The sequence below is a fragment of the Sinohyriopsis cumingii genome, chromosome 3 (genome assembly GCF_028554795.1).
Source record: "Sinohyriopsis cumingii isolate HCF-2022 chromosome 3, ASM2855479v2, whole genome shotgun sequence".
In the NCBI taxonomy this organism is placed as follows: Eukaryota; Metazoa; Mollusca; class Bivalvia; order Unionida; family Unionidae; genus Sinohyriopsis; species Sinohyriopsis cumingii.
Window position 1 is genome coordinate 94,732,649 of NC_142963.1, and position 576,716 is coordinate 95,309,364.

Sequence of the window (576,716 nt, forward strand, 5' to 3'; positions counted from 1 at the left end):
CTAGTATTGAATGTATATATTTAGTAAATTTTCACAGTGATTGTTTATGGAAATTACCAGCGGGATATTTTACACATTACTACATTGCGAATGAATTGCCATAAGTAAAAATAGAAAAAGAAAAAAAATTCAGTTTTGTATTTCGCGGCACATACCGTGTTAGCCTGTCGCTATAGCAATGGTTCGGAAACCGTGTTATGCACTCTTACAATATTACCGAGGTAGACCGCATGAAAGGGTAGTCAACAGTTATATGTACCAAAGAAACAAAGAAGAGGAAAAACAAACTTAAATGCGATGACGTATGCAAATGAAACCCCAGGGACTATAAACACATTGAGTATGTAGTGTACAGTCTTAAGCTGTTAACTAGAAATAGCCATTAATCGAATTATCAAGGATGCCAGCCGCCGGCATGATACTCCCTATTTTCGCTATCACAAAAACACGTAGACTATACCAGCTAACTATTAATCGACAAGTAAACAAAACACAGGATCCTAGAAAATAGTAATGTCAACTCATTTGAGCAATTCACTGCTAATGCACAGATTTATAATTTTAAAAAAAAATCTATACCGAATTGGACGGCTTGTATGAATAGTGTTTACCGTATATATGCATGCATACCTCACTCCCTAAATGCAAGTTATTACAGTACACTATACATAGCAGCTATTAAAATAGGGAAAATGAATTTTGCCAGACTAGACAATACCAGCTTCTGAAAGTGCAATGAATGAATTACCAAATATATAAAATATAAAAAAAGTCATTGGCTCTTTTTTATACAATTTACCTCTGAAGTTCAGGAAGTGAAAATGACCAAGTAGAGCTAGCACTTTTTTGAAAGGTGCACATCTGAAGTAAGGCCAAGCTGTATACTCTATAACCCATATTACACCTATCAATCATACACCAAAATAAAGGGAATTAAAGGTTCTTTGCATTATACAAGGTCTTTTTTAGATAGCCAGTATAACCAGTGAGGAAAGCCGGGGAAATTCTTTTTCTTTAAAATCCTAACCCTTATGCAAAATGCGAAACTGTATAGCGCCACCTTAACAGTAACACATTTTTGGCTACAAGGCCTGATTGTGTCAAGAGGACCACCGAACCATCCGATCTGAACTGAAGATAGTTCGGTCGACGAAAAGGGCATGCAGCTCGCTCACCCTGTATGCTGAAGCATAAACTATCAGGAAACATGTTTTGTATGATAGTAACTTGAGCAAAGTGTGGGCTAATGGCTCCAATTTATTTGAATGAGCCATGTTAAGACCAAGGACAGACTCCATTCTGGAGTCAGTGTTTTATCCTTGTTAATGTTCTTCCTTCATAATAGCAGGAGGGGAAAAAAGAATGAGATTTATCTGAAAGACAGTTAAAATATTTATTGTTTCAAGTTTCCGCATAATGTAATTACTTATATGCGTTGGCAATGTCATATTTTTTATATACAGAATTAACAATTATTCAGCATCAAAGTATAATTTATACTTGCTATACATTTTTTTCAAGGTACATCATTTTGGGAAAATAAATATGAAACACTGAAATGTGTTACCATGGGAATGTTAAATAAACTGCACAACTGATTATCTTGACCTACAAATTAATATTCATCATTCAAGAGCAGATAGCCACACTGTGAACATGTTGTAAGTTTATGGAATTCTACAACGTATAACCAGTGAACAAAATTTGCTTTGATATCTTTCATTTGTAATGCATTTAATGAACATGAAGACAAACAATGACTTTGTCCTCAGATTCAAACATGGAGACAAACAGTGACTTTGTCCTCAGATTCAAACATGGAGACAAACAGTGACTTTATCCTCTGATTCAAACATGAAGACAAACAGTGACTTTGTCCTCAGATTCACATATCCAAAAGACATAACATGATTAATTCATATCCAATTTCATTTTCAAAGTTTCAGTATGACTGGATGCATCAAACAGATTTAGATGCAAAATTATAGCTTGCATATTATAAAAGTGAAAAACGTTATCCAGAACATACTGTTTCTAATGACAACTCTTGTAAAATGAAATGCAACACTTTATCTGATAGGTTAAAAAAAATAAGTGGACTGGGAATTCTGTTGCAAATTCATACAAATCTTGAAATTGTGAAAATTTGGAAAACTAGTCAGCAGTGTGTCAAACTCCTAATGCATTCATCTGTGGAAAAAGTATACAGACCCTGCCTTAAAGATGTGGCCCTGCAAACAGAGAATGATTACATCCTAGACACAGTGGCCCTGCAAACAGAGAATGATTACATCCTAGACACAGTGGCCCTGCAAACAGGGAATGATTACATCCCAGACACAGTGGCCTTGCAAACAGAGAATGATTACATCCTAGAAACAGTAGCTCTGCAAACAGAGAATGATTACATCCTAGAAACAGTAGCTCTGCAAACAGAGAATGATTAAATCCATGACACAGTGGCCCTGCAAAGAGAGAATGACTACATCCTAGATACAGTGGCCTTGCACCTTGCAAAGAGAGAATGATTACATCCTAGACACAGTAGCTCTGCAAAGAGAGAATGATTACATCCTAGACACAGTGGCCCTGCAAACAGAGAATGATTACATCCTAGACACAGTGGCCTTGCAAAGAGAGAATGATTACATCCTAGACACAGTGGCCTTGCAAAGAGAGAATGATTACATCCTAGACACAGTGGCCTTGCAAACAGAGAATGATTACATCCTAGACACAGTGGCCCTGCAAACAGGGAATGATTACATCCTAGACACAGTGGCCTTGCAAACAGAGAATGATTACATCCTAGACACAGTGGTTCTGCAAACACACAATGACTATATCATAGACACAATAGCTGTGGTGGTTAAAAGGAAGAACAATGACAAGATGTTTACATGTAATTAACTGAAATTCAAATTGTTTGTTTTACATTCATAAAATTTAAATAAGAACTAAAAACTTAAAATCTGAAACTTGTTAATATTTTTGTATTCATTAAAATCCAGTTAAATACTATATTTAACAAAACTGCCTGATATTAGCAAAATAACTCAACATGCTGACATAAACATTATTTATTATGTACATGTACTTAAATGTGAAATACAAAAAATTATTGGCAAAATAATGTTTCATATTTGATTCATTCCTACATTTTACATATGAAAATACAAGATTAAACATCAAACAATGTAATGCCATATTGTGCAGGCCTACAAAAGATGCACCTTGGTCAAGAAAAATGAGCATCTGCGAGCTACAACAAATACATGGAAAGTACCCCTTTCTGGCATGTAAATTATATTTGCCAAAGAAACATGACTCGATGCCATTTACCTTTCTACTGAGTTATTTCCCTATTACATGTACCACCTTGATAACAATGTTAAAAGCCTGGTGGGCAGTATTGATGAATCAGATTTTCTTTGTTGTCAAATAGCGTAAAATAGTTTACAAAACGTCAAAAATATAATTGATTGAAACAGACTCAAGTTATCTCAATCTTACCACTATCTGATAATATATGTATGATCAGATTATAAATAAGACTGAATGTGAGGTGAACTTACAAAAAGGGAGGTGGTGTGTGTGTGATGAATGGTGAATTTAGTTCAGGTGCAAGTTTGGGAAACAATACTATGACAATGTTTTATTCCTGTGCAAATACTTTATACATTTTATCTTATGGTATATAAAACAAAATCTTAACTAAAATATTAACTTCTTCTACCTATGATATTTGGCATTTACACAGTTAAAGAAAATATTCTCTATATACATTGTACACTCAAAATATTACAGTAACAGTGAAACTTGCCTCACTAGATACCTCTTTATATAAGACAGATGCTCAATAAAGATATTTGGTCAGACATTTTCTCACTAAGTTTACCTCTATATAAAAAACACCTGCTCATATAGGACATTTTCATTGATCCATGAGTGTCCCTTAAAAACATGCTTCACTATATTATATATATATATATAAACAAGGAAACCCTGGCAGACCTATGATCTCCAGTAACGGGCATCCCACAGAAAGGATATCAGAATATTTGGATCATTTAATGAGACCACATGTCCACAAATTATCTTCAGTATACGACATATTACCTCATAAAAAGCAAAGCAAGCAAACCATTACTACCAGAGACATTGCATGTTTCCTTAGACGTTACATCTTTGTATACTAATATGCCACACAACGAAGGGATACAGGCATGTAGAGAAGCATGGGAAACTAAAACTGTAGGCAAGCCACCCACCCACTTCCTAGTCCAACTCCTGGAGCTTATCCTAAACCTCAATAACCTTGAATTTCACGAAGAACATTACCTCCAAATTGATGGAACCACAATGGGTACAAAAATGGACCCTTCGTTTGCTAATATTTTTATGGGAAAACTGGAGGGTTAACTTTTAGCATCAGTTGAGCTTACACTATACCAGTGTGTACGCTTTATCGGTGATATAGAAATGAAGTGGCAACATGGAAGAGAAAGTCTGGATTATTTCATATCAAAGGCAAACAACTTCCATCCCTCAATAAAATTCACTGCAGAAGTCTCCAACTCAAACGATGTCTTTCTGGACACAGCAATCATACTGGTAGAAAACAAACTCCATACAGACATCTACTCGAAACCAACCGACAAAAACCAGTATCTCCTGCCAAGTAGCTGTCATTCAAAACACTGCATTAGGAACATCCCATATAGCCAGGCACTGAGGATAAGTAGAACTTACTCCGACGGTGAAACATTCCTAAAAAGGTCTGAAGAGCTATCTAAACATTTAATTTACCGAGGCTACGACAAAGACCTGATTACGGAGGCAAACCAAAAGGCTAAACAAACAAACCACGATGACCTACTAAAATATGGAAAGAAGGAACAGGCTGATAGGATACCATTTATCCTGACCTACCATCCAGATAACCCCAAAGTAGGTAAAATCATCAGGAAACACTAGCCCATCGTGGAATCGTCAGATGCACTAAAGGTTATCCTCCCTAACAAACCTGTAGTAACCTACCGGAGACCAAAAAACCTCAAGGACATCCTAGTCAGGACAAAGCTAACGCCAATCACTAATCAACACATCCCTAGTCAATCTGGCCCATGTGACGATAAAAGGTGCAAAACCTGTCAACATATGATAGAGACCAGGACATTTTCTAGCAGTGACTAGAGAAAAACTAAACATACATGGTCCAAACAAAACGTGCAAAACAGAGAATGTCATTTATCTAATCACTGGTAAAATCTGTAGCCTTCAGTATGCTGGAGAAACTGAAAAGCTACAGAAAAGGATCAACCTTCATAGATCTGACTGGATGACAAAGAAGATGTACAGAAACCTGGTTGCAGAACACTTCTCCTCCCCTGGCCATACTTTCAGTGATATAACATTTATTGCAATTGCTCACAACCCCAACTGGAGTACCCAAACCAGGAAAGAAAAGGAATCTTACTGGATACGCCACCTTAGAACATTGAAACCATGTGGTTTAAACCAAGAAGACTAGAAAAAGACAACCATGCACAAATAAAATTATCTTTTCCAGCCGACACATTTTCTTTTAAATAATTCTCTAAATTTGCTTAATAGCCTATGACTACTATAACAATGAAATATCTGGTATATAATTTGTGCTTACATAAAATAACAGATGTCATTATGGCTCATCAATTTCTAGGTCTATACAAATATTTTCCAGTATCAGCAACAAGCTGAAATAAACTAGTTGAAACATAATAAAGTTAAAAGGTTTAATTCCTGTAGAAACAGCCATGTAAAGTTTCGTAAAAGACAACCATGCACAAATAAAATTATCTTTTCCAGCCGACACATTTTCTTTTAAATAATTCTCTAAATTTGCTTAATAGCCTATGACTACTATAACAATGAAATATCTGGTATATAATTTGTGCTTACATAAAATAACAGATGTCATTATGGCTCATCAATTTCTAGGTCTATACAAATATTTTCCAGTATCAGCAACAAGCTGAAATAAACTAGTTGAAACATAATAAAGTTAAAAGGTTTAATTCCTGTAGAAACAGCCATGTAAAGTTTCGTAAACATAACCATATTTCTGTTTTATTTGTTTGTCTTGTCTATGTTTTGTATTTGCCTTTGAAAAAGACTTGTTAAAGAGTTGAAAGCACTCAGGCTAGTTAGATACTAGTTTTGCACTGCTGAGTTATATATATATATATATATATATATATATATATATATATATATATATATATATATATATATATATATATATATACTCATAACATAATGTACTTAATTTTTCAAAATTATCGGTAATTACCTATGACAATGTTATTCTGAATACAAATAAAAAACATCTAATCAAAGCAGAATTCATTACTTCGCATCATACACCTCAATATGTAATATATTACTATAAACAGTGTGCATAACTTGTGCAATAAAACAATTAAAACACATAACCCTAAAGATATAAAAGCTAAATGCATTTTATTTGTTATCACAATTACAATGTGGAGGTGTAAATATATGTACTTACAGGCAGCTTTCTAAAGGTTTTGTATGAAAATATACATACACATAAAGGTAACCTAATATGGGTTTTGGATTACTAAATACATGTCAATACATGTACATACTGGCAGGTTAATATGTGTTTTTCTATAATATATACACCAGGTTTAAACTTTAAAAGATTCCCTGTAAACAAGCCAAAAGGAGTTGGAATACCAGAATGATATTTTTTAAATTAATTAATCTAAAACAGGGGTGCACAACCTTTTCCGGCCATGGGCCAGATTACATTTTCTAAGACCACTCGAGGGCCGCATGTGTATATGTGCCAATGCGTTGTTCTCTGAATAAAGTAAAATACTGCAAAAACCCACATTAACGCGACCCCAATATTAATGCGATCAAGTTTTTGGGACAAATTGCATTATAGCGGGGGTTCCACTGTACTAGCAAATACTTTTTAGGGTAATATTTAAGATGTTACTTATAACACATAAAATATAGTGAAAAAATTCAGTAGACAAAACAGAATATATTTGTACATGTGTAAATAGAATACATATTTAATAATTTTACAGATATAAAAGTACAAAAAAAAAAAACAAGTCAAATTAGTCACTCATGATACACTATGGAGTCTTTTTTGACGAACACTAGTTGCACTTGATGTACAACAGTCTATTTTGTATAATATTAGTCACACCTGATGTACAACAGAGTCTATTTTGTAGCCTGATTTTCCTTGAAGAAAAAATGCAAGATTTTTAAGTCTTTCCAGGCCTGAAAATTCTGTTTCTTTTCTTGTAAAATACTGGGTCTGTCCACGACTCGCTAAATAAAGCTGTAATCTACAAAGATTAACACTCCATATGATACAAACCATGTTCATTATCAGCATGCTTAAAACCCAGGCATCATTATTAAACATCTGACCCACAATACCCCAGAACGACATGTTCTCATAATAACTATGGCAATAGTAGAACACTTGCAATACGAAAAGAATCATGTTCACAGTTACAGCAAAGATGAACCAGACAAAAACAGCATGGTTCTTGTGTGCCACACATTTGAGAAGATAGAGGCAATGATGATCCATCCTGTAGAAACACTGATCACACAACTTGCAGTGTTTTGTGTCTTTTGTTGTTATGATCTGAAAAATGAAATATTTACATGCATTTAATATTTTATTGTCATGATACAGAAACAATAACAACAACAAAATGGGTTTATGGGTTGGCAAAAATAACACCTAACACCCCTCCATCCCCATTTCAAGGTCTCATCTCTGGTAAGAATCAAACCTTGGGCTAGCAGACTAGCAACAATAATACCACTCCACCCCCATTTTAAAGTCTGAGCTGGGCTTATGGGGTGGCAATAATTATATTCCTCCAGACCCATTTCAAAGTCTGATCTCTGGTAACAATTTTTGTTTAAAAAGCACACAAATTGTATGGGCATTTAGAGAAAAGAGAGTGTGTGTGTGATTTGGATTTTTACCTTAGCTTTAAAAAAAATCAGTCATATCACACAATGTCTGCAGTTTGGCAGTTTATACTGATGTCTAGCACTGGGACATCATGCAGCTGACATGTAGCAAGATGTGCCACCCAGTCACATTATCCTGACACAAGGCCGACCAGTCCTAACACTAACCTCTTAATGCTAAGCACCTAGCAAGGCAGCTGTTAGTACCAATTTTATAAGTCTTTGGTATAACTCGGCTGGGGTTTAAACAAGCAACCTCCCACATCTGAGGAGGATGCTCTAACCACTAGGCAATCGGAGCGGTCTAGAGAAAAGGAAGCTAGATTTTTTCCGAGTAGCCAAAAGATGGACAATGTAACTCTGTTTATACACTTCTTTACTTTAAATAATAGTCATTTGAGAGTCAAAAATTGTGGCAATATTTTAATATCAAAATTAAACCATAGGAAATGAATTTGGTGAAGAGATAATTATTAGTATCAGAATTTAAGTGGTCTAAAATGCTTACCATTATGGATCACTGCCATCTCACCTCTGTCTGCATGGGTTCAAGTCTCGGGCTCGGCCAATGTGGGTATGTGAGAAAGTTTGCCAGTAGCTTCTCGTGGGTCGGTGGTTCTTTCTGGGGTTTTCCCAGGTTCTTCCTCCACCATTTATACTGGCCGCCATGAACAGCCTATCTTGTGTTGAAAAATGGCATTAAGCCTTACAACAACAACAACAACAACAATCTTAACTGCCATTTTAATATCGGGTATACAATCTTAATGGTAAACAGAAAGACATGGTTATGCAAAAAAGTAAATACTTACATTTTGTTACTTCACTTTTACACCCGAACCCAATCTTTTCCTTAACACTATTAAAGTGATCCAGTCAATTGCCAATAGGTATCCCTATGTATGGAACAACTTCAACCACTAGACTTTACTTAAAACTTCTTCAATCAAGTCAATTCATGCTGAATAAATAAATATTTGCGACTCACATGAAGTGTGTAAAGGATCAGACCTAATTATCTGTGACTGTGAGAATTCTGGACTTGTTTAATTCAACAAATTCAGAATGTACAAAGAATTTTACCCCATGAAGATCTGTGATACTGTACTACATTACCATGTCTACCCACCGTTCAGTTGCTATACTGAGTGATGGTGGAAATGTCCACTGTGCAGACACATAATGATGTCATCATATAATTGGTCAGAGTTAATGAATTCATGCCGAGACTTGAACCCACAATGTTTGTAAAAAGGGTCATTTGTATTTTCTTTTAAAACATAAATTATTATAAACAGACTTAAAGTTCATAACTTTTTATTAGTAACATCATTACAATTGAAAATCTCCATTTGGTAATACCAGAATTTGCAACTAATATCTCTTTAAGTACAAATAAAAATGTCAGGTTTTGAAGAACATCAAAATTACTGCAACTCAGGACTTTAAATTACATACCTCACACTCTGTACAAAACAGTTTCATGTTCTCTTGTCTGGGACATATGTCAATCAGAGTTGTTGGCTGTCTGGTTTCATCATTGAATACAGAACTCTGTACAACACCTAAAACATTGAAATCAACCTAATTAATGGACTGCCTGACAAATATTAAATAGCAGCAAGCTAAACAAGAATCAAACATGTTAGGATACATTAGAGTAAGCAGCTAAGTGAGAATAAAGACATCTGATACTGTATAATTTTATTTAATTTGATGTTTTGGAAATTGTATGCTTGATGTAATGTTTTGCTTTGGTATTGGTAATTTGTTTAATTCCATGTTTTGGTCTCTGATCTGACTTGCTTAAACACATTATGTAAAAGCACATACAGGTGACACTTGCTATATGCCAATTTGATTTAAGCACTTTAATTTGAATGCCATTTACAGTGTGACCCTGCTATAAATTGGTGGTTGGGGTCCACAGAACCCAACCATGTTATAGACTGAGCCATGTTAGAGCCAACCAAGTTAGTTAGCTGAAGAAAATTATGCATGTACCAAAATAATGGCGAGGAAAAAGTGTGTGTGTGTAATAAAAGCAGGTGCAAAAATGCATGCTTTTCATTAAATAAAGAAAAACTAGTCTGAAATACACCTGTATACTGACAACTTACATTTGTGTAGTTCAATCCATAATCCTTTAAGTACTGTACATACTTACATATGAAAAGTCCATTTATTTATACAGAACAGTCAGACCTTCAAAAGTAATTAATCAGTTTTCTTTGAAGTTTCAGCAAAACAATTTTATCTGGGTACATGAAAAAAATGGAATTAGCACTCGTTTTGTTAACCATAGCAATTACTCTTCCTGAGGTTAGTTGATTGTAACTAGTCTCATTAGCATGACTATTAGAGTGTATCACAGGATACGGTAATCGGGACAGATGTCAGCATAAGTGGATTATGTTATAACAATGCACTGTTCAGATAGTTTGTCAGTATGAACAAAGACATTGTTTTTGCAACAATAGATAAATACATGTTCATTTTATATCAAGGTTGTGGCTTCCTTTCATGGTGCCTCTGAATTTCTCCACTCCAAATCCAAGATAAAAGTTAAAACAGCCAACAATGTTGCACACAATTTTTTTTGGTCACCAATGAGAAAAAAGTGCAACTTGCAACATTGGCAAAGACCAGCACGATCACTGAATAAACATTTTAGATGTTATTTTTCATACTTTTAAGAAAACATTTTTTGTATAAAAGAAAATATATGTGTACGAAATTCCAGGAGCCACACCACGATGTGCTATATATTAATTCATGGTATAAGAGAGCGTGCTATAGTGGGATCACACTGTATAGTGAAGAAATAAGATTCATTTTGCACCACTTTGCTCATCTTTATGCCATCACTGGCACCATCTGCTAAGAATTATGTCTACCTATCTCATCGCTCATTGAGAGAGCATCATTACTTTCAATTTATGACAATTCTGTGTAGGCCATAACCCCAGGAACATCTCTATGGCATATATCAAGCATCAGCATTAGAATAAATATATGCACTAACAGATTAATTTTTGTGCATGTTTTCAATATTTACATTGAAAACTGCCTTAGTTAGCAAATTGTCATACAATTTTGTTTTGAACACATTTGGATTTGTTTCTGCTCTGATGTTTTAGGGGAGTTTATTCTAAAAAAACAGCATTAGAGTAAGCAAATTATTATTTTGTGAGCAAAGTAAATACTTTACTTCAAACACTGATACAGACCTGTGGTAACCTGCATTTAAATTTGAGCCATTGAAATTCAGAGAACTGAATTACTGATGGAGTATTAAAGTGGTAAATTTAAGACATCCTTAAGTTTGTAGATTTTTTATATTACCACCAAATATACTGGCTTTAATATCAAGTCCAAGTGCAAACAGTACAGACCCAGATCTACAATGATGGCATAATGCACTGGCAGTTCAGGGTTTATATTGTTTGTTCAATTCAATAACATTAACAAACTGCATAGGCCCAGAACAGCAAATCTGGGTATATGCAGTTTGCTGATGGACACGACTTGTAAGTAATTACACATGGCATCAGTTGTATTTCCCCAAACTGATCAGTGTAGTCCAAAGAATGACTGCATTATAAAATAATTTCTGACAATTTAGTGTGAGGTAACTTTTTATCCTCTGTAGAAGATTAATTCTTGATCTTCCTGCAGAACAAACCAGGTTTACTTGCTTACACTCGTACAGATTCCCATCAAGATGAGCTCCAAATCTGGATTTCCGTTCACTGGTAATCTTTACCAAGTTCCTAGAAACACTTCTTTGTTTTGTATTGATTTTTGTGTATTGATAAACATATTACAGGTTGAATGCCAATATTTAACTTAACTCTACCTGTTTTTGCTTGTTCAAAATACTTTAAATAAGAAAAGTAGTATAATCTATATATAGATCCTTTTTCAATGCTGTAAGGGACATGAGGAATAATGTCCGCAATAATAACTAGGTCAGGTATGGGAGTAAAACAGACAATACTCATCACCTCATAGGAACTGAAATAGTTTTATATTTGCGAAAAGTTTTGTAAGGTTTGAAAATGACCAATTTAAGAATAAAAACAAAAATCAGTTTTAATCCATTTTAATTAATTTTAGACAATTGTTACTGAAAGTGAAGCTATGAAGGAAACTTAATAATAATAATAATAAAAATATTTAAATACATTGGGGGAAAAAAGTGTTTTCAGCAAAGTGATGATAAATTTTAAACTTCATTAGAGTATATACAGCTTGTTTAGTAAACCCTGAATAATCCAATACATGTGAAAACATTTTTGACTATTGAACCTACAGGGTCTGATATGATAAACAGGATATAACAGTACACATATCAGGCTCCATATTTGTAATACATGTAATACATGGTAAAAACAATTCTTCATACCTGCCATAATCCCAGATAGTGTGTGGGCGGTTGGGTGTTGTTGTTGTTGTTGTTGTTGTTGTAGGGTTTAACGCCATTTTTCAGCACACGACAGGCTATACATGGCGGCCAGTATCAATGGTGGAGGAAGAACTTGGGGAACAACCCCGGGAAGAACCACCGACCCACGAGAAGCTATGGGGGGTGGTGTGAGGGCTGAAGACTTCAAAGTATGTTTTATGGTACAAAGTTGGGTGAATGCCATGACATAAGAATCTGATGTTGTTCAATTCAGAATAAGCTATCTTTGCATACAAATTTATATAAAATTACTAGAGATTCACATTTGATAAAAAAGAAAATAACACATTTTCTTGGACACATTAAATACACTTGCGAATAAAAGATACTTGGTACATTTAGCAGTGACCAATACCATCACCATAGACATATGCACACATGTGCCAACACTCACATAATCACAACCAGACAGACAATAAATAAATAAAATATATACCAAGTTGATATCTTTTCAATCCACTGGGCAATGGAATATTTTCTTAGATGCCATCTTTGCTGCTCTCAATACTCTAGTGGGGATGGGGGAGCTGAAGGTAATGCAGGAGTCATTTGTATTTATTTTTGCACTCATTAAAGACTTGATGTTGCTGTTGTTTAAACTTCCTCAAAGATATTGTTGAATTTTCTCAATAAAAAATAGAAAATAACTTTCTGCATATTATGCATTGCTGAGAGGGAGTGTCAAATATGCTGATGAAAGTCGTATAATCCAGAGTTATGTTGATATGTAGTTATTTGAAGGGTAAAACTAATTTTAATTATGTAACACTTACCTGCCACTATTGCGTAGCTCACCTATTTTCAAGCTGAAAACTCACTGTCCGTTTGATGTGATTACATCCTCCCACAGAGTGGAGAAAAAGTAAGAATGACCTTTTGCACTCCACTCTCTTATTTTGCACACCACTCTATGTCACATGGTTATATGCAGAAGGTAGATATTACTTGTCATCTTTTCCAGATGATAAGGTGGAGAATGTGTGGGCTGTTGTAGCGGATGGATCCCCAGTGTAGCGACAGAAATCCATCCTAAGAGGTAGAGACCTGGATCGTTCGATCAACAGGTCAAGGAGATCGATGGACCATGATTACTGAGGCCACAATGGGGCAATGAAAATGATCCAAGCAGCAAAGTTTGGACTTCATACAGAACTTGTGGTAGCAGTAGGAAGTGTAGAAAGGCATATACGAATAGGCGAACCAACTGTAAGATGAATATATCGATTGCCCATGCTCTCTGATCTGGGACAGACATGTAAAATGCAAGTTTGTTGTTAAGCTAGAAGACAAACAGGTCCATTAGAGGTCTTCCCAAGAGGGAAAATAGGGACTCTGTTACTGAGTGGTGAAGAGACCATTCTATGAGGAAGGCTCAATCTGTTCTGGATAGACTATTCGCTAATACATTTATCTTGCCCAGATTGTGACATTCTCTGAGGCTGCCCAGATGATGAGGTTCCAGACCTCCATGCAAAAAGAAGGGGTATGTGTGCCTCCTTGACATTGTAGATACACTAAGACAGACTTCTTGTCTGAGAAGAACATGACACATTGGTCTCTTATTATGTTGATGCACCCGTGCAGTGCTAGAAATACTGCTTTCATTTCTAGGTTGTTGATGTGGGGGTAAAATTCTGCCTGAGGCCATCAACTGTGGAAAATTATGCCCTGAAGCTCTAAATGAGCCACCCAACCGTAATCTGATGAATCGGCAAACAGATTGGAGTGGGGATCTGTTTCAATTCATCCAACAAGCATATGATGGTGAAAAACTGGTCCTAGGTGAAATGAGTTTGATAGAAAATCTCTGCGAGAAGGAGGATAATTGTAGATGACAATGTGGCATTCAAGGAGGGTCTGAGAACTTCCTCACGGATCTGCAGTGACCTGGGCACCATGGACCTGATGAGAAGAGGTCTGTCAGGAGTTGGGAATTGGACTGAACTTGCACTTGTTTGAAAAATTTGCAGATGGCACTGAGGGTGATTTGCCTGATCTGATTTCCTGGTTGATTGTGATGGACCGGGAGTGGAGAGAAAGATCAATTTCGGTCATCTAGCAAGGCTGGAGAAGACAGGACAGGAATGAAGCCCCTAACAAAGTCTCGGCTTCTAGAGAAGAAGCCCTTAAAAGGTCATTACTGTGTTTAAGCAAAACCTTCAAGGAGTCCAATGCAGCATCATGTACAGAAAGTCTGCAAATAATGCCATGGCAACAGAGCGTATGCCAAGTTGTCTGGCTACAACATCCTGCAAACATAGTAATACAGATTAATTTAAAGAGGCTCTTTCAGCATACTAAAGGAAGTAGCTGAGAACAGGTCGGAATGCAAAGCTATGGTTACATGGAACCAGTTTCCTGCTCCATAGCATCAATTGTTGATGGGAAGGCATGCCCAGGCTCCCATCAAAATACCCAGATCGGCCGCATTGTATTCAAAGGAGGAGGTTTGATAGGCCATTTCGTGGAATGTACCTGGTAGCTTGAAGTAGAAAATGGGGGTTTCAACTTTGCGGAAGAAACAGACCATCCTCCACGTTGTTGACCTATATTGGCCTTGTGAATACCTCCATGATATTTCCTCAATCTTCTATGAATGTGGGAGAAGTAAGAGGTCTGGTTGAGCTGGTACCCTGGAGATCTTTCCCAAAATGGAAAGGGTCCTTATGGACTGTGTGCCCAATGGTTGGGGGCACAAGTAAGAGGCTAACAGACAGTAAACCTCATTTACCACATTATAAAAGGACCAGACCTCCTCTTCATCTTCCATCAGAAATGAAGTGATAGGCCTCAGAGGTGTCATAGCCACAGCTTTTGTCTAGAACTTACTGGAGGTAATGAGGAGAGAGAGCACATGTCATCATCATAGTCAAGGATGCTCCGAGTTGGAGAGTGGCTGGGAATCACTATGTCCCTTATTGGAAGGGGTTTGGAACAGTCTGTGCTACGGTTCCTGGTTCATCATGAGTTACAGAGGGAGGACAAGAACGTCTGTCTACCCTAGATGATGTATCACCTTAAGCCTTTCAAAACGAAGCCACCTGGTGATGAGGTGATGGTGGGACATGAGCAGCAGCATCACTTCAACTGTGAGGGCAAAGTCCACTAGTCCATGGGTGCATAATGGACCAAGGGCCCTGATGTGGAAGGTACCACATCTCATAAGGGTTCATAGGTATAAATGGCAAGAGGAGAACACCGATGCGGTCCCCATCCCTAGCCTCAGAGTCTTGTGTATAGACTGTGAACCCTGTTCCTGTACCAAGAGGCTGATAAGTGATAGATGGGGAAGAACTTCTCTTCAACCGATTTATCACTGTATGCATCATATGTGCGGTGTTTTGCCTCCTGAACAGAAGGGGGGGGGGGGCAACATGCTACCAGAAGCATGATATGTACTGCAGTGCTCTATCTCCTTAATGGGAAGGAACAATCACTGATGGGGTACTCAACCTCCCTAAAGGGAGGGTGCAACCATATGGTTGTGATGCACAACCTCCTTCAAGGGAGGGTGCAACCCACTATTGTGGTGATCTACCTCCCTAAAGGGAGGGTGCAACCTGCTATTGTGATGCTCAACCTCCAGAAGAGGAGGGTGCAACCTGTTATTGCAGTGCTCTACCTCCCTAAAGGGAGGATACAACCCACTATAGCAGTGCTCTACCTCCCTAATGAAAGGGTGCAACATGCTATCATGGTGCTCTACTTCCTTAAAGGGAGGCTGCAACCTGCAGCATGCATGCTGTTAGAGACATGAGAATATTTCGTCATCTCCCAACATGGGGAAGTCAATCAACTTCTCAAACGTCTAGACCTTCATGCAGGAGAAACTTCACTAGCCAACAAAGATGTTTGTCCCAATATGTGAGACCTGGAGAAGAAAAAAAACTTTTTCAGAAAATTCTGAACAAAATAGGGAGAGATTGTTTGAGCACTTATGTAATCTGTGAGTATCTCAAGGGCCCTTATGATGGCTACACTGCCTCACAGACTGTTCTGACATTATTCTGTAATAAAGAAATAATGAAATCACTTGTTGTGTCCACCTTACCTTTTAACTGCCTCTATAATAATCTTTTGTACAACTACCCCAAGGATTGTTTTACATGGGCTCTAAGCAGGACTGCTTACTGGGTATAACGACTACATGTTAGGGACATGTATAGTGATGTCAAAACCTGAAAATCATGTTTTTTGCAGGACACATTATGTTCTGGCAGGTATGCTTTCAACTAATGAACCCCCAGGGTCAGATATAATAAACAGGATATATTGGTGTACATACCGGGCTACATTCTTGTATTATATGGTAAAAACTCTTCCAATATTGAACCAACAGGGTCAAATATAACAAACAGAATACAGAATAGTCTACATACCTGGCTCCATTCGTAGAACCTTCCAGTATAGGTACAGTTGTATGGCATTCAGAAATACTGAAATCAGCACTACAAGAGGATTGTTATCTGGATCAGGTATAGGAACAATCATACATCATTTGCATACTTACAGGAACTGAAATATATTTAGTTTTTTTGGAAGTGGTTTGATACTTTAAGTGATGATGACAAGTGTCTATATTAATACATTTTATATAAATGACATGAAACTTGATACCCAACTCCTGAAATTAAATCAATTCACTGCAAGATAAAGATCAAATCAGATTGTTTTTTATTTAGTTAGGTACTGTGTATAATTAATAACACATCAACATAAGAAAGGTTATGTTATATCAAAGAAAATTTGCATAAAGTGCCTCTCTAAGAGACAACACCCCCAAGAGCACTCCAGTAGCCTAGTGGTTAGAGCGTCTGCCTCGAATGGGGGATGTCGTGGGTTCAATCCCTGACTGAGTCATACCAAAAACTTACAAAAATGGTACTAACAGCTGCCTCGCTTGGTGCTCAGCATTAAGAGGTTAGTGGTTAGGACTGGTCGGCCTGGTGTCAGGATGTGACTGGGTGGGACATCATGCTACATGTCTGTGGCACATCACTGTAAACTGTCACACTACAGACATTGTAGCGATATGACTGAAAAATTGTTAATGCTACACTAAAAATCCAAATCACACACACACACACCTAAAAAAAACTACTGATCACTTAGGACTCTTACAAACAATATTACATAATGAGGGATTACTGGCTCTTTGATGCTCAACATCTGCCATCTTCTGAACACATGGGACAGTAAGCCTGTCATGAGAGGATGGGGTAGTAACATTTTTCTTCCGTTTCCAACTTTTCATAGAAAGTTGAAATTTTAGAGATGTTGGTATAATTTACATACTGATACAGCATATGAACTTCTGGTAAATACCTGGAAGATTAAAAGTATAAGTTTGGTTAGTTTTACCTGCCAAGAAACAACAGTGTTACCCATAGTTATTGTTTGGCTGAATTTGTCAGTAAGTGCTCTATTAAACTGCTTTAAAAAATCAACAGGAAATAGAATGTACCCACCACTGAAGGAGAGATCCATGTTATGGAAAGTTGGTGTTTCTCCAAACCACATGTTGAGCTGCAATGATGGGACCCTGAGAAAAAACATGCCTATGCGTTACTGTGTTAATGAGAGGTAAAAGGTAAAGAAGTAGTATGGGAACGCCAAAATGCTGCCTTCATGATGTCCTCCAAGGAGTGATTAAGATAGGCCCAGGATGCAGCAATGGCTTGAACCCGACATGGACTTTTAGTTTCAAAGAAAGGTCTCAATCAGTAAGAGATTGGTACACGATTTTGATTGTGGTCATAGTCCATCATGAGATAGTGGCAGTTCTAATGTCTATAAAGCCCTTGTGAGAGAGGAAAAGATGCGTCTAAACCTTTCTTTTTCCTTTTGGATGCCTTAAAATAGAAACAGAGTGCCCTCACAGGGCTTTAAAGTCTATCTGCATCATCCACAGCATAAATTTGATGGAGAAGATTTCTATTAGTAGTGGACCTATGAAAGGTAATTTAGTTTTCGCTAAAAATCCCAGTTGAGAAAGGAGGGAAAATGACTATTAGTTCCTATTAGACCAGAGACAGGTAGTGTTGACAGATAAGGCATGAATCTCACTTTGTCTTCATGTGGAAGCAAGGATGAGTAGAAACAAGTCTTGAGAGTGAGGTCCTGAAAAGGATGCCTCAGTTGATTGCTCTTAGGGGGTTTGGTTGACAGCCATAAAACACAAGAAAGATTCCATCTAGGCATAAGAGAGCATGAGACAGATCTCTGCAGCTCAAAATAATTAATAAGATTAGCAAGGTGCAAATCCTAACCATCTGCTGTACATCGTGAGAATTTAAGTGTTTGAAATAGCAGTTCTAAAGTCCTTGATAGTCGATACTGATCATCTTTTGTTCTCAAAGAAGAAACAAAAGGGAACTAGCAATAGAAGTTAGAGACGAGCAGCTACTGCACTAATCACAGAAGATTCTCCATCTGGCATCATATACCTTGGATGTCAAAGCCATCCTGGCCTGATCAATGCAAGTGGCAACTTGGTGTGAAACTTGTTCTGGTGGTGAGACTGCTTGAGAAGTCAGAAGTGGGAAGTCATATGAGAACAGCTGATCCCACTGGGAAACAGTCAAACCCACTAAAGATTGAAGGCATCCACCACTCATGCTCTTTAATCAAAGACAGGAGAAATGCAAAAGGGAAGTCTGTTAATGAGCTTGGTTGCAAACAGATCCATGATGGGTATTCCCATAGACTGACAAGGGACTTTGTAACAGAGTGGTGAAGAGTCCATTCTGTGGGGATGGCTCTGCCAGTTCTGGACAGATTGCCCACCAAAATGTTCTTCTTGCTGGAAATGTGGCAAACTCCAAGTGTTAATGTTCTTTGAGGTGGTCTAGATGACGAGGTTCCAGTCTTCCACACAAAGAGAAGGAGCATGTATACCTCCTGGACATTGGAGTTAACCTACGACAGATATGTTATTGGAGGATTCCATAATACATGAACCCCATACTATGTTGATGCACCCTTGCAGTACTAGATATGCTTTCATTTATAGGTTCCAAAGACCCTGTAAAATTATACCCTCTAGCTCTAAATGAGCACCACAACCAGAATCTAACACACTGGTAAACAGATAGGAGTGGAGGCTGGGTGCACGCATGGGAACTCCAATCATAAATCTGTCCAAATTCACCCATCATTGCAAATGATGATGAAATGCTAGTGCTGGAAGGAACTGGGCTGATCATGAATCTCTGAGATTTTCAGCATGCAAGATGGAGGAACTGTAGAGGTTGTATATGAAGATGTCTTAATAGAACCAAGTCAGGGGCGGTGTTCAAGGTTCCCAAGAAAGAGGTATTCTGAGTGCAAAAGAAATTCCGAGTGGTAGGACCCAGAATTAAAAATCTACCTGGTCCAAGCAAAATCGGAGATATCTTCAGTGAGGAGGAAATATAGGGAAGATAGGCATCCTGAGGGTTGATGGAGACTGCCCCATTTGATGTACAAAGTGCATTCTGGATTGAGGAGGTGTTGAAAAGTTTGTCAAGCAAAAAAAAAAACAGTTTAAAGGGGTGAGGTTGATTATAATGTGAAACTTTCCACTTTCATTGGTAACCAGGAAGATGATGGAATAGAAGTTGGGTGACTAATTGTTTAAAACCCTCTCAACTACCCCTTTCTGTAAAAGGTTGTGCACTTCTTCCCTCAGTTTTACCAGATTGGATTAGTGACTAAAGATGGGGGTCATGTATAGAAGAAGTAGTTCCCAAAACTAAGTCCATAGGGCTGCTCCCCTCCCCATTTTAAAAAACAAGGGGTGTATGATGTTGTTGTTGTTTTGGGGTGTTGTTGTGGGGTTTAACGCCATTTTTCAGCACACGATAGGCTAGACATGGCGGCCAGTATTAATGGTGGAGGAAGAACCCGGTAAAACCCCGGAAAGAACCACCAACCCACAAGAAGCTACTGGCAAGCTTTCTCACATACACACATTGGCCAAATCCGAGACTTGAACCCACACAGACAGAGGTGAGATGGCAGTGATCCGTAATAGAGAGCACTTTAGACCACTCTGCCACTCGGGGCCCCAGGGGTGTATGAAAACTGCTTCCTTCCTTTCCAGGTACACTAAGAACCTCTCTTTTTCTGTTTCTGGGAGACTGATGGATGAGGAGGTCTAATTTGAGATTGTGGATTGGACTGGGGCTGTGTTTGCTTGAAGAACTTGGCAGACGTTTCTGGCAAATTGTGATGGGCCAGGAGTAGATGTAATGGCTCTATGTTGATGATCCAGCGAGTCTTGAGAAGCCACAGTAGGAATAAGGTCTCCAAAGAAAGCCAAAGCTTCCACTGGAGCAGCCCTAAGGTATATACTGGTCTAGTAAAACCTTTGAGGAGTCCAAAGCAGCATCATGGTGAATGTGTACAAGTTCTGCCAACAAATTCATAGTGACAGAAAGTTCATGCCAAGACATCTTTGCCACAGCTTCCAACATATGTTGAAGGGTGGCTGGGATCAATGAGGTCTCTCTCAGTATGCTAAAAGAAGCAGCTAAGAAAAGGGCAACATGTGAAGCTATGGTGACAAGCAGTTGGACTTTCTGGTCCTAGGCTTCAATGTCTTTTACGGAAAGTCGTGCCAGGCCCCACTTTAAATACCCACCTTGGCTGCATAAAGCTAGGTAGGTTTCAAAGGTCACTTTGGGAATTGTCCCGGGTAGTTGTCACAACAGACCAAAGGTCCCTTTGTTGAGGAGAGGATGATGTTTTAGGCTGTCAAAAACTTCTGAGCAACTTCCTCAACAGTACAAGACTGAGGAAGGAGGAGAAGGTATGGTTGTGGTTGAGCCCCTGAGACCTTTCCCAAATTGGAAAGAATCTTTTGGACCATATGCCAGGTGGTTTGGGCAACAAGTCAGTGGGTAAGAGACATTAGATTTTCTTTATCCCCTTATCAAAAAGACCATACCTCCTTTTCCACATCTAACAGAGAAGAAGGAGCAGCTGTAAAATAAAAGGCACCAGTAGTGCTTCCTCCGCAATAAATTCATAGTCTACAAGAATGGAGATAGCATCATCAAAGAAACTTCAAGCTGGAGAGTGTAAGTCCCTAAGTTGTGATGCAGGGCTTCCACTAGGCCTCGCATTTGTTGCCAAATGTGAAAAAATTGGAAAGTGGCGCTATTTTACTGACTGGCTAAAGTTGCTGGCGACAAATTTTTACGAAGTAAATTTTTCATTTTTCACTGATATAAGTGGCTTGGGCCACTTAATATATGTTTTCATTATCTGTGACAATCAGTGGCTCATGTCGGTAGATGATGAACAAGACGTTATTTGAGTGTGTGTGTGATTTGGATTTTTAATGTAGCTTTAACAATTTTTCAGTCATATCGCTACGATGTCTGCAGTGTGGCAGTTTATAGTATCTCTAGCACTGGGGCATCATGCCGCAGACATGTGGCATGATGTCCCACCCAGTCATATTATCCTGACACCAGGCTGACCAGTCCTAATACTAACCTCTTAATGCTAAGCGCCAAGCAAGGCAGCTGTTAGTACCATTATTGTAAGTCTTTGGTACGACTCAGCTGGAGATTGAACTCACATAACTCCCGCATCCGAGGTGGATGCTCTAACCACTAGGCCACCGGACTGTTTACATTATTTGAAGATGATTGCAGCTAACTGCAAGCTGTCAGTCAGTTTTGAGAAGCAATTAAATGTGATTAGTATGAAATATTGAATGACCGGGGGATATACTCTATTGCTAAACAGGTAGGCAAACAGATTTGGTGTCATTTGCACGTGCTGTTAATTTATATTTATTGCAAACTGTGAGTGAGATGCACTTGGACTGCTTAGTTTTTTATGGAATATTTACTTAGATAACATTTTTGTTGTCTGAATTTTACTGAATAACACAGATGCTGATACAAGGCTGCCAAATCATTGACTGTAAAGGGGCCGAGTCACTTAAAAATTAAAAATTTACTTTATAAAACAAGTTGGTATCAAGCACAAAGAATATGGCTAATCTAGCTCTTAAAAACAAAGATTTATATCTAGCTGCATCTAAGGCAATTACCAGGTTACTTGTTGCCCCTATTTCTACTGTAGAGTGTGAGAGGGGTTCAATCACCAGAATCTTAAAAAATTCTTTCGGTGTATCTACCCTGAAAAATTTAATGAGCATTTTTATTGATGGGTCTAGTGTTGATAATTTTAATTTCAGGAAGGCATTTAAGAAAAAGTCTGGGAAAAAAATGAGGTGGATATTGATGAAGTGTCAGAGACATTGTTCATAAAGACTAAGCAGTATTTTGTATTATCAGTTATAAAGAAATACTTATTCATTCTTGCTTTCATATACCGTACATTGAACTTCACATGTATATCATGGTATTGTTATATTTATTAATAATTATTATTGTGCTTTGAAATATAATAAAAACATGTAAAAGCTGTTTTATTGTCATGTTTATATAGATTACAAATAGGGCCAATATAATGATATGCATATATTTAAGTCCCTGCATCATGGCATAAAATGGCTCTTATGGCTGAAAAGTGGCTCTAAATGTTTTAATTTGGTGAATTTTATGGCGCAAAAAAATATTTCCAAGGGAGGCCCTATGTGAAGAGAGTATACGATCATTCTGTACTAAGCCCTGTACTTCAACACATTGAATTGGGGGCTGAAAGAATAGTATATGTAGGGGAGAGATGAGAATGTCTGTCTGTCCTGGATGAAGTGATGCCTCAAGCCTTCTGAATTTTTTCCACCCAGTTATGAGGTGATGGTAGGACTCAAGTCACAAGACCAAGGACCCTGAGATGGAAGACCCCAATGCTATACTGATTCAATGAGATAATAAGAAAGGTGGGGATACTGATCCTTGCCTGAACCAGCTGATTATACTCCCAAAGTTTCTCATAATGAGGTGGTAGAGGGGGAATCCTGTCCAAATCATATCCCCACAGAGTAAATCCATTGTGTGATAATCAGATGATACAGGATCAACAGATGCATCACTCAAAAAGGTGTGCTGATCCCTCCCATGAGGAGGGTGTGACTCACTAACTCTTAAGAGGTGGGAGTGATGCAGCTCTTTCTCAGTGGGAGGCAGAGATACACTATAAGTGGTGCATCTCATCAACATACTATAGTATAAGCAGTACATCTCCTCCTCAATGGGCAGCATGCTACGAGATGAGTAGTGAATCTTCTCCATCATGGGAAGCAGTGACATGCTATGGGATGAGTGGTGAAATCTCCTCCATCATGGGAAGCAGTGACATGCTAATGGGATGAGTGGTGCATCTCCTCCATCATGGGAAGCAGTGACATGCTACGAGATGAGTGGTGAATCTCCTCCATCATGGGAAGCAGTGACATGCTAATGGGATGAGTGGTGCATCTCCTCCATCATGGGAAGCAGTGACATGCTACGAGATGAGTAGTGAATCTTCTCCATCATGGGAAGCAGTGACATGCTAATGGGATGAGTGGTGCATCTCCTCCATCATGGGAAGCAGTGACTTGCTACGCGATGAGTGGTGAATCTCCTCCATCATGGAAAGCAGTGACATGCTAATGGGATGAGTGGTGCATCTTGTCCATCATGGGAAGCAGTGACACGCTACGAGATGAGTGGTGCATCTCCTCCATCATGGGAAGCAGTGACATGCTACAAGATGAGTAGTGAATCTTCTCCATCATGGGAAGCAGTGACATGCTATGGGATGAGTGGTGAAATCTCCTCCATCATGGGAAGCAGTGACATGCTACGAGATGAATGGTGAATCTTCTCCATCGTGGAAAGCAGTGACATGCTATGAGATGAGTAGTGAATTTTCTCCATCATGGGAAGCAGTGACATGCTATGGGATGAGTGGTGCATCTCCTCCATCATGGGAAGCAGTGACATGCTAATGAGATGAGTGGTGAATCTCCTCCATCATGGGAAGCAGTGACATGCTATGGGATGAGTGGTGCATCTCCTCCATCATGGGAAGCAGTGACATGCTAATGGGATGACTGGTGAATCTCCTCCATCATGGGAAGCAGTGACATGCTAATGGGATGAGTGGTGCATCTCCTCCATCATGGAAAGCAGTGACATGCTAATGAGATGAGTAGTGAATCTTCTCCATCATGGGAAGCAGTGACATGCTAATGAGATGAGTAGTGAATCTTCTCCATCATGGGAAGCAGTGACATGCTAAGGGATGAGTGGTGAATCTCCTCCATCATGGAAAGCAGTGACATGCTAATGGGATGAGTGGTGCATCTCCTCCATCATGGGAAGCAGTGACATGCTATGAGATGAGTGGTGAATCTCCTCCATCATGGGAAGCAGTGACATGCTACGAGATGAGTAGTGAATCTTCTCCATCATGGGAAGCAGTGACATGCTAATGGGATGAGTGGTGCATCTCCTCCATCATGGGAAGCAGTGACTTGCTACGAGATGAGTGGTGAATCTCCTCCATCATGGAAAGCAGTGACATGCTAATGGGATGAGTGGTGCATCTCCTCCATCATGGGAAGCAGTGACACGCTACGAGATGAGTGGTGCATCTCCTCCATCATGGGAAGCAGTGACATGCTACGAGATGAGTAGTGAATCTTCTCCATTATGGGAAGCAGTGACATGCTATGGGATGAGTGGTGAAATCTCCTCCATCATGGGAAGCAGTGACATGCTACGAGATGAGTGGTGAATCTCCTCCATCGTGGAAAGCAGTGACATGCTACGAGATGAGTAGTGAATCTTCTCCATCATGGGAAGCAGTGACATGCTATGGGATGAGTGGTGCATCTCCTCCATCATGGGAAGCAGTGACATGCTACGAGATGAGTGGTGAATCTCCTCCATCATGAGAAGCAGTGACATGCTATGGGATGAGTGGTGCATCTCCTCCATCATGGGAAGCAGTGACATGCTAATGGGATGACTGGTGAATCTCCTCCATCATGGGAAGCAGTGACATGCTAATGGGATGAGTGGTGCATCTCCTCCATCATGGAAAGCAGTGACATGCTAATGAGATGAGTAGTGAATCTTCTCCATCATGGGAAGAAGTGACATGCTAAGAGATGAGTGGTGAATCTCCTCCATCATGGGAAGCAGTGACATGCTATGGGATGAGTGGTGCATCTCCTCCATCATGGGAAGCAGTGACATGCTATGAGATAAGTGGTGAATATCCTCCATCATGGAAAGCAGTGACATGCTAATGGGATGAGTGGTGCATCTCCTCCATCATGGGAAGCAGTGACATGCTATGAGATGAGTGGTGAATCTCCTCCATCATGGGAAGCAGTGACATGCTACAAGATGAGTAGTGAATCTTCTCCATCATGGGAAGCAGTGACATGCTAATGGGATGAGTGGTGCATCTCCTCCATCATGGGAAGCACTGACATGTTAATGGGATGAGTGGTGCATCTCCTCCATCATGGGAGGCAGCAACATGCAACTAGATGGACAGTGTATCTCTGTCACAACAGGAGGTAGTGACACAATGGAGGTGTGTCTTCCAGTCAGAAGAGAAAAGGTTCTTGCAGAGCTCTGAGTATTCAGTAAGAGAGAAGCCAGAAAAGTCAGATGAAGAAGGAGAATGAAGTTTTTCTTTCATTGATATTTGTCACCAAGGTAACTCACCTTGTTTATATGCAGTGCAATACACAGTACACCCCTGTGTTCTCTATGCATGTAGTAAACAGCAGTAAAGTTTACCAGTCTTTTTTCTATGTAAGAAAGTGATTTCTCAGTGAATAGTTGCTGCAAAACAAAAGCAGAACTTGATGATAAAGGTGAATGTATTCAAACAATATCTCCATAAGTGAGATATGGGTAAGAACTGCTGGTAATTTGTGCAACCTTTCCTAAATTAAGTTTTACAAGTTGTGTGACTCTAATCATTTGTGCAAGAAACTCGTGATCCCATGGCAGCATCACTGCATATCCCTGTTAGAAGTCTGGCAGTGCTATATGAAGAGGATTTAAAGTAAAGGACCACTTCACCCAAAGTTAAAAGTGGGACAATGGTATATTAAGCAACTTAAAAGTGAGGGGCACGCTGTATAGAATACTCATTTTATAACTGAACAGTAGTATATTAGGTACATTTAAAGTTAAAGGCACAGTGTTTACAATAACCATGTTATAAGTGGGACAAATGTATATTAAAGTAACTTAAAAGTGAAGGGCATGCTGTATAAAATACCCATGTAATATGTGGGACAGTGGTATATTAAGTACCTTAAAAGTGAAGGGCACACTGTTTACAATAACCATGTTATAGTGGGATAGTGGTATATTAAGTACCTTAAAAGTGAGGGGCACACTGTCTACAATATTCATGTAATAGTGGGACTGGTATATTAGGTAATTTAAAAGTGAGAGGCATACTGTTTATAATAACCATGTCATAAGTTTATGAGTGGCACAGTGGTATATTAAAGTAACTTAAAAATAAGGGGCATGCTGTATTGAATAAACATGTTATAAGTGGGACAGTGGTATATTAAGTAACTTAAAAGTGAGGGGCATGCTGTATTGAATAAACATGTTATAAGTGGGACAGTGGTATATTAAGTAACTTAAAAGTGAGGGGCATGCTGTATTGAATAAACATGTTATAAGTGGGACAGTGGTATATTAAGTAACTTAAAAGTGAGGGGCATGCTGTATTGAATAAACATGTTATAAGTGGGACAGTGGTATATTAAGTAACTTAAAAGTGAGGGGCATGCTGTATTGAATAAACATGTTATAAGTGGGACAGTGGTATATTAAGTAACTTAAAAGTGAGGGGCATGCTGTATTGAATAAACATGTTATAAGTGGGACAGTGGTATATTAAGTAACTTAAAAGTGAGGGGCATGCTGTATTGAATAAACATGTTATAAGTGGGACAGTGGTATATTAAGTAACTTAAAAGTGAGGGGCATGCTGTATTGAATAAACATGTTATAAGTGGGATAGTGGTATATTAAGTAACTTAAAAGTGAGGGGCATGCTAAAGGGCTTTATATTAAGGGATCAATTCAATAATTGTTTCATTTAAATAGGAAGACAGACTATAATGTTGTGTTTATCAAAGGATACGTGGAGCTACAGCTACATAATAGACCAACATTGTGTGAAATGTTCCAGCAGCAAACATTCCAGCATAGAAAGGAGATGGCCATCTGGAAAATAAAATGTGTACTATGCATAAATATCTGGAATATATTATTTGCACATAATTTCAACTTATGTGCTACAAGTATGTCAGTATTGTCCTATAGTTCTTGTGACATCTTAGTGTAATGATGAATAGATAAGTTTATTTCTGCCCTTGTTTCCCATTTTATTATCAAGTTTTATGAAAATATTCACTTCAAACTGTTTCAGATACCTAATTACTTCTCATGTGGGTTGATTTCTTCGCCCATTTCAACATGATGACTATTTACTCTAGTTCATACAATTTGGCTAATGATGATGATGATGACGATGATGATGACTTAATAGAGTGCTTAATCTTTTGGAAAAGTTCTATGCACTTTACAACATCATGTTAACTCATTATGGGATAAGAACAGTTTGCATAGACACAACACACAACACATGAAAATGTCTCAAAAAACACTGGGAATCAGTTCAAGAATCATCAGGTTTTAGTCTTTCTGAACTTGTTTTTGGACATACTGTCTGTGGATCACTTAAGTTTCTAAAAAGGAAACTTTTTATATCTATGACTTCAAATATTACTCTTCTTAATTTATGTCTTTAATTTTGAAAATAAGTTGTCAAAGGCATGTTCGGTAGGAAGAAATAATCCTCACTATACCCAACCCAAAATGAAATTAAGGTATGACAAAACTGCAAAAGAAAGAACTTTTGAGCATGGTGATAAAGTTTTGGCTTTCTTGCCATAACTCAAAATCCTCTTCATCTTAAGTATTATGGTCCGAATTAAGTTAAAAAGAAAATGACACAAAGTATATCATCAACACTCTTGGGTGGCAGAAACAGAAACAACTCGCCATATAAATATCTTAATGGAGTATGTTGATAAAGATAGCCCTATTAATTAGTCAATCAATTTTGTTTTACCTGTCCTAAATCTAAGGGTTTAAACAATGGTATGCAACCAGACTAGTGATTTTGGTGTAACCAAATCTTCAGAATTCAGACATAATGAACAATTTGGACCAGAATCTTTCGCATCAACAGCCACAAGAAAAGAATGATTTAAAGCAGATGTTGCATGAGTATCAGCACTTGTTTCCAAATGTTCCACCCTGAATAAATAAAACCTACCATGAAGTTAAAATTGTAGATTCATCCTTACATCCTCTCAAGCTGGAATTTTTAAGAAAGGAAATGCAAAAAATGCTGGTGAATGATTGTATTGCACCAAGTAAAAGTAACTAGAGTTTGCCATTTATTCTTCTGCCGAAACCTGAAAATAATTTCTGTACATGTACTGATTATAGGAAAGTGAACAGTGTAGCCCAAACAGATTCATTTCCAATACCAAGAATCGATGACTGTATCAACAAAATTGGAAATGCATAATATGCCACCAAGTTTGACCTGTTGAAAGGATTTTGGCAAATCCATTTACTGATAGAGCAATAGAAATTGTGTCCGTTTCAACTCCACATGGACTCGACCAATATTTGGCATGCAAAATTCTCCCTCAACATTCCAGCATTTAATGAATATGGTAACACCTGGTATAGATGGCTGTGATGCATACATCAATGATGTCATTATAGTGACATCTGGAAAGATTACCTGGAAATTCTTTGCTCAAGTGAGGCAAATTTTACAATTTAAGTAAAAGTGAGTTTTGCCAAGAGTGTGTTACATTTTTAGGACATACTGTGGGACACAAGGAAGCTAAACCCTTAAGAGTCAAGGTTAAAGCCATTTCTTTTGGTTTGGGTAAATATTATTGGAAAGTTTACTTCAATTTTTCCATAATTGTTGAAGCCCCGACAAATTTGTTGAGTAAAAAGCCCTATGTTGTATTAGCCTGACAAAAGTCAGTAGGCTTTCAATAAATGAAAGGCCATACTTAGGAGTGTACCAGTTCTTTCAGCTTCAGATTTCAACCAACCATTTAAAATGTATGTTGATACAAGTGATGTAGGGGCTGGTGAAGTGCTAATTCAAGAATACCAAAATGGTGTTGATCATCCAGTGTGCAACTTCTCAAAAAAATGAAAAATACATCAGAGAAATTATTCCACAATTGAAAGTAGTGTTTGGCTTTAATTTTAGCTTTGCTGCATTTTGAAGTGTATATCAATTCAGCTCCTCCATATTATTGTATTCAGTGATCAAAACTCCCTAACTTTCATCAACAAAATGAAAAACAAATATCAGACATCATTGAGTTGGAGTCTGATGTTGCAAGAATGCAACATCAACATTAGACATATAAAAAAGACCACTTGATCACAGATGAACTTACACGTGTAAGTTCTTTACTGCTTTAACTTGTGTACATTTCTGTGTTTTTCACAGAACATCTTCGTAGGAAACTTTTATTATTCTGATCAAATCTATGTTTGACTAATATGTAAAAACTTTATTGGATAAATCTTTCTTTTTGTTCATGATGGGAGTTGTTATGTATATCTTTATTTTTTAAAACATTTTGTTCATGACTGTATCTATATTAAGTGCAGTTTCAGTACACGACTAAATTGCAATGATCATCTAATATATTCCAGACATTAGACAGATATAAATTCCATTTTAAGATATTAACAGTGCCTGTACTATCTATAGAATTAACAATAAACTGGTTTATTAGTTTGGGGTTGTTTCCCATTGCATAGATAAATCAGGTGGGTTCTAAGAAGAATAAAGTTATTCCCATTGGATGGGCAGTAAGGTGGGTTCTAAGAAGAATTAAATTATTCCCATTGGATGGGCAGTAAGGTGGGTTCTAAGAAGAATTAAATTATTTCCATTGGATGGGCAGTAAGGTGGGTTCTAAGAAGAATTAAATTATTCCCACTGGATGGGCAGTAAGGTGGGTTCTTTTATGATGAGGAATATTGAAATATGTCGTGTAGAAGTAGGAGAAAATTGCATTTTAGAACTGTATTCATGTATATAAGGAGAGAAATGAGCAATTATTCCATTCCTTATTTGTATTCCTATTTCATATGTTCTTTTTAAACATCAGTCTCCAGATGTGTTTAATGTTGTGTTTAGATATAATTTGAGAGGACACATTCAGATTATTAATTGGAATAATAAAATGCTCAATGACTAAAATATTATTCTGGGGCTATTGTGAAATTATTCAAAGGAGTTCTGGACAGTGCCATTCTGATATATCAAGAATGTTGCCAGATCACTACATTCAAGAAACTGGAATTCATTCAGAATATTTGTCTTTAAGAATTGAGATAGATCTTGGATATCATTGATAAGACTGTAAATTCCTCTTAAACTATCTCTTTATAACTTTCATAATTAAATTATTTGTTTTTAAAAACTTTGTTTTGCTTCTTTTTTATATTTTGTTTATGACCATAGATTTGTAACAAGCAATGCTGTCTGATGGAAGCATACTCAAAATGTCATAAGAAATAAATACGCTGAATCTTTCATGACAAGTGACATAAATTATTTTAAATTCTTTGACCTATTGGTAAGAAGCAAATTTATTTTTCAGAGAAAATTGGGTACCTATGCACAACTGGTTTTGAAGTGAAATTCACCTGTATAATTCCTGGCCATTGGAGCTCACATTATTGCTTAAAATTACCTACAATTAATACATTCTATTTCATTACATGTGTATCTGTAAGTAAATATGCAATGATAAACCAATCAAGAAAATCAAATACTAAAACACTGTTCAAACATTAAAAGGCATTACACTATTATTTTGGAGAATAACATATGGGGTCTGGAAACAAGCTGGGTTAAAAAAACACACAGAAAATACAGTACACAAAACGTATCATAAACAATTAACTTGTGAAAATTTTTTGATGATGCCTTTACTAAACTGAAGAGAAAAACATGGCAGGTCACCCTCAACTGATTTATAATTTATTGGATGGTCAGTGTACATGCAGGTGTCATGCTTGGATGGAGGAAAGCATACTTTTTAGGTGTTGCTTCTGTGTCTGACTGACTGAGGTAACTGCTAGTGAATGGAAAACAGCTGCATGGGGATGTAATTATATAGCATCCCAGAAAATATGCTCCTGTCAGATGCTACTTTTGAAACCTACAGTATATGACATACAGATGGGGGGTCATAAGCAGGATGGATTTATGAGATAGCAGATCTAAAGTTGTGTTCCTAATGTTATTATAAATGGATAATGTATTTGTCTGAGAAACAGAATGCTCCTCATAAAAACAGTGTGATGGCCATTACCACAATGATAGTCAAGGAATATTATTCCATTAGGTCAATATAGCTTACAAGAACAAAAAATGTAATGAAATGATATATGATGCTCTGAAAATGTTGGGAAAATACTCATATTTTTATCAATATTTTATAGTGCTTCCACTTTAAATTTTATCATTGTTTTATGACTTGAATGCCCTGGAATGGCAATCATTCCAATTTACCTGAGTAAAATTAATATATAGTGTGGTTCATTGATTAGTGATATACAGCAATGGAATTGCTCATGTTGGGGATACCTATTTTACAATAATAGCAAAACAAATGGTAAAAATATTTCTGAAATTTCTGGAACATTTCTATCTTTGCTGAAACACCAAAATTCTGACAGCAATTTCTGAATAGTTCTGGTGAAATTGTAACAGTAGGCAGCCCTCTGTGTGTGTGTGTGTGATTTGGATTTTTAATGTAGCTTGAACAATTTTTCAGTCATATCGCTATGATGTTTGCAGTGTGGCAGTTTATAGTGATATCTAGCACTTGGGTATCATGCCACAGACATGTAACATGATGTCCCACCCAGTCACATTATCCTGACAGCAGGCCGACCAGTCCTAACACTAACCTCTTAATTCTGAGATGAAGTGATGGTTCATGTGCTTCCACATATTTTCTGCAGACTGTTATAAATACTGTCAAAGTCAAATTCGCTGACTGTGTATCAGATTAAGCATTTGAAGGTGTGATTTGCAAGCTGATCCATACAATACAGAGCCAGTCAAATTTGGATAAGACCTCTATACGCAAAGCAGGACCTCCCCAACCTGTGGTATTGATAGTTTGTAAACAACAACCAGTGAACAATTACTCAGTCTTACTTAATGAATCTAATTCAGAATTAAACCTGGATTTAAATTTTTCAAAATCCGTTTTTTCTGGGTAACTGTCATAGCAACATCCTTATACAGAAATACTTTTAAGCTTTCAACATCATTAAAGCACATTCCCAGTAAACATGCCCATAATTTTTACTAAATCTGTACAAAGGCACAACATGCATAAAATTAAGCATTGTTATTTTCATTAAGGAATGAGTTAATTGCCTGAACATAGTTCACATATCATGAATTTACATGTGTATATTAAAAAACAAATAAAACAGTCCCAAGTTAAGTTGTAAATACTAAAACATTCACACTTGCAAACAAAAAATGGACTCTTTCTTCAATGAAAAACACATGCCTTCCTTGCTTGTATGGACTGTACCTGCAGACATGATTCAGCCTGTGACTACTTGTGATGATCTGTTTCAGGAGGTAGCCCAATCCCACAAGGAACACAAAACCCTGGTAGCCATGCCCAACAAAGAGTGCAATAATGATGCACAGCATGTACACAACCCCACACACAAGAAGCCACCAGTACCACAGATACATTGGCCCAGATAGGCTCTCCTTACCAAGCAATAGCCGCTCAAACAATTCAACCACCTGTCGTGTCCTGTAAGACAGTAAACATGTGACTTAGAAAGACAAAAATTACATAGCAAAAGGTTTTGTGTTGATTAGTTTTCATGAATCATGCCACCTAATCATAAATTGCCAAAGGATGGTTCACTGCAAAGTCAGGTCAAGTGTGTGATTACTATTTTTATAGATATTTTAATGAAATAAGTAAACTAATGAGTAATAAAGCTAATGAAACCCTGTCGTTTTCTTGTCTAGGTAAAAGTGTATAGTACTGGTATGACCTGTTGTTGTCTCTGTCTAGGTAAAAGTGTATAGTACTGGTATGACCTGTTGTTGTCTCTGTTTAGGTAAAAGTGTATAGTACTGGTATGACCTGTTGTTGTCTCTGTCTAGGTAAAAGTGTATAGTACTGGTATGACCTGTTGTTGTCTCTAAGTAATAGTGTATAGTACTGGTATGACTTGTTGTTGTCTCTGTCTAGGTAAAAGTGTATAGTACTGGTATGACCTGTTGTTGTCTCTGTTTAGGTAAAAGTGTATAGTACTGGTATGACCTGTTTGTTGTCTCTGTCTAGGTAAAAGTGTATAGTACTGGTATGACCTGTTGTTGTCTCTGTTTAGGTAAAAGTGTATAGTACTGGTATGACCTGTTGTTGTCTCTAAGTAATAGTATATAGTACTGGTATGACCTGTTGTTGTCTCTGTCTAGGTAAAAGTGTATAGTACTGGTATGACCTGTTGTTGTCTCTGTTTAGGTAAAAGTGTATAGTACTGGTATGACCTGTTTGTTGTCTCTGTCTAGGTAAAAGTGTATAGTACTGGTATGACCTGTTGTTGTCTCTGTTTAGGTAAAAGTGTACAGTACTGGTATGACCTGTTGTTGTCTCTAAGTAATAGTATATAGTACTGGTATGACCTGTTGTTGTCTCTGTCTAGGTAAAAGTGTATAGTACTGGTATGACCTGTTGTTGTCTCTGTCTAGGTAAAAGTGTATAGTACTGGTATGACCTGTTGTTGTCTCTGTCTAGGTAAAAGTGTATAGTACTGGTATGACCTGTTGTTGTCTCTGTCTAGGTAAAAGTGTATAGTACTGGTATGACCTGTTGTTGTCTCTAAGTAATAGTGTATAGTACTGGTATGACCTGTTGTTGTCTCTGTCTAGGTAAAAGTGTATAGTACTGGTATGACCTGTTGTTGTCTCTGTCTAGGTAAAAGTGTATAGTACTGGTATAACCTGCTGTTTTCTTTGTCTAGGTAAAAAATATACAGTATTGGTACAATTTGATCTTTTCTTTGTCCATAAAAAAAATATGTAGTACTGGTATGACCTGTTGCTTTGTTTGTTGAGGTAAAAAAATATACTGTCAATGATCCAAGCCTCTGGATGTTAAATATAATAATTTTCCATCTGTCTGGATAATCCATGTACTACTTAAAATTATACATTTTTCAGAATACTCATGGAAAATTATTATCTAAATTATCATGACTGTGTATCACTGAACCCAGCAAGTATAACGACTAGGTAGGAAAACCAGGCTGCATTATATCCTTGGTTGCTAATAAAGAGCACCTGCATTATAATGTTTCAATGTTCCTTTTGAAATAAAGAATGGTCATTATTTGTAAGGCTATGACACACTGTTCATCATGTATACGTACTACTTTTGGTGACAAGTCTGGAGGAAAACAATTTTTTTTAGCAAATTATGTTTGTCCTATAATACTTTATTATATTACATTAGGATTACTTTCTTTGCTACTTCTGAATACAGCACTTCCAGAAAGATGGCGAAAAAATAGGTCTTTCTGTGTTTGTGTGTGTATATATAGTAACTCTCATAGGTTAACTCCCCTTTCTACCTGTTCGGTGGCTGCTGATATATCCAGTTTAAACCAGTCTTTTACTTAAGCATGACTTTAAAGGATGCTTGCATTGTGGGGAAGTGTGGGAGGGATTATTTGCAATGTGCTAAGGTAAATATTATAGGAGAAATATAATTTCCTAAAAAATTTGTTTTCTTCAGCAAATCCATTACCTGATCATATCACATTAGCAGAAAAGGTAAGAGGAAGAGGAAAGGTTGAGCATCCTTCTTCTACCTGTGTCATCCAGAAGCTTGTATGCTCTACTAATGGATAGAATTTTCCTAATGCTAGACCTTAGTTATACAAATGAGGAGCTCATTATGGGATTTTTCACATAATTGGTCTCACCTTTAAAGAGTTACCCAGGCAAATCCAGTTAAAGTGGCCAATACCACCTGGTTACAAGGTTGTGCTGTCATACAGGGAGTGGTTACTGTCTGTGTGAATACAATTGGCCTGATGAGGTTCAGTACTTTTATGGGCAAGTCCATGTCCAACAGATTAAAGCTGGAGAAAGTGGTCTGGGCATGCTATCCAACTGACTGTACTATGTCTCGAATGGAGACGTTACAGTTGAATGGCAGGCTCATGGAAATTGCACATATTTCCTGACCCAAGATTTTCATTTTATTTCACCTGTTCCTGATTTTACAACTCCATCTGACCATGCAGATAGCACTTTTGGTGTTATGTTTTGGCAGAAAAACATAGCTCAGCCATTGCGGGTTTTCTCTAAACACTGCAGATAATATCAGAACACCTGTAGGATCTTGGAGCTTCACGTCTCTAGACATATCAGTGGAAGTGAGGGGACAAATAGTTATTTGTTTGTTGCCTATTGATACCAACCTGTTTTTGGCAATGAAACCAGGTTGTGTCATTAGGACAACTGTTGAGATGGAACTGCATGCATGGAAGTGGTTGACAGGGGTTCAAACTTGGATGAATTAAGCCATGTCAACACTAAGGAGAAATTCAATTTTCGGAAAAAAGTGAGTGAGCATGGTGTGGATATATCCAGGATTTGTCCCATTTTATTGAGATGATCAGAACTCTCTGGCAGTTCATGTCCCTTACTCATAGGCTACTTTTGGTATCAGAACTGATGGAGAGAAGGTGTAGGCCCACATTCTCTCTCAGTGGACTGATAGAGCAGGTCCATAAAAGGGGAGATGAGGGTTGGCAATTTATTGTTTCACCTTGTCATGAAAAGATCTTTTGTAGGGTGGCCCCATAGGGTGAAATTTTTTTACTGAATGTGGAAGAAAAGAGAAAACACTCTGAGTGCAGAAGTTGTCCTCTCCTTAAAAATGAATCAGCTAAAATGTTGGACCATCCTGGTATGTGGCAGGCCTGAATATTTATCTGGTATGGGGCAAAACACTGAAGGTAATCCCATAGCATGACACAAAAGTCTGGTGATTCTGTCCCTCCATGTTTTAGAAGGTACATGACCACTACTGAAGTGTTTGACAGTATCAGGACTGTATGTCCATGCAAACGATCTACCCAGTTGTTTAATGCATTGAAGATGGCTATCATTTCCAGGAGGTTGATGTGAAGAGCCTTCTCTGGCCATGTCCACTTGCCACTGACCATCTTAAAGTCCAGTAGCAAGTGTGCTCACCAACCAGGCAGTCTGACGTGTACAAATTGTGATTACCAGTTGTGGATTTTTGAGGTGTATTCATGCTGTGAGTCACATCCTGTCTTGCTACTGGAGAAGGAAAAATTTTATGTGGGTCGATATCATAGTATTGTGATCTAGAGAATGGCCTGTGAAAGGTGACCATTGGGGTAGAAGAGCCATTTGTAATGGTGTAGTATAAAAGTGGCCATGGTGTAACAAATCTTCCACTCCACTGAACAGGCCAAGGAGGTGAGGAAACTCTATCCACAATGCAAATGTTTTGTCTGAAATCCTCTTGGATGCAAGAACCATGTTTTCAATGTATTTGGGAGGGAGACATGCGAGACTGACGTGTGAAATGAATTCCACATCGAGATGGACAAAATGATAATAATAAGGAATAAGATCAGACTTCTCCATGTTTATTATCCAACCAAGGTTGTGCATAAGGGTAAAAACGTTATTCATATCTAGGAGCAAATTTTAACTTACCCATTGTTTTTGAAGAATGTTGTCCAAGTATGCTGCCGCACTGTAGAGGTCATACTGAACCTTGAGATTACAGTCTAACATTCTTGTGAAAGCCCAAGTTTAGGCCAAAAGAAAGAACACAGAACTGATATACTGTGCCAGAATAGGTGAAACAAAGATATCTGCATGATTTCATATGGACTGGAATGTGAAAATATGCACTGGGCAGCTATAAACTGATTATGTAGTCATCAAGCCACAGTGAAAGGCAGAGAGACTCCTCCATCTCCATCCTGAATTTCGGGGCCAAAATGAATCGGTAAGGCCTGCTGAGTTTCATCACATGTCTCAATTTGCCACATGACTTTATTACCAGAAGCAATTTGGATTAAAAGATTTATCTCCTTCTGTAGTATATCCACCTTCATGGGATCACTTTCGGTTTACATCATGGAGGGGGGCATCAAAAGCGGGAGGCCAGATAAATGATATTCTTAGGCCCTCTGACAAGACATGGATCAACAAATCATTTTGCAGAAAGAGACTGATCTAAGGCTAATGAAAATGGACGAGTCTGGTGCCTACAGGTGGGTCGCTAGCAGGTAGGGTAAAATATAAGACACTGATGCATGGCGAGTGGCTTGGAGGAGGAAAACTTTTCTATCTCCACTCCAGGCCTGGCAGTAAGAAGTAGGGGTGTATAACTCTTCTAATTTACCTGGCCATGGCTATTCAGTGAGGAAGCTGATATAATGTTCCTCACTAGCTTGGAGGTAGAATTGAAGACTTGCCAATCCACTTTATAACAAAGTGGTAAAGTCATGCCAAAAGCAGAAACATCCTTGTCAACATTACATATTTCCAAACAATATGCATCAGAGTGCAACTTGCATCAGCAAGACAAGAAGCTAGCTGGCAAATGACTCATGGAAAATAGGCTTTTGCATTACCAGAGTCACAAATTTTTTCTGTTAGATGTCTGGTCAATTCTGCAACTTTTGCTATCTGAGGCAATATCCTAATTGGTGGCCTATGGTCTTCGTTGTCTACATCAACAGATACTTTGACCTTGTAGATATATATAATGGTAAGTGGAGGCAGCCATTCATCAGATGTCTTCTGAATCATCATGTGGGGGTGGAGGGCCAATAGATATTGCTCTTATTTAGTGGCCCTTGGTCTATTTTTCCATTAGACTATGCATTCTGTCCACTTAGCACACACTTTACTAGTGTAAAAGTATTAACCATAAAAAATCATATATACTTACTTTACTACTGAATAGAAAAGTGGATGATTAAATTTAACTTATAAAATTTAAAGAACTAGCACATGGAGTGGGAAGTGAAAAACTGATTTAAACTGGTAGACTCCTAATGGGTAGAAAGGGGAGTTAACCTGTAAGTGTTGCTTCCCTTTGTCATATATATATATATATATATATATATATATATATATATATATATATATATATATATATATATATATATATATATATATATATATATATGTGTGTGTGTGTGTGTGTGTGTGTGTGTGTGTGTGAAAGATATCCTAATGTAATGTGATCATCAGGTAGTGTATTTGCAGGAGAAACTTTGTTAAGCAATGTAACCAGTTTGAGCATCAATGTTGTTTCATAACACAAAGATTATCCTTCACAACCAAATGTCAGCAAAATAATGTGTCTATTCATCTCAGCTTAAGTCCAGTATACGTGTCCTAAATGCACGAGTCTGGTATACGTATCCTCTATGCATGAGTCCAGTATAAGTGTCCTATATGCAATCAGCATAATACCACCTCATCTGTGATTTGTTGTATATGACAGATGGCACTCTTCAATGATAGGTTGGTTCTTGAGGTGTAAAATTGGTTTGTGTGGTATAAGTGATTCACAAGATACCTGGGCAGGTTATGGCATTTTATCATGAGAAATAACATATGTGAACTTGTGGTAGTGTCTGGCAAGATCTATAGAGGTGTGTAGCCCTATGTCTGGGGAGGATCTATGGGTGTGTAACCGTGTTGCATGGAAAGGTAATGGAACACTATGCCAAAAGAAACTTACTGGTATTTGTCATGTTGTCTTGCCAGATCTAGGGGTGTGTAACCACTGTGGTTTTTTGTCTGTAATGCTGACATTCCCAGGCGTCTCAAGAGGATCCAGCTGCCATGCTGGTAACCTTCCCTAGCACAGATGTGGAGTGGCGTGTTTCCTTCCCCATCAGGCAAGGAGGGGTCACATCTCTATCAAAATATAATTTAACACAAGTGCATATCATTAAATAAAATAATAGTAATTATCTTAGTAAGTTGCTTTTATATTTATTGGTCACATCACAGAATTTCTTTATGTCAAATGACAGAAAACTATATATCTATTTCTTACATCATTGACTTTCTTGATGTTAAATCATAGAAATCTATAAATCTATTTGCTACATCACTGACTTTCTTGAAATCATTCCTCATCTAGAGTGATATGTGGCAAAACTAGAAAATTTTTATACTAGACAAATGAATAGTTAGAACAATTGAATGATGGAGGAAAGCAGAGAAATATATAAGGATTATATAAATTTCATGTGAGATGAAGAAAAAATGTTTGTTAAAGTAACAAATGATTTAGCTTTGAAGTTAAATGGCAAATTAATGAACTTTAAACCTTGAAGAAAATAACTTTTCAAATATTTTTTGTTCTACAACTGTCATAATGGAAGTTGCAAATCTTTTCAGACTAAATCCTCCCCATCATGAAGATAAAAGTACTTGGAAAAAATGCAAGGGCTTTTGTAAAACAACAATAAAAAAGTCAAAGTTAAGTAAGCGTCATGAAATGTTGGTCATTTTTGCAATTTGCAGAGGCCTTGAGACGAGAATGAAAAATTACTGTATAAGGAGTTCTGAACCTGTGGGATTTGCTATGTGGAATTATGTTTATGTCTAACAAATGTGTTCTTATTTACCTCGCAATAATTAGTATGAAGTTTCTCCTTTGCTTATGTTGTTAACCTGGTTCCTAATCTTCAGTTTATTTTTTGTCTGGGTTGTTAACTTTCACCATTTAGTTTTCAATAAAATTTATCTTATGAAATGAACAATGTCTCAAAGTAGAACTGCCTGCCTGATATATTTTGAGGGGATTTGTTTTTCTAGGCAGCAAATCAGTCATCTTAGGAGGTACTCATGGTGGAATGATGGATTACACACAAAATCATCTGTATCTCGCTCAAATGTTAGAGCGTCATTATTCATCAAACTTTTCTAAGCTATAACTGCATGACCTCGATATACCATTGCCTGAAAGATGCAGTAACATTTCTTTTAAACATGTGAAGATTTCTCCTCTAAATTTCACAATTATTTTTACATCTGACAGTGTTTTTCAAGTGCTTTGCAACTTAGATACTAATAAAATTCAGCGCACTGAGAAGAAAAAGTACTCCCTCATTATAATGCTGTTGGAAGAGTTTATCACATAATATGTGACTGCTTTACAATAAAGTACATTATAAGTACCCATTCATAATGCTGCCCAGATTATACCACTTAATAATGTGACTGCCTTATAATGAAGTACATTATACAGCACTCTCTCATAATACTGTCCAGATTATACCACATAAGAATGTGACTATGGTGTAATAGACCTAGGGGCTCTAAAGCTATAATATGATGGATGGGAAGGGTGGTTTTTCTATGTCATAAATTTAACATGTTGTTCATGTCAATGAATATATAAACTGCTAAAAGAATGAATTTAAACACTGTAATGTATCAGAAATGTATAGATCGCGACTTACCTTGATATTTGTATTAAACCGTTCATGTTTATGTCAAGTGTGATTGCCGGTCATGTGGTAACATGCGTCATCAAATTCAACCTCGCACATCGTTAAATACTCACAAAATCTTCTGGAATCTTATTTCATATGAATTTGTCACACCAAGAAACATGTTTATCACCCTTAAATTCCCATGTCAACTCATCATTCGAATAGCACTAAGCTCAATGACTCCAACAGCTGACATCACGAAAATATGCCTGCAGGCAAGATGGCTGACACTAGATCACATGACCGGTTCCACACAGTAAATTTGTCAAGTTCACATTTTTTTAATTAAATTTCACTTGTTGATTGTAAATGCTGGCCTTCTTTTAAACTAGAATAAGTATGTTTTGAATATTTAATGGTGTATTCTTCATTTTTATGCTGGTCAATATATTTTCAATGTTATCAGCATTCATCGGTAGTTGTGTACTCTTCTCCCAAGCTTAACTGTCTTGGTTACGATTTCAAGTATGTTGACGTTTGACAGACACGACAAAATACGCAATGTTTATATATTTGCTAATGACAGAGTGTGAACGGACAAGTGATGATAGTTAAATTGTATATTAACCCTCAGTTTGTGTTGCTGGTTGTAGAGTATCTGTTCGGCACCATCAGACCTGTTCGGCGTCCCGGACAAGCAATGAATGGTTAAATTTACATCACATGACTACTTTCCGAAGAGTATAAATAGGAGTGAAATTTGAAATTCGGCAGATAGCTGTCAACATTAGCGCTTCTATCAACATCTCTCCACATATAAAAGAGCACTGCATTGAGGTAGTTATAATTACAACTTTATTGGATGGCATTAAAAAGCTCATAGATACTTATAAAAATAAGACAAGTCTACAAATTTTAATTTCTTTTTTCTCAAAAATAGACTGGAATTATATATTGTACAACAATAGGAATCAATTCAATTCAAACAAAGTCAATTCACTGCTATTGATTCAAGCTTAATATAAAAGTAATATTGTGTCATATAAATAAGCAGCTATCTCCGCCACACTAAGAATTTAGGGTTAACTTTCAAAATACTTACTCTGTGTGTCGTCCATTTCTCGCTGAATGATTACGTTAAGGTTATGAAGGCCAGCATATTATAGCATTTGTGTATTGCATATGTTACACATAATCAAACACATACATTCATGTTTTAGTCACATTTCTTGTATTAAGCATCTTATCACAATTTCATAGTCAAAATAAATAGGTCCTGACACTGAGCATTCTTGAAATTTATTATTACGTTTACACAAGTTAGCCCATACCCCCCCACAATCTGTTACAATATTATAATGAAGCACATTACATGTACTCCCTTGTTATAATGCTGTCTATAGAGTATACCACTTAATAATGTGACTGACTTATAATGAAGTACATTATAAGTACACCCTCATTATAATGCTATCCATAGTGTTTACCACATAGTAATGTAACTGCCTTATAATGAAGAACATTATACAGTACTCTCTCATAATACTGTCCATAGAGCATACCACTCATTAATGTGACTATTATAATGAAGCAAATTACAACTACTCCCTTGTTATAATGCTGTCCATAGAGTACATTTGTCCAATAAATCAACCCCACCCCCAAGATCTGTGTTGATACTGATGGATGATATGTGCATCTCATGTCACCTGTTCATTAAAATGAAAAATTTTGCTTCAAGCAAATCTTCTGGAACAAACCTGCATATGCTTAAGACACATACAGGTAATTGGTAACAACCATATCCAGCATGAAATTCAAAATGGCCACAGGGCAGATGGTTGTGCTATTCCATGTATATTTACAAGTCACCAAACAGGATTTGCTCCAGAAATATAATGCACATGTCACCAAAAGAACCCTTCAGCCAACAGTAGTTCCACAGCCACAAGATATAATGGAGTGTGTATAAAATGTACACTGATGTGTGCAGCCAAACTTTTCTGCAAATAATAGCAGCTTTTAATGAATAAATGATATCAGCCCCTAAACCAAAAATCAATATCATCACGGGGGAGGGGCTGATTTATCTGCCTAACAGTATATCACCTAATAATATGACTGCCTTATACTGACATACATTATACAGTAATCCCTCTTTATAATGCTGTTGAAACATTATACATATGAACAGTGTGATAATGAAGTACATTATATAATACTTTCATTATTATGCTGTCCACAGAGTATACCAATTACCAGTGTGATAATGAAGTACATTCTATAGTATTCCTTCATTATAATAATGTGCATAGAGTATACAACTTAGTAGTGTGATAATGAAGTATATTATACAGTACTCCATGATAATGTTGTCCATAGAGTATACAACAGTGTGATAATGAAGTACATTCTATAGAACTCCTTCATTATAATACTGTGCATAGAGTATACAAATTAGTAGTGTGATAATGAAGTATATTATACAGTACTCCATGATAATGCTGTCCATAGAGTATACAACAGTGTGATAATGAAGTACATGCTACAGTACTCCTTCATTATAATGCTGTCCATAGAGTATACAACTAACAGTGTGATAATGAAGTACATGCTACAGTACTCCTTCATTATAATGCTGTCCAGAGAGTATACAAATTAGTAGTGTGATAATGAAGTATACCATACAGTACTCCATGATAATGCTGTCCATAGAGTATACAAATTAATGGTGTGATAATGAAGTACATTCTACAGCACTCCTTTATTATAATTCTGTCCATAGAGTATACAAATTAGTAGTGTGATAATGTAGTATATCATACAGTACTCCATGATCAGAGATCTCGGAAATGTTTAATTACGCGTATTTGGATGCCAAGTTTTGATCTGGGACACAGAAAATCACTGAGATGGGAGTCTTCCGTACACATGTAATAGGTGTGTGGCAAAATTCAAAAACTTACCAGTCCTGCTTCAGCCACCTGCTTTTGGGAAAATGTGTTGAACAGTTAGCTGTGCTGATATTTACAATGACAGCATTCAGTGACTGAAAGACCCCGTGATGTACATACATGTTGCCATTATAAGAGTACATCAAAAAGAACATGATGCAATAGCTGGGTGGCAAGTTCAAAGGATCTGACTGGTGGCTGGGTGGGTAAATGTACTTATATTTACAGTGATTGAATTCAGAGTAAAAAAGACCCAGAGATGCAAAAACAACTTTAGCTTTTGTTATTGTGTTCATTTCCAAATGTATTGGAATAAGTAGTGCATGTGACCTCAGATTCAAGACATGATGAGACTTAGACAAAATGTCATTCGTAAATTTGGATAAGTATTTTTGGGTTAAATGGCAAACTGACGAAGATTGTAACGAGATTCAGAAGAGTGCTAAAACTGCTAGAATTGATAGTTCGGATAGGACAGTAGCTAAGTGTAACTGTAAGAAAGTGTGTGATGCCTAGCTTAGTGTCTGGAATAAGTCCTTACTTGGATTGGCAAAATTCAGTATCACTCTGATGGACGAACAAGAGCTATTTAAGAGGTACATTGACTGACCATACTTTTTTTAAAATTCCCCTTGCCATAGCCTGGTTAGTTCTAGTGTTGTAGCGAAATGTATTCATCAAGTCATCAGTAGCTAGGCCTAGTTCTGATATCAATTACATTGACAAACAAACTCTTGCCCATTCACAAGCATGTTTTGATAGCTGACTGACCATTAACCTTTTTCCGAGTAAGGTAGCAACTATCAATTTCCTGCATGATATCCTTTGATGATAAAACATATAAACATGTGTTTTAAGATTAGAATCAGTGATCTGGATATATATTAACTGCCTCTGATACACTATTTCATCATAAAATTAGTTTGAAACGGTAAGTGAACCAGTAGGCCTAACGGGAAATAATGGTGGACTTTGCTAAGTCTGGGATGTACCAGTTTATTAGTCTGTTTTCGTAAATCATTGGACAAATATTTTCAGAAAAATATACAAATCATTGAAAGCAAAGCCAAGGTATTATTTTATTAAAGATTTAACTTAAAAATACAAATTATGTAGGTCAGAAACATATGGGACAATGCTATGTTGTGGAACTTGACACGTATTTGCAACAATACAGGAAAAAACAGCAAATCAGATACTATTTAACCATTGCCTAAAATTACTACAAGGACGTAGACAAATAAACCATAAATTTGTAATCCTGTCAATGGACTGTTGTAATGAAGCTATATTAAAGTGAGTGATTACATTACGAAAACATCTCCATCTAAAACTAGATTCACTCACGTCTGTGTTGATTCTGTAGGAAAGAAGGGACTGCAACTTTTGATGGTGGGACTCCTAATTTTACCAAAATGGGAGTCCTGGACTCCTAGTTTTAAAATCCTAGTGAGACCTCTGATGATAATGCTGTCCATAGAGTATACAAATTAACAGTGTGATAATGAAATACATTCTACAGTACTCCTTCATTATAAGGCTGTCCATTCAGTATACAAATTAGCAGTGTGATAATTAAGTACATCATACAGTACTCCATGATAAAGCTGTCCATAGAGTATACAAATTAACAGTGTGATAATGAAATACATTCTACAGTACTCTTTCATTATAATGCTGTCCATAGAATATACAAAGTAGTAGTGTGATAATGAAGTATATTATTATACAGTACTCCATGATAATGTTGTCCATAGAGTATTCAAATTAACAGTGTGATAATGAAGTACATTCTACAGTACTCCTTCATTATATTGCTGTCCATCGAGTATACCAATTAACAGTGGGATAATGAAATTCAGTACTCCTTCATTATAATGCTCTCCATCAAGTATACCAATTAACATTGGGATAATAAAGTACATTAAAGGGGCCCAGAGTGGTTGAGTGGTCTAAAGCACTCACCATTACGGATCACTGCCATTTCACCTCTGTCTGCGTCTGTTGTTTGAGTCCCAGGCTCGCCTAATGGGGGTATATGAGAAAGCTTGCCAGTAGCTTATTGTGGGTTGGTGGTTCTTGCTGGGATTTTCCAGGGTTCTTTCTCCACCAGTTATACTGGCCACCATGTATAGTCTATCTTGTGCTGAAAAATGGTGTTAAACCCTACAACAACAGCAAGTACATAATACAGCACTCCTTCATTATAATGCTGTCCAGAGTATACCAATTAATAGTGTGATAATGAAGTACACTATAGAGTATTCCATTATAATGATGTCCATAAACTATACTAACAACGTGACTGTCTTATACTGATGAACATTATACAGTACACCCTCATTATAATGATGTTCATTGAGTATATCACTTATTAATGTGACTACCTTATCATGAAGTACATTACACAGTACTCCCTTGTTAAAAGGAAGTCCTTAAAGTATACTACCTAATGTTGTGATTGCCTTCTAATGAAGTACATTATACAGTACTCCCTTGTTATAATAATGTCCTTAAAGTATACTACCTAATGCATAATGATAAACAACGCCCATGTTATAATGATGGGCTTTGTAATAAGTGAGTGCTGTACAACCAAACAATCTTACTCCTTTCCTCATCAGATATTTGAATGCATCAAGATGACCAAATCCACAAACAATGTGAAGTGCATTCTGTTTGTTTACATCTTCATCTGTGAAGCTTAAGTTCTGCATGGCTAGATAGTGTAACATGGACCTGAAAAAAAGAAGTTATGCTTGTTAAAATCTCTACATACATGTATATAATTACAAAGGAAATGTATTTCGCTTACTATTATACATGTATGTGCATCCAAATGACAGGTAAACTCTATAAGATAATAAATTCTTGATGACTAGTCATTGTTCGGTAAATTCAACCGTTAACAAATATATGATAACATTGATAGCACCAGACTGAAATTTTACAAAATTTTCTGCAAGACTTTTTTTGTTGTTGTTTTCTTTATATGCCATACATTTGTACTGATGCAATATCTGAACAAATTGTCCTTTTGGGTTCACTTTTAATAACTTGCTGATTGTGTGATGAACAAAATCCTCAATGAATTAATCTGCATCATACTCCATTCTCCTGTATACTCAAACATGCATCTCAATATGAACCACTTGCAAGATATAGACATCTATAACGGTCCAAAATCTTTTGAGATTTTTCTTCATGTACTAAATATCACAGTAATACTATACTTTTTGATATATAGTCACTTGCCAAGTGCTATGCTGTGAGAGATTACAGCCATGTGGCATGTCTTATACTGAGATATCATAATCATATGCCTTGTGTTATGCTGTAAGAGATTATAGTCATGTGCCATGTCTTATACTGAGATATCAGTCATATGCCTTGTGCTATGCTGTAAGAGATTTGTCATGTGCCATGTCTTATACTGAGATATCATAGTCATATGCCTTGTGCTATGCTGTAAGAGATTTGTCATGTGCCATGTCTTATACTGAGATATCATAGTCATATGCCTTGTGCTATGCTGTAAGAGATTTGTCATGTGCCATGTCTTATACCGAGATATCAGTCATATGCCTTGTGCTATGCTGTAAGAGATTAGTCATGTGCCATGTCTTATACTGAGATATCAGTCATATGCCTTGTGCTATGCTGTAAGAGATTTGTCATGTGCCATGTCTTATACTGAGATATGTCATATGCCTTGTGCTATGCTGTAAGAGATTAGTCATGTGCCATGTCTTATACTGAGATATCATAATCATATGCCTTGTGCTATGCTGTAAGAGATTTGTCATGTGCCATGTCTTATACTGAGATATCATAATCATATGCCTTGTGCTATGCTGTAAGAGATTTGTCATGTGCCATGTCTTATACTGAGATATCATAGTCATATGCCTTGTGCTATGCTGTAAGAGATTAGTCATGTGCCATGTCTTATACTGAGATATCATAATCATATGCCTTGTGCTATGCTGTAAGAGATTTGTCATGTGCCATGTCTTATACTGAGATATCAGTCATATGCCTTGTGCTATGCTGTAAGAGATTAGTCATGTGCCATGTCTTATACTGAGATATCATAATCATATGCCTTGTGCTATGCTGTAAGAGATTAGTCATGTGCCATGTCTTATACTGAGATATCATAATCATATGCATTGTGCTATGATGCAAGAGATTATAGTCATGTGCCATGTCTTATACTGAGATATCAGTCATATGCCTTGTGCTATGCTGTAAGAGATTTGTCATGTGCCATGTCTTATACTGAGATATCAGTCATATGCCTTGTGCTATGCTGTAAGAGATTAGTCATGTGCCATGTCTTATACTGAGATATCATAATCATATGCCTTGTGCTATGCTGTAAGAGATTTGTCATGTGCCATGTCTTATACTGAGATATCATAATCATATGCCTTGTGCTATGCTGTAAGAGATTTGTCATGTGCCATGTCTTATACTGAGATATCATAGTCATATGCCTTGTGCTATACTGTAAGAGATTTGTCATGTGCCATGTCTTATACTGAGATATCATAATCATATGCCTTGTGCTATGCTGTAAGAGATTTGTCATGTGCCATGTCTTATACTGAGATATCATAGTCATATGCCTTGTGCTATGCTGTAAAAGATTAGTCATGTGCATTGTCTTATACTGAAATATCATAGTCATATGCCTTGTGCTATGCTGTAAGAGAGTACAGTCATGTGCCATGTCTTATACTGAGATATCATAGTCATACGCCTTGTGCTATTCTGTGAGATATCAGTCATGTACCATGTGCTGTGGGTTCAAGTTATGTTATTTGCCCAAGAAAATACTCAACCGTGGGTCGAAGCAGATTACTCAAATATGTTGAATTTACTCCTCAAGAGCAGACACAGATTAATGTCTACATTTGGAAATCTTAAGAATATGTCTTGATTTTTAAATTCAACACACTGACACTTTGTTAGATTACAAGATGTACATGAAAGGGTACCATATAAAAATCTGTCAATCATGTGAGAAGTTTACTTCCTATTTGAATACCAAGGATTTTGCTTAATTGCCTAAGCAGACACTGGAATTTACCATAGAAGCATTGATTTTATTTGAAAATGGTATGGTTGCCAATGAAGTAATAGGTTGTTGCAAAAAGTGCAAAATGTCATCAGATATTTTCAGTTTAATATATGGAACAGCTAAAACAAAGAGACTAAACAAAAATGAGATCTATACCAAGAAATCTGACATCAGAGAAACTAAAATAAACATTGTCAATATATATTTTGCTGCAGTATAAAAATGGAATGGATGGAGGTAGCTATGATACCATAACCTTACCTGGATCAGATGGTTGAGATCTGATTTTATTGACATGGTTATTAAATGGTTTTGCTTCATGATTTGTAGGTAATTCACAAATTATTTGAAAAAACTTTTACATAAGTTTTATAATATTGATTCTGTGACATTCATGTGATTTTGAAATGAAAATATTTAATATTTTACTATCTGTTTGTGTGTATGTGTGTGATTTGGATTTTTATGCAGCTTTAACTATTCTTCACTCATATTGCTACAATGTCTTCAGTGTGGCAGTTTATAGTGATGTCTAGCACTAGGGCATCATGCCGCAGACACGTAACATGATGTCCCACCCAGTCACATTATCCTGACACCAGGCCGACCAGTCCTATCACTAACCTCTTAATGCTGAATGCCTAGAGAGGCAGCTGTTAGAACCATTTTATAAGTCTTTGTTATGACTCGACTGGGGTTCAAACCCGCAACCTCTCACATCCATGGCGGATGCTCTAATCACTAGGCCACTGGTGCAGTCTTTACCATTTGTTAAGCCTTTGTTATTATTATAATACTCATATATGTGAGATCTCCCTCTTGGAAGGAATCCACTTCTATAAGGCACTTTTCTGCAGCAGAAGGGGTGGTCTTGTAAAAATGGGAACAATCTATCAAAGTCTTATTGTAATTACAAAACCATGAATCGTATACTTATTTTACCCTGACAGAAATGCCTCTCTTTCAAATGAACACAGAAATGGTAGTATCTAAAACATTTCTTCACAAGATACCTACACACTTCCAGTCTGTGCTGCATGGTGGACAGGACCTCTGTCATTTCTGTCTTTGAGATTTAAATCCCCTCCATAATTCATCAGAACCTGGACAATGCTAGGCACTCCACGTTTACAAGCATAGTGGAGTGGTGTTTCATCAAAATCATTTTTAGCATTGGGATCAGCTCCAGCCTTCAGAAGGATTTCCACTACTGCTGTATCTCCTCCCAGGCATGCCTTGTGGAGAGCTGTCAATCCATGCCAACCTGTGCCATAAGAAAAGATACTGAATAATTTATGTATTTTATAAAGCAGAATGACTGTTTCTATTCTGAACTTATTGTTAGAATATTTAATTGCAAGACTTTGACACCTAATATTTAATATGTTAATTACCCTCAATGTAATGCCTGAGCAGTACTTACCGTATTCAGTGTAATACCTACACTGTAAACTGTGCTTTCTGTGTGGAGTGTAATATCTATACCATGTTTACTGCATTCAAGGGGCCCCGAGTGGCCGAGTGGTCTAAAGCGCTCTCCATTACGGATCACTGCCATCTCACCTCTGTCTGCGTGGGTTCGAGTCCAGGATTCGGCTAACATGGGTATGTGAGAAAGCTTGCCAGTAGCTTCTCGTGGGTCGGTGGTTCTTCCCGGGGTTTTCCAGGGTTCTTCCACCACCATTAATACTGGCCGTCATGCATAGCCTATCGTGTGCTGAAAAATGGCATTAAACCCCACAACAACAACAACTGCATTCAATGGAATACCAACACTGTACACCATACTTTATGGAATTTAATACCTACTTTGTGTTTATTGCATTCAGTATAATAGCTAAGCTGTAATTTAAAACATGCATCATTTGAGTAAATTTCATGAGGTTAAAGTTCAAATGTCATAAATAGTGTACCCAGCACTTCCATGCACATATTAGAAGAGTATGCTCCCTTTATTTGTGCTGAGAAGTCTTTTCTATAATGGTTCATTTTCTCTAAATGTGTGTTGGTTTCAGTGTCACTTTAGTACATTATTGTCTAAACCAGGTATAGGAAATGGGGTTTAAGTGCCTTTCTAAAGGACATACCAAGCCAGATGACCCAGGCTAGTATGGGTAGGTATCAAACCAGAAACCCTTGGATTACAGAGCTGACACTCTACCAATTAAGCTACTGTGGCTTATGTTTAGACTGATTTAACCAACAAAATTAAATGGTAATAACGCACTGGGCATGTTTTGTGGTAGGTTCTGAGAAAATTATAATGTTCTAGTCAACTGTTAACAGCTGCCTTCAAATATGTATGATAGGATCAAGAAACTTGTGCTGAGATGCAACTATTTTTATACAAATTTTGACCAAAAAGAGGGTAGTGGGATTATTAAGGTAAATGTATGTGTATTACATCAAATGTACGTGTATTACATCAAAGGCATTATATTATGCAGAACAGTGGTTCCCAAACCCCAGGTCATGGTTGCAAGGGTTTTCTGGAGGATAGCCAGGATTTTTTTTCTGCAGGGTGGCAAAACTTATCACAATGTGGAAATTGGGTTTTGAGGCTTAGAAAACCTATTTTTTAAGGTAGCGGACACAAATGGTTGGGAATAACAGATGTAAGGATTACTAAAAACTACATGCAATCCTAATGTCAATGATAATTGCAGTTACTAACTGTTCTCTATAGCTCCTTCCTACCTAACATTTTAAATCATATGTCAGCAAAATCCACTGTTCAATTAAGTTGTTGGTGGAAATCACACTTGCTGGCTCATTGATATGTTAACCTCTTGAGCAGTTTAAATTATGAACAGTTTATCCATGATGTTCTCTTACAATCTTTAATTGTGCAGCAAGCTTTAACCCAGAATATGCAGTACCTACTTAAATTTTTAGGCAAAGGATGATTGTTAAACTTTCTCCATGCTTCTCGTTGTTGTCTAACATTGGCTTTGTTACAATCTTCATTGAACCATGTATTTTTGGGTTCTTTAATATTTAGATAAGGATGTAGGAATATTTCTTCCCCAGTCTAAAGTATAATAGATGTAAAACATTGAACAGGATAATTCATGTTTATCAAGGTATCTCTGTTAAATCTAGTTTTGCAAAGTGTTTTAAGGTTGACCCAGTTGGCCTTATTAAATTTCATCTTCCATTGTGAAATTGGCTCATCGATGGCAGAGTTAATGTTCTGTTGGGATATCAGGAAATGATTTCTGGTGTGAAGGTCATCAGTGACCTTCTAATGGTAATCCAAAAGCAGAGAAGAAAAACAAATAAGCATATTATGTACCCATTCCAGGATATGTTGGCAACTTGTTGTTCAATAGTCACAAATCATGACAAGAAATGAATCTTCTACCTTTTGCATGTCATTTAAGTATTTTGATCCCCATATTAAAATGTTTTGGGCATTTAAATCCCACAAGTAAAAGAAATAGGGTAGGCAGCTGTTGAACAAGGCTGTCTAATTAATTGTTTAAGCTATGTTAACAATCCAAAACACACACACACACAAATGCAGATTAATATTACTGCAGTTGGTTTTACATCCTCAACAATTCCACTGTATGATGCTGTTCTTTATTATGAATTTAAATTACAGCTAGTACAGTAGCAATTAGGTTAGACCTTTCACAAGAAAAAACTTCTATATGCTTATTTATCAGAAATATGGGGATTAAATGTTTTGTTCGTAGGCCTGGTTGGTTGATTGGTCGGTTAAAAATCATAGGTTTAATGCCATTTTTCAGTATATGATGCATAGCGGCCAGTGTATTTGGTGGAAGAAGAACAAGGGGAAAACCACCCTGAGGACATTGAGTAGTGTCTTCAGCATCCATGTCCTCAAAGTTACCAAACCTATTATGCAGCATTACTGGGTCATCAGACCCCTTGTGCTGCCTACCAAGGTTCAGTTTGTTTTTGGTTTTTGGTAATTATGGTATTGGGGCATTACTGAATTTTATCTATTGTGGTTTTGAATGGTTTATAATGAGGTTTATTTGTAAGTATTGCTGCATCAGGTATACTTGTTTGAGTTTGTGCATCCTTTGTTATCTTTGGACTAGTAATTACTATAGTTGAGATGGCTGGGCTATGTATATTTGAGGTATACTTCAGTCTTTGAATTTACTTCTCCTGTTTCCAAGGTTTGCAGTTCTCTGAGTTAGCGTGATGCTCTTTTCCACAGTTTACAGAGTGGTGGGAGGCTCTGAAGGCCAGTTGTCGATATGAAGAGTTACCACATCTGCCACATACAGGACTTTTGGAGCATGTCTTTGTCTTGGTGACCATACTTCTGCTGTTAAAAGAACCAAACTTTTACTACCTTGGGTAGTATTGGTGTGTTGAAAGTTAGTATGCTGGTGTTCTGCAAATTTCTGCCATATCTGATACAGGTTCCAACAATGGAAGTCACACCTTAGTTCCTCATGCCTTTGGTGATTTCAGTATCAATGACTCCCACCCAGATGTGACAGTGAATCACACATTTAGATAAATTCAGTGACAAGCGAATAAATGAGGTTACTGGTATATCATGGAAAGTCTGGTTTCTGTTGAAAATTCAGTCTGTCCTCTTCACTTAGACTTCAAAGGCAAGGCACTTGACTTTAATTTTTTTCATGTGCCAACTAGCCCAAGTATAGTTTTTTCAACTAGAAATGGAGACAGGGTAGCAGGCTTTGTTGATGCATTTTCTGGCTAGATGACCATGAAGAATGGAAATGAATCCATGCCACATGGTTCATTATCTGAATCTAACAAGAGCTTTGTCATTTTCAGCTGCTTTTTGATTCTTTTCAACAATAATTTTGTGGTACATGTATATACTTCACCTATACTCTGTTAAAATTCTATGGTCTTAAACCAAGTAACACAAAAGAGCAAAGACCAACAAGTTCTGTACAATTCTACAAATAATGTATTGCCTTAGAATACAAAGTGAAAATTTAAAAGACTCACAGTATTGTGAATTAAATCCCAAATAACCATAAACATTCTATCACAAGTTCAAATGTATGAAGTTCCAAATGAATTCCAATGGTATTCTAATCAATTCCAGTACTGAATGTTTTTAAGTCTCACATGTACTAATGTGCCAGTGGCCTCAATTGTGATGGTGTGCTATAAGTCATTTCAGATATCACAATAATATAATCCAAAAATATTCTTGTACGAATTCACTAAAATTCCAAATTAATGTTGCAGTCCAAGAATATTACTGACGAGCACTTTGTATTCAAGTGAATAATATTTTTGAATAAATAAATTCACCCAAATGAAAAACTGAACACAGCAATAAGACTGATTCGGCTTCAAGATATTAGGGCAAAAACAAGTAATTTTTTAATAAATAATATTATATAAAAAACTAAGACAAAATAACAGAACCAGGATCAGGGTCCAAAGTTCATTTAAAGAACATTCAAAGTTGCCAAGATAAGTTCTATTACTAAAACTTAACAAAGAACACAGCAAACACCAGGTGCACCAGATTTTTCCATGAAGGAATACCAATGTCCAAGCCTCAGCTTCAGATAATCATGTTTACCTCCACTGATAATCATCCTAATATTTAATCAATACTCACAGCGAAATATTAGCTATGTATTATGTTGTTTACAAAATCAATGTCCTGAGTCAGGTACACCATTTAACATGACTTTGGACTACTAGGACAATTATAAAATAGAATTAAACAGGGTTACTCAGCAGATAAAGATACCTCCCAGTTGACCCATTAATCCACTGATGCCATGGAAGTTCTCTGAGAAAAAGGGATTTTAAAAAAATAGGAAACTTCATGGACACAATGGAATCAAGAGATGTACAAGAAAAAAAAGTTGTTGTACTTGTTGTTGTTGTTGTAGGGTTTACACCATTTTTTCTGCACAAGATAGGCTATACATGGAGGCCAGTATAAATGGTAGAGGAAACAATTAAGAAAACCCTGAGAAAAAACATCAATCCATGAGAAATTACTGGCAAGCCTTCTCACGTACCCACATTGACAGAGCCCAAGACTCGAACCCACGCAGACAGAGGTGGGATGGCAGTGATCCATAATGGTGAGCGCTTTAGACCACTCGAGGCCCCAGAAAAAAAGGTGAATAGAAAGTTAGGAAAGCATGTTATGAAGACTTCTCTGGGCTCAGCATGACAAGCAGATTTGTCAGGACTGGACCCATTCTAATCACCCATCTAGTTGGAAGCAGAGGCCAAAATAGAGTGTTGCATCAGGGAGCCACTTGTTGGTCTCTCCTTCACTCAACCATCAGGATCCTTTCTTCCCTTGACATGGGTAACAACCCATGGCCAACAGGTTGCCTCTACTCAGCTGCTTCCTACAACATGCAGTGAGAATGCAACATGCCTTCTCTACAACTCTGACCATGTGCGGGGGAAGGGGACGGATTAAAAATAATTGCAGACATAATCATTCAACCAACACAGATGCTGATCAAAATGCACGTAATACTATGCTTAAACTGTTTTACATTGCTCACTGAAAACAAAACTGACATGAGAGTTGAAATTGAAAAATGAATACAAAACCATTCACAGGCTTGAAAAAGAGGGAGATGTAAACTTGAACTTGAAAAATGGTAAAATCAACTTCTCTTTCTTTGCATATCTGGGCACGCAATGGGGCAAATATTTAACCTGACTTTTCATTCAACTTTTCACCATTCAGCCCAAGCTTTATAAGGTAATGAGCCATCCGGAAAAATTCATCTTAGTCACTGTTATGTTTTGGCTCTTACATAACAAGAAAAGAGTGAAGACAACAAGCTTTGAAAAATTTAACAAATAATTTATTTCCCTTGAAAAAGAAGGTAAAAATAAGAAAAGTACTTATGGTTGTTGAATCACAAAAAATAATATTCCAGTGTTTGAATTCTGTAAATTTTGATAACTGTCCTTCTCCAAGAATTAAATACACAAATATTTCCTGGAAAAAATATACTTTTGGAATCCAAATAATCTGAAGAAAATTAAAAAATTCAACTCAAACTGGTCACAACAAAACACCTTTAAGTGTCAATGGTTTAAAGCCTGACTGCCCAAATTTTCATAGGAAACAGTTATACACTAATTTAAGACGCAAAACAGATCCCCGTATGAAGGTCACATGATCATGTTTCTAGAACAAGATAGAAACTTTTTGCATGCCTAACATCACGTAGTCCCAATCACTAAAATCAATGATTTTAACTCTGGGGAAAGAATATAAAAAATTTTTGTTAAAAGTTGTTTACTTCTACTCTTACTGATTCTGAATCAAGGTCAGGAACTAGGTCAGCATTAGATACAAAGTTTTTATTATTAGGTGTTTTTGAAAAACAGGCAACTTAATTTCTGGAAAATGTCAAATCCAGTAAATAAAATTACATCAAAATAGCATGTAATGGAATAAATAAAATAAAAACTAACAAACAAAAAATTAAATTAAATCAAATATACATAACAGTCAAGCATAATGGTTTCAATGAGTACAACCAACAGATTACATGGAGATACCCTATCCTCCAGCCAATTATTATTGTTATGATGTAACTGTCAAACGATATTGCGTAAACTAGTACTGTATGCTTCCATTGGTTTTAAACAAAAAAGCTATGGCTGGTTTCAATCCTAATCGATAAATTTCAGCATACATTATGTAAACATACAAAACACCCATCAGGTACTCACTGGTAAGAATGAATGGCACTTGTGAAAAAATCGCTAAGACAAAACTGGAACTTTCAAGTTGCAGGCCACAATTTACTTGTCTACAGAGAAGTAACCATCCAAAAAGTTGCTGAATCAGATAATACAGGCAATGGTATGCTCTTGCTGAGTTCTGCCCATGTTCTTAAAAAATGCAAGACAAGACAAAAATACAAAACAAGTTAGTTTGGCGAGCAGCTTTAAGATCGATATCAATTTTTTTTACCTTCAAGACAAAAAAATCTGAATTTTTAACAGTATATTTGGAATGCGGAATTACAGTTCCAAAAATGGAATGATTCTGGTGAAACTGGAATATATTGCAGGTATGCATTAAACAAGTAATTAGAAGTGTCCCATCATATACTTCTACACCATTTGTCTCATTACGCAAGAACTTAAGGGTATCCCATTATACAATTCTGTCCCATTTTTTGTCCCATTACACAAGTAATTATGGATGTTATCTTACACAAGTACTTGGTGGTGTCCCATTATACACCTTTGCCCCATTAGATAAGTACTTAGGGATACAACTTTTGTAAAAGAGATAGTAGAGCAAATCAATCACCTTTTATATGAAGAAGTTTTGGATCCAAAGTGACAAGCTTTTCCACTGCTGGACCAGCACAAGAGCTGATACTGTGAAGCAGAACTTGAAATTCAGCTGGTAGGTCAAGTGCACCAGTTTGCTGAGGAATCATCTTCATGGTTGTTTGTTATTTCACTGAATTAAAATATAGTACAATAACACAAATATCTTTTGGTGTGTTACTGGAGGCAGTATGTAACATTGGGATTGGAAAATCCACAAAACTGCCAGATATCATTCGTTCCTTTCTGATACATAAAATGAGGTTCTCAAGGGTTGAGTAAAATCCTAGATAATACATCAACTCGGTTAGAAACTTAACTATGCTTAACCAGATGACATGTTAAAGCTAACATTAAATTATTGTAATGGTGTTCTGTTCAAATGAAATCTATATATTCTACCTTTCCTATTTTTAAGTAAGACTGAATATTGCAAACATCAGTACCAAAAAAATCTATTCCACTCCAACTTATTTATTAAAATATGACCGAGACAGTGACATATAAATATTAGTAAAAAGATCGTCTGTTAATCTTCATTTTCAATTTTTAAATAACAAAATGGAAAAAATGAAATTTTAGTTTAGATTAGTAACAAAGCATTTTTCACCAGCCCGAAACGATATAAATGTACGTTTTATTCATTTATCTCACATCAAAATGTTGTAATGTGTTTTCAGAAAACAATGGCACACTTTTTCCAAGCAAAGTGAAAATATATATTTTACATCAGTTTCCACTATTTTGTTGAAATTTCCAAATAAATCACAGAAAGGCACTCTTACATCTGTTGCAAATACAACGATACCTTTATATCTGATGTTTTTGGTGACCAGGATGGTATAACAGATGCGTACCATATATTAACTTCTTTAACTATAAACAATTCCACCGTCTTGCACTTAGTTGCAGTGCTCTCAAATCGTTATTTGCATACTAGGGAACGGATTATATATGGTGGAGAAGTAGGACGTTTCCAATACCCATGAGTGTTAGTCTCGTGTTTGTATTGTATTTCAAGTGGGATTTAATTTTATAAAATAGCTTATGATCAATTTGTGTTTTTATTAGGGGTTGTGCTAACAATAGTCGTCTCCATGTTCGATGAAATACCTGACTTCTCTTGTATCCTAAAATTTGATTAGATGACAAAAGAAAATGTTAGACTTGATTAACGAATCAACATAGCCCATGCTCAAGGCTGGTTCCCTGCTTTCGTATGCTCCATGCGTTGCACTCCGTTATAGCTGCGCTATACAGTTTCGTATTTTGTATCGGTTAGAATTTTAAAGAAAAAGAATTTCCCCGAGATTCCTCACTGGTTATACTGGCTATTTAAAATAGACCTTTTATATATTAGGTATTGTTCAAAGAAGTTTTAATTCCCTTTATTTTGGTGTATGATTGATGGGTGTAATATGGGTCATAGACTATACATTTTAGCCTTACTTCAGATGTGCATTATTCAAAAACTGCTAACTCCGCTGGGTCATTTTCACTTCCTGGACTTCAGAGATAAATTGTATTTTAAATAAAGAGCCGATAAGTTTTTTATTATACATTTTATATATGTAGTAATTCATCCATTGCACTTTTAGAAGCTGGTATTTTCTAGTTGGGCAAAATTCATTTTCCCTATTTTAATGGTGCTAATAGTGTACTTTAGACTAATTCAGGCTGGGTATTTATTTATTTTTTAGCATAAGGGAGCAGTCATTTTTAGTTAACAGTGTTCTTAGATCGTGTACAATTTCAGTAAGTACAATATCCAAAGACATATCAGCCACATTACATCAAAGTAGCATAGAGGTATGCCAACATATATTCTCTCCACTGTGCATGTTTCAAATGCAAACAACTTCACATTACATATATCACTCTCTCCGGTTAAGTAGAAATGTAGTCCCGTCTATTTTTAGGGTCTTTTTTTTCTTCCTGTCTCCTTTTAGTGGTGATACAAGAAAATAAAGATTAACATACGATTTGTATTGATTGTCACACAGTGGAAAGTTCAGTACTGAGAAACAAATGTAGAGAATATATTGTACAATTATTTGTGTTCTAGATCCGCATAACGGAGAGCAACGTGGTGAGCATTAAGCAGGGAACCAGACTACCTCTATTCTTGCTTTCTTTCTTTTTTATTCGGAAAGTTCTTGAGTTTTCCGTTAAGAGATGTGCCTGTGAACGCGGTCGACAGTTGACTTGATCTGCAGTTTAATAACTGGTCTCTGACTTAGTACAACTCTAAGGGTAAAATCAAGTTTTACTAACGCATGATTTAGTGAATGCAAATTAGAAAGAGAAGGATTTGGGTTTCGTAAGAGGAGAAATGTGACAGCGAGTTCTATCCACAAGAGAGCCTGCACCAATTGCCGGTCCGATGCATGTACAAGTAGCTAATGTACAAGCAGAATATATACTTTTCCGTTTTTTCAATGAGCATGCTAACCCAACTTTTTTTTTTTTTAACTCTCATCAATAAACTCTCAGATAAAACGTTTTGATTGTTTTGGACTTTTAAAATCGTATCCAGGTACTGCATTTGGTTGAAGAAAAGAACGGTTGGGTCCAGTCATTACAATATAGGGTAGCACGAATCTAATCGTTTGACATCAGAGCGCATGCCATTCAATCCAGTTTGTACTTTATCACACCCTAAGGATGACCATGTCCAAAATATCCAAGTACTTTAATATTTAGTTTTGCCATATGTGTTTGTCGAGGCGTGTAAATAACCAACTTCCAAAGGAATATGGATGCTTGAAGATCCAGATAAAATAAATAATCACTATATTATGGTGTTTGTAATTCAAAAAAGTGACATCCATTATTGAAATACTCAGTACTGAATGCATACATGACCTATGAGACTTTTACTAAAGTCGTATGTCGAGAGGCATCTGTTGTGTCTCTCAGTACTTTTACCGTAAGTAAAGACTTGATCTCCACTCCAGTTCTGCTGAGATTTCTTTTTCACTCTGACTACAAGTTCGACATGATGTGATACAATCAGTTTGGGAGGAAAGTGAGCTAAAGCTAGAATGATTGTATTAAATGAATCTGAGGGAATATCTACCGTGATGTTAAAGGTACAAGTTAAAAAGTTTAAACTTAATGAAGTTCTTTGCTTTAAGGTAAATTAAAAATGCCACATCGAAGAACAAATTTTAATTGAAAATCAAAATAGCAATGAACATGAACTAAAATTGTAGTCTTGAAAGACTGATCTTCTGAATATGTAGGCTGTTGATTTATTTGCAGCAAATCAGTTCAATATGGAAACAATGGACTTGAGCATCTAATGAGTCCTGCTTGAAGACAAATGCCTAGATTGCAGAAGTCAGATTCAGCAAATCTGGCAACATTTTCTTATCAGGTGGAGAAAGTAGCAGCTCTAGTGGAGATCATGGACCAGCTGAGCCATAGGCAGTGACCCTGCAAGCAGAAACCCATCATGAACAAATTTCCATGTCAGAAACTTTATGTACCATGAAAGTAGCTGCTTCTCAAAAAAAAAATTCAGTCATATCACTAATACATTTATGTTACAAGTCACTCTATGTTCATAAAATAAGAAACAAAAATAGACTGAAAAGAACAAACATAAAATTCAACAAATTATTTTCCTAGAATACAAAGTGAAATTTAAAAAGCAGAACTGTATTGTGAATTAAATCCCAGAATAATCCTAGAATTACAGACACGAGTTCTAATAATTCAAGTTCTGAATAAAGTTGACTGGAAATCCAGATTAAATTCAATACTGAAAATGTTGATATGTCTGTGGTGACAGGTTTGAATTCACTGTAATTCTCAGTGAATGTCTGTGTCCATGAACCTTATTTTGTTGTTGATGTTGTAGGGTTTAACGCCATTTTTTTCAGTACAAGAAAAGGTTATACATGGCAACCAGTATAAATGGTGGAGGAAGAACCCAAGAAAACCCAGAAAGAACCACCGACCCACGAGAAACTACTGGCAAGCTTTCTCGCTTGCCCACATTGGCTGAACCTGAGACTCGAACCCATCTTTTTTTTGTAATGAGCACACTCTATTTCAAAAGAAAAATCACTTGAATAATTTGAACAAATAAATTCCAGCCCAAATGAAGTACTGGACACAACAATAATGCTATTGTTTCTGCTAGATCTTAAAGCACAAATTAATAATGTTTCTAGTAACATTATTATATAGTACTCTACTTGACCTTGGGTCACATTTAGCATTTTCTAATAAAAACTATTATCTAATGAAAAATTTAAATCTGTAAGGTTCTAAATGTTTACAAGATAAAAATGTCAGTTATAATTACAAAGTCTGTTGGTAAAATTGTAATATATGACCTGGACTTTGTCGGGTACACCAGGGGAATCCTAGTAACCTAGACCTAAATAAACATGTTTAGTTCTATTAATACTAACCCTAATATCAAACCCATACAGATGGAGAATATTTTAGCAATGTATTAGTTGTTTACCAGATTTAAAAAAATAATTTGGGTCAAGTAAAAATTAAATTTGATTTTGGAAAAGGTTAAGTCCAACATACAATATTACATTACAATAGCATATAATGACAAAATTAAAAAACTAACTAACAAACAATGCCAATTAAATACATATAACAATGTTTCAGTTTGGCAAACAGTGAATCCTCTGAGAAAAAAGTAGTGTGATGTTCTGATTTGATTGTAGTCCATGAAGTTGATAAGTTGTGACAATTTGTTTCAAGCTGAAGCTGTTTTGTTTGGTCATACAGATTTAAATGATGAAGAACATGCACTGGTTTACATGTTGACAGGGTAGTTTGGTCATGCAAATTGAAATGATGAAGGACAGGCACTGGTTGACATGTTGACAGGGGAGTTTGGTCATGTAAATGGAAGTAATGTAGGGCAGGTATTGGTTGACATACTAACAGGAGTTTTGTCATTCAAATTAAAGTGATAAAGGACATGCACTGGTTGACATGCTGATAGAAGAGAGGGATCAATTGCTTACATTTCATTTTATTTTATTAGGAAGTGATAGTCCTAATGTTAATAAGACAATGTGGTCCTTTGTTAATATTCAGTTATTTTCACCTGTGCAAGAGACAGCATCACATCCGGCACCCCAATCTCTGAAAAATAGCATGGATTTTGCATTGCACATGCCATTGACAACATTTTTCCAAATTATGAAAGTTTTAATCAGACGTTGCAAGGTTTGAAATTTGTCAAGTGCAAAGGGATTAAAATTCTCAGCTAGATTGTAATTGTACCAGGTAAATACAATTCAAGATTGAAGGTGATTCAAAATGAAGCAGAAGATGACTTTAGTCATTGCCATAGATGTTATTTACAATTGGGTTGTATTTTACATGACAAGAAACATTAGCTCTTTGCAATTTTGGTTTAGTAATAATAAATAAATGCCAAAGTGTGGTGGCTATTTATGTAAGTTGTCATATTCTCTATACATAGTGGCAGTATGTTGTTGCCATAGATCTTGCAAGCCCTGTTTAGTTGTTGTTGTAGGGTTTAATGCCATTTTTCAACACACGATAGGCTATACATGGCGGCCAGTATTAATGGTGGAGGAAGAACCTGGGAAAACCCCGGAAAGAACCACCGACCCACGAGAAGCTACTGGCAAGCTTTCTCACATACCCACATAGGCTGAATCTGAGACTTGAACCCACGCAGACAGAGGTGAGATGGCAGTGATCCATAACGGAGAGCGCTTTAGACCACTCAGCCATTCCTGTTTAGTAAATAACCACAATTTTTCTTTTTACCTGGTAGGAACCATTGGGCACCACTTTTTCTGTTTCTGGAATGAACACTGATTTTCCAAAAAGCTCAGATCTTGGTCATAAACTAATGCTCATATTTTATTATGAATAAGAGCAACAAGTGAATTGATTGTCAAGTGAGAGTTGTTGTTTTTGAGTTTAATGCCATTTTCAACACATGTTGTCAGTATATTCGGTGGAGGAAGAACCCAGAAAATTCCCGGAAGAACCACTGACCCATAGGAAGCTACTGGCAAGCTTTCTCACATACCTATGTTGGCTGAGCCAGAGACTCGAACCCATGAGAGACTGAAATGTCTCTGATTTGTAAAAGCAATGTTTTAGACTGCTCTGCCTCAAACTAGAGAGGGAATTTATCATACTGAGTTTGTGAAAGATCTGATATTATCTCTTACAGGACCTTTAGATTATACGGACCAACAATATCTGCCCGAAATATGATGTTTTATTCTGTATAAATTGATCAGATAGACTTTAAGAATAACAAGGACATTGTTTAGAGTAATTTAGTATTTTTGTATCTATTTGAAAATACTAGATGGAGACAGACAAGATGGAGAAGCCTGTATTGTCGCAGAAGCCTGTCAGAAAACGAATGAAAGCCATCTACAAGAAAATACGAGAACAGGTTGGTAATAAGAGTTATGACAACAGGTTGGTAATAAGAATTATGACAACAGGTAGGTAATAAGAGTTATGACAACAGGTTGGTAATAAGAGTTACGACAGGTTGGTAATAAGAGTTATGACAACAGATTGGTAATAAGAGTTATGATAACAGGTTGGTAATAAGAGTTATGACAACAGGTTGGTGGTGAGGAACTGTTCAGATTTTTAACTCTGTGGTTTGTTACTGTTATTCCTGCTAAAAATCAGTTTCTACTTTCACTAGCCATTAGATGATATGCTTGATACAAGCTATATTGTAAGGCAGAGTGACAAAAGGGAGATAAACCAAGTATGATTGTTCTTCTTTCCCAGTACCCTTTGAACTTGCCTCATAACTGGTATCACATGAAAGAATATTTTCTAATTGATTTCTTGTACAGGTGCAGCTTCATTACAAGTTTTGTTTGTCTTTTTTCACCAGGGTCAAATAAGTTTGTCTTTTGTGCCCAGTTTCCTTATTTTTAAAATATAATTTTGCATTGTGCATAAAGATAAATATGACCAATCAGTTTAGACTTTATAAGTGATTATACTCGTGTTCTGTTCCAAATAAAACAGTTGTGTGTTGGACAGTGCTTCTCATGTTATTTGATTGAGACTATTCAGCATTGTTCTACACTTTTATGGATGATTTTGAAGACAGGGCAGGAATTAAAGACATCATCTATGGAAATGTGTCTTAAATTAAAATTCATTTAGCTGAGAAAGATTTGAATGTTTGATATGTACTGCTTCATCGCTTTATGATAACTTTACTATACTTTAAGAACACCACATTATTTCATGTTTTAAAGGAAATTTGTTTTGAAATTACAAAACATTCTTACATTCCAACCTAAATTTACCTTGAAATATTACATTTCTTTGTGTCTTCTTGCCATTTTCTTTCTTTCCTTCATTGTTCAGTTACTTGCACAATAAATACAATGAATTTTTAGTGTTTATCATTTGTTGAATCAATTTTAGAAACCTGTTCTCTCTCTCTCTCTGTGAATGTAATCTAGATTTTTGTACCATTGATTCATTTGTCTTTTTGCAATTCATGGTTTCTTTCATTGTAGAGCACTGGAAAGAAATCAGACCAAAATAAACTGCCATTATACAATAAGCATATGAATGTGTGCATAATTTTTTATTATTTCAGATTTAATTAAAATATTCTGTCAATTCACAAACCTGCAGTGAAATATACATCCAGAAATGTCAAAACAAAAACTATACCATATTTGAATCCTCTGAAGACAAATATTATTTTAGGTTCCTAAATTTTTACTTCTTTAAGAATTTTTTTTCTCCAATGAACTCAAACCTTGTGACTCAGAATGCCATAACAAATTTTGATCCCAAATTTCGATTTTACTCTTACGAGAACCCATGAAAATAAAATTCACTTAAAACTTTGAAATGTAATTTAGCCGCTAAATTCCTGGCACGTGTGGAAGAGGTTATTCTTGGTTAGCAAGTACTGTAGTAGGTTTATCTGTGAGACAAAATTCTTAAGAAGGTCTCAAGGGCATGTGAGGTTAAAACAATGCTTGACATACACACCAACACAGATTTAGGCTGACAGTAGGTTAACATGAAGTCTTTGCAATAGAAAAATTATAGCCAGATTTTGAAGACATATTATTCATAATGATGTTTGTAAATGAGCAATTTAAGAAAGATTAGGTTTATCTGCTTATGATCTAATTGTGATTGGTGCTATTCATTTATATCTTCAACAGAATATTTATGGGTTTTTTAAAATTAAATATAAGGATTTTATTAAACAGGCATGTGGCATTGTTTTAGTAGATTTGTTGACAGAGACCAGAAAAATAGTATTCTAAAAGCCAGATTCACTTAATTGATTTTAAATGGAGAAACATCTTTGCATACATGTCATTGGTCTTCAAATGCATGTCAGGATGTAAGAACAGCCAGTTCGAATCGTAGGATTGAATTATCCTTACAAGATAAAAATCTGACCAATAAGTATGATTCTATGCCAAAACCTACATTGATCAAACTAGGGGGAAAATTCAGCATAGTTACTCAGATACTCTTAAGAAAATGGAATTGTACAAGACTGAGTTTGAAAACAACAGAGATGCAAACAAGCATTATTTCAACAATGCCTGCAAATTTGACAAACTGAATGATCCTGTGTGTCAATGGTTTAGCTAAGCTAGGACCAAAATCATTACAATTTCAGACCCTATATTATATAATCTCTCTCGCATCACATAAGTATTTAGAAAAGGAGATAGAGATAACTTTTTCACTATCTGCCAAAAACTCAGCTGAAAACCTCACAAAACTAAAAACTTTTGGGGTCTCAAAGGTTTTCAGTTTTATGGCATTTTGCTCTGTGTGTGTGTGTGTGTGTGTGTATGTATGGAGTTAGAGAGGGAAATTAGAAAAGTCAGTCAAAATGTTGTCCTTACATATCCAACCTTCGAAAATCCCACTGGCAAGCTCGCAATTAGCTAGTGGAAAAATGTTATTTGTGAGCTCCAGAAATAACAAGTAGACTATCATACAGTGATATTTTTCACGCAAAATTGTGATTTTTTTATTTACTTTTTAAAAAATAATTTATTTACTGGCAATCAATTTGACTAGCGTTTTCAGTTTAAACATGAGTCGCAATTGCTGAGAACATAGAATTAGAATAACAATAATAATGTACTTATACATCTTCCATGCATGCCATGCGCAGGCAAGAGGCGTATTTGGCACATACATACCCACCCCTTTCAGCATATTGTCTGCACATTTGTACCAAAGTAACTTGGCAATGTTTGGATTCAGAAGAGTTGATTGCTTCAGCAGCAAGTGCCCTGTCCTACTGAGACATCACGTAGGTCCCATGCTGTGTGTTACTTTCTGTTTGCTTTGTTTTATATTCGTTCTTTTTTATTTTGTGTTCATAGTGTGTTTAATTTGTTCTCCACTTCGCTGGGTATCCAGTGTTTGGATTAATAATGATTATTTACAGTGACATTTAATATAGCTATTTAAAAAAATTGTAAATAGTTAAATCCTTTAACATAATAAGTGAAGTATTTATTATTATTAAAACAAAGACAAATAATGTTATTTTTGTTTTTGTTTACCTGAACCTATTATATATTCGATGTTGACAGTTGTTGTCATCCTTCCCCACCCATGTTGGCATGCTTTGGCTAGCGAGTTGTCATAACAAATTGCGAGTTGCTCGTGGCAACAATTTTCAAGGGTTGCATATCTCCTTAATTCATGTAAAGGATATTATACCCTCACCTTTTGTCAATTGCATTCAAATGAAACTACTGGTAAGTCTTTGAAAGTTGTTACTTGTACTCAAAAGAACAGGATAGCCCTAACTCCAGCCTGTATAAATTTTTGCACTGGCCTTCTTGACTGCTATCATGGCCTAGTGGTTAGAGCATCTGCCTTGGATGTGGGAGATCATGGGTTAGAACGCCATCTGCCGAGTCATACCAAAGACTTTTAAAAGTGGCATTAACAGCTGCCTCACTAGATGCTCAGCATTAAGAGGTTAGCGTTAGGACTGGTCAGCCTGGTGTCAGGATAATGTGACTGGGTGGGACATTTTGCTACATGTCTGTAGCATGATGTCTCAGTGCTAGACATCACTATCACCTGCGACACTGCAGACATGATAGCGATATATCTAAAATTTGTTACATCCAAATCACACACATGTACACCTTCTTTCCGTCAACTAGGTCTTTATATTTTTTAAATAAAGCCTTTCCAGAGCTGATAGATGGAAACAAGTCATACTGTTAAAGCCACTTGCTCTAGGCCTGCATTTATAAAATTATTTATATACATGTAACTGTATTAACTAGTCATGACTTGATTCTGTATACCTTTAGGGGGTTTCTCTTGAAGCAGTATACCATGTCCTTTACTTCAGTTTCTGGTGCACCTATTAAAATATCTGGTAAGACCCAAGGACTCAACTTTGAAGAATACTTGACAGTACAGTGTTTTTTTTGCAAAGGAACCTAGTTGTCACCATTGTACCAGAACTCTCATTTAGAATGCTGATTAGTCCAGAAGAGACCTTAATTTTTTAATCTAAGGAAAGCCTGTGTCTTGTTTTCATATGGAGCATTGTGTGCCAGAATGAAATGACTTGAGGAGCTTGGCAAAGAAACATAAGCTAGCTTCTATGCTACACAGCATGTTGTTGTTGAGTATGTGACCTCATTGATTGATTTATTTTCCTTTTTTATTTATACCGGTAAAGCAATTTTGTTTCATGTTGCAGATGGAATTTTACTTCAGCGATGCCAATCTTCACAAAGACAGGTTCTTGAAAAAGAAAATGGAGGAATCTGCAGATGGCTGTAAGATTTGTTTAAAAAATTAGTGTTAGAATTTTTAACACATTTTGTTTTAAAAATGTTAATGTATTGATGCTTATATGTAATAGACAAATATTGCACTTTGAGTACAATATTTTTGACATGCCAACAGCATTATCACTTTAAGTGAGAGCTTAACTGTGTAGTAATATTATTCATATTTGACAATGTTTTTAAATTTTCAACCAACATAAACAAACATAGAGAAAGCTAACCTGAAGCTTTCATTCTTACACAGGCCTGCCAACCCTCATGATTTTGGCCTGAGTTTCACTACTCGATAGCGATTCACAGATTTATGCTGCATACAGAAAATTATGATTTCACAAATTCTCAATCTGTTTAAGTCACGAGAAAAATTAATTTTATCCCGTTAAGTGCAAGTCAAAATTGCAGCAGTGGTCACTCATACACAAAATGATCCTTATTGCTAGTTGTGATGCCGGTAGAATGAGGGTTCAAAACTTTTTATTCACTAGTCTAGCGGACTAATAGGACAAAATACACATTAGTCCACAGCAAAATCCAATAGTGAATAAAATGCATGTACGTAACACAGCAATAGAGATTTATACACATTATAAATTATATTGATTTGCCATCAGTTTGTTCCAAATCATAATCTCCATCCGATTCAGAATAGTCCTCCATATACAGCAGGGCTGAGCAAATTTTTTTTGACCACTAGTCCAGGACAAGTGGTTTCAGAAAATTCACTAGTCCCACCTTTCTCTTCACTAGTCCCACGTTACTCTTCACTAGTCCCACCTTACTTTTCACTGGTCCCAAAATGGTAATCACTTGCCGAGATTTGATGAGATGTATGTACTTAATCCATAGAAAGAAAGAAAAACGAAATAATATACCAAATTATTTCTTAAAAGAATTTAATTTTTCAAAAACATTGGTTATACATTTGGCTTCTTCAGGTTCATGTATATATATATATATGTTTTAGCTGATGGATTTGAAAATATGTCCATGTCTGCCACCTGCACCAGCACTAAGCCAGCAGTTGATAGCTGTGTCAGGGTTAAAGTCCTCAAGCTCTGGTCCATTTGCAGAAATGTTCATTAGCATTTGTAAACTCTTTTGGTTTAAGGAATTCCTTAAAGAAGTCTTCTCCAAATTGCTGTTATTACCTTCTTTTGGGGTGGGGGGGCACCAGACAGTTGTCCCCCCCCCCACTTCCCCCGCCCACAAAGGTGCTTTATATCTGTGTGTACACCGTCAGATATGCTGTTTGTTGTTGTTTAGTTACAGAATTTAATATCAAAAATTTATTTTGAAATTTTTGATGGGGTATTTTATTTCCCTTCCTTGCGAAAATAATTTAGCAAACTCATTTTATCCACAGCTTGCTTGATAACTACTTCTAAAGTGATCATGACATCAATTTTCTCTTTTAAATACGAACTGAAACAACTCATTAATTAGCGTAATTGTTTCACTTCAAACACAATATCATGCATGGAAGTTAATCATCTGTGTAATCAATTATAAATTAAAGAATCATTACAGTCATTTAATCAGTTAATAAAGGAAACCAACATTGATGTCGGTAAAGTAGCTTTCATTAATTTAATTACACTGACTCACTAGATTAAAATCATAGTGAGCCGCTCATTATGATCTAGATTCAGTAAACTCATTGCAACAAAACCGCTTACAAAACACTACTAATTGATCACACTGGCTTTCTTTTGTTTGAAGTGTTTTGATTTGCCGATAATTTGGTCGCTTAGCTCAATATGCAGTCAAGCGGTAACAGGATGTAAATGTATACACAAAGAGGGATAGAATCAAGTATTCAGTACGTCCGGAGGACATGATTGGCCAAATAAAGGTAGATATAGTGATTAAAGCAAGAAAATAAGGACTAGCCAGACTTTTTTTAAAAAGCACTTGTCCCGGACTAGCGACTTGGAAAATTTTACTTGCCCGACTTCAAAAATGACTAGTCTGGGACGTCGGGCTGTGGGATTTGCTCAGCCCTGTACAGTGGTCTTCTTTGTCTTGGTCCACAAGAGTTCCATAAATATATAGCTGGCACTGGATCATAATCAGCAATGTCTTCACATCAAAAGTGAATCGTTAACAAGTCATTTAATACACTGCTGTGCAGTCCGCATCTCCAATCAGATTTCGTCATTTTCAATTCACTTAATCCCTGCCCTTCATCTGCAGGTGAGGTTGGAAGGGTAAACACAATATCCACCAGTGCAAGAATGTTAGTGAGACGTTCTTGAAATCTCTTGTTTATATCACACAATTGTAAGTTCTCTACCTGACAGCCACAAGCATAAATTAAACTTTTCAAGAGATGCCACTCCTCTTCACGTTATCTCGATCGAAGCCCGCCATTGTCATTACTGGGGAAAAATGTTCCAGCAGAGTAGTAACATCCTGTTAACCAAATCTAATATGATTTTAGTCTACTGGCCATAAATGAAAATCTGTGAAATGTGTGGCTTTCAATACATCATATTGCTGTTTGTCAAATCGGGCAAATTCTGCTAAACTGTTGATTGTGTCCTCTCTAGCATGAAGTGATAACTGCACTTATGTTGGGAAACTTTGTTTTTTTTAGTACAAAACCATGAAATTCTTTTATAGGTCCATTACCAATATCCTGCTGAAACTTTTTTAACCTAGGTCTGTCTCTTTTTCTCTGTTTCAAGACACCAATAGTTGTAAGAACTCTAAGGTACACTTCAGACACCAAACAAGACTCATTTTGAAGAATTATTGACAACTTGGACAGTACATTTATGACATCTGTCAAGAAGTGGGCATAATTAACAAGATGCAAATCTAGCAACATTTTCAGATAGCCAACTGCTTTCCCAGTAGCTTCAGGTCTTCTAGGTGAAGGCTGATCAGTTTTAGTCAACATCTGGAGGTGGCTGACTATTGCTGGATTTCATTTCCACAAATTGTCCAAAGCCCTCTGCCAATGTGCCAACCATCTAGTTCCACCAACATGAGTAGGAACTATATTGGTGATTCCCAGCACCTCACGTGCACCTAACAAATCATTTCTATTTAAAGGGCTATTCCAATAACAATAGTAAAGGTCTTTTTAACAGCTGCTTAACTTTTGCATGGATAGTTTTTTTTTCTTCAACGGCAGCTTTGTAAGCCAATTCCAAATGATGAGCATGGCAATGTATTCCTACAAGACATTTCTGCGATTCTCTAAATCTATCAATAACACCATTGTTTTTTCCAGTATTGACAGCAGCTCCTACAAGACCAAATCCAACAAGTTTACTTTTGCAATCAGGCATCGCAATTATTGTAAATGCATCATCAATAGCTCCTAAAATCCCATCAGTATTAGCTCATGAAACTTCTGTCATACCCAGAAATGAAGTGCATATTTGCCCACCCATGGCAGTTCTCACGTAAACAAGTTCTTGTTCACAGAACCCTATATCAGTGGAACCATCAGTGATAATACTAATAAATAGTACTGATTTAATCTTTTGTGTAAGTTTATTTCTTGTACACTGTGCAATAAATTCTTCCAAACACTTTGTCATTGACATGTTTGACCAACATCAATTCCCTTTTTGGCATCCAGTTGGATCATCCACATATCATCACTAAATGGCCTTCTCGTTTTTACTACAGCATGAACATTCCTAAACAAAACTGACATTCTTCTTTTTGTTTTGCGTCATGATGATTATATTTGCAGATGACTGTTCTTTGGGTTTCAATAATTCTCGACTCGTGATCATGTATTTCTGATGGATTTGTGATTTGGTTTCATGGTGTACTATTGTTTCCAGCCGTAAATTGGAACATCCAACTACAAATGAGCTTTTTTTTATTTTATCATCCATTTTTTGAATGATCTGTGCAGACACTGCAAAACATTTCATTTACTTTGGTGTTAAAGTTAAGCCACAGCAAACCGCATTCTCACTCCTCTAGAAAAGTTTGGTTTCTACTTTCTTTATCATACTGTTTGTCGTATTCCCTTTTGTCCTCATTATTGTCAGTCTTCAGCCTTTTGGCTGGATTTTCCACACCTTGTACAAATCGCCAGTATTGTTCTCTTCACTTTCTTTGTTTAACTGTGATCCTGGTCAGTGCAACAATAACGCTTTGCACACCATTTGTAATACTTAATATAAAGCATCTAGTTGATCTGGATTTACATAAGAGAGTTACAACAAGTTCAGTAAAACAAATAGCAAGTTATTTGTCCTCATTTCTGTTATGTAATTCATAAAAAATATGAGAAAAGCAAACTTTAAAATAATTACATGCATGCATTTTTTATTAATCAAGAGCACTTGTATTTATTAGTCCATGAGGAAAACTATAGTTGCTGATTAACGTCCGTGCATGTTTGTTTCAAACCTTATAGAACTGAATTCAGTTGTTACAGTTTACTCTGTAGCAAGTATTGTAATGTATATAATCAATATTTAGAAAAGAAGTTTTGCAAATAATCATGAAGAAAACCGGGGCCCAACTGTTATTTTTTTTGTTTTTTAAATAACACACATACATAATCGTAGGAACTTAATTTTTTTTAAACAAACACCAAATGAAGACAGCTTTTTTGAGTGTAGCAATTTTTTAGATTTTGAAAGATTAGCATGTATCATAATTTGCTTGAGTTCATATTTCTCAGCTCATGCGCCGATACCACTAATTGTTAATTGTTTGACGTTTCATCTTATGGATTAATACCATTTCATAATTAAGCTACACATCAGTTAAAATGTTTTCACCTCAACCAAAAAAGAAATGTATTCCACAAAAAGTGAAATATAGATTGGAGCACACCAAAAATTGGCCTTGCATTCAGCCATCAAACATCAATGTACATTATATGCTTTCCGTACAGTGTTATGTCGCAAATTTTAGAATTGGTAATGTGCACAAAGACTCATATCATTGCTTACAATTTACCTGTCATACATGTACTATATAATAATATTATTATATAGTAGATGTATGACATAAATTGTAAGCAACAATATGAGTCCCTGTGGGCAAGTGACAGAACGATATGAAAAAGCACACAGCTTGCAAAAAGCACATAGATACTGGAAAAATGAAGAGCACCCAGTAGGTTTCTGCTCTGGAGTACTTTAAGCGACCTACTCAGGTCCTGCAAACTTCCAATGCTGAAGCATTATTTGTGAGTTTTCTTGTTGAATATAACCTGCCTTTCTCAGTTGGAGATCAACAACAGTGACAGTAAAAGAGTATTTCCTATTGTAAGGAAAAATAAGACAAACTTTAGTGCCTCCTTTGGTGCTGAAAATTTGCAACAAGTTTACTCATCAAGAGTAGCCAGCAGGCAAGAAGCCTGAACTGTTCTGAAAACAAATTTACCATAGCCCAATTGAGGATTTTCATGTCTGCCACAGCATCATGACAAACAGTGTGAAGTTGTTTTATATCAGTAAATTGGCTGCAAATAAATTTGTACATGTAATCAGTGTAAATAATATGTTTTAGTTTTATTTCAGGATTTTCATATAATGCAGTACTGACCATCAAATTAGATGGAGCTAGTGTCATGGTATAATTTTTCACTAAATTGTGCTCAAAATTCACTAATTTTGTCCCTCTTTTAACTAATTGCTAGTCTGGAGGGTTGGCAGCACTGCTTACAGATTGTCCCAGATGTGCAGCAGGTTGTAACTTGGAACTCAGTAAAAATCCTAGATGGAGAAGAAGCCTGGTTTGAGTGGGGGGGTTAAGGAATCAATCTACATTTGTGCACACAAATCGACGCAGAACAGGGACAGGGGTCATTACAACCTCCTGCATATCTGGGACAATCTGTTAACATTGCTTACCATTTGAGTGATGTTATCAGTCAGTGGAGATTAAATCAGTCTGCTGATAACATTCACAGTGCAATCAAATGATTTCCACTGGGGGAAAAAAAATTAGTGCTGTCTTCACATGCTAAGGTCAGATTTTAAAATCTTATTAAGTTACATTTATATGATAACCCCCTAATCTGTATGAATCAAATTTCTAATAAAAAGCATTGACTTATGAGTGAGCATGTACAATATAAACCAAGTAATTTCTCTGTTGAACTGCATTGTTCAGTTGAACACATTACAGCTATTAGTTTATTTCTTACTGGATGTTAAAACAGAATTTGTGTGTGCATATTTTGTGAATATATAGTCTGGTTGCCAAAGGGCAAGTAAATTTCATATTTTACTTGCCTTTTTAAATTTTCACTTCCCCAACCTACACATTTTACAGGTAGCATATGATTTCTTTCCTGCCAGGTTTTCTATATCTGCATAGTTGCTTGCTTTTGTCAAATGAGCATGTCTTTAAGAAACATGTTATGTGAATTTTGAAGACAAGGACAGATTTGGGTCTTTTCTCTTTATATTTGGACATGCTTTATTTCTGAATGGATGTGGTATGTACATTTTATCAAAGATCAAAATCTTAAGGGCAAATTGTTTTTGAAACTGCCTACATCTTTAATTTTCATTCTCTTTGGGGTCATATGGAAGATCTGAAATGGTGGCAGTATGTTGACTTAACACCATTTTTCAGTGCATGATAGGCTTTACATGGTGGCCAGTATATTTCATGGAGGAAGAACCTGTCCATGAGAAGTAACTGGCAAACTTTCTCTCATACCCACATCGGCTGAGCCAGAGACTTGAATTCACACAGACAAATCTGATGGCAGTGGCTGGTAAAGGTCAGCACCTTAGACCATTCTGCCACCTGGGCCCAGAACTGAAATAGTATAAAGAGAAAATAGTTAAAAGTCAAGCCATTTCATCACAATTGAAGCCATAATATACAGTAATTGTTATGGAGCATTTTTTCTCTTTTAGATGTTGATTTATCATTGTTCCTGACCTTCAACCGAATCCAAGCCCTTGCTTTAGATGTCAGTGTATTGGCCAAAGCTGTATCCCACTCAGAGTTCCTCCAGGTATGTGCATACAGTTTCATAAGGTAAAATCTATTCAGTCAGGATTTTAGAATGGATAATTTAAAAAATGCTTTTTTTGTGACATTTTATAGTTGTGTCTGGTGACAGATTTTCATCTATCTTTCATGTGTACAAAAACATTAGGACAGTTAAAAATTAGAAAAGGGAAATAGAATGAGAACATAGCAAGAACATGTATAAATGACTTACATTTTGAATACTTTTCCTTGATCTAGAACTTGAAATTGATAAAGAAATACCAGCACAGAAAATTCCAGAGGTTTCAGAAATGAATAAAAGTATTGAATTTTTAAAAAGCAAAAAACAAAGAATATGATTGGATTCAGCATCAGTGTTGAAAATTGAAATTTTGATTTGAAATACTTATGGCTATCAAATATGAACAACTCTGACCCTTGACCCTTTTTTTCTTCTCAGTTAAGTGAGGACCGTTCATCCGTCAAGAGAAGTTCACCTCTTTCAGACCCAGGCAATGTAGATGCTAGGACAGTCTATGTGGTAAGAGCTCTGTTAAGAAAGAAAGGAAGATTCGTTTAATATTTTAAAGTTAAACTTGTTAAATAACAGATTTTTAGATAAAAATATCTGATTTATGAGAAGTAACTGTTATGCTTACTGTACACATTGATTGCTTGATAAATTGTAATCACCTTAAACTTATCTCTATGAATGCCTTGTCATCAGTGGATCACTAACATAACTTGTCTCAGTGGATACCTTGTCATCAGTAGATCACTAATATAACTTGTCTCTATGGATAAGTTGTCATCAGTAGATCACTAATATAACTTGTCTCTATGGATGCCTTGTCATCAGTAGATCACTAATATAACTTGTCTCTATGGATACCTTGTCATCAGTAGATCACTAATATAACTTGTCTCTATGGATACCTTATTATCAGTGTTCTCTGTGTACCCCTATTATAGCTTATCCTTACTCTGAATTTATTGCCTTGTTATCATTGTTTGGAAATCAAAATAAATATGCTCTTTCATGATTTGGTAAGTAATATAGTCATTGTTGCTTGTACTCAACATCAGTCACTAATCCAATCAAAGTTATGTGCATTATTTCTGTAATTTGATCTCCAGGAATGCCTGCCTAGTAGTGTGGACCAGGATTGGATAAGAAAGGTTTTCTCAGACTGTGGTAAAATTGCTTATATCAGCATCCCTAGGTACAGGAGCACAAAGGATCCTAAAGGATTTGCATTTATTGAATTTCAAACGGAGGAGGCAGCGCTGAAAGCTTGTGAGGTTAGACTTCTACAAATGCTCTAAACAGAGATGAGCTTGCACACTGAGACATATTCCTCTCTCTCTCTCATTCACTATTAACAACAAAAATCTTTGAGTACTTTTATTTTTATTGTAATTAGATTCTTGAGTTGAGAGGAGAATGAAACAGAAAATATGTTTACTTTGTACGTTTGTACCGTTAGGTTGTCAAGTAGTGCATGCTCTGTAGAACTTGTTCAGGTACAATCCCATTATTTTTCATACGCAGTCAGTACCACCAAATTATAATTATTTATTTTACATATAATTTTTCATACACTGAAATTAATAATCATTTTTTCATGTACAAAAAATAACATGAAATACGGTACCTTTACACAACTTAATATTTTTAAAAGTATCCTGTACACAGATCATATCAGTGTGCCACTGTACTAGCTAGAAATGCTTGAGGTTGGATTAATGTTTTGACATGGCAGCACAGGGGCATCTTTTATGATGATAGCTTCTATCCAATAGCAGGATATTCCATTATACAGTATGGTCAGTGTATAAATTTGATGGGACACAGTACTCCATTTATTGAGGATCTTGGAGGAAAAACGAACCTCTTGAAAATCCCTATGTTTAAATTTCGAACACCAGGTCTAATGAAGAAAGAATTAAGTTTTAAAATCCTTATTATGGGTAAGAAACTACATTGTCAGCACAGTGTTTTGGAGGAGGTCATGTATTAACAGTGTTTTGGACGAGGTCATGTATTAACAGTGACTTTTGGAGATGGTTAGTTCAGCTTGATGTGAACAGTATCATTTTATCACTACATTTTACCGTATATACTCGTGTATAAGCCAAATAATTTAGGAAAAAGTCAAGGCCTGGAAGAAGGGGGTAGGCTTATCCATGAGCCATTGTCTAAACTTGACAGTTTTTAGGTCTTTTTATTGACTATTGTTGGCTGTAAATCCTGGGACATGAAACAATAATTTTTTCTGTGTCCTAAGACATAGGCATGTAAGAAAAAGTTACTTTCGATGACCCGACAATTAGTAAACTGTTATGTAGTACTATGATTGATTTTGTTATTATTTTATATGTGCACATTTTCAGATTTCTCCAACATGAAGTTAAATAAAGGTAAATACAGACTTCATAATTTGCGGACCTGTTGAGCTTACCAGGGAAATCATGCTGAACTATTATGTACAGTACTTACACAGTGCAAAGCATCACTTAAATCCTTGCTTATTCCCAAACATATTAGATGCAGATTTTGCTTTATTCATTGTTTTGATCAAATTGCATTCTTCCAGATAACATTTCAGCTAGTCCTTAATAGCTGTTTCATTTACATTGAATTACGTGCTCACGAGTTACTCTTTTTTAATGGTATCTGCAATCCTACAAATTGAGGTAATATTTTTTAAAAGGTACGTATGTTTAATTGTACAAGGCACATGACAATCATAATTTACATGTTCACGAAGAGTGGTAATAATAAAGGCTAAAATTCTTATATAGATCAACTAAAATCAACATCAGTCAATTTTAATTTTGTATTTTAGCTGAACAAACATCATGACTTTCAACACAATGGAAAGCTTGATGTTTCGGCATCTCCTGTGTTGATAGTCAGTGAATTTGTTTTTCATTTTGCGACAGCAGTACAGGTCAGTTAATCATTAAAACTCTGAAACTGGCTTGTGATAAGAGGGAATTTTGACCAGTACATTGATGTGTAATTGCCTTTTATTCCAGAATATTAGCACGATTACCTAGTTTTGTAAAACGGGGTGTAATTCATACCTATGAACTTTTCAGAAGCCAAGTAGGGAAACCGAATGGGGAAAAAAGAGATTGGGACCTAAAATCCAGAGGTTTTTCGTGGCATTTTTAAAGCCTTGTTTTCACTAAATATTGATAGATCGTCCTGGTCTAAAATGCATGAAATTCACAAAAAGATTTGCTGTTTCTCCCTGTGACGTGCCTTATTTTCCCCCAGGATGTGCCCTATTTTCATATTTTGGTCAGCTGTGATCAAACTGCACAATAGATAAAGATTAGCCTTAAATAAACAAGCAAGAAAGTCAGCGTGACTAATTAAAAGTTAATCATTATCCATGCATCTATTTTGTAAAAACGATTGGCCCCTCCATCATAATTCAAAGAAACCACGTTCTACACTAATGTGTGTTATGCAAGCACCAGCAATTGATTGGCAAAAAAGGATTCCCAGTTTTGTTGAACTAAAGGTACAAAAATAACCAGCCTCATGGTACCATACATGTGGCGAACCACTCCGGTGGCCTAGTGGTTAGAGCGTCGTCCTCGGATGCGAGAGGTCATGGGTTCAATCTCTGGCCGAGTCATACCAAAAGACTTACAAAAATGGTACTAACAGCTGCCTCGCTTGACGCTCAGCATTACGAGGTTAGTGTTAGGACTGATTGGCCTAGTGTTGGGATGTGACTGGGTGGGACATCGTGCTACATGTCTGCGGCATGATGCCCCAGTGCTAGACATCACTATAAACTGCCAAACTGCAGACATCGTAGCGATATGACTGAAAAATTGTTAAAGCTATGTTAAAAAGTCCAAATCATACACAAACACACACCGTGCATATGGCAACTATTTTCCCCTCTTTGTATATCCAACCTTGTTTCCTTATTGGCAAGTCATAAAGCATTTAGTATTGTTAATTATAAAACATGTATTCTGAATCAGTTTTTTGAGGACTCTTGCTGCATGGTATGTATTTTCATTCCTTCTATTAATTTAATGATGGTAATTAACATTGGCATAGCTGCCAACCCTCGGCGATTCACATATTCATGCCACAAGCAAAAAATTCACGAAAATTCACCAATTCTCAATTATTTTAAATCTTTCATAAAATAACCCATTTCCCGTTAAGCACTAGTCATGATATTGGCAGTTGCTGAAACGGTCCGGTACTGCTGGTTGCGATATTAGTAGAACTACAGCCAATTGGTACAGTTGGCCTGATAGCAAGCATTTTAGCCTATTTTAATCTATATGTGTAATAGTAGTTTTACAAATGCTTTTGAGAGAAACTGGGACCTAACCAGAATTTTGCTCTGAGCATGCGTCACCAACACTGATTTGAATTACCATTCGGTATCACATGTAAGATCTTGAAAATGGCTTCACCACCAAGGAAAAAGAAATGTATTGCTCAAAAAGTGAAGTTTATTTTGAAATATACCAAAAATTGACCGTGCATTCTGCCATTAAACATTGATATACATCATGCTTTTTGCACACAGTGTGTCACAAATTTTAGCATTGGGTATGGTGGCAGAGACAGTGTGAGGAAGAACATCGGTTGCAAAAACACGTAGAAGTTGGGAAAATTAAGAATTCGCAGATTTCAGCTCTGGAATATTTTAAGCAATTGACAGAAGACCTGCAAGCTACCAATGCCGAAGCATTATTTTTTACTTTTCTTGTTGCTTTATCAGCTGTAGACCATGCTAAACATTTGTTCCAACAAATGTTCCCGGACTCGTAGATTGCTTCCAAATTTTCCTGTGGAAGAACCAAAAAGGGCTGCAGCTCCTGTGCATTCCTCACAGCAACAGAGACAGTGAAAGAGTATTTTCTCTTGTGAGGAGAAATAAGACAGACTTTAGGGCCTCCTTAGGTGCAGAAAATTTGTTAGCAATTTTAGTCACCATGATCAACCAGCAGGCAAGAAGTCTGAACTGTTCTGAAAACAAATTTACGATCAAGCAGTTGAGGAAGTTCAAGTCTGCCACAGTGTCATGTCTTGATAAATAACCACACAAACAAGTGAAGTTTATGAATACCATAATAAATAGAAAATGTAGATATATTTCTGCATATATATAGTGTTTTAGTTTTATATTGCGATCTTGATATAGTGTAGTATTGACGGTCAGAGTGGATGGAGTTATTGTCATGGTATTTTTCATTAATTCATGTCCAGATTCACTAATTTTTATCCCTATTTTCACTATTTGTGAGCCTGGAAGGTTGGCAGCTATGCATTGGTATATACAGTATAAGAATGCCAGGTGTTCACTCGTGTAAGTTTCATTCTTGGGAATGGCGCTACAGCATATGGAGTTACAGCTATCATAGCAATCTTTCTTGGGATTGAAATTAATTGTGGACCTTTTTATTATTTTTTTTTAATGTTCTGTTTTTTATTTTTTATTTTTTATTTTTGTATTGTTGAGGTAAAAAAAAAATCATTAATTTACGTGAATAATGTTTAAACTTTAAATTTTATTTTGTGAAGTGAATTCATTATAAAAAAGTAATTATTTTGTCACAACAATAATTCACAGGTGATGCAACAGAATATGTAGGACTTTTCTTGTTTAGAAGAAATGAAAATCGAAGACATAATGTAATAATTGGAAGGTCTCTGCAAAAATTGGAAGATATGAAATCCAGAGGTGGAGGTTGGCGTGGCGTAATCCCAAAAATGAGGGTTTTTTTTCCCTCCCAACGTGAAAGTTAACGGGCATGGTGTAAAGTCGCTTACATCAAGGCAAACTACAACTCAGCTTTTACGGTATTAGCATAATTTTCGAAGCATTATTTCTAAAACTTTATTATTGTATTTTGGAGATGTCATTAAAGTTTAGCACAATGATGCCCATGATTCAACTCTGAGGAATGTACTTAATTCAACGCATAATCAAACCTACGTGTATCATGTAGATACATTCAATAGCTTAGCTTAATTGCGAGCGTTGAATCAAACTGTATTGTTTGTTCGTTGTGTTGTCATACTGGAATTACACTTTAATGAGTTAGGTATTTACAATTTCAAAGCAAAGTAAAAACGTAATTACGGGTGTACTGATATAAAATGTCCAATACTATAATGCATAAACAAACAATAATCGAGTCAGAAGGGAGAGGTAGTGTTACAGCAACTCATGACTGCTAAATTCTTGTCATCATTCGATCAAACTATTCACAAATCTAAATTAGGCAGAAACAACAAGAAAACATAATTAAATAAATTACTTTTCAAATTTATACCATTTCTTTTTAATAATCATGCACGCCAACCTCGAGATAAGTATACATGTAATGTTTTTATGTTATAAGTTTGCCTAAATAAATGCATTTAGAACTTACCTAGTGCATCTTGAGATGTCTCGGAGTTGAAGGTTGTCTTATATGTGGGTCATGCACTTTCTAATATTTATACCTGTTCAGTTTGGGGTTCGGCTTATATGCGAATGGGCTTATACGCAAGTATATACAGTATGTTCATTTAACAAGAAAATGATGTCCATATAATAACAATATTAATTCCATTTATTAATCTGTAATCAGTGTTATAAAAGGAGATTATCCAACAAAATAGATTTGTTCTTCAAATACATTAGGAGGATGTCACTGCCTTGCAAATCCAGTCATTGCAAGGAGATAAAGCTGTATAAGTTTGCTCTCACAATGTTTGTTGGAGTTATTGCTATGTTTGTCTTGTAGGTTAATACAAAGTTTGGCCTAATATTAATAGCATAATTAGTCCAGCAGGTTTTGATGGATTGCCATGAAACTTGGTAAATATTATAGCCGTTGCCTTAAGGATATGTATATCGATAAATTAGTTTGCTCTTGCAATTTTTCCGGGGGGGGGGGGGTAATTTCTAAATTTGTATGTTTTGTAACATGTCGGTTTTCTACCAGATCCCATCATGGAAATACTCTGATAAAGTGTTACAGCATAAAATGAGGGAAATCTCTTCCAGAGAACAAACTAGCATACATTATGCAAAATTGAACCATGTCAAAGCGTTATGTTACCTCATTGAATTATTTTCACAAGTTCTTTAAAAGAAATTTCTTTTGTGAGTTCATGCTAGAAAAAGAAACTTATGTTCTGGCCAAGAAGAAGTCATCTCAGTTGAATCTCTACAATGAGTAATATTATATTTAGAAACTGAAAGCCTTTTTATAAATTATTCAAATGTAGAAATTTTAAATACTCATCTTGTGCGATATTATTGTTTTTCTAACAGGAGCTGAACAATCCCCCTGTAGAAGCAGAGGACAGAATTGGCAAGTTTCCACACAGCAATAAACAGTTAGAGTTCCTCAAGAAGAAAGGTCTTCCGCTTGAATCTAAAGGTATGTTCTGTGTGCCAGTAAAGGTTAGAAATCTGAAATATAAAAACTGCAGACTTGACAGTGTTTCATAGATGTCACATTTTAATGGCAGTAATGCAGTACCTGACATTATTGCCTTGCTTACCTTCCAGAACACTAAGTCCCCCCATTTGAGCTCATAATTTCAACCTCTCATAATGAAATGTACTCAAAATCTAGAATGGAGAGATCCCAGAAAAGTATGATAACAACATAACCAGCTTATGCGGGATACTTTTCCTCAGATTTTTATGATTCAGCTCAATTCACTCATGGAAAATTTACCTTCATTTTCATGTTTGAAGATGTTTTAGCAGATTATTCTAAATTTAGTTTAATTGAATGATTATCCCTTCATATTTTGTTCATGATTTGATCCAAGTTGTTAGTTATGGGGACTTTATTGCGCTGAGTTAAATTAGTGGTGTTCATATCTTTTCTTCCCCTTTTCCAAACCCAGTGTTAAAGTAAGTACTTCTGTGTTTTTATTCAGTACTTTGGCAGTACCATAGTATTTTTGCCTTGGGTAGGTATCACTACCCAATTATAGTTCCAGAATCTTACCTTTTTTCATCAGATGTGGAATTTAATAAGTTCTTGTTTAGTCAGTACCCTTAATCACTGCATTATAATAATTTTACTGCACTGCTTCAGGTAAGTATACGCTTAGGCAGTACTAGTTTAATTTTTACTTTATTGTCCTGATATTTGCAGTATATTTTGAAATAAAATATCTGCATAATAATTTCTTTTTCAGAGATTACTAGCTTTGGTAGTACATACTTTTCTTTTCAGGGCTGTTACAAACTGGGGGGAAATCAGAGATTCCATTACACTGGAATATGCCAGATTTTACCGGTACAATTTTTCCTTGTTCTGAAAGAAAATGAGACTGTTGGCATCAATTCAGGCCTTCTCTCACCTGTCTTTTTCTAGATGAGGCATTTATTAAGGTCTGGGAATAATGCCTGTGGACTCCTGCCATTGATTGCTTTTCTTGAAATCTTGATGGTCACTTAGCTAGTGAACTTTTTAGAGGTTTGATAGCCCCTCTGTGAGCCCATCAGTCATAGTTAAATGATCTTCTCAACCAAGACATTACCTCAGAGGAGGGACCTGCTGTCACAGCACAGGGAAGCTCTTCTCCACAGAAACCTTCATCTTTCCAATCTGCTCAAGTATTTTGAGCTGCAGAGACCAGTATCTCATTTATTAATACCAAGATGGAATCTCTCATGCATGTTATGGACCTGTCATAACCCCCTAATATACCTTCTGGGTGAAGCATCTTTCGAGAAACTTACCCTTAAAACTGTTTTCCTGCTTTCCATAGCATCTGAAGGAAGGAGCGAGTTTCATATCTTGTCTATAGAAAAAGGCTTTTTACTGTCCTATGGCAATTCTGAATCAGTTTCTTTCCATCATCTGCCAGATTTTCTGGCTAAAAACCAGATCCCTTTGTTAGTACTACTTCCTATAGACATCCCCAGTCCCCATCATATCAGTGCTGGGGATAATAAAAATAGACTTTTTTTGCCCAACTACGGTATTTACTGTTCTATTTGGCTGTGTTATAAAGGGGTAATCAAGATAGACCTCTCTGCCCAGCTGTGGCATTAATGGTTCTATTTTCTGCATCAGAAGGGAGAAGAAAGGGTAGGATGCTGATATCTTGGCATCTACCATTTCCACTTTTATTGTCCTCACTATCAAGAGAGCTTATCAGTCCATTGCTGAGAGGTATGTTTTCCAGGTTGAATGTCCTCAGTGCCATGAGAGCTTAGTCCATTGCTGAGAGGTATGTTTTCCAAGTTGAATGTCCTCAGTGCCATGAGAGCTTAGTCCATTGCTGAGAGGTATGTTTTCCAGGTTGAATGTCCTCAATGCCATGAGAGCTTAGTCCATTGCTGAGAGGTATGTTTTCCAGGTTGAATGTCCTCAGTGCCATGAGAGCTTAGTCCATTGCTGAGAGGTATGTTTTCCAGGTTGAATTTCCTCAGTGCCATGAGAGCTTAGTCCATTGCTGAGAGGTATGTTTTCCAGGTTGAATGTCCTCAGTGCCATGAGAGCTTAGTCCATTGCTGAGAGGTATGTTTTCCAGGTTGAATGTCCTCAGTGCCATGAGAGCTTAGTCCATTGCTGAGAGGTATGTTTTCCAGGTTGAATGTCCTCAATGCCAAGAGAGCTTAGTCCATTGCTGAGAGGTATGTTTTCCAGGTTGAATGTCCACAATGCCAAGAGAGCTTATCAATTCCTCACTGAGTGGTATGTTTTATTACTGAGAATTAAAGCCCATGAAATTAAAACTATTGTTACATCTTGGGCCTACTTTAATAATTCATCACAAGTTGTTGTTATGAGTGCCACATTTTGGAGGTGACATACTACAACTAGAGTGAATATATTTGTTCCTTTGGCCTAATAATTATGGCATAAAAGTGGCTGAGTCTTCTGCCAACTTAAAGTAGTGGTCATCAATTCCATAAGGGCAAGTATATTATCTTTTATGTACAAGTCAGCCTCCCTCTGAACCAACATTCATCAAGACAATAGTGACAGGTACTGCTATTAAAATATATAGTTGGGGGAGGGTAAACTAATTTAATAATGTTATATTTTCCTGTTACTGTTGGAAGATTCCTTCTTCCACCCCTGCAATGATATCTTAAGCGTAATCTGGGTCCAAGTCAGAGAGGAAGAATGTCCTGCAAGAGCTGATTATGTGGTGGTCAGACTTTTCTGGGTTCTCTCTGTTCTAGATTTCTAGAATGTTCTGTACAATTGTAGGTTGGAATTATGTGCTCAGACAAGGTCACTGAGTTTCCTTGAAGGTAAGCAAGGCAGTCATGGCAGGTAAGTATGACATCATTAAACTTAGTTTTACCCCCCCCCCATGAATTTTATACTCATTTACTTTAACAATGAAGAGTTTGTAAACATTACAGCATTCAGAATATCCAGGTGTGTACATGCGTAACTGTTATGAGTCTAGGCTCTTACAAAATGTAAAAAATTAGAGTGAAGACAACAAGCTTTGTAAAATTTAACATAATTTATTTCCCTAGACTATCAAGTGAAAAATGAGAAAAAATAACTAATGGTTTTACAAATCAAATTCAAAACTAATCCAAGAATTAAAAAAATAGAAGTCCTAGTAATAAAAAGTCCTGAATGAACTGAGTGCGAATCCTGATGAAATCCAAAATGGAAGACGATGACATCTGTTACCTGCAGAGTGCTGTTATGTCAACAGATTCTTGTTGAATCACAGAAAATATTATTCTAGTTTTGAATTCCATATAAATTTCAGTGAATGTCTTTGTCCAAGAATTTTGTAGGAGCACTTATGTATTTCCAGGGAAAAGAATCACTTGAAATTCAATAAAATAAAATTTCAACTCAAACTGGTCACAACATAACTTAACGTCTCAATTGTTTGGAGCCCAACTGAATGAATTCTTATCATGACATCAGTTGTAAGACTAACTAAAATGCAAAACAGATTCCCAGATGTGGGTCAAGAGTTCATCCTTCCAGAAGGAATAGAAATTTGTTACATGATAATTATCATGTCATCCAGGTATGGCCTTGACTTAACTTAATAATTCTTACTCTGAGAAAGAATAAAAAAGAAAATTTTAAAAAAGTTGTTTACCAAAAGTGTCACTGGTTCAGATTCAAGGTCAGAAACTAGATACAGTGTTTCTGTTATTAGTTGTTTATCAAAAGAAAATGTAACAGTCTGGTCAAAAAGAACTGAATTGAATTTCTGGACAATGTCAAATCCAAATAAATAAATTTAAATTTGAAAAAAATTAAAACTAACAAACAAACAATTAAATTAGATCAAATATACATAACATAATATACATGCATTATGCATCCAGCACTGATCGGGTATGCCCAAATTCAAGTTTATGTGCATGTAGAAAAAATGGCAGATTTGGAACAAAATTGAAATTTGACAGTTTGGACAATTAAATGAAGTAATAAGAGTATTTGTATCCCCATATTTCTGCAAAGAGCAGGAATATTGTCATTGCCTCATTGTGTCACTCTATCTGTTCATGTCAGTCTGTCCATGACAAGAGCTTGTCCTTACAGGTTCTCCTTCCACACATCTTAGAAAATGTTAAAGAAACTGTAGGCTATTTATGTAATTGATGCCTATGGTATATTTTTGCATAAATTTCTTGAACAATAGTCCAAAAAGGTTTCTTTTGAGAATTCAGCTTTGTGGTGGTGTAGTTTAGGGTTTTTTCTTTATTCATTTGGCTTGTTTTCGAAGACATTTCTTGAAAAATATGTGGAAAAGGGGAATATTTGAGAATTCATGAAATATGATATTTCAATGCTAAAGTTGTTTTGTGAGATAAAAAATGTTGTTTGCCAGATGAGACAAGGCTTGCCTGAAGTATGAGGATATACATGTCTGTGACTGCAGGTACTGAACTGTGGGGATATGCGTGTCTGTTACAGAAGGTACTGAAGTATGGGGATACACATGTCTATCACTGCAGGTACTGAAGTATGGGGATGTACATATCTGTGGCTGTAGGTACTGAAGTATGGGGATGTACATGTCTGTGACTGCAGGTACTGACGTATGGGGATATACATGTCTGTGACTGCAGGTACTGAAGTGTAGGGATATGCATGTCTGACTAGGTACTAAAGTATAGGGATGTACATGTCTGTGACTGCAGGTACTGAAGTGTAGGGATATGCATGTCTGTGACTGTAGGTACTGAAGTGTAGGGATGTACATGTCTGTGACTGCAGGTACTGAAGTATGGGGATGTACATATCTATGATTGTAGGTACTGAAGTATGGGGATGTACATCTCTGACTGCAGGTACTGAAGTATAGGGATGTACATGTCTGTGACTGCAGGTACTGAAGTGTAAGGATATGCATGTCTGTGACTGCAGGTACGTTTAGTTATATATGTTTGAATTGCAGATAGTTGATTTATATATATATATATATATATATATATATATATATATATATATATATATATATATATATATATATATATATATATATACTCAGATCAATAAGTACTTTATTTAATAACAGTCTTTTGACTGGTTATCAAATTATGTTCCTGACTGGCACCATAAAGATGTTGGCCAACAGAAGCTCTGCATTACCGCTGAAGATTAGTAATTAGTAAGCAGTCACATAAGAGAGTCTCTCTTTCACGTCTGGAATGTGGACAGTACTAAGAAGCTGTTCATTTCTTATTGAAGAGAAACAGACATAGGCCCCATGTCACCACAAAAACAAATGTGCTCGTGGAAATTAGACTACATTTCAACATTTTACACTTTGTTAATGAATGTGACCAAGAAGATAGAATAGAAAACAGCTTCTTCACAAGGCAGAATAAGTACCTTTCTCTAATTCAAAGTGAAATGAGCAAAATGAAAATTTTCATTATTACTTTTTATAAACTGGCAAGAGTACAAAGTGCATGTTAAATCTATGTTGTCAGTGCAGTGTATTGTTATTTTGAACACTGCTTGTGTAAAGCAAATGATCGGTCTCACAGTTATTTGTGGATGATTGGTAACTTTGCGAGTTTTTGAAGAAAAATAGTTTCTATTTTTTATTTTAAAATCTTGTATGAATATTTATATCTGTGACGAAAATGATGAATAATGTAAGTGTTTAGTCATCAGTTTTACAACATTTGATAATGATCAGATTCATGGTATTTAATATGAGTTACTTAAATTTCCTATTATTTGGCTTCTAGGCCAGTATATGTCAGATTAGTAATCTCAGATCATTTTGTTTTTATCCCAGTGGTTTTCAGAGAAAAGGTGTGTGGAGTCAGTAATCCTGCAGCATTCACACCTCTGTGTGCATTTGTATGTAATGTCTTGCAACTTCCCAAGCATGTTAAAGTAAGAAATTTAGGATTTTGGAATGTGATTCAAGGTGGGCTTTTGATTTGCAAAACATTTTAATGGTGAGTGAATATTTGCAGTAGCAAGTGTGTCTTTCAATAACTTGCCCAAATGGGCAGTTGCTGATTCTGGGCTGACCAGTGTTTCTCTTTACTGTAAAGATGTTCTGTCACAAATATTGAAAGCTTTGTCCATTGGAAGGCCATTCTTTCTGCCTGATGTTTGTTTTCCATTTGTTTTGATCAAATTCATAGAGGTGCTTTACTCTCATTCTTCCATACTAATGAATGCTTAACAGAGAGAGAACAGACTGATTTCAGTTTTTATTTACATGTATTTATAATTGATCTTAGAAGGGTCAGAGAACAAGTTCCAGACTGTGATGTGATACAATTTAGGTTGCTAACATTGTTAACTTTTATTTTGTTATATAACAGCTGGTTCAGTAAGAGCTTTTTTCTGGGCAAGTAAAATATTTTAGTTCTTGCTCAAATGGGCAAATGGATTTAAGTTTTTTTAAAACCTATAATTGGGGATACTTTCTCCAGATATGTAAAATGGGAACAATTAGGGATACATGTAGCTGAGAAATCATAAGAACAATATTGCTTTGCTACAGGCTTGTAATTGAATTGTAGTGAAACTCTTATGGTCTGATTTGCTTTCCAGAAGAAACTAAAACCAACCCAGAAAAAGAACAAGTGATAAAGGACAGTGAGATGCAACAGGTTGGTGAAAATATGGAAGCCGTAGGTACTTTAGGTGGGAAAGGAAGTAAAAGGAACAAGAGAAGGAGAAGAACTAGTGAAGGAAAGGACATGAAGAAAGTTGATGGACAAGAGAAAGCATCTGATCCCAAAGATGATAGTAGTACTTATCAACAAGACCAGACTGATAAAGACAGATCAAACAAGGAGTATGACCCATTAGAGTCAGTGGGTAATTTTGGCATGAGTGAAGGCTGTTCTGTTACAGGCAAGAAGAGAAAACGAGATTCAGAATCCAAAGAGGTGGAAAGTGAAGATTCAAAAGAAATGACTTACAAGCAAACTCTGTCAGAACAACCATCACAAAAAAGGATAAGGTCTGAGTCTGAAGGAAGTACAGCAGCATCTGTTAAGCCAAAATCTGATGAGTCACAGGAAGGTAATATGACCTCAGGTAGTATTATTAAATCTAAATCTGAAACCAGTAACACATCACATTTATCTCCGAGAAAGAGGAAATCAATTGAACAGAAGGAAAAGAACTTTTTAAGTACAGAAGATGCTGACAGTGTTAAGGTTGGAGATGCTGGTAAATCCGGTAAGAAGCGGTCCAGAAAAAGAAGGAGTCGGACTAGAACAGACTCTGGGACAGAAACTGGGAAAGACTCATTGGAGAAGAAATGTGATTCTGTTGGTTCCAGGGAGAGCATTGAACAGCTAGATCCTCCAACAAAGATGCAAAGAAAGGAAGAGATGAAGGAAGATAAAGGCTCTTCCTTAAAGGAGAGAAGGAAGAAAAGGAGGAAAAGGAAAAAGAGAAATAAGGATAAATACACACCAGAAATAAGGGTCATCCCCAAGTAAGTGCTAGACATGTAAGACTCAACCGCTGAGATCTACAGTATCATAAAAAGCTTTTCTTTGCTTTAATAGAAGTATAATTTTTGCCAGATAATTAGATACTCAGGTAAGAGAATGATGCTGTAATGACCTTAATTGGCTACATATACAGTATTTAACATCATATGCACACCATACACTTAAAAAAATTTAATTTGGGTTACTTCGTCATGTTAAAGTTTATAATAATAAGTGCACAGTGAAAATGTCATGCAAGGTTCCCATCACATGTAATGTAATCTTCATGCAAGACCTGGGAACCATTTTGGTTTTGTTGTAAGTCTTACAGAAATGACCCTTAAAATATGGACTTCTGACATAAAAGGAAAAACTTTGGAAATATATTTGTTGTGATAAAGTCTATATAATTGGCTCATCTATGTTTGATTTGGATCCAGGTTTCATATTAGTGTAAGTGGAATTAGTGAACCAGATTAACTTTACAATAGTACTTCAGATGCTTTAAACTTCACATTTTTTCATGATAAGCATCTGCATGATCAAACTGTTTATTATAGAAATTTTTTTAAATGGCATCTAGCTACTGATATATGTTCAAGGTGAAAGAAAAAGTTTTATTAATCACTACAGAAGAATAAAAAGGAAAATTCAGATTGTTCTGAATGAAAGTAGGAAGGGACACAATTACATTTATTGGACATCACATGTCAATTTTAATATTTACATGGTGTGAGATATGATTGCTGTCATGTGAAATGAAGGAAAAAAACTCCAAGCATTACATTAAGTTGAGTGATATCAACAAGCCTCTGAGTTGCGTAGGGTTTGTAACTGAGGTTTGTGCAACTGTACTATAGGTAAATAAGGTCTGTGTGTACTTTGCAAACTATGCAGATGAACATAATGTTTACCATCGATGCATAAGTTGGAATACCGAACTTATAAATACATGTTTTCCAACTTGACAGTAGCAGTACGTATTTTGTTACACCTTACTAAAATCTGGTCAGACTTATGGAAGAAAATCAACTGTCTTACCGACACAGTCTTGTTAGGGACAGTAGAACTGTCTTGCCATTAGAATGTTGGTTTGGTGCACAAGCCATCATAAAAATAGCAGATCCAATAGCGTTAGCAGCACATTTAACTGAACAATATTCTCAACAATATTTATGAAACTTTCTTACCTGATTTCTAGATTCTTTTAGATTGCATGTTAAGGAAAGGCTTGAATTACTACACAATTCATGAAATTAGGATTTTCAATGGCAAAGATCTGGTCAAAGTTGCAGCACATAGCTGGCAGTCTATGAGAAAGAACAGAGATACCGACAAACTTCTTGAAGACATTTTGCAAGAAGAGGACAAATAACAAAATACTTGTGTTCTTGAAAAGTTAGACTTACTTATTAGTTATCAGATTTTCTAGTATGGTCTCAGTATTTTTAAATTTTTAAAATAAAGCTTTTGTTATGTATATGCACCATTTAAATGTATATCACACATTTATAATTGTTGCATATGAATAAAACAAGTATTTCTTAACTACAGTTAGTAATTTAATTATATTTAGGAAAACAAATATTAAACTTGCAATAAATAAATAAACTGTATATACAAATTTATCTGAGTGATTGAAAGGAATGCCATGCATTCTTTACACTGCTTTAACATGTATCCTGAGTGGGACATATAAAATATTTCATAAGGGTATCATTGATAAACCAGTAAATTTAAATTATATCCGATTCATGCAAAATGCTCATTCATCACAATTTCTTAAACAAAAGGAAATAACAATGACACATTGAAATAAGTCACTACATCAAATACAGTATTTGGCTAAGTGGGTGTTCATTAAGGCAAGTGTTGGTATTACATCTAATGCAGTATTTGGCTGAATCTGCTGAATGTACTTGACATTAAAGTACATGGATGTAGCACATGAATACAGTATAGAATATTAAAACATATTTCTCATTCATGTTTTGTTTTGTTTGATGGCTGTCCTGATAAGAAGGCATTTTATATCTATTGCATTCTGTGCAGCCATTGTTTTGACCATATCTTTGCTTGTAGACATTTCCTGTCCACTCATTAGGTTCTGTAAAGAACAAGATATATCAATGAAACTGTAACCATCCTAATGTTACTAACAGTGATTGTAACATAACACATTCAAGTGCATGACTTGAAGGTTAGAATCTATTTTTCCCACCAATTTTGTGAAATCTGTTTATCACTTAAAATGTGCCTAAATAGTGAACATAAACAGTCTGGATAAGCACTTTCTAGTTTGCTTGCATATCTGAGTTTTTGATGGACAGACCTACGCAGAGTCACAAGTACCATATTGATGTGAAACCCATGCTGCTGAATGAATATTTATTAGGAATAGTAGCAGATATGGATGAAATTGTCAAGGTACCTAGCCATGATCAAAGTTTCTTTAATTCATATTCAAGTAAAATTTATTAAAGTGTTTACAAGCAGTGAAAATTGTAGATTTTTAATCCGAGATAATTTTTCAGCATGTTGATTTTCATGTAATATAAGATTTATTATATGTCCGTCTTCATTTGTAGAGTGAAATGGTTGGAGCTTCGAAAGGAATACCTTGAGCTTCAGAAAAAAAGTATGAGGGAATTGAAAAGGGCATTAGTGGAACTTAAACAAAATGTGAAAGAAGATGAAAAGACACAAAAAACAAACAAGGGGGGTAAGGCATGCTGTTACATAATCAGTTTTGCTTTTACCATTTACTCCACTGATATATAATGCTGCACATTTTTTGGTACGTTTTCATGTCAGTCTCTTTAATAACACATACCATACACAGTTTTTTGATGGTTTAACTTCATAAAATAAACAGATGGAAATTATAGTCAACCATTTTTTGCTTAAATTTATTTGCCAGTGTAAAAAGTAGACATTTGTCTTGAACAATTTGAAACAATGACTTTCAGTTTAGACTTCCTTGACCAAATAAACTGCTGTGACATACAATTTGACTTAATTGAATGGTGCCTTTTTTAAGTGGAGGTTTTCATATAAAATTATGTAGGACTTAATGTACATGCCCAGGTATTATCTTATCCTGATTTTTAACTTATATCTCTACATTGCACATCCTAACAAGTAATTTCATCATTCTTATCCTCTAATTTCTTAATTATTCTGTCAGTTTTTCCCCATTTATTTTTTTGGAGGAGCATATAAGTGTTACCATGTTAATTTGTCCTGTCCATCTGTCTGACTTTTGCATCTGTCTCTGTTCTGTTCACCTGTTAGTCCCATAAATTAGTCTCATGGTCCTGTCCATTGCTTTCTACCATCCATCAGTCTATCTGTCCTGTCCATCTTTCTGTTTGACCTGCCCATCAGTCTTTCTGTCCTGTTCATCTTTCTGTTTGACCTATCTATCAATCTCTCTGTCCTGTTTGACCCATCCATCAGTCTATCTGTCCTGTTCATCTTTCTGTTTGACCTATCCATCAGTCTCTCTGTCCTGTCCATCTTTCTGCTTGACCTATCCATCAGTCTCTCTGTCCTGTTTGACCCATCCATCAGTCTGTCTGTCCTGTCCATTGGTCTTGCCCATTCATCTTGTTAGTCTGTCCAATAATTTTATTTCCATTCCGTAGCTTTGGAAATTGAATCAAATTTTGTTTGATCCCTTATACAAATATAACCTAAGCTAAGTTGGATTGAATTTTGTCCATGCATCATGAATTTTGTTTGTATAAAATAATTTTTAAAGAGCTGCCTGGAATTAAACTTTATCAGGGTGATTTGTTTATATATAATAACTTTTGAAGAATTGAATGGAATGGGAACATAACAAGGTTTGAATTAAACTACTGCAGAAATGGAATTAAACCATAGCAAGATGGAAATTAAACCATAGCAGGGTGGAAATTAAACCATAGCAAGATGGAAATTAAACCATAGGGTGGAAATTAAACCATAGGGTGGAAATTAAAACATAGCAGGGTGGTGAGTGCTTAATAATAAGAAGAACTAAGTGAGATTTAATTTTTACCTTTTTTCTGCATCCACTCTGGTGGCCTAAGTGGCTAGCCTGTCTGCCTCAGATGTGAGAGGTCATGGGTTTGAACCCTGGATGAATCATACTAAAGTTTTATAAGAACGGTACTGGCAGATGCCTCACTTGGCATTCAGTATTTTAATTTAAGACTTTATTGTTAGGACTGGTTGACCTAGTGTCAGGATCATGTGGCTGGGTGGAACATGATACACGTCTGTGGCATGATACCCCAGTGCTAGACATAACTATAAGCTACCATGCTGCAGATATCATAGTGATATAACTCAGCTTGTTAAATATATGTTAAAATTACAAATCACACACATGTGCACCTTTTTCTGCAAAAATTGAAAATTTCAATGTATATGGACTTATTAGAAGTTGAAGATCACCCTGGTATCTTGAATCAAAGCTACATCATCATATGATATGGCAGGGGCATTCATGTTGTTGATATACAGATTTAGTTTACTTTGCTATAAGTCCCACCAACATCATTCAGATCTCATGAACATTGAACATTATTTAGTCCCTTGCTTCAGCTGGTACAGATATTTGCAGCATTAAGTTTTTAGTGTATTCAGGAAATCACTTTAATTTTACATTCCTCAAGCTGCTATATTTTTTTTGCATAGGAACCCAGGAAGCAAGGGCAGAAAGAAAGACGAAACCTTTGGAGTTTGTTCCTAATGTCATTGTGAAAATTACATCCACAGATCCAATGTTTCGCCAGCAGATCAAGGTAAGCTACAGACCCTGAAATAGACCAGTGAAACAAAAATAGAATACAGAATGAATGCAAATTAAATGCAGATGAAGCTTAGTGGGAATTAGCCATAAATAAAAATATAACCACAAACTGCAATAAATATAACAGGAATTCCATAAACAGCATTTTAAATGCTTATCTCATGTTTAGTTCTACATCACATACGAGGACCAAATGAAATGCAGATGAAATGATTTATTAAGAAAATGGTGACCGCAAATGCAAACTGCAAAATGCAGAATGATGAATGATAAATGAATACTAAATGAAATTTGAATACATCTGCTCTTAAATACATTACCTGATCATAATACCTTAGGAGAACTAATACTGCCATGCAAATCCAGCCTCTCACATTTAAAACATTTTAGCTAAAAAGCTAAAAGTTATCTGCCCACCATTGTGGCAGTTAGGGCAATCTCTCCTTGATTAGGGATTGCCTGTGAATACTTTTATTTGCTACTTCTGCTCATGCATAGTAGCATGCCTTCTACAGACAAACAAGCCTCGCAATCCGCATGCAAGTATTGTAGAACTTGGCAGAGTGTTGTCTTTGAAGGTGAGTATACTCAATCATTAAATTCCAACTTTTCTTTCTTTCTTTGACAACAAAGTTTCTGGCTTTTCAGTATCATCACTTTGCCATCCTCACACACTTAGGCACCTTTGGTACGTATCTGTACAGGTCACTAGTGCATCCCCTTAACATTGCTGTCTTTAAATGTGTGCAGGTCTGGTGTGTGATATAAAAAGCTAATGTAATATTCCTGTATAATTTCTGCTATGGTTGGATACATACAGGTAACTTTTTTGTATTAATCCAGCCTTAGTATCCATTCCATACTTATATAAGTGATGCCTTACTGATTTTACCTGTATAGGCTGTCATTTGACCTTTCCTACAGGTAAACTTGTCTTATAATTGATGCAGTTTTGTCCACCTCGTAAGTATCAATAATATAATGCTTCTGTGCATTTTTATTTGTTTGAATTGTATGTACTTTGAAAAACTAATTTATATTGCTGTATAGTTTCCACCATGGTCAGATACGTACAAATGAGTTTACTATGCCTCGGATGCGGGAGGTCGTGGGTTTGAACCCTGGTCAAGTCATGCCAGAGACTTATAAAAATGGTACTGACAGCTGCCTAGCTTGGCACTCAGCATTAGTGTTGGGACTGGTCGGCCTGGTGTCAGGATAATAAGAGTGCATGAGACATCATGCTGTGTGTCCGAGGAATGATGCCCCAGTGCTAGACATCACTATAATCTGCCACACTGCAGACATCATAGAAGATATGACTGAAAAATTGTTAAGTCTACATTAAAAATCCAAATCACACACACTCTATACATAGTTTAATCATAGTGTCCACATCATAGTTACTATTAGTGAAGCTTTGGTGATTTTACTTGTATACACAATCAATTGGCCTTTCCTTCAGGTAACTTTTATTCAGATTGATATTTTAGCATCCACTTTGTCAGTATTTATCGCACCATTCCAGTACTGTATGCCCCTTTGTACAAGTAATTGTCATAGTATGGAGTTGTGCACATACACTCTGAGTTCATGCAGCAGGACTCGTGCCAAGCTACACCTGTATATATTGTCTGCTCTATTTTGTCTTAAGATTTGTACCAAGTCTGAGCTTTGTAAACATTGGAAACATAGGAGTGACAACCACTCTATATGTGTAGCTTGCTCCAGTTCCCAATCTTTGAATACATGTCAGACTTGCACATTATGGTCAGAAAGCCATTGGGCTGTAGTACTTGGTGTACTAAAGGAGAAGGTACAGAAGTGAACTGTGAGGGTGCAAGACACCATCAATTTGCACAATGATGTCACAGCAGTGAATTGCTGGCTTCTTTATGAGTATCGCATTATGATGAACCTTTCTTGGCAGAACCATTAGGCCATTTATGGCATGGGCTCGACACCAAATCACCTTTATCATCTGCCATTGAGCAAGATCAAGATCGAAACAAACTACCACAGTTACTGTCTTGCACTTCAGATGTATAGACCAGTTACATGGATCAGATGTCCAGTAGCCCATCCCAGCTTAATGAATTGGACAATAGTATACCACTTAATGATGTATAGACCAGTTACATGGATCAGATGTCCAGTAGCCCATCCCAGCTTAATGAATTAGTATACCACTTATGATGTATAGACCAGTTACATGGATCAGATGTCCAGTAGCCCATCCCAGCTTAATGAATTGGACAATAGTATACCACTTATGATGTATAGACCAGTTACATGGATCAGATGTCCAGTAGCCCATCCCAGCTTAATGAATTGGACAATAGTATACCACTTATGATGTATAGACCAGTTACATGGATTAGATGTCCAGTAGCCCATCCCAGCTTAATGAATTGGACAATAGTATGCCAACTATGATGTATAGACCAGTTACATGGATTATATGTCCAGTAGCCCATCCCAGCTTAATGAATGGGACAATAGTATGCCAACTATGATGTATAGACCAGTTACATGGATCAAATATCCAGTAGTCCATCCCAACTTAATGAATTTGACAATAGTATGCCACCTATGATGGCCCTATTCTGCTAAGACCAGACTCTGCCATATGGCTTTGATTGAAACATGTCAGTACCACCACAGAAACCAGACAAATGATCTTTATTCAGTTTTCTGAACCCAAGTCATATCAGGTAATCTCATGGATCAGCCTAACACACATAGTGCCACAAGGAATTCACTGCAAATGATGCCCTTCTCCTTTTCCAAAGAGCTTAGTCCCAAGTTCCACCTGTTGGGTAGATTGGCTTACTTGGAGAGCATTACAGACTATAGCAGTCATGGGAATGGCAAAGACCTCATCTGTAAGTACCTCAGATGCCTTCATTTTTTGGTTTTGTAGAGTAAATATCCAATAACCCGCTACCAAGATAAGGAATTGACAAATTTATGGAGGATACAATGGCCCAATCCATCAGCATTAGATATTGCCATCTGAATTGGACCACATGTGGTCAGTAACAAAGCCAGTCCTGTCCATTACCATGAATTATGGGTCAGCTGGTCTGTCCTGAAGTCATTACGCTGTTAATCTTAAGGCTAAGTGCCACAATGCACCCAGCTCACTCCATGGTCATTTGTGCTGTAATATCTACTTAATATGGGCGCTTCTCATAGGAAGTAGCCCTGAAGATCCATTGCAAGTTGAAAGCCAGGGTTATCAAGAATCCATTTGGATAAAAGCACAGAGGAAGGGATTGTTTAGCCACAATCTTTGTTCTTGCTGTCAGATATAGATTGCTCACAGTCTGTTAATTCAGTGACCTCATCAATATAGTGACTGAAGTCCACAGGAATAGAGATATTTCCTCATCCACTTAAGCAACCACAGTGGCAGACATTCCATCCCAATCCAGAGTTTTTGAACCTGAATGTCTGGATCATCTTTAACAAGCCCTCATAAAAAAGCCATCATGGAAGATAGGGTATATCAAACAAAATCTATCTGATCTGCTGTTGATTTTGAGTTCACACATCCACATGCATTGGCTTTACATCCAAAGTGGATCTCATGGGTGCTAACTTGATTAAAAGACATTGTTTGAACCACCCTCAAGTGCTTTATTGGTTCACCTCTCATATTACATCTGCTTCTTACTTGTACTAGCGCCAGCAGGCAGAATTAATGAGACCCAATCCCTGTCTACTTGATATGACCCAGTGCTAGCTTTGAAGTGGTACTTAAAAAGTTCCAAGCTGTTACATTGATGGAGATCACACCTTTTTACCTCTCAAAGTGGGAAAGGATGACATATCGGCACACACACATTCAATCCTGGGTAAAATTAGTTATTTTTTCTGCATATCTGAAAATAATCTTAAATCAAATGAATTTGCTATGCAGTTCATCTCATGAAGCTAGGAAGCCATGGCTCAACAGGTTTTCTTCCTTGGTCATACGACAGCTTCATAAGGATGGGGCTTTTTAACTTAAGCTGGATTTGTGCGAGGGAAAAATTTGATCTTTCAGTGCTGCTCCACAACAGATTGAGTCTCTTCAGCTGGATTCTCTAGAAGCTGACTCACATACCTTAGGGGACTGGAGATTACATCTCCAGGGTAAGGGGATGTAACGCCCTCCACCTCTTACCAATCCTTGTTAGGTATTATGATCAGGTAACATAAAATTTCAATAATACTTAACTGATAATAATACAAGCCTCCCCCCAGCTATGGTTAGTGTGCTTCCACTCCAGCAGTAACTGAAGTATTCATGGGATTTGGCACTAATCCCTGTATCAAGGGGAGATCACTCTGTGACTTAGGTGAGCAGATAACTTTTAGCTTTTAGCTCAAACATTGTAGCCAGGGAGGACTGGATTTGCAAAGTAGTACTAGTTCTTCTAAGGTATTATGGTCAGGTAAGTATTATTGAAGAAACATATTTTCCTAGAATAAATTGGTTTCATGTATAGATTTGTAATTTTATTATTTTCAAACTGCTGCTAAATGTTCATGGTTGAATATCTTTTTGCATGATAATCTGCTATCAGATTCTTTGCAATTTACTCTCTGCATGTCTTTGTTCTTGTTCAGGCAGACATAGCATCAGCCATTGATGTGATGACATTATCACCAGAGGTTGTATCCATATCATTTTAATTTGAATATAATAAAATAAGAAATTTTACTGTAAGATACTCCACAACTGTATTAATATATGCCCATCATAAGGCTGAGTGAATTATTCTATGATGCAGTCCATCGATCCAATGTTGTTTTTCCACATTACCTTGTGTTTTCCAACATCCATAGTTACCAGACTGTGTTGGTTTCTTGCACTTGAGGTAAGGATGAGCCTTGTTCAATCGGGAGTCAAAAGATCAAATATCAGTATCACTTTGAATGAAAGAAGAAAAATTGTTTCTGCAGAATAAGTTCTACACCGTCTACAGTTACAGAATTTTTCTGATGGCTTGCAATTTGGTGTGAGATAGAAGCCTGTTGATTTTGGGGTCGGTGTTCAGGGTCACTGTTATCGAAAGAATAAAAATGGGGTTTCCACACATTAACATTAGTTCCACATCACATACCTGGACAAAACTTTACGGATAGCTAGTAAGAAGCATATTGATTTTGACATCAGAGGTAAAGACTTTCAAAAGATTTAAGTTTTTTTTAGAAGTTGTTTGAAAGTCATAACAATATAAAGCATACATCATAGTGCCATTACCTGGTAAGACATTGTGATCAACATAACCATTATGCCCTTTACTGAAGTCAGTTAAAATTTCAGTCTTTTGTTTCATAGTCACTTATGCGAAATGATGAATAAACAGCTGTTGCTTCAGTCAATCAGTTTTGGCAGCTGCCTAATTTTGACTAGCTTTGGCAGCTGACATTGTCGTTTTCACCTGAAAATCGAGTAGGAAAAACATTTTGAAAAAGCTATTTTTTAATAGATCTGAAAACACCAGATCCCTGGTGATCTTTCAATAACATACTGGCTAGTTTTGTTAGAATCATTGTTTTTCATTGGCTATTTGACTCGCGCATAAGCAGACAGGTAAAAGTTGAATTTTTGTAGTAAAAAAATTTTGGTAAACAGAGCCATTATTTTTTTATCGAGAGCACTCTTTATTCCAAATGCCCATCATATCCTACTTTTTGCAACGGTTCATCTGTCTGTTTGCAGTTCATACTGGTTTGCCTTAGATCTGAGATCAAAAAGTCTAAAATCGGGACACGAAATCAGATTCCGACCACGGGCCAATTTTGGGTAGAAAAAAGTTCAGTCCAAAAAATGAGTTTTTTAAATCTGTATTTTGTAGTGCAACTAGATATGTACAGATTATTTGGTATCATTGTAGAACTACATCTGTCTACCTTTCTATAATACCACCAAATTTAGTGTATCATGCATGACCATGACGCTACACAGCTTGGCAATAGACTACTACCTCCTGCCCTGTTAAGTCGTCGCTAGGGGTTAATATGTTAATGGAACCCTTCTTGAATATGTTTGACCTAAGATTGGGTAAGAAACCTTGCTAGCATGTAGACTTTTTAAAAAAAATTAATTTCACACGCTATTTGTTTTGTTGTTCTCAGACTAAAGCTGTACCGATTAATTGGCCATAAACATAATTGGGCCAATTATTAGAATAATCGGTATCGGCAGAAATAATTAGTGCCGATGTAAACAAATTTCCAAAATATAAATTCAATCATAACATTCATCTTGACATGGCTTGAACTTTAAATCAGAATTAAATAGTGGAAATTAAGGAATAAACATTTGTTTTGGGGGTAAATTGAAAGACAGTCTATTCTTAAAAGTAAATACTTTTTAACACACTTGCTGTAAACTGCCGCTTTTTGTCTGCACACAACTAATTATTAATACCATTCATGCACTCATCCCAATCACAGCAGCCAACCAATAAGGCCTCATGTGGCTGCTGAACTTCCAGCATACACATTAGCAGATAGCTAGGCAGATTACATAGCTAGCAAAATTTCCAATTACTGCAAAACTATGACTCACCATAGTTAATGTATTTTTTAACTAGTACTGCAATGCTGCTAATCAACAAATAGCGGTTGGATGTGGAAGCAGCTGAACGCTGACATACAAATATTATGCAGCATTGATATTGTCATGCCAGCGACATTACCCCTGGATACCGCAGCTGCTTCAGCACGACTTGCAGCATGGTGCTTGCATCCATACAGCCATGTGGACAACTTAGTAGTATCTTACTTGATCTAAAGCATTGTTTCAAGAGAGCAAATCAATTGGATTATTAATATTGACTAGCGACTGTACACTATTTAATATACTACCAAGATTATGCATAATTTTAAACTTGAAACACTCAAGTTTAGTCTGGAATTACTTCAAATTAAAATGCAGTTAACGAGTCCAAAGCAAATCGTACACTTTGCAAAGCATGCATTTCCAGAGGTGGAAATGATTCAAAAAATTATACGATATTAAATCTTGTCCAGCACTTGCGCTGCATGCACATCGTCGAACATGGACTGTTTCTGGCAGATAAAAAAGAAAGGATGCTGCCCAGTTAACCTCAGCAGCTGCAGCAACTCCTCATACTCTGACTATTGACACCATACTGAATCGGAAGCAGCTATTTGCATTTGACGACCCAAGAGCTATTAATTGACACAAAGCTATTGCAGAGCTATAAAATTCTCAGATGGAAATACTTTTCCACATCTTTGATACCTGACATGCATAAAGCGATACAAAGCAAGGTGCTTGATTTAGTTTCTGCCCAATCTGACTTTAGTTTGACCTCTGATGCATGGTCAGGCCCATCCATCAGCGTAGCCTTGTTGACTCTTACGGCACACTGGCTGATGAAAGACATTCAGCAGATACAGGCAATTTTAGCAGCAACGCCTCTTGATGAATCACACACGGGAGAATATTTGGTGAGCAGACTGGACAAATTATGCAAGGAATACAGCATTCCCAAAACTCATATCCATGTTCTTCTGCATGACAGAGGTGCAGACATGGTTAAAGCAATGCGTGAGACTGAAATTGACGGCATCAGCTGTTTTGCACACATGCTGCAGCTCACTGTTAGTGATGGCATTCTGTCGCAGTGAGCTGTCAAAGATGTTTTGGCAATTTTGCAATCCATCAGCAAGTTCTGACACTCCATCCTGGCACAAACAGCAGCTCAAAGACCAGCAGGAAAATTTGGCGTTGCCCATAAGAAACTTGTCCAGGATGTTCAAGTACACTGAAATTCTACATGCAATACACTGGTTTCATTATATGAACAAAAACAAGTCTTGGGGGCTTACAATACTCTCTGTGACCTGCCCACTCTTTCAGCTCAACAGTTGGTCTTGATTAACAATATTGTGGACACGTTAGATCCATTCTCAGACATTACCAAGGAAGTAAGTGATAGCTAAACATCAGTATCCATCATTCTTCCTATGCTGAAAATGCTCCGAATGTTGCTGGCTCGAGAGCATGAAGCAAGTCAAGGTATTCAGACAATTCGCCATGATATGTTGACGTCACTAAACACACGCTTTGCATCCTTGTTGCGTGAGCTGACATGCAGGAGGAACCCCCGACCAAAAAAAGAAAAAACTGAAACTGAAATAAATGCCACTGGACCATCAACATTGTGTCGCCAGGATTTGTTTTCTGTGGCCTGTGACAAACCTCTCCATACCGTCAACGAAACAGCCCACTTGGATGACGCCATTGACCTGATGCTTGAATTGTATCTGGCCAGCCCTCTCTTAAGACACATACAGCTGGTGGAGTGCTCACAGGTTTCAGTTCCCCAGCTTGGCCAAATTAGCTAGACAGTATTTGTCTGCACCAGCTTCAAGCATTCCACGCAAGCAGCTGTTTAGTGGTTCAGGTCGGATTTTTTCGGATTGTTACTTGGTGAGAAGGGAGAAATGTTACTGTTGCTTAAATACAACCTACCTCAACTATTCTTTCAGTATTAGCTGCAGCTAGCATACAGTGACATCTAACTTTAGTCTTAAAGCATGTGTATTATTAATTTTAATTATTATTGGGCTATCGTTATTTACATTATTTAGTTATTTATTGAAATCTAGTAATGACGATCTGCATCACTGAACGTAAGTTAAAAGACTAGCTTAATACATTTTCATTCATTTATATCTTGAAATGGCAAACCATAAGTTTTATCAGTGTTAATTTTAAAGTTTTGTGATTGTGTGATCATTGTTTTCTATAAAGTGCAGTGTACTTCTTATCCAGTTTCTGTTTGTTTTTGTACAAAAGTTCAAATTCACTTGCCGCATAAACAACCTTGTTATAACTCACACAACAAAATACCTCTATACTAATAGTTTTATGTTTCTGAACTAGTCATTGTTATAAAACAAATAATAATGAAATAATTGGTCTCATAATTGGTCTTGGCAATTTTAATAATCGGCTATACGTGGTATCGGCATAATCGGCAAAAAGTGACATCAGCACAGCTTTATCTCAGACTTGCTATAATTGTCACATAAAGAAATTATAATTTTTCAAAAAAGCCATAGCCTGCATCTAAAAACTATTGCAGTTCTTTTTTCATTGGCAAATTTGGGGGCTAAATACAGGCACTATTCCTAGGTTGTTTTGTATTATTTGTCCCCAGTCTTGATTTGAACATTTCCAGTTTGAGCCAAGCAATGGGAAACTTAACACTGATTTTAAAATCTTTGTGAACTTATTTAAAATTGAAAACAGATGAAAAAGATGGGCTTTGTAATCTTTTTTTGAGAAACATACAACTTTTATTTAGCCAGATTCTGTGCAGTTTTTCAAGTTTCATGAGTCTAGAGACCCAGCTTCAGAGGGCCTAGAAACATCATTGTTGTTTTGCATATCTGTTTATTAAATCTTAAAAGGAAAACTTAATTGATATTATGTTTTAAAGAAAAAGGATAAATTATTTTGTGGGCAGGAAACTGAAAATTCTTTTTGTATTGAACAGATTGATGAAAAGAACAATTATACTTGTTGTACATGTGTACCAATAAGATACATTCAGTATGTTCTGGTCTCACCTGCTTGGCATATAATGTATGTTAAATATATTCTGGTGTCACCTGCATTCCAGGTAACATACATAAATATATTTTAGTCCCACCTGCATGGTGGGAGTTACAGTAGTTCATTTGGTAGAGTGTCCTACTTTAAGTGTCAAGGAATCAAAACCTACCCAGGTCAGCATCAGTCAGCTGCCTTGGCATATGGTGATTAATTCCAATTTCCTTGCAGTGATACAGTCAAACCTGCCAATAGTGGCCACCGATGGGAAAAGACAAAACTGGTATTTGTACACAGGTGACAACTGTACATCTTTCAGAATTGGTTTTTGAAAAAATAATATGGACCAGATATCATTATTATTAGTAGTAGTAGTACCATTACATTATTTATCAAGTTTTTTATGTATACTGTTTGCCAAAGTAAAAAAAGATGTATATTATGTTGCAGTCTCCCTAACTTGTGTTCCACACAAGATTCCTGTATCCTGCTGACTTTAATCCCTCCTATACATAACCACTGTCTTAAAATAATCGGTAATCTTTGTTTTGTGTATTTTCACAAAACACTAACTTTACTTCTAATTGACAGGTTAGTTCAAAACATAGAACTGACTCTTTGGTCAGCCAGCTTGTATACATTCAGATTGGAAATGGCTGTTCACACTTCAAAGCAGTATTTGGATTAGCCAGTTGCTCAACTCGTTAAGATCAAAAACAGCCAATAACTCAACTTGTCAAGATAAAAAACAGCCAGTTGCTCAACTTGTCAAGATCAAAAACAGCCAGTTGCTCAACTTCTCAAGATCAAAAACAGTCAGTTGCTCAACTCATCAAGATCAAAAACAGCCAATTGCTCAACTTGTCAAGATCAAAAACAGCCAGTTGCTCAACTCATCAAGATCAAAAACAGCCAGCTTATGTAAGAGGCCTGTGATGAATAAGGAATGTTTAAAAAATGTGACCCATGAACCGAAAATTTGCCCACCTTTGCAGAAAAGTTTTGAGTATTTAATGACCACTGACCCTAATCAAAAGGGATGTAATACATATCTCCCAGCAGAGATGACTTTTCATCCAAGATAGCTTTAACTCACAGGCAAACAGATGAAGATATTGAACTATAGCAGTCACACTGGCACAAAAAGTGACTTTCATTTCTGCTACAATAAGACGACTACTTTGCCAATCCATCCAACAGATGAATTGCTACAACCCTTTGTTGTAAAGATAAAAACAATTTCCCTTTTGAACTTGACATACTGACACCTTTGAGTCAGATTGACAGCCTAACAAGATAGTGAGCACATAAATTCACACAATATGACTTTGCTTTGAAGAGTCACTGTTGATATGTGCTAGTGACCACTTAAGGCAGGAAGAAACCACTGTTGGTTAGAAAACACATGGCCATTGACCACAGAAGGCAGGTGATTGTTACACACAAGATATTTATTGGACATTGGGGGGTAGGGGTTGGAATCAGAATGACCATTGTGACCACTATGTACACATGACAGTTAGGACAGGTTTGATAGTATAGCCAGTAATGTGTCAAAATGCCATTAAAAAAAGCAACAAAACGAAAATAAAACTCCCCTCCATGGCAGATAAATTGCATTAAATATGTTCTAGTCTTGCCTGCATGGTAGATAATATTAAATATACTCTGGTCTCGCCTGCATAGCAGATAATATATATTGAATATGAACTGGTCTCATCTGCTTAGCAGATAATATATATTGAATATAAACTGGTCTCATCTGCGTAGCAGATGATGAGACATTGGTATTAATTTCAGGCTCAGGTGGAAGCATTGTCAACAATACTATGATTCTTGGATGAGACATTAACATGGTTCTTGGATGATACATTAGCATGACTCTTGGATGACATTAGCATGATTCTTGGATGACAAATTATCATGAGTCATAATTATGATTCTTGGCTGATACATAAGCTTGATTCTTGGATGACACATCATGATTCTTGGATGATACATTATTATGATTCTTGGCTGATACATTAGGCTGATTCTTGGATGAGACATTAACCCTTATTCATGGATGATATATATTTTATGATTCTTGGATGACAGTAGCATGATTCTTGGATGACAAATTAGCATGATTCTTGGATGAAACATTAGCATGGTTCTTGGATGAGACATTATCATGGTTCTTGGATGATACATTAGCATCATTCTTGGATGATACATTAGCATCATTCTTGGAAGACACATTAGCATCATTCTTGGACGATACATAGTGTTTTGAGGAACCTTAGTTGTTGTACAGGAGTTATTAAGTAGTATCTGTGTCGTTTGTTGATGTAAAGTAATCAGTTAGTAGTATCTTCTTGGTATGTTGAAGTACAGCAGTCAGTAGTATCCCTGGTACATTGATGTACAGGAATTATTAAATAGTATTTGTGTGATATGTTGACAAAGAGGAATCATTAAGTAGTACATATATCTATGAGGCATGTTGACAAAGAGGAATCATTAAGTAGTACATATATCTATGAGGCATGTTGACAAAGAGGAGTCATTAAGTAGTACATATATCTATGAGGCATGTTGACAAAGAGGAATCATTAAGTAGTACATATATCTATGGCAAGTTGACAAAGAGGAATCATTAAGTAGTACATATATCTATGAGGCATGTTGACAAAGAGGAATCATTAAGTAGTACATATATCTATGGCAAGTTGACAAAGAGGAATCATTAAGTAGTACATATATCTATGAGGCATGTTGACAAAGAGGAATCATTAATTAGTACATATATCTATGTCAAGTTGACAAAGAGGAAGTGTTAATTAGTATATATATTTGTGTGGTATGTTGAGGAAATCTAGTTCATGTTCAGAAGTCATTAAGTAGTATCTGTGGTATTTTGATGTACAAAAATATGAAGTAGTGTCAATGTGGTATTTTGATATACAAGAATATTAATTAGTGTCTGTGTGGTATTTTGATGTACATAGTGTCTGTGTGGTAATTGGATGTACAAGAATATTAAGTAGTGTCAGTGTGGTAATTTGATGTACCAGCATATTAAGTAGTGACAGTTTGGTATTTGATGTACAGGAATATGAAGTAGTATCTGTGTGTTAGTTTGATTTACAAGAATATTAAGTAGTGATAGTTTGGTATTTGATGTACAAGAATATTAAGTAGTGATAGTTTGGTATTTGATGTACAAGAATATTAAGTAGTGACAGTTTGGTATTTGATGTACAAGAATATTAAGTAGTGACAGTTTGGTATTTGATGTACAAGAATATGAAGTAGTGACAGTTTGGTATTTGATGTACAAGAATATTAAGTAGTGTATGTCTGGTAGTTTGATTTACAAGAATATTAAGTAGTGACAGTTTGGTATTTGATGTACAAGAATATTAAGTAGTGACAGTTTGGTATTTGATGTACAAGAATATTAAGTAGTGTATGTCTGGTAGTTTGATTTACAAGAATATTAAGTAGTGACAGTTTGGTATTTGACGTACAAGAATATGAAGTAGTGTATGTGTGGTATTTTTGATGTACAAGAATATTAAGTAGTGTCTGGTATTTTGATTTACAAGAATATTAAGTAGTGACAGTTTGGTATTTGCTGTACAAGAATATTAAGCAGTGTCAGAGTTGCACATTGATATATAATATTTGTGGTATATCGAGGAGCCTAGCTGATGGGAAGGAAATTGGGAGTAAATTGTGTGCTGCATGTTGATTTACATGAGTATTTAAATAGTGTCTGCTTGGTGTGCTGATGTATGCAAATATTTAAGTAGCATCTTTATGGTAAATTGATATGTAGGAATAATTGTTTTATCTGGCATGTTGAGAGAATAAAGTTCTCATTTCAGACAGACATGGCAGGCCTGGGGGAGGACGTGCATGTGGCATACATTGATGTGAAGGATGAGACCAATGAAGGGCTTATCAGGTGCAAAGATTCCCAGAGTGCCCAGAAAATCATGTCTGCTCATTTGGATAAATACACACTTGTATTATTATCAGGTTAGCTTACAAAATCATTACATTATCTGGAATGAAATTAAAGTCTTTGTCACTATTATTCTTAATAGATTAGTCAGTACATTTTCATGTACTATGAGTAGAAGCATCTTTAAACCTAATTTTGGCAAGGATGGTATATAGCATCTAGACTTGTGCAATATTTTTTGACACTGGAAATAAATAAAATTAGAATAAATGGCAGCATTTTTTATATGCCTGCTGTAAGGCAGAGCTTATTATATTATGATGTTGTCCATCTGTTACCAGGTTGGTTTCCACACATTGATTTTTTTTATAGCTGTCTACCATGTACAGTTACCAAACTTAATGAATGTACTGCACTTTAAGAAATGCTGTTTATTTCAGGCACAAAGGTCAGAGGTCAAGATGATGGTTACTGTGACTAACAAAGAAAATAGTTTCTGCTCATTAGTCAGGGTCATTGTGGCTGTAACAAAGAAAATAGTTTCTGCACATTAGTCAGGGTCACTGTGGCTGTAACAAAGAAAATAGTTTCTGCACATTATTCAGGGTCATTGTGGCTGTAACAAAGAAAATAGTTTCTGCACATTAGTCAGGGTCATTGTGGCTGTAACAAAGAAAATAGTTTCTGCACATTAGTCAGGGTCATTGTGTCTGTAACAAAGAAAATAGTTTCTGCACATTAGTCAGGGTCATTGTGTCTGTAACAAAGAAAATAGTTTCTGCACATTAGTTAGGGTCAATGTGACTGTAACAAAGAACATAGTTTCTGCACATTAGTCAGGGTCACTGTGGCTGTAACAAAGAAAATAGATTCTGCACATTAGTCAGTGTCATTGTGACTGTAACAAAGAAAATAGTTTCTGCACATTAGTCAGGGTCATTGTGACTGTGACAAAGAAAATAGATTCTGCACATTAGTCAGAGTCAATGTGACTGTGACAAAGAACATAGTTTCTGCACATTAGTCAGGGTCACTGTGGCTGTAACAAAGAAAATAGATTCTGCACATTAGTCAGTGTCATTTTGACTGTAACAAAGAAAATAGTTTCTGAACATTAGTCAGGGTCACTGTGGCTGTAACAAAGAACATAGTTTCTGCACATTAGTCAGGGTCACTGTGGCTGTAACAAAGAAAATAGATTCTGCACATTAGTCAGTGTCATTTTGACTGTAACAACGAAAATAGTTTCTGAACATTAGTCAGGGTCACTGTGGCTGTAACAAAGAAAATAGTTTCTGCACATTAGTCAGGGTCATTGTGGCTGTAACAAAGAAAATAGTTTCTGCACAACAACTTGAGTTCTCCACCATCTACAGTTACCATATTTTGTGGATAGCTTGCACTTGGAGTAAGAACCCAGTTTATTTCAGGGACAAAATATCAAAGATCAAGATGAAGGTCACTGTGAAATAAGGTTTCTGTACAAAAACTTGATTTCTCCAACATCTTTTACCAATCTTTGTGGATGACTATCATTTCGGGTAAGGAAGAACCGTGTAAATTTTGGGTTTAAAAGGTCAGCAGTCAGGGTCACTAACTGAAAGAAAAATGATTTCTGCACAATGATTGGAGTTCTTCATCATGAGCAGTTACCAGAATTAATGGATATCTTGCACTTGATGCGAGGAAGAAACCTAGTGATTTTGGAGTCAAAAGGTCAAAAGTCAGGGTCACAGTGACTGAAAGAATGAACATAATGGTTTCTGTACAATAACATTAGTTCTGCCGGACAGACCACAACCAGACTTTGTACATGACTTACACTTGGGATAAGGATGAAATCAATTTGAGGGTCAAAAAAGTCAAAGGTCAGGGTCACTGACTAAAATGGAGACAATGGTTTTAACATTAGTTCAGCATCATAGACTTGAACCCACTGTTGTGGATGGTTTGTACATAGAGTAAGGAGAAAGCCTATCAATTTCATTGGTCAAAAGGGAAAAGATCAGTGTCAATGACTGACATAAGAAAAAAGGATTTTGCACCTAAATTTCAGTTATTTAGATATAGGAATATTGAACATAGTACTCCTCTTGCATTTTGTCAGGTTATTTGTTGAAAAAAATTAGCATCCCTTATGTAACGAAGAACTGGTTTGCAATTACCAGACATTGTTTTTTTGGCAAAATTTTATGAAGTTATGACCACTGATTCATTTGTACTGTTGCCTTTTAATTACATCATACTGGCTGAGGCATCAGTGTCACATGGGCACACCTCTGGTTTGAATAAGCAAAGGTTATATTCATTTATTTTGTTTGTATGCACTTATTGATATTGAAGCATATTATGATACAGTTACTTGCAAAGTTCAGATGTTTATGCATGTCATTGAAATTCAAGGGCACATTTCACAAAGATGGTTGATTTAAGTCAGGAAAAATAGCAAAAAAAGACAGAATTAGTATGAAGTAAATATGTTAGTTGTAAGGTAATCACATGATCCATGTCATAGCATTTGCCAGATGAACAACTTGTCGTTTACATATAATTTGCATGCAAGTATGTGCTAATTTATTATAAATAACCACCCACATTTCTTTCTGAGTGTTATGCCTGCCAAGCAAGAGGTTGTTAGTCCAAAACTCGCAGAGGCATCCCACTTTTTGAAAATTACATTTTTTGTATTATTATGTTGAAACTTTCTTTTTAACTCATACCAATTTTGTTTATTTTTTTTTCTTCAATTATTTTAATTTTAATTCCTGTCCTATGATCAGCAATTAACTGAGCTGAACAGGACATTGCTAACAGATGGCAGAAAATGGATACGAAACACAAGATGCCAGTCCATCTCACAAGCCTGTCCTGGTCTTAGTAGATTAAAAAAAAACATTGACCCTTTGCAAACTGGAGATAATCACTTCCTGATAGATACATGTGACTTAAATAGCATCCATTCAGACACTGCATTGACTTATAGGGAATTGTGTGCCTTTGTGCTATACTTTCATGATTTTGTGCTTTACCAATCAGTACAAGGCATACCTTTATGCTAATACTTTAATATTTGCATAGGAAAAGCTATCTTTTGGTGACAATATAATTTTTAATTAAAAGTGACCTCACAAATACCTTCCATTTTTCAGTATCTAGACTATGATAGAATTGAAATATGCTTGTTGTTGTTGTGGGGTTTAATGCCATTTTTCAGCACATGATAGGCTATACATGGTGGCCAGTATTAATGGTGGAGGAAGAACCTGGGAAAACCCCGGAAAGAACCACCGACCCACGAGAAGCTACTGGCAAGTTTTCTCACATACCCACATTAGCCGAATCCGAGACTCGAACCCACACAGAAAATGTGCTTGTAAAGGAGGGCATTTATTTTCTTACCCTCACTTTCATATAAAACTTCAACATGCTGGACACTTATCCATGAAGAACAAACTTTAGTGTCTTTTTAACACAGGTTTACTTGAATGCTCTTTTGAGTGTCATTTATACACTGGTTTACCTGCATGCTCTGTCATTTATACACTGGTTTACCTGGATGCTCTGTCATTTATACACTGGTTTACCTGCATGCTCTGTCATTTATACACTGGTTTACCTGGATGCTCTGTCATTTATACACTGGTTTACCTGCATGCTCTGTCATTTATACACTGGTTTACCTGCATACTCTGTCATTTATACACTGATTTACCTGCATGCTTTTTTGTGTATCATTTATATACTAGTTTACCTGCATGGTTTTTAGTGTTGTTTATACACTGCTTGCATGTTCTTTTGAGTGCCATTTATACACTGGTTTACCTGCATGCTGTTTGAGTGCCATTTATGTGATGGTTCACTAGCATGCTACTTTTTTAGTGTCATTTATCTGCGTGCTCTTTTGAGTATTGTTTATACACTGCTTTACTTGCATGTTCTTTTGAGTGTCATGTATACACTGGTTTACCTGCATGCTCAGTGTCATTTATACACTGGTTTACCTGCATGCTCTTTTGAGTATTGTTTATACACTGATTTACCTGCATGTTCTTTTGAGTGTCATTTATACACTGGTTTACCTGCATGCTCTTTGAGAGCCATTTATATGCTGGTTCACTAGCATGCTATTTTTTTAGTGTTGTTTACCTGCATGCTCTTTTGAGTGTTGTTTATACACTGCTTTTCTTGCATGTTCTTTTGAGTGTCATTTATACACTGGCTTACCTGCATGTTCTTTGATTGTCATTTATTCACTGGTTTACCTGTATGTTCTTTTGAGTATCATTTATACACTGGTTTTCATTTATACACTGGTTTACCTGCATGTTCTTTTTTAGTATCATTTATACACTGGCTTACCTGCATGCTCGTTTGAACGTCATTTATACACTGCTTTACTTGCATGTTCTTTTGAGTGTCATTTATACACTGGTTTACCTGCATGCTCTTTATCATTTATACACTGGTTTACCTGCATGCTCTTTATCATTTATACACTGATTTACCTGCATGCTTTTTGAGTATTATTTATACACTGATTTACTTGCCTGCTCCCTGTGTGTATTTTTTATGGCCTGGTTTACTTGCCTGATTATGATTTAAATAGGTTTAATGCATACTTATTTTATACTTTTGCAGGTGATGAAGAGAGAGCTTATTGGGACAAATTGGCTGCTGACAGAGAAACTAAACTGAATGCAAACAGGCCAAAGAAGAGGGGACATCAGAGGGTACAGTAATCTTGAATCATTATATAGTACTCCTGTAAAGTGTAAAATTAAGAGGGAAAAAGTAGAATTTTTAACTGTTTTACAACTTATCTTGCACTCAAGACTTAACTGTCTACTCAAATACAGATTTATATTAAATTTCATCTGAAATGTTGGTTAATTTTATATACACAAGGTTTTGAATTACACAAGCATACCTTTCATAAAACCAATCAATTATTATCTGTACATGAATGATATAATGTATTTAAGTTAATTTAAGCATTCAGTTTTTAAAAAATACTATCTGAATAAAAATTCATGAAATTTTATGGCTGCCTATCCCAAAATATAAATGTCTATTACATGAATTTATTAACAATTTCATCATGAGACTTAGAAAACTCCATGTAATTCCTGTCCCAAGATATGGCATTTGCAGGAGGATGGTCATACATGGGTTGCAAGAGGATGACCATGGCATGGGAAGTCTCATAGGAGACTCATGACATAACTCTATTGTAATTTACAATTGTATTGATGAATTTATATTGCAAAACTCAAATTGAATCATTATTTTATGCTTGAATAGTCAGATATGTAGACCAGTGACCATGAACTGGATTTGGTAACACTAATTTTGTTGATAACGTTTACAGTTGCTGGATAGAGCCCAGAAAGTCAGGAGTATGAACATGGAGAAAAAACACATCATATTTGGAGATGAGATTTGACTTGAGCTGGAATGAACTAGGATGAGTCATGACAAAGTGCATGCCCACATTGTATGTTTTGTATTACCAGTACAAACCTAAAAGAACTTTGTTGCCTTTGAATTTTGTTTTTATATTCAAATAAAGGTGGGAGTACAAGCTCTTTTTTGCCTCATCATTGAAAGAAAACAACACACAGAGATCATTTTTTGGTATTATTAGGTACATGTCAGCTTGACTTTGGGGTACCTTATATATCAGTGTATAATGAGTAATCAAGATCAGATGTTGCAAAATGGTTTTGCTTGAGATGATATATTAAGTTCTGAGGAATATTTATTATGAAGTTCTAGTATTCATTTTATTTATTCACATAAAACACTTACACATAAATTTACTTTCCCAATGCTTTTTCCTGAACTTTATTTTCTCACCTACACCACTTTCTTGATAACTCGCGCCCTGTTAACTTGCAAACCCGCTTATAACATGGTGTCAGGCATGGATCCCATTTTTTAAACCCGAAAATACCCCAAAAATTTATCCCTATTTGTTGAACTTGAAGAAAATAGCGATCAAAATTGGTAACGGAAACTTGATGTATTGCTCGTTTTATCATTGAAAATGGTAGATAGGTCCTGGAAATTTTAGTCAACACTATGAAATATCAAATTTAAATATAGCTCATACAATGTTTTACATTTTCTTTCCAAATGACATTCTTTGTACACCACAATTAACGATATATAAGGAAATTTCGATCAATGAATATGTCACTTAAGCCGAGTGGAGGCAGAACTTTAATAAATAAATACAAATTAAATAATTGTTTTAACAATTGAAATTTGTGTTCTGGTTCCATCTTTTAGTTCCTTTTAAGTGTAATCGTCATAAATGCAATGTGTCCTCTTGTAATTAAACGTAAAATGCGTCAGTCTACCATAACAGCTATGTCAGCGAGCATTTCTCTGAGAACCTAATTAAGTGTCGACCGTGTTTTGATAACTGAATTGCAGAAGTATTTGTTGTATTGTTGCACTGAATTAAAAGCTGGCCTTCTTTGTATTATCACATTAACTATGTCTTTTGAATAAAAAAGGAGGTGAAATAAAAGAAAAGTTAAAAGGCACAAAAATTAGACTAACTTAAAATCTAGCGGCCTTGGTTGTATGTCGGGTGAATTCACTTCATTTGATCAATTGAACACTGTAATAAACGTTATTGTGTATGTAACAGAAACTGCCTTAAATTAACCAACTCTTTCATAAATGTGATCAAAGATAACAAGGCAACCAAGCAAAATGAATACTTCGTAAAATATTGAGCTTGATTTCACAGATACAGACCATTGTGGGCAAGCGAGGTTCAGAGAATTCTTGAACTGGCATTTAGATATGTCCTCAGGGATGATAAGAAATTTCATTATTACTTCCACTGAAATCACGACATTAACACTGTACTAATTGGACAATAAAAAATTGAGTTTCGACATAGACGTGTCACAAAATAAATGTTGCATGTTTTTGAAAAAAAGGAATCTTGTTTGGTGGTGTATCAACAGTTAGACTGTCTAGTTCCCAAATTATGGACTACCAATTTGGCAAGATACTATTAAACACCACTACGGGAACCAGACTCATCAAGAAAACAAAAACCAGTGACATAATAAACAGATTTTTGGGTACACGTGATGGTTGTTCAAACCAGCTGGAACGATCTTTCATATGTTGAATATTTTGAAGAAAAAAAGTTATTTAAACTGAATAATGAACAACTTCATTAGAAAAAGCGCATTATTAAAAATTATTATTAACGTGATTGTAAAATGAGGATTCAGTCATTAAACATAGTTCCCTAACACCGGTCCCCCCCCCACCTTACAGGTTTCTTGATGTCAAAGCAATTGTTTTCTTCAATTTTTGGAGGTCTCTCTGTAACTCGCGCCTCGCTTATAGTGCAGTCTATGTTTGTGGACCCCATTATGCGCGAGTTATCGAGGGAGAGGTGTATGTTGTTGTGGTGACACATAGGTATCACTTTTCTACTGGTATCTTCTCTGCTGGCAACAAGGTAAACTTTTTTGTATTTGTTTTTTGTTTTAGTTTATGCATGTCAAATGAAGAGATAATACATCAACAATGGATACTGTGAGACACTAGGTTCATGTATTGCAACAATAATGTCATAAAGTTTGCTTTTGTTACACTCATGGCATGAAAAACACAAGGTTAGTAATAACTATGTTTGCCAAAAGTTACGCTTTTCAGCTGTAAATATGGTGTCTCTGATTCTTTTCACAGCAGAATATGCTGTTTTGTATTGAAGACCTATGGAAAGGCTTCAGAATTAAAATTTCTTCATGAGGTATTTCTATATAACCACAGTTGCCATGATGTATTTCTATATAACCACAGTTGCCATGAGGTATTTCTAGTTAACCACAGTTGCCAAGGTGATGTAAAGAAAACCCAATAGAATGGCCATTTGAAGCAACTCTTATTGGATTTGCAATTCACTTGGAACAGTTACAGCAATATGACAGGTTTACTTGTAAAATCACGATTTCTGGAAAACACGTACATTTGTGTTACTATAGAATAAGATTGGGATCTAAAGACAAACACCTTGGTATCTTCACATTACCAACAATTCTATTAACTATGACTATATAAATAAGGCATCATTGAATCAATAATGGAAAACACGTAGAAATTATCACCGCAATAGGTTCATAAGGATAAAACTATATAAATAGATGTAACTATTCACTTTATTATGCAAGGTAAACAAGTGCATTGGTGCCCTCAGATATGTACAGAAGTCACTTTCGTGATGACACATGCAACTTGTGAATTACTTGTTGTTCTGTATCTGTTTGCAAATATCATTTTATCCTTGTAGACCTATAAGAATAGATGAACAGTGTATATATATATATATAATTTCAAAGACTATTAAATTTGAAAGGTTATTGAATATTTTTATTTTGTATCAGAGTAAATGGATAAAATCTCATTGAATATAAATGAAAAGAGCACAACAATTATTACAATATCACAACTGTAGGTGAATAATGACAATAATGGTATTTACAAACATGCTGTCACAAAAGAGTACAATTATTCCAAGAAATATATACTTTGGAAGTGTAAATGTATCGGGCACAGTTTATCTGGACTTTCCAACATGGTAATCATGGTTTTCCCGTATTTATTTCTTGTCAGTTGGTCTAGTTTATAGGTGATTTTAAAAATAACAAAACAGCTTTATTAGAAGCAATACATGTGGGACCTTTTCCAGTCTCCCATGGTTAAAAATACTGGTTCTTGTTGAAAAATATATGCAGTTTATAATAGCTTAATCCATAGAATGGGGTCATTCAAAAAGAATCATCTATACAAAGAAAAACTGAAATTCTACCAAATGTTCATTCCCACATTTCCATGCACAGCAGTGAATGAAGACTGTACTGATATATTAGTTTTGAAATAACTCGGAATCTCCAGGTACTATGTGTATAGGTCAGTATCAGTTGATTGTAGGCTACATTCTTTTTTTAAATATTTTTTAAGTGTTACTGACAAGATAAATTGGGTGACTTTATTGCTTTTGTCCCTTTCACATTTCTGTGTCTTGGGGAAAAAACTTGGAAAATTCACAGAAACATTTCAATACTGTACATACTGCTATTTTGAGTTCAGCTGCAAACAGCATAGACCCTGATTGTGCATATTGTATTGGCACTACAAGGTATATGTTTGTTCTACTGATGTGTCCAAACATATTAAATGGACCCAGATCTTCTGGTACATTATAAGAAAGAAAAACTGAGTCTGGTCAGTTTGCAGTTGGACTCTACTTTTACAGTACCTATACAGTGTAACAACATATAATATCAACAATAAAAGGAGGTAGTGAGTGAAAAGCAACAAAGCAATGATTGCCATGAAAATTGATCCACTTTTTAAATGTGGAACAGGCAGAGGAGGTAGTACTGTTTTGGTTCCAATCCTTTGCATATAATTGAACTGATAGCATGCGAAATATCATGTATACTCGCTTACAGTCTAACTGCAAACAGCACAGACCCAGATCTGCCATCACAGAATGTGGTGTCAGATCATGGTCTATTTTTTTGGGCAGTTGGACTCAGCTTTTAAATGATTATATATGGTACACAAGATACCTTTTTTCTTGTCATAGTGATACAATCTTTTCTCTGCAGGACGTATGGAAAATAAATTTTCTGTTTTAGGTTTAAAGTATTTTTAAGTTTTCCCTTAATCACTTGTGTCAAGATTATTTCCATTAAATTAAGCAGATTCTGCACAAATTTGATACATGTCCTTTCTGTGTACACACACACAGAGTTTGTTTATTCAAGTACATGCTTATAATTGTTTTCTTTGTTCCAAAAACCCTATGAAATAGGCATGCTGGTAAAACCAATAAGTCTACATGGTTGAGTTCAAGTTTCAATATATGTACCTCATTATAATAAAGTTGTAATCTCATATGGTACCTTTCATTAAACAAAAATATTCACATGTAACCAAAAATGGTACATCCATCAAAATAAAAAATATTTTAGTAAATGATTTACAGTATACATTGAGTTTCACAAACTTAGATTCCAAAGTGACACAACATGCATTGTTTCAGACTACATAAATAGCTATATAGCATTACATTAGGCACAAATCATATGAATATAATAGTCATCATGTGGGACTTTTTAGTATCCTGAGAGTTTTATGACCATGAGGTATTAACAGTCTTGGCTACTCATTTATACCTAGCAACCAACTGCATATTGGTTACAACCAGATATATGCTTGATATTAAATCATTGCATGCAACCAGATATATGCTTGATATTAAATCATTGCATACAACCAGATATATGCTTGATATTAAATCATTGCATGCAACCAGATATATGCTTGATATTAAATCATTGCATACAACCAGATATATGCTTGATATTAAATCATTGCATACAACCAGATATATGCTTGATATTAAATCATTGCATGCAACCAGATATATGCTTGATATTAAATCATTGCATACAACCAGATATATGCTTGATATTAAATCATTGCATGCAACCAGATATATGCTTGATATTAAATCATTGCATACAACCAGATATATGCTTGATATTAAATCATTGCATACAACCAGATATATGCTTGATATTAAGTCATTGCATACAACCAGATATATGCTTGATATTAAATTGCTGCATACAACCAGATATATGCTTGATATTAAATCACCGCATACAACCAGATATATGCTTGACCTTAAATCATAAGATAAATCAGTGTTGTCCCCAGACCTCTAGTCAGGGCAGGGTGGTGGTTACCTGTTGGGGGCATTTTCAGTGTTGTAAGCAATTCAGAAGGTGCGCTCTCAATTACAGATGGCATTTTTATGCATTATACTGGAGCATTGAAGATATTTTTGTAATGATACAAATAAAAGTTAAATCATGCCCAGAATTCACATTTTAAATCTCACCACATGTTATATATTTAATCTCTGGAGATGGAAGAAAGCAGCCCACAAGGAGAGCAGGGTACAACCTGTGGAGGGTAGGGTGTTGACCCTAATCTACTAGTGCATTATGGGAAGGCAGATCTCATGACTATGCTGTTTACAGTTGGAGTGTTATAAACCCATAGATAAGTCAGAACAAGGTCAGTGACTCAGAACATTGTCAAAAAAAACATTAGGCCAGTGAATGCCAATATCATTATAGATAATGTGGATTAATGAGTAATTAAATTACAACCAATTTTTATGGGGTGCAAGATTGGAAATATAAAATCAATTGGTGTTATCTTGCTTTTTTCCAGATTTCATCATTTGATTTAGATATGTGTGCAGAGGACACCGAACAGACCGAACCCTCCCATCGTTATGGTATAAATAAACCCACATTCTCAAGCATGGGAGCATAACCTTACAAAAAAAGAAACTTTTTTTTTCAGTATAGAAAGAATACATTTTTAAAGAAAACTGACTGATCAAGTTTTCATCTTTGATCATATTTATTCATAAATGATATATTGAGGTTCACTGAATCACATTAATAGTGTGTGTGTGTGTGTGTGTATCTATGTATGTGTGTGTATCTGTGTATGTGTGTGTGTGTATCTATGTATGTGCTTTGCTTGTGAAGCCCATGTATACCATCATGCTTTTGAAAGCAGGAACTTTGCTTTTCATGTTTGTTAAAACTCTTGCAACCAACAAACAAGAATTCCAAATGAGTTAAAGTAACACATTGGTTATATGGAAGCCATTTCTCTGAAATATTCTGACTGTATGGACGAATAAAGTGTCCTCTGAATACCACATGTACTCCCTTTTAAGTCCAATACAACTGCAAACTTAACAAACCTAGATCTGCTGGTATATGTGTTGGCATATCTGGGTCTATGCAGATTGTTGGGAGTAATCAGTAGAACAAACAACATAGACCCTAATATACTGGCAGATTATGTAATGGCAGGTCAGGGTCTATGTTGATGGCAGCCTAACTCGACTTGCACACCAGTATATAAGGTACATGTCTTTTTTAATCGGTGTTCTACTGTAATGTGTCTCACCTGCCTAATATAACTGTTTTCATCCTTAAATGACTTGAACTGTTCTGATAAGGTAGATATGTTAGCCTATGCAAGGGCAGTGCTTAATGATTCCACAAGCCATATATTAATAACTATTACTCCCAGGATTGGAACATAGTATCATATAGAACCAAAACCTTAACAAAGACTTTCAAAGAACCTTGACCTTGTCTAAGGGTCAGAGGAATGTTAGGGGTGGGTTTATGGATATGAAAGGGCAGAGTCCAGTCCAAGATTAACATTATCCTTATGATGGTTTTGGATTTATTACCATACTGAAAAACATTAACACAACATTGCCACCAGTGATGGAGTTTATGCTAAAGCAGGTAAGACAACAACTGCCTGAAAATGTAATGAAATTTAGTTTGGTCATCTTTTTTTTCCCATAAAAAAGTACACGAGATCAGAAAATCCTGGAAAGACGGCAATAGAAGGTACAAAACAAGGTGAATCCTTTTTAAGATAAAACATAATTCCAGTTCGTAAAAATGGTGATATTTTATGCTTTTGCTATCTTTGTTTTCATAGTGTAAAAGAAAAGATATTTATGGGTTGCCTTTTCAGAAGGTAACTAGATATGAAATGTATTGATGAACAAACTTAAAATTTTTACACAAAAACATGTTTCACAACATCATGTGGTTTGTAAATGTTGCAATCCACGATTATGTAAGTGCAAATGAAAACGACATGGCTTACACATGTATATCTCATTAAACTTGCATGCAATCAAGGGTACATCAATGAAAGACATAGAATATCATAATTAACTTGGTCATTGCTTACCCATTTGTGGTTAGGAGAACAGATATGAACCTGAACTTGATTAGAAGGTTAAAGTATTTTTTATAGCTACAAAGTATGTAACAAATACAATGCAGCAAGTCAATAATAGAACGTCTTAGATTAATTCACTTCAAGGGTAGAGGCATAAGTTAGATTAATGGAATATTAAATAATCTCATGTAAAAAATTTGTGCTTATTCCAGTTAAATTGACCCTGCTAAATTTAAACAGCTTGATGTGAGGTTGATTTACAATGGAAGAAAAACAAAACTAAATTCTGGCACAATTTAGGACCTGTTTAATCTATCAACTCTTGCAACAATGTCATGGTTTGGAGTTCCATTATGTACACTGGTTCTCTGCATTTATGGAGAACAGAGCTGAAGTGGCTTAGTGGATAGCATGCAAGACTCCTGACCAGAAGGGCATGGGTTTGAATCTTGCCCAAACCAGCCATTATGGTGTGTTGCTGGCCAATAACCTTATCGTGCAAGATATGTGTGTGTGTTTTGGATTTTTAAAGTAGCTTTAAAAAAAATTCAGTCATACTGCTATGATGTCTGCATTGTGGCAGTTTATAGTGATATCTAGCACTGGGGCATCAGTTACATTATCCTGACATCAGACCAACCAGTCCTAACACTAACCCCTTAATGCTGAGTGCCTATCGAGGCAGCTGTTGGTACCATTTTTATAAGTCTTTGGTATGACTTGGCCTGGGTTCAAACCTGTGACCTCCCACATCAAAGGTGGATGCTCTAACCACTAGGCCACTGGAGCAGTCTTGTCATGATATATAACCTTTCATCTGTTGATATTCCATTTAACACCAAGTAATCATTTAGTCACTTAAGCAAGGCACTTAACCAGCACCAAAACTGATCTTGCTGCAAATAGTTGTTAATTTAAGGTTGGTTTAACCTGCGATGGACTAGCATTCCATCAGGAGGGGAAATGGTGTATTCTTACATGATCTGGGCAAGTATTCTATTTACTATGTACATGGGTTCAAAGGGATATAACTCTGAAAGTTATGAACATGTCCACAAGCATTCAGAGCTTACTGAAGACAGTAAGCTATGTTCACTCCTGTTGTTTGAAAAAATAGACTGGCCCATATAAATATCGACATATTCGTAAAGAAACTCCCATTTGGTTTGGAATGCAAACAAGAGTGTTAGGGATCCCCAGATGACTCGAGTTAGAAATGATCAATTAATGACTGAAATGACTCAAGTTTATGCATTTTTATACAAATAAAGGCTTTTCATTTTTAGAATTGGTTGGAGGATTCAGACTGCCTAACTTAATACTTTAGTATCAAAAATTGACTTATTTCAAGTTCTGTTCTTTCAGTCATTCCTCAAATTGTCCTGTCTCAGCAAGAGTTATACCAGTTTTATGAATGCGATTGACAAATTAAACATGACCTTGACTTGGGCCCTGGTCTCACTACAAACCTCAAATTTTCTTTATAAAATTTAAATTTGTCAATATCCTCCCATCTGGTCTTTTTGTGATGATATTTCAAAAGAAGAAAAAATAATAAAGATCAGGCAAGATTTTTCTGAGATTTAATTCCTCTGGTGAAATGCTTACTCTCATCTTCATAAGCATGGCGATACACAAGTATCCATTATCTGATGACAACAGCAGTGATGACCGACAGTATCAACAGCATTATAGCTTTGTGCAAAACGTTTGCAGGCTAGTTTGAGTTGGGTGTACAAGGACATGGAGGTAGATCAGACATCAGGATCAGCGAAACACTTGTTTATTAAGTTCCTTGAAATTAAAAAGCTTCTACTTTTTTCAAGATTTAAAAGATTTGTTCTTGTATTCTGACAGAAGTTTTGTCCTGTGTATAAAACTATTACTATCCCTGCCACTGAAAAAATCACAATAATGAATAGAATATCATTGGTATGTAACTCAGAGTCACAGAATGCACAGTAAAACTGAGGCCTAATGTTGAGGTCTTGGTGGACTAACTAATAATTTCCATCACATTTAGACCCTGATGTACTGGTATTGGTGCAGTGGTACTCAGGGTCTTTGCTGTCAGTATATCCTTTAATAGCTTTTGCAGTGTCTAGCATCATGGTCATGAAACTTCTTGAGAACAAAATATGACCTTGGGTACAAAAACATTAGAGAATTTGAAATATCATTGCTATCTTTAAGAATTTATGCACAAAATGATTGGTGCAATATCACAACTTATTTCTGTGTAGGAACAAAACTGCATTCATTCTGAGAAACTTACAATTATGGATTGGTGGTTGTGATGCATTGGACTAACCATAAAATTCAACAAGGCAGAAAGTGTTCTATAAAAATGTCTACCAAACAAGTTATAAACTAGTTAAATATAACAGTATTTCTCAACTTATTTCTGTCTAGGAACAAAATTGTGTTCATTTTAATAAACTTCAAACTTCAATATACAATTATGGATTGATAGTCATGATGCACTGGACTAACCATAAAATTCAACAAGGCAGAAAGTTTTCCAAAAATATACCTAACCATTTATAAACAAGTTAAATTTAACAGTAATAAGTGATTTATTCTCACAATTACTGTTTAAGTCACATGGAATTGCACAGAGATAATGCTGGCATTGAAGAAAATATCCTTCTTGCTATCACCTATACCTCTGTCCCTTTTTCTTTCTTCTTTTTATTGGAATTCAAATTTGTATCCTTTACCCGTACAGAAGGTTTTCTATTTTTCTCAGTCTGTACTACAGTTGAGTTTTTCAATTCTATACTGTTTCTCAATTTTCCTTTATATATAACAGAATTCTGTTGTGCTATTTCTAGATTGCTCCTCTTCTTTGGGTTTGAATTTTTATGCTTTTGTCTCTTTTTCCGAAGAATTAAAAATATCACAATAGCAATTATAATTAATACCACTGCTATAATTGGTATCAGTATTACCTCCACAGCTATTTCATGTTTTGTATGCGAGGTAGACGTGCTTAAAAAATTAGTCTGATTTAGATGCAGCACTTTTATATTCGTTCCATTTCTTGTCTGCCTTTCCAAAATATCATCCAATGAATCAGAGTTGTCCTGTTTTCCAAGGGAGATAAATGCTGAGCGACGATTTCTGTAGTTTTTCTGGGCAGGATCAGATGAGCCAATGAGGAAGAGGATTTGAAGGTACCACTGATGACCTGCTGTTACCTGAACAAAAATTAAAAGAATTATAGTTCCTGTAATTTAAATACAAGAAATATGATAAAGAACAGCAGAAGCCAAGTGCACAATGAATGGGATCTGTGTCACGCATTCACATCAGGGAAGTAAAAAAATGTGATCTCTAAGGTGGCTGCTTAATACAAGTTCATTTCTTCGGTACATAGTTCTAAGGACCTTGAAAATGTGGCTAGGCAGGTGGTCTTTTTAGGGAGGTATGACGAGCTGATGTACATTACCCATTTCCAAATACAAATATCATGTTCATTGATGGAAGAGGGCCTGGAGTTTTCTTTTCAAGCAGAATATTTTTTCTTTGATCTCAAAACAATAATAAAAAATTCAAATAATGAATATATTTCTTGTTCTACAAATAAGAGGAAATTAATTTTTTTCAATGTATTTGTGTCTACAATTGTTTTTACGAAATTTCTCAAACTCTACCCAACATCTCAGAACATTAAATGACCAGTTCCTAACCCTGACCTTGATGAGACGGTATTTTAACTACCTTATAAAGTGGGTCAACACTCATTATAAATCCATCTACTCCATCCATGTTTTCCATAGCAATGTAATCTGGATTTTCATCAGCAAACTGGGACTCAAAAGGAACCTTGTTGAATTCCCTGTCCACCACATCTGGATTTCCACGATCCTAGAAAATGAAACGTGGCAAAAAAAGACCAAATCATAACTGCATTAACAGCTTTGACTGCTGGATAAATTCTTATCATTATCATCTTGGAATCTTCATCAACATTAAATATATATATTGAACATGTAAGACCGATTATTAATTATTATATTAATTTTTATTCTCATTTTCTCATTTACAACAGTTCTCAGTCTGAGACTGAAGTGAAATTTATCCAGTGCTTATTCCTGAAATGAAAACAATGGGGGGGGGGGGCAATGGCCTCTATCTGATCAAAATGAAAGGTCTTTTAGAAGGGTATTTTAATTTGAAATGGAAATTGTATCAAACTAGGCTGCAATTGGACTCTACAGTAACAATTCAAAATATATAATGTCGGAAAAAATACTGAATAGGTGGATAACTTTTTACAGAAATTAAGAAATTAATGACACAAACACCTATGATAATTATAAGTCTCTCCTGTCACATGCCTTCCATACTGGGATTTTAAAATTCCTCGTGCTAAAGTAACCTTCAGAATTTATTTTGGACATCTGAGTCTACATGTATTCTTCTAAGTACACTACTTTGGAAATAAATACTGTAGTGTTTCACTTAAGATTTCATATTTTCCTAAAATCTTGTATCAGTGATCTTGGTGCATGTGTTCTTAATCAAAATCAGCAAGATGTTTATCTTTGCCAATGATGTAGTTTGTTGGTTTAACCGATTTGGCAGACAGATATAGCTCCAAAATGATACCAAGTAATCTGGAAATTATAGTTGCACTACAAAATACAGAGGGAAAAACCTCATTTTTGGACCCATTTTTTTTGTCACCCAACATTTGTTCATGGTCGGAATGTGAATATTTCGTCCGGATTTTAGACCTTGTGGCCTCAGATGTATGGCAGACTGGTCTGAACTGCACACAGACAGGTGATCCTTTGCGAAAACTAGGATAAGGTGGGCATTTAGAATAAAGAGCGGACTCCATAGGAAAATGATGGGTCCATTAAGCAACAAAAAAAACAAACTAAAAAGAACTCCAACTTTTACCCTTCTGCTCATGCGCAAGCAAAATAACCAATGGAAAATGATGTTTCTAATACAATTAGGCATTAGTCTCATGGAAAATCTGTTGCAAGCCGATATATTACAATGTACTCAGAAACGGCCCCCCAAATGTCTTTCCTACGCACATTTCAGGCGAAAACGACAAAAACCTCTGGGGCCAAATGAGTTAATGTCATTTTCAGCACCTGATAAACTATACATGGCAGCCAGTATATCTTGTACAGGAAGATTTTTTTTAAAAAAACCGGGAAAGAACTATTGACCTAATTTTGGGAATTAGACTACAAGCAAGTTTTTTCACATACCCACAATGGCCAAACACAAGGCTTGAACCCAAGCCAGAGATGAGATGGTTATGATTGGTAAATGTGAGCACCTTAGACCACATGACCCGCAGGGCTCCCTAGCTAACAAAATTGTCTGCCTTATGCTTCTTAGGCAATGAGTGCTATCTATTCAGTAAATTTGGGATATGCTCAATTCAGTCTAAAATTAACTGTAACAATCTGTCATCTTTTAATTTTTCTTTGGTCTTTTTATGCACCTGTTGAGTGCCATGAGGGTATTTTTTGTGGCAAAAATGAAAATTAAGGGTAATCAGTGCAAGGACACAGCTGAGATTTAACCCTGTTCATCTAAGCAAAAGATTTCATTTTGTCATGATTACTTCTTCAGGTAGTTTTGTAATAACTGTAACAGTCAACAGTTGTTTCATTCCTTACTGCACATGATCAGATGTTTAAATTTGTATTTCTAAATGACCTACTTTTTAAAAGGCAAAATTGTTTTGTAAGAATATCTCATTTGGAAAGTAAGCTGACCTTATCCACACATGAAAATAAAAAGCAACTCTGTTCAAACCATGCTTTTCTAGTACAGCATGATTAATGTCAAGCATTCTGTAACATTAGACTTGATATTAATGTCAAATATTCTGTAACATCAGACTTGATATTAATGTCAAATATTCTGTAACATTAGACTTGACATGACTAATGTCAAGCATTCTGTAACATTAGACTTTACATTAATGTCAAGTATTCTGTAACATCAGACTTGATATTAATGTCAAGCATTCGGTAACATTAGACTTGACATGATTTATGTCAGGCATTCTGTAACATTAGACTTTACATTAATGTCAAGTATTCTGTAACATCAGTCTTGATATTACTGTCAAGTATTCTATAACATTAGACTTGACATTACTGTCAAGTATTCAGTAACATCAGACTTGACATCAATGTCCAGCATTCTGTAACATTAGACTTGACATAATTCTTGTCAAGCATTCTGTAACATTAGACATTACATTAATGTCAAGTATTCTGTAACACCAGACTTGATATTAATGTCAAATATTCTGTAACATTAGACTTGACATGATTAATGTCAAAGCATTCTGTAACATTAGACTTGCTATTAATGTCAGGCATTCTGTAACATTAGACTTGACATAAATGTCAAGTATTCAGTAACATTAGACTTGACATCAATGTCCAGCATTCTGTAACATTAGACTTGACATGATTCATGTTAAGCATTTGATAACAATACACTTGACATTTTCTGAGTTTAGGCAGGCCTATTTCATTTAGTGATTTAATATGTAAAGCCAATAAATGCCATGCAAATCCTTACAAGTATGAGGAATCTGTATTGCAGGTTAGGCCCTGGCTGTATACAACCAAATTGAGGCCCCTGTCCATAGGTTTTCCCCGTGGGATCATAAGTGGGAATATAGCCATCTCGACCTGAAATTAAAAGTACGCAGAATGAGATTAGAGATTTAGAACATGGATAAGTGAACAGGATTGTCAAGCAAGAAAAAATATGACAACAAGAGAAGCAAAGCGAAGGGTGGACCCAGTGAATTCAAAGTTTTTTCTCATGTATATGGTACATTATGGAGAAGTAAGTTCCAAAGTTAAACTTAAAATTCTTGAACTTGCATAGATTTGCTTAACGATGAGCATACATATCACTATAGCTTGCAATTAAATAGCATCATTAGTATTTCAGTAACAGAAAACATGTATAAAAACTTGAGTTTCAATGCTGATGGCTGATGTTTCTTGAATTAAATGTCCATAGTTTTTTAAACAGGAAATCTCGTTTTGTTGTGAAACGACACTCGAATAGTCCACATTCACAAAAAACAATGACATCATAAACAATGTTTCCAGAGGTACATATGAAGTGTCTAGAAACCTCTTGGAGTAATGTTTGTAACCCTCTTTCAGAGGTTAGTCATCTCAATGAAAATAAAGGCATTTTATACAGAAAAGTGGACAAGTTTATTATAAAATGCATTTTATTGAGATTTATTCCAAATGTGAATTTAAATTAAGCATGAAACCATTTAACAGCTCCCATTGTCTTCTCATTGTTGATGTCCAGCCAGGACAGCATCTTATTTTTAAATTTTAAAAGGTCCCATTGATACCTTCACCCTTGCTTAAACTGTGGTGTTTCTGAACACAAGTTGTCGGGAGAGGTGTACTGGGTTATACAGCATGTCAGAACAACCCTGGTTTTATAGTGCCAAATAAATGTATAGTTCTGAAAACATTAAGGGAAAAATTGTGAAAAACTCCACATCTCAAAATATAAATCCTCAGCCTCCATTCCATGAGTGAATTTTATATTTTTCATGTTCCCTGCTGTTGACATTGGTGTTTGATGAGAGAAATACTACAAGATAATTATTCCGTTCTGTCAATTATGTACTTTTAGATATATTAACCATGCCAATTATGTACTTTTAGATATATTAACCATGTAAATTATGTACTTGTAGATATATTAACCTTGTCAATTATGTACTTTTAAAACTATTAACTTTGTCAATTATGTAGACTTAAATATATGAACCATGTCAATAATGTACTCGTCAAAAACTGTAATCTAATATCAGATATGGGGAACAAGTGCAAAATTCTTATAACATTAAAAGAGAATGTAAAGTTGCTGTTTTTGCAGTGATCACAAATGGTCAGACAAAAGAGTGGGTTATTTTTAACACATACCTACAGTTTGACAAGTAAGTCTTTTCAAAACACACATCTCCATGCTCCCCTACTATGTCCCATCAACCACCCCAAAATTGTGTCCCGGATTCATGTTCCTGGGGGTAAGTACAGACCCAGAAGCCAATCTTGCTGCATATCTAAATCTGTCTTTATGTTCAGTAAGTGTATATACATATGGTTATAGGGTGGAGATCTCTAGTTCTACCATTGTAATCATGGGGCAAATTCCATGGAGAATTTGAATAAACCATGGGTAAATGACAGTTGCATGTATAAATTTGTAAGTTCATGCCCAAGTTGTGGGTATCTGGTTACAGGGTGGGAATTTCAATTATTTTTAAAGTTGTAACAATGAACTCGTGACTGTATCATCCTGGGGATTACCCAGAAGTCCTATTCAAACCTCCATCTGATATCTGTTGACACCTAGGTCATCATGCATACATGTCAGTTCTCAGACATGTTAGCCTCATAATTTGAGAATCACTGCATATTGATGTAAATCGATCTCTAGCCCCAGCCACCAGGTTTGCATCACAATTTTCAAACTATTGTGTACATCAAGAAGACCACTGTGACCCAATTAAGTCCTAAAGTGTGAAGTCTCTATCTTAAACAGTGTAGAATAAGTTGTACAAGATTAAGCACATATGCAAGGATCCCATAATCCTTTTGTTTTCTTTAAAAAGTGCAGAAGAAATGAATTATAACATACCTGTGCATAAGAAAACCTTTTCAATAGTGAGCTTATAAGCTCCTTTCAAGTCCTGTTTTGGATTCCACAGCACACGTCCAAAAATCTTCTGTCCCTCGGAGAAGGCTCCATTAAAATCCATGTCATCTAGGTCAGTGTTTGAGACCATAGGGTTAAGGAGAAACACATCACGATTGTTGGTGAGCTGAAAGTGTGTATTGAGGGTGTACTCTAGAGGGACTGGACGATTGGTTTGCTGGAATGCAATGGGGATCTCAAATTGGACAGGCTTGTGGGCTGTGCATGGGATAGGAATTTCTGTAGTATATCGCTGAGTTGAATGTACAGAGCAAGGAATTAGCTCAGCTGTGTATTCCCCGGTATAATCCTGAAAGATTAATAATAATAATAATAATAATAATAATAATAATATCGCTGAGCTGGATGTATAGAACAAGGAATTAGCTCAGCTGTGTATTCCCCAGTATAATCCTGAAAGATTAATAATAATGAGAATAATAATGTTAATTTTTGTCCCCTGCCTAGCATACTATGGTCATCATCCTTTAATCTCAAAGTTGAAGGGAAAGTATGATGGAGTACTTAAAATATTGAACCATTACCTTAATTTTGAAAATGGGATCCACAATGTGTTACAGAACACCCCTTTTAGTGATAATGTACAAGTATACCAAGTTTCAACCCTAAACCTCAAATGGCTTTAACATTTTAGAACAGAGGAAAAGTGTGAATGAAAACATAAAATACTGAGCCATGACCTTGACATTAAATGTAGTGCCCCCTAACAGAAGGGAAAGCGTAATGAAAATGTCAAATATTGAGCTGTGATTGTATGTGACCTTGACAATAGGATTCCCAATGAGGTAAACGACATGCATTACTTTGATATACAAACATACCAAGTTTCATCCCGCAATTACAAAGATAAAGGAAAATGTGATGGAATATGTAAATTATTAAACTCTGACCTTGACGATAGCACTCCAAATGTGGTAACACACAACACATCTAGTGATGATGTATAAGTTTTCATTCCTTACTCTCAAATAAAATTACAGTTTACAGTTATGGTGCAGAAGGGAAAGTAATGAAAACGTAAAATAGACTCATGACCATGACCTTGAAGACAGCACACTAGTGGTGTATTTCTACAGCAAGTTCCAGCCCTCAATCTTTAAAGTTATAGAGTGGAAGGGAAAAGGCAATATGCTGTGACCTTAACTTGAAGATAGGAAACCCAATGACAAATGTGACACACCTAATGAATGTACAAGTACGTTAAGTTTCATTCAGTAGTCTCAAACAGCTTTAAGTTATAGCACAAAAATGAGAGTAGGACAGATGGACAGAAGCATAGATACCATGTTCCCTGTTTTTCTTTTGAAAGGTGGAAGACAATAATAGCAATGGCAGTGATGATGATGATTTATGATGATGATTTATCATAGATAATGCTAAACAAACAATATATGGACAGAATAAATTATTATGTGTTTTTGTGATTTGCACATTGCTGCAAGCTGAAAGATTCTACATCAATAACAACATCAATGTCAAAATGACAAATTTAAAAAAAAATCCGTAACCTTTTCTTTAGCCGCACCTCTTTAAATAACCTTTCATATTTACATTAGCTATTCATTCATAATTTCATTTATTTATCCATTTATTCACCGAATGATTCCTTAATCGACTCGACATTCTCTCATTCATTTGGTCAATTAGTTAGTTACTGAGCTGACAGCTAGCAAATCAATCACTTAAGCTATTTATGCAAGGTAGTCAGTTGTCTTGACTAACCCTGACCCTGTAGTCCCTGACGGCTCTCCAATTTTACAGACTGTCAAATCTGGCATGGTGCATGAAAAGACTAACAGTCAGTCAGTCAGTTACACACTCAGTCATGCTTTAACTGGACACTTTAATTGTTGACTGCTCTCCACAGCTATTCTTGACTGTAAAATGTATTCTGGCTTGGTCGGTCTTACCTTTCCTTGATACTGTTGTCATGGATAGCTCTGAGTCAGTAGCTGCTGCACATTGTCAAATGCATAAGGACTCAGAATTTGAGAATCAATAAGTCAGTCAATTAGTCAGACATGCAGGTTTTACTGGTACTTTGAGGCCACAATTGCTAACACTAATACTCTGGTGGACTGCCAAATGTTCTAGAGGTAACAGAGTGTGGCAATCGATCAATATGTCAGTCAGTTTTGCATTACCTTGAGACTGTAATCACTGATAGCTCTCCACAACTGTTGCGGACTGTCAAATGTGTTCTGGCTCCAAAGAAGACTCAGCTTGAAGATGGAGGATTTGTCTTCTGACACAAATCTACTTTTGTAACCAGGTAAGGTTTGATGTTCCAGGATATACACACCTAGAATATATACACAGAAAACGTCTCATGAAACAATCAGAAATAAAGCATTTTGAGGACAATAAGAATTTACTATGATAATTTTGGAATTGATTTAAGTTGCCTACTGAATGGCATCCAATTATTTGCAAGGGTTGCAGAACTCTGCTGGTTACAAGAAGCTTGAGTGGACAAACAGACAGACAGATGGAAAAGGCATTACTATGGGTCTCTTCAACCACAATATCCAGGGACTGTAATCAATAATTGGGTTTGTTTTTATTCATGTTTTGTTTTAAAGCAAAATTAGAACATTCTGAGTTATAATAACTTTGAAGATACCAGAATGAACTGAAAATTTGAGAACACTGATCGAGAGCCCTCAGGCGACACTGACATAAATAACTTAGTGAATGCAAATGATGTAACTAGCATCATAGGGTGGCATGATAAAAATAATCAATTTGGAATATATTGTTTCAGAATGTGAAAGCTACACCACAGATTTCATCTTCTAATGAATCTATTGCAGACAGGCCTTAATTTTCTGTTCTCTGCACAGGACAAAATTGACAATGACAAAGTTCTTACCCCTAAATTTGGCCTGTGTTTTGAAGTCGATGACAAGTTTCCCATCATCTCCAATGACAATTCTCATGACCTGTAACCTTCCACCAAGATCACCATCTGTCTCTAACCCTGATTGCCACAGGATTGTGTCATAGTAAAATGAGAATTCCATCTCTGTTCTGTGCTCAAGGGATCCCCATCCAACTGGAGCTGTGGCATAGAGGTATGACACATAAAGCGGCACACGAACTGTTAGGTACGTCTGACCTGCATCACTAACTTGGAAATCGGATACAGCTCGACCTCCACACATTTCAACCAGGTCAGACATATGATACCATGCTTCAAATGTCCACAGACAACTCTTCAGATTCAAATGCTTATATAACATCAAAGTTGCATTTGTTCGTAATTTGTTATCAAACTGGAATGGGAATTCATACCCTGGCCCATGGGCTTCCGGGAAGGTTGATCCAGAGTCAAGGAAGCCAGAGTTCAAGAGAGAATCTCTCTCCTCTGGAGTGATTATGTTAGAACAAACATGTTGTTGTCTGTAGATTGGCTCAGCCAGCAGGAAACGAAGATTGTGGAGTGGATAAGTGGAGATCAGTGGCAACATTCCATCCTGATGAGGCACCTGGATTGACAAATGTATTGTGTTTGGGTTCTTAATATCATCAGGACCTACATAATCCAATTTAGCAAGAAATGACTGGGCTTGGTAACTAAACAGTCGACCAGAAAATACAGGGGCATTGCAAATCCCATTATCACGTCCAATAGTGACACTTTTACTCTTTAACGGTATTCCTGGGTTACCACTTTCATCAAATGGTTGAGCTACACAGCGTACTTTAAAGCTAGGCCTGAAATATACGCTGTCCAAAACCATTTTGTTTATGCTGGTGAAGAGAGTTTTGTCAGATACCTCCACAAATGGAGGTCGTGTCCCAAAGTTGTCTGATGGCACGGCAACTTCCCATCGATAGTAAATGTTAGACTGGTTAATATTAGACGCATGGCACAAGGTGTGGGTCACAGTGAATGTTGGATAATGAGTATCACATGGCTGAAAAAAGAAAAGAAACATTTTGAAGGTATAATCAATATACTCTTATTTTGTGTACTGAAAATGTTTTTAGATAAATTTACATCATTTACATGCCATGTTTTAAATATGACCAATCTCTCAATTCTGAGATATCTTGCTGTACATATACAGTCTTATCTTAAGATCAAACCTTCATAATTTAGCCTACCTATGAATTATTTAGTATCATGTGATACCTTTTTTTATGCAGACACTAAATTTATGAAATTGTATAATTCTAACTTGTTAACATCAAGATGTTACTAAACAGAAAAAGTCTACATCATACTCACAGTGACACAAACTATTGGGTACCCAGGAGACGGATTCACTTTTATGCCTTCCTCGGTCTTGTCATAGTGTAACAGAGATACCACCTAATAAGACAGAAATGTAAATGCTACATTCCACTCCTAAACTTTCTAAATCTAAGTACACAATCTGAACATCATATGTTCCTGCCTAATCAACAAATATAAACTCTGAAGAAGCATGCCTAATTAACAAACATATGCTTTGAAGATCATATGTCCCTACCTAATTAACAAATATAAACTCTGAAGAAGCATGCCTAATTAACATATGCTTTGAAGATCATATGTCCCTACCTAATCAACAAATATAAACTATGAAGAAGCATGCCTAATTAACATATGCTTTGAAGATCATATGTCCCTACCTAATTAAAAAATATATACTCTGAAGAAGCATGCCTAATTAACATATGCTTTGAAGATCATATGTCCCTACCTAATTAACAAATACAAACTCTGAAGAAGCATGCCTAATTACCAAACATATGCTTTGAAGATCATATGTCCCTACCTAATCAACAAATATAAACTCTGAAGAAGCATGCCTAATTAACAAACATATGCTTTGAAGATCATATGTCCCTACCTAATTAACAAATATAAACTCTGAAGAAGCATGCCTAATTAACAAACATATGCTTTGAAGATCATATGTCCCTACCTAATTAACAAATATAAATTCTGAAGAAGCATGTCTAATTAACAAACATATGCTTTGAAGATCATATGTCCCTACCTAATTAACAAATATAAACTCTGAAGAAGCATGCCTAATTAACATATGCTTTGAAGATCATATGTCCCTACCTAATCAACAAATATAAACTCCGAAATTGAACATCACCTTATCTTAATATGCTGCAAAAGAAAAGAATGGCATATACAGAACTTATCAAATGATTGTATCGCAGTCCCAAATTTCTAAACTGGCAGTTTCTTTAAGATTAACCACATGAAAAAACTATTGAAAGCTTTTTGTTTATAGATGTCCATTTGAAATTGACAAATGCAGTGTAAACTGCTCTTTGGAAAGTGACTACAATTCTAATCAATAAAGAATTGATGATGATCACTCTTCCTTCTTTTTGCTTCCTTTCTTTAACATGAAGACTCAACAAAAATCTGAGAAAAGGTGGTCAATTTATTCACATAAATATATCCACCCCACCTCCCATCCTTTCCTGCATCCCACATGATGGGCTTGAGTCTTTAGTAAACAAATGACCTTAATATATAACAAATTTCATAGCAATCAGTTGAATACTGCATGAGTAATTGCATTCACACAAAAAACTGTCATATCAATAGTCCCCCTCTTGAACAGCCCCCCCTGACCAGCAGCCACCCGCTCCTTACGGCCAGAATCCGTTGGCACCGACGTGTTTGTGTTCAAAAGTACCCCTCGTGAAAGACCACCCAGCTAACGCAACCAGCAGCCACCATATTAGTGCAATAATATAAAATGTACCCCTCACAAGCGGCCGCATTTTATTTTAATATGTATCCAGAACCAGTATTTTATTCATCATGTGTGTTAAGTAATCCGATTTCTGTTTCCCGATGTCAGGTTTTCGTTACTGAAAGAAGTGTTGACTAAAGTACATGTACCAATAAGGTTAATATTATATCATTTATGCCTCACAAGAAGCCATATTTATTCCATAAAGCCGAGAAAGACTCAAATTTTAATCCATACAAAAGGGTAAGTACCTGTAATCCAATTAGCCTTACTGCTGTGTTATCATAAGATGTCCAGTTTAGTCACTCTGATAATTGTTAAGATTACAATTATTGAACAGTAGTAACAGCTGAGAAGTGGCAGTATCGATGTACAATACACGAGTCAGCAGGAAAATGGTTTGATAGCCTTTATGTCTTCCCTTAGTAAGATATTGAGCTTGTTCACTTTGATAATTAGTGGCTATTACTACTGACAATAATTGTCAAAATTACAAATCCTAATGGCTGCGAGGTCAAATATGCATGATGTTAATGGTACATATCGAAGCCGTTTTGGCTTCTCTCACTTAGTGTAAAGAAATGTATAAAAACAATAGAGTACCAGACTGCGACTAATGAATCATGTGACAAGATCACTTCCTTTAAAAACACATGGCAATTTGTTTAGATGCATAAAAAATTGTTTTATCAGTATTGTAGTTGTAGTTGGCAACATGAATAACTTACTGCAAAAAGATCAACATGTCATCGAGGAAAAGAAAAATTCTCAGTTTAAAAGAGAAAGTGAAAGTAATTTAATTGACCGATAGGTGTTGGAGGGTCGATGATCATTGCAGAAAACTAATGTTGGAAAGACTCAGATAAACAATATCATGAAAGATAAGGAAACAATTCTGCAGAAGTGGGAAGGTGAAATGGATGGAGAAAGGAAGATTGTTTGATCCAGGAGATGTTTGTATCCTGATTTGAAGGACAAGAAAAAGCAACAATTTTGTCAGTTAAATTGGGATATGACGACTTTACCGCAAGTAACGGATGGTTGCACAGATTTCAAGTGCGACACAATATTAAGTGTTCTGTCCTTAGTGGAGAATCAGCTGATGTTAATAATGAAGTTGTTGAAGATTGGAACAAAAGACTAAATGATATATGCAGGGGATATGACAGCAATGATATTTTTAATTGTGACTGGTTTGTTTTTTAGACTGTTACCAACAAAGTGACAGATGATGTGATCTCTAACATAATTATAACAAAAGTTTTAAAACTGTATCAATGGTTATTCATAACATTCTTTTGAAAATGATGAAACAGTTTGTTTTACATTTATTTCACAACATGCATGTGATTTTTTAATGAAAATATTAAATGTTTTAGAATTAAATGTACTTGTGACTTTTTTATGTATTTACTATTCGCATATGTCACCCCCCTCTAGAAAGGCCACCCTCATTATAAGGCCACTTCCATGCTGCAATAGGGGTGGCCTTATAAGAGAGGGACTACTGTAATGAATCTGTAACTCCAAGAGGATAATAATTCTTATAAAAATCATGGCAGTGAGAAGACTTTGCATTCTTTGATAATGACCACGTGTGTGTGATGTTGGATTTTTAACGTAGCTTTAATAATTTTCCAGTCATATCGCATCAATTTCTGCAGTGTGGCAGCTTATAGTGATGTCTAGCACTGGGTCATCATGCCGCTGACATGTAGCATAATGTCCTGCCCAGTCACATTATCCTGACACCAAGCCGACCAGTCCTAACACTAACCTCTTAATGCTGAGCACCAAGTGAGGCAGCTGTTAATATAATTTTTATAAGTCTTTGGTATGACTCGGTCGGGGATCGAACCCACAACCTCCCGCATCAAGGCAGATGCTCTAACTACTAGGCCATCAGAGTGGTGATAATGACCATAAAATGTACCAAGTTTCACAGCAATTCATAAAAACTGAAAATCTTTTGACAGTTTTCAGGTGATGATCTTAAACATGTACAAACTTTCATAGTGTTCCAATGAAGACTGAGACAAGTTGCCTTTACAGTATTCCATCATACACTTCATCCAACTCCAAAACAGCAATATCTCTAACTAATATCGCATGAGCAAAGTGATTTGTCAACATGTGCATCTTCAGCTGATGACCACCATATCATCTGCCAAGTTTCATGGTGATCCATTGAAAACTAGGAGACTAGTTGCATTGACAACCTTCTGTCATACACTGCATTTAGTTCCAAGTCAGAAAGGACAATAACTCAACAAAAATTGCAGGAACACAGTGATTTGTTAATATGCACATCTTAAGAGGAAGTCCACAAAATGAATGAGTGTCATAGCGACCCATCCAAACAGTGGGACTAGCTGCATTCACAAGATTCACTTGCAAAACAGAAAGGGCAATAACTCCAACAAAAATTGCAGATGATAGTAATTTGTCAATATGCACATCTTTAAATGAAGACCATAATATGCACAAAATTTAATGACAATCCACAGAAAACTGAGACTTATTCCATTTAAAACATCATGTCATACACAACAACAGGTTTCAAGTCAAAAGGGGCAATAACTCTAACCAAAACTGTACAAAAGCAAGGGGATTCATTTATACACCTAGATAATTAGCATGGCATTTTCCAAGTGTCATGGCATTTCATTGAAATCTGCTAGACTAGCTGCATTCATAAAATTCCGTCATCTGCAAGAAACTGGGCAATTAACTCCAATAATAATTACACGAGTAAAGTTACTTATTTCTGGTACAGTCATTCAGGTTACTATACAATCTCACCTATGTAGAGGCAGGCATTTAAGATTGTACACTAGGTCTCACCTGTGATTAACACTATAATGCAAAAAAGTTTGTAAAAAACAAAATCTGGACATTTTTGAGTACATCTTTGCTGCAGACACTGTGGCCACTAAACTGGTCAAGAAATATATCGTACCAGTGGTGCTGCAGGTAAGATGAGGCTTCCAGACACTTCATTATCAAGAATTGTGATGGTAGTGGAGCTGACTGGACCCAGTTCTGCACCCTCTGGATTCCCAGGTCCAAGAACAACAGTAAATGTTTCATGCCACTCAATGTCTGCATTGTACAGGATGTCAACTGAAAATTCTAACTCGTTAACACCTAAAAGCAGAAAATATTTTCATAAATTTTCAGGTGTTTACTATGTATTCAATGGATAAGGAAAATTGTAAAACCATGTATTTTGCTATAAAATTCAAATTTCTACAAAAAATTGCATTCTCACATAATTAAAATGTTATTTTTATTTTCTCCACATCAATGTGGCAATCTGACTCATAAGTATATATCTTTATCAGCAAAACTCTAATTATAATACAATCATTGTAGCAGATCCTAATATTTTCTGTGCATTTTGGGAATTGACTTTTTAAACAAAGTTGATACTGGTTTTGCTGTTCCAGGTTTTTGCATTACACTTTGTTTTTATTTTCAATTAATTACTCCTCAATATTAATCAGTCTAGGATGATTGTAATAGTTTTATCAGCATTCTCAAGAAAAAAGGTTCATTTTCTCATCTTGACAGACATGAAATTGTTCCATAAAATGTATAAATAGGTCTCAAAATATCCTGTTTTCCCTTCTTTATGAAGCATTTTAAAGGTTAGGTTTGTTTCTTTACCAGTTTAAAAATGTCTCGGCCTTTGCAAACTGTTTTGTTCATGGGGAATAATTTTCTCCCAAAAACTTAAATAACGTCATCAGATAATTCATATTTTGCAGAATAGCCTACCAGGTTCAAACTTTAGCATCAGGCTCTTTGGATTGTAGTCAACACCAGACATGGCAGATCCATCCCTGGTGCTTACTCTGACAATGGAAGTTTCTGACAAATCCCCCATTCGAATAACCTTGATCTTCATAGTAATGATTTGATTGGTCAGACTAGGTTCATTCAAACTGTAAGCTGCTTTCTCAAACTGAATGGTAGGCACTGAAAGATGAAAATAAGGTCCACATTTTGCACCATATAGTTTTAATTTATTTTATTTTATACTCCTGAGAAAAAGATTGTTATTTTCAGGTAGAATGTTACTTCAAGTCATAGTGAATAGCTGCAAAAAATGTTTATAGCAAATATGCATTCAATTACAAGGATGCTTAAAATATACAAATGATACATTGACGTGATTCAACAGAATCTGTAAGAAAAACATCTTATATCTGAGTTCTCAAACAAATAATGGCATTTATCAATCTTCGGATGAAGTGACAAGTTAAAAAACAACTGATCTCAACTATGATGAAATAAACAGCAATTTTATTGTACTTCAACCATGTAAACTAAAACAAACACAAAATCTATTATAAAATTATAAACATCTACTAAAATTTGCCATTAGAATGAGGTTCAGCAATTAACTATCCCTAGTGACTGATTGGTGATTAATGGCACATCAGCACAAGTGTAGAGGCAATAGGAATGCTCTGCTAAAAGACAACCATGACAACTGAATCAGCTTTGTCTATAAGTGTCAATCAAAGTAGTGTATAATGTACAAAGGTTATATCTGAAGAAATCTTTAAGTAGTAAATTTTTATTTCTTTTTGAAAATAATAGTATTAAAATTACAAATCCACTCCTGTGTTCCCACAAAATCCCAAATTAAAGTTCCAATATTTGTGTAGAGATAGGCTATTCAAAATAGCTAACTGCATGGTCTTCCTTGACTCAAGATGATTTAGCGCTGTGTATGTTAGGATGAGACAAACATCTACTACTGTTGAAGTGTACAGATGAAATGGTCATTTGAAGTGTACTAATTGAACAGTCATTTGAAATGTATTGATGGAATGCTCATTTGAAGTGTATTAATGGAATAGTCATTTAAAGTTTCTTATGGAATGGTCATTTAGTGATTGATGGAATGGTCATTGGAAGTGTATTGATGGAATGGTCCTTGGAAGTGTATTGATGGAATGGTCATTGGAAGTGTATTGATGGAATGATCATTAGAAGTAGATTGATGGAATGGTTATTGGAAGTGTAATGATGGAATGGTCATTGGAAGTGTATTGATGGAATGGTCATTGGAAGTGTAATGATGGAATGGTCACTGGAAGTGTATTGATGAAATGGTCACTGGAAGATTATTAATGGAATGGACATTTGAAATGTATTGATGGAATGGTCATTTGAAATGTATTGATGGAATGGTCATTTGAAGTTGAATGATGGAATGGTCATTGGAAGTGTATTGATGAAATGGTCTTTGGAAATGTATTGAAGAAATTGTCATTTGAAGTGTACTGATGGACTGGTCATTAGAAATGTATTGAAGGAATTGTTATTTTGAAGTGTACTGATGGAATGGTCATTGCAAATGTATTGATGGAATTGCCATTTGAAGTGTACTGATGGAATGGTAATTTGAAGTGATTGATGCAATGATCATTTGAAATTTATTGATGGAATGGTCATTGGAAATGTATTGATGGAATTGCCATTTGAAGTGTGCTGATGGACTGGTCATTGGAAGTGTATTGATGGAATTGCCATTTGAAATGTATTGATGGAATTGCCATTTGAAGTGTACTGATAGAATAATAATAATAATAATAATGAGGACTTTGTATAGCGCCTGATCTTTAGAAGCTCTAAGTGCTTTACAACATTCGACAACACCTATAAAATAAAAAACATATAATGATATGATTACAAAAACAAACACCATGAAATTAGAAAACATTAAAAAACATGTTGAGAATATTTAAGGTAGGAAACATTATTTGGTCTTTAAGTTTGTTCTTGCAGTCGAAATAAGTGAGTTTTGAGAGCCCTCTTGAACGTGATCACTGTGTCTTTGTGTCTAAGTTCAGTGGGCAATTCATTCCACATTGCTGGGCTCTGGTATGCAAAAGAACGCTGTCCAGAACACTTTGTTTTCATAGTGGGAATAATGAGTATACGATTGTCGGAAAAGGATTGTAAGTATCTTGCTGGTGTGTACACATGACTGAGGTCGGATAGATATGTTGGACTAGAGTCCGACAGTGAAACGTAGCACAGAGAACATATTTTGTGTTTGATTCTGGATCAAATGGATAGCCAGTGTAGGGTACAGAGCAGTGGGGAGATGTGCTCTGATTGTGGTACTCTAAGTATGATCCGAGCAGCTGTGTTTTGAACTTTTTGAAGTTTCTGGAGTAGATATTGAGATGAACCAGACAGAAGTGAGTTACAATAGTCCAGTCTTGAAAGTACTAATGAACACACAAGTGTTTTAGTGGCATCAACTGAAAGATATTTGCGAATTGAGCTGATGCGTCTCAGCTCAAGATATGCAGCCTTGCATATGTTCATGACATGTTGGTGCAATGTGAGAGTACTGGTAGTACTATAGAATGGTCATTGGTGTATTGCCATTTGAAGTGTACTGATGGAATGGTCATTTGAAATGCATTGATGGAATGGTCATTTCAAATGTATTGATGGAATGGTCATTTCAAATGTGTTGATGGAATGGTCATTGGAAATGTATTGATGGGATTGCCATTTGAAGTGTACTGATGGAATGGTCATTTTAAATGTATTGATGGAATTGCCATTTGGAGTGTACTGATGGAATTGTCATTTGTGTATTGCCATTTGAAGTGTACTGATGGAATGGTAATTTGAAGTGTCTTGATGCAATGGTCATTTGAAATGTACTGATGGAATGGTCATTAGTGTATTGCCTTTTTGAAGTGTCTTGATGCAATGGTCATTTGAAATGTATTGATGCAATGGTCATTTTAAATGTATTGATGGGGAATTGTCATTTGTAGTGTACTGATGGAATGGTAATTTGTGTATTGCCATTTGAAGTGTACTGATGGAATGGTAATTGAAATGTATTGATGGAATGGTCATCGGTGTATTGCCATTTGAAGTGTACTGATGGAATGGTAATTGAAATGTATTGATGGAATGGTCATTGGTGTATTGCCATTTGAAGTGTACTGATGGAATGGTAATTGAAATGTATTGATGGAATGGTCATCGGTGTATTGCCATTTGAAGTGTACTGATGGAATGGTAATTGAAATGTATTGATGGAATGGTCATTGGTGTATTGCCATTTGAAGTGTACTGATGGAATGGTAATTGAAATGTATTGATGGAATGGTCATCGGTGTATTGCCATTTGAAGTGTACTGATGGAATGGTAATTGAAATGTATTGATGGAATGGTCATTGGTGTATTGCCATTTGAAGTGTACTGATGGAATGGTAATTGAAATGTATTGATGGAATGGTCATCGGTGTATTGCCATTTGAAGTGTACTAATAGCAATAGAATTATTGTGTGACTTTGTTACTTTATTATATAAAAAATGTTTGTACAAATTATTTTTCTAGCTAAATTCACATACTGATGGAAATTTACATATTTATACAATAATGAATTTAAATATTGTGTCTAAATCAACTTACCGTCATCCTTGTTGGTGATGATGATGGTGGTTTTATTGATGGCCCCAAGCCGAGCCTCACATTTGGCTGTACCCTGGGGTTGGGCAAGCTCCAATCGAAACTTTTCTTCTGGCTCATAGATATCATCATTCACTATGGTAACTGTGCAATTCTCAATCTGTGAAAGAAAATTGAAAAAATGCAAAACTATCCCTTGGAATATGGCATAATAATAAAATGAGGTGACCAAAAGAATCTTTTAATGAAATGGAAAAACAGATTTACTCTTTACATGCTGAAAACAAAATTAATGCTTTTACTACTAGAATGGTTTCATTTTGTTGGTTTTAGTGGCACTTTTAAGACATTATTGGCTATATCATGATAAGGAAATGGGAGCTAACTACCATTCCCAAGGACAAAACAAGGCATCGGACCTGGCATGGCCTGGGTAGGTATCAAACCCATGACCCTTGGATTATAAGTCCAAATCTCTACCAAATGAGCTATTATGGTTCACACTAAAATAAGGATATGGAGTATACAATATGATGATAAAACGTTTCTAAAACTCCACTCATTGTATTGTCCTGACCTTGACCCCTGGCTTGAAAAAAATCCTTGATGCCTCAGACAGAAATCGTTCATCATAGTCCATCATAACCTGGGCTGTCTCTTGTCGTGTGTAACATATAACAGATGACTCAAAGCTCAAATCCCCCATCCTCATCACTGGCACACTGATAGACTGGTTCCTCTCATCTACCGTGTATGATTCTTTCACAAACTGCATCTGAGGAACTAAAGTAAAACATTTAACCAGTCAGAAACTACAGCAAACAAGTCATTCAATGTCAGTCACCACATTATAGGACAAAAAATGTGTCAAATTGGCATTCATATCTTTTCAGTTTCTTTAATTTTAATGAGTTTTTGAATAAATAAACTTTAAGGTATAACCGCCAATTGTTTTACTTCAATAAGAACTTTGTATAGCCAACAAACCGAGTTAACAGTGTATAGAAACAGTGCACATAAAAAACTGTTGCAGAAAAAGTATTTCAATATATATATAAAGAAACTGAATTGAGAGTCACCTACCATCAAGATGTGAATCCTGTACGTAGACGGTAGCAATATAGGGCTGTATTATGTTACTACTCATAGCAGAACTAAGGAATACGATAAAGGTCTCATTTCCCTCAACTCGAGGATCCACATCATCATCAAGAATTGTTATCTGGCATTTCTATGGGCAAAATAAAAAATATATTAATTTTCTTTTCAAAAATGTGTTTTATCATATCTTCAATAATACACATAACTATACTGTAGCAGCAAGCTACAGACACTTATAGGCTTGTACAGAAAAACTCTAATTTGTTCCCTAATGAAATCCGTATAAAGAAACTGTTCATACAAATCCATATTTAATGAATAGCAATATGCAAATTTCACTCTAGAAGACAAACTCATGAAATGTACTGAAAATGAATCAATTAGTTAGTACTGCAGCTAATATATTAACACAGTTAATAAATATTCAACTTTGTACATGAGACATTAACACAGTCTATAAACTTTTAACATAGTACAAGAGACAATAATGTAGTCAATAAACTTTTAACATAGTAAAATCCTACCCACTTATATCAACATCACTTATGTCAACAAGCTGCCTATTTCGACAAAAAAGCAAAGTCCCAGTCCCTTGGTCTACTATTACTACCAAAATTGTCATGCTTATGTCAACGTCAAGATAATAAATAAACATACATGTCGACAGAACCCCTTGGTCCCAACTTAAACAAATCCTTTGTTTTCTAATCATTTATGTCAACAAGCTGCCAGTTCCAACCCATACTTTGTTCAACAGTTAGTCAATCTTGCCAATAGGCTTTAATTTTCCCACCTAATCATTTATGTCAGCAAGTGGCCAGTTCCGACATGTACTTTATTCAACAATTAGTTGATCTTGCCACCAGGCTTTAATGTCGTGGTCAGATAAAAAATCAAGTTTTGTTTGGTCCTATAAAGTTGCCCTCTAATGGCGACTTAAATAACAACAATGAAATCTGATTGATTCTTGTATGATCCAAAGTGATCGGTGATTAAAACAAGTTTATTGTGCTGTGACAGTTTCCTTTTTAACTTTATTTAGTATGTGTCAGTGTATACAATATTATGCCTTCATTAATCATATCAGCCGCATATCTCTTTTTCACTTTTATGTACTTTTCATGATGACTTCTGTAACTAAATACATGTACTGTTTAAACCAACTTATTAACATGTTTTCATTTCCCTGTGAATAGCCCAATCCCCTTGGTAGCCTCAATAAGATAGGAACATACTGACCAAAATCTAGGCCAATTTAAGTACATGTACTTGAAGCATGTAAATAACAACTATGGAAACATGTGCTAATGCCGCATTGAATATCGTATATATCAATATACAAGTGTATTTCACACTGGTTTTGTCTTCATGTACTCAAAATTTCCATTGTTTGTTTTCTCAAAGTGTAAACACTACTCTCTGATGACAGGTCACCCCTTACTGACGAATTTAACTTGTATCTTTTTTCAGATACCCCGCCAACACTTATCTTGACATCTGCCTATGTCGACAATATTTCCTCGGGCCCGAGGATGTCGACATAAATGGGTAGGACTGTACAAGAGACATTAACACAGTCAATAAACGTTTAACTTAGTAGAATAGACATTAACACAGCCAATAAACTTTTAATATACTGTAACAGATACATATTTCTGCTACTAACAAAAATGTTTTGTGGACTAGTGACTTAATGTAAGTCTGCAAGAATTTTCTAGATCTTGGTTTGATGCTCAGTAAGACTCACATGAAGAAATATTAGGTAGAAAATTGTAAGACACTTGTTTCAGTGAAATAGTCTTAAGGTTGGATCTGTATTTACATTATGTTTCATTCTGAATGCATACTCCAGGATTGCATCAATTTTTATTAAATTTTTACAGAATACCATTCCCATTCTTTAGCTACATTCATTGCTTCTTTCCAATCTTCCATTTAGAAGTCAATCTGTTCATTATGGGGTATCAAAAATAATATATACAAAATAATATATATTCTATTGTAGACCTAATGGAATGTAAATAATAAATAAATTATACCTGATGTGCTTGTCCCGGTCCAAATGTGATCTGGCTTGAGCTGGGTATATAATCCTGACCTGGAGTAGCAGAGGGTGGGTCTGAAAGCCGTGTGGCACACCACACCATGGAACTGTGGGATAGATCAGTACCATCACGTAGCACCTCCACCTCCACTGTACCAGCATTTTCATCAAAGTGGTAGGTTGGCAGTGAGAAGTAAATTAAAGACTCTGAAAGATAATTTTTCTTTGTTGAAGGAATATTTGGAAAATGCATGATCACTACCATATAAGTTACATCAGCAGTAATATGTACCTATAAATATATATATTCTGTACATTACTGGCATAAACCCTTCATCATTAAACATCTAATGGAATACAAGTCAGCAACAGTGGTGTGTGTTTGTGTGAAATTTGGATTTTTAACTTAGCTTTTAAAAAAATTCCGTCATATAATTGCTACGATGTCTGCACTGTGTCAGTTTGTAGTGATGTCTAGCATTAGGGCATCATGCCGCAGACATGTAGCATGATGTCCCACCCAGTCACATTATCCTGACACCAGGCTGACCAGTCCTAACACTAACCTCTTAATGCTGAGCACCTTAGGGAAGGCAGCTGTTAGTACCATTTTTGTAAGTCTTTGGTATGACTCAGCCGGGGTTCAAACTTGTGACCTCCCACATCTAAGGCAGATGCTCTAACCACTAGTCCACCAGAGCGGTCAGCAATAGTGGTATGAAAATATGATATAAAAATGAGATAAATAATCTACGGATTATTTTCACATTTTCAGGGGCTTTTATAATATACTTCTGAAGTTTTGTTTCCAATATGCTACAGGCAACAAGATATTTTGTTGCATTAATATTTCTACATTCTGCATATTTACAGATTTAAACAAATTCATGTCCACAGTGAGGTTCCACTTATTTCTCATATGACATTTTTCTCTATTTTTGGACTGGCACTTACCATCATTTGGTCCCTGAATTACCACAGTGGCCATGGATACAGGCCCTAACTTGGCCCCAAGGGAGGGAGAGGACAGTTCCAGCATGAACTGCTCTGAGAGCTCCTGGTCACTGTCATCCACTATCTGCAATGAGTCAGTATTGATAGAAGTTTTTTTCAGAACTATTAAAGTGTAGATGACACTCCAATACTCTCAGTCACAGAGGAATAGGACTGGATGCCAATCTTTGTCATGACAAGACTCTCAGTCACAGAGGAATAGGACTGGAGGCCAATCTTTGTCACGACAATACTCTCAGTCACAGAGGAACAGGACTGGAGGCCAATCTTTGTCATAACAACACTCTCAGTCACAGAGGAATAGGACTGGAGGCCAATCTTTGTCACAACAATACTCTCAGTCACAGAGGAACAGGACTGGAGGCCAATCTTTGTCACGACAATACTCTCAGTCACAGAGGAATAGGACTGGAGGACAATCTTTGTCATGACAACACTCTCAGTCACAGAGGAATAGGACTGGAGGACAATCTTTGTCACGACAATACTCTCAGTCACAGAGGAATAGGACTGGAGGCCAATCTTTGTCATGACAACACTCTCAGTCACAGAGGAATAGGACTGGAGGCCAATCTTTGTCACGACAATACTCTCAGTCACAGAGGAATAGGACTGGAGGCCAATCTTTGTCACGACAATACTCTCAGTCAAAGAGGAATAGGACTGGAGGCCAATCTTTGTCAGGACAATACTCTCAGTCACAGAGGGACAGGACTGGAGGCCAATCTTTGTCACGACAATACTCTCAGTCACAGAGGAATAGGACTGGAGGCCAATCTTTGTCATGAAAATACTCTCAGTCACAGAGGAATAGGACTGGAGGCCAATCTTTGTCACGACAATACTCTCACAGAGGAATAGGACTAGAGGCCAATCTTTGTCACGACAATACTCTCAGTCACAGAGGAATAGGACTGGAGGCCAATCTTTGTCACGACAATACTCTCAGTCACAGAGGGACAGGACTGGAGGCCAATCTTTGTCACGACAATACTCTCAGTCACAGAGGGACAGGACTGGAGGCCAATCTTTGTCATGACAACACTCTCAGTCACAGAGTAATAGGACTGGAGGCCAATCTTTGTCACGACAATACTCTCAGTCACAGAGGAATAGGACTGGAGGCCAATCTTTGTCATGACAATACTCTCAGTCACAGAGGAATAGGACTGGAGGCCAATCTTTGTCACGACAATACTCTCAGTCACAGAGGAACAGGACTGGAGGCCAATCTTTGTCATGACAATACTCTCAGTCACAGAGGAACAGGACTGGAGGCCAATCTTTGTCACAACAATACTCTCAGTCACAGAGGAATAGGACTGGAGGCCAATCTTTGTCACGACAATACTCTCAGTCACAGAGGAACAGGACTGGAGGCCAGTCTTTGTCACAACAATACTCTCAGTCACAGAGGAATAGGACTGGAGGCCAATCTTTGTCACAACAATACTCTCAGTCACAGAGGAATAGGACTGGAGGACAATCTTTGTCATGAAAATAACTGGTAATCTGTTCATGGTATATGGATGCCCCAACACAGTGACAAACAACTGACCAAAACACAGAACCTAACCTGTGTATAATGGATAGACAGATGGGAAGATGAATAGACAAGAGTATCATTATATGCCTCAACCATTGCCAGGATAGTAGGCAGAAGAATTAATTAAAAAATTTCATGTCATTCTTAAAGTACAATAAAATACCCAGAAGTATTTTCCATGGGCTAATCTGTGCTATATTTATTTCTAAAAGATGTACTCAGGAAACGTTCTGAGTTGGCTGAATAGATAAGTTATGGGACTTTCACATTAATATATAAAATTACATTTTAATTATTGTCAGACCAAAACAAAATATTACATTTTTTGGTTTTATATAACCCCATTCAATCATATGAGGAAACTGACAACAATTAATAGCAAAATGTGCATGTCTCCCATTAAGTTGACTGGATTTGATCTTGTGAAGATAATATTTTTTAAAGTCATGAAAAGTCTGTGAAAATACTTCAGTAATCATATTAAAACATCAACACATTTATGTAATTATATTAAAAACATCACCACATTTATGTAATCATATTAAAAACATCACAACATTTATGTAATTATATTAAAAACATCACAACATTTATGTAATTATATTAAAAATTCATATTTCATTATGTAATCATATTATTAAATCTTCAACATATTTTATGTAATCATACTAAAAAGTTCACCATATTTAATTATGTAATATTAAAAACTTCACTATATTTAGCTATTTAATACTAAATTCTTCCATCACATTTTGTGATGTGACCATCGTAAAAACTTCACTAAATAATGTTTTCAACACCTAAAATTTATTATGATTCTCTTTTAGGACACTGTTTAAGAAAATAAATTTGACCTTGACATCACATGTTGCCATGGTGACACCAGGTGGGAAGACAACACGGTATGAATTAGCATTCCCCCTGGAGATGTAGTCAGAGCCAGACTCCAACGATGTGAGTGAACTTCCCCTTGCTGTTAAAGCTGAGGTGAAACAGATCACAGATACTGTGCTACTCAAATCACCTGCAAAATAAGTCATGACATGTGGATGAAATCTTATAATGGCATTATTGGTTAGCTATCTTCCTGAGTACCTTTAGATAAACTGAGCACACACTAGAATGTATCTTGCACATTTGTAAGGACTGTTTTGTGCTTTTCATTAAACGTGATTTGGTATACATGAATGTTTTTAAATGCACCCTATCCCTTGATGTACAGTTTACATTTCTGCAGCTTTCTTCAATTACATAAGTATGTGCTGATACAACTAAGTTTAATGAAGCATGGCATAGGTACATTTTAAATAGCAATATCAACAAATTAGTACACTTAACTTGATTTGCTACAAAAAGTTTTTGTTACACACCCACCCACCTCACCCCTCACCTCAACACCCCCCACCCCCCACACTTTCCATACCTGTGCGTACAATAGTAGCCATGACATAAGCATCACTCTCATTCACATGAAAAACTGAGTCTTTGAACTGAAGGATGGGCTCTGAAGGTAGAAAAAATGACAAAGTTAGCTAATTTGATATAATAGAAAATCATGGACATCTTTATTTTCATTATAAAAAGCTTCTGTCTCTATGTCAATAAGTATATACTAATGCCTATCACTATTTCTTGGTAACCTTAGTGAGAACTTCATGTATTGCGGCAAGACATTACGATTCAAATTTGTTGTAATGCTAATGACTACTGTAATAATGCAGTTAACAAATATGTGTGTATATTCATCAGACCTAAGTCATAATGGCAATATCAAATTGCTGCTACACTAGATACTCACTTTAAATGTATATTTCAATTATCATTTGTAACTAGAAGTCATAAATATTTCAATTATCATTTGTAACTAGAAGCCATAAATATATATTTCAATTATCATTTGTAACTAGGAGCTAACATTGACCAATGGAAGAATGCCAAATTTTTATGATCTGAATCTGACAATTGTTTTTTAACAAGGATGTTTTAATTTTTTTAGAAATTGTCAAGGAATGGCTAAATTTGTCATTTATATGCATTGTCGATGCACAAGTGATTGAATACGCAAGGAATATTAAAATTTGGTGACGCCATCAAAATGCACCCATTAACACATTTACCCCTGGAGGTTTTTGTCATTTTCGTATGAAATTGGAGTAGGAAACACATTTTGAAAGCTATTTCTGAATAGATCTGAAAACACCAAATCCCAGGTGATCTTTCAATAACATACTGCCTTGTTGTGTTAGAAACATCATTTTTCATTAGCTATTTGCCTCGCGCATGAGCAAAATGGTAAAAGTTGGAGTTCTTTTTTTTTATTTTGCTAAACGAACCCATTATTTTGTATTGAGACCACCTTTATTCCAAATGCCCATCTTATCCTATTTTTTGCAAAGGTTCATCTGTCTGTTTGCAGTTCATACTGGTTTGTCTTAGATCTGAGATCCAAAAGCCTAAAACCTAAACACAAAATTGGATCCTGACCACGAGCCAATTTTGGATAGAAAAAAATGATTTAAAAAATTGATGTTTTTCCCTCTGTGTTTTGTAGTGCAACTAGAAATTCCAGATTATTTGGCATCATTGTAGAGCTACATCTGTCTACCTTTTTATAATACCACCCACTTTAGTGTATCATGCATGACCATGACGCTACAGAGCTCGGTAGTAGGCTACTACCTCCTGCCACTTAAACTTGTCACTAGGGGTTCATATGTTAAAATGTAAAGAAATATTAACTTCTGACATCATTTTCTGGAAGTAATATCTAAGTCACTATATAAAGGTCAGTACTATATGCAAGAAGTAATTTCATTAATGTCATAGTTCAAACACAATATAAAATTACCATCTTCAATATCATATATAGCAACTGTTGTCTTGGAGTGCGGTCCTAGCAGGGCAAAAGATGGCCCAGACAGCTGTACATAAAACTCTTCTGGTCCCTCAAACAGGGAATCATCATTGATAATGATGGTACACACCTTTGTGTCCTGCCACTCATCAAACTGAACCTAGAATATCATGGAACATATGTTACTTACATGAAATAATTATTTGGACTTATAATTATGCATTTTGTTATATATAAAACTTCAAATGCTGTTACAACCCTTCAATCCAAATTATACTTCATAAAATAGCACTGTAAAAACAATGTCAACTTCCACTAAATTCAAGTACACCTTTATGATATGAAGATGTCAAATAGTGAAAACTATATACAAAAAGAATACTGTATATACTCATTTATCAGTCAAATCCAACTGTGAACAATATAGAACTGATCTGCAGTCACATAATGCTCCAACAGATCAGGGTCTATGTTGTTTTGTTCTACTGATTACTCTTAATAACTGTATTGAGCAAGATCTGCTATCACATTAATTAAATGCAGATGCCTATCAGGTTCTATGTAGCTTGTAGTTGGACCTAACTTATAAGTGAATGTCATGACTGTCAGAGAAAGTAATCTGACAACTGTATTACTGAGGACTCTTATTACAAATATTCTGATAACTGTATTGCTCAGACATCTCTTATATAATAAAAATGTAATCTGAAAATTGAATTACTGAAGCATCTCTTATATAACAAACAGTACTCTGACAACTGTATAACTTACTGTGACAACTGTATTACTGAAGCATCTCTTATATAACAAACAGTACTCTGACAACTGTATAACTTACTGTGACAACTGTAGTACTGAAGCATCTCATACCACAAAATGTACTCTGACAAATGTATTACTGAGGCATCTCTTATATAATAAACAGTACTCCGACAACTGTATTACTGAGGCATCTCATATAACAAACAGTACTCTGAGAATTGTATTACATAGGCATCTCATATAACAGAAGTACTCTGACAACTGTATTACTGAGGCATCTCTTATATAAGAAACTGTACTCTGACAACTGTATTACTGAGACATCTCTTATATAACAAACAGTACTCTGATAATTGTATTACTGAGGCATCTCTTATATAACAAATAGTACACTGACAACCATGTTACTGAAGCATCTCTTATGTAACAAGAAGTATTCTGAGAATTGTATTACTAAAGCATCTCTTATATAACAAACAGTACTCTGACAATTGTATTACTGAGGCATCTCTTATATAACAAAATGTACTCTGAGAATTGTATTACTGAGGCATCTCTTATATCACAAAATGTACTCTGACAATTGTATTACTGAGGCATCTCTTATATCACAAAATGTACACTGAGAATTGTATTACTGAGGCATCTCTTATATCACAAAATGTACACTGATAAATGTATTACTGAGGCATTTCTTATATCACAAAATGTACACTGATAAATGTATTACTGAGGCATTTCTTATATCACAAAATGTACACTGATAAATGTATTACTGAGGCATTTCTTATTTAACAAACAATACTCTGATAAATGTAGTACTGAGGCATCTCTCATGTAAGGTAAGTACACATTGTCATTGATAAACCATGCACAACAGTGTCCAAAAAACAGACCATGGCATAAGCAACTATGTGAGTTACCAAGGCACCTCTGAATTATCAACAAAGGGGGGGGGGAGTACTCTGAATTATCAACAAAGGGGGGGGGGAGTACTCTGAATTATCAACAAAGGGGGGGGAGTACTCTGAATTATCAACAAAGGGGGGGGGAGTACTCTGAATTATCAACAAAGGGGGGGGGGAGTTAGTGGCTGAATACTTGTTTCATTGTTGTGCTGGAATAATTGGTCAAACATTTTTCTACTTAAGTTTTTCACTTTTCTGTATAAATTACCTTTATTTTCAATATCCAATCTCTGAATGATAGACTGACATCAAGCAATTGAGAACAGACCATCCCATAACCTCATCTGGTCTATGAAACCAAACAAAGAGACCAAGTAGAAAAGGATCTGGATAAAATATGCTTCAACTATGTCACAGCCATTTTATCAGCCATTTTGGGTGAATCTGTTTGCAATCTTCGGAATGACTTGTCTGCTATGTAAGGTTTAGACCTTTTACAACTTTTAGTGATGCTAAACTTTAAAAAGAGGCATTCTGGGACAGCATAGTGTAGAATGCTGTGTAGTGCATAAGCACTCAAAATAAAACTTGTCCACAAAAGCCTGTCTCTCACAAATTTTAACTGATATGTGGAACCAGACTGCAATTATTAAAGGTGAGGACAGAAAAAGTAGTTTTTCTACCTCCCCAAAGTGGTAAAAAACTACTGCATATTTCCACATATCCCACTGGGTACATCTATACAGACAAAACTGGACCACTGACAGAGGTTAACTTTGTTTTCTTGCATCTAATTTGGTAAGTACTTTATGAATTTTTTCTTCTGATTTTTCAAAGGAAAATAAATTTCTTGATATCTTCAAAATGGTAACTGCAGACAATTATACTTTTGCAGGAGGTTTGAAGAAAATAAGGTTGACTGTGATTAATCATCACTGAAGTAAAACTTGAATTTAGGTCACAGGCATCTAATTATTCAGTCAATTATGGAACCAGCAAATATGTCGTGATACATTAAATTCTGAATGCATACAAATTAAGATCACTGATTGACTGAAAATAAATACCAGAAAATATTTACATCATTTTTTTTCACATGGGTAAATTGTATGCAATAAAATGCTTTATCCTAAATCCATTATTGCTGTTGCTGCACAGGTACTAGTGGATATAAATGAGGAGACCTCTCTGGGCAAGACTGTTATAGTGAACATCTATGTGGGCATTTTCTCAAAAATGAGCCATGTTTCACATGATATCATTTCCAGCATTTTACAAGTTTCATCTTAGATTGATTGTACATAAGGACTGATTGTGTTTAGCTGGTCTTATTACAAAGGTATCACAATCTTGGCCAACATTTAATTGGTTGTCTGTGTCCATTTGGCTCAGTTCTTCTGAAAATGTTGTATCAGCATGGGCAGAAGGAGGTTACAGTGACATACTTTATGAACTCCAGTGATTAATTTGGATTCTTTCATCTACCTGTTTTTCTGACACCACTGTAAGTAGTCATGAAACTTGATAAGAGTACTCATCTTGGAGGGTACTACTTGCCACTGACAAACTGTGACCTAACAAGATTCCTAAAACTTATATTCTTATATGAAGAATGTCATAGAAAATTATGTATTTTATACATAAGACCAGAGGGGATCATGCTTATTTTAGTTTTTAGCACAAGTTCATTATTTGTTATTTACTTCTACTGTACAAATGCTTCTTGGTTTGACTATATCAACTATTATTTTAAAATATACATACATGGAGGTCAAATACTGGTATACACAGATGTCTAATAATGCTATACACAGATGCCTAAAAATGGTTTAACACAGAGGCCTTAGAATGGTATACACAGAGGCCTAATAATGATATGCACAGAGGCCTAATAATGGTATACACAGAACCCTAATAATGGTATAACACAGAGGCCTTTTAATGGTATACACAGAGGCCTAATAATGGTATACACAGAACCCTAATAATGGTTTAACACAGAGGCCTAATAATGATATGCACAGAGGCCTAATAATGGTATACACAGAACCCTAATAATGGTATACACAGAACCCTAATAATGGTATAACACAGAGGCCTTTTAATGGTATACACAGAGGCCTAATAATGGTATACACAGAGCCCTAATAATGGTATACACAAAGGTCTAATAATGGTATACACATAGGTCTATTTATGTCAATTTTTTTTATATAGAACAGTTAAAATGATAAACTGACCTGTCCTGAGTGTTCCATATAGTCCTGCATCCCTGGCTGTGAGCCCTGCGTACTGGAAGTGGCTGTACCAGGAATGGTACTGCATGTTACTATGGAGTACTGAAATGAATGGTGACTGGTGACTAACTTTATTATATGGATCTTACAGGAATAATATCAGCAACATAGCCTAATTATTTAGTCTATCCAATAATATCTTCTAAATGAATTTATTTTATAATATAATGAATTCAAATCATTGGTAATGTTTGAAAAGCAATCAAGGTGCCTCAAAATTGCAAACACAAAAGTGTTCATGCATGAGTCTGGTAAAATGTTTTTCTATATTTGAGTTGAAAGATACTCTCTGTGTACAGTAAGAAATAAAGGAGAGAGAGAGAGAGCAGGTACCTGTTTTAGATTCCCTTTTCTGATGACAGGGACATTAATCACTCCTGCCATCTCTGTGATGTTCAAATGCGCTGCCTCAAATCCAATAACTGACCACATAATGTGGAAAAGATTGTCACGCACACGGTTAGGCTTGGTGTCCAAAAGGTCAAAGGTAAAACTATCCTGTACACTTTCTCCAGCATTAGTCAGGATGTATCTGATTCTACCTTTGTCAATGTCATCTGTGAATTGATGAGAAAATATATTTAGTACTAAATATGTTTCTCTGAGAATACTAACCCAACCACATTAACGTTAGGAAATAAACCCATAAACAGCAATCCTGGAAAGATGTAAATTCTGTCTTTTCTGTCTATTGTTTGCAAGTTGGATCCTCTGCTTCCCCAGCCTCAGGCAGAGCCTTGGCTGAGTTAAACTGATGGGGAGTGTGACATGAATGCAGATCCAAGGTTCAGTGAGGTGGATAATAGCTTTGATACCTATTTAGATAATGTGGATTTTTACTGTTATTCAGATTCATATAATTCAAGTGATACTGACGCAAACAATTAGCCAGTAGATGTAGAGGCTGGGGGTGGGGGGGGGGGCATGGTTGGTCATACAGTTTCAACGATGTGATGCTATATGAATTCATGCATGCATCAGGGCCAAAACTGCCACAGGCATTTGATGTTAATACAGCTTCAGCTTTTGATTATTTCAGCGTATTGTTCACACCTGAAATGTTAGCAGATATTTCAAATCACACTAATAATTATGCCTGTTGGAAAATGGGGCAACGGGGGCTGATGCCTCAAGGTGGGTGGAAACCATTCCTGGGGAAATTAGAGCCTATTTTGGTATCAGTGTCTTAATGGGAATCAATTATTTGCCTGATACATAACAGCTATATATTGGTCCTCTGACAATTTAGTTGGCAATTTAGGAATTCAAACTATACTAACATGCAACAGCCTTCAAATGTTAAACCAGTATTTTCATGTGTCTGCTGGACAGAATAAGCCGTCATGAGATGATGGAAACTTTGACAGGTTATACAAAGTACAGCCAATCACTGAACAAGTTAGAAAAACATTCCTTTAGTATTACAATCTGTCCAGAGAGGTTTTTGTTGATAAAGTTATGGTAATATTTTCTGGATGTCTCTCCTTTTGACAATACATGCCTGAAAAGCCAGTAAAGAGGGGAATCAAAATTTGGATTCTCTGTGATGCTCAGACTGCCTATCTGTCATGCTTTGATGTTTACCTTGGTAAGCAAGGTAACAACAACTCTGAACATGACCTTGCTTGCAGTGTAGTAACTAAGCTGACAGATAACATGATGGCTGCAACCATCACATATATTTTGATATTTTTTTAATACTAGGATCAATTTACCCTTCTGTACATGCACAAGTGAACTAACCAATGAAAAATTATGTTTTTAACACAACTAGGCATCAGGATAAACAGAAATGTCTTTCACACAGTTTATTTGGATGTATTCAGGAGCAGCCCCCCCCCCCCCCAAATGTGTCTCCTACTCACATTTCAGGGGAAAAAGACAAAATTTTCCAGGGATTAATGCGTTAAGACCAACTAGACCTAGGGGATGATCATGTATAAAGTTTTATTGCAATTCTTCAAGCAGTTTAGAAGATGCAATAACAAACGTGTGAATGGATGGGAGTATGTTGGATAATAGATGATGGAAAACATATAAGCTCTTGTAATAAATTTGAAAATTATGTAAAGTCATACTTGTCATCAAGTTCATAACTCTAGACTATTGCTCACATAGAAAAAGAGTCATCAATGCAATAAATATGGGAGTGACACGTTAAATACTGTAGGGTTTGTAATTAAAGTATGACAAATAAAATATCTGGCATCATACTACTTTTGGACATGTACAAGTGAATATGAATTCAGCAGTATGAAATAAGGCAAACTAATATCATGTACACAGTCTTATGATTTTTTAGTCTTTCCATGTTATGAATAAGTCTCACATTTTAAATTCAGAAACATAATTATGGTTTCGACTGATGCATACTTCTGAAGAAAAATAAATAATGGAAAAAAAAGAGAAATCAATCTAATTAACCCTTTACCTCAAGCAAGCGGCTTTGGATGCCTCTATCCCATTTGCATGGAAGCACCTTTAGACGCATCCACTCCATTCACATCAAAGCACCTTTTGATGCCTCTACTCCATTTGCATGGAAGTGCCTTTTGACACCTGTTTTAAACATCTGCCATTTTTAGTGGGTTTTCATAGCGCCACCTTCGGGGAAAACCCGTTAGATACCTCATTCATTGCTGTGAATGACCATTACGTCAGATCACATGGTTTCTATTTATACTCTGGTCAAAATCTGCTATTTTAAAGTAACTGGGTTGTATTCTCCACACTCCAAAATGGAGGTCACAGATTTCATTCAGTACTTTTCATGATTATAATCACAACTATGAAAGATTCAATAACTTAGGTAAAAGGCTCTGATACTGATTTAGGTAGCAATTAGTTTTTATATTAATTATCAAATTCAGATGACTTAGTGATGTAGACGCAGAAATTTCGAGTACGAGAAATGGCAGCTACGGTTGGTCACGCGGCTTCACTGACATGATGGTGAACAAGTTCTCTCAAGATTTTAAAGCACGTAAAAAATTCTTACATAAAAATAATTACACAGCTGTAACGATCGGACTTTACTCTTAAATTTTTTCATACATAATAGATGTGTACCAAAAATGTAAAATGGGTAACATTGCTACATGTGTATCGGAGGGCTAAAAAAGCCATACACTCTATGAGGTACAGGGTTAATAGAATTACGTTGAAAATTCACGAGCTTTAAATAAACCTGGGTACCAATATTACAAGATTTGTTAAACAGTTTAATACACCCAAATCTGTTCTTGTACAGAGAGATATACCTTGTGTGAATGACTGCAGCAGCACTCCTGGGTTTCCTAATTTTTCCAATCGTCCATGTTGTGGACCCTTGGTGATGACATACAGGATTTTGACTGTAGGTGTGTCCGAGTCAGACGCTTTGAGCTCCTGAGATGTGATCAGATTGAATACCATTGCACCACTAGTTTCCAAAAACTGCAGACCAAGGTTGGCCTCTAGGACTGGGCTGCCATGATCCACTGGAAGGATGGTGATTTCAAAGTCCTGAACAATTTATGCAGAATGATAAGAATTATCATAAAAATATCCAGAAATGCATTAAGGATATGGAATTAATTCCTCAGTTAACCTGGTATACCCATATGAAGACAGGAAGTTAATTTTTCATTTATATTGGTATACCATATAAGGGCATCAGGTTAATTCCTCAGTTACAAGGAGATTACATAGAAAGAAAATGAGGTTATGCCTCAGTAAATACTGGTACACCTGTATAAAGACATGAGGTAAATTCCTCAGTTACACTGATATATCCATTCAAGGACATTACATAGAAGGAAATGAGGTTATTTCCTCAGTAAATACTGGTATACCTGTATAAGGACTTGAGGTAAATTCCTCAGTTATACTTTATACCCATTCAATGACATCAAGTTAGTTCTTTAGTAATACTGGAATACCCCATACAAGGACATAAGTAGTGAAGTCCTCAGTTATACATGTATAAGGACATGGAGTTAATTCTTCAATTATACTGGTATACTCATATAAAATCACCTTAGTTTTGTAAGTCTTGCAGATGTTACTGAATGTTTGCTAAGTATTGCCATGCACAAGGGTTCATTTTCATCTGTTGATGTCAAAACACTTAACTAGAGCTAATTTTTAAATAAATAACTGAAAAATGTACAAATAATATCAGAATTATTTCATATTGGTCTGATAAGCTTTTCATGTACAATTTACAAGAGTTTTCACAACTGTAAGATGACTTTGCATTTGAAACCGCTCCAGTGGCCTGGTGGTTAGAGCATCCACATCGGATGCTGGAGGTTGTGGGTTCGAACCCTGGCCGAGTCATACCAAAGACTTATAAAATAAAGATGGTACAAACAGCTGCCTCACTAGGTGCTCAGCATTAAGGTTTTAGTGTTAGGTCTGGTTGGTATAGTGTCAGGATAATATAACTGGGTGGGACATGATGCTACATATCTACAGCATGATGCCCTAGTGCTAGACATCACTATAAACTGCCACACTGCAGACATAATAGCAATATGACCCCAAAAAATTAAAGCTACATTAAAAATCCAAAACACACTCACACACACTTTGCATTTGAAATGGCTTCAATTTTAATTGTAATTTTATGCCTAAGATTATTTAATATATATCCTTTTATTTTCCAAACAGCTTAAGAACACAGATTTTTATATATTCAGATTTAGACTTCTTCAATGCAGATTCACGGATTTGTTTGGGATGGGGGTTGTTGATCTTACCTGTGGACTGGTTTGTGGTGGAGCCATGCCCCCTTGTCCATCTCTCTGCATGGCAAACATATCATTTGTCCCATCTGAGACAATGAAAGAAAAATTGTCTTCCCTTGTTTCACTGCCATCATGACTGTAACTGACATGGTTTTCAAAGATATCTTTCATGGTGAAAGTTGTAATAGATGACCACTTGCTGTCATGGTAAAGTTCAATGTCACCATAGACTGGAGACTGAATGATGGTAAAAACCAGTAAATCCTCCTGAAAAGATGAGAATAATATTTATGTTTTAAATAACAAAAACTAAAACAAATTCAATATAGACTTCATGGAATACCATCATGTTTCATCTGTGATCATGTTTACATCAATCTTCTTTCACTTTTACTGCTCTGGTGGCATAGTGGTTAGAGCATCTGCCTTGGATGTGGGAGGTTGTGGGTTCGATCCCTGGCTGAGTCATACCAAAGACTTACAAAAATGGTACTAACAGCTTGCTCGCTTAGCGCTGAGCATTAAGAGGTTAGTGTTAGGACTGGTCGGCCTGGTGTCAGGATAATGTGACTGGGTGGGACATCATGCTACATGTCTGCGACATGATGCCCCAGTGCTATACATCACTATAAACTGCCACACTGCAGACATCATAGCGATATGACTGAATTTTTTTTAAAGCTACGTTAAAAATCCAAATCACACACACACTCTTTCACCTTTGGGCTTTTATTGTTCAGGATATGTGTTGTATCCTAACAGCAAAAGATTTGCATCAACTAATGTCCAATTAGATAAAAAAAATATCACAAAGTTAAATTCACCATATACAGCATTTTAAGATGGTTTCAATGTCTGAACGTACTGTTTAATTGATCCTCAGATATCCAACTTCTTGGAAATCATTTTTTCACTGTATTAAAAGCATTCAAATTTGCATATTCACTATTTTCTCTTGACATTTTTCTGCAAATGTCCTGTTTCATGAATGCTTTTAAATGTCCAGAACACATACCCACATGGGTTTTGCCTGGAGAATAGGTAGAAGTTGACCAGGTTTCCAAATTTTTCATATATGCCAGACATGTTCATTGATTGCTTAGATATTCTGACAAAATTCACTCACCATCTTAGAATGTGGTGTGCAGTTGTCAATTCAGTGATAACTATCAGCAAAACATCAAAAGAAATATTCAATGTGTGATACTTATGCAAGTTTGAAAAATTTGCATACATAACTATGAAACAATTTTTGGAACTCATGATGACATTTCTGCAGCAGGGAAAATACACTCATATTTTATTGTCTGCTAAAGCTAACAAGGCAAAAAGTACAAATATTTACAGGTTACTGCATTTGTATGGGAAAATATAAACCCTTTTTTTCTGAGTAATATTGCACAACCTTGGAAGTGAAGTATTATTCTGAAAAAATGAGTTCATATTTTCCCATACAAATACAGTAACCTTTTGATTAAATACTCATTTCATTTTCCTACTTAAGGCTTAATAATAAATGAATACACTACTTTCAAAATAAATACATAACCATAGATTCATCAATAAACAGTAACAATATAAATGTGCACATAGCACTGCCAAGCTACATTTGAACTTTGTTACATGTTTGACATTTGTTTTAAAAAATTCTCAATTTGTTCTACTTAAAATTGAAACTTAGAGTCATATTTCAAGATGTATGCACATTGAAAAACTATTCAAGTTGATCTGGAACGGATGGAATTTGTTGTTCTACTGATCCAAACCAATTCTGCTCTTCTGCTTATGTTGGATTGGATTTACTGGGTCAGTTTAGTGATGTAATGTGAATGTGATCTCAGTTGGAAATGTAGTCTAAATTATACTACAATTTGTGTATAAGGTTTTCCATGGCATGGATCATGTCATTCACATTTGCAGAACTAACAAAGAAAGGAGATTTTGAGGAAATTTAAGATGCATAAATGAAAAAGTATATTTATTATATTGTCATTCTTATCACCAGCTAAATAAGATATTTATGTTTATGCCTTGTCACTTGCATGCTCAGTGTTGGAGGTACCCTAGCTGTGACCAGTATCATACAGTGTATATCTACTATCACTAGCCTAACAATGTATCAAAATAGTTAAAAAGGGAAACTTGCAATGCATATGTTGTGTGACAGTCCATTTAGCCAGCAGATATAAAACTTTTTTGTCATCTTGGCTTATTGGCTCTGAGGCTTATAGTTTCCTACCAAAACCTTCATTTGCACTTTTTCCCCCTAAAATTTAGTGTTCTGACTGATTTGTAAAATGGTATGTCTCTGATAGATATGCAAGAGCCCTTGGCCTTAGTATGCTTTTCTAGACCCTAGAGAGCACTATTCATAGTCTGAACATTCTAATTGTAAAAAGTTATGAACATTTCTCCTAATAACTCTTTAGTGATCAGAATGGTATTTTCAATTACTGAGTCTCTCATGTTTTGTTGTTGAGATTGTGAATATCGTGTTCATTCCTTTGCTTGTTTGATAGTTTTATTTGTGAACTCACCCACATTGTTAACTTTATCATCTCTACTTTCAAATGGATGAAACAACTTGTTTAGTTTGTCCACGAACAAATCTAATAAATCACAAGCTAAAGCATGTACAAAATGAGAATAATTTATTTGTTTACAAAGTAGTTTCTAATACACTATACTATTTTTAGACACATGTGTCACACAGTATAAAAAAATATGGAAAATTACTGCATGATTATGACAATGTAAAATTAATCGAGAAAAAAAAGAGCAAATAATAAACCCTGATATAACATATCAACATTAGCTTACTGAAGGACAAAATGTTCAATTTTGAAAGATAAGCACACCTGATTAGCATATAGCACACAAAATAAAATCAACTGATTATTTTAAAAACATACCCAACCCATCCACCAATAACAATTAATTATGAGTATAAACTAAAAATTTCATGAAAAATCTTGAAGTTGTGACCATTTTAATTTGTATATGATGCATAGTGACAGTAAGCCTGGTGATTAACCTGAGTGTCCAAAATGCTATCAGTGTGATTACATAACCTATAACCTTTATTAGTGACAGTACTGGTTGATTATCAATAGGAATTAGCAAAGTTAGTGTTTAATTAGTATATGTGGACATGTTCATTTTATGCACATGTAAATATTAACAGACTATTTTTCACTTTGCTACCTTAACATATCATCACATATCTCATTTCAATTAAAAAACACATTATGCAATTACAATATTTTTTCCACTGTATTAATACTGATTGCAATAACTCCTGTCTCCCTTATTGCTATCATCACCCTTGTCTGAATGTCGTTAACCTTGAGGCCTTGAGGTCATTAGTAGTCATAGTAATAACCAATTTCACCTATATTACCATCATTATCCCTACATCAATATCAAAGGCCTAAAGTCATTAATAATCACAGCAGCTAATGTCACCTATATTACAATCAATGCCCTACCTGAGTGTCACTATCCACAGTTTTGTTAATAATTAATGTCACACACACTCACACACATATAAATGTATATATGACCATCACCACTCCTACCACCTGAGTGTCATTATTCAAGGCCTCTGGGCCATTAATAATCATGGTAATAACTGTCACTTATATTACCACCACCATTCCTATGTGTCATTATCCAAGGCCTTGAAGTCATTAACAATCCAGGTTTGGCCAACATGGGTATGTGAGAAAACTTGCAAGAACTTCCTAAGGGTTGGTGGTTCTTCCCAGAGTTTTACATGGTTCTTCTTCCACCAGTTTTACTGGTTGCCACACATAGCCTGTCATGTGCTGAAAATGGAGTTATACCACAAAAACCAAAACCAAATCTGTAATAATCAAAAAGTAACTAATGCTGCCTACCATCACCATTCCTACCTGAGTGTCATTATTCAAGGCCTGTAGGTCATTAATAATCACAAAACAAATGTCACCATTATTACCATCACCATTCCTACCTGTCCTTATTCAAGGCCTGTAGGTCATTAATAATCACATAAATAACAAATGTCACCATTATTACCATCACCATTTCTACCTGAGTGTCATTATTCAAGGCCTATAGGTCATTAATAATTAAATAAATAACAAATGTCACCATTATTACCATCACCATTCCTACCTGTCCTTATTCAAGGCCTGTAGGTCATTAATAATCACATAAATAACAAATGTCACCATTATTACCATCACCATTCCTACCTGAGTGTCATTATCTAAGGCCTTGAAGTCATAAATAATCACATAAATAACAAATGTCATCATTATTACCATCACCATTCCTACCTGAGTGTCATTATTCAAGGCCTGTAGGTCATTAATAATCACATAAATAACAAATTTCATCATTATTACCATCATCAGCCCTACCTGAGTGTCATTATCCAAGGCCTTGAGGTCAAACTCAGTGATGATCTTGCGTACTCCCTCCTGTACAGTCAATCCTCTGTTGATAACAAGGGGGATGGAGTCATCAATAGGGCTGATGTTGATGAAAAATGTCCGTGTCACCTGCATTAAACCATACAAAATGTATACAACATGTAGTTTCTTTCTGAGCCATGACATTGTAAAATAAAAGACTGGCATTAAATGAATTTAATAAATTTCATTAAATGTTACCACAGATGACAAAAATAAGAATATATGAATTATCTACATTTCTATACAAAAAAATTGAAGTTAATGTAAAGGAAAGGAGAAAAGAAATATGCAAATATACATACATACTGCACAGAAGAAATTCAATTAGGTTTAAGACAAAATTAGATAAAAAAAATGTATTCACTGGCTATGATCTGTAAATCTGACTTGACGATAAACTCACATCATTAGTTCCATCTGTTACGGTGAAAGTAAACCTGTCCATGTAAAATTCCATCTTGCTTGTGTGGACATACTGCACATTATTAGCAGCAAGATCCAACTGGGTAAACTCACTTATAGGAACACCTAAAACAACACAATACCATAAAATAAAATTATTTAAAGCCTAATTTATCAACATTACTGATCTAATTTTGCTGTCATTTTGTACTACTACTACTAATAATAATGATGATTTTATTTAAAGAAGAAGCCCATTTGTAACATTACTGTAGCTGGTACCACATATCAGGCATTCAAGACTGCAATGTTACTGTAGCCGGTATGATATATCAGGCATCCAAGACTGCAATGTTACTGTAGCCAATAGCCAATACGATATATCAGACATCCAAGACTGCAATGTTACTGTAGCCGGTATGATATATCAGGCATTCAAGACTGCAATGTTACTGTAGCCGGTATGATATATCAGGCATCCAAGACTGCAATGTTACTGTAGCCGGTATGATATATCAGGCATTCAAGACAGCAATGTTACTGTAGCCGGTATGATATATCAGGCATTCAAGACTGCAATGTTACTGTAGCCGGTATGATATATCAGGCATCCAAGACTGCAATGTTACTGTAGCCGGTATGATATATCAGGCATCCAAGACTGCAATGTTACTGTAGCCAATACGATATATCAGACATCCAAGACTGCAATGTTACTGTAGCCGGTATGATATATCAGGCATTCAAGACTGCAATGTTACTGTAGCCGGTATGATATATCAGGCATCCAAGACTGCAATGTTACTGTAGCCGGTATGATATATCAGGCATCCAAGACTGCAATGTTACTGTAGCCGGTATGATATATCAGGCATCCAAGACTGCAATGTTACTGTAGCCGATATGATATATCAGGCATTCAAGACTGCAATGTTACTGTAGCCAGTATGATATATCAGGCATCCAAGACTGCAATGTTACTGTAGCCGGTATGATATATCAGGCATTCAAGACTGCAATGTTACTGTAGCCGGTATGATATATCAGGCATCCAAGACTGCAATGTTACTGTAGCCGGTATGATATATCAGGCATCCAAGACTGCAATGTTACTGTAGCCGGTATGATATATCAGGCATCCAAGACTGCAATGTTACTGTAGCCGATACGATATATCAGGCATCCAAGACTGCAATGTTACTGAGCAAAGCACCATACTAGCTTGACTTGGTATTATTTCCCCAGAGTATAACACACAATCAACTTCTATATAAATGCCCAACCCAAATCTGCTGTCAAATGTGCTATCAGATTTAGTCTTTGCCTTTCACTGATACATATTATACAAAAATATATACAGCAAATAACAAACTTGCAACAGAACCATACAAATAATGATCATAATTAGTCTTCTGTCTACAGGTCAAGACAAGGCTGTATTTCTAACAGCACACATTTAAGTTGTCTGTCATTCTGACATCATTATGCTGAGGAGTGATGCCTACTGCCATCAGGTGCCTAGTGAAAAGTTAAAATTTACCTGCTCCCAGCACAGGGAGTCATTTGCTGGCCTATATTTCATACGTAAGAGTCTAAAATGTCTTAACGTCAACTCATTTGAATAACCTAATTCATTTTGGTCTCTGTTCATCAATATTTTCCCCATACTACTGTTATCTCCAATTTAATAACAGTTATGATGGGTCGGCAACCTATAGCACATGTGCCACAAGGTGGTACATTGAGAGGTTTTGTGTTGCATATGAAGCGCAGTCAAAAATCTCGATTTTAACAGTGTTACTTGCTTACTGGTGGCATGCACTCACTCATTTTGTAATTAATCCAGAAAAAAAAGTGGCACGCCATGTAAAATAGGTTGTAGACACCCGAGTTATGACATTAGAGATAACAGTGGGTATGGACAAAAATTGTCAAAGACTACCATCTATACTCACTTATAAGCCGAGTCCAACTGCAAACTACACAGACCCAGATCTGCACTTGCATAATGTGCCAGCAGATCTATGTCAATGCAGTTTGTTGGGAGTAATCAGTAGAACAAACAACACAGACTATGATCAGCTACCATATGATGTAATGGAAGATCAAGTCTATGTTGTTTGTAATTGGCCTTAGAAGTGAGTTAAAAGGTATCTGAATGAGGTGACATGTAATAACTACCTCGTATAAAGATTAATAATTATGCTAAGAACTTATTAAAGTTTCCATGGATACTTAATCATGAAATATAGGTCAACACTACCCCAAGTTTGAAGCAAAACAATTTATACTTTAGACAATTGATTCTGATGCAACCTGTCAGCAGGTAAAGTCAGAGACCTGGACTATTAGCTGTGTATGCAGGCAGTTGGATTAATTTCACTGAAAGATACAAAATGTAACAAAATAAGTCAAAATGATCACACATTTGGATAGCACTGCAACATAATCACATACAACATGAAACAATCAAAGAATGAAAGATACAAAAACCTGGAGCTAAAATCTTTTGTTCATTTTAGGCATGGTATAAAAATTAGAAGAGAAGGCAAAAATCAGAAACATAAGACCACAAACACCAAAATGTAAAACACAAAAAACATATTAAAAAAGTGAAACAGATTCATTTCAATATTAATGGCTATACCAGGCTGATTTGCAAACTCTAACTGTCCCAACTTTGGAGTGTAGATCACCAGGTATTTAAGGGATGCAGGTTCTGAATCATCATCAGTAAAGGAGAGATAATCTGTTGTAATCTTGGTTTTCCCACCTTCTGCTACCACAAGCTCCTTGTTGGATATTACCCTGGGCAGAAATCGGTCCTCTGTAAGATACAAAATAGGAATATATAAGTGTAACAGCAAGAAAAAAGTGTTTTTGATGCTGCTCCTAATAGGTATATAAATACCTTTTCATTTGGATGTAAAAATAGTAATCAATAGTATCTAGTCTGTACTGTAAAGCCATTTATTGCCCCACATAACATAATCTTTAAATATGAGCATAGTACTCACCCATAATAGTTATGTAGAAATCCTGGTCAATTAGGTCATTATCCTCTGGATCTGACACCTTGAACTTGAAGCGGAAATTTCCTGTTGATTCACCTGGACTATGTTTATACTTCAAATTACCTAAAAGAAATGAGAAATAAAATATATTTGGAAATAATATGTGTGACACATTTATTGCATTGTCATGTGGAAAGACAGATGTGACCCTAATGATCTTCTCCATTACATATCTATGTAATGTTTTTCCAAGTTATTGTAACTGACTTCCCTCCCCTGGTCCATTCATACAGATTACTCCATTGTAAACCAAGACTAAAAACAATTTCTGAATGTAAAAATCTTAAGTTATGACTCCTTAAGTACAGGAAGCACACTATAATCTATAAGATAACAAAGTGTGTCAGATTTTATGGCAGCCTTTGGACATACATGCCATTTGCAACTTGGTTATGATGCTGGATGTCATCTAGGGGAGATAATTATGTAACAATATTGTAATGGTGCAAAATTTTGAAGAATAGTTCTGTAGATAATTTCACAGTACATTCTTTCATGGTCAGCATGACATGTACCTATTTAGACTGATGTATTAGCTAGTCTAACAATGAACTGTTGACTACCATGGATAGAATCTGCTATGCTTGAACTAAATTATTTAAGGATCCCCTTATTTAACAGTTTAAGAACAGACAGGGGTGCAATGTTAATGTAAGGTCTTATCAGTAAAGTGTCTAGGGTTGATATGTACCATGGGAATATTTGAGGAAATTGTAGTGCATTTGAAACAAGTGCCATAAAGTGATGTTTTCCAAAACAGATTTTAAAAAATCAGACTGGGGAGAATTTTCTGACTTCCATGGGAGTGATAGAGACTTTGGTTGGTAAAGTAGTAATCCTGAATGGCTAAACTAAATGTGGGGGGTGTTCTCAGATGGAATTCAGGGTTGTAGAATAGTTCCCCTCATAGAATTAATCAGTCCAAATTTTTCTGCCAAAGCGGATAATCTTGACTCAGGGAAATAGAAAATATTTCTCTTTAACTAATCTTAAGGATGAGTGTCAGAAAGTTGAGGACATAGAAAGAGAGAGATTCAGCTACATAGAGAGGTGCAAATCTCAAATGAAGCAAAAGGTTAGTCTTAATTACATACAATGTGTTCATTGATACAAGTTTGTAATTATTGTTGAATTTATTTATTTTAAATTCATAGTTCAATTGTTCCTTGAGTTCAGAAATAACCGTGCTGTTATGATTTATGTGACACAAGAATCTCTTACAATATTTTGTTGTACGAATGAGTTCAGATTCACTTGTTTGTACATAAAAGAACTGATGTAGTAGAAGATCTCATGTATTTCTTATGATGCAAATTGTGTGAATATGTAAATTATTGGTCAATGATTTGTATCATATATGTTGAATATTGATTTTCCTATCTCTGGAAATCTATGACAATGAATCACTAATAAGCATAGTAACATAGTTAAGACAAGGAATGAAGTCGATTGAATCATGTGTAATTAAGTGTGAATTCTACTCAACTGAAAATCAAGTAACGTGTGTCAACTGATAGGTCAGTTGGTAAATTTATGGCAACAGCAGGCCACAAAAGTATCAGTGAGGGCTAATTATGCCACACTTCTCAGCTAAGAACACAGTAGTCACTAACAAGACACCAATTTATGATAACAGGATGCTTGTTTATTAGTGTGAATGTCCATAGCTAGTTCTGTTGATTTCGATAGACAATATCTGATTAAAAGAGTGTGAATATTCATTGAACACAGGAAAAGAAAACAAATTTGACTATTTAAGTTTTAAAAAAACAAGATAGTTCCATACACACTGCACAGAGAAAAGATAATGCAGACTGCATCCAGGAGGTTGATGACCCAAAGAGGCTAAAAAGGGAGAGAGAGAGAGAGAGAAGAAAAGATTTGGAAACACTGACTGATCACCAGCAGTGATTTCGCTGGAAGCACCAGGTGATGCTGTCATGCCAATCAATCAGAGTTCAATCCATCAATCAATCATACAATAAAATTTGTTCTATAAGTAATAGAATGGCTAATTGCAATTTGCATAATTTTGTAACTATACTGCTGAGAGAAAATGAATCATTCACAAGTCATGTTTGATTTCATTTGTTGATGTAGTTGACTAAATTGTTCTATTTTAAATATGGGGGCTCATGTTTTTCTTTTCTATATCTCTGCTCAGTTCTCTGTTATTCCATCCCTTAATTTCATATTTTATGTTATTAATTACTCAATCTGGGAAAAATATAACACCATTGCTGATCATCTCCTAGATAACAATAACCAAAAACCCTAAGAAGTGGAGATCTCTCACATCATCCACCACCATAAGTCACTTCCTCAGAAATGACTGCTTTAAATGACACAATGAATAATCTGAACTAAAATTAACATAAAGATGTGAATCTGTCACCACCATCAGCATCTTTCTAAGGAATGCTGAAAATTATCTGTTTATATTATTTCCAATCCCTCTAAATAGCTTTGAAGTTACTGAGCTAAAATTCAGAAAAACACTTTTTATTTTAGTACAAACATACAAGTTAAACAAGAGAAACAACTCTTTTTAAAATTCACAACAGCAACAAGAAAGGCAATCATATTCCCTTTGATAAAGAATATCAAATTTAGCTTAAATCACACCATTTCTTCTTGAAACTTAAACAGTGCTCAAAGAATTTTTTTTTAGACACAGGCCAAGGGCTGGTGACTTAAAAAAATATCACAAGCCCTGATTGAGACTCAACAAGCCTGGACTTTAATTTCCATACGCACAAAATTTCCAGTTTTTTTAATATTATTTGCCACACAACAATGCAAATGCTACAATTCAAATGTAAAATTAATGGGGAGGGGGCTGATGGTAATGCAAGTGTCAGACCAGAAGCTGGTCAGAATCAAGTTAACATGTGTCACTATGTTCTTTGCAGTATGTGCAAAAAATGAATTGCCTCTCCCCATCTAATCGTGTTTGTTGTTGCTGGCATGATTCACAAAGTAAAACTCCATTCTGAAATTTCACTGTTCACTTTTGTTGGGCTTTGCTGATACTATCAATAGCTAATTGCTCCCTAAATTGGCTTAAAAAATGAACTGCACTTTAACATGATTCTGACAAATGAAATGATCATGCTTTTATAAAATCCAACTTCAAAGAAACGTTGCCCCTTTTCAAAAACTTGTCAAAAACCTGTCAGCCTATAAAATATATATGCTCAAACATTTTCATTCAAAGCAATGATATGCAATAAATTTTGTTCTCCTACAACATGCATCAAGCACCTCTTTGATTTACTTACATTGGGTTGTTCCATGTCCTGATTGTACTTATGTAAATTAGCACAATGGACTCACCCATTACAGTCTTCAAATATTTCTCACTAGCTATTGTCAGCCAATTAACATGTAAAATGGTGGACTATACCTGACCTCTTTGCCTTTTAATTACCACTATTTAAACTGCCCAAAGGATAGTATCATTCTGATATGCCATCTTGAGAAGTAAAGTCTTACTTTTTTATTGGCAATGACGCATACAAAGCAAACCGTGAGAAAGTCAACCAGACCCAAGAAGTGAAGATGAAACATGAAACTAGAATGACGTTTTGAAAGAGACAAAAGAAAAACTTTACAAATATACAGGATACAAATTTACAATCTAACAAGAGGAAAAATATTCTGGAACAATTGGAAATAACTCAGCATGAGTGGCACACACTGCATGAGCAAGATGGCATCAAATAAGGAACTTCCCAAACTAGCAAAATATTTTGATACCAATAGAGTTGAGACAGAAAATGGAGACTTTATTGAATGCAAGTATAAAGAAGGCACACAAGAGATAAATGTTTCCATGATACCTTTAGAAAATAGCCCCAGCTGTTCGAGGATATTAGTAGCACTACAGATATACAATATGGACTTCAGTAACTTAGCAGACTCCTTAAATAGGAAAAGTTTTAAAGGATGGATCTTAAGACTGAAGGGGAACAAGCCCATACTACCTTATGGAGAAATGGAGATCACTGGGGAAAAGCTACTAATAAAATAACCAGAACCCAAACGAAGAAATATCAAAAAGAAAACAATGGAATTACATCTATTCAAAATACCCATGGAGATTCCCCTTAAGGCAACAGTTAAACAATCTGAGGAAAAACTGAAAATTAAAGTAAAAAAGGCAAGTATGTATTTTATCCCTATGATTTCCATCAAGAACGGAACAAGGCTTTTAGAAATAGAAAAGAAAGATGTATCGAAGATTAAACCAGCATTCTTCCTCCATGGTTTCTTAATAAAATCATGGTACAAGGGCTGTATATATCATTGGAAATGTAATAGATGTGGAACCACTGGACACACACCACACAATTGTCTGACTAACAAAGAAGGAATACAGCAAGAAGCCTCTGGAAAGATAAGACAGCCAAATCAATGACAAAGGGATCAAAACAAACAACAGCACCACCAAACACAACCAAAAAACCAGATAGAACTTCAGAATATCCAGCCTCAGAAGGAAACAAGGACAAAAACTAATTGTAAAGAAGTAATAAATGCAAAAACAAAACAGACACAAATACAAGAAGAAGGAAGAATACTAATGGTACAAGAAGTAATAAAAGAGGTTTCAATAGCAACAAAAGTACAGGGAAGGTGAAGTAGAACACCATCACCAACAATAGCAGCACCAATGACAACACCAAAAACAAGAATAGAAAAACCATAGAGGCAATGGAGTAGGAATTAAATAATACACCATTACCAACAACATCAACAAAAACAACAACACCACAAATAAGAAGAGAATACTATACAAGAACAGTATTACAGATGATCGAGAAACCCTAAGCCAATGTCAAGAACAAACAAGAACAATGAACCGAAACAACTACACAAAAACACTCAAACGACAAGAATACCACAAATAAACAGAAAAGAAACAGAGAACATAACACCTAAGGGAAGAAAAGAAGAGAGGAGAAAAGAAAAACAGAGGAAAAGGGAGAAAAGATGATGTAGAAGACTAGAAGATGAGGAGGCGATGGAGAAATACTTTCTTGAAATGGATGAATATCTAGAATATATAATAAAAAAAAATATACTATATAAAAATAAAATCTATAAATATTCTATATCAAATTATTTTAAAATTAGAATTAACAAAAAATACAAGTATAGCAATGCATATAATAACTGTACACCAAATGATACAATTAAGCTTTGGCAACATCACAGTTAGGGCAGGGGGGACTCCTGTACTGTCTGAAAAGATCAAATAAGGGAGACCACACAACCCCCCCCACCCAAGAGGATAGTTTTACATCAGCTCCAATCATGTCTGTTTACTATTTATATATGCTACATGTAATAGGCATATACAGAAAGTGGTGGGGTTTTTTTCTTTCTATTTTTGATGATTACTGAAAATTGTGTTTTCTTGAAACATGACCATGTCAAGGGGTTTGGGAGAACAAAATCATGTTTTAGCAAGAAATGCAATGTTACAATTTGATTAAAATCAGATCACCACTTCATGTCAGACAATGGCAATCTGATTTTAATCAAATTGCACCATGTTATGTCAGGTATGTCAACATCTTATAAATACACTTCCGCATTTAATTGTGCCATCAAAGTTTCATGGACAAATTTGATATTTTTACCTCTTTTAGAATACAGGATGGGCCTGACCTGAAATTAAAAGGGGCTCCGGGAATTGGGCTATCAGAAGTTTTGAGCACTGTTTAACTAAAGACAAGATTATCTACATAAAAATGTTGGTGGACCAAATGATTGAGTGCATGTCTGAGCAAGGGTAACACATCATCTGCCATACAATATGAAGGATGTTACTATAACAATAAATGACTTTAATCAAAAGTTGAAAGGTTCTATCCACACCTCAAATTTTTTGTCACTCTTCATTGCTGATCTCTGTCTGTTTTAAGGTTTTATGAGGGCAAGTTATAGACAGTGTCAACCAGAGACCCATTCTTGAATAACTTACCATTGTTGATATCTGTTTGTGTGAAGGTTTTATATCGGCCAGTTCTAGACAGCTTAACCAGTGACCCATTCCTGTGTAACTCCAAAATCCCGACTGGGGGATCCTGGGTAATAGTATAGAGAAGTTTGGCATCATCTGAATCCAGATCAGTAGACTTCAAATCCTGGGACTTTATAGCTGTCACAGAGCCTGTAAGTTCATATGAATGTTTAAATTACCAAGGTATACATAAAAAGGAATTTGTTGTCTATATCTTGATATATGTCATTTTCATTTTTATGGACATACAGGTAAAACCCATTATAACATGATTCGTTATAACATGATTCCACTTATAATGCAATGGCAAATGGCAGCATGGATCCCATTTTTTAATTTAAGGTGACCTTACTTTTCAACATCCTAAATACATGCTCTCGGAAAAGCCAATTATTCATATCCCTAGCAGATTTTAATCCCAGCACTGCGTTGGATGTTGCCTTAACTTCTAAGATTTCTAAAACATATTGTGATATATGATCAAGAGGTTAGTTAAAAATGATGACATTGAAGATATGAGATATGCACATGGTAGCATTCATATAACAAATAACATGTACAAGCCATACCAATATATATATGAATAAATATAGATAATAATGCTTGTATGTATGTGCAAACACACACACACACACACACACTATATCAGACACTAGTCAAATAATACTTTTTGTCAGTCCAGATAAATTGTGAGCTATTCAAATTTGTACAATTTTCCTGAATATTGTCTGGAAATTATTATCTTATTTTTTATTGTCATTATTGTGTATTGATGAGACCAGCAAGAACAATACCTAAGTAGGTAATCCAGGTTTCACTTCATCCTTGCTTGCCAAACATACACATGATAATGATTCAATGTTCTTTTACAAATAAAGAATTCTTGTTATCTTTCTTGTGTTTGTTTTCTTTTTTTTTGTAAAACTATGACAGTCTGTTCAATGTCTACATGTTGTTTGTAAAACTATGACAGTCTGTTCACTGCGTACATGTTGTTTGTAAAACTATGACAGTCTGTTCAATGTCTACATGTTGTTTGTAAAACTATGACAGTCTGTTCAATGTCTACATGTTGTGATGTTTGTGACAAATCTGGGTGGAAACATTGTCTATGAACATGACCCAGTTAACATTGATATTTATTCATAACACAAAGGTTGTCTCCAAAAATCTAAAAGATAATCCATATTGTCTTCAAAAAGGCTTGAAAACTCTAAATATTGTGATCATTGCCCTATATATGTAATGAATCCAAATCACTTAGACTGGTTCAGGAATTCAATTGAAGAAGACAGTTATAAGAACTCCAATCATAGGTATAAAGACTGAACCAAGTGCATCAATAATGAGCTTACCATGGGGAAAATTGTAAGCTATTAAAATAATATTGGGAGTACAAGAAGAAGTTATAAATGTCATTCATTAATTCTGCCAATTTTCTCAAGCTGAAAGGATGGTTTTCCTTCATCATTACATTTAATAAGCTCAAAGTTCACTTTGTTTTGGGATCTGCATGATAATGAGTTGTGGAGCAAGTCAGCTGTTTTATATTGATGCCTATCGATAACACCTTCAGGTAATCCACCTTATAATTATGATAACTGGTAAGGATTGAATATTTAATCATCTCTTTTTGAGTACAGGTTTTTTTATTAAAAATCTTGGCATCCAGATCATTTTTGTCCTATTTAGAATTATTACAAATATGGAATATATGGTGTCCAGAGTAAAAATACTGCAGCGATGCTAACTTGGTCATAAAATGAAGATTCCATTTTGATTTAATATTCTTCTGAATTAGTTTCTTCTAGTCGGAATAACCGAGATGTAGTGATCCCAATTATAGAACAAAGATAATTCACAATTTCATCTTCCCAAGGGCTGTCTCTAATACCTCTTTAACAGCTAAACGAATGAGGACAGATGCAATATTCCGATTGTGTATAAATCATATCACACATAAATTTAACTCCAGGTACTCAAATATCTCTTTAAATTATTGGTTCATGGAAGGCATCTTATTGTTTTCAATGAAGAATCATTGTACGTTGGGTCTTTACATCCACAGCATGTAGAAACCCCAAAATTAAAAACAAATTGGTACCCCATGAAACTTAGTTAATTCACAGTATCTGACGGGCAATAATGACCAACTGAATAGCCTGAATGACCAACCTGCCTGGACCCTGAGTCCCCTGTTGATCATCACTCTTGGAGTCTCATCATTGACCATGCCGATGATAACACTGACAGTTTTGGTGTCCTCAAAATCTGAGTCAGTCACATGGAGGGTAAAGGAATCTGTTGTTACCTCACTGTTGTCATGTTCGTACACTATCAGCTCGTTCAGAATATCCTACCAGGTGGAAAGTACATTACCCCATTCAATGAAATATACTACAAAAATATATGTATTATGACTGCTGTGATTTAAATTGATATATTTACATTTACATGTTTCACTAGAGTAACAAGTTCACATGAACACAACCACATACTTAATTACAATGATACAGTATACTAATTTGACTCTTTTTAAAATCTGAATCCAATAGCAAGTATGGATAACTGGATTATATTTACTTATAAGTGGGTTTGAAAGGTAAATTGTGCATACAGTTATCAAAGGTATGTGGATATAAAAGATAAATTGGACATGTATATATAAAAGATAAGTTGTACATGTAGATGTAAAAGGTAAATTGTATACATATTTTGCATACATATATTTGCATTTAGTGTATGTGTATGTCCAGAAACTACATGTATTAAGAGCAAATACCAAAGACTGAGGGTTTTATAAAACTGTTTACATGTATTAGGTACGAAATCATAAGTTGCATGAGGCGTTTATATTCCAAGATCTTTTTGCAACCAGTGAATTATTCATTGACATAGTATCATAAATTTCATTTATAATAAACAAGCATTTCAGATTCTTTTTATTGTACAATGTAAAGGACTTTATGTTATGATATGCTATGAACTTTATATTACTAAATCATAAGGACTTCTCTATGTTACAAGTGTTATGGACTTCATGTTATTACATGCTAATGATGTTACTAAATGTTATGGACTTTATGCTAGTAAATTTCATGGACTTGATGTTATTAAATGATGGTCCTATGCTGTGTTGCTGCTCAAAACAATGTGATGGATGTTTTCGTTAATGAATGATGCTTCCATTTTGTATTGCTAAGTGTAATGTGACAGTGTGGTATAACTTTTTATGGACTTCATGTTATTAAATGACATTTTGTTATTTTTATGTTGTGCTGCTAAATGATATGTGACAGTGTGATATAAAAGTTTTGATTTGATGTCTAATGCTAGTCATTGTGAACACTGTGTGATAAAAAGACACAACATCTTTCCTAAGGCAAGAGTCCAACAAGTAACTATGCCAACCCCACCCTTACATATCAGAAGAAAGCTAGACCTAAATTTGGTCTGTTCTTAGGTACCATCCAAAAATTTTATATGTAAACAGATTGGTAAGTCACAGTCAATTTAGTCCAGACTATCCTGGAATCCTACCCAAAATTTGGTTCAGGCCGGATTCTGTTTCTAAAGGGCTTGCTGTAGCACTTGTGTAGGTGTGTTATCCATCATGGTGGTTTGGTTCCAACCAAATTTATTATATGCAAACAGTACTGGTGCCCCATAGGGTATGAAATGAAACATAGCTTACCAAAATTATTCGATCCAGACCTAATTTCGTCTAGACTTTTTTTTTTAATGGATCCCTATGTCTTGCTGCGATTATTCAATTTTCAAAACCTAATCACAAAATCTCATGTTACTGGCAAGGACAACAATGCTGTAGACTCCAATGTGTATATTTGCTACTGTAGGTTTGGCCATGCAATTTATATGTCCATGACTGGGGTTTAACACATCAGCAGAATACTCTCTGATTAAAAGTGAAGTTCTAAATGTTAAAAAACCCCAAATTGAAACCATTTTAGGAAATAAAATTTGCCAAATAAATGTAATCATGATGTACCAATGATAAAAGGTAAGCTGTTAAAATTCTGTATGATGTATATGAAATGAAAACTAAAGGTAAAAAAAGTCAACCCAACCCCCTCAAAGGGTCATAAATTGCTATAAATAAGCTGTATTAATTCAAGAACTCCATGATTTTCTCAGGTGGAACATCAAAAAGTTCCTTAATTGAGTTTAAGTCACTAGATGAACATAGACATGACATGGAAGGTTGTGCACGCTTACCCTGTATGTGAAAGTGGAACCTTTAGTCAGTAAAGTTGCATCAGGTATATTTTGATCTATGAAGTCTTTCCTCCTCAAATGTCCTACATATAGAAAATACACATCCATTTTATTAAAGAACTTGACATAGGATCCTATAAAATAGTGACATACTTTATTTTATGCAATAACCAGTCTAGTAGTCCAAGAACATTTCTTACATTACATACACCATCTTTGATTCATACATTACAGTGAAGTATGCAGACAAAAATGAAATACAAGCCAATGAAAACTTTATAAATTTTAAGCTTGACAAGGGATGAATTTTCTTTAGCAATACTTGTGACTCTTTACCATCTGAAGATGAAGTATAAGTACAACTAATATAACGGTGCAGCCTTAGCTCAAAATGTTCACAATTTTGTGAGAAGAAACTGCAAAAAAGTGAGAGATAGAGAAATAAACAAGTCCAGCTGCTGTGTCTAGGTGTATTATACGTCAATATTTTTTAGCAATCATGAAGTTTATTTTAATTTTGCAAGGAAACTAAATTTGCAAGCTTGTATTCTATAAAATGTACATGATTCAATTTTAGAAATCAGTAAAAAGTAAAATTCTGTAACTAATATAGTGAATCCGATAACTACGCTTATGTACAATGGTTTACATGACACTTCCTGCATTAAGTCAATAGAAAGACTGCTGACCATGCATAGGAGCTGTCCTTAGAGTAAGGGTCAAATCCTCAGGATGGCTATCTATGTCCAAGATGTAAATTGAGGCATTTGTCACCGTGACTGCACGTCCCTCACGTGCAAACACTTGCTCTGTCACCATCAGTGGTGGTTCATCATTGATCACCTAACAAGGAAAGAAAGTAATAACTTACAACCTGTGAAAAACAAAAAATAATACAGTCAAAACTAGCCTAATGACCATCACTGTTTTAATACAGTCAAAATTAGCCTAATGACCATCACTGTTTTAATAGAGTCAAACTTAGCCTAATGACCACCACTGTTTAAAGATCACTGCTAAAATTACCCAAAAGGTAAAGAACCAAAGTAGACATAACAAACTTCATTATTAGGACCAGCCCAGTAATAAGACCACTATTCAAAACTCCAATAAGTGGTCTTACTAGTGAGGTTTGAATGTACTTGGAATTGGTTTTAGTTTATTTTCTTGTTACAATCCATTTTAAAGTTTCTGCAAAACTGAGATTTCACTGCTGCATTAATGGCAAAGAAAGTCATTTCTATTTTCAAATATGAGTCATTGTTTGTAGGTTAAATGTGTGGTTTGCACCAACCACAACCCCCACAAAACTTGATACTTTGTGACAGTAACCATGAAACTTTAGACTCTCTGATAGTAACCATGAAACTATATACTCTATGACAGTAACCATGAAACTATACACTCTTTGACAGTAACCATGAAATTATATGCTCTGTGACAATAACCATGAAACTTTTTACTCTGTGACAGCGACCATGAAACTATATACTCTGTAACAGTAACCATGAAACTATACACTCTGTGACAGTAACTATAAAACATTATACTCTGTAACTGTGGCCTTGAAACTATACACTCTGTGACAGTAATCATGAAACTATATGCTCTGTGACAGTAACCATGAAACTTTTAACTATGTGACAGTAACCACGAAACTATATACTGTGTGACAGTAACCATGAAACTATATACTCTGTGACAGTAACCATGAAACTATATACTCTGTGACAGTAACCATGAAACATTTATACTCTGTGACAGTAACCATGAAACATTTATACTCTGTGACAGTAACCATGAAACTATATACTCTGTGACAGTAACAATGAAACTATATACTCTGTGACTGTAACCATGAAATGTTATACTCTGTGACAGTAACTATGAAACTTTATACTCTGGACAGTAACCATGAAACCTTATACTCTGTAACAGGAACCATGACCCCAAAACTTGATACTTTGTGAGTAAGAATTCATTGTCCTTTAATAACTGTCAAAGGGACAATGAGAGCCGTAATATGCAATGCAACCTTATCCACTCAAATAAAATGAAATCAGATTGTCATTCTTATTATATCCCCACTTCTGTAATGACGGTGTGGCTTCAAGAAAAGGACAGATCTCTCACACAGTTGACTACATGCAAACCAACAATTTGTTCATGGAACTAAGTTATCCCTTCTGCCATGAAAAGGTGGCTTCATAAGATGGCTGACTCTAACATAGTAAACAAAAAGGTGGCTTCAAATGAGGGCCAACTCTTACATGGTGGAGAACATGGTGACTTCAAATGTGGGCTGATTCTTACACGTTGGACAACATGGTGACTTCAAACAAGGGCTAACTCATATGGTGGACAACATGTTACTTCATAAGAGGACTGGTCTCTCACATAGTGGATAACATGTTGACTTCATTAGACGGCTGATCTCTCACATAATGGATAACATGGTGACTTCATAAGAAGGCTGATCTCTCACATAGTGGATAACATGGTGACTTCATTAGAGGGCTGATCTCTCACATAATGGATAACATGGTGACTTCATAAGAGGGCTGATCTCTCACATAATGGATAACATGGTGACTTCATAAGAGGACTGATCTCTCACATAATGGATAACATGGTGACTTCATAAGAGGACTGATTTCTCACATAGTGGATAACATGGTGACTTCATAAGAGGGCTGACTCCTACATGGTGGACAACATGTCAACATCATAAGAGGGCTGCTCTCTCTCATGCACTGGATAACAAGATGATATTTTGGTGGCTTCAAAAGATAGCTGATTTCTCATGTGGTAGTTCATAAGACAGCTGATTTCTCACATGGTAAACAACATGGTGACTTTGTAAGAAGGCTGATCTCTGACACAGTATGCAAAATTGTCGACACTGTAAGAGGGCAGACCTCTCATAAGGTAGACAACATGGTGGTTTCATAAAGGAGATTATCTTTCATATGGTGGACAACAAAGTTACTAGAAATATGTTTAAGGAACATGAATACCTCCTTTAATATCCACCTGAAAAATTGACTAAACAAAAAAAAAATGAACTGGATGGACAGGTACAAGGAAACTTTTTATAATAATATACTTGCCAGGTTATATTCATAATTATCTGCAGAAACCTGACCCTTTGGTAACAAAACTGTTTGAGCACAGGATTGAACTCATGCTCCAAATTCCAAACATTTGAGCTTCTATAACTTCCCTCCAAGAAAGGTTGTTGTTGTTATTTTAGTTGTTTTGGGGGGTTTAAGACTATAATACATGGCAACCAGTATAATTGATGGAGGAAGAACCTGGAGAAAAAAAAACTTTCAGAACCAGTGACCCACAGGAAGCTACTGGCAGTTTTCTCACATATCTACATTGGCCCAAGTCTAAGAAGCATAAGAATCACTGTAATTTTGGACTTATCTAATTTTGTTGCCTCTATATGCACATCTTACCCAATGGTATTGAGAGAGAGAGAGAGATCTGAATATGGTTTTATAATTTTGAGGTTTCAAGCCCAAGTTCAAATTATTGTATTTCAACATTTTCATGACCATTGTGCCTGGTCTTGTACTCAGGCAATTTTATGCCTATGTGACCTGGTCTTGTACTCAATTTCATGACCATGTGGCTTGGTCTTTGTACTCAGACAATTTCATAACTATGGGACTAAGGTCTGGTCTTTTACTCAGTTTCATGACCATGGGGCCTGGTCTTGTACTCAGACAGTTTTATGTCTATGTGGCCTGGTCTTGTACTCAGTTTTATGCCTACATGGCCTGGTCTTGTACTCAATTTCATGACCATGGGCCTGGTCTTTGTACTCAGTTTCATAACTATGGGACCTAGGCCTGGTCTTATACTCAGTTTCATGATTATGGGGTCTGGTCTTCTACTCACACAGTGACTACAAGGCCTAGGCCTGGGCCTGGTCTTGTTCTCTGACTCATGCCTATGGGGCTTGGTCTTGTACTCACAGTGACTATGGGGCATGGGCTTGGTCTTGTGCTCTGAGTGCCTCATGCCTATTGGACCTGGTCTTGTACTCAGTGACTATGTGCTCTGTGCTCTGACTGTCTCATGACTGTCAGCGTCATCTTGTACTCATCAGACAGTAACTATGAAATCTGGGCCTGGTCTTGTGCTCTGATGACTACAGAATCTGGTCTTGTGTTCCAACAGTTTTAATGCTGTGGGACCTGGTCTAGTGTTTTGACAGTTTCATGACTATGTGACTGATTTCTGAATGAAATGCATTTCTATGAACTACTTACTACACATCTAAATTCTGGTGGGGAAATTTCAATGCAAAACATTTCATCTCTTTAAAAATGTAGGTCTAACTCATCCAGACAGAAAGAACTATGCAATTATAAGGACTGAATTGCTTTATATGGAAATGCTTTTACCTGAATGGTGATATTAAATCTGTATGTTGGTGACTTATTTGTTCCATCAAAAACATGAAACAAAAAGCCATCCTCAACTGGTTCTTTGAATTTGTGGTCATTCTGCTCATACACAATATGACCAGTCAACAGGTCCTCATGAGGAAACGAGTTCACCAGTCTGGATTGCAGCATCTGAGATCCTTTAGCTGTATGTAGAGAATGAAAACAAAATCTATTTTCAAAGGAAATATAAATATTATCCTTGATAAAAGGTACAGTTTAATGCCTTCCTTCATGATTATTTTGCAGGCGTCCTAAACATCTATTCTTCAGTCTACAGTGAATATCAATACACTCTATTTACATGTAACCTGTGCTTGAAATATATATTAGAGCTGTTCCAGAAATAAATGCTGGGGTTTGTCAACATAAAACTCTTAGAAGACTTTACATTACCCAACCACCACCACAACCACCACTATTTAATTTATTCTATTAAATTAATCACCTTCCAATCTCACCCTTAACATCCAAAACATTTAATTCCAGAAAATATTTGGCAACATTTTAAAAATTGTTTTAACAGCTTGTGTTATCTAAATATTTTACTGGAAACATGGAAAGGAGTATTTCATTTAGTACTTCTAAGGATAACTCAATTTTCTCAGTTTGCAACTTCAGCTTCAGTAACAGATGTGGATATGGAATTAAAAGATTGAAAACAAAGTTTTCATTTTCTATGATACATTTTTCATCTGTATAGCTTTTGACAAAGAAAAAAGAAACTACCTGGTGCAGTGTCCTTGACAACACCAAAGCTGGGTTGTGTCTCCATGACAATGATTATTTTGTCTTGTAGTGTATCCACATCTGTAACAATGATGTCACTTCCTGTCAAGATTACCTCTTCACCTTCCTCCACCTGAAACAATAACAAAATAATATATTTAGAGCATTTCAATTATTATATGAATGATATTTATCTGCGAATTGGAAACAGAAATGAACAATTATGTTCTGATTTAAATTAATAAAGTTTACTAGTTCTTCAAATGGGTCAAATCCTGGCATCAGCTTTGCATTCATGAACAAGACAGATTAGGTTTTATATCAGAATGTTATAATAGTATTTACTGGGGTGTCATTAGATTTCATCTCAGAATGCTATAATAGTATTTATTGGGGTGTCATTCTATTTCATATCAGATCGCTATGATAGTATTTATTGGGGTGTCATTCTATTTCATATCAGAATGCTATAATAGTATTTATTGGGGTGTCATTCTATTTCATATCAGAATGCTATAATAGTATTTATTGGGGTGTCATTCTATTTCATATCAGAATGCTATAATAGTATTTATTGGGGTGTCATTCTATTTCATATCAGAATGCTATGATAGTATTTATTGGGGTGTCATTCTATTTCATATCAGAATGCTATAATAGTATTTATTGGGGTGTCATTCTATTTCATATCAGAATGCTATAATAGTATTTATTGGGGTGTCATTCTATTTCATATCAGAATGCTATAATAGTATTTATTGGGGTGTCATTCTATTTCATATCAGAATGCTATAATAGTATTTATTGGGGTGTCATTCTATTTCATATCAGAATGCTATAATAGTATTTATTGGGGTGTCATTCTATTTCATATCAGAATGCTATAATAGTATTTATTGGGGTGTCATTCTATTTCATATCAGAATGCTAAAATAGTATTTATTGGGGTGTCATTAGATTTCATATCAGAATGCTATAATAGTCTTTATTGAGGTGGCATTAGATTTCATATCAGAATGATATAATAGTATTTATTGAGGTGGCATTAGATTTCATATCAGAATGTTATAATAGTCTTTATTGAGGTGTCATTAGATTTCATATCAGAATGATATAATAGTATTTATTGGGGTGTCATTAGATTTCATATCAGAATGCTATAATAGTCTTTATTGAGGTGGCATTAGATTTCATATCAGAATGTTATAATACTTGACTTTATTGAGGTGTCATTAGATTTCATAGCAGAATGTTATAATAGTCTTTATTGAGGTGTCATTAGATTTCATATCAGAATGATAAAATAGTGTTTATTGAGGTGTCATTAGATTTCATATCAGAATGTTATAATAGTCTTTACTGAGGTGTCATTAGATTTCATATTAGAATGCTATAATAGTATTTATTGAGGTGCCATTAGATTTCATATCAAAATGTTATAACAGTGTTTGTTGGGGTGTCATTATATTTCATATTGGAATGTTGTAATAGTATTTATTGAGGTGTCATTAGATTTCATATTAGAATGCTATAATAGTATTTACTGAGGTGCCATTAGATTTCGTATCAAAATGTTATAACAGTGTTTGTTGGGGTGTCATTATATTTCATATTAGAATGTTATAATAGTCTTTATTGAGGTGTCATTATATTTCATATTAGAATGCTATAATAGTATTTATTGAGGTGGCATTAGATTTCATATTAGAATGCTATACTAGTCTTTACTGAGGTGTCATTAGATTTCATATCAGAATGATAAAATAGTGTTTATTGAGGTCTCATTAGATTTCATATTAGAATGCTATAATAGTATTTATTGAGGTGGCATTAGATTTCATATCAGAATGCTATAATAGTATTTATTGGGGTGTTATTAGATTTCATATTAGAATGCTATAATAGTATTTATTGAGGTGTCATTAGATTTCATATTAGAATGCTATAATAGTATTTATTGAGGTGTCATTAGATTTCATATCAGAATGCTATAATAGTATTTATTGGGGTGTTATTAGATTAATATCAGAATGTTATAATAGTATTTATTGAGATGTCATTAGATTTCATATCAGAATGCTATAACATTATTTATTGAGGTGTCAGAACATTAGCAAGATTGGAAATAACATTTATAAAAATCATTCTCAGCTATAAAAAATATAAATATTATCTGATATCCACACTCTGGGTCATTCCTTCACAGTTTGCATTTCTTCATTTGTGACAAGTAGTTAAGACTGAATGAACCTGCCACATTTTAGTAAACATTAAGGTTTGACTTTTTACTCACAAGCACTTTGGGCCCCACTCTGACCCTAGGGGGTTGATTATCAACTGGCTCTATCAAAACAGTGAAGACCTGGTTAGGAAGCAAATTGTTACTGCTGTCTGTAACATTGAATATCAGAATCTCAGTTACAGATTTCTGACCAATCTCCTTGTCAGAATGGTAGCTGGAAAGAATACAAAGTTATCAGTGAATGGTGCATTGCAAAATGACTCATGCTCAAAAAAGAATACAAATCCATGAAAACTGGGCCTAAAAAGATGAAACTTTTATTTAACACACATCTGCATGTGTGCGTGTGTGATCTGGATTTGTAATGTAGCTTTAAAAAAAATCAGTCACATCGCTACAATGTCTGCAGTGTGACAGTTTATAGTGATGTCTAGCACTGGAGCATCATGCCACAGACATGTAGCATGATGTCCCACCCAGTCACATTATCCTGACACCAGTCCAACCAGTCCTAACACTAAACTCTTAAAGCTGAGCGCCAAGCGAGGCAGCTGTTAGTACCATTTTTGTAAGTCTCTGGTATGACTCGGCCGGGGATCGAACCCACGACCTCCCGCATCCGAGGCGGACGCTCTAACCACTAGGCCACCGAAGTGGTCAACAATTTTGAAAATTTGAGAGAAAACCAAATTCTATGTAATAACTTTTTTTCCAAATTTAAAAATATATATTGTTTTGTGCAAAGTAAAATTAAATTCAACATAAAGACTAATTTTCTCCAAACTAATATTCTAAATATTATTTCTCAACATATCATATTTAAGTTCTGTACACTTTCCCAAAAAATTAGACATCAACATTTGTTATGAAAAAGGATGCTATATTATTTAGTCTATCATTAATTTGAAAAGATTTTATGTCTCAAATGTGCTAAAATGCAATAAATTTGTATGAATGTAATAATTTTAAAATACTATGATGATTAACATTAGTTCACTTGAAATATATACATGAAGTCTGTACTAAAGTTCACACACAGTTATAGATCTAAGCTTGTACCTAATAGAACCATTATTGATATCAGCCTGGGTGAATCTTTCATTAATCCTCAGTTCTCTACCCTGGTAGGTCACCTGACCATGTGTTGGCTGCAGACTTAGATGGATAGTAATTTTATCATCGGCACTGTCGCTGTCAACAAATGCAAGGTGCTCTCGCTTTATCACAGCTACTTCTCCTGATGCATAAAGGAAAAAAAGGTTTGAATATTTGATTGTACAAGGCAAAAGCTACCCCACACATTAAAATGACCTCTAATAAATGAATGGTACTCTCACTTTATCACAGCTACTTCTCCTGATGCATTGAGAAAAAAAGGTTTGTATCTTTCACTGTACAAGGCAAAAGCTACCCCACACATTAAAATTACCTCTATTAAATTAATGGTACTCTCACTTTATCACAGCTACTTCTCCTGATGCATTGAGGAAAAAAAAAGGTTTGGATCTTTCATTGTACAAGGCAAAAGCTACCCCACACATTGATATGACCTCTAATAAATACATGGTGCTCTTTCTTTATCACAGTTGCTGCTCCTGATGTAAAGAGAAACAAATCTTATAAAGCAAAAACTGCCACATGTTAAGCTGACCCCTAACAAACAAAGAAATCTGAATATGCTAGTTCAAGCATTGTTAAGTTTGTTGTGTAAAGAATAAGAAATATCCAATAAAAGAGATTCCTTTACAAAATCTTAAAATACAAGCTCCTGACAACTTTCCAATTTCAAAAACATGAAAGAGGCAGTAAGAGGGACTGCATAGACTTAGTCAAGATGACTTGTACTGTCTGACTTAGTTATTAGTCTGGGATTGCAAAATAACTATCAGTTAGTATTTTATTGACTCTAAGATGCATTATTTATAAACTTTATACTAAAAAGAGGAAATTAAATTAAATATGTATATATTTTGATTTCTCTACAAAATGTCAAGCATATTATATTATATTATATTATATTATATTATATTATATTATATTATATATGGATATGTTTACTGTTGTACACATTTTGATACATTTGCAGCAGAAATGGATGATTTAATTTTTTTAATGGATTAATGGGCCAAGGTAAACATGTTTAATATTTTATTGAAAGACTAGATGAGTAAATGTCAGTAAAAAAAATAAGTTGTGCATAAAGAAATATACATTAATTCTGCGTTTCTGTAAGATAAAAATGAAAAGAATGTAAAATTTAGGTACACTGCAAAATTTACCAATTAATATAATTTCTCCCTCCAAGAAGTGAAACAAGCCTGATATCACCTACCTGACATACATAAATTAATAGTCGACAATTTGACTAAGTAAGTTTACACAATAATTTGATAACATGACCTATGAAAACTGTCTCCAAAACTTTATATCATGTTGACATTACCTACTTTACTGTAGCCTTATTTAAAAAAGTTTCATCAATAAAAGTTTAAATTACATGCATAATATCTGTAATCAAAGTCGTCCAAGATCTTTAAAAGCTTAAATTACATGCATAGTATCTGTAATCAAAGTCGTCCAAGATCTTTAAAAGCTTAAATTACATGCATAATATCTGTAATCAAAGTTGTCCAAGATCTTTAAAAGTTAAGTTAACAGATGAAGCTTTACTTTCTGGTCAAAAGACTTACATGTCACATGAAATGAAATAATAGTTTACAGGATTTGTATTAGACCATGTTTTTTTAACTCTAGGTAATTCATTTGGAAGTGTTTCAGAAGAAAAGCATATTGGGGTATTTTTTTATTAATAGTTAGTAACTGAAAATAATTAATGAGTAATGACACTGAATAAATGAAATGCCATAATCCACAATATATGACACAGCAAATAAATTACAATGTTCCAGTCACTTAGCAAGGCAATACTAGTAACTGTCAAATAATATTCCACCAAAAATATAAAACTTGCTTTAAAATATTTAAGAATTTAAAGTATGTCAATTTTTTAGAATTAATTATCTGCAAATTTTATAAACATCGACATGGTTTTACAAGAAATATGTTCTTATTGGAGCCAAATCAGTAGCAGAAAGAAACACAGAAACTTCCAAACAAACATTTATAATGTAACTATACAAATTGTTCAACTTGCATGTCTGAAAAAACACTGTCCAACTGCTGAATTTTATTAATACAGATCTTGCTCATAATAAATTTCATCTGATATCTTGATGATTTAAGTCCATTTAGTAAGCTATTCAAACTGGATTTTAAAAAAACAGTCTGTAGAGTGATAACAATATCAGCCAATTATAGTCAAGATCACCTCATTAATACATATATATCTTGCTCACTGATTGAAAGTTTGTGCAATCTTGATCATATAAGCCCATATTTACAAGATTTATCAAAATTATGAAACAGAATTATGACCTAAAAAGTGGAAAAATTAATGTATGTATGCATTAAACTTTGCACTTAGCAAAATAATGGCTAGATATAGAGCCAATTAAAAATAATGATCAAAAATGTAAAAATAAAGAATTGCACAAATTCAGAAACATAAACCTTTCCAAATGAATATAAACATAAGTAACACAGAGATAAAAGATAATACATTCATAGCTTGATAAAAATCTTCAAAATGCAAATCAAATAAAAAACAAATCTCTCCAAGATACTGACACTCTATCAGGTGACAAACAAATCCAGAAATTCAAGATAAAATGATTTCTTGCTTTTAACTGTCAAGTGTGGAGGACATCTTTGATATTCTTCAGCAATAAAAATTTTCAAATTAGCTGCTTTGGTGCATATACTGGATGTCAGCTTTGCACCATTTTCATTTAGGTTAAAGTAGACAGGGAATAATTAGCCTGCTACCTCATGAATCCAGCCCTACTAAAAAGATCATCTTTTCCAGTCTATTTCAAATAGACAATGAGCAGTAACTCTTGCTCATTACCTCTCCTTCACACCACCAGGTATCACTAGTTTTTAGTGGAGCAAGATGCTGACAAGGATGCTCATAAGGTGGGGTGGTTGCGAGAGTTTTTAAGTAAAGTGATTAGGTAAGTTTTCTCGGAGAAACATAATTTATTAAACATCTGCTCTTTCTTATTAATACATTCCCCAATCACATATGTTAGGAGAATAAGTAACAGGAGGAGGGGATGCTGAGCATCTGACCTCTACCTCAGGTATCCTTCTGGGGATGAATAGCTGGATTCCGCATGTGAACAATAACCCATCCTCCTAATTACACAAGCAACACAGCCTGGGGTCTCTTGACCTGTGACTCTTATCTATAGTTAAGAAGTTGATGTTGAAATCTTCTTAACTACAAAATTTCACTGTGGATCCAGTGAAGCTAACAGGTTATATTGCTGGATCTAGTTGGATCTGTTGGCCATCTGTGCTACCGCCACTAGCATGTCCAGATCCTCTGTGATGCCAAAATCTCTGAGATAGAAACTTGAGAAGGTTGGCTCTGCATGCCAGCCAACAGCTTCCACAGTGTATCTCAAATCAAAATACAACATTTGAACATGAGGCTCACTGAGATCGCTTGAATCTTGTAAGCTGTAATCTTCACGATGCCACTCTGGTCTTTGAGACCTCAAGTACATCAAGCATATAACCCACTTAATCCATGAATCTAGAGCAAGAGGGATATCCTGTTTCCCAGCTTGCACTGGGAGGAAAATTAAATTGTGTGTGCCATGACTTGTCTGTGCATTTCAAATAGTAACTGAGAAAGCAAACAGGATCTTGCATGATTGCTGCTCTTGACCTGTTTATGAAAGACAGGTAGCAAATGATGACTCTTTGATAATGATGAATGGTAAACTGTTTTTGGCTACAAAGGCTGGTTGTGTCAAGAGGACCACCAATCCATCGGATCTGAATTGAAGATAGTTTTTGTCAACAGAAAGGGTATGTAGCTCACTTACCTTGCAAATGGAGGCTAAGCTATCAGGAAACATGTATTGTATGATAGAAACTTTAGTGAAGTGTGGCATGGAGGCTCCAATTTACTAGATTGAGCCAATATTAACACCCAGGACAGGTTTGATTTGGGAACAAAGACAAGGGATTTTGGTGGATTGAGATCAAAGTTAGCTAAAAGATCTTGAACATCTTTATCATGCCCAATGTCATATCAACAATGATGATGAAATGTGTCCAATATCATACAACAGTAGACTTTGATAGTGATGGGAGCCAGCTGTTTCTCTTCAAAGTACCAGAGAAAACAGTCATCCAGTTAAGGGATTGAGTCACTCAATGGGACAATGTTATTGGTTTGGCACAAGTCCCTGAAAACGTGTGACTTGCCCTCGTAAGCCTTCAGGGTGGAGTGACTTCTTGCCCTCTAGACTGCTTCACAATTGAACATTTAAATTGTTTGTCTTGCATGGCTGTCTGGATAAGAGTCAAGCATATGGAAGAAGATGGTCTGGGTAGGGATGGAACACCCATGACCATGGTTGTTTAAGGAAAATCAGGTTGGCCAGGCTCTTCCTAGGCAGATCTATCACTAGATCAGTTGGATTGGTGCCCCAGGGCTTGTCCACTCTGAGAGGGGTATCAGAAACATCTTGTGATTCTGACCCAATAACTACTGGATTATTTTCAGTATCAGGACCATGGGAGGGTAGGCAAAGGCCCACAAACCCTCTCAACTGATTGACAACACAGCTACATCTGAAGCTTGTGGGTCTGGTATGGGCGAGACAAAAGGTGGGTAACTTGTGATTCCATCTCATTACAAAACAGTAGATCATTGGCTGTCCCCAAAGTGCACAGATTCTAGTGAAAACTGATTGATTGAGAGACCATTCTGTGTAAAGGACTTGACATCTCCTAGATAGAGTGTCAGCCATGACAATGAGTCTGCCAGGAATGTGTCTGATTTGTACATTAATATGAAGACTGTCACACCCACATAGAAACTGCCAAATCAGAACACAGTTGGGGGATTTGGTGCCCCATGTTTGAGGAGATAGAACACAATGACTGACATAATTAGAACCATTTTCCTGAAGAGTCAATACTCTCAGAAGTAAAAGGGTTTGATGCCAGCCTTCATTTTGAGGATGCTGATGTGCAAAGGCCATTCCCATGGCTGCCACAGGCTGCTGAGGGTAGTGAAGTCCAGCAACAGGTGGGCACCCCAACTGTACACAATGGCATTGGTACATACTATGTTTTCCACCTGCAGCTTCTCAGTGGGATTCCTGTGGTCAGCAAAAATGGATTGTTCCATTGATGCAGGAATGATCAAGTCTCATGTGTAATCATGACTGCTTGACTGAAGGGACTTAATAATGAGTGCCACTGTGCAAACAATATTGTCTATAAGGGGCACATAAAACCCCCACATGAAATCCAAGTCCTGTTGGAAACGGATTCAATGAGTTTGACAATTCTGGTTATGTGAACAAAAGATTCAGTACCAGATTCCAGCTGGTAAAGATCTCCCTACCCAGATGGATAGAGTTCTAGGATGGATGGAGGTCTGACTTATCCTAGTTCACTAAAAAACCTAGATAATCTAAAAGAGAAAGGAGATCATTTCAGCCTTAGAGTAGGATAAATTTATCATGTCTTTCTGGAGGATGTCATTCATTATTATAGATTATGTTGGCTGGAACTGGGAGATGATGCAATCCATAATCTGGGTAAAATCCCAGGAGCTGATGTTGAGGGCAAAGCGAAGAACAGTGACAGTGAATTGATAAACAGTGTTGCAGCAAGCAAAATGGAGAAACTTGTGGGATACAGGATGGATAGGGATGAAAGTATGCATTGGTCAGGTTGGGACTGATGGCATACTTTATCTTTCTGACGGAGATGTGGATTGACCTCACTGTCTCCATCTTGAACTTTGGAGGTGCAATGAATTGGTTGTGGTGAATCAAGTCGAAGATGGGCCTCAACTTGTAATTTGCTTTCTGAATTAGAAACAACCATGAATGAAACCCCAGGAATTATGGCTTTTGACAATCTCCACTGCCTGTTTGAGATGAGCAACTGTATTTCCTTCTCCAAAATTAGGTCTAAGCATAAATACCATGCAGCACTTTAGAATTTTGCTAATAAGAGCTCCATGTGTGTGCATGTGTGATTCAGGGTTTAAATGTAGCTTTAACAATTTTTCAGTCATATCGCTATGATGTCCACAGTGTGGCAGTTTATAGTGATGTTTAGCACTGGGGAATCGTGCCGCAGACATGTAGCATGATGTTCCACCCTGTCAAATTATCCTGACACCAGGCTGACCAGTCCTAACATTAACCTCTTAATTCTGAGCACCAAGTGAGGCAGCTGTTAGTACCATTTTTATAAGTCTTTGGCATGACTTGCTTGGGGTTCGAACCCGCTACCTCCTGCATCAGAGGCAGATGCTCCAAACACTAGGCCACTCCATAATAGACAGAGTAGGCGAACAAAGTCAAAGGCATGCTAATTCATAATGACCTTGTTTAAGGTCAATGATAGCATGGTGTGATGAGGATCTTAAAAGATGAAGTCCTAAAAGGTGACAAAGTCATTCACAATTTGCAGAGATTGTAAAATAATGCATACAAACTACAGTAGATTGATAAATCCACACAATAAATCCATAAGGAATGTTGGATGGGCATATATGCACACAAAAATGGCTGGATTGTTGGAGGATGAACTGTACAATGGGTGCACTGTACAGAACCAAAGCTAGAAAGTGACACCTGGTGATGACATGGGGAGGTATGGGCAAGAGTTATTACCCTTTGTCTATTTGAAATAGAAAGGATAAGACAATTTTCGTCTTTCAGTAGGACTGGATTTGTAAGGTAGTGGGCTAATATTCCCATACGTTATGTGACTGGGGAATGTATATGACGGAGAAATCCCATGTCACAATGATTATTCATTCTGTGGCATTAGTGACAACAAGATTTCTAAAACAATCACTGTTTCAGCCATATTGGATCAATGACTATCAGCATTTTATTTAGGACCTACTAGTTATAGTAAGAATGCTATTAATTAAAACCCATGTTGACATAGCTATCCATTTAGAAGGAGCAGAGAGGAGTAGCAATAACAGGATGGCTGCTGTGGTGGCCATATTGGATGTCAGATTGGCATCATTTTAAGAACAACTGGACATCAGAACAAGTGAAAACACCCTGTTAATATGACTTTCTGTTCATGATAACAATATTTTTAAGACAGTTGCCATGCTGGCCATAATGGATGTCAAATCAACACCATTTTCTTTAGAACCAACTAGACATTATAAAAAGTCTTTTAGTGAAAACCTCATTTTGAAATGGTCATCCATGTAGGAGGAGTGGTGATAACAAGAATTTAAAAATGCATTGTTGGCCATATTGGAAATCAGATTGTCAACATTTTCATTTGGGATGAACTAGACATCATAAGAAGTCTTCTAGTGAAAACCCTATGCTGATATGACCATCCATTAAGGAGTAGTGATAACAAGTTTTTCAAGATGACTGCCATAGTGGCCATCTTGGAACTCACATTGGCACTATTTTCATGACCATGTAAACTTCATAAAAAGTCATATAGTGAAAGCCCCATGGTTATATCACCATCCATTCAGCAGGGGTAGTGACAACAAGATTTTCAAGATGGCTGTCATGCCAACCATACTGAATGGCTGAGCAGCACCATTTTCATTTAAGAGCAACTAGATGATGGGATGAACATATATATATATATATATATATATATATATATATATATATATATATATATATATATATATATATATATATATATAACACATTTCATTTTATTCTCCAAGAAGTTCAGAAGGAGTAGTGATAACAAACAAATCGACATTGGACAACTAGCAATGGTCTACAGAATATGCCATTAAGTTCTTCTGGTATATAACCAGTAGAGCTAAAAATAAAGGCAACAAAATAAAATCTTTAAATATTGAGTCAAAATATATTATATAAACCACATTCCATCAAAAGGTCCAAGATTTTCTCAGGTAGTACATCACCATAGGAATCCTTAACTAGAATCATAAGAAAATTTCTGTCTCACAGGGTGAAGTCAATAGACTTGACATGAATGTGCTCTTCTGTCACTGGACTTTGACAGGGTATGCACTATGGCTGAGTGTGTTTGTGTCTGTGTGTGTGTGTGTGTTTTTTTGAGTTTTTAATGTAGCTTTAAAACAAATTCAGTCATATCACTACAATGTCTAGAGTGTGGCAACCTATAGTGAAGTCTAGCACTGGGGTATTATACCACAGATATGTTTGAACATACAACCTCCCACATCCGAGGTGGATGCTCTAACCATTAGGCCACCAGAGCAGTCATACTCTGGTTGAGGTTCATCCTTCAGGAGGTATGCATTAGTCGTGTGTCAGCACAATACCACCTCATCTGTCATCTGCTGTATAGGAAGGATTATACTCTCCAATGACGGGTTTCATGTTACAAAGCTTGTTTGGAGTGTTTATATAATATTTGAAGTCAGAATATGGAATCTTCCATTCAGAAGTGGGTAACTGCAGGGTAGCATTGGCTGCTTTGTCCATTACCTTTAATACCAATGCAACATGGCAGCCAACAGTGAAGAATACCTTTTCGAGACTGAATAAGCAAATTATGTTTCTGTTCAATCTGGGATATTAATGGGTTTTCAAATTTAGGATTTTACAAGGCTTTCAGTGTGGAAATATAATCTGAAAAGATAATTTTTTTTTTTTACAGAGGTTTCAATGTAGTTCAAAGATTAGAGTATGGCAGTAAAAATGTAGGCTTGTTCTGGTAAGTGGCTCAAGATGGTGCTATGAGGTTTCTCCAGCTGTTGAACCATCTGTACACGGTGATGTATATGGCCACAACAGGAGGCTCTAACTTCAATGAAATTACTCTAAAAACCAAGAGAATTTGTTGAACTTTTTAAACTGGCAAATACTCAATATCATTTTGGGGGGTTTTAACAACCAAGATGGTAACAAGGTCATCCAATCAGATGCAAGACTACCTCATTTATAAGCATATTCAAACCCATCAAGGAGACTGATTATATGTGCCTATATTCCAAGTTTGATCATAGATGCTGGTCACATGGCTATATCATAAGCTCACTTGACCAGGTGAGCTAATAATCTGAAACAAAATATATTTCAACAGAAATTTACCCTCAAGAACAGGAAGTCGACAGCTTGCTGAAGCCAGCATGGTGGGGGCAGACCTATCTACCCTCACAATGGTTATATGAAGCATGGCTGTCACCTGGTGGACTCCATCATTCACGCTAAATTGCATCATGTCAAGCTGTGAAGAGTCTGATTTATGATTGCTGTACCGAAACACATTCTGCTCTAGCTCCTCAAAAGAAAATGAGTCACCTAAAAACAGAATTAGATATATCAATTTTACTGTCATAAAGTAAAAGCTTGTTGTAAATTTAAGTAAATGGTGATATTTAGAATATTTCCTTTCTTTATATATTCTATTACTTTTCGCATCAATATAAAACTATATTTAACTCTACAGGTACAAAATGTTTAAACTGCAACAATTCACAGCAATAGAAAATGGTTGGTCACACAGCTTCACTGACTTGATGGTTAAAGAGTTCTCTCAAAATTTCAAAGCAAATAAAAAAAATTGAAAATTACATGAAAAATAATTAATGGATCTTTATAATTACATAATTATTTTTCAATCAGAGTTTACTCTTTAACCAGCTATCAATAACAGATGTGTACAAGAAAGACAAAATGTTTACAATTGATACTGAACTAAACATATACCTCACTACTATGTTACAGGCAGGCCTATACAAAAGGAATCATTTAGGTTACAGGTTTTCTATTTATAGCAATTTGAACTGTCTGACTTAGGCACTTGTATATTGATAGCCTACACAGCAAAAGAAGTCAAGGGATATAAGAGTAGTCATACAGATCTCAAGGTGCTGCTGTACATATTTCTCATAATGCAAAAAATGAATGTGACATCTGTTGGGACACTTTACAGTTCTACAAGGTATAATAAGTTGCATCCTACAGAATTTGCAAAGTTAACAAGAGTCCCTTGAAGGGACTGGTGCTCTACTGTCCAAAAAAGAATTTCCAGAAATTAATTAGATCATTTCTTCTTTTTAATTGCTCTGTGATGAAACCATTTCCAATATTCTTAAACAACAAGATTCCACAATTTGCTGCTGTGGCAGTCATACAGGAGGTAAGATCAGCACAATTTTCATTCAGAACAGACTAGACACCATTAGAAGACTCTTGGTGAAAACAACATGTTGAAATGGCAATCCATTCTGGAGAATTAGTGACAAGATTTTCATTATGTTTGTAGTAGCAGCCATATTGGATGTATCATGCTACAAGGCCTCAATTTCATTTAGGACCAAGAAGATATCACGAGTCTTTTAGTGTAAACCCCATTTTGATATGACCATAAATTCTGAAGGAGTAGCAATTACAGCCATATTTGAGTTCAGACTGGCACCATTTATTTCAGGACCAACTGGACATCATAATTAGTCTTCTCATAGAAACCCCAGGTCAACCTGACTTTCTATTTAGAAGGAGTAGTTATAGCAAGATTTTCAAGATGGCTGCTATGGTGGCCAGTTTGGATGTCAGATTGGCACCATTTTCATTTAGGACCAACTTGATTTCACAAGAAATCTTGAAGTGAAAAATTTCATGCTGACATGACCTTCCTATTGGGAGCTGCAGTAGAGATAACAATAGTTTCAAGATGGTCACTGTGGTCACATCATGATGACTGTCCAAGCGTCACTAGCATCATTTAGTCCAACTAGACCACGGGACCAACAAGACCATAGTACAAACATGTATGTAAATTTTCATGGCAATCCCCTAAGTAATTTAGAAGTAGCAATAACAAATTTGTGCTAATGGATGGACAGACATCAGAAAATGGATGACACACCATCCATTAAGCACTTCTGGTCAATGACCAGTACAGCTCAAAATTACTTAAACAAAGCTGACTTTAGAACATGTTTTGTGCTTATTTTAATTATTACTATACCAAATATTGACAATATATGTAGCATAACAAAATGTTCCTAATGGTCATGACCATTACTACAATAATGCGAGTCACAATTCACTTCAAGCAGCTAGTGACATGATATATCCTGAAATATATTTCATTAATATAAAACAATAATGTAAGATCAACCACATCTACCATATACACTTGTTTATAAGATGAATCCAAATGCAAACAATAAAAAACCCAGATCTCCTGTCAAATAATGCACCAGCAAATCAGGGTCTATCTTGTTTATTATACTGATAACTCATTAAAAAAACTGCACTGACCCAGATCTACTGGTGCATTATGCAATGGCAGATCTAGGTCTGTGTAGATGGACTCAACTTATAAATTAGTATATATGGCAATGCATCTTTAAAAAGAACAAAAAAGTGATTTCATCTAGAATAACATGTTGAATAAAAATTCTATTCTACACTGTGCTACAACTTATATGAGATCAATCAGAGACATATATCCACATGTTGGGCTAAAATATACATATACAATATCAATATTATTATTATTGCACATGAGTACAATATTTGTTCATAAAAGCTCGATAGTCTTGCCTAATATTGACAAAACATAATATGTTTGCAACAATAAATTGAACAATATTATTTCAATACCTGTTCTAACAACAGCTTGAAGCCCATCTTGATTTTTCTCAAAGTAACCATGCCGGGGCTCTCTGAGAACTGTGATGGAAAGATCTGATAGCAGAGTATCAGCATCGGACAGACCCAGCACTGTTTGGCCAACAGGTACACTGCCACCCTGTGATACCGTGACAGAAATTGTTGATGAGCTAAATCGTGGAGGCATGTTATTGACTGGAATAATTCTGATGGAAAATTTTTGTTCTTCTGATGTTTTCCCAGCCTGACCATCAGACACTAAAAATGAGAAAATAAAAATATGAAATGGTTATTGTTTGCAAACATTCATAAAGCTCTTTTCAGGTACTAACTTGAGACTATCAACATGAAAATATTTCTTTAAGATTTTGCCATAATACCGTATGCATTTTAACAACAGTCTAATATATGTATAAAGAATGATAGTGCAAAGAAAAAAGGCTGAAACACCAGACATCAGCAAAACAACAAAGCAGAATTGTTGATGAACTACTCATGCCAATGTCCAGTAACTGTATGACAAAACAAATGATCCAAAATAATTTTAGAGGGAGCAAAAATGATTTTCAAGGACAGTACTTTAAAAAATAAAAATTAATTCTCAAAGATTGTAAGGTACTGAACAAAGCCAGAATCCAGTACTTTCAAAGTTTTTGAGGATGTGCATGAACTGTAATACCTACCTAAATATTTCATGTTTCCTAACTGTGTTGTTCTGTTTCCACTACCTACCTTAATTTTTTAATGTCATCCTGTGTTGTTCTATTTCCCCTACGTATCCTAATTGTTGCATGTCATCCTGTGTTGTTCTGTTTCCACTACCTACCTTAATTGTTGCATGTCATCATGTGTTGTTCTGTTTCCCATACCTACCTTAATTTTTGAATGTCATCCTGTGTTGTTCTATTTCCCCTACCTATCCTAATTGTTGCATGTCATCCTGTGTTGTTCTGTTTCCACTAACTACCTTAATTGTTGCATGTTATCTTGTGTTGTTCTGTTTCCCATACCTACCTTAATTTTTGGATGTCATCCTGTGTTGTTCTATTTCCCCTACCTATCCTAATTGTTACAGGTCATCCTGTGTTGTTCTGTTTCCCATACCTACCTTAATTGTTGCATGTCATCCTGTGTTGTTCTGTTTCCCATACCTACCTTAATTTTTGAATGTCATCCTGTGTTGTTCTATTTCCCCTACCTATCCTAATTGTTGCATGTTATCCTGTGTTGTTCTGTTTCCCATACCTACCTTAATTGTTGCATGTTATCCTGTGTTGTTCTGTTTCCCCTACCTATCCTAATTGTTGCATGTCATCCTGTGTTGTTCTGTTTCCCATACCTACCTTAATTTTTGAATGTCATCCTGTGTTGTTCTATTTCCCCTACCTATCATAATTGTTGCATGTCATCCTGTGTTGTTCTGTTTCCCATACCTACCTTAACTGTTGCACGTCATCCTGTGTTGTTGTTTCCCATACCTACCTTAATTGTTGCATGTCATCTTGTGTTGTTCTGTTTCCCATACCTACCTTAATTGTTGCATGTCATCCTGTGTTGTTCTGTTTCCCATACCTACCTTAATTTTTGCATGTCATCCTGTGTTGTTCTGTTTCCCATACCTACCTTAATTGTTGCATGTCATCCTGTGTTGTTCTGTTTCCCATATCTACCTTAATTGTTGCATGTCATCCTGTGTTGTTCTGTTTCCCATACCTACCTTAATTTTTGAATGCTATCTTAACTGTGTTGTTCTGTTTCCACTACCTACATTAATTTTTGCATGCTACACTAAGTGTATGGTTTTGTTTCCCCTACCTACCTTAATTTTTGTATGCTAGCCTGTGTTTTTGTTTCCCCTACCTACCTGTGTTAATTGTTCTGTTCACCCTACCTACTAGAATTTTTCCATGCTTTCCTGTGTTGTTCTGTTTCCCTATATATCTTAATTTTTGCATGCTACATTAAATGTGTGGTTCTGTTTTCCCTCTCTAAACTAAGTTTTCATTGCTACATTAATTTTTCATTGCTGCCCTACATGTTACCATGCTGCAGTTTGACTTCCCAACCAATTTCATTTGTTCAATCTTACCCTAATAAGGCAGTTGGATTTCACTACCCAAACTGAATTCCCCTATGTACTTTACTTTTTCCATGGTACCCTAATTGTGTGATTCTATTTTCTCTACCTTCCCTAATTTTTTGCATACTACCTTAATAGTGCAGTTCTGCTTTCCCTACCTGCCCACATTTTTCCATGCCACTCCAACTGTGCAGTTGGATTTCCCTACCAACTTTAATTTTTACACGCTACATGAATTGAGTAGTTGGATATCCCTTTCTTAATTTCTCCATACTACCCTTATTGTGCAGTTGGATTTCCCTACCCTTATTTTTCCATGCTACAATAATTGTGCAGTTGGATTTCCCTACCTACTTTAATTCTTCCATGCAACAATATATGTTCAGTTGGATTTCCCTACCTACTCTAATTTTTCCATTCTACAATAATTGAGCAGTTGGATTTCCCCACCTACTTTAATTCTTCCTGCTACAATATTTGTGCAGTTGTTTTTCCCTACCGACTTTAATTCTTCTGTGTTACATCAATTGTGCAATTCTGTTTCCCCTACCTATCCACATCTTTCCATGTTATTCTAATTATGAGGTTGAATTTCCCTACCAACTTTACTTTTTCCATGTTATTCTAATTATGAGGTTGGATTTCCCTACCAACTTTACTTTTTCCATGTTATTCTAATTATGAGGTTGAATTTCCCTACCAACTTTACTCTTTCCATGTTATTCTAATTATGAGGTTGAATTTCCCTACCAACTTTACTTTTTCCATGTTATTCTAATTATGAGGTTGAATTTCCCTACCAACTTTACTTTTTCCATGTTATTCTAATTATGAGGTTGGATTTCACAAACAACTTTATTTTTTCCATGTTATTCTAATTATGAGGTTGGATTTCCCTATCAACATTAATTTTTCCATTCTACTCTAATTGTGTCATGACAAAGCTGGATTTAGATGGCAGAAAAACATGATTAAGCACCAGTATGTCATCTGCTTGATAGTATTTTTACTGCTGCTGATGCTGATATACTTACATGTATTTTTATTACTGCTGACGCTTATATACTTACATGTATTTTTATTACTGCTAAAGCTTATATACTTACATGTATTTTTATTACTGCTAAAGCTTATATACTTACATGTATTTTACTACTGCTGACACTTATATACTTACATGTATTTTTATTACTGCTGACACTTATATACTTACATGTATTTTTATTACTGCTGATGCTTATATACTTACATGTATTTTTATTACTGCTGACGCTTATATACTTACATGTATTTTTATTACTGCTGATGCTTATATACTTACATGTATTTTTATTACTGCTGATGCTTATATACTTACATGTATTTTTATTACTGCTGACGCTTATATACTTACATGTATTTTTATTACTGCTGACGCTTATATACTTACATGTATTTTTATTACTGTTGATGATTATATACTTACATGTATTTTTATTACTGCTGACGCTTATATACTTACATGTATTTTTATTACTGCTGACGCTTATATACTTACATGTATTTTTATTACTGTTGATGATTATATACTTACATGTATTTTTATTACTGCTAAAGCTTATATACTTACATGTATTTTTACTACTGCTGACACTTATATACTTACATGTATTTTTATTACTGCTGACACTTATATACTTACATGTATTTTTACTACTGCTGACACTTATATACTTACATGTATTTTTACTACTGCTGACGCTTATATACTTACATGTATTTTTATTACTGCTGACGCTTATATACTTACATGTATTTTTATTACTGCTGACGCTTATATACTTACATGTATTTTTATTACTGCTGACGCTTATATACTTACATGTATTTTTATTACTGCTAAAGCTTATATACTTACATGTATTTTTATTACTGCTGACACTTATATACTTACATGTATTTTTACTACTGCTGACACTTATATACTTACATGTATTTTTACTACTGCTGACACTTATATACTTACATGTATTTTTACTACTGCTGACACTTATATACTTACATGTATTTTTACTACTGCTGACACTTATATACTTACATGTATTTTTATTACTGCTGACACTTATATACTTACATGTATTTTTATTACTGCTGACGCTTATATACTTACATGTATTTTTATTACTGCTAAAGCTTATATACTTACATGTATTTTTATTACTGTTGATGATTATATACTTACATGTATGCAGTACATAAATATGTATGTGTCATCACTTCAAAAGATTTCAAAAAGACCTTTCTGTCCTGTTATGAGATAGTTTCCTTGAAATATATATACCACACAATGGTTTAACAGCAGGAAATATGATGTATATGAGTATGTTTGCTTCTTGTCATATTTATCTTATTTAACCATAATTATACAATTAGTTTTACTAAGCACAGAAGTCTATCAGCATACATGAAAATAAAAAAAGAAGTTTTTTGTTTATATTATAGAAACATTTTACTAAGTGTTGTAGCAATTAAATCAAAATATTTCTCTTTTTGTAAATACTTGACAATAATGACTAATAAGGATAACAAACCTATGAATGTGAAACCAACTTCCCTCTCTTTGTGTCCAATATCAAAGTCAGGAGGACGGTAAATGATGCGATTATTGTTGATATCATCCTGGGTAAATTTAGCAATGCGACGAAAAGGATTTTCAATATTCTCCAGGAGTCCCTCATTTTCTCCAAGTGACTTTACAATGGTGTAGACGATGCTAGCATCAGGTGTGTCCTGGTCATGAAATGCTAGATTAAGACTTGTTATAGGTACAACTTGGTTTTCAAGCACCTGTTGATGAGACAGGAAAAATTAAAATTAGCAAACACAGCAAGCAATGTTTTGGAACTTTTCTGACCAACAAGAAATAAGATCTGGAGAGGCTACAGCTTGACATAGCATCAGTCAGTAATAATAAATTTATGTTGTACAAATTACTTTTAATGATAGCATTTAATAGCTTTGAATTACTGAAAAAACCTATGCAAGATATTGTGTCTGCAATCAAAGGATTGCTGTAAAACATGTAGCCTGGACCCCAAGGTCAAAAGGTTGAGTAAGAACAGTATGTATCACAAAGAACTGCCTTAGCTTTGTAATGGTTTGCCCAAAGTGTGATGAAAATCTGTCAAGTTATTTACAAAAAATAAAAATGAAAAAAACTATAATTAAAGCATAAGCACAACTTTTTCAATAACTGTGACCTTGGTCCAAAGTCAAATGGGTAAGCAAGTCACAAAATGAATTGTCTTATCTTCATAATTATTCATAATAGGCAAGCAAGTCACAAAATGAATTGTCTTATCTTCATAATGATTCATAATCGGCAAGCAAGTCACAAAATGAATTGTCTTATCTTCATAATGATTCATAATCGGCAAGCAAGTCACAAAATGAATTGTCTTATCTTCATAATGATTCATAATTGGCAAGCAAGTCACAAAATGAATTGTCTTATCTTCATAATGATTTATAATCAGCAAGCAAGTCACAAAATGAATTGTCTTATCTTCATAATGATTCATAATCGGCAAGCAAGTCACAAAATAGTCTTATCTTCATAATGATTCATAATCGGCAAGCAAATCACAAAATGAATTGTCTTATCTTCATAATGATTCATTATATGCATGAAGAAAATCCATCAAGGAGTTTATGAAATATATAGCAATGAAAAAACTTTAACAAAAAAGCTTAACCAAATTTTTCAATGAGTGTAGCCTCGACCCCAGGTCAAAGAATAAATTATTTTAGCTCCATAATAATTAATATAATAATTAATACGAACTACAATGAAAATTAATCAAGGGGCTAAAGAACTAAAGAAGAAAAAAAATGGTGACAAAAGCATTCGTACAAAGTTTCTATGTGAGCCTTAACCAAAGTTAAAAGAGATGATTGAGCAGATGACAGAATGAATCATCTATGCTTCATTATGATTCATGCTAAAGTGATGGGTTTTGTAAATTGATACAAATGAAAACATATAACCAAACCTTAACAAACTTAACAATGACACCATCTCTGACGTCTTGCTTCCCACTATATTGGATTTAACAATAAAACTACTGACAATTGAGAATAAAAACATAATTGTTGGAAGTTTTCCTTTTACAACATCTTCCAATATGAACTAGAGATCATATCTGGAAATGGGTCTTTTCTGTCACCAGTGAACTCTTAAAAATATTGCTATCTGAGAGAAAAATGCTTGTATAACCTGGATGAATAAAAAATAAAAGTCCTTCTAAGTTGAGTGATGGTCTACTTATTGAAAAGAATTTCTAGGAATCCAAGATATTTTGTCTTTTTCAGTCTTTTTATGTTATTTTTTATTACTTGCTGAGTATTGAACCTGTCTTCAATATTTTTGAGAAACTACAACATACCAAATTTGGTAACAAAAATATTTTGCACATGTATGAGTTAATAAGTTCACAAGATATCTTTAAGTGCAATAAGTTCACAAGATATTTTTAAGCGCAATATGTTCACAAGATATCTTTAAGTGCAATAAGTTCACAATATATCTTTAAATACAATATGTTCACAATATATCTTTAAGTGCAATATCGAGTTCATGGTCATAGTCTTTGACCTTGAACATGTTAAATTTGAGAGAAGATCACTCAACTTGTCTCAAAGACAAGATACACTCACTTCCCAAACTTGGATAAATTTATAATTATTTTTAATTGGAATAAAACAAAATGTACTGGTTTGATTTTTTAAAAACATTCATGCTTATTTGTCTTATCATGCTCACTAGGCAATGCAGCTACAACCTCTGTCAAGACCTAACCTTGACATTAACTTTAGGGTCTTGACTGCCAACTTGCTAACCGGAATGAGTCTAAATATAAGGTCTGGTCTGAAGTCCCTAGTATATTATTAGTATTAGTTACTGTGCTCATAAACTCAATGCAGTATGCAAATGTAAGCATGACATGATCCACTTTTAAAAAACTCTTTCACAAATGGGGGGCCCCGAGTGGCCGAGTGGTCTAAAGCGCTCTTCGTTACGGATCACTGCCATCTCACCTCTGTCTGCGGCGGTTCGAGTCTAAGATTCAGCCAATGTGGTTATGTGAGAAAGCTTGCCAGTAGCTTCTCGTGGGTCGGTGGTTCTTTCCTGGGTTTTCCCAGGTTCTTCCTCCACCATTAATACTGGCCGCCATGTATAGCCAATCAAGTGCTGAAAAATGGCGTTAAACCCCACAACAACAACAACTTTCACAAATGTGTGGATATGTCGGTGGTCTGGTCAAATTTTCTTCAGACCTCATTAGACAATAAAAGGTTTTTATTGAAAATTCCATATCAGTGCCACAAGTCATGCACAATAATGAGAGATAACAAAATTTATGAGATGACCACTATGGAGCCATGTTGCTGAAGATTAGATGAGCGCCATTTTCATTCAGAACCAGCTACAAAATGCTTTTGGATGACTGCTCCAGTGGCCCAAGTGATTAGAGTATCTGCCTCAGATGCAGGAGGTCATGGGTTTGAACCCCGGCCAAGTCATACTAAAGACTTATAAAAATGGTACTTAAACAGCTGCCTCATTTGGCACTCAGCAATAAGAGGTTAGGACTGGTTGGCCTGGTGTCAGGATGATGTGACTAGGTGGGATATATGATGCTACATGTCTGCAGAATGATGCCCCAGTGCTAGACTTCACTATAAACTGCCACAATGCATTGTAGCGATATGACTAAAAAACTGTTAAAGCTACATTAACAATCCAAAACACACACACAAGTTTTTGTTTCCAAATGAAAAGCACCCATGTCAATAAAACCATCCATTCAGGAGAAGTAACCATATATAGACAGACATTTGGGAGTTCGGATCTGCATCATTTTAATATAGAAACAACTATAAAAAGATTTTCAAGATGGCTGCTGTGGTGGCCATATTGAATGTCTCATGTTTTCTTTAGGACCAGCTACATGAGAACCTTTCTAGTGAAAAACCCATATCATTATGAATATCTATTCAGGAAAAGTAATATTAACAACATTTTCCATATGGCCATCATGGCTATCAACAAATGGCCACCATGGCTATCAAATCTGTCATTAATTTTGACAGAAGATTTGTTTTTCAAAGATTAAAAATACAAAAACTCTAAAACAGTACAAGCCACATTAATCGCATGTTGACAGTACATTATCACTGGACATTTTCTTCAATTATTTCAAGCAGGGTAACCAAATTTTCATTTCCAAATATAGTATTTTTTCCTGCACTTTTGTTTTCAATATGTAACTTTCCATCTACTGCACCCATTTGAATTTTATAATGCTAAAAGATACAATGGCACAACAAAAAGAAAATATGGAAGATGTTTAGTTTTAAAATAACAAAGTCTAAAGCATTTGGATAACTCTGTTTTCAATAAATTGTGTACTTTACTCCTGAACTTAGATACTATGGGGCAGTTCTAAAATGAAGATCGACAATATGTCAATGTACTAATAAAGCACATATTAACGCAAACAACAAATACTTGGTACTTTTCCATTAATTTATCAAACATATCGAAGCCAAGTTTGAAAACAACATTTTTGGATTATAATGTAAATGGAAGTATTTCAATGAACTCTTCTTTTTCTCATATTTTTTCTTCATAATACTACCAGTACAACTGAGATGAACTCCCGCCAAAGCTCCAAAACAGTGATGCTTAGTGCAACTACATTATTTATAGACCTTGTGACCCATACAGGATTGAATGCATTCTAAATAGTGGATATAAAAATCTATAATGCACCAAACTGCACATGTATTAATATTTTTAGACTATGGGATACAATGCACTTACTGTCATCCCTAATCTGACCCCTGGAGCAAGTGTAGGTGAGGGGGCTGCATGAACTCCCAACTTCTGTTCATCAACCACAATTACATGAAACGTCTGGTCCTTCAGAATGTTTGTTGGAGTTGCCATGTCAGCCACCTGCACAAGATTGTTATATCAATAATAATAATAATAATAATAATAATAATAACATGCTATAAATAATAATAATAATAATAATAATAAGTATTATTATTAATTATTATTACTACTATGCCATTTGTACATTTGTATCAATTGTTCACCTGTCTCCCTGAAAAGGTAAAGTCCTTATAAATATATCTGTAATGTCAAGTTTATTTTAATATAGTACTGAAATTCATTACATGTTCATTTCACTGTAAATCTGCTTTAATAGCTACAATTTCCATCTAAAAGTAAAGACATATTGTTTTAATTAGGATAATGAATCAGGTAACCTTGCCAATACAAAATATTACCCCGTCTACTGCAACAAAGTAGTTACTGCTCCATACACCAATACCTTTTTTTTAAGTGAGAAGATTTTGGTAGAAATACTGTTCATGTCATGTATAGGTAATTGCGTTCATATCATGTACTTTTAATGGTGTTCATATCATGCACTGGTAATTGTGTTCTTATCATGTACAGTGGTAATTGTGTTCATATCATGCACTGGTAATTTTGTTCATATCATGCGCTAGCAATTATGTTCATATCATGTGCTGGTACTTGTGTTCGTATCATGTACTAGTAGTTGTATTTATATAATGTATTGGTAGTTGTATTTATATAATGTACTGGTAATTGTATTTATATAATGTACTGGTAATTGTGTTCATATCATGTACTGGTAACTGTGTTCATCTCATGTACTGGTAATTGTTTTCATATCATGTACTGGTAATTGTTTTCATATCATGTACTGGTAATTGTGCTCATATCATGTACTGGTAATTGTGCTCATATCATGTACTGGTAATTGTTTTCATATCATGTACTGGTAATTGTGTTCATATAATGTGCTAGCAATTATGTTCATATCATGTGCTGGTACTTGTGTCATATCATGTACTGGTAATTGTGTTCATATCATGTACTGGTATTTGTGTACTCAACACAGCTCCATATATTTCTGTTAATGAGTAAAGTAGTCATCATTTTAAAATGAAATGTGTAATTAGCAGTTATCCATTTTCATACATTTTGAATACCATAGTGGATATCTTTGCCATTCCTCCCACCCTATCCCCTACACCCCAAGTTTCATCACTGTGGTTAATGCCATACTGATGCTGTTTCTTGTGTATGAAGAGGCAAGCATAGACTGGTTTTATAATATATTTTGCTGTAATATTCAACCATTTACTGACTGTACACTAGGGGACTCCTGTTACTAATTCAGCTTCCATAGTACACCTATCAAAACATCATCTTTTGAAAAATTCAATATCTTTAAATAATGTTCATAATCAAACCTATATTTTTCAGTATACACCCATCCTTGATGCAAACTTTTGTGTAGAGAAAAACATATGAGCTGTAGCATTCTTTTAATCTATATGTGTCTGAAACATGTGTCTTCAAAAAAATGAGGTGCTTGTTTCAGTAACGAATTTTCCAAACTGCAGTTTGTAAAATGACTGAAATTCCATCAATAGAACAATGTTCTATATTTTTCATTTACAAAAAGGATAAGCTCTCAAAAAGCATCTTTTTAAAAACATTTTAATTGTCATTATCAGCCAAAAATGAAAAGACTGTATCTTATCAACACTAATTTCTAGAATGATTCCTATTCTTTTATATAAATAGTCACTGTCAGTTCTATTGATGAGCAAGCAGGAATCACCAGTAGGAAGAGCATGAAACAAACACCCAACCCAAAACAACTGGTACAAGAGTTTGAAAACCTCAAAGTTGCTCAGAGAAGAAACCAGGGGAGATAAATATCTGCAACTTACTATCTTGGGTCCATTACATTATTCTCAAGAAACATCACTTGCAGCAAAATTAGAGGCAAAACCTTACCTTGAATTGAATGTAATTTGTACAGTGATCTGATATTCTATGTTAAAAAATACCAAAAAAGTAACATTTAACTCAATAAATGCACCAATTTCCTAAAAATATGGGTTTTGAGGCATTTATCAGTAAAAAATTGAATTTGAGTCCATTCTACAGACCGAACATCAGATTTATGTGGTAATTTCTAAATTGGGTGCATCCGATTTGAAAATTTAGTTTTGGCTTGTAATTTTAATACAACCAATTCTACACTAAAATGAAGTATTGCACCAAAAGACAATGCAGCAGTCAGGATTTCTACTGGCCAATTGTTGTTTCATAGGCCTATTGTTGTGATGTAAATACACATCAAGTCACTGCCAAAAAGCCCAAGATATTAACCAGTCTAAATAATGTTCTGATTCATTACATATTTACAAGAATGCAATCAAATGGAATGCTTTGAGTACATGCAATCACAAGGAATGCTTGAAGTGCATGCTATCACATTAAATTCTTGGAGTACATGCAATCACATGGAATGCTTGAGTACACACAATTGCAAGTAATGCTTGAAGTACATGCAATCACATGAAATTCTTGGAGTACATGCAATCACATGAAATTCTTGGAGTACATGCAATCACATGGAATGCTTGAAGTACATGCAATTACATGGAATGCTTGGAGTATTGCAATCACATGGAATGCTTGGAGTACATGCAATCACATAGAATGCTTTGAATACATGCAATCACAGGAAATGCTTTCAGTACATGGAATCACATGAAATGCTTTCAGTACATGCAATCACAAGGAATGCTTGAAGTACATGCAATCACATGGAATGCTTTGAGTACATGTAATCACATGAAATGCTTTGAGTACATGTAATCACATGAAATGCTTTGAGTACATGCAATTACATGGAATGCTTGGAGTACATGCAATCACATGGAATGCTTTGAGTGCATGCAATTACATGCAATGCTTTCAGTACATGCAATTACATGGAATGCTCTGAGTACATGCCATCACATGGAATGCTTTCAATACATGCAATTACATGGAATGCTTGGAGTACATGCAATCACATGGAATGCTTTGAGTATATACAATCACATGAAATGCTTTGAGTACATGCAATTATATGGAATGCTTTGAGTACATGCAATCACATGAAATGCTTAGAGTACATACAGTCAAATGGAATGCTTGGGGTACATGCCATCACATGGAATGCTTTCAATACATGCAATTATATGGAATGCTTTGAGTACATGCAATCATATGAAATGCTTTGAGTACATGCAATTACATGGAATGCTTTGAGTACATGCAATCACATGGAATGCTTAGAGTACATGTAATCACATGAAATGCTTAGAGTACATACAAGTATATTCATCATCTTTAAAACACTTTCAAAATGTCAATGAAAATTGTCACCTGCTACAATGATAATTAGCAAATAAGAAAGAAAGAATGCAAAAAATATGCATATTTTGTATGTGTAATGTTTGGCAGGACTGAATTATGTTGACCAAAAGTATGCATATTCTGTATGTGTAATGTTTGGCAGGACTGAATTATGTTGACCAAAGTATGCATATTCTGTATGTGTAATGTTTGGCAGGACTGAATTATGTTGACAAAAAGTATGCATATTCTGCATGTGTAATGTTTGGCAGGACTGAATTATGTTGACCAAAGTATGCATATTCTGTATGTGTAATGTTTGGCAGGACTGAATTATGTTGACAAAAAGTATGCATATTCTGTATGTGTAATGTTTGGCAGGACTGAACTATGTTGACCAAAATATGCATATTCTGCATGTGTAATGTTTGGCAGGACTGAATTATGTTGACCAAAGTATGCATATTCTGCATGTGTAATGTTTGGCAGGACTGAATTATGTTGACAAAAAGTATGCATATTCTGTATGTGTAATGTTTGGCAGGACTGAATTATGTTGACAAAAATATGCATATTCTGTTTGGCAGGACTGAATTATGTCGACCAAAAATATGCATATTCTGTATGTGTAATGTTTGGCAGGACTGAATTATGTTGACCAAAGTATGCATATTCTGTATGTGTAATTTTTGGTAGGACTGAATTATGTTGACAAAAAGTATGCATATTCTGTATGTGTAATGTTTGGCAGGACTGAATTACATTAACAAAAAGTATGCATATTCTGTATGTGTAATGTTTGGCAGGACTGAATTATGTTGACCAAAAATATGCATAAAATATGCTGATAGGCATGCTATCTGGAACTGTGATATTAAACCAAGTTCAGTTGTGAACCTGCACTTAACAAAACAAAAGTTTCATGAACCCTCTATGTCTTGCTCTCATCAAAATTAAACGATAAATTAAATTATCCATCTTAATTAATAAAACGTAAACATGACTCTGCAAGGGTCAAATTTTCTTCAGCCATCAGGCTAAGAAGTTCATGTTAAAGTATCAATGAAAATGTAAAAGAAAGTACCTCAAACCTGATGATGTCTGAATTGCCCTGGGTCCCCTTGTTCTTGTAGTAGATGCGTCCCTCATCAATGTCCCTCTGAAGGAATCTGTTCATCCGTGCTGCCATTAGTCCATCTCCTACATCCTCCCAACCACGCCCAGGTCCCGATGGTGGGATAGGCACCATCATCATCACCTCACCTGAAATAGAGGCATTACAAAATCTCCACCATAATTATTTCATACAAACAAAATACCACACGTTTGGATACAACCTATTTAATGATACAATGTACACATGTATAATTATATCACCATTAATAATATCCTGTCTGTGACATCTTTAATCAAACCCTGATCTGCCATCCGACAATGCACCAGCAAAACAAGGTCTATGTTGATTGTTGTCTGCTTACTCCTAACTGCACTGACACAGATCTGTCAGAACATTATGTGATGGCAGATCTGGGTCTAGTTTCCAGCTGGACTCAACTAATAAGTGAGTACATGTATATAGGGCACCTTGTATTAATTAACACATTTCAAACTGATTGGTTTAAATATATATGTCAGAATTTATTTATTACTCAATCAGAACATACTGCAATTACTATGAATTTTGAATACTTTTTATTTTGGCAAGCAATAATTTTTGTTTTGATCTCATCTTCAACTTATGTTACAACCCCACCTCTTTACTTGCCCTTTGACCTTGAACTTTGAACTTTTAACAAAGGTATCACTTAAGGATATCTGGCCAACCACTAGGCAAAATAAGATAATTAAATGGATCACGTAGAGAATTTTCATTCCCTAAAAACAAAAGTTCTCTTCACAGATACAAGCTGAGATTGCTTTGTACTTTGTACTGCAGCATCACTTACAAGCAAGAATAATATTTTTCATACAGACATAAATTTTTGTCAAATTAAGTTTGTACTTCTCAATACAAGCAGCAATAATTTATTATAATTACTTTCTGTGATTTAATTTCTGTTACCTTCTTTGGGATTCTGAAATGGTGGGATGAGGGTATAGATGATGTCAGAGGAATCTGCATTCCTATCCATAACCCTTGACAACAGCAGGTCAGATGTTATTTGAAGACTGTCTCCCTTGACAACATAGCCAACCTTGTTGTGAATTACCATGGGTCTCTGGTTCTCCTGTGAAGACATGTAAGTTCTTGATAAGACAGAAAATTGACAGACTTTGAGTAGATGAACCTTGTATATGTTACCATTTTGCAATAATAAGCATCTATTTTAAACTGAAACTAATTTTTTTAAGGTAAAATTTGTTTCTTTGAACATATCTGCCCACTCATAATACAACTGGTGTCTTTCCACTACCTTGCAAATCCAGCTCTCAAGCAAATAAAGACATTAGTCTTTAAGCATATATTAGCACTAAAAATAACATGAGTGGTCTCCCCTTGAAAAGAGGGCTTGGTGCGAAATCCTTTGTATTGCCAGTTAGTACTGGAGCAGAGATGCACACCCTTCCAAGTATAGACTTCTGGGGAGACTTATGATCAGGTATTACAAATTAATAATGCCCTTATTATATCTGCAGCATGTGCAAAAAAATTAATAAAATCCCCCTTGCTGCACTTTAGAAAATCTAACTCCATCAACCTGGTTCTGAAATTTGGTTTTGCTGGGCTTTGCTATGACTCATCCTCCATAAATCACAGCTGCATTTCAACATTTTACCTTCAAAATGAATCACTCTTCCCTACTATTCTAACTATCAAGATAATCAAGTTTTGCGTTGTATACAACGTGCACAATCCAACATTAAAAAAATTATTGCTGCAAATCATGAACAAGTCAATAATCTTAATAAAGATTGTTAAAACATTCTCAGTCAAGGTAAGTAGATGTAATAAATTGTGTTTCTTCAACATGCGTCTCTTTGATTTACCTAACTTCCAACAAACTGCATTGTTCCACTTCATGTACTTTACAAATGCAAGTTACCATAATTGTCTCTCTTGCAACAGTGTTCAAAGGACTCACAACACAAAATCACCCTAGCTATTGTCAATTATTTAGTAATCTGTGCAACATAGTTGTTTGACTGCCTTTACCTTTTAATGGCCTCTATGACAATCGACTGTATAAACTGCCCTGTGGTGTTAGTTTCCATTAGCATTAACTGTTTACTGTTTAGACAGATTATGTACATATACAGTGGTGTCAAGAAATGCCTCTATCTGTCATTTTTTTATCTTCATAAGATATACTGAAAAGCATGTTTTTATAAACAAGGTATGTCTGGAGATTTGGGAGTAAAAACTCATGCTTTTGCATGAAATGTTGCATGCTGGTAGTGAAAAATATTATCAAAGTAACATATTTTTCTTCAAAATGGTTTCTTCAAACACACTGATTGATCAGAATACATTAGAGAATAAGTATTATGTGGAGAGAGTTACATTCATGCAAACCCAGTGAAAGGACAGCAACATTGTTGTTATGAAGCTGTTGTGGAACTTAGAAAGGACAGCAACATTGTTGTTATGAAGCTGTTGTGGAACTTGGAAAGGACAGCAACATTGTTGTTATGAAGTTGTTGTGGAACTTGGAAAGGACAGCAACATTGTTGTTATGAAGCTGTTGTGGAACTTGGAAAGGACAGCAACATTGTTGTTATGAAGCTGTTGTGGAACTTGGAAAGGACAGCAACATTGTTGTTATGAAGCTGTTGTGGAACTTGGAAAGGACATACTGTTGGTCTGCTTATATTGGAACTACCAGGACAAACTGAGCCTTTTGATATGAAAGGTCTCCATGATACTCAAGCTGGGGAATGTCATATCAGACCTCCATCCCATGGCTTGAGTAATACTGGTCAAAGAACAAGTTTCATTAAAATATGAAGCTCATAGCAACTGCCCTGGCTTCAAGAAATGCTCAAAAACATCAAGAAGTTCTGGTTAACCAATAAAACATCAGTTTCAACTTTGCCTGCTAAGGCTGGATAGACTTGGAAGCAACACTTACACAAAAGACGAATTGTCATGGCTTTGGACAAGGGCTCAAATTGTGACTTGTTTGACCATTTCAGTCAAAGGGGACAAGGTCTTTAGTTGACACAAGTTGAAATTGACTAAATGGTTGGAGAGATCTTTGTTCTGGCCTATCCTCTACCTTCCATAAGGATTAACATGTTCAATGATCTGAACAGGCAGCTATTGATAGTAATCATACATACTTTTCCCTTCAATGGAGGAAATCAGCTAATTGCATTACATGGGATTTTAAGAGAGTGATGTTTCCTTGCTGGCACTACTGGCAGAAGACTCTCTTTCCTCTCATAGGTTTTCAAAATAATATTCCTTTTTGCTGAGTGACTTTGTCCACCATTTGTTTGCAAAAACAATATTTCTTTCTGAGGGCTCTGTTATGAGCCAAGAACATGGGTTCAACATTTCTGGGTTTGGATTAAAACCTGTATGCAAAGTTGCTACAGGTGTGGACATGGCAGGAATTTCTTGGATAGATCAGCTGCTAGATTCAGTAAGTTGTTGAGGGGATTTGGAAGACAAAGTCTGTGAGCTTGGCATTCCACATTATCACAATGATGTCCACAATGGCTGACTCTGCTGGTCACAGACTCCACTGATGACAAAGGAGTGAATGGATCATTCTGTGAATTGGATAATTCTGTCTAGACAATATGTCAGCTCTGAGATTGAGCCTGCCTGCAATGAGGTGGACCTGAATGTGAACATTTGAACAATGATGCCATTTGAGAAAATCTCAAACAAGAAGGCACATATCTGGGGATTTGCTTCCACCTTGCCTTTGGAAATAACTGATTACAGCAGTCATTAGAAAGAATCATATTGCCATAAGGCATCTAGCATTTCCTGCCACAATTAAAAGGCATTTGCTACGGCTTTCATCTCCGGAAGGTGAAATGATGTTTATGTTCATGGACCACTCCTGAAGGGACTGAACACCACTAACTCCTTGGAAGGGTAGAAGGTAGGCACTTAACCATTCATACTCATGTTGATATAAGCATCTATCTAGGAGGAGCAGAAATAATACAATTTTAAACATGATTGCCATGGTGACTATGCTGGATGGCAGATTGGCACCATTTTTATTTAGGGCCAACTAGACATCAGATGTCTTTTAGTAATCATAGGTTACTGCATTTGCATGGGAAAATATGAACAAGTTTTTTGGATGGAATGCTGCATGACTCTGGGAGTGCAGTATGTCCATCCAACAAAACAAGTTCATATTTTCAATACAAATGCAGTAACCTTTCTATTATATGCTCATTTTCTTATTCTACCTAAGGCTTAATTATGTAAACAAAAACACACTACAAGAAACAAAGTAACTGAATGTATGCTGTATTCTAAACTAAATGCACAAGCAAATTCAGCATTACACAACAACAACACATAACTCCACCCAGATAAATTTGAACTTAATCATGTGCTAGACAAAACTTTTGAAAGAAAATGGCATTTTGGTCTACTTAAAATTGAAAATTAGATTCATATTGTGAATGAATGCACATATTGCAACAACTTTTCCATTTGATCTGGAATGAATAGATTTTTGTATTTTTGTCGATCCTACGAAATTCCATGATTATGGACTGGATTCATCTGTGCAAATTCTACATGAAATACAAAAGATTTAAATAGCAAGGGAGAAGCGTGTTGACATCTGCAAGTGTGGTTCTGTTCTGTCATTGAATATTTAAAATCATAATGTGGGGAAAAATATGAAGTGTTTCAATTGCAATTATCAGAAAGACACTATTGAATTTAATGTTTATTTCATTTTGAGTGCAGTAAGGAGGATGTAATTGTACTTGGAATATAGTCAAAATTACAGTACAATTTCAAAAAGTGTAATCAACCTTGAGAACCAATGATGTGGCTCATGTAATTCAGATTTGCAAAACTAAGAAAGGAAATTCAGGATGTAAAACTGTAAGTATATCTTTTGCCATTCTTATTACCAGCAAAAGATGACAGTTTATGCCTTGTCACTTGCATATTATGTGTAGGTACTCAGCAATTTTATGAGATCTGGTTTCTCTCACCTAAATCTGAAGCACTGTATCAAAAAAGTTAATGAGAAATGTAGCAAAGCAGCTGGCATGTGGCAGTCCATGAAACATCTGCTTTAGTTCATTCAGAAACAAATGTAATCAACCAAAACGTAAACTGTCTATTATATGAGTGTACATGATTTGTTTACCATAAGTGCTGGCCATCAAGATCCACTGCTTGTTTACAATAGAAAGTAGTTCCTTTATGAGTGCAATATTAAGTTGCACGCGAGTTCAGTATAGTAAAATATTGAACAATTCTGACAATGCAAAGTTAACAGAAAAAAGTGAGCATATAATAAAACCCCACATTGATATAAGCATCGATTCAAGAGTAGTGATAACAACATTTTCAAGATGACTCCTGTGGCAACCATCCTGGATGACCAGTTGACAAAATTTTCATTTTTGTCCAACCATCCCTTGTGATCAATGTGTGTGTAAATTTTCATGGTAATCCTCCAAGTAGTTTAGGAGGAGTATTGATCACAAACTTCTGTTAACAGATATATGGACAATGGATGACTGTTGATAAACAACAGATCAACCCATAAGCTCAAGACCAGTGGGGCTAAAGTGCATTACCTTTTCTCACAAGAAGGTATTACTGTTGAATAATATACATATTATTATTAGTATAATAAAACAAAATTGTGGAAATCATGACAAGTAGAAATACTAACACTATTTTTTTTAAAAATCTTACTCTTTTCTTTACACCTGCTAAACATTTACTTTAAAACACAATTAAATCACTGAAATATTATTTATGCCATTAACTCATTATTATCTGCCTTATTTTCACAGCAAGTCGAATTTTCAAACATTTAACATGAAAAAGTTGATATACCATTTAAACTTTGTTAAGATTTCTATGTCTCTCCCTCATATGATCTTTAAACATTTTTCTTTTTCTTATTCATGTGTTTGCTTTCAATTCCTCTAGTCAACTGTTATTTCTAAGAAGTACATTTTTCTGAGGTCTTTCTCAGAAACAAAGCTTAATGACATTTATTTATTTAGGTCCAATTGCTGATGAATGGATTGAAATAATTTCAAATTTGTAAATATTTTTCCCATGCTTCTCAACCCACCTTGGCTCTAATCTCTATGTTGAGTAGGAAGCTTAAGAGGTTGAATCCACCAGAAGCCTGGAACACAACGGCATCCAGTGCTGAGGTGCCACGAGGGTTGTGCTGGTAAACTATGTTCCCAGATCTGAGGTCTTGAAGACTGAAGGTTCTCACTTGACCCTGAAGGACCCTGTGTACAATACTTCCCTGCTTGGGACCTGTGAATAGGTGTAAGTAAATCCTCATCACATGGCTAGCATAAGAAAAGTCATTCATTTCAAGGGCTTGAGAGAAGGACCTATCGAAATTAGCATGGCAATACTTTCTTGCTTTGGATCTGTGAAAAGTGAAGGTAAGCATTAAAGACTTTGTTAATAAAACTATATTGAAATGTCTTTAACTGACTTGAAAATTAATCAAAATTTAACCTGGGTATTGTATGACACTAAGAAAAATATTCTCCCATTCAGACCTGTGAAAATGTAAACTCAAATTGAAATATTCTTGACATGTGAACTTCTTACAAATTCATTTGTAGGAATATCAATTTCTATTTGTTTATTGGATGTTTTTTATGATTTCAATTAATTTGTTTTTAAATATTTAATAATTAATTTTTACCAGAAAATCACTATGAACATTGCTTGTAATGTTGTTTTTCTTTGTCTTTTTCTGTTCAGTACAGTATACAAGTATTCAAGCAAATTCAATGCAAGTTTGCTATACAAAGTTTGTTAGTAAAACTACAAGTATATTGGACAACATTGTCCATCATCCCATGTATTGAATGTATCTTGTTATAATTCAAATGCTGATTTATAGATCTCAAAATGTACATGTTCTAACTGCAGATGAAGTACACAGCAAGAGTGGCACTGCTTATACAAAATTTTAATCAATTTTACAACTTTTTTTCCGCATAAAGCAGTCTTAGAGTTTTCATACCTTGCAACACAGTTACTGTTACAGCTTCAGGGCTTTTATTTGTCCAGAGGTTCAAAATGTCTGGCCCAATAATGGTTGCCTCCCCTCCAACAGCATGTAAGACATTGTTAACTGTCAGTCTGAGAGAGTTTGGGATGTACGCTTGGAAATACACTGATTCCTGAGTGCTATGGAGACCATCACTGATCTCTATTGTGGCTTTACCTAGAAAGAAAAATAATAAGTTCCTAGCTTAAAATTTAGAATTATGGATCTATCTAGCATTTACTTAATTGCTGACAAAGTAGAAAATTTTAATTTTTTCCTTTCATTTCATTTCTCCCATAACCTGGCTGGCCATAGGGGCACTACTGATGACTACAAGACAATCTCTCTATTTTGCCCTGTTCTCCACTGCTCTTGGGACTTTGCAGAAACCATGCCTGTCCACTCATTGATGTTATCTTCCCATCCATTCTTCTGTCTGTTTTCTCATTCCTATCACTCTGCCCTGTAGAGTTGTCTGACAGGCCAGATAAGCGTGAGATGTGACCATACCATCTTACTTTGCATTTATTTACAGCGGTGAAAAGACCTTCATATGATCTAATTGCACCTTGGATTCTACTGCACACCTACTGATTGGAGACATGGTCTAAGTATTAGAATTTTAGGACCTTTCAATAACATCTCATCTCTAAAGCATGTATTCTTCTCTCTAGTTGTAACGTTCAGGGTACATGTTTCACATGCATACAGGAATATGGACACGATGAAGGAGTACATAAAGGTGATCCTAGACCCAAGTGTAATGATGCTATTCTTCCAAATAGGTTTCAGCCTAGCCACTGCAGTGGCCGTCTACACATTCCTGGAAGAAAAACTCAGAACTTTCATCCAAGGTATAGCATCTAGAAACTTGAAGCTTTCCGCTGCAAGTGGCTTCTGTCCATTCACTCTTTTTTTCTTTTGGATGCCACTCAGGTTGTTTGTCATTTGGCTTCATCTTTTCAGCGCTGATCTCCACCCCATAGCTTAGCAATAACTGGTTAAGAAATTATTTAGGGCAGAGAATTTTGATGAAGTATTTTGATAATTTCTGGTTAAAGTGTTTTTGTCTAGAGCAATTTATTCTTGAAAAAGTTTTGCCATGAATATTACATGGGATAAAAATATTCATGAAATGAAATTTTGTTGAAAATATTGCAATTCTGACTTCTAACCTGTCTCATCATTTTGTACCTTTGATTCAGTCTAAAATGATAGAAGAAAGCCAAAAGCAAAATAAATATTTCGTTCAAAATCTAAAGTGTAAAAACATTGAACATGACACTGAAAAAGGAAAAAGTTTTACTTAAATTACCAAGGTTTGTATGAAAATACCGAATAAATTTCCAGCCAGTGCCTATTATGATGTCAAACTTGACTCTCTGAAAACATACTTACTTTTCTCCACTCCCAGAGGACTGTGGAAGAAAAATATTTTTCCTGCCTGGAGATCCTGGAAGGTGAATTCATCTCCAGACCGAAGGATAACATTGTGTCCATCCACCACCTTCTTAAGATCTCCATTCTCTGCAGCCACCTTGAGTAAAATATGGAGGTGGTCTTTCATTGTGTCAGGGTCAGCAATGTAAAATTGCTCAGGTGTCAATTTGGCTATGCCACCTTTCTCAACTTGGACATGACTCAGTACTTGAAATATAGGGCCCTTCACATTTTCTAGAGAGAAGAAAACAAAGGTATAAAAAATAGATAACTTACTTAATAGAAGACTTATATTGCTGTACCAATTAGTATACTATGCATAATTTCTAATTTCTATTTCATCTTCAAAGTTATATTTATTATCAATTTCAATTTCATGGATTTCTTTTTACCACCAAATTCATAATTACCTTCCTTATTTCTCCTTCATTTTCATTGTAGTTTTTGAAATTCTAGTTTTAATATAAATTAAAGACAAAGATCTGTTGTGCTACTAAATAAACATTATATAATATCGATATTCAGAATATACTGCTATATTCAGAAAAAAAGTAACGAGATAAGAGGTGCCATAAAGCAACATGTATCTGTCACAATATTTAGTTGAGACAGATCAAAGCAGGTGCATCAAATAAACTAAAATTAGAACTGCAAGTTAGCAGAACCTAAAAAATACCACCACCCCTGCAACATGAATCAGAATTTGCAGTAATTTCAGAGAAAACCTGGAAATTAAGTCACAGTGACCTAATATTTGTGTGCAACACATGTCCATCCCAACTAAGTTTAGTGGAAATGATGATGATATTGGCAGTAAAACTCAGGCATAGTTTAAAGTGGAATAAATTCACACTTAAGTTTATTTTTTTTTGTCTCAACAGTTACAGTAAGAGTTCTACATATGCTGGCTTAGAAGTGGAGTCCAAAAAACATACTAGATGCTGATCTGCAGTCATATCATGCTCCGACAGATCAGTGTCTAAGTTATTTATTCCACTGACTATTCCTAACAAACTGCATTGAACCAAATCTGCTTGTACATTATATGACAGCAGATCTTGTTCCCTGCAGTTTGACTTGAATTATGCGCATTGATATATAGTACAATTGGGATGCAGGGGACAAAACAATACAGAGCTAGATTGCATAGTTGTATGATCAACGTAAATCCTATGTGTTTTCTCCATTTCTCTTAGCAGAAGTATAAATAGGATGCCTAAACTTTAACCTGAAATGAACAATCATTTAAAAAGTCAAAAAAGAATAAGAACAATATACAGAAAATTATCTTATTATTTTTACAAATTTTGCAATTCAAACAGCAAATGTATGATCAAACACAAAAAGATTTATTTCACATGCAAGAGTACAAGGTATGATTCAGATCAAATTATTTTAAAACAAATTGTTTGCAATACAATTCTATAAATCTTAAATCTAAAACAAGAACCTTACTTTCGCAATGTCTATTCTGTGGATTGGGTGAAAATCCTGCTCCACAATCCCTCACACAGCGGCCATCAACCAGGTAACTTAGACCATTGCACACACTACATTCTGCAGCACTGAAACACTGTAGACAGTCTTTGATACAGTCTGGAAACAGATGTTTGGTTATATATCAATAAAATCTCAACCATCTGAGGTAGATACAGTGTCAAAATAGTGTAGATAAGATATACTCACAATTAATACAAAGTGAAGATAAGATACTTGTGTCCAAAAAAAATGTAGTTAAGATACAGTGTCAACATAAAGTGTAGATAAGAGTGTCAACATACAAGTGTAGATAAGATACAGCGTCAACCTAAAAGTACAGATAAGATACAGTGTCAACCTAAAAGTACAGATAAGATACAGTGTCAACATAAAAGTACAGATAAGATACAGTGTCAACATAAAAGTACAGATAAGATACAGTGTCAACATAAAAGTACAGATAAAATACAGTGTCAACATAAAAGTACAGATAAGATACAGTGTCAACATAAAGTGTAGATAAGAGTGTCAACATACAAGTGTAGATAAGATACAGCGTCAACCTAAAAGTACAGATAAGATACAGTGTCAACATAAAAGTACAGATAAGATACAGTGTCAACATAAAAGTACAGATAAGGTACAGTGTCAACATAAAGTGTAGATGATATACAGTGTCAATATAAAGTTTAGATTAGATACAGTATCAGTATAAAGTGTAGATAAGATAAAATATCAACACAGTGTATATACAATACAGTGTCAACATAAAGTGTAGTTAACATACAGTGTCAACATAAAGTGTGGATAAGATAAAGTAACACAAAAGTGTAGATAGGATACAGTGTCAACATAACCTGTAGATAAGATACAATGTCAACAAAAAAGTGTAGATCTAACCTGTAGATAAGATACAGTGTCACCATATAAAGGGTTGATAAGATACAGTGTCAACATAAAGTTTACACAAGATACAATATCAACATAAACTTAAAAGGGTACATAAATTGTAGTGTCAACATCAAGTGTAGATATATGGAACAGTAATATTACATTTGTCTAAAAATAATTCACACAACAATAGTTATACTTGTATAATAATTGGATATCATGCCATGTATTTATTGCATGTAAATGTATATACCTATATGTTTAAGCATGCCTGTCTGTTTTGGTGGTAAGCAAAACACAGTGGATGCTAGTAATAATGTACCTTTCACATGGAGATGCCACTCTCTATCCTTCACTCACAATGTAGGAAATCAATGCAACAAATGTTTATTATATACTCATTTTTTCTCCGTTAACTTTACATTGTCAGAATTGTTCAGCATTTCATGATATTGAACACCTTAATACTGCAACTCAAATTAGTATTGTATATTAGGAACTACTTTGAAATCAAAACATGTACACTCATGTAGCAGACGCCTTAGGTCTTAGTTTATTAGATTGGTTTGTGGACGAACCAAAAGAAGCTCTTTCATCTATTTGAAAGTAGAGATGATAAAGTGAATGATGTGGATGAGTCACAAATTAAAATTTCAAACATGCAAATGAATGATCATGATATTCACAATGTCCACAACAAATGTGAGAGACGCAGTAATTGAAAATACCATTCCGATCATTTAAACAATTATTTAGGAGACATATTTATAACTTTTCATTAATGGAATGGTTCAGACAATGACCAGTGCTATCTGACATATAAAAATAGCATAGAAAGGCATACTGAGGCCTAGGGTTATCACATATCTATCTGAGATGTACCTTTTTGTAAGTCAAAGTACTAAATTCGAGAAAAACAAATGCAACTGAAGATTTTGGTAGAAAATAAGTACCTCAAAGCCAATAAGCCAAAATGATGAAGAATTATTATTAATGCTGGCTGAAAGGACTGTCAAGCACCAGCTGCTTTGCAATTTTCCATGTTAACTATTTTGATAGAATATTTCAGATTTAGGCTAGATTCAATTGAAAGAGTTCATATTTTCCTTCATGATGATTCCAAACATTCAATCACAGAACAGAAACATAAATGCAGCTAAGTCAAGATACATCCCTCCCTGCTCAAATTACATTTGTGTGGAAGAGACACAACTACTAAATCCAGTCCATAATCAGCAGAACTGAGTAACATTAAGCCCCCCAAAAATAAAATAAAAATCCATCCATTTTAGACCAACTGGTAAAGCTGTTGAAATGCACATTCATTCACAATATGACTCTGAATTTCAAGTTTAAGTAGACTAAAATGACCATTCTTTTTTAAACCTGAACAGGCAATGAAGTTCAAAAGTCAATGGGCAGTGCTATGTGCACATTAATATTGTTCCTTGTAATGTAACTTTTATAATTCAGCAATGGTATAATAACAAAATGAGCATATAATAAAAAGGTTACTGCATTTGTATTGGAAAATATGAACTCATTTTCTCAGATTAATACTCCAAAAAACTCTTTCATATTTTCCCATACAAATGCAGTAACCTATGGATAATGTACACTGCACAGTTTAACTTACACCCCAGGTTGTGTATACTTCACATTACAAAGTACAACTTAACTCTCTTGGTTGTGTATACTGTACAGTGCACTGTATAACTTAACACCTGATTGTGTATACTCAGCACACAGCTAAGTACACCCTTGGTTGAGCATATTGTACACTGCATTGTACAACTTAACACCCCTTGGTTGTATATACTGCACAAAGCAAAGTACAGCTTCACACATGCTTCTTTTGCCCTCACCTTTGCACTCCATGGTTTTCCCATCTTCATATTGACCCTGTCCACAGTGAGTCACACATTTACCCATGTAGAGAAGAAAAGGAGGCAAACACTTGTTACATTGGCTGGGGGACTCGCACTGCATACAGTTTTCACCACAGTCTGTTTATTGAGAATGACAATGACAAATCATACATTTAGTATACTTACAAAATTGAGCTATAAAATAGTTTATAAAATTTTAAGTTGTTACAATTTGTCCTTTTACATACACACAGATTTACTGTGCCCATTAACAGAAAATATTGGCACAAAAGAAAATTGACTTAATTACCAACAACACTAATCAATTTCATTAACAAACAAAATAATGAACATTTTTTAATGCCAGTTTCTTACAAATCATTGTGGCAATGCTGGAAACACCTTTAATGTTGCTGCTGATTTGATGAATGATTATTGAAAAATGTATATGAAATCAAAATTATTAGAATTTTTCAATGATTTGATCTTGACAGTTTTCAAAGAATCATTAAGAAATATCATTACCATGGATGAGCAAAGATTTGACGAAAGGGAAAGGTGACATTGAGAATCAGCGGTCTCAAACTGACAAATTTGCACTGCTGAGATTATTATACATACTCATTAGAATTGCATTTTCTTTAAATTCAGTTTTCTTTTAAAAATAAAACAGCTCTGCTGTCTGGACAAATTTTAATATAAAACTACACAGCATGCTATCATTTAGTTATTCAACTTAACGGCTCCGGTGACCGAGTGATTAGAGCATCCACATCAGATACAGGAGGTCACGGGTTCAAACCCCAGTCGAGTCATACCAAAGACTTATAAAAATGGTAGTAGCAGCTTCCTTGCTTGCTGCTCAGCATTAAGAGGTTAGTGTCAGGACTGGTCAGCCTGGTGTCAAGATAATGTGACTGGGTAGAACATGATGCCACATGTCTGCAGCATGCTGCCCCATTGGTAGACATCACTATAAACTGCCACACTACACACATCATAGCGATATGACTGAAAAATTGTTAAAGCTACATTAAAAATTCATATCACACACACAAACAGTTATTCTACTTACCTTGGCATACCTTAGACTCAAGATACTGTCCCTCTCTACACTCAGCCTGACACTCGCTTCCTGAGGGCACCATCTTAGGGTCCTGACATTCACTGCATTTTGAGGCCTTACCATCCCAAGTCATATAACAATCTGTACAGCCAGTTGCGCAATCTAAAAGTTTAGAAGAAACAATTCTATGCAAAGTTTACAATTTTTAATAATGTAAAGAACTTGACAACAAAAGAAACTGTTTCTGTGTCATATTAGCACTGAATAACCACAATGCCAGAGTGAAATGCTAGCCAAGATCCAAAAGTCTGAAATTTTCAGTTTAGAACCCAAAATAGTCTGAAGTACTCTGAATATAGATGTTTTAGAATCCAAAATATAGTCTGAAGTACTCCGAATATGGAGGTTTTAGAATCCAAAATATAGTCTGAAGTACTCTGAATATAGAGGTTTTAGAATCCAAAATATAGTCTGAAGTACTCTGAATATAGAGATTTTAGAATCCAAAATATAGTCTGAAGTACTCTGAATATAGAGGTTTTAGAATCCAAAATATAGTCTGAAGTACTCCGAATATAGAGATTTTAGAATCCAAAATATAGTCTGAAGTACTCTGAATATAGAGGTTTTAGAATCCAAAATATAGTCTGAAGTACTCTGGATATAGAGGTTTTAGAATCCAAAATATAGTCTGAAGTACTCTGGATATAGAGGTTTTAGAATCCAAAATATAGTCTGAAGTACTCTGGATATAGAGGTTTTAGAATCCAAAATATAGTCTGAAGTACTCCAAATATAGAGGTTTTCGTTTTTTAGGTATTCAGTTGATAATAATGGGCCCATTATACAATTCCCAGAAAATATTTCAAAGTTAGTCAGAATTCTCAATTTTTAGCAGTTACGCCTAAAACACTTTTCCTAATTGGTGTGGGTTGTTTTCTACACAAAATAATAGGTCAAAGCCACACACCCAATTACTCTTAAAGAAATTCCTGTGTAGATTTTTTAATTTCTTGCAACACATTTAGTAAAGAAAATGATGACTCCAGACTAATTAGGCAATTTAAGACATTTTCTGCTCATGGTATCAGAAAAGGAAGACAGCATCACTGACAAGACAGTAAATAAGCTGTCTTGGATACTATCTCAATTCTCAAAATAAAAGCATAAACAAAATTGTAAGACAAAAACAATAGGTGACCAAAACACAAGTGATGCCGCATAGCTATTTACCATCTGCAAGTCCCAAGTGCCCTAGCTAGCAAGCCTCCTAAGCAGCCCACCTCCTAACTGCTGCTAGGCTAAAACACAGAACATCATAATAGCTGCCTGGGTGAAATCTACTTTAGTTAAATAGTACACATGCTTTCTACATTTTACATATGAATAGTGTCCCATGCAAACTATTTAATTTAATAAGAAATAAAATTGAAAACATTAATGAAAGTTTTATCCCAAAATATATATTTATTCATGATGAAATATACTTAAAGATATTTGCTTGTGTCTATAATGCATATCACAGTACATTTCTTAGTACTGTTTTACACAACAATGTGTCCAAAATGTTACTATGCATTTTGAAGTTTTCTGTGAAATTATTGGAAGCAATTTCTCTGACTATACATAATTTCACTTTGCAGACTTCACACACTATAAAAACTTTATGTCTCCTGCCACTCTGGAAATGAAGTTTGCATACCTCACTTATCAAATTTGGCAGCCTGTGGCAGGCATACCTCACTTATCAAATTTGGCAGCCTGTGGCAGGCATACCTCACTTATCAAATTTGGCAGCCTGTGGCAGGCATACCTCACTTATCAAATTTGGCAGCCTGTGGCAGGCATACCTCACTTATCAAATTTGGCAGCCTGTGGCAGTGAACCTTGTTGTTTGCAGCTGATTATAGTGACTGCTTCCTTGTTCCCATATAGCCTGCAATAAGCTACTTTCTGTGATTCATCTGAAAGTCAAGATGATGCCACCTTTTTTGTTCTTCCTCCCTTATCTGACAGTTAAAAGACTCCTTCAGGAAAGCATTACAAAAGGGCAATGGAGTGGCACTGAAAATGGCCGTGAAACCAAAACAGGTACTTCCACCATTTCGTGGCTTGTGTATCATACTTCATTCAGAACTGATCAGCTAAGTCAACATTCATTTTCTTCTCTGAGTATAAAACGGCAACATCAGGTGCCTATATCTACTGGCCTTCACCATGTCCCTGATTTCACTGTAGTTTATTCTCCTGAGCTGATATTATCATAAAGGAAAATGGACAAATATTCTGTCTTTCCATGCAGTTAATATTTATAGTGTTCCCAGGTTCTGTTTAAAAGTGGCCTCAGGCATGGTTCCATGGATTTTGAATTGCCGTGAGTCTCATCTTTTTGAGGAGTATATTTGGTCCATTTTCAACGACTCCAATAGAGTTGGGCTTGAAAACTAATTGTTCAACAATTCTTTTGTTAAGTCTGTTGCGACTTGACATACTAACTCATGCTCAGTGACTCATCCTTCCTTGCATCCTGTGTTTATAACTGAAATTCTTGCAATAGCAGTTGGCAGGATTGCACCCCTTCCCATCCTTTATATAAAAATTTGGTTGGCTTTGCTGGCAAGAATTGCCTAAGAGACAATTCACCTTTAAATGATACCATACCCTTATTGATAGCTTGGTTGTTGGGTAGATTATGATTTTCAAGACATCTTGCAAGGACAGTGTTGGATATTGGTCAAAATGTGACACAACTTGTAATGCCCAGGTTGTCTTTGTGAAGGGCTGTTAGTTGTGTAGTTAACATTAAAATACTTCAATAACTTTTCATATATTTCTCTCATTATCAATTCTTGAATACCCTGTATTCCAAAAAAGCTCCCCATGTTCCAGGCGATATTATACTCTGAAAAATGCATGATACTAAAAAAATAACATGTACTCCGAGAAACGCCTTCATTTTTGCAACTGAAGCAGGTGACCACATGGGTTCAGGTTTCTCACTAACTTATTTTTCAACATACCTGTTCATTTCAGTTGCTAACAATTCACATATTTTTCCACAAAGAACATTTTACATTTTCATCCAAATTAAATTCTGGCTCTGAATCAGCTGTGATATTGTTCATAAGTATTGGCCCCACATTTTCCAACCATACAAAATCATCACATTTGATCCTCAGATTCAAATAAATCTGAAATATCACATGTCAAAACAGGAGTTGTATAATCATTCATCTTGATCGTCATCAACATCAATGCAATTCCAAATGTCATCATTTTGACTTCTTCAAAATTTACATCAGATTCATTGAAATCCAAGAAGGTTGAAAATTGTTTGCATTTTAGCATATTCATTTTTAGTGATAATAGTGGAAACATATGTGCCTCTGGGCATTTCCAATCCTAGGGTGGAAATGAGTCAAAGAGGACAGAGAGAATATTGCCAGCAATGCATATAGACATCTGTGGCAAAGGAAGGAAGGCTAATTTTAGTGACAGTGACAAGCACTGAGACCTATCAACATAAGAAGATAATGATTATGAAGGCAACTGACCAAAGCAATTGCAATTATTAATAAATCTGCTTAAAATGCAGCTTTTAATGACTGAAAGACTGTAAATTATAAGGACAATGAATCTGTATGATTCAGCTTTTAAATTTTTCTTACATAACTGATTTATCAAGAACTTGAACTTCCAACAACCATCTATTTTTATTTTGGTGGAAAGAATCACTTTGTCTGACTAAACCCTTTACCTCATAGAGCATAGTGACAAAGTGCAGCTCGCTATAAATAGAACACAGGTTACCTAGTCGACTGCATACGCATAGGTCTGCCTGTGAACTGTTAAGCAATGTAGTGTATGTTACGTTTAACAGCAATTTTAACCATTTTACATTTTTGGTACACATCTATTATATGTGGAACAATTTAAGAGTAAAGTCTGATTGTTATAGCTGTGTAATTATTTATCACGGAAGAATTTGTTATGTGCTTTAAAATCTGGAGAGAACTCGTTCACCGTCATGTCAGTGAGGCCAGGTGACCAACCGTAGCTGCCATTTCTCATACTTGAAATTTACAAGTTTTTCATCTGTGTCTACATCACTAAGTCATCTAAATTTGATAATTTATAAAAACTAATTGCAGTCTATATCAATATCACAGCCTTTACCTAGGTTACTAAATCTTTCATAGTTGTGATTCTAATCATGAAAACTTCGTAAGTACTGAATGAAATCTGCGACCGCCATTTTGGAGAGTCGAGATTACGACCCAGTTACTTTAAATAGCAGATATCAACCAGTACATAAACAGTGACCAAGTGATCTGACATAATTGTCATTCACAGAAATGAATGTAGTATCTAATAAGGGGTTTTCCCCGAAGGTGGCGCTACGAAAACCGGCTTAAAATGGCTGATGTTTACAGCCGACATCAAAAGGCGCTTCCATGGGACTTTTGTAGAAGTGTCAAAAGGCGCTTCGATGCGACTTTTGTAGAGGCATCCAAAGACGGTTGCATGAGGTAAAGGGCTAAGAAGAGTGGTGGAAAACCTCTGCAATGCATAACAATTGTAAGATGTAATGTATATACCTTGACATGTTCCATTAAAAGAGAGATATTTTCCCAAAGGGCACTGACTTCGGCACCGACCCCGTTTGCTAAGCCGGGACCCTCCAAAACAAGACAGACAGTCCATGTCCTTTCCCCCATCACAGGATTCACAGCTTGGATGACAAGCTGAAAAAAGGCAAAAGTGGCATGTATATTGCACATGACTAACAAACTAATTCATAAGTGCTATCATTACCCTCACAGTCTTCTGAAAGAAATGAAAATCAAGAATATGATCATAGTCTTTATAATTTTATATTTAGTTGATTTTATAAATAAGACATATAATTCCAACACAAATACATTTAATCCATAGCTTACATACAAGTTAACATTAGATATAGAAACTTAGGACTTCATATAAGAAACAGATTTTCTAAAACATGTTGTCATGTACAAAGTATTATGGAAATAACTTAAATTCTCAAACTATAGCAGCTTACCTGAACAAGAGCCCCGTTTGTTGTCACTGTAGCCCACAGGGCACCTGGTAACACACTGTCCCTGGTGAAGCAGTCCCCCAGGCCAACATGTGGCACACCCACCACCATCTGGGGTGCAGGTTCGGCATGTTGGAGGGCAAGCTAGGGAAAATAGTGTTGAAATAATCAGAAGCAAATGCAATGGCTTCTCATTACAAATCCCCATGCCTTTACTGCATACTGCAAGCCCCACTCCATAAAACCCCTATGCTTCTACTGCATATTCCAAACCCCACTCCATAAAATCCCTATACTTCTACTGCATATTCCATGCCCCACTCCAAAAATCCCCATGCTGCTACTGCATATTCCAAGCCATGGTACCAATTGTTTTTCCATAGACCTCAATGCTAATGTTTTGTGAAATAAATATACCTTCTATCCTACCTCAGCATGTGTGTCACACGCTTGTATTGAGGTTGTCAATTTGTACCTCCACATAATGGTTCCTACCACCCATTCCCAACAGTGATACAGAGGTCACAAAGCAAAATCCATCACAAACGGCTTTTTACAATAACTGCTCATACAAAGTTTAGTTTAAAAAAATGAAAACATTCTTGGGTATTATAGCACTAAACTGGGCAAAACATGCAAGTAATGTCGTTCTCTGGTGGCTGATACCGTATTTTCAATTGTGATCATGGCCCATTGTGATCAGAGTCATATGGCCATATCCAGTTGTGACTAAACATGGCCATTTGATGTTGTCTTTTTCTTCAGGTTGGGATGAGGAATGGGATATTGGTCCATGTATATAGTCCATAAATCTGATATATAAGACTGCTGCTCTCTTTCTCATTGCCCAGAAAAGATATGGCTGCCCCAGCGAAAAAAAGTTCTTAAGTTCATGAACGCTTCATGAACTTCATGAACTGTTCATGAACTGGTTGTGAAAAGTCAAATTAATTCATGAATTGTTCATGAACATCAGTTCATGAAATTCAAGTTCTTGAACTTTTCTTTAGAGTTCATGAACTGTTCATGAACATCAGTTCATGAAATTCAAGTTCTTGAACTTTTCCCCTGAGTTCATGAACTGTTCATGAACATCAGTTCATGAAATTCAAGTTCTTTAACTTTTCCTCCAAATTCACAAACTGTTCATGAAATTAAAGTTCTTGAACTTTTCCTTAGTTCATGAACTGTTCATGAATATCAGTTCATGAAATTTAAGTTCTTGAACTTATAATAGTACATGAACTGTTAAGTACTGAACCAAATAGGCAAACAAATTACAATTTTAGAAACTTGTTATGCATACTTGTAGTTCATCAACTGTCCTTGAAGCAATCCAGTTTATGAAGAATTAAATTTGAGAATTTTGATTGCATTTTCTTAAAAAAGGCGATGAACAAAATAGTAACTAATTTTTTAAGTTCCAAGAATTGAAGATATCTGCAAAATGTGATTTAATCTGTTGAAATTAAATGTGATTGAAGATTAGCAGTACATGCTTACATACATCAACCTATTTCACAACAAATTATGTCCAAATGAACACACTGGAAGTGCATTGTACCATATTCTTAAATACATTATGTATTATTCTAAATATATTCATGTTTCAGTACATGGCCTAATTATTCTGTATATACTTTTTAGACTTGTTATCAAGGAACAGCCCAGCCAAGTTTTGGATTTGTGTGCATCTCATTTTCATCTTTACCTAAGTGAAATTTTGTTACTTTTGGGCAAAAATTGTGATAAAGACCTTTAATTTCCTTCCAAAAGTAAAAAAAACTTCAATTAGGATTGTTGTAAAGGTGGGGAAAAGGTGCGTAAAATTCCATGTCTGTGCTGTTCCTCGATGGATGGTGTATTGTTTGTATTGTAGTCAAACATGCTAAAGAGGAACCAAAATGATCTATTCAATAAGAGTAAGGCTATGGATTCTAAGTTTGATGTGAGTAAATAATTGTAAATTATCATTTTACATAAAAGTAACCAGTACAACATGTTTAAAGTGTTGACATTTGCATCCCATTCAGTCCCCATAAAGTACAAGTATATTCAGTCAACATTACTGATGCTAGAATCATTTGAAAATGGCATGTCCATGACAGTTTGGCATCACTGCAACATATGCTTCTGCTTCAGGTGATGAAGAGGGACTGACATTTATGTAAACTAAAGTGTCGATCAACTCTTCAGCAGGTACCACATCTATTGTCAACATAGCTTTAACTGCTAACAGGTGTTTTCCAGCTGGTAGTTGTGAAAGTTTTGTTTTTGCAGCATCATATTTTATCAAAACTGCATGTACAGTCTTATTTGATGTATTGTATACAAAATATTTAACACGTCCAATTTTGCTTTGGTTATATAGCACAACATTACAGACTCTTCTCTGCATTCTCAAGTACTGTGAAGAGCAGAATTGTTTGCTACCTATGCTAATTCTGTCAACCTTTCTCAAATCCATAGGACAGTCTAAATTTAATGTAGCCAAAACTTCATCTGTCACTTCACCGTCTCTAAAATATTTCACCTTCCCTGATATATCACAAGTTGCAGCTTCAGCAGTCTTTTTCCAGAGTGTTGTTGATGCTGAATAAACACCCTTTCTGCGCAAACTTGACACTGCTTGTTTGTACTTCATTACTTGCTTCGTAACATTACCCGTTCCATGTACAGACTGTAGCAACATTGCATTATTATCCTCAAATGGGAAACAGCTCCATGCCCACATTGGTCCCCACAGCTTTACATACCAAACCAAATGAATACAAGCATTATGGACATTGAGACCACTTGATCCTTGACCATATAAATCAGCAAAGGAAGAGTAAAACTTGTCAAAAAGAACAGCTGCTCTGTCCAATTGTCCTGGCAATATATTGTCTCCAAGAAGAATATACACAGCTTCTGATAGATATGCAAAATGTTTCAGATAAACTTCTGGTAGTATTCCATCTAAACATGGGAGTGCATAAAACAACAACCATGCTTGCAATTCTGTAGCTTTTAGGTTTGCATAATGTTTTTCCAAATCACGGGGTAATCTCTCAATACTGATTGGAGGTTGAATATTCTGAAGTCTTTTGGAAACAGTTTTAATATGTTTTCCAATAAAATAATTCTTACCACTTTGTGTTGGTGAGAACCATTTGCTCAATAATGTATTTGTTATACCTAATAAAATCCCATGCATGTAATCTGGTACTACACCTTTAACCAGGTCAAAGGACTGAAGAAATGCAAGACCAGACAAGCCCTTAAAACCTTTAATCCGTTTTGTCGTTGTTGCATTTTGCATGTTTTGCAAAACTTCCTGATTATTTCGTAGTGGATACTGTGTTTCAACAGTCCTGTGAGGATAACATCGCGATGTTCCTTTTCCTTGTTTTACAACAATACCAGGCTCTTCACAGGTAATGCATGCCTCCGTCCCATTAAAATATGTCATATTTAGAATACCTGCTTTAGCTGGTAGATCAAATACACCACAAATAACAGCAACTTTTGCAACAATTAATTTGTTGTCCCAATTAACTTCAACCCCTTCATTGTACAAACTATTCATTTCTTCACTGAAACTTGCCATATACTGTTTAAAAGGGGGTTTTCCCTTTCCTTGCCATATCCCAACCAATAACATGTTATCCCTCGAAAATCTTGCTTTGGGACTCAACTCATTTATAGCCATAAAAAGTGGCCACAATTCTATTTTCGAGGATGAATACAGATTTACTCCATCTGTATTGATGATGGCACTTAAGCTGTATGGATGATGTAGAAAACCATCTTCATTCAGCATATCTCTGTACGCAAACCCATCAGTTATGTCTGTCAAAATTCTAGAGCTTTTTCTGTCCTCAAGTGCTGCCTTACAATTTTCAATTTCTTTCGAAATACCTGGAAAAGACAAGAAATAGAATTACTTCAGTTGAAGATTATATTTACAGGTAATTGTTCTTCAACAAAATAGAGCTACATTTAATGTATATGCCTTATTTGAACATAAGATTTGCTTAACTAATTTTGTCGGTATTAACCTTATTAAGTGCAAACAATACATGATATTGCCCTATCAAACAAGAAATGTGCAATGCTCCTCAATAAATTTTCCCTTAGAACTATGTAAAAGTAGTCATAGTTCTTCAGTTAAGGATTCTAAATATACAAGCATAAACTTATTTATACCTGGTGTCTCAAGTAGATGTTTCAACTGTTTTTTGGTATCAGCCAGTATAAAACTTTTCCTCGGTTGTCGATCCTTTTTTTGTTGATCCAACAATCTTCCTTTGTAACGAAAGCCTCCACAATTTTCCAAGCTACATCTAAATTCATCCAAGTTGTTTGGAAATACCTCGTCACATGTGTCACAATAGTGTATTTCTTTAATTGGGTGGATATCAACTAAAGAATATATATAATCCAAGTCTAGGACATCAACACATTTGGAATTAGGGAACACACTTTTCATAGTTTGAAGAATGTCTTTACAGGCACTGGTTGTTAAATTATGTCTTTGAAAGAGGGAAAGAATTTTTAAGGCTTGCACTTCATTTTCTGAGAGAGGCTGTGGTTGCATCTTTTTCACTTCATCATTGCTGTCTCTTCCTAATGAATTTGCATCTTCTTTACTGCTGGTCTCCACATCAGAAAAATTATCAGAAGATTCAACATCTGAAGAGGTTTCCGATATTATAGAGTCATTTGAGTCTGATAGTACAGATGTGACCTCGCTTTCATTTGAATTGCATGTTGATACAGAGCTACATGTATCATTATCTGTGTAGCATACATCGGCAGCTACATCATCTGGGATTATTGAGGATCCAGCTGTAGGATAGGTTAGACTTCTTTCTGAAGATGATGCATTCTTATCATCATCTGAAAAATAAGACAACTTTAAGCAATGTTGTTTACACTTGGTATGATTTCAGCATTAGGATTAAAATAAAGTAACATTTTGTGAGCTAAAGTCTGACTTTCGGAATACAACTAGCCATTTTCCTTAGTGAGAAAAGTTTGCAAGTTATAATAAATTTAAATATGAATGTTAGGGAGGGTAAACAATGAACAGTATAATAATATACACTAAGTCTGTGATACTGTTTTCATTTCATAAAATGATAATGTTTTTATTGTTTCATTCAGCAATTTATTCTGATAACCACTGGTGGCTGTTGTAAAAATAAAATTTTCCTAAAAATAAACTACTTAATTGAGGCAGACATAAATAACTTTTAGGTGAAATCTGAACTTGTTTTAAACAAGATCACAAATATGGCAATATTCATCAGTTAATGATTATGAAGTTGATCTATAAAAAACAATCATAGTTTTTGCTTATGTTACCATATACTTTACTTCTGGCTAGTGCCGCTTCAAAGAAGAATTTATGATTTAGCATTATTTCATGACTAAAATCATGGGTATATGCTTTTTACAACACTCTGTGCACTTACAATCTAATGGCATATTATCAGATTCATTGCAGCGTGTAGCCATATCCTTTGACTGACTTGTCTTCCATCGATAAGCTGTACGCACAGGAACTTTGACTGACTTGTCAAAAACATGCAGTTTGTAGATTCGTTTGACTGGAGCTATATAAAAAATGAGAAATACTAAGACACCAACTTAACAAAACAAAGCAAGTGATGGCAAAATGAAATGGAAAGGCAGTGATAATACACAAGTCTAATCAAAGCTTTTACATGAATCATCATTTTATTTAGTAATAGTTTCATTTCTTGTGATCATGATCTAAAGTGGAATTTTGAATAAGGATGCAATACATTCAATGTATTTTTTATAGTTCTCTGTGGTGTAGTGATTAAAAACTGTCTGAAGAGTGACTGACAAGTCTCAATGCTGTGATTGTGGGTTTAGTCCTCAGATTTTGTAAGAATGTTTGCTTGTTACTTGTGCCACAAATGGAAGCTAGTGTTAAGTTGTCTGAGGTCTACCTCCATCATTACAACTATTTGCCATATATAGCATATATTATGTGCTAAGACATAATTTTTTCCCCAAAAATTTTATATTTTTAAATATGTAAAAACATTTCTACTCACATAAACTGTGTACTCCACTTAAATGATGTAAGATGTTATGTTTACTGCCCACTATCCTTGTGCAAATCAAACACTGATACTTCTTTCGACCGTTTACAACTATTTCACTGTAACTGGTTTGTTTGGTCGCCATACTGGATTGAACTGAAATAGAAATATGAAATTACTGCACCTAGTTCAAATTTTACCGGAATAGAGGTATTATGTTATAAAGTTATGCATAAAATTCCTTTTTCTACAAAGTTACAATGATATTTTACAGCGAATTGTTCAGTATCAAACAAAATCACTGAAATTTTAACTAACCAAATAAAATAACAATACTTTGAGAACTTGCTGACTTTGGTGGTGCACCGTGTATTTTTGTATAAAAACTCAAAACAATAAATAAACTTGCCTCGAATATACAGTTCAGTCAAATATGGCGGCTCAAATTTCCCGCAATGCATCACTTCCAGTGACCTTGGTCTTGAATATATATATATAACCATTACAGATAAAAGTTACCGTGCTGAACTGGTTTAGAAGAAGAGTTATTTATTTTTAAACATATTAACATACCCCGATTGTATCTGAACCTTCAAAGTATCCTTCCACTGGTTGGTGAAGTATAAATGTCGCAGAACATTGACATTTGTTTTCGTAAGGCTGCCATTTTTTCTGGTACCGCAGACTCGGGTCCAAGCAGACATCTATCAGTTACCATCCTCCGTCGCAGAAAGCGCGCGAAGATTGTAAGCAAGCGATTGGTTAGTTGATATAATATTTTATTTCGTGCAAAATGTCGATGCTGTTTTCTTTAAGATTAAACGATGTTTGTAGATAAATATATTTCTTTGTTTTGGAACTTCATAAATAACTACTATATATTGTTTACTAATAAAAGAAACAAAAACGGACAATTGTTGAGCATGCGCATTGCCGATAAACCGCACGTGTGAAACAAAAACCCCCACACACAACAAAAAAAAAAAGATGGCAAGCAGTCGCAGCATCCTTGTTTACTGGACACAAGAAAACAACTGGTCTGTCTTGAAAGAAACCTGCATCAAGGAAGGTTCTTTAACTGTAGGAAGTACGGTGCAAGCATATTATCTGAGAAAAGTTTATCCGGCCATTTTAATTGCAATTTCGGGTAAGTTTGCATGTTTTCATTTAACAAAATCGAGGTCAATCTATCTTTTCGAACTTAAAAGTTAGCATTCTATATACAGAAGATTTTTTAAAAAATATTTGTCTACGGCAAGCCTATATGAACATCGATTAACGATAGAAAAGTAGCCTACAAGTTTGATGTCACATTTCACCATCGTCCACTTTTTAAAAAAAAATACAATCATAAATGTTGCTATCGGTATAGATATAAGAGATTTTGATCGCAATATATGAAACCTGATAAGCTAGTGAAACTGTACATGTATATAGATCAGAAGCGGAATTTGGTTTATTTTCATTAACTATTGGGTGTAAATGTTCGAACTGGAAGAGTGGTTAGCTTTAATACGGTAGCCGTGCATTGGATAATTTTCATACTTTTGAGGTCTAAAGAAACGAAACGGTAATAACGTGTTCAGTCTGTTAATGGACACATTTTTTTAAATCGAATTTCAGAGAACAAGTCATCTATAGAGAGGATTGAAGTGCATTTTAAAAAATTCCTCCTTGGAGTCAATGCACATGTAGATGAAGAAGAAGAGAGGATAACGAAAATCAAGAATGAATTCAGTGAGTATGTGTGTGTGTGTATACATATGCAGCCAATATAGATTCAGTTAGATTGCAATAATTCAAACTTGCATTACAGCACCAAACTTGGCTTATTTTAAGGTAGGGATGTGTAAATGATAACTTAATTGAACATATATATTTACAAGCATACTTAAAGTTTTAATAACACTAAATTTGTATTAAATAGTGATTTAGACCATGTAGGTACTATTTTTTCCAATACATCAACTTTTTAGCACATTCTTTAAAATATTTCTCATGCAGTCCCATTCATGACTGACACACCAGTTGCTTCAACCAAGAAAGTTACAGCTACTCCAAAGACTGAGGAGAAATTGGGTGGATTGGTACCAGAAGGTATGACATTTTCAGAAAACTATACAGACTGTATAGACTTTAACTACAAATAATGAAAACTAATTTATATTAAACAAATCTTGATGAAAATAATAATGTCTTGCCAAAAGACAGTTGTTGACAATCTTATTTTAAACATTTTTATGACTGAAAAAATGAATATATGGATTAAAGTTGAACCTAAAATTAATAACTTAAACATTTATTTTACCAACAATATTTGCAAACACTAATGAGTTTAATACTTAATGACTGGGAAAATTCCCTGTTGTCCTGCAAGAGTAGAACAGAAACAAAAGATCCATCAAGCAGTATAAGCTACCACCTTGGCTTGTTGTGTAACTGAAAATGAATATGCATATTAAAGCTTAATTAAGAATGTTATTGTTTGATTAAATGCTGCCTTTCATTCAACCCACAGCAAATTCTTTAAAATATTTCTTATACAGTCCCATCAGTGACTGACAAACCACACCTTTCAACCCCAAAGAAGAGTGCTGCAGTCCCAGAGAAGATGGCCACGCCAAAGAAGATAGCAACAAAGAAAACGGCCACTCCAAATAAGATCACTCCAGAAAAGACGACTCCTAACAAGAAGTTACCCAAAATGGATGGATTGGTACCACAAAGTATGAAATGCTCCCATGTCTTATATTCTGTCTTTAATTATTTTTAAAGGACACCTACAAACTTAATATCCTTAAATTGCTAAATTTAATAGGATTCTGCCCACTGGTTTCAAATGAGTCAAGTTTAAATAGCTTTTCCCAAACTGCTATTAGTCCATTTAATTATTTTCAGTCTGTAAGCAAAGTCTGAATTTTTCCAAAACTGCAAATATCATTTCATTTCTGTTTGTCAGGAATGTTATTTGGGTCACTCTGCTTTAAATTTATAAGTTTCATAATATTCTGATATCCAAGATGTTACCAGGTGATTGAATATTTTACACTGATTCTATTTGTAAAATGAATAAGACTAAAGCTTGACATGTATATATGTATTGGGTTATGTAATGTACATCAGATTTGAGATGTTGATTTATAGCTTATCAAATATTAATTGCTTAACAGAAGTGTACTTAAGAACTAGACTTACAATCTGAGCATGTTAAAAAATAATAGAAATGTAATAATGAGATTTACTTATAATGACGTTAAGTATATGAATGGGCCATTAAAACAGCAATCTGTTCAACCAATATTGGTTGGCCATTAAATGTCCTGGTCATAATAGTTACATGTAAAACAAAACTTAAAATGAGTAGCTTTCTTAAGGGATGTTTCACATCTGATTACATAGTGATGACAGTTCCAATAAACTCCTGTATTTAACATGCACTTTTTAAATACACCTTCTCTTGGTTCAGTCAGTTTTGGGAAAAGTCGGCCACTATCGGAATTCATGTAAGAACCCTGCATTTTCTATAAATGTTCGTTTCCTTAACTTGTATTCTTTTTTGATGCATGTAAATATTCATCTAATTTATCTTCCTTTAACTTGCAGTGAAGGGATCAAATGAGGGAATAGACTACCTCAGAAAAGAAAGTGAGAGCAACAACTCCAGGTAAAATTGTATAGATATTCCATCAACTGAATATTTTTGCAAGGTTGACCTTTAAGGATAATAACATTGAAAGCATGTTACACTTACTAGCATGAAACTTGACAGATATATTGCCCTAGGGAGAAGCCCTATTGTTTTGGGGGTCAATGGTCAAGCTTTGCTATAACCTCATGTGGACATGGGCATTCTGTGCAATAAGCCAGGATATATAACACCCAGGGTCATGAAACTTCATAGTAAATTGCCCTTGGTGAGAGGAAGAACCCCTTTATGCTTGACGCCATGAAGGAAAACATTGGTACACAGTGACAACATGCACATAATTTTCACTGTATTCTGGTCTTTATTTTCACAAGTTACGGAATGGGTGGGGTGCTACCTTTCATCTTTACAATGAGATTTATAAAAACTTCTATGCACAAAAAGCTAACTGGCAAAATGTCATTTAATTCTCCATTAGGTAATTTTTTTATTCCCCCCCCCCACACACACATTGGTACTCCTGGTGTATTCTTATAATCATATCAGATTTTTATTAGGATAAGCTAGTTGCTACCCAGATTCGGCTGAAATGGAAATAGGGAGTTTAATAGGCTCTAGCTGTATTAGAAATCTGTATTTTGCATTATCAAAACTATGCTTTGTGAAATCTGCAACATTTAACTGTTTACACATGATGACATCTAGTAAATATTAAGACATTAACAAAATAGTATCGTTGTTGTTTATCGTCTTGCATCTAATTTTATACAGGGATAGACGCATTAGAAAACTGGAAGACGACGTTAAAGCACTCAAGGAAGACAATAAGTATTTAAGACGGAAATTACGAAAACTTGAAGAGAGAAATTCTCTGCAGGATGTCAGTGGTGAATCGAGTGTTCAAGAAGTAAAACAGCCTGCAGCAGAGGGAGAATGCTGCAGTGTTTCTGCTCCAAAGGAAGACACTCTTGATGACATTAAAAAAAGTGTTCAACACATAAAATGTGATAAAGACATTTTTAAAGTGTTATGTCTGAAGATTTTCTCAAAGGATGAATTAAAGAATTCTTCAAGAACAGGGAAAAAAACCATTAAATGTGTGGGCACTGTAAGACCACCACTTGATATTCAAAAACTGAGCAAGCTGGAATTGTTAGTTTTACAGTGTACCACAATGGACAAGGACTTGTTTTACAAGAAACTTGAAAACTTACAAAAAATCCTGAGGAGAAGTTAACAGGTTCTTTTTTATATATATATACATCGGTCACCCTAATTGTGATCAATATCATTATGAAATGATAAAACATTTTTAATAAATTCTGTTCTAATAAATTTGATATTTGTCAATGATTTTTAAATAGTGCTTCAATTTTAAACAGGATTGGCATAAATGTATTTTGACATTTGTTTATGTTTCTAGAAAACTAATCTGCAGTGCAACATTTAATTTAAAATTGTATACACCCATCTGAACACAAGGACTATTACTAAAGATGTTAGTAGTCAAAGGGAAAGTTATTTTCACAGGAAAACTATTATTTGCTTTTTCAAAAGCTTTCCCGTGTATCTTTTCATAATCAGCATCATCAATCTGAGCTTCTATTTCACAGAAAGAGATGTTATTGAATTTCATGAAATTTACTTCCATAAACTATAAAGAACGGAGTTCATGAACAATAACATTAGTTCATGAACTAGATTTATGTTCTGTTCATGAACAGTTCTTGATTTGTTCATGAATAGTTCATGAACCAGTTCATGAATAGTTCATGAACCAGTTCATGAATAGTTCATGAACCAGTTCATGAATAGTTCATGAACTAGTTCATGAACAGTTCTTAATTTGTTCATGAATAGTTCATGAACTGAAGATTCATGAAGTGGCCATTTTCTGTTCAGGTACTAATTCATGAACCAGTTCATGAACTAGTTCAAGAACAATTCATGAACAGTTCATGATTTTTTCACAGGGGTCAAAGCCCTATGTGCAAGCTGATATTTTCATCCCCCAAACTATAACTGACTTTTGTCCATACCATGCAAGTCTGATATGTATTCAAGGAATGACAACCAGAGAACTACACATGCTGAGTGATTGCCATTACCATCATTTACAAATACAGATACAAAATCAAACTAAAGCAAATACAGTGATGACAATGAGTGACAAGAAATTTAATTGTTAATTGATATTGTGTTTGGCTTTACCGTAATAGGATTCTCAATATAAATGATTTTAGCAGTTTAATCTGTGCTCAATCTATACTATTGTGTTGGCTTCATGTCAATGAATATATTTCAAGCAGAATGGTTTCTATGCGCATGCTCCAGAAAAACTATATCAATAAAAACCATATATATATATATATATATATATACGTTCTTAAAAATTTAATATCACCAGAAATAATTTGACCATGGAGAAAGCTCAGGTTATACGTGGAAAGCTAAAAATTATGCACAATGCATATGTCTATGTAAAGCAGACAGATTTAGCGGCAGGTGTAATCAGCTACGAAAGTGAAAGGCGACAAGGAAATGTAAACATAGTATCTGAATGCAAAACAAAGATCAAAGTTAAAAATGAGGTTGTAGTTGGATCAATCTCTTCATGAACACACACATGCACCACTGATTCAGCACAATGTGAAGTTCTGCAAGTTAGACAAAACATTACAACAACTTCATCATCAGGTTCGATTTGGAATTTAGATGCAATGCAGTCTGATGCATGTGTATGCCCTAAAGTGTCCAGAGTACTTTTCTAAAGTAGTTATGATTGCTGGATAAATCTCACTGCAATATATTTTGTTAAAAATCTTGTACAAATATATGGCCCCAAATTTAGCTGCTAACATTTTAAAAAATATTTCCAAGAAAGGTTTTTGAGTGGCTCCTCCCACCTCGATCCCCATCAAGTCAAACTTTTAGTATCTAATGTATTTGTGCAAGCACAATCAAATCTATGTCAAACTTCAGAAGTACATTCAAGGAGCAATACGACTAGTCATTTGATGCACATTATTGTTAATTTTGTTTGCTTAGACTGCACATTTTGTTTTTAATTTTCCACAAGAAATGTTCTGTTTCACAACAGTCTATTACTGTCATAGATGTCCTACCTATGCAATTGCCTCCTTTGACATAGTAATTTGCAGGACAGTAATCAATGCAGCGGCCACTCTCTACAACTCTGGCAAGATGAGCACAGGACTGACACTGGCTTTCACCAGGACCAGTGCAGCTTTTACAGCTTACATGACAGTCTGAAAAAAAGTTTTCAACTAAAATACATTCAATAAACACAGATTTGCTTAACCTAACCAAGAACAAAATATCAGCAGCATCATGGATGGATTGCAAAATTTGTTTCTTTTAAATAGTGTAATGCTCTTGATGATGCATGTAACACATTACACTGATCAACATATAAAAGTGTCCAAGAAACTGAATTAAATGCAAAGATTAATGCATGTCAGTTGAGCATGAAATATAGGTTGCTGTGACCTAGTTCTGACTGAAGTACATAATACTCCTTATGAGGCATTCACAGATCATGTTAAAGGATTCTAAAGGTAACAGTCTCTAAGAGCTGAACAAAAAGATTAATGCAGGTCACTGGAGTATGCAATACAGGTCACAGCAACAAAGGTTTGACTGACAGGTGTGATATTCTTAATGAAATATTTACATACATAACTATGTTAATAAAAGCAACTGTTCGTGAAAATGACCTAAAGCCTAACATAGTTGGATTGACTTTGCAATCCAGTTTAGAAAAAAGAAAACATTAACCCGACTAATGAGGGGACATGAAAGGGTAATTCCATATACATGTATCACAATCAAGGTCGGACAAAAAGTGCAATTGTAGGGATCCAAATTTCTAATGCATGTTCAAATGTTCTTAAATTTACAAGAACCCTAATCAACTTTTAAAAAAGGTTATTCATTCAATGAGACAAAACTATGTACAATTTATGACCTGCTTCTAATTGTCATAGAAGTTAAAGCAAAGTACAACTCCTCATTTTTACAAAATTTAATTTTAAATTGCATCAGTTCAAATCAACCTATGACAGATTCTGATTGAAGTCAATTTTCAAAAGAGCTGAACTTTGTTATGAATTTTGCAATTTCGGATTATTGGACTGAAATTCAGTAAGGCATCATTACCTTTACCTGAGTAACAACAAGTTAAAAACAATAATTTACTAGCAGAAATTTAATCGGTGTAAACAAAAAAGATCTTCTGCAGATAGGCTCAAGTCACAATATTTATTTCATGGTCAAGCCAAAAAACATGCCCATATAACAATAATTGCCCTCTGAATAACTTACGGTAGAATTGAATCCCATATGACAGTAATTGCCCTGCAAATAATTTATGGTGGAAAAGAAGCCTATTTGACAGTAATTACCCTGTAATAAGCCCATATGACAGTAATTACCCTGTAAATAACTTATGGTGGAAATGAAGCCCATTTGACAGTAATTGCCCTGTAAATAACTTATGGTGGAAATGAAGCCCATTTGACTGTAATTACCCTGCAAATGATTTATGGTGGAAATGAAGCCCATTTGACTGTAATTACCCTGCAAATGATTTATGGTGGAAATGAAGCCCATTTGACTGTAATTACCCTGCAAATGATTTATGGCAGAAATGAAGCCCATTTGACTGTAATTACCCTGTAAATAACTTATGGTGGAAATGAAGCCCATTTGACTGTAATTACCCTGCAAATGATTTATTATGGAACTGAAGCAAGATTGGTTCAATATGCAAGGTCAGTCTATGTCAAATTGGGGCAATAACTAGGTAAAATTTTGTCACAAAATTATAAAAAGAAAAAACTATCCAGGTTTTCTAACTATAAGTCCTAATACTGAATCTGGTTTCAATCAATTAAATCCCTCAAAAGTTATTGAGAAGAAACATAGTTTGTGACAGGTTGGACTGTATCAACTGATTGAACTGTAACAACTGATTTGACTGTATCAACTGATTGGACTATAACAACTGATTGGACTGTATCAACTGATTGGAGTGTATCAACTGATTGGACTGTAACAACTGATTGGACTGTAACAACTGATTGGACTGTATCAACTGATTTGACTGTAACAACTGATTGGACTGTAACAACTGATTGGACTGTAACAACTGATTGGACTGTATCAACTGATTTGACTGTAACAACTGATTGGACTGTAACAACTGATTGGACTGTAATAACTGATTTGACTGTAACAACTGATTGGACTGTAACAACTGATTGGACTGTAACAACTGATTGGACTGTAATAACTGATTTGACTGTAACAACTGATTGGACTGTATCAACTGATTGGAGTGTATCAACTGATTGGACTGTAACAACTGATTGGACTGTAATAACTGATTTGACTGTAACAACTGATTGGAGTGTATCAACTGATTGGACTGTAACAACTGACTGGAGTGTATCATCTGATTACAACAAACAGACATTACTACATTCCCCCTCCATGCCTATAGCAGATATGCTTCTCTGAAAAACATAAATCATTAACCTCATTTCTGTAGATTGACAGAAACTAGATATAAATCATTAACCCCATTTCTGAAGACTGACAGAAACAGAACTTCAATCATTGACCTCATTTCTGTAGGGGCCCCGAGTGGCCGAGTGGTCTAAAGTGCTCTCCGTTACGGATCATTGCCATCTCACCTCTGTCTGCGTGGGTTCAAGTCTCAGATTCAGCCAATGTGGGTATGTGAGAAAGCTTGCCAGTAGCTTCTCGTGGGTCAGTGGTTCTTTCGGGGTTTTCCCGGGTTCTTCCTCCACCATTAATACTGGCCGCCATGTATAGCCTATCGTGTGCTGAAAAATGGCATTAAACCCTACTACAACAACAACAATCATTTCTGTAGATTGATAGAAAATAAGCATAAATCATTAACCCCAATTTTGAAGACAGAAACTAGACATAAATCATTAACCTAATTTCTATACACTCATAGAAACTAGACATAACTCAATAAGCTCATTTCTGTAGACTGACATAAACAAACGTTGACTGTAAAACTTTCATTTTAACAATAAAAGACCTAACAGCACACACATTTCTTACTTGTAATGAACAGAAACATTTACAGTGAGTAAGAAAACAAGACAAACAAACCAAGGCATTTTCCATTCTGTATGTAGTAGCCTGACCCACACTGTGTCACACACTCCCCATGTCGCCACATCAATCCTGGCTTGCATGTCTCACAGTGATACTGGCTCTCCCCTTGGCATGTGTGACAGCTTTGGTGACAAGCTGAAATTTTAGCATACACCATGAACTGTTAAACAACAAATGCAACAGCGACAAATACTTTTCAAAATTTAATACATAAATTCACCAGAGAAATACTTGTATATTTACCTGTATCAAAACTGAAACATATTTAACATATTCCTTTTTATCTTATCAATAAATAGGTCAAATGGAAATATTTATCCTCTATATTCATTTTGCAAAGAGCATACTCCCAGTTACTGCTTTCTATCTATTACACATTGGAACAAGTTGAGCTTGATGAACAGTTTGAGCATGTAACAGAGATATGCCATGTTATAAATACCCCTATTATACATCACACATGTCAATCCATGTTATAAATACCCCTATTATAAATCACACATGTCAATCCATGTTATAAATACCCCTATTATACATCACACATATCAATCCATGTTATAAATACCCCTATTATACATCACACATATCAATCCATGTTATAAATGCCCCTATTATACATCACACATGTCAATCCAAACACTTCTCCCACTCCCACCACTGTTTTGGTTTTGCAGATAATGCAAAAATCTAAAATAATTTTGATTCTCTGGATTGTAATCTTGTCATTTTGACATTCACAGTAATTGTCTGAAGATGAAAAATTGTTTGATAAAATAACATTTTGAAGGGAAGAAATTATAACTGTTTTCTTGTTTAATAGTAAATATATTCAGTCCAGTACAAAGCATACACTTTCTATTTTTGTCTAAAATGCCTCCCTTATGACACAAGAAAGTCACATTTACATTTAAGCTTCCAGCCCATTTTTAGTGAGAATCTATAGTTATTGTTATGAACCTGAGTATAAAGTCTGACAATGATTGGCAAAGCAAAGAAAGAAAGATAACGTTTCAGCCCAATGAAATACAGATGATAAAAGGCTGACATTTTTAGACATATTTAATTAAAAGACAAAATGTGACTTTAGTTCTTTGTATCTGGAAACTAAATAACAGTTTTCAAAGAACTAGACCCTCTAGTAACCTGAACACTGCCAGGAGAAGCACCTAAGGTACATTTCATTAATATTTCAAGTGTACAATCAACAATTCACAATGAACAAATATGTAAAGTGCATAAGCTTATAATGGACAAGTAAATAAAGTTAATCAATTAGTGTATCCATGTTAAATAAACATTTCTTTTTTTGGACTAAAATATCACAGGGCAAAATAAGGGTCAATGAATTACTTGGATGGAAATATCACAGGGCTAAATAAGGGTCAATGAATTACTTGGACTGAAATATCATAGGGTCAAATAAGGGTCAATGGATTACTTGAACCAAGATATCATAGGGCTAAATACTAAATAAGGGTCAATGGATTACTAGGACTGAGATATCATAGGGCTAAATAAAGGTAAAATGGATTACTTGGACTGAAATATCATAGGGCTAAATAAGGGTCAATGGATTACTTGGACTGAAATATCATAGGGCTAAATAAGAGTCAATGGATTACTTGGATCAAGATTTCATAGTGCTAAATAAGGGTCAATGGAGTACTTGGACTGAGATATCACAGGGCTAAATAAGGGTCAATGGATTACTTGGACTGAGATATCATAGGGCTAAATAAGGGTCAATGGATTACTTGGACTGAAATATCATAGAGCTAAATAAGGGTCAATGGATTACTTGGACTGAAATATCATAAGGCTAAATAAGGGTCAATGGATTACTTGGACTGAAATATCATAGGGCTAAATAACGGTCAATGGATTACTTGAACTGAGATATCATAGGGCTAAATAACGGTCAATGGATTACTTGGACTGAGATATCATAGGGCTAAATAAGGGTCAATGGATTACTTGGACTGAAATATCATAGAGCTAAATAAGGGTCAATGGATTACTTGGACTGAGATATCATAGGGCTAAAAAAGGGTCAATGGATTACTTGAAATGAGATATCATAGAGATAAATAAGGGTCAATGGATTACTTGTACTGAAACTGACTAATTACAAGGCTGAGGTATTCACATCCACACATGCAGACACATTAATTATCATATCATTTTCTGTAACACAAAGGTCCTGTGGAACACATTGTCACACTTGCATACTGTGTACCCCTAGTCCATCTAACTTGTATGAATCCTAAAACTTGAACACTAAAATTCCGACACCAAATCTTGAACACTAACACCTGAATACAGAATCATAATGTTGATAAATGAGTGCCACCAACTGAATCTCATATGCACATTGTGTTACAATGAAATGTATTGTTTTATCTGAATATGGAATCCTGAAAACTAAAACAAAAACACTAGATCTTTATCATTAGTTACACATTAATACTTGGACACTGAAATATGAACACTGATATATGAGAGCCACCATCTCACTTCTACAACCACCACTGGTATTGGAAATGATACCTATGTCAGAACACTTGCCAATGCAGGCAAGACAACAATGCCAAATAACTAACATTTTATGTTTACAGTTACATTTTCTGAAAATACTAAAAACATAAAACTTACAACATTTTGGATTGACATTCACTATTTGTATTAAGTGGTAGATGTCTATCCATACTGCACAGTTACATACTGATTTATACATGTCTATATTTAGCATTAGTACATACTGATTTATACTTGTCTGTAGTTAGAATTATTACATACTGATTTATACATGTCTGTAGTTAGCATTATTACATACTGATTTATACATGTCTGTAGTTAGCATTATTACATACTGATTTATACATGTCTGTAGTTAGCATTATTACATACTGATTTATACATGTCTGTAGTTAGCATTATTACATACTGATTTATACATGTCTGTAGTTAGCATTATTACATACTGATTTATACATATCTATAGTTAGCATTATTACATACTGATTTATACATGTCTGTAATTAGCATTATTACATACTGATTTATACATGTCTGTAATTAGCATTATTACATACTGATTTATACATGTCTGTAGTTAGCATTACATACTGATTTATACATGTCTGTAGTTAGCATTATTACATACTGATTTATACATGTCTGTAGTTAGCAATTCCTCATCATTTTACAAAATACATTTGATGATGACTAACAAATGATTAAAGAATGGAAAAGTTTGGTTATTTGCCAATTATCTAAAAACCTATCTAGAAATCTATGAAAAGGTTATTGGACATAAGCAATCACAAACTGGTTGTGCCATACCTCTATATGTGGTTGTACCATACCTCTACAAGTGGTTGTGCCATACCTCTGCAAGTGGTTGTGCCATACCTCTATATATGGTTGTACCATATCTATATATGTGGATGTACCATACCTCTACAAGTAGTTGTGCCATACCTCTATATGTGGTTGTGCCATATCTATACAAGTGCTCCTGCCATACCTCCATATGTGGTTGTACCATACCTCTACAAGTGGTTGTGCCATACCTATATATGCAGTTGCACCATACTTTTACAAGTGGTTGTGCCATATCTCTGCAAGTGGTTGTGCCATACCTCTATAGCTGGTTGTGCCATATCTCTATAAGTGGTTCTGCCATACCTATATATGCAGTTGTAACATACCTCTACAAGTGGTTGTGCCATACTTTTATATACAATTGTGCCATACCTATATATATGTGGTTGTAACATACCTCTACAAGTGGTTGTGCCATACCTCAAAACATGCTTGTGCCATACCTCTACAAGTGGCTGTGCCATACCTCAAAACATGCTTGTCCCATACCTCTACAAATGGTTGTGCCATACCTCTACAAATGTGGTTTGTGTCAGGGTAGTAGCCAGGTCTGCAGGCCCTGACACAGCGCCCCTCCTCTACGTAACTGTCCAGCTCGTGACAGGAGGTGCAGTAGGCAGGCATCTCATGATTACAAGTCAGGCAGTCTGGGCCACAATCCACTAAAACAAATGATTACAAAGCATTTACTAAAGACAGGGGAAAATGAATGGGAGAGGGGGTGAATGAGGAAGATAGTCAGACATGACACATTGCAAAATGTAATATATTTTAAGGTTGATAACTTACCTTAGAAAGTTTTTATAATATAATGTTCCGAGTATCTTTTTGATCTACAATAACAAAATGTATTTATATACAATCCAACATTAAAAATTTTAGAGGTGGAAATCTATGAGACTTAAACAAAATGAAAGACAAGCAATTACAAAACTCACAGTTGAAAATAGCATATCAATAACATGTATCAACCTTCAGCCTAACTAGAAATGTGTATATATCATTCATATACTCCTGTAAAAAAAGGTATAATTAAAGAAACAAACTTTTTCTAGTAAAATACATTTCTTCATGAATACTTACCTACCGTATATACTCGTGTATAAGCCTGTTCACGTATAAGCCGAACCCAACCCAAACTGAATTGGTAAAACTGTTATAAAGTGCATGACCCGCGTATAAGCCGACCCATAATTTCTAGACTACCAGTACATCACAAGATGCACAAAGTGAGTTCTGAATAAGTTTATTTACAAAAATCACATTATTAAATAAAATGAAAGTAAGAAAGCTAATTTATATGTTGAAATAAAAACAATTCTAAAGTGTTAAGTCTTAATGGAAATTTAATTAATCCTCATTCTAAAATCATGAATTATAAAAGTTCTATCACTTTTAGAATCCTTCAAAATCTGGCTCTGTATCAGACTTGCCAAACAGTTAATGAAACTCGGCTTCTGTTATGGGTGTGCTTTCATCATATACGTCGTCATTGTCATCATGGTCATCCAATAGTGTGATTCAATTGATCAAAATATGATTGGTTTCCGCAAGGACATTATTCAAGTATTGTGACAGTTTATAACTTTGAGCAGAAACCATGTCCACTACCATATCTCATTAAACAATACATCTGAGAGTCGGCATGTATTAGTAAAGTCATTGGCATTGTGCAACAAAACAAACCTATTATCCCCAAGGCATTTACCACAGATTAAGCATATGGTAGCTATTGTACAACACTCTACTGCTAACAAACCACTTTGCTTTACAAACAACTAAACAACAGTAGTATATAAACTGTGGCTGCCAATTACTTCTAAAACACCTGTCAAAGAAATCCCACAAATTATATTGTTTTACAATTATTCACGCTGACTCGTATACTGCCCTGTTATTTACCCTTCCTAAGTGTGCATGCAACAAAACCCTTCCTAAGTGTGCATGCAACAAACCCCTATGGAGCCTCTCGCTATTGTTCCTTTAAGACTATCGTACATGTATTTCTACTCTTGATCAAAATGTTTGTCGTATATACCTTCAGTATCATAATTCTTTTATTTTTTTACGTAGATTCTTTTCATATTTACACTGAAATAAGCTAGCATGCATTTTGTACGATACCGTAGAGTTTAATGATTACTGATTAGCTGAGGGTTAAATACTTGACTGGAGATTACTAATATGGCGGTTCTTTTGGAAAATACATGTACCACCGTGGCTCAAATAACATGTATGGCTGCATTTTCTGGTGGATGGACATCTGTCAAATAGACATCAAGTACGTTAAAACATGTTTTTCATTCATTATCCTACCACTTAAGTTAGAAAAAAAATATATGTTTCACTTCACAACAGCACAAATCTTATGAGCCATGTGGCATCATTAGGCATGTGATCTCATCTTTGGTGATTGACAGAAACAATAAATACTGGAAATCGAGGGAAAAAAGCATTAAAAATTTCAGACTTGGACCTTGGCCTGCAGATAAGCCGACCCCCCCCCTTCCAGGCCTTATTTTTTCCTAAATTTTTCGGCTTATACGCGAGTATATACAGTAAGCATAATACCATAGGAGAACTAGTACTATGTCACTAATCCAGCCCTCCCAGGTTAAAAACTTTTAGCTAAAAAGCTAAAGATTATCTGCCCACCTAGGTGGTGGTCAGGCAGAGTGATCTCCCCATGGTACAGAGATTGGCATCAAATCCCAAGAATATCTTAGTTACTCCTGGAGCAGAAGGCACACCCTCTAAATGGCCGTAACTGTTAGAAGGCTGGGAGGGTGTATGTATATTATGACTGGGTAAGTATTTGTGAAGAAACATTTTACTAGAAAAAAATAGTTTCGTCTTTGAATACGTTAACTAGTCATAATACCTTATGCAATTTAGCTAAGAGCTGGAGGGAGATACATGCCCTTACCCAAGAGATGCTGTCTCCAGGCCTCTAAGGTATGTGAGACAACTTATATATAGGATACACTGTACTAATGGTACAGAAAAATGGGAACCAGCCTGGAAATAGGTTAACATAAAATAATAGTATATATGTGTTATGCTGACCATGATTGGTTAATATTGTAAGTTATGTTTTAAGAAAAAGAATCTTTTGAGAGCCTATCCTAGTTGTAAGTGAAAAACAATAGAGACATTGTTTTATTGATGGAATTGCAGTCCTTTAACAGTCTTGAATTTGGAACACTCATTACTAAAATTAGCACCTGACTCTGGTGCGGAATTGAAAGCATGTGTTTCAAACACATGCAGGTCCAGAAAATGCAGCGGCTCATATCCTTTCCTCAACACAGAAGCTGACATGCAGGTTTCATCTATACTGATAAAGATAGGTGTGATCATGAGCACTCAAAAATTTTAAGTCATTTAATTTTTAATATCATGGTGTTTGCATATGTTTACTAGAGGAACTGAATTAGTACCGTTAGTCCTCTAGATAACCCAACTAGAAAAGACTATCTTTTGGGGAGCAGCTTCAAAAAGGAAAAATTTTCCCTTCTGCAAATCCAAAAGTCATGAAGCTGCATCTTATGAAGCTGTTGAATGACTTAGAAAGGTTGTGTCATGGCCATAGGTACTACCAGATCGAGTTGAGCCCTTTGGGGTGAATGATGTCTTAGAGATAAAAACAGGAGAATGTCAATTCTGATATCTATCCCATAGCCTGGGTAACATTATTTAGATAACAGTTCTGGTCAAATGCTTAGTGCTTGTGGCAAACTGTTCTAACCTCATGAGCTGAAATGAGTAACAAATTCATTTGAGCTGACTGTGTTATTTCTGGATATGCAGATGAAAAGGTCTGTGTTGATATATCTTCGATTTCCAGTTTAATAGGTAAAAATTAGTGTGATCTCCCTCAATGAAATGGCAGGACTTGTGTGATAGGTGAACTAGTTAAGCTCTTGAGATCAGTTCATTTTGGTGTCTTGTTCTGCCAGGTTAATCCTCATGAAAATTCCACCTGAGCAAGGGTCCAGTGTCATTAGCCAGGTTAATACCCATGAAAATTCCACTTGGGCAAGGGTACAGTGTCATTGGCCAGGTGATATCCATGATAAATTCCAGCTGCGCAAGGGTCCAGTGTCATTGGCCAGGTGAAATCCAAATGAGTAGAAGATCTGATAGATTCATGCATCATATCCTCACTTCTATGATAGTGATCGTGAAATTGTAAGTTTATCTGTGATGGGTGATAACTGTTTCTCATCAAAGAGTCTAGAAAATTAGCTATTGTGGTATGGATGTCTCTATTGGAATAATGTAATCTGGTTTGAACCAAGTGAGATTATATTCCATTGCCTTCCTAGACTGCCCTGGTTGGTCCTGAATTAATTCCCTATTTTTATAATCAGTATGAAGCGACACTCAGACAGTTTTGGTTCCTGTATCCTGCTTTGATTCCATGGTGTTTAGATGGATGTGCATTTGGCAATTCCAATATATAGGAAGCAGCAATTAGCCAGGTGGCTGAGCCCAGGATTGGTATGACAAAGTTGGAGCTGTTGGCATTCCACTTTATTACTAAGACCCATCACAGGTCAATCCCATCAAGCATGGATCATAAGAAAGTAAGGGATGACAAGGCCATTCCATTTAAACAAATTCTTGCTTGCAGAAAAATAAGTCTGACAGTACATTAGCCAGACTAAGATATGTCAAACTGAAACCTGGATTGTCACTGAGGACACCACTTTCAGAAACTTCCAAACAATAAAACAAAGGTCTGAGTACTTTACAGGTAAGACAGCAGTAATAAATGCATCTGTCCAGTACAGGTGTTAACATGTTATCACCACAATTCAAATGTGCAAACATCAGCATGTGCTTATTATTGTCTTTCAATCAATCTATTTCATTGCTAAAATCATCCTGAAAAACATCGGTCAATTAATAGTATTTTAACAGAAAAAGGATAATAAAGAGAAGTAATCTGAATGTTCAGTGCAACATGTCAAATATGTTACACACAGGTGGTGATCCTATTTTAACATACATCTTACACACATGAATGACATATGTCAATAATAATAAAAATGACTTCATTTAAAGAAGCTCATTTGGTCAACTGACAAATCTTCAATAAGGCCTTCTACAATTACATTTATATATACATACACACACACAAATCATATGGCAAATAACAGTCCTTTCAAGTGCACTGGATCCAGCAAGGGATCACGCAAGTCAGGTATTGATTAAGATAAATGCAATAAACTGAAAACAAACAGTACAAAACTAGCATCTAATTAGCCTGAGCACTTTCGACTCTTAATGAATCATTTTCAAAGGCAAATAACAAACAAAGACAAAACAAAAAAATAAAACAGAAAAACCATTGTGTTTGCAAAACTTTCCATGGCTGTTTCTACAAGAATTAAACCTTTAAATTTATTGTGTTTCAACTAGTTTATTTCAACTAGTTGCGCATGCTGGAAAATATTTTTATTGACCTAGAAATCGATGAGCCATAACAACATCTGTTATTTTATGTAAATTTATGTAAGCACAATTTATATCCTTGATATTTCATTGTTATAGTGGTCATTATAGACTATTAAGCAAATTTAGAGAATTATTTAAAGGAAAATGTGTCCACAGGTTGGCTCCAGAAAAGCAAAACTCCTCATATAAAACTTTGAATTTGGTTTAGATACATATAACTTGTTGTTTGAGATGGATCTTAGTTCATACATATGTACATTTTTAACCCTTTACCTCATAGAGTGTATGGCGTTTAAGCCCTTCTATATATATGTCGCAAAGTTACCCAGTGCATTGCACTATAAATAGAACACCTCTTACCTATTCGACTCCATACACATAGGCCTGCCTGTTAACTGTTAAGCAATGTAGTGTATGTTACATTTAGCAGCAATTTTAACCATTTTACATTTTTGGTACACACATATTATGTACAGATAGATTTAAAAGTAAAATCCGATCATTATAGCTATATAATTACTTTTCACATAAAATTTTTTATGTGCTTTAAAATCTTGAGAGAACTCATTCACTATCAAGATGCTTGACCAACCACAGCTGCCATTTCTCAAACTTACAATTTACAAGTTCTTTGTTTGCATCTGCATCACTAAATCATCTGAATTTGATAATTTATAAAAACTAATTTCTGCCTACATCAATATCAGAGCCTTTACCTAAGTTATTGACACTTTCATAGTTGTGATTCTAATCATGAAAAGTACTGAATGAAATCTGCAAACTACATTTTGGAGAGTGGAGAATATGACCCAGTTACTTTAAATAGCAGATTTCGACCAAAGCATAAACAGCAACCATCTAATCTGATGTAATGGTCATTCACACCAAAGAATGTAGTATCTAAATGGGGTTTCCCCCAAAGCGGCCACTATGAAAACCCGCTAAAAATGGCTGATGTTTACAGTAGGTGTCAAAAGGTGCTTCGATGAGAATGGTGTAGAGCATCAAAAGGTGCTTATATGCGAATCTGGTAGAAGTATGGAGTAGTGGTATCCAAAGGCACTTGCATGAAGTAAAGGGTTAACAAATTTAAAATTACATTTAAGATAATCAGAACCCAAACCAAGTAAGGAATCATAGACTCATAAACCCTTTTGAAACTGAGTTCTCTGCTGAAATGGAAGCCACTTTAGGGTTTGAAAAGATTAGTTTATGACCACCTACCTTTTTTGCACTCTCCACAACAATCTCCTGGGCGGGTTATGGCTACACTCCCCTCCAGGCATGTCTTGCAAGCATGTCTGTAGCAAGTTACCTCCCCCTTATTACAGTGGCACACAGAGCAGGGGTTAGGATGCCAGGTCTCTTCATTCTGATAGAAACAAGAAATATCTTACTAATAAGGCCTCTTTAACTTCCTCAGACAATGCAGGAAATAAAAAAGGATTCCGCAAAATGTCACTATGAACGACATCTAGAGGATGTAGTTCCTCTTAATGCAGGCAGGACATGAAACACTAGCATATCAAAGGATTACACTATAGGCCTAAGTTTATACCAGAATTTAATTTAATATTCAGAAATTAGTGGTGCATATGTCATTTTCAAAAATGTGAAGACATACCCTAAACATGGTTGACTTCACCAGTTGAAAAAATAGGTACCCACATGTATGTAGAATTATCCAAAGGTAAGACAAAATATTATTAATCACATTTAACATTAAGATGTTAACTCTTCACCAAAAAAAGCACATTTGAAGCTGACAATATACAGACTGGTATTAAGGCTGAGTTAATTGCCTTACATAGAAATACACCACAACAACTGACTCAGGCTAATATGGACAGGATTCAAAACCCATTGCCCATTGGTTGTGAGCCTAAGCTCAAAACTGGACCTGAAAAGATGACAACTTTAAACTGAAGATCTACATGTAATAGGCAAATCATCTGCCAAACAACACTCAATTATGAGCAACAGTTGCAGTCAGACATGGAGGTTACAAGAAGTACTAACAGACAGATGGATGGATGGATTGATGTGATTTCTTCATCTTGATGCAAGGCTCAAATAAACTTTTGGTACATGTCATGATATGTTTCCAATAAACTTTTGGTACATGTCATGATATGGTTCCATCAATCACACCACAAACACAAGTCTGAGGAGAATGTTTCATCATCATTACCTGTATTGCAATTAACATCACTTTGTATTATTTGCATATTTATTGTTAGCTGACATAAATGTTTAGAGTATACATTTTAAAAAATTGCTTTTAGAATGCATAAATATGAAATGCCTCCTTGGCTTTCAAAGCCTTTTGCAATTCAGGAATTTCATTATGTTGTAACTGATATCACAATATACATGTTCAGATTCCATTTTTGAAAGTTCATACTCCAAATATAAACAATGCCTAATGTATACAAACTGTAAAAACATAAATAAAGTGAAACAATACCTGGTAATTGAGGCCATCAAAATGGCAAGATGGTGGCATCACACACTGGGGACAACAGTCACCAGAGAAATGAGCCTGTATCTCCTCCTAGATGAAATTGTGGGAAGGAATTATTGCATCACAAAACATTCATACATTCGACTACAGTGAATAAAAAACAGTTCAACTTTTCTAAAATGATTCATATATTACATTAATTTAAAACTTTGAGGCTTAAAATATATTACAAGTACATGTACTATGAAACAGTATTTATAAATAAGAATTTTAAGACTTTTTTTTCTAATGGAGGATAAATATGTCTTTCTTAAATAAGAGAGTATAAATTATTGATATTCATGCATAGGTACACTTGCATGAAGAATGGACTCATCACCTTTTCTACTACTTCCTTCAGCATACTGAATGAAGGATTTAGTCATACATGTTTAGCAAATGCTATTTATACAAAGAATGATAGAGGTAGAGTTTGTCACCTACCCCAGTACAAGTAATGGGTTCACAACCAGCTGTATGACACTGGACCTGGCCCTTGTTACACACACAGTATTCACAGCTGGACACATTCCAAATATCACCATGGTAACGTACTGGGTTCTCATTCAAACAGGCTGCTGAAATTGTGAAAAACAGTATGTTCTTTCACACTGTATCTTATGCATTCTGATAGAGAGAAATATATTTTGAAAAATAATGTGCTCATGTTTGATGGAAAAATTATTGTATGCTCTTTGGATAGTAACACTAATAGCATGAATGATATATGTTTCAAATTATGTCATCAAAAGTTGAACTAGTTTTACCACATTAAATGTTGCATTTTGGATTTTTAACAATTTTTCAGTTATATTAATATGATGTCTGCAGTGTAGCATGATGTCATACCTAGTCACATCCTGACACCAGGCCGACCAGTCCTAACACTAACCTCTTAATGCTGAGCGCCAAGCGAGGAAGCTGCTACTACCATTTTTATAAGTCTTTCGTATGACTCAACCAGGGTTTGAACCTGCAACTGCCAGCATTCAAGATTGATACTCTAACCACTAGGCAAATGGAGCGGTCACCACATTAAATGTTAGAAACACTAAACACAATTTATTTTCATGCTGAAATATCTTTTCTGTTCTAGTACCAGAAATCACAAACAAATAATAGAAAACAATAGGAAAGAGCTGATTCAAAAATTTTCTCTCACTATATTCAATGATGGGAAATGGAGAAAAAACCCAGCATCATTACTAAGGATTTCCATTACATCTACCTGTTTTATGCAACAACAAAAAAAATCTTCTGCCAATATTTCCTCCAGTTTTCTAATGAACATGTAAATACAATTTTTTTCTCACTAGGCAAACAGATGAATAAAAGGATTCTATGAAAATGATGGATGCCTGACCAGATAAATCAGAAATCTCTCTCTCACTCTCTCTCTGACACACACACAAACACAAACATGCACATGCACACACACACATATATATGTGTGGTTCAGACTCTGGAGATTATTGCCCAATGACCTCAACCTATGGTCAAGATATGCAGTCAGGAACTAAACTTAAAGTGCAGAAATCATTACTTTCCTATTAGACTTACCATGACCATGACCTCTGACCTTAAGACTTAGAATCTATAAGTTTCTTTATTACCCTAAGTGCAAGTCATCTACAAAGTTTGGTCAAGGAACTTCCTCTAGAATACAGGTTATTCTGCAAACTGTTTTTGATATAGCCAAAATGATCTTGACCTTTGACCTTTTGGCCCCAAATTAACATGACTCTTTTTATCCTTTTTATCCACAAACATCGGTTAAGGTTCATGGCCTAGAATTAAAGTTATTATGCAAAAACAATATTTCTCCTTTCAGTCACAGTGACATTGAGTTTTGACCAAAATATCAACAGGCTTTTTTCTTACCCAATGTGTACGTTATCACATACATTAATGAAGATACATGACTGACAACTGAAAGTTTTGTGCAGAAACATTTTCTTTTTTTCAGTGTGATTTTGACTTACTCCAAAATTAATAGGTTTCTTACCCACTCCAAGTACATGTCATCCACAAAGCTTGGTGCAGGTCTATGATACAGAACTAATGTTACTGTATGAAAACCATGTTACTTCTTTCAGCAAGTGTTCTTGACCATTGAACTTACGGCCTTGAAATTAACAGGCATGTCATCCACAATTATGGTAACTGTTAAAGTTATTGCACAGAAGCGATTTTTCAGTTTTCAGTCATAGTGACCTTCACCTTTCACATTATCACTCCAAAATTGAGAGAATTATTATTTACTATAAATGAAAGCTTTCCACAAAGTATGGTAGCTATATATATATATGGTGGATAAGTCAAGGTATTGTGCTCCTTCCTTCATTCAGTGACCTTGACCTGTACTTTTTCTGACCCCAAAATCAACTGAATTCTTCCATACCCAATGTGCAAGCCACTCACAAAGATTGGTAACTGTAGACTTATTGTGCAGAAACAGAACTCATAACAGACAGACAGAGGAACTGACCACATCATAACATAATAAGATCTGTCAACAACCTCTACTTTATCATAGATGTATAAACATTTTTAGAGTTTGTGATAAACACCCACTGTCAGGATAGTTTCCCAGTTACAGAAATAAACAATTCAGAAGCTACATTCACTTCAGATGAAACTGCTTATGAAAGGAATATTAGTTTCGAGTTGGCTCAGACATTCCCTACTCAAGTGTTTCTCAGCCAGCACAACAGTTCAAATGGCAAGAATCCCTCAAATGCCAGCTCTCTGGTAATTTGTAGACAAGGTACATCTCACATTAAACTTCCTTTAAAGTTTGTACAAGTATACAGTATATACAGCATCTGATTGGAAATATGAGAATGAGATATTCTACACCTGAAAAATAAATGACATAATAATTCAGACCACCTTTAAAGTCATTTTTCAACAATTTAATTAATTACTCATTTAGGTATTTATTATAATTACCTTCAGCTTTTTTCTCACACTAACTTAGATGTTGTATGGCTCAGCATTGCAGATTTGTTGGGTTCTTTGGCAAATTCCTTTCCAAACTTTGTAAACAAGAGTCCCCTGAAGGGACCAATGCTCTACTGACAGTTAAAGAACTTCCAGAAATTCAAGGTTCTTTCTATTAACTGTGGAGTGTTGAAACCATCTTTGATGTTTTTCAGCATGAACAAGATTTTCAAATTACGCTGCTATTGTTGGAATACTGGATGTCAACATGGCACCATTTTCATTTAGGCCCAACATCAGATATCATGTATGAAGTCTATTGGTGGAAACCCGATACTGATATGACTTTCTGTTTTGGAAGAGCAATGATAACAAAATTTTCAAAATTGATGCAATTGTGGCCATATTCAAAATCATATTGGCACCATTTTAGTGCCAACTATGCATCACAAAAAGTCTTTTGATTAAAGCACAACTAGGCATCATAAGAAGTCTTTTGGATAAAGCACAATGTCTATATGACCAGCCATCTAGGAGTGAAAACAAGACATTATATGAAGTTTTTCAGTGAACATTCTATGTCGTTATGTTAATTTGTTCAGGAAGAGTAATGATAACAATATTTCTGAGATGGCTGCTATATTGGCCATACTGAATATCATAGCAGCACCATTTTCATTTAGGACCAACTAGACATCATGAGAACTCTTCAGATGCATGCCCCATATCAAAATGACATTCCATTCAGAAGTAGTAGCACTAACAAGATTTTCAAATTTCCTGCTGTGGTGGCCATATTGGACATCAGATCAGTACCATTTTTATTCAGGACCATCATTCAGGAACATCATAAGAAGTCTTTAATTGAAAACCCATTGTTGTTTAAGTTGTTTAAGGATTCAAAGTTCATCGTTTAATCTCATACAACTTTAAAGTTATAGAGTGGAAGGGAAAGTGTAATGGAAAACATAAAACAACGAGCTGTGACACTGACCTTGAAGATAGCATGGCAAATGTAGGACACAACACACTTTCTTGTGATGATATATGAATATTTAAAATTTCACTCCTTAATCTCAAATGCTGAGGTAAAGTGTGATAAAAACAAAATGGAGCCATGACCTTGGTCTTAAAAATATAAACACCCTCCCTCATTGTGGTAACTTTCATGCATTCAAGTGATGATATGTTAGTATACCAAGTTTCAGCCTTTAATCTTAAATGGCTTTAAAGTTCCAGCCAGCAGAAGGTAAAGCATGACAGATTACACACAATGACCACTGACCATGATCCTAAAGCTAGGACCTCCAGTGTGGTATGCAATACACCTTCCCATGATGATGTACAAATATACCAAGTCTTATAACATCCTTACAGAGTGGAAATGAAGGTGTGAAAGACAGTGGACAGACAGAAAGATGGAATTAGCATAGATGTTATGCTCTCCGCCCTTTCAATATATATATATTGTACTGATGTGAATTCTCTTGCAAAATAGTTATCCAATGTGATTTGCAATAGTTGGAGGATACCAAGGGTTAATAGCACCACCCATACTTGTGCCATGAAAAAGACACCTAATCTGTACTTGATTACTGCCATGTGCTATATTATACCATATATGAAGTGTGTTACTATATAATTTAATTTAAGCGTAACTACTGGTTTTCCTTAAATAACTCTGAAGCAATTTTAACTACCTTCTCTCATTCTCAAATCTAATCCAATATGCTCATATAAAAATTCATAAGTTCTGATGTAGCTTATTTCATAAATACAACTTAGGTAGACGTAGAGTTTTGATGTTCAGATTGTGTGATTCATTGATGAAGTTACATGTGATGTACACCTGGTCCAAAAGTAACTAGTGAGTCTGCAATGTCTGTTTCATGTGTCACACTAACCGGAGACTACATGTTTGGGAATGTGCAACTTAAATATGTTCATATCAGATGCAGTTTTTTTTTCTTATTTGAGTATAGGGTCTTAATGTGTTGTTTTGTTGAGAGGCATCTATTCTGACAATGGGTGTATTTCAAAATTCATATCAGAACAATTAATGTACCCACCTTCAGCAGACACACACTCAGAACAGCAATCCCCAGGCCTGGTGACCTTCCTCTCACCCTGAGAAAATCAGATTAATGGGGTAAATTATTTTCATCTTTCATATAAGACATTAAATTTGAAGGTAAAAATTTTAAAAAGCAAAACTAACATTATACATTGATTAGCGATATGCTGCTCATTAAAATATCTAAAATATCATTATTGTTTATTTTTTAATTTAATTAAAACTCTATTGAAAACATTTAATGAAAAAAATTCTAAACTTGATTGTGGTTCATTTAATATTAGTGGTACACTGTTAGACATCTTAGATGTAGCCAAATTAAGTGTAAAACAAGTGTAGAGGTATTTTCTCCACAAAACCACAAAATTGTGTGTGTGTTTAAATATATGCAAAAAACTGATAAACAAACATTAAACACAAAAGAAGCTTTCACTGTACATGTAGTTACAAAAGTTACATGACTGAGTCTAACCATAATATTGCTTAAAAATACTACATGTCACACCTAATGAAGCATAAGTTCAAACCAGTTAGGTGCAATATCTAACATGTTCAAATCAATAAGTATATATATCTATATATCTATCTATCTATATATATATATATATATATATATATATATATATATATATATATATATATATATATATATATATATATATATATATATATATATATATATATATATATATATATATATTCCCCTCTTATACAGCCACCCTTTCTGCAACAGAAAAGTGGCCATATAAGATAGGTGACCTTTCCAGAAGGACTATATTTGTGAGATGTGTATATAGCACTAAAACTACAAGTAACTTCAAAGCATGTAATATCTTCATTTAAATGTAACATTAAGTATTCAAAGGTTCTTCTTGTCTTAAGAATAGACTTATTTCAAGTGAATATATATTAATAGTTCTTGATTCGTAAGTGTGAAATTTGAATGCAAGGGTATAGTTGGCACATGCATTGCAAAATCATTCAAAAATGTCATTTAAATCTTGGTACATAACATCAGTTGGTATTGAAAATCTACTGCAGAAAATTCTCCTTAAATGTTATGATAGTGTTTATCTGGGTCTTTCCAACACCAAATTTTTTGGCAAGAACTTAACTCTCCCCATTGTTACTGAATTGAATAACTTTTAACTTTTTCTTCTAAAGTATTAAATTTAAATTTTTACATGATGACATGATAAAGTTTTGTGATGATTTATTCCTATGTTGCTAACTGTACAGAACTGCAATTTAATTATGCAGATGAAACTTTCATAGAGTCAAGAATATACCTAATTTTTACATCAAGTGAAACACATACTGTCACATGATTTTTCAGTCTTCGTTTAGTACCCTGTTTTGTAAAAGGTTAATTTGTCTTGTGTGTGAGTCTACAACTCTATATTAACCTGTGTAGACCCAGGTTGTGTTCTGTTATAATCATCTAAGAGAAGAATTCAACAGCTGTGTTAAGTCCAAAACTCTATCACAAAACTGAAAAGCCAATTTTCTGTAAACAAGGGCATTTATAGATAATGATATAATATTAAGCATAGTGGTATAATGTTATAATTTATTTTAGCCAACACTTCTTTCAGTAATGAAAACCTAACATCAGAAAAAAAAAAACATAGTAAAGATAATTGGATTACTTACTTTACTGTATTAATTAAATATTGGTTCCACTTGTGAGGGGTAATTTTGACATTTTGGCATTGGCCTAAAATGCTGGTGGCATGCTGCATCAGAGGGGTGGCCACCAACATGGGCACACAAACTCTGTCTGTGCTGAGAAAACTGGCCATACAGAGGGGTGGCCACCCACATGGGTATTTGTGTACACAAGCTCTGTCTGTGCTGAGAAAACTGGCCATACAGAGGGGTGACCACCCAAATAGGTACTTGTGTACACAAATTCTGTCTGTGTTGAGAAAACTGGCCATACAGAGGGGTGGCCACCCACATGGTACTTGTGTACACAAACTCTGTCTGTGCTGAGAAAACTGGCCATACAGAGGGGTGGCCACCCACATGGGTACTTGTGTACACAAACTCTCTCTGTGCTGACAAAACTGGCCATACAGAGGGCTGGCCACCCGCATGGGTACTTGTGTACACAAACTCTGTCTGTGCTGAGAAAACTGGCCATACAGAGGAGGTGGCCACTGGTAAGCGGGGCTGTATAAGAGGGGGCCCACGGTATTTGTATGTGTGTGGCCTTATGTATATGGTATATTTAGATACATACTATTTCATGACTCACATAAACCTTAATATGAATGATTCTTGTATATTACTGTATATACATATCTATCCACAAAAAGTAATTGTAAGAATTCAGAATGACTGATAATGGATTATAATTAATATCTATCTTTAACTATAGACCTGGTGGCAAGGCATCATGTCCATACAGTCTTTATCTGAACACACTGTCTCCCCCGCCATACAGACACACATAGTACACACCCCCTTGCTCCACTGGTCTCCAGACTGAAACAGAAAAACATATTTGAAACTTGTACTCCATATTACTCAATGACAAGTCAAGTCAAACTGCAAACATCTCAGACCCTGATCTGTAACAAGTGGCTAGATCAGGGTCTATGTTGTTTGTTCTATTGATTACTTTGAACAACTGCATAGACCCTGATCTGCTGGTGCATTATGGACGGCAGATCTAGGCATGTGCAGTTTTCAGTTGGGCTCAATTTATAAGTGAGCATATATGGTAAATGACAACTCGTACACTAACAAAAACTTAAGTAAAACAAAGTATGAATGGGATATGCTTTTCTGCATTATTTCCCTTGAGAAAACTAATTCAGTAACTTTAAATTCCACATTAATCTCATAATTCGCTAATAAAGACAAATAGATTAAAATAAATTTCTACTGCTGTTAGTCGTAATCTAAATATATGTTTGTATACACAGTTATACCAAGCATTCAGTCTCTCAAATACACCAATGTAATATAGGTCTAGTCATCCTTATTTTTTTCCTTAAAGATAAAAATATATAACAGTGGAGATAGGGAAAGGTCCATCAAGAACTTAAAAAGCTTTAAGTGTATAACTCAAATATTAAAGAAACAATTTAATAGACCCAGATAAAGTTCCTGTTTTTACTTAAACGATGACAACGGAATTAATGACATATGAATGACGTAATGAAGTCAACAGGTCATAACTTTTCTGGCCAACAGTATAATTTTTCTATTAGGAAATGAGAGAAAGCTCTTTCAGAAATAATTTTTTTATATAATACAAATTTGTGATGTCTCAAAAATTATCCTCTCATGAAACACCCACCTTGTACTCTTTGTCTCCGGCCCTGCATGTGGTGTTGACACCCTGACAAACTGGACAACAATCTCCAATTGGTGTCTCCAACTTCTCATCCTGGGAAAAACATAAACTTGTTAAAAATCACTCTGAAACCTGCCTCAAAGACCAATAATTGCACCACATCTATGGTTGGTCTTTATCTAACAGAATAGGAAATATTGAAATTTTTGCCAGGCAAAGCATAATCTATGATAATTGCTCACAATTTAAATCAATACAAACAACAAATTCTCATGCTTCTATGAAATTTATGCAAATCTTAATCCTGGATCTTATCTTTTTTTAAAACTTTTCTTGCTCAGACATCTATTTAACAAGTAGCCAGGCAGCCATCTTAGGCACTGCTGAGTGAAACTGGGCCTATGTTAAAAAGTTATTTTGATTTTTTAAAACAAGACTGGGTAGATTTTCATTTCTTCATGTGCATGATAGTGAATGACACACGGTACTAATTGTATGGAAAAATGGGAACCAGCCTGGAAATGGGTGAACATAAAATGGAGTATACAGTAGTCCCCCCTCTTGAACGGCCCCCTGACCAGCAGCCACCCGCTTCTTACAGCCAGAATCCCTTGGCACTGATGAGTTTGTATTCAAAAGTACCGCCTCAAGAATGGCCACCCCTCTATCGTGACCAGTGGCCAGCATATTAGTACAAAACAGCAAAAGATTCCCCTCACGAGTGGCCACTTTTTTTCCTCAAAATGTATCCAGAACCAAGAAATAATTCATATCGTGACGTAAGGTAAGTAATCAGATTATCTGTATCATCGATACATGTCTCCCAACATCAAGTTTCCGTTATTGAAAGAAGTGTTGACTAAAGTACAAGTAACACTCAAGATTAATATTATATCAATGTCTATAAAGGCCAACGTTTACAGGAAATGGGTTCAACAATGTTATGATAGAGTTTTGCGCTTCACACATCTGTCAAGTTCTTATCTTTGTTGATTACAACCGGACGTAATTGTCAAGATCATAACAGGGTCAGCATAGGCTAAAAACAGATTTGTGCATTAACACACACACACACACGCACAGAAATTAACCTTGACCTTAAACAAAACAGGGTAGGTCCAGACAAAGACTAAAAAATAACTTGACAACACATTTATCGCTTCCTTTAGGAAGAAGGCATTTTGTCCACTCGACTAAAGTTTCATCTGCATAATTAAATTGCATACAGTGAGCAACATCCAAATAAATCAATTAAAAAACATTAGCATGTCATCACGTAAAGGCCCCATATTTCTATATAATCTCATGGTCAGAAAAAGTCAAATTTGCCACAGCGTTCCTCCCCATACAGCAGCAGCCATTTGTATCTGGAAGCAGTTAAAAAGTCACATTTACAAAGTCACATTTTTAACTGATTTTAATACTTGAACGCATACTGAGACAAACTTTTCAAGAGGAAATTTACCTGCAAGTAGCTTGGGCCAATACAGAGAAGCCATTAGTTGATATACGTACAATCATTATATTTGAATATTTTCGTTATCTTAACATTTGAAATCTTACAAGATGTCACTTGCACAGCAATGAATTCTTCACTGTTCAAACATACATGCATGGATGAGTGTTGATTATTTCTATATCCCCTCAGGTGCAAGTGGTAGGGGTATGATAATTTATGTTTACATTAGTTACATAAACTGTATTATCTATGTTGTTGATAAGTAGTTTGCAACATTAGCACTCCTTTCATCTTTTCCCTGCAGCTATGCATTTTCATCTGTAACGTGCTCCAGCTATTATCCAAGAAAGATTAAGTGTGACTTCAGGCATTTAAAAATATGTTTTATGACTGTGTTTGTCTAAATTTTCTAATACATTCAACATGAAAACAACTTGGCATAGTTAAAATTTTCTTTGTGTCACATGGAAATAGCATTCAACGCATACTCATTTATAAAGTGGGGACCAACAGTAAACACCATAGACCCTGTTCAACTGTCACAAAATGTACCAACTACCAGCTACCAGGGTCCAAGAGTTCTTTGTTGCTTGTTCCACTGATAATTCCTAGCAAACTGAATAGACCCAGATCCATTGGTGCATTGGTGATGGCAAATCTGGGTCTATGCAGTTTGCAGTTGGATCCAATTTATATGCAAGTATATATGGTAGGTATTTTCACACACTGTTACAGAAATTTTTTATAACATGATAGCTTTTCCAAGTGCAACAGTTAAACTGAACTTGATGCAACCAAACCAAAAAAAAAGAGCAATATTACTCTCCAGTTGATGAAACACAGGCCTATTAAAACTGTACATTTGAAAACCGAAAATTCCTTTGCCATTCAAAATACATTGGTTTGTCAGATGAAATTTATCAATAATGCTGTGTGTGTGTGTGTGTCTGTGTTTATGTGTGTTCTATAACACATTCAACTTGAAAGCTTTTAGCATCATTAAACTTTCCTTTACATCACACCATAGTGGAAAACAGCATGTACAGTCGGCTCCACTTAAATGCATATCACTTAACTGCATAGATTGCTTAAATGCATAGCGAAAGTATGGTCCTGTTTTGCCTTCATTAATATGCATAGTAATCAATATCGGATGAAGCATATCAGTTAAATGCAAAAATCTTTTAATTGCGTACAATTTGCTGGTCTCAACCATTGACTTTATATGTATTTGACACCACATAATTGCATAAACATGGTCCAGTCATCTAAAGTGGAGGTCAAGGCTGTATACATGCAGACTGCTATCCCAAAGATTGTAGAAAATTGTAGACTGGTGCCCCGGTGAACCTATGTGCTAATCAGCTAAGGCGTTATTAATTCTTGTGCACTGGCTCTAGAGCGGGAAATTATTGCCAGACGGCAGCGGCCAGATGACCACCTGATGACATTAGTCACAGTAATCTCAGTGGTTAGCACAAATTCTTAGTTGACTGCCAGCCTAGTCCTAACCCCGCATCGGATCAAGTTTCTTGTACAACTCCTGAAGAAAGTAATGTAAATTCAACCCATTGACCAAATCTAAAATGGCTAAGAGCACATGTAAGATGTTATCATTGGTGGTTCGTGTGGAAGTGATAAAGAAGTTAGATAATAAAGAAAGTCAGTCGTCGATTGCACAGTTGTTTGGTTTAACCAAAGTTAACCAAAGTGCGATATCGAGAATTCAGAAAATTAAGGAAAAGATTCTTGAAGAGTGGCAGAGTAACAGCAGTCTTAACAGAAAGTGTCAAAGGGCAGGAAAAGCGAAGATGTTGAGGAAGCCCTATTGCGATGGTTCACCCAAGCGAGGAGTCGACAGGTGCCTATCAGTGGCCCACTGTTGCTAGAAAAAGCCAATGGACTAGCACAGGGCTAAGGCATTGCGGATTTTAAGGCAACAAATGGATGGCTAGAGAGATGGAAAGAATGCATTGCAATAAAGTTCAAGAAGCAGCATGGAGAGAAGCAAGAATTGCTGATGACTTTGCTGCTGAACAATGGATAAGTGATGTTCTGCCGGACTTGATCAAAGATTATGAACCAGCTGACATTTTTAATGCTGATGAGACTGGGCTTTATTGGCTCATTTGTGACAATTGTGCTGCTCACAGTGATAATCTTCACTTGACAAATGTCAAACTATTCTTTCTACCCTCTAACACTACATCATTGATTCAACCAATGGATCAAGGCTGCATTGCTAATTTCAAGAAGCAACACCAATCACTAGTGTAACTTGACTTGCGTCAAGTTGTTAACATCATTGACAATGGAAATGAAGGGCGTGCTGCAGAATTGGTGAAAAAACTGAGTTTACTGGATGCCTTGCATCTACAGAGAGAGCCATGGAATCGAATTTCAGGAGCAACCGTTGCCAACTGTTATCAACGTGCAAGTTTTGTCAAAAACACCGCATCCACTGAAGATGTTACCGATGACAACAACACTGAGGTTTTTATCCCACCCACTATGGCACTGGATGATTTCAATCGCTATGTGGCAGTGGATGAACACCTTCATACTGATGAAGAAAAAACAGATGCAGATATATGTTCACACGTCCAGCAAGGCGAAAAGGATTCAGACCCAGAAGATATGGAGGAGTCTACCAACGATTTGTCTGTCATGCTGCCAAACATTGCTACTGCATTTAAAAGTCTAGAGACTATTAGAGTGTTTCTGGAAGCAAATGGGTGTGAATCGAATGACGGATTTTATAATTTGCAGACTATTGTCCACCAGATTGGCTGCCCCAACTGTGTCCAAATCAATTAAAGACTTTTTTACCAAGCAACTTGCAAACTTTTTACAACAACTTTAATGTCTTTCTGTTTATGTAAACTTTACTGGAAACTAGTTTTAGTAGTGACCCATTTTACAAGTACATGTACATTGTAAATATACATGGATTCTGCTTGAATGCATACTCCATTTATATGCATAGCTTGGGTCCTGTCCTGATGCTATTTCAGCAGCTCAATCAGGTTTTGACCAGCATATGTTCTGAGCTAACAGTCATGTGTCATAGGATTTTGTAAAATATTATATTAAATTATCTTTGAAATCCAAATAAAGTAAAATTCAAAAGTCACTATGTGTTTCTTTGTTGGACAATCCAGAAAGGTGGCATCAACTAAACCTAATTCAGAGATGACTAGCTGGTTAATTTACACATTGTTTCTTTGCTGGCCAATCAGCAGCAGTAACGCAAACTAAGCTCGTGAAAGCTAAAGTTACTGACGGCTATACAGCTCCCGGTTTGTTGCTTAGGGAAGACAACTTAATATTGAGTGAACAGCATTGCAGTAAATTTCAAAGATAGATTTTTCAGTAAAGATGTTTGCTTATTATTGTAAATATTTTTTTAATTGGTAGGCTTATATATGCCTTAGGATGAGACAGTAATGATCAGTCCTTAAGTCTTACCGCTTGAAAGAGCACTACTAACCATATCAAAGCCTAAGCATAATAATGATGAAAACTAACACTTCTTCAGATTTTGCAGACAAGAGATTTGCCATACATTACGTTAAAGCAACATGCTGATGGATCTTTAACATCGCTCTGAATGGATTACCTCATAGATGAACCCTATTCTGGGCTCTCTTACAACAGATGCAACAGTAGTCACATGACAATGACTTGCCAATGAAAGCAGTACAATGAGTAGGGATTATTAATGCAAACACATGTAATAGATTCATGGACCATGAGTTATTTTTCAATGCATTCATTGGGTCCCATCTGAATATTTTTCCAGAAAATGCAAGTGACAGCACACTGTTCAGTAATGACTTGCCAGTCAAAGCAGTACAATGACTAGGGATTATTCATGCAAACATATATCAACACTTTGATTTCATACTGGTCAACTGAGAGAGAACAGATGGGTTACTGACAAAACTGAAATGACAGTATTCAAAAGTTATTTGTTTGAAAGAAATTTCACATCTTCTTCTAGTATCAAGCATGGAATGTGGGTACAGATCAAAACAAAGCTGCAGTGTAGGCTGAGTGTTGACACTCTTGATAAATTGATAAATTGAGAAAAATAAATCTTGTTGGGGCTGATTATAAAAAACTTTGATCCAAAATCAGTAGTCTATTAGTGGAAGGAAAATATTGAAAATGGACATTTGTGTCAAGAAACCAAAGGGAATTCTTTCACCGAATGGATCAACTTTGAGTGAATTTACCATAGCGCAAGTGAGGCAACATGATCTTCTGTGATAAAGAAAACTGCAAATATGTTTTGAAGAAAAAAAAGAATACCCCCCCAAAAAAAACTTTTTGAGAAACCTGTTGCAAAAAGTAGGGGTAAACATGGCTTGCTGCTACCACCTGATGAAATCAAAGATCCTGAAATTCTAACGGTTCTTGCTGGGCAGTTTCCCAAAAACTAACATGGCAGCATATATTTGAGAAATTAATATGAAATATATTTTTGAAATTGTGTGTGTGTGTGTGTGTGTGTGTGTGTGTGTGTGTGTGTGTGTGTGTGTACTTTTATTCATATAATGTTCTTACTCATGGTTCACTTTGACAATATTTGTTTTCACAAGTGGTGATTACACAAATTAATAAGATATCAATAAACTTAATACATGCAAGAGCAATAATAACAAGACATATTAATGAATTCAAAGTGAAATATACATCTTAATTTCCAATAATAAAATCCCAAGAAGCAGTTAAAAGAGTGAACATTATCAAACTACTATTGTTCTTTTTCTGTGTGCAAACAAATGCTTGAAAATGTGTTAAATATACAAAGCATGTACAAATTTGACTGGAAGTTTTTAAAAAAATCAGATATAAATGAAGTTCCTACCTCCCCACAGACAACAGGTGCACACTGGATAGGGTAACATGTCACCTGTCCATCTCTGCAAACACATTTTGTACAGGGCAGGAATTCCCACTCTGACCCATCCAAGTGTCTCTCCCCATTGTATGTACATGAACCTGAAAAAAGAAGATCCATTTTACAGTAAAGTCCCATTTTGATATTTATCATTGCTAAGTTTTATTAAGTTTGAAACATTTTATATATGCTTTTAAAGTGTTGCCCTGATACAGTAGTGGAAAAATGTAAATAGGCCTTAATGAATCTCATTGAAAAGTTTTTTAAGTTGGAAATTTGATCGAACAATTTTAACCAAAAAATGTCTTGTGATTTATCAAATCTCAAAATCAAAATTTATATAGAAGGTTCAACATATCAGTGAAGGTGCCATTCTAAAAATACTTGAAATATTAAAATAAAAGATGTCTTTGAAAATTTGGAAGAATGATGAAGGGGAATATTATTGTTATTTAGTCATTTAACAAGGGGATCCAACATTGGAATATTTGTGCAGAGTTTGTTTGGCAATGTACCAAATCAAGATATAAAAGGTAACAATACACTGCAATAATATATGGAAAATAGTACTACCATGAGTATATGCATAGAAACAAAGACAAAGAAATGGAGCAAAGTGAATGAATTAATGTCCTCATAATTTTGACCTTTACTTTAAAATTGTTACAGTTGCTTTAAAGAAAAAGTATAGCATCTCTAACTTAACATTAAATCAGTCCAATATATTACACATAATGTGCCTTGTATATACTTGGGGATTTAAAAAAAACTCATTCTATGGAGTCTACATGGCTGAAAATAATCCATTCAAATACTCTCACAAGGAGTGCAATGTAACCGAGTATGTATTCAACAAAAGAGGACCCCATGCCATCACTACATAAAAATGTTACCACAATGGCATAAATTGTATTATAATCATTTTACCATGACAGCATAAACTATATTAGATCTTGTAAATTTGATATGAATTGCTGTCATACAGTGTCCATTTCATGTCATACAGAGTGACTATCCAGTTCATGTGATACAGATTATTTATTTCATGTCATGCAGACTGTCCATTTCATGTCATACAGATAGTCCATTTCATGTCATACAGACTGTCCATTTCATGTCATACAGATCATCCATTTCATTTCATACAGTGTCCATCCATTTCATGTCATACAGATTGCCCATTTCATGTCATACAGAGTGTCCATTTCATGTCATACAGATTGTCCATTTTATGTCATATAGATTGGCTTTTTTATGTCATACAGACTGTCCATGTAATGTCATACAGATTGTCCATTTCATGTCATACAGGGAGTCCATTTCATGTCATACAGTGTCCATTTCATGTCATACAGACTGTTAATTTCATGTCATACAGATTGTCCATTTCATGTCATACAGAGTGTCCATTTAATGTCATACAGAGTTTCCATTTCATGTCATACAGATTGTCCATTTTATTTCATACAGACTGTCCATTTCATATCATACAGACTGTCCATTTAATGTCATATAGATTGTCCATTTTATCATACAGATTGTCCATTTAATGTCATATAGATTGTCCATTTTATCATACAGATTGTCCATTTTATGTCACACAGAGTGCCCATTTCATGTCATACAGACCATCCATTTCATGTCATACAGATTGTCCATTTCATGTAATACAGATTGTCCATTTTATGTCATAAAGAGTGTCCATTTCATGTCATACAGATGGTCCATTTCATGTCATACAGATCATCCATTTCATGTGTCACAGTGTCCATTTCATGTCATACAGTGTCCATTTCATATCATATTGAGTGTCCATTTCATGTTATATAGATTGTCCATTTTATAATACAGATCATCCATTTCATGTCATACAGATTGTCCATTTCATGTCATACAGATCATCCATTTCATGTCATACAGAGTGTCCATTTTGTGTCATACAAGTGTCCATTTTATGTCACAGAGTGTCCATTTGATGTCATACAGGTGGTCCATTTCATGTCATATACATTGTCCATTTCATGTCATACAGAGTGTCCATTTCATTTCAAACAGAGGGTCCATTTCATGTCATACAGATTGTCCATTTTATGTCATAAAGAGTGTCCATTTCATGTCATACAGTGTCCAATTCATGTCATACAGATCATCCATTTCATGTCATGGTGTCCATTTCATGTCATACAGTGTCCATTTCATGTCATATTGAGTGTCCATTTCATGTTATATAGATTGTCCATTTTATCATACAGATCATCCTTTTCATGTCATACAGATTGTCCATTTCATCACATAGAGTGTCCATTTGATGTCATACAGATGGTCCATTTCATGTCATATACATTGTCCATTTCATGTCATACAGAGTGTCCATTTCATGTCATACAGATAATCCATTTCATGTCATAGAGTCCATTTCATGTCATACAGATTGTCTATTTCATGTCACAGAGCATCCATTAAATGTCATACAGTGTCCATTTCATGTCATATGGAATGTCCATTTCATGTCATACAGACTGTCCATTTCATGTCATATAGATTGTCCATTTTATCATACAGATTGTCCATTTTATGTCATACAAAGTGTCCATTTCATGTCATACAGATCATCCATTTCATGTTATACAGATTGTCCATTTCATGTCATACAGAGTGTCCATTTCATGTCATACAGACTGTCCATTTTATGTCATACAGACTATCCATTTCATGTCATACTGATTGTCCATTTCATGTCATACAGAGTGTCCATTTCATGTCATACAGTGTCCATTTCATGTCATACAGATTATCCATTTCATGTCATACAGATTGTCCATTTCATGTCATACTGACTGTCCATTTCATGTCATACAGATAGTCCATTTTCTGTCATCCAGTGTCCATTTCATGTCATACAGAGCATCCATTTCATGTCATACAGATCATCCATTTCATGTCATACAGATTGTCCATTTCATGTCATACAGATTGTCCATTTCATGTCATACTGACTGTCCATTTCTTGTCATACAGATAGTCCATTTTCTGTCATCCAGTGTCCATTTCGTGTCATACAGATCATCCATTTCATGTCATACAGATTGTCTATTTCATGTCATACAGATTGTCCATTTTCTGTTGTACAGATTGTCCATTTCATGTCATACAGTGTCCATTTCATGTCATACAGATTGTCCATTTTATGTCATATAGATTGGCGTTTTTATGTCATACAGACTGTCCATGTCATGTCATACAGATTGTCCATTTCATGTCATACAGGGAGTCCATTTCATATCATACAGTGTCCATTTCATGTCATACAGATTGTTAATTTCATGTCATACAGATTGTCCATTTCATGTCATACAGTGTCCATTTAATGTCATACAGAGTTTCCATTTCATGTCATATAGATTGTCCATTTTATTTCATACAGTGTCCATTTCATATCATACAGATTGTCCATTTTATTTCACAGAGTGTCCATTTCATATCATACAGATTGTCCATTTTATTTCATACAGACTGTCCATTTCATATCATACAGACTGTCCATTTAATGTCATATAGATTGTCCATTTTATCATACAGATTGTCCATTTTATGTCATACAGAGTGCCCATTTCATGTCATACAGACCATCCATTTCATGTCATACAGATTGTCCATTTCATCTCATACAGATTGTCCATTTTATGTCATAAAGAGTGTCCATTTTATGTCATACAGATGGTCCATTTTATGTCATACAGTGTCCAATTCAAGTCATACAGTGTCCATTTCATATCATATTGAGTGTCCATTTCATGTTAAATAGATTGTCCATTTTATAATACAGATCATCCATTTCATGTCATACAGATTGTCCATTTCATGTCATACAGATCATCCATTTCATGTCATACAGTGTCCATTTTGTGTCATACAAGTGTCCATTTTATGTCACAGAGTGTCCATTTGATGTCATACAGATGGTCCATTTCATGTCATATACATTGTCCATTTCATGTCATGCAGTGTCCATTTCATTTCAAACAGTGTCCATTTCATGTCATACAGATTGTCCATTTTATGTCATAAAGAGTGTCCATTTCATGTCATACAGATGGTCCATTTCATGTCATACAGTGTCCAATTCATGTCATACAGATCATCCATTTCATGTCATAGTGTCCATTTCATGTCATACAGTGTCCATTTCATATCATATTGAGTGTCAATTTCATGTTTTATAGATTGTCCATTTTATCATACAGATCATCCTTTTCATGTCATACAGATTGTCCATTTCATGTCATAGAGTGTCCATTTGATGTCATACAGATGGTCCATTTCATGTCATATACATTGTCCATTTCATGTCATACAGAGTGTCCATTTCATGTCATACAGATAATCCATTTCATATCAAAGAGTCCATTTCATGTCATACAGATTGTCTATTTCATGTCACAGAGTATCCATTAAATGTCATACAGAGTGTCCATTTCATGTCATATAGATTGTCCATTTTATCATACAGATTGTCCATTTTATGTCATACAAAGTGCCCATTTCATGTCATACAGATCATCCATTTCATGCAATACAGATTGTCCATTTCATGTCATACAGACTGTCCATTTTATGTCATACAGACTATCCATTTCATGTCATACTGATTGTCCATTTCATGTCATACATAGTGTCCATTTCATGTCATACAGTGTCCATTTCATGTCATACAGATCATCCATTTCATGTCATACAGATTGTCCATTTCATGTCATACAGATTGTCCATTTTATGTCATACAGACTATCCATTTCATGTCATACTGATTGTCCATTTCATGTCATACAGTGTCCATTTCATGTCATACAGATTGTCCATTTCATGTCATACAGATCATCCATTTATGTCATACAGTGTCCATTTCATGTCATACAGAGCATCCATTTCATGTCATACAGATCATCCATTTCATGTCATACAGATTGTCCATTTCATGTCATACAGATTGTCCATTTCATGTCATACTGACTGTCCATTTCATGTCATACAGATAGACCATTTTCTGTCATCCAGTGTCCATTTCGTGTCATACAGATTGTCCATTTCATGTCATACAAAGTGTCCATTTCATGTCATATAGAGTGTCCATTTCATGTCATACAGAGTGTCTATTTTATGTCATACAGATTGTCCATTTCATGTCATACAGTGTCCATTTTATGTCATACAGTATCCATTTCATGTCATACAGATTGTCCATTTCATGTCATACAGATTGTCCATTTCATGTCATACAGTGTCCATTTCATGTCATACAGAGTGTTCATTTCATGTCATACAGAGTGTCAATTTCATCACATAAGTTTCACGTCCAATAAATGGAACCAAAGGTTTACCAGTAGGTAAAGTGGGTACTATACAGACATGATGTTTATTCCCATGATGTTGTACAAACAAAACTTGGATATTATTTATTTTAGTTTGTAGTTTATTGTGTTTGTTTTGTTATGAATGTGTGTAGTTTTGGACAAACGTGAAGTACAATATAATCATATAATCCTTGCACCAACAAAAGAAATGAAGTCAAAATAATCACATTTTGGATCTTAGGTTAAAAACTTGTGAATATGCAGCATGAGGGGATGTCTACAAATTATGAGCATAAAATATGCAGTGAATAGTTCTAAAGTTGTAATTTATGGAAGGTACAGTGTATATCCTATTTAGAATGTGATACTTATCATTCATATGTCAAACTCTTCCCATTTTTTCACCAACTTTCTGAAATGCCTTCTGCTAATGCAAAGATCAATTTACTTGCCAAATGTGAAATTTGTTCAGTCATGGTTTTCAGACCTTTAACCATGAGAGCAAATGAAACTGGTTGTGCTATTTAAGTACTGTGTATTTGGTTATATGTAATTCATTCCTGACATATTATTGACAAGTGTCAGAAAAATATCACTGTAATAAATCCACTTATCTGCACCCCATAGACAACTGCTAGGACTCTTGCATCCATTGACATATGATATGCACACACAAACCATAGTTCTATGTTTAATGTTTGGCTAGACACCTAGATTTTTATAAATGAACTAAGTATAGGCATTTAATATGCTCAGACATGGTACAAATTCCTCATGGGTCACACGGTGGTAGGTTTTGATTGACACTTAATGCACATCAAATACTGCTGTCAAGTAACTTGATCAGCAAGTTTTTCAGTGACACCTGTTTAGTGTACTTAAGGTTTTGCACACTGAATATATCCACTGCAACTTCATCAACTGCAACTATACGTGAGGATTGTAACAACTTAAATTTTGCCAATTTTTCAATAGAGTAGACACTGACTCTGAACAAAGTCCTTCTTCCCCACAGACAGTCAGTCTTATAATAAATACATCAAGGCAGCACTTTTGTACAGCTTTACATGAAGAGATTTGGTAAAAAATACAAATGCAAATTGTCCTTGAACCAAACAAATTTGCGTGCAAATTGTTTAGAAAAACTGCCTTTGGTACCACTTATCAATAGAGCCAAAATGAGGTTTTTCTTTTTCTTTCCTATTATGCTTAACATTTAATGAATTCTTTCTCTCCATCAGTTACCACCTGTAATTTTCAGTAATATATTACAAGACAGAATTACAAAAGTATAGCAACTGCATCAATCAATATCACTGATCATCTCTTAAAAGACAGTTGGTGAGGGTAGTTTTTCACTTCTCATTTTCTAAATAACATGAAATTCAGGAATTGAAGAGTATCAAGTGTAAAATGAAGGCATATCTTAAACATCTATGCAGTCCTAAAACTTTTATCAGACACTAATTAAAGACTTCAGGTAACTAATGACAAGGTACGTTCAACAACATTATATCAGTTACAAAACCATTAATTACAACACCTGAAACAGAATGAAGGTTTTAAAAGAAACATTTACAAACATTTGAAGAGTTTACATTATTTGTTTTCCTACAGGTATCTTCCATTAATGAAAGGGGCAAAAAATATACTTTGGTTTCTAGATGTGACTTGCTATGTAAATTTGTTACACCTCGCAATTTACAATATATATACATAACATTTTTTGGGATAATCAACACATCAAAGGTGTGTCAATTTTATCTTGATATTGTAAGGTGGAATCTAGTGATCATAAGACAATCAAAATGGACAATGTGTCAGGCATATTAGGACTAACTAAACACCATATTAGATGTGTAGTAAAAAAAAATATTGATATGACCATCCATTCAGGTTTAATAATGTTAATATTTCAAGATGAACACTGTGGTGATCATATTGGGCATATGATCAACACAATTATTTCATTTTTGACCAAAAAGACATCATAAGAAGTCTTCCAGTGAAAACCTCCTGGAAATGTCAATTTTCATTCAGAAGGATTAGCAATCACAATACTTTCAAAATGGCCACTGTGGCAGCCATATCAACATCAGATTGGCACCATTTTCATTTAGGATCAACTAGACATCTTAAGAAGTCTTCTGGTGAAAAAATCCAAAACAGTAGAATTTTCCATTCAGTGGAAGTAACAATAACAAGGATTTCAAAATGGTCATTGTGGTGACCATACTGGCCATCAGACTGCCACCATTTTCATTTAGGTCCAACTAGATATCGTAATTAATCTCTTGTGAAAACCCCATGTTGATATAGCCATTCAGGAGAAGCAGGAATAACAAGATTTACAAGATAGCCACTGTGGTCACCAAACTGGACATTGGACTGGTACCATTTTCAGGACCAACTAGACATCATAAGAAGTCTTTAAGTGTTAACCCCATGTTGATATGACTCCAATCAGGTGGAGCAGCAACAACAAACTTGGCACCAGCTAGACATCATAAAATGTCTTCCAGTGAAAATTGCATTTCAATATGACTTTCTGTTCAGGAGGACGAGTGATAAGACTTTCAAGATTCCACATAATGGCGGCCATACTAGAGATCTGATTGTCCAACTTTCCATTTAGGACCATCTGATTGGCCAACTTTTCATTTAGGACCAACTGATTGCTCAACTTTTCATTTAGGACCAACTGATTGGTCAATGTTTCATTTAGGACCAACTGATTGGCCAACTTTTCATTTAGGACCAACTGATTGGCTAACTTTTCATTTAGGACCAGCTGATTGGCCAACTTTTCATTTAGGACCAACTGATTGGCCCACTTTTCATTTAGGACCAACTAGACATTGTAAGTATTTTAGTGAATAAACCCTGTTCATAAAACCATCCACTGAGAAGAAGTAATACTACATGTACCAAGATTTTCTATATGGCCACTGCAACGGCTATACTGGCTGTCTGAGCAGGTCCATTTTCATTTAGACCATGGATGAATGTGTGTGTAAAGTTTCATCAGCAGGTCCATTTTCATTTAGACCATGGATGAATGTGTGTGTAAAGTTTCATGAGCATGTCCATTTTCATTTAGACCATGGATGAATGTGTGTGTAAAGTTTCATCAGCAGGTCCATTTTCATTTAGACCATGGATGAATGTGTGTGTAAAGTTTCATCAGCAGGTCCATTTTCATTTAGACCATGGATGAATGTGTGTGTAAAGTTTCATCAGCAGGTCCATTTTCATTTAGACCATGGATGAATGTGTGTGTAAAGTTTCATCAGCAGGTCCATTTTCATTTAGACCATGGATGAATGTGTGTGTAAAGTTTCATCAGCAGGTCCATTTTCATTTAGACCATGGATGAATGTGTGTGTAAAGTTTCATGAGCAGGGCCATTTTCATTTAGACCATGGATGAATGTGTGTGTAAAGTTTCATGAGCAGGTCCATTTTCATTTAGACCATGGATGAATGTGTGTGTAAAGTTTCATGAGCAGGTCCATTTTCATTTAGACCATGGATGAATGTGTGTGTAAAGTTTCATGAGCAGGTCCATTTTCATTTAGACCATGGATGAATGTGTGTGTAAAGTTTCATGAGCAGGTCCATTTTCATTTAGACCATGGATGAATGTGTGTGTAAAGTTTCATGAGCAGGTCCATTTTCATTTAGACCATGGATGAATGTGTGAGTAAAGTTTCATGAGCAGGTCCATTTTCATTTAGACCATGGATGAATGTGTGTGTAAAGTTTCATAGCAATTCTCCAAGTGGTTTAGGAGAAGTAATGATAACAAACTTGTGTAAATGGATGGACAGACAACAGACCAAACCATAACGTAAAACTAGATCAAAGCAGTTCCAAATGCCCTTTTTAGTTCCTCTCAAGAATGATTATTAGTATTGTATGTTAAATATATTGAAAATAAATTTGTGTTGTTTTTTATGGCACAGCAACATAAATAGGTTATTAGTTGGTGCCGAGGCAACTGAAATAAATTGCCTTGCCCAAAGACAGACACTAGTAGCTGATGACAGCATTTGAACCTGCACCCTTTCAGTCACAAGTCAAGCAACTGGGCCTGAATCCCTGCCTCTAAATATTGCCTTTAGGAGAGAGCATCAACCCCATTCTAATTAGATAAGTCCGTAAGGGATAAAAAGCGTATTTTTTAGTTAATTTACATTGTTCTCACTGACAAATTAGTTATTTTATATTGTTATCGCTGACAAATTAATTATTTTATATTGCCCTCACTAACAAATTAGTTAGATGGTCAAGCGACACATTAAGTCATTTGTAATGAACCCTGGATAAAGAGATGCAGAATGAAAGGAAATATTTCAAAGAAATGGAGGAGCATTCTAAAATGTAACAATAGTGTTAATAAATTAGAGTATATACTTGCTTACAAGTAAAGTCCAAACGCAGACTGCACTGACCCAGATCTGTGATCGCATGTACTGGCATATCTGGATCTATGCATTTTATTATGAATAATCTAACAGAACAAGCAACACAGACCCTGATCTGCTAGCATATTATGCAATGGAAGATTAGGGTGCATGTTGTTTGCAGTTAGACTTGACTTGTAAGTGAATGTATACCATACACTGGTTAAATGGATGTAATCTGTAAAAGTGATGCTGTAACTGCAGGTTTTGTAAACAATCTTGGAAGACACCTGCACCACATTGACAGCTAATTTAGTGTGTCTTTCCTATACAAAAAGATAATATTAACACAAGTAGAAAATAAACTCTAATGCATTATGTAATCCTTCAAAGTTTCCTAACCGATAACCACTGACAAAATTTAAAAGTGATCAGGTTTATACACATACAGCCTGATCTGCCATATTCATCAACGAAGTTCAATTTACATTACTGATATGAACTCATCGAAGTTCAATTTACATTACTGATATGAACTCATCAAAGTTCAATTTACATCACTGATATGAACTCATTGATTAATGATTAACATAACTTACAAATGACTGCTGGGGACAACACCATGTTAAATACATTAAAAGTGGAGTCCCTTAAGGCTCTATTACTGACAGCTTTCTCCTTTTCATTAATGACTCACCTCTTCATATGACTGTGATGTAATCCTTTCTCTTTAACAGAATTTACAAAACAGCATAGATGCTGTTAAACTTTTAAAGTTAGTTTGACATTATAAATCTTTCATAAAATGGCTCCAGGATATATCAGCGATGTGGAATATAATTCCCACTGATATTAAACAAACACCAACACTATATTTTTCTTCTTCAGAACCCACCTCAAAACAATATTTTCTTTCTCAGATTATGCCAAATCTGAAACAAAATGAGATACCTAGCTTGGATATTTCCCCTTCCTATCTCTCAAATCTACATGTTTATGTTATGTATCTTTTAATCATGTGTGTGTGTGCTTAATAAGTAGATGTAAGTGTGTCAGACACAGTTGTAAGTAGTTAATTTTTACTACTGTTGCATTTATAGTTTTAATATTCTCTTACTGATCATGACAGGTAAGAGTGGTTGATTGTATTATCTTCATAAAATAAAGATATTATTAGTAGTAGTAGTAGTAGTAGTAATAGTAGTAGTAGTAGTAGCATTATCATCATCATCACTATTATTATTATTATCATCATTAACTATTATCATTATTATCATCATCATTACCATTATTATTATTATCATCATTAATTATTATTATTATCATCATCATTACCATTATAATTATTATCATCATCATTAATTATTATTATTATCATCATCACCATTATTATTATAATCATCATCATTAATTATTATTATTATCATCATCATCACCATTATTATTATTATCATCATCATCATTAATTATTATTATCATCATCATCATCACCATTATTATTATCATCATCATCATTAATTATTATTATTATTAAAATAGATGGTGAACCTAAATCCTGTCTGACTGCTGGTGGCAAGACACATGGTGTCTCCGTACAATTCATATTTAAATAGCTCCACATACAGGTATGGCGCAATGTATGGCATAATGTGAATATTTTAGCGCTAGCAAATGTCGACATTTGACAAAAATATCAATCTTATTCTATTTAAAGTATCTTATTAACTTTTATTTTGTGAATTTTTTAGACCTTATTCAAGAGTTTTTAAAAACATCCAATTTTTGTCTTAAACAAAATTTGAAAAGCAGTGGTCAACTTTAAAATCAAATATCTTTGATACTTTAAAGTTATGTCTTATACTGAAGTAATGAATGAAATTAATAGTACCAGTAAATTCACAAGCTGGATGCATTTAAATTCCAGATGTGTAGCTGACATTAATGGCCATAAAAAAATGATACAAAATGCTGTTATTGAAATTCAAATTTGTTGTTATCTGTATGAACCTGTGTGTGTGTGTGTGCATGTGTACATGTGTGTCTGTGTCTGTGTGTTTGTGTGTGTGAGGGTTAGTGGCAAATCTGTGCAATACTGATTATATATGGTGCCAATTAAAAATTAGGTTCTAAAAACATAAATATAAAATTGAAAAAAAACTTAAGAAAGAAAAAGCCTTCCAAATAAATGTAAATGTGAAGAACTACAAAACAAAGATAAAAGATAAAGACATTAAAATTCTGTAAAAGGTTTACAAAATAAAAATCAATGATAAAATAAAAAATGTTTTTCAAATATTTTTTTCACAAAAAGAGTTATATTAAACATTACTGTTTACTAATTATTAATTCTCACCTGTCAGTTACACTTGGCTGAGATGTTTAACACATTTAAATCATCTTATATTCATTTGTTTCACATGAAAATTTTGCCTTTGTAACCAGCAACTGACTCTGATGTCACTCATCAGCAGAGTGACATCACCATAGGCTTGGATTAACTGGTCAGTAATTTGCCACTGACCAACATTAGTAAATCAGTCATAATAATATTTAGCTAAGTCAGCATTTAAGTGTGATTTTATTCATTGTTGGGCCTAATATAATTATACATTATGTACAAGATAAAATAATGTGATCTAATTGTACTGTATTTTATGTAAACAATATGAATGTGATGTATTTACATAGTATGTACAAGATATCAATATAACATAATTATATATTTTGTATGGGATATCAATGTGACATAATCATACGGTATGTACAGGATGTAAATGTCACATAATTATATAGTATGTATGGGATATCAATGTGACATAATCATATGGTATGTACAGGATATAAATGTCACATAATTATATAGTATGTATGGAATATCAATGTGACATAATCATACGGTATGTACAGGATATAAATGTCACATAATTATATAGTATGTATGGAATATCAATGTGACATAATCATACGGTATGTACAGGATATAAATGTCACATAATTATATATTTTGTATGGGATATCAATGTGACATAATTATACAGTATGTATGGAATATCAATGTGAGATAATCATACGGTATGTACAGGATGTAAATGTGACATAATTATATAGCATGTATGGAATATCAATGTGACATAATCATACGGTATGTACAGGATATAAATGTCACATAATTATATAGTATGTATGGGATATCAATGTGACATAATTATATAGTATGTATGGGATATCAATGTGACATAATCATAAGGTATTTATAGGTTACTGCATTTGTATGGGAAAATATGAATGATGTTTTGGGATGGAATACTGCACGACCTTGGGAGTGTAGTATATCCTTCCGACAAAACAAGTTCATATTTTCCCATACAAATGCAGTAACCTTTTCATTATATGCTCATTTTTTTATTCTACCTAAGGTTTAATTATATGAACACAATACACTACAAGAAACAACATAAATAAATGTATGCCCCATTCCAAACTAAATACAACAAGCGCATATTCATCATTACACAAATCAACATTATTACTGCGCACATAACTCCGCCCAGATAAATTTGAACTTAGTCATGCACTCAACATAACTTTCAAAAGAAAATGGCGTGTCTAGTTAAAATTGAAATTTGGAGTCATATTATGAATGAATGTGTATTGTAACAACTTTTCCATTTGATCTGGAATTAATAGATTTTGGCATTTTTCTCGATTCTAGGAAATTTTGAGATTATTGACTGGATTTGTATGTGACGATTCCACATGAAATACATGAGATTTAATAGGCTAGGAAGAAGCGTGTTGACATCTGCAAATGTGTTTCTGTTTCTGTCATTGAATGTTTGAAATCATAATGTGGGAAAAATATGAAGTCTTTCAATTGCAATTATCAAAAAGACGCTATGGAATTTAATGCTTATTTCATTTTGAGTGCAGTAAGGAGGATGCAACTGCACTTATCATCAAAATTACAGCACAATTTTGAAATGTGTAATCCAGATTGAAAACCTATTATATGACTCATGTAATTCGGATTTGCAGAATTAAGAAAATACATTTTGAGGAAATTCAGGATGTAAAACTGTAAGTATATTTTATTTTGCCATTCTTATCACCAGCTAAAGAAGAGAGTATATGACTTGTCACTTGTATGTTATTTGTAAGGACCTTATCTTGTGTCTGTTATATAATGTAGCTAGCCTAAATCCATAACACTGTATCAACGCTGAATGTGCCAAAGCAGCTGGTATGTGGCAGTCCACGAAACATCTGTTTTAGTTCATTCAGAAACAAATTTAAACAACCACAACGTAAAGAGCCTCTTATGCAAGTGTACATGATTTGTGTACAAATCAAAAGTGCTGGCGTTTGCGTCCATTGTTTGTTTACAATAGAAAGTGGTCCCTTTATGCATGTGAACGCTATATGTGTATTGTCGCACGAGTTCAGTATCGGGGAATACTGAACAATTCTGACAATGTAAAATTAACGGGGAAAAAAATGAGCATATAATAAATACAGGATATAAATGTCACATAATTATATAGTATGTACTAGACTTCAATGTAACATAATTATATAGCATGTATGGGATATCAATGTGACAATTCCTGTATATAGTTTGTACAGGACATCAATGTAACATAATTATATAGTACGTACAAGATATCAATGTGACATAATTATATAGTATATACAAGATATCAATGTGACATAATTACAATATGTATTATGTACAAGATATCAATGTGACATAGTTATATAACATGTGCCAGATATCAATGTGACATAATTATATAACATGTGTCAGATATCAATGTGACATAATTATATAACATGTGCAAGATATCAATGTGACATAATTACAATATGTAGTATGTACAAGATATCATGGTGACATAATTATATAACATGTGCAAGATATCAATGTGACATAATTATATAATATGTGCAAGATATCAATGTGACATAATTATATAATATGTAGAAGATAGCAATGTGATGTAATTATATAGTATTTATTAGTATTTATATGATATCACGCACATGTGACAGAAGTAAACAACATGTCTACCTACTGATTTAGTGGTGTCAAAGCAATGCATGTTTTGAATGGTGTCATTGTCCTTGTGTCATGTTCCTTGTTGGTCCTTGTGTCATGGTCCTTGTTGGTCCTTGTGTCATGGTCCTTGTTGGTCCTTGTGTCACTGTCCTTGTGTCATGGTCCTTGTGTCACATATGGACTATTTACATGATTTCCTGGGAAAATATCCAAGTCTCTACCTTAACTGGGCTATAGTGGACAGGGCTTCATTTTCATCAACAGAACTTAAGGCTGAACTTAAGACTTGAAGAGTTTGCAAAATTGGAACCTGTTCATAAAAAAACTACCCATAAAACATAAATACTGTACATGGCTATCATGAATAGATTCTAATGCATAGAATCCAAGTTTCAGATTGTCTGTGATTTGAACAACTAGACTTGATATACTGAAAATTACTCCATGAGTTTGACAATTAATTGAAAGGATAAAAGAAAAAAATATGATCAAGAATAAATAAGATTGCTGCTATCTAAATAATCCGCTGGCATTAAAGTTTGGAATGCATAAACCACTTGATGGTTTAGTAATAAAGTGTGAATGAAAACATCAGCCAGAATAAGAGTTGACAGGAAAGAGATATTTATATCTTCACTTGCATACCATACTTCAACTTCAAAAGATTTGAAACTGATCTGAATTTTGTTTTAACTTGATTTGAATGATTTACGCTTTCCAAATTATTTCCTTGCAGTTTGTAATGAAGTATTAGTAGAAAAAACTATATGACTTTAACTCAGAAAAAACCATAATGTTTTGACTGGAAATACTTTGTCAAGTATGTTCCTTTATTTAACCCTAGAATCTCAGTGTCCTGGAGTTATAAAATATGTAAATATTCAATTTATCTTAGCCAAAATGTCATAAGTAGAACTAGAGTATAAGTGAATTTTACCTTATTTTACCAGTGTTGATTGTAACAATTGTGAAACACAATGAGATGAAAATCATCTTCATAAGAAAACCAATTATTTAGACTATATATACATGACTCCCTGACCAAGAGACTCCTGATATGTACTACTCCCCTGTCAACAGGCTCCAGATATGAAATACTCCCTGGCCAACAGAATCCAGATATGTAATACTTCTGAGGTCAACAGGCTCCAGATAAGTAATACTCCCTGGTCAATAGACTCCAGATATGTAATATTTGCTGGCCAAAAGACTCCAGATATGTAATAATTCCAAAGTCAACAGGCTCCAGATATGTAATACTCCCTGGCCAATTGACTCCAAATATGTAATAATTCCAAAGTCAAATGGCTCCAGATATGTAATATTCCCTGGCCAATCGACTCCAGTTATATAATACTCCCTGGCCAAAAGGCTTCAGATATGTAATATTCCCTGGCCATTCAATAGTCATGAATTTATAAGACATACATGTGACAGAACAAGGACATCAAACCAGTAAATTTCAAAATTTTAGTCAGTAGATTGGCTTTTGAATCATTAGGATTTTGTTATCAACATAAATTTTACATGCTTTAAAGAGGACTGAAAACAAAACAAGTAGATTTTTTCCATAATATATATTCTCCCCATATTGTAACTAATCAGTATGTTTCAAACATGAATCAGGTCCTGATGGCAATGTTACAATAAAATATAAGAAAGGGTATTTTCAATTAAATGAAAAAGTAAGACTTCAGCACAAAGATTTTTTAAAATAAAATCCACAAGCATTTTTAGTTAACTTCATAAGTTTACTGCCTTGTGTCCACTGGTGACATTGATTGCGATTAATAAGTTTCACACTTAAAAAAAGGCTCTCAATAATGTTCTGGTCTTGATTTCCCCAATGTGATGGTGTCTGCATATGTTTTCCCCAATGTGATGGTGTCTGCATATGTTTTCCCCAATGTGATAGTGTGTCTGCATATGTTTTCCCAAATGTGATGGTGTCTGCATATGTTTTCCCCAATGTGATGGTGTCTGCATGTTTCCCCAATGTGATGGTGTCTGCATATGTTTAGTGATATCATTTCTTCGTTCTTTTCCCCATATACTATCTTAAAATTCACTCTGCATAAAACACTCTATGTGAACTCATACATTTGCTACTTGTCTGCACCAACAAAAATTCTGATTTCCAAGCAGTACTTGTAGCTGACATGGTTTTTAAGCACTTGGAAAATCCACATGTTTCAGCATTTTGACATAAAACTGCTACAACAAAAAAAGAGCTTCCCTTGAATATTCCCTTTAAAACAGCTTTTAAAAAAACAATCATAGCCAAACAAGGTCAAAAATAAAATTGCTTACAGCTTGACATCATATTTTGGAAAGTCTTTCTTTTTTATCACACCTCTGCCAAAGGTCAGCCAATTTTTAATTACAGACTCACAGGCCATCACAAACCACCTCTGATCTCACAGGCCGCCACAAACCACCTCTGATCTCACAGGCCATCACAAACCACCTCTGATCTCACAGGCCATCACAAACCACCTCTGATTTCAGATAACACCTCAATAAGTAACACCGCATTTGGCTTTAAAGTCTCCAAATTATTACAATATAGTAATCAATTTACAACTTGTTGTGTACACTTCAGCTGTTGAAAAACAATTCTCAGCAAACATCACTCCACAAGTAATTATACAGGTGTACCAGTTCTTGACCCCTGTGGGCTAGTTCTGACAAGTTTCTGTATTATGTGGATAGAGCATTTAAAAATACGGTTTCCTTTAAAATTTTCAAAAATCTTTTCATTTTCAAAAGTGGTCAATTTCAACTTTAAAATGCTATGTATGGTAATAGCCTTTAAAAACTGTATTTTTCTCCTACTGCTGGTAGAATAACATGTATGTCAACAAGATATACTAATTCAAGGTATGTTTAAGGATGTGTGATAACTGCATTCATGATTTTGAAAAACTGAGTAAAAATCCACCAATAGCACAAAATGGTGGAACTTCCTTGACTAAAATATCACTTCTGGAATAGACCCTGCTAATTCTGAATTGTAAGATTCATGATGCATTATGATGATATATTGCAAAGCACCTTGGGAAAATTGTTGTATATATTAACCTCAAACCCAGACTCTGTGAAGTCTGATTATCTTTCTCTTTAAAGTCAGATAAACTCCCCCAATCAATTTTACTCTTTACCAAAAACACAAAGGCTATCCATTCAAAAGTCAAATGGGATACAAGGTGTTGTTTTACAAGATAAAAGCTAAGAATTTCCTGTTCTGTTACCTTAACCCTGGGCCACACTATGGATGACCCCTCCATATGAAATATAAGAACCCCACAGATTAAGGCCTGACATCTTCTTAGATTAATATCAGTTTAATCTGAAAGCATCAGTTACAATCATAAAATTTGAACTAACTTACTTGGAGGATAAACAAGGTCATGCATGCCAAAAACATTATGACTGTATGTGAGAACTTTACATTAATGGAACACAATGTAAACAGCTGCTGCACAATATGTTGGGAAAATACACTGCATTGACCAAAAGTATGACAGGCAAAATACAATATAGTTATCTCATTTGAAATCTCTTGCAAAGTTCATAGCTTGCCAAATTTTTCTAAAAATAACATAAAACCTGCATGTCATCAGTCCTAGCTAAACCAGAGACATGTATATAACCATGTGTTATGTACTTCTCTGACTAAGCATAGCAATAAAAGCCAAAATGTCATGGTTACAGCAGTACAAACTTGAACAGTCCATATGTTTCATGTGGAAGAAAAGAATAACCTTAAGCAAAAATGAGCCACTGTTTTGCCTCAAAATTCATTTATTCTGTTGCTGCAAGACAAATATAATCCCATGCTCTAGCGGTATATGATCTATCCAATGGGTGGAATAACAATTCTCAGATATTAATTATGGTACTTATTATCCCATGCTCTAGCGGTATATGATCTATCCAATAGGTGGACTAACAATTCTCAGATATTAATCATGGTACATATTATCCCATGCTCTAGCAGTATATGATCTATCCAATGGGTGGAATAACAATTCTCAGATATTAATTATGGTACTTATTATCCCATGCTCTAGCGGTATATGATCTATCCAATAGGTGGACTAACAATTCTCAGATATTAATCATGGTACATATTATCCCATGCTCTAGCAGTATATGATCTATCCAATGGGTGGAATAACAATTCTCAGATATTAATCATGGTACATATTATCCCATGCTCTAGCGGTATATGATCTATCCAATGGGTGGAATAACAATTCTCAGATATTAATCATGGTACATATTATCCCATGCTCTAGCGGTATATGATCTATCCAATGGGTGGAATAACAATTCTCAGATATTAATCATGGTACATATTATCCCATGCTCTAGCGGTATATGATCTATCCAATGGGTGGAATAACAATTCTCAGATATTAATCATGGTACATATTATCCCATGCTCTAGCGGTATATGATCTATCCAATGGGTGGAATAACAATTCTCAGATATTAATTATGTTACACATACAATCCCATGCTCTAGCAGTATATGATCTATCCAATGGGTGGAATAACAATTCTCAGATATTAATTATGGTACACATACAATCCCATGCTCTAGCAGTATATGATCTATCCAATGGGTGGAATAACAATTCTCAGATATTAATTATGGTACACATACAATCCCATGCTCTAGCGGTATATGATCTATCCAATGGGTGGAATAACAATTCTCAGATATTAATCATGGTACATATTATCCCATGCTCTAGCAGTATATGATCTATCCAATGGGTGGAATAACAATTCTCAGATATTAATTATGGTACTTATTATCCCATGCTCTAGCGGTATATGATCTATCCAATAGGTGGACTAACAATTCTCAGATATTAATCATGGTACATATTATCCCATGCTCTAGCAGTATATGATCTATCCAATGGGTGGAATAACAATTCTCAGATATTAATCATGGTACATATTATCCCATGCTCTAGCGGTATATGATCTATCCAATGGGTGGAATAACAATTCTCAGATATTAATCATGGTACATATTATCCCATGCTCTAGCGGTATATGATCTATCCAATGGGTGGAATAACAATTCTCAGATATTAATCATGGTACATATTATCCCATGCTCTAGCGGTACATGATCTATCCAATGGGTGGAATAACAATTCTCAGATATTAATCATGGTACATATTATCCCATGCTCTAGCGGTATATGATCTATCCAATGGGTGGAATAACAATTCTCAGATATTAATTATGTTACACATACAATCCCATGCTCTAGCAGTATATGATCTATCCAATGGGTGGAATAACAATTCTCAGATATTAATTATGGTACACATACAATCCCATGCTCTAGCAGTATATGATCTATCCAATGGGTGGAATAACAATTCTCAGATATTAATTATGGTACACATACAATCCCATGCTCTAGCGGTATATGATCTATCCAATGGGTGGAATAACAATTCTCAGATATTAATCATGGTACATATTATCCCATGCTCTAGCGGTATATGATCTATCCATTGGGTGGAATAACAATTCTCAGATATTAATTATGGTACACATACAATCCCATGCTCTAGCAGTATATGATCTATCCATTGGGTGGAATAACAATTCTCTGATATTAATTATGGTACATTTGAAATAAGGTAAGATAAAATATTTACATATTGTTAAGTTTTAGGCTCTTTAAGACATTAACAAGAAAAGAGTGAAAAAGAGTAAAAAATGTAATTGATAATTTATTTCCTTAGAAAAACAAGGTTAAAATGAGAAAAAGAAGTTACATTTTTACGAATCAAATCCAACAGTATCCAGACATACCTAAAAATCGCATCAGGTGCTTTTTACCAGCAGGCACAGAGAATTCAGAGACAGCCTTGACCTTAGCATCTATAAGTTTAACTTGTCCATGTCCCACGATATGTCCTAGAAAAGTTATGCTAGCATGGCAGAACTCACTTTTGGATAAATTAATCATCAAACTTGCATCAGTGAGTCTGTTAAAGAATTTCCTAATTGTCGCTAAATGGTCTTTCCAGGTAATTCCTTTACTTTAATGTCAGAGTCTGATACAGATTTAATGATTGAAACCAAAGCACTTTTATCAAAAACATTCTTTTCAACCAAATACTGGACCAAATTATTTTTTATTTCTTGCTTTGTTAATGAAGCCTTAGCCTCAGAAAGATCATATTTTCTGGCAAGTTGAATCAGTTCATCTTTTTTCAAAAGATCTAATTGTTCCTGGGTGGTAGGATTTGAAAGAAAGATTTCTACTTGTAATGACATTGTTAAAATAAAGCCTGTTGATTTCACTAAAGAATATTTTTATTTAAAAAAAAGTTTTCTAAAATATTTTAGCCAAATTTCATATACCCTATGGACAAGCAACTCAATTTTCTTTGTTACATTTTAGGCCCTTTAAAACACTAACAAGAAAAGATTGAAGACAATAAGCTTTGTAAAATGTAACAAATAATTTAATTCCCTAGAAAAACAAAGTAAAAATGAGAAAAAGAACTTAAGGTTTTATGAATCATATAAAGAAAAAATCTAAGAATTGAAAAATAGAAGTCCTAGAAATAAAAAGTCCTAAATGAATGTGAGTTGGAGTCCTGATTAAAAAATCCAAGATGGAGGACGATGACATATGCTATAGTCAGTGTTGTCCTGATGTGTCAACAGTTCCTTGTTGAACCATAGAAAATAATATTCAAGTTTTGAATTCTGAATAAAATTTCAATAAATGTCTTTGTCCAAGAATTCTGTATGAGCACTTAAATATTTCCAAGGAAAAGAATTATTATCTCCATAAAATGGAATTTCAACTCAAAATGGTCACAACAAAACACCTTTAAATGTCAATGGTTTATGGCCCAACTGACTAAATTCTCTATAGAAAAGGGTTTATACATTAATTTAATATGCAAAATAGATTCCCATATGATGATCACATGACCATGTTTCTAGAACAACAGAGAAGCTTTTTACATGCCTAACATCATGTACTTCCAATATGGCCTTGACTAAAACCAATGATTTTTACTCTGGGAAACAATTCTTTTAAAATTATTTTAAAAAAAGTTGTTTACCTCATCTCTTACTCATTCTGAATCAAGGTCAGGAACTAGGTCAGCATTAGATACAACGTTTCTATTATTAGTGCTTACGAAAAAACAGGTCAAGCTAATTTCTGGAAAATGTCAAATCCAGTAAATAAAGTTACATTACAATAACATGTAAAGGAATTTTAAAACAATTAAAACTAATAAACAATTAAATTAAATCAAATATAAATTAAATCAAATATACATAACAATATATTATTTTATGAGATTCAGAATTGTCTTGGTTTTTGAATATCACTGTAAGTATCTCTCCATGACCATACTCTCTGAAGTATGCTAATCTTTCTGTTAATTATACAAGTAGTAAGATAAATACCATTTTACATTTTAATCTCCACCCCTAAAACAAAGAGTCATCCATTTTGATGTCAATTAGGATGGAAGATTTGAAATTTCAGGCAAATAAATGAAATAAAGCAAACAATTTTCTATTCTTTAACTCAACGCTGAGTGCCACTGAAGATGAATCTTATACAGTACATATAAGAACCACATAAATTATGGGTGACATCCACACTGCAGGGAGTGTAATCAGTATGACCTACAAGCTCCTGTTTCAAACATAAAATTTCAACTTTGCAACCTTTTACTCAATCAGGGGACCTGAAAATTGTTTTATCAATGCCCTTAGACAATGGGTTGATTGAATTGCTAGATGGATTGAAACACAGCGATATCACTGTAGTTTATGTGAGGTCTCATATATCTGTGCATCTTGTACCTTAATTACACCTATCCATTTTTAAGTCAGATGATGAATTTAATGGCAGAAGAAAAAAAAGTAAAGGCCTCCGATTTCATGTGGACCTCCTGAAATTTGTAAAATGGGAGGAAGAGGGCGGGTGAATAAATGTAATATCTAGTGTCAATAAATGGTTTAAAATTCAGTATATTGTAAAGTTTGTAGTGTGTGTGGGTGTGTGTGTGTGTGTGTGTGTGTGTGCGTGTGTGTAATTTGGATTTTTAATGTACCTTTAACAATTTTTCAGTCAAATCGCTATGTCTGCAGAGTGGCAGCTTATAGTGATGTCTAGCACTGGGGCATCATGTCCCACCCAGTCACATTACCCTGACACCAGGCCTACCAGTCCTAATACTAAACTCTTAATGCTGAGCACCTAGCAAGGCAGCTCTTAGTACCATCTTTATAAGTCTTTGGTATGACTCAGCCTGGGTTCGAACCCATGACCTCCTGCATCTGAGGTGGATGCTCGAACCACTAGGCCACTGGAGTGGTATTTGTGTTTGAATAAACTTACTAATTATAATTAGTTTCATTAAGATTTAATTTCCAATTGAATTTCTGAAAAGTACTACATAAACAGTATAATATTTACATATTATTTATTGAATATGATTGGCATGAGTATTGTAAACTAAAGTTTTATCTGTGAAATTCAAGCTGGAGTTCTAACACTTCAGATTCCACATGATGCACAACTTTGGGAAAAAGATATCCAAAATTAGTTCACAAGTGTCCAGTATGAAAGAAACACTTACAGAGAGCTCTAATAGACCCATAGACACTGTTGTAGCTATAAACAAAATCAACAGTTCGGTTAATCATATCTCAAATTAAACGAAACCTCTGATATTGGATTCCCTTGCACCAATTTGACATAATAATGGTAATATATTTTACAGTTTGAAGCCAGTATTACAGAACGGTAATATTTTTAATCATTGACTGATGCTATACAATGTTCTTAATTCTCTGGGAGCCATGGCAGGCTAAGCTGGAACTACGGCATCAGATTCGTAAGACATGGGATGCAGATCCGATATCTGCCCAGGACAACCCTGGTTGGCTGCTAAGGTGTCTTCTTAGGAAAGGCACTGAGCTCTCATTTCATCCGCATGATATAGCAAATAATTTTTAAGTGTCTGTAAACAACAACAAAAAAGCCACAAAAAAATCACAAAAAACCCAAAACAATCTGAATTTTCTACAATTATGCTACTGAGGGTATAAGATGTGTATCAATTTAGCAGAAAAATGCTTACTTCCTGCAGGGATGCATTGTGGACAGCACTGTCCTGGAAGATTCTGAACTACTTCCCCTGGTTTGCAATGTGTGATGGGACAAAGAACTTTAGAGCAAGTGACATCTCCATCGAGACAGCGACAAGTTCTACAGGGCTCTGGGCTCCATTCTGTGTTGTGCTAAAATATGAGTTAAAGTAATTATAACTCTTGAATTGTGACTTATCTCAATAAAAACCTAATATTGTTAAGAGATAATGTTCTATGCTATATTGTACATCGTTGTTATCTTGCACAATTTTATCACAACCTTTTTGATTTTTCACAGAGCTCTCTCTATATGTCTGACAATGAGGGTTTTTAGTTTCGCGTTACAGTCGTAAGAAAATAAGGGTCCAGATGAGACAAGAAGGTCAGTGAGTACCAATCTTCCGGAAATAGGGATCCAGGTGAGACAAGAGCGTCAGTGAGTACCAATCTTCCGGAAATAGGGATCCAGGTGAGACAAGAGCGTCAGTGAGTACCAATCTTCCGGAAATAGGGATCCAGGTGAGACAATAGCGTCAGTGAGTACCAATCTTCCGGAAATAGGGATCCAGGTGAGACAAGAGCGTCAGTGAGTACCAATCTTTAGACGACTAAGAGGCAGTACAAAGTTATATTTAAAAGTTGTAGTAATTTACTGACAGTAATTTCAATGTAGTGTCAGGTTTCATTTTAACCTTTTTATACGAGATCAAAAATAAATTGTACATGAGTATAATTACAAATATAAAACAATGCCAACCAGAATTATATTGTTGGGGGCAAAATATGCACCATGTTGATGCACAGCTGTTAAAATCCGGGGATACGATACAGTGAAACATGTTTTAAACGATCACACTAATGTCAACAAAAGGCGGTCTTACAACACTTCATGATAATGGAAAACATTACAAATGCATAAAAAATGACAATAGTATACTGTAACAATCCAAAGGGTTTTACTCGACCGAGCAATGTCAAACACTGGCGCGATTCTGCTAGAAGACATACGTTTCCCTTAATTCCAAACACCTCTATACAACTTCTATTGTAAATTGGAAAGTCCAACGTGTCCATTCTATAATAATTTTACTCTAATTAATACAAGACTATAGATCTCACAACTTCCTAATTGTCTATCAACTGTACATCTGCATGATTTCTCTTCATTAACTTTCCGCGACGTACCGTCCGCATTTCACGCCGTAAAACTATATACATACCCATTACTGTGAACTATTTTTTCCACGCCACCTTTGGCCAGTCAAATCATGATTTTAAGCCACATTTTGCCTGTACAATTGCATCACATTTACCACCATGAAAACAATAAAAGGCGCCTGCCGACGACGGAACAGTTCCTTCTCGTATAATCCATGTAATATACCAGTACCCAATCTTAAATAATTCACCTGGAGTCACACAATCAATGTAGACAACTAGATTTTAATTGGGACTATGGAACTCAGGGACACTCATGCGGCTCTGACCTGAATTCACCAAAAGTAAACCATGGCATCATAGAAACTCACTAACACTTCACCCCGTGACGTTTGCTCTAGTAACTGGCTAATTATTTCGGGCTGAGGATTACATTCGCATTACCGACTTCCCATAATCAAACAAGTAATCACAACCATTTAAGAAATCCTTAACAGAGAGTGCTATAAACAAATGTGCATACTCCAAATTTATTACAATACCATTACAGTTAAGTTAAAAGCTTGTCATTTCACAGACACTCTTAATGAAGTTTCCAGTGTTACTTACTATCACTGTACAAAGAACCCATCCTTGCATACAGCCACATCACTGAACACAGATCATATCACTGTATACAGACCACATAACTGTACACGGTCCCATCACTGTACAAAGAATTCATCCTTGCATACAGCCACATCACTGTACACAGATCCTATCACTGTGTACAGACCCCAGCACTATACAACTGTACACAGATCCCAACACTGTCAACAAACATTTTAAATTTTACCAATTTCTATATCTTAAGCCTGGACCATCCGGCTTTTATAAATCTGTAAAAATGGCAGCTATCAGAAATAACTACAATTTGTTTATACTTTTGATATTCACAACCCCCACCTACAATCTTGGGGTTGCATCCAGGATCCAAAATATCAGTATCATCTTCTACTCGCGAGCAAGATGCTAATGGACCTGAGATCACTCACCTGGCTACTCCTCCAAACATAAGATATAAATTTGTAACAAGATTGCTGCCTGTCAAATCATCTAGAAATAAGACACCCAAGTGGGTCTGGACCAATTTCCTGACTACAACTTTAGAAACAAGACTCCCAGGTGAGTGTGAGATCTCTTACCTGGCCACTCCTCCAGAAAAAAAAATTATCCAAGTGGGCCTGAGAACACAAACTCCTCCAGAAAAAAAAAATACCTGAGAGGGCATGAGATCGCTTACCTGGCTACTCCTCCACACAAGATCAGATCAAATATGATTAGCCACTCTCTCCCAATCAGTGAAGACAGACGTGAGACTACAAGGAAAACTGCTTTATATCAGGGAATTCATTTGTGGGTCCTTTGTGCCTGAAAATCCGCCAAAATCACAAATTATTGGGTCCCAATCACAATGTAAAATATTTTAAGTTTATGAAGAATATCAGCAATTTAATATGAAACATTATTAAGAAAATCCTTAATTTTTCACAAAATGAAGTCCAAATTTACAATCACCCATGACAAATCCTGACATGTGCCAGGCTGGTACTAGAATTTTCAAAACAGCACCAAAGTTTGCAAAGGTGAAGACAGTCATGGCTGATCACAGGTATAACTGACTAACATTTGGAGTTTGTGGGGTTTTTTTAGTAGTCCCTGAAGGCACAATAAGTGCAAAATTTTATTCGCAAAAGTGAATATGCAATCCACGAATCATTCAGTCAGTGAGTACTGCTTGATGATAAATCAACACAAGGATCCATACAATAAAAAATAAGACAGACTGTGAGATTAATGAATGAATACCACATACATTCACTTATAAGGCAGGTCCAACTTTTTTTTAAAAAGTGATCTGTAATTGCATAAAGCACTGGCAGATCAGGGTCTTTGCAGTTGGACAGGAATTATAAGCATGAGTATATGGTAAATTAATGGTAGAATAGTTAAAAATACCGGGATCATCTGCTGCTGGTGTTGGCATGGTGAAAGTCTAGGAACACACTCTGGGCAGCAACCATCGGCCGAAATCTGAAGATATTCACCCTGAAATTAACAAATTTAACATCCTTAAATAAACATTTCATATATTAATTTCTTTCCCTATTCCTCAAGCAGCTGCTAAACAGTTCTTGAATATTCTATAAGAGTTACATTCATCAAAAACAGAAACCAGAACACCTTACAGAATATATAAATTTGCAACAAAACGAACGCCTTGATTCTTGATTGTTTTTCGGTGCCAAATCATAATCATAGTTGTCCTCAGTACTGTCCATAAAATGTGTTACAAATACGTGTATTGAATCGGTCTAATTGGGGGAGGGGGTACATTCGTGTACTTTTCTGATGATTCAGCAGCTGAAATCGCTCACTAAGGTAGAAAATTCCAATTCTTAATTGATCTCAGCTAACAATGTACATGTATTTGCAAGCATCAGTATAAGGTATTTTGAAAATGTATTAATGTGTTTTTCAGCAAGGTCTTTTTTATTCAGAAGAGAGAGGGAGTGAAGTTGCGCTTCAAAATTACATGCTTTTCTACTTTCAAAACGCAAACGCAAAGCTAAGAAAATTCCTGTAACACTAAACAGCAACCTAGACTAACACCTGGTGATTATTTTTAGATGTTATAAGCTGCCTCTCTCTCTCTCTCGCTCTATCTTCCAATGCAAAGCATTGCCTTTATAGACTCCAAATACAAATCACGCAAAGCAGTAGTCTATTCCGTATGTGCTGAGTGTATGATGCACATTTCAAGTTCATGAAGTTTTAAAGATGCTGCAGTTGATTCGGTTAGCTCAACCAAGAAACACATATCAAGAACGGTTCTATGCAATGAGATACATGCTTGGCTATTAGTGGTTTGAAAACGAAAGTTACTGAATTTTCAATATCAGGGTGTTACCGTAAGTCTATCATAGGGACGGAATTTGTATCATATGGCCTATAGAGAAAAACAGCTTTACAGTGGTTCTACTTCTGCATTTACAATTAGGTCAAGGTTATATCTATTATATGATCTGGTTCCATTTGTGGATAAGAAGGAAACTAAATATATTTGGTTGACCTATGAAAGATTTGTAGTTTGAAATTAATCGCACTTTCAGATTTGATAAATGTTGCTAGGAAAAGGGGAAAAGAGCATGTTCATATGTGGTACATAGGTGTAACAACTGTCTGGGCCGAGTAAAACTTTACTACACACTTGTCGCTGGGCCGAGTAAAATAGTAATGCTTCCTTGTGGCTGGGCTGAGTAAAACTTTACTACACACTTGTCGCTGGGCCGAGTAAAACTTTACTACACACTTGTCGCTGGGCCGAGTAAAACTTTACTACACACTTGTCGCTGGGCCGAGTAAAACTTTACTACACACTTGTCGCTGGGCCGAGTAAAATAGTAATGCTTCCTTGTGGCTGGGCCGAGTAAAATAGTAATGCTTCCTTGTGGCTGGGCTGAGTAAAACTTTACTCAACTGATGCTGGGCCACAAAGATGCAGATTCGCACAATGAAAAATAATCTGAGTGCATTTTCTACCCTTCACAAGTGTAGAAGTTCAACATTGCTTAGCACTTAGCATGCATACATTATAAATAATTTCTGAGCCAAAGTTGCCCGCCTACTTTATGTCACTGTAGAACATGTCACAAAGGAAACGACTTTTTCAGTTACCCGCTTGATACTAAAATGACAAAATATTATTATGAATACATCACAGTGTAGTTTCACACCTAGCCCTCAATATCTTAATAGTGTTCACATTTACAGTGACACATTCTGCTAACGTAGACATCATTTTGACGTCAAGGAACTTTCTCTTTCAACAAGCTATCATACATCTTTTGTAGTTAGTCAAACTCTAAGAAATCAAGAGACGGAATGTCAAACATTTTGTGTGATTTCTTTTCTTCTTCTGGTCAGGCAATGCTGCAGGTAACCACTGTATTTTCAAAACGGAAGCTTTGTTGATATATTGTCATGCCAATGGGAAGATGCCAGCATGTATTGGTATACTTTGTTTGACAATGTGTTTATAAACATGCGGAGTCTTGAAAATACTAGCTAGTGATCCGGGCCAAGCACAACACTGTCCGACTTGACGAAAATCATAAAATTTCTGTCTCATAGCTTCTCCCAAATGTAACTAGCTTGTTGAAAAGGAAAATTATTATACAAAAATTACTGTAAGGTTTCACTGTAAACTTGAATAATACAAATTATGATACACAAATTACTGTAAGGTTTCACTGTAAACTTGAATAATACAAATTATGATACACAAATTACTGTAAGGCTTCACTGTAAACTTGAATAACACAATTAGTGCAACTGCAATTTCTCATCTTATAAATCTTGTCTATTATAACATGTTTCTCCAAGGAGACGTGTATTAAAACATATCTTCACAGTTATGGCCCATTTTATTGCCAATCTTGCTAGTTGTTCCTTTTCTAAAACTGTAAGGAATATGGTGGAGAAGTGTACCGTGTTGAGTATAATTGAAGACAGGGACAAATAACTCGTGCAGCTGAATTTTTTTCTTGAGACCATTTATAGTATTGGACAGTGATGATCCATAAACTATAGTAAAAGTTATACAGGTTATTTAGATGTTTCATTAATGGTTGTAATTTTTTAGAATTTGATTCTACATAGATTTAAATGGCAATTATTCACTTTATTTTGATCCTCATATATCCATATTCTTTTGGAAGGTCATTATGTACATTCCCCACGTAAGTATGACAAAATTAACCTTAAAGTATGTGGATATTTTTGGACGAGATCAACGTAAAGGTGAGATCCTGTACAATCTAGATTTAATGTCGCGTACTGTGATGTCACAATGAAAGCTACGCATGCTGATAAACAAATACGTACTGTGATGTCACAATGAAAGCTACGCATGCTGATAAACAAATACGTACTGTGATGTCACAGTGAAAGCTACGCATGCTGATAAACAAATACGTACTGTGATGTCACAATGAAAGCTACGCATGCTGATAAACAAATACGTACTGTGATGTCACAGTGAAAGCTAAGCATGCTGATAAACAAATACGTACTGTGATGTCACAGTGAAAGCTACGCATGCTGATAAACAAATACGTACTGTGATGTCACAATGAAAGCTACGCATGCTGATAAACAAATACGTACTGTGATGTCACAGTGAAAGCTACGCATGCTGATAAACAAATACGTACTGTGATGTCACAGTGAAAGCTACGCATGCTGATAAACAAATACGTACTGTGATGTCACAGTGAAAGCTACGCATGCTGATAAACAAATACGTACTGTGATGTCACAATGAAAGCTACGCATGCTGATAAACAAATACGTACTACTCTCTATTGTGCCAATTCGACTCAACACGCTCTTTTTTAAACCTAGTTTAGTACATGGCCGCCACTGAAAAAGTTCTAAGCGATCAATAAATTTCGTCTGTAAGTTTTTCTAATGACATTTATGGTGCAGAGCATTAAATAATCAGGACTGAATATACTTTGGTTAAACAAAATTAGTATTAAATTTTAAATCAACGATTAACATTTAAGATGAGTAAATGTACATACATGACCTGTATGACTTTTACTATAACATAAACAGCTTTAATCTGCACTACATTACAAAATAAAAATTAGCTTTGAAAGGTGTCACTTTAGCTATATGTAAACATTTCCATTAGCCTATTATTTATGCTGGCCGTAAACTGTGCCAGTGTATGTGATACTACTTTTTTATACTTCATATAGGCCCTTGACGCATGGCCCTTGGGCCACTGCATTGGCTGACACCATAAACGGAAACTGGTAATTGCTTGGCCATATTTGGAATAAGCATTAGTGTATATAATTAGTTATATGCATTTTGAACAGTTATCTAGTTAATTCAGGTCAGTTTCTGTTTAAGCCATCACTGGAATATCGCAAGTATAAATATTTTGTTCAATCCAAAAATTTGGTTGCTTCTAAAAAATACAATACGTTTGCACGAGTAACTTTAAAATCAGCGAGAACTAGCATGGCATTTGCAGAGCCACCCATTTGTTTGTACCCCGTTACCGGTTTAAAACACGAAAAGCGTCAAGTATATAAAAAATACAAAAACCTTAGTTATTTTATTAATTGATTTATAATTTCTAACGGATTGCCGCCAAGGGGTCCCTAATACTTTCCACTTATTGGCGTTTTAAGGCAAATGGATGCTCTTGATGTAACAATCACATTGACTGTTCATTGTTCTTTTCTGGTTTCTAGAATAGTCCATTTCAGTAACAACTCTTGTCTGCGTCCAATATTTGCAATGTCAAGTTTTAATATTTCTAAAACTACTTGAACAAATAAAAAGGAGGAACACTTGTATAAATGTGTTCAAATATTCTCAAAGGCGGTGAACATTATCACATCTGTTGCTTGAAAACAGATTTAACCATGCAAGTATACAGAACCGCGATACTAAGGAAACTTGATTCGAAATGCCAACACGTTAAAATAGTTTTGGACCCCAAGCTACAAACAAGTTAAAACTTATAAATCAATGAATGAGATGACCAAACTATGTGCTTTTATTGTTTTAAAAAAATGAGGGCATACAAGAAGCCTCTAGAGCAGATGTTCCTTCTATAAATAAAATGTTGACCGAATGTTGGGCATCAAATAGAGCTTAAACTTCATCGTTCTGATTTGATACTAAATAACGGCATGGCACTTTCTGCACATTTTTGCACTTTACTTTGCGACGAGGTTAGATTATAAGGTTTCCATTTATTTCCATAAATCTGCAGTCCACAAATGACGGCCCATGAATTTTTTCACTGTGGCATTTCTGAGTAAGACAAGTGACCTGTGGTGGCTCGAGGCTCAATAGATCAAGGCTTCCATGAGCATTTCTCTTTAGTGGCGTCTCTACTTTGCTACTGAGAATAATTTATATGGTAGTTACCCAATCCCCATTCCTAAATATAGGTTTTGTGAATGACTGCCCCTGTTGTACATGTCAGTCAGGTGAGGTTAAAAAACATGAAACTTTCAGCTGCAGAAAAAGCCTAAAATTGTCCACCCCCCATCGCCTGGCACCCGGGAGGGAGCATGCCCCAAATACACACACACACCACAAACACTTCCTGTCATGCCTCCACTGCATGTGACATACCATTTTTCGCTGTTAGTTTTAATCAAGTAGTTAATACCTGGTTCTAAGGAAATTGTTGAAATATTTCATTTTTACTTTTTAAAACATGGCTTGTTATCTTCGTGTGTCTCGAAGACCAAAATCTTTAGGAGACAATTATTTACTGTCAGGCTCTAATTATCACAACTGTCATTTAAACATGAGAGAAACATTCACCAGGGCGAAGAAGATGTGTCCAAAAGCGCTCCTATTCATATTTTTGTTTTAAAAAAAAATACTTCTTATCAATCTGATTATTATTCCAGCTTATCCATCGACTGATTGTAGATGGCGCCTCAGTAACGGCAAAGAGATGGTAATGACATCAAATAAATTGCATTCCAAAGAAACCTACAAGAAGTATTAAAGACATACGAAATGATCAGGACCCGTTTCATGAGAATCGTAAATATTTCACACGAAAATAATGGTAAGATAATAAAACTGAACTTTTATGTTGGTTATGCGGGCCAACAAAGGATGTCATAATTGCCACAATCATCGTCGTCATGGTCAGCTATGTCGTCGTTATCATCAACAAAATGGACTTCGTCATCATCAAATCTCTCACCATCATTTCATATTTATACTGGGCAAATGTAAAATGTCAGACATCTTGGTTTTACCATACTTATTCGCATCATTTTTATTATCATTTAGCAGATTCGTCACATGTTATACGTACGTTAGTTTATCGTATATATTCTTCTATGATTTATTCATCGACGTCTTTAATATAATGTTTTGGTCGTTGGCATATTTATGTCGCTCTTGCCATTGTCCGCCACACCGATGCTGTCAACTACGTCATCGTGATCTTCATGAACAGCGAAATAAATATACGCTAAATATACCGTCTACTGAGGGTTACTGGAACAATTTGTGACCATACAATAATTAGGTGACAACGTTCTTTCTTGAAAGCGATTAAAGGAGCAAGAAAGAAAAAAAAATAACTCTGGGCTCATCAGACTTTTCAGTTTAACAATGTTCGATTTCAGTAGAAAACGGAGGAAATAAAATACGGGGTACGTTTCCTACCTTCTTGAAGTTGCACTTAGGGTCAGTGCAGCGAATGGTTTCACACAGGACAATAGGGTCTTCGCATGTACACACCGTGCAAGCGTTGGGCTGCCAGACTGTATGTTTCTATGGAATTAAAAAAAGAATAAAAACGGTTAATTTTGTTTGGAACAGTTACGCAATAATCAACTACCTTTCTTTATATCCAAAATCCATTTGACTGACATGAACGTTTAGTAAATTGAAGTTAATTTACAAATCGAATTGCTTTTGGTTAGAATGTATATTTATATTTAAATTTATCTTCTGTCTGCATAGAGCAAAATTCTGCTTAATGTTGGTAGTTAGCCAGCTTATTCCTATTAGTTAGCTGGCCTAATCGTCTTATCCGGTTTATTAGTGCTTGTGAACTTGATGGTGTTAGCCATCTTAATGGTGTTAGTCGCCTTAATGGTGTTAGTCGGCTTAATGGTGTTAGCTGGCTTAATGGTATTATGTTAGCCGGCCTAATGGTGTTAGCCGGCTTAATGGTATTATATTAGCCGGCCTAATGGTGTTAGTCGGCCTAATGGTATTATGTTAGCCGGCCTAATGGTGTTAGTCGGCTTAATGGTATTATGTTAGCCGGCCTAATGGTGTTAGCCGGTTTAATAGTGTAAGTGAGCTTGATGGTGTTAGCCAGTTTAATGATGTTAGCTCTCGTAATGGTGATAGGAGCCAAAACTATCCACCATTTACGTGATTACAACAAAACTAGTAATACAAGAAACATGAAATGATGCATTGTTGCTACCAATGTCCTCCAGTTCACCATATGCCCATACCACCCCCACCCCCAACCCCGTCTGTCTGAATCGACTGATACGTGCACGTATGATAGCACAAAACGAAGGCAAAGTATCTTTCATGTGGATTTTTCTATACATTACAGAGAAAAAGTAAAAAATATCACAGTCAGTTTAAATACCGAGAGAATTTTGGAGTGCTTCAAGATTTGATCATCATAAGCAGCAGAGGGGGCGAATCGGACATTTTGTCCAATCGTTATTTTGCTTAATTATTACTTTCTGCACTCAACGATCTAGTGTCGTCGGCGCCTGGTAAAAAAAAAACGACGTCGTCGTTGGGGGATCGTCCAAACGTCATTTGGTTTAATTAACACCTTCTGCGCGTCGATCCCCAGCGTCGTCAGCGTCCGGTAAGCACATCGACGACCGCGTCGATGTCATCGCCCCCTCTGCTGCTAAGAGGTTATTTACAATGATCTTACAAACAGAGTGATCACTAACTCCTCCTCTTGCAGATCGATTAGGTTATTTGACTGATCGGTGAGTTTAAAATTAATTCTCGTTAAAAACCGATCATGGCATCGCATATAGACCGGATTAATCGGACTCTCAACGATTAAAAATCCGGGAGGGGCTGTTGGTGAAAACGAATAAAGGATATATCCCTGTTGAGCCTGATTTGATTGCTTGGTATCCACCTGGTAACTCCCTTCGATAACATCACACACTAGATTGATTGCTATCACTGATGCGATATTTACGTTGTACGGGGCAATATGCCTACCACCATCTCCGTTATCGTGTTTGAGGATAGTTGATGGACCGAGAAAATCATTAAGAGAATTTCTTAGTTCTGGCGCGTTGTATCCTGGAAACTTGAAATCGGGTAAATCGGCTTCTGTGATATTATACTCGGTTAGGAATTTTTGTTTATTATCATCGCTGTTAGAGAATATTATCCCGACGATTCGTTTATTGATATATTCCATGTCTGATATAAGTTGATTTAACATCTCAACGTGTTTTCGTTCTTTTGTTTCCCGTAGCTGTTCTAGTTGTGATTGGTAAATACGATTAATCTCGGCAAACATATCAGTGATATCATTTAAATTAACTGTTAATACGACGATCGATTCAGGGGTTTTGTCATGCTGAAAATACCACTGCATGGCGTCCCTGTCTTGAAATATAAACCTGCTGGGTAATGACGTGTTTTTCATAATAGACAAATTACCAAGATAAATGGGAAAAATTTTATAATACGATTGCACATTCGTGTGCAAGTCCGCGGGTTTTTCCTTAGGCCATCCTAGTATGGTTCTTATTGAACTGTTATAAATATCAACCATATACCCCGGTGTGCTTATTTCGATCGTCGATGATAACGTCGGTTCATGAACCGTAATAGCGATTTTTGATTCCTTTCCTGTGATCGATTTTATCCTGCGTTGAAATTCTTTATTGATTTGTTCTATTTGGTATGACCCAGTTGGTATTGTAACCTCATTCCAGTCTGGGGTCCCATCGGGCTTATTTGTCCATGCAAAAACCAGCGAGTTATTAGGTTGTTGTCCGTTAAATGCGTCTGCTCGAATATTAGGCCAACTGTGATATACTCGCAATTTTGCCAGCGCTATTTCCTTTACTGGAACCGGCGATGGGAAGTTTACACTGAATTCGGGTTTCGTTGACGTTATCGATATCATATTTGTTTGTACCGGAGTGGTGTTCTCCACGATCCGCTGAAGTAATTGAGACCCTTCGGGGTTCAGCGACATTATTATTATTCGTTGTCTTTAGTGTCTAATTTCAACAACCAGGTGGTTCCGGCTTCCAGTTGAAAATCCTCGATTTTTGACATCGCGGAGCTATACAACTGGACCATCGTGGAGAATTCAACATCGGATACGAACAAATTATCAATCGATAACGAGATCAACCCGGATAATTTCGAGTACGCGTCGGATACTATTTGATGTTTTACTGTATACTCGTTGAGTTTTTTCTGAAAACACGATGATATCTTCCTAGTGATTGCGTTGGCGACTCCAGCAATTGTTGTCATCGCGGAGATAGCGATTGGAACAGCGATCGGGGTTATCGTGGTCACCGTGGATAAAATAACACCGGCGCCAGCTACTATACCCGACACCGAGTACACGACCGCGTCGATGGTGGTTATTTTTCTGCGGTATTTTTTTATTTTTGCACGGTATTGTTCGGAAAGCGTTTTCAAGTTCGCGGAAAATTCTTTTGCGGTATCGAATCGATATTGATGTGACGTCGGTGATACCTCTGATTCAATTTCCTTGGTGGTCATTTTTATTTTAAAAGAGCTAGTGTTTTTAATTACTTAGATTCGCTACAAATTCCACATACCATGTGATGTTTGTTCTAAATATATTGCTATCAACGGTCTTAATCACAAACCGTTCAGTTGCGTCCTTGTCTATAATTGTTGATATTGTATTGTTAAACCCGGATGAACTCGACGATGATATACTAAACTTCGTATTTGAAATCAATGTCAATCGATAAATACCCTTAACAGTTGCGGTGATATATACTGTATTCTGTGTAGGAGTCCAATCGAATGATCCATGCTGAATTGTGTATACTGTGTTGATGATATTCTCATGAGAGATTTTTATTCTTTCGGATTGATCTGTTTTCAATAGTGATTGTCTAAACGCTTCAGCAATAATTTTGATTTTTTCTATTTCCTGTCCATACGCAGTGATATCATTTATAGTTATTGTGATTTCATCCGGTTTGATATTTTTTTTACCAAAGAATTTATCAACGGCGCTATCAATCTTGTTAACATTTTTTCGTAACGAGGATAAATTGGCCGACAGTATCGTAAACTCCAAAATAGTATTCTTTATTGTTGTAATATTTGGTTCGGTTACCGGCGGGGTCCCGAAAAAACTAGCGGTAGTGAGCTGTATATCGGTGATAGATTTTTTCACCTGCGCGTCAAGTTCGGTCACCGATTTATCCAACCTTGTAAAACCGTCTCGGATTAATGTTATCGTCGATAGATGTTCACCCGGTTTGAGTCGTCCGTCGCTGGTATACAGCGCGATAGTGTCCTCGGCGGCATCACGCTGTCGTATTAAAACGTCATTCAGTGACACATTACTGGATTTCAATTTACCCTGGCGGTCTTGAAATACAACTATTTCGCCCGGGTCAACACTGGTTAAATTCAACGTATCAGCGATTTCATCCTCAATTAGTTTTTTTATGTCATCGGTGGCGGGCGTTTCCGTGGGTTTTTTCAGCGCCGAAACCGGTCGTCCCCAAATATCAATCATTATTATTGTAAATGTTATTCTCTAAAATCCGTTGAGCTTCTACGACCCCACTAGTATATTCGTTTACAACCATATGAGGTGGTTTTCGCGATGATGAAATCGCCGCAAGTACGTTCAATACCTCACGGCCACATATCGGTGGGTCGCTTAATCGCTGTGTTGGCAGCGTGGAATAAAAAACCCGGGCTGAACACGCCCCGGCTGAACACTCCCGGATATACCGCATGAACTCTTTCGGCGGGGCTAACCCGTATGAATCAAAATAGACGATCGCACGCGGATCAATCGCGTATGCAACCCAATGAGTTCCCGCTCCGGAGGACCCATCGAGGTTAATTATGCCTGTTTCAATATTCCTTGGTGCCGCCGGTAATTGATCCCTCATAAAAACACCTCTGAAGTTTTTTATCGCTAACGCGTTTGCGGCGTCTATTAAATCAAAATTAGACATGGGAGTCATTGACTCAGGAGTCATTGACTCCTGCGTTAATAAACGGTTCCCGGTAGTCTTAGACCCTTTCCCGAGTACCATGAATACGGGGTTCCCGGTAGTCTTAGACCCTTTCCGGTCACGGGTCGTTTTTTTTTATAGCCTTTCCCGGTTGCCTTCTTCAATGCCATTCCCGCCGCGGTACCAACGGCTCCTAACGCCGCCGCCTTAGCCACTGCTGGTGCGGCCGCGGCAATCAATGCCGGAATCGCGGCTAACAACGGAAATATCCCACCGGTCTTTTCCATGTCTTTGATCGCTGCGGCCGAGAAATCTATTTGAACACCCTTTCTGTTCTTCATCGCATTATTGAAATGTTTTATTTGACGCGCCGTCAACGATATCTTATGATTACCACCTGCCATCTGTGACGGCTTCAGCGTTATTGTGGTCCCGCATTGTTTAGCCGACTTTGATCGTAATTTCTTGACTTGACCATCAGTCAACTCTACACTGACGACACTATACGACATTTTATTGTAAACGCGTTTTGTGCTTTCAATTACATGTTTTCCACTGGCGCATCAACGATTCTCATTCGTCCACCAACACCTTCTAGCAGCATTGATTTATCGCTGAGAATGACAGCGACCGCTCTATATTCGGCAATACCACCAGGACGTTGCACACGAGCTCGGAAGTGTATATCAACGACGGATTGTCTCGTTAAATCGAGATGTTCCAACGAAAAATAATAAATCGGATACAGGTTTTTAAAATCAAGTTGTGATATTTGCAAACCAGTGTCGACGTTTTGATCACGACCCATATATGACAGCAATCGATGATACACACGTGCGATATGGTTGTCACCGTAATTGAGTTGTATATCCTCGGATGGTTCCTGCTGTCCGTTTATTCTCAACGAGACCTCATTGACACCGATTTGATCAAATATCATATGGCTGCGTTCTTGGGAGCCTAATCGCGCCTTATTCTGTAGCGCTACAAATATATGACGCGGGGCTGAAACACCCTGTTTGGATGCCAGGTGCCATGTAAATATACCATCCATATTATCCTCTTTAGCATCAGTGGTTACTGTGAGCCAACTCAACAGTGATTTACCACCTGTCTCCATGAATGAGAGTAATCGCTGTTCTGCGGTGATTGATGGGGTCATTACTGGCATCCACAATACTATATTCTTTATATTGACCTTACCGTCGGCAACACCAGCATCATGCCAGATTGCATCATTATCATTGCCCTTTCGCACGAGTACTACTGTATGCTTAGCCCCATAGATGACTTTTCTGACGTTTCTGCAGAATCCGAATATATGATGCAGTGGAATCGCGCATGAAAACTGTCGGCGTTGTCCTTGCAACATCCCTACTCGTGTTGCAAACCCTAGATTGTAATTAGTAATAACATTTATGACATCGAAGCTCCCAGCTGGTCTTACATACCCGGCCGGTGCTGGATCAATCGCGGTGGCATGTGTTGCCTTTACCCTAGAAAACTGATTGTGTTCAGCGTTATCGGTAGTATCCTTCGCAAACATCATAGACGGACCAGCCGACCTTGTATAATCATCTGAGTATCTCGCTAGCCCGATTATCGTCGTTGCAACATCAACATCGCGTTCTATTGATTCAATTTCTCGCCCGTCAATGAGATATTTTGCGCTCTCAAATAACGCCATTACGCCGTTGTTGACAAAACCAACTCGGATAGCCGGGTTGTTGTCGTATGGTGCATTATCGGCAGCATTTGTCACGAGTTCCCCCTCAATTTCGATAAACGCTTCACATGGCAGAAAGTATCTACTGGTATCTTGGACTTGAAGTTCAATTCGCGATCGTAGATTCGGTTGCGTTGCATAATAAGAATAATATTGATAATCACGGACAGAATCATCCCTGCGCACTGGGGCATCCATATCAAACGCGGGATCAGCGGTTCGCGCAAACATTTCTATTATTTATCATGTTGATATTTTCAATTGCGATTTTTTCGTCGTAGACCACTTCCCGCTATCGCGTTCATGAGCGCGTTAGTGGATGACTCAGCCGCCAACGACTCTAGTTTTTCTTCCACGGCGTTATTTATTACTTTACTGACATTTGCAGGCATCACCGTCGTTGATGGCATCACCGGTGGTTTCTGTTTTTTTCTCCTCACCAACGACATTAGTTTGTCCTTTGCTGCAGAAAGCGCCTTTCCGGCAACGTCTCCAATAGCACTAATTCCCTTATCACGAATAACATCAATAGCCTTCATCCCTAATTGTTTGGCTAACGGCGCTACTTTTGGAGCCATTCTTGTAAATAACCCCGCAATGGTGCTACCGAGACCATCTCCATAGTACGCGCGGTAAACAGGCAATCGCGAGTTTACCACGTAGACGAGTACTGGTTTATCGTGGTTGTAGTGTATGATCATCCTTATTAAAAACACCAGTTTTCCAATTAATCATCCACGAGTTCGTCTATGAGCGTTCGATATGCATTAATGTCCATAATACCGCCTGCAAATAAACGCTTGCAAATATCAGCGGCCTCATTGATTATTTCCGTAGAGTTATTTCCGGCTCGTTTTCCTCCGATTAGTACTTCCAGCCGTGATATATCACTGAGAACACTATTAGGACAGGTAACGCCGTAGGATTCTTTACCAACAGAGTATCCTTTTCCTTTTTTTGGTGTTATACTCTTAACTTCCTTGTGGAATGCGTCGTAATCGGATTTACTACGATGTGGTAATGCATCTTTATGTTTACTCGCTAAATACACTATTCTTGCCCAGTCTTTTAACGACTTTATATTTTTCTCGTAACCGCTATTGATATGCTTCTTATCTCGTATGCTCTTAGCAAAATTGTTGGCAGTAAAATTAATTAATTCTTCCCTGTTGCTGAAGCCTCTAATTTGATCTATTGTGCTCTTCTTGAGTACAATACGGGGTATATTCCCCTCTTTTTCTTCCGGTATTTCTTCTTCTGGTATTTCTTCTGGTATTTCTTCTTCTGGTTCTTTCGCAGTAGCGCCTAGTTCTTCCTCGTCGGCCATTGTAACATAAGGTTCTTGTGGTTCGGTTATAGCGAGTGGTGGTGGCCTCCGTGTTGTAGCAGCCGCTATTTTTGCAGGGAGTGTTTCTAAAGACCTTTTTGTTTGTTCGGTCTGAGCCGCTATCTTTTCAAGCGCACCAAGAACGGGTACAGTTGCCGCCGTAACATCTTTGGTCGCTTTAGTTACCGGGGCAAAGAGTTGTTCGCTTCCAACAGTAAAATCGGTTTGTAGTTGCTGCCGCGTTTGAAGTTGTTCTCGGACCCTGTCTCGTAACGGTATAAACTTTTTAAGCGCTGCTAGCCGCTCTCTGGCTAGCCGAGTAGTAAGTGATTCGCCTACCATTATTGTAAATTGATCCGCAATTTTCTAATTTTCCGCCGAGTGTACCATCGGGGGCTCCACGGAGTTTTCGTCTATAATCCTTCTAATGTTTTTGATCTTACTAGAAATCTCCCGGCGTCGTTCATAAACACGTCCGAGTTTTTTTCGTATTATTTCAACGGCAGTAAATAGTCCAATGAATGCATTTGCGTCATTGTGGTACAGGTTCTCATTAATCGTATGTTGTAATCGTTTTATAAAAAAGTACTCGCGGGCCAGGGTAAAACGCCCCCGTTTCGACTGTTCGTTAATAATCTCATAATCGGATAATATTTTTTCACTGTCGAGACCATCAGATAATTCAATTCCTTGATTTTTTAATTTTGAAATCTCAGTTAATATATTATTGATGTCTTCGATATTCATTATTCTTATAAAACATCTTGTTTTTAAATAAAAAAAAATGAAAACCCCGTGTATCAATTCCGAGGTGTTCATACTTTGTTTTCTTCCGGAACGGACAATTTATTGTCAGCGCCGGTGGCCTTGTCAGCGCCATAGGCGCCGGTGACTTCGTCACTCGCTGATATTTACATATGAAAATCGAATTCTGTGTCCGGTCCTTTTTGAGATCGCTGTTTGATATACTCGTTCTGCAACAAATCGTACTGAGGCCCTACAAATGTCGAAATATTTTCCTGCCGCATGCATGGAGTGAAATGTTTTTTCCTCGTGCGTTGATGTATTAAACGATTTGACACCTCTTGCTTGATTTGAACACTTACCAGTTTGGCCTTTTTTAATATTTTCGCTCTGAGAGATAGCTTGCAGATTACACAGTCTGTTATCTTGACAATTAGAATTAATGTGATCAATAACGAGGCCATCCTTGATCAATCCGTTAAACGCTTCATATATCACCCTGTGAACAAAATACGTCTTCTTTCCAGCACTAAATTGCAAATACCCCCGATTATTCACGGTACCAACCGGCTTCTTCAGTTTGCGGTTTCTAACAATGCCGTCGCGAGATGCCTCGTAACTGACGAGCACAGGATGCGGCTGAAATTCTTGGTCCATTTGTATAATAATACTATTTGTCTAATTTATTATTTGGTTTAATTATAAATCTTTCAACGTAGTCTTGGGGGGTTTTGATGACGAAGTCTGCGGTAGGGTCAATGACGGCGTTTTTAATTCGCTTGTCATAATAGCGTTTTAGTTCCCTGTATCGCTTTCCGCCACAATTAATACATAACTGTGATTTTCCTCTTACACCGACGTGGCAAACCAAGCACGGGAGAGGGCCAAGAGAACCATTACGAACGCTTTGTAAATGGTATCCGCAGAATTCACCTCTACATGATTTATTGCACGGGGTTGTCGACCCAATCATCAACCATTTGCAGTGATTCATTATACTATATTCTTTCATTTAAATACTTGTTTTAATTATATGGATGAGTTTGAGAGATTGGCAGCAATTAAGCCCCGGAAAAATATTAAATTCAATCTCGATAGAGTCCTCAAGGACACACCAAAAGCGTTAATAAACGATAAAACCCTGTTGAATAAAATACGCGATTGTATCAATGAATTCAAGCGTGATGGCGCATCTCACAGTTGGTCAACATTTCGAATTGATGGCATTGTTGATGCTACCATGAACGACAACCGCGCAGCAACGATAATATCACAACTTGACGGTAAAAGATATTTCTTCAGAGTAAAATTCATTGTCCGGGTGAAATCAGGCGATTGGATCATACGTGATAAATTTGAACCGGTTCTCAGCGACAAGAAAACAGTCATTGTCAGCCGCGACTCCAAGCCGGGGTTGTTAACCGGAATTGACAGACCATACTATGAACGAGCGTATCCTGAAACAGCAGTTGTTTATGGAATATACCCGTTAAATAAGAAACCTGATATCGGAAAACTGAAACCGATGAAACAGTCAACGGGGATAAATTGTGTAGCAGAACGAATAATAGAGCATTTTACAAATGCGTGTCGAGGAAACAAATTGACTGATTTACGACGTAGCAAAATCAACCAGTGGGAACTAACCGTAAAAGAGCGTGGAGCAACCATCAGCGACATAGCGAGATTAGAAACATCGCTGAGATTTCCAATAACCGTTACAACGATAACCGGTGAAGTATTATACGAATCGAAGTATAAATCGAAGGGAGCCCCAATCAAAATTATTGATCATAACGAACACGCATGGACGCCCGTGATCACAATATTTCCACGGGATAGAACAGTAAAGTATATACCCGAAGAATTCCTGGGAGAACAATTCTCCAAGGACGGTTTTCTCGCGGAGAGGAAACTATTTGATGCTATTGCCTACTTGTGTAAAAACGACCCTGTATCAATGTGGTTACTTCGCAGCGCTGAAAACGATGCGGATACCTTTGATCAGTTTGTAAGACCAAACGGTGAATTATATCGCACTGAAGCATTTCACAACAGGATGAAAAAAACCGCCATAGAATTTGAGGAGCATGATGAACAACTGCTAACAAATTGTTTTACGATTCCATCGGTTGTAGCTCATGTTGCAGCAAGGAAAAATGCGTGGAGACCAACGCGCAGGGAATTTCTACCGGATGTACAATCCAGTTGTTTGGAATACTATCACGGTGGACTATGGAACACTGAATACAACCGCGACGCTATGATCTCGGTTGATATGGTTGCCTGTTATCCAGCGAGTTTTCTCGGGTATGGATCCGCCGCTGAGTACTTTAGACGATTTGGACACCCCAGTCATGAAATGATTCGTGTTGCTATTAATGGACCACTGCCTGATTTTGATTTAACCGGATTCGCTCGCATAGTATCATTTGAATTCGCGGCAGGACTCCATCGCTGTTGCTATATTTGGATCGGTAGACACATGGCTGAAAAGAGATGGCTGCCAATAGCGCTGCTACGGTATATGATTGATTGTAGCATGCTAGTTTCGTTGATTGTCAGTGACGCGATTATATCATACCGGGCACAGACTGAAGTCTGGTTACCAGAACCGGAGCGTCTAGATAGCATAATTGACGAGTCCAGAAAAAACATTGATGCCGACGAGGAATATATCATCGAATGGTCCAGGAGGATATTTAACCAACGAAACCGCGAGGCAAAAGATCTCGGTAGAAGAATAATTGGTAAGTTCACACAAGGTGGAAAAAACCACGACTACAAACGATATTGCTCACGGCTGATTATAGATGACGCAGAATATGATTTCGTAATCAAGGACACAGTGGCAAAAAATAGATACGTGAACTGCAAAACAGCTTTCTTGTCCAATGGAACGAGGTTGGGTACAGTTGTTACCTACAGCGATGGAGACAGCCCCGCGTATCCACATTTGAGGGCGTCTATGCTGGGTTACGCCGCTATCAATTTATTCTCGATGATAAATAGATTCCCCGATACCGCGGTTAGAGTAGCCGTTGATTCATTTTATATTGACGTAGCGTATAAGAAAAACATAGCCGAGTTTACTAGTCCGGACGAGAGTTGGGGTACATGGAGAATTAAAAATGAAATACGACGCGATTATTCCCCGTCAGCAAATGTCATCGTTGAGAACAATTACCTACGCGGTAATAATTTATCAGAATGGTCTAATGCACCATCGTGTTCTGATCCAATTTGTAGACACAAGACGGTTTATTTAAGCGGCTGTGGCGGGTCAGGAAAGACGACTCGGGCAATTGAATTATTTCGAACGCGGGCAAGTATAATCGTGCTTACACCGACCCATAGACTAGCGCGAGAGATAAAACAACGAAATGTTGACGCCGTTACTTATCACAGCTTTTTTCGATACAGCGGCGGTGAGTGGACTCCTGATCGAATGGGTGAAAAATTTATTCCCGACATTATCATCTGGGATGAGATATGTACTGTTTCGTTAGATGTTTTACAAATGTTTCTTGAGTGGTTGCTGCGCGCGAATACAGCGGTAATCATGTGTGGTGACCATGGCCAACCACCACCATTTGTCGGCGAGGGTCCACATAATTGGTTGAGCGGGTTCGTGGACTATTATGAAGAAACCGATACTGATTACCGAGCACTTGATGAACAACTGCGCGAGGTTAAAAAATTAATCAGATTACAGCCGGATAGAATTCAATGTGAAATAATTCGCGAGGTGATTCCGGAAACGCCGTTAAATGAATTCTGGGAAACATGGAGACCAAACGATTTAATTGTAGCGAGTAGAAAGATAGTCAGAGACACACTTCAGCGGAGGTTGTTTACGTTGCATAAGGAAAAGTTTCCAACGCGTCCAGTGCCGTTATGTTATAGACCCGCGGACACACGGCGGCAGAACATTGAAGTTGAAATTCCAGGCCGGACAGAAAAACAAATTCTCGTGCTGAATGATATCGTGCTCGTTGATATCAGCGTCGTCGAGGACGCGCTACGTGCTGATAAATCCCCGTGGACGCTAGGATACGCAACAACAATACATTCCTCGCAGGGACTAACCATCACGGACACAATTGTTTGGATAGTTGATAATCGCATCGAATGGTCGAATCTAGTCTATCTTGCAGTGTCCAGAGTACGAAGGATAAATCAGCTTCGAAGAATTGTTATTGACGCAGCCGGTGACGGAGTCACTGACGAAGCCGGCGACAAAGTCGCCATCGATGCAAGCGTCATTGATAGAAAACTCTCGGGTTACCGCCAACAGGATAAAAAAAAACAGCGGCGTTTTGATATTGATGCCGAATTAATAATCTCGCTACGACAACAACAGAATAATCACTGCGCGAGTTGCAATTGTATAATGAGTTGGCGTTATTCGTATAAAGACACTCGCCAATTTACCGTGGATAGGATCGATAACAGTCTCGGTCATGTCAAAAACAATGTGAGGTTGACCTGTCTTGAGTGCAATAGACGCAACGGCGCTAGTTAAGACCACGTGGGGGTAATTGAGTATCGTTAGGTATCACTTGTAGTTGCTCGCGTGTAAATCCGCGCTGAGGAGCAGTTGAATCCAGTCTATAGATCGGTGGTCTACCAGTTGATCGTGTTATCGTTGATATGTTATGTGTGGTAACACTCCAAATAGGATCGGTAGCCCTTTTTTTACCGCCTTCAAGCTCTCCTGGTTCATATAGATATCTAACAGTGACATCGCCAAGAATCGGCTTAGAAACGCTATTTATTTTTAATTTTCCGGGTATATACTCGTATTTAATCGCGTCGCTGGGCTTCATGTTGATTACTCGGGTAATCTCGTTATTTAACGCTGCAATTACACCTGGCAACCTTTTGACCCATTCACGAGATCGTTTTTCTTGAATGAATTCCTTCGCGTATTGATATCCAAATAACCGTTCAGCGAGAGTCCGATTGAATCGTTCAACAATTGCCTGATCACGATGTAGCGCAGTATGACCTCGTCGTATCGCGACGCTATGATGTTTCAGCGTTGATAAAACAGCGCCGCGAAATTCACTACCAGGATCAACTTGTAATAGATTTGGCCAGCGCAGAGGACCTCTTCGATAAATCCGCTCAAACGCATCGGCTACTTCAGTTGCTGACTTTGTTTTCAACGGTTCCGGCAAGACGCAATTGTTACTCAATTTAATAATGAGATGGATGAAGTGGGATAAGTTGTATTTGGTTGCTCCTAGCGTAGATGATCAACGATGCTACGAGGTGTTGAAAGATTTCAACGAGAATGCATCAGCGATCGCTAAAAAAAATGTTATTGAGTTTATTACAGATATCAATGATGCACCGGGTATTGATGATATTGATGGCGACGTTAACAATCTAGTCGTGTACGATGATGTTATGTTAGACAATCAAAAAAACCCAGCTAGGATATTTTCCAGAGGCAGGCATAAAAACACTGACGTGATATATGTCACTCAACGATACACTCAGATTCCAAAAGTAATCAGAGACAACTGCAATATTCTTGCTGTATTCAACGGCGTTGATACACACACGCTACGAAATATTTGGCAGACATGGTGCGGCGGTGACATGGACTTTAATGTTTTTCGAAACTTTTTTAGTCATGCTCAGTCGACCCCACATGGATTCGTAACGATAAATTTACATGATCCTCGGACACGATATCGTATCGGACTTGACCAAATATTCGGTTAGTTGTAAATAATTTTCATTGTAAATAACTACTTAGCAGCAGAGGGGGCGATGACATCGACGCGGTCGTCGATGTGCTTACCGGACGCTGACGACGCTGGGGATCGACGCGCAGAAGGTGTTAATTAAACCAAATGACGTTTGGACGATCCCCCAACGACGACGTCGTTTTTTTTTTACCAGGCGCCGACGACACTAGATCGTTGAGTGCAGAAAGTAATAATTAAGCAAAATAACGATTGGACAAAATGTCCGATTCGCCCCCTCTGCTGCTTCATAGTTGTCTAATTCACCAAGCACAACAGTAGTAGATGTCAGTAGAATTAACGGTACTTAAGTATGCGGATTTCTCGCTGCACTTTAGCATTCATCAACGGACTTCGACATTTTTGGCACAGTATACCCGTGTAGCAAGTTAGTGAATTAAAACAACAGAAAGAGAAAGAATGAGTGGAAGAAAGGAAAAGAAAGACAAACGAAACGAAAGGACGATGTAAGAAAGACAGAAGGACGAAAAAACTGAGATTGGGGAGATGTATGAAGCAACAACCACAGTAGGAAGTTAGCTCGATGTGAATTATGTGTACGTACAAACAACGCCCTATCGCTTGTCTCCAAATTTAAGCATTTTTCCGAAACGTGTGTAAGATATTTTGCTCTCCATCGTATGGACAACAAATAAAAAGGAATTACATAACTTTCTTATCTTCCGTCTTGTCAAATTAGGTCCTGTTATTGTCCTCTAATTATTTAAATGACGTGTAAGACGATTTTATGACAGATCATTCCAAGAGTATAATCGTTGCTAATGTTTCTCATCACTGTCTTCAATAAAGCAGTTATTGTACTTAAATTTGTGTTACCACTATAGAAAACTGACGACAACCAAAGTAAATTATGCCCCCAGTTACAGATATCGTGATGCGATCTTGACAATGCTGAGAGAATATTATGAAAAAAATAAACATTATCATTTCAGTTGGTAATGTTTTCGTTCTGATAATTTGACTAAAGCCCACGATTTTTAGCGCGGAAAATGTTGAAAATTGTCTATCTGTCGTACTGACTGACATACAGCATTCTACCAAGTCATTATAGTCATTTATCATGTGTTCTGAACGAGGTCCATGGACTCTGATATATCTCTCTGATGAACAGCTTTCTGAACTAGGTATGTGGGCTCTGGTATTACACCTAGGATGAACTTTGTCCTTGGACTCTGTGTGTGTGTGTGTGTGTGTGTGTTAGACTTTTAACGTAACTTTAAAAAGAAATTCAGTCATATCGCTACGATGTCTACAGTGTGGCAGTTTATAGTGATGTCTAACACTGGGGCATCATGCCGCAGACATGTAGAATGATATCCCACCCAGTCACATTATCCTGACACCATGACGGCCAGTCCTAACACCAACCTCCTAAGTCTTTGGTATGACTTGGCTGGGATTCGAACCCGCGACCTCCCACATCCGAAGCGGACGTTCGAACCACTAGACTACCGGTGCGGTCCCGTCGACTGTGATATTTCATCTAGATGTACAGCACTGTAGACTAGGTTAATGGGCTCGGATATTATATCTAGAGGAATAGCGATATGAACTAGGTCAATGGGCTCGGATATTACATCTTGAGGAATAGCGATATGAACTAGGTCCTTGGGGTCTGAGATTACAGCTAGATGAATAGCACTGAACTAGGTCCTTGGGCTATGCCATTACACATAGATGAAGAATATTTTGAACTAGGTCCTTGGGCTATGCCATTACACATAGATGAAGAATATTCTGAACTAGGTCCTTGGGCTATGCCATTACACATAGATGAAGAATATTTTGAACTAGGTCCTTGGGCTATGCCATTACACATAGATGAAGAATATTCTGAACTAGGTCCTTGGGCTGTGACATTACACATAGATGAAGAGTATTCTGAACTAGGCCCTTGGGCTATGCCATTACACATAGATGAAGAGTATTCTAGCTTCTTACTTTTTTTAAAAAAACTAAGCAACAGAGCTAAAACTATTACAAGCACTCAGTTAATTAGAGTTTTATACAGGTGTTTCATTATAGTCTTCAATTAGTTGAAATTTGTGGGGGGCCCTGAGTGGCCGAGTGGTCTAAAGCGCTCACCGTTACGGATCACTGCCATCTCAACTCTGTCTGCGTGAGTTCGAGTCTCGGATTCGGTTAATGTGGTTATGTGAGAAAGCTTGCCATTAAATGAAATAGATTCAATGACCTGCAGATGCCCATGCATGTGGATTGCCCCGGTAACACCTTATGTTGGGTATGTATATTTGTCTTTTCATGCCCATTACCTGTGCATAGTTATAGAGTGCGGACCACAAAAGTTTCGAAACTTTGACCCTATGACTCTAGAGATAAAACCCTTGAGGGAGAGGGGAATATTGGATAGGAAATATTGGTGCGCCATATTAGTTGCATGTAAAATATAAATTCATTCCCAATAAATGTTTAATTGGTCGATAGTTTCCAAGAGGGATAAGTCATGACTCGAGGGATAAGGCATGACTCGAGAGATTAGTCCCTAGGGGCTGGGATGGACACCAGAGTCAATGTCAGTTGCATGTAAAAATGTGCACAGCAAGTGTATATGTGATTATCAGATAGAAGTATCAGCAGTTTCCATGCTCGTGAGAGTGGGGGTGGAGGTGGGGTTGTAAAGACTTAGGAGTATGCCCCATGGGTCCCAGTCTAACATGACTTCTGTGTCATTAAGCATATATGCCATCTGTCAGATGTGTGAGATAACAACTCCAATGTTGTTTAAAATTAGGCATTAATCACACCATACCCTCATGAAGTGGAGTGATCAGAATTCCAAAATTATTGGAACATTTTATACCTATGGGAATATGGCTGAGCCAATTTTCATGCGCTTGGCAGTTTTGAAAGAGTTGAACTACATTACACATGTACCTATGACTGTACGTTCGTAAGAACGTGGGCTTCTGGAGACGGAATGGTCTAAGGCTTTTGCCTCTAACGATCACTGACATATCCTCTCTGTCCGAGTCAGTTCAAGTTGCGGCTCAACCATCGTGGGTATGTGAGAAAGCTTGCCAGTAGCCTCCTGTATGTATGTGGTTCTTTCCAGGGTTTTATACGGGTTCTTTTTCCACCAGATATAGTGGCCACCATGGAAAGCCTACCATGTGTTGAAAGATGGCGTCAATTCTGCAATACCAGTCAAACCAATCGTAAGAACATATGGACAGACGGAAGTTCTGTGTTACAACGTCAATAATCAATAATCTATCTACGCATATACCCTTGCACAATATATTATCAACGTCTGTATGCATTAGTAGTAGTAGTAGTAGTAGTAATATTAGTAGTAGTAAAAGTAGCAGTAGTAGTATCAATATCAGCAGTAGTAGTAGTAGTATTAATAGTAGAAGTAGTAGTAATAGTAGTAGTAGAAGTAATAGTAGTAGTAGTAATTGTAGTAGCAGTAGTAATAGAAGTAGTAGTAATAGAGGTAATAATAATAGTAGATGAAGTAGTAACAGTAGTAGTAGTTGCAGTAGTAATAGTAACAGTAGAAGTAATAATAGTAGTAATAGTAGTAGCAGTAGTAATAGTAGTAGTAGTCCATACCACATCAATAACTACTCAATTCGAACGCATACCGTTGTATTGATCAATAAACACTAATAGATATCATTCGAAGCATCCTATGGTCATCTGAAACGGAGCACCATAAAAATTGTCTACAATTTTTAAGGCGTACGACCTCGTGATGTTCGATTCCCAATATCGTATCAGCCCGAATCGGATACTGTGGTGCGACGTTGGGCAAGGCACTTTACTCAACTTGCCATACTAAATCAAGCCAAACAATACGCAAGTTAATGCGTTAATTTACAAGATTCGCTATCGAGCTACACCATTATTATATACACGGCATAAATTAGTAGAAGATGTATCAAACTATGATGAGAACAGTAGTCGAATATAGAGCGTTATCTTGTCAGCTTCAAATTAAAAAATGTTGATGTTGTTTTGAAAAGGTGACAGGTGATTGAAGTTCGATCAACACCTAATCACGGCGGCATGTTAGGAATTTCTGAATCTACCTAGGGGGGCTGAATCAACACTTGTTAAGAGAATATATATATATATATATATATATATATATATATATATATATATATATATATATATATATATATATATATATATATATATATATATATATATATATATATATATATATATATATATTACATGCGTCTTAGAGTTTTGAACAGCAGATTTGTTTCTTTTTGACATATTGCCATATGATTATTTGCTAAGACCGTTTTATCTAAACAGATAGCAAATAATACCACCAGGGGAGTTTTCATTCCGTTTGGCGAGACATTCTAAAATAACTAAGGTCTTTTACGGACGTTCCAGATAGCATGTGACAAAGGGAATATTGTACTGACATTACTACGACGATCACAAGGTTTGTTCTAAATACATGTATTGCCTATAAAAGAAGCAGTTTGGGCTGGGCAACAAGTTATCCAAATTAAATCCAGCCTTTACATTACATGAACATCGTACGTGCGAAGGCCATGAATACGAGTCATACAAGGTTTTAAAAAAATAAAAAAACGACTCTTATACGTGCTAAAATGACAATTTTTTACTCTAAAAGTTTAATCCACAGTTCGAAAATTTATCAAATGTCATCTCTGTTCTGCTTTGACATGGATATTTTGGTTTTAAAATAATTTAAACTGCTTTCATCCTTTCGAACCACGTAGCCATTCTTGATGACCTATGATGTTTGGAGATCGGGATATTAACGATTTTAGAGTTGGAAAATGTTTATAAGAAAATACTAATAATCAATAGAATCTGTTTTCACAAAGCCATATAATTCGTATATACTAGAATTCTGAAAATCTGAAAATCCTCAAATCGCCCTTAACTTTTATACTCGGATGAAGCCCAGTATGTTGGGGGTTGGGTTTTTCTTTCTTCATTCACAGCAATATTTATTATAAAACGTAAACATGAATAATCACATTGTCCTCACTTTTCGAGTCAACCAAAATTACATGCTTGAAGCGTGCTAATATTTTACACATTCAAATTCTATGCGAATTTCGGAAATAAATCCTTTTCTTTTGTTAGGAATAAGAAAAATTGACAGAGGCCTGGCCAGTCAGATTGCTGGAAATCCTAATGAAAAGAGACTGACATATCAGCTCTATGTGGTGCTCAGAATGGCACCATTTTATCTTTAAACCAGACAAAATTCTTACCTGACACTATTCAAATTAAATTTGGCATAAAATTATAGCGGTTGGAAGAGATACATAAGAAAGATTGTTTTCTGGTATTTAGAAAAAAAATGTGCACTGACATGTCTCCAGAGGTAAACCTTATTTAGATCTTTTGACTTATGTCTAATTTGTATCTAGTGACAGATGAGCCATTCCGAAAATGAATGCGACCATACCGAATTTGTATCGAGTGACAGATGAAACATGACGGGGAAAAAAATGTGACGAAAATTGTATCGAGCGACAGCTCTGACATGTAGACAAAAATTCATTTTAATTTACTCAGTGTGAAGAATCGATAAAAGAGCTTTATAAACATGTTATTGGCGATATTTTCTTTATGTTGTTATGTATATTTAATTTGCATTCTTGTTGGCGTCTGTTTATGGTTATGTGTTGTACACGTCTGTATTTTTACTTGACCTTGTCCAAAATCAAGTTCATGGCGTACCTGACCAGTGACATCTATTTTTTTTATATAAAAATCATAATACATAGCTAATATTTCTCTGAGATTGTAGGTTAAATATTCAAATTATTATTATAGTAAACATGTTTACTTCGATTTAAAGATGAGTTAAAGATACAATCTTCATTCTTACCTTAGAATCTTCCAGAATGGAATTTTCCTACTGTCAGAGTATTTTCAGAAAATGGTACTTTTGACTTAGGTCAAGTAGAGGGTAAATAACTTTGTTTATCTTAGAATTACTCATTTTTTGCATTAACGTCTAAATCAGACTCATTCTTACTGTTGTGTTCTGCTTTTCATTGGGTGGATTTATTCAAATTATTATTCACTGGAATTACAAAGTGCTCAAAAATATTCTTGGACAGAAACATTAATCTGGAATTATAAAGAATTCAGACAAGAACATTTTAATTATATTATTGTGACGCATCAAACGACTATTAGCACATCATTATAATCCAGGTCTCTGGCACATTAACACAGTAGAGACTATAGGCACATCAACACTTTCAATATTGTAACTTAATTTGAATACCACTAGAATTCAAATGGAACTTCGTATATTTGGACTTGTGTTAGAACCTTTAGGCCTATTTGGGATTTAATTTTCAAAACTTCAAGTTCGTTTTTAATTTTAAATTTGTATTCTACGGAATTAATGATTTTTTTTATTCTGCAAAAGTTGTTTGTTTTTGCTCTTTTCTGTTACTTAGTTTAACACCATAGAGTCGTAACAATGTATTTGTAAAACTCAATCATTAACTTGTCACTTTCAAAGTGCTGAAATTTTAATAAATAAATAAACTCTGAAGAACTTTTCAATCCTTTCTTTAATATAAAGCTAGAGATTGGTGTTTTCTCAGTAAATTTCATTGGAACAATGAATATATCTCAGGTTTCTTTATAGCTGCTAAAACAATCTTAAAAATCCGTTTGTCTATTATTGTTATTTCTTTTTCCTTCTTTCAAAGTTTAAAAAGCGCAAAAAATTAATCCTGGATACTCAAATAGGATAGTTTTTATTTCCATGGATAATTGTTTCCAGTAGATCGTCTATTTGAACAAGGTGGAACCTTGGTATTTATCTTCATTTCTATTTCCAATATAGAACCATAAATGTACAATATATTGACCTAGTTAACAGTTCAGAAACTGATACGTGATTGTTATTCCAAAATTTCCACATCAATATACTAATCTAAGAATCACAATTATTTGGTCCCTTTACAACAGTAGTCGGCATAACAACCCAAATTAAGAAATCTCGAAGTACGACATTTCAATTTTAAACCACCGCAGTGTAATTTAAACGACACAATCTAAAACCTCGACATAGAAAATATAACTTTCAACCACTACAGTTTAATTCAACAGATACAATCTAAAATCTCGAGCTAGAACATGGAACTTTAAGGACAAGCATTTTTGATACACTCGTGAAACTGGAATTCTGGACATGTGAAATTCAAATTTCAAAAGCAACGTTCTGATTTGACCAGCTTTTGTCCGCTACGGTGCCTCGAAGTAATCTACATTTGTTAGTGCGTTTTTGGTTACACGGGGAACTTTTTCAACCGCCGTGAAGTGCGCCCGACTTTTACCACGAGGGACCGACCGTTTAATTTCCGGGGGTGTGGGTGTTGTGATGTGAGCAATTCCCGCCTTCAAATACGTCTTAAGATATACATGTATTCTTGCTCCGATTTCTCGGATAAGAAAGAACTTACTATGTCTTTATGTTGAAAACAAATTATCTTGAGGTACATGTTAATAAAAGTATCCTGTTTGAAAGAAAATACTACGCCCACTACCCCCAACAATGCATTGTCGGTCTCTATTAATAATGAATGGGAGCCATTAAAAATTTTGATATCGATATAAAAATGTCCGATTAATCTTCAACTGAGTGGTTTGATGTTTATTGTACTTCCATGTCACTTTTTCAAAGACGCCAAACTGTTTGCCAAAATGTTATCATAGCATAGTTTTCTGTCTTCATTTGAACATAAAAGAGTCGTTGATGTTAATTTGGTGAAACATTCTCAGATTTGGTTAAAACATCACTATGTCTCTGAGTACCCGTATTTAAAAAACTAAATAGTATGTTGTAAATATAGTACAAGTCTCGGTTTCATTCAGTTCTTTTAACCTAATCGCCTTGTTTTCCGCACCAACTCTTGTCGGTACCTCTGTAATTAAACTCTCACTTTTCCAAGTTAAAATTACTGCTTTCATTCCTTAGGGCTCTATCGAACAATTTATCTTGGGAACACTTTCCTTTGAGGAAAACAGAAGGTGCACTGTTTTCCGGTAAAAGAATGAACACCCTCTGTTTTGAGATCTTTAGCTCACAATTGTTCCGAATATTCCATTGATGAAAAGAGCGAATGTTTTGTGCACATAGAAATGCGACACTTTTGTCATCTTCCACGTTGTTGTTTATTTTGCCTGAACACACAAACTTCACTGTGCTACACTTTTACTTTATTCCAATAAAGAGTCATCGGCATGTATTGACGTGTGTAATATTTTTATCACTAATATTTGGATTACTTCAATTTTAAATATGACGTTGATAGATTCAGTGACAGGATCTGTCCACCAAATTTAAACGTCCGATATTGAAAGGAATAAAACAAAGATGTAAAACTGTCTTGGATGTGTTTATGTATAGGAGATTTTCACGGGTTGGATGGACCACATGTTTGACTAAAATCATATTTCATACGTTTAAAATAAGTATCGGTTAACAAAATAAAGACACTGTCACTAAGTGATTCAATTTTAACGAGCCAGAACTGATTTCACACCTTATCCGATTTTGTATTGATATCACAAATAATGTGATATAGGCTCTTCATTTTGTTGATTCATTCATTCATTCCTTTCCCTGAACGTGAACTTTCGAAAGTTGTAAACTACATCCCTATGACATGCAGTATCGATCACCAGGTACATTCTACATCCCTATGCCATACAGTAGTACCATCAGGTACATTCTAAATCCCTATGTCATGCAGTACTACCATCAGGTACATTCTAAATCCCTATGCCATGCAGTAGTACCATCAGGTACATTCTACATCCTGATCCCGTAGAAAGATACAAAGTTGCAAAGAAACATCAAATATTAATGGCGAGTTTTCTTCCTTGTTTGCTTTTTAGACTGTGCCTTGATTTTTTTCTGATCAAAATGTCCGATTACTTGTCTTTGGACCAGAACTTTTGGACCTCTGTGATGTACAAGAATTCAGACAATGAGTGTTAATTGAAGTGTCATTCATACAGAATAAATCGGGATGATTTAAATGGAAAACAGTTAGGTCAACAATAAATAAGATAAAGTGCAGTGTCTAAAAGTATTTGCTTGTAGTTAGTTTGATATCTGAGAATACCAACATGATACATTTTCATTTCAAAAGGACCCATAAAAAATTGGTGGGAGCGCAAAAGTCTACAGATTCATAATTTATGTAACACATTACTTATTAGTTTGTAGTTCATTATTCATCGTATTAGCTAATGAAGGCAGTCTGTTATTAATTGGGGGGGGGCGTTTACTTTTCGTAAGAAACGAAACTGAATAAAAAATTCAACGATATAACACATTAACTTTAACGAATTTGTTGTAGCACATTATTTATAGATTTTGCTAACATATTTCATCAATTAGACAACAATTATTTTAAGCAAAAAACACCAACCATTAGACCATAGATTCGAAGGCACGACTTTCAGGTCTTGTAGCAGAATCACTATTCGAAATAAATCAGACAAGTAGGGCACCATACAGTTAGTATAGGACCTGTATGGCGGTATAAACTAGAATACTTGAAAAAATTGCCCGACTTTTGTTGAGCTGTACTAAACTCAGTTACAATTCAGAACTGCAGATCGAACCCGGAACAGCAGCAATGCAAAGCAAGCGTGTTGACACTACGCTTCCGTGATCCTTCATTCACATCACTAAGTTCACTGAATCTGCACATGATCTAAACCTATGCTGCTCTTTTGTGGCTATAGAAGACAAATCCTGGGATTCATGACACCGAAGACCCCTAAGTGGCTATTTATCGTCCATTCATTTACTAATGTGCGCCCCATTACACAAATAACACGGGTGTTGAATGCTAGCATTAGAAATTGTTGTATTTCTACTCATTCGTTCTATTCTCTATCTGCGCTACAGACAGTATTATCTCCTGTCATATCAATTTGGTGTTTTTATGGGAAATACCATAATTATGTCAGGTTAGTGGATCTGAAGTATAACTATCTCTCACCCATCGTACATGTGGGTAAAAAGACATTTGTGAGGCGTGAATTTCATAAATTATCTGAGCCATATTTAAATATTTCCTTCTCAGATGACGGACCACGCTTGAGTCAGGCATTAGAGAGATGGCATGGTCCTGTAAAATGTAGAAGATCGCAAATATGGGTCATTGTTTTTAGATTACCTGAAATAGTAACATTTGAACGAATGCAGTACCGTATTAGACAAATTTACAACACTATTTAAAAACAATTGTTCTAAAAGAACGAAATGTAAGCTAAGTGTCATCTTACCTTATTGCTTGACAACAACCTAGCCAATTATCTCTCATTCATGCGTAGCCAAACTTAATGCTGATGCACAAAGTTTTAAAATATTAATACTCATAATGCATTCAAGGTTACTTTATTCAGCAAAAGGCCTTTTTTGTGGCCGAGTTTCATCTGTATTTTTACATCGCTTAGAGAATGATTAATGGCTTTAATGACCACACCGTCAACATGCATGCTCAGGCAGCAGTCACCATTCCTCTTGTTGAAACTTAAGCGTGTCAAATATCAACATCTTTAATTATACAGCGAAAACTGTTTAGTCTTTAATTAGTAATTACTGCACATGGTAAAGCAGATTCTCCTTAATCAAGTATATCAGCGCAAACGATGTCTGCTCGCACTTGACCAAACTATTGCAGATTTTAGATAAGAAAGAAATCCCGTAAAAATGTACAAAACCAGTCCGATATCTTTCTTGGAGTCTTGGCAGGCATAAACAGATTATAGAAAGCATCTGATGATTGTAATTCGTAATGTTATCTGTCTGATTGCTCATACGTTTCTAAAAATTGCAATAAAGGGTTGTTAAGGAGACGAATGATGACAAAGAGCTGCCCTTGCTAAAGCACACCAAAAAATGCCATTAGACATTCAAGAAACCACCATAACTCCTACCCATAAAGGAAAAGGGAACTGAACCTGACACCCATAAGGCACACGGCGATTTCTTTATCCACAAAATCATCGAGGGACCAGGTCTAATCGACGCAGAGCGAGTGAGAACACCGCTGTACTATACACGCGCACCGTAGTCCGTCATTAAACAGAGGTGTATAGCAGAATATTTTCCATGCTAGATATGTTTTCTGTATGAAAACACAATGTACAGTCACAATGTATGGGAGATACAGAACTCTGGATTGAAGCAGATACTTTTATTATTGCATTATTTGTATATCGTGAAATTACCAATGTCTAGTATTTTATTTTTAAAAAAGACTACATACATACATACATACATACATACATACATACTAGCGTGTACATGTACAAAAAATAACAATAATATAACACTATTATTATTATTATTATTATTAATTTTTAGAGCGAAGAAAAGTTTGAGGTTAATGGAGATAAAGAAGTTATATCTGGGCAGTGTCCCTCATCGGGTACTCTGCTGGCATTATTGAACGAGAGAGAGAGAGAGAGAGAGAGAGAAATCATTCGTGATGCCCTGCATCAACTAGCGATATGACTGAACATTTTTTAAAGCTACGTTAAAAATCCAAATTACACACACACAAGCGCGCGCGCGCATCCACTAGCTGATGTACACAGACCGTATCCTGCAACGCCTGTTAATCGTTGTTGACTGTGTTTAGCCGAAATAAGGAGACCAGGAAATTATTTTCGAGAATGTATAGAAGAATTTCAGGCCTTAGTCCAAGAAGAAAAAATAAAGAACTTCAGCAAAGGAAACACATCCAGATGGAGGAGAAACGTATAGCATGTACACCTCGCAAGCAAAACAGGACAACTGGCCGGTGGCGGCAAAGGCGATGGTTCCACTAGGGGGAACTAGGTAAACAGAAGTATTGATAATGGCAGTGGATGACCAGGCACCTTTGCACAAAATCAAGACGTTTCGCCATTGTGCATAATTTAAAAGAATGAGGATGAAAGGACAAATTTAGCCTAGTGTGAGCACAAAAGCGGCATTTCAAAAACAGACCTAGCTGCGCATGATCAAAACGCTAAAAAATGAAAAATAATGGCTGAGAAAAAATAAGGCCACAATCATGTAGATTTTCAACATGAAACCCAACCAAATCAAACAGTTCAAACTGGTCAAACATAGTACTAGTTGCCAAGGGAAAAAACCGGACCTACAGGATAGATGATAGTGGACACTCGTGTGCAAAAAAAAAAAGTAACAAAGTACATTCATCTAGATTGAGAACTTAACAGAGTAAGGAAACTTCAGAGATCGTATCAGTTGTGGTGGAAGCATTAGGAGCAATACCAACACAAACAAGGATATAGCTTTGAAGGTTGTTGTAATTATACTATAGCCAGACCTACAACAAAAAGGAGTACTCTCTGAAACTACAAGAATACTGTGATAGATCGTTCACAATATTTACTATAAAATTTACAGTATTCAAGATATTTGCAATAAAAAGGATTATATCAGAATACACCAAGCACAATAAGCTATAATATTATTGGGATTATTCCAAGTTGAAAATCCAGCATTTTTGCATTCACTTAAGTTTAGGAACACAATTTTTTACATTCACTTAAAATGAAGAACACCATTTCCTGTACATGAAAATTTGCAAGAACTGATTGCAATATCGAATAACGTGGACAAGTTATAATACCGTTGTAGTCACATATCCTTCAATAAAATGCCCGGCAACATCTGAAAAAGTCTTGTAAAATCCAGGGTGTGATTTAGAATACAGCTCTCAGTGTACAATTTATATGAGAGAAAAAAGCCCTGACAGACTAAAAGCACCATTATTAAGTCGTCATATAAATTCATTAAAAAAATATTAAAAAGTAAAATATCAAATGCAATGAATTCAAAAGTCTTTGTTTCAAACCATGCTTCATTTAATTTCTCCTGAGTCAACCGGTACTCGAGTTGAAAACTGAAACAACTACGTTCAAGCTGTCAACGTTATTAATTATCATTAGAAGCCAGACTGTCAAGGTGTTGACAATTTGATATTGTATATAACTTGAGATTACGAATACACAAAGTATGACCTCATCTGAACAGTATAGTTCGACATGCATTCCCTTGATCGCAAAACTCTTCAAAGTTTGGCCCAAGTATTTCGTTGTCCTGTTTTGACATTTTTCTTTGGACATGTTATCATGATACAAGATACATGATACAATCTTTTGTTCCACTCCGATCACCTTTTGACAAACGAGCAATGCGAAACAATATATAATTAATAATCTCTACCATCGAAAACTGAAGAATTTCTGACGACACCTTGTATCAGGGATATTGTCGAAAGTCAGGCAGCCCAATCAAACTTCAGCCATGCGATCATTATGATAAAAAGCTGCTGTCGCATTCCATACTTTGTTCAACACAAATTGTACGCTCCACCATGAATATATATATCGTCACGGTTGTCTATCAAAATGCGACATATTTAAAAAGGTATATTTAGTGACACTCTTGTAATTCTCTTTTCTATTGAGCACACTGCCGCGTTAAAAATTCACAAAGCACCATGAATTGTGTATACCCAAGGCTATGACAGTACTTTTGCTGGTTAACATTCATAAACTGCTGTGCATTCCCTGAATAGCTGCCTCGTCTTCCCTTCATTTCTTATGAATATCTCTTACTTAAACTAGAGACTTCAAAAAGAGAACATATACATACGTGTATACAGATTTAGAGAACCGAACTCAAAAACGGACAAATAAATAAATAAATAAATAAATAAATAAATAAATAAATAAACAAATAAATAAATAAAAAATGTGTTACAACAACGAACGCCCCAAATGCGTTCTCGTTTTGTTTTCACTGACGCCCCATTATTCCTTCTTTTTTAAAAAGCACAAAACCAACTAAAGTTTCCAAAACGTTTTTCAAAGAAATTCATAAAATCAAACATAAACTTCTCGAACCATCTACTACAATGAGATTTATCAAAGCTTAATATATATATATATATATATATATATATATATATATATATATATATATATATATATATATATATATATATATATATATATATATATAATATATATATATATATATATATATATATATATATATATATATATATATATATATATATATATTCAGAGTCTTCCATGTCAACATAAAATTTTAGAGCAATATCTTACTGATTGTGAAATTCTCAACAATAGAACGGTTCCTTATCATTTCCACTTAGCAAACAATTTATCTTGTAATACACCTGTGAACCTGTCGAGTATACATCGTTTTAAAACATCAAACTTGATTCCTGATATACGTAATCACGTCCATTACTCAACAGATCATTTGAACCAATACGGTAAAGCAGCTGTCACCCCCCCCCCAAAAAAAAATGAGTTATTTACAATATCATATTTTATCCACTCATAGGATATATGAAACTTTATTATTAGAAATAATTCTCTACCAGTCGTATGAAGCATAATCCACTCGACAACGAGCGCTTCATTGTATCGGGTCTGAATGGGTCTCATCAAATTTAATTATTTCTTGAATTGAGGTCTCTAACGTTGACTGATTTGGCAATATACTCTGACACCGTTTCAGTGTACCTATGATGTCGTACTTTGAATTGATACTCTGTACGTGTGCGTATGCTATTGTACTTATTACTGACAACACGAATTTTGTTGTATACGTCATTATGTCCGAAAAATGTCTGGCATAACCCCATCTATAGGCATTCAGTAGTATATCTCACGTTTTGTTTGTCCCGATTGAGAAGTTGAAGGTTTTACCAAATACATGAAATAAAGGTAAAACTCCTCTTTAATGTTACCGTCTTTCAGCGGAAATATGGAACCAAAACTTATAACTCAACAATGAAGGACGAATGTCCACTTTGGTAAACGTTCTTTGCTGACGTTAAGAAAAATGTTCTTTTTTCTTTCTTTCTTCTTTGTACTTTGCTTTGGAAAGAAAGATCATCGAGTACTTTTTGTATTTCTCCTTGACGTAGAAGTTATTGCCCCTCGAAATACGGACTTTAAGGGAGAGAAAAAATGTGTGCCAAAAACTAATCGTTAAACTAATATTCACTGCTCCGTCCTGCAGTGTAACCTTTAGTTTCCAACAACCCTGAAAATTGGAACACTCTACATTAAGAATACAAAATTTCGAGCGTGCAGCAAATTTAGGTTTGAAGTTCTCGATGTTTCTCAAATATCAGGTCACTCTGCATACCAAATCGCTATAAAAAAATGTTCACATCAAGGTGCGAATCGAGGCAAGAAGAAAAGATAAATATGTAAAGCTTTCGACGGATATTCGAGCCGCCAGTGTAAATTGATTTTTGTATCATCCACCGTTGTTATTTTTGTTCACAACCAAATACTTCGGATTCCTTCGGGCATTAACACTTTTACCGACATGGTATGCAGTGTATGAAAATTGTATCGGCCCAATTATTGGCTCGTGGGCCTACTGATTTTTTTCTCACTTTTTGCTTGATACGCATGATGATTCAGTTTTTATCCACCCAATGAAAAGACTTGAACATCATACCTTTTCCAGTCATCTAACTCGAGGCACATAGTGGATCAACATGTCAAACAATATATCATACTTATCACAGTTGCATTGAAATTATCCACCTTGCTTACAAAGAGATGGGTGATTCGGTGATCTTAAAATCTAAGTTACGGGATCCGTCAAGAAGTCACCGGGGGCATTCATAATTAAAAAAGTGAACAAAGGTCGCGCCTGAGTATGTCGCCATTTGGATACATGATGGCTAATTGCCAGCTTTTTCTCCTTTTCTATTTATTTCAATGGATGCATTGCATGAATTAGATTTTTTGTACACATCTTTGTCTTGCATAAAATAATTTCAAAAAAGATTTTTTCCCGAAAATGTTTAAAACTTCAAAGTAAAGATTTGACCAAAAGATTTGTTTCAAAATTCTCACCACGTACAGGACAGTGTGCATGCAATATAATTACTTCCTAAATGTGTGTGTGTGTGTGTGTGATTTGGATTGTTAACGTAGCTTTAACAATTTTCCAATCATATCGCTACGATGTCTGAGGTGTGGCAGTTTTTAGTGATGTCAAGCAATAGGGCATCGTGCCGCAGACATGTAGCATGATGTCCCACCCAGTCACATTATCCTGACACCAGGCTGACCAGTCCTAACACTAACCTCTTAATGCTGAGCGCCTAGCGAAGCAGCTGTTAGTACCATTTTATAAGTCTTTGGTATGACTCAGCCCGGGTTCGAACCCGCGACCTCCCGCATCCGAGGCGGACTCTCTAACATCTAGGCCACCGGAGCATTCTACAAGCAGTTTGAAGGAGTAGTAGTGATGATAAACTTGAGTTAACTGACCGAAGGACAAGAGACCATCCCATAAGCTATACATATACTAATTTATATAATGTAATAATACCTTCAATACATCACCGTTCAAATAAAAGGACTGTAGGATGACAAAAGAAGTCGTATTTATACAAAACAATAATATAGAATACAATGCCAGAGACCAGGGAAAATACTTACACTTCATAGCAACTTAAAGTTGAGAATTTATGGCATACACTTTGACTTGTGTCAATGCCACGATCATAACTTTGTAGGGTCATCGGGTGGTCGAGTGTGGTCCGAGGTGCTCGCATTTACAAATCACTACAATCTCACCCCTGCGCGTGTTCGAGTCTCAAGCTCGGCCAACGTGGGTATGTGAGGAAGCTTGCCGTGAGTCCATTGTTCTTTCCAGTGTTTGTCCTGTTTCTTTATCCATCACATATACCGGCTACCGAGTATAGCATGTCATGAGCTGAAAAATGGCGTTAAACCCACAACAACACTTTTTATCGCAAACAAGTGGTGTTGATTTTGTTACTTATATCAAGGTAAGAAAACACTTAATTTGTACCAATCATTACACAGATACTAGTTTCCAAAAAGTGATGACCCTAAGGAATGAAATCTACATATGGTCTGATAAAGAGCAAAGAAATTAAGATTTACATATCTACCAACGTGCAGTACATCCACATAACGCCCGCTTTCAATTTATTTGATTTAGAGCGCAAAAAATGGTTAGAACTGATTCTGATGGAAGTGGCAAAAAGAAAGCATTTCTTTTTTTTATGCAATGCGCACATTATGCATCCGCGATATATCTGGAAATGCAATCAAAACACGAAGAGAGTTAAGAGTACCGCAGTGTTATGCTTATCTAGCAGGAAAGGAAGATGGACTGTGCCACTGTCTGCTTAGTATGAATGGCAAATATCATAACCAGATCTGTAAATCATTCAGCTATCAATGATGAAAGTGATTAGTGATGGCAGCCGTCTTAACACTTTTGTGCCACATAATTATCTGCTTTTCTCACTTCAGCGTATCAAGATAGACAGTAAATGTTTTGTCTTGTTATCATACCGCATAGTTCTTAATTTCTTGCCTGATAACATTCTTATAGTTTAACGGTAAGTTACAATATAATTGAGCCATAGAAAACAGCATTTTGCACCCGAAAATATAACGTTATTACATCTTTACGATAGATTTTTTTTTCTATATCCAAATTCACGATCGACATTTGCACGAGATTTTCACTCGGCTCTCATTCATCTGTTCCTCAAATTCAAATAATGCATTTGTTCGTGCATCATGTGGGTTCAACTGCGAAAAACGTAGACCTTGATCTTTTGTCGCATATTGCACTAGCATATCTATGTCTACGCTGTTCCCCTCTGTGTTGTTCAGTTAGATGCATGTATTAAGAGCTAAATACGGTGATACAGTCTGTCACGAAAAGCATTTATAACAATAATGAGCCTCCAAAGGTTGGTTAATATTGCAGCTGAGTGTGTCTTTAAAAGGGTAGGTACGGTTATAAAGCATCGCGCGCGCGCGCTCGTGTGTGTGTGTGTGTGTGTGTGTGTGTGTGATAAGGATTTTTAACGTAGCTTTAACAATTTTTTCAGTCATATCGCTACGATGTCTGCAGTGTGGCAGTTTATAGTGATGTCTACCACTGGGGCTTCATGCCACAGACATGTAGCATGATGTCCCACCCAGTCACATTATCCTGACACCAGGCCGACCAGTCCTAACACTAACCTCTTAATGCTGAGCGCCTAGCGAGGTAGCTTTTAGTACCATTTTTTATAAGTCTTTGGTATGACTCGGCCGGGGTTCGAGCCCACGACCTCCCGCTTCCGAGTATAAAGCATTGCCAACACGCGGAGTCGAAGAGATAAATAGCTGAAATACTAAATGATTAATTTATTTATTTATATATTTATTTTATATAATTCATTTTAAAAAATGAAATAAAACATGAAAATTAAAAAATTCCCAAATAGTTTTCGTCGCCATATTCAATTTTTATTTAACTGATTTGAGTTACAAAACTCATTATTTGATTATCTAAGCTGATCTCCAGATCTTAATCCAACCTGAATACACTACGCCATCATAAATATAATTTTGTTTCCTCACACATGTCACCTAAGAGTGGCACGAGAAACATTTCAGGAATAAAGTTGTGTTCTGTTCTATTCGGTTCTGGTTCTTATATATTTAGTTTTGATAATGCGAGAAATTTGATTTCTGACTCCAACACTGTAATAGGGCACATAATTTTAGCAATCTATTGGCAGTCATATAAAACATCATGGCACTGAACCATAGAGTTAGTTTAGCAAGGTAGACGGCTGTAACTACTTACGTATCGTCTAAACTTTACCTACAATGTGTTGTTTGCATGTATAAACAAAAGAGGTAAAATGACAAGTCGCCACGTGAGACATAGAACAGTGTGTGTGTGTCTGTGTGTGTGTGATTTGGATTGTTGAAGTAGCTTTTAAAACATTTTCAGTCATATCGATACGATATCTGCAGTTTGGCAGTTTATAGTCATGTCTAACACTGGGGCATCATGCCGCAGACATGTAGCATGATGTCCCACTCAGTCACATTATCCTGACTCCAGACCGACCAGTCATAACACTAACCTCTTAATGATGAGCGCCTATCGTGGCAGCTGTTATTACCATTTTTGTAAGTCTTTGATATGACTCGGCCGGGGTTCGAACCCGCGACCTCCCGCATCCGAGGCAAACTCTCTAACTCCTAGGCCACCGGAGTGGTTAAAGACAGAAAGGAATGTCAAGGGCCTTTAGATGACCGAATATAGTCAATAGTGATTTAAGTGTAAAATGTATATTTAACATTTTTTCACTTTTTTGCTGTCCTAATCTAGTTGTTGTCATACATATAAGCACATTAAAGATATTTCCGTTCTTTCCGTCTATTCGCAGATTTCTATATATTTCCATCTTTTACACGGGACCCGCGATGGCTCAGTGGTTATTAGCGTGCCGGACTCAACCGAAAGGGAATGAGTTCGAATTTTACAATCGGATTAGCCTAGGTTGCTGAAACCGTGATGTGTCCTTGGGCAACGCACTTTACTCCAATTACCTCGGCAACAAAAACTTACTTATGTAGTTGTGCAGTAAAGCACCAAACGAAAACCTATCTTGCGCACATACTCAACACATCTCTCCTTTCCCTTTCCCATCTCAAAGAGTTTATTATAAAACCTCTACACAGAGGTGTTTGTTTCTTATCGTTTTATTTTTAACTGTCAATTTTTTGTATTCATCGATATTTCCATACACATACATCTGGAAAGGCGTAGATAATTACTATTGTTGTTTTGAGTTTTACGTCATTTTTCGGCAAACGATAGGCTATATACAGGGGCCAGTATATCCGGTGGAGGAAGAACCCGAGAAAAACCCCATAAGAAATACCGACCCACCGGAAGCTACTGGCAAGCTTTTTCACATAGCCACATCGGCTGAGCCTGAGACTCTAACCATCGTTGACAGAGGACAGCGAGCGCTTTAGACCACTGTGTTACCAGTTATCCCTGGTGTATACAATCATATAGAGGCCATCGATAGAGCCCTGTCATGTTTATTAGCCATGTTGCTTGTATCTAGCATGTTTACCGAGAAACGCTTATGCCGGATCATGGAGACCACACACACACACACATACACACACACATCTCGACCAGATCCTTTCAATCATTATAAGCTGACACTTATCAATGACAAGACTTGTCCGAAGAAAACAATAAACAACTCATCGAACTTTGAATTGTCCATATATGGAAATGAAAAATAATGTTGCAAATAGTACACATAAAATTTGAATGATTACATCTTTCATTGGATTCTTGACCATTAGCTGACCCGTTCAAAATCTCAAGACTTTAATGATGTCTTCAAGAGGACCTCAGCTTGGTCAATCTCCATGATGCGGACATTCGTAAGAGGATCTACGGTATAGAAAGCGGCGATTCACATTTCTAATGACTTTGTCCGACGTCCATTGCTCCGAGATGTAGTGCCCATTTTTTGCGCAAGCTTAAAACATGTGCTGCATTCAGCTGTAACCTTTTGGCGATAAGAAATTTAAAAAAACAATTTATATCAGGTTCTAGAGTACTTTTAAAGTACGTGGGCGTCATGCTGCAATATACGTAGGAATATAACTAAACCACACTGGGTATAAATAAATACTGACTATGCGACAGGTATGCAACTAAAAACCCCTTTTGTACCAATTTCATTACATCTTTAACATTACCTTCTTATTGTGTTGCTTACATGCAATTCAATCTTATATTGACCTATAGGCATGTTTTCACGATGAGCCAAACGTTTACCGTATTAATCATGTTCGTCATGCTGTAAAAAGACTCTTGTCTTAACATAGAATTTATATCATGTCTTGATAACCGCAATGGCCAAATATTACTATATTAATCACAAGGCATAAGGCATTGATGGGTTTTCAAATTATGGTACTCATGGATAACCAAATAATCGATTATCTCCTGAATTCCATTTTATAAAAGCGATCTTTATTCATGAATGTTACAATACGTTAGGTGGGGTTAAAATTCTGGGCCCAATATATGCTGCTTGCACGGTGAGGATATATTCAAGTAATTGAATTTAAAATGAAATTGATTGAAACTGTTGAGTACACATCAATCAGTTATTTACATTATCACTGAGATCCTTTCCAATTTATTGTTTGTCAATATGCAATGTCATTTTCCATATACGCCCATGGTACGTTATCAAATAAATAGTTGGTTACAGCGATATCACATTTTCAAATTTCACAATAAATTTAAATTGTAATTGCTGATACATGATTTTTTTATATCTTAATTACGTTTTAATTGTCCTTTTGGAGTTATCTGAAACATCAATATTTACCCATAATACCAAATGCCAAGTAAAATAACTGACAAAGACCTTCACAAACTTTAGATTCTAAATTGGCATCTTCCGATTATACGACCAAGACATTGAAAACTTGCATCCGAAATTCATAGTGGCAAAGTATTTATTATCAGTGTTAGATATGGTTCGTCCTTTCAAATCTTGAATTCAAATTAATTTACCTTTTCTGTTTATTCTCCCAAATTACTTTTCCTACACCGCTCCGGTGGCGTAGTGGTTAGAACGTCCGCTTCAGAAGCGGGAGGTCGGTCGTGGGTTCGATCCCGGGCCGAGTCATACCAAAGACTTACAAACATGGTACTAACAGCTGCCTCGCTAGGCGCTCGGCATTAAGAGGTTAGTGTTAGGACAGGTCGGCCTGGTGTCAGGATAATGTGACTGGGTGGGACATCATGCTACATGTCTGCGACATGATTCACCAATGCTAGACATCACTATAAAGTGCCAAACTGCAGACATCGTAGTGATATGACTGAAAAATTGTTAATGCTACGTTAAAAATCCTAATCACACACACATAAGTTTCTTAGAATGGGGGTTGGAGTGCATATGTAAAGAAGAAAATTGGTTGTAAAAGTGAAAACACGTGATACAATATGAAAACACAACAAGAATGCTTATGGTCATATAAACTGGAATTTAAAAATTGTCCAGTATAATCATGAATAAACTGGAAAAAGAGTAAATGGAGCGAAATAATAATGTTCATTTTAATTATTATGGGAAAAAGAGAAAATTTCTTTTCGTTTCGTTTATATGATTGAATTTTATAGTAAAATATAAACTAGATCATCTCAGGTTTGTATTGAAAGAGTTTATTTCAACGCGACTGACGAAATAATAATAATCTTTATTTAAAGACGATAACACATGTGGCTATGAAGACCATTCTGGCCTGTGGTACTCAATTATTTTAATAGATTATGTTACAAAAACATTTTTTTTTTTAAATCCCACCTCAATCGTAAGGGGCACTAGTTAATCGTGTGATTAGTGAATAAAATTATGTTAGCCAAGTTGACGTCTAATTGGTGAGTAGACGTCTGATTGTTGAGTTGATATTTAATTGGTGAGCAGACGTTTGATTGATGAGTAAACGTCTGATTGGTGAGTAGACGTTTGTTTGGTGAGTAGACGTCTGATTGGTGAGTAGACGTTTGACTGGTGAGTAGACGTCTGATTGGTGAATGCTTTTCGTTAGCCAATTTGAGTCTAATTTATAAGATGGGTTTGGGTATGAGAATAATTTAATACTTTCTGAAATGTTATATCTAAACTGTTGACAGAGCATATCAGAATAAAACTTCTTATGCTGTGAATGAAGTGCACATGGTGTTGTTATACGAAATAAATTTCATATGTTCGAACCCTCAGAAAAGGTTGCCATTGGTTAGCTCTGTTGATCTTGTCACCCTATGAACCACTCTGCTAACATCTGCTCTTTTAGATGTGTTTCAAACAAGCTGTTAGGAAATGATGAACACTCTGAATGCACAATATCATTAAAACAATCGAATCAAGCTAAGTTTTTATCATAATGTTACATTAAACTTCAACATTTTCTTATAAAGCTCAAAATACACATAGTTTGCTGTTCCAACTCGAAGTTTGGGCGCCTTGATCTGGATTGGACTCAAAGTGAACGAGAGGCTGCACAGTTTAGAAGTAAAACTGGGAACTATTGGGTGTTGTGTACCTAAGCAGATATGTATACCACGGAAGCAAGTAAAATAAACGTTAACCGTAAAAATGCACCTAATTTTATTTTATATTTTAATTGTCACAATACAGTTTTCCAATCATATTTCAGACTAAACTTTTCCTAGTTTGATGTAACAGCCAGTTTAATAATTAAAAAAAAATATCCTGGATAAATACCTAATTGGGCAGTTGTCGGCCACTCTATAGAAGGCGCACGTTATTCATTACAGATTTGAGCTTTTTCTTTGTTTGCTGCAAGTATCCAGTCAAACATCCTGCTGATTCTGGTTTTTGCTGTTTTGTTGTCTCGTTTGTGTAACCGTCTAACGACCTAAAGCCATACACTCGCCAATTTATGCCAGAGTCACCGAACAGATTCAATGTCTTCTTGGATACCAAATCTGGAAGGGGGGGGGGGCCTAAAGCGATCTAGAGTGATCTAAAGCGCTCACCATTACGGACCACTGCCATCTCACCTCTTTCTGCGTGGGTTCGAGACTCCGGCTCGGCCAGTGTGGGTATGTGAGAAAGCATGCCGGTAGCTTCCCGTGGGTCGGTGTTTTTTTCCAGGGTTTTCCAGGGTTTGTTCCTCCCCCATTTATACTGGCGCCATGTAAAACCTATCCTGTGCTGAAAAATGGCGTTAAACCCTATAACAACAACAGCAACCATCTGGAAGGGAAACAATGAATGTAACCTGTATTATATATCCTAACTGATTATCACCAGTACATTCTCCCAACAGCTGCTCCACCAAGCACAGAAGAAAATATTTCGTGATTCTTTACATAAACAATAATAATAGTAATATGTGATAAACATTAACTTTAACAATATTCATGGGGATAGCATACCTATATATGCGATTTACAGCTATTGTGCAGTTGCAAAGTTTTGTATCACAGAAGAATTCAGTTTATGCGGGCCCCTCGCAAGCTCCCAGATATGTTACCTGGTAACCTTTGATGTGTACCCCCCCATGTGGCCGAAACTTTAGAAAGGATTGTATATGTTTGTGTAGCCCCCATCTGTGTGTATTATTATTTTTCTGTAAAAATAAAAAAATAATTTGGATTAAAAAAATTATTTAGATATGTTTTAGAGTTAGGGGTTGTCCTAGCGTTATGAATGAAGCGTCTGTAACAACATTTACTCATTTTCACTACTATCACTGTTAATAACACGAGTTCTTCGATGCATAGGGGTAGCATACCCATATATGCGATTTACAGCTGTTGTGCAGTTGCCAGATTTTGCATTACGGTAGATTTTACCAGCTAAGTAACTAGTCTAGTTTCTATCCGATCCCAGCTGATAGCGTTTGAACTGTTTTAGGAGGGACATTGTGACAGACTCCCATGGGGACTTGGCATGGCAGTGACAATACTATTTTGTCAGTTACAACGGGATTGGACAGATTAATTGTTGGAACTTGATGATACAGATTTGACATAGAGAATGTTACTCATTTCCTTTTTCATGTCAGGTGAGGATTCCCGATTGTTCACTTGTAACCTGGAACATGGAGGAAAGAGTAGTTCCAGCCTCGTTTCAGAATATGGTAATAAGGAATAATAATAATTTAAAATAACAAAAGCAGTATCGTTTCCCTGTTGTTGAGATTTGACTGTAAACGTGTGACTCATTCGTGGGTAGAAAATTGATAGGTGCACAATAAAGCAGTTTTCTGATGTGCAACGTATCATGATGACAATTATATCCTTCAGGTACACGTTATTACATCTAAATTAGGAACTTGAGACAATTTCTACAGGGTTATATTTTATTACGTTACATTTTGAATCATATGGATGACTTCACAATTTCAGCAAAGCTATGTAGAAAATGACAGATGTCTTGATCAATAACAGGTAGAATCATTACGGCCGAAAACTTATCGAAAACATTTTGTTCTTATTTAAAAATTCTTAAATACAGGAAATAAATGCACGAATGCTCCTGCGTGCTCAGGTGTACAAAGTGTACAAATTATATCTAGGCGAGCATTCAGTCGTCCAGTGTGATCCAGAAATTTCATAGCAGTGTTTCTCCTCCGTAGTTCACATTGCATGAAGCATACTGAAAGAGATGAGATGTTTGACTCCCTGAAGATATGGCATACTGAAAGAGACGAGATGTTGGTCTCCCTGAAGATATGACGTACAGTATACTGAAAGAGGTGTGATGTTGGATTTTCTGTAGACGTAACGTAAAGTATGTTGAAAGAGATTTGAGTCAGACTCACTGTAGACATAACGTAGAGTATACAAACAAAGATGAGATATCGGACTCCAGAAGTAAAACACTTTTTTGGCATATTCAACGAAGACAAACTGACCTCGAAATGAAGATTAGATGCATTTTTTTAACAGTTGAAGGTCGGTATTTGTATAGCGTTGAGTAATATAAGCCCAACTACATCGATAGTTTCCATGTGTTTCTTTATAATATTTTTGAATCGCATATAATTTAGACCACTCGCTCTTAACTACTATGGTCATGGGTTCGAGTCATGAACATGCAGTTAAATGCGTCAGTGGAGCCACCCATCCACGGTCGATTTGTATGGCCTATTACTCCGGTTTGCCCCTCCTCCATAATGACTTTTCCCATGGACAGTGCCTTCTCAATTAAAAAGATCCAAATATATTTTGACTAGATTTCTCAGTGGGTACACAAGGTAACTATTATTAATACGGAACGGTTGGTAATTACAATAGTATTTATCCGAAATTAAACAGCAATAACCGTGCAATAACCATTATAATACGACTGGATCTAGTTAACTTTTTCAAACAATTATTTTTGTTCTAGAAAAAACAAGATTGGGCTATGAGCAAAAGGAAGAAATGATATATGCATTTATTTTTTCCCCAATTTCTTTTATCCTTAAGAAATAACTCTAAGTGGGTTCGAGTCTAGGATTCGGCCAATGTGGGTATGTGAGAAAGCTTGCCAGTAGCTTCTCGTGGGTCGGTGGTTCTACCCGGGGTTTTCCCGGGTTCTTCCTCCACCATCAATACTGGCCGCTATGTATAGCCTAAACCCAAGAACAACAAATAACTCTAAGCAAGTACCTATTCTATTAGGAATTTGAACTGAGATGTTAGAACCAAATAAGTAGAAGCAAAATGATACTAATTTAATTCTGGCATATGCTCATTGTCAAAAACTTTAGTTATTGTTTTCCTGTGCGAATGTTTAAAAGGTGCAATCCTCGATACTGATATAAAGGTAGTCAGGTAGCAAACGACAACGAAAACACGAGGACCACCAGCTTTGACAGCATGCAAATCGCTAGCTACGCTTCAGTGATAACTTCTACTTAGGTATCTTAAACAATTAAGTGGTGTCTAGTTTATCGAAGATGAGTAAGCAGTTTAAAAAGCTTCCATATTATTTAGCAATATATCCATACCAGCATAACAGGTGTACATATCATAAAATTATACATTAATGGGTTGACGAGATAACAACAATGTGCTTCTTCATTCAAAAGTACACTTAAACATTCTTCTGTATTTTTTCCACGAGTTAAAGAGAATTAAAAATATATGCTTACATGAAAATTATCCACCCTATGACGTAACTACACTAAAGAACTGAAAACAAGCCGTCTTTTACTTTTTTCACCGCTCCGGTGGCCTAGTGGTTAGAGCGTTCGCCTCAGATGCGGGAGGTCGTGGCTTCGAACCCGTGCCGAGTCATACCAAAAACTTATTTTACAAAAAATGGTACTAATAGCTGCTTTGCATGGCGTACAGCATTAAGAGATTAGTGTAAGGATAATGTGACTGGGTGTGACATGATGTTACATGTCTGCGGCATAATGCCCTAGTGCAAGACATCACTATAAACTGCCACAATGCAGACATCCTAGCGATATGACTGACAAATTGTTACAGCTACGTTAACAATCCAAATCACACACACACTTTAACATCTAACCCTTATACTGTACGTTTTTAATCTACTGAATGGAAGCAGACACAAAATTCAAACGGCCCAAGACGACACATAAAGATAAACATTTCTCAAGGGTTTAAACTATAAATAGGGGTTGTTGTTGTTGTGGGGTTTAACTTCATTTTTCAGCACACGATACATGGCGGCCAGTATTAATGGTGGAGGAAGAACCTGGAAAACCCCGGGGAGAACCACCGACATACGAGAAGCTACTGGCAAGCTTCCTCACATACCCACACTGGCCGAATCCTAGACTAGAACCCACGTATGACAGAGGTGAGATGGCAGTGATCCGTAACGTAGAGCTTTAAACCACTCGGCCACTCGGGGCACCATAAATAGGGATAAACTTATACTGGCAGAGGGGATTATGTCCTATCTTTATTATTGCTGGGTGGATTTTTCATAGGGGATTTTATCCTTAGGGGGGTTTTGCCTGTACCCCAGCTAAAACAAGGGGCGGGGGCTAAAGTTATATTCCACTGATGAAGAAACGTTGACCTAGAAATATTCATTTAAGCCGACTGATCAAGGTTTACATTTTAGAATGTCCTCATCGATATCCATCTCCACAGTTGTCTGGAATCGATATATATGTAATACGGTTGTAAATGATGTCAATATAGTGAACATGACCGTTAACACCTGTAGCAGAATCACTGAGAATACTCCTGTAAACAGGAACCAAACTGAGATTGTTACATAACTAAGAAGACCTGTGAACCTTTGATGTGATATTACTCAATAATATTACGATGATACAATATCTGACCGAGTCGGCAATGTTGACACGAAGTATTTCTCTCACGCCTGGACAGGTGGGTCGAATGAAAACCAAACTATACCTTTTTGATACATCAATCAACCTTATTTAGATCCTTCTTATTAACTACCAACTGATTGCCAATGTACGAACTATCAGCTTGGTGTGCTATAGTTGTGTCATGTTACAGAATGTAGGCTCAACTTGTAGGGAAATGTTCCCAAAACCGAAAATAAAATATCCGAAATATATGGTTACTTTGCACCAGAATATCACACACAAAAAAAGAGATCGTAGCAGGGACTGAGAAAACAATTTCTATGTATTCAAAATAAGACCATGTCTTCATCTTGACTATCAAGTGTTGAAACCATCTCCGCTATTCTTCAGTCATATTCCCTAGCCAAAGGTCCGATATGTTGACCCTATTAGCACCAAGGTGGACCGATCTGATATTTCAGTACTTTGTCCTGGTGCCATCTATTGGATTTCATGGTTGCCTCCCTAACTGTGTAATACCAACTAACAAGTAGCGTAACAGCGGTGCTTGGTAGAGGCAACTGACTGCAAAAGGATACTTCGTATGATTGACACCAAAAGTATGACTATTTTAAGAGAAAAACCATTACTGGCGTATTTGAGGCAAAGGGTGTATTTGTAGAAACCTGCGGTAGGAAAATTACTTATTTATCATTTATGAGTCCATTCCAGTTGTGTGCTCCCCTTTTCTCGATCATGTAGGAACAGTGTTCAAATTTAAACAAGTTGATTTTGATTTGGATGCGGTGGCGGTCGTACAAAGAATGTGTGTGTAGTTTGATGGCAATCTTCCAAACAGTTTGGTGTCTCCGTGTGTGTGTGTGTGTGTGTGTGTGTGAGAGAGAGAGAGAGAGAGTTTTTTGATATTTTTAAAGTAGCTTTAACAATTTTTCAGTCATATGGCTACGATGTCTGCAGTGTGGCAGTTTATAGTGATGTCTTGCACTGGGGCATCATGCCGCAGACATCTATCATGATGTTCCCACCCAGTCACATTATCCTGATACCAGGCCGATCAGTCCTAACACTAACCTCCTAATGCTGAGCGCCCAGCAAGACAGCTGTTAATACCATTTTGTAAAATAAGTCTTCGGTATGACTCGGCCAAGGTTCTAACCCGCGACCTCCCGGATCCGAGGCGGATGCTCTAACCACCAGGCCACCGGAGCGTTGTACAAACTGTTTGGAAAGAGTAGCGATAATAAACTTGAGTTAACTGACCGAAGGACAACAGACCATCCCATAAGCTCTTCTTGTCTCTGACCAGTACAGCTTCATCCTGCTGGTAAGGTTTATTTGTGTTTCTGCGTTAGGAAGAGTTTCTTATATACATGATCATGGGCGGGGCTTAGAGCAAATTTCAGTTAGGTCCATTTTGCATTTATTATATTTATATACACTTATTATATTTATACCTACTTCTTACCTGTCCACTGAGCATGAGGAAGCCTATATATCATTTTCATGGTACGTTTCTGTAGTTCTGTTCGAAACAGTACATACATTCGAGGTATATATTATTTTCATGGTGAATTCATTTAAGTTCTGGCAGAAATTGCACATAATTTCAAGGCATATGTTATTTTCATGGAAATTTCTGTGATTCTCCCATACAGACTGCAATTTTTTCAACTAAGAGAGATAGATTAAACAGAAAATGAAGCAGCAGGTGTTAAAATTTGAAAGAAATTGTAGGTATTACAATGTAGTTGGTATAAGTACCATTATGACAACGAAACTACTATGCTACTTTCAAGTACTGTGACTGAAATTTTGTTATATGTGGTATTACATAAACAACACGCTTTCTAAAACAGAGACCTGGTCGAAATGACTGTTCTCACGTGCTCTAGAAATGAACTTGTGCAAGTACAATAATTTTGGCAGTTATTAAAATAAAGTTTTCAAAGTTTTATATGCATATCTGATGTAAAGTCTATCTATATACTTTATAACCCAAATTGCGTCCATCAATACACAAAAATAAAGGAATTTAAATTTAGTTAACAGTACCTAAGATATGAAATGTCTATTTTAAATATCCAGGACTACCAATCGTGAAACATGGGAAATTCTTTTTCTTTGATGTTGTTATGAGGGTTTTGGAGTTAAAGCCTAACTGATTTTTGTCACATTTCTAAGAAATAAGCAAGATGTTTACTTACATTTGGGCTCAAGAAAGAAACTACCTTGTTTACTAGCTTATAAGGTTCTGGAAGCGAACTTCTTTACAATTAGGATGAATGGATTTTCCAGAACACTCAGTTGCGACATAGATCAAGTTAAACAGGTATACAAAGGATTTGGTAAACAATTATTCATTCCTGTTTGCATATCAGTCTTTGGGAATCTATGATCAGAGTTTGCAGATATAATTTGAGAGGAATTATTTCATAAAATTTTTCATATGAATTACAGTTTTCATCGACTTTTGGACTGAAACACTAGTTAGCGATTACTGATAACTCATTCAAAGACATTCTGGAGTATATCAGTGTGGTACAGCAGGGCATTCGAGACTGTTGGAATTTATTCGAAACATTCTATACTTTTTTGAATTTGTGACAGAACATTTAATATTATCTGGATTTATATCATAATACCGTGTCTTTTGAATTTTCATTTTGTATTCAAGAAAAATAAATTATTTGACGATTTTACTAACTTGTTTGTTATGCTTTTTCTGTTATATAGTTAAACACCATAGAATCGTAACACGTGCCTTGTATGAAAGTAAGCAAATTATGTCTGTTTTGCTCTTGCTAATACACTATGTCTTTAATTATGGGAAATTAAAAGTCTTTAAGCATGGAAGTAAAACAAACTTAAATTAAAAAATATTGAATGAAGTAACAGCACAAAATAAACAAAACAAAACTTTTTTAATTTAGTTGTAATAAAAAAATGGAAAACGACAACAAAGTAGATTAGCGTACTTTTGTATACCGTGTTAAAAGAATTTTTTAAAAACTGTCTGCCCATTGACCTCTGATCCCTGTGAACCTCATGTTCTGTTCTGTTGAAACTGTAAAAGGTATCAGTGACATAACATGAATATTGTTGAGAAAATGTAAGGTGCTTATTTATTTTTTTAAACAACACTTTTCAGGACTGTATGGCATGGGATTGATGTGGAGTCGGGACTAAACTTTAGTCATGTTGTTTCCATGAAAATTCACATCAAGTTATTGTGGATATGTGCAAAAATATAATTATCTTGAATCCGGGAATATACAACATCGTCTTAAATGTACAGAATATTACTGTACTGACTGTTATTACATATTGGCAAGCAACGTCAAAACGCAAGAAATATCTAATTATAAATACATAAACCTGGTATCAGGTGACAAATGTACTGCAATTTCTATGATAATCATCTTGAAATGTACCGTCAACAAACGTTATAAGGCAGATATGTGAATGAATATTGTTCAATTGACATGCAGTTGTCTGATCGTATATATTCCGCAGCGACTTCAGGTAGATTTCATGCACAATTTAAAAAAAAACCCCACCAGACTTTGAGTCTATGGTTTTCTAACATACCTGAGTAATTTTGAGGCTAATAATTTACAAGTTAAAAGACGAAAAATGGACCCTAGCTGCAGATTTGAGTAAATGATCATGGTGGATGTTTGCTTGGCGGCAAGTTACTTGACTGCTACGGAAATTATGTAACACCTAACTAAAGAAATGATTATTTATTTCTTTTAGCTGCGGATTTTTAAGATCAAATATCGATGTAAAGATTCTAGAAGTATATTATGCATTATATAATGATACTTCCCTGTATCTGATTATGACAAAAGGAAACATAAGCGCAAACAATACCAAATATGATTTTAATAGGCACTATCAGCATATTTTTATATCAAAAAAGCAACTCAAATAATAAAAAAACCAATTCTTTGACTATTTAAACGAAAATCTGGCTGTTGTTTTTGTTGATGTTGTTTTGGATTTAACGCCATTTTGTCAGCACATGATAGTCTATACATGGAGGCCAGTATAACTGGTGGAAGAAGACCCGGGAAAACCCCGGTAAGAACCACCGACCCATGGGAATATGCTTGGCAAGCTTTCTCACTGACCGAGCCCGAGACTCGAACCGATATAGGTAGAATTTTAGAGCACTAGGCCACCAGGGGTCCCGAAGATTTTGTGCGAAAGAAGAAAATGAAAAAATGATACCGATGATGGTGTAGTTGTTGATTTCTGTGAGTGTAATGTTTTCCAAAAAGTTGCAGCACACCCCATGATTATCCAAAAGGCTAAAAAAAGCCACTAAAAATATCCTCCATCTATGAGACTAAATTATTTCACATGTTGAAAAGGCATCTACAATAGTATTGTAAAAATGTAATCATTATTCTAAGGTGAAAGTGACTTAATCCTAATTGTACTCTATCGTCCTAAGATGTTAAAAGGTAAAACAAAATAAAAACACATTGATCTCGAAAGAGGAGACATAAAACCCCTTAAAACCGTAAAATCCCGCTTTATGTCTGAAACGAGGTAATACAATGTCATTTTAGAGTTTAAAATCATTCTGCGCCATTGTTTTATGGTTTAAACTGCCCCTAGGACTCACGGTACTAATTCAGTTCCCATAGTAAACCTATGCAAACACCGTGATATTAAAAATTCAATAACTTAAAATTTTTAAGTGTTCATGATCAAACCTATATTTATCAGTATAGATGAAACCTGGATGTCAGCTTCTGTGTAGAGGATAGCATCTGAGCCGCGGCATTTTCTGGACCTGCATATGTTTGAAACATGTGCTTTCAATTCCGCACCAAAGAGTCAGGTGCTAATTTTAGTAACGAGTGTTTCAAACTCAAGACTGTTAAAGGATTGAAATTACATAAGTGAAACAATGTCTTTATTGTTTTTTTCACTTGCAACTAGGATAAGCTCTCAAAATATTCTTTTTCCTAAAACATAACTTACATTATTAACCAATCCTGGTCAGCCAAACCCATATATTACTCTATTTTATGTTCATCCATTTCTAGGCTGGTTCCCATTTTTCCATATCATTAGTACCGTGTGTCATCCAATGATTACATGAACGTGCGAGTTAATGCGTGAAAATATCAACGCTCAGAATCCTGCATATCTTTCGTCGTTTATTTGGAAATTTGGCAATAACATTTTTTTAGCGCATTTCACCCGTTCAACTGTCAACCCAGATATATTTTTCCTGGTTTTCCTATTTCCTTCTCTGAAAATAGCTTTTCATATTTTTTTCTAAAAGGTACATATATTAACAGGCTACCGACGGAGATTCAGTGTGTAAGGCAGAAGGTTTCACCGTATGTAGTAGAAACAAACTGAGCGAAAATTTGGGTATTTTTGCCTGGGTCGAGAAAAAAGTAAACAAAGAACACATTTTGCTTCTAAACTACTCACTTCCAATGTTATAAAAATATTAAAAGGTTTGTAATGTTTAGAGAGACATAAAATAATGCAAATCCAACACGTATGTATGTATGTATGTATGTGTGTATGTGTGTGTGTGTCTGTCTGTCTGTATGTATGTATGTATGTATGTGTGTGTCTGTCTGTCTGTCTGTCTGTATGTATGTATGTATGTATGTATGTATGTATGTATGTATGTATGAATGTGTGTGTGGGTGTGTGTGTGTGTATGTATGTATGTATGTATGTATGTGTGTGTCTGCCTGTCTGTCTGTATGCATGTATGTATTAGGGATGTAGGTAGGTAGGTAGGAATATATATATGTGTGTGTGTATGTGTGTGTATGTGTGTGTGCGTGCGCGCGCGCGCGTGTGTGTGTGTGTGTGTGTTAGCGTTTAATGGCACAGTAGCTAAATACTGGATCCAGGATGACAATTAAAAATAAATTTCTAAAAAGTGAACAATCTTAAGTTTAAATTGATTTAATGGATGGGAAACACGGTAACAATTAAACTACAAATGCTATACCTGTAAAATAAGTCTTGAATCTGGATGTAATTTCATACTCGAAGGGGTTCACCTACAAAGTACTATGCAGAATAATGAAAAATACTTCCAAACGGTAAGGTAGGAAATTACGTCCAGTAAATTTAATGTTTGTTTTTTTTAACTATCCGTATTATAAATGAGATTAGCAAATATTCATTTACCAGATTTCATGTTATTCTTTGGACCCCTTTTATTAATAAACACCGTTATACATTTGATTTCAAATGTTTAAACGTTTATGGAATTCATAAGAATAATTAATCATGGATCGAGTGGGTATCTAAATGTTACCTATGATGTATGAACTTTCACGTCAATATTAAATTTCACATTGTCCATTGAATTTCAGAACTTCTAACCTTGCTGCATCATCAATGAACAAAGTAGCTACAGAACAGAAGAACAAAGTTACATATAAAGCAAATTATTTCCCTTCATCGTGATCATCATCGTCATTATCATTTTCGTTATCGTCAGTCGTCATCATCATCGTCACTGTCATCATAATCATCATCATCAAGAAACTCCACTGAATAAAGGGTATGTTTACCAATAAACATAAATAATCAGAGAAACTTATTACCCGTCCCAAGGGCCATCGGTTTGCATAAAGACCTTTACAAATACCCCAACAACAACAACTACGAACAACTACATTCCATAAATCATCGCCATAATTTTAATTTCCGTGGTGGTTTCCTGTAAAGCCGTGTTATTATTTGAGAGAAAAAACCAGTCAGATGCCTATTGTGTATAGCTGTAATTGATGATCAATTCCTATTCTGATGAGATCACTGTTGCAATTGATGATCAATTCCGATTATGATGGGATCACTAGTGTAACTGATGATCAATTCTTGTTGAGATGGGATCACTAGTATAATTCATGGTATAAGATAAAACAAAATGTCTATCGAAGCGTTTTAAAAGGTGACAAGTAGACGAAGTTGATAACGCCTAATAATCATGGCTGATGATAGTTGAATCGATAAAGAGGACATAATTTGACAACTTTTAGCAATGGCTGATATATTTCTGTCACACATGTATTCATGTCTTTTTTTTTTCCAGTGTTTTATCCACAATGTCTTGTAGCTGGTCATAGAAGTCTTTCACATCCGCGTCATCATATTCTGATGTTGGGGCGTATGTGATGTTGAATGAAGTTGCCCTGAGGCGGATGGTGATGAGCCGGCTGGATACTATCCGATATCCCGTGACAGTACTCACACTGTCCTTGTGTACAAGGAGCCCAACTCCCTGCTCATGTTTGTCTTTTATGCCACTGAAGTACAGTTTGTGTCCTTCCAAGGTAGTTGTTTCTCCAGTGTTCTTCCACTGTATCTCACAGAGTCCTAGGATATTCCAGCGGTATTTGTTCATTTCATATGTGGCTCCTCAAGCTTTCCTGTTGCTCTCAGTGTTCTCACATTCCAGGTGCCAATGGTGATGTTGTTCCTGACACGAATCTTGCTGCTCTGAGCACCAGTCATATACTTTCCACCTCCGCCCTTGTGCACGAAGGAAGGCGCGACTCTTGTTGAACCGGGCGACGACCGAGCCGGTATGAGATGGCTAATGGTTGTCAATTTTCATGTGTGTCTAGGGCAGCTGTCGCCTGTCGGAGCCCAACCCTCTACAGGCCTGACCACATCCGACTTCCTCCAACTTGGTGGCTCGCCTTGGTCACGAACACGTAGCCGTTGAGCTGTTTTGAAGCCTTTCCGCTTAGCCGTTGACTTCGTCTCGGAAGTTCTTCCTCCCAGTGATGCCGTGTTAATACCGCACTATTTATCCATAGCTGGAAGACTCGTGGAGGGCGGGAGCGTCTACCTTCCCGTGCAAGTCTAGATGACTTGCCCATTGCCCATTCTGGTTGTGCAAGGTGATTGGAATGCCAAGATAGGCGAGGACGCTTACATGAACTGGAAAGGAACATCTGGGCGCTACTGAAATGCACAGACAAATGAGAGTTGTTGTTGTTCTTCTTCTTCTTCTAGGGTTTAACGCCATTTTTCAGCACAAGATAGGCTATACATGGCGGCCAGTATAACTGGTGGAGGAAGAACCCTGGAAAACCCAGGGAAGAACCACCGACCCACGAGAAGCTACTGGCAGGCTTTCCCACGTACCCACGCTAGCCGAGCCTTGGACTCGAACACACGCAGACAGAGGTGAGATGGCAGCGATCCGGAACGGTGAGCGCTTTAGACCACTCGGCCACTCGGGGCTCCGACAAATGAGAGAGGACTGAGGCTCCTGGAATTCGCTAGTTACAACGACCTCATGCTGGCAAACACCTTCGGTCAGCACAAAGTATCCAGAAAATGGACATGGCACAGCCCACGCGGAGACCATCACAGTCAGATCGACTACATCATGGTGAAGAGGCGCCTACAGTCAAGTATAAACATCGCCAAAACGACAAGTTTTCCCGGAGCGGACATAGGAAGCGACCATGATCTGGTGATGATGACCTTCAGGCTACATCTAAAGAAGGTCAAGAAAGAGAGCCACACAAGAATAAAATTTGATCTCGAGAAATAGAAAGATCCGGAAGTAGCAAAAGCCTTCCATGCAATGATTGGTGGGAAATTTACACCGATCACTATCCTCGATGCTGACAATACCGACAGGGGCACTTTGATCACCACCTTCAATACAGCATCGACCAAAACAGCCAGCGATATCCTCGGTAGATATCACCCAGTCAAGAAACCATGGGCCATAGCTGAGGTTCTTAACCTGTGTGACAAGAGGAGGGAACTGAAGAAGAAAAAGAATGATCAAAAGGGGCAGAGCAGTACAAGGCAGTCAACCGGGAAGTCAAGAAAAGCTTGAAAAAAGCAAAAGAGAACTGGATAGAAGAAATGTCCAAAGACATTGAGGGAAACTAGAAAAGGAACAACAGCAGGAAAGCATACCAACTGGTCCATGTTCTAACAAGCACAAAATAACGGCGGGTTACGTCCTTACAGGACAAAGCCGGAGAATGCCTCACAGAAGAAAAATATATTCTGAAAAGATGGACAGAGTACTGCGCAGAACTTTACAACCACCAAGCCACAATAGATCCAGAGGTACTGAATGTCCCTCCAGCAGCTAACAACGACAACCACCTTATCATACGCGAAGAAGTGGAAGCCGCAGTGTGATCACTGAAAAAGTTTAAGTCAGCAGGAGTGGATAACATCTCAGTAGAACTAATCCAAGCTGGGGAAAAAGCAATGATTAGCCTTCACAAACATCTGCAACAAGATCTGGCAAACAGATCATCACCATGGACCCAATCATTGATCATCACCCTCCCCAAGAAAGGCAACTTGCAACAGTGTCAAAACTACTGTAGAATCAGTCTTATAAGCTATCCAAGCAAAGTCATGTTAAGGATACTGCTGAACAGACTAAAACCACAGGCTGAAAAGACCATTGCTGAGGAGCAGGGCGCAGCACAACGGAGCAGATCTTCAAGCTCAGAATATTGTATAAGAAGTACCTCCAACACCAGCAAGATCTGTACCTCGTCTTCGTGGATTTCAAGAAGGCATTTGACAGGGTAGAACATGCAGCCTTGTGGGCGACCATGGGACTGTATAACATCAATGCCAACCTCATCACATTAATAGAGCACCTCTATGACAAGTCCACCAGTGCAGTATACTTCAACTTCAGCATATGGGACTGGTTCAGAACGACAGTCGGAGTCAGACAAGGCTGTCTGCTCTCTCTCCCACACTATTCAACATTTTTCTGGAGAGAATCATGACAGACGCGCTTGATAAGCATACAGGGACAGTCAGCATCGGAGGCAGAACAATCACCAACTTACATTTTGCTGATGACATCGATGGACTAGCAGGAAATGAGCAATAATTAGCTAGCTTAGTAGAGAGCCTTGACAAAAAGTCTGCAGCCTATGTCATGGAAATTAGTGCAGAGAAGACCAAAATGATGACCAACAACATCAAGGACATCAGCACTAACATCAGGGTCCAAGGTACAAAGCTAGAAACGGCCCACAGCTTCAAGTATTTGGGGGCAACTGCAACAGATTAAGTATCGAAGCCTGAAATACTCACCAGGATTGCACAGACAACAGCAGCGCTGACAAAACTGAAGCCCATCTGGAAGGACAATAACATCGCACTCAGCTCAAAAGTAAGACTGATGTACTCACTGGTGATCTCCATATTTCTCTATGCCTGCGAATCATGGACCATAACAGCGGACTTGGAGAAAAGGATACAGGCTACAGAGATGAGATGTTTCCGAAAGATCCTCGGCGTCACATACAAAGGCCATATCACCAATGAAGAAATACGGCAAAAGATAAGACAAGCCATTGGGTCTCACGATGACCTCCTGACCATAGTGAAAAAAAAACAGAAACTGCAGTGGTATGGGCATGTCTCACGATCATCAGGACTTGCCAAGACAATCCTACAAGGCACTGTACAAGGAAGAAGAAAGAGAGGCAGACAAAGAAAGAGGTGGGAAGATAACATTCGAGAGTGGACAGGCTTGACACTGAGCGACTCACTGAGAAAGACGGAAAATCGAGAGGAATGGAGGAAGCTAGTTGCTAGGTCTTGTGCGGTGCCCCAACGGTCTTCCAGACTACGGGATTGATGATGATGATGATGATATATTCATAACAGATCATCTGTCTTATATCCTCTTGTATTTAGAGCTATAGTCATTTTGAGATTTAATGTCGAGAAATTAGGTGTAGACTCAAATTCGCTACTAGCATAACATATGCAACCATCATGGTGTCACTCTAGAGAAAACGTTATATACAACAAAGAAGCAAACTAGGGGCAATATCCAGATAGTTTCAAATGATCTTATTTTATAGACAGCAGTGTTAGGTACAATAAAACAATAAAAGAAATAGCCCAGTATGGCGTTTTTATAACCTACAGTCTAGATGAGGTAATGACGTTAATTTAGAAGTTCAAAGTGATTGTTCCTGCACTAACATCTCGTGAAAATTCAATAGGATTGAAAGAACACAAGGATAAGAGAAGACTTATCGACCCTATTGTATAATATTCTGTGATCAAACACTAATATCTAGAAATTACCTTTTCAAAACAAAGCTCGATAAATGTATCATGTGCGGAGAATAATATAACTTAACCATCGCATTTTTCATGTAAGTGTTTTTATAAGCGCTTGCTTCTATTTCAGAAGCACAATATTAAACCAATTGTTAACCGGGGCATCCAGCTGCATCTTCAAACAACTATCGGTCAGATCCATCGTGAAAAAATGACGGAATCTATCAAACTTCATAAGTTCTGGTAATGCATTATGGGACTACATTACACGATTTTCTTATTTCGAAAATTATAGGACTCACAGTACTAATGATAAGGAAGACCTGAAAGCAATCTAGATGTGAGTGAACATAAAATATAGCATAAATGGGTTTGGATGGCCAGAATTATTTGACAATTACAAATTTCAGTGGAAAGAATGTTCTGAAAGTTGATCCTAGTTGTAACTGCAAAAATCAGAGGCAATGTTTTATTGATTTAATTTCAGGTCTTTTACAGACTTGAGTTTGGAAAATTCATTACTGAAATTAACACCTGGCTCTTTCTTGCACAACTGAGAACACGTGTACATCCAGAAATATGCGTGGCTCATATAAAGAAGCTTGCATCATAGAATATGTCTTTACTGATAAATATGTAAAGTAGTCGAATTTTTAGCATCATTGAGTTTTTAAAAGTTTACCACGGGAACTGAATTAGTACCGTGAGTCCTGGAAAGCTTAATAACGTGGAAAATCGACGCACCTCCAAAATGAAGACTTGACAAAGTAGTGCTCCAATAAGCAATGAGGAGTTTTACGCTTTGCAAAAACATGTTAACACATCTTTTTACGAAGAATTGTGTTAAGTTTAAATTACAACCAAGAGATAGATTTACCTTAGCAAGTCATGAAAATAAACAAAATAATGGGATTACGTGTTATACATTTTTTGTTTGCTTAACATACATACGGGTCCTCATAGTTAATCGGCGTTGAGATAATATCCAAAATTTGACGGTAAATCGCCAGAAAGCAGGTGAGCTTACTTAGCCACGATGGTGCAAAGTGGAAATATGTTAGTCTAAAGTACATAGGTAGTATAATCTCGACACTGGGTCAAAGTAAACACACGGATGCAGAGGTACTATACTATAAAAAGGACTAAGCGACATGACGTAATTGGCCAAACTTGACCTAACCGACATGACATAATTGGCCTAAATTGGCGTATGGGTTAAAAACATGTGAGAGATTTAGAAATGCCTGAACACTAGAAAGATTGATTGGATAGCCGACTAATGTAAAGCGATTTGTCTAAATATTCCCATTAGATCGGACCGATCGATATCTATCTAAAAGTGAATATGGATGACAGGGCTACGTACATATTTAATAATTTTGCTTCCTAAATGAAGGCAAGCCCTTACAATGACATACCGTCAAAAACGCAAGCAAATTTTCTTTCTCCCCATATCATTTATATTCATCACTCTCTGTCTTTGAAATAGACAGTATTAGGGAAACAACAAAAACTATTTCTAAGACGATGAACTTCAATCTTTTTTCCATATTAGCTTATTTTCATAATTATTCCAGAAAGGATTCATCATAAACCCTGTTGTTTTATTTACAGATCATAGTATCGAGACCTTTAGGGGAAACAAAAACAGTACCAATGACTGAGCAATAATGCCTTGCGTCTTCCTTGTTTTAATTTGTCAACGCGTACATTCAGAGTTTATTTTGTTTAATTAATTTTTTAATTTTTTTTTTCGTTTAAACCTGAAGATTTAAAAGTATGTAATCTACATGTAATGAAAAATGCATTACAGCCCTTCAACGAAAATTTGTACATAAATCTACTGAGAAATGATAGACATGTCAAAGTGCAGAACCTGATTTGATAGTTATTGAAGAACAATGAAGATTTCCGTTTTCACTGTATATTATTTTCTCGTCACAGTTACAAGCAACAGAGAGAAGTAATCTGAATATAATTTTCTGATTTGTTTTCAGATAATTTCGAGGACAGGAGAGCATACTATCGACTTGTAACCGAAGGTATGAAGATATCTATTTCATCATAAAAAGAAAGGAAGAAGAAAAAGACAATTTAAGACGTACCGTGTCAACCTCCTTGGTTATACACTCAGATAAAGATTTCAACTTATTCAACAAAATAGACGTCACTTATCAGCTTACAGAATTTACAATTACTCATGCAAGAAATCACATTTGTTCTTTATGCTATTTTTGATATAAATGGATGGTATAATAACTGCTATGCGTAGATCGCGATAATGCGCAAGTCAAAATTCGACCTTGATACAAAAATTATATATCCCAACTAACAGGACGAATTGAAAATCGAAGATATGGAAATGAGCCAATTTTGTGTACGAGTCGATGGCGTGACACTGCCGCAGTAAAAGGTTTCAGGAGAAGTTACTCAGTCTCTTTGGTTGTTCATAAATATGACATCGTTAACTTACAAATAGATGAAAACTCTTAATTTACTGAAATATAGAAAAACACCCATTCTTCAAACATATAAGTACGTTGACATCAATTTATCATGCAACGCTCTTATTGTTATTTGTTATCCCCCAAAAAATGCATACTGTATTTGTTAAGTTGGGTGCATACAACGAGGAAAGGAGTATTTTTGACAACTAAATAGCATGTCGAAACAATTATAATTCTCGATTTTAAACACGTGGTTTAACTTTTCACTTGTATTTCCTTTATGTTATGTGTTAATCCCTCTGTAATCAGCGTCTCACTTTCTACGGTAAACTTCTTGCCTTACTTTTATTTACTTTCACATCTGAAATTTGATACGTTGTGCCTCTGCCAAACTATTTATCAAAGGAACTCACGTGAACATGAAGATGTCTTGCCCAGTAGCGAATTTAAACAACTTATATTAGTATAATTTTTGTTTCATCTATCCTAGGAAAAGAGACGGTTCCACACGAGGCGTAGAAACTAATCAACTAAGTAATTAGGTCTGCTTTGAGTCCAGTCAGTCATTTTGGCAGTCTTAGGGCCTTTGTTGACTTAGTACAGTTAGTGTAATGATAATGAAGTATGGCACACGTGTGATCGTTTTTTTAAATCATCTTTTATTTTGTAAATATGTGACAGACATTGCCAGTTCTCACCAGATAAATTTCGGAATACTTCAGTGTTTGCTTAGTGGGTGACATAATCACTTCCAGTGTGTACAGACCAACCAAAAAATAATGAGCAAGCGTCAATTTTTGCGAGGAGTTATGGGGTTATCAAACGTCTTTACTATAGCCTAAATGTTACACATCGGAGAGTGGTTCTTTTCTTCTTCCATATAAAAAATCATGTACCTTATCTGTACCTGATATCAATTTGCATTTAATTAAACAGAAGAGTTCTAAATATCGTTTTATAGAGAGACAAGAAAAACAAATCTGAAGGGTCTATGTGTTAAAGTGTTATGATATTTTTGCCTAGAAATGCACATTAGCAGTGATGCACTCGATTTCACGACAGGAAACTAAAACATCGAAGATGTGTCTAAAGTGCTCCCGCACTGGTCGGCCTGGTGTCAGGATAATGTGACTGGGTGGGACATCATGCTACATGTCTGCGGTATGATGCCCCAGTGCTAGACATCACTATAATCTACCACACTGCAGACATCGTAGCGATATGACTGAAAAATTGTTAAAGCTGCGCTAAAAATCCAAATCACACACACACACACACACACACACTCTCACGCACGCGCGCACACACACACACACACACACACACACACAACTTCCGGCCACCTGATATATGCACGACGTGCCTAACATTAGTACTGGACTACGCCTTCGACTGGAAGTTAATGACCCACTTGCACATAAAACTTACGCAACGACAACATTTGATACGTTAATTTTTAACAATGTAATACCTTGACTTTTTTAAAAACAAATGCTTTAACCAATATGTTGGCTTCAATAACACTTAAGATCGGTTTTAACAACGTGATTCATATCCGACCACAAATCACCCAAACAAGGTTTGCATGTCTGGCAACAATAAAACACTGGGTCTAATGTGTGTGACATTCAACAGTCTATTAGTTTTTAATGATCTCACACAATGATCCTCTGAAGGATTTTATTTACATTACTCACTAACTTAACGAAACGAAATTTGTTCTTCATATACGTGGTATCAAAAGCCTTTTTTTAATTGAAAGACTACGAACAAACACCCTGGACGCTATATTATTCTTTATATGGTATCCATGATAAACATACATCCTGGACGCATTCTTCTTCTTTATCTGGTATCCATGATAAACATACATCCTGGACGCATTCTTCTTCTTTATATGGTATCCATGATAAACATACATCCTGGACGCATTCTTCTTCTTTATATGGTATCCATGATAAACATACATCCTGGACGCATTCTTCTTCTTTATATGGTATCCATGATAAACATACATCCTGGACGCATTCTTCTTCTTTATATGGTATCCATGATAAACATACATCCTGGACGCATTCTTCTTCCTTATCCTGGACGCATTCTTCTTCTTTATATGGTATCTATGATAAACATACATCCTGGACGCATTCTTCTTCTTTATATGGTATCTATGATAAACATACATCCTGGACGCATTCTTCTTCTTTATATGGTATCCATGATAAACATACATCCTGGACGCATTCTTCTTCTTTATATGGTATCCATGATAAACATACATCCTGGACGCATTCTTCTTCTTTATATGGTATCTATGATAAACATACATCCTGGACGCATTATTATTCTTTATATGGTATCCATGATAAACATACATCCTGGACGCATTATTCTTCTTTATATGGTATATATGATAAACATACATCCTGGACGCATTATTCTTCTTTATACGGTATCCATGATAAATATACATCCTGGACGCATTATTCTTCTTTATATGGTATCCATGATAAACATACATCCTGGACGCATTATTCTTCTTTATATGGTATATATGATAAACATACATCTTGGACGCATTATTCTTCTTTATATGGTATCCATGATAAACATACATCCTGGACGCATTATTCTTCTTTATATGGTATCCATGACAAACATACATCCTGGACGCATTATTCTTCTTTATATGGTATCCATGACAAACATACATCCTGGACGCATTATTCTTCTTTATATGGTATATATGATAAACATACATACTGGACGCATTATTCTTCTTTATATGGTATCCATGATAAACAGACTGTATTACATCAACAACAAAAAACTGCGCCATTTGTGGAAGCTGAATGCACATATACTTAAGTAAAGACAATACTTTAGTCTCCAAATTCATCTCACACAATAGTAATCGAACTAAAGGAGAGGGACGATTCACTTTGAAGACGTGTTAGTGGATTCGATTTTGTTTATTGTATAGTTTCCAATTGCAGGATTGAAGATTCTCAGAAAAATGAGACAATTCAAGTATATCTCAATACACGTTTTCACTGTTTAAACAATCCACACAAACTTTGTCAAGTTAGGCAGGGAATTAGAGAGCGATCACGGACCCTGGGGTAAGAAACACCCGGGCCTCTCCTAGTTCTTGTTCAAACAAGTTTTCTTTTATAAAATTAAAAAGTGATGTTCATTGTGGTATATCCCCGGTTGCTCTCCCCACCACCCCGTTTCGGCCCTGCAATTAGGGTTAAAATATTTCTAGAACAATGTATTTTGTATTTTGTACAAATTTAGTCTTTCATAAAATATGGCGATAAAAATGATATTAAATGCAAGGATGTAATAAATAAATTTGTTATAGCACAAGGAATGCATTATATTGTCATAAGAATTACTTACAAAATCGCTACGTCTGCAAAGTTTCTTAGTGCTTACAATCTCTCCAGTATCTTTAATGACGACGCTAAATTAAATTTTATTGACGCCAAATTAAGCGGTTGAGTAATCCGCTAAAATCGAAATATATTCATGTTCAATAAAATAAATAGTATACAACATACAATGTTGAAATGTTTATGCAAGTGTCAAGACTGAACCTATATGGTTTTTTCCTTCTGATTAACACTATATTAATGTTAAAATGAAACAAAGAATTGAATGTTGTGCAGCGATTTATAAAAGGCGTAGGCCTATCAGACCAATAACACTGTTTTCATTGTTTCCCTGACATACTTATAATTCAACATTTCGTAGGCTTATGACCACACACACACACACACACACACACACACACACATATATATATATTTAACGTAATATTAAAAAAATTTCTGACATATCACTACGATGTCTGCAGTGTCACAGTTTATAGCGATGTCTAGTACGGGGGCATCGTGCTGCAGACATGTATCATCATGTCCTGACACCAGGCCGACCAGTCCTAACACTAACCTCTTACTGCTAATCGTCTCGCAAGGCAGCTGTTAGTACAATTTTTCAAATAAATATATATACACAGTTGTGCTGGCCGACAAATAACAATAAAGTGAAATAATCTCCATTCCCAAAATAGGTATTGATGTGCATGCATATAACTTGCATGTTCTGGACAAATGATTTCGTGCGCATCCAACATGCACATTACATGCATAACCACTATATGGCTTTCTCTAGTAGACAAGTCCCTGAAATATATTATAATGAAAAGTGAAACCGACATTCTTGTCAAATTTTAGTTGTGTGGCAATGCCAGTCTGAGGAATACAGGAGTAAACACACTGTTAGGAAGGACGCATTTTTTGTCCGATAAAACGGACAAATATACAGATGTAGATTTATTTCAATCGAGACGCATTTAACTGGTATACAATAAAAACAGGTTGCTTATGTATAAATAATTGAACTAAATTAAAGTTTTCAACATAACCCAATGCCTAACATCTCTTTGTTGAAGCAAGATATTCCACGATCGTGAATATCTCTTGTATTCTTTAATATAAACTTGACAGATTTCTTATTTGAAAATCCTTCCTACGTATGTATGCACTGACTATGCACATTCTCGCCAGATCTAAATATTCAGAGTTTGGCTTATTAACGTCGCTCTGTCTTCGTCAGCCTAATACGACGCCTTACAGTCCTCTCCAAAATTATTCGAGTTAGGCTCGTTCACATGGCCCTGCTTTCATCTGTATCGAGACACGCACCACAGCGTCAAGTACTCGAGACCCTGAATCTGGCGGCTGGCTGTGACACGCCACGACACACAATAAATCATATACGTATCTGAAGCTTGATCATTTATCAGACCAGTTTACATTATCTAAATTTGTTGTATAGGTCTGTTAGCATGCCATCAAACACTTATTGATCAGACTGGTTTATATTATCTAAATTTGTTGTATAGGTCTGTTAGCATGCCATCAAACACTAACGTTCTCTGGAAATTTTGTATAACGAGAAAAAGCCGAACGTCGAGTAAATGTTATGCGTTAGTAAACATTTTTCAAAATGCCATAAATCTGTACTAAATTTTCCGATTCCTGCAAAGGATAATTCAAAAACGAAGGAAACAAAAGCAAAACAGTTGAATAAGAAAGCCAACCTAAGAATAGAAAACATTAAATTAAATCATGATCACCAGCATGACTATGTTTTCTAACTTTTCCTATTTGAAAACCTTAGTCAAAGCCAAATATTTCACCTGTATAACCATACATAACTTACTGGACCAAAACTTAAACGGTCGTGAAAAATTCAAGTCATTTAGTGTACCAACTAGTTCGACGATAACCCTAATAACACAACTACTTCTGAACTTCATGAAATAATTATTTTATTTTCCTTTGCAACAAAAATCATGAGAAATGTGAGCAGCTCGTATAAGAGATTTTTTCGCGAACATTTTAATTAGATAAAATTTGCACTAAAATATCAGTTTCTTTCCCAAAATTCTAACGTAATATTAAGGATAGCTACTTAAGTTAAACCAAATGTCATCGATCACACCCATATATCATCCTTAAAAACCAGTTAAAATCCTTCGATTCACAAACAACCCATTGTAACTGTAGACAATTGTTTCTATGTGAAGGGAACCTCATTGTTTTGTCAAACTGAAAGTGTAATTATGAAAAGCAGTACGGGCCTAACCCATCAGACTTTCCTTCTTAGATGCCGCTGGTTCTTTCCTCTTTATTATAATCATCTTTGCCTATAATTATCGAAAAAGCAACAATCAAAGAAAACAAAACAACCACGGAGTCAGTTATACTTCTGGAATTATTCAGAGACGATTTTTATGCTGTCCAGTTCTAAATAATGGACATTATTAACTATCTTTCCTTTAAGGCTGGATTTAAGGCTGGAAAGACCAGGATGTAGTAGTATGCTTTCCTTTATATCAGACACTTGTTTGGTACAAAATACTGCCAACAATTTCAATATGTATATCCACTTATATATTGACGGGACACGCACCACAATCCCTTTGTTACATATTGTCCTGCCTTATAATTCAAAAGCAAACAACAAACGCTCATATCGTAAAATGCCGAACTACATTCAAAGATATGATATGGTCATGTAATTTAACGAGTGTCCATTGCTCGCGTATAGGCAGAATACATAACCGTATGTTCCTACAAAATATTGAAAATAATTTTAAATATTTCTATCGATATATATACATCGATCGATTCAAATATTTGAGTCTAATTATTATTTACCGGTCGCCAATGACAGCATTCCTTTTGCGCATCTTTATTTACGCCTGAAAGCTTAAAATGCAATGCGTAATTCAATTTTATGCTAATATGAAAACGCAATTTAATAAGAGCATGTGTCAATCATATCAATAACAGTATCAAGTCATGATTAAAGAGCTTTCTGAACATTTTGCAACACAATAACAATTATAATGAAGGCAGGAATATTTGTATCAGGATGCTTCACTTACTTCATCTTCAGTCATGGTACCATGTTCAGACTTATATTAATGCTGTTAAAGTTATAAATTAGTAGTCAAGACAGCGACATTGACAGTCTGTTAGTTTATATAACATTACAAAATTGTGTGGAACAACGACTTGATACGTTGACGCATTTTTGAGACCATATGATACTAAAATATTCAAACGTCAGCCATATGTCGTAGTCATGAATCGACATTTTTTTGCATTTTACATCAACACTTTCATCGATTACTAAACGCTTCTTTGGGCATATATAATCCAATGCCCAACACTCCTATTAAACTACACAGCTCCAGTGGGCTAAGTGGTTTCAGCGTCCGCTTCGGATGCGAGAGGTTGTGGGTTCCAACTCCGGTCGAACCGTACTAAAAAGACTTATAAAAATGGTACTAACAGCTGTAGTAGGTAAGCGTTAGGACTGGTTGGCACGGTGTCAGGATAATGTGACTGAGTTGGACATGATGCTGCATGTCTGCGGCATGATAACTCCAGTGGTAGACATCACTATAAACTGTAACGGTGCATGACAGTCAAAATACTACAGTATTTGATTCGAATCGTACAATACGGATATCTGAAGCAGTTTTTACAGACATTAAACGTCTTCTGCTTATTTGAATGCATGATGGGTCTCGCTGCCAAATTTTTATTAAATGGCACCCAAAAGGTATAGACGATACGTGCACATTACTTGCCACGTATTAAATTCCCTGAATCAAATGATGGATGGACAAAATTCACCTCCATTCAAACGTTAAGACCATTATAAACTTGATTTCTGCATTATCGTATATTACGTTGAGTTTATTATATCAAGTAACCTCACGGACTGATTATCATGCATCATTCAGGAGTTCAACTTCTCCGTTCTTCATTGACTCGCCTTGTTAAAGTACTGAATGTGCGTAATATATCTTATTTACCTAATTAATTATTATGAATTGCCTTACTTGCATTAATTGATCACTTTCAACGTTTCTAGTTACCATCTAAATAACAACAGGTCATGGACAAAACAAGAAAGTTACAAAGTTCACCATCATAAATGTGAATGTATGTATAGAAAAGATACAAACTCGTATTTATTGTTTACTTGATATTCTTTCTGCTTCAACATTAAATTATATTTATAAGTCATTGTTGAATAGCTAGAAAATGCGGCTGGAGTAGGAATATGGGTGGCTTGTGATTTTTCAAATTACCTACAGGTAAGAAATACTTTTGTGACATGAGAATTTCTAGAACTTTCGTGATTTACAGCACTAGCTATATTTTTAGTATACCATGTCGGTGTAGAAATCGATCTGTGTGTCTTATCGCCTGTCTTTCTTTTTGTACGTACGCCGGTAAGTAAGTAAACGTTACAAGAAGGTAATTATGAAATTGTATGGTAAAATAATTTTATTTCCCAGTTATCTGCACTTGGTATTCTAACCTGCAGACTGGTTGGCCACTGTTGACATATTGCAAATTTTCCGCAACCTTAACTCAAATAACCATCAACAATAAATCAAACAAATATCAGTAATAAATCAAGAAACCCGCCTAATTACAAAATATCCTTTGTTAACATTAGCTATTGTATGTCATACTTGACAGGATCGTATCACTTGAAAATAATGAAGACAAATATAAAAGATGTGTTTTAAAACATATTTGTATATAAATCCTTATTTAATAAAATAAATCATGATTTTAACGATATTTATGCAGAAACTATTCAAAAGAACCTCATGAATCCAGAATATTTTCACAGAATTCTAAGAAAGATTTTCGCCCTATTTCTGTCTTCTTTTCACTTATCATCTTTTGAAAACATTCCGACGTTGACGGTTCCCATGATAGAGACATCGTTTTGTCCCGATGACCTAACATTTGAAAGCGTCTTATTCTCAAAATGGTTCTTTGTGGGGGAAAAGTATACTTTATTTTTGATATAGTGTATAAAAAATAAAAATGGTTTAATTCGCAGATCGTTTCAGGTCTATGACATCAATACTATGACGTTAGTGTTTACTGGAAAATTGGAGATTTACCGAGTCGACCGTTGGCGTACGTTTATCATGAACCATATCATTCGTTATTCTAAGTATCCTTTTCATTAATGGGGTCAGTCCCGTGATCCTTTTGGCAACATCAAAATACTTTTTTGATATCTTGCTTTGTTGGTTCATTCGTGATACGAAAAGCGTCACGGAGTCACAAAGTTAAACTATTTATGATCTTTAGCTTCATTATATATGAAATTATTTATCTAGTCTTAAACTAGATAACATTCATCGTTGTTATTTTGTTTTCGCACGCGCGCCTTGCAATCTGTTAACAAGTCAACGTGATATTTGCAAAACAAGTCAACGTGATATTTGCAAATGCTTTGCCACAGATGCCTAGTTTGGAGTGGTCTTCTTTGGACAACACAGTGGTTACCGTTTTAGCTTTTGTCAAATGTCCGATTCAAACATTGAAACATGGCCTTTTAAATCCACTGATCATTCTTGTTTTCTTTTCTTTCCTCATTTTATCTAACTCGGAAATCTTACTACGGTTAGAGTATAACATGGCTGGTATACAACGCCGTAACCATGACAGCTGCCACAACATTTCAAGGTGATTTTCTTGCTACTTGTTTCCTTACCATCTGCACACCTTGAATAGGACTTCGACTAATGTACCAGGTGAACTGCAAGGACTCTGCACTACCAAAGATTGTCTGGGTTTTGTAAACGTTCTCGAACAGTAACAATTTTAACCGAAATGGTCAATGTGCGCTAATGTTTGCAAAAGCCGTTTTTTTTTTTTTTTTGGTAATAAGATTAATACATGCATATTCCTTAAAATTCGCCAGGTCTTTTAGTTTAAGTCCTATTCAGGAAGTGTGGAAATTAAGGAAACCAAAAGCAAAAATTTATGACAAGATAACAAAATATGAAGAAACAAAGAATATCATTGTATATAACCATAGTAACCTAGATGTCGTTTGGAGCTTGGTGTGAAAATATATGAAAGTACTCGAGAAAAATCAAACGATTTTCTTTTAATTTTCTATTCTTCTTAAGATACATCCAAACTAGAAAGTCAGTTTTCTTTTCTAAATGTAGATGAATAATGATTCAGCTTGTATCTAAAACCTAGTATGCTGACGACGGCAACATTATGATTATTAAACTGATATAGGAACGGATGCCTTGGTGGGTTCAAGAGAAGAATAAAACGTAACTCTCATTTCTTCGGTATGATATAGCCAAATGAAGTTCTGAAAGTAAGACCAGCCAAATGAAGTTCTCAAAGTAAGACCAAAGTACCAAGTGGGCCGTAATATCCCGTTTCCTAAATCAAGCGGTTAACTTAATAATTCCGTTCTGAGAAAAAAAATGATAGAAAGTTTGGATGGGTATTTCAGTGACACCAACAGAAGTTAAGCAATTACCCCGGTTACAATAATCTACAGTAGAATAATTGCCGATCACAGTCACAATATTTACTCACCAAAAGTGATGAGTGACAACTGCGTCAAAGTTTAGATGAGACTTAATGGAAAATTAAACAAAACAACGTATTCACTAAAGATGTCATACAATACAGTTGTAATCCAGTACTTGACAAGTCGCACAATGATTCTTCTTGGCATATCTTACTAACAGGCGTGAAGGAGACTGGAAATGTTTCTGCCATGGCAGTTGATGGGTCTGTGGAATTAAATATCCCGATTTGTCCCAGTTGCTGTCAACTGTATTATAAGTCATGGTTTGTCTTATTTAGAACTCTCGTGTATCCCCCATGTGACGTTTTGTCTGTTACACTATGCAGCCTCCTTCAAGTAGCTTTGAAAGAATGTGCTTTCTGGTCTTCAAGTTGTCTGTTGCTTGGTCCGAGTCTTTGTGAAGACTTCTTGTCATCGACGCTCGCAACACTTTCATTATCACACATGGGGTAATCTGACATTGATTATATAGTCTTATTTTTGAAGAAATGAGACATTTTACTTCTAATTTAGTGTTTCTTTGAGGGGAGGGGTGGTGGTGGCTTATTTTCAGGGAGGGGGTAGCATTTGAGGTCAAGGAAAGGCAATGAGCTAGCAAATGATCTCGCGAGAGCCAGAGAAGGAAGTCTTCAAACTGGTGACACAAGGCATAGAGTTCTGAAACAAAAGAGAATCGAATCCACAGTTGCATGTTTAAAATGTTTCCCTTCCAGAACATTTATATTATAGCTTTAATTTTGCATTCACTTTTGGTGAATTAAGAGAAATTAAAATAATGAGGTTTTCCGTTCGAGCAAAATATATTGGTAACAAAATGAGTGATTTAAACAAAAGTAAATATTGTAATGAAAAGATCCTGAAGACTGATGTGACTGACAAATCTAAATCATTTTTACTTTCTTGCAGGTCTGGACAGGACAATGCTTGATAATACTTACTGAATTGTGTTAAATACGAATAAATATTATTATCTCCTGTAGAATCCAGGGATAGCACTTCCCGTTTTGCTTGGTGTATATTTGCAATCCTCTATAATTGCTTCTATATACCTTGATTTCTGTCTTTGGAAGGACTGTGTATAGATGAGGACTAATTACTAGGTCCACATCTGGGGTGTCTGCTACGCACGAATTTATGTACCATAGACTTTGTCACATCATTTTTTGGTGATGTGCGCTTGGTCGAGATGGTCAGTTTTGACAGGCAAGGCGAAATATATTTTGATAAAAGTTTTGTTGGAATAACTTAACATCAAAACCAATTAGCGTTAAACAAAATGTGTTTCGAATAAACAATAATTTTGTCTTAAATTATGCAACATACATTTATCTACTCTGCATCATTGTTGGCAGAGACAATATACTTTCACTGTTATGCATGCACCTTGTTTTTATTTATAGCATCAACATAATACGTAATCTTAAGGATGCAGTAATACAGAATGGACTAAATGGGACGAATAAACTAAAGCAATTACATTTTATTAGTGGGCGGAGAAAGAAGTAGTTGAAGAGTAATCCACGCGGTAAGTAAATGCAAATACATATTCAGTACTTCTTTGGGTCGGTGCTAACTTGTCTAGTCAATGAATACGTCGCTTTTATTCTGACGCTAACGCAATGAAGCTTAAGATCAATTCACTGAAAGGTCTAGCCTGACTAAAACTTTAATTGAACCTGGCGCAGGTTCAGTAGTCCTAAGATATAATGTTTTCTTTAAGTAGATATAACATTCATCTGTTGTATTTCATCAAGAATCATTCTCGTGTATGTAAGCTGTTTTAATTCATAACTGACAAGTGAGAATAAACTGATAATAGTGGGAGTGTACAATCTGTATAAAATCAGATCTCCGCAGTCCTACGAGAAGATCTGACGACGACCGCTTAAGGGTCATATTCCGGTTACCTTTGAATTAACCAATGGAAATGCAGCTTTCAAAAATATGAGAGTGAATCAAATCGTTCGATACACATTAATGTTCTTCATCCACAGTGCTCTCTCTCTCTCTCTCTCTCTCTCTCTCCAAACGCGAAGATATAAGATTGCATCTGATTGGTTGATAAAATTAGTGATTATGGTAATAACATAGGTTACCAGAACATGACCCCTGAGCGGTTGCTGTCAGCTCTTCATGTAAAACAGCGGAGACATGATTTAAATCAGATTACGGGACTGTCAAACCAGATTAAGTATACCGTGGTATTCTCTATACACTATCATTTCAAAGTGGCACTTTTACTGTAAGGTCTCGCCTTTACTTATGCGTTTTGTTTCGTGTTTGAAATTTTCACGTGAAAATATATACTATATTATTTCATACAATGCGCCACAATCGTTATATGCTTCCGGATGAATGCCGACTTTAAGCCATTATAAAAACTTTGAAAAATATCATTTAGCTTTAAAATTTATACTGAGGTCAAATTTCTTCCATATGTGAGGTTCGAGCACCACAACCGTATATAGATAATTTCGAACCGACTTGAAACTTCCTTAGTTAAGTATGTCAGTAGACAAAAATGGAGGGTTCTTGACGATATTAACACGTAAATAATACGATCTTTCTTCGACTGGCTTCATGAAAATTTCGATCTTTACACATGTTAGTGTTTATGCGGTAGTACAGATATTTCCACGAACATACTAAAACAAAAAATCCACACACAACACGAAGAGGAAATAACAAGATAGAAAAAAACAACACAGCATCAGAGAACCATAGTATGCTGATGTTAGCCAACACAAACAAAGCAGCAAAGCATAGTGAGGAAATGTATCATACTCTAGCCAACACACACAAAGCAGCCAGGCATAGTGAGGAAATGTATCATACTCTAGCCAACACAAACAAAGCAGCCAGGCATAGTGAGAAAATGTATCATACTCTAGCCAGCAACACAAAGCAGCCAGGCATAATGAGGAAATGTATCATACTCTAGCCAACACAAACAAAGCAGCCAGGCATAGTGAGGAAATGTATCATACTCTAGCCAACACAAACAAAGCAGCCAGGCATAGTGAGAAAATGTATCATACTCTGTCGTATAATTGTAATAACCGTGATCATTAGAATAAGTTAGATACCAGGGTATTATTTCTCAAATTAAAATTACCAAACCAGTTGAACTTGGGGCAGAAATTGCTCTGACGCGATTGGTTACAAAACAATGTACATCATCGATCCACGAATAACGAAGGTAGCAAATTCGGGGGGGGGGGGGGAGGGGGATTCCCCCATCCTCCTAAATGACGTACCTGAATGTACCTACTTTCTAATGAAGCATGTCCTACAACATTGATATTTGGTGTTTCTCTGCTCCAGTTCGTACGGTTATTTTTCAAATTTATAGCATTTTATTATTACCAGTTATTCTTGTAAACTATATGCACTAAAATAAATTAAGATATAGAGTACTCGATTCGTACTTTCTAGCACATTCATTAATGAATTAATTGTGCGTTGTTTTGCCCAGATTAATAGTTTATGTATTAGTATAGCCTTTAATCGTGTTCCTGGTGTATTCTTATCTTTCTCATGTTGAAATCACTTATCACATACATCTTAGCACTGGGAATAGATTTAACATATTAATATTTTGACACTTGAATACACACGGACGGTTTGGTTCCTTAGCACAGCGATGAATAAAGGGTTACGAGGGCCGATATATTTGCTGTAAATATTTAACTTATGCGGTGCTAGATACGAATAGGGTGAATCTCATGTGGAAACTAATTAGAATATATCATCGCCCTAAAAAGTGTATTATGTGAGAAGTCCATATGTCATAGTGCTTCACAGCACACGTAGGATGTGAGGAATTTCTAACTGGTGTGCTTGTTTTGTATGGTGTATTATCACATAATTATCATTTGAGTGTTAAACGGTGCAACTCCAAGCGACATATGCTCTTTTATAATATGCTACTATTTAGCATAGAATGCAAAAGAACATTCCTCTCCTAAACTATTTACTTCATTAAGAAAAAAACAAATGTACAGTACCTTCTTGCATGCCGTACTTATCGTAACTTACGTGTTATATTTTCTTTGGCAATATCCGTTTCTAATTTTTTTTAAAAAGTGGAAGCAAACTGTTCTCTTAATCACGCGAAATTTTGGCTAAATCTCACTGAAGCGATATTTTCGGATTTTTTTTTTTAAATTATATTATTTCCCAGTACTAATATATGGTTAATTACTTTTGCTAAGACTCACTTTTTCACAGCGTGACAAAATTAAATGCCATTATTATCATGACTAATGTTAGTGTACCACTAGGATATCAATAGGAGAGGATGATTTTTATGGTTTCACCAGAAATCAATAAACTAATAATACCAATTGGAAGAAGTACCCTTCTCCTATGACAATGGATGCTACGCAAGGACAGGAAATGCTCAAATTGAATCAAAAAGCTATTTACAACTCAGTGTAGAGTATGGAAGAGATGATTGTGAGAAAAAAAAAAGAATATATAAAGTGGGGCTTTCTTCTTATTTAGGCTTGCGTTATTTCGTCATGACTCAAAGACATTGTTAGTTTTAAAGCCAACTCAAACGCAGTTGCATCACATATAACACCCTCGCTTCTTTCCCAATCAATTTGGAATTTGTTACGTATAATCAAAAATTTTAACTTGAAGCCTTATGTTTGTGAGTTACAAGGGTCGCGTCATAGCGAGCTATAATCTCTGATGTTTCCAAACAGTCGAATGGTCATTGGCTGGGACGTGTGGAATGATACTACATTGTCAAGTTTGGTCTCTTTTGTCGTCAGCTTCGACGTGATAGGTTATTAATTTAGTGAGACAATCATAAAAATACCTATCTGATAGGTAACAACGTACATGTACCACGAGGACACCGTAAGTACAGATGCAGCACAAATTTGAATGCGTTATTGATGCCACGTAAAGTGATTAGGTACGTATCTACGTATCTACGTATCACATATTCCCTGTTGGCATCTTTACAATACAGCTATGTCAAATGTCGGCAAGGTGTGCATTCCTTCATTTGCGTGTGCAGACACAGTACTTTGCACTGTACGTGTCAAATTTAAATTAATACATCAACTCTGGGTGGCAGGAGACAAAGATTTAACATTGCTTTTGTGTTTTCTTGTGGCGGGGGAGAGGGTTGCGGGAATTGAGTATCGCGGATATATTGAATCTTAAGTAACGTAGCCAGATTCATGGCCGATGTATAGACATACACATTAGGATTTCAGATATGAATTTCATCGCAATGAATAAAAGACCAGTTAGGGTATAATCTTAATTTTACACTCACTATGCGTGATTTTAGAAATTCAGTCTCGCCCCTGTTACAAATCGTACCACAATTCCTCACTAAGCGAAATCAGAAAACGTGGTAGGTATAGTTAGGTGTTCTGAAGTGTGGGTGTGGGTGTGGGTGTGTGTTTGTGTGATTTTTTATGTAACTTTAAAAACATTCAGTCATATCGCTACGATACCTGCAGCGTAGCAGTTTGGCATATTTCATAATCTTCAAAACCAGAAACCCGCAACACTGTCCAGAAAGGGGTACAAAAATGTAGTTTAGTACCCTCAGAAAAAAAATAAAAAGTTGGTATGATATTCGTATAGCTTTTTATAATTGCTTGCTGCAGACTTTTAGTCCATGAAAATGTGCTGCTATTATTTCTGTGTGGTTCGTGTATTTTCGTTGATGCTTACGCTCATCTGAGTTAAAGAATATCCGACGGAAGAGCGTATTAAACCTGCTAACTAGTCTGCGTAGCTACCACGATATTGGGTAGATGGAAAGTGGTGGGTTCGGTAGGAGTGAGGTAATGTTCTAAAGAAGTTAACACGAACCTTTAAGACCAGCCGCTTTGTTTCACCTGACAGAAGGAGCAAAAGTTATGTTGTTGGCTGAGAATGAGATGTTTTGATAATTAGTAAGCTAATTCCTAGAGACTGTTCCAGAAAGAAAAGAAATAGGTCGGTTTCAAGATAGACTGGTTTACGCCCTGTATTTATGCAACTTGATGCAAGATAAGCGACCGGTTGTCCCTTTGTATTTTGCATAAGACATAAAAGCTAATAGGACGCCAATATATGAATACTGAATTTTTTAAACTGAAAACGCCGACTCGGTGTCAGTGATTCTGCTTATAGAACGAGATGACATTTCTTTCTTCCTCCAAGCAATATAAGGCATCCATATGCCTCTTGGAATGATTATTTCTGTTGATCTCCAAGATCAGAAGCGTGCATTTGGACATGACAGAATCCTGCAAAGTTCACATGTTGCTAACTGGTGAATCGTTGAGGTAGTAGAGTCAGTTATCAAACAGGGAACGCGTTTTATACATCACTGACACAAATGTGATATTTTCAAGTAGAGGGCTACATGTCGGATGAATAGCATATGAGACAGAGTCTCAAAATACTGATATTCCACACATTTGTTAATCCTGGGAAATATGTACTGAAAGGTAAATGGATCTTGTTTCACTTTAATTGTTCTTGAAGTTAAAAAGAAAAGTCAGAGCATAAAAAACTCTACTTGGTAAACATCAAGTTCAAAATTATTCTTCATATATATATATATATATATATATATATATATATATATATATATATATACACACACACACAAATAATATCATACAGGTTAGAGAATTTTTAATTCGTACTCTACGGAGATTCGAACCCAGGTCAGCGGGTAAACGTTTACCCACGGACAAGGGTTCGAATCTCCGTAGAGTACGGATTAAAAATTATCTAACCTGTATGATAGTATTATTTGTATTAAAATATTAATTCTTCCTACTATTACCAAGCATTCTTCTATAGAATCCAGGGATAGCACTTTCCGTTCTGTCTTATATATATATATATATATATATATATATATATATATATATATATATATATATATATATATATATATATATATATATATATATATATATATATTGTTTTCCAAAGTAAGAAATTGTATTTTGAAAGAAGACATTTTTATTATTTTATGTATATCTATATTGTGTGCTTTAGTTTTGTATGTGGCTGAGGGAAGATATTTTGCCTACCTGATATTGTCATGTTTTTTTTAAAAAATATTTGCACACAAAAAATGAGTTCAAAGCCTAACCATGTTTACGAGCATAGAAGGTTCTGTAAGCTAACTTGTTTACAATTTGATGCAATTTTTTCTATCGGAAATTTGTGTTTTCCAGAGCAATCTACAGCGACACAGGACATGTGAAATAAAGGATTTGGTAAATAATTATTCATTCCTGTCTAATGCCAGTCCTTGGGAATCTATGGATAGAGTTTATAGTTGTGCTCAGATATACTTTTAGGAGGAATTTGTGTTTGACATTATTTACTGGAATTAAAAAGTGCTCATTGACGTTCGTGACTAAATCACTACTTTGAAATTATTGAGAACTCACTGAAAGACATTCTAGACTACATCATTTTAGTACATCAGGACATTCAAGTCTATTAGGAGTAATTCCGAACATTCCATACTGTAATATGACATCGAGGATTATTTGGAATTTTTGTAGTATCCCTTTGTATTCTTGGTAAATGCATTATTTGTTGAATTTTACTTAAATTGTTGGTTTCACTTCTTTTCTGTTACATAGTTTGAGACCAAAGAGTCTTAACAATGCGTCAAGCCAAAAGGATCAAGGTACCATATCTATTCTTAAAGCCAGGAAGATGAATCGTCGAACCTCTGGTCCACTGTTCAGTTCTATGTTAAAATAAACGAAAAGGAAGAAGGATAGTCAAAAATATATGTCATTGTTCACGATGTTTTACCAAGGACTAATTTGATTCGGTACATTAAGAAATGCGTACGATATGAGATTTTGAAATGAGTAAGGTTTACATGGAAACGATAGAAACTGACATGGTCAAAGTAATGTACAGTTCTCCTCTCTTCTCCCCCCCCCCCCCGCCCCATCTCCCCGCGTGTTATCAGCCAGAGACTTGTAATTATAAGAATTTAACAGCCTATTCTACAGGGTGCATGAAGCTTGAAAACCGATAACACACTGTGCACGAACGTCCCCCGCTTTAGTACGGACGTTCATGCAGTGTATTATCAATTTTCAAGTTCCATGACTTCATCAATACTCTAAGCTCAATTCTTAAATCTATCTTAATTCACAGCACATGTATATTCAAGATTCGAGTCTAAAGATTGAAGAAATAATTACAGTATGTCCTTGTCACCCAAAATGACATCACAGTGTTATTTGCATTCGTTTGCTCCGTGTCTTGCTATATAGAAGTGTCGCTGCTCATACGAGACAATTTTCAACACGCGAAACAAAAATTGCTGAAAGTTGTTAAAGGATTAAATCCAATTTTTTAACATTACACAGAAAATAATTATTGATACTTAATTACTTGTTAAACTGGCTAAATGTTGACAAAACAGACTGAATCAAATGGTCCAAAACGTTGTGTAAGTCATTGCAGCGTAATAGACGTATTTTCTAGCAAATACAGTCTTGTGAATAAAATAAATGTAGAAAATATTTGTCATACGTCTTAGATGTCTTAATTAGAGTTCCTAAACTCAGTGACAACATACCGGGTCTATATTACGTTTAAATAACTATTCCAAATTAAGATTTAATAAATACTAAATATTTCGTTGCAGGAATAATATTGGTTAACAAATAGTTCGTATTGTGGAGTTTTGTTGTACATTCAGCATAAATATTAGAAATAAGACCCATTACGCAGTGAACATTTTTAAATATACAGATAAGTGTACATTTTATACCAATATACTATCCAGTTTTAACTTTTTACTCTTGTTTTGTATTTAGATCAACTGTTGTCAGACTTCATGTTGAAAACTGTTCAAGACTAAAACGATGTGTATTCTTTTAAGTATATTTATAGCAAGGAAATACCAAATATAAGTCTAGGCTAATACAGTGGATTTGCATATCTTCATGTATATAGTAAAGGTAATGAACAGAGTCAGTTATATATTAGCAATTCCAGTACATATGTTTTCCACCCACACATTGTCAGACGTAGATTTGATTAAATATGTCCCATGCTTATATTATGTTCATATTCTGATTTTCTGACGGCTATTTGAGAAATTTTAATCAGTCAATGACATTTATCTTAATATATATTTTAACTCAGCATCAAACGAATCACCCAAAAACTAAAATATTCTGCGTTGTAACATGAAATTATTTTTAATTATAACGGAATTTTCTATATAACGAGAAAAGATTTGAATGAAAAACAAACAAAGGTACGTTTGGCATACATAGAAATAATCACATATAGACACTTCTAATCAAATGTCAGCTTTAACGTTTTGATGAGTTAATATTACCTGTTTCGTAGCATGGATGTGAAATATGATATTTTGAATGTATAGAGTCACTGGAAACGCTACATTTAAAACTGTGCAAAATGATGTATAGCTGTTATTGACAGACGAAGAATTTTATAGATTCCTTGAGTTTAGTCAAACCTTGGACTATTTCTTTTGGGATGAAAATTCTTCAGAGTGACGACAAAATTGTCTTATATTTTGTAACAACCTGCCGTTGAGCTGCATAATTCTAATAATCAAAATTATCATAACAAAAGATAGATATAGCCAAGAAATATTTGAAGACACGTGTCTCTGCATATATTATTTGTAAGAGCAAGAAAACTTCACGTATAATCCACTATGGTTAGTTAAGGAAGTTGAGAGACGATTCAAGGTTCAAAGCATTTATCATTTATATACTCAGTCGACTCATTTCCCTCGATCATTACTTACATGGCATTTGAAATTGAATACTTTTAGAAAATTATTTTCCCAGTCTGCTTAATAAATATGAAGAAATCATAACAAAACGTAGAAGTTTGACTCTAGTATTTGGCATGTTCATCTACAAACTGGGGGCCTATTACTTGCATCTATCAGACTATTTCTCTACAATAAATCAAAGAATCAGTCAACCTGACGAAATGTCCTTTAACCATAAAGGCAGGCATTTTATTTTCCTGTCAAATCTGACACCACCATGTCCTTCTAGAATTAATAAAGACTAATATAGCAAAATACTTGTTGCAATAAATAATAAAATGAGTAATTTACTTTTGCCTAAACATAACTGAACAAAATATCTTTGCTACTTGACAATTATGTCCAGGTACAATACATAATCAACTTGTCAATGTTTCATAGTACAACAAAGCTTCTGGTGCTATTATTGGTTTTCATGTACGAGAAAGCTTTGTCACTGATATGAAAAAGCAGGAGTTGGCATTAGTTTGGGATCATACGATTTCGTCGATCCGTTGCCCTTCTTTGTCATCTAATTATCTTAACAAGCACACGAGCTATAGTCGTCTTGTCAATAATGAGATCAAACTGGTCTATGCATTTAGGTCACGTAATCTGTCAAGCATTTAACGGGGCATTCGAAAATCTTTGCCGCAAAGGTCTAGCTTAAGTCAGGTGCAATATAGGAAGGTAACACTATTTTCTCGCAGTTTATGTCATCCATTAGGACAAAACAATAACGAAACTGGCATTAATATGGTTTTTTGGCCAGACAACTTGTGAAGATAACCGCTAGGAGTTGAAGGATACATGACCAGTACCCAAAGGTCACTGAACTATGCACTTGCTATAATGTGACCGATAATAAAAGTGAAAACAGTAAATATCCTAGCACGAGTAGCAGTAATGCTTATAAAGGTGATGCTTTCTTATACATTTGATACGATTTGCAAAAGATTGAAAACATATTTATATAATGAAGTTCTTAACATTAAAAATTAAGCAGCTGTTATATAAACGAAGTAAATGCCATTTATCATAGTCGCTTGATACGAATTGTACAGAGTATCATCGAATATTAGGGTCATCAAGTACAATAGTCATTCAGAAATTTGAAGACATTTTTTAAGTTTGTTCGTTTATATGTCAATAACGCAAAAATTGCAAGAACGAACTTAAAGACCTAATCATGTTTCCTACCTGAAATATTTTCAGCATGTTTTATGTTTTCTAATTTCATGGTGTTTGTTTTTTGTAATCATATCATTATATGTTTTTTATGTTATAGGTGTTGTCTAATGTTGTAAAGCGCTTAGAGCTTCGAAAGATTAGGCGTTATACAAAGTCCTCATTATTATTATTATTATTATTATTATTATATTAAAGGCAACCATTTTTAGAAAAGCAAATGATACTACGATAGATACGAGTTCCCGAGTGGCAGGTGATTTACTTGACAAATTATAGATCAATTCTTTAGACACGAATTCCACAGTTGGAGGTTATTTACTTGTCTACTTTGCCTATCAACTCTATATATACACTAGTTACACAGTCGCATGTCATTTTGACAACTTAGTTCCAGAGTTGCAGGACATTTACTTGACAACTTACTTATCAACTCTATAGACACGAGTTCCACATTGCGGGTCATTTACTTGACAACTTACCTATCAACTTTCTAGATAGGAGTTAAACTACTGCAGGTCATTTACTTGTCTATTTTACCTATCAACTCTATAGACACGAGTTCCACAACTGCAGGTCATTTACTTGTCTAATTTACCTATCAACTATATAGACACGAGTTCCACAATTGCAGGTCATTTACTTGACTATTTTGCCTATCAACTATATATTCAAAGCTTCTTACAGTTTGGGTCAACGTCTGTTCCATGCTGGTCTGAATAAAAAATACTTAAATTATCAAATCAGATTGTTTTCTGGTTTTCCTCACATGTTCTACTCGACATTTAAAAAAAGACTTTGTATATCTTGGGCATTGTTCAAAGAACCTTTAATTCCCTTTATTTTGGTGTATGACTGACGGGTGTAATATGGGTTATAGAGTATACAGCTTGGCCTAACTTTAGATGTACATCTCTAAAAAAATGCTAGCTCCTCTTGGTCCTTTTCACTTCCAGGATTTCAGAGGTAAATTGTAAGAATGAGCAGATAGCATGTTGACATTTTATATACCTAATAATTCATTTATTGCACTTTCAGAAACTGATATTGTCTAGTCTATCAAATTTGTTTTCCCTAATTTGATAATTGCTCACGTTAGTGTACTTTAGACTAATTCAGGCTGACAACTCATCACACAGGAGCAGTCATAATAGTTAGTTGTGTGCTTAGATCATGTAGAGTTCCCACAAGTACAATATTCAAAGAAGTTCAGCCACCTTACATGAAAGTAATATAAAGGTATTTTAACATTATCTCCACTGCGTATGTTGCAAATGTAAACAAATTCACCTTACTGCCGTCACTCTCTCAGAAATTCATATTACCTGTAGAGCACCCCCGGGGGCAGACGACAGGTCGTCTTGTTGTGCAATGGCTTGCCACTACATCAAATGAAATTCATTGACCTGAAGCACTGAAATATCTGATCAATCCGCCAAGGTGAAGATTAGTTAACATATCGGAACCTTGGTTAGCCAAGGTGTTATAGGTTATGGTTTGTATTTTGGATATTTATGTAAGTTATTCTGACATATCTCAATTTCACTCTATTACTTATCGACACATTTTATATGTATGGCATTTTTAAGAGAATACATTTCATTCAAAGCAACCAGAAGGCATCTAAATATCAGCATTTTCCAAGACAGATGACTGCCAATTACACGAGCTCTACCTGTGAAACCATAAACAACTCACAGTACTGTTTCAATCTTCAACTACAGATATTTGAGACCAAACCTTCTGACAACAAACTGAATCATTCAAATTTAGCATGATTATTTTTCAGGTGGAAAATTCGATGAAAGATAGATCATATTAATCGTAATCATCTCATACAATGAACACGGTTTTTTAGATGGCTAAGATACGAGTTCGTTCAGCAGAGAGACGGTCTTGTTTGCTGGTGGGATGTAAATGTGTCTGGTGTGTACGCGCACTTTCCCCCCACTTGAAAATAAAGATTGTTGGCAACTAAGCTGTGAAAACGTCAGTACGACTATATGTTGTTTCTCTGGACCCAAGTGTGTTCATCTGTCAGCTTATGCGTTTTGTCTCTTGAACTGCACGCACTTATGAAAGGGAATAATCAAGTACAATAAAACATACAGTGTATATGAATATTGACTTGGGTGGGTCATTCAATATTAATTGCTCATCCCCTTGCATACACCACAATTAAATTGCACACATGTTATGCGTTACATTCCAACGATAACCATTGTAAAGAAGCATAGTTTTATTTTATTCTGTCTCAAAATTACTGCATCAGTATAACAAAAATGTTTCGGTGCATATACATTAACTCTATTGCTTGCGACTTAGAAGATCGTAACACAAAATGCGGCAATTATCCACTGACACTGACAAGTGAGCTGTATTTCTATTGACACTGATGTGTATTTCTATTGACACTGAGGTGTATTTCTATTGACACTGATGTGTATTTCTATTGACACTGAGGTGTATTTCTATTGACACTGAGGTGTATTTATAGGTATCAAAAGAGCAACGAACCACTTGATTCTTTTGATGAAAGAGCTCGTTTTCATGACTGCCATAGTAAGTTAGGTAGGGTTAAAATTCTTTACCAAAAACAGGCTGCTCAAAAATGTCGACAGAGTTGATACATTTAATTTGGAATAAAATTAAATCAACCAAGCATTCATGTAGTTAGTTATTCGTATATCGGATGAGAATTTTTCGAGTCATGATTTTAAAGTGCAACGTTTTAATGGTTATTATTTCGTAACTTTTTGGGTGAAATGTCATAGCAACTGAATTTATCATAAGACCTAAATTCTATTTCTAGACATAAGATTCTTTCACTGACATATACGTGTTGCCTATAGCTGTTTTACATGCTTTCAATGAATAATAAAAATAATAATAATGAGGACTTTGTATAGCGCCTAATCTTTAGACAACACATATAAGATAAGAAACATAATAATATTAGTACAAAAACAAACAACATGAAATTAGAAAAACATTAAAAAAATAAAAAACATGCTGAGAATATTTCAGGTAGGAAACATTATTAGGTCTTTAAGTTTGTTCTTGCAGTCGAAATAAGTGAGTTTTGAGAGCCCTCTTGAATGTGATCACTGTGTCTTTGTGTCTAATTTCAGTGGGCAATTCATTCCACGTTGCTGGGCCCTGGTATGCAAAAGAAAGCTGTCCATATGACTGTTTTCATAGTGGGAATAATGAGTATACGATTGTCAGAAGAGGAGCGTAAGTATCTTGCTGGTGTGTACACATGGGTGAGGTCAGATAAGTATGTTGGACTGGAGTCCGACAGTGAAATGTAGCACAGAGAACAAATTTTGTGTTTGATTCTGGATCGAATGGATAGCCAATGTAGGGTACAGAGCAGCGGGAGGTGTGCAATAAACAAAGGATATCACTGGAAGCGAAATAAATATTGTTTTTACATGTAAATATCAGTCTAACTAGTTACGTAGATGGAATTCAGCCAATTTGTCTTGACATCTGCACGATCTATACTGACTTAATGTAATTTGGTGGCAGCATGCTTATTTTTGGATATTAGATGAAGACAAACCGCTAAAAAAAATAAACATTAGCAATCCCACCACTAATAACTACATTGGTCACTTTTATATGTCTTACGTTACCTTTATTGCCGTCAAAAGACGAATCTCGTCTAGACTAATAGCAAAGTTTACATTGCATTTATATCCAGGTCCTAAAGGGACGCAAAACCCGATTAATCTGGTTCCCTGCTTCGTATGCTCCCATCGTTGCACTCCGATATACGAATACTTTCACTTTGAACTATAGCAGTCGTTATCTTGTTTTCAAGCTTAACCAACAATTCGATTATATAATTATTTGTATAAATATTTTTTTTACTTAAACCCGATCTGCTCGTATACAAAACACGTCTCTGATCTGTGCGTCCATTTAGGCGTCGGGGATACTGGATTCAGAGTGTGTTTCAATATTAGTGTCAAAGTAACAACGAATTATTAGCAAGTGGAATGCAAAGTCACTTTTATGTTGTTGTTTTTTCTAATCTGAAGACACCCTATGTTACACTGGTTGATGGGCTACTTAATCATTTCGTTTCTTCGACCTCAATCACTGTATGACCTACATAAATCAACTCTTGATATGCTTTCATGCTAAGAATTGTACTACATTGGATTAATATCCAAGACAACAAATATCATCAACAATTAAGAGACTTACTATTCCGTCATATTTTAAAAAATATCTCTTTTGTCAGAAAGTAAACCTGAACGGTATATTTTGTCTGACACGGGTAGATTATAAATAGATATAAAAAGGGTTTGGTTTCCCATTTCACCGTATGTATACAGTATGCTTGAATTCACCCGAACCTTTAGGATGCCATAATCCTAATTGTCCAAACATTTATTGATCATTTGTGATTAAAAAGAAAAAGAAATGTTTGCTTGACGACGATGCTATAGAACTTAGATTAAATGGATATTTAATTAGCGAGAAAAGCACAGATTAAATTATTTCTCTAATTAATGGAGCCGTTTATTATAACAGGGACACTGTCAAGCTTCTGGAAAGCTTCCAGCCAAAAATGTTAAAAGGTGACTGATCTTGACTCAGACCTGATCATCTGGAAGTACACTGTTATCAGGTGAAGATATCAAATTTCACACCTCTATTTTTAATCCGATCTATGTTTACTGATCACTGAGTTTATTAAGATGAGTCTCGGGTGGCTTTTGAAGAATCTGATTTCATATTATTTAATAAATAATATGCAATTAATAAAAAAGCGACCATTCCTTAACATCTAAGAACATGTAAACTTTTTGTGGGCTTTGATATCTGAATCAATGGAAAATCTATGGATTTAAATGTATATTGCACATCCAGTCAAAATAAATAAATAGGACGATACCCTCCAAAAGGTAGATTTGCCAGTTTAAAATCTTAATCCTCGTAGGTGTTAGTATTGGCCATGATTTAGGTCACACGTGCATTGAATTTATCCCTTGCATTTAATAAATGGGCGAAAGCGGCGTACCAAGCAAATGAAGGTGGAGCCACGTAATTGAAAGTGGAGGTGCCGCAGGCTCTATTTCTATCTAAACATGCCCGGGTCTTTACGGCAATAACTGAATAATTGAAAAACACATCGGAAATAATACAATAGCGAATAAATGTGGATCCATAGGAAATCCTAGCACAAACAAACGAAGTCATCGATCAAAACAGTTATCTGGCATGTACATGTAGAAAACGTAGGTATTCCTAAAGCAAAACTACTAAATAATTACATGTGTATGAACGTGTAGAAAACCTAATTGTTCCTAGTAAATAATTACCTGGACATGTACATGTAGAAAACGAGAAAACGTACGTGTACCTAAAACAAAGCCACACAATAATTACCTGGCCATATACATGTAGAAAATGTACATGTATCTAAAGCAAAACTACAAAATAATCTACTGCAGTTATTGTATATTATAGGAAAAATATCGTCGAACCTCATCATTACAAAAAAAAAGAAGAGAAAAAAGAGGATCTATTCGTCTAAATAAGCTTTTCAGAGTTATTTTAAGCATTTTCTCAAGACATCTCTTATAATGCACTGTTTAGCATTCAAGATATTTCTTATATATGCCAGTGTATCACTAAAGATATTTCTTACATATGCCAGTGTATCACTAAAGATATTTCTTATATATGCCAGTGTATCACTAAAGATATTTCTTATATGTGCCAGTGTATCACTAAAGATATTTCTTATATATGCCAGTGTATCACTAAAGATATTTCTTCTATATGCCAGTGTATTACTAAAGATATTTCTTATGTATGCCAGTGTATCACTAAAGATATTTCTTGTGTATGCCAGTGTATCACTAAAGATATTTCTTGTGTATGCCAGTATATCACTAAAGATATTTCTTATATATGCCAGTGTATCACTAAAGATATTTCTTGTGTATGCCAGTGTATCACTAAAGATATTTCTTGTGTATGCCAGTGTATCACTAAAAATATTTCTTAAGTATGCCAGTGTATCACTAAAGATATTTCTTTTGTATGCCCTGTATTATCATACAATTACATTAGAGCTGATAGTTGGTGACTTGAATTGTGATTTTCCTAGGCGTAAACATCATGCAACGTATGCTTGGCTCCATCTTAATTGTGTACAATCAAACAAACTTATTATCCGAGTAAAACAATCTTCGCGGAAGTTGACCTGCCGTAATCAAAACAGCATCTATACTGATAATTGCTAGCTGAGACAGCCTATAAATACAGTCCCATCAGAAGGGGAGGGGCAGGGGCACATGGCTCGGGCATCAATCCCTAAAGGGTCACGGTTTTTACCAGTTATTTTTAGATCTCTTAAATACTCTCGTTGTGCACTTAGTTGTGTTTTAACTCTTTATATAGCAAATTATACGAAATTCGATTCATTTCTTAATTTCAATATAACTAGGGCCTAGAGGCCATCAAACTCTCGAAGTGTCCCGAGTACAATATAGTTTTCAATTTGGACATGAAGAAGACATTTGGCGTACAATGGCGTTTCAATCTTGACATGAAGAAAACATATATAGTATAGTGTTCAATCTGGACATGAAGAAAATATTTGGTGTACAGTATAGTGTTCAATCTGGACATGAAGAAAACATTTGGTGTACAGTATCGTTTTCAATCTGGACATGAAGAAAACATTTGGTGTACAGTATCGTTTTTAATCTGGACATGAAGAAAACATTTGATGTACAATGTCGTTTTCAATCTGGACATGAAGAAATTTGGTGTACAGTATCGTTTTCAATCCGGACATAAAGAAAATATTTGGTGTACAATATCGTGTTCAATCTGGACATGAAGAAATTTGGTGTATAGTATCGTTTTCAATCCGGACATAAAGAAAATATTTGGTGTACATTATCGTGTTCAATCTGGACATGAAGAAAATATTTGGTTTACAATATCGTTTTCAATCCGGAAATGAAGGAAACATTTGGTTTACAGTATTGTTTTCAATCCGGACATGAAGGAAACGTATGGTTCACAATATCGTTTTCAATCCGTACATGAAGGAAACATTTGTGCACATTATCGTTTTCAATCTGGACATGAAGAAAACATTTGGTGTACAGTATCGTTTTCAATCCGGACATGAAGAAAATATTTGGTGTACAATGGCGTTTCAATCTGGACATGAACATTTGCTGTACTATATCGTTTTCAATCCGGACATGAAGAAACATTTAATATACAATACCGTTTTTAAATCTGGACATGAAGAAAACATTTACTGTACAGTATCATTTTCTATCCGGACATGAAGAAAACATTTGGTATACAATATCGTTTTTAAATCTGGACATGAAGAAAACATTTACTGTACAGTATCATTTTCTATCCGGACATGAAGAAAACATTTGGTATACAATATCGTTTTTAAATCTGGACATGAAGAAAACATTTACTGTACAGTATCATTTTCTATCCGGACATGAAGAAACATTTGATATACAATACCGTTTTTAAATCTGGACATGAAGAAAACATTTAGTATACAATATCGTTTACAATCAGGACGTGAAGAAACATTTGGTATACAATACCGCTTTTAATCTGGACATGAAGAAAACATTTAGTATACAATATCGTTTACAATCCGGACATTAAGAAACATTGGTGCACAATATCGTTTTCAATCTAGACATGAAGAAAACATTTTGTGTACCATATAATTTTCAATCTGGGAATGAAACTACACGAAAATATTTTATTGGCTCTTGACGAAAACAGAGGGGAAAAAATAAAACACCCATGATGTAGAATGCATGTAGAATGTGATGACACAAGATAATTCAATGCTCAAAATCAGCTTGAGTGGGTGTATTTGTTATTCACTATATAATGTCGTAGTGCAGTTCACAGCATGTTTTGAAACAACAACAACTGTTAAATGCACTTTAAACCGTATATTTCTAGTAATGGTAATAACTTTCATATTTTCACATCTGAATATAAATAGGTGAGCTGGTGCATTAGCACAGCTTTGCAGAAAGTGATAGATACCAAGCTAAATATGGATACATCTTCATCGACTAAAACATTTAATTTTCACCGCTTCAGTGTCCAGTGACACACATGATGAATCTGTTTTGGAATGGTAATTATGTCCTCGGCCCAGCGACTTTTATTGCGTGAGAAGACCATGTGACATATACTGTCGTTTATAGCGCCATAATAGTGCAAGGTTGTCAAAAGGAAGTGTGGAATCCCATAACTCCGTTCCACCTTTGTACACTCTGTTATGACATGCTTGAACGTAGGATATCATTTTTACGTTCAGCGTCGTCAAGGAAATCGCTCAAGAACTAGCTTTTAAAGACATTGATATATTATTTAAAATGAAATACAGTTCTCCTTGACCACGTCATTTGCGCTGTATAAAAGGAAATAAACAACACATAAATACACAACAATTAAAAAACACGAACATTGATGCTCTTCAGTACTTCATGCGTGTGCCAATTGTTTTTCATTCATTGAAGACAATTGTAAATTAAGGGCGATGGTGAAAATGTCAAATTTTGTCAAAAGCAGTTATTTTTAATAAATAAAAATGGTGTAAATTTCAAGACGCCATTCCAAATACACTTATATATGTCCAGTAGTAAATAGGTTAGAAAAAAAGATTCAGTCTACCATAACTGCATTTAATTATCTCCCCTGGTTCTACGCTTCGCTCATGCAGGACAAGCGATCAAAATTTTGCAGCTATAAGCTACATTTCATATTTTGAAAACGTAGTGTAGCTGTAATAGGTTGCAAGGATGCGAACAAAAGTCCAGATATTACCAATCCCATCCGATATTTTAAAAAAGAGGGGAATATTTAAAAAGAGGTCAAGAATGCTTTGGGTCTAGTTAAGTTCCTCTTGACTATGCCCTTATGTGATTGACTTCTCTAACATATATAAACTTTAAGGCACCACGGAGTGCAAAAAACTGATAAGATAATTATCATGACAATAAATATCACAACCAGTAAACAAAATCACACGACGAAAGTGTTCATGATAAAAATATTTTGCATTCATTCGAAATCAGTACAACATCATCATATAAAATAAAAGGAATTATTACAGTACAATTTTATCGAGGTGAAATTGTTTTTTAATACAACCTGCAAGATTACGCAGCTGCGCAGGAAATCAATGGCCAGCTATGTTCGTCTACAGTATGTTTCGAACCTGAGATTGTATTTATTAACATAACCCTGCAGTGACTATATTTATAACAAATGTAACCTTTTCAAGTGACATATGTATATACTTATTACGATAAGGAAAGTATGAACCAGTTTAAAGCAATACAATTATAATTAGAGTTTTGATATTTGTAATTTCCCGACTTCAAAATTATTTAATGGTTTCAGCTACATTTCATTACGGGTCCAGAGAAAAGAAAGCTTAACAATATAAAACAATGATTTAGCATTGCAGACTACTTAGTAGGAAATAATTTTAGAAAAAGGTACAGGTGTCAATTAAAATGGAAGTATCGAATAAAGAGCCTCGTTGCTTTTACCACATCCCCTGCATGTGTTATATTATTAATCAGTGTGTGTGTGTGTGTGTGTGTGTGTGTGATTTGGATTTTAACGTAGCTTTAATTTTTATTTTTTTCTCAGTCATATCGCAACGATGTCTGCAGTATGTCAGTTGATTGTGATGTCTAGCAATGGGGCATCATGCCCCAGACATGTAACATCATGCCCCACTCAGTCACATTATCCTGACACCGGGCCGATCAATCCTAACACTAAACTCTTAATGCTGAGTGCTAAGCGAGGCAGCTGTCAGTACCACTTTTATAAGTCGAAGACGCGACCTCTCGCATTCGAGGCGGACGCTCTAACCACTTCGGCCACCGGTGCGGTCAGGGTACTTTAACCAGTAAGCTATAATTTTCAGTTCCGAGTCGCTTGCAATGGTCAAATCTTTGTATTTAGACACACGATTAGGGTCCGAGAATCAAAGGTCTGGTCAGTTGTACTTTTCAGAATCAGAACTTTATTTTTGGAGGCATTCCTCTGGTCCTCACCCCTTACCCCAAAAAGCTAATTAAACTTTTAGGCTTAAATTGCATTTGTGCCCGGAATTCATAGAGAAATACATATAAATATGGACCGACGTGGCACTAAGCGCTGATAATAATAAACTTTTGAGGTTTATATTAACGTCTTGCAGTCATTATGGGTGTCCGTGATTTTAATGATAGGTAGTTTGTGACATTCAAAAAGTACCAGGAGATATCCACTTGACATCTTGCATCGCACAAAATGTCTTTCAGCCATTGAAATTGAGATAATGGAGTTTGTATTTTGACCCGCATGCCACCTGTCATCTTTACCTACAAATGACAATATCATCGTCGCTGTCGTCGTCATATAATGCTTTACTGAATCTGCATCACAGTATTACAAAAAGCAGGTGTTCTGAAAGGTACGCCGCGCTATGAAGATTGCCAATGTAATAATTAACTGTATAAAATGTCAGTAGTATAATAAACCGTATAAAACCTCAGAGTCTACTGAGCCATGATTCAAATCCCGACGATGCATGACAAGCACGTGTTCAAGTACATAAACTGACATCGATACGGCACATAGTGATGCATCCCATAAACGCGTGAATAAAGACAGTTAAATGTGTAAATTATTATAGGTTAGAATTTAGGGTGTGTCTAAATTTAATCAGTGGATGAGCTTATTTACATACGCAATGAGGTCGCCAAAGAAAACAAGTTGAAACATAGGATGTTATAAACTTAAAAGGTCGAAACAGTACACTAAGTCCCCATGGGCATAAATGACAGGGTGAGGTTAAAAGACATTCCAGATTCAAGAACTGTCAAACATTTTAAATGTTTGTTTCCCGTTAACATTAAACATCGGTGACTCTGTCAAAAGGAGATTAAATGAATCTCTCTCTCTCTCTCTCTCTCTCTCTCTCCTGACATATATTAACAATGACAGACACGTGCTGGTACTGATGATCTTACATGCATCAATTTAAAAAGATTGAAAATTTAATTTAACCTCATAAACAAGAAAACCTCCCTATTAAACACAATCGTTGAAAATATAAATGATGATAAAATTAGAAAATACATTAAAGCTGCTAGTTTTCAATGCGTATGACTACGATACTAAAATATTTAAGTACATGATTTACACAAAACTTTCACTACAGGTGGAGATCATCCGTCTTTATGTTGCCTATCTTGTTGAAAGATCATTGATCATATATACTTAACTTTCATTTTCATGGGTGAAGCCGAAAAGAGAAGAAGGTGGTAAAACTGGAACAGTTGGTTGAAAGCTGTCTTGATTTTGTTTTGAAAGTATGTAATGTATTGTATGTCACAGCGGATTTCTCGTCTGGTCTATTTTATTTTTAACCCGCGGTTATAAAATAAATTAGTACATCGAACACGAAAACAGATTGTAGTGTGGCTGACTCATTTACGACTAAACTCAAATGGAATGGAAAGAGAAAGGGCACTCTATTTCGATACAAATACCCTTTTAACTAGATTTCACTAAAATACCCTTTTAACTCGATTTCGCTACAAATACATCTTATGTCACGTGTTTAGGCTCTAATAAACAGTATCACAAGAAAGAGTAAATAAACAGTAAAACAAGAAAGAGTGAAAACAACAAGCTTTGAAAAATAAAATAATTTCCCGGGAAAAATACAATAATTTCCCTGGAAAAAGTCTGTAAAAATGAAAAAATATTAACTTAAGGTTTTATAGAATCTCATCCAAAAATAATCCAAGAATAAAAATTTAGTAGTCTAATAACAAAAGGTTGTACTGATTTCAAGTTCGAATCCCAACGAAGAATTCAAGATGGAAGACGATGTCGTATGGTGAAATATGTAGTGTTGAATTCTACAGTTCCTTGTAGAAACAAGAATTATCACTCCGATTTCTGATAGCTGAATAAATTTTTACATTAAAAAAAACTGTCCTTGTTCCACAATATTACATGAGCACACGTAATTTCCAGAAAAATAAAAGAATGACTCCTTTTGAATCTAAGTAATTTGAAATAACTCCAAACAACACAATATACAACTTCTAGTGTAAGAAAAAACCCAGCTGCAACTGAGAATAATTTTTTTAAAATAGAGGTTATTTGGTCTTCAAAAACGTAAACAAGGGGTCACGTGGTCATCTTCTCGAATGTTATAGATATTACGTACTTGTTAAAGGTCACGTATACCCAGTGCGACCCTGACGAAAACCAATCATTTTACTCTAAGAAATAAAAAAAGATTGTCTACATCTTGAAAAGTATCATCTCTGGAGAATAAATTTACATTACAATAGCCTGTAATATAATATAATTTAAAAAAATTAAAACTGACAAACAATTAAATTGAAATAAATATATATTAAATCAAATACAAGTAAATCAAATATACATAACATTACCCTTTAACTCGATTTCACTACAAATACCCGTTTAACTCGATTTCACTACAAACTCTTTTAACTCGATTTCACTTCAAATACCATTTTAACTCGATTTCACTACAAATACCATTTTAATCGGTCCTCCAATTATGTATCTGATATCCCATTCACGCGTATTGTGTAACTAACGCTTGTCATACAAACAATTTGTAGAGAGGGGATTTTAGACGGTCAGCCGGTCATTCAGTTTATTTGATGGGTAATTCGTTGCTAGGTCGGTCATGAGACAGAATAATTACCCTTGAGCAAAACAATTAAAAATTCCACGATGGAGTACAAATAATATATACAGGTGATGTGCAGTAACAAAAATATATACGTAGGTTTGGACCTATGTGAGACCTATTTCAAGGTATATGTGACTAGTCACTGCTTCATGCCACATAATAGGCATCGTTTACACGGCAAAAAGATACATTTTCACCAATGGCATCAGCGATTCCTAGCAATCTGAACAAAATATCCTACGTTAATGACACGTTATTCCTTCTTATTTTATCCTCAAAGGTTTATATTTTGCTCTCTCTAGACATTCCATTATATCATTACATGCGTCAGATGAATGCTTGTTGTTGATTTAACGTCATTTTCAGTACATGATCGGCTATACATGGTGGCTAGTATATCTGTCGCAGGAAGAACCCGGGAAAACTGAGAAGAATCACCGACACACGAGAAGCTAATGGCGAGCTCATTTACCTACCCATGCTGGCCGAGCCCGAGACTAAGGGCGCACCAGTTGTGTGATGCATGATTACTACCTATCCACTCACATTGGGCTACTAAGATTATATACATAAATTACAATATTTCGAAATTCCTTTCTTTCGCAGGAAATTACTGATATGGCAAATGTATACGCTACAGAGTCGTTCATTGCTCCAGGAGTCTTCTTCTAGATAGTAATATGTGGGTTATCTCTGACGAATGAGATGTTTCAAAGGATAGAAATATCATTAAAATATTTTACATTCGTAATAGGTAGACGTAAGTTAAAAAGGGCGACAGGAGATCCACGCTTTGATAAGTCGTTTCAATATGTGTAAGATTTCATCGGACTTTTTCATAACGATGTTAATCGTGTGAACACTCTTAAACTCACATTACGCATTCCGTAACACAATTTTATCGACAATCCTTTGATTTACATATTTTAGAGGTCAGTGAAGAAAGAACGACTAAATTTACTATGTTCTAAAACAAATTCCGAAACAATCTGCCGCGATATAATAGGCGACCATAGGGTGGTAATACTTTCATCATATGCAGGTAATTGCACTGCCTTGGAGATAAAATGAACTTGAAAGACACTAAAACATAATCTTCCAACATTAACACTACACAGCCTGTTTTTGCAATGTAATTTTTTAAATCGATTAATCCAAATGCATGTTGAAGTTTACACCTGTTAAAACGGAAAGTTGTTGTTCTTATGGGACACTATCTTTCAACACATGGATGCCATTGTATTTAGTGAAGTAAGAACCCTGGAAGAAGTACCGACTCAACAGAAACTATGGCAAGTTTTCTCACATACTCAAGTTGGTCAAGCTCCAGACTCGAACCCAAACTAACATATGTGATAAGCGAGCATCTTGGACCACTCATCCACCCAGAGCCCTTAAATTATTATTAAATCGACCAATAAATTCATATTAAAAAATATCAAGTTTTCATTGAATTCAAACAAATTTTATACAGTGTTAAACTTTTCCAATAGTGTGACTGAAATGATAATCCTAAATCTAACTCCATACAGTTCACTAATTTCGAATTGTAGATAGAAAAGGTCTTTTGTTCATTATTATCCCTACATCAGCTAAGAGAAGAATTTGTGAGTGACATAATTACATGGTTCTGGCGCATACAAAAACTGATTTACCCATTGGAATTTTGCTCACGAAAAATAGATAAATACAGAGAGATTTTATTTAAGGAGGTCTACAGTTGTATATAATCAAAATAATTTTTTTACTATATGACACTGATTAAGGTAAGAGATAACGTGTAAAATTTCTATGATTGTCCTTCGTGGGTGGCACAGTTCATGGATATAGACAAAATAACATTCGGGATTTTAAAAACGTCTTGTGGTTCAAATATAATATTCATTTTCTGAATAGTTTTGATCAATATGCACAGGTCGAGAAAAAGAAGCAGTGTATTCATTGAAATAAATCTTTCTAATATACTAGTCATTATCTAAAACAATTAAAAGTACTGTACAATTATTGGGGTCACTGTGCTTAGCGTGCTGGGCTTGTGCCTAAATGGGTGCGGATTCAAATCCTGCTCATGCTGGGTCTGTTGCCGTTTCTTGATCGCTAAACATGACACGTTTTCTTGCTCAGGTACACGCAAAGCTCTGATCGGCAGAACAAAATACTGTCTAAAGGCATTGCATATTTGACTTACACAATGTAAAGAAATATTTGCGCTTTCTATTGCAGATACTAGAGTTTGTTTAAGAGGAAAGAAATAATCACAAATTGATAATTAATGTTGTTTCCTTAAGCAGGCAAATTCACTGCATACTGTCCTGATGACAAACTATAAAATACCATTCTAATTCAGGGAGTCAGACAAATATAATTTTCGTTGTATATCTGTTACAAAAAAAATAATTCAAATAGCACCACACACAAAGTATCATCTTAAAGCCCCACCCCCACCCCGACAAAAAAAGTATGTACCATGAACTGTCGTTGTTTTATTGCAAAACGTTTAGAGTAGATCAAATGGCTTTTTCAAAGATATAAAATCTGATTTTGACTTCAAGATCTGTTATGGAGATCGTTCATAAGAATGTCATATAAAATCTCGTTATTAAAGATACATCTTGAATCAACTGACCTCGTTATTAAAGATACATCTTGAATCTACTGACCTCGTTATTAAAGATACATCTTGAATCAAGTGACCTCGTTATTAAAGATACATCTTGAATCAACTGACCTCGTTATTAAAGATACATCTTGAATCAACTGACCTCGTTATTAAAGATACATCTTGAATCAACTGACCTCGTTATTAAGATACATCTTGAATCTACTGACCCCGTTATTAAAGATCCATCTTGATTCCAGTGACATATGTATTGCATTTTCTATGATACTGACAATGAGGGTGTAAAAGATAAACCATTAAAAATGATGCATTGATGAGTGTACCTATATAAATCTTGATGATCTTTACACCAGTCAGTAAAAGATTAGACTGAAAAACGCAAATTGTCATTTGCAAGTCTGGTTTCATTTCCTGAGAATTTTCTTTCAATCAGTCATGTCGTGTCGTCTAATATCGCCAGATCAAAGCATCAAACGATAGGTTGAAAATTATCTCTAAAAATTTTAAAAAATCACCTTGATGATAGATTTGAGTTGGTTACTTTTCTGTCACAGTATGTGTCTTATTGTGAGAAATTACAAAATAAATTAATCAGATTGTTATCGTATGCGCAGAGAGGAAGTTGACTGGTACGGCGAATACAGCATCAATAGATTTTTAGATTGATCCCATCTTTCTGTACAATGCAATTTGCATAAAAAGGTATCCGAATATATTAGATGCATGCCACACAAAAGTACTGAGCCACAAAATTCAGGGAGGTTAAAATTGTGTATAAAAATGTATTTGCAATGATGCATGACTTAGATTTTAAAAAAAATTGACGCTGTTTTAGTCTATTATTTTAGAATGACCTTTTTCTGTAACCAGAGTTCAAATGTGACACACAAAAACAACTTCTGCTAATACTTGTATACTTAAATTATTCTTGAAATAAATAAAGTAAATTTAAAAAGAGGTAAAAAAAATATATTTACGCTAAAATAGATATATAAAGAAAAATTGACTATTTAGTGCTCGGTCGAGCGAAATTCTTTACAGCGCTATTTTTCTTGTGAGATAAGTAGCCTCAATTTAGATTCCAAATAGATGCATTCGAATTAAGTTTGTTGCATAGAAGCAAAAAATGGAGAAAAACAGAAAGATGTTTAAATTACATCATCATGAACTCATAATAATGCATGAAATCACAGCAACATTTATGCACACATGGGTGCCCGCACATACGGACAAGGGGGGAGCACTTTGTTCACCACCACCACCCCGGATTTAATATCTAACCATGTTTTGGCCTACTGCCGTAAAATGTAATAGCTGACCATTACATTTGGTCAGCTATTACATTTGGCCTACTGCCGTAAAATGTAATAGTTTCCCCCCCCCCCCCGCCAAAAACAAACATTTCTACGGGTGCCCCTGTATGAACATACTTCTTTCAAATAGAACAGTCAATATGTTTCTTTAATTTTATTTGACCAGGAACCAATTACACAAATATAAGTTTTAAGTTGAGTATAGGCTTAGGATAAATGATTGGCCAATTTTACGAAATTTTAGCCAATCAGATCGCTGGATTCTAAACCTAAATTTAAGTATAGACTTAAGTTTTGTTAATGAAATTTAGCCCAGGGTTAGCTGAGTTTTTTTATATAAAAAACATGAATAATTAGGGTACCAATTTTTCTTCTTTAGAAAAGAGATAAACACGCGATATAGAATAACAAAACTAGAGAGAAAAGAATTAAATAAGGAAGCTGTAATTATCCTCAAAATGAAACTTAGCTGTTTTATTCTATTCCGATTGGTGAGCCTATATATTTCTTATATATTCTGTTATTGTTGTATATTCTACACATATCCATCTAACATATACTTCCTTTGTCAGTTCAACAAACTGTAAGAAAAATATTTAACAATTTGCTTATCAAACTTAAAATGATAACAATGTATACAAGCCCTACTCGACTGGTGTATACTAGAATGTTGAACATCCTATTGTAGCGTTTATAATTGATTAAGATAGTACTACCGACCTGGCCCAAATAATTGACTGTAAATAAAGTCAGTCCAAATTTCTAGTCATGCAAACAGAGTACCTCCATATAAACAGAAAATCTGATCAATGTAAACACAGACCTTGAACGATCTTTTATGGATTTGAACGGTAACCTATTTTTCAATCAACATATCATGAGAGTAAAGCAAAGTGACCGACATCTCAATGTGATAGTAAATAAACACGTGAAATTGTACTTCTTACTAGTAAGTGCTAAATGTCTACAAAATTAATTCGTTGTGTGCAAATGAGCCAAGACTTTTATGTACTAGAATGTAACTGGATTGGACACTCCCGAGTTTACTTTCTCCAAAATTGAGACTGGAAATATAAATTACTCAAAAGCCCAGATTTGGCAGCCGCTCAAGGGGATAAAGCAAAAGTGTTGTTTATAAATGATGATGTATTTATTCAGGAAGTTGAAAATGTCAATATTTACTTTAGAGATGCGAGATTTCAATAAATATATAGATATGTCATTTTATATTTAAATTATGTTTTAAACAAATGTCGTAATGTCAATTTATCGTCCTAAATTGGAGCTTTACCCATAACAATGTCATGATGTCAATTTGTCGTCCTAAATTGAAGCTTTACCCATAACAATGTCATGATGTCAATTTATCGTCCTAAATTGGAGCTTTACCCATAACAATGTCATGATGTCAATTTGTCGTCCTAAAATGGAGCTTTACCCATAACAATGTCATGATATCAATTTATCGTCCTAAATTGGAGTTATACCCGTAACAATGTCATGGTGTCAATTTATCGTCCTAAATTGGAGTTATACCCGTAACAATGTCATGGTGTCAATTTATCGTCCTAAATTGAAGTTATACCCGTAACAATATCATGGTGTCAATTTATCGTCCTAAATTGGAATTATAGCCATACCAATAGAGATGTCTTAAAAAATAATTCCATTAAAATTTCTTTCATAGAAGGAGGTCCCCCTCCCTTCCGAGTGATAATAGTTTTGTAAAGTGATGTACAGGGATTAAAACAGTGAAGATGTGAAAAAAATATTTTTACTTTTTTCCAAATGTGTAAAGTGTACTAATGACTGCACAGCAGATCTCCATCATTACCGATATCAAACATCATATTTTACCAGTGTATGTCAGCGATTTGGTCGATCGCGTCAAACATCGAGATTATGATTTCCCCATTAGACCTAGGTGCCATCTGTTAACTTTTCATACGTCATGAGACATACTGATATTCGTACAGTCCCCTATCAGACCTACCGCCACTGGTATAAACCCCATCAGACCTAATGATATTGGTATCAACCCATCAGACCTAGTGCTATTGGTATTAACCCCATCAGACCTAGTGCCATTGGTATCAACCCCATCATACCTGGTGCTACTGGTATCATCTCCATCAGACCTAGCGCTATTGGTATCAACCTCATCAGACCTAGTGCAATTGGTATCAACCCCATCAGACCTAGTGCTACTGGTATCATCCCCATCAGACCTAGTGCAGTTGGTATAAACCCCATCAGACCTAGTGCTATTGGTATCAACCCCATCAGACCTAGTGCTATTGGTATTAACCCCATCAGACCTAGTGCAATTGGTATCAACCCCATCAGGCCTAGTGCTATTGGTATTAACCCCATCAGACCTAGTGCAATTCGTGTCAACCCCATCAGACCTAGTGCTATTGGTATCAACCCCATCAGACCTAGTGCTATTGGTATCAACCCCATCAGACCTAGTGCAATTGGTATCAACCCCATCAGACCTAGTGCAATTGGTATCAACCCCATCAGACCTAGTGCTATTGGTATTAACCCCATCTGACCTAGTGCTATTGGTATCTCCTCCATTAGACCTAGTGCTAGTGCTATCCATACATTCTGTAAACAATTCTTGAGACAATAACTCATCAGAAACATTGGAGGCACCGTTACAAGCTTGATTGACAATAGATAAAATGTTGTAATTGGGGAACATGGTTTTTCTTTTGACAAGCATATCGCTGCTTATAAGTTATGCACAAGCTAGATATGAAAAATGGTACTCACCATGTAGTACATTCCATTATACAAACAGTCCCCTGAAAGAGACAAAAAATATCATATTAAACGGATACAAGCGACAATTTAAGCAACACTTTATCACATTCATTCAGTGTAATCTCACATTTTGCAATGCACATTTTTCAGATAAGTGTTGTAAAATGTTTGATAATATTGTATGTATTCAATAAGCACAAATGTTTTAACTCCACAAGAAAACTTGTACAAATTATATTTTTATTAGATTACCTATACATTTAATTCGATAAGAAATAATTAATAATCAATAATAATGATAATCATTAAAACGTAAAGATTATATCTAAAATCTATTAAAGATTAATGTATCATGTAGGTGGGTGGGAAACCTGATAGAGTTATACGATATATAATATACTTACGATTTACATTACGTTGAACTTGCCAAGCATAATGTTGTCTAATCTATGTTATGAGTCGTTCATATTTAAGTGAAACATTACTTCCACTCTTGACACATTCTAAATAGGGAAGCAGCATTAGTTCATTTCGTAAAGTCAATACCCACCCAGGCCAGACAGGGTCGTCTGCTTCAGTGTGTCTTTTGGCTTATTTATGGCTAAATAATATACTAAAAATGTCATTAGAACCAACCAACAAACAAACAATGATTCTAAGCATTGTTTGATGACAAATACACGTGAAATTGTAAATAAGTATACACGTATAGTAAAAATGTTTGTCCTGTCTTTGTGATCGCTGCACAATGTGGTTTAATTCCGTCTATATTTATAGTCACAATTACCATGCTATGTAATTATGTAGTAAATGGCTGCTTTTACACTGCCTAGTATTCTGTAGGGATTATACGGGGATGCTGACGACCATCTCCGGAAGAGGACGCATGAGGGTGTCGCTGTGGGAAGGACTTTGTCGGGGTCTTCTTCGCTTGTTTGCTTCCTGGCGCTTGCTCGGGTCGTATTAGTAATAGCGAATTATCGCACAAATTAAGTAGCATGCAAACGCGTGAAAGTGACGAGTCGTACATGCCGACAGGCGAAAAGTGACTATAATCCAAATAAGCGAGCAAGTAAGTGTAATGTCCTGAAATACAATTGTATAAATTTAACAGTTGGACTCGTTGTCTACACTTTACCATACAAAGACAGTGTCCTCCCATTCCCGATAACCCCCACCCTCGTTCTGCCTTTTAACACCAATTTTTAACATTCCTCTTTATGTTGGGCAATTCTGCTCCAACACATCGTAAAACGTGCATCCTTCCAAATTCTAGACACAATAAAAAGTTATATACTTTTTCAAAAGCTTTTTAATATCATATGAATAAATGTTTGAAAAGTGCGTTTAATGGACTCATTCGACGCATAAATATCCAGATGTTTGTGTTGCCTGAATACATGAAGAAATATCGCTCCAAGCAGGGCGGCGCCAGACCCGGCCAGACTATGGCGCCCTAGGCAAAGTTAGATTCTGGAGCACGACCCACCGGAAAATATCAATTTCAAAATTTATAAACAATATAGCCCTGGCTCCAAGTCAAACAAGTTTGTGGGAATTTATTGTATTCTTGCAGAAATGTAAAACGCCAATAATGTATGTGTTAACATTGACAAAAGAATCATTTTGAATTTTTTGTGTACTAGAATAATTAAATTTTCAAACCATACTTCCAGCCCCTTCAACCACTCCCCTTATTTTCTTCAAAAGAAAAACTTTCTGCAGCTACACCTTCCCAACCCCCAATCCCACATAAATAGGATGATGGTTAAAGATGGATAAGAGTACAAATCATAGAGTCAAAATGCTAAATTTCTTGAACCCTCCTTTCGATATTAAATGCTCGTGCAACTGTGCTGACTCCAGAGAAGGATAAAGGCAGACCACTCTCAGTTTAAAGCCACGAATGCAATCTTGCAGGACACACGGTACTAATTATATGGAAGAACTGTGAACCAGTCTAGAAATGGGTGAACAAATAATAGAGTATTTATGGGTCTGGTGGTCCATAATTGGTTAATAATGAAAAGAAATTTTTTAGTAAAAAATTTCTATTGAGAGCTTATCCTATCAGACAAAATTCTAGTGATGCAATTTTAGTATTTTTACAGACTTGACTTAGGAGCACTCAATAATGAAAGTAGCACCTGATTCATCTGTTCAGAATAGATAGCATGTGTTTCATGCAATGTAGATGGAAAAAAATGCCGCGCTCATATGGTGCTCTCCACACAAAAGCTTGCACCAAGGATAGTTGTGTATGGAGAGATATAGGTCTGATCATCAGCACCCAGAAATTTTAAGTTATTAAATTTTGAATAAGATGGTGTTTCCATATGTTTACTATATGAGTTGAATTAGTACCGTGAGTCCTGCAAAGGTAACTGGCCGTTCCCAATGACATCTGCACACACACACACACACACACACACACACAAACACACACACACACACACACTGCCCCATAGATTGCGGAATTGATTGGGCGGTTGCTAGGCAACTGTCTGTGATGAAGGGAAAAGAAAAGGCGTGGGATGGTGGTGACAAAGAAAAGTGGTAGATTTTGGACACGGCTACTCATGTAAAAGAAAAAAGGTCCAAATAATTATTTTTCAGACTGAACACACAAATATATTACAGAACATTTGTTTGGAAGAAAATAAACACACACCCCTCTGAAGAGAACATTACTACCAAAGTTCTGCATCGCTATTATTCCCTGTTCTACATCCACGTTTAGTCGTAGTTAGTGTGCAGTAAGGAACCTCAACTGAATAAAATGTTTATTAATTTAGGTATTGCTATGAATAAAGCATACATAGATCAGTTAGAAATATCATTTGAAATGACAGATCAAAACAGGAAACTTAACAAAATTGCTATCTCTACAAAATGTCTGAAGAAAGATACAGCAGTTTCAAGGAAACACAACATTCAGTTTTGAGGCAGAAATACACATCTGGGCATTATTCAAACGAATTTAAACATAAGACCAACATGCACTGTATAAAATAAGCTTTCTGTTGTGCATAATAGAATCATATAGTTGTGACTTTGATAGAACTGTTCTAAAAAAACTTTTAAAAGCAAGTGTATCCGTCAATTTTGTTTAAAAAAGAATATCATTTCCCAAACACAGCAAAAAAGCAATTTTGAGAAAGTTAAAATTTTCTTTGATAATAATTCAACTAAGCGTCTGATTAAGCAAGAAATATAATATAATCCAAATTACATTTTAACAATATTAATACCATATGAACCCGCTTATAAATCGAGTCCAACTGCCGCATAGCAGGGTGTATGTTTTGTCCTACAAATTACATCTGGGCAGTTTGCAGTTGGCCTCAGCGTAAAAGTGAGTATATATTATCTATGCCAATCACTGAATTCTAGTCATAATACTGTGTATTTCATACAGACTACGTAGATTATTGCTGAATGCGAGTCGTTATCAGAAACTACTTCAGTCGTGAACTATTTGCATAAATGTTCTCGCTCACGCAATGTCATATAAATGTGGGTGCACGAAAAACAACTGTTTTAATTTCCATACCATAGATTTCCAACACTTTATCAACGAACTCAAACATTATGTACTGTTATCAAATAATGTAATATCCAGGCGATCAATATAGTTTATGAAATATGCACGTGCAACGTGCTGATATGTCATACATTTTCTGGTTTTGACCGTATTTAAATTCAGCACACCTGTTGCTCACACAAGACAAAGAATCTACCAGAGGCATTTGGAGGGAAAATCTGTCTACTTGGGAATTAGTATCAAGACCGTCCGGGATTCTAGTTTCAGAAAACATCATTCCTAGCTCTGCATTAATGTAACTTAAGGCTGGAGAGGAGGCATTTAAGATAGAGACGTACATATAACACCGTGAAAGGTGTCTGTAAACTGTCTTTTATATGTGTATAATTTAATCATTATGGCTGCATTACGCTAAGTATTAGGCGGTTTATATATATATATATATATATATATATATATATATATATATATATATATATATATATATATATATATATATATATATATATTGATAGATAGATAGATATGCGCGTGTGTGTGTGGTTCATTTAAACACTTTTAATTTTATCCAAGGCAAACATGGGGGGGGGGGCTGCGTTTCACATTAATCTGGCACTAGAAAAGAAGGGAGCAAATTCTCAAAAATTTCCTCTTTGACAATGCAATTACGTAAACTATAGGATTTATAGAACTTTTTGTACATAGTCTAGTATTTAATAGCTTGTAGTAACACCGCAAACTGCATAGACTATTGGTGGAGAGCCTGGAGGGTTTCTAACACTGTTAGTAAAGTTCAGGTTTAATCTCCACACACCCTTGCTCACCTGCACGCAAAATGTCACCTGAATTAAGAAATAATCATCCAGAATTTCCAGAAATATAGCGAGTAATAATGCAACGAAAAATAGCTGGTTGTCAAAGAAACACACAAAAATAACATTCATTCATAAAAGTGCAAATTCGACTAAATTTATTGTTCAGAAGCCTGTATTGTTAGATATAATTGAAATTATGGAATATTTTCAGTAATTCCTCATTTAAATTTGGGCAATGTCTTTTGTCGCTCATATTCTAATCTGCTGAGCTTCTTAAAAACAACATAAATTTGTGTTCCCTTATATAAGTGTGTCATTCGTCTACATGTTTATATAAAGTTCAATCACTTTTGAGGCACTGCCAGTTTACTGTCCAACATTTATAGCTTAGAAAATGCAACAACAAAATATTGATTAGGTATGTAACGGCACTGTAAAACGAGTAGGCTATTTAGTGCCGGGGCAATTTGAATGATGTGTCTTGGATGACCCACGGTAGCCATCCTAATTAAGAGATTCTAACCTTTTGGTTTCGGGCCTGACCACCACGGGTACTAAGTAAATAAAGTCTATTGCATCACCAAAGTCTCAGATGAAATTCCAGGCGTCATCTGTTGAAGGTTTTCTGTTCAAGAATTATGGATTCCTACGAAGGATGAGAGATCGTCAACCCCCAGTTTCTATAAGCTAGTTGACGAATGTGGGCGACTTTAACGTCCTTGTTGATCACCGTGGTTGACTGTAATAACCTGGTTGACTGCTGTGAACGACTGTTAAAAACACAGCTGACAACAGTTAACAAGTGTAACAACATAGTTGACCACTATGAACGCCTGTAACGTCATTGTTGACAACTGTGAAAAATCTTCAGGCATGCTTAATAATCAATGTTTATGCACAGTGAAATTTTTATTTTAAAAATCATAAATAGGGTACACCTTCTTATAAATCTAAAAGAAAAACACTCTTGTACGTTACTTGGACGTTACAAGGCTTTTTCTCCCTATAAGATACACGTGACCATATATATCCGTCTTCTCTTTGTAGCATACACGTGAACAATGGTGTTCATTTTCTCAGACATGTAACGTGATGTCCCACCCAGTCACATTATCCTGACACCAAGCCAACCAGTCCTAACAGTAACCTCTTAATGCCGAGCACCTAACTTTTAGTACCATTTTTGTAAGTCTTTGGTATGACTCGTCCGGGTTCGAACGCTCGACCTTCCGCATCCGAGGCGGACGCTCTAACCACTAGGCCACCGTGGCGGTCCTCATTATAACATAAACGTTGCCATATGTGTTCAGTTTCTGCTTGTAACACACTCGGTAATTGATAACTATTTACTCCATTTAACATACAAGTGGCCATTTGATATCCATTTTCTTTGTGTAACAAATATGTCACTGCTGATGCATATTTTCTCCATGTAGTGTACATGCGACTATTTATGTCGATTTTCTCTACGGAACAAACATTGATGTCTTATGATTCCATGTAACATACACGTGGCCATTTGGTGCCCATTTTCTCAATGTAGCGTACATGCGACCATGGGGGTCCGAGTGGTCTAAAGCGCTCACCGTTACGGATCACTGCCATCTCACCTCTGTCTGCGTAGGTTCGAGTCTCGGGCTCGGTCAAAATGGGTAAGTGCGAAAGCTTGTCAGTAGCTTCTCGTGGGTCAGTGGTTCTTTCTGGGGTTTTCCCGGGTTCTTCCTCCACCATTTATACTAGCTTATAGTGTGCTGAAAAATGGCGTTAAACCTTACAACAATAACAACATGTAACCATTGATGTCGGTTTTCTCTATGGAACATACATGTGACCATTGATTCTCAATTTTCGTGACCCATCTCCAACAAGCAAACTTAATCATGAGAAGCTAATCTCCTACAGGTAAACTATATTTGAATAAGAAGAAATAGAAATGTTAGTCTTATTTATTCTTCAATCAATCAAAAGCAGAGCAGAAGTACATCAGCCTTCTTTCTACATGACCATAATTTGTATCCTATAAATATTTTTGATACGCATGCTGATAAATTTGTAACCGAGACCATACATGACCATAATTTGTATCCTAGAAATATTTGTGATAAGCATGCTGATAATTTGTAACCGAGACCATACATGACCATAATTTGTATCGTAGAAATATTTGTGATACGTATGCTGATAATTTGTAACCGAGACCATACATGACCATAATTTGTATCCTAGAAACATTTGTGACATGCATGCTGATAATTTGTAACCGAGAAATATGCATCGTCTACATGACCATAATTGTAACACAAAGACTTCGGTCTCATGACTATAATAAAGTTCACGTTTCAACCATGATTCAGGGAGATTTCGGTCCAATGGGCATATTAAAGTTTTATAGCAGCCTTAGAACCACGATTCGGAGAGATTTCGGTTCTATGACTATATTTCAGGTCACGTTCCATATCAGTTTTATACCGTGATTCGGAGAGATTTCGATCCTATGGTTGTATTTTAGATAACAATTTATGTCAGACTTACACCATGATCCAGAGATTTCAGTTAAGTGGCTATATTACAGGTCACGCTTCGTATCAGGTTCTGCACAGAAAATAGGCATAAACAAATGCAATCTTAATAAAGACAAGCGAAAGTGTCCGAAATTAATAAATATAAACCGGGGCCAATGTGACACGTTTCTCCTTGGTAATTTTGTCGAATACTGACTAAACTACACGTGCTGACATAATGAATGCGACATCGTTAAATGCCATTGCGGTCTATTCGGGTCTCTTTAATCTTCCCATAAGAGGAAACCATTATCTTGGTTTAGACATGTGCACCAACTCATTATTATCTATTACCCTCAATTCAATCGGACCTCTTCTGTAGCCTAGTGGTTAAGGCGTCCGCCTCGGATGCGAGTGGTCGTGGGTTCGATCCCCGACCGAGTCATACCAAACACTTACAAAAATGGTACTAACAGCTACCTGGCGTGGCGCTCAGCATTAAGAGGTTAGTGTTAGGGCTGGTCGGCCTGGTGTCAGGATAATGTGACTGGGTGGGACATCATGCTACATGTCTGCGGCATGATGCCCCAGTGATAGACATCACTATAAACTCTCACACTGCAGACATCGTAGCGATATGACTGAAATTTTTTTAAAGCTAAGCTAAAAATCCAAAACACACACACACACAAACACAGTTCAATCGTGAGCGAACTAAACTGCTGCAGTCTTACATTAATTAACGTGTAACGTTCGTATGATATATTTATACATACATTTACACATACATACATACATACATACATACATACATACATACATACATACATAGACAATCAGTCTGAGAATCGCTAGTACGACCAATGGTTTGATTTCAATGAGTGTTTTGTTAGGAGGTTTTATGTAGAAAATAATGCAGACGGACTACCACGGCTAGGTAGAAGTATTTATGGCTGTTCTCAGATTTTGTTAATACAGTATTCCAATCTTTTCAGGTAAATAATGTGAGGAACCTTTCTTATAAGGTTGATAAATTTACTAACTCGCAAAGGTCAAAAGTTCGAGCTAGTAGTCTTTATTTAGCAAAAGCTTGCTAGTTTAAATCCATGAAACCAGTTCTCGAGGTATACCATATTTATCCCAAAATGGAACATATTACTTAAAGTTGTTAATTTTATCAGCTCAACAAGCTTCACTCGGAAAGTTGATGACTTTAAACCGAACAAATTACAGTTTACAAAAAAGTCGCATAGATTTCGATTTTTAGAGCACTAATAAAGACGATTCATTTCATGTAACCGACGGTTATTCTACTTATGTAGTAACTCGGATTGAAAGTACTCTGTTTTACAATAGCTCAGTCATTCTTGCGAAGATAAGTGACAGAGGTCGTTGTTGTTGTTGTTGTGGGGTTTAACGCCATTTTTCAGCACACGATAAGCTATACATGGCGGCCAGTATTAATGGTGGAGGAAGAACCGGGAAAACACCGGAAAGAACCATCGACCCACGAGAAGCTACTTGCAAGCTTTCTCACATGCCCACATTGGCTGAATCTTAAACTCGAACCGCCGCAGACAGAGGTGAGATGGCAGTGATCCGTAACGAAGAGCGCTTTAGACCACTCGGCCACTCGGGGCCCCGTGACAGAGGTCGAAAACGGTCCTTGCTATGGACAATACAACGTGGTTGGCAAAGTTAGGCTAAATGATAATTAATGGTTACACTCTCGTTGGCAAGGTAACACCAATCAGAACATCTTTGGCCATTTCGTGTACTGTGAGACCAATAGAACATGCGATTCTTATAACTAAAAGTAATTTCCACTGAAGCTTTGAGGAAACAGTCTCGAAACTTTGACTCAGTGGCGGAAAAATACTCCTTAGTGGCGTCCCTACTTTGCCATTGGGAAATGTTTTAATGTCAGTTGCCAACTTCCATCACCCCTCCCACCTAAATATATTTTGTGATGAATTTTCCCTATTACACTAAAGTGAGGTGAAATGCTATGGAAATGTCAGCTCCATTAAAAAGTTCCAGATGGCACCCCCTCCTCCTCCTGGCGTCCGGGGGACATTGACTCCCCAACACTCCTCGCGCCGCCCCACCGACTCTACTCCTCATTTTCAGCTAAGGTCTCTTGTTGTTGAGGATGATAGGGGCACAACATTGGACACCAACAGGGGTGGGGGATTGTCGATCCAGTTTTCTACAGAAAGCAAGTTGTCAAAAGTATTCAAAATATGTCAACGTTTTGAAGAACAATATAGAGGACACCATATATATTGACCTATTTAAGGTGAAGCAGAAAATTCTTATTGTAATTGCCCCTTTTTCTTGACGGTAAAGTACTCATATATTGTCGGATATAAGAACATGGATTCCTCAAATCCCACCTTGATATCATGATATCTGAAATAATACGAGACAGTGTGATGAAATATAATCAGAATTTCTCCATCGTTACGGCCGTGATTTTAGCTTCTTGCTGGCTAAGGGTCACGTAAGACAGTCAGCTAAAGGTGTGAGGCCAACACCAGATGGCTGGTTATGTGTTTTATTCACTAACTAGACGGTTGAGTTGGCTAGTCTATTTAAAGGATTAAGGCCTTTGTGTCAGTAAGAAGAATAGATTTCTGCGATCGCAACTACATGTGACAAGATTTGGACCCAAGCGCCGCCGACTATCAAAAAATGCGTACCAGCCAGTCTGAATTAGAGGAATTTAGAAATCTACCAGTACGAGGAGCTAATCCTATGTACAATTAACCAATGGATCCCTGGCGTTTGAAATGAGTACAGGATACAAGAAAATATCAAAAATATTTTTTTTGTGGGGGGGAATAGACCACTCCAAGCAAGAGACTCGTAAAAAGGTGAACCGGAACTGAACTGGAAAAGAATAGAAAACTTCTACAGGTAGGAAATATCTCAGCCGAATGTTTGTGCTGATTTGTGTAGATAAGAATGTAATAGATTGCGTATTATGACGTATAGCTATTTTACTGGGACATGGAACATAACATATCGTAGAATTATCAGAGACTATTACATCTTATTGTGTAGTTGATTCTATTAGAAAGTAGAATTGAGATGTGTATTTGCATTTGTCATTATGTATAGACTAAGAATTATGCGGGGTAGACTGAGTGGATTTGCATGCATATGTATTTACGTTTTTCTATGTATCATTCGACAATTCGTAGGACACAGGCAATGTGAACGATTATCGTAACAACGGTAGATTGTTGTGTCAGAATGTAACATTTAGATGGTGAGTGCGTGTTACGACATTTCGTAAGAATACTATTTGTATATAGATCAAGGCGTGTATGGCATAAGTAGATGTTAGTGTGTGAAAGGGCATGGCAGTGTTCGCCATTTGTCGAATGAGATGTCCGTGAGAGACTGGTAGATTAAGATGATGCGTATTGGGAGAACAGGATGTACGTCCCTTACATTTCCTTCAGGATATTCCCAGGGTGTGCGTAATAGATGGCACTAAACTCTTAAGAGAGGGATGAATTAAGAGAATTTGTAAAAAAATGAGAGAGAGAGAGAGATCTACATTCACTTTTTAAAATAAAAAAAAAACACAATTCTGGCGAAGACATTTTAGAAATTCACAGTTTATAGCGTTCAAGCCAATTATCCCTTGAATCGTAAAACGAACACTGGTACTGAAATAAATATTCCTTTTTTCACACAAGTACTGCGCTGAACAAACAGACGTGCAACTTTGATAATTCAAATTAAAATAGCCCAGAAAAAGGTTCGAAGTTCTAGCCCTGTTGCTGAAAATTAACAATAATATATACCCCGTACAAAATGAGTTATTAACACATGGGTTAATAACACAACATAAGTTGGGCGTAAAATTCAATTATTTGAAGGTATCAGTTAAAAGGGGTTCCAAGCTTAACTAGCAGACTGGTTAGTTCAGACTTTAAACTTTTGCCCTGTATCCGATATTTAACATATAGTTGAAGAGTTTAGATCTTAACAGATCTGACCCTAGTATTTAGAAGTATATGTTGCTAAACTTTAGTGTATGTTCACTGATATTCTTTTCTGCACTAAATGAAAGACAAACTTCATTATATATGCACATAGGCACAGTCGTTTTGTCATATAATAGGTGTGTGTGTGTGTGTGTGTGTGTACGATGTATGCAGCATGACAGTTTATAGTGATGTACAGCACTGGGGCATCATGCCGCAGACATGAAACATGATGTCCCACCCAGTCACATTATACTAACACCAGGCCATCCTAACATTGACCTCTTAATGCTGGGCGCCAAGCGAGGCAGCTGTTGATACCATTTTATAAGTCTTTTTTTATGACTCGGCAGGGGTTCGAACCCGCGACCTCCCGCATCCAAGACGGCTGCTCTAACCACTTAGGCCACCAGAGCGGTTTTATAATAATTCCATGCGTGGCACAACACTTGATAGGGGCCAACCTTCTTTTACTGAAGGAGGCAGGAGGGCTGACTTGAATGTGATGAAAACAAAAAGATCCGGTCTTTAAATGCTTGACAAATTCTGATTTATCGAGAGAAAAAAGAACCTATTTTATTCATTATAGCAGTTGAATAAATTCTTGGAATAAAGGAAACTAAAATGTCGGTCCCTAATGAAACAGGTTTGTTGAAACACATTATAAAATTATATATAAAAAAGGATTTGTCATTAATATTAACATAATTTAATTTCAACTCTTCTTTGGCCTCGGATTTTTTTTCCCTTATCAAATATGGTCGTCTCACAATGACCTGTTCATTGAAAGGGTTTATAGTCTGTCGGACATCTTGGTTTAAATTTAACTGAACCCAATACGAAACGATTTTTCACACTTCTAAAACAGGCGAGCGTCAATCACATTTGATTTTACCTGTGATTTCACAGGGTAGTCATTAATCAGTGTCAGTTGCAGAGGACAGTTAGCGTACATTTTAAAACGGATAGTCGTTTACGAGAGGGTGGGTGGCTGGAGGTCAGATTTTATGTATAACATTGGACATTTTTCACAGATGTAAAAGGCGTTAAAATCAAAGTTTCATCACATTCATTGTCAATATTAAATTCAAAGAAAAACTGACAGATGAAAGGGTGTCCATTCCAGTCATTGGATACACTGAAGATTATTGCTTGGTACAATGGTTGCCCAAATTCCGTAGATGGCCGCGCTTTGACGGTACCAAACTCAGGATTCTGTATCATACAACTTTGGTTTGTCTTCACATAACGTGACACCAAGCACGAGTTTAAAGTCGTTTGTGTTACTCTGGTACAGATGGGTAAAAACTTTAATGCAGAAAGTTTTCATTTGATGGATAACAAAAAACAACAAATAACAAAGGCAGTAACTGCTACAACGACCGTCACCACTGCGGCTAAAGCTTGATGAAAATGTATAGCATCGAACGTTTCCTGAACCAAACATAGAATTAATCTCGAAATGTTCGAAGACTGGTTAATTAGATGTTACCTGCATAAGAATATCATACTTTCACAGAGGGAAGCAGTATACAATAACGTGTACCAGACCACAACTAAGTTTAAAAACATAAGGCATACTCTTCATCTTCTTCTGATTATTATTATTATTATTATTATTATTATTATTATTATTAATTAATTAATTAATTAATTAATTAATTGTGACCCAATATAAAAATCCATAGAAGCGACGTTATCCACACATGGAAACACAAGGTAATGTCACGTCCTAGACTGAGCCATTGTAAATTACCACGGCTGTTCTCCACAATAAAGCCGTTAATTAAGTCTGGTACAACTGTTGATTTTACACAGACTTGTAACCAGCGTACGAGTAAATGATAGTCGAACGTCTGTTTAGTGAGAAAATTAGATTCACGAAGGAGTCAACAAGAAGATACCTGCGTGACAGTGGTCTGCCTAGACAAACTCGAGTGCATCCTCGTTATTGATACAAGGGATTTCAGCCGTCTTTTTTCACCAGTCTTTGCGGCCGTTTATTTCAAACGTTTGTAACTTTTATAACGAACATTAGTCTGAATGAGCAGAAAATAATATTAAAATGGTTGAAACTAATGCTAGAAAGGGAATGGCCACAAACCAGAAGTCTGCAAAATTGACATTTAAGGTTTCATTATAGGGTTTGTTAGTGTTTATTTTGTATTTTGTATTTTGATTTTATGTTATATTTTGTTAAAGATCTATATATTTGTATGCAAGTTTTTCTCAACGTGAAATATTTGTGAGACGTATCCATATCATCTGTTTCAAATGCGCGTATTGGCCAGGAAAGAAACAAGATAATTTTTTCAATCTCATCCACCCAATTGTCTAATGTTACGGGTACTAATATCACATGTTACGGGTACTAATATCACATGTTACTGGTACTAATATCACATGGGCGAGGATACATTTTTAAAACGACTCTTGTTATTTCTGATATAAAGATTATTGTAAGATATTACTTATAGCATTCCCACCCTTCATATGCTTCGCGTATACCAATAAAAAGCTAAAATTCTCGAAATCAATAAAGTCTCGATTTGTCAAAACTTTCCTGTGTCGTATCTACCTGTTCCAAAATAATTCTAGCGTTATACATTTCAGAAATTTAGTAACTTTAACAACAATCGTATCCTATTGTTATTTAAGGCTTAAGCATGGTTGATTTAATACATTCTGGAACTGCCTGACATTCTCTTATATATATATATATATATATATATATATATATATATATATATATATATATATATATATATATATATATATATATATATATATATATATATATTGCCAGACAAGCACATTTCAACACTTCCCTCTAATTGAGAATGACAGTTTTATTAATGAACCAGACGTTTCAGCGTTGAATTTCAATGTACACGATACGGACGTACAGTTCATTAACTAACAATGGCCCGTCATCACGTTACCCTTACCCAGTCTAATCTCTTTATCGTACTTTTCCCAAACTATAATCTAAAATATAACTGGAAGACATCGTCTCGCCTGTCATTTGAACATATTTCACGCCAACTCAATCTTTAAGGTTAATAGTTATACGAGGCAAGGGATTTTTGGGACACATTAGACAAATAACTTTGTTCCTTGGGCTGAATATCTACCTCCAGTGGAATTTTCTGCGTATCTATTGCAAATTGATCAAGTGATTTATACCATCAGGTAAATAATAAAGAAGTTAAAAAAGAAAGGAAGGCAGGAAGGAAAAAGCCGTATTGTCATAGTCCACTACCTGTGATGAAATTCACAGTGATGGGAGTAAAACATGATCCACATTCTGCTTAATAAGGGTTATTAAAAATATTGCGATTGGCGGAATTCCAACTTGTCAAACTTGATGAATAACACACACACACACACACACACACACACACACACACAGAGGCGTGCGCGCGGACCACTGATGTTCGATTTCCAATCTTGCCCAAATAACCCAGGGCTAGCTGAATTAGACAAAGATGGTTGAATTCCATTGCCTCCAGCTCCGCACTGAAAATTCTACAGCGTGATGTTGTTGTTGTTGTTGTTGTTGTAGGGTTTAACGCCATTTTGCAGCACACGATAGGCTATACATGGCGGCCAGTTTTAATGGTGGAGGAAGAACCCCCGGAAAGAACCACCGACCCACTAGAAGCTACTGGCAAGCTTTCTCACATACCCACATTGGCTGAATCCGAGACTCGAACCCACACAGACAGAGGTGAGATGGTAGTGATCCGTAACGGAGAGCGCTTTAGACCACTCGGCCACTTGGGGCCCCTTACAGCGTGATTATGTTCCGTTAAAACCAATCAAGCAGTCATTAATCGCAGTGAAAATAATTAATGAACTACTGTAAGTATCCCCAGAAAATAGTCATTCGATAGAACTGATGAATGAGAGAACTTTGAAATATTTGTTTCATAATAGTTATGTTTCTGATTAAACCAATTGCCAGTCCATATTTCAATAAAGTCTTCTATCACTGCATGTCAGCTATAAATTAAATCTAAGGCGACATTCCTTATCAAATTGACTGATATACCTCTAGATAAAACATTAAATTGTTATAAGATTTATATTTGCCACAAAGTAAGGCACAAAATAAGAGATATCACTATATTAACGTGTTGAGGAATATGACAACATTACATTCACATATAAAATGCAACCTAACAAATATCATCATAAGAAAACACTGACCGCGTCATATAATTTCCAAATAGATTTGATCAGCAACAAAAAAGAAAGAAAACCAACTGATACATTGTTTCGTAAGGCATGTATCGTGTGAAAATATTTCAACCTAAATATATTTAAGTACTTAAAATCATGCAATAGCGTTACAGAAATAATAGAAGTTTGGGCAAATATATATGAGAAAAGAAGTGCGTGTGATTTCGATTTTTAACGTAGCGTTAACAATGTGTCAGTCATATAGCTACGATGTCTGCAGTGTGGCAGTTTATAACGATGTATATCACTGGAGCATCATGTTGCAGATATGTAGCATTATGTCCCACCCAGTCACAGTATCCTCACACCAGGCCGTCATTGGTATGACTCGGCCGGGGTTCAAAACCACGACCTCCAACATACGCTTTAACCACTTAGGCCAAGTGATGTTGCAGTGTGTGAATGCAAATTAATGTAACGTACGGAACATAATTCGAAAGTAAATAGATCGCAGTAATTTGGAAGTAGTCTTTCTAAACAAACTTAGAGTTTACTCTAACTTCAACTTTCACTAATTTGAAGATGAATTATAATCTGTGCCGGATTATTCATCAAGCACAATAAGCACGTGCTTAGGGCACCTGAAAAAATCACAAAATAATTGTTGATGATAAAATTAAAAGAATTATATATATATATATATATATATATATATATATATATATATATATATATATATATATATATATATATATATATCACCACTTCGATCTGCATGTAGTAATATTTTGATTTGGAATGATGGTAACACTGATATTTTCGTACCTTTTCAGCTTTTAATATTATCTTTTTCTTAGTTTTTATTAGTTTCACATTTAGTAAGGGGGGGGGGGGCACCAAAATATGTTCAGTGCTTAGGGCCCTGGAATGCTTTAATCCGGCATTGATTCGAATTTAATAGTTTTTTGTCCCGTGTTCTGTATATGTAACAAAAAATCAAATTTGACACTTTTATAACTGTACTTAACTTGTTGACGAAATAAATTGCTTTGGGAGCACACGCGAATACCAGTATTGCACACAGTTTCGATTACTTTACTCTTTTTCGACTGTTATAAGTAAAATGTGGTAAGCAATACAATGTAATTGGTGAATGGCGGTCCCTTTGATGTCAGCTTTCAAGAGATCGTTATTCTTCATTTTGCCGAGTAAGCAAAACGCATTAATACAATTGAAGCTGCTTTATAATCCGGCTATAGGTTACACAGAATGTAAACAAAGCAACTTCAGTAAGAGAAGCACTCTTCAAATGGGCTGTATTTTGTAACTGCACCGTCGTCGTACTGCTTTTATGAATCAGCAAAAATAAACCGCGCCGAATATTTCGCAAGCGTTCGCTCTCCATAGTTAAGCCCGCGGTTGACTTTTTTGTTGTGAAAACATAACCTTATAATAACTTTTTTATTTTTGGAATTTATCTTCAGATAACTCCACTAACAGACTAACATTTTAACATTTATATTTGTGCAGACTGTAAATCTTGTATTAAAGCTTAGTAACTATCACCCTTAAAAGTGACTGTAGTCCTTTAACCAGTCAAATAAATGTAGTTTTAAAATTTAATACACTCTTCTCCGACCCGATTCTGATATCATCACAACAACTGGGATAGTATTTCTGGCCTAAACGTTTTACAAAATTCTCATCTACCACTGAACGTTTCATGATAGCATCCTCAAAAGAAGGACGGTGGTTTCATTTAAAAAGAATTTTTTTTATTGTTCTGTTTTGTTGGGTTTTTTTAAAAAAAATGGTGAATGGGAGAATTGCATTAATATATATTCTATATAGTATACGTCCTTAGAACTGATTACTGAATTCCAAATGAGGATTCTAATGCATCACTGACAATATGTGTGTATTTGGTAGCATTTAACGGCACATCAGCACAAACGTGTTTATATGGTGCCAACAAAAGGTAAAGTTCTAAAAATGTAAAATTAAATTGCACATAAATTTGAGAACCGAAAAATGTTAACATTAAGTACAATAACATACACCATTGACGAAATCCAAAACAGAGAGAAAGAGAGAGAGAGCATATTTTGCCGCGTCTTCGCTAGCCAAGGTTCCGATATGCTAACCCTATCTACACCTATCAAGTAGATATTCTAGTTCCTTGTCCTAGCGATATCTATTGGATTTCATTAGTTGCTTCCCTAGAGTGTAATACCAACTAATCAACAGCGTGTAACAGCGGTGAATTGTACATCAGCAGAAAATGGTGGAACCAATTTACTTCAAAAAGATACTGCATAAGTTAAACATCGAAAGTATGACTACGTATCAGAGAGAAGCTATTACAGGCGTATTTGCGTGAAATGTATTTGTACAAAGACGGACCGGCAGTGAAAAATTGCTTATTACAGTTTTGTGCTCCCCCTTGTCTCGCTCGTGGCGGAACAGAGTTCAGCTTTGAACGACTTACTTTTAATTGGATGCGGTGGCTTACCGCCGTATCCAATGAAATTCACGGACCCTACGAACAGATATATCTGCTCGATCCGCCAAGGCGCAGATAGGGTTAACATATCGGAAACTTGGTAATGAGGATTTTGCTGAGGAAGGTGTAAAACGTCTTGCCCAAGGACACACCACTGTAGAAGATTTAGGTTGGTATGATGGAATGAATTGAAACCACACCCTTCTGCAGGGAAATCCAATGTCATAACCAGTAAGCTAAAGCGGCTCATTATTTGATACATACATACGCATGCACGCACGCACGCACGCACGCACACACACACATACATACATACATACATAGCAGTTGTTTTATAAAAGCGTTTTCAGATCAAGATCGTTGTTTACTGAACAAGGACAACCTATTGTTAGTCTAATGAATGGATTATACTTCTTAGGTTCTAACATGGACTCATATTAAAACACAAAATAAAAATGTATATCTTCGAAGTAATTGGCAGGGATTATTGTTGTCAACGTCATTCTCATCGACGTTCTGTAAAAGTTCATGACAGCTTCTCCAATGTAGTTGTCAGTAAAATACTATATTTAAGACTTGTCAGTTTATGTCACATTTCATTATTTATCGTCGCTGTCACTCAAGAAATTTGGAGGTGAAACCTGTCGATGACAATCATATTCATGAAACGTACTATTTAACCACTAAAAGTACGTTCCATGAAACTGACTTTCATCGACGTCTGGCTATTGTTCTCACGTAGAACATAAACCTAGACATGCAATAGGTCGTCACAGGTATAGCCCTGTAACAAAATGTTCTTATGGAAACGCCATGCAGTCTTAAAAAGATGGATAATATCTTTATCTATTTGACAAATCGCACGCAAGTCAGCTCTATTCACGTAATTATTGCAACAACCAAATGCACCACATGATTCTAGCATGTATTCCTACTCCGGTAACAGATGTAAAAAAAAAAAAAACAATTCAGTACAATGCTATGTGAATTCCCTCACATGTCGCATAAAATATACCGCGATATCAATTGCACAGCAGGGTCTATTCTGGGTGGAGGGGGGGGATGAGGACGGGGACGGAGGGCAAGGTGGAGAAATGAAGATTAACCCAAATTGGCAATTAATTCATCACTTGAAACCAAGACCCGTTTTTAAACTTCAAACAAATAGTTTTAACTTCGATTTATTGCTCATCGTTGTAAAAACAAAAACAACACCCATTAACAATCGCTAAAAAAAAACGCGCATCAACAACACGGTTCAATATTTGTCCGTAAAACATACATTAACATTACCTCTTTTAAATAACACCATAAAGGATAAGATTAGAACCCGTATCTTCATTTCTGTTAAAACTCTATATGAAGGACACCTGTCGATAAAGGACATTTTAGTATTCATTATATAAATTTACTACCGTCTATTTCTGAGTAGAGTATATACTGTAATTACAGATCAGGGTTTGTAGATAGAAATTAATGGTTCCCTAACAAATTGTGTCTTGCGCCAAACTCAGCTGCACCCCGTCGTTCTTCAAGGTGAGGCTTACAGATATACTGAATTAACTTTGTCTTGCAAATCCTCTTTTATAATTTGGCACAGTAACCAATAGTAATTAAAGCCGAATGTTGAATTAATAACACGTATGAGCTAGCGTGGAATCGGAAATAGACAACGTTTTGTATAAAGCGCGAGACACAAACTGTCAGAAATTCGGAAGACATCTTAGGTATCCGACAACAAAGGTGAATTACAACGAAAGTTGTCCGAAAGTGATGATGCATTTTCAGGTTCTATGTATAATATTGTGCTTCGTAAATCGTAGCAAGTGCTTGAAAACTTCTGCCATAAACATGCTGGTAAATTTTCTACATCTCCGCACACGATTTGTGTACATCACGCCCTGTCTTGCAAGCGGACAATAAAAACGGAATAATAAAATGTGATTTTCAGGACAGAGCAAACTTGGTCTACCTTGTTGTGAGTACTCCAAGTTGCAACTCGTTTTCCGCACCTTCTTTGTCGAAGAATTTCATTTATGTGACTGCTTGAATGTTTAATAATCGTCATATACAGAGACAGACAGACAAACAGGCAGGCAGGCAAATTCTTGATCTCTCAGGACTCAGTTTATATTTACAGAGACACTAAATTATTGTGGCTGTTATGGGAATATTGTTAAAAGCTTTGCGAAATAATTTCCGAAAACGTACTCTGAATACATCTTTCGCTGAACCACTGCTAACACTTTTGCACACTGCGACGACTAACGGAGTACACACTTATGCAAAAAATGCGAGAGAAGTTACCAGTATATGTCAACATTAAAACACCTTTGCAGTATGTAAAATTATATTTTTAAGGATACTTCCCCCCAAAAAAAATCACAGAAAGGCAAAAAACAGTTACTCATCAGAATTTTTCTCTTAACAACTGGACCCTTTAAAAGGTCGTCTTTGCTTTACTACAACTAGTACTACTACTACTACTCTATTGTTATTAATACTGTTGCTATTGCTACGACTCTATATTACTATTGTTGTTGATGCTGCTATGGCTACTACTTTTGTTGCTATTGCTGCTATTACTCTTGATACTATTGTTGTTGTTGCTACTAATGCTGTTATTATTACTACTGTTGCTGCTATTTGCTACTACTGTCGCTATTGTACTGTTACTCTTACAGTATTTCTGTAAGTCAAAACTATGCCTCAGATGTGTGTCCGCGCAGTAATTGACAGAAAAGTATACATGTTTTTCACTTGAAATTTCTTCGCAAATAAAGAAACAGCAATATATTCGGACCACCTCTGTAATTTCTGTGATAAGGTTGAGGGTAGGACTGAACAAGAACTAAAACATAGTTCCATGCCGCCCAAGTGGTTCAAATGGCAGCTATCAGCACACGTCAGTAGGATGCAGGGTTGTTTTTAACATCATGAGACCATTGTTACAAGCAGTTACCATTTGATCGCATGTTTTGTTCTTTTTAATATCGTGAGACTATTGTTACAAGCAGTTACGATTAGATTGCCTGTAGTGTTTATTTTTCTCTGAAATGCACCAGGTAACCTCTAAAACCGACAGGATCACTCGACTTTGGCATTTTCTTTTATTCTCTATTCAAACTTGAATGCTTGTTTACAAATTTCATATTTTATGTTTCGGTCGTACTTTGATTTCTTTGTGTATCTCACATAAAACGCAGTGACCCTCTGACGCCTTTATTTCACGTTCTACCGGCGTACATCCAAAGACTTTGAATAACGATGTGAATTTATGTCATCCGCATAAATTATGTCCTTTAAGTGTGACACACCTGAGGTATGTAACCTCCACACTCTCTAGTCATTTTAATAAGAAACACAGCTATGTCTCTAGCACACCTGTCGTCCGGGATAAAAATTATTATTTTTCATAAAAAGATTATAAATTTCATTTAACACCTATAGAACAAGGAAAACAAAAAAAATTAAGTATAACGTATTTATTGTACTTTTAAATATATGCACTTTTTAGTAATGCATTGCAAATTAAAAAATAAATCTTACCTGAGCACACATGTACAAGACCGGCGACCGCACAGAAAATGTCAATCCACCTGTGGAATACTCCCCCCATACTAGTTATCTTTCACACGAAAACCGCTGACATGATAAAATAGACAATACTAAATTCCTCAATCCACACAAGACGATTCAAATAGATAGCTCTTTTTGAATTCCACACTTAAGAATTTTTAGGGGAAACCAGTGCACTCAATGGAATATCTCCTATTACCATTCCTTGCGCTTGAAAATATTTACAAGCTCCAAACTTTCCAACTATTAACACATCCGTCATCTGTAGAATACACGCTCATACAAATCCATCCCAGAGGGAGAAAGTCAGAACTTTCTGCCCTCTACCCTCATCTATCGCTCTCCTAGGATAGAAAACGTCGGAGCTACAGCCAAGCTAACTCCGAACTAGCAATACGACTAAAATCCCGAGTTAGCATACCATACAGGTAACAGAACGCGGCAAGGTACAACAGAGCGCCACTCTATACAACTGACAGTCTCAAGTCATTGAACAGACAGGGAGCTCTGACTTCAAGCTTCTTTGTGGTTTAATAAATTGAGTTGAACAGCTATAAATACGGAAGCAGTGTGAAAATTTGGGCTATTTAAGATGGGTGGAAAATCATCTCATAATTCTATTTAGAATGGCAGGTCCTTAAAATATTTGGATCTTTTAATGTCCCAATTCCTTCACAAGTTTTCGCTAGCTAGTAAAATACGCCGCTCTCGCCCTAAAAGAAATTATAGACTAGAAAAATGTCAAACATTGCACAAGTTACAGCTGTGAAAGTACTAAATTATTTAAAGTACTACTTATACCACCCTGGATAAAATGATAACGAGCAACAAAAAAAAAAAAAATCATAAAAATCCTTCACATTAGCATTTATTGATTAGTTATCAATTAATTATCGGTTTTTTGATAGAATTTATCATTGACTTAAACTCTTATACAGCTGGGTTATGGTTTAGTAGAATGAAGATGACCGTTTATTGGTAAACCACCTGTGTTTAGGCAAAAAGTAGTACGTGGTTGATTATACCAAGCTGTCGGTGGCTACTGCGGCAGACAGACGATTGTACGTGTAATTTTAAGTCGTTTATCTGCATGATGGATGGGGATACTATTCATGACTGACGGGATAAAATCTGACCCCCTCTCTCTCTGTCTCTCTGTCTCTGTCTCTCTCTCTCTCTCTCTCTCAAACCACTTATGCCACTGGAGCCGTTGGATGAACTTGGGGAACTTCTTTTACTTGCTCAGTTTTTTTCTCATTAATCAAGCTATCCATATATATGATTTAACGACACATCATCACAAACATGCCTTGATAGATAGATAGATAGATAGATAGATAGATAGATAGATAGAACAATTTTAAGCGATCCAGTATCTTCTCAGTTGGACCGCTCCGGTGGCCTAGTGGTTAGAGCATCTGCCTCGGATGCGGGAGGTCTTGGGTTCGATCCGAGTCATACCAAAAATGGTACTGACAGCTGCCTCGCTTGGCTCTCAGAATTAAGAGGTTAGAGTTAGGACTGGTCGACCTGGTGTCAGGATAATGTGACTGGGTGGGACATCATGCTACATGTCTGCGGCATTATGCCCCAGTGCCAGACATCAATATAAACTGCCACATTGCACACATCGTAGCGATATGACTAAAAATTGTTAACGCTACGTTAAAAACCCAAATTTCACACACACACACACACACACACACACTCTCTCTCTCTCTCTCTCTCTCTCTCTCTCTCTCTCTCTCTCTCTCACACCTTCTCAATTGAAAGGGTATACGGGGCAAAGGTTTTGAATGCGTTAGTTATCTCTTGCGATATGCAGCAATGCGTACTGAGCCTGTTAAACATCCCCGAGTCCGCACATGGGGGGAGGGGGTATCTGAAAAGTATAAAAACCTGCATAACTGCACAATTTGTTCTTGTTATAAGTTTGTTGATGGGCGTGTATCTAGATTAGACTATCACTCAATTTTCACTTTGTCTCCTCTCCATTATTTTACTTTTCGCTAGTGTTCCCATTTAGACTTCACTATACTTTCCACACTGCCTTACCTGTGTGATTTGATCTAGTCCATTGCTCTCCCGTAAACAAATCTAGATACTCTTTTGTAACTTTAGCCATTAAATTCGTCCTCATGTTTAATTCAGATAGTATATAATCTGCAATATCATCGTTATGAAGCAATTCAGTGACTTGGGCAATGCATGTTCGTATTCGTTAAATGTTTAGAGAACGTAAATAGTTTTAAAAAACAGGGTGTGTGAGCTAGGATATATTTCCATCTATAAAAAAAACAGAACCGTATATAAACACACACAAACACACACACACACACACACACACACACACACACACACACACACACACAGATATAATTTATTTATTTATTTATACCACATACATTAAAAAATAACATGGCCTTTAAAGTGTTGGTATAAAGCGAATTGGTCATCTGATACTATTAGTATATCAAATTGTGATCCGCCCATGGCGCAATAATACTCGTATATAAACATTCTCGCGACCGTATGTAGTTGAATCTAGATCAATGATGAATTTTTCGACACCATAATCATTAGTGACGTATGAAAATAACGATAAAAAGTATTAATAATTCCAGTTTTCTAAATGAGTTTAATATGGTACACATTTTCATTGCAATCCTTTCTGTTTTCTGTTCCCCTCTCCTCTCTTGCATAACGGACAAACTACGCAGAAATGTGGAGTGAAAGAGACAAGGAATTTGGTCTGGATTAAAACCTTGAAATAGAATTGCCTACAAGAATATGATTTGTCGTAACATACGTACACATACACACGCATACACACACACATGCATACATACATACACAGAGATAACTATGTGTGTGTGTGTGCGCGCGCGCGCGCGTACGTGTGTGTGTGTGTGTGTGTGTGTGTCAAAATTCATTAATATTAGAATTTATGAAAGAACCTTACTGTCGCTTTTTGTATGATGATATTAACATTTGGAAAAGTGTATTACCTCAAGTATGATTTATAATTGAGAATGTCAGTTTGCAGCAAGAGTTATGTTCTTCTGTTTGTTTGTGTGGGTGTTTGGGTGTTGGGGGTACTTTCTTATTTGACTGTTGTTAAAATATATCATAATTAGATTTGTATCGTGAATGACTACTATAAAATAGGCGAATGACACATTATCAATAACTCAATAAATTTGACAGCTGATTCATTCATTTAACTAAATATGTAATATAACTTCCTGCGGTATATATCCAGGACGGACCATTGTACCCTAGACTAGCTTTTGCACTGATCTAAAGAGTTTTCCCTGCCTTCCCTGTCTGTCAAAATTAAAATAAAATTTACTTTTCTTCGTATATATTCCGGGACTATATTTGGTAGAAGGTTTTGCATTGGGAAATTAAACAATACGACTCTCAGCTGTTATAAAATACACACCAGTATGAATATAGGCAAGAGATCTAAGAATGTATATGTTTGAGGGATGTGTCATTGTTATATTACTATAAAAAAAATAAAATCACAGAATATTTCCATAGAAATACCATTCTCCCTTCAAGTAATTAGGTAATAATAAATGTAGATGACGTTTCTAATTTTATCACAACAGTGTATAGAAGAAATACATGTTCACTACATCCAGTCTAAATTTGTACAGTAGGTTTGTTTTCACGTTACTATGAAGGGGATGTCTATGTTTCTAAATCACAGACCTGTGTTTGTCTGTAAAATTCTGTCCTTTTTTAATGAAGAGTTTGCCTGTAGTTAGCGAGTCAGAAAGGTTAAGAAGAATTCTTATCTATGTTACCGATGATAATGCACACATATGAACACATACACACACACACACACACACACATGAATTGTATCTTTCATACGATTTTTTTACGTTTTTTTTTTTTTTTTGGTGAAGAATGTGTTCATCAGGATGTGCCTAAACTAATTAAATGTCACGATAAGAAGCTATTTTTTAATCTTCTTTTTTGGGGGGTGGAAAGAACGCTTTGAGTGCAACCTTTGAATTATAGTATTAGAAAGAAGTAACAGCTGACTTTGTCATTTAATTAAGATAAAAGTTACAATAATCATTAACACAGTTGAAGACATTACAGAAGAATAGAACGGGGAAAATACATGCAACAGACTTTCGCAAAGGCAAACAGCACACCGAGATTTGTGGTACAGATGAATCAGACAGCCACTGCTACACAGGAACTAGTCATAGGCTCTGGTACAAAGGAATAATAATAATAATAATAATAATAATAATAATAATAATAATAATGACAATAATAATGAGGACTTTGTATAGCGCCTAATCTTTAGAAGCTCTAAGCGCTTTACAACATTAGACAACAACAATAAGATTAAAAAAACCATATAATGATATGATTATAAAAACAAACACCATGAAATTAGAAAACATAAAAAACATGCTGAGAATATTTAAGGTAGGAAACCTTATTAGCTCTTTAAGTTTGTTCTTGCAGTCGAAATAAGTGAGTTTTGAGAGCCCTCTTGAATGTGATCACTGTCTTTGTGTCTAAGTTCAGTGGGCAATTCATTCCACGTTGCTGGGCCCTGGTACACAAAACAACGCTGTCGATATGACTTTGTTTTCATAGTGGGAATAATGAGTATACGATTGTCAGAAGAGGAGCGTAAGTATCTTGCTGGTGTGTACACATGGGTGAGATCGGATATGTATGTTAGACTAGAGTCCGACAGTGAAACGAAGCACAGAGAACACATTTTGTGCTTGATTCTGGATCGAATGGATAGCCAGTGTAGGGTACATAGCAGCGGGGAGGTGTGCTCTGATCGTGGTACTCTGAATATGATCCGAGCAGCTGTGTTTTGAACTTTTTTAAGTTTCCGGAGTAGATACTGGGATGAACCAGACATAATTGAGTTACAATAGTCCAGTCTTGAAAGTACTAATGAACACACAAGTGTTTTAGTGGCATCAACTGAAAGATATTTGCGAATTGAGCTGATGCGTCTCAGCTCAAGATATGCAGCCTTGCATATGATCATGACATGTTGGTGCAATGTGAGAGTACTGTCCAGAGTAACACCTAGGTTTCGTACTGATTATATGAATTTAATGTTGGTGTTGCTGATATTTATTGTTTGAGGTAAACGATGTGAATGAGAAAGTCTTTTTGTTGTGATCAGAATGGCCTCAGTTTTATCATCATTCATCTGCAGCTTGCTACATGTCATCCCTGATTTCACATCAGAAATGCACCTCTCTACACCTTGTATGGTAGCATCAACTTCAGTTTGGTGGCTAGATTTGTATATTTGGGTGTCATCAGCGTGAAACTGGTGAGACACTGGATGATGATCTATGACACTTGAGAGCGACTGAGTGTACAGAATGAAGAGAACAAGACCCCTGTGGAACACCACAACATAGATCAACTGGGCTGGAGTGTATTCCATTTGCAGATACAATTTGTGTCCTGTTAACCAAGTAGGACTTGAACCACAGTAAGGCTGTATCATGAATGCCAAATACATGCTGGAGACGGTGAAGTAATATATCATGGTCTGTTGTGTCAAATGCTGCAGACAAATGAAGGAGGGTGAGGACTGTAATCTTTCCGCTATCCAACGCAGAGAGAATGTCATTAACTACTTTTAGAAGAGTAGTTTCAGTACTGTGGCAAGGGCAATATGCAGATTGTACATTGCTAAAAAGACTGTTTGAATTTAGATGAGATACAAGCTGGGATAGAACAAACTTTTCTAAGATTTGTTATATGAATGGGAGATTAGAAACTGGGCGGTAGTTCTATAAATCGTTATGGTATAGTGTTGGTTTCTTCAGCAGAGGCTTTACAATGGCAGTTTTGAAAAATGATGGGAATTCCCCGGATGAGAGAGAGGTTTTCATAACATCAGTTAATGAAGGCAATACTGGATCTAAGCACTTAAGCAGCAGTGATGTTGGAACTGGATCAAGTTCAGATGACTTTGGTGCACTCTTCATCAGGATTGTACGTACGAAATCCATAGAGACAGGTTCAAATGCTGCTAATGGTTGCCGCTCAAATTCTGTATTCCAACTGTATGGTGACGACGAGTCAATTGAAATTGTGGTGTCAAGCTTATCTCTAATGGTTTGTACTTTGTCACGGAAGAAATGTGCAAACATGTCCGGAAGGTCGACTGGAGAGAAGGTAGTTGGAAGTGGTGTAGATTTGTTCCTTGACATTAGCTTGTTAATAATCTCGAAGAGCTTTTTGCAGCTGGAACTTTCCATGATCTTAGTGGTGTAGTGGGCTGATTTCGCTGCATGGACTATATTTGTGACATTCTTCTTAGCGGCTTCATAGATTTGTTTATGAGTAGTGAGTCTGGAGGAAAGCCAAAGTCTCTCAGCTTTACGGTGGTCTCTTTGTCATGCTGGAGACGGTGAAGTAATATATCAGGGTCAAATATATATTCGAGAATCAAATAAATATTCTGGTACAGAGGAATTTGACATATCCACTGTTACACAGGAGTCAGACACAATCACTGTTACACAGGAGTTGGACACCGTCTCTGGTACCGAGGAATCAAGCATAGCCTCTGATACACTGGAATCCGCCACAAACTATAGTACAGAGGAATCACGCATAGCCTCTGGTACAGGAGGAGTTGTGGAGGAGTTACATCTGCATTAGTTATTTAGCAACGAATACATATTCGTTTTTAAAAATTGATAGATGATCCGTGATAGATACTCGTTTCATTTACCTCTATGGCATGGAAATCCGCGAGATTGAACGCCTCTGAAAAGTAGACTTGTAGTGTTTTATTCTTTGAACCATCATCCTCATTTACATATGACGATAACTTTCAATTTGCCTTACCTGCATAACTCGATCTAGCTGAATCATCCCGTACTAAAATAATTGAGATGCTTTGTGTAACATTAGGCATGAAACTGTCCGATTAAAAACCGTCTCATCTCGCTACCTTCACAGTTTGATCGCAATTTGTATTTTCCTTGTCATGATACTCGTAAATTGATTTTCTAACAAAGATTACAAGAAAGCAGACGTATGATTAACATTAATGCATTACGCCTGTTTCATAATCCTGCAATATTTGCTACAAAACTCGTAATACAACTGTATTTGAGAAGTTGTTTGCAGCATGCATTCCATTAGAAAGTCTCCAAATTACTTATTTAAATCAAGAAACTTAGTATTTGCTCTTCTTGTTCATTTTGAAAATATCTTCTTATTCGCTACCTATAGAAATGTTGGACAGAAATTCTAACTGCAAACGGTTGGAAGCCAGCTAGTTATACGAACGTTAAAATGGATTTTCCATTGAATGCATGTGTTTTTGTGGTAAACTGGAGAATCTTTCACGTTTGTAGAGGGATGTTTATTTTTTATATTTGTTTGTGCTAAATTCGATGTATTAACAATGTAAAGATTTTATTGGTATATATCTGATGTATGTACTACAGTGTTGATGCTTGAGGAAAATAGTGTCAACAAGAGCTGTTAATCACGACTGACAAAAGTATAATGCTTTCACATTTTGCACCAACATCAGCACTTATCGGATTTTCGGAAAAAGGGCACATGTGGATATGTGGAGTTGGACTTATTTTCTAAAAAAATTGATTTATCTCTAATGCCACTACAACTGGAGAGTAGAGTGATGGAAAGGGAGTTTTCTAGCACACCGGGGATATTTATTTTCACAAAAGTGAAATATGACTACAGATAACCACCTCGTGCAGGGTAAGAGAACACCGCAAGGACACTTGTAAATTTAAATTAGTGCCACCTAGCGTAGAGGGTACGAGAACATTGCGAGGCCACTTATAATTTATATAAATTTGATGGTCGGGTGTTTAGAAAAGAAGGTTTCTGGAATGGTTTGGGTGGGTCGAATTTATTTTGCTATACTCACATGTGTGCTTGCGAGTTCGAGAACACCTAGAGTCAGATTTATTGTATATGAAAATTTAGTTGTCAAAATATAAAAATCTGTTTAACTGAATGAAAAAAGAAAATGAAAACGACTTTTTCATTGACAAAAAATACAAAATAAATTAATAAGTAATGAAAACTTTCAAGGAAATAGACTTCATTTTTTTGTGTTTGTCCCTGTTTCAACAAGTATCTAAGATTCCTCTATGTCTATTCCTTGTTTTATTTTGCCATCACTATTTTAAGGAGCTAGCTACCAAAGAATTCATCTTAAGACGGTAACCACATATACAGATTGAGTAAAGCATTCAGTATATGGGCTAGATTGACGTATTTATAGCACCACAAAATAAACTCAATAGTGAGACCCTGAAAAATGATATGGATACATTTAAATTTCACCATATAATTGTCAAAGAGCCTGTATAGATTTTCAGATTTATTACGAAAAGTTGGGTAGTTTCAGCGAGTGTACAATATTAAATGATCAAATGTACTGACCTCTGATTTGGTGAAAGGAGCATTTGCTGGCTTCTGTGTGTACGTATGTGCGTAAAAAATGAGTTTTTGCATGCTTCTAAGCGCACGTACGCACGTACCAGATGATCTTTTGCAGGCTTCTATGAAAACATCTTTTAGATTTCAAAAAAAGATTTAGGATTTTAGAGATATCTTCATTCTGAGCAAGGATTTATGGTGAGGCAACGGCATGTGGTAAGAAAAAGTTTCCTTGTTCTACAGCATACAAATGCTTCTCTCTTTCCTCCAGCCGCTTTAATTGCAATACGGATCGTCTTACTTCTACGTTGTCCGCTATGTTGTGTAAGAACTTATTTACTTGCTGTCTTTACCAAGTTTTACAGACTCAAGACTTCCAATACACGTCCATTGGACCTTTTATTTAACGAAAAAAAATACTTCCTACTCTCTTCAGAGTCGTGATCTCGGGGATACTGACTAGTTTTATGGTGTAAGACATTTATAAAACCCTAAACTTTGCTCACACACACACCAGTGGCTAGCTTAGTTGACCAGGATCTTGGTTTATTTAAACGCCAAAAAATTAACTCATGCCTATCGAGGTTTTGAAAATTTCACATATTTCTCGCCTCCTTTAATAAACTGATCTCTGTAAAGTTTCAACTAAAGATAAATATTTCAGCAGGTACAAGCGCGGTTACTGCACATCGCGACCAATGGCATTTTTGACAACAAGCAATGCATCACCCGTTAACCCGGTACAGTTATCAGACGGAACTCATTAAGAATCAGTTATGTTCCAATTCAGGCCGATTAAATGCTTTATCCTTAACACCTTGACATTGATTTCATTCCATGACAATCACATACAATTAAAAAAAGGGCATTATGTAACGCTGACCTCTGCAACGTTCATCAGTTATTTATTACCACGATATTGACAAAATTCACACTGTTACAAACTGATAAGCAATGATAAGTGAATTCAGTCGATACACATTGATAAGGTAATTTAGCAGATACACAGAGATAACATAATTCACCAGTTAGACAATGATAACATAATTCACCAGTCAGACAATGATAACATAATTCACCAGTTAGACCATGATAACATAATGTACCAGCTAGACAATGATAACATAATGCACCAGTTAGACAGTGATAACATAATTCAACAGTTAGACAGTGATACCATAATTCACCAGTTAGACCATGATAACATGATGTACCAGCTAGACAATGATAACATAATGCACCAGCTAGACAATGATTACATAATGTACCAGTTAGACAATGATAACATAATTCACCAGTTAGACAATGATAACATAATTCACCAATTAGACAATTATAACATAATGCACCAGTTAGACAATGATAACATAATGCACCAGTTAGACAATGATAACATAATTTACCAGTTAGACAATGATAACATAATTCACCAGTTAGACAATGATAACATAATGCACCAGTTAGACAATGATAACATAATTCACCAGTTAGACCATCATAATGTACCAGCTAGACAATGATAACATAATTCACCAGTTAGACATTAATAACATAATTCACCAGTTAGACAATGATAACATAATTCACCAGTTAGACAATGATAACATAATGCACCAGCTAGACAATGATAACATAATGCACCAGCTAGACAATGATAATATAATTCACCAGTTAGACAATGATAACATAATGCACCAGTTAGATAATGATAACATAATGTACCAGCTAGACAATGATAACATAATGCACCAGTTAGACAATGATAACATAATGCACCAGCTAGACAATGATAACATAATGCACCAGTTAGACAATGATAACATAATGCACCAGTTAGACAATGATAACATAATTCACCAGTTAGACAATGATAACATAATGCACCAGCTAGACAATGATAACATAATGCACCAGTTAGACAATAATAAGAGTGGCGGAGTGGTCTAAAGCGCTCTTCGTTACGGATCACTGCCATCTCACCTCTGTCTGCAGCGGTTCGAGTCTAGGATTCAGCCAATGTGGGTATGTGAGAAAGCTTGCCAGTAGCTTCTCGTGGATCGGTGGTTCTTTCCGGTGTTTTCCCGGGTTCTTCCTCCACCATTAATACTGGCCGCCATGTATAGCCTATCGTGTGCTGAAAAATGGCGTTAAACCCCACAACAACAACAACAACAACAAAGACAATAATAACATAATGCACCAGCTAGACAATGATAACATAATGCACCAGTTAGACAATAATAATAGGATAAAAGGGACAATTTATAATTTTGATATCATGAGTTGATTAGTCTTGAACGTCAGGTCCATCGTTACTTTTTTTAAAATAATTTTTTTATTATTTATTTTTTTGAAGGAAGGAACGGATGCCCGTAAAGTATTCGAGATACCGTCAATAATCCAAAGTCTACTTATGGGATAGGACGGAAAATACACGGAAATGAGATGCTCGACTGAATTCAGTCACTCACAATCTTTGGATCTGGACAATACGTACGTATAACTTGCATAGCCACTCACAATCTCTGTGACGGGAAAATACAATCTGATGACAGGCAAGACCGAATGCAGCCTCTCATAACTTTTTTGGACTGGAACATACGTAGAAATAACTTGCAAGACCGAATGCAGCCTCTCATAACTTTTTTGGACTGACTGGAACACACGTAGAAATAACTTGAAAGACCGAATGCAGCCTCTCATAACTCTTTTGGACTGGAACATACGTAGAAATAACTTGCAAGACCGAATGCAGCCTCTCATAACTCTTTTGGACTGGAACATACGTAGAAATAACTTGCAAGACCGAATGCAGCCTCTCATAACTTTGTGGGACTGACTGGAACATACGTAGAAATAACTTGTAAGACCTAATGCAGCCGCATGCAATCTAGATGTTTAATAGTGCTTAGGGTTATATTTTAAGACCTAACTTCTGGAGTATTAGTGGCTGCATTATGCAAGTTTCATACAGCATATAGACTGCGCTTAAAATATAAGAAACTGTTTTCACGTTATCAGTCTCCTCACTTGTGAGTTTCCAGAGTGTAGACGAAGATTTTTATCCATTCACCTTAAACTCGTGTACTCATTTCCTTTTGTCTCTCTCCTATCATTTTCTTTCTCGCTGTTCTCTTTCAAGTGTTGTAACACAGATTGACTCACCTGTATCACCTAATACACATATCAGTGTTTAATGTCTTGTGCGGCATTTGAGATGCATACTGTTATCAAATGTGTCCCGTCTCTTTTTATAACATTTAGTTTAAACATGTTTTGTTTAATGTGCTAAAATAAGATTTCATACAACAAATAAAACACGATTATAGTCATAAATCAACATGTGCGAATTGGTGTTATCATTCCGAAACTCGTCTTCATATTATTTTTGATGTAATTATGTTGGTATTTTGGGGATGCATTCCTAATTCTATAAATGCCACCGAAAAGGTAGCGCTAGGCACTGTCAGGCATAAAGGTACGTGTTATATATAATCTTTAATGGATTGCTGTTACATAACATTATTTTTTAATGTTGCGATTGCCATTTGTAATTTGATTGATAATACCACATAATCGACGGACTAACCGAATTACCAGCCAGTTCATTGATAACTTGTTATTCATTACAATTACAAATTGGAACAATATGCCATTATAGCAACACCCCCAAAAATCAATAAATGAATAAATGAATGAAAAGTAACAATCCCGTCTCTGCCTTGAATCCATCATATTCACAGCCGAGTTTCTACATTATTCTAACATTTACAGATATTAGGATACCCATTTTTCAGATTATACATATCAAATTTTGCTTTCAAAGGCGCGATTATCTGACTTTTTCATATGCAATACACCAGAACAAACAAGTAAACTAGTTGTAAGGAATATATATTGCAAGCATATATCTTTTGCTCCATCTATAATTCTTTCTCTGGCTATCCGCAGGTTAACGCTTGACCAAGATCAGTTAGCTGCATGACGTGAATATCTAAACATGAACTAATTTAAGTGAATACTTAAGTAAACTTATGTAAGAATTAGACTGTTGACCATTCTAAACCACATGGCAATCAACACATATTGATGTAACAAGTTATTTGTTTATGACTTAAAACATTATTCTTGATCAACGATAATAAATGAAACATGCCGAAATAAACATAAGGTGTCCGCCCTAGAACAGAGATTTGCCTTCAGACAGAAATTCATCTACCTTTGCGATACTAAAATCGTGTGAAAATATGTAGCGCTCATGTTCTATGGTAATTGAGATATTTTACGATCACATTGACTAAACTGTGATTTGTTTGCGACGGAAGTTAAATTATTTATCTACAGGTATAATTTAATTATAAATCCATTCCACTGATTTGTCTCTGCTGTTCACTAAATGTATCTAGGTTTCATTATATACTGGACCAGTGTTCCCTGTCTTGATCTCGTTCATATCATATAAATGTCTATTAGCTGATACTGGCAAGCGTTTATGATAAGACGATAACTAGTAAAAGAGCTGATTCCCCAATTAGTTAGTCAGTGATATCATTCGCATCGTGATGTCATTCCCATAACGGCTTTTTTTAGCACTAGAGTGTTGTCATATCTTCAGTTTCGGAGATGCGTAGTTTTGTCTGTTGTTATGTTCTTCAGTTTTGGAGGAAAGTAAATATTGCGTGCACTCCTCAGTCCCATAATGCATTAAAAGAAGTAATCGGTTTTGGAAAAACACGAGAACTGACGAAGTTTCCACGTACTTTTTCAGAATGTAAGACTGTTAACAGACTGTTTTAACCCAACAGGCAGATGGTCTTTTGGAATTAATTCACGAGCACGTTGACTGGACCGTATATATAGCCTTGTGTTCTATCTCTGCAAGATAAAATGGTCTGGCACAAAAAGTCTTCTGTAAACTGTACAACTACCGGTAGTTGTATTTATATGTATTTTGTATTGAATATGTACCCGGCTACGAAAAGCGCAGACCTGGATCTACTGTAGCATAACATCCACAGATCTATGAAGGAGATTTACCGCCATAATTCTATCCATGTATATTGTATTCTTCATTGATGCAAATCGTACGTGGCAGTTTGCTAGTGCTACTTTCATTCTGCATTATTGTCAATGGCTGCTTGTAAGTGCTACATTCATAATTCTAGTCGTGAGTTTTATATTCTTTATTGATGCAAGCTGTAGATGCCTGCTTGCAAGTGCTTAGATCTACATTCCTTCTGCGTCATTGTCTTGCAGTTTGCCAACTACTGAATTTATTCTGAAGTTTTGTCGTATGACAAACGCTATGTCAGTTATTACAAGATTTGTATATTCTGTTTATGAACTTAGCATATTACAATTACATCATTCCAGCTGCTGTTTTCATACAGATTTGACCTTGCAACAATATAAATAATAAGTTTTATCGGTAAAGACTTTGTTGTTGAACTCGTATCGCCATCTGTTGTCGTAATGGCTTACTAGAGATTAGCTTGGCATTATGCTAACAGACGGCGCTCTAAATTTCTAAAGTTTTTCCTTTACAAGAAATAATTAATGAACCCCACGGAGCTTTGCGGAATTCATTTTGTGTCGATAAACATTGTAGCTCTTTCAGTTCCTTTTTCTAAGGTGTACGTTAGCAACAAAGTTTTAATCGCCCTCTAAAACCATATGCTTTCTCGAAGATCTAAGTGATTTATAGCACCTTAAGGAAATAAAAATGCATACACTACAGCCGGGTGGCCCATCTTCTTAAACCCCAGTTTAGACGCACTTATGTATTTACTTTCACCGTTTAAGAAATCTACTTGTGATATGCCTCTATATTGTGGAAATATTAGTTATGTTAGTAAAATAAGGATCAGAAATGACATTGATATATTCCCTCGTACTCATCTTAACGAGCTTTCATCAGACAACCCTGGTTGTAAGGATCGTATTTAGGTCATCCATTTTGACGCACGTCTCCAGCAGCCCATAAAAAGGTTTATACGCAAAATGACATTTAAAAAATTAAGCATTCCTAATCTTCATTTTGGAAAATATTTTGTCGCAAAAGCCGAAATAGTCAAATTGTGGAAGATCATGTTCCTATCACGATACAAAATAATTACTTGCGATTAAAAAGATTAGGTTTAGTGTAGGATTGTTTTCCAATACGTAATTTGCATTCTTAATGGACTGAATCTCAACCTTAGAATGTATTTTCTATATATAAAAAACGGCCTTAAAACTGATTTGCAACCTTTAAACCTTTTGTCCTTAAACGAGGAAATAATCAGATACAAAAGACAGCATGCAATAGGAGATTTTACTTGCATTTATTGTAATTCTTCCCATTATCAAACCAATTAAAAATAATAAATTGATTCAAGAATTTGAAAAATATAAATATATCACCCTTACGTTATAATTATTCAGCTGCTCTTTGTCACATTAAAGATTTTAAAAAAATCTTTAAAGATTTTATGAAATATGAATGTAGTGATGCATGATTCTGACTTATTAAGTGTGCTGCTCTTTGCAATATAAAAGTAGTTTAGTGAATTATCTATGATGAGAGAGAGAGAGAATGCACAAAAACTGCATATTTAATTAAGTTATTGTAATCGTATACATGTATATTGGGTCGATGAGCGTGTATTAGGATAGTCTTAGGGTCTTTCCTTCAGCAAGTATCAACATGAGAAAAAAACTCTACTGATCTTACTCGATAATTATACAGGGTAGAAATTTACTGATCACTGTCTTTTTCTTTGGTTTGATTTTATTTAATTGCCTACATGTATCCTGGGTAGTTGAGGGTGTTTTGGGACAGTCTTTTGCTGTTTTAGGGTAATCCTGGGGTATTTCATTTGGCAATAATTACCATCATGGGGAAAAACTCTTTCAATTTTACTTGATAATTATACAATGCAGGATGTTACTGATCTTTGTCCTTTTTAAGACTGGACTCAATATAATTGTATACATGTAGCCAGGTAGGTGAGAGTGTTTTCGGACAGTCTTGTGCAAGCCCCATGACTTTCAAGGTGATAGGCAAAAAATTAAACTGTTGGATGTCTAATTCATGCATAAAATGCTGGAAATAATCAAACATAAAATTGACGGTCAGATTTAGTTTGGCAAACAAGTGTTCAGAAACATTGACTAACTTTTAGAACAGTTTTTGCTTTAATATTCCTCAAAGAAATAGCCTATGGAAATTTTGAGAACACACAAATTATGGTCAACAAATATCGGTTGCTTGTCTTGGTATTAGGTAAGGAACCGACGGTCTACCATTTTTCTGTTAAATGGCTTGGCAAATGGTCAAATGCAGGAATAGGTTGCATATTGTGCCTTAGATATCTTCCTAATGGGATTTCCTACCATTTGACAAGTGTGTAGGATTTATGGTACTTATAAACATCACTATAAATTTTCGGCTAATAAAAGTTATTCGGGATCTTGTGATAAGTCTTATTGACCCCAAAATGACCAGCTTTTTGAGTTTTATGGGCTAGACAATGAATTTCCTATGATTGCTCACTGACCACTCATCACCAGCAGGTATATCAGGTGGTCTCCGTTTTCTCATAACAACACAATTTTTCACAAAGTAACAAACTGGTACTTGTGATGCTTCAGTTTCTGAAACCCAGTCTTGTGTCTGCTCTGAGGAATAGTACTTGGGGGTTTATAGCTAACATTAAAATGTCTTGAATGCTAATAAAGTAGCTGTTACTTTCTGCTCAGATATCTTACAACTGCAGTCTGATTTTGACTAGTGGTTTCTATTATTCTGTGAAGAAACAAACTATTTATCAATCTCTCTCTCTCTCTCTCTCTCTCTCTCTCTCTCTCTCTCTCTCTCTGCTGAGTGATTAAGTCATTTAAATTATGGAATTTACCTTATCCATTGTTCCAAGGCACATATATTAGAGACAACAGTCCAAATTGCAAATTTCATCTCAGGTTCATAAATATAATAGTCTTGTGAAGATCAAAGCGTTAGAAATAGCAAATTGTAGCAAATAAAATATAACCCTTTTCGTGATTCTTTTGATCATAGCAAGTGCAAACAACATATATTATTGCCCGCCAAAATATCTCCAAAAGGTGAGCATTTGTGTACCGTGTATATATTGAATACAAATCCAGTAATGGAATGTTTTTGTTGATCAATTACTGAAACAGTCCCTTGTGAACATAATCTGGCTGTTCTTGATTTGTTGTTGTTGTTGTGGGGTTTAACGCCATTTTTCAGCACACGATAGGCTATACACGGCGGCCAGTATTAATGGTGGAGGAAGAACCCGGGAAAACCCCCGGAAAGAACCACCGACTCACGAGAAGCTACTGGCAAGCTTTCTCACGTGTCCACATTAGCCGAATTCGAGAATCGAACCCACGCAGAGAGGTGAGATGGCAGTGATCCGTAACGGTGAGCGCTTTAGACCACTCGGCCACTCGGGGCCCCCGGCTGTTCTTGAAGCATAGTTTACAAATGTATGTGGTATACAAGAGGTAATGTGTCTCGGCCAATCCAGAACTGACAGTTTTAATTCCTCAGAATTTGCAATTATGAGTGTATGTCCAATCCAAAAGCCGAACTGTGTGAAAAGCGTGTCATTATTTTTTGTATTATTCATGTAAAAGTGAAAAACAAAAGGGATTGGCAAATAAATCCATAAGAACAACGTAACAAGACAATCCAGTATTTGTTTTTTTTTATAAGTGTCTGCCTGTATGATAATTTTTGTTTTAGATTAATTTATCTAACGGTATTGTTTTTGTGAATGCCGGTTTACATTAAATTTTTATTTTTCTCTAGTATTTTTATTTATTTATTTTGCTTTATTGCATAGTTGTATTGCGCTGATATTTTTTTGTGTCATGACAATATTAACTTATATTTTAAACAGGGTAAAATAATGATAACCTCACAGACTAATGAAGATGTTTATGTGGGTGAGGGAGTGGATTCTACAACAGCCTGAGCTGGAGCCTTAAAAACTTTTTTTTAATACAAACTTTATAAATTGTTTGGGGGTGGGTCATTCTTCTAACAGAAAACGATCACATCTGTAGAAGTTAAATGTAAACTTTTTTTTATTAATCTTTTTTTTTTTTACATTAATTTCATATCAAAATATATCAGGCAAGTTTGGTACTGTATTGTAGCAGTAATAATAAAAACAAATTGAGCTGGTTACTGGAAGCGGAAGCAACGTTATTTATATTCAATATATTATATTTGTATAATTGCTACCAAAGGAGTCTGATGCTTTATTAGTGAAGTACCTAACAATCAGTCATCTTATCTGTACTATAAATATCGCTTCCTTAATGGATGAATACGATTTTAAATAATAAAACAATGTAGCTTTCAGTCTGAGATATTATGTATATTTGATTTAATTTATAAGTGATTTAATTTAATTCTTTGCAAGTTTTAAAATCTTTTTATTTTAATTTCATTACATGTCAAAGTAATGTAATTTGTTTACTTGATTTGGCATTTTTTTTTCAGATTCAGTTTGACCTGACTCTTTTCATAAACACCTAATAATAGAAACACTGTTTTTATTTTTGACTTAGTTCCCGACCTTGATTCAGAAATCACTGAGACAAAAAAAAAAAAACTTTCTATTTTTATTTTATTCTCGGAGTAAAATGATTGGTTTTTATCAAGGTCATACTGGGAGTATGTGACTTTAGACCGTAAACAGCCTCTATTTCGCAATTCATGGTTTTCCGAAATTGCGCAGCAGTTAGACTTAATAGTGATGTTTAGAGAAATATTTCTCAGTTTAGGCTTTTACTTTTACACTGGAAAGTGCTTGTTTGTGACCAGTTTGGAGTTACATTCTAATTTTTATTAAAATTATTTGGATTCTAAAAGATTAATTCTTTTTTCCTGGAAATATTTGAGTGTTCATACAGAATTCTTTTACAAAGACATTTCTTTAAATTTTATTCAGAATTCAAACGCCGGAATATTGTTTGTGAATCAGCAAAGAACTGTAGACACATCTGTACTATAAAGGCTATAGCATACGTCATCGCCTTCCATATTGGATTTTTCTTCGGTACTCAAACTTGGTTTCATTAAAACGTTTCATTACTAGGACTTCTAAAATTTAATTTGTGGATTATTCTTGGATTATTTTTGGATTTGATTCTTAAAACAAGGTCTTATTTTTTATTTTTGCATTTTTATGCATGTTAAATTTTTCAAAGCTTGTTTTTTTCACTCTTTCTTTTGTTACTGGTTATTAAAACCTAGAATATGTGGAAATAAAGCATCTCATGATGATATGGAAATGTTTTTATGTTTAGATATAGAAAATGTTTTTTCATACTGTTAGAATTTATTTTCTTATATAATGAAATAAATTCATATTTTTGTAGCGTATAGCCATGCTACAGGATATACTTTGTATGTGATGCCCTTTTTAAAATCATATGCCTCTTACTATTGTATTGTAATTTGAGATTTAAAATGAAATTGGTGATATGAGGATAATTGCAAAAATTAAAAATAACAAATCCAAAAATAATCCAAGAATAATTCATGAATAAAATTTTAGAAGTCCTAATAATAAAATGTTCTAATGATTTGAAGTTCGAGTCCCGACGAAGAATCCAAAATGGAAGGCGATGATGTATGCTGTATCCTGTTCAATGTTGTTGTCTAAAGTTCCTTGTAGAAACAAGAAGTAAACTGGTGTCTGAATTAATGAAATTTCTTTGTCCAAACATTCTGAATGAGTACACATATATTTCCAGGAAACACGAATTAATCCTTTAGAATCCAAATCATTCGAATAAACATTAAAATGTAATTCCCAAAATGACACAACAAAAGAAACACCTTTAGTCCCAGTGTTTAGAAGCCCGACTGAGATTACTTCTCTAAAACAGCGGTTTAAAACTTGAATACTGCGCACAACAGATGCCCGGATAAGGGTCACGTGATGATGCTTACATTTTTAAAAATCACGTATGATCTTGATAAGAACCAATCATTTTACTCCGACAATAAAATAAAATGAGTTGTTTACTTCATTAAAATCTATTTACAAGTCGAGGGACACGTATCCAGCACAGCCTCGATCTCAGCCTTATTATTCCCACATTAAAAATAAATTTTAAAAAAAAAACTGTTCACGTGACTGTTACTAATTTTGAATTAAGGTCGAGAACTAGGTCAGCTTTAAATATTTACAAAATGAACAGTCAAGGTCAAACTATTTTTTGGGAAAAGTATCGAGTTCCTAATAAATGAAACTACATTATTTTGACATATTATGAAATTAAGAACAAAGAGATTTAAAACTTACAAACAAATAGCGAAAACACATATATTTTTTTCGTCTACGTCACTGAAATCGATCTCATTAATGATGACATAAAAAGAGAAACTGATAATAATGTGAAAAGAAACAATAGGAACAAATATTTATTTTGACTAGATATTTCTTTTCTCAGTACAGAATGTTGATATGTCCGTCAGATAATGTACAAAGCTGTCAACCCCAAAATGCTTGTTGTCGTACATGGACATCATTATTTTGATGATCTGGGATGCTACACATTTCATAATTGCATGTTGCCAGGAAATTGATCTGGTTACAATTTTCTTTATGTTCATAAAGACAACTTAGTTACATCTCAAATATAGAATTCTTTACGATGAAGCGAAGGTTTTTTGGCCTTTGTTATTTTTTTAAATTCCTTTACAAACTTTATTTATGTCTTTATCCGTCTTAAGTAAATATAATTTCGGTATTTGGCTAAAATATTATCTGATTGGTAAACCGGCTCATCTTTGAAAATATCAATAATTTTTTTCCCCTTCATCTTTGGTATGTTCAACATTTTGTCCATAGTATAGGCACTAGTGTCATAGAACTTAATGTTTTATTTTATGTCACTGTAAACGTTTTCGTCTCAACATAGACAATCTGTATCAGTGATACATAAACAATCTTTATTAGCGATACATAAACAATCTGTATCAGTGATACATAGACAATCTTTATCAGTGATACATAGACAATTTGAGTCAGTGATACATAAACAATCTATATCGGTGATATACAGACCATCTGTATCGGTGATACATAGACAATTTGTGTCAGTGATACATAAACAATCTATATCGGTGATATACAGACAACCTGTATCAGTGATATATAGACAATCTGTGTCAGTGATACATAAACAATCTATATCGGTGATTTATAGACAATCTGTATCGGTGATACATAGACAATTTGTGTCAGTGATACATAAACAATCTATATCGGTAATATACAGACAATCTATATCGGTGATATACAGACAATCTGTGTCAGTGATATATAGACAATCTGTATCGGTGATATATAAACAATCTTTATCAGTAATATTGAGGTTCATTCTATCACCGTATTTATTTTTCCACTTCAGTGATAAAATTTGTGCATCAACAGTTTGGATGACTCAGATACCGTGAGTTCAACATAGATCGGTGTTGTTAGTTTGATTCTCTTGTTAGTCAGACTGACTGACACCAAATCTTCATCTACTAATAAAACACAATTTCACGTCGAGCATTGAGTTTCTTTTGCGAACGAGACACTTGTTTTTATTTTTTAATGTACACAGCAATTTCCGTTACGGACGTGTTTGTACTCCGGTAATAATTTTTTCATTTCTTTTGTAATGGAGATTAACGATTTTAGATTAATGATTTTAATTCTGAATTCAACTCATTGGAGCTTACGGATAATCGTTGAAATGTATAATCAGACATTTTGGAGTCTCCAAGTCTGCTTCTAGTCTGCATCCAACATCACTCTTGTAAAGTATTTCGAACATAATATATTCTGCACATTAATTTGGACATCCCTGGTCCATCTGACGTTTTTACCAACACACATTGGTTGATATATAAAAAATGGCATATAATAAATGGCAATCTTTCATCTTTCAATGTTTATTTTGACATACATGTTCGAGTAGTTTTAATTATTCTCTTTTAGTTATATGTTTGGTATATTACTAATTCCTCATACAGTTCCAAATTCAAGCATTGGAAACATTTCATAATCTGTGAAATGTTCAAGTTCTCCACCATAGATTTTTTAAATTGTACTATGAGCTAAACCGGGTGCACAGTAAAAATGTGTTGGGTCAAGTTCCACATGAAAACAGCCCCTTCATATGGTCTTTCTGACTTCCATGTTTGTTTCATGCATTCGCATTGCATCTTCGATTCATTTCTATCAACCTATTTATTTTACCTTTGTATCATGCGGCTGTCATACACGAACCCCAAGCAAGACTATCATCTCCACAGAGTTTTCCTTACTTCACACGAGTGAATTTTCAATTGCTTTTTAAATGACCTTCTCTATACAGGCAGTTCTCAATGTTAAAGATGCAAATTACTTTAGATAAAGTTCTTATCAATGGACCTTTTTTTTCAATGTTCTTGTTAGGGCGTGAGTGATGTATGATATGTGATCCTCCAGCTCAATAGTCTCGTTATCTAGGAGATAATCGACTACGGTATTATTGCCCAGACCAAGTAATTAATAACATAAAATATGAAATGAATGGATGGAATGACACAGATCTGAGCAAAGATATAAAAGAGAACTGCACGAGCCCCAGTATTAAAGTGTACCAATTTAATGAATTACATAAACAAAATGAAATTGAACATGATGTTTGAATGATACACTTTCTCTTAGAAATAGAGGAACAATGTATGCGAAATGCAATTAACTAGTCTATTATACAAATAAAACAAATTTCATTATAGAAATAAGTGAATTATCGAACTCAAATTGTCGGCATGTCAGCATAACCTGGTTGCTTCTGGTCCTTTCCAAATGATTTTTGGTGACAAGTCAGTGTTACCGTATTTTTCTTCTCTTCTCTTCTCTTCTCTTCTCCTCTCTCTCTCTCTCTCTCTCTCTCTCTCTCTCTCTCTCCATTTCCTATGAAGCCGAATCTAAATCTCTGGATCCAGATCTCTAATTCTTCCAGACCCCCTTCCTTTGGACGATTTATTCAACGAGAAACATTACTTATTTATTTCCTCGAAGTAACTCTGACTTCCCTTTCGGCACAAAACTTGGACTGAAGGAGATTACTTAAAACCTTTAATTTCGCCTAAGAACACACATCCTGTTGTTTAGCTTGGCCAATCAAGTATAACTTTCTCTAACTTTCACAATTTTAGCACTCTTCTCGAAGTCAGAATAATTCTCTCTAGTCCGCCTTTATTAAAAAATATTCTGGAAAATATTATTTTATGACACCTATTTCAAATGGACCAAACATTTCCCAACATTATTTTATGACACCTATTTCAAATGGCCCAAACCTTTCCCAACATTTGTCTCTGGCAGTCTCAACTTTGTCAGTTCCTCCACTTGACCCTACGTTGTCATATCTGTCGGACCGTTATCCTAGCGGGTCCTAATTAAAATTCACGCATATCCTCACAAACAGGTGAGGTTTCGCATTACATGCTCCCAGTTTATGGCTAACATAGCTCATACATTAGTCTTAATGTTTACGTATCACGACAGAATGCACTGTGAAAATATGTACAGCATTTTGCACCATTACAGTCACGTTATTCATGATAAAGACATTTTATTTTCAAATATCTTTTACAGCATGCAATCCATTTTTTTTGTTTTGAATTTTTAAAGTAAAGGAGAAGCAACCAAATAATTTATTCTAGCATTACACGTTTTTAAGTTTGTTTTTAATTTATTTAAATATTTGGGAATATAACCACCACAGTATCAAAGTCGCCTCCATTCTATCATTATTTATATTGCGCACCTCCACCACACCCCACCCCCACCACCAAAAAATCAAGACATTTTGTGTTGTGCTTTCCACATTTTATATAGTTTATTGTGCTGGCTCAACATCGTGGCAGAAGAGTGAAGTAATTTAAAATTTACAAATGTGCTTGCAATGTTCTCGGGCTCGTCATACACACTGTCATTTGTATATATTTTACAGCTGTGGTCAGGGTTTAAAGGTACCACTGAACGAGATGGTATTGATTAAAAATGTACAAGTGGGCTCACACTGTTAGCATGTTTAACTGATACAACAAATAACATCACATTCACAGAAGAGCAATATGATTCTATAAGTGGACCATCTTGATTGCCTAATTTGTGGAGAACAAGAGACGTCCACGCAAAAATGACCCCGTTCTATTTTATAATTTACAAGTGTTCCAATCATATCAATATGCATACTATTCATTAATTCTCCTAATTCCTTGTATTGGCACATACGTTACTGAAATGCCTTTTCTGAACCGTCATTAAGTAGTGATAAATGTCTAGATGTCAGAACACACACACACACACACACACACACACACGCACACGCGAGCGCGTATCTACCGTTCTGGTATAAGCTTGATTATACTTATTTCATCTCTGACTATTCAAAATAAGACAGCTTATTTATGTATTTATAGAAAGGTCCTAATAATAATAAAGCAATAAGCAGACGATCGAGGGAGAGGGGGTCAGAATTATCAGTTTACATTTTATTGGACTTCATTAATCATGACTCATTAAGTCCTGGTTGCCAGGTGTGGTCAGGTTTGTGTTTACCTACTAAGATCTGAATACGTACCTGACGATCAATAATACGATCAAAGAAGGACGAATACCTATTATATTAAAACGATAGATCTGATTGAATTTAAATAACTGGTGATATGTGTTAAATATGTCACCAAAACTCGATACTGTATTGAAATGCTTTCGTCGCGAGAAGTACATTGAGTACTTCCCATCACGCGAATAATTTTACAAATGCAAACCTTGCTCTTTATCCTATGCTATTCGAATCCTAGTGTATCCATGTTAGCAAAGTATTTATGAACTGATCGCATATAATTTCTGCAATAAATTAAAATGATTAAATTGTACCCGGACTATGTTAAAATATATACCGATGGATCAAAAACAAACAACCCACCAAGAACAGCAGCAGCAGTAGTCATCCCTGAAATCAATATGCAAACGGGATCCAGATTACCTGGCTATTGCTCCATTTACACCACTGAATTCTGGGCTATACTTGAATCACTACAATGGATCAAAGACAACCTAATACCTAAAGCAGTCATTATAAGCGATTCCCTTAGCGTTATCAAATCGATCCAAAATCGCAATACACACTCTAGGGAACAATTCCTCGACAGAGCATGCCAATTAATGGACGATATCACCACAGCACATCAATTAGTCGAGCTCATGTGGATATCGTCGCACATTGAAATCTCTGGCAACAAAACAGCAGACAAAGTTGCACAAACCAAACTAGGAGATCAAAACTCTATCAAGCTTAACTATAGCTCTACAGAAGCACTAAGCTTCGCACAAACATATATAGACCAAAAATGGCAAGATTTTTGGAACTCCTCCACAAACGGCAAAAAGCACCATGAAACCCCCCAAAAAACGTAGATAGGAACATACAGCTACCTAAGGGTACCTATTTAGAACAGAAAACCATAAACAGGATAATAACTGGAAAAACTAATCTAGCAAGCAGTTTTCGAAGGTTTATAGGACCCAAACCAGCAACCATTAACTGCTTTAACTGCCACACCACCGAAGATCTACACCATGTATTCAATATATGCCCAAAATATCAACCCGCTAGGAAAATATTTATCAAAAACCAAAAAGAGATTGGATCACCACACACATATCCAGAGTTACTTATGGACTCTAATAAAATTAAAAAATCAGCATATAAAAATATAAATAAATTCATAGACTCAGCAGGACTTAGGAACAAAATATAATTACTATCCCCACAAAACCAAAAGACCCAGTAACTAGCTAATAAATTTAGAAGCCCCCACATAAAACCCCATAACATATCATTAAATTTTATAAAAATATTAATAAATAATTCACTTACGAGGCACCTATCAAAAACTAAGGAAATCGCGAAGTCCGATGTCCTAGATGTCCTTAACGAACCGAGTACGGTAATCAGCTAAGACTCCGGTCCTAGATGTCCTTAACGAACCGTGTAATCGGCTAGGACTCCGGTCTCTTGCTAAATAAAGTATAAATAACATTCAATCTCCAAAAACATTAAAAAATAAATAACTTAAAGAGGCAATATCTAAAAACTTATAAATAGCATAACGTAGGAAGCACACACTAAACACCTCAACTAGTAATACCATAATAACCTTGAAAATCTCTCTTCATACATGATTTGTACTAACAACCTCTATAAACAGTATAGATCCACCTCCCCTTTTTTTGTGGAACATTTTGACAAAAAATAAAAAATAATTAAAAAACACCAGGCAAATGCAACAAGAAACCAGCGATGTGGAAAGCAACCAGGACCGTTCCCGAGCTCTCCCTCCCACTAATGACAGCCAACCATTCAACTGTAAAGGACCTTTATGGACCCACAGATTGAGGCCAAACTATCAGGGTTCCTTGAACCCATAAAAGCCTGGGGGAGGTTGCACCATTCCCTTTCCCAGGAAGAACTAACAGGCTGCAGTGCAGTCAGAAAAAAAAGTGGCACATGCACAACTGTGCGCACGCCACTATAATTAAACTCAACAACAACATCAATATGTAGACATCATCATTATGTGTATTTTATGTAGATATGATCTGTTATTCATCATTATGTGTATTACACATAGGCATGATCTGTTATCATCATTACGTGTATTATATATAGACATGATCTATTATTCATCATTATGTGTATTATATGTATGCATGGTCCGTTATTCACCATTATGTGTATTATATGTATGCATGATCTGTTGTTATTCATCATAATGTGTATTATATATAGACATGATCTGTTATTCACCATTATGTGTATTATATGTAGATATGATCTATTATTCATCATTATGTTTATTATATATAGACATGATCTGTTGTTATTCATCATTATGTGTATTAGATGTAGACATGATCTGTTATTCATCATTATGTGTATTATATCTATGTATGGTCCGTTATTCATCATTATGTGTATTACATGTAGGCATGATCTGTTATTCATCATTATGTTTATTATATGTATGCATGATCTGTTATTCATTATTATGTTATTAAATGTACACATGATCTGTTATTCATCATTATGTGTATTAGATGTACACATGATCTGTTATTCATCATTATGTGTATGATATGTAGACATGATCTATTATTCATCATTATGTGTATTACATGTAGGCATGATCTTTTATTCATCATTATGTTTATTATATATAGACATGATCTGTTGTTATTCATCATTATGTGTATTAGATGTAGACATGATCTGTTATTCACCATTATGTTTATTATATAGACATGATCTATTATTAATCATTATGTGTATTATATATAGACATGATCTGTTATTCACCATGATGTGTATTATATGTAGATATGATCGATTATTTATTCATCATTATGTGTATTATATGAAGGTATATTCTGTTATTCATCATTATGTGAATTACATGTAGGCATGATCTGTTATTCATCATTATGTTTATTATATGTAGACATGATCTGTTGTTCATCATTATGTGTATTATATGTAGGTCTGATCCATTATTCATTATTATGTGTATTATATGTATGCATGATCTGTTATTCATCATTTTGTGTATTATGACTAGACATGATCTATAATTCATCATTATGTGTATTATATGTAGGCATGACCTATAATTCATCATTATGTGTATTATGACTAGACATGATCTATAATTCATCATTATGTGTATTATATGTAGGCATGACCATATTATTCATCATTATGTGCATTATATATAGACAGGATCTATAACTCTTCATTATGTGTATTATATGTAGGCATGACCTATAACTCATCATTATGTGTATTATATGTAGGCATGACCATATTATTCATCATTATGTGCATTATATGTAGGCATGACCTATAATTCATCATTATGTGCATTATATGTAGGCATGACCTATAATTCATCATTATGTGTATTATATGTAGGCATGACCTATAACTCATCATTATGTGTATTATATGTAGGCATGACCTATAATTCATCATTATGTGTATTATATGTAGGCATGATCATTATTCATCATTATGTGCATTATATGTAGCATGATCATTATTCACCATTATGTGTATTATATGTAAGCATGATCGTTATTCACCATTATGTGTATTATATGTAGCATGATCATTATTCACCATTATGTGTATTATATGTAAGCATGATCGTTATTCACCATTATGTGTATTATATGTAGGCATGATCGTTATTCACCATTATGTGTATTATATGTTGGCATGATCACTATTCATCATTATGTGTATTATATGTTGGCATGATCATTATTATATGTAGGCATGAACATTATTCATCATTATGTGTAGTATATGTAGGCATGATCATTATTCATCATTATGTGTAGTATATGTAGGCATGATCATTATTCATCATTATGTGTATTATATGTAGGCATGATCACTATTCATCATTATGTGTATTATATGTAGGCATGATCATTATTCATCATTATGTGTATTATATGTTGGCATGATCATTATTCATCATTATGTGTATTATATGTTGGCATGATCATTATTCATCATTATGTGTATTATATGTTGGCATGATCATTATTCACCATTATGTGTATTATATGTTGGCATGATCATTATTCATCATTATGTGTATTATATGTAGGCATGATCATTATTCATCATTATGTGTATTATATGTTGGCATGATCATTATTCATCATTATGTGTAGTATATGTTGGCATGATCATTATTCATCATTATGTGTATTATATGTTGGCATGATCATTATTCATCATTATGTGTATTATATGTTGGCATGATCATTATTCATCATTATGTGTAGTATATGTTGGCATGATCATTATTCATCATTATGTGTATTATATGTAGGCATGATCATTATTCATCATTATATGTATTATATGTAGGCATGATCATTATTCATCATTATGTGTATTATATGTTGGCATGATCTACTACTATTCAGTTGTTTCTTTGACATTTGATAGCTGTAGATTAAACAAAACGTGGCTTAAGAATAATATATCCTCAATGAAATGTCAATGACATAAAGATGCTGTGACAAAATATGTTACTGATATTAAAATACTATAACAAAATATGTCAATGATATTAAAATATTATAACAGACATATGTCAATGATATCAAGATACTCATTATAATAAATGTGTCAATGATATCAATATAATATAACAGAAATATGTCAATGATATCAAGAGACTCACTATAACACAATATATAAATAATATCAAGATACTATAACAGAACATATCAATGACATCAAGATGCTCACTATAATAACATGTCAATGATATCAAGATACACATTATAACTATATGTCAATGATATCAAGATACTCACTATAACAAAATCTCAATGATATCAAGAAACTCACTATAACAAAATATGTCAATGATATCAAGATATTATAACAGAACATATCAATGACATCAAGATACTCACTATAATAACATATGTCAGTGATATAAAGATACACATTATAACTATATGTCAATGATATCAAGATACTCACTATAACAAAATATGTCAATGATATCAAGAAACTCACTATAATAAAATATGTCAATGATATCAAGATACTATAACAGAACATATCAATGACATCAATATACCCACTATAATAACATGTCAGTGATATCAAGATACACGTTATAACTATATGTCAATGATATCAAGATGCTCACAATAACAAAACATGAAAATGATATCAAGATGATCACTGTAACAAAACAAGTCAATGATAACAATACACTCACTATAACAAAATATGCCCATGATATAAAGATTCTCCACTATAACAAAATTTGTAAATGCTATCAAGATGCTATAATAGAATATGTCAATAATAATAAAATACAGACTATAACAAAACATCAATGATTTCAATATACTGACTATAACAAAATATTTATAATATCAAGATCCTCAGTATAACAGAACATGTACATGATATATAGATAGTGTAAAAGAACATGTACGTGATATCAATGTACTCACTGTAACATAACATGTTAATGATATCAAGATACTGTAACAGAACATGTCAGTAAAAGTCAGTATAACAAAACACGTCAATCAAGATACTAGATACAATTGTGTTGTAAGGACGTCGACTTGTTATCTTTGTCTAGGAGATAATCGACCATGGCGTTATTGCTCAGATTGAGTAAAATATGAAATTAATGGATGGAACAACATAGATCTGAGCAGAGATATATGATAGAATAACACAAGCTCCCGCATGCAAAATACGTGTATAACAATTTAATCAATTACATAAACACAATGGAATTAAACATTTGGATGATAATACTTATCACAGAAATAAAATTACAAAGTTTATAAGAAATGCCATTAGCTGTTCTGCTATACAGGTAAAATAAATTTCATCAAAGACTGGAGTGAACAATCAAACTCATTTTGCTCAGCATGCCCACATAACCTGGTTATTTATGGTACCCTCAAAGTCAACGTTGGTGAAAGGTTAGATTCGCCACATTCCTTTTCTTCTTCTCTCTATTTCTCCATCCTCTACCGGCTCATCAACCGTAACCCAGTTTTCTATTATCCGTTTGAACTGCTTAGTGCACATATGAGAAATGTTTCCCCTTCAGAGTAAATGCATAAATAAATACACAAATACGGAACCTTAATAGTTGTCAGATTTTTCTTTCTTCTGTAGTCGAACAATAATCCCACTAGTGTTAGGTCAGATGACTTCTTATCGTAATTCAACAGAACTAAGGATACTATATCGTCTTATCGGAATTTAACAGAACTACGGCTAATATGTGTCAGTTTGCAGCCTAACGCTGATCCAGAAACCCATACGGAATGAATGTCTTCTCTAGCAAATAGCCGCATTCATAAATGGACATAACCTCGATGCAATAAACCTTACTACGTCATTGTGGCCCATAAATCACTAACTGGACTATGTGTCGGTCGGCATGCGCCCATTTTTTATTGAAATAATTGACAACTTAACTAAACACAAAAAATAATGACTTCACTTCTTGTTTCAAATACATTACTTGCTAAATATCAATTCATTGGCATAACATTCCCAGACATAGTAAAATTAATTCCTAGCATATATGATTCATGTCATTTAATACTGATAGATTAACACAATTTTCACAATTCGCATCACACATATATGCACGAAACTCATATACTTCATGATTCATATTGCATACAACGAGTAACTTCAAACAATTCTCTCAAACTTCATATCAAGGTAATATTATATGACATTCTTAGAAGATATGAGTCATAACATTCAAGACAAATCAATGCAAACAATTTATTTTTGGCATCACTTCAAATTGATGCATGATCTTAACATAAATAAATGCAACAAATAATTGCAAACCTATATCAATGAACATGTTGTATGCGATTGAGAACAATATTGTACTTTTCGAGACTTGCTTTCGTTTTAAAGATGCCGAATCTCTCTTTCTATGTCCCTCATCTTCTAGACACCAGTCACTTGGACACATTATAACGAGAGAACACTGTATACTCCCCCGGAGTCCAGAACTTCCACTTCAGCGGAAAAACTTGGACTGGCCAATTTCGCGAGGTAAATTACTTAAAACATTGAATGTCGTCTGGGAATTACACACACACCCCAACACTTTAGCGTGGCCAATCAGGACCAACTATATCAATCATCCAAATATTTAACACGCCGATCGAAGTTAGACTAATTCTCTCTTTGCTGCCTTTATTAATAACTCCCTCTGGAGAAAATTTTTTTTGTGTTACTTATCTCAAATGGCACGATTTGTCTCTGAATTGTCTCTACTTTGTCGTTTCCCGCTACTTGACCGCAAGTTAACTTGTCTGTTAATTGTTACGTGTCGCGCTGACCGGCATCGGATTGACTTTAGTTATCGTGCAGTAATATTAATCTTCAAAAATTCAATGTTCTATATGTCCTCTTAATACATAATTGAATCCTGACAGATCATTCATGTTTTTCAAGTGATATTTTTGACAGATCAATGATAAAATAAAAAAGCATTATGCAACAGATTACTTCTACCCTTCTACTTAGCCGCTGCTTTGAATTAATGTTGCTTACCTCCTGTCGGCATGTGAGACCATTTAATTTGTGCACAAACGTTTGTGTACTTATTAATTTTAGCGTTTATCCGCTTACTATTAATGTCGCCCAAGCAAGCATCGGGAAGAAGGGCGCCAACAGGACCGACATCTGTCCGGGCTTCCATAGAAAAATTACATCTATGTATTCCGCCTCCTCCGCCCCCGACTCATTGTCCTTCCATCCATCCTTTCGCCTTCCATCTGCTACACTGTCATGTCAAATATATGTCCAGTTGTCTATTTTCGTGGGCATTTCCTATCCTAACTCCGGAAAATACACTAGTTACGTTCTGGGATCAAATAGTCCCGAGTTGTGTTTTCTTAATAGACAGGATGTTTTATTTATGTGCACTCAGCGTACTTGTTGTTTTCCGAAACTATACCGATGAGGTTGGCTCATGGTGGCCATGTGATTTTTGTGATCTTAATTTGGTTTTCGCATTGACGATACAGTTCATGCCACAAGTAGCGTGAAAATCCAGTTTATTTTTTCAGAGCCACTAGTTTTCGTCTGCAGAGGGCTTTTTGGCTCAGAATGAATTATAATTGTGTTTTGTGTGCTATAGTTTTGTTTTTGGTGATGGGTGGGTGTTTGTACAGCTGTGATTTGCATGTGTATGCCATGTCGTGTTTAAGCTATACATGTGCATGTCCTTTATCTGGGTGCCATCCAATGTGTTCTATGCTGTGTGTGTGTGTGTTTTTGCGTGTTTGTTTGCGTGCTATAGATGAGTATGTTTCTTTTAGGTTCCAGTAGGGGGATGTGAGGGTATTTTCCTGTTTTGGGTTTTGGACATGGATTTTTTTAAATAATTGTTGGCGGGGGGGGGGGAATTTCTTTTCTATTTTCTGTTTAGCCTTAAGATGCACCATTGGGCTCATCCACTTTGTTGATGTTGTCTTACGATATGTATATTCTGTCTTCTTTTTTTAAGGCTGATAAAAATGGTACTTGAAGCTGCTTCGCTTGGCGCTCAGCAATAAGAGGTTACAATTAGGACTGGTCGTCCTGTTGTCAAGATAATGTGAATTGGTGGGATGCGATGCCACATAGTTGAGGCATGATGCCCCAGTGTATGAGGCGCCCTAGCGGACAAAAGGTGGTCCAATCAGAACGGCGCCGCTGAAATTTGAATGTCATACGTCCAGAATTCCAATTTCACGTGTTGTATCAAAAATGCTTGTCCTTAAAAGTTCCTTTTTCTAGGTCGAGATTTTAGATTGTATCTGTTAAAAGTTATTTCCTTTATGTCGAGGTTTTAGATTGTGTTGTTTGAATTGCACGGCGGTGGTTGGACGTTTGTTGTGATTGCCAGACTTGTTATTTTAATATGGCGAAATGATATGTTGGTGTTAAAAGTAACATTACACAATGTCCACTTTAGCAATTCAAAATAATATTGAGTATTAAGATACTTCACTCGTGTATTCAACTATGAGGCGCCATTACATTTCATGCATTTACAGTTTGAAAGTCACCATTCACAGGTCGAGAATTACTATGAATTTCTTCGCTAGATGTCACTCCATTGAACGGACCATGTTATTTTTAAACAATGAGACTGCTTCTCGTTGCTGTGAAATTCAACAGATGAAATCTTAATACTCACCATATGAAATCAAACTTTCATTACAAACAGTTACATACAACGTGTGGATTAGGGATTCTCGACATATGATATTCAAATTTCAACTACCGCTGTGTAATTCAAAATATAGACTGTAAAACGTCGACATAGGAAATAGAACTTTTAAACACCACTGTATAATTCAACATATAAATCTAAAATCTCGACCTTGAAAATGGAACATTAAGGATATGCAATTTGATCCAACACGTGATATTGGAATTCTCGACATACGACATCAGTAGTGAAAGGGGTGAGATTAGCGTCAATGGGAATTAGCATTAAAAACACCCCCTGGGCGAGATTAGCGTCAATGGAAATTTAACATTAACCACCCTGGGCGAGATTAGTGTCAATGGAAATTTAACATGGACAAAAAACCCTGGGCAAGATTAGCGTCAATGGAATTTAACATTGGAGAAAGGAAAAAAAAGGAAATATTGAGATTAGCGTCAAAGGCATTCGAACAATGGAAAAAAAAAATATCGATTCTAGGGACAAAGGCAATTGAACATGGGGAATAGAGTTTGGGTCTGTCTAGGGACAAGGGGAATTGAACATGGGAATAAAGTGTGGGTTTGTCTAGGGACAAAGGGGAATTGAACATGTTAGAAAAAAAAAACTACTTTAGGGACAAGGGGAATTGAACATGTGATTTTTTTTTAAAAAAAAAATTTATAAAGGGGTAGGCAATTGAAAAGTCATTCTCTTTTCGAGAAATATGGCTGGCCCTGAAAAGGGTCTTTGGTTTCTTCTTCTTCTTCTGCTTCTAATTTCTTCTTTTTCTCCACCAACTTCTTATTTTCTCACCTACACTCTTTTTCTTCTTTCTTTTTCTCCTCCTCTTCTTTCTTCTCTTCCTCCTCCTCTTCTTTCTTCCTCTTCTCATTTTCTTCTTCTTTTTCAATTTTTTCATTCCATTTTCGTATTCTTATCCTTTCCTCTTCATCCTCCTTCTCCTCCTTTATCTCTTTCATCACACCACTTATCATGTCCTTTGCTTTTCTTAAGTTGTTAATCTCCATTTTTACTCTATGCGGACTATAAGAATAGTGGTCTTCATTGAGTCGTACTAGCATTTGTTCTATCATGCCCAAATTGTCAAGGACGTCTTGCAATGTTTGAAATTTATCGAGGTGGTTCGAAGCCATCTTCTCTGTAGAATGGTTTGAACGACGAATACTGTGGGTTCTTATACGAAAAGCGTGGACGTGAAGGAAAACATCCCCCTAAAACATAAAATTAATATTACCTAGATCATGACCTAACATCGTGCGGACGTGAAAGAAAACATCCCCTACTTTTCTCATTTCATATAATATACTATCCACATAAGTGAAGCAACAATAAACAAACCCCAAATCTACTATTTACACACGCAAATCATTAAAACAAAATCCATAATCTACTATCCACACAATCGTACGTGAGCGGTTACAAAACCCAAACTATACTCTCCACATACGCTAAGAAACAATAAACAAAATCCATAATCTACTATCCACACAATCGTACGTGAGCGGTTACAAAACCCAAACTATACTCCCCACATACGCTAAGAAACAATAAACAAAATCCATAATCTACTATCCACACAATCGTACGTGAGCGGTTACAAAACCCAAACTATACTCTCCACATACGCTAAGAAACAATAAACAAAATCCATAATCTACTATCCACACAATCGTACGTGAGCGGTTACAAAACCCAAACTATACTCTTCACATACGCTAAGAAACAATAAAGAAACCCATAATCTACCATTCACACAAACTTACGTGAGCAGTTACAAACACAAACACACAAACACATACACTCGCACTATGAAAAAAGAGTGTTTATATTCACACTACTCTACCTACACACACACACACACACACACACACACACACATTGGCAAATTGATGGTTATTTCTTTTCTAGAGTATTGGGTAGCCCTGAAAAGGGCTGTTTTTTTTTAACTTCATGGACACCTGGTTAATGGTGGCACCTTCCAGGCCTGGCGCCACATACACATCTTGTTCCCCAGTTGCTTTTTACTTTTTTGGGGGAGAGAGCAGAGGCAGGATATGTGGCTTCAGAATCCCAATTTTCGGTTTCTGGGATTCTGAAATTTCTTCTTCTTTTCTCCTTTTCCTCCTCCTCTTCTTTGTATCTTCTCTCCTCTTCTTTGTATCTTCTTTCCTCCTCTTCTTTGTATCTTCTCTCCTCCTCTTCTTTATTTCTTCTTTCCTCCTCCTCTCTCATCCTTCCTTCTTCCACAATGGCCTCCGCGGCCAGTTCGTTCAACAGGCGCCTGGCATATTCCAGATGAACATGAAGTTCCAACAGTTTCGCCAGTCTCGTGTTCATTCTGGTGTTGATCAATCAACAAGGGTAGCTGGACTGCCGAACGAGTTTCAATTTATACTAAAACTGCGGACGTGAAGGAAAACATCCCCCTAAAAAACATAAAATTGATCTTACCTAGATCATGACCAAAAAACAACGCGCGGACCTAAAAGAAACACTCATTCACTTTTTTATACTGCTCATTACTATTCTAAAAAAATTTTTCATTAATCACTCCAATATACTATTCACATACGCAAAGCAATAAAATCAAACCCCCAAATCTACTCTCCCCACACCTCCAACAGCCAAAAAAACAAATATCATCTTAATCTACTATCCACACCAACGTACGTGAGCACTTACAAATACACATTCTTATACACAAACACATACCCTCACACTATGAAAAAAGAGTTAGTGTTTATATTCACACTACTCTACCTACACACATTGGTAAATGGATTGTTATTTCTTTTCTAGAGTATTGGGTAGCCCTGAAAAGGGCTGTTTTTTGTTTTTTTGTTTGCTATGGCAATCTTTTAGTTTCTAAGAATGCGATGTCCTCTGAGGATAGACTTTCTGGCGATAGGTCTGCTTCTTCGGAAAGAGAAGAAGAACTCTTTGGTGTCGATACGACAATCGACAAAGCCTCTGTCAGCTTCAGGTTGCTGCTGCTGCTCTTGTTGTTGTTGTTGCTGCTGTCTCTGAAGTCTGTACTTCTCTGTCCATTCTTCTTTCTCCCTGTTCACTTCTTCTCTGAAGAGCTCTTCTATCAGGTCTTCAGTGACTTTTCACATTCTCACATTCTCTATTTCTTCTGGCTTCGGTATCAGGCTGTGTCTGACCCTATGCAAATTCACGTAGGCTTCGTTGAGCTTAGCTAGTTTGGAGCACATCTTCGTAGGAGGATGAGTCGACAATGGATGGTTAGACTGGAAACTGCCCCGGTTCTTAAAGTCAAAGCGCGGACGTGAAGGAAAACATCCCCACACGGTTTTCGAGTCGCAACGTTCAGTGAGTGTCATGAGAGGGATAGTAAGAAATGAAAGAGCATCAATCCAACATTCTTATAGCTAAACAAACCACAAAGGCATTTTTTTCAAAACACAACATTTTTAATTAAAAAATCACTTAACACTAACCAACAACAACTCTAACATATTTTAAACAATAATCCAACATTATAACATCAAACACTTTTTTCTTCAAATACAGTCTACTTTAAACAGGGCTGACAACGTTGTGAATGAAATTGTGATTTCCACTGTTGGAAATCATTAGGCCATTGATGGACACTACGTTTCCTAGCTTGAGACAAAAGATAAGCATAATGGTCACAAAACCATCGATCTACTTTCACATCATTTCTAGAAGAAGAACGAGGATCAAAATGAGTCACTAAATGTTCTAAGGAATAGCCCAGGCTGCGATGATGCATAAAATACACACAGTACTGTCCACACACCAAGGAATCTGTGCCTTGTAATTTCACATTATTGAATCGGGTGGTCTGAGCATTTCTTCTCATTAAGTCAATGATATCGTCTTCCAAAGGGGGCAATCCGTACGAATCGAAATATTCCACACATCCTTCTTGAGGAAAGTAGACGGCTACCCAGTGGGTTCCTGGGAGATGACTGTCGTCCGTGTTGATCACGTAAGCTTGATGGTCTTTAGGTTTGCGATGAGGGAGTTCATCTTTAGCACAGACGACAGGATTCCAAGAAGCCGTATACGAACTGTGGTTCAAAAGGTAATAAAGTTCCCAAGTATCCATTGATTTGTGTGCTTTTTTTCTTCTTCACAGGTAATAATACGTTGTCAATTCGATCCTGACTTTTTGCTTGAAAATGTCTGACAAGTAACCGTTTCTTCGTTTCGTCTCCTCACTCTGATTCAGGAGAGCTTCGATACGATGGATCTCTTGAGTGGTTAATGGTGGACAAGACTGTTCACGCAAGTCTTCATACCACTGGTGCAACACGACTTCGTCCGAGATGAGACTCCAAGCCTCGTCCAGATACTCGTCCAATTTTTCTTCTTGACTCAACATCAGGCATTTATCGTGTTGAATTTGACTGGGATGATCGTTTTGACATCCATAGCAATTTTTCTCGATCAATTCCGTTATTTTTTCAGCCAAGTGTTTGGCAAAACAGCAGACTAAATGGGCTTCTTGTTCTGGCCATCTTGACTTCATCATGATCACTTCTTCTTTTTCCATGGTCTCCTCACATACCATCTCCAAAGTTTCTCCACTAGGTAAAGAGGGAGAACAGTCTTCCATGGTTTCTAGTAATCTAGAATGACTTCTCTCAAACTGTTGATTTCTATGGTATTATCGAATTCTGCATACAGGATGACGTTCACCGTCTCTGTTAGATTTGTAGTAAACTGAATTTCCACACGAATCTGGCCAGATTTTATAGGATGGAAATGTCCCTCGTCGCTGCCTTGGTCTGGAGTGAAATCGAAAGCCCACAAAGCGTAGCCTCCTGCGTAATCCTCGTACGTAATGCCGTGACTGGTGTTGGTTCCTAACTGACCAGTGGCTTCGTACAGGGACAAGTACGACCTCAAGTAATTCTTCTTGTCAAAGTTAGGTTCGAAAGGTCGAGTACACAAGGTCTTGCCATCGCGACTGACTTTGATCTTGGACATTTCAAAGTGTTGAAAGTGGAAAGGATTTTTAGCCAAAGCTCCGTTGAAGGCTGCATTCTCGACGATACCAAGGATCAAACGTTTGGGTAACTGTCCTTGGAACAGATGATCTTCGATCATGGATCGCAGCCCCGTAGGAATGGTGAAGGTTTTCACTTCCACGCGTCGTAAGGGATACTTGGCGGTCGTTCTGCTCAACGTCTGACTGATGTCGCTACCCACTTTAGGTAACACTTTCACGCGTCGTACGTAGAGCCTGGCTTCCTCGATGACAGTTTTGCAAGCACTAGTACCTATCAAATGGAAAACGGCACTACTACGATTCAGTCTCAGGCGGAGATTCACTCCGTTCAGCAAATACTTTTCTTGCAACCACATGTCCAAATGCAAACGATCCATCAGTTCTAAACTTTTGTTGGCTCCCATGATTCTGTCTCTTCGTTCTACAAATCCCGCATTGTGTTCTTTCTTTGTATCAATTTCGAATTCTTCAAACTGGCCTGCATCGTCAGCTTCCCATACCACACAGGCATTGAGATGAGTGTTCTTGGCGTCTATTCCGTACGTCAAGAGATTTTCCAGGTAGGCACGATAAGGGTAAGTATCCATGCTGCTACTGACTAGTTTGTTATTCAAATACAAGTCCACTCCACTGAACAAGGAATGCATGAAATTGTTGACGGGAGCTATTACCTCATCACCATCTAGGGGCGTATTATCCTCATCGACAACTTTGACTTTCAGGTACAAGTAACTGCTATTCAGATCGATGTAATCTTCGGGCTGTCCTTTGATTTCAAACTCGATGGGAGCTGAGGCTTTCAAAGAGGAGACGGGGTGAAATTCCACCCACTGGGATTCTTGCATCGTCATCATCGTGGGGGCATGGCAAACAGATCCAGTTCCGACTTGGAACAAGCGCAAGACTCTCGGTGCATCATTTTTTTCTGTTTTTTTGTTCTTTCTCAATAATCGAAAACGTCTAAGTCTCGAACGGTTATTCTTTTCTTGGCCTTTCTAGCTTGAAGTCTGGTGAAAGGGTGCTTTCTTCGTCGTCTCTTTCTGCCTTGTCCTTGCTGAATGCCTGACTCGGTAGCGTGCAGGGCATTTATAGGTGTGTCTCGTCGGCCTAAAATGTCTTTGCCTGTTTGCAGCAAGACATTTTTGCCTGCCCTCATGAAGGCTTCTTTAGGGTTTTGTTTGTCGATGATGACATTTTGGAGAAATTCTTTGCCTTGCGTCAGTGCCGCATCTTTCAAGGCGTGCAATCCGCGTGTCACCATCGGTTTCAACACTGGGGCCACCGAACGAAAGGCCGATTTTAACATATCTCCTAAACCGTGTCCTCGCTGTCGAGCAACCCCTCGGTACACTGGATACATGACTTACGAATCGTGAGAGAACCGTTTTCGAAAATGGAGTTTCACTGTGACTTTTCCTTTGGTGAATGGAATATTTTGTCCCAAATCTCCTTTTATAGCAATGTTGACCGTGTCCAAATACGACTTGCTGACAGGCAAATAGTGAGGATGGACAAATTCGCGGTGAACGTGGTAAGTGTTTCCACCTTCCTCGTCAGCGTTCGTGGCAGAATCCACTTTGAAAGGAATGACACGCAGTAACGGTACAGAGGTGTGTCCCACCACGTTGTACTCCACCACATCGGAGTACACAAACATTAAATTCAGTCCTTGATTCATTTCTACCGGGGCACCAAATAACTTGCTAAAAGACTCGTTGTCGTAAACGATGGGTAGTTCGTTTTTCTTGATCATGGCCATTCTCATGTCCATGCCTCCGCCCAACATGTCAAACAATTCAGAACAAAATAAAATGGACAGGATTTTACTCCCGTCAAATTTCATCAAGAAGCGACGAGCTGTTTTGTGGTATTCCATGGTGACACTTTTTTTTGAAACTTTCCGAAGCTTTCAGAAACACGACATTAAACCTGGAGGTAATGGTGCTCACCAAATGTTGACCACTAAAATAATAGCCTGGGGGAATGAACAAGTGATAGGTGGTGTACTTTTGATTTCTTGTGCCGGGGGTTTTCTTGTCATATTTGCCATGGGTATCCAAGTACTGTTGCATTTGCTCGTCATAAACTTCCACATCAAAAAAGTTTTGATTGGGAAGGACATTGAGGACTTGGGTCGGGTGAATCATTTCTACTAAAGCCACTTCCCAGTGGGCTTCGTGATCTAACTGGATGGCTTGAGGTAATTTAGCCGCGTAACAGCACAACGTGTTGTGGGGAAACACCTCCATGGAACTGTCACTGGATAAGGTTAAGTAAAATTGGCTTTCGTGACTCATAATTCCAGAGTTCTGTGGCTGTCCGAGGGGTTACTGGACGTCAGAGGCGTGTCTCCGCCCAAAATGGGGTTCTGGTTGTGATTGTTGATGGAGTGGTGACTGGCACTGGCACTGGACACAAGGTTCCCGTGGTTCCCGTTCGAGGAGAATTTCAGGGAGGGATTGGGAAGCAGGTAACCGATGCAACTGTTCAATAAAATGGTCCACAATTGTTTGTCTCCTTGTTGCAAACTCAAATTGGCAATGGCTGCCCCGATGACACAATACACCACGAAGATTTGGCAGAAAAAGACGATTTGCGTTTTAGGCACACGTTCTCCACACCACACCCACAAGGGTTGTTTTTGTAAATCTTGCACAGAAGAACTAGGTGAAGGAGGAGTGGTTGACGTAGCTGCGTCTGTGTGAAAGGGCATGATGGTCACTTCTTTTTATAGTCGATGACTTGCGAAGCGTCGATCCAAGAATCAAAACTGGGTGGATATCCTTTCCAACGTACTTTGACTTCTCTGACACGTCGTTTGCCCACTTTACGAGTTCTGCGTTCGGGAATGCTTTCGATGTCGTACACGTCGTCTTCTTTTTTGGTCACACGTTGTAACTCGGGCAAATAAAACGTTCCTTTGAGCACTTCTCCATTCATGTCTTCCAATTTATAGACGGCAGGATGACGACCATGCACTCGTCCAGTGACACGAAACAATTCGGTCGTCCAGTTAGGTAAGTAACCTTTGTCGAAAGTGCGTTTGGTTTTGCCAATGCGCACCCAATCTCCTACGGCCAACATTCCACTTTTCTTGGGGACAGCCCTCGTCGGGGACGTACCAAACAGACGCTCAAACACCAACACTTCGTTCTCGGGAGTCACGTCTTGCGGGGCACGTCCGATGCTTCGATGGCAAGATTGGTTGTACGCTTGCACCAGGTGCGGTAAGATGTCGATGTACTTCAGAGTGTGGTGATGCGTAAAATATTTCCACATGCGTTCTTTCAAAGTGCGTTGAAAACGTTCCACGATGCTGGCTTTGGTTTCTGGATTCTCGGTGGTAAAAAAATGAATGTCACGTTTCTTTAATTCTTTTTGGAAAGCTTGGTTCAGAAATTCGGTGCCTTTGTCCGTTTGCCATCGAAGAGGGTGACGACCGCTTTGTTTCAACACTCGTTGCAGGCCTCGCACTAATTCGCTGCTTGATTTGGAAGTCAAGGGCACGACCCAGGCAAATTTGGAAAAGACGTCGATGACACAAAACAAATATTTGTAGCCACGACTGTAGCTGGCCAAATGAGAGACATCGGCTAAATCGGCTTGCCATTGATGATCGATGCCTTCCACTTGGGTGCGACTTCTGGCAAACTTGCGTCGAATGGGTTTGTGTAAAGTGTAGGTAGCTTGTTCTTGTAACCATCGTTGCACTTGAGGTAAACGGAGACTTTTCAGTTGCGTTTTGGCAGCACGATACAATTTTTGAACTCCTGCATAACCTGCAGGATGAGAGGGATCGTAGTAAATGCTGGCTAAGACTTTTTCCATTCTTTTGTGTTTGTGTGTTAATAAGACACCCACTCTTGGAGGATGCTACTCTTTTTCTCTTGGGGTACTTTCTTGGATTGCAATGCTTTGCGTGTGCGACCGGCAATAGGTGTTGAAGAGGAGGATGTCTGAGCGGGGGATATCGGTTCTTGTTTCACTTCTGTCTTCACTTCTGTCTTCACTTTCTTTTTCTCTTGTGATGAAGAAGGGGTGGCCATCATCTTTTTAATCCATCCAATTCTGGAGGTAGGTGGTGTTGTTAACTTGCGTACTTTTTCTGGTGGAGTGTGAAACCCTTCTTCTTCTTCTCCTTTTTCTGTCTTGGTCACTGGTAGTGGTGGGACTGGTACTGGTACTGGTGATGTTGCTGGACTTTTCATCAAGGTCTTAAAATCTTTCAGAGTGGGTAGAGCTGTTTCGTCTAAAGCTTTCTGGTGAATGAGTTGCAGTCGTTGCAAGAGTTGACCGTACTTTTGCGATTTTTCTGTTTCGGACAAATCTTGGCTATCCATTAAGGACTGCAATTCGTGTTGTAACTGGGACATCTCGCTCAAATGGGGATTGGGAGGTAAATGCGGGGTGCGTTGTTCTTGCAACGATGGTATTCCATCCATCGTTTGTAAGGCACTAAAGCTAGTTTTCGTCCTTCCATAGGGTTGTCAGGGGTCGATTCTGAGATCTTGGGACTTCCGAGGGCCTTTTTATCTTGCTCCCACCAGTCCTCCCAACATGGTTCCCAAGACTCCTTTCAGTATGGGGCCTAACAAGAGAGGCAAAATGTCTCCACGTTGGACTAACATCTTCTTCTTTTGACGAATGGGAATTTTCTTTTGAACCATTTGGCGAAGAACGTGACGATGTTTGCTTAAGCATTGTTTCTGGTGTTTGGACAAAGGGATCGTGCCTTTCAAAACGTTCAAACAACATTCGCACACGGTACTGATGACCTCTTTGGAGGCCGATTTAATGAGTTTTTTTCGTAGAGTTGGAGAAGGTTTGGACAGGACAGATAACATGTCCCCATGTTTGACTAAACGTGGTGGTAGTCCTTTTCTTTTCTTTCCTTGGGGTTTTCTGGAGGGTGACATCTTTGTCTTCAGGAGCACCAAAAAAACACTGATACCCCCGACTTGGTCACAGGTCTTTTTTATACTGGAACGCGTCGCCACTGATTGTCTTTACGGCGTATCAGTTTGAGGACAGGCATGACACGTCGTGAAGGGGTACGCAACGGACTAAATCGAGCCAGTTCTTGCTTGGACAAATCCAGTAAACTTTGTAACATACCCGATCTTTCATGGACTTTGATTTTAGGAGAAGGTACTTTGTGAGCAGCAGCCACTGCCACTAAATTGGAGGGTCCTGCCACTAGGGAAGTTCTTTTTGGGGTCATCAACGGAAACGTTCTTGGTGTGATCAACGTCTCCAAGTACTCTTCAATTCTTGGTGTCATCAATGGAGAAGTGGATGAACGTGAGGCTGCCGGAGATGCGGTCACCGCCGTGGCAGGTCGTGGTTTGCGAGTGTAAGGTTGCGTCCTGGCCGAACTGCCTCTCTTGCGACTAGTTTTCTTCTGTGGACTTTTCTTTTTCTGGGGGCTTCTTTTCTTTTCCCGGGGTGGTGTCTGGTAAGAGGAGGGTCCCGCCACTGGAGAAGTTCTTCTTGGGGACCTGGTCTTTTTCTTTTTCTTCTTGGGGCTTCGTTGGACTTTTTTCTTGGGGATAACTTTGGGGGCATTAGGATCCCATCTTAAGAGTGAGCAAATGATGACCCCTCCTAGAGTACCACTCCCTCCAGGTTTCAAAATGATTTGTTTTTTGGTTTGAGTGTCGAAGCGGGGATCGGCCAGTTGGCCCAAAGCGACTTTGTTTCGATCGAAAAAGCGTTTGGTTTGATGAGGAATCTGAATGATTCCTTGGAGTATTTGACGTGCCGTCACCGTGAACCATCGTAAGGCTTCTTTGAGACTAGCGTCTAAGACACGAGCTCGTATTTGTGGATTTTTTTCTCGACTGATGCCATACAAGGCACGAATCAATTTGACGGGAAGATGCGACTGAAGGGACGTCATGTTCGCACTGTGAGTGAGACAGACGAAAAAGGGTCTGAGGTTTTTATAGATTTTTTATGTGGAGTGAAATTAAGTCGAGGACGGAGACGTGTACAGGACAGGCCCTCCGTCTTGGCACCAGTGGTGAAACAAGTGGGTACGAAATCGCAAATCATCGGGGGTCGTAGGTTTCAAATCGACAAGTAAATAGGCGTGTGGAGTTTGAGTGGCATCGTCGTACGCCTGAGTCAGCCAAGGCGTTCCTAACTGTTTGGCTAAGACTTGCACTTGCGATTTATCTCGAGGGCTTTTAAACAAGACCACGTAATGCGCATTGAGACTGATGGTGCGATGGGCTTTACTTTATTGAAACAAATTTTGGGTGATGTAAACGACACTGGCATTACGGTGATGCCCTTTGCGCGTGAACCACAGTTTAATTTCTTCTTCGTCTTCTCCTAACATGTCGTCGAAAATGACCAAATGGGTTTGACGGGAGTCAGAGACGATGCCGTCGTCTTCTTTAGGAATGCCTTCCACAAACACGATGGAATCGCCTTGACTTTCTCGCAAGAGGCTGTACGCCGATTGCCACTCTTTGTAACACCACACGATCGACTGAGGTGGTCGATCGATCAAATGATGTTTATGTTCGATCAAACTTTTGACGAATTCGGTTTTGCCTGAACCGCTAGGTCCAGCAATGAGCATGTTAAAGGGATGGCGAAGATACAAAGCCTCCCAACTGGCACGATCTAAGTGTTCGTCGATGACTTTGACAGTGGAGGAAGAGGGAGCAGAGACAGCAGAGGTAGCCATAGTGTGAGAAATGTCACTTGTGACACGAAAACAAACAAGACAAGAGTTTATATACTTTTTTTCAGAACACGTTTATTGAATGTTTCAAACATGAATACGAAAGACAAAAATACATAAAAGTCAAAGGCTTAAGTATAAGGATAAAAGGCACATGATAACCATTAACGTGGAATAAACACAAGTGTCTGTACAACATGTTTTGGGTAATGTTCTAACCAGTTCTATAGTAGGGGTAAGGTCACACAAGTGTCCTCCCGAAAGGGTCTTTCAGGCCTGTCCACGACAGTCCCGTCCTGGGTGACGGGTTCTTCTGGCACCGTCACTAACACAGGTTGAAAAGTCGCAAGGCTCACAATCGCATTCCACTTCAGAAGCCCCACACTTGAATTGTGCCTGTCTAAACTTGTTTTGTGTCTCTCTGAAAGTATTCATCTTGTTCGCTCGGTCTTGGTAGTCACAATGAACTATCGATCTTGCCTAGGGTTCCTTTTTATATACAGACCAATACCGACGTGTCCATACGGTAAGGTGAAATGATTGGGAAGTCTCACTCGCTTCTGGTACACAATTTGATAGATTTTTTCCAGGGGACGACTGACGATGTGGTGAGTGGGTAAACGTACAATTTTGTTCGGTTGATAGGTGGTCACTTTAAAGTTTGCATCCTCTCCCGATTGCAAGGCTTCTTTCAATACCCCAAAGTTCACCACACGACTGGTACGATAATTCAGAGTCAATCCTTTCACTTTACACGTGGTGTGCAATTCTCCTTGTGGGTCCCGGTATTCGTAGCCGTAATTTTTGGGACCGCCACTGACGAAACTTAGAATCTTGTCGTCGGGATGTTCGTCTGTCCAGGCTCCTAAACGGTCTCCTTCGATGTCAGGGTGCTGTTGACTCGGGTGATGGATGTAAATGCAACTGTCCGTGTCAAACTACAGGACACGTTCCCCTAACAGTTCTAAAGCTTCGTACACTTTTAAGCGAGTATGAGCTGTCACGTAAGCCGCAATGATGACATTTCCAAAGGGGTCGTCTTGTACAAAGTCCAGATCTTCTTCGTAATTGAGCAAGATCAAATCCTCGCGAACGACGTCCACGTGTTTCATGTATTTGGTTTTGTCGTGAATCATCTGGAAGTAGCGGGAAGGTTCTGTCAAATATTCCGTCTTGGGTAAACACGGTCGTTGTGCCATTTTACCCCACAAGCAATTTAACATCACTTTGGCAAACGACCGCCTGCCTTCGTTTTTCTCGATGTGGTCTAAAGAGATGCCTTCTTGTTCATAGTATTTCTCTTTGAATGTCTTTTCGTCTTCGGAAGTGTGACACCAGGAAGGATAGCCGCTGGCTTCTTGCTTCAGTTTCAAAAAGGCATCCACGTAGTCGGCGAAAATGCCTTTCTGACTGGGGTCACCATTGTGGTATTGTTGTGTCTTGGGAAAGTGGCAAATTTCGTACACTTCTAACAGTTGGTATCCCATGTCCAGAGCTTTGAACAATTCTACGCTGACCCAGGTTCCCGTCAAGGTCCGTTCTTCCTGGGTGTACTGACAAGGTTGGTCTTGGTTGCACGTTTCGGCACAAGTACGGCACAATGGAAACATCAGTTTGCCTTGACAATGGTGAGGTAAGACGGGATGGTATAGGTTCGTGGGAGGCAAAACTTTACACTTGATCAAGCCTTCGTATTGTCGAATGTTTTTCAGGTCGATGTGATCCGTGAACAATTGTGGGTGCCCTGCAGGAAAGGGACAATATTTGCACACGTAAGGATACAACGAACACACGTCCAAGTATTTGATTTCTTCTCCTTTCTCTTCGTCGGCTTGGTACAGCAAACAGGTGGCATTGGTCCTTCCTCCGTACAAACTATCCCTCGAGTTTAGGGGGTCCATGAACTGGTAACTTTCCACGGCACGTTTAAACTCGGGATCGGTTTTCATACGGTGATCGTACTCGTGTTCCCACATTTCCACCACTTGGTATCCTTGCTGTTCTAACTTTAGGCGTCGCTGACAAGTGTCCTGGTACAAGTCTTCCATGGTTCTTTGTAAAAACTGATTTTTAGTGCTACGATCAGGGTAACAGACCGGACATCCGTGAAATAAGCAACCGTTAAACTCGTACACGATCTTGGGGTTTTCTAAGTCCCAGCCATCGACCGAATACGTTCCGATGGTCTTTTCGCCTCCTCCGTTGCGGGCATGCTGAATCCATTTGTCTTCCTTGTCGCACAAGTAATGTAACCAACGTAGGGCTTTGACCGAGTATTGACGTTTGACATAGTGGGTCGTTTGAGGACTGATGACAGCCACGGTGTTTTCAGGCATGAATCGTTGTCGATACACTAAGGAACACGCTTTGGCAATGGTGCAAGATTCTTTCAAAGGATCGACCCCTCCGTGTTCCATGAACAGTTCTCGAAATTTTCCACAGCAACGCCGTAAAATGTCCACGTCGGAACGACAATACTTTAGCATTTCTTCCTGAAAGTCGAAAGGGTCGGAGGCGTGAGTCTGGTACCAAGCGTAGAAAGCTTCTCGTTGTTCGGTACGCATGTTGTCGGGGTCGTAATAGTGAGCCTCAGGCAAATGGGGTAGAACGGCGTGTTGATTGGCTTCCGTATTGAAAAAGTGTGGAAAGTACCCTTTAGCCATTTCTGTCATTCCAAACGTTTTAGGCATTCGGCTCAAAGGCATGGCCAAATAGCTCATCGAATCTTTAAACTGCACTTGTCCCACTTGCATGAAAATGATTTTGGCTCCGTTCAAAGTCACTTTAGGACGTTCGGTGCCTTGTTCCGTATAGTATCTGAGAAGAAACTGTCCATCGTATCCGGAGAAATTGTGAGCCATCACTGTGGCATGACGATGACAATCTCCGTAACGTTCGATGTCCTCTTGGCTCCACGTCTTGTCGATGGGATCTAAGACCCATTGGGCAAAATCGGCTAACGTGTTCGGTCCTCGAAAGATTTTTTCACGCCCTCTGGGAATCTTGCTGCAGTGAGGGCAATGACTGAAGATAGGTTCTTGAATGCACTTCTCGCACGCTCGATGAGCCACGCAGAAATTAGGAATGTGAATGCCAGTCTCTTGCATGCAATCGAAATCGAAAAAGATGAAATTGCCTTTCTTCTTGTGACCGTCCTCTTTCTCTGGTGGGGGTTGGTATTTTTGCACGTAGCATTCGTGTTTCAAGTCCACGATGTGGTGACAAATGTGACATTTTTTCTTTCCTGAACATACGTGTGCCTTGGCATTATTGGTACGTAGGCCTTGTCGACACGTAGGGCACAGTCTCAGGAGTTGACAAGCACATTTCTGCTGTGAACCTTGCGTCTTCAGATGTTGTTGGTAACAGGCAGGGCTGACAAACGTGCGCAGACAAGCAGGACAATGTACTCTTTCTTGTCCTTCGCTCAGACAGGGTGGAGAGGCCAAACATCCTGGGCATTTCCATCCGCAATGTATGTGTTGCTCTCGATTGTTATAGCCATAGTCACATTTCTCACAGTAATAACTGTATCCCAGGAATCCAGTGATAGTGGTAATGGTATCGAAATGGTCATCGTGATAATAGACATGAATGTATTTTCCGTCCTTAAAGTCTTTCCCTCGAAACAACAGAGGCCCACGCACTTCTTGAGGGTGCACTTTCAAGGTGTAGCGTGGAGCTAGGACATCTTGCAATTTTTGCATTTCAGGAATGCCACAGGGTGTGTCTTTGGACAGGCCAGCTTGTTTCAACAGGAGTTCTGCTTCGTTTCGTTGTTTGGCTCGGTCCGATTGTTGAATAGTTTTCCAGGTTCTTTTCCATTCTGCCGTGTCGTTCTTGTTGGCATAGGATCGTCCCACCACGATGGCTCGGGCTAAGCACATCTGGTCTTGAGGGTTGTTAATTTGGACGAGACTCTTTTTGGTGCTGCGAAGGTCGTTCACCAATAACACCTTATTGCGTTGTCCGGGCCCTTGAGGAGGAGAGACGTGGGCCATTTTCAGTGTGGCTTTACCATCGGTGATGTCAAACTGGTCATAAGATTGTTGTACGTGTTGAATCTTGTCCATGACTTTGGAAGGGGTTAGTTCTGCGGGTCTGCTAAACTCGATCCAAACAGGGGATTTCAAGCTGTCGTGATCTATGGATAGTGTCAAGCGATCGTCTTCTTTGGGTTGACATTGTCGCTTAAGTGCGGTGAGCAAAGAATCCCACATCTCGATGATAAACCTTTCTGCTTTCTCCAATGGTACGTCGGACTTGAAATCTTTAAACTTCACTGTGTAGGTGTAAGCCGTGGTTCTAAATTTTCTAGAGGAGCGCTTTTCCGTCTCTCGAATGGAATAGTACTTTTCAGGGTTAACTAAGGGTGGTGAACTTTGTTTAGAGGGTTCGGATTCTGGTTCACTCATGTCCTCTTCAAAATCACTGGCATGAATTTGTGCCAAGACTTCAGCTCTGGTACGAGGCGATAGATCACTTTTCTGCCTCTTACTTTCTTCTTCTTTCTTCTCGAATGAATAGGATCGTTTCATCTTGAGTGCAAAACGTCAAATGACTCAAGTTTAAACACCATAGACTAATTTATAGTCATGACAAACCAGCGTATATAAAAAGGGTGTGTGTCTTGTCCTTTCACTATTCATTTCACTCTCAAACCGAGCACAACGATGGAAGAGACTACCCAGATGGAACGTTTCATCAGAGCTTTGCGAGGGGTCATTAGAAAATTCTCTTCAGACCAGCCCACGGACTACTCTCCTTCCTTTCGAGATAAAAGTCAAGATACTTGCTATATCTGTCAGAAAAAAGGGCATTGGTCTTCAGAGTGTCCAGACCGTCAAAAAAGAACAAAAACCGGGGCTAGAAAAGACAAAAGTCAAGATACCTGTTATTATTGTCAAGAAAAAGGACATTGGTCTCCAGATTGCCCAAAAAAGAAACAAGAGGAGTCGGAAGAAAAGAGGGATTCTTCAGAAGAAGAGAGAGATTCTTCAGAGGAAGAAAGCAGCCAGGTGAAGAAAAAGAAACAGGAGAAGAAGAGAAGAAAGTGAGGAGGAAGAGGAGGAAAAGACTGTGACGGTGAAGAAATTGAAAAAAAAGAGAGAGTAAAAAAAGAAACAGAAGAAGTGAACGTAATTTATAAAGTGTTCTGTTGTGAATTGTGAATTGGATTGTAACTATGGAGAAAAGAATCAATTAATTATATAAGGTAAGTGTCTTTGAGTTTTGATTTTAAAATAAGAAGCTACACTCACGCACTCATACACAGACATGTAATATAAGGGTAAAATGGGTTTTTTTTGTTGATTTTTGAGTTATTGACAAATTGAAAGGCTATCTCTTTTCGAGAGAAGTGGGTGGCCCTGAAAAGGGCCTTTTTTGGTGTAGGGGTGAGTTTAAGCAATCAACTTTAACTGCCTTAAGCCTTTGCCACGGCCGAGGCCTACATCTGATGATGATGATTGGGTTGAAATCACTAAGGGTGGTACGATAGGCTTAGTCACAGGGTTGGCGTGTTTAGCTCGGGAAGGTCGTATTCTCTTCGGTCGTGATAAAGAAGTCTGATACATTTGTTTCAGACTTCTTAACTCCGCTAAAATGTCCAACAGTACCGTAGCCGTTTGATTTTCACCCTCTTGTTTCTTTGCTGCTACTTCTTGTTGTTGTTTTTTTCTTACCTCTTCTTGTTGCTGTTGCTGTTGCTGTAGGAGAAAAGCTTGTTCCGCTTCCTTTTGTCGTTGCATAAATTTCTCCAATTCTTCTTTCTGTCTCTGTCTAAAATTCTCCACTTGCGGTAATGAAGAATGAGACGAAGGTTCCGGAACAAATTCTTGCGAGGTAAAAAAATCCACAAAATCCCAATGTACCTCTTCTGAAAGTAAGTCCGGGTTCCCTTGGGCGGTCTCCACTGCTGGTGCACCCCAATGGATCGTTTTCTGAGTTTCCGTCATGTTGAATCACTGTCGCATAGATTCACAGCACACAGGCGCTAGCGAATCTATATAGACCACATGACGTCACAGACTGCTCTCTTCGGATTGGATGCGGACTGACTGAATTTTGTAACGCGTGTTCGGATTGGTGAATGAACTCAATCCGTTTCAATCCTTCCTCTACCTATAAATAAGCGCAGTTCACTGCATTGATTCACCTGTTCTCGTCGCCTCACGATGTGGACCACAGTTGAATCATCCACCCTTGTGTCTTCCATGATGTTTAGGACGGACATGCTTATGTATGTCCGGTCCAAGTGGACTGTTCTTGATAGGACAGATACTAGTCTATGGATGAGAAGAGTTTACATAGAAAGACAATTATGCCTCAAGAGGGTACTTGTGTATGGACCTGTAGTTAGAAGGAGTTTAAGAAGAAGAAGAAGATGTGACAGATGCCGCCTATGTTAATATTAATATTAACATAAACCCAAAGGTCATTTTCAGGGCCAGCCATATTTCTCGAAAAGAGAATGACTTTTCAATTGCCTACCCCTTTATAAAATTTAAAAAAAAAAATCCCATGTTCAATTCCCCTTGTCCCTAAAGTAGTTTTTTTTTTTCTAACATGTTCAATTCCCCTTTGTCCCTAGACAAACCCACACTTTATTCCCATGTTCAATTCCCCTTGTCCCTAGACAGACCCAAACTCTATTCCCCATGTTCAATTGCCTTTGTCCCTAGAATCGATATTTTTTTTTTCCATTGTTCGAATGCCTTTGACGCTAATCTCAATATTTCCTTTTTTTCCTTTCTCCAATGTTAAATTCCATTGACGCTAATCTTACCCAGGGTTTTTTGCCCATGTTAAATTTCCATTGACGCTAATCTCGCCCAGGGTGGTTAATGTTAAATTTCCATTGACGCTAATCTCGCCCAGGGGGTGTTTTTAATGCTAATTCCCATTGACGCTAATCTCATCCCTTTCACTACTGACATCGAAATTTCAACTGCAACGTTCTCACTGGACCAGCTTTTGTCAGCTACGACGCATCATACCAGTGCTAGACATTACTATAAATAGGCTGGTTCCCTGTTAATGCTACGCTAAAAATACAATCACAACTTCTTTGTTTGGTGTCTTCTCTTATTTTATTCCCTGATGGTTTCTTTCTCTCCTTCCTTCCCTGAATCTTTGTTATTCTCTGCCCCTTGTGGTCACTTGTTTTCTGCTTCTTCCTTCCCGATCTCCTTTACTTTTACTCTTTGTCCACCTTGTTTGTCCCTTCTCCAGCGTTGTTGTTGCCTATGTTGCCTTTACTGATTGTTAATTTGGCTAATTATCCTGAATTACCTTTTTTATTTTATTATTTTTTTATTTTCATTTTCCCCGTTTGATATCCTTTTGTTACCAAAAGGTGGGTACATTATATTTGATCTTGGTGTTTTTATTGTGCTATCTTTGATTGTTTTAATTAATCTATTATTATTATTATTATTAACAACATCATCGCTATTATTATTATTATTAATGTTGTTGTTGTTGATGTTTTTGTTCTTATATTACCAGACCCCTTACCTTCATGTTTGCGTTGAAAGTATGTTTTTGTCACCAGCCTATCGGATTTTTCGACTTTGTGACTTCTCTTGGTTTCCTTATTTATTTTACTTTCCTTTTTCTTTTTTTTCTTTTTTTGGGGGGGATCAGGGGTTATAGTTCTCATGTTTCAATGTAAAGGTTATGTATGGGTGTCGAGTTAATTTTCTCCCAGTTCACTTGACGTTCGAGCTTTCTCTTCAACAAAGCGAATCTTATCACCGTTATGTTCAGTGAGATTAGAGTCATTATGTTTAAGTTGATGTTATTGTTTTATCTTTGTGTGTGGGGTGGGTGGGTGGGGGTGAGTGTTTTTTCTTTCTTTCTCTTTCTTCTAAATACTCTCTTGACCTTCAGTCAATCTCTTCGACATAGCGCGGCTTTGGTGGGGTGGGGGTGATATTTTGTATATGAACTAGTTCTAGACGTTGAGGGCCGAGTATTACAAGTCCTCTTTTCTTTCGGGCTCATGTTTTAGCTGATTTTATATTATATATATGTGTGTGTGTGTTTGTTTAAAATATTTGACGGTTTAAAAGGATTGTGTATTCCACATTTGAGATATCAGCAAAATCGAACTGGTGAAGTGTTTTTTGTAATGCTTAGTATATTCCCATGCAACAGAGAGTCTTAATGGCTACTAATCAGGAAATATAATATACATGCCATTCGTTTCATTACTAGTTTGCTCTGTTTTAACTATAGATGAAAAATCAAGATGTTGCCCCATATAATATATTTATTGCTAACACAGAAACACTGCACAGTGTTAGTAGTATCCAAAAGTAAAACTTTACCATAATAAAATTACCATAATAAATTACCATAATAAATTACTGCTGTACTTGTTAATATACAGTCACCTCGTTGACAAGCAACTTTAATGCTGTAGGTTTATTATGTATCTGGTCTAGAACTGTTACATTTTTCTAATGAACTGAGAATCGATTGTATTTTTGAGAGTAAATCATTTCAACTAATAATATGCAATTTTATCTTTATAAGGATCGATACAATCTGCACGATCTATCAAATACGGAACTTAAAATAAACTGTACGTTTGCAGTATCAATGGTTTAGCTAATAAATCAAGTATTGTTTGTTCATTAAGTCTCATTCGTACAATCGATTTTGATGCAGCATTTTATTGAAGAAAATTACCATAAAGATCTTCATCTTTAGCCTCAATACTTATTTTTGTTTTTAATTCATTTTACCTCAGAACTGCCCAATAATTGTATCAGCTTTGACAAGTTATTGTTTGTGCCTTTCACCCCGAATTGTCTTTCTTTGGCGAAGGTCGGAAAAAGAATGTGAACACTCTATATAAACAAATGAAAAATGTGCGAACCCATCTGGGGAAGTCATTTTGACGTTAAAACATTATTTGTCAAGATAGCTTGAATTAATCCCTCGATATTCAAGAAGCCAGATTTAAATACAGTTTGCTACAAAAGATGCGTCTGTTATACATTCCGATATTACTCCCTAATAAGATTTTGTCTCGACTGACAATTTCATTTGAGTCGTACATTTGAAGAATACTAGGAACATTGTCTAGCTAAATGTAAATATAGCATTTACGGGAAGAATTTATTTTGAATGTTTACAACAAAGATTCTGACCTCTCCGGCGCCCTAGTAGTTAGAGCCACAGGGACTCGTATCGTTGTTTAAAATTGACCTGTCATGCACGTACTATATACTAACTACAAGGGAGGACACTTCTCTCCTTCCTCGCGCGGCCTATTTAATAATAAACGCTGATATTTCAAGCTATGCTTTGCGTAGCTTAATAAATTTGGTACTAATATTTAGCTCAGGCATTCGACTGTGTATCCCCGTCAAAAGTTTATCAATACACTGGACAACAAATTTTTACAAAAGTCATGTTACTGAAATAAAATTAGTCAATTCTTATCAATTTGTATGTGCTGAACACGAATATGACAGTCAAATTGCAAAATTGGCTCTAGTTTTTTTGTAATCTGCAAGAAATTAATGTTTACATAACGAAATGCATTCCAATAGTAAAAGGTCAACTGTAATAGCCTACCTATAAAAAATCAAGTCATTGACTACATCTTAGATTTCTTCGCCTGTCTCTTGTACAGCTGTTCGGGAGCATCTCTGAGGAGTGTCCAGCAGTAGTCAGCCAGCATTGTAGTGGACCATTTTCCCTGGTATCTTTGTTCCATTGTTGCGATATCTTGATGAAAACGTTCGCCGTGTTCATCACTAACAATACCACAGTTGCTAGGAAAGAAATCCAAATGGGAATGAAGGAAGTGAATCTTTAGAGACATATTGCAGCCAAGTTTCTTATACTTCATCAACATGTCTTCTACTAGTTCCTTATAGTTTTCTGCCCTAACATTTCCGAGGAAGTTTGTAGAAACTAGGCGAAAAGCATTCCATGCTTGTTTCGCGTCACCTTCCAGCAAGTTGTTGAACCGGTCATCTTTGAAAAGCTCTCGAATCTGAGGACCCACAAAAACTCCCTCTTTAATCTTTGCTTCGCTGAGTCGAGGGAATTTTTCATGCAGGTATCGGAATGCTGGCAAAGTCCGGTCAATGGCTTTCACGAAGTTCTTCATCAAACCTAGTTTGATGTGAAGGGGTGGTAGCAAGATTTTCTGAGCCTCAACCAGAGCTGGGTGTTGGATATTCTTCTCTCCAATGGCTACATTCTGCCTGTGAGTCCATTCCTTCCTCATGTAGTGCATTTCCCTTGTTCGGCTATCCCACTCGCATAAGAAACACATGTATTTTGTATATCCTTGCTGCAGTCCCATTAAAAGGGCAACTACCTTCAAATCACCACAGAGGTGCCAGCTGTACTTGTTATACTCAATGGAATTCAGTAGCTGCCTTAAGTTATCGTATGTCTCTTTCATGTGGACAGCATACGCTACTGGAATAGATGGAAGAATGTTTCCATTGTGCAAAAGCACAGCCTTGAGACTCAGTTTCGAAGAGTCCACAAATAGTCTCCATTCTTGTGGGTCATGAGTGATTTTTAAAGCATTCATGAGGCCCTCAATATCGGAACAGAATATCAGATTACTTTCCTTTCTGAAGAAAGGCTCCAATTGCTGGTGGCGCTTTCGATATGCAGTAATTGTGACATCTTCTTCTAGAAGATTCCATTGTTGGAGTCTTGATCCTAGCAATTCTGCCTTGTTCTTTGATAAGTCCAAATCACGAATCAGGTCATTTAGTTCTTCCTGTGTTATTCTGTGTGGGGTTGATGATGCACCACAGTGAAAATCTGGATCACTGCATGCTGATGGACCAGGAGAAGAACAGGTCGACTCACCTTTGTCTTCGTCAGATGAATCAAGAGAATATTCTGCTGGAGGTTCTGGAATAGGAAGTCCCTCACCATGTGGAACTGGTCTCAATGCAGACGGAATGTTTGGGTAGACTATTCTCGACTTCTTTCGCTTCGTTATTCCGCCGGAAAGAGGAGGAACCAAGCAGAAGTAACAGTCATTTAGGTGGTTGCTTGGCTCTCTCCACACCATTGGGACTGCAAACGGCATTGATGACCTTTTGCAATTCAACCACTGTGAAAGCTGTGTTGTACATGTAGCACAGCATATATGCGGAGCCCAAGGCTTGTCTTGGTCACCAACCTTGCATCCGAAGTAAAGATGATATGCCTTCTTCACTTGAGAATTGATACTTTTCTTCTGGTTGGCAAATGTCACTTCCCCACAAATATAGCAAAAATTGTCCGCGGTATTAACTCACTTCCGAGGCATTACTGTTCTTTATTGTACGTAAATGGATAAAATAATAAGTTTTATGTAACAGTAGCTTGAACTGTCTCGCACAACGTCTAAAATATTTTAAATGCTGAACCTATCTGATTGGGCTTTATATAGTACACTGCTTACGTCAGCTTCAGCAGCCGCCTGGCATTAGTATAATAGGCCTACACATGTATAGTACACTGCTGACGTCAACTTACTTCAGCAGCCGCATGGCATTAGTATTGCATTGCATCAGAAAATGATGCAATCAACTGTGGATGATGTGAGCATGATGGTATTATGCAATGTTACATCATTATTCCGGATGTTGCTGCAGTCCTACTGGAGAAATTTACACAGTGAAACATAGAAAATGAGGTATATGAATATCTTCAAAACGAGAGCCAATACAAATTTTTCACGGTTATATTCGTGTTCGGCACACCAAAATACAACAGATTAGGGCCTTTTCAAGTCAGTAATGATTTCACTGTTGACCAGTGATATCAAACCTTTAAGGAATGCCAAATCATTTCCCCACGGTACCGCTCGATATGGCCCTGATCGCTCCCGCTTAATATGCAAGATAAAGCGCTGAATGGAATACTGCCCTCTCGTTGGTTAAAAGAAATTGGCGTCCTATATTTATTTATAACTTATTTTCAGTTGGCCATTGAGAAGTAGTATTCCATTAATGTCGTTGTTTTTTTCATAGTAAGCGGGCGCGATCAGGGCCATATCGAGCGGTACCGTGGGAAAATGATTTGGCATTCCAGACTCTGGAATAATATGCCTCTTTTTTTTCAGATACCGCTCCGGAGGACTAGTGTTTAGAGCATCAGCCTCGGATGTGGGAGGTGGTGGGTTCGAACCCCATCGAGTCATACCAAAGACTTATAAAACAAAATGGTACTAACATATATCTCGCTTGGCACTCCGCATTAAGTCGTTAGTGTTAGGACTGGTCGGCCTGGTGTCAGGATAATGTGATAGGTTGGGACATCATGCTACATTTCTGCGGCATGATTCCCCAATGCTAGACATCACTATGATTGCAGTTGCATCACTTGATAAATGAAGGGAAGATATCTATTAGTCAGAACATAATCATGTGATCAGACACAATTGCGTTTATTTCTGTACGGAGAACTACTTTCGTGGAAAGTAACTACCGTAAACACTGAACTGGAAGGCATAGACACTGCATGCCTTTAAACCGAAAATAAAAATGGCGGGCTTATATTTCATTTAGATAATTTAATAAATTGATTTGACAGAATCAGATAACACATCTTTGCTGTTTTCTGAATATAAATAATTCTTTCTTTGACTAGAGTTGAAAATGAAAGATGGAAAACTCTATTGCCAAGAACATTGAGGCTACAGCACTTTCACTGTAGCTTGTTACAAATTAATTTTTAACTATAGGTAAATGGATATAGGGACTTGGAGGAGGGGGGTCAAAGACTAAGATTATGACGTTTGGATTCACAGTCCTACAATGTAAGACGCCGACCTTGATAGCTACGATGTGGGGTGGGTGGGAGACCCGAAAGTAGTGAATGGGGATAACCTAGCGACAATGGGAATTAGCATTACAGACCCCCCCTGGGACTGTTTAGCGACTATGTAAATTTAACATGGAGAAAAATCGTGGGACTGTTTAGCGACAAGGGAAATTAACATGGGAAATAGATTTTGGGACTGTTGAGCGACAAGGGGAATTGATGTTGTTGTTGTGGGGTTTAACGCCATTTTTCAGCACACGATAGGCTATACATGGCGGCCAGTATTAATGGTGGAGGAAGAACCCGGGAAAACCCCGGAAAGAACCACCGACCCACGAGAAGCTACTGGCAAGCTTTCTCACATACCCACATTGGCTGAATCTTAGACTCGAACCGCCGCAGACAGAGGTGAGATGGCAGTGATCCGTAACGAACAGCGCTTTAGACCACTCGGCCACTCGGGGCCCCACAAGGGGAATTGAACATGGGAATATGGGACTGTATAGTGTCAAGGGAATTTAAACAGGGTGGGACTATATAGCGACAATGGGAAATTAACATGGGATTTTTTAATTTTTTTTTTAAAAAAAGGGTAGGCAATGGAAAGTCAATCTCTTTTCGAGACCTATGAGTGGCCCTGAAAAGGGCCTTGGGTTTCTTCTTCTTCTTCTTCTTCTTCTTCTTCTTCTAACTCCTCAACTTCTTTATCCATCCTCTTATTTTTTCCATCATTCCTTTCTTCTTCTTTTCTGTTTCCGGTATCCAGTCCGGGTGACCCATGCCTCGGAACTTCTGTTGGATTTTTATCCAGTTAGCGTTCAGTTTCTCTAGTTCTTCCTTTTTCTTTCTATTTTCTTCTTCTTTTCTATCTTTTGCCCACCTGTCCTTTATTTTCTCCACTTCTTCATCTATCACATTTCTCATCTTTTCTTCCCTTTTTTCAATCTTTCAACACTCCTTTTGACAAAGGGCCACTCTGACCTTTTTTCTATCTCTTCCAAAAACCTTCTTACTTCTTCTACCTTCTCCAGGGCCTCTTTTAATGTTCCCACTCTGACATAAGGGGGATTTATTAGCCCTCTCAGTCTCTTCACTTCTTCTTCAATTAATCCTTCTATCATCTCCCTGGCTAATTTTAGTTCGTTCACGTAGTGCACACTGGTTCTTAACCTCCAATCTCTTTCAATCCTTTCAACTCCATATTCACCATCCACCATCCAAAAATAAACATGCCTTAAATCACTGAACAGTTGGGACACTTCCATCTTCTTTTTTTATTCTTTATAGAATGGTTTCAACGACGAATACTGTGGGTTCTTATAGTGAAAGCGCAGACGTGATGGAAAACATTCCCCTAAGACATAAAATTGATATTACCTAGATCATGACCAAACAACGCGCGGACGTGAAGGAAAACATACCTACTTTTCTCATTTCATATGATCTACTATCCACATACGTGAACCAGCAATAAACAAACCCAAATCTACTATTTACACACGCAAATCATTAAAGCGAAATCCATAATCTACTATTCACACAAACGTACGTCAGCGCTTACAAACACAAACACAAACACAAACACATACCCTCACACTAGAAAAAAAGAGTCAGTGTTTATATTCACACTACTCTACTTACACACATTGGCAAATCGATTGTTATTTCGTTTCTAGAGTATTGGGTAGCCCTGAAAAGGGCTGTTTGTTTTTGAACTCCATGACACCTGGTTAATGATGGCACCTTCCAGGCCTGGCACCACACACACATCTTCTTCCCCAGTCTCTTTTCACTCGTTTTGGGGGAAGAGCAGAGGCGGGATAAGTGGCTTCAGAATCCCAATTTTCTGTCTCTGGGATTCTGAAATTTCCTCTCTCCTCTTCTTTGTTTCTTCTCTCCGCCTCTTTCAGCCTTCCCTCTTCTACTAGGGCCTCTGCAGCCAGCTCATTCACTATACGCCTGGCATATTCCAGGTGTACATGAAGTTCAAGCAGTTTTGCTAGTCTGGTGTTCATTCTCTTGATCAATCAACAAGGGTAGCTAGACTGCCGAACGAGTTTCAATTTATACTGAAAGCGCGGACGTGATGGAAAACATCCCCCTAAAACATAAAATTGATATTACCTAGATCATGACCAAACAACGCGCGGACCTAAAAGAAACACTCACTCACTTTTTATACTATCCATTACTAATTTAAAAATTTTCATTAATCACTTCAATATACTATCCACATACGTAAAGCAATCAAACCCCAAATGTACTCTCCCCACACGTCAAACAGCAAAACAAACATGATCTTAATCTACTATCCACACAAACGTACGTGAGCACTTACAAACACACAATCCTATACACAAACACATACCCTCACACTAGAAAAAAAGAGTTAGTGTTTATATTCACACAACTCTACATACACACATTGGCAAATCGATTGTTATTTCTTTTCTAGAGTTTGGGGTAGCCCTGAAAAGGGCTGTTTTTTTTGTTGCTATGGCAATCTTTTAGTTTCTAAGAATGCGACGTCCTCTGAGGATAGACTTTCTGACGATAGGTCTGCTTCTTCGGAAAGAGAAGAAGAACTCTTTGGTGTCGATACGACAATCGACAAAGCCTCTCTCAGGTTCAGGTTGCTGCTGCTGCTGCTGCTATTGTTGTTGCTGTTGCTGCTGTCTCTGAAGTCTGTACTTCTCTGTCCATTCTTCTTTCTCCCTGTTCACTTCTTCTCTGAAGAGCTCTTCTATCAGGTCTTCAGTGACTTTTAACATTCTCACATTCTCTATCTCTTCAGCTTTCGGTATCAGACTGTGTCTGACCCTATGCAAATTCACGTAGGCTTCGTTTAGCTTAGCTAGTTTGGAGCACATCTTCTTAGGAGGATGAGTCGACAATGGATGGTTTGACTAGAAACTGCCCCGGTTCTTAAAGTCAAAGCGCGGACGTGAAGGAAAACATCCCTCCACGGTTTTCGAGCCGCAACGTTCAATGAGTGTCATGAGAGGGATAGTAAGAAGTCAAAGAGCATGAATCAACATTCTTATAGCCAAACAAAAGACAAAGGCATTTTTTTCAAAACACAACATTTTTTTATTCAAAATCACTTAACACTAATCAACAACTCTAACATTTTTAACAATAATCCAACAATATAACATCAAACATTTTTTTTCAAATCACAAACATTTTTTTTTTCAATTCACACTCTACTTTAAACAGGGCTGACAACGTTGTGAATGAAATTGTGATTTCCACTGTTGGAAGTCATTAGGCCATTGATGGACACTACGTTTCCTAGCTTGAGACAAAAGATAAGCATAATGGTCACAAAACCATCGATCTACTTTCACATCGTTTCTAGAAGAAGAACTAGGATCAAAATGAGTCACTAAATGTTCTAAGGAATAGCCCAGGCTGCGATGATGCAGAAAATACACACAGTACTGTCCGCACACCAAGGAATCTGTGCCTTGTAATTTCACATTATTGAATCAGGTGGTCTGAGCATTTCTTCTCATAAAGTCAATGATATCGTCTTCCAAAGGGGGCAATCCGTACGAATCAATATATTCCACACATCCTTCTTGAGGAAAGTAGACTGCTACCCAGTGGGTTCCTGGGAGATGACTGTCGTCCGTGTTGATCACATAAGCTAGATGGTCTTTAGGTTTGCGATGAGGGAGTTCATCTTTAGCACAGACAACAGGATTCAAAGAAGCCGTATACGAACTGTGGTTCAAAAGGTAATAAAGTTCCCAAGTATCCATTTTTTGTGTGGTTTTTTTCTTCTTCACAGGTAATAATAAGTCATCAATTCGATCCTGACTTTTTGCTTGAAAATGTATGACAAATAACCGTTTCTTCGCTTCGTCTCCTCACTCTGATTCAGGGGAGCTTCGATACGATGGATCTCTTGAGTGGTTAATGGTGGACAAGAATGTTCACGCAAGTCTTTATACCACTGATGCAACACGATTTCGTCCGAGATGAGACTCCAAGCTTCGTCCAGATACTCGTCCAATTTTTCTTCTTGACTCAACATCAGGCATTTATCGTGTTGAATTTGACTGGGATGATCGTTTTGACATCCATAGCAATTTTTCTTGATCAATTCCGTCATTTTTTCGACCAAGTGTTTGGCAAAACAGGAGACTAAATGGGCTTCTTGTTCTGGCCATCTTGACTTCATCATGACAACTTCTTCGTCTTTGTCTTGGGATTCTTTTTCCACGGTCTCCTCACATTGCATCTCCAAAGTTTCTCCACTAGGTAAAGAGGGATAACAGTCTTCCATGGCTTCTAGTAATCTAGAATGACTTCTCTCAAACTGTTGATTTTTATGGTATTATCGAATTCTGCATACAGGATGACGTTCACTGTCTCTGGCAGAGGATTTGCAAACTGAAGTTCCATACGAATCTGGCCAGATTTTATAGGATGGAAATGTCCCTCGTCGCTGCCCTGGTCAGGAGTGAAATCGAAGGCCCACAAAGCATAGCCTCCTGCGTAATCCTCGTACGTAATGCCGTGACTGGTGTTGGTCCCTAATTGTCCGGTGGCTTCGTACAGGGACAAGTACGACCTCAAGTAATTCTTCTTGGTAAAGTCAGGTTCGAAAGGTCTGGTACACAAGGTCTTGCCATGGCGACTGACTTCGATTTTCTTAACGTCGAAGTGTTGAAAGTGGAAGGGATTTTCAGTGAAGGCTCCGTTGAAGGCTGAATTCTCGACCATACCAAGGATTAAACGCTTGGGTAACTGTCCTTGAAACAGATGATCTTCGATCATGGAATGATGGCTAGCGGGAATGGTGAAAGTTTTCACTTCCACGCGTCGTACGGGATACTTGGCGGTCGTTCTGCTCAACGTTTGACTGATGTCGTTACCCACTTTAGGTAACACTACCACGCGTCGTACGTAGAGTTTGGCCTCCTCGGTTTTGCTTTTGGGATTGACGCCAGCACTATCAGCCAACAAATGGAAAGCGGTACTGCTACGATTCAGTCTCAAGCGGACATTGACACCGTTCAGCAAATATTTCTCTTCCAACCACATGTCCAAATGCAAACGATCCATCAGTTGTAGACTCTGTCCATTTAATATTTTGTCTCTTCGTTCTATAAATCCCTCATTGTGTGGTGTTTTGGATGCATCCGGTTCGAATTCGTTAAACTCGCCCGCATCGTCAGGTTCCCATAGTACGCAGGCATTGAGATGAGTATTCTTGGCGTCTATTCCGTACGTCAAGAGATTTTCCAGGTAGGCACGGTAAGGGTAAGTATCCATGCTGCTGCTGACCAGTTTGTTATTCAAGTTCAAGTCCACTGAGCTGAACAAGGAATGCATGAAATTGTTGACGGGAGCTACTTTCTCGTCTACTGTAGTATCTCCTCCCTTATCTAGAACTTTGACTTTCAAGTACAAGTAACTGCTATTCAGATCGATGTAATCTTCGGTCTGTCCCTTGATTTCAAACTCGATGGGAGCGGAATCTGTCAATGAGGAGACAGGGTGAAATTCCACCCAATGGGATTCTTGCATCGTCATCATGGTAGGTGGCATGGCAAACAGATCCAGTTCCGACTTGGAACAGGCGCAAGACTCTCGGTGCATCATTATTTTTTTTGTTGCTGTGTCTCAATAATCGAAAACGTCTAAGTCTCGAACGGTTCTTCTTTTCTTGGCCTTTCTAGCTTTAGAAGTGTGAAGTCTGGTGAAAGGGTGTTTTCTTCGTCGTCTCTTTCTGCCTTGTCCTTGCTGAATGCCTGACTCGGTAGTGTGCAGGGCATTTATAGGTGTTTCTCGTCGGCCCAAAAGGTCTTTGCCCGTTTGCAGCAAGACATTTTTGCCTGCCCTCATGAAGGCTTCTGTAGGGTTTTGTTTGTCGATGATGACATTTTGGAGAAATTCTTTGCCTTGTGTCAGTGCCGCATCTTTCAAGGCGTGCAATCCGCGTGTCACCATCGGTTTCAACACCGGGGCCACCGAACGAAAGGCCGATTTCAACATATCTCCTAAACCGTGTCCTCGCTGTCGTGCAACCCCTCGGTACACTGGATACATGACTTACGAGTCGTGAGAGAACCGTTTTCGAAAATGGAGTTTCACTGTGACTTTTCCTTTGGTGAATGGAATATTTTGTCCCAAATCTCCTTTTATAGCAATGTTGACCGTGTCCAAATACGACTTGCTGACAGGCAAATAGTGAGGATGTACAAATTCGCGGTGGACGTGATAAGTGTTTCCACCTTCCTCGTCAGTGTTCGTGGCAGAATTTACTTTGAAAGGAATGACACGCAGTAACGGCACGGAGGTGTGTCCCACCACGTTGTACTCCACCACATCGGAGTACACGAAGATCAAATTCAGTCCCTGGTTCAGTTCTAACGGGAAACGAAAATACCTTGCAAAATGCCCGTTGTTGTCAATCTCTGCTCTCTCAATCTTTTTTGAGTGCTTATCCGTGACCAAATTCAGGTCTCCACCCAAAATGTCATACAATTCTGGGCAAAATTTAATACGTATACTTCTATCCTCACTTTCAAATTTGATGAGTAGACGGTGAGACAGATTGTGGTACTCAATGGTGACACGTTTTTTTTAGTCCGGTCAGAACTTTGTCAAATGCTGCATAGAATTTGTCGGCGATGGCCTCCACCAGATGTTGACCACTAAAATAATGGCCTGAGTTAATTTTAAAGTGATAAACGTAAAAAGGAGGAGAAGTGTCACTGCTGCTGCGGGGTATTGGGGTCTTGGGAAGTGATTTATGTTGAGAAGTGGGCATCATGGTTTGCTGCACTGTTGGGTCCAGAATTTCGACGTCAAAAGTGTTTTGAGTTTCAGTGATGTTTTTGATTTGTGTTGGGTAAATCATTTCTACCAAAGCCACTTCCCAATGGGCTTCGTGATCTAATGGGATGGCCTGAGGTAATTTGGCCGTGTAACAGCACAACGAGTTGTGGGGAAACACCTCCATGGAACTGTCACTGGGTAAGGTTAAGTAAAATTGGTTTTGGTGACTCATAATTCCAGAGTTCTGTGGCTGTCCGAGGGGTTACTGGACGTCAGAGGCGTGTCTCCGCCCAAAATGGGGTTGTTGTTGTTCGAGTGGTGACTGACACTGGTTCTGGACACAAGGTTCCCGTGGTTCCCGTTCGAGGAGAATTTCAGGGAGGGATTGGGAAGCAGGTAACCGATGCAATTGCTCAATAAAATGGTCCACAATTGTTTGTCTCCTTGTTGCAAACTCAAATTGGCGATGGCTGCACCGATGACACAATACACCACGAAGATTTGGCAGAAAAAGACGATTTGCGTTTTAGGCACACGTTCTCCACACCACACCCACAAGGGTTGTTTTTGTAAATCTTGCACAGAAGAACTAGGTGAAGGAGTGGTCGACGTAGCTGCGTCTGTGTGAAAGGGCATGATGGTCACTTCTTTTTATACTCGATGACTTGCGAAGCGTGGATCCAAGAATCAAAACTGGGTGGATATCCTTTCCAACGTACTTTGACTTCTCTGACACGTCGTTTGCCCACTTTACGAGTTCTGCGTTCGAGAATGCTTTCGATGTCGTACACGTCGTCTTCTTTTTTGGTCACACGTTGTAACTCGGGCAAATAAAACGTTCCTTTGAGCACTTCTCCGTTCATGTCTTCCAATTTATAGACGGCAGGATGACGACCATGCACTCGTCCAGTGACACGAAACAATTCGGTCGTCCAGTTAGGTAAGTAACCTTTGTCGAAAGTGCGTTTGGTTTTGCCAATGCGCACCCAATCTCCTACGGTCAACTCTCCACTTTTCTTGGTGACAGCCCTCGTCGGGGACGTACCAAACAGGTGCTCAAACACCAACACTTCGTTGTCGGGAGTCACTTCTTGCGGGGCACGTCCGATGCATCGATGGCAAGATTGGTTGTACGCTTTCACCTTGTGCGGTAAGATGTCGATGTACTTCAGAGTGTGGTGATGCGTAAAATATTTCCACATGCGTTCTTTCAAAGTGCGTTGAAAACGTTCCACGATGCTGGCTTTGGTTTCTGGATTCTCGGTGGTAAAAAAATGAATGTCACGTTTCTTTAATTCTTTTTGGAAAGCTTGGTTCAGAAATTCGGTGCCTTTGTCCGTTTGCCATCGAAGAGGGTGACGACCGCTTTGTTTCAACACTCGTTGCAGGGCTCACACTAACTCGCTGCTCGATTTGAAAGTCAAGGGTACGACCCAGGCAAATTTGGAAAAGACGTCGATGACACAAAACAAATATTTGTAGCCACGATTGTAGCTGGCCAAATGAGAGACATCGGCTAAGTCGGCTTGCCATTGATGATCGATGCCTTCCACTTGGGTGCGACTTCTGGCAAACATGCGTCGAATGGGTTTGTGTAAAGTGTAGGTAGCTTGTTCTTGTAACCATCGTTGCACTTGAGGTAAACGGAGACTTTTCAGTCGAGTTTTGGCAGCACGATACAATTTTTGAACTCCTGCGTAACCTGCAGGATGGGAGGGATCGTAGTAAATGCTGGCTAAGACTTTTTCCTTTTTTTGTGTTTGTGTGTTAATAAGGCACCCACTCTTGGAAGATGCTACTCTTTTTCTCTTGGGGTATTTTTTTGGATTGTAATGCTTTGCGTGTGCGACCGGCAATATGGGTCGAAGAGGAGGATGTGTGAACAGGGGATATCGGTTCTTGTTTCACTTCTGTCTTCACTTCTGTCTTCACTTTCTTTTTCTCTTTTGATGACGAAGGGGTGACCATCATCTTTTTAATCCATCCAATTCTGGAGGTAGGTGGTGTTGTTAACTTGCGTACTTTTTCTGGTGGAGTTTGAAACCCTTCTTCTTCTTCTTCTCCTTTTTCTGTCTTGGTCACTGGTACTGGTACTGGTACTGGTGATGGTGCTGGACTTTTCATCAAGGTCTTAAAATCTTTCAGAGTGGGTAGAGCTGTTTCGTCTAAAGCTTTCTGGTGAAAGAGTTGTAGTCGTTGCAGGAGTTGACCTTACTTCTGCGATTTTTCTGTTTCGGACAAATCTTGGCGATCCATCAAGGACTGCAATTCGTGTTGTAACTGGGACATCTCGCTCAAATGGGGATTGGGAGGTAAATGCGGGGTGCGTTGTTCTTGCAACGATGGTATTCCATCCATCGTTTGTAAGGCACTAAAGCTAGTTTTCGTCCTTCCATGGAGTTATCAGGGGTCGATTCTGAGATCTTGGGACTTCCGAGGGCCTTTTTATCTTGCTCCCACCAGTCCTCCCAACATGGTTCCCAAGACTCCTTTCAGCAAGGGACCTAACAAGAGGCGTAAAATGCCTCCACGTTGGACCAACATCTTCTTCTTTTGACGAATGGGAATTTTCTTTTGAACCATTTGGCGAAGAACGTGACGATGTTTGCCCAAGCATTGTTTCTGGTGTTTGGACAAAGGGATCGTGCCTTTCAAGACGTTCAAACAACATTCGCACACGGTATCGATGACCTCTTTGAAGGCTGATTGAATGAGTTTTTTTCGTAGAGGTGGAGAAGCTTTGGACAGGACAGATAACATGTCCCCATGTTTGACTAAACGAGGAGGCAGTCCTTTTCTTTTCTTTCCTTGGGGCTGTTTAGAAGAGGGATGTTTTCTGGAGGGTGACATCTTTGAGTCTTCAAGAGCACCAAAAACACTGATCCCCCGACTTGGTCACAGGCCTTTTTTATACTGGAACGCATAGCCACTGATTGTCTTTACGTCGTATCAGTTTGAGGACAGGCATGACACGTCGTGCAGGGGTACGCAACGGACTAAATCGAGCCAGTTCTTGCTTGGACAAATCCAGTAAACTTTGTAACATGCCCGATCTTTCTTGGACTTTGATTTTGGGAGAAGGTACTTTGTGAGCAGCAGCCACTGCCACTAAATTGGAGGGTCCTGCCACTGGGGAAGTTCTTTTTGGGGTCATCAACGGAAAAGTTCTTGATGTGATCAACGTCTCCAAGTACTCTTCAGTTCTTGGTGTCATCAACGGAGAAGTGGATGAACGTGAGGCTGCCGGAGACGCAGTCACCGCCGTGGCAGGTCGTTGTTTGCGAGTGTAAGGTTGCGTCCTGGCCGAAGAAGTGCCTCTCTTGCGACTAGTTTTCTTCTGTGGACTTTTCTTTTTCTGGGGACTTTTTCTCTGTTTCTTTTTCTGGGGGCTTCTTTTCTTTTTCCGGGGTGGTGTCTGGTAAGAGGAGGGTCCCGCCACTGGAGAAGTTCTCCTTGGGGACCTGGTCTTTTTCTTCTTCATGGAGCTTCGTTTGACTTTTTTCTTGGGGAGAAGTTTGGGGGCATTAGGATCCCATCTTAAGAGAGAGCGAATAATGACCCCTCCTAGAGTACCGCTCCCTCCAGGTTTCAAAATGATTTGTTTTTTGGTTTGAGTGTCGATGCGGGGATCGGCCAGTTGGGTCAAAACGACTTTGTTTCGATCAAAAAAGCGTTTGGTTTGATGAGGAATCTGAATGATTCCTTGGAGTATTTGACGTGCCGTCACCGTGAACCATCGTAAGACTTCTTTGAGACTAGCTTCTAAGACACGAGCTCGTATTTGTGAATTTTTTTCTCGACTGATGCCATGCAAGGCACGAATCAGTTTGACGGGATGATGCGACTGAAGGGACGTCATGTTCAAAATGTGTGTGAGACAGACGAAAAGGGTCTGAGGTTTTATAGATTTTTTTATGTGGAGTGAAATTAAGTCGAGGACGGAGACGTGTACAGGACAGGCCCTCCGTCTTGGCACCAGTGGTGAAACAAGTGGGTACGAAATCGCAAATCATCGCGGGTCGTAGGTTTCAAATCGACGAGTAAATAGGCGTGTGGAGTTTCAGTGGCATCGTCGTACGCCTGAGTCAGCCAAGGCGTTCCTAACTGTTTGGCTAAGACTTGCACTTGCGATTTATCTCGAGTGCTTTTAAACAAGACCACGTAATGCGCATTGAGACTGATGGTGCGATGGGTTTTACTTTGTTGAAACAAATTCTGGGTGATGTAAACGACACTGGCATTACGGTGATGCCCTTTGCGCGTGAACCACAGTTTGATTTCTTCTTCGTCTTCTCCTAACATGTCGTCGAAAATGACCAAATGGGTTTGACGGGAGTCAGAGACGATGCCGTCGTCTTCTTTAGGAATGCCTTCCACAAACACGATGGAATCGCCTTGACTTTCTCGCAAGAGGCTGTACGCCGATTGCCACTCTTTGTAACACCACACGATCCGCTGAGGTGGCCGATCGATCAAATGATGTTTATGTTCGATCAAACGTTTTACGAATTCGGTTTTGCCTGAACCGCTAGGCCCAGCAATGAGCATGTTAAAGGGATGGCGAAGATACAAAGCCTCCCAACTGGCACGACCTAAGTGTTCGTCGATGACTTTGACAGTAGAGGAAGAGGGAGCAGAGACAGCAGAGGTAGCCATAGTGTCAGGAATGTCACTTGTGACACGAAAACAAACAAGACAAGAGTTTATATACTTTTTTTCAGAACACGTTTATTGAATGTTTTAAACATGAATACGAAAGACAAAAATACATAAAAGCCAAAGGCTTAAGTACAAGGATAAAAGGCACATGATACCCATTAACGTGGAATAAAAACAAGTGTCTGTACAACATGTTTTGGGTAAAGTTCTGACCAGTTCTATAGGGGGTAAGGTCACACAAGTGTCCTCCCGAAAGGGTCTTTCAGGCCTGTCCACGACAGTCCTGTCCTGGGTGACGGGTTCTTCTGGCACCGTCACTAACACAGGTTGAAAAGTAACTTTTTTCCTTGAACAACTCTCGTGCATACTGGGCCACTTCTTGGGTCCAAGCCTCAAAATCCCATTCTTTCCAGGCACGGACATCTGTCCAGTGGGGGTGTAAGTCACAAGCTACACACACATCGTCATTCACGTCTTGGGTAGCTAAAAGTTGACGAATCTTTTTTTCCCGTAGAGGTCGAGAAGTATCCAGATGAAACCGCAATTCTTTGAGCAAATGGAGTCTTTCGTGACCATTTAAGGCCATGGGGTGTGGTAAGTACTGATCGTAAAGAGTCCACAAGGAATCGGCTGGTAAACGAAATCCTAGAAAACAAGTCACTAAGACACACACCACTTGTCGACCCAAATTGAATGGATACAGTTCTTGTAATAATCGATGGTAATGATCCACGGTTTGAATATGGTCATTGAGTTCCTTCCACGGAATCTGTTGGATTACATGCGATAAAAGTCGTGGCATGGCAGCCTGTTTTTATAGTCTCTTTGTTTCGGAAACAATACACGTACTTTCTAGCCAGAGATCTTCGTTCTACAGTGGGGAATTTAAATGTTGCATACTGTAACCGAAACGTCAGACTTCGTTTACGAGTTTCCCCTTCCGCTAAGTAGATTCCACGTAAAATATGTTTGTAATCCTTTACCTTGTCTTCCTCAATGCGTTGTACTAGGTGAATCTCGAAGTAACCAAAATGATCAACACGTGGATCGTCGGCGGCTTGGAAGTATTGAACAAGGTCTGACCACTGAAACAATTTCTGACGAATCAGTTCTCTTATACCATTCAGGTACCAGTGGTGAAAGATCTGGTGACGTAACGGATGCAACTGTTCTTTACGTTTGACTTGTATTTTGACCAGCTCTCGGTAAATGCGTTCTCTCAACTCCACAGGCAAAGCACGAATGTTCTCTTGTAAAGTATCCATAAACAGGTCATACTAAATCCTCTTTTGTCTGACAGAAGAAATGTACCGTTTGCACAGACATTCAGTGCCAAATTTAAATCGTTTAGTCACTAATTTACACATTACAATTCGTTCAGAAGTTTCCTCTTTCACTAAGTTGACATTGTGTAAAAGATGTCGGTAATTCGTTAACTCTTCCTCTGGAATTCGATGCAGGACGTTTACATTGTAGTAGATAGAATCGTCAATAACAAACCAGGGGGTTGTTGATCAATGTCTGTCCAATGGAACACTTTCAACTGAATCAGTCCTTTTATAGCATTCAGGTACCAGTGATTAAACATCTGGTGACGTAACGGATGCAATTGTTCTTTACGTTTGACTTGTATTTTGACCAGCTCTAGGTAAATGCCTTCTCTCAACTCCACAGGCAAAGCACGAATGTTCTCTTGTAAAGTATCCATAAACAGATTATGGTAAGTTACTTCAATGTCTCGGTCCCACTAATGGTAAGTAATGACAATTCGGTGACCATCGAGCATGTTCTACGTAGGCCGAATCTTGTGGTTCCCAGTGGTGAAGTGACACACCGCAACTGAAGCACTTGACTTTATCTCCTTCGCCCAAGTAGAAAAATCAGGCTCTGGCTAATTCTTCGGGGGTCGGTCCTCCCAGATACTTAGGCCATTTTCCTTTGAACGATTGAAGACGATTTTCAAAGTCGCAGTATTCCGACAAAGGCACAGGAAACGAATATTCGTCTTTCACAGGTTCGTTTCGATGAGGGTTGGGTGACATGGACAGGAGTTTGCTCAGGGCTGGATGACATCCGGAGGGGGGTAGACGTGAAGGTGAACATCCACCTTTAAAACGAAACCCAGTAAAATGTCCAAGAGGACGAGTGGCATCGCTTTCGCATCCCTCAGGTTTGACACGCACAGCATCACTTTCCATGATAGGGGTAGTGAGAACAAAGTTCCCATGATGCTTTATGGCATCGCTAAGGTCACAACGTACAGCATCGTACCCATCGCAAGGCTCACAATCGCATTCCATTCAGAAGTCCCACACTTGAAGTGTACCTGTCTAAACTTGTTTTGTGTTTCTCTGAAAGTATTCATCTTGTTCGCTCGGTCTTCGTAGTCCCAATGAACTATCGATCTTGACCATAGCCCCTTTTTATACTAGTCGCAATGCAGTCTCCAGCTTGTACATCTTTCCTTTTTTATGTTTTTTATGTCTTGTTTTGGAAGGTACCGTCTCTAAGGTACCGTCATCATTGTACAGTAATGTCATGGGTGGAAAGGCCATAGAAAGGTAAGGGCAGTGCGGAGACCATCGAGTATGTTGCAGAATAGCTGAATCTTTATAGATAAATAGATCCATTCGTAACTTCAGGCCACAAGCGAAACACTGTACTTCATATCCCAATCCTGACTCAGGTCCCAAGTAGACAAATCCTGTTCTAGCTAAATCATGCGAAGAAGGTAATCCTTCCCTATCCGTAGGCCATTTCTGAAACGTGTCCAATCGACGGGCACAATCAGAATAGTCAGGTAAGAAGACTGGAAAATAGTAGGGTTTGAACTTGGAGTTCTCATCGGGCTTCTCACTCGATTCTTGCTGTGGCGAAGTCATCGTTCTAGTGGGTGACTATCCTCTTACAACCAATGTTTTATACCAACGTGTCCATACGGCAAAGTAAAGTGGTTGGGTAGTCGCACTCGCTTCTGGTACACGATTTGATAGACTTTTTCCAAGGGTCGACTGACGATGTGGTGAGTGGGTAAACGTACAATCTTGTTCGGTTGATAGGTGGTCACTTTAAAGTGTTGATCTTTTCCAGACTGCAAGGCTTCTTTCAGTACCCCAAAGTTGTCCACTCGACTAGTACGATAATTCAGAGTCAATCCTTTCACTTTACACTTCGTGTACACTTCTCCTTGTGGGTCCCGGTATTCGTAGCCGTAATTTTTTGGACCGCCACTGACGAAACTTAGAATCTTGTCGTCGGGATGTTCGTCTGTCCAGGCTCCTAAACGGTCTCCTTCGATGTCAGGATGCTGTTGACTCGGGTGATGGATGTAAATGCAACTGTCCGTGTCAAAGTACAGGACGGGTTCCCCTAACAGTTCTAAAGCTTCGTACAATTTTAAGTGAGCATGGGCTGTCACGTAAGCCGCAATGATGACATTTCCAAAAGGGTCGTCTTGTACAAAGTCCAGATCTTCTTCGTAATTGACCAAGATCAAATCCTCACGAACGACGTCCACGTGTTTCATGTATTTGGTTTTGTCGTGAATCATCTGGAAGTAGCGGGAAGGTTCTGTCAAATATTCCGTCTTGGGTAAACAAGGACGTTGTGCCATTTTACCCCACAAGCAATTTAACATCACTTTGGCAAACGATCGCCTACATTCGTTTTTCTCGATGTGGTCTAAAGTGATGCCTTCTTGTTCATAGTATTTCTCTTTGAATGTCTTTTCGTCTTCGGGAGTGTGACACCAGGAAGGATAGCCGCTGGCTTCTTGCTTCAGTTTCAAAAAGGCATCCACGTAGTCGGCGAAAATGCTTTTCAGACTGGGGACACCCTTGTGGTATTGTTCTGTCTTGGGAAAGTGGCAAATTTCGTACACTTCTAACAGTTGGTATCCCATGTCCAGAGCTTTGAACAATTCTACGCTGACCCACGTCCCCGTCAAGGTCCGTTCTTCCTGGGTGTGCTGACAAGGCAGATCTTGGTTCCACGTTTCGGCACAAGTATGGCACAAAGGAAACATCAGTTTGCCTTGGCAATGGTGAGGTAGCACGGGATGGTACAAGTCCGTGGGAAGCAAAACTTTACACTTGATCAAGCCTTCGTATTGTCGAATGTTTTTCAGGTCCATATGTTCCGTGAACAATTGTGGGTGCCCTGTAGGAAAGCGACAATATTTGCACACGTAGGGATACAGCGAACACACGTCCAAGTATTTGATTTCTTCTCCTTTCTCTTCGCCGGCTTGGTACAGCAAACAGGTGGCATTGGTCCTTCCTCCGTACAAACTATCCCTCGGGTTCAGGGGGTCCATGAACGGGTAACTTCCCACGAGGCGTTTAAATTCGGGATCGGTTTTCAAACGGTGATCGTACTCGTGTTCCCACATTTCCACCACTTGGTATCCTTGCTGTTCTAACTTTAGACGTCGCTGACAAGTGGCCTGGTACAGATCTTCCATGGTCCGTTGTAAAAACTGATTTTTAGTGCCACGGTCAGGGTAACAGACGGGACATCCGTGAAATAAGCAACCGTTAAACTCGTACACGATCTTGGGGTTTTCTAAGTCCCAGCCATCGACCGAATGCGTTCCGATGGTCTTTCGCCCCCTCCGTTGCGGGCATGCTGAATCCATTTGTCTTCCTTGTCGCACAAGTAATGTAACCAGCGTAGGGCTTTGACCGAGTATTGACGTTTGACATAGTTGGTCGTTTGAGGACAGATGACAGCTACGGTGTTTTCAGGCATGAATCGTTGTCGATACACTAAGGAACACGCTTTGGCAATGGTGCAAGATTCTTTCAAAGGATCGACCCCTCCGTGTTCCATGAACAGTTCTCGAAATTTTCCACAGCAACATCGTACAATGTCCACGTCGGAACGACAATACTTTAACATTTCTTCCTGAAAGTCGAAAGGGTCGAGGCGTGAGCCTGGTACCAAGCGTAGAAAGCTTCTCGTTGTTCGGTACGCATGTTGTCAGGGTCGTAATAGTGATCCTCAGGTAAATGGGGTAGAACGGCGTGTTGATTGGCTTCCGTATTGAAAAAGTGTGGAAAGTACCCTTTAGCCATTTCTGTCATTCCAAACGTTTTAGGCATTCGGCTCAAAGGCATGGCCAAGTAACTCATCGAATCTTTAAACTGTACTTGTCCCACTTGCATGAAAATGATTTTGGCTCCGTTCAAAGTCACTTTTGGACGCTCGGTGCCATGTTCCGTATAGTATCTCAAAAGAAACTGTCCATCGTATCCGGAGAAATTGTGAGCCATCACCGTGGCATGACGATGACAATCTCCATAACGTTCGATGTCCTCTTGGCTCCACGTCTTGTCGATGGGGTCTAAGACCCATTGTGCAAAATCGGCTAACGTGTTCGGTCCTCGAAAGATTTTTTCACGCCCTCCGGGAATCTTGCTGCAATGACTGAAGATAGGTTCCTGAATGCACTTCTCGCACGCTCGATGAGCCACGCAGAAATTAGGAATGTGAACGCCGGTCTCTTGCATGCATTCGAAATCGAAAAAGATGAAATTGCCTTTCTTCTTGTGACCGTCCTCTTTCTCTGGTTAGGGTTGGTATTTTTGCACGTAGCACTGGTGTTCCAAGTCCACGATGTGATGACAAATGTGACATTTTTTTTCCTGAACATACGTGTGCCTTGGTACTATTGGTACGTATGCCTTGTCCACACGTAGGGCACAATCTCAGGAGTTGACAAGCACATTTCTGCTGTGAACCTTGCGTCTTCAGATGTTGTTGGTAACAGGCAGGGCTGACAAACGTGCGCAGACAAGCAGGACAATGCATTGGTTTTTGTCCTTCGCTCAGACAGGGTGAAGAGGCCAAACATCCTGAGCATTTCAATCCGCAATGTATGTGTTGCTCTCGATTATTATAACCATGGTCACATTTCTCACAGTAATAACTGTATCCCAGGAATGCAGTGATACTGGTAATGGTATCGAAATGTTCATCGTGATAATAGACATGAATGTATTTTCCGTCCTTAAAGTCTTGGCCTCGAAACAACAGAGGCCCACGCATTTCTTGAGGGTGCACTTTCAAGGTGTAGCGTGGAGCTAGGACATCTTGCAATTTTTGCATTTCAGGAATGCCGCAGAGTGTGTCTTTGGATAGGTCAGCTTGTTGCAACAGGAGTTCTGCTTCGTTTCGTTGTTTGGCTCGGTCCGATCGTTGAATAGTTTTCCAGGCTCTTTTCCATTCTGTCGTATCGTTCTTGTTGGCATAGGTTCGTCCCACCACGATGGCTCGGGCTAAGCACATCTGGTCTTGAGAATTGTGAATTTGGACGAGACTCTTTTTGGTACTGCGAAGGTCGTTCACCAGTAACACCTTATTGCGTCCAGTCCCTTGAGGAGGAGAGACGTGGGTCATGTCCAGTGTGGCTTTTCCATCGGTGATGTCAAACTGGTCATTAGATTGTTGCACGTGTTGAATCTTGTCCATGACTTTGGAAGCAGTTAGTTCTGCGGGTCAGCTAAACTCGATCCAAACAGGGGATTTCAAACCGTCGTGTAAGTGTCTTTGAGTTTTGATTTTAAAATAAGAACCTACACTCACACACTCATATACACGTACTATAGGGATAAAATGGCGTTTTTGCTGATTTTTTAGTTATTGACAAATTGAAAGGCTATCTCTTTTCGAGAGAAGTGGGTGGCCCTGAAAAGGGCCTTTTTTGGTGTAGGGGTGAGTTTAAGCAATCAACTTTAACTGCCTTAAGCCTTTGCCACGGCCAAGGCCTACTTCTGGACTGCGTACTGTTGATGATGTTGATTTGGTTGAAATCACTAAGGGTGGTACGGTAGGTTTAGTCACAGGGTTGACGTGTTTGGCTCGGGAAGGTCGTATTCTCTTCGGTCGTAATAAAGAAGTCTGATACATTTGTTTCAGACTTCTTAACTCCGCTAAAATGTCCAACAGTACCGTGACCGTTTGATTTTCACTCTCTTGTTTCTTTGCTGATACTTCTTCTTCTTGTTTTTTTTTCTTACCTCTTCTTCTTGCTGCTGTTGCTGTAGGAGAAAAGCTTGTTCCGCTTCCTTTTGTCGTTGTATAAATTTCTCCAATTCTTCTTTCTGTCTCTGTCTAAAATTCTCCAATTGCGGTAATGAAGGTGACGAAGGTTCCGGAACAAATTCTTGCGAAGTAAGAAAATCCACAAAATCCCAATTTACCTCTTCTGAAAGTAAGTCCGGGTTCCCTTGGGCGGTCTCCACTGCTGGTGCACCCCAATGGATCGTTTTCTGAGTTTCCGTCATGTTGAATCACTGTCGCATAGATTAACTGCACACAGGCGCTAGCGAATCTATATAGACCACGTGACGTCACAGACTGCTCTCTTCGGATTGGATACGGGTCAACTGAATTTTGTAACGCGTGTTTGGATTGGTCAACAGACTTAATCCGTTTCAATCCTACCTCTACCTATAAATAAGTGCAGTTCACTGCATTGATTCACCTGTCCTCGGTGCCTCAAGATGTGGACCGATGTGCAATCTTCTACGCTTGTGTCTTCAATGATGTTCCGGACGGACATACCCATGTATGTCCGATCCAAGTGGACAGTTGTCCACAGGACAGACACCAGTCTGTGGATACGTAGGATCTACGTAGAAAGACAAGGATGCCTCAAAAGAGTCCTGGTTTACGGTCCTACAGTGAGACGCAGCCTAAGGACAAGAAGAAGACCAATACGGTGCCCTTTATGTTAATGGATACATTAACATAAACCCAAAGGCCCTTTTGAGGGCCACTCATAGGTCTCGAAAAGAGAATGACTTTCCATTGCCTACCCTTTTTTTTTTAAAAAAAAAATCCCATGTTCATTTCCCATTGTCGCTATATAGTCCCACCCTGTTTAAATTCCCTTGACGCTATACAGTCCCATATTCCCATGTTCAATTCCCCTTGTCGCTCAACAGTCCCAAAATCTATTTCCCATGTTAATTTCCCTTGTCGCTAAACAGTCCCACGATTTTTCTCCATGTTAAATTTACACAGTCGCTAAACAGTCCCGGGGGGGGGGGGTCTGTAATGCTAATTCCCATTGTCGCTAGGGTATCCCCATTCACTACTCACGAAACACCCCCATTGTAACTGTCAGTGTCGATGTATTGCACTGTTTGACTATTGGACTCCCATCATTATAACCATTTACCGATAGACTTAATTTCATCTTTAAGCAGCCCCTGTAGATAGCCCAACATGTTAATCAACAATAAAACAGATTAAAGACGCGAAAATTGGTTACTCACCTGTCGGGACAATAACGATTCGGCCAAGACACAATGAACTCATGATAGCATTCGTATGTCAAACAAAACACACATCCTTTGCTTTGAATATTGAACGTCTACTCAGATTACATATACCAATTTAGATATACAATTTAGACCATGATGTGGAATGTTCAAAACATTCAATCGCTTTCTTTGATATTGACGTAGGTATTACGTTGCAGATGGAGAAGCCCCTGTTCTATAAATAGTTACGTAGCAGACGCCTCAACAAGAATAAATACACTTAAACAGGCTCTAATACTGATAGGAAATGTCTTTAAAAAAAACAATAATAAATAAATAAAATTATAAATAATTGCAATTATAAGAGTTTAACGTTTTCTTCTTTTTTTCTGAGGTTTATCGTTGTATGAACTGTCAGTTGCCGACGTACACAGCTTACATAACGCCCTTCGGGCGTTATTTGCTGTGTGAGTGGGCAAATGACAGTTTAAACAAAGAGAAACTCAGAAAAGACAACAACATTAAACTCTTAAATAAACTGCCACAATGTAGACATCGTAGCAATATGACTGAAAATATTTAAAGCCATTTTAAAATTACAAATCACACACACACACACACACACACACACACACACACAACAAAGAATCATATATAATATTCTTTGCAATAAAGAATGAGGTGTAATGTACAAGAATCGATTTACTTGAACCATTTCTACCATCTCTTATTCATAATTTTAGTCTTAAACGTTTTTTTAAATATACTAAACCATAAAATCTCCATACTCTCGCACTTGGGGGCTGGTCATCTGTCACTAAGTCTCTAGCGGTAGGGATGGGTCAATTGGTTAGTATATGTTGCATGACTGAACTCGTCATTTTATGCCGTATACAATAGTATACATAGTGCGTGTTAAAGTTCAGTTGGACAGTTGTGACATATCTAGTTTTACTCGCTGCGTCAACCGATTTACAGTGGCATGTGCAAAGTGTCCTTAGGAGGAACTCAGTGGATTCCGTTCCAATCTATAGAGTTCTAATTTTTCAGTATAGTCACATTACATTGATGCTATGTCAGGATATTGTCTCCTTCGCTATGGCAACATTTCAGTTCTTAAGGTTTGCAGTAACTGTATACGTTCTTCTTCTCTTTCCGTCAGCTTCATGTATGTTAGGCCCGTCAAATTTCAAATAAGACAGCGAGGTCTTTCTGACAAGTTGAATTGTATTATGTTGTATAAAGTTAACGATGGGTTGATTTCATGTTTTTTATATAATACTTTATTTTCACTCTTGTTATAGATAGATTCATGTTTGAATTGGGTTATCATGAAATTCCATATTGTCGCTACTGACGCAAAACCGTTTAAATTTAAACAGTCTTCTTATCTTACGCGTACACAGAATGTATAGTGGCATTTTTGTACCAAAGCACGCTTGAAGTTTACGGCTCAAGTAATACATAGTTCAGTTGTATATTTTGTCAAGCTGATATCTGGTTTTATTGGTTGGAATCAATGATGTTGGCCCTAATTCTGCGTCAGAGGAGTCAACGTACCACACCTCCGCATGTTTGCGCGAAAAAAGATAATCTAGCGTGTTCTTCGGCACATTGAAAGGAATACCATATGATTTCCGGTGTTATGCTGTGTTACAGAATAATATGTCAACTTCTTGTTCGTTGTATTAAAGACTTGGCATTAAATTTTATGGTTGTTACATGCACGACGTGGATTTAGAACGTTACTGGATGGCATATTTCCATCTGTTCATATCTGTCTTCCATGTGAATAGCATTGTATCATGATTTCATGACATCAGCATAGAATCACATTTCTCATATTAATTAACAGAACAAAACAGTTTTATAAATTGAACAGTAAACAACAACAGATATATACTCAAAGTTCGTAAATGCTATTTTGGTAATTGGTCTGCATCTTTTCACTTTGTGTATCATATAGTTATAAATATGCGCGTGTTTCGTGTGAACTACTGTTACAGGATCTGATTTATCCACAGAAATATAAAATAAAATCGGCTTGCTTCCTTAGGGTCTATTAGATTTTTTGGTATTCTCAAAGGGCTGGTTGGATCAGGGGAATGGAAATGAACAACACACTTTTACCTTTGATCATAACAAGAACAAAGAATGTTTAAATTAAACGCTTGGTCGTCTAGATTCTTATGAGTATATTCTTCAACAAGGACTCGTTCTTAGGTAAACATTTTAGATAATTATGGTTTTATACCATATCTACAAATGGTTTACGTTCAGAAACACGTGGTCCTAGAACTTACAGCCTCTTCACATGGCATCGACGTCATATTGGATCTGGTAGATGGGCTCAACCACAAGCTAGTCGTTCAAAGAAAGAAAACGTGCTCCTTGTATTAGTTTGGAAGAAGAGTAAAACCTTGTTCTTGATGTTTCATCTTTTCTGATATCTGTGCAAGATATATCCCAATATATTTTAGAATTTGTGAAATCTATTTAAATTTTTAAACTACTGGTTCACGAAATTTTGATATAAAACTTGAGTACTTATGTTCGCAAAACGTTTATATTAGGAAACATTTTGGATTGTGCAGAATAAAAAGCTTACTATGATGAGAAACGTTTTGGTGGCATTCTTCTCTTAACATATTGTCTTTGATTTGTATATCCACCTCAGGATCGTATATTCCAACGTGAAATAAAAATGGCTAAATTTGTTACCTTTCAATGCTATATCTGCCATGTTAGAGAGCGTGTATTCTAGGCATTTACTATTGAAAATGACTTGGTTTTAAAAAGTGATATTGTAATTATTAAGAGGAATTTATAATAGCAGTAGGGTCAAAATGAAGACTCACTCAGTTGGATTATGATAATTAAAAACAATTAAGAGAAATGGACATCTTTAAATTCTACAAGCACTGAATCAAATATAGGAGGAAACACCAGACTGAAGGTACATCACTAATGTAGCGACTGGGGAGGGGTGCTTCCTCTATTACAGGTTACTCTGAAATCAGGAGCGGACGAAGTTTGACAAAAAACCCAGAATGGAATGGTGGGAGAGATCAGTTTGTTCCTTAAAAAGCCAGATGCTAGGTGAACTGAATAATCCAACATTTCGTGTATCATCTTCATTAATTCATTCCTGAACTTCATTTGTTAACATCACTGTTTGTCCATTATTTTAAAACAGCAACACGGATTCATCAATTGGCATTATATGAGAGAAAAACAGGAATAAATAGAGATTATAAATTATTGTGTATTATCGTCTTCATCAAACAATTTCTACACACAAACGTTTCAGTGTCTAATTTTGTTCAACGCTCATATCAGGTTAAACGGTATTGACCAGGCCTAGTCTCAAGAAGCGCGTCTGAATTAAGTCTGTCTTGTGCATGTGAAATACATCTTACATATATAGACTCAAGACCATTTTTTCCGTATGATCCATATGTCTACCTTTCACATGTCAAATATTTCTTACAGGTATAGACCCTCGAAGCGCGACTGAATCGTCATAAGTCTATCTTCTACATGTCAAATACGTCTTTTCGATATACTGCTTTTAGAGATGAATACCTATTTTGTATCGTTAATGTGATGAATACCTATTTTGTACCGTTAATGTGATGAATACCTATTTTGTATCGTTAATGTGATGAATACCTATTTTGTATCGTTAATGTGATGAATACCTATTTTGTATCGTTAATGTGATGAAAACTAAAGAGGCGACCATTTATTCTGCTCAGTGGTGTGATCTACTTGATTTTTTTTTTTCATAGACCGGCTTACTGGGCCGTATACTTTTGGCGACTGTTTGTACGAGTTTCTTTGTCTTTGAATTTAGTCAGTAGATAGGTAACTCACTGAGAGCATTTCGTTTTACAAATGACCAAATGATTATTGGAATGGAAAATTAATTCCTTAAAGGAAAAGTAAATAATGTTGGTGACTGAAAATCCGTTATCACAATCGGAAATTTTCTGCGAGCACGCTAAAGCTTTGTCGAGTTTTTCGATATAGTCTGATATTAAGCATTTTCTCATGTTGTTTATTTATTTATTTCAACTCATGCCTCTCAAATAGTTCTTAATTTGATCAATGACATAAACTGATTTTTATGGAATTGCTGTCAAAGAACTACAGCAAATCTCGAGAAAATCTAAGTATTTACGTAGCTTACCACTTTTAAACCATCATTCACATGCAATAAGCGCGATCTTGATTAATATTTTTCTTTAGATTTAACAAAACAATGAGACACTATGTCTTATGAAACTTAAGTTATACTAACGTCTAGTAAAATAGTCTTCAATCCCGGTGAACTTGAATTCTCAACCGTATGCGTCACTGGTACATAGCTCAGCAACTTTGTTGTTACTATCACATCTCTTGTCCTGAAAGAAACCAGAACTAAATAAGCAATCGCGCCACAAAACATTGATAATTTCTGGTGGAAAGGCAATTTGTGGAAAAATGAATTAGTTATAGGGACGAAGTAAAAGGTATGATTCTCTTTTATGACATTAAGTAAGATTATACATTCCATGTTTTGCAAATCTATTAAACCGATTCTGTATATGTTCTGTCTTAGAGTAATTATAATGGAATAGACTGCAGCTAAATGTTTTCATTTCAATTTAATGTTCCTACCAATGTACATAAAAACACATAAAAAGCCAATGAATCTGATAGTTTAATCATGTACACCATAACTCTCGCAAAGGGACAGAAAATGAGGGAAAAGGTACAAAAAGTACATTAAAAGTCTTTACTACTGTCTAAAAATAATGTTCGTGCCTCAAATTGATGTAAATGAGAATAATATTATTATGTTTGTGTTTTTTGTGAAAGCTTAAAGTTGTATCGTCTGATTAAATGTCATCTTAATTCATTTGCATGCCAGGATATTTTTCCGCATCAATTTGCATGTTAGTGATCTTTTGCTTTCTTGTTTATGATCGTGACCACAGGTCCAAAGCTGAGACAGAATTCGTAATTGATATGTCTAAAGTTATTTTCCAAATTATGCACCGGAAAGGGAAGCTTGACGCCATGCTTTCCTATTGTTTCTCAGTAGTACATTCTGGCATTATTTTCAATGTCTAAAAGGAATTCGGTATGTATGTATGTATGTATGTATGTATGTGTGTGTGTGTGTGTGTGTGTGTGGATGGATGGATGGGTGGATGGATGGATGGATGATGGATGGATGAATGTATTTACATATGTAGGCAGGTAGGTACGTACGTACGTATGTACGTAGGCATGCAGGCAGGTATGCATGTAGGTGGACATGCAGGTAGGTAGGTAGGTAGGCTTGCAGGTAGGTAGACATAATCCCAAGAATAAAGGTTCGACTCCCTTTATATAAAACGCTTCCCCCAGAAAGTTCCAAATCTCCTCGTACATATTATTCTGTTTGTAGTAATGTAATTTTATCTAGTTTGTTTGTGTTCATGGAATCAGATGACATGTACTTCCGATTCAAGAATCAGACGTTGGGACAGTAACATCGGTAAGTCCTTGTTTAAACATCAATTAAACTCTAAAGTCAAGATAAAGGAAACGTATAGTTAATTTTAATTGTTCGTAAGAAACAAGCCATTTCTTTAGTAACACACAGCCAGCTTATAGCTGATATATAAGTACACAGCTGTAATCACGTGTAACGAAGTGTATGGTCACTAGAGATTTTCAATATTAATGTAATCGGGTTTATTTATTTTAAAAAATACCTCATATAATGATATTACACTGAAGGAGAATCTACACTAACGCTACACCTATTAATAATAATAATGCAACATTCACGGCTTAAAACTACCTAAATGCCATACAAAACGATGACCTACTTATACAGAAAACTATCTAAGTGTCTTACAAAATGATGACCTACGTATACTGAAAAGTATCTAAGTGTCTTACAAAATGATGACCTACGTATACTGAAAAGTATCTAAGTGTCTTACTGTACACTGGCTTAGTAATACTTGCAGTAGAATGCACTTTACATTTACATTAAATAAAAAAAATATTAATGGATGAGTTGGTGCAATATGGCTGCTTATAGAAATGGATATTTGAATTAATAGATGGTTAGACACATGGATAAAAGCTGTTATCAGTCAAAAAAACGTTTTGTCTAACATAAAGATAAACATAAGAATAATGTGTTTATGCTGAATTATTGCTGTATATCGTATGACTTTTTTTTATTCATCCGCCTCTTGTTATATAAAAAATGTATTTTTGTAGGAATAAATAGCTGAACAATCCATCTAATATGACACAAATACAGTTTCAGGAAATTCTGAGCTGTCTTATTTTAGAGACTGAGTTTAGACTTTGTAGTTATTTTAGGCGCAAATTTGGATCTCTTACGATAGACTGCCAACTCTCTCTCTCTCTCTCTCTCTCTCAGTTGTTTTAGGAATCACGATAGTAATCCAGTTCTCATGCAAACACCATGATATTAAAAATTAAATAACTTAAACAATTTTGAGTTCTCGTGATCAAACCTATATTTATCAGTACAGATGCAACCTGGATGTCAGCTTCTATGTAGAGGAAAGGATATGAGCAGCGGCATTTTCTGGACCTGCATGTGTTTGAAACATGTGCTTTCAATTCCGCACTAAAGAGTCAGGTACTAATTTTAGTAATGAGTGTTCCAAACTCAAGACTGTAAAAGGACTGAAATTCCATCAATAAAATAATGTCTCTATTTTTTAACTTACAACTAGATAAGCTCTCAAAAGATTCTTTTTCCTAAAAAAATATAACGTACATTATTAACCAATCCTGGTCAGCCAAACCCATGTATACTCTATTTTAGGTTCCAGGCTGGTTCCCATTTATCCATTTATCTGTGTATCCTATAGTCTTTCTGATATTGCCCTTCGTTTTTCAGTGCGGGTAGGTTATATGTATGAATGCAGCAACGTTGGACGTGCGTATAAAAATACCCTTTTCTTGACAAGTACTTGATAACCTGAGCTTTGTTCTTACAGACTGATAAAAATGTGTGAGGTCAACTAAGAAATCTGCAATGATAAATACAGCACGAGATCATATCAAAGAAAATTTTATACATTTTTGAGGCACATTTGTATTAACCAGCAAATATGCTATGTTGATTATAAGACGAGATAATGTCGAAGAAAATATTATACATTTTTGTTGAACATTGTAGATACATTAGTTTAGTGGTTCGTTTTGCCATTCGCGTGAATTGATATTTTGTTGCAAGTTGTTTTTGTTTTTTTTTTGTTATAGAAAAAGACGAGAAATTTTAATAAATGAAGCAGATCGATATCTTTTCATGCTCTGTGAATTTATAAGTGGTCATTTTGATAACTATCAGAAAAGACGAGTTACGTTTTGTGAATTCTAATATTTTTATTATCGGAGAAGAGTGCAGACCCATATATAACAAAATACTTATATCAATATTTGAATCTAGGACAATATTACTGTTTTGCAGACACAGGTAAATTATTCGCTTGTATGATTAGGGACTTGATATTTACTAGAATGTAACTGAGTTTTTATGGATAAAAGGTATGTATACCCTTTGCTAAAACTATAAATATGGAGCCATCGTCATTATTCATTTATAACAAACAGATATTGGAATATAAAACATAACCTCCGTATTTGCTCAGTTTGAAAAGGACTGCAAGTCTTGATCAAGTAATTCTGACAGCACAGCTGTTCAGGTAATGTTGTCAATAAAAGATGATACCGATGTCGGAAAGAAAAGTGATGTAACTGTTTTCTACCAATGATCGTTGTAAGGTGCGAACTCGACCCATTCGTATGTGCAAAACAGACATTTTGCAACAGCTGTCTGCTGGCCTCGTTGTAATGTGAGCATTTGTGGGTGTAACCATTACAAAGTATATTACTTCATTATGACAAGGAGTTTATGCGTAGGGAATAACTGAAAACCCTTGTTTACTAACGAAATAAAAGAGCTTGGTTACGAAACTATCCGACAGGAGCAGCGAGAAATCTAGCTTGAAGTTTCAGAGGGAGGAGGTGCCTTACCAATCTGAATTTCCTATAAATTTTAAATTGTATGTTATAATTAACACTGTTCTACCCGTGCACTGAATAAAGTCATTGGAAACAAGAGTTCTTTACTCTGCTTCAAATTTTGATTTAAGAGTAATGGATTCTTTCACAGACACACAGACACGTTTTATTTACATATCTTGCCTCATTTCAGATGGTTAGGTATTATCGGTAGCAAGATAAAACCGTGTTCCTTTTTGAAATGAGATGTTTCCTTTCATATCCTTTCGTACTGATTCCTCTTTTTCACTACCATCTTTGCAATCGTTACTGACTAACTGACCATTATTGTCTGTTTTGAGCTAGCTATTTAATTTCATGACTGGTCCTGTATTCTCAAACCATGTTTTCCAAAACAAAACTCAAAATCAGGATAAACCGAAATCCTGTAAGATGGCTAGATTACGGGAACCAAATTAACATTTTTGGGGGCTAGTAGGGGAGTTATTCCTGAGACTTCCGTGATTCTAAATGAGTTCAAAAGAAAGTTACAGAGTACCAAACCTCGAAAATTTATGCTTGAGATAAAGTTTCTTGCTTCGATAGTTAAGGACTACAGGGCAAAATTATTTATATATGTGTATGTGTCAGCTTCGTTTCTAGTGTTCGTCTCGGTGTATCATTCAGTCTTCCTTGTTCATTTGCTTGACGTCTTCGCTTCTATTATTCTTCTCACGTTACCATTCAGTCTTCCTTGTACTTTTGCTTGACGTCGTCTTCGCTTCTATTGGTCTTATCACGTTACCATTCAGTCTTCCTTGTACATTTGCTTGACGTCTTCGCTTCTATTATTCTTCTCACGTTACCATTCAGTATTCCTTGTACCTTTGCTTGACGTCTTCGCTTCTATTATTCTTCTCACGTTACCATTCGGTCTTCCTTGTACATTTGCTTGACGTCTTCGCTTCTATTATTCTTCTCACGTTACCATTCAGTCTTCCTTGTACATTTGCTTGACGTCTTCGCTTCTATTATTCTTCTCACGTTACCATTCAGTCTTCCTTGTACTTTTGCTTGACGTCGTCTTCGCTTCTATCGTTCTTCTCACATTACTATTCGGTCTTCCCAGTATTTGTGCTTGACATCTTCGCTTCTATTATTGTTTTCAAAGTACTATTCAGTCTTCCCAGTACTTGTCCTCTTCACTTTTGTTGTTCTTCTCGGAGCAGCAATCGGTCTTTCTCTTTTACTGTCATTTTATAGTCTTTTTCTGTAACTTTTATTGTTTCCTGTTGCTCCTCGTTCCAAGTTAATGTTGAATCTCCGAATTATTGTTCGGTCGAGTAAAAAAAATCTCCAAAAAATTTTCTCTAAATTTTGTACTACTTATTGTATTTGGCCACTTGATTGGACTCTGCAGCTGTTACGTGCCGTTAGACTATGTTGCTGCAAAATGTATACATAATCAGAAACATCGATTTGAACTCGAACAGAACGTCCGGTAGAATAATAATAATAATAATAATAATAGTTGTCACACGTCTGTAACTCTTATTTAACATCCCCATGTCGCTCTACCTGTAACAAATAAACGGGCCACCTGTTCCTGCTGACATGAGTGAACGAATAATTCTGCATAAAAAAATTTGTGTGAGTATATGCAAGCATAGTCCAAAATATAAATAACCTAGTGATTTTGAGCCTTTTTTCTCTCCAGTCAAGTCCCATACGTTAAAAAATTTGGGGCAGTTTAATAGAGATTTTCCTACGCAAATTATTTCCGAAAAAGTGTTATATTCACTGAATTGTTCAGTTAATGTGAATAATAGTTGTTACCAACATCATGCAGGGCCTACGGGGGGGGGGGGGGCAACCGGGAACCGGGGACCTGGACCGTAAGGGGACCCGGGCCGAACAACACTTTTTAGTTTTATAAAAGAAAAATTTTGTTTGAAAAAGAACTAGGGGAGGCCCGAGTGTTTCTTACCCCCAAGGCTCGTGATCGCTCTCTACGGCCCCGCCAACATGAAGAGTATGATAAGGCCATGTATTAATATGTCATTTCCAAATCAACGAGAAAAAGCTTCTACTGAACAAGTAACATGCATGATATTTATATATGTTTTGTACCTATCTAAGACACATTTATCACACACTTAAACTTACAAATATTAGTGGGGTCCCGAGTGGCCGAGTGGTCTAAAGTGCTCTCCGTTACGAATCACTGCCATCTCACCTCTGTCTGCATGGGTTCTAGTCTCGGATTCAGCCAATGTGGGTATGTGAGAAAGCTTGCCAGTAGCTTCTCGTGGGTCGGTGGTTCTTTCTGGGGTTTTCCCGGGTTCTTCCTCCACCATTAATACTGGCCGCAATGTATAGCCTATCGTGTGCTGAAAAATGGCGTTAAACCCTACAACAACAACAACAACAACAACAACAAATAGTAGTACATTGTATACAGGTAAACGTCAGATTTATTGCTGTGTGATCCCACGCACCATAAACGATATAGATTTAGGTCGCCATATAGATTTTACACTTTTTCTTGGTGTGACTGATATTACAACCATTTAAACTTGACTACAGAAGAAAAATACTGCAATATCAACAACTTGCAGAATGCAGGCACACACAGTAAAAAAGGAAATATTTGTATTCATATGTAATGTATCAAAGAAAACAAAAATCACCAAACTAAGTAATAATCAAATAACGTGTTAAAAAATAAATTTAAAAAAATACTTACTATACGTGTACCTCGCAAAATGTTCGCAATCCACGTGTATCTCATTGTTCGCAATTCACGCGTGTCTCGCACAATGTTCGCCTCCATTTTAATCTACTGTCATCAGTCTATCAGCAGGTGCTGTTTTGCAGAAATATGGGTGATTTTAAAAAATAACATGATTTGTCAGTATCATCTAAATGAAAAAGCCTAACACATTTTTTTTAAAACGGACTGTGTGTGTGTGTGTATGTGTGTGTGTGTGTGATTTATATTTTTAACGTACCTTTAACAATGTTTCAGTCAGATATCTACAATCACTGCAGAGTGACAGGTTATAGTGATGTCTACAATGGGGCATCATGATGCAGATATTTACCTTGACGCCCCACCCAGTCACATTATCCTGATACAAGGTCGACTAGTACTAACACTATCCAACTAATGCTGAGAGCCTTGCGAGGCAGCTGTTAGCACCATTTTTATAAGTCTTTGGTATGACTCGGCCGGGTTCCAACCCGTGACCTCCCGCATCCGAGGCGGACACTCTAACCATTAGGCGACTTGAGCGGTGAACCGTAATGAACTTATGTATATTTCACACAGAATCAGACTGTGCTGCAGCCTCTGATCGAGGAGTGTGTACATCCAGATCAAAACAAGTAGCTTCAGATATGAAATAATCCAGACTAAAGGAATGCTTAACAAGATTCGGTATTAATAAAAATATATTCACACAGATGGCATTGAAATTAAACCATCATTCATTCCAGCCATGGTAATACAAATTATGTTCACATATCATCTGTACACTGTGACTAATATATAATTCTTTTAAAAATATTTTTTTAATAAATATTTTTGCGAATAAAAAGATAGAAAATTTCCAAACGTAGTCGATTTACAGTAACGACTAGTATCGAACTAACTTAGGAAAGTAATTTTATAACCCACTTATCCAACATTTAAGTTTGTCATAGCTATTTTTATCATCCAACTTAAATACGGGGTAAACTCCTCCCCCAGTACACGAGTTACTGGATGTGAGTGTTTATCACTGAAATAAGGCATGCAAAACAGATTTTCCAAAACGAAACCGCATTTGGCGCGTGAGTGCATTTCATTATTATTTACATAAGAACAGCAAACATACTGAGTTGTTTTTAATTCAGCTGTGTAATGGTGCAAACGTTTTGTAGATGTTTTGTCGCAGCACATTTTGATGTGATAAACGTGACACGTAACAGTTAAGATTGACGTATGGACCATGTTCGCAATAAATTGCTGCCTGCGAAAGATGGGATATGTTCTGTTTGGGGGCACGATTGGATTTTAATTAGGACGCGTAGGATAACGGTCCGACAGATATGTTAAGTTAGAGTCAAATAGAGGAAATGACAAAGTTGAGACAGGCCAGAGATACATTTCGGGAAATTTTGGGCCATTTGAAATAGGTGTCATAAAATTATATTTTCCAGAATTATTATTAATGAAGATGGGCTAGAGAGAATTATTATAATTTCGATGGATGTATTAAATCCTAAGCGGTTAGAGAGAGAGAGAGAGAGAGAGAGAGAGAGAGAGAGAGAGAGAGACAGACAGACAGAGACAGACATAGTTAATCCTCATTGGCTAAGCTGAACGAATATGCATGTTTCCCATACGAAATTCAATATTTTAAGTAATTTCCCTTGCAAAATTCGGCAGTCCAAGTTTTTTGAGGGACTCCGAGGAAATTAACACGTAATTATTATCGTTAAATAAGTCGCTCAAGAGGCGAGTGTCTGGAAAGTTGAGGACGGGAGAAAGAGAGATTTGGCTTCGTATAAAAGGGGAAAAGTCTCAACTTGTCTCAAACAAATATGCTAATTGATGTAAGTTTGTAATTATTTGTTGAATTTATCCGTTTTAAATTTCTACATCAATTTTCCTTTAGTTTGCATGTTAATCGTGTATTCATTGTCTTGTATGTTACACTATTCTTGTATTTTAAGAATGTCATAAAATATTTCATTGATATGAATTTGTTCAGATTTAGTGACCTGGATGTAATAGAAGGTCATCAATTGTGGGAACTTCATGCATTACCCTGACACGAATTGTGAAAATTATTTTATCTGTCTTAAATGATATGTATCATATATGCTAAGAATTGACTTTACTATGTCTATATCAGTAAATCGCTAATTAGCAAGTATTGAAGTTATGATAAAACGTGAAGTCCATTGATTCATTTGTGTAATTAAGCTGTGAATTCTTTTAACCGAGAGAATTCTCGTGTATCGACCAAGATTGTTCAGTTAGTAATTTATAGCCCACAGGGACGTAGTCGTATTGAAGAGGTCTAGTTATGTTTCTAGTTAGGACGGCGGCTAGAATCGAGAAAAAAGACATTAATTTGATGTTAATCCGATTGTGTATCAGTATCATTTTGCGAACTGACAATATTAGCCTTAGTTCTGTTGAGTTACGATAAGACTGTATCTGACATAACAAGAGTGGGAATATTGTTCGACGCCAGAAAAGAAAACCCTGACACATATTTGCGTTACATTTTATTCATTTGTAGGAAAAAATAGATACATACCAGTGCTACGCAGTGGAAAGGAGTGCAGACTACACCAAGCAATCGTTGATGACCCGAAGGTGTTGGAGAGAGAGAGAGAGAGAGAGAGAGAGAGAGAGAGAGAGAGAGAGCAATTTGAGTTAGATCAATCACTTGATTATATAGTGAAATTTGTTTTATCGGAATAACAGAACGGCTAATTTCATTTTGTATAAAAAATTTTAATCTGTTTCTAAGAGAAAGTTTATCAATCAAATGTTATGTTAAATTTCATTTTTTATGAACTTTATTAAAGTGTAATATTTTACATACGGGGGCTCGTGTTGTTCTATTTTATATCTCTGCACAGATCTATGCTATTTCATCCATTTATTTCATATTTTATGATATTAATTACTCGATCCGGGCAATGCCACCGTGGACGATCATCTCCCCGATAACGATAACGATAACGAAAGTACCAGAACGGGGAACGGGGGATTATATCACCCCACACCCTCACAAGTTGTTATCTGGGATACTCTAAAAATACTCTGAAGCCTTAGACTTCATCTTCCTGCACAGACTGGGACTTGAGCGAACCTTACACGACTCCCTATAGAAGCTTCAAGCAAGTGACAAATTTCACTGATGGCGTATGTGAATGACATACATTCTCACTGCAGCAATGTATCAAATTACTAAGCAAACATTTCACTATACAGTCTAATCTGAACCATCAGAAAGACTGACATTGCTTTGGAATCGAATGTTGTTGCAGACAATACATTTTTGCATCACGTGTTAATCTTTCTCTCTGTCAGTTACAATAAACTCTGCGCCAGTAACTGATTCAGTGCGAGAACTTATTTGAAATCATATTAAAGTACATGCCCTAATTGTGGTTTTGATATAATAGAATGCGTACAGAAGTCATCTATTTCACTCTCTTCAGGACAAGACTGTCGTTTGTTTGCAAACATGTATTTTATTACAGTGTTAGTAACTTATAGGAGTAACATGTTGGCTTATATCTATTGATAGTATCAGTACAATACATGCAAACTTGTCTATACCATGAACATTTGTTACAATTAGTAACACAATTTAGTGAAAACCAATAAGCTTTGTAAAATTCAAAATATGATTCATTTCCCTAAAATAGAAAGGGAAAAAATAAAAATAACTTTCAGTATGGTGAATGAAGTTCTAAATAGTCCTAACAGTGTGATGATCTAACAGTTTTGATGAATCGGAATGATATATTCCAAAATGTCTTGAAATGAATTCACAATAATTCAATACAGATAGTAAATCCAAAATGTCTGAACACTTTGTAATTGTAATAAATAATTTAAATAAATTAATAGATCCACACAACTATATAACTCCAAAAAGTTAATTATTCTTTACATGAAAAACTAAGACGTAATGCAGAAAGCAGAACAAGAGACGTATATTCATTGCGAAATAACTCTAACTGCAAACTAGGTCAACAGCCAATTAGAAATTAAGTCAGCTGGCTGCACCTTGGGGGAGTCCATGATCATCAACGTGCTTACTTCAATAGAAGTACATCTCACTATCTTTGAAACTATGAAAGGTCTATCTTTAAAATACAAACCTGCGACAGTAAAGGTTGTCGATATTTAAAATATTTAATTGGTAAACGACCATTTCAATCTAGAATCATGAAAATTAACACACATAATATAGAAAAATGTAACCCATTATTAGCAAATGGGAAAGGCATAATCTGAGTTGTCGTCATGGTTACAAGGGCTTTAAACATCGGATGAACCTATCTAGATCTCACAACACTAGTGACTGGATGCGAATTCTCTAATTCGCTAGGGAACTAAAAAGCAGCAGGGAGGAGAAGAGGTTGTACTGGAACCGTTCAGAAAGTAAAACAATCAACAGGGCCGTGCACCGCATAAAAGGTACATATTACAGTTTTGCATATGATAAATATATTTGAAATGATATATAAATCATATCTAATTTGTAATTAAGTAGAGATAAATATTGTTAATTAATCCACATAATACTGAAGTACATTTATTAAAACAATTATAGTTAAATATTTTTCTGAGTTAAATAAATGAAGCTAGTCCAGTTATATACATTAATATTTTTCTGAGACACATCTACTCCATCAACCAACTCCAAAGTAAACTCTTGCGACAAAGGGTTCGTCATTCGTTGACTTTTAATAATAATAATAATAATAATAATAATAATAATAATAATGACGACTTTGCATAGCGCCTAATCTTTAGAAGCTCTAAGCGCTTTACAACATTAGACAACACCTATAAGATAAAAAAACATACAATGATATGCTTACAAAAACAAACACCATGAAATTAGAAAACATTAAAAAACATGTTGAGAATATTTAAGGTAGGAAACATTATTAGGTCTTTAAGTTGTTCTTGCAGTCGAAATAAGTGAGTTTTGAGAGCTCTCTTGAATGTGATCACTGTGTCTTTGTGTCTAAGTTCAGTGGGCAATTTATTCCACGTTACTGGGCCCTGGTATGCAAAAGAACGCTGTCAATATGACTTTGTTTTCATAGTGGGAATAATGAGAATGCGACTGTCAAAAGAGGAGGGTAAGTATCTTGCTGGTGTGTACACTTGGGTGAGGTCGGATAGGTATGTTGGACTAGAGTCCCACACTGAAACGTAGCACAGAGAACAAATTTTGTGTTTGATTATGGACAGAGCAGCGGGGATGTGTGCTCTGATTGTGGTACTCTAAGTATGATCCGAGCAGAAGTGTTTTGAACTTTTTGAAGCTTCTGGAGGAGATATTTAGATGAACTAGACATAACTGAGTTACAAGTACTAATGAACATACAAGTGTTTTAGTGGCATCAACTGAAAGATAATTGAGCTGATGCGTCTCAGCTCAAAATATGCAGCCTTGCATATGTTCATGACATGTTAGTGCAATGTGAGAGTACTGTCCAGAGTAACGCCTAGGTTTCGTACTGATTGTGTGAATTTAATGTTGGTGTTGCTGATATTCATTGTTTGAGGTAAAGGAGGTGAATGAGAAAGTCTTTGTGTTGTGATCAGAAAGGCCTCAGTTTTATCATCATTCATCTGCAGCTTGTTACATGTCATCCATGATTTCACATCAGAAATGCACCTCTCTACACCTTGGATGTTAGCATCAACTTCAGTTGGGTGGCTAGATTTGTATATTTGGGTGTCATCAGCGTACAAATGGTGAGACACTGGACGATGATCTATGACACTTGAGAGCGACTGAGTGTACAGAATGAAGAGAACAGGTCCAAGAACAGACCTCTGTGGAACACCACAACATAGATCAACTGGGCTAGAGTGTATTCCATTTGCAGATACAATTTGTGTCCTGTTGACCAAGTAGGACTTGAACCACATTAAGGCTGTATCATGAATGCCAAATACATGCTGGAGACGGTGAAGTAATATATCATGGTCTATTGTGTCAAATGCTGCAGACAAATTAAAGAGGGTGAGGACTGTAATCTTTCCGCTATCCAACGCAGAGAGAATGTCATTAACTACTTTTAGAAGAGTAGTTTCAGTATTGTGGCAAGGGCGATATGCAGATTGTACATTGCTAAAAAGACTGTTTGAATTTAGATGAGATAAAAGCTGTGATAGAACAACCTTTGCTCACATTTTTGATATGAATGGGAGATTAGAAACTGGGAGGTAGTTATTTAAAAGTTATTTAAATCGTTATGGTCTAGTGTTGGTTTCTTCAGCAGAGGCTTTACAATGGCAGTTTTGAAAAATGATGGGAATTCCCCGGATGAGAGAGAGGTATTAATTACATCAGTTAGTGAAGGCAATACTGGATCTAAGCACTCAAGCAGCAGTGATGTTGGAATTGCATCAAGTTCACATGACTTTGGTGCACTCTTCTTCAGGATTGTACGTACGAAATCCAAAGAGACAGATTCAAATGCTGCTAATGGTTGCCGCTCAAATTCTGTATCCCAACTGTATGGTGGCGACGAGCAATTGAAATTGTGGTGTCAAGCTTATCTCTAATGGTTTGTACTTTGTCACGGAAGAAATTTGCAAACATGTCCGGAAGGTCGACTGGAGAGAGGGTAGTTGGAAGTGGTGTAGATTTGTTCACTGACATTAGATTGTTAGCAATCTCGAAGAGCTCTTTGCAGCTGGAACTTTCCATGATCTTAGTAGTATAGTGGGCTGATTTCGCTACATGGACTATATTTGTGACATTCGTCTTAGCGACTTCATAGATTTGCTTATGAATAGTGAGTCTGGTGGAAAGCCAGAGCCTCTCAGCTTTACGGCGATCTCTTTTAGCAGTGCGAAGCTCGTCCCTAACACTACTATACCATGGAGAGCGCTTTTGAATTGATAGGTCTCACTGGACAGTTTATCTGGTGAATTTTCATCGGACAATGACCAATTACAGAAAAATGAGAATAATTTTACACTGAAAATACAAATAAAAACAAACTAATGATTTTTGTAGAAAGCATACATGTGAGATTTTGACTGCAGCAATCAGGTTAATTCCTGGTGCAACTGGTGGTTTTTATACTGAACCAACACTGCCACCAACCCCTAAATTTTACATTCATTTTTGACAAGAAATAGCTATGTTTAATATTTTTCTGTGACAAGGCAGCTAAAAGAATCAGTATGTGCTTTATGCATGAATAAAGTTCACTAGTACTATAACAAATTAGCATACTTTTCATCACCCCTCAACCATCTAGATTTTTAGATATTTACCTCTGTAGCAGACACACATAAATACGTAAGCCAAGTCGACAGCTCATTTGCAGCCCATGTTACGCATTTGATCTCCAATGCAAATCTAACTGTGACAGGCAGTCACCAACAAGCCAACCTATTTCCAAGCCTAACTCAAAGTAAATCTAAACCACATTATAGATTTAGTTTATGTGTGAATTTATAAATGCTAGGCTTGTGATAATTAGGTTCATGCCTTCTACCTTAAAAATTAGGGGGGTGTCAAAATACGAAACTATCCAGTGAGACCATACTCTGCACTTGGTAGCTGGGGCATGTTTGTCAAGCAATGAACGCAGGCAGTTATCGAGTTGTTCTGCGGTAGGAGGTAAGCAAGTTGTTAGGTTAGCTTGGATGTCGTGCATTAGTTTGGTTCTAGTTATCATACGGAAGTTTCTCTTAGTAGCAGATAAAGGTGGAGGGTTAGGGACTGATACGTCAAGATAGCATATAATGCAGAGGTGATCTGATGCAAGGTCATGGGATACCAGTGTGAGTGTGGTTTGGACTAGTTCAAACAATGCGTGGTCGAAATTGAATGTTGTGGTGTGATTAAGACGTTTTATAATGGAGTTCTTTGTGATGACAGCACTTCCACCTCCGCGAGAATTACGGGGGAACGACTTGATGGAGTAACTAGTGGGTGTTAGATCCGCACACTTGGGCTCATCGCCTGATGTTTTTAGCCATGTTTCTGTCAGGAAAAAGACGTCAGTATTCTGGTCGTTGATAAAATTAACTATTTCTGTGCGCTTTTCCGGTGGTCCTACTGAATGGTCATTGAGTAATGCAATACGCAGAGGTATCTCTTGGATAGTTGACACGAAGGTTGACGAATTAATAGAGATTTGAATTAGGTTATCTAAATTAACGGTCGATTTTTTTAAAACTAACATCTACAGCTCATTATTTTCTCGTAATTTAGCTCACATACTGATCCCAGGTTGACCAATATATTGCTCAAAAATTTTTGTTTTCATGAAGACGTCTTGGTGAGTAAAATACACGTGATATTACATGTGTGCTGCAATTTATGTGCAAGCCCCAATTAGAACGCTCTCAATTTTATTTTCTTGTTTTGGCATGTAGTAAATGTGCACCACATTCTGTCTTGGAAAAAGCAATGACCCAATAAATAAGCGATATTTCCATAAGAGAGAAAACCTCTGTCAAGTTGATAATGTGACACTGTTTCAGAAACATTTATATTTGGTTTTGTTTATTGTAATTTGTTTACAACTTTAAAAACAGTTACAAGTTCTTGGTTGGACCCCCTAACATGATATCTTTTGGTATAAATAAAACTGCACAACTGCACAACTTGTCTAACATTCAAGCACATCATCTAGAAACTTTCGTGCATAGTTACAAAATCTTATCAGTTTTACCAGAGTTCTAGTTGTGAGTAATATAAAAATTCTCATGAAAGCCGGAACAAAACCTAACAAATGTTATTGTTGTCTAGGGATAACATAATTTGGATATTGTCTAGGGGTAACATAATTTGGTTATTGTCTAGAAATAACATAGTTTGGCTTATGTCTAGGGATAACATAGTTTGGCTTATGTCTAGGGATAACATAATTTGGCTTATGTCTAGGGATAACATAATTTGGATATTGTCTAGGGATAACATAATTTGGCTTATGTCTAGGGATAACATAGTTTGGCTATATTCTAGGGGTAACATGGCTATTGTTTAGGGTTAACATAAACTGATTGTTTTCTAGGGTAACATAACTACTGCCCCGGGGTAACATGACTACTGTCTAGGGATAACATAACTTGACTATTGTCCAAGGGAAACTCGACTACTGTCTAGGGGTAACACAAAACTGTTTTTTGTTTAGTTGTAACATAACTTGCCTATTTCAATATAAAGACAACAATATAATGAACAAAGTACTATGTAGGAATGCATGAAAGCATCTTTTACTTTCAGATGAAATTGTGTCGCCAACATTTTAGTCAACATTTATTCCTAAATATTTTGTTTCCAAACACGTGTAATCCAGGAAAGAATTTAAATATTTTTCTTAAAGAAATTCCAAGTAGATCAGGGTCCTAGTGATTCAAATTATTATTATTTTGCTTTTTTTCGAAGTGAAGACATGTTTCTGTACCGTGTATGTAATGATCTAAACTGCATTCGTACATCATGCTTAATTTCACCTGACTATTGTCAATGAAGTCTCTGAATTTGATACTTGAATAAGCCGATTACCAAATTACACTTTATGTTGCACGTGTCACTCTCACATTTCCTACGTAGTCTACTATTTCAGAAAAAGCTCTTAATTTTTGTTTGGAATAATTCTATTGATTTCATTTAATCATGCAGAAAGTGTAGTGGAATATAAGTGTAACGAGAAACTTGCTTTACCTAGGGATTGTTTGAATTGTGTATTGGTTATCATATCCTCGGTCAAGGGTATATCTTCAAATTGAACCATGCAAATCGAATGAGACGGGTGAAAGGAACATGTTTATCACCTGTGGTACACACTTGGTGACTTACAAACTTGTTTGAAATTAAAGGTTGAATCCAAAGAACTACAAGGGCAAATCAGCACTATTCACACTTACGAGTAGAGTTCGTTTCTTATTTTGTAATATGTGTTGTTGCTCTTAAAATAAACTCTCTCTCCTCCCCCTCAACCCTCTATTGAAGCAAAATAATTTCATTAACAATGACAATGTGATATAAATCATGGGTTTTGTTCTAACCATTTAAGTCAATAGTTCTGCGTATGTTGAAAATTTATAAATTCACGCACCATAGTAATTCTCTAAACATATGGAAATATTTATATCAATACAATCTTCTACTTTATATACCGTAAGTACTCGCTTATGAGTTGGATCCCGCTGCAAGCAACATAGATCCTGATCTGCTGTCTCACACTGCATCAGCAGATCTGGGTTTATGCAGTTTGCAACTGGATCTGACTTTATGCAGAGGTAATATGGCAGCCCTTTAATATTTGTACTGTCGTAGTCATTTAGTGCACTTTGTGCATCTGATATTTTGGATGACTATAGATCATCATGACAGTTTTGTGTTTTTATTTTTTATTTCACCAATATAATAACCATATTTGACATGTAATAGTTTTAACTCACCTTCCGCTAGTGGAGTCGCAATCGTATTTTGTTTTTGTTTTCTCCCAACACTGTCTACCGACTGAAAAATAGTTCATGGGCTTAATGTGTTTTTCGTGACCCCATTTTAGCTAATGAATACATTGTCTGTGATAAACATTGCCCTCAGATTTATTAACTAGAGGAGTCTTAGATTCATTTGTCCAATGTATGTGCCAGATTTTATCAATAAAGCAATACCGTGTCTGATCTTTGACCTGAAAGAAGGACATCTGTCAAAAATGTACATTTAGTCAAGCAAGGAATCATTAATATGCAAATCTTATTTCATTTGACGAACGATTGTATTTCTTCATCCTATAACCCAAATTGTCACACATTAAGTTCTGGTTACATATAATTGATTATTTTATTTTCCAGTCCCAACTTTGGCACCAGTGAGTAAATTAGTTGGCTTTTATGGTGAAGTTACCGTTATCGTAGGGCAAAGGGGGAGAATTACTGGGGGTGGGGTGGTTAAATTCTCTACATGCAAGATAAAAATATTTCCAGAATAATTTTCTACAAATTATTCTTTTGTCGAAGGAAAAACATTTATGGAAAAAAAAACATTGCACAACTATATTATTAAATTTAATTCAAATGTTAGAATTATGAAGATATTTTTAAAAGAAATTGTTTACTTACTGCATATACATGCTTAAAAGTCCGCTTCAGTTGCAAACTGCATAGATGATGATCTGATAACGCGCCGACAGATCTTAGTCCATGCGATTTGCAAGGACTAAGCAGTAGAACAAACAACATAGACCCTACTATGAGACCACAGTATATGGTCTTTTTTGTATGCAGTTGGACCCGACTGTTGCGTCGAGTTGCGTGGAACTATTTCCGTTGCTATATTTCCCCCTTTTTCAGAACAGTCTCTTTACCCTTTTTGCAGAGTCGTCTTTTAAATCTTCCAATACATGCCCCTTAAGCGTTTAGAAAAAAATACTCGCTATTTTCCTCGGAGTCAAAACTTTCGTCTCACGCAGAACTTAGACTGACTAATCTTGCGATGTAGAACAATTACAAAACCCGACATTTTATCTTGGAAGCCTACAACTTATTTAGCTTAGCCAGTCAAGATTAGATTTATCTAACAGCCGTTATTAACACACGCTCTTCGACGCTTGAGTAACTCCTCATATTTTGTGCATCATTAATAAACCGATCTATGGAAAGTTTCATCGTATTTCACCAAGTACGATAGCTGTCTCTGCATTTTATAACTCTTGGCATGTTTCGATACTTTGAACGGAATTCATATCGCCTTGGCCAATCTGCCTGAACGTTATAAAATGGACCCTCATTAAAAATAATCCATGACCAAACCAGGAACATTAAAGCACCGTATTCCAGCTCAGGTCCTAGCCTTAGTTGGTTACCTAAAACCTTTCATCAAATTAATTGACTATATGTCACGCTGACCTTGCAAGATTCGCTTTGTTGTGTGGTGCCATAGCATCTTACAAAATTTATACAGTTACAAATGCTTTGTCTAATTACATACTACGGCAGCTATAAGGGGTTTATTAGATAATGGGAATCGAACTGGCATCCTTCAAATCATGTATTTAAAATATGGAACGCCAGTGTCTTCCTGCAAATTAGTGTTTTACAGTTGCTCTAGTATGCTTTCGGACAGACAATGGTCAGAATGAACTTGATGTATCTAGACTAAAACCGTGTAATATAGTAATTGTGATCTCATTCACCTTTACTATATCTGATCGTATCATCATCAACATTATCCTCCTTACCATCATTATCAATATCATTTCATCATCATGTGCAAATCGGAACTGAACTTGCATGTTCCACGCGACGCGCGTGCAAATTAGCTATTTAAGAAGTAATTTCGATGAGAAATTATGTTTTTAGATCAGTAATCATGACATGATTTTCTACATTTTTAAACAATGTTTTAATGCATTTCTTGTTGACTGTATAAAGATTTCTTCCAGATGATGTCTCTCGCCCTGGGATAATATGCTTCTTTGTAATTTTTACATAACGATCCAGTGGCCTAGTGTTTAGAACGTTCGCCCCGGATGCGGGATTTCGCGGGTTCGAACACCGGCCGAGTCATATCAAAGACTTATAAAAATAGTACTAGGAGCTGCCTCGCTAGGCGTTCAGCATTAAGAGGACAGTGTTATGATTGTTCGACCTGGTGTCAGGATAATGTGTCTGGGTGGGACAGGATGCTACATGTCTGCGGCATGCAGGCCCGGCTCTAGGCCAAAGCGAACGAGGCAACTACCTTGGGCCCCGCCCTTTCAGGAAATCAACTCGCAATGCATTTTTCTTTGCCTGGGGTCCCGTTCATCGCTTGCTGCCTTGGGCCCTGCATGCTGCCTTGGGCCCCGCACATCCTAGGACCGGCCTAGTGGCATGATGCCCCAGTGCTAGACATCAATATAAACTACCACACTGCAGACATCGTGGCAATGTGACTGAAAAATTGTTAAAGCTACATTATAAATCTATACAAGACAAAAACATACACAAACACGTTGATTTTAGAGAATATTGCATATTGTTTCTAGTCTATTCTCTAAACAACACTTGGAAAAAAACAAACACTGAAAAGCATCAGCTTCCTTCTGTTGTCCAAAAGGACTTTTTAGAGAACCCAGACCCCTCTCTGGGACAATACGCATATCCCTACATTGTTTTGCACATTTTTTTAACAAAAAATATCTGGCATTTGACATTTGTCTTTGTTGTTTAATCTCAGGCTAAAAATGCAAATGACATTGTAATGAGTTACTATCTCAGGCTTGAAGAAAGCGTTTGCAATTTGTTATGTATATCTATATTTTTGTAACTCGGGTACATGTTTTTTTTTCTTCGAAATTTTAAATTTCTTATTCATGGCTGTAAGGTGTACAGATTATGTTTAGTTCAGTCTGGCCTGTGTGAATTGTAGTATTATATGGGATTGATGAAACAGATGTTTACATATGTGCTGACAATCAGTAACAATGAGCTTAATAATAAGGCTTAAAATGGCGCTTGCGATGTAGTTTCTCAGTGAATGATGGGATATTGATGTTTCGGGAACAATTCTGAGGCTTCCAGTTGGCTGTGCTAGGTAACGTGAATATGTTTAATTCGTCGTAAAATCAATAGTATATGCTGTCACGTGGGGTCTATTGCGAATTACAGTTGCAATATACGGTGTATATAAGGGAAAACTCAAGCAATGAGATTCATTCCGATTTTTGGAGTCATTCACACTTATTGTGTTCTTGTTGTAAGTCTGCAGAATTGTTTTATATTGTACTTAGATAAATTTTGAGAGGAAAACATTTGTTTGAACTGTCAAATGGAAAGTGTTCATTTTTTGGATTATAATATTATTCTGGAAATGTTATAAATTATTCGAAGGAATTATGGTCAACACCATCTTGGCAAAGTCACAGTTCTTGGAGGACCACATGCTGGTTAAAATCAGATTTCCACTGTCCTACACGAAGATCTGACGACGACCGCTTAAAGATCATGTTCTGGTGACCTTTGAATTAGCCAAGAGAAGGCAGCTTTCAAAACTCTGAAAGTGAATAAAATATTTCGGTACACATTTATTCTCTTCAGCAACACTGCTCAGTCTCCAAACGCGAAGATATATGACTTCAACTGATTGGTTGATACAATTAGCGATTATGGTAATAACATAGGTTATCAGAACATGACCCCAAGTCAGATCTTCATGTATAACAATTGAGATCTGATTTTAATCAGATTGTGGAGGACCAGTACTGAAATTTATAAGGATCAATTCTTTCATTTAGGACTTTCATGGACCCTTATAAGGACTAGCTTGGACTCACTTCATAACACTGTAACTTCCTCTCACATTTTTCATTTATGGCTTTGATAATTAAACTGTTTGTTAGGTTTTATAAAACTTCTGTTACTTAAGTTTGTGACCATAGAGTCGTAGCACATTCTTGACACGTGGCCCTTAAAGACTTTCTGATCCTGACGATAAACCAATTATCCTTCTGAGTGATACATAAGACTCTTTATAGGCTCATAAATTCCTTGCAGTGCCTCAAATTTCATTCTTAGGATCCTATGATCCAATATAATACATTGCATGAAAGGCTACATAGCATAGGTACGTTACTTTCCATGGCTGTCACTATCCACCTAGTATCATAACAAGTTTTTTGTGTGTTGTTTTGGGGTTCAAAATTAAAATATAATATGGAGGTGCTTCTACTTTTCAGAAGGAATTCCGTTTCAGAAGGAATTCCAATCAATTGGCATTCACAGAGAGGTGCCCCATTAGCACTAGTGTCTTACGCAAAGTACAAAGTGATAATGGGCCACTTATCTTCCATCACAATACCATGAAGAGCTTTGAAAAACGATCTCAGTTACAGGCTTTTTAATATCAGAAGAAATTCTCTATGTATTCAGGTAATAATTACCTAATCATTTCATTCCATACATGACCCTTGACCTGCCTGTTAAAGAAGACAAACTGGCTTTGTGTGGATGGGGTTGATTTTAGAGATACTCAGGTAGTTTATGTTACATTTTGTCCAGTACATATCGGTGTACAAAAATATACACACCTGAAGATCGAACGGCAGCTAAATCAAGTCGTGAATGTTTATATGAGGAAAACAATCGGAAAAAAGCTCGTGCTCAAGGGGGAAAATGTGTCAGCAGCTAAGTTTTCCCAAGGATAAAATCTGTTAAAAGCTCAATCCGAATATTAGATCATATGGTTAACATCAATATCGCTACGCTGACACCGTTGTACAACTACAGTTGTATAGCTTGCGTAGGTAATGTACATCGATTCATATTTCCACCTTTGCTGTCTTTTGTATGATTTATATTTTTTAAGCGAAATCTTCAAATGATCAATGTCGACGGGTAACAAGAAATGGATATTGAAAATAAATCCAATTAGGTTGTTGAATCTGCACATTTAAGATAGTTGTAAGTTTCAGTATTTAATTGAACTCGTCTATGTTATATTAATGTTATTACGATAATGTATGAATAATGACCCTTTAGAAAAAGAAGTGCATTGCATCATTTGATCAGACCCCATTCTCTCGAAACCTTTTTTAAAGCACAAACTCAACTTCAATTCAAAATCCCCATTGGCAGAAACGAAACACAGCGCCATCTGCATGAACGAACTGTATTGGTATGAGGATAAAACTGATCCCGAATGTCCTATCATTCTTATGGAATGTGTCGGTATGGGTGAGGAACCAAACCGATAATAATCCTGGATATTTTATGATTCGAATTTAATTTTGCTTAAAATTTTACGAACAGTCAAAGCTTTTGGGATACAACGCTTACGTTTCATGCTTAGAAATTTGCGAGAATACGGAGCCAGAATTTTATAGGAATGAAGTCAGGCTGATTTTGTAACTATTAGACGGTTCTGCATCAAACCGAAAGATAAAAACACACAGCTAAAACTCATCTATATGTTTTTAAAGTAGATTCCATTTTGCATCAATTCTGTCTGCATCCATTGATTAATCAGCGACACTGAAGGTAATAATTGACATACCTTGGCACAAACAGATTAACCGTGTCCTTAATTTCCATCGCTGCTGACAATTTCCTTCTCTGCTTTGTGGCACGGTTAGATTGCAAAAGAAAACTACTCCATCTTGATCAAGCTGCACCAAATTTATGTTCCTTGTACACTTATTTACGTTTTTTTCTTCTTCAGCAGAATGGTCTGTTGTCATGATCTCCATTCGTTACTGTATAACCGATATTACTGTATAATTAATGTAATTATGGTCAAATTATGAGAGTAATTTATTATTCACTCCATGATACTGACAGTTTTTGCATCATATGAATATTATCTATATTATCTTCAACTATAATGATTCCACATGATACGGAAAACATGCTTAATATCAAGCCGCGTTGTGGCTCATAACCGTATCGAGGCTTAAGCAGGAATGTGAAGCATATACCCACTTCTCTTTGACATTGCTTCTTTATTTGAATCCCCTATGCAGTCATCACATTATTATCACTACGGATGAACCGGTAATGATATAGTAAGTGAGCATAAATAAGTTACAGCTCTATTGACTTCTAAAGTGTTTTTTGAAAATCCTGCTTTGGGGCATTTCACTTATTTAAAAAAAAATCATTCTCATTTTGTAGAGAGGTGATTAATTTAAATTAAATACGTGTCTGAGTGTGTGATTTGGATTTTTAACGTAGCTTTAACAATTTTTCAGTCATATCGCTACGATGTCTGCAGTGCATTTTTATAAGTGTCTGATTATGACTCGGCCGGGGAATGAACCTAAGACTTCCCACATCCGAGGCGGACGCTCTAACCACTAGGCCACCGGAACGGTCAATTTAAATATGAATATCTGTGTTGTATAATGCATTGTTTGAAAGGAAATTATTAATTGCATGGACAAAACAATTCTGAAAGATAACATTCCTATATAAACCCCATTATATTTATTTCACGTAAAATTTTACCGCATCAGCTAAATTAAATGTATTGGACGTATCGTTGCCTTGTACGCAGCAGGTGTCGTGCCAAGAATTTTAACCCCAAATACAGAATATATGGTGTTTCTTCGGAAGGGGGTGGTAGTGGGAGTGTGGGTTTAGTTCCAGAAGATCACATATATTCTTGCAGGTGGTCATCTGCTTAGGCACTGTATTGTTTACAGTAATATCTGCTCGAGTTCCCCATCCCCACCCACCCCGAGAGAACTAGATTTTGCAGGAAGGGGTGGAGCAGAATTTCTTGCTACGTTGCTCTGTGTAATAAATATATAGACAATATTACGAGGACGCAACATAAAATAATATTGGAAGAAGGGATTGTTGCCCCATGCCACAGGTAAGTCAGTATTAACCTATACGAAATTTTATCCAATTTGTACCCCACCCCCCAAACACACACATTTGAAATCACAAGCACTTAGTCGTGACAAACCTAAAAATTTAGTACCGCACTAAATGATATGCAACTGACCGATCTTTCAAAGCGGGTTTTCCTGTGTTAAACTGTTTCGCGGGTTTTAAATTTCGCGGTGTCTGTAATATTCGTTATTACGTTCTACGGATAGATTTTCATCGAGACATCCCATAGAATAAATAGCTTGCATGCGAAAGTAGCTTAATAGTACAGTCAGCTAATTTTAAGGTTCAGGATAAACGTTTGGCAGGGGTAGTGCTTTTGTTTGAACTATACATTTGCAACCGATTTTGTCATTTAAAAACAAAGTTGATCGATTTCATGCTGCGTGCACTTATGACCCCTCATACGAGTAATTGGATTCATCTTGCCTCTTTCCTTAAGAATTTATGAGATTTTGAAAATGACCGTGACTTGAATGGACGTGTCAATCGTGAAACTGTAGTTAAGGTTATTTCACTAAGCGAATCTTGCAAAATAAAAGTGTAGTCTGGTATTTCTCTAAAGTTAGACGCCTAACAACGTGCGGCCTAGGATTCAATTTTATTGTAATGAGACTACCTCGGTTATATGGAATCATTTTTCACTTCACGTGCCAAAGTCCTCTCCAGTTATTTTCAATTTGCATTACCTTGTCTCACCTCACGCTGAACGACGTGTTACCAGGAAAGAACACTTCTTAGGGCCATTCTGAAACGGGAAGGATAAAGACCACCGAGATAGTACGCTTCGCGAACCAGTCATAAATCCATTTCCTCATAAACGAAAGGTTTACAAAGAAATTTGTTTTGCTTGGCTCCTAGAATACTTAAAGCTTCAATTTGAAAATATAAATCAGTAAACGTGTATACACTGCGCGCTGACTGAATTACGCTTTACGTTCCTCTATGCATAGGGAAGATTCACGATAGAAAGGCATATTAAAGACCAGAATTAAAGTACAGCTGAATTCTAATCAAGAGAAACAATGTATATCTGTGAATTGTTTTTGGTTGATTGTCTAACTTTAGTTTTCCATCCACTCTACCCTGGAAATGTTTACAGCTACTAATTTCTAACGCCAGAAATTTCATCATGGTGAGTTGATAGCATGTTGTATCGGGTAGAGCTTCTGCTACAGGTTATCACTGAGAACAAGCAGAACTTGTTTGACATATGCATAATCGAGCCTTACTTTATTTCCCAGTGATTGTTCTTCCAAACAGATTCGAAGAGTACCGGCATAAATCAACTTAATGATCTTTATTGGGTCGGAAAGCAAGAGGTCATGCTTTAGTTATCACGGATTTACGAAGTAGCTGCTGCTGCTGCGTGTGTGTGTGTGTGTGTGTGTGTGTGTGTGTGTATGTGATTTGGATTTTTAACGTAGCTTTAAAACAAAATCAGTCATATCGCTACGATGTCTGCAGTGTAGCAGTTTATAGTGATGTCCAGCACTGGGGCATCATACCGCAGACATGTAGCATGATTTCCCACCCAGTCACATTATCCTGACACCAGGCCGACCAGTCCTAACACTAACCTCTTAATGCTGTCTTAATGCTGAGCGCCATGCCAGGCATCTGTTAGTACCATTTTTGTAAGTCTTTGGTATGACTAGACAGAAGATAGAACCCACGACCTCCCACATCCGAAGCGGACGCTCTAACCGCTAGGCCACCGGAGCGGTTCCTGCTGCTGAAATAGTAAACATAAATATATATATAAAGAAGCGAGACCAGCAAGTTTAGTAAAATCAACAAATACTTTATTTCTCTAAGTTAAAAAGTGAAAATTCAAGTGATATTTAGCATTGTGAATACAATCCAAAAATAATCATAAATATCATATCACAAGTATAAAATTGTTCCTAATGAATTACAATAGTCTTGAATGTCCTGGTGTACCACAATGATACAATCCAGAATGTCTTTGAATGAGTTCTCAATAATAAAACGTAGTTTTTAGTCCAAAAAGTCAGTATGCACGTTGTAATTCCAATGAATAATTAAAAATAATGAATTCCCCTATTATTATATCTGAACATAGCTTAGATTCATCTTAAATCTAGAACGAATAATTGTTTACCAGACCTCTATTTCTACATATATAACCATTGAACTCAAACTCTGGTAAACATCTTGTTTAACACTTATAATAATGACCCCAGCAAAATAAAATATCGAATATCCTCAATTACAACCATGACAATAGTCAGGTATGCAAAAAATCTCTACCCATAACCCTCAATCACGGACAAAATTCAAGCACACACTGTAAATTAAATACACATAACAGAAATCAACATAATTATCTAAACTACGAGGCGAGGATAGCAAGATTTAAAATACATAATCTGGCAAAATAAAAATGATCGAGAATTTATGCTAAATTTTGCAAAGAATTTCACCTGTTTGCTATTTGAACCATTAGGCCGAAACTTAAGGCTTAATGTCTATGTTGTTCGACAACTTTTGGTTTGTTCTTGTACCGGAAACGGAATTGTTAGCAAGATAATTAGAAACGAATGCAAGGCTATGATAAAAGGTTTTACAAATTTTACAAAATTCAAAGCTGTAAAGTTGTAAACAATGTATACCTGTACTTGAAGAGAATCTAAGTTAATAATGGTATACAAGTGCGTCATTTAATAAAGCTCACACAGGCAACAAGTATGTAAATGACAGAGCTATTTGCACCATTGACAGATTCGCCATAAAATTGTTATATCAACTTTTTTCATTTTTGTATTCTTTTCTTTCACTTGTCTGTACTTCATTTCTTCTTAAAATAATAATTAACTGTTCTTAAACAACTATATATATATATATATATATATATATATATATATATATATATATATATATATATATATATATATATATATATATATTAAAATGGTCATTTCTAAGAAGGATGAAAGCTAAAAGAGCTGAAAATTTATCAAACCAATAAGTTCATATTCAAGATTAAATATTTTAAACTTTCAAGTGAGCAACAATACAATCTTTTGGTTTCTAGTTCAACGTAGTGATAAGGATTCTCTGATACCTCCCAGGTCTACACACGGATAATGATTCTCTGTTACCTTCCAGGTCTACACACGGATAAGGATTCTCTGATACCTTCCAGGTCTACACACGGATAAGGATTCCCTGATATCTTCCAGGTCTACACATGGATAAGGATTCTCTGATACCTTCCAGGTCTACACATGGATAAGGATTCCTCTGATACATTCCAGGTCTACACACGGATAAGGATTCTCAGATACCTTCCAGGTCTACACATGGATAAGGATTCTCTGATACCTTCCAGGTCTACACAAGGATAATGATTCACTGATACCTTCCAGGTCTACACATGGATAAAGATTCTCTGAAACCTTCCAGGTCTACACACGGATAAGGATTCTCTGATACCTTCCAGGTCTACACACGGATAAGGATTCCCTGATACCTTCCAGGTCTACACATGGATAAGGATTCCTCTGATACCTTCCAGGTCTACACACAGATAAGGATTCTCTGATACCTTCCAGGTCTACACATGGGTAAGGATTCTCTGATACCTTCCAGGTCTACACAAGGATAATGATTCCCTGATACCTTCCAGGTCTACACATGGATAAGGATTCTCTGATACCTTCCAGGTCTACACCCGGATAAGGATTCTCTGATACCTTCCAGGTCTACACAAGGATAATGATTCCCTGTTACCTTCCAGGTCTACACATGGATAAGGATTCTCTGATACCTTCCAGGTCTACACCCGGATAAGGATTCTCTGATACCTTCCAGGTCTACACACGGATAAGGATTCTCTGATACCTTCCATGTCTACACACGGATAAGGATTCTCTGATACCTTCCAGGTCTACACACGGATCAGGATTCCCTGATACCTTCCAGGTCTACACACGGATAAGGATTCTCTGATACCTTCCAGGTCTACACACGGATAAGGATTCTCTGATACCTTCGAGGTCTACACACGGATAAGGACTCTCTGATACCTTCCAGGTCTAGGATCTGATAAGGATTCTCTGATACCTTCCAGGTCTACACAAGGATAATGATTCTCTGATACCTTCCAGGTCTACACACGGATAAGGATTCCCTGATACCTTCCAGGTCTACACACGGATAAGGATTCTCTGATACCTTCCAGGTCTACACACAGATAACGATTCTCTGATACCTTCTAGGGTTACACACGGATAAGGATTCTCTGATACCTTCCAGGTCTACACACGGATAAGGACTCTCTGATACCTTCCAGGTCTAGGATCTGATAACAATTCTCTGACACGTTCCAGGTATATACACGGATAAGGACTCTCTGACACCTTCCGGGTCTACAAAACTAGTAAAGATTCACTGATAGCAGCAGGTCTAGGCAGTTATAAGAATTCCCTGATAGCTACCAGGTCTAGGCTGTGACATAGATTCTCTGACAGCTTCCAATTATAGGCAGTGACACATATTCTAAGACAGCTTCCAGTTCTAGGCTGTGACAGATTATAAGATAGCTTCCAGTTCTAAGCAGTGACACAGATTCACTGACAGCTTTCAACTGTAGGCAGTGACACAGATTATCTGATAGTTTCCAGGTCTTGGCAGTGATCAGGATTCTATCATAGCTGCCAGTTCTATGCAGTAATAAGGATTCTCAGATAGTTTCAAAGTATAGGCATTTATAAGGATTCTCTGACAGCTTCCTATGGAGTGACATTGACTTGAAATTAGAAGTTATATGGAATGCTTTAATTGGAGAAATATATGTGCAACATATGTCTTTGATTACCTAGGCCTCTTTGAGATTCCTCAAATTGTCCCATTTTAAATGTCACGATGTAAACAATGTATCTGACTTCTTTTTTCAACTGCATCCAAACAGACAGCTGAGCAGTAGATAGAGTTTTCCCCAGCCTTAGCTTGTCAAGATAATCTAGTACTGACACAAAGAAAAACTCTCTTACGATCACAAAGCTTTCTTATCTGACTTTTGAATTGCCTTTAAACATAAACCACCTGAAAGTAAGAAGATTAGTCAAACTATCACTTGTAAATTACTTACTGTTATTATTAATTGATGTTATTATTTTGATGATTTAATCCTAATTAAGTATTGAAAGAAATGTTATTGTTCATGTATGATAAGAAAATGTTAATGGTAACTAAAATGTTAATGGCAACTCCATACGTTGAAGGAGATGTGTCAGGTAGACGGGTTCATTAATTTAATGTTTATGGAATTTTGACTATGTTGTAGTTGTAGTTGTTGTAGGGTTTGACGCCATTTTTCAGCACACGATATGATCGAATAATAGTGGCAAAGTGAATTAATCTGCTTCGATGACTACTGCGTTCCGCTGGTCGTGATATGATACTGGCCTGCCAATGTAGGCCGAGTACCAGCCTGCTTTAATCCGAATATATGTAAAAACTGGTGTAATGGTGGAGGAAGAACTCGGGAAAACCCCACCCCGGAAAGAACCACCGACTCTCGAGAAGCTACTGGCAAGCTTTCTCATATACCCACATTGGCCGAATCCGAGACTCGAACCTACGAAGACAGAGGTGAGATGGCAGTGATCCGTAACGGAGAGCGCTTTAGACCACTCGACCACTCGGGGCCCCTTTGATGTAAACAATAGGCTAACAACAGTCTGTAGATGAGAATTTTACAAAGGCCGTAGAAAGCATGGTAACATTTCTGATCCTACCATTTCATGTTGACTTGTGTATAGTGTACACGTATCTATCTACCATCTACAGACCTACCTACCTATACACCCATCTACCTACTTAACAAACCAACTAAAGATCATTCTCTACTAGATCTTTAAATGTATAGGTTGTTAGCAACAACGAAGTACTGCTATCCGGCGAAAATTGGTACCTCACGAAAAATAGTGATTTCACAGTATTTAACACGTTTTGATTCAAGCTAAAGGTCCCCTTCCAAGCATTGACGATCAATTAACCAGACTATTCAGTTTTCACATATATTCGGATTAAAGCAGGCTGGTACTCGGCCTACATTGGCAGGCCAGTATCATATCACGACCAGCGGAACGCAGTAGTCATCGAAGCAGATTAATTCACTTTGCCACTATTATTCGATCATACTTTTGATGATTGCAAAGACATTTAAGGTCTGTAAAACAAACAAAAATATCTTCGCCTAAAGGGTATTCATATAAATATTCTAAGCTTTCAACGTAACTACCTGTAACAGAAAAAAAAAAAACTCCCGAACACTGCACAACATTCAATGTTGGATGATACAATTCAAGCAAAAGCTTTAGAAGTGAAATAACAGAAGGAAAGCAAACACTAATCATATTAATCAAGAGGGATTCTGGCTCATGCAAGTCTGAATTACGAAGAATTATGAAAACAAAGATTTTAAAAAAAATCGATAAACGGTCTTAAAACATGTCAACTACGTACCTATGCTGCCATCAGACCCAACAAAGTTGTATACAAAAATCGTGCCTATCACACATAGAACCAAAATATACATAACCACAAACACGCTACATCTTGGATGTTATTTTATGAGTATAGGACAATTATGGATGAAAATGAAAGTGGAATCTATTATTTGTTTTTACATTGCTCTGTAAATGAATGAATTAGAATCTGAGTTATATATTTTAGCATCTTTAGAAAGTGAAAACGCTCAACAATTTTCAGGATCATTTATTCTACAATCATGGAACCTTTCAGAATCATTTACTTATTAAAGGAGGAATTTTAATTGCATTTTAATTCGGACTACTAGTATTATTGTGTATTTTAGAGGATTTGGATTTGAATTTTTTTATAACGTAGCTTTAACATTTTAGAGGTGCTTAGCTAAACTTCCTGTACATTTTAGTAAAGATAACTGAATGTCCACATCATTAATGCATGGTAAAGTAATCGTTTTGGGGAACAAGTGATGAATGATAACATTTTCTAATTAATCAACGATTAACTGATTAAAATGAAAATTAAGTTAATTTACTTCTGTAAACGGCTAGAAAGAGTTCTATTTTGTCTGTTGCATGAGATAAAATTGAAGAAAACACGACTTATCTGTAGTCTCATAATTTGAGAAGTTAGAGAATTTTCTTGAACGATTGTCGCTTGCCAAACGTAATTTATGCAGTACAGTTTTGGCCGGCAAACCAACCTTAAGAAAACTTGACCTCTCTGACCTTTGTATCAACATTGATTGTTTGAATTTGGCAGCTTTAATGGGGGACTTTGGCACATCAGGGACTTTGGGATGCATTCCAGTTTAGTCAATATTCCAGACAGAAATGCGACACGCGTTTAATTTTTGTTGTTGTTGTATGGACAATTAATGTGACTTTATTGTTTCCATTTGTTCTTGCCTTTTACATTTTCACGTTGATTAAAATCAACATGTCAAGAAATTTGCTGCATTTATAGTCTAAAACATGCAAACAGGGTCTTTCCAGCACACTCACTCCAAACCACACTATGGCCACAATTCCTTTGTTTCACAGGGCGAGCTCTGACCTTTGCAGTACAGAAAACATGTGTGTGTGTGATTGTGTAAAATAATTAAAGAACTAATTACAGGACTTAGCATAAACTTTAATGCTGAAAATGTTGATGATAATTGATGCAAGGTAGTAGATTAAATAGTGGCTCTAATTAACAATAGTAACTTGTATATAGTTTTAATAAAAATATTGATTATGTCATGTACACTTTCAGATTTATATGTTGTTGCAGAGATCTCTAGTGAGTGTGGGTGTGATCAGACATGTTGCAATTACTTACTTCTTAACAAGTAAATTTCTGGAGAAACTAAAGGTTTAGTCTAACAGGAAACACAGATGTCTCTGTCAGAAAACACTCATGAGAGACATGTGATCTCAGAATATCTTCTGTGAATTCCGCTAACTTAATATATAAGAAGACTAATGGTTAAGTCAGCAATATGTGGTGGCACTATACCCACAACCCCGACTAATTAAGAATCCTGACCTTCAGGACTTTAACCGGTCGCGAAAGCACTAGATGCATAGACGACCTAAATTTTAGTATCATCATCATCATCAGTCAGCAATGCGACTCAAGAGAAAATTTCCTTAAACAAACTTATCTCTCAATTAAAGAGCTTAATAATAACCATCAAATAGTTGACTTCATGTGGATACCATCCCACATTGACATCAAAGGAAATTAATTAGCTGACCAAGTAGCGAAGCAAAAACTACATGAATCAACGTATTGTAATAAATATGGAGTATGCGCATTTGGTTATAGCGCCACGTTTTAAGGAATTCTTAGATTTGTGTGATTACTTGTGTGATTATTGGAATTCGACGCAATGGAAATATCCCTAGCCCAAAATAATTAGCCAGTTATTAGGAGCAAACGTCACGGAGTGAAGGGTTAGTGAGTTTCCATGATACCATGGTTCACTACTAGTGAATTCAGGCCAATACCGAATGAATGTCCCTGTCGTAAAATAGTCCATATTACAATCTAGTGGTGTACATTGATGATGTGACTGCATGACAGTATTTACGGTAGGAAACCGGTAAATTACACAAAGGAATACATAAGAAGGGACTTGGCAGATACCGTTTATATCGACATGGGGGCAAATGTGGTGCAGTTATATTGGCGAAATGTGCCTGGAAAGATTCACTTTGACTGGCCTAAGGTGGCGGAGTTAAAATAGTTCCCAGTGTTAGGGGATACTTGTATATTTTCTAAGGCGTGAACGGTTGGCGGTACGGAAACAAGATGAAAATAAACCATGCAGATGTGCGGTTGATAGATATTTGGCAGGTTGTGTCATCTGTGGTCATGCATTAATTAGAATAAAATTTAGGTATAGAATGGACACGTCGGGCTTTCTAATTTACAACTGAATTTGTATGGAAGTCTTTGGAAAGTTGGGGTAAACTTCTGACTTCTAGCGAGAATCGCGCCAGGGTTTGACAACCGCTCGGTCAAGTAAAGACCCTTGGCTTGTAACCGTATAGTAACCTCCACTACAGTGTCAGTGAATTAATAAGAATAACCAAAAATTATATCAATAGGATATGGCAAGAACACTGGAACCGAAATACTACAGGCAGAAAACTATACTCCATCATGAAAAACGGCACCAGATCTAGGAAACCACCAAAAGTGAACAATAACGATCAAACGATCATAAATAGAATTTACACAGGAAAAACCATACTGGCCAGCAGCTTTGGGCAATACATAGGACCCCAACCCCACAACCCAAACTGCTACCACTACCGGGTTCCAGAAGACCTAACACATATATTCAACACCGGCCATAAACTAAAGAAAGAAAGATACTAAAAATAGAACTAAATAAGACTGGAACCCTGGAAACATACCCAGAATTTTTAATGAATAACAACCCTAACCTCAATCTCACCTATATAAATATAGTTAACTTTATACATGAATCTGGGTTGCAAAACAAAATATGAAAAAACCCAAACTACATAATTGTTATCAACTAGGAGACTGGCTAATAAACAATACGTAAGGACCAATAAGATTAGAAGCCTTTAACCTGTCTTAAGTGACCCGCGTCCTTCGGCAAAGAAATCTATCTTATCCAAATAATTTCAGCGAGACAATAGCATAACACACTAGTACAAACTAACAAACCTAAACATAGGGAACAAAAAAGATCAGATGTCTTTGACTGGTCTTAGCACCCGACTGATCGGCAAAGACATCTGTCTTATCCAAATAGACATAGCATAGTAATAAACATCACATAATTAGTATTCAGGCTAAGAAATTCAAATATAGGGGGGAAATCAGATCAGATGTCTTTGACCCGCCCTAGCGACCCGAGTAACTCCGCAAAATTATCTGTCTTAATTAAATAAACTAAGCCTGAAAATGTAAATAACACCAAACAAATCCAAACAGATAAATTACAAATAAGGCAACTAGGACACAGGATAGGTGGGGGGAGGGGGGAAGAAAACAAATGATATATTTTGATTCATAAAAATAATTTTTAAAATTTTTGTTATTCCTCCCATTCACTATAACCACTCCTTTTCCACTTTCTATTAACAATACGTGACAAACCTGGCATGCACATAACACCACTAATACCTCTGAGATTACTCTAACAAGAGGTGACAGTAATATCCTATACCACGAGAAATTCTAGGCCCCCCAAATTAGAGCATATAAGGTGGTCCAACACCCAAGACCATCAGGGTTCGCTACACAAAGTAGCAAACCTTTAAATAACTTTAGGAAAGAAGGACTCCAAATTAGCAACTATAAGGTGGTCTAAACAGTAACGACCATCAAGCCCAGCAGCACAAGGCTGCAAATGAAACAACGACAATTTAGACAAGTAAGACCCTAAAAACAGAATCATTCATATAAGGTGGTCTCAAAAGTCCAAGACCACCAGGACCAGCCACACAAGGTGGCAAACTTTACTAAAAACTCTCACCTAAGATACCTCTCCTAAGATAAACTATGAACTCAAAACAGCACAGTTTTTTTTTCTTCAACATTGTGTAGGACGACAATTTGGACCAGATACCCTGAAGTCTAGGAGCACCGACCTCTGAACTTGGAGCCGCCTTTCTACCTAATCCTCCCTTGCCATGGCTAGACACCAAAATAAATAGCTTGCAGTGCATGTCCTTAATACTACTGAAAAATCAGTACCAACATATGAGTGTGTGATGGGTCCATTCCCACTTATACATACCTAAATGCAGCTAAGTAGTAGCTACTGAATAGGTCGAGTGTGTGTTGGGTCTATCCCACTCGCCATCAAGCCCTCCATTCAGACAGTTAGGGACTATTCTTAGTCCCACTGCCTGACGGCTTCAATCAAACAGTGCTCCGTGAGCCCATAACAGTCTGGGGGAAGTGGCTCGAATTCCTTCCCCTAGGAGTAATCAAACAGCCTACCGTGTAGGCATAAAACAGTGGTACATGCACGACTGTGCGAAAACCACTTAAATCTAAATTAACTAACTAAAGTTTGCAATAGTTAAGTCAGCAGCGAAGTCAGCACCGAACAGAGCAGCGAAAAACCACGCATTAGAAATGGAGCTAGCAACGGAAATTATTCCTGCTCCAGCAATGAGTGCACTAAGGGGTCTCGGCCTCATAGTAGCCTCAGGCTGGAGCCTTGGAGCGCAGGAAAAACGTACAACCCTGCTCCTAATTTGGGATAAAAACAACAAAGAAGAAGAAATAGACAACAACATATGACCCAGAAGACGTAGAGGAGGAAGCAGGCGGCAACAGATGGAGCGTAATCCGCAGACCCAGACTAGCAGCCTACTCACAGCGAACCACCAAAACAACCCCGTAGCTTGTGGAAGCGGTAAACAACGTGTCAATGATTCATGGCTACCACTTCCCAGATACCATCAAACATGACAAGAGAAGTGCGCCGAAAATTAAAGAAACAGAAGACCACAGGGGAACTTTCAGCTAGCCTGCCAAAACAGCCCTTGTCAGGGCTCAAAGTTGCCTATTAACAAAGTGATTCCACTTTGGCTTGGAATTACCACTCGATAATATCAATACGCTGATCTGATCCTTTATCCACCGCCTCCAAATTAACAACTTATTACACCTAATAGTGACTACAACATTTGTTAAGTCACTTAGACATATAAATAATACAAAACATAGGGTATTTTCAACGTACACTATGTACTAGAATTTTTTCGAAAAAAAACAACAAAATATAGGAAAATTCTGAAACTCAAACAATTTGACAGAATTGCACAGGTGGCTTACACATTATTGGGCTTATTTATTGTCCACTAGTACAAATGGACTTTGTTTGAAATAAACTATGTCCTGACGTTTTAGAGCTATTAGTGCGTGCTCGGTGTATTAGTTGATTGGAATAACTACGTAATACTAAATCTGATTGGCAGTTAAAAAGTTCGGTTTGTACTCTCACTTGGAGGAAGCAGGTTTGTAAACCCGAATCTGATTGGCAGTTGAATCTTTTGGTTGGTTTTCTAACTTGGTATTATCAGGTATGTAAACTCGAATTTGATTGGAAGTTGAAACCTTTGGCTAGTTTTTCTACTTGAGCTAACTCAAACATGCTATGTAAGGCTGCATCTGATTGGAGGTTGAATTCTTTGGCTAGTTTTGCAGCTTGTAAGGTTTGATATATTAACACAACTTTGATAGGTAGTTTTAATACTCTTGTAGAAATTTAACTTGTAATATGCAACCAAGATTGAATAAATCTAACTGAGGGCTGAATTCACAACTAATAGCTTAATTATTTTAGTTGGGAATATTTGGTGTTAACTATGATTGGAAATGCTAATTGAATTTAATAAAACGCTCTTATCAGTTGGCGGATTGGAAATTGTTTGGTTTTGAGAGCCTATCCTAAATTTCTTTCCACTTTTGCCTCGTCCAGACAGACCAATTAAGAAGTGTGACACTCACACATAAACACGGAACTGTAGCGGCACCATTCCTACAGTTGCGACTAATTAAGAATCTCTATATTCCCGGTGCATAGGCGACTTAAATTTTTTATCATTCATTCAGGAACCGGGATTCGATTCCATTCATTCAGATTGAGAATCATTCTCATTCTCATTCGATTCAGAAGCAGTGGACACAAAGGAAGCAGGACCGGCTTACCAGGGCAGGCGGGAAAGGAAAACGTTCATTTGGGAACACAGAACAAAGAATGTCCATAGCACAGAATAAAGAACTAAGAAGAATACAAGTATTCTCCTCGCTGCAAAGACCTTACAAAAATGCTGCTGATAAGAATCTACCGAGACAGACACAGATAAGACGGGAGGAAGCAGTCAACACAAGGTAGCTCTTAAAAATGTCGGGCAGATAGTGATATGACAATTCACCACCAGAACCATGTCTGTAAAGCGATGGAGAACAACACTAGCTGTACGAAGAAAGAAGTGGCACCATAGAATTTTAAAGGGAAGGTATAACACTAGGTAGTCTGCTAAAAGAAAGGGAGGCGTAAGTCCAGTGACGCCACCGAAAAAACAAGATATGCTAGCTCTCTTATACTGGAGCAGCTAACCAACCTTCCGGAAGATACCTGTCAGAGAAGAACACATAATCAAAGATTGCTAACATTGCCTTAATATATCTGGTTCTCAGTTTGGCTCGAGAACCTATTTTTATAATATCTCTATCTAATAATCTAATTTGATCCGTTAGGCTATCACCATCAAAACAATTTTGCTCCTTAATTTTACCCAATGCGTGACTCAAACCAAACACAGGGTTCGGAGTCAATTCAGTTATACAAGGTTTGTACTGATTGGTAGTTGAATACTTTGGTAGAGTTTTTCTTAAGTTAATAGCTTGTTCACCCAGGTATCTAAAGGCAAATTTGATTGGGAGTTGAATTCTTTGGTATTTTCTAACTTGTTAGTGTAAGTTATGTAAAGTCAAATTTGATTGGAAGTTGCATTCTTTGTCAGTTTATAACTTGATAGTGTTATCTATGTAAGGTCAAATCTCATTGGAAGTTGAAAACTCTGGTCCGTTTCTAACTTATTAGTGGCAGTTATGCAAAGTTAAATCTGGTTGGGAGTTGGATCCTATGGTTGGTTTTCTAATTTGCTCTTGTTGGTTATGTTAGATCAAATTTGCTTGGGAGTTGAATTCCCTGGTTGGTTAAAGTAAAACTTTGTGATTATTGTTGTGAATTTATTGTCTGATTGGTTACGTTTGCGCCTTTTCCTGGGTTCCATTCCACCTTGTCTCTGCCAGACACATAATTAAAAAGTGTGACATTCACATATAAAAGCAGCGTTATAGCGGCACTATTCCTATAACCCCGACCAATTAATAATCCTGACCTTCAGGATCTAACCAGTCGCAAAAGCACCTAGTTGCGTTGGCGACTTTAATTCTTAATCATCATCATCATCATCATCATCATCATCATCAGGAACCGGAATAGAAAGAGAAAGGAAAAGAGGAAAACCGCCCTACTAAAGACCATAAAGCACTCAACTGCGACTCCTGAACCTCTCCCGGAAGGACAAAGACTCCAGGAACCTATCAAGGTCACCTCCACAGGCACCCAGACACCAGCATCAGGACGGCATGTAAACTGCAAATACGTGGAAATTCAAACTGAATGCAGTATCCTTAATTCCGAGACAGAAGAAAGTGGAGATAAAGAGCAGGCTGAAAGAGAAGTGAGTGACTCTGATGAAGCAGTAGAGGAAGAAGAAAACTACCCATATAGACACAGGTGCTGAAACATGGCCTAGAAGCTGCATTATACGATTCCAAAAAAAAGCTAAAACTACGTTAGTGCAGTAAAATACGTCGGCTGGAAACTACTTGTAGCCAGAAAACCGAGACCCTTGCAGTGGATGCTTGGAGCGTGTATACTTGACCAGTACTACCATGATGATTTCTATAGACACTCACTTCACACACATATAAAAGATGCCATACATCTGACTGCATTACATGGGTTTGAGGCATTCTCAGAACTGAGACGAGAAGAACCACGCAATGCAGCGGACATAGTGGAAGAAGACAATCAACGTCCTAAAGGGCTATTACCACCAATGCCTCTTATCATAAGGGTTTCTACTTTGGCTTGGAAACCCGATTTGATTGAACTTGCTAAATAAATTTGATCCTTTGGCTACCGTTCAAAAACTATAAGCTACAAACTAATATTGACAGACATTCGTTATAGTAACTTCGACTACATTCCAGTAGGATAATTGTAGAATATTCACGCAAAATTTTTAGTATAGGATAATAGGAAAAGTGTTATGCTATATTGCGTGACTCTACAATTGTGGTTTACACAGAATTGGTTTTAGGAAATCCCAATAATTATACAACTGGGAAGATTTGATTTATGGTAGGTCTTGGCGTTTCAGGTACGTTCCTGTTGGCGGATGGCGAATCCCACGGGGTCCTTCTCCTCCCTTTCACTCCGGACATATAGAAAGACGTTTGCGTGGATCGATTCCCACACGCCATGACGTTACTATAGTCGTGACCAATCACGAATGGCGTTACAAACACCTACGGTAGAAACCTAGAATACAAGCACGAGTGTGTGTTGAATATATTTCCACTCATGATCGCCTTACATACAGATCGTATGGGACTTTGATGTCCCTCGATCTGTTGGAAAAATTAACAGCACTTTCTGAGTGCAGAAATGCGTGGGGGATGTGGCTCTGTTTCCTTCCCCCACGAATAATTAATCAGTCTACTATGCAGGCATAAAATAGTCGTACATGCCCATATGAGTGAACACGACTTTAAACCAACGGATCAATATATCAATCAGCGGTGGTTCGAGTAGAGGTAGAGGAAGAGGGGGAATGCGACCCAGATAAACAGAGGCTCCTAATCCTTGGATTTCAGGAGACCATAGAAGACACAAAAGAAATTGGGCAACTTCATTAGTGTTTGTCAAATATTTTGCTTCGAGGTCACTGAGGACAAGGACACGAAGGCCTAATCAATGGCTGTATATAAGACGCATCCTCTAAAATTACTACAGTGAAGCTTACGAACAACACCCAATGTCGACCTTAGTGGAAGCTGCTAAGTACTTAACTGAGTACTTAAGTGAATTACATGGGTTCGAGGCATTCCCTGCACTGCAGAATGAAGAACTCGGGCGGCCACAAAGTTGTGGGAAAAAAAAAACCGCAACACATTCAACCTGTTAACTTGAAAGCTCTTGTTAAGTCTACTAAACCAATTGTCTCTTATCAAGGGATCTCAATTTGGCATGAAATCCCAATTAGATAATACTTAATCACCCAATATAATCTTTTTATTCACCGTTTCCAAATTAAAAACCAGCTATCCTAATACGGTTGCACAAAATAGCAACTGGTCGCTTAGACCTACTATTTTGAAATTTAAATTAAATGAATATACGTACACTGTGTACTTTTGGATTTGAAATTGAATGATAGGAAAATTCATAACTAATTACCGTGACTCTAATTACGAATGTGGCTTTTAAAACAATGGTAATAAGATCTCCCACTATTTAGATAGGTGGGTATAATTTGATAAATATTATTTTATGGTGTTTCAGGAACGTTCTGGCTAACGTCTGGAGTCTCCTCAAGGGTCCTTCTTCTCCCTCCAGATGCGGAAACGCAAAGACGAGTGTATGGGCCGTTTCCCATTAGTCTAGAAATCAGGTACCCTGACGAGCGTGCACGCTCGGAACTGGGGTGACGTCATAAGAAGCAGCAGAGAGGGTGAACAGACCACTTAAGGGAGTGGTCACCCTTGTGTTTGACCAAAAAAAAATAGTGACCCTTCATAGAGGTCAATTACCACGTCTACGATTATTGTTTGTCCCAAACAGAATTGTAGACGCCCCTCTCTGCTGCTATCAATATTGGGAATCATCATCTGAATCATGGGAATCTTCATCTGTTTCATCTTCATCTGAATCTTCGGAATTTGTTCTATGTTTTAAGTAATATTCAAGTTCTGATGGTGGTTTTTCTATTTTTGGATTTATGTTTTTTCTTTTTCTGTAATAGTTCATCAAACTTCTGTATCGATCTCCACCGCAATTGTTGCAAATCTGATATAATCCTCTAACGCCGTTGTTACAACCAACACAACCTCGTGGACCAGCATGAGGGTTTTTCTTTATAAGATAATTATGTTTCTTGCAATATTCTCCACGGCATTTTTTATTACAATTGTTAGTGGTTCCTTGACGTAACCACGCACAGTTGTTCATTATATTAATGATATCTGTTTAATTCAATTTAATTTTATCATCACCCCTGTTACCCAAATATTTTATCAATACCCACACGATATCTTGTTCTTGGATCATGTAAATTTATTGTTATAAATCCATGCGGGGTAGCTTGCGCTCGTGAGAAGAAATTTTTGAATTTAATTATATCCATGTCACCACCACACCAAGTTTGATGAATATTTCGCAACGTGTGTGTGTCTACGCCATTAAACACAACTAAAATGTTGCAGTTGTCTCTGATCACCTTCGGAATTTGTGTATATCGTTGAGTAACATAGATCACGTCTGTATTTTTGTGTCTACCTCGGGAAAATATTCTGGCTGGATTTGATTGTTTATCTAGCATTACATCGTCGTATACAACTAAATTATTAATAAATCCGTCTATGGAATCTACGGATGGTGCTTCATCAATATCGGTTATAAACTCTATAACATCATTATCCTCATCCAGTAATCGCGCGTTTTCATTGAAATCTTTAAGTACATCATAACATCGCTGATCATCAACGGATGGTGCTACTAAATATAATTTATCCCATTTCAACCATCTCATTATCAGATTAAGTAATAATTGCGTCTTACCCGATCCAGATGGTCCTATGATAATCATTCTGATGGAGTTCGGTAGCGCAGGATGATGCTTAACTGGCTCTCGTTGCCGAGTTGCTGAGAAATCAATTATATCCATATATATTATAACATGAATTTATATTGTTTACGCTGTAGAGTTAAAACTCCAACTGTTGATTTAGCTACGGTTATAACAAAAAATAAAAAAATAGCGTACGGTGGAAAATGTTCTATATGCGGTAGAAAGAAATTTTCGTTTTTACCTAATAAGCGGGGTGGTGATATTGCTAATTTGATGTCAAAGTTTCCAGGTGCTCCATGGGCTAAATATCCAGGAGAAAAACATCTACCAGGATATAATTATTGCGGTCCTGGTACTCGACTCGATATCAGGCTCGATGATCAAGATCAACCAAAACCAGGCGAGGAACCAATAAATGCTATTGATCGAGCTTGTCATGCTCATGATGTGGCTTATAAAAATAAAGATCTACAAGATAGGCATATTGCAGATGTAAAATTAATTCATTCATTAAATTCTATAAAAAATAAAAATATTAGAGAATCATTAGCTAATTGGTTAGTAAGATCCTCGATGAAAGGTAAATTAGCGATTGGGGCTGGTAATTAATAATGGAATCAATTTATTATTCACCGAGAGGATACTGGAGAGGCAAAGCAGCAATTGGTAAACTCGCTGATGCAGCAGCGGTCAAACATTCTACTGCTAAAACGTGGTTATCTAAACAAGCAATATGGCAAATTTATCTACCACGTCCTAAACAAATTCAGTACGCGTATTTCGATGTCAGTGTTCCTAATGAAGTTCATCAAGCTGATATTCTGTTTTTACCGCATGATACTGTGCGTGGAAAAACGTACAAATACGCGCTAACCGTAGTTGATGTTGCAAGTAGATATAAAGAAGCAGAGCCGCTATCAGCGAAAACATCATCTGAAGTAGCCGATGCGTTTGAACGAATTTATCAACGAGGTGGTGGACCACGAGGTGGTCTGCGATGGCCGCAGCTACTACAGGTTGATCCTGGTAAGGAATTTCTTGGTCCAGTATCATCGCTGATGAAACAACATAATACCAAAATACGACGAGGTCATACTGCAATTCATCGTGATCAAGCAATTGTTGAGCGATTTAATCGAACACTTGCTGAACGGTTATTTGGATATCAATACGCGAGGGAATTTATTCAGGATAAAAGATCTCGCGAATGGGTTGCAAGATTACCAGGCGTGATAGCTGCATTAAATAATGAGATCACACGAACAACCAACATGAAACCCATTAGCGCGGTCACAAAAATAAATATACCAACACAACGAAAGGATGCTGGAAAACAAAAAATATTAGGTGATGTCACAGTCAGATATTTATATGAGCCTGGTGAACTTGAAGGTGGTAAAGCGAGAGCAACTGATCCTATTTGGAGTGTTACCACACACAAAATATCTACCGTGACAAGATCCACTGGAAGAAATGTAGGCGTTTCCAGACCTGCAATCTACAGATTAGATTCGGCCGCTCCTCAACGTGGATTTACACGTGAACAACTACAAATAATTCCCGCGGATACACAACTACCACCGCGATCACTCCGGTGATTTCGATCACTTAACTAGCGCCAGGGTGCCTGCACCCCGACGTCGATTACACTCAAGACAGGTTAACATGGTATTTTCTCGTATATGACCGCGACTATTATCTTTTCTATCTACGGTAAATTGTCTTGAATCATTACTCGAATACCGCCATAACATTATACAATTACAACTGATGCAATGATTGTTCTGCTGCTGTTTTAACTCAATAATAAATTCAACATCAAGATCAAAGTCACGTTTATTTTTTTTGTCAGATTGTTTGTATCCGATTAATTTTTTTCTTATTATATCATCATCGATGATGTTAAATTTATCAACGATTTCAGGAATTATAATTCTACGTAATTGAGATATATTTCTGACCCTCGATACCGCCAAATAAACTAAATTTGACCACTCGATGCGATCGTCTACAATCCAGACTCGTGTATCAGAAATAGTTAATCCCTGAGACGAGTGGATTGTCATAGCGTATCCCAACACCCATGGAGATTTGTCAGCGCGTAATGCATCTTCGACCACACTGATATCAACGGCGACAATATCATTTAATACGAGATTCTGTTTCCTTGACTCTGTCAAGGGTCCTGGAATATCAATATTAATATTCTGTTTTCGTGTATCTGATGGTCTATAACATAACGGAACGGGTAATTCTGAATATTGTTCTTTATGTAGTTGAAATAACTGTTGTTGTAAAGCGTCACACATTATTATGGCGGTATTTTTCGTCAACAACCAATCAAGAAACATTTTTAATGTATCCAATGACACCGTGCATATCTCATCCCAAATAATTATTTTAGGTATATATTTTTCTCCCATTCGCTCAGGAGTCCATGTATCTCCGCGCCATCGGAAGAAACTATGATACGTACACGATTGTACTTGCCGCTGTTTCATCTCACGTGCAAGTCTATGTGTGGGTGTCAGCACGATTATATCTGAATTTCTAAAAACATTAATCGTTCGAGTTGTTTTGCCGCATCCACCAGGTCCATTGAGATATACTGTCTTATATCTGGTTATTGGATCACTCAACGATGGTGCCTTCGACATTTCTGATATTTTATTACCCTCACGATAAAAATCTCTCATTGGAACATCTGCTGATTCTACATAATTGTGTAATAGTTCCTTTTTTATTCTCCACGAACCCCATCGTTCATCATTACTTGTAAATTTCATAACAGGTTCTAAATATTTACTTGAAATATAAAACGAATCTGTTGCGACTCTGACTGCGGTCTCAGGAAATCTATTAATCATCGATAATAAATTTATAGAAACATAAGCCAACATGGAAGATCTTAGATGAGTATATTGCGGGGATACGTCATTTATGTAACTAACGATCGTACCTAATTTTGTTCCGTCGGATAAATAAACACTCTCTCGATTTACAAACGTATTTTTCGCTGTTGTATCAGCGATTATAAAATCGTACTCGGCATCATCTAAAATTAATCGTGCGTGATGTCTTTTATAATCATATGCACCACCTTGAGTAAATTTTCCTATAATTTTTCTACCGAGATCTTTTGCGGTTTTGAGTCTATTAGGAATATCATCTTCGGAAATATCAGGATATTTTTCCTTAAACTCGCTAATAACTTCAGAATCTGACATGGGCAACCAAACTTTGGTCTGTGCATGATATGATATAATTGCCTCACTGACCACCAACGATGTCAGTATCATACAGTCTAGCATATATCGCAACAAAACTATAGGTGCCCAACGTTTTTCACAAAAATGTCTGCCAAACCAAACATAACAAATCTTGTGAAGATTTTCGTTAAACTCGAATGATTCAATACAGGCGAATCCAGTCAGATCAAAATCAGGTAATGGTCCATTAATTGCCACTCGCGTCATCTCGTTTGTAGGGTGACCAAATCTTTCAAAGTACACAGAACAATCTCCGTATCCCAGAAAACTTCCTGGATAACATGCAACCATATCAACCGAAATAACATCATTGTAATTATATTTGGTATTCCATAATCCGCCATGTCCATATTCGACGCAACTTGCGCGTACGTCCTCGAGTAAATCAAATCGTGTTGGTTTCCATGAATTTCGTTCTCTGGCGAAATGAGCCGCAACAGATGGAACGGTAAAACAATTAGTTAGTAATTTGTCAGTATTTTCCGCGTGCTTGCACTGTAAAAACGTCGCAAGATTTTTCATCTCGTCATGGAGGGATTCTGTGCGATATATTTCACCGTTCGGTTTGACAAACTGATCAAATTCACCCTCCTCATTACTTTTAAATAACCATACCGATACAGGATCGGTTTTACTTATTTCGTTGATAAAATCAAACATACTATCTGCCCCAGAATTATCTGCCCCAGAATTATCTGCCACAGAATTATCTGCCACAGAATTATCTGTGGGGTAAAATCTAACAGTTCGATCACGTGGAAATATTGTTACCGCGTTAGTCCATGCGTGCGCGTTATGATCGATAATATTTATTGGAGCTCCTTTCGATTTATATTTCGACTGGTACAGTACTTCTCCCGTTATTGTCGCCACAGTTATTGGAAATTTTAATATTTTTCCTAACTCAGCAACATCTTTTATTGTAGCACCGGTATCCTTAACTGAATCAGCCCACGAGTTTATTTTTTCACGCCTTAAATCGGTTAATCCATTTCCACGCATCGCGTTTGTAAAGTGTTCTATTACTCGTTCAGCCACACAATTTAACCTTGAAAATTTCATCGGCGCTAGTTTATCAACGTTGGGTTTTTTATTTATCTCATAGATTCCATAAATAACCGCCGTTACAGGATATGCTCGCTCATAATACGGTTTGTCAATACCAGTCAATAGACCCGGTCTGGAATTTTTACTTAATATGATAGTTTTATTATTACCAAGGACAGGATCATATTTGTCACGGATAATCCAACTATCTGTTTCTGTTAATACAATAAATTTTACTCTGAAGAAATATTTTTGATTGCCCTCGTATTCAGCGATGTAGTTAATGATAGTTGCCGCTCGTTTGTCATTCATTGTAGCGTCCGTGACAGCTTCCTTGACAAAGTCAGTGTTGCGTATAATCTTGAACGTTGACCATGTATGAGATGCACCATCCGTGTAAAATTCTTTCTTGGCGTCGTGAATTTTCGAGATCAAACTTTTATTTTTCGGATCAACCAAATCTCGCACTGGCAAGTCAGAAGATAATCTGTCAAGGTTGAATTTATATTTAACAGGCCTAGTTTGGGATAATCTCTCAAACTCGTTCATATAATTAAAACAAATATTTAAATAAAGAAAATTATATATATATACAATGTCCCAATGCAGATGGTTGATGATCGGCTCAGTAAATCGATGCAACAAATCCTGTAGAAAGGAATTTTGTTGGATGCACTCACAAAACATACGACGAGGAAGTCTAGGACCAATACCATGTCTACGGTGTGGTATTGGAGTGCGAGGAAAGACAGAATTATGTGGGAAGTGCGGCGGAAAACGGTTCAGAGGACTCAAAAGATATTATGACAAAAAAAATAATAGCGGTGAAAACGCTATAAAATCCGTGAGGGATTATATATCAAGATTTCAGACAAACAATGATTTAAACATATAATATTATTATAATGGAGCAAAATATATTTGTCCCACATCCTGTCATAACAAACTATGAATCAAATATTAATGGTATCATCAGACACTGCAAGTTAAAGAGACAAGTTGGTTATATTACTAATGTTGGTTATCTAATGTTCACATGCGGGGGGGAAAAGAAACATTATCTGTGTCATAGATTTACGTATGAATGTTTCTTCGGAGTGATCAATGACGGTCTTGTTATTAATCATATTGACGGGGACACTCAAAACAATAATTTATCCAATTTACAAGCTATCTCTCACAGCGAGAATAATACACGCGGTAATGCAGGAAGATGTAAGACAATCGGAAAGAGGGCGGTAATTTCCACAAGCATAGAAACTGGCAAAGTAATTATGTTTCAGTCTATGAACGCGGCTGCGAAATATTTTGATATTCACTCGCAATCAGTACAAAAAGTAGCAGAAAATATATATAAAACCACTTTTTCGAAAAAATATAAGCAGAAAATTATCTTTAAGTATCAATAACTATCATCACCACATTATTAACTATCATCACCACATTATTAACTATCATCACCACATTGAATTAATTTTTTTAATTTATGTCACAGTAGGTCCTCCATACACTACTGAATTTTTGATTATATAAGGGGAGATTACTTTGTAATATATAGTTTTCTTCGTAGATGGTTGGTTTTTTATGATCGTAATTAGTCAGTTTAACTAATTACATCGTAATTAATTACTCGTAGAAGTATTATTTATGTTTTTTAAATATTTCCCCATCATACAACATTACGAGAGATCATGATAATGTTATTGATCCGTAGGAAGCTGTGTGTGAAACAGAAACCGTTTGTCATTGTAATCGACCTGCAGTTGTGTGTTCATGCCACTGTTATTATTGATTCTCAGTCTGCTTAGGAAACCCGCTACAAATACAGAAACTGTTGTTATTGATTCTCAGTCTACTTGGGAAACCCGCTGCAAATACAGAAACTATTATTCAGAAACTGTTATAAATACAGAAACTGTTATTATTCAGAAACCGCTACAAATACAGAAACTGTTATTATTCAGAAACCGCTACAAATACAGAAACTGTTATTATTCAGAAACTGTTATAAATACAGAAACTGTTATTATTCAGAAACCGCTACAAATACAGAAACTGTTACTATTCAGAAACCGCTACAAATACAGAAACTGTTAAATACAGAAACTGTTATTATTCAGAAACCGCTGTTTAGTGTAAATATTGGTTCCTTAGCTATATAGCTAGCTATATATTAACTTCCGAAACATATGTTCGTAACAATGTTTGATAGCTCGATCAGTATGGTATTGGACTGTGACGCTCGCGGTCCAGGATCGAATCCCCATGGCTGACAATTTGTCGGTGGTGTACGCATAATTGCGATTTTTATAATAGTGGGGGGAACCGCAAAACCCCCCCCGCTCAGCAAAATTCCCAACCACAATATTGACTTGTGGTTGATACATATTTTCGTATCACCCGCTGGATTAATTATTGTGGGTGGGTTTTTGCTGAGCGTACATGTTTGTACTGTCCTTAGTTAGTGCCGTTTCATTCATAATCTGAGCTCGCTAATACACTCGATAGGGGCTCTTCATTCATTGTATATATCCATTCATTGTATATATGTTATGTGTATATCCTCTAAACTTGGTAGATTGCGGTGGCAAGCTACGAGTTTAATGAGGATTGTGCTGTCCTTGTGCTGTCCTTAGTTAGTTATATGTTATGTGTATATCCTCTAAACTTGGTAGATTGCGGTGGCAAGCTACGAGTTTAATGAGGATTGTGCTGTCCTTGTGCCGTCCTTAGTTAGTTATATGTATATCCTCTAAGCTTGGTAGATTGCGGTGGCAAGCTACGAGTTTAATGAGGACTGTGCTGTCCTTAGTTAGTTATATGTTATGTGTATATCCTCTAAACTTGGTAGATTGCGGTGGCAAGCTACGAGTTTAATGAGGATTGTGCTGTCCTTGTGCCGTCCTTAGTTAGTTATATGTTATATGTATATCCTCTAAACTTGGTAGATTGCGGTGGCAAGCTACGAGTTTAATGAGGACTGTGCTGTCCTCCCTCTTGGGCCTCTAGACCGTTGTTTGGCGGGTTAGGGGCTCTCGTAGAGGGAATATTTGCCTAATGAACTTGGTAGATTGCGGTGGCAAGCTACGAGTTCTTGGTTGTGCTGTCCCTGAAACATCCCGACGAACTCGCTAATACACTCGATAGGTGTTCTAGGGATATTTTTTTTTATTTTAAAGATTTATATATTATATAATGAACCATGAAAATATCAATGATGTAATTGTCGCTATTAAAAAATTAAAAAAAGATGGAATTAATATATCTGATGAACTTAATCCTGAAAAAATAGTTTCTGATTTTGAGATTTTACAAGAACGTAAAACCATGGGGACACACACACTATCATCTGAATACAGGCTCATGAAACGGATTCAATCGGCAATGTTTCAGTCGCTAGCTACCGTAGAAGATGATCATGTGAAGGAGTTCGTTCCTCTTTCTACCGCCGTAGAAAGAATTAAATCGTTATTATCCCACGAGTATGAGGCAAAGAAAACGATTAGTACCCGTATAAGACTATTAAGAAAAATTATGTTAGATCGTGAAACGATCCAAGGTAACTTCGTTACTGGTGAAACGATCCAGAGTAACCTCGTTACTGGTGAAACGATCCAGAGTAGTAATTTTGAAGATGACTGAGATCTTTGATCAGAAATATTATTTCTGAATTTGATGGGTTAGTAATTTGTTTTTTTTTACTGAAATTTAACAAATTTGTACAAATTTCTTAATTTTGACTACCATTTACCCCATCAAAAGCATAAAATTGTACAAATTTCTTAATTTGAGTACCATTTACCCCATCAAAAACATAAAATTGTACAAATTTCTTAATTTGACTACCATTTACCCCATCAAAAACATAAAATTGTACAAATTTCTTAATTTTACAAATTATTTATTTCTGAATTAATTTATTTATTTACTGAATTAATTTATTTTTTTTTTACTAAAATCAAGAAAAATGCACGAATTACTTGATTCTGATGGGGTAGTTGGTAGTCAAAATCAAAGAAAAATGCACGAATTACTTGATTTCTGACGGGGTAGTTGGTAGTCAAAATCAGGAAAATTGAGCAATTTCGTTGTATTTTAGTAAAAAAAAATATAAAAATCTCAGTAAAAATAATATTATTAATAAATAAAATTAATTTATAATAAATAAAATTTATTAGGAACAATTTGACAAGGTTAGAACTTTCTTGATTTTGACGGGGTAGTTGGTAGTCAAAATCAAATAGTTCGTGCATTTTTATGTTTCTGAGGGGGTAGTTGGTAGTCAAAATCAAGTAGTTCGTGCATTTTTATGTTTCTGAGGGGGTAGTTGGTAGTCAAAATCAAGTAATTTGTACAATTTCAGTAAAAATCAGGAAAATTAATAAATATTATTTTTTTTTGTGATAGAAATTTTAATTTTACTTTCATCGACTAGCTTTTTTAGTAGCCTAGGCCGATTAATTTGTACCAAACACAAATTTGTGCCAGTAATAATAAAATATTTTTTTAAGTTGATCGAATTTGAGTCTGATCTCTGTTACAAATGTTCTTCTAACTGTTAAGAAATCCTCGCGTGTAAAAACCCTCCATTACATAAAGATCTACGACAAAAGTCCTTAGACAGAAATCCTTAAGACAAAAGTCCTTAGGACAGAAATCCTTACGACGGAAGTCTTACGACTTTACATACAGATTTATTACAAGCTCTTCTTCACGTATGTCAATTAAGCGATTAAGGTGGTCTGTGAGTTTAAAATTGATTCGCGTTAACATATTATTGTGACACCGCAAATACACGGGATTAGTTGGTTCTTGCACGATTAAATTTCCAGGGGGAACTTGTGGTGTGAACGTGTACAGGATGTATCCTTGTTGAGCTTGATTTGATCTTCCGAGATCTATTTGATAGCTGCCATCGATTACGTCACAAACCAGATTGACCGCGACCGTCGGTGTTATATTAACGATCCGCGGAGATACGTGTCTTCCGCCGCCGTGTGGATCATTATCATGTCTAAGAACAGCTGCTGGTGGAATTAATTTTCTCCATGCATCGAGTAGTTTAGGAAAAAACTCATCAATGACATCATTGATAGATTTTATTAACTCGGTTACACTATACCCGGGAAATTTAAAATTTGGTACATCGGCTTCTGTTAATTTATATTTTTCTAACCATTTATATACATCAGGATTTTCAGGTGATTCTAAAAGACTAACCATCGCCTGAACTATTCGGTTATTAATATATTCCATATCTGATATAAGCTGATTTAATATTTCCACACGCGTGATGATTTTTTCACGCGATGACGCTGATATGTCAAAAATATGTTCGTTAAAATATTGATTTAGTTGATCTAGTTGTTTTTTACATTCTTGATTGATTTCCTGAAAATATTTAATAATATTCTCTCGATAAAAACCACTAAAACTTCCTGTTTCCCCCGGATTTTTAAAAGCCCATACCTCAATTTCACCGAAGAAGGAAAATCTGTGAAGCATTGATTTATTTTTTAAAATACGTAGTTTTTCCCCGTATGATGGATTAATTTCATGATATGATTGTCTATCCGTGACATAATCAGACTTTTTCGGTTCTGGTGGTATCGGTGTTATCGGTGGTGATATTTCAGGCCAACCTAGTACGGATCTTATCGTGGATTGATAAATATCAACGGCATAATCAGGCGAGTTTATTTCAATCGTCGAGGACAGGGTGGGTTCATGAACATTAATTGATATTTTTGATTCTTTCCCCGTTATTGATTTTATTCTACGCGCAAATTCCTCACTGATCTCTTCAATCTCGTAACTGCCGGTTGGTATTCCAACAACAACCCAGTCAGGTGTTCCATCGGGTTTGTTGTTGTTAGTAAATACGAGCGAATTATTTGCTGGTGTACCATTAAATGATTTTGATCTGATATTTGGCCAGCTGTAATATACTCGTAATTGTGCTAGTGCTATTTCTTTTACTGGAATTGCAGTGGGAAAATTAACACTAAATTCAGGATTAATTGAACTTACCGAGATCATCGTTATCTTTGGCGGAGTTGTGTTGGTCACGATCTGCTGGAGTAATTCTGTCATTATTGATACTTGTATCTTTAATACCTTCATCGTATATTTTGGTTATCATTGAAAATTCGAAATCAGATATAATTCCATCACTGAGACTCGCTGATAACAACGAGGATAATTTCGAGTATGCTACCGTCGCTGTATGTACTTTTATTTTGTAATCGGATAACTTTTCGTTCGTACAAGTACATATTTTTTTTGTGATGATACCAAGCACACCTGCAATAGTTGTTGCTGCTGAAATACAGATAGTTACAGCTACTGGTGCCATCGTTGTCAACGCTGATAATATTACACCGGTTCCAGCAACAACAGCGGATACTGAATAAACAATCACATCAACGATAACCAATCGTCGTCGATATTTTTTTACTTTTACTGTATATTGATCGACTTGATCTTTTAGCGCAGCCTGCCATTCACGCGCTTGATTGTATCTGTATTGTGCACCGTCCATATATATTTTTATACAGTAACCAATTGAGGTGTTTCAGCTACAAATTCCAAACACCACCAGAAGGATGTTGCGGTTAATTTCTTATCATCTGCTTCCAGAATAAATATTTCTTCGGTTCCGCTATTTAATACAACAGATACAACCCCGGAAAACCTGTCGGTGGAATGACGCCATGGAAACGTTGTAAATATTTCAAATTTTGCAGCACTAAACACAGATAGCCTGTACACGCCAGTGACTGTTGCGGTATATTTGATAGTATTATTTTGCTGCGACCATGTTGCAAATACCGATGATACCGTGCATACGATGTTTGTAATATGCCCGGGAGTTATTCCAGCTGAAATTTTAATCAAATTGGTTTTACTGACAATCTCAGGAATTCCCGCTACGACGTCTTGCTGTGTTTGTTTGATCGTGTCTAGGTTATTTTTGATATCAACGAGTTTCATGTCAATGGCGCGTGGAGTACCGAAGAATTTATCTATGGTATCATCGGTTTTTTGAAAATTTCTTCGAAATCTTCCAAAAGCTCCTGCGTGAACGTCATACTCAGCCCGTAACGTGGATAATTTACCGTCTACGGTGCCATAGTTGACATCGACGTATTTTTTTGTTGCTGCGTCTTCGTCAGATGTTGGATCTTTTAAAACTACTATTTTGTTCCCGTTCATGCTGAGTTCACCTGTCATTGTGTCACCGGTGTTTCTCACGCGATTAGCAACACTTTTTGCAATTTCATCTCTGATGGTTTTAAGTGACATACTTGAATCTCTGATTTTGCCGCTATCAGTAAACACGGGAATATTATCTGTAACTGCACCAAGTACTCGCCGGACTATATCATTCCATTTGATATTGCTGGTTTTTAGTTTACCATATCGATCTTGAAAAATAACAACCTCATCTGGATCAACTCCAGCAAGGTTCATAATATCAGCAAGGTCATCTTTAGTCGCATACTTTGACAGATCAATGTCGGATTTTATTTTCTTACTAGTAGAAGATCTTCCGTAGATGTCAACCATTATAATAAGATCCGTTGTTTAAAATGCTTTACGCGCAACAAATCGGTTGCTTGTATAATCGTGCACGACTTTATGTGGCGGCTTGGATGATTTTGATATAGCGTCGAGTACATTAATTACTTCACGGCCGCATATTGGCGGATCTGTCATTGTTTGTGTGGGTAGCGTTGAATACCAAACTTTATAACCTCTGGTTGTTGCGTGGAGTGGTGCGACATACTTGATAAATTCAACAGGTGGAGCTAACCCGTACGAATCAAAATAAACAATTCCACGCGGGTCAACCGCGTATGATACCCAATGAGTACCGGGTCCGGAACGTTTGTCAAGATTAATAATACCTGTTTCTAGTTTGTTTGGTTGTTTCGGTAATTGATCTCGCATAAAAACACCTCTAAAGGCAGATATTTTTAATTTTTTAGCAGCATCGAGTAAATCAAAATTTGATGCTGGAACGTCTAACGAAATGACCCTGGAAGCCTTAGGCCTCTCCCCCAACGAGATCCCGGTAATCTTAGACCGCGTCCCTTTTTTTTGTATCCCTTTCCTGTTGCTTTCTTTAGTGCCATTCCAGCGGCTGTTCCAACAGCACCTAACGCGGCCGCTTTTGCTACGGCTGGAGCAGCCGCAGCTATTAATGCCGGAATGGCCGCAAGTAGTGGGAATATACCACCCGTTTTAACCATGTCTTTGATGGCGCTCGGGGAGAGATGGAATTGAACTCCAGTTTTTGATTCTAGGGCTTTATTGAAATGTTTAATCTGATTATTTGTCAACGATAATTTGTTTGGACCACCACTAATATGATCTCGTTTTAGTGATATTTTAGTTCCGCATTTGTTGGCGGTTTTTGATTGAAGCTTTTTTACCTGACCCGGGGTCAGAGTAACATTAACATGACTATACGACATTTTTATATAAATAATATTTTTCTAAATAACACGATTAAAGATTTTCCACCGGTGCATCAACGATCCTCATTCGACCACTGCCACCTTCAAGTAACATGGCCTTGTCGCTAAGTATGACCGCGATCGCTCTGTAGAAGCCGGGAACAATTGGTGGACCGGGTATATCAGGAGGAGGGTTAGTAACATGAGCTCGAAAGTGTATATCAACAACAGATTGTTTGGATAAATCAAGATGTTCTAGTGAAAAATAATAAATCGGATATAGACCTGTAAAATCTAGTTGTGATATTTGCAACCCGGTATCTATATTTTGATCACGTCCCATGAATGACATTAAACGATGATATGCGCGCGCTACATGATTTTGAACAAAATTTAGTTGTATATCCTCGGCTGGTTCTTGATGTCCATTTATCCGTAAGGAAACTTCATTAACTCCAAGGTTGTCAAATATCATATGTGAACGTTCTTGATTATTCGTCCGAGCATTATCTTGTAGTGCAATAAAAATATGTCGTGGTGCAGAAACACCCTGTTGTGATGCTATATGCCATGTAAATAAACCATTAATATTGCTTTGAGCAGCATCTGTGGTTACTGTTAACCATGATAGCAATGATTTACCGCCTTGATCCATAAAAGATAGTAATTTTTATTCCTCAGTAATAGATGGAGTCATTACTGGCATCCATAGTGAAAGTTTTGATATATTTACTTTACCCTCGGCAACACCAGCACCTCGCCAGATTGCATCATTATCATCACTTTTTCTTACGAGCACAATTGTGTGTTTAGCTCCAAAGATGACTTTTCTAACATTTCTGCAGAATCCAAAGATGTGTGATAATGGAATTGCACACGAAAAATTTCTATTATCTCCCGACAGAGCTGATCGGCGTGTTGCAAATCCTAGGTTGTAAGTCGCACTAACACTTTTTATAATATCAAAAGCAGCACCCGGTCTGTTTTCGTGTTCAAAATCAACCGGTTGTGGATTAGATGCAGTATTTTGTTCTGCTCGTAACTTAATATACTGAACATGATCAGCGTTGTTGGTAATATCCTTAGCAAACATCATTGTTGGACCAGCTGATCTTGTAAAGTCGTCAGAATATCTCGCCAGACCAATTATTGTTGTAGCAACGTCGACATCATTCTGAACTGATTCAATATTTTTTCCATCAATCATATATGTGGCGCCACTAAATAATGCCATGATCCCGTTGTTGACAAAACCAACACGCAAATTAGCAGCATATGGCGTATTAGCTACAACATTCGTTACAAGTCTACCTTCTACTTCAATAAACGCCTCAGCGGGCAAGAAATATCTACTTGTATCATGAACCTGTAATTCGATTCTCCCCCGCTGATTTGGTAGTCTTGCGTCATAAGAATAAAATTGATAATCACGTACTGACTCGTACTTAAGGACAGGTGCCTCCATATCAAATACTGGGTCTGATTCGCGCCTGAACATTTTTATTATAGTTACCATTTTTCCAAATGATGATCATCGTCGACGAAGACCGCTCCCTGCTATTAAATTTGCTGTTATATTTTTTTCTGCTTCTTCAGATATCGCCGCTAGTTTTCGATTTGCAGCCTGATTTATTATTTTACTTACGTCTGCAGGCATCACCTCAGTACTTGCCAGTTTCACCGGTGATTGTTGTTTTCGTCGCAATAATCGTGCTAGTCTTTCTTTGATCGCCGAGAACGCCTTACCAGCAACATTGACAATTGCACCAGGAGCTTTATCACGAACAATATCAATAGCCTTCATCGATAATTGTTTTGCGACGGGTGCTACTTTTGGAGCTATCCTCGTGAATAATCCTCGAATGACATCACCAAGTCCATTTCCGTAAATAACACTATAGATTGGTAATCGTGAGTTTACCGCTCTAACCTGTGTGGGTTTACGATGATTATCATGCACAATCATCTTATTTTATTTACCATTTATCTAACAACTAGTCATCAACGAGTTCATCAATAAGTTCTCGGTAAACGCCGATATCCATGATACCACCTTGAAATAGTCGCCGACAAATATCAGCTGCTTCATTGGTTATTTCTGGTGAATTATTTCCAGCTCGTTTTCCTCCTATGAGAACTTCTAACCGTGATACGTCATTGATGATATTATCAGGACAAATTAAATTATTTCCCAGACCACTGCCAGTAGCTCCTTCTTCTTCTGATTTCTTAAATAGTCTTAAGGGTGATCTTTTCTTAAATAGTCTTGAGGGTGATACTTCTTCTTCTTCCTCACTTATTGTTCTGAGAGATTTTGGTTCTTTTTGTGCAAGATACATGTCTATTTTTCTGCGATAATCATTATATACCTCATCACTAGAGTAAACTCTATCTTTATTGTAATATATACGATATATCCATTTATACCAGATTTCAGGATCACTAATACGAGTGGAACTATGTTCAGGTCTTAAAAGTTCTTCTTTTTTATTAAAACTTTCTACTGCAAGTTTTGATAACGTATTAATATCCTCAATTTCTTTTATGAACTTGATAACCGCACTAGTAAATTTATTGCTCAACATAATCATTTTCCCTTCTTCTGATTTTGTTGATTCACGATCTTTCATATCACCTATCTCAGCACGAAGTTGTCCAATTTCTTCAAGTATTTCCTCACCAACAGGTGGAGGCTGAGCCGCAGCTATTTCCCCGGCTATGCCAGTTGGAAGGTCTCGTAAAATCTTCTTTGCCTGTTTAGTTCTTCTTGCTATTTTTTCAGCCTGTGTCGCAGTTTGTTTTGATACCGGAAGAAGATCTTCTTTGATGACAGTTGTAACTTGTTCAGTAGCTGCAGTGACGGGTTTAAATAGTTTTTTAGTTCCTTCTTCAAACTCAAATTTTGCTTCTTGCTGCGCTTGTAGATTTTTTCTAAATGAGTCTTTGAGAGGAAGAAATTTTTTAATTGTTTCTAATCGTTCTCGTGCTGTTCTTGCAGTATGAGATTCTGGATGTACCATTTTATTATAACATAATAATTTAATTAATATCAGCAGAAGAGGAGCAGCAGAGAGGGCTCGTCTACAATTCTGTTTGGGACAAACAATAATCGTAGACGTGGTAATTGACCTCTATGAAGGGTCACTATTTTTTTTTGGTCAAACACAAGGGTGACCACTCCCTTAAGTGGTCTGTTCACCCTCTCTGCTGCTTAAGAGCTGTGTCCAATCACGCTCTGCGTCTTGATCTGCTGCAGAAACATTAATTTACACTGAGTGCGTGTTGGGTCGATTCCTACTCATTGGATCATATAGGCAAATCGATTGGAACTTATTGTTTCTCGACTTGTACGCTAAATTAATTAGCACATGGTGGTTGCATTAATGCAGGAGAGGTGTGGCTCTTTTTCCCCTCTCACGAGGAAACAATGGGCCCGCTGTGCGGGCATTAACACGTCGCACATGCCCGAATGGGCGAAAGCTACGTAAATTAAAAGAACGAACGATCAGCGGAAACTTTTGAAATGGGTCAAGTGTAGGGTAAAAATTCAACATGTAGTCTGTTACGTGATGGTTTTACTATTGTTATTGCCTAGATCGAGTAAATAATAAAGTCAAATATAAAATTATCGGATGGAATAAACCGATTTGAGATATATAAAAGAACAACGCGAGCCCCCGTATGTAAAATATAACACTTTAATCAATTATATGAACAAAAGGAAATTGAACGTGACATTTGAAAATGTTCTCAGAAATAATTACCAAGTTTATATAATGCAATCAGCCGTTCTGTTTTTATCGATGAGGCAACATTTGATCGTGAAATCGAGCACATGATCGGACTTAATTACCCAACAAGCCTGCAATACCTAACTGCTTGCAGGTCCTTCCAAATTCAATGTTGGTGACAAGTTCAAGTCTACATATTCTCTCTCTCTCTCTCTCTCTCTCTCTCTCTCTCTCTCTCAACCATAATTTGTCTCCTCCCTTTGCCCACTGTATTGGTTTATTAGTTTAACATTGTTGCCCATGGTCAATACCAAACGGTATTGATCGGAGTCACCGATTCCTGATATGATAATTACGTGCCAGCGTCACAAGAACAATACCCTGGAAACGGTGATGGAGGTTGCTGTTGAAAAATGCATGACTTCGGAAGAGATTCACGAATCACTCCGTCAATGAAACAACAGATAGACCTACCACACTCTCAAAAGCCTGAGTGTCACCAAATAAAATCATGCAGTATAGAACATAAAAATATTTCATTAATCACGGCATACGACCACAAACTAAGTGTAAACGAGCAGAAAGGATATTCTTCAATCCTCAGTACTTGGTCAATTACCTATATGTACAATGCTGTCAATTACCTATATGTACAATGCTGTCAATTACCTATATGTACAATGCTGTCAATTACCTATATGTACAATGCTGTCGGGCACTTCTGCGCACCTAAGGTTTCCGTCACCAATACTGAAGCAAAACGCATACCGAATTTGAAAAGAGGCAATTGTCAATAGAATATTCTGTTCAAAATAATATTAATTTTGGACACACCGGATACCACCTCTGTGTTCTCGTGACTCGCGATATGTCGGCCTATTCTGCGCATAGCTTTGAAAAGATGTAATGTTTATTAATCGGGCTATGGAAATGAAATACATTACTTTGGGCCGTTTCTGTCAGCATTTCAGTGGAGCTTATGTTAAACCTGGCTTTAAATTTGTTTTCTTCTAAGCGTTCTTCTACTGGTTCCATATCAATTGATCTGTGATATGTATTGTTGGATGTTTATTAAAAAATATCAACGCATCTTTTGTTATTATAAGTTGCTAAATATTATCTTGTTTCCAATGTTCTTTGTAATGTATGAATGTCAACTGTTTATTGTCGACAGTATGATATTTCATTTCTTCATCATCAATAAGTAGTCTTTATATTTTAGACCTTTTTTTGTATTCAAACTGTATAATTCCTGGCATTTCTTTTCTACATATTCTTTCAAAAGCCACGGAAACTTCATTTTATTTTCAAGGACAAGCATAATAACAAAATCATGTATAGTACTGTTAACATATAAGGTTTTTTTTAATATGGTTTTACATTTGTAATATAGCATACCGCTGATCTTCAATATAGTAAGCATAACATAACCTTTCATATCTTAAGTTTTCTTGGATTTATAATCTTTTAAATTAAAATAATAAAAAAATTGTTCTTCTGTCCATGTCCTTATATTTTTAAGAAACACTTGTATATTGAACTGGTGATTTAGTATCTTTATACAAATATCTATGGTATTTTTCACTGTCCAATTCATATTCCATTTAATTAGCCATTTGTTAAAATATTTAACTTTTTTCACAGTGATGGAAGTATAAATCTTTAATATAAAAAATGTCAACATCAGCTTGTGTGGATATATATGAAATTAATATATTACATTACCATTATAGTTTGTATTTAAAAAAATGAAACTTTGTTTTATAACATTTTCACAGTAACTATATCCAGTCAGTATTATTTCTCCATTATAACATATTTACCGTAAAACCGGTAGAATACATCAAACAATAGTGACATTTGTGCCTGGATTTTTATATCTGGCAGTATGTTTGCACTAAAGTATTAATCTTGCCAGGAACATATTCATAACCTATACATATCAGGCTTTTGACTGGCGATAAAATAACAATCCCAGTAAAGTTATAAAGTTATAATCTCTAAAGCACTTCATGACTCTTACTGATATATTTTCAAACCAGCTGAAAGGTTTTATTGTTCTATTCATCAGAGTTTATCATGAAAAGTGTTGTTATATTGTTTAAATTTGTAACTGTGTTAAATGTTTAAAGGAAAATAAGGAATATTGCCTCGTCATTGACGTGATTAAATATCTTTAAAATACAATTGAACACCGATTAGTTAACTTTCATTTCTTGCATTTAAAATAATTATATGATGGGTGATCAGATTGAAAAATCGTAAAATTGGTGTTTGTAATGGTTGGTTGCTTAAAGGTAAGTTGGGCTGGGGGTGGAGCATTCAGTTTCTGCTTATTTTGTTTAAAGCGTTTCGTTCTGTGATATCAGTCCCATTTCGCATTACGTGCATCCTTGTAAAATCTAACTTTTAAAGAACTGAATTATCTAATTTTTTTGTAAATCTTATCGTCTGAAGGTATGCTACGACGTCTTGGAGGAGAAAATAAAAACAGTACACGCTAATACAGGCATTTTCTGGTGCGCTTTCAATTAAATTCTTTTAAGTTCTCTATTAATCTGAAAACAAATTAAAGGGGGTTCTACTTTGCCTTTTCCAATCTTCGTATTGGATAATCAATTAGTGTAATTATATACTTTAGTACTATTTTTTAAAATAAAGCTAGTATGACTTTTGACTTATTTGTGGTTGTACGTCGGCACCCTTTTTAACATTTTTTCCACATTTGAAAGTGATTATTTTCTTATTCTTTTCCGTTCAACTTTTTATTTTCTCCATTACGACACTAGTTTGATTTCACTAAATTCACAGATTCTTTACACAATAGGTATTTTCTTTTCCGTATTTCTAGCATAATATACACTCATTTATTTCTTTCTTGTACCCTTCGCAGATGAGCTTGACTTTGTTGCTCTCTAAAATTGTTGTACCATACACACCAATTACAGTTTTCAATCTATGATTGCTTGCAAACATCTCAGCAGAAATATCCGATTTTTACATTATCGGTGGTATGGAAACATTATTCTCATCCACAATTATGTTGAAAAACCAGCATGCATCTTTAGGCCCTTTACATTGGTAAAAAGTGTCATAATATCTACCTTCCATATAACTGAGTTGATTTGCGAATTTCGGAATAATTAGTTTAATATCGACCAGGGTTGTTTTTTTCTTCTTCTTCTTGCGACATAATATTTTCGGCCGGTTCCAAACCTTTTAAAGAATCATCAATACTTTACATTGTACCAGCACATATTTCCTTCACTCATTTTCTTTTCATCTTTAAAATTTGTTAAACCTTCCAGACGTCATCTTGTTTGTCGTAGAGCGAAAACTGTTTCACATAAAACACATCATAAATATGCTCTCCCTGAAAGTCTGTCAACTTGAATCAACGAGGTTACGTAATCTCTATTGTCCAAATGTTCTGCAAAATTAGATGGATTTCCTTTCGCAAAGCTAGATTTTCATTTTGAAATCAAAATCCTCTGATCTATTTTATACTCATATATTTACATTATATCAGTTGTCACATTTCTAAATAAGTTAATGCATGCTTTTGACACGCTGTTTGGATTACTAGCTTCAAACGATGCCATATTTGTTGGTATGTAAAATCTGCTATAGAATCATTTGACTTGTTTTAGAAACACGTCTATCCCAATTTCCAGTTTTGTTTTGTGCAAATTTTTTTGATATTTTATTTTTTAATGATCTTCCTTATAGGCTATCTTTCCTGAGTAAGTGGTGACATTATTCGATGTTCTCTTTCTCCAATAATCTCCTAACGTTGAAAAATACTTTCTTTCATAGAGCTATATATTTTGTGGTATTGAATTTCTGTATGCTTGATATGTATCATCTGATCTGTTTATACTTCACTTTCAATACTTATTTTTTATGATTATACTTTTTTCTTGTCTTTTAATTATCTCCCTTTGGCATTCAGTTTTACGATACGGAATACAAATAAACTCCCGTGTAGGAAAATGTTCTGAATCTTTATTCCACGTTGATTAATCTCTTCCATTCTCTTTTCCTGTGGTTTGCAACTGTAACGTTTTATATTTTCCACTTCATTAAATGTGTCATAAACTAAGTAGCAGAAACTACAAGGTTTTGAATGAGTTGTAAGATGATTGATGATTATTAGTAATATTTGAATGACATATCTTCATATTTTCTTGGCCGAAGCTGTCGTTATAAATTAGCTCCAGTTGATCACAGTGGGTGTGTCGGAAGTATCAACCATCTTACTACTTCAGTGGTAACTAAGCCAGGGTCTTGTGACTGCGCGACATGCCATTTAACTGTTTAAATAGTCTCCAAAAATGGTGTTTAAACTATTTGTATGCATCTAACCTAGACATTTCTTGGAATTTCTGTAAATAACATTTCATAGATATTAAAGAATATTTAATTGTATCAAATTATATATGTTCATTTCCTCTGTTTACTATTTGATGATAAATTATACATTTTATTGCTTGGCGACATTTTCATTGTCCTATGTATGGACAAAGTACTTCCTTTACATTACGCACAAATATTTTGCATGGCTCCAAGATTAAAATACAAATCCTATCGTAAAACTACAGCTTAGCTTGACATTTCTGCAACGGATTGACTGAAAGTAAACTCCCTGACCCATTAGACGTCAGAATGCGACAGAGCCTGTGAATGTTTGTTTTATCATCAAGAAAGATATGCAAATGTTAAAAATAAACATTTAAATTGAGACTTATTTATAAAACACAGTTTAAACCAAGCTGAATGTGGCATGTTCGAACACAGAGCTGCTCGTACTTCCTGTCTTATAAAACCATTGAAACGAGCCTATCACTTCATAAGATAAGAACATACTCTATTGATGAATGATGAAATGGCGTAAATCTCGTCTAGAAAATACTCTATTAATACATCAATGACGAAATAACGTAAATCTCGTCAAAGATCATACTCTACTGATGGATGACAAAATGACGTAAATCTCGTCTAGAACATATTCTATTGATGAATGACAAAATGACGTAAATGTCGTCTAGAACATACTTTATTGATGAATGACAAAATGACGTAAATATCGTCTAGAACATACTCTGTTGAATAATGACGAAATGACGAAAATCTCGTCTAGAACATACTTTTTTGATGAATGACGAAATGACGTAGGCCTCGTCTAGAACACACTCTACTGATGAATAACGAAATGACGTAAATCTCGTCTAGAACATACTATATTGATTAATGACGAAATGACGTAAATCTCGTATAGAACATACTCTACTGATGGATGACAAAATGACGTAAATCTCCTCTAGAACATACTCTATTCATAAATGACGAAATGACGTTAATCTCGTCTAGAACATAATCTATTGCATAATGACGAAATGACGTAAATCTCGTCTAGAACATACTCTACTGATGGATAACAAAATGTCGTAAATCTCGTATAGAACATACTTTACTGATGAATGACAAAATGACGTAAATCTCGTCTAGAACAATCTCTATTGAATAATGACGAAATGACGAAAATCTCGTCTAGAACATACTCTACTGATGAATGACAAAATGACGTAAATCTCGTCTAGAACATACTCTACTGATAAATAATGAAATGACGTTTAGAACATACTCTGTTGATAAATGAAGAAATGATGTTAATCTCGTCTAGAACATACTCTGTTGAATAATGACGAAATGACGTTAATCTCGTCTAGAACAATTTCTATTGAATAATGACGAAATGACGTAAATCTCGTATAGAACATACTCTACTGATGGATGACAAAATGACATAAATCTCGTCTAGAACATACTCTACTCAAAAATGACGAAATGACGTTAATCTCGTCTAGAACATAAGCTATTGAATAATGACGAAATGATGTAAATCTCGTCTAGAACATACTCTATTGATGGATGACAAAATGACGTAAATCTCGTCCAGACATACTCTATTGAATAATGACGAAATGACGAAAATCTCTTCTAGAACATACTCTACTGATGGATGACAAAATGACATAAATCTCGTCTAGAATATACACTACTCATAAATGACGAAATGACGTTAATCTCGTCTAGAACATAAGCTATTGAATAATGACGAAATGACGTAAATCGCGTCTAGAACATACTCTACTGATGGAAGACAAAATGACGTAAATCTCGTCTAGAACATACTCTATTGATTTATGACAAAATGACGTAAATCTCGTCTAGAACATTCTATTGATGAATGACAAAATGACGTAAATCTCGTCTAGGCTCTTTCTAGATCATGTTTATCATAAATATTTCTTTGTATGACACAAAACTTTGGGAAACATTTTGTTTTTTTATCTTGTGTCATATCCTTCCTTGTCATATAATTTCTATATTGAGGCCGAGGTTTGACCTAATAGAACATACTGGCAGCGATATCAGCTTTTGAATTTTGCAAAATCATCCTCAACTATTCATTTCAATTGTATTATCAGAACCAATATGAATTTCCGCCTGATTAATTCACAGTTATGTCATCTGATAAATCATGCCTGGGTCCTTCAATAAGTTGGAGTTCTTCTATGGGCCCACATCCATGGAGGTTGACACATCTGAAGTTCTTATCATGAAACAGATCCTATTACTCTGTACCTTCATACCACCCTATGCGTTGCTTGTTTTCGCACAGATGTAAAAATAGATTACCCCCAAAAAGTACAGATGTATTTCGCTGGTCTTTGTATCTATTCTGAGAATAAAACACGACCAAAAAAGAATTCAGTCTTCACTGCTCTGCCGTGAAAATTTAATTAATAAAAAGGGAAATTATTCGTTTTCTTAATGTTCCTCCGAGTTAGAATGAAATTTAATTTACCTGGCTATAATGCGGTTTTCGCATACATAACTTGCTCCTTGCAGAGCTTCACTTATCGATAACAATTTTAACAGGTAAACCTAACTAAATAAAGCAAAACAGATGCAATCAATACAAGCGATTATTAATTCAAAAATACTGTGAACGTGCTTATTTTCTTATTATATTAAAAATAAGCGGGTATGGTAGTTATATTTCAATCAGTAATAATCGGAGTGACTTGCGCAAAGGTCACGACACAATGTTCTTTAATTAAATGAAACAGGTAGGTGAGCCCAAATTAATTATGGTAATCAACTGACCTGGAAAATAGCAGACGGGCTAAGGCAGACATGAATAAGAATATGTCCGACCATTATACATATGCAGTCAAGAATCGATATGAAGAGAATGGCAAGCTTTGCAAATCCTGTGTGTAATTACGATGCCTTTCATACTAAATCAAGACCATCGGTGCATTTGTTTTGCTTTTGTTTTTAAAGGCACTTTTAAAACATTAGTGGCTATATCATGCCGAGGAAATGGGATACAAGTGCTTTTTCCAAGGACACATAGAGGAAGCCGTTCCGACTTGGACCGGCCGAGTATTGAAGTCGCGACTCTTGAATTACGAGTCCGACGGCCTGCCAACTGAGCTACTGAGCCTCCCGTTACTGGTGGAAGTAATATCCCCCCCCCATGACAGTATTAATATATATCTCTCATTTGTAAAATATCCAAATAATTTCAAAACAACAATTTATGGATTTTATTGCTATAATGATGATACATTTGGTGTTGTTTTTAACTATTAAGGCATATATCATTTGTATTGCAGAATACTTGTTTTCTGGAAGATAAGTTAATTATCTCAACTGATTTTTACATTAAATTCATCTGCAAACCAATCGTGAAGCTTTTGCACCTTTCCTCACTATTCCGCACCCGACTGGCAAAATTTTAATCCCTCCTACTCATGAATAATAAAAAAAATCTTAACTACCGTCGTTGTTTCCAATAGTTGCAGAACCTGTTTGTTGTAATCGGTTGACTTCTGTGTCAATAAAACGTAAAAAGAGGTGGTGACTATCTGTGACGTCGCCCTCTTAGCAAGAGGGGTGGTTAGTTGGATTTGGCTGGCGTTATCTAGAGGATGACCTCTCTCCATATTACAGCCCGACGGGAGTGGAAAGATAGAATTTCAACAGAGAACTGAGCAAGAATATTGGGAAGAAATAATGCAATACTAGCCTCATTAGACAAGAAAAATAACAAATTAAATCAAAACAAATTAATAGCGGCTATTCCAGTTCAATATAAATTATGTCAGCAGAATTTAATAGCAGTGTCTAATTTGGATTTATTCCATCATAATAACGAGTGGTAAAAGAACGCAATGTCCACAACTAACTGCATCACCTTCCTCCCTTGACCGTGTATCAATGTCTTCCTGTTTCCTCGAGCCTTCCTGTTCTCTACGCCTCACCCTTCCTCCCTGAACGTCCTAGTACTTTATTCTAAACTCGTCACTACTCTCTTCGGGCGTCGGTCTTCGGACTGTCCCGTCTTTCCCCAGAAAGCCGTTCCTTAAAGGACAAAATTACCCCTAAAGTTCTGTATGTACCACTTTCTACACGTACAAAAATCCCTCACTTACTTTATTCAGAAACATACTAGCTATCCACTCTGCATAAATTCTGAACTAATCCGACATTACATCACCCGCACTTCACAGCGACATGCCATAATTAACACATCAGCGGTATATCTAACGTTACAGTAATTCTTTATCTACGCTACGCTATCTATCTCGATTACTATTGCATAAAATTCAAAAAATTCTAGCTCACAGCAATCCCTAACTTAACAAGATTATTTAAACATTAAAAAATAAGATATAAATATGCGGTTATCGTTGACTCACGATAATCAGTATCGTCCTAACAGACAAAGAACATTATTTCATATAACCCAATGAAATCCTACACATATGAACCTTGGATAGCATGCAATCATTAGTTCTATCAATGAACTACTAACTGTAAAATTAAAGAGATAAATTGCATAACAACTCTAGCATCAACAGATTTCCATGAAATTGAATAAACGATACATAATATGAATCCTAGTCATATCAAACACATTTGCATAAAACAAACAATAAAAAACAAATTATTTGGTAAAATTAAAATTGCATACCTTAATGCTGTTCTCTCTCAGAAATTGTGCCTCCAAGCACTAAACACTGTCTTTTCTTACAAGACAGCCAACTGGTCCTCTTTTCTTGCTTAACGAGGAAAGCACTATCCTTTTAGGCGTCATCGGAGCCACTTCTCCTCTTTCAGGATTTTAGACTAAAGAATTTCGACTAAGGTCGTCACTTTTAATTTACTCTGGCCAATCGTAAGCAGCGGTTCCTAAATTTTTCCCAAGATAATCATTTCTTTCGTCAGATTTCAGACAGCATAGAATCTGTGAAGTACGGGCATATAGATTTCCCTTTGAAAATGATAATTTGACATGGGTTCCTATCAAGCGGTTATGGTTGGTACTCAAATGTTTACTTTCGCAGGACAGCGTAGCAATGCCTTGATCGAATCTCATTCAGTCATAAATTCTAGCTTTTCAAGTTTTAACACTGACATGGGAGGAGAAAAGAAGAAAGGTCGAATTGACCCTTCACAATGACTTTTCTGGCTTAAATGTGATACAATTTTAATGCTCAATGCATTCAACTTCAAGGTTCAATACAATTCAGAAGTCGTCACTTTACAGTATCAAATAGGACATAATTGTCTAGTCTTAGAATGACAGCCACACTGAGGACGGCTTTTTTTTCTTCTATAAGCTGGAATCAAGTTTAGCCATTAAAAAAGATTACTTGGCAATACATGGAAGATGGGTATTTCCGGTAAACAATGCTTACCACTATGATACAATCCAGAATGCTTGTGAATGAATTCACAACAATTCAAAATAGTGTCAATGCATCTGTGATGAATTTGTAATTCCATTGAATAATTTTGATAAATAAATCCTCTTAAATTATAACTGAACACCACTTAAAGATTGATTCCACTGGACAGATGTTAAAATAAGAATGAAATGATTTTGTTTACTTCAATTTTATATCCAGACTGTTACCTGATTTACGACACAATAAAACTGTCATGGGCCAAGACCTGGGGTCTCAAACTCAAACCACTCTGACGGTCGCATAAGGGCATTTTCGATGGCCCAATAGCCGCACCACCTTTGTTATCTCTCGCGGGCCGCGTGTTTGAGATACCTGACCTAGACCTTTTACAATGAAAATTTCCATTAAATTCGTAAATAAGGTCGGGTCTGTTTACTTAAATTTTAGCAAACTTCCAGACATAGATCAGGTAGAAAATATTTTTGTTTTCTTTAAAAGCGGAAAGCCAATGTCTTGAATTCAAATCAAGTAAACATGTTTACGGATCTCATCTTAAAGTATTATTCAACCAATCATGGATAAAAATTAGCTACGTGATATTTTGCTTACAAATGACCCTTACTGTCATGGACAAATATTAAACACACAATATAGATATAAACAATACAAATAACATGTGTATTTTTAAGTCAGAAATCGTCGATTATTGTACGGAACTTACCATTATGATTATGTGCCAATGTGAATAATGGTTGCATTATTATATTGATTTAAGGAAGTTCCAAAATGTACAATAGTTTTAGAACAGTGATCTTTTAAAACATTTTCTTGTACAAATAATGTTTCCATTGTGTATATTATCAAATTATTGACTATTTCAAAAGTTATGCCAAAACTGTTATCGCCCCTATGGCGAGATCATTTTTGACCCATTGATATATTTCAATATCTCATTATGAAATAGACAGTAAATAGTATAAGTATTACCTACAAACAGTAAAAAAAAGTATAAACTATGTTGACTGTGCAACACTTATATCTGCACTCACAGTGGTTTAAACTTCAACCAGGCTTTTGAAGAGGGTGTTTAAGATGTTAACCATAAAACACTCATACTGAAATATATCTACACAATTTACCATGCGGCATTAAATTCCGATCCGTTAGTTTATTATCGAGGGTAAATGGTAACATTAAAATGAGGTTACTATGTAATATTTTTGCAGCTGAGCGCAAAATAGGGCGATTGAAAGCCAACGAATTTGAGAGCCTATGCTAAATTTATCCATACGTATACCATCTGGATGGTGATTGAACGCCAAAAAGGGAATTCGTATTTTAAGTTGGGAACTGTTATAGGCCGTTTTCATGCTGAAAAATTCATATAGCTATATGGGAAATATAATGTTAAAATTTCTGAAATAAAATCCAACATATACCCTTACCATCTAAGTGTGCTTATAGACGCACGCTATACCTACAAACATACTATCCCACAAAGATAGGATTGTTTATATACACGCTATACCTACCTACCTGCCTGCCTGCCCGCCTGCCAGCCTACCTACCTACCTGTCTACATACATACATACATACATACATACATACATACATACATATACACCAGGCCGGCCAGTCCTAACACTAACCTCTAAATGCTGAATGAAGTTGTATAGGTCTTTGGTATAGCTCGGACGGGGGTTCGAACCTGGGACCTCCCGCATCCGCCCCATTATGCCCCAGTGTTAGACATCACTATAAACTGACACACTGCAAACATCGTAGCGATGTGACTCAAATTGTTAGAGCTACATTAAAAATCCAAATCACATTCACACACACACACACTAGTAATTTAATAAATATATGGCAACTGTGATACTTTTATGACTAAATATATTTATTTTCATGAAACTTACAAAAAAATTCCAAGTATAACTAGCACGTCATCTTCTGTCAGATTATTGATGATGATATTTTTCATGATAATGCCTTGCTTGCAAATAATTACTTACAGATCCTGACATCAATATATTAAACTCATTATGCTACCCTGAATATCATGCCACGCAAAGTGCTTTTTAAAGATAACGTGTAGATGGCATCACCTCCACACCTGCCAAAAATGTGTCACATTATTTTGCTAATAATGACTGTCACAACAGCAACTCTGTTTTCAGTCGCTGTATTTTCGTAAAAGAATACAGATAAAATCCCTACAGTCCAATTTTACAGAGGGTGAACACATCATTGTTAACCAATCCACGTATTAACTTGGATGCTTTGATCTACATCTGATCTACAGGTGAAACTAATTGCAAGATGATATTGCTATCTTTCTGAAAATGCTAAGTCATCACTTATAACCCAGAACCCTTTTCCTTTATGATGATATTTAAATATGTTCTATCACGGAACCACATACAGGGATTTCATACGTATTCTACTTCCAAGCAAGATAAATATCCATTTAAGTATAGCATGCAAACTTCATAAATTGCGTTAGTTTAGGCAAACACACTAACTCATTTACTCCATACCTACCTACCTACCTACCTACCTACATACATACATACATACAAATTCCTGACATTTCCAGTCATTCAAATTTCAAGCATCTCTTCGGTAGATTGCAGGATTTTATGGACTAAACAAATTATTTTTGCACATTTTTATAAATCGTACGTATGGAAAATTTATGCATGTGTTTCTCGAATAGATTCGTCAGCTTAGCTATCTGGCAACAGAGAAATGAAAACTAAGTCTTGTTAGCAGTAAAGGTCTAACTTGAAATTAGCGGTACGTTTATTCTCAAAACTCGAATAGCTCTACAAAAATGTAAAGTCGTCTTTAATTAAGTAAGAAATATTACGCTTTAGAGAATGCCTTACGTTTATAACTATTATAATTAGATACAATACCGTGCATAAAATGCCATCACACACACACAGAGACACAGACATATATATATATGAAAATATATATATATATATATATATATATATATATATATATATATATATATATATATATATATATATATATATATATATATATATATATATATATATATATATATATATATATATATATATATATATATATATATATATATATATATATATATATATATATATATATATATATATATATATATATATATATAAGGGGCCCTAAGTGGCCGAGTGGTCTAAAGCGCTCTCCGTTACGGATCACTGCCATCTCACCTCTGACTGCGTGGGTTCGAGTCTCAGAATCGGCTCATGTGGGTATGTGAGAAAACTTGCCAGTAGCTTCTCGTGAGTCAGTGGTTCTTTCCGGGGTTTCCCAGGTTCTTCCTCCACCATTAATACTGGCCGCCATGTATAGCCTATCGTGTGCTGAAAAATGGCGTACCCTACAACCTGAGAATAAATCTGAGTGCACCCTTAGCAAGCGCCGAAGTTCAACTTCACTTAGCATCGGGCTAGCGTCAAATGGAGATAAGCGTTGTCTTATTTGCCTACTTCTTGTTAGTATAGAACATCTTGTAAATGGACGCTTTTGTGATGATTTTCGCATTTATATTGACACTTTTTTATAACGTAGACAACAGTTTGATGTGGAGAAAGTTGAAATGAGGAAAAGTGTTGCCCACTTGCATTCGAAATGAGTAAAAATAATGCCAGCTTGCATTTGAAATGAGTGAAAACGTTGTTAACGTGTATTTGCAGTGAGAACTTCAAATGTTGCAGACGATTACTACAATACATAATATTGCAATTTGTTTAAAAGGCCTGTAATGTCAAGACAACAGTTAATTGGTCGAAATCTGGTTGAGGT

General features: G+C 36.3%; 5 protein-coding genes across 6 annotated transcripts; 2 read left to right on the plus strand and 3 right to left on the minus strand.

Moving 5' to 3' along the window:
• Nucleotides 1-1,379: 1,379 nt before the first annotated feature.
• LOC149803320 (palmitoyltransferase ZDHHC13-like) lies at nucleotides 1,380-58,522 on the minus strand. Of its 2 annotated transcripts, none has more exons than XM_089953026.1 (10): nucleotides 58,272-58,522; nucleotides 57,392-57,547; nucleotides 50,119-50,365; nucleotides 46,625-46,754; nucleotides 39,354-39,532; nucleotides 33,111-33,344; nucleotides 27,572-27,654; nucleotides 16,870-16,956; nucleotides 9,481-9,587; nucleotides 1,380-7,684 (listed from the first exon to the last, which is right to left on the minus strand). In XM_089953026.1, the coding sequence occupies exons 2-10, from the start codon at nucleotides 57,528-57,530 to the stop codon at nucleotides 7,226-7,228; spliced, it is 1,665 nt and encodes a 554-aa protein (XP_089809152.1). In that variant the 5' UTR covers nucleotides 57,531-57,547; nucleotides 58,272-58,522; the 3' UTR covers nucleotides 1,380-7,225. The 2 variants fall into 2 exon arrangements, with proteins under 2 accessions (XP_089809152.1, XP_089809151.1); XM_089953025.1 differs by having other exon boundaries at nucleotides 58,223-58,522.
• Nucleotides 58,523-59,540: 1,018 nt separating this feature from the next.
• Nucleotides 59,541-114,026, plus strand: LOC149803321 (la-related protein 7-like). Its single transcript, XM_089953028.1, has 13 exons — nucleotides 59,541-59,667; nucleotides 63,752-63,841; nucleotides 68,150-68,228; nucleotides 75,098-75,198; nucleotides 75,637-75,717; nucleotides 76,314-76,478; nucleotides 82,493-82,601; nucleotides 89,208-90,105; nucleotides 92,692-92,825; nucleotides 94,790-94,896; nucleotides 108,366-108,519; nucleotides 113,084-113,175; nucleotides 113,814-114,026. The coding sequence occupies exons 2-13, from the start codon at nucleotides 63,752-63,754 to the stop codon at nucleotides 113,886-113,888; spliced, it is 2,085 nt and encodes a 694-aa protein (XP_089809154.1). The 5' UTR covers nucleotides 59,541-59,667; the 3' UTR covers nucleotides 113,889-114,026.
• A 2,807-nt stretch (nucleotides 114,027-116,833) lies between these two features.
• LOC149803322 (extracellular matrix organizing protein FRAS1-like) lies at nucleotides 116,834-423,868 on the minus strand. Its single transcript, XM_089953030.1, has 62 exons — nucleotides 423,455-423,868; nucleotides 402,366-402,397; nucleotides 306,521-306,628; nucleotides 300,254-300,343; nucleotides 297,088-297,247; nucleotides 273,081-273,214; nucleotides 266,752-266,841; nucleotides 265,827-265,931; nucleotides 263,437-263,494; nucleotides 258,869-259,002; nucleotides 258,389-258,475; nucleotides 257,146-257,293; nucleotides 250,971-251,120; nucleotides 247,069-247,209; nucleotides 244,023-244,166; nucleotides 231,196-231,336; nucleotides 230,732-230,878; nucleotides 226,143-226,295; nucleotides 225,065-225,205; nucleotides 222,285-222,425; nucleotides 220,788-221,063; nucleotides 219,363-219,566; nucleotides 218,439-218,635; nucleotides 213,257-213,422; nucleotides 212,279-212,457; nucleotides 207,772-207,906; nucleotides 203,477-203,732; nucleotides 198,818-199,084; nucleotides 196,295-196,504; nucleotides 187,167-187,344; nucleotides 186,165-186,321; nucleotides 183,866-183,998; nucleotides 183,095-183,282; nucleotides 179,366-179,519; nucleotides 178,677-178,759; nucleotides 176,616-176,796; nucleotides 174,402-174,590; nucleotides 168,353-168,472; nucleotides 167,983-168,162; nucleotides 165,337-165,461; nucleotides 164,880-165,020; nucleotides 160,486-160,740; nucleotides 159,004-159,247; nucleotides 156,077-156,300; nucleotides 155,687-155,785; nucleotides 151,771-151,936; nucleotides 150,346-150,426; nucleotides 149,777-149,946; nucleotides 147,317-147,440; nucleotides 146,358-146,569; nucleotides 144,301-144,448; nucleotides 143,795-144,000; nucleotides 143,221-143,377; nucleotides 139,537-139,737; nucleotides 138,716-138,903; nucleotides 134,277-134,360; nucleotides 132,915-133,962; nucleotides 132,187-132,344; nucleotides 129,965-130,331; nucleotides 127,859-127,971; nucleotides 125,012-125,158; nucleotides 116,834-124,488 (listed from the first exon to the last, which is right to left on the minus strand). The coding sequence occupies exons 1-62, from the start codon at nucleotides 423,522-423,524 to the stop codon at nucleotides 123,949-123,951; spliced, it is 11,025 nt and encodes a 3,674-aa protein (XP_089809156.1). The 5' UTR covers nucleotides 423,525-423,868; the 3' UTR covers nucleotides 116,834-123,948.
• Nucleotides 232,630-238,443, minus strand: LOC149803323 (uncharacterized). The gene is made up of 5 exons (XM_089953027.1): nucleotides 237,825-238,443; nucleotides 237,264-237,407; nucleotides 236,652-236,792; nucleotides 235,381-236,073; nucleotides 232,630-235,092 (listed from the first exon to the last, which is right to left on the minus strand). Exons 2-5 carry the CDS (start codon nucleotides 237,394-237,396, stop codon nucleotides 233,273-233,275), a joined length of 2,787 nt encoding a protein of 928 aa, XP_089809153.1. The 5' UTR covers nucleotides 237,397-237,407; nucleotides 237,825-238,443; the 3' UTR covers nucleotides 232,630-233,272.
• Nucleotides 238,702-242,235, plus strand: LOC149803324 (uncharacterized). The gene is made up of 5 exons (XM_089953029.1): nucleotides 238,702-238,988; nucleotides 239,256-239,348; nucleotides 239,798-239,977; nucleotides 240,855-240,915; nucleotides 241,669-242,235. Exons 2-5 carry the CDS (start codon nucleotides 239,264-239,266, stop codon nucleotides 242,132-242,134), a joined length of 792 nt encoding a protein of 263 aa, XP_089809155.1. The 5' UTR covers nucleotides 238,702-238,988; nucleotides 239,256-239,263; the 3' UTR covers nucleotides 242,135-242,235.
• Nucleotides 423,869-576,716: the final 152,848 nt, after the last annotated feature.

What these genes read in the sequence shown, in the direction of transcription:
- LOC149803322 (XM_089953030.1), bottom strand. Translation starts at nt 423,524, where the DNA reads ATGGGGGGAGTATTCCACAGGTGGATTGACATTTTCTGTGCGGTCGCC. An exon ending in CTAAGTGCAACTTCAAGAAG is followed by an intron (nt 300,344 to 306,520) that starts GTAGGAAACGTA and finishes TGTTAATTTCAG; the next exon opens with GGTGAATATCTTCAGATTTC. An exon ending in AACCCATTACTTGTACTGGG is followed by an intron (nt 258,476 to 258,868) that starts GTAGGTGACAAA and finishes AATTTCATCTAG; the next exon opens with GAGGAGATACAGGCTCATTT.
- LOC149803321 (XM_089953028.1), top strand. Translation starts at nt 63,752, where the DNA reads ATGGAGACAGACAAGATGGAGAAGCCTGTATTGTCGCAGAAGCCTGTC. An exon ending in CCCACTCAGAGTTCCTCCAG is followed by an intron (nt 75,199 to 75,636) that starts GTATGTGCATAC and finishes TTTTCTTCTCAG; the next exon opens with TTAAGTGAGGACCGTTCATC. An exon ending in CACACTTGTATTATTATCAG is followed by an intron (nt 108,520 to 113,083) that starts GTTAGCTTACAA and finishes ATACTTTTGCAG; the next exon opens with GTGATGAAGAGAGAGCTTAT.
- LOC149803323 (XM_089953027.1), bottom strand. Translation starts at nt 237,396, where the DNA reads ATGGCGACCAAACAAACCAGTTACAGTGAAATAGTTGTAAACGGTCGA. An exon ending in TGATAATATGCCATTAGATT is followed by an intron (nt 236,074 to 236,651) that starts GTAAGTGCACAG and finishes CTTATTTTTCAG; the next exon opens with ATGATGATAAGAATGCATCA. An exon ending in ACATCTACTTGAGACACCAG is followed by an intron (nt 235,093 to 235,380) that starts GTATAAATAAGT and finishes TGTCTTTTCCAG; the next exon opens with GTATTTCGAAAGAAATTGAA.
- LOC149803324 (XM_089953029.1), top strand. Translation starts at nt 239,264, where the DNA reads ATGACTGACACACCAGTTGCTTCAACCAAGAAAGTTACAGCTACTCCA. An exon ending in GGGTGGATTGGTACCAGAAG is followed by an intron (nt 239,349 to 239,797) that starts GTATGACATTTT and finishes TTTCTTATACAG; the next exon opens with TCCCATCAGTGACTGACAAA. An exon ending in GGATGGATTGGTACCACAAA is followed by an intron (nt 239,978 to 240,854) that starts GTATGAAATGCT and finishes TTTAACTTGCAG; the next exon opens with TGAAGGGATCAAATGAGGGA.
- LOC149803320 (XM_089953026.1), bottom strand. Translation starts at nt 57,530, where the DNA reads ATGAAGATGATTCCTCAGCAAACTGGTGCACTTGACCTACCAGCTGAA. An exon ending in AATATCTGATGAGGAAAGGA is followed by an intron (nt 39,533 to 46,624) that starts GTAAGATTGTTT and finishes ATATTTTGATAG; the next exon opens with AGATGTGACCCCTCCTTGCC. An exon ending in TTATGTAGCTGTAGCTCCAC is followed by an intron (nt 16,957 to 27,571) that starts GTATCCTTTGAT and finishes TACCTGATCCAG; the next exon opens with ATAACAATCCTCTTGTAGTG.